Raw genomic sequence first — 567,737 nt, 5'->3', positions numbered from 1 at the left:
AGTCTTGAATTTATTTTACGATAATTAGAGACCTCTCACCTCTGTGGTAGGGGGATATGGACTCTCATACAAATAAAACAGAAATTTTTGCGAAACTCAAAAACTAACCGAACTCGAGAAATTCGAGACTCTTCCATAAAACATTAGTCAATACAAGACCACAAAAACTATCTATAGTAACACTAGATCATTCAGGACGAGACGGTCGCGAGTGTTGCCGGTGACCCGCCGTCGGAAGCGCCGCCCACTGGGGGGCTTGCAAAATTCGAGATTGTGACAAAGATCATCCGAGATTCATGATTTATGTACAACACAGGTTAATTTGTGGCAATACAAAGTTTGTCGGGTCAGCTAGTAAAGATTAAATAAGCGATAACTTTGTAAGGAAAGGTCATAGAGATTTGCGACCTTCGGAAAAAACGTGTGTTCTGAGTGATTTAATAATTGCTTAAACCAATATGTTCTTGTAAAATGCAACCAACAAAAGCTATGCATGAAAAACTAATTTTTAAAGGATTTTAATTTTTCTATTCCCAACTGAGATAGAATTATCATTTCTTCAGGAAATTTGTTTGCCTTTATATTTTCTGCAGCTTTGCCGAAGAAAGTATGGCTGTGTTTTCCAACAGAAAAAAGTTATTTCTTTATTTTTATTATAGTAAGCCATGAGTAACTTTTGACTGTTTCAGATTATGGTGGGTATTCCTACGAAAAAACTTTCAAAGTCACTAAATTGTGAAAATGAAAGTAAAAGAAGGTAAAAAAAAATTTCCACTTTTCACCCCTTCGGACCACTGTACTGCGGTATCATTGTTCCTCACTCAATGATCACGAAAAAAATATTATTTTCATTTTTGCACTAAAATTAGTGCTTTCATTTACTATTAAAATAATTGTCATTAATTCAATGGTTTGAAAGTTATTAATATTCAGAAAAGGATGTACTGGCAAAAATGATGATTTTTGAAACCACCTTATGGTGCAATTTAATGTCATCTATTCTGCAAATTTCAAAAGTAGTTTTGTTCAAAACAAAAATTTTGTTCATGAAAATATTATTCGCTGTGTTCAGACTGGGTGCAGTTACATTTGTATAAACTATACACTCAAGTACTTTTTTTACACGGTTTGTTTTTTCGAATAATAAGAACGGGGCAACTTAAGGACCATTCATTTATTTATCAATACATTTGGGAGTGGCCCGACATTTGTCACGTATTTTGTAAATGGTCCCTAAGTTGCACCGTTCTTGAGTAATCGAAAAAAACAAACCGTGTAAAAAAAGACTTGAGTGTAAACAGAACCCTGCTTTTGGGCCTAAAAACTGCTTTTGAAATCGGGCTTTCCGACGAAAAGTTAATGAAAGAGGGGCTAGTCTAAGCGCCAATTAAAAAAAGGTCGAGAAATATAAGGTCTACCGGATATACCACCTTTTCCGTGTTCGAAACTTGCCCTTTACGTTGACGTTGACGTTGACGTTTTTGCTAGACAGACTTCGCAGCTAGCTGTTAGTGTACAGGACAACTGCGGGGCTAGTATTACGATTCTATTGACTCTATCAGCCGTTCCCAGCTGGTTTGTTAGACAAACGTCGTACCTCGAGGTCATCTGGGAGACTTAATAGCGCCGCATTAAACCGTGAATAATTTTACTGCATTTTTTTTACTCATATGAATCTATACGCGGTCATGACGTGATCTATTCTGGAAAAGGAGAAAGTGTCGGATGGGAAGAACAATTAATTGGATGAATTCGAAAATTTCAATATAGGTAGCTGGGGCATCCACGCTCTTTCGGTTGGTACTCGAATGTTTTATTCACTGCTGCCTGTCTAACGCCAATATTATCACTCTCGTGATTCGCACCACACATCGCTATGCGATGATAGTTTTGGCATTCTCAAAGTTTTTATGCGAATTTTGGAAGTTATTTAACTTTTTATGCGAATTTCAGAATTTACGCTATTTTTTAGGCGAGTTTCGGAATTTACAAAGATTTCCACACGTAGGAGAATGTCCCCGGTTGTGAAACACGTCGGAAAATCCATAAAGAAGAAAAGAAAATAAAGAAATATAAAATGATGATAAAACACCGTAAATGCAAAGTAATTTATCAGTTTCTTAGGTTAATCATCTAAATCTAAATTGCAATCAATTCATGTAAAAACAGGAAGTTCAAGATCTCAAATAAGCAACTTTCGCTCTCATGTGCCTAAAAAGTGTTTTCAAATTGTTTGTGATCGTTGAAGTATTAAATAATTGATTTTCTGGATTTTTCATATCCGGAGAACTTAACTGTTTAATAACCGGAGCGGACGTCAGTTTGTAAAATTTTGTAAATTATTTTTAGAGTCCATCATTTCACTTAAATGTTGTCTGTGTAATGAACTAGAGGTCCAAAACTAAGGTTATATGCATTTTACTGAGTAATGCTTATAGCACAAGAAAACTAACCAACAACTGAGAACTCTCGCTGGTATATAATCTTCTGCTTTTTCCTCTTAGGAAAGAAAAACTCCCGTTGTCTTCACGGCCTTCCGACTTCACTGAAATAAAACAACATTGATAGCACATTACCACTTCCCGCATTCGAAAATCTATGAAAAATTTTTTTGTCAAAAACTGATTTATTTCAAGATATATGTTAATTTCACAAAAAATACTTTGCGTATTACTGCCAATGCACTGTAGTCCAGAAAGCCATGTTGGGAGAAATAAATTGTAAATTCCAAATATATCTATCAAAAATTTTCGAAGATGTAAATATAATCGGTAAACCACTATATTTTCAAATGTGAGTATCGTGGAAGGCTGCGAGCAAAATTAAAAACGGTTTGTTATGTTTGACGTTTGAAAGAACGTGATTTTCTGTGCGTATTATCATTTCAAAATTGGAGAGGGGCTTCTAGTCTATCTCAAATAAAACAACTTTGAATAATATGTAGAGTTTTAACATATTCAAATGTATAAAAGTGAACGTGTTGCGCCATAACTCCGGAACGGCTTGACTGTTGTTCATCAAACTTGGAATAAGTCCCTAGAAATAGAAACATAAATCCCTAGTAAAAGGGGGAGGTTCAAAAAAGTACAAGTGGCTGCGATTGTCTTGCATTTGGACCGATAGAAGTTGTACAAGTATGGAACGGTCACAACAACAGGGGGAGGTCAATATAAGGAATTAAGGTTTTGTTTCTCATTCATTATAAGGATCTTCGGAGAGAAATTAAATGTGTAAGAGGCTGGATACAAAAGGGGTTCTGACCGGGGAAAGCTTATCAAGGGGAGAGGTAGACACGGTCAAATGAGGAAAAAAAGCTTTGTTTCTTGCATTATGAGAATTTCCAAACTGAAAGGTAGTGTAGCGAAGCCACGCATTAGCGTGGTCTAATTTTCTCGCACGCGCGATCTCGTTCACATGCATGAGCACCCGTTTTGGGCTTCTTTTCTGCAGATAGCTTCAATAATTCCCTACAAATTGGTATGCAAACTAATTGCAGATACTTTCAGATGGCTAAGATATTCGGATTTTTCATCAGACGGTTTTAACTTTAAATCAGTTATATCTTATTAATTAATGCAGATATAGCAAAACAGTCTTCAGCAAAAATATTCCTCTTTTATGTGCAAAATTTTTTCTAGAACATCACATTGAGCTGTCTGTTGAAATAAACATGTTACAAGAAGAAATGTGATTTGAGGGGTCGTTTCTATACAAAGGTCTATTGCTGTAAATGGGTAAAAGGTAGAAGTTTGATATATTCAGAAAAAATACTTGAAATTGGTTTAGCTTTGAAACCAAAAAGGTGGGAAAAATTTGTTCAAGAGGTTATTGCTTAAATTGTTGTTAAGGTAACACCTAAGTATTGGCATGACAATTCATGATTTTTCACTTCGTGAGCGGGCTGTGCAGAAAGATGCTACGAGGCTATACACCCGCAAATGCGTAGGTAGCAGAATGTATGCACACAGTACCAGCGGTTTTTTGTCGCCTTTTGAATACCATTATTAAAATTAATGCCTAACGTCATTAGAAAGGTCAAGCCAACAAACATGCGGTTGAGTTTATACATTCTCTTTTAGATTTGGATCACTCACACAACTTCTATCGGTCCAAATGCCACGAGAATCGCAGCCACTTTCAATATTTTTACACCAATTCATCGAAAAATCTTCTACACATTGATCCAAAAGGAAAATAGGATGCTGTCCAGTTTCGAAAAAACGGACATTAGCCCTTGGGTAAAAAATGCGCAATTTTTCAAGGTTGGTGTCTTCGGAGAAGTTTATTAATAAAATATATCGCATTTTTCTGCACTAAGAGCACAAGAGATCGAAATATTTTGGCAGATTTTCCCCCACACGTACATACGGGCATTTCTATGAGTGTGCAAGAGATCGTTTAATACCGTCAACGCGAATTCTTTCGCTTTTTCTTCGCAGGATACATTAATGCGTATAATTTGGAACATGGATAAAAAATCTGTGCCTGATTTTTCAAAGGAAAGCACTGAATGCAAGCACTCTTTTTGTCTAAAACATGACTACAACTAATTATTCTTTCTAATTATGGTGGATAATTTGATAATGGCAAAGAATTTCGATCATAAATTTGTTAATTTTCTAAACGGACAGTCTCAGTGGTGGTGCAAACGATGATGTTTTCTGACATACCTTAAGATATACCAATGGTGTAATATTCAACAGACATTTATAAAAAAATAACACAATGATCTTAGTTATGCACAATGTTAAAATATACATATAGGGTTTATTTCCAATTCCCGTCGTAGTAAGTAAAGTCATTCTAATTTTCATCATTTGTTGGATGGATATAATAAACACTCCAAAAGTTCTTGTGCCGATTCGACTAAAACATAACCATTTGTCTTAAATCAGTCCAATTCAAATCTTTCTTCCTTTGACGGATTTCACGCCAACTCGTCTCTGGAGAAGACAGCAATCTCTCAGAATTCAATGAAACGTTGTGTGTGTAAATAAGCAACTTTGCATACTTAGTTTTTCCAAAATTGCTCTAGACTAATTTTGGAAAAGGTGCAATATTTTTCTCTTATTTTTTTAATAAAAAACATAACTCGAAAACTATAGGACCTACTAAACAAATGGTCTATAGGTGACTTTTAGAAAATGTCATAACAAATACTGAAAAATTTAAAAATTAATTTCTTCACTAAAAAAAAAGCATTTTAAAAATTAAAAATCAATTTCCTAAAAAACGCCATCTCAGGAATTGATGAAATTTTTTTTGAAGATAGATAAGGCCATTGCAAATCATTTCAAAAGTTTTTGCCACCTCCCCCCCCCCCTGGGAAATTGGCTTGAAAAATCGGGGGGCAAAAAAATAATTTGTAGGATATGAAAAATTTTTTTTTATAAAATCAATTGTCCTTGGGCTCTACAGCCTGAAAAACTTGAAAAAGGAGTGTAAGAGTTGAGTTAACGCTTCTAGCATGAAATAGAAATGGAAATTCAAACAACGGAAATTCCGAAAATAGGCCAAAAAAATTTTCTTTCGTTTTTGTCTTTTTTCGTAGATTTTTGCATGGAAATTAACAACGAATATAGGGTACGGGAGGATATTCCCATCACGCTACTAATTTCGACATACATTATCTTTTTTCGCTACACTTTCCCAAATATAAACTTTGCCGGTATATAACAATACTGAAACGAATGTAGCACTCATAGGCTTTCATGTGTTATAACTATTTTCATAAAAACGTAAGTAGTTTGCTTAATTTTATTCAATAAACATCAAAACTACTGTTTTTTCCACTAGCACGTAACCAGGCTAAAAAAATCAGCCGCAATCGCTTAGGCGTATCCGCTCTTGATGATGGTCGAAAACACACAATTATGATCACGATTACTTATTCTAGAAACTAAACAGCTGTGAATATGCTATCACAGAACAATTCTACTACTTTTTATCACGGAAGAACATAAAAATTCCCCTCTGATATGAAAATATAAATCAATTTTCATTCACTAGCCATTAGCAGCATTTTGTTTTTAATTCCAGCATATGGTGCGTTATTTACACTACTACCAATATATGTGCTGACATATCTGGTATTTGAGTGAACTGGCGCTAGTGTATATGAACGATTCAGTGATACACTAGCGCAAGCAGCAAGCTGTTGTCGCTGCAAAACTAATTATCTTCAATGAGCCCGGAATGTAGGCAATAGCGAGAAGTTATCCTTCGGTCTCTCTTTTATTGTCTCTTTTGATCTGTTTTTGAAAAGCATTTAATCGCTGTGCTAGCTATTTCGGCCTGTCGGATTTGAAAAAACACAGACACCACTATAGAAAATGGGCTCAATTTAGCCGCAGCGACTTCATCATTTCTCGCGACTCAACTCAACTCAAATTCCGTAGCGTTTTATTAAGACCAAAATACACGCTGATATTCAGCAAATATTATTCTATCAACTGGAATAAAAATCTTGTCTCGAATAAATATAGTTTGAACGCAGTTTCTGAATATTGCTCAGGCTACCGCTTAATGGGCTGGAAATACCCACCCGTACCCTATTAAAAGCAAGAATAGATTTGGTTTTCACGTTTAAACTTCAAATAAAAATGCCTAAAATCCTTTCTTTTTTTGCTTGATTAAAAAATTCACTTTGTTTTTTTTCGCCCCCCCCCCTTCGGTGGCCACGCACCGGAGGGACAAAAACTTTTTAAAATATTTGTAATGTGTTTATGTGTGGCCTACCAATCTTTCATACATTGCAAGATGGTCAAATTGAAGAGAAAAAAGTTTTCCTAACAAAAATTTTTTAAGTCCTTACCAGGAATAAGAGATATTTCAGTATTTCCAAAGTTATAGCACCTACAAAAAAATGATGTATGAGTGACTTTTAGAAAATATTCTGAGTTTTCATAAAACAATATTGAAAAAAATAAAAATTATTTTCTACACTGAAAAAAAAAGCATTTCAAAAATCAAAACTCGATTTCTCAAAAAACGCCAACTCAGAGGTTCATGAACATTTTTCTAAAGATAGATAATTTTGTGGCCTACAATTCTTCCATACATTACAAAATGATCATATTTAAGAGCAAAAAGTTTTTCTAACCAAAACTTTTAACTGTTCATATCTTTTTTCAGTGTGATATGAAAAAGTTTTTGTTAGGAAATTTTTTTTCTCTTCAATTTGACAATTTTGTGATGTATGGAAGACTTGTAGGCCATATAAAAATCATCAATTTTTGAGATGGCGTTTTTTGGGAAATTGAGTTTTAATTTTTAAAATGCTTTTTTCAGTGTATAAATTAATTTTTAAATTTTTCATTTTTAACATTTTCTAAAAGTCACGCATGGATCATTTCTTTGTAGGTCCTATAGTTATCGAGTTAAATTTTTTATTAAAAAAAGAGAAAAAAAAATTGCGCCCTTTCCAAAAGTTAGTTAGTTAGAATTTTTTTGGAAAAACAAAGTTATGCAAAGTTTCTTATTTACATGAACTCTTTACATACACAAAGTTTCATTGAATTCTGAGAGGGTCGTGCCAACCTTTGGTCGTGTTGGCGTAAAATCCGTCCTTTGCAACTGGTAGCAATTTTTGGTGAAAAGTGTTACAGTTGGCACGCGCAACATCCTGAGGCATTTCATCCCCAATCTTCTCCAAACGTTGCGTGAAAGTATTCTCAATCAATCCATTGGTGCTCTCTAGTTTGCCTGGCTTGCAACCCCATTCATAAAAGTCGAAAGGATTCAAATCAAGCGAAGTGGCAGGCCGTTCTTTCGCAGAAATAAAATGCGGAAAATTGTCCTCACACCAAGCCTGTATAGTAGAGTGTCCCAAAATAGCACTATGTCAGAAAACCCGGGGGCTCACCCCTCAAATGATAGCTTAGGGTGTCACAACAAAACTTTTATATGACGTCAACATTGGTTGCCGCGATTTAGGGGTCGCACATTTGAGTTTTATGGAAAAATGGCATTTTTCAGGAGTAAATTCAAAAAAATATTTTTAGAAATGTTATAATAGATGAAACAAGGTACCTAACTATTTTTTTCACAATCATTGGGACCTAATACATCCATAAAAAAGTTATGGTGGCATGTCTGGAGTCATATTTGGTTACAAAAATTTATTGAATTTGGCAAAAATTTAAAATTTTCGAAATTTCATTTAATTAAACTTCAAAACAGGGTATCAAACAGTGTCTTAGAGCAACGTAGCTATACTGTAAAGATGGGAAATTTTATGACGAACAACTTTGCCGAAGAAAGTAAAGATGTATCTTTAAATCTCGCTGAGATATTCACCGTTTTCTGAAGGCGGAACAAATCACATTTCTGTAATTTTCAAATTTTAGCAGTTTCAGGTGCAAGAGGTAAATGAAAAAACTTGAACTGTTTACTCTAAACGTCACTTACGTTTTTGATAAGAGGAAACATGCACCTTCCAAAAAATTTGGCACCATTTAGGCTCAAGTATCACTTCTAAAAAGGGCGTATTTATTTTAATAGGTGCTATGTTTGAGAAATTGTATCTCCTGAAAGTAGGTTTGCTCCATAATGAAGCCTAAGCGTGAGTTTTTGAAAAATGAATTTTAAACATGAAAAAATAAAGACTGAAAAAAAATTCACTATGCTCCAAAGTCAGGAAAAAATGTAAAATTAAAATATTCAGGAAATGGTAACCTCGATTTATTTTTGGAAAAATAGTGGTGATTTGATACATTTTGAGACTTTTTCTGAAATGGAGCAACATTTATCAAAGGATTTTGTAGAACAACGACTTTTATGAATATTTTGTAACCTAAGATTTTTATTATATTTCTTATTACTATTCTTATATTTCTCGTTATACATATATGTAATTTGAATTTTAGAACAACTTCATATGTGCTTGACAACACGTGTTGTCGTAATTAACTTCTAAACGTTCACGTTCACTTGTGTTGTAATTAGCTTCTAAATGCAGCCGTATTTAGGATATTTAAAAAAAAGTTTAAAATATTTTATATTTTTATTATAAACGTGCCGTTTTCATATGTTATCCGCGTTATATTACCATGTTAGCAACTAGAATTAATATTTGCCTGAATACACCTTGCTGATTCTACCATCTACTGATAGTACAAAAAGGGTCAAAAAAAATTTCAGTGTTTATTTTTTCAGTTTGAAAAATCAATTTTCTACAACTCACGCTTAGGCATCATTTTGCAGCAACCCTAGTTTCGAGAGATAATTTTTCAAACATAGTACCTATTAAAATAAATACGCCCTTTTTTAAAGTGATTCTTGAGCCTAAATGGTGCCAAATTCTGTGGAAGGTGCATATTTCTTCCTATCCAACACGTAAGTAACGTTTGAAAGACATACTTCAAGTTTTATCATTCTCCTTTTTGACGTGGAACTACTAAAATTTGAAAATTACGAAAATATGTTTGGTCCCGCCTTCAGAAAAACGTGAATACCTCAGCGAGATTTGAAGATACGTCCATACTTTCTTCGGCAAAGTTGTTCGTCATAAAATTTCCCATCTATACAGTATAGGTACGTTACTCTGAGATAGTGTTCGATACCCTGTTTTGACGTTTATTTAAATGAAATTTCGAAAATTTTAAATTTTTGACAAATTCCATAAATTTTTGCAACCAAATATGACTCCAGACATGCCACCATAATTTTTTTATGAATGTATGAGATCCCAATGATTGTGAAAAAAATAGTTAGGTACCTTGTTTCATCTATTATAACATTTCTAAAAATATTATTTTGAATTTACTCCTGAAAAATGCCATTTTTTCATAAAACTCAAATGTGCGACCCCTAAATCGCGGCAACCAATGTTGACGTCATATAAAAGTTTTATTGTGACACCCTAAGCTATCATTTGAGGGGTGAGCCCCCGGATTTTCTGACATAGTGCTATTTTGGGACACTCTACTGTGTAGCTTTCGCATGGTGAGACGGTGCAGAATCTTGTTGGAAGCAGTATGGTGCATTCTTGTAGTGTATCGTGACGATAGGAAGCAAATGGTTCTTCCAACAGAATTTCACAAATCGGTGCGGTGCAACTGACTGCGGTCATTTTTCGACTCTTGCAAGCTTCTGCTTTTCAGTCAAACCGTGCACCCGTTATTTTATGGTATGGAATCAATCGAAGATTATCTTTTAAAATATTCTTCATGATTGACTGTGAAATTCCCAGTTCTGATCTGGTTTACGTCGGATTCGCTCTCTTACTCGTACGAATTGTACCTACATTCATAGTTCCACATGAACCCCTCGTTCGTACCCCTAGGCACAGACGCCAATACTTTTTTTTACAAATCATGTTTTACGCAATTCAATTTGCAATTTTGATCATTTTGGAGCAGTGTGCATTGGGTTGAAAGTGTGTAAAAAAATTTATAGGCTTTCCTGTTTTAAATTGAGAATTTCATGATAAAATTTATTTTTGAAGATTATTCGCGGAAGTATTGATTTCTTAATTCAAACCGACTCATAGCTTAAATGAAATATGGCTAGGAGCCAAAACAAACTACGGAAAATTTTTGCTCGGTGAAATTCCAACGCCACCAATTTGTTTAGAAGTTTCGATATGTTACACATGATCACTTTGTTATTCAATTGCTACACGCGTCTAATCCAAAAAAAGTGGCTATAAACTGTCGACACGTTATGAAAAAAAAAGAAAAATAACAAAACGTCCACACGAACACGAGAAAAGTTGGTTTTCCGATCATAAATATCAAACGAGCAAGTGAACAAACAACAGCCGCGGCTACCCCTGGGAAGCACAAATCAAAACAAAATGAAAACAGCCAAAAATGAGATACAAGTTTCATAGTGCAGGCTGGAGGAAAGAATCGATGTTGGCGCCGAACGTTTTGAAATATCGAGAACCAAACAAACAGTCCACCCCGCGCTCGCACTCCGCGGTGTTTATCATCCACCGCCTCCACCACCCACCGCCCACCACCCCCAGCTTCGGTAGTGATAGTTACAAAGTGTGATGTGAGTTCGAATCCCGGTGAAAACAGATACTTAAAGTAAATAGATATACTCCTTCGGTCTCGCACAGCGACTGCACACTCACAAATTACTACCATTACCGAGAAGCCGGCGGAAAATAGCGGCTACTAAAGGCGGGCGGCCTTTCCTCGGCTGACTGCTGCGAAATCAACACCATCGTTTCGTTTCCGTGTGTTTCCTCCTAGCTCTGAAGTGGCTCCTCCCGGGACTAAAGTAAAATTAGGAGAGCGAGGAAGAAAGAAAAAAAACACTACTGGAGAGAGATAGACAGTGAGGCAAAGTGTGTGGCACGGATCCAACGACGACTGCCTGTGTTGATTTGTTACTATTTCTTTCTATAAATAAGAGCATAAAAATTCGCTTCCTTTCTACCCCTTTTCGGCGCGATATCCTAAAGAGCCGTTATTAATGAACGTTTGGGTAAGTATCAAATTTTCATATTTTCAGCTTTGTTTATCGTTACAAAAATTTACAGAAATGGCAACTGAGAGCCGGGTTGTACGAAATGTTGCTTACAAGCGGTATGGTTGTTTTGCGGCAAATCTACTTTCTAATCACTCGATTTTATCAACTTGGATTAGGGGAAATAGTCGCCAGCAATTGTGGGTGAATTCTTCTTCCAGCTAGCTTAGTAACGGCCCCATTTTCAATTATCTGTCCCATTAAAAGTGCAAAAACGCACGTTCGGCAGCAGATAAGACTGCTGGCGGCGGGTCTCGTCCGGGGACGATAAGCTTTCTTTGTCGCTCATTCAATCCTCAAAAGCGCCACTGTCCCGACCTACATTGCCATTCCCGTGTCGGATGTCGTTCTGAGTGTGTTTGATAATGAGACTATTCGCGGTTTTACTTGCGGCAACTGCCTTCACTGCCTGGTCCCGAACGGATGCTGCGCAGATTGATCAAGCGTGCTTCAGCGATGGCCGTAAGTAGGAAATATTTTCATCTACGGCACCTTTTTTATGATTACTGTCTGTGAACGTCCATTGCAGGCCGATGCACATCCCGTTTCGGTGGTTATAAATACGTCAACTATGATCTGACCGATATCACAACGCAACTGGTGGATCAGTCGTTCGACTTTCTGTTCCTGTCGGCAGCCTTTAAGCAGTACGACCGGAACCGACCGGGTTTCGAAAAGTTGTACCGCAATATCGCAGACCGTGCCTGGTCGGATGCGATTGCCGTTATGCAGTATCAGAGTCGGCGCGGCCATCTTGCTTCGCTGAATCCTAACTATCGAGGCTCGAACAGTGAACTGCGTGTGTTAAGCGATCCCGTCCTAGCCAGCGAGCACAGCTCGCTGCAACTGGCAATGGAGTATGAGAAACAGGTTGCCAGTATGGCGCATGCCGTCCACAAGAAGGCTTCCGTTGCCCATCAGCGTCCGCCGCAGTACGATCCGGACGTGGCGCACTTCCTGGACCGGCAGCTGGTCAAAGGAAGAAGTGATTCCGTTCGGAAACTGACCGGATACATTCACATGCTCGATGGCATTCTGAATGTGGATGACGCAACGCCGGATCTTGGTTTGAGGCTGTTTGACGATTACCTCAAGTCACAGGAATAGCTGAGTAGTCCGGATGAACTCATGTGGAGTTATAAATTTCAAAACAATAACAAGTGGTGTGTCGATTCATACGAACCTCAGAAACAATTGTAAAGTTACGGTTTATTGTTAATTGGTACACGATATATATGACCCTAGGTATTCTTCAGTATTATCAAACCAATAGCCAAATTAATTGCTGGAGTGGATTATACAAACTTCTTGCACGTAGCAATATGGTTTTACTTAGTATACTAGCGTCATTCTTAAAAATCAAAAAGAAATCATGGCATTACAAACATACCGTGGTTGCATATCATTGGTGGTTGACAAACTTTCTCAAAAACCTAGTCTGAATGAATGACTTTATAGAATTCACCTGAACGACGAATATTTCACCCAGATGCCATTTCCAAACTAGGGGAAACATTTTCCGATCAACTTCTTTCGCGACCGCCCACGGGTGGGTGATGTGAGATGTGACCTATGAGCAGCGCCACCGCCTTATCAGGCCGGCAGGTGGGCGTTCAATTTAATGTTGGCATTTAATTGGTTCACACTTTCTTGCCAATCGCAGACGGGAGCTGGCTGGCTGCTGCCCGTCCGTCGAAAAGTAATCATTTTGGTCTGGAATTCATTTCTAACGTAAAGCGCAAATTGTTGCTGGCTGGCTGCGAGTGAGTGAAAGAACAAAATATCCTAAAGGCAAAGCAGAAATAGAATATCCTAATGTGGGCGACCGACGAAGAATGTTTAGGAATCTGCAACGCCTTATTGGGCATGTTATTTACACACGAAAAAAGCTTATTACGAGTATCAGATTACAGTTCTGATAAGAAAAATGGGCGAATTCTTTCAAAATAGATTGAATAAACTGGTCTGTTTTTCGTGAAAAAAGATGCCCGCAATTTTTCTGTTTCATTAACGGATTAATGGAATGGTATGAAATTGTTCCTTGGGGGGCCACAATGCGGCGGCTTCAAAAAAAGACGTAGAAACTACGACAAAAGCTGGAATAGCTCGAAAACCAAGAAAGGTAGAGCTGCACTTCTTTCAGCAAAAAGGTGTATCTTCATAGTATGTTAAACTTCGTGGAACATCAAAACGGCGTAGAAGTCGAAATAACCAGAAAAATTAAAAAAAACTGGTATTAAGGGGATACATTAGTTTGTAGCACTATAACTTCTTTCCCTTAAGAGATAGAAGTTCTGTTTCTTCGACAAAAACTCCTTAAATAACATTTTGTTTTAAATAACATTTTGTAAGGAGTGTAAATAACACTCCTTAAATAACATTGTTGACTGGAACATTTCGATCCAGTCGAGCCTTCTCGTAAATTGGGCCCCTCTGTTGAAGACAACCGTTTTCGTCATACTATCATTCGGCATTCTTACGACGTGTCCAGCCCAACGTACCCCCTGCCGACTGTAGCATTCCTACATACGTCTCCGCTACTTTCCGCTTTCACTTTGTACTCTGCCTAATAACGTCTGGAGCAGCTTTCACTCGAACACGACAAGGGCACGTATGTCCTCCATGCGCAGCGTCACAGCCTCAAGTCCATAAAGAACTACTGGTCTAATAAATATTGTACTAATCTGTCCAATCCATAATTTCTGCAAACCAACACGGCTTCATGAAAAAACTCTTGTCAATAAGAGAACGTTGATTTCGCCAAAACCAAGGTACCACACATTTTAGCGGTTGAAAAGTTCAAACGAGCAGGGCTTCCAAAATGGCTGCCTCAATGGATGCAGTCTTGTCTCAAGCAGCGCGACGCATCAGTAAAAGTTGGCGGAGTTTATTCTCCTCCTTTCCCTATTTTGTCTGGCGTACCCCAAGGCAGCGCTTTAGGGCTTTTGCTTTTCGTTTTGTTCATCAACGATATATGTGCGAAAATGAAATCGTCAAAATCACTATACGATGATCTCAAATTCTACGGGAAGGTTACGACGTTGACTGACTGTTGGGCACTTGAAAGAGACATCAATACGCTTGTGGAATGGTTCAGTATGAACGGAATGGAAACCAACGCCAATCAATGTTTTTAGGATAAATCCGAGTTTCCGCGCAAGGGTGGAAAAGACGGACGGACACTTCATATGGGAAAGATGGACACTCGCAAAAAGGTGTCACGCGTCGTCTAATTGTCAGTATTGAGAAAGATTAGCATATTTTATCATGTATTTAGGAAAGAATTGGTTTGGGAGAACCCCCTTCCCGATCCCTTCTTTGAGCGAGGAAATAAAATGGTTCCCTTCAATATTTTAATTGGTGATGAATTAATCGTTTTGCCTATTCCAATTGGATTTCTGTTTGTCTGTCTGTCTGACTGTCTGTCGGTAAGTTCCTAATAGAATCGAAAACTACTGAACCGATCGGCGTGAAAATTTGCATGCCGGGGTTTTTGGGGCCAGAGGAGGTTCTTGTAATAGTTGGAGACCCCTCCTATCACTAAGAAGGGGGGGGGAGGGGCTCCCATACAAATGAAATACAAATTTCCTCATAACTCGAGAACTAATCAAGCAAATGCAACCAAATTTGGCATGTGGGGGATCTTAGAGGCATGAATTTATTTCATGATGGTTTGAGACCTCTCAACCCTGTGGTAATGGGATAAGGACTCTCATACAAATAAAACAGATACGGTAATGTTCCGATTTTGTCAGCCCCATGTTGAATTTTGGGCTGACAAAATGGGCAAACTGACAAAATCGGGTAACATATTTGTTATTTTTTTTCAAAATTCAAGACTTAAGACCTTGTAATCGAAGACTTTTACTAAAAATTAAATTTAAACCCTCAATTGGTCAACCGAAAGCTCTATGAACCGGGCACAGCACACTGGTCCAGAACCTCTTTTGGTGCGCATTAGCTTTGAGCGCGAAAACTTGGTTTTAGGTTTATGGAACCTTTGGAAGAGTTTCTTAAAATTAAAATTTCTATCGTCCAGCGGAATTCAAATTTTGATTAATCCCCCTAAAAGTGTAATGAAAAATTTATTTTTCTTCAGTTTCAATATAACACATTGATGTGTTCTGCAAAGTTTTACAGTATATTATTAGCAAAGATTGAAAAATCCTATTTCTCATAAATGAAAAATCGTTAAAATCAGTTTTTCAATTATAGCTGTTTTTGTAGTTGTTGTATGAATTTTTCCTGTTTTAAAAAGTTGTACAAATAGTCAAAATATACAACATTGCTGAATATAGTATACCTCTATCTTTGCTTGTCTTGGAACTGTAGAACTTTTACTGTAAAAATACCCTAATGTTAATCCCAAATTACTCGCAAGAGGCATCATTTTATTCAAAAACTCTCCCCAGAGAATCAGAATAGTTTCAAGTAGGCTGAAAAGTTTTATAAATCAAGTTTAAAACCACAACAGTTACACAAAATTTTTAGGCTGACAAAATCGGGATAAAAAGCTGATAAAATCGGGGGTAGACAAAATCGGAACATTACTGTATTTTTGCGTAACTCAAAAACTAATTGAACTCAAGAAATTTTAGACTCTTCCATAAAACATTAGTTAATAAGGCTATCATATATATTTTATCAAGTTTTTGTCCTTCCAGTGTTGGGCCACTGAACGGAAAGAGAATTTTTCAATCGAGCAAAACTAACGCATTTTTACCTAAAGTTTAAACGTGAAAGAACTCTATTGTTTGAATTTCTATTTGTGTCCGGTGTTAGACGCGTTAACATGAGTGTATGGAGTCATTTTTCTAGTTCTTTAGGCTGTAGAGTCCATAGACAATTGATTTAAAAAAATCGAGTTATATCCCACAGATTATTTTTTGCACTCCGATTTTTGAAGCCAATTTCAAAAACTTTAAAAATAAATTGCCGGCTTTCGCTCCGCTTTATCACCCGCTTTCTGGCTAAGCAATGGGAGGAGTTGTTTTCTACTTTACTGAGAGGAAAAATTGCAAATATCATAGTTACATATCCAAAATGAAAGGCTACTGAAATGTTATAAAAAGAAATGCCAAATTATTTTCGTTGCTCATTCGGTACTCGACCGTCGAACTGTTCAGTCCGACTTTCCTCTTCGATCTGTGCTTGGACCCCACCAGTGGTAATCGGGCTTAAATTTCGTCATGTGGTTCTCGGCTCATTCTAGAATGCGTGTGTTATCAAAGTCGAAGATTTGCCCGCGCTGGATCGTGTGCTTTGCCAGTCCGGATTTTCATTTCCTTTTTCTTTGCATCATACTTATGTTCGGCTACTCTCGTCTCCAACCGTCTTCCCGATTATCCAACGTACACTTTAGCATCGTCTGTACCATATACCATAGAGTACAGTAGATTTTCCTGTTTTTTTGGTGAGATCAGGATTTTTTAGCCTACACAATGCTTGATCTTATCTATTGGTTTGAAAGCTAGTTCTGTATTATGTTTTCTTAGAATTTTATACATGGTCGTCTTGTTTCGTCTGTAACTAAACGAGGACGTCAGGACGTCATAACCCTACTAGCACAGTTGTTATAAACTAGTTGTGGTAACCGATTAACGACTGGTTTTAGTCATAAATAGGTTGTGGCAACCAGAAGTGACCAAAGTTTGCTGCTTGCGAAGAGGATTGTCGGGAACCAAAAGCAGCCCGCTGACAGGATGCAGCTCGCTCCTACAGCACGGGCTCACGGGTTCTATTCTCAGTCACTGTTGGGCAGGTTGATAGCTCCACTGGCACATTGATTGCTCGACTCAACTGCTCGATTCGGCTGGTCGACTAGCCTGCTTGATTTGATTGCTCAGTTCGATTACTCTACTTAACTGCTCGACTGGACTACTCGATCCGACTGCTCGACTAGGCTGCTCGACTGGACCGCTTGACTCTACTGGCAGCTTGACTGGACTACTCGTCTGGATTGCTCGACAAAGCAAAACCGTAGGATTAAACGGCATTTCCAAGGCTTGACCCTTCTTTATGGACAGACTTCGCAGGCGGCTATTAGAGTACAGGACAGTTACGGGGATAGTACAAAAATCCTACTGACTATCTAGCAGCACCACCTAGCCGAGATTCGAACACCCGACGACTGACTTGGTAGGCCAGCATCGTACCTCGAAACCAACTAAGCGGCTCGACAAGACTGCTTGATTTGATTGCTCGATTCGACTGGTCGACTGAACTGTTCGATTCGATTGCGTGACTGGACCACTCGATTCGACTACTCGACACGTGACAGCGACACGTTCAACGAATCAGAATTGGCCGAACTGCCAAATTGGCGAACAAGTGAACAGTGAACCGTGCGTGTCGTTCATTTGAATCGGCTCGCGGCAGAAAACGAACGGTTGTGAGCGGCTCACACAAAAGATCCGTTCTGCTTATCTCAAGAATTAGAAAGAAATAGATGAAAGCTCTACTGTTGGTAATGGCAAAATATTCGCAGAACATCACAAAATAACTCACCTACCATAAGAACCTAGCATTCATAAGAATAAACATAATGTTTGGAATGTGTAGCAATATAACAACCTAACCACCTAACGTAGTTCTACGTAGTTTACGCTAACCGGTCGTGTCTGGAACACAAATCTAGTGATTTTTTCTCCTTCACTTGATGGTATTTCTCATCAAACCAATCATTTCATATTCTCCGCCCAAGCAGCAATTTAAGTCATATTACGTTCCTCTAGTGGTTTTCATGACCTTAAAATTTCTTAAAACTACTAATATAACTATGAGCTCCACTAAAACCTTCTGATGATCGTGAATAAAACTGCCTTCCGACCAATTGTCCCACTCTTTAAAAGGTTTTTATAACCTCTTTAAGAACCAGGTTGCACTAGCCCCGTAGTTGTCCTGTACTCTAATAGTCGGCTGCGAAGTCTGTCGATAAAGAAGGGTCAAGTTCTCAACAGGACGTTTATACCCACTGCTTTGCTTTTTTTAAGTATCAGGTTATAGGCTCAGCTGGGCTTTCGCGTATTTTTAGGACCTTCACGGAAATGACCGTAATTTCTTTATTTTTCTAAACTTAAATATTTTGCGATTTTTTCTATATAAACAATAGAAATACTTTTCCAATGGCGTATAACACGCATAATTGAAACATTCTGGTTACGTTTTATGGACCGAAAACAAAGTTGGTCTCAACCTGCAGCAGTCTCCCCTATATCCGTGAGCAGAAAATTGAAGTTTTACTGTCAGATCGTCCTGATCGATTTGGTATAAAATATCCGATAAAATCTATACCTATAAAGAAGGATTTCTGTCTGTCTGTCTGTCTGTCCGTATGTTCCTTATAGAATCGAAAACTACTGAACCAATCGGCATGAAAATATGCATGTAGAGGTTTTTTGGGGCCAGGAAAGGTTTTAGTGATGGTTAGAAACCCCTCCCCCCACTAAGAGGGGGGGCTCCCATACAAATGAAACACAAATTTCTGCATAACTCGACAACTAATCAAGCAAATAGCACAAAATTTGGCATGTGGGTGTCTTCGGTGACAAGAAGTTATTCTATGGTAAATTGAGACCCCTCCCCTCTTTATAAGGGGAATTATAACTCCTCTCCTCTTTAAAAGGGGGGGCTTCCAAACAAATTTCCTCATAACTCGAGAACTAATCAAGCAACTGTACCCAAATTTGGCATGTGAAGGTTTTCGAGAGCAAGAATATTTTCTATAGTAAATTAGGACCCCTCCCCACTTTAAGAGGGGGGGCTCCTGTACCAAAGAAACACAATTTTCCTCATAACTCGAAAAGTAATTAAGCAAATGGAACCAAATTTGGCACGTGGGTGTTTTTGGAGACAAAAATTTTTTCTATGATGAATTGGGACCCCTCCCCACTTTAGGAAGGGGGGCTCCTATACAAATGAAATGCAAATTTCCTCATAACTCGAGAATTAATCAAGCAAATGGAACCATATTTGGCATGTGAGAGTTTTCTAGGGCATGAATATTTTATATGGTGAATTGGGACCCCTCCCAACTTTAAGAGGGGGGGCTCCTATACAAACGAAATACAAATTTCCTCATAACTCAAAAACTAATCATGCAAATGGAACCAAATTTGGCACGTGGGTGTTTTTGGAGACAAAAACTTTTTCTATGATGAACTGGGACCCCTCCTCACTTTAGGAGGGGGGGATCCTATACACATGAGATACAAATTTCCTCATAACTGAAGAACTAATCAAGCAAATGGAACAAAATTTGGCATGTGAAAGTTTTCGAGGGCAAGAATATTTTCTATGGTGAATAAGGACCTTTCCCCACTTTAAAAGGGGGGGCTCCTATACAAACGAAATACAAATTACCTCATAACTCGAGAACTAATCAAGCAAATGAAACTAAATTTGGCACGTGGGTTTTTTTGGAGACAAAATTTTTTTCTATGATGAATTGGGACCCCTCCCCACTTTAGGAAGGGGGGCTCCTATACAAATAAAATGCAAATTTCCTCATAACTCGAGAATTAATCAAGCAAATGGAACCATATTTGGCATGTGAAAGTTTTCTAGGGCATGAATATTTTCTATGGTGAATTAGAACCCCTCCCCACTATAAGAGGGAGGGCTCCTATACAAACGAAATACAAATTTCCTCATAACTCGAGAACTAATCAAGCAACTGGAACCAAATTTGACACGTGGGTGTTTTTGGAGACAAAATTTTTTTCTATGATGAATTGGGACCCCTCCCCACTTTCGGAGGCGGGGCTCCTATACAAATGAAAAACAAATTTCCTCATAACTCGAGAACGAATCAAGCAAATGGAACCAAATTTGACATGTAAGTGGTTTTGGACGCAAGATTTTTTTCTATGGTGAATTGAGACCCCTCTCTTCTTTAAAAAGCGAGTTATGGCCCATCTCCCCTTTAAGAGGGTGGGCTGCCATACAAATGAAATGCAAATTTCCTCTTATCTCGAGAACCAATCAATCAAATGGAACCAAATTTGGCATGTGGGAGTTTTACATGGCAGAAATTTTTTCTATGGTGAATTACGACCCCTTCCCCTTTTAAGAGGGGAGCTCCCATACAAATGAAATTCAAATTTCCTTATAACTTGAGAACTAATCAAGCAAATGGAACCAAATTTGGCATGTGGGAGATTTTGGAGTCTTGAATTTATTTTACGATAGTTAGAGACCTCTCACCCCTGTGGTAGGGGGATATGGACTCTCATACAAATAAAACAGAAATTTTTGCGAAACTCAAAAACTAATCGAACTCGAGAAATTCGAGACTCTTCCATAAAACATTAGTCAATACAAGACCACAAAAACTATCTATAGTAACACTAGATCATTCAGGACGAGACGGTCGCGAGTGTTGCCGGTGACCCGCCGTCGGAAGTGCCGCCCACTGGGGGGCTTGCAAAACTCGAGATTGTGACAAAGATCATCCGAGATTCATGATTTATGTACAACACAGGTTAATTTGTGGCAATACGAAGTTTGTCGGGTCAGCTAGTAAATAATAAATGTTCAGCAGTTTCCTTAGTTGTGTAGCATATGCGCATTAAATTTTATCGTGCATATCGGAGTGATTGGTGGCTAAAATCAAAATTTTACAATTGTTCGAAACCAGTTGTTTGAATGAAATTAATGTATTCAATTAGTCAATCTAAATTTCTAGCAAAATGATGATGATGATGATGAACGAACCCTAGTATTCTTCAAAATGGCAAGAATAAATCTCTTTGGTCACGGTGTTACTGTAAACACTATAAAACTAACATATTTACTGCGGCTGCACAAGCAACCACAAATAGATCAGTTTTGTAGTGTTACACCATTATATCATTACGCTTTCCTGTAGAGTAGTTTAATAAAAGATGTGGCACAACCAACCTATTTTACCATGGTAATATCCCAAGTAACAATTCTAAAGCCACTTGGTTTTACTTGAATTTTATAAATGTTTTATTGCGGTATTAATCATTACCTCTTGGTTTATTGTGGTATTGCGCAATACAAAGAGGATACGAGTCCAAACACACTCGTAGCTGGCTATAAAACCATAATAAAACTGCTAATAAAGAAAATTTATTGTGGTTGCTTATAATATTACGTTAAAACTTGTTGGCTGCACCACGTCTCTTATAAACTTACCATAAGTGTGGCCTGGCAATACAAAGTGGCACACCAATCAAAATTGATCTTATCGCGGTTACTTGTCAAACCGCAATAAATCTGTTCGTTTTATTAGGCTGTGGAAACCGTTAAACCCTAACCGAATAGTTTTTTTACTGCTATTATGAAGAATACCAAAGTTCAACACCAAAATCATTTTTTTATGCGAAGCCATATTGTAGTATTTTGTTTTAGCTCGCAAACAACAGTTCATCAAAGCAAAGTGTTTTGCAGAATGAAAGTTATTATCAATCGGTTTTCCTGTCAGATGAAGCAGCTAAAATGATTTTGCTAGAAATTGAGAATGACTAACTGAATATTTTCAATTTATTAAAAGAACCAGTTTTTGAAAATTGCAAAATTTTAGTGGCGCGCTAATTATATCGACCTATCATATCAAAATGCACGATGAAATTAAATGCGCACATGCTGCAAACCAAAGAAATTGCTTAAAATTTAATAAATATTCTTTGGGATATTTTATTTTGGTCGCTATAAACCAAATCGTTCAGAATGATCTGTCAGTAAAATTTAAACTTTTCTGATTGCGGATATGTTTCCAAGTTGACAACTTATTTAGTTTTTGCTAGAAAAGCGAAAAGATTTCTTAAATTATGGCGATGGCTGTCAAGTAGCGAAAGCTTAACCGGTTTTATTGCTTCTTTCAGTAGAGCGTGATACGACTACTTGAGTTTATAACCTGATTCTTATAGCGGTTATGAAAACATTCTGAGGAGAGGGCCAATTGGTCAGAAAGCAGTTTTATAGCGGTCATCAGTAAGTTCTGGTGGAGCTCATAGTTTTATTAGCGGTTTTATGAAATTGGTCATGAAAATCACTACACGAACGTAATAAAACTTGGAATTGTTACTTGGGTAGGCAACCGCAATAAACTCGCTTAATAAACAGCTTTATTATGGTTTTACAACTGTAAGTCCCTACGATAAAACTGAACCTTGTTGACGTGATGTAGCGCTTTTTCACTAATCAGTAAATAAACAGCGGTCACGTTTAATTCTGAATGTTGGTAAATATTGGTATACTTTTGTGACGTCAAGTGGGTTGGGAGTAAAAATTCCGACATGTGATTGTTGCGTTGTTCAGAAAGTGCCTTCATTCTGAATAAGACTAAGGCCAGTATGGCTCGAAAAAATTGACAGCCCTGTATGAAGACGAATATGAAACGCATTCAGCGCATTCAGTTTTACCCCTTGTAGTATTCTTTTAGCTGTCAGCCCATGGACATCACTACTGAACTGCTGACAGTGTTTGTCTTTCTCAGTTTTCTACCCTTATAGAAGAAAGGGTAATAAACCCATGCTAAAGTCACCTGACATCGAATGGCCTGATTCTACTAAGATTCGAACCCACGACCACTCGCTTGTCATAACAGACTCGGTAGCCTTGCGGCTACGGAGCGCTCATCTTAAAAACATAGAATTCACCTGATCCCATTTTGTTTGGATCCTATCAACATGCTTGTAACTTTCTTCTTCCGTTCACTCCGTAGATTGTAAAAAACTACCGTTATAAAATATTAATTACAAGTTTCAGATAAAAACACGAGGTTAGGCTACTATCGAGTTTTTTAAGAGCGGGAATGGCAGATAGTTGTCAGTGTTGAAAATTACAATCTAGGATTAGTCGTTCTGAAACCCATTTGAGGATTATTAAAACCAAACAGCAAACCGTATTGATAAAAGCTACATAAATATTGTCCGTCTCCTTTTCGTCAACTTCTCATCCATCCCAAGCGGATCTAGACATTTAATTTTTTCCTATTCTTTTTTTGTGGAAATGAACATTCTCGACATTCTGCATTTCGCTTGTAAATTAACTACGCAGGAGTCCAGGGAAAGTAATGGCAACTTTTTCAAGTGCAGCAAGTATTGCACAGTAGGTTGAATTACTTTTATATTACCCTCATATTTCCGTTTTCGATCAGCAAGGAAAAGGGTGTGAGTAATTCGATTCACAAACGACAATGATTGAGTTATAGAGATAATGTATATATTTTAGATTTAGTGTTAATGTTTATGTTAGTGATAGATTATTGAATTCATTACCAGCTCGAACTATTTACCTATTCTATTCAACAGAAAAGCCACGTAAGATAGATTATTGTGACAATATATTTCTGCTGTGCCTATGCTAAACACTGCCAATTATGCGCTCTTGCGCGTTAGTAATTTCACTTATTCCGCAGTTTTCTTGCCCTGAATGTGCTCCTTGTAAGCCTGCATCGAGCACTGGAAGTACAGGAAAGACTTCTTGCAATAGTCCTCCCCGTAGGCGGTGGGATCCAACGCAGCGATACACTGTTGCATGGCCTCGCGATATTCGGCAAACCCGGGCTTACCGTCCAGGTGTTGTTCTACCAGCTCCCAGTTCGGTCCCGTTTCATCGTCATAGAACCGAGTCATGATCCCGATGCAACGAACCAGACAGTACAAATCCTTATCCTCGCCGTAGTCTTTGTCCTTCAGTTTCTGAAAGGTTTCCGGTGAAGTTTGCAGGACTTTACCGCAAGTTTTTGTGAATTTTCTCATTTCATCATCTGAGTGTACGGCACCGCTGCAAAGGGTCTGATGGAATTAATTAGAGTTAGTTAGTTAGAGAATGGTTTTTGGTTATTGAATTACCAACTTACCAGGCCGATGACCAGCAGCAGCAACGGAGCAGCAGCTACGGTGAACTTCATCTCGATGCGATTCCCATAGGACGACTGATCGTTGCAACCGAGATCGTCCGCCTGTTAGTGCTTCGAACGGAGGTGGAGGTCATCGTTTTGACCTTGTCACTGATAAAGGCTTCCATTTGATTGGTGGTTTATGAATGAAATAAAGGGCCAATATAAACAAATAGCAAGACTTGTAGAAGTTATCTCTGTACCTATTAGTGTTGCATTATTTTACAGGAAAGGGATCCTTCGAGATTCGAGAGAAATTATGAGATTCTCGCATGCGCCGGTCAAATTTTTATTTAGTTCGTCAGCTTGTGTTGGGGTAGGCAATCGTTCCGTTTTTTACTTTCTTTTTTCGAACGACAATCACCTCAACAACACTCTTTCGGAATCCAATTGAACTCTGTGAGTATGAGAATCTTTTACAGTTAAGAAGCTTTATTGTATTGACATGTCTTTTTACACGCTTGGAACGCTCGATAAGGGAGTTGAAGAGTTTCCCTTTTATCCAGTTCGATGTAGTCCAAAGATTCCCCAATATCTACGATTCACATGATCTGGGGGAGAAGTTGGGTTCGAATCCGGTTGTAATTGGTTCCAATTACAGGCTTGGTTTCCCTTTACGCCTTGTCCCATTCTGTTAAGATATTATCAACTTTATTGAACTTATTTAACTTTATGAATTGTTTAATCACGATTCTAAGTGTATTGGAGAGTTGGTTAGTGAGTTTCAAACAGTCATTCTGATGCTACGAATCTATCTTCGAAAGGTAGATGCTCAACATCAAGTCAGATTCGTTTTGTCGAAAAAAAAAAAACAAAATCACAAAACATACCCTTGAGAATGTTTTTCACGCCCTATTTTTCACAGGATTTTTCTTTCATCTTTCCCGGAAAATGCTAGGAAATTGGTTTTTCGATAAAACTGCGCTCGTGTTTTATTGTGTAAAAATTCCCATTAAACACTGCTCACAAAATCGAATCACCGAAAAACCTTAAGCTTCCGTCGCTTCCTCGTGTGCCTTCTTTCGGTCCAGATACTGCTTGCGGACACACCACAGTTGCTTCCACGCCTTCCTGCAGTAGCACGTTTCTTCCGGTTCACCTTCCACCGGTTCGCTGCAGCTTTTAGCCTGTTCGGTGAACTGTTCCTCGGTAAGACCTTCGCCCATCGACTCGTACATTCGGCTCAGATTAACACCGGTCGCATCGTCGTAGGCTCCGTCCAAGATCGAGGTGCAACGGATGAAACAGAACGTGTCGTGATTCTCCGAATACTTGGAGTTCATGTATTGCTCCAACTCGTCGGCAGGAGTTCGCAGTATCTTGGCGCATGTGCGTTTGAATTCGTTATATTTCTGCTTGCGGTCCGCCGAAGTGCCTGTAGGAGTGCACCTGGTAATTTCACCGGTTGCAATCTATAAAAAAAATATGTTAATGACATCAGTTTTCGTTTCGATTGCAATCGCGAAAGCAAACTTACGACGAGCACAGCAACAACGATCCACCGAGAAAGATGAGCCATTTTGAACAGCTGCACGGAAAGCTGTGAATTCATTGACCGAGTGCTCGCTTGCATTTATAGTGGACAGCCGCTGATTTCCGGTCAGTTCAGGTCAAACTGATTGCACAAAACGCATCTGCACTATTTACTGTTATAAAATATACTCATCAATCTTATCGGACAGAAAGCGGACGAATAAAATTATAACAGACCGAGTTGTTTGATTAGAATTATTTATTATTTTGGTTAGTTACTGTTTTAATCACAAGCAGACATCATATTCATTTACTTTCGTCCAAGTCCTTCTTCATAAGTTCCAGAAATTCCTTCTCGAAGCACTGGTACACCTGGAAAGCCATCGAACAGCTGTCCTCCTTGTCATCGCTCACCTCCTCCAGACACTTGATGTGCTCCTCGCTGAACTCCTCCTGCGAACTTTCCGATCCATGTCCGAGCAACGTCTTAATATTGTCCAACCTCACGGCTCCGGTTTCGCCGTCGAACAGTTGCAACGTTTCCCCGATGCAGTGCATCAGACAGCGGGACGCCTCCTCCTCCGGGGGAAACTGAAGTTCCAGAAAGGACTTTTCCAGCTCATCACTAATCGCGACCGTTTTTTTGCATTCGTCCACCAGCGAGCGAATCGTATGCGAGGAAACCTTCAATCGAATGCCTTCTAATTAACCGAGGAACTTTATCGCTTTGGGAGGGAATTGTATTCACTTACCAAAGTTGCAGCAAAAAATAATAGTAGGAAAACTTTCGAATGGAACGCCATTTTCTTCGAAGAACTAGTCTCTGGAACAATCAACAAGTGCACTTACATTGAAGGGTATTGGCAGTTTTATAGGCTTTCCGCTCTACGCAGCCTACTGCTACTTAGTAGTGGGATAATAACAATTTGCCTGCCCCTATGATGAGATTGATGAGTGCCGCGTGACCAAGCATTTGCGTTCAATTATCACTAATCGCCAGCGATTGTTGACGCAAATTAGTAATGTCATCACAGTGATTCGTTTAGTCTTTCAGTTCTTTTTTTGATCACTTTCATTGCTTAGAGAAGCGTATCGCATCCTTATAGCAACAGTGTGGTTTCCACCGGTAGGTAGTAAAATATGACGATCTGCTACAAGAGTCGATCATTAAGACTTTCACAATATCTCTTCTGGCACACAAAAGAAAATATGATAGATCTAGCTATTTATAATTCGTAGGGTTCATACCAAACATTTCTCAATGTAAATCCCAAACACATTAGATGCAGTTTTAGACACGAATGGCACACACGTTTGCGCGATGACCAGCTAAAAACCTTCTTAAGGGAGAGCACATTTTCTAAACTTCAGTGTTTCTAAAACTTCCTACAACTCTTTCTTGGAAACCAATTTAGAGCAATCCATAGTTTTCAAGATGCGATTTTTTAATATAATCCCTATGAAAAATCCCTTTTTCAAAGTTATTCTTTGGTCAAAATATTGCCAATATTTGTGAAAGGTGCATGTTGTCAAATGTAGGTAAATTTCGAACCCAACCAAAAAAGAGAGGCCCGTTTCAGATTCTGGCTGTTTTAGAAAGATTTTGCGTAGAATTTTGTTGATAGGAAAACTTGCTTTGGGGGTGTATTTCAACTGTTAGAATCGGAGCAGATACTAATGGTCCCAGGTTACTTCCTTGCGGTGCGCCTGCAAAACCCGTTTCCATTCATAGGAAACATCTCACATGCATGATTATAGTCGCAATTATTTTTGGCAAAGCATATACATATGTTTGTACGCTTTTTTAATATCAGTAAAATTATAGGGAGTTTTCCTGTAAATTTAGAAAAAATTACCAGGTTTTTGAAAATTCTCTCGAGTTTAGTTTGAGTTTTCTGTCTAATAGCATGTAGGTAGTAGTAGCAGGTTTGTGGTTTGGAATCTCTACACTCACGCTGATTGTGTCTGGGACACGACTGCGCTGGCTCATTTGACGTAGGACTGTGGGAATTTTTAGGCATTATCGTATATGTAGACTTGAGCCAAAGTATAATAGAATTTTATGAAATATTGAATTAGTTTATGAACTTATTAACGAAAAAATATTCGAAAAATTTCCGGTCACCAGTTTTTCCTAAAAAACAAGCGAAATTTTCTTTTATTTTTGGGAATTGCTAGTTTAAAATAATGCACAATGGGCAAAACGGAGCACGTAATCCCATTTAATTGAAGTGAAGTCGCTAGTCTGGAATCTTACAAGATACCTATTCCTACGTAAAAACATGCAAGGAATCGATTGGTGATAGTCTCATCTTTTGCAGACCTTGGGAAGATGTCCATTTTGCTCTATTATCCTAAAAAATTATTGTAAAGGCTAATTAAACAGTAAAAAAAAACTTATTTGCTGCCCGTGAAATGAACTCAAATAGCTTCCAAATGTTGTCAAAGCATGAGAAAAATCAAAGTCCATCCATTCTATTCTGTACGAAATGCAAGAATGGTTCATTTTACCACACTCATCCCTGATTACATATTAAAATCTAATTGAAGCGACTAACTCTACCTACTAACTAACTCTAAAAAACGCTCCTCAGAAATAATGTGTATTTGAACATACTGAATAACTTTAGAGTACAGTTTAAAGCAATCAAAAATTTGTATTTATTGCGGTATTTCATTTCCTCTGGTTTTATTGTGGTATTACGCAATATAGTCAGTATCCCGACAACTAGGATTTATCTCCAAAATTGGAAGAGTTTTTAAGGACCCTCACTGCTGGAAATCTTTATACTGTGCATTAGTCCGTACTTTGCTTGAAAATGCCTGCGTAATTTGGCAACCGCACAAGCTCACCTGGAATTTAAGAATCGAACGCATCCAAAGACGATTTATCCGTATTGCCCTCAGAGATTTGCCTTGGAGGGCACCCAGAGAATCTTCCTCCTTATCGTGAACGTTGTCTTCTACTCGGTTTGGACACACTGGAATGGCGCAGAAAAGTTCAGCAGGCAACGCTGATGGCAAAACAACGATTTTGATTCGCCGACGCTGCTTTCAAAAGTGAATTTCCGAACATCGACAAGATCCCTGCGAACTACGGCTTTATTGCACACGGAATTCCACCGAACCACGTTTGGGTACAACGAACCAGTAACTTTATGCATCCGGATGTTCTCTCTAGTTGAAGAACTGTACGAATTTGGAGAGCCTAGTCGAATTTTTGTTCAAAAATTGTCAAGATCTGATGCTTTGTAAGAACTTGTGTGACCTTCATTAAGACATTGTCAGATGAATGCATTAAATAAATAAATAAATAAATACCGAGAGGATACAAGTCAAACGCACTTATAGCTAGCCATGAAACCATAGTAAAACTGTTAATAAAGCAAATTTATTGTGGTTGCTTATATTACCACGATAAAACTACACCACGTCTCTTATAAACTTACCATAAGTGTGGCGTAGCAATACAAAATGGCGCACCAATCAAATTGATCATATCGCGGTTGCTTCTCAATCCGCAAGAAATCTGTTGGTATTATAGAGCTATTCATACGGTAAAACCCTGACCAAACAGGTTTATTGCGGCTTTTATAAAGAATACTAAAATTCAACACCAAAACCTTTTATTATGCGAGGCCGTGTTGCCATATTCCAGTATTTTGTTTTAACACGCGAACAAAAATTCATCGAAGCAAAGTGTTTTGCAGACAGAAAGCTAATATCAATCGGTTTTCCTGATACAGAAAGCAACTAAAATGATTTTGCTGAAAATTGAGATTGACTAACTGAATATATTTATTTTGTTAAATCAACCAGTTTTCGAGAATTGCAAAATTTCAATGGCGCGTTGACTTTATCCACCTATCATATCAATACGCGCGATAAAATTTAATGCGCATATGCTGCACAATTATGGAAACTGCGGAAAATTTATTGTTTATTGATTTTTCTATCCGATATTTTATCACAGTCGCTATAAACCAAATCGCTCAGGATGATCTGACAGTAAATGTGTAAGTTTTCTGCTCACGAATGTATACAAACAAGTTAACAAAACTGGTTGACTGATTTAGCTTTTTAACCAGAGTAAGCGTTATAATTTTATGGAACAAAGCAAAAAGCTTCATTAGTTTATGGCTGTTTTACTGCTTTCAGCAGCTTGAGCTTACAACCTGCTTTTTGAGGGGTTATGTAGAGTTATAATTTTCGAGTAATCGATTTTCTTTTTATTTCATTTTTTCTTTCTTTTTATATTTAAGTATGCACACAGAAAATTTCATGTCAATCCGTTAAATACTAACGAAGTTACACGCATATTTGTAACGATGTATCAAAGCGATTGAGCGAAGGAAAGCAAAATTTTTCAAAACCGTGTTTTAAAAGTCGGTGAGCAAGATTTCTCGAAAACCACTGAACCGATCCGCTTCAAACAACACAACACAAGTGTTCTAAGGATATATGCTAGAAATTAATCGAAAGTTTTGCATCAACGATTTACGCCGGATCGATTTTTTGTGTTTGAGCAGCCACCATTTTGTCAAAAACGATTATTTTGCTAATTTCTTCGATCAATATATATTCAGTCCGTAGATATCGTGCTCACTGCCAGACGCCCTATTTTATAAGAGTTCCAGGGCATGAACTATAGCAGTTATTTCAGGAACTATTTTTGAAAACAAATATGTTAAAATACAGTCAAAAGTAATTGTAAGGTGTATACAAATTTTCCAAAGGTTTTCTCTAGAAAAATTCTAGGTAAATTGACTTTTTTGAGCCTCCTAACTGTATGTTGTATATAACCCCTTAAAGAGGGTTTAAAACCCTGGTGAAGAGTGAGCCACTTGGTCGAAGGGAGTTTTATAGCGGTTTGTTCAGATTGTTTCAAAATTCAGTTCAGGAGCTTTCAGTTTTATTAGCGGTTTCATAAAATTGGTCATGAAAACCACTAGAGGAACGTTATAAAACTAATTGCTGCTTCGGCTCAGAAAACCGGGTTATCAGCTCTTGAACTCTCAGACAATCTCGGGGTTGCGAACGCTTATATAGATTTTAGTATCATCCGTTTAAAGTAATTTTGTACCGAACGATAATAGTTGGGACATATCGTTTATAAACAAATAAAACAGTAGTGGTCCTCACGTGCTCCCCTGGGGTACTTCCGAATTATTTTGGAACCAACAACATAGGGACGCTTCAAGTATTGCTGCCATCCTGCGGTTTCGTAGATAAGAATTAGGCAAGACCGTTAAACCCGCGGACACATCGAGCGTTTCGAGTTTAGCCAGCAGAATTAAATGGTCAGTGTTGGTTGCATCATCCTGACCTGAGTTAGTTCTATTTGTGATTCTATGGCTTACAAACAATTGGCTCGAAAATTTTTAGGCGAGCGCACAAAGAAATAATTCCTCGGTAGTGTGAGACATTCCGTTTGTTGTCTTTCTTGAACACGGAAAACATAAAGGTGGACTTTCAAATACTAGAGAATTAAGGATTGAGAAATTGAATAATGAAATGATTGGCGATTTAAATATCCCACAGCATTTCTTTAAGAGTACAGCAGAGTTTCAGCTATAATCTCAAAACTAGAAACAAAATAATGTGCTGCTTCTGTACTTTCCTATAAGGCACACTCATTACTGAATACACCACAAATTTTTTAACGAAATGATCACATTCAGGCTTCATTTGTTGTTTTTTACTCAGTATATGTTCTTTTGGCAACAGCGCCTCAGCGAACATAATTCGAAAAAATGCTGTATAGGGCAATTGTAGTGTTAATTATTTTCTACACTATTGTTGAAGAAAGCGCTCTTTTACAAACTTTCTAAAACTGTTCGGCTTAAACCAAAGATTACACTTTGTGATCTGTACACAGCTCAGAGAGAGTCTCTTGTTTAGGGTTTTACATTTTTGACTTACGTAGAGGTTACGTAAGCGTAGACGATTAGACGCTGCAGTTGATAATTCAATCAAAGTGTATTATAAATGCTATAGCAAAACTTGCAACACAGGAAATGTTTTACAAAGAATATATCTCGTTCTGCTACTTATAACACGGTTTGGTACATTTTGGTTATAAAGCAGGGCAGAATGCTGGTTTTTGTAACTCATCTTGAAATAAACTAGATCAAATTTGATAATTTGATGTAATTGTGATATGCCTAGAGCGGCTTTGGTACAATTTTTGTTGTTTTAACTACTAACGAGACTAAGTTTGTAACAAAACGCAAAGGAGATTTTATTATAAAAACTTATTTTGTTATAAAAAGTTATTTAGAACTCATTTTGTTATAAATTTGATCGGGTTTCTATTGCCATATAACCTATCTAAATTTTTTTTCATTTTTTTTATTACGGACTCACGATAGCCGGTCAAGTGTGAGACCATTATACCACCGCCACACATTCCATTTGGTTGTCTAATTTCTAGTTTTGTTGCATTCGTCCAATTTTTACCGCTCTCCACACACTCACTCAGAGACAATATTATTTTTGTGTGACTGCTCTTGTTTATGCAGCAGAGAATTGATTGTTATCTACTCGGTTGGTCCAGAAGAAACGCCAGTCGTTTGCCATCATGCTCAGGACTACGTCTTTCAGGAAGGTAGCTGGTATAGGGGGTAATTCCAAAAAATCTTTCTCGAGAAGTGGTTAGTTTTTGAACGTTAATAGCTTAGTGGTTTCCCGATCGATTTTCAATATTCTTACACCAATCGATTGCAAAATTTTCTAAGAATTGGTCCAAATGCAGAAAAGTATGGATTCTTGATGTTGAACTATTGAAAAAGTAAACATAATGGACCTATGTTTTACCAGAATTCTCGCTTCGTGATTGGTTGTTAGAAATGACGTCATCAAAGTGGCGATGCGTTTTCACGCTTCGGCATATAATTCAGTAAATTTTCAATAGATTTCCAAGATATTTACACCAATTGATCGGAAAATCGATTTGGAAAATATTGAAAATATAGAAAACTATTGATTTTCAATACGCGTCATAGAAAAATTGAATTATTTTCATATTTTTGGCTTCCCTCGTCAGTACTTCCCTATCACGGATGACAAAAATATATACGATATGAGCTATGGGTTAAGCTTCCTTATGATTGTATTTAATTTACGCCCTATAGAATTCGATCGAAAATTCTTGAGCTTCAGCTGTTTCCCCGGATAAGGCAACGAAAACATCCAAATTCACCAAGCGAGACGCCAACAAACCGAATTATCCGCCAGTATGGCGATATGGTTTTGGCTGCTATGTCTTTTACTGCGCATCGTCATTCGGTCAGCGGTTTTCGTTGGCGACACATCGGACAGGCAGTTTTCGAGTCACATCCGTGGTATAATTTTAAAGGTTGTATTTGAAACATTGTTTGCCCTACGGTGCACATCGTCGTCAGTTGATCGTGTTCATCGGCTGCTGAGGCAAGGAAAGTATGCTGAGCGTGTTGGAGCTGGAGCACTCGTTTCGCTGCCGTGATGGAATATCTGGCTGCTGAAGTTCTGGAATTGGCAGAAAATATGCTGCTCACGACAACAAAACGACCAGAATTATGCCACGTCACTTGCAGTTGACAACCTGGACTGGTATTTCATCGTGACTCATGACCATACACGAACGGCTTCGTCGATCGCATAGCTGCTGAGACTTTCCGGCTGGTCCGTTGCAACAAGCCGTGCCTGGTTAGCGGTCATCGGTACTCCAATTTACCAAAAAGAGAATTACGTTAGGTGCGTTAGTGCAAGTTTAATGCAAGCTAGAGTTATGATAATCAAACAATCGATCCTTTTAAGGATCACACAACGATTGAAGAGTTTATTATATTTTGTAGCTCAGTTGATACCATAATAACACAAGCAACGAGGCAAAAATTAAACTTTTCGCCGTTGCGGACGTCCAACAAATGGCGGAAATAAGTTCTCTGGTCATGCGCGACATTTTCTGTCACTTCCAAAACGTCTGCAACTTGTGAATGTTTTATTATCAGTGTTCTTCTTTTGTAAACTGCAGATATAATCATGGATATAACTCCAAAATCGGTTGAGGATTGAACGCCTACAATGTTACTACTTTGATAAGCGTTGCGTATGTAGGTTGTATACACGAAGAATCGTATCATTACATACATGGATACATCCTACTATCGCTACAAAGAGAGTTACGTAGTCCTACGTCACCTATGCGTGTCTTGTGTACAAACCCTCAGATTTTGTTTTCGGCAAGCACAGCTGAATGAGCTCACTCACGCACTGAGAAGAGATGATGAATACTCATTACGTGCCATTATTATGGTTGTCACATACTCGCTCGACACAAACTGTTGTATTGTGTCTTTGCCTAAGGTTATAGCTAAAAGAGGAGCAGCTTCAACAATATACAGTGATCACTGAATAAATTTTGTTTGTGCGGAACGTGAATTGGGTGAAGCTTGGCATTGCATGAACCAGAATAAACTAGTGGAAGAAATCGCAACATCATTCAAATACTTTAAAGACTTTCTTACCTCCGAGCAGTCCTCATATGGGTGGATGCTGAGAAAGATTAGTTAAATCCGTTAAAAACATGCAGTGCTAAATAAATCTTTCGAAATTACCATCTGATGAAGTTCTTAGGAACCATCTACTAGAAGTTGAAAACGTGCATATCTACTGATGGTCAATTGTCTATTGTCATCTATTGTCAAGACTTGACAATAGTAAATTGTGTAAATATTTAAATAAATGTGATCATGTTTTAGGCGTAATAAAAGACTGAAGCATAGTAAGTCGAAACGTCCGCTGAAAACATTTTAGTTCTTATTTCTCACCGAAAAAGTCAACAAGAGTAACACACACAAGGTTACTGAGCCTGCCTTGACAAGTGTTCAAATCTTAGTAGAATCAGGCCATTTTATGTTAAGTGACTTTAGCGTGAGTTTATCCTCAGGCCCCTTCTGCATATCTCTCCTTCCTACTGAATTCTGCATTTACCAACAATGAAGTCAGGGCAGTTATAAGAATGGTACTTGCTTGAGCTGCGAATTGAGCCACTTGTCCAAGGGTAAATTATAACTTGCTTCGCTATCTGGTTCTAGGGACGAGATTTGTAATGCAAAAGTACGTACTTACGCCTACCAGCAAAGAGCCGCGGTGGCTCTTGCTGTATCAAGAATTCTTCTCCACTGTACTCGGTCCTGGGCCAATTCCTTGATCGTCTCGACACATGCAAGTCGGATTCAATCCGGTCAAGCCATCTAGCACGATGGGCCCCTCTATTCCTAATGCCGGTGGGGTTCTTGAAGAGAGCGGATTTCATTGCACAGTCAGTCGTCCGGCAATCTTGTGACGTGGCCGGCTCATTGTAGTCTCCCAAATTTCACCAGCTTTGTGCGGCAGTGATCGAAACATCTTGCGGAAGGAAAAGTAGGATCGATTTCCAGCTTCAATGCGTCGTTGAATCTTCTTACTCGTATTATTGTCGGCGGTGAGCAAAGGTCCCTTTACGAACTCATCAACTACTTCTAGTTTGTCGCCGTCAATAGTCACTGTCTGTGAGAGGCAAACGTTGTTTTCTCTGGAGCTTGTTCCTATCATATACACTCAAGTCGCTTTTTACGCGAAGGATACGTCCGCGTAAAAAAACAGCGTAAATTCCGAAAATCGCGTAAAAAACCGCATAAATTCCGAAAATCGCGTAAAAAGAACTGCGTAAATTCCGAAATGCGCGTAAAAAACCGCGTAAATCCCGAAAATCGCGTAAAAACCGCGTAAGTTCCGAAATTCGCGTAAAAACCGCGTTAATTCCGAAATTCGCGTAAAAAACCGCGTAAATTCCGAAATTCGTGTAAAAACGCGTAAATTTCGAAATTCGCGTAAAAAAACCGCGTAAAAAGCGACTTCAGTGTATTTGGATTTCAACACATTGATTTGTAACCCAATCATCCTAGCCTCCATTTTCAATCTGACGTAGACTGCCTCCGTTGTCCCAAGGCTTGTAAAAGTGATGTTGAGGTCGTCTGCGAAGGCTACGAGTTGGTTACTGTTGCTAAATATCGTTCTTCCCGTTTCGACGCGGTCTTACCGGATCACACTAACAATAGCGAATTGAATAACGTGTAGGACAGTCCATCCCCTTGCCGCAACCCTCTGTGCGATTCGAATGAATTCGACGGTGGCTTCGAAACATGCACGTAACACGTAATCACTTGCTCCAGGGTAGCTTTGATCAACCGCGTCAGTTTGTGCGGAAAACCGTACTCGTGCATTATCTGGCATAGCTGTTCGCACTCGACTGTATCGTATGCTGCCCTGAAATCCACGAAAATATGATGTAAAATGTAAAATGAGCGTAAAAATTTGAATTCCATGGATTTGTTTAATGTCGAGCTATTTGATATGCTCCCAAACTTCTAATGAGATACAATCAGAGCCAGCGTTTAGGCTGGCAAACCCGTGCGGTCGCATGGAGCCTCGCGCTTCAGGGGGGCCTAGCGTTTGGTGATGACTAGAGAAAAATGTTAAAAATTATACTGGACAATCCCTGATTTCCAGTGTATCCTTTCCTATTTTATTTAAATGCAAAGTGTAAAGTTTTAAGAATAAATCGATGAAATTAGGCCTCGCTGTTTTAGAAAGTATCGTTAGGTAATGTGCCAAACGACTCGAATCTGCTTGCACACCGAATTTTTACGGAGCCTTCAATCAAATGGGCACTTAGCTCTTTTGAACCAATGAAATCTCCAGATCCGAATGCTATTCTACCCATTCTCTGGACAGAAAATGGACAGCGTTATAATATTCAAGCTCATTAACATTTTTCGCGCCGGATTCACTTTAGGACATATTCCGGAGAATACATCATACATACATATTCCGGCATACCTAAGGCAGACAAGAAAGAGAAAACCATGCATGAGTCTTTCAGATCAATAAGTCAACATCAACGCTTTTCAAGTTGATGAAGAAAATCACGGATAACTATATCCACAATCACAATGCGTAGTGACGTTAATTGAGAAATCGCTCAAATGTCAAGAGACGGCATTTTGTGTTTTCCTTGATATTGAAGGCGCTTTCGGTAACATGCTTTTCGCTTTAATTATTACGGCTGTATTGTGGCTCTTTTTTAAAATGAAATTGATCACACTATAATGAGCTAGATCCAAGCAATGCTTTCGAGCAGAGAAATCACAATATTTTGGCGATGAAAGGAAGTCCACAAGGAGTTCTCTGCCCCTTGCTTTGGTCACTGGTGGCCGACGCATTCCTTCACAAGCTGCCGCAGCTTGGTTATACGATTATTGCTTCTGCCGCCAACATAGTACTTATCGTCAAAGGAAAGTTTGACGCAGGGATGCTAGGATCCAGGGACTTCTAACTGGACACAGTCCCGCTCTTTATCATTTAACGAATATTGGATGATACCGACACCTGCCGCTTGAAACTTGAAAGTTCAGCGCATCTGCTCTGCCTGCTCTGCAATTACGAGGCTCTTGCTTTATCTAGGCATAACTTCGGAACTTCGGAAGTTTTCTTCTCACTCCATACCGAGTATAGAACTCAAATCCTAGAAAGTGATTTTTCTAGCCATGTAGTACCGAGTTGAGGCACAAGATTACAACTATCTAGTTCAACTTCATCTATGGGTTTGAGCAGTCCGTAAACTGTTTACTGTACACTGTACAGTAATCTAGGCCTGCCCCAAAAGACGATCTTTACGAATGCCAGTGGCGTTTTAAGTCAATGCCTTTCTGGCATAGAAAAAAGGCCTCGCTGTTTAATTTGCACAGGGCCTCGCGCGCTGTAACGCCGCTTCTGGCAGACAATGTTGTCTTATTGTACAGATGCCTCGGATCAAACGGTATGATGAGTTCCGGGTCAACAAAACTGTTTGTTTGGCCAGATTTCGGGCCAGTTAGCTCTTTACCCAGGAGACGTTACGTCTCCGCGTGTGTACGTTCTTGCTCCTGATAGTTAAGTTTGATGGTATGATCAGCCATCCAAGTGTGAGCGTTAGGGACCTTCTGGACTTTGGAATTGGCCGATACCAATATCAAGCAAGTAATGATACTAGACCGCAAGTATTTTTATAAAATACTAGCTGACCCGACAAACTTCGTATTGCCACAAATTATCCTGTGTTGTACATAAATCATGAATCTTAGATGATCTTTATCACAATCTCGAGTTTTGCAAGTTTCTGAGGAGTTCAACCTTAGACGATTCATTTTGGCAGTGACGTAACTATGAAAGCATCCCAGGTCACCAATAAGCATCACCAATGCTATTCAAATGCAGGCCAATAAGCATTTAAGTCGCCTTAAATGCTACTTAAATGCTATTTGGGAAAAGTATACAGCTACTTTACTGATAACCTTCTTATAGTGCTCACAATGCTAATTTACAGCTAATTACCGACACGAAGAATTTGAATACAATGTTGGATGCCAATTTACAACACCTATGCAGTCAAAAAGCTAATATACAACAACGTGCAGTATAAAATGCCAGATATGCTGATTTGCTGCTTATGTTAATGCTTATTAATTACCAGGAATGGGTAGTTTAATATACAAATTTGCAATTTTTCCTCACAGTAAAGTAGAAAACAACTCCCCTGTCCCCTCATTGCATAGCCAGAAAGCGGATAGTAATATTCGCCATGATTGTACAACATTACGCCGAATATCATTTTGCGAAAAACCTTAAGCGGAATGTACCATTTCACGGAAAACTTTTTCGTGGAAAGTACCATTTCGCGATCCTCTCCTTACTCACTATCGCTCGTTCCAGGAAACCCAGGTAGACCTAGGAAAACAAATAAACCTAGACAGTAGTGATTTTTGCGGGGAGTTGCCTCCCCCAGTGGGCGGCGCTTCCGACGGCGGGTCGCCGGCAACACTCGCGGCCGTCTCATCCTGAATGAACTAGTGTTACTATACATAGTTTTTGTGGTCTTGTTATAGACTAATGTTTAATGGAAGAGTCTCGAATTTCTCGAGTTCGATTAGTTTTTGAGTTTCGTTTTATTTGTATGAGAGTCCATATCGCCCTACCACAGGAGAGGTCTCTAACTATCATAAAATAAATTCAAGACTCCAAAATCTCCCACATTCCTAATTTGGTTCCATTTGCTTGATTAGTTCTCAAGTTATAAGGAAATTTGAATTTCATTTGTATGGGAGCCCCTCCCCCCTCCTAAACAGGGGTGGGGTCTTAATTCATCATTGAAACAATTTCTGCCCCCTAAAGCCCCACATGCCAAATTTAAAGGGGCCACCTTCTTAAAGGGGAGATGGACCATAACTCGCTTTCTAAAGAGGAGAGGGGTCTCAATTCACCATAGAAGTAAATCTTGCCTCCAAAACCAGTTACATGTCCAATTTGGTTCCATTTGATTGATTAATTCTCGAGTTATGAGAAAATTTGTATTTCATTTGTGTAGAAGCCCCCCCTTCTTAAAGTGGACAGGGGTCCTAATTCACCATAGAAAATATTTTTGCCTCCAAAAACCTCCACATGCCAAATTTGGTTCCATTTGCTTGACTAGTTTAGTTTAGTTTATTTCACAAATTTGTAGCGTAAGGCACATTCCTTATAAATTACTACAATATAGTTGAACCCAGATTATCTTCCAATATCCTAAAACTACTTTAACTACTACTATTATTCATTTTGCTGATTCTCCCCGTTGAAGTAGGCAACACAATCACGCCGAAATCCAAATATCGTAAGATTGTTTTTTATTTCTGACGGCAGCAAGTTCCAGATGGCAATGCCCCTTACAAAGATAGTGTTTCCATAATGAGCTGTGTTATGTCGCGGTATTACATAATTTCTGGTTCTTAAACTACGGCATGGCTGTAGTTTTTCGTGTAAATATATAGGCGAAGAAAACTTAGCTATTTTGAATAGACATAAACAGACACGCAGTTTCAAAAAATCGTAAAATGAACAACCCAGCAAATGCTTTTGAAGATGTGAAACTCTTGAGAAACGTGATAAATTGTAAACGTATCTTACGCAACTATTCAAAGCAACCCTCAATCTATCTTTAGCTCTAGCAGATGCATTCAGTAAGAACTCAGTCCCATAGATAAAATGAGGTAAGATCAGTGACTTAAACAATTTGAGTTTCACATCATGTCTCAGCATACAAGAAGATCTTCTTAGTTGACGTAGACTTCCATATACTTTACCACAAATTAGGTTAACTTGTTGATCCCATTCGAGATCATCTGTCAGAACAAATCCCAGATTGATAGCTTTTTGAACAAATTCTATACGATCGTTTCCGAGCCACACAGCGGGCTTGTGTTCAACTATTCGCGATCTTGAAATGTACGTAGCTTTAGTTTTTTCAATATTTATTGGTAATAAGTTACGCTGGGACCATTCAAACACTTTTTCTAGATCAGCGATTGAATGACTTGTTATTTCATTTATTTCAAGCTCAGATGAGTAAATGTAAATCTGAACATCATCAGCGAACATATGTATATACTCAATATACATTGAGAACAATATAGGCCCAACAACAGATCCTTGGGGGACTCCGCTCACAATATCAATACTTTGAGATAAGTCACCATTCACAGAGACAACTTGAGTTCTGTTTGATAAGTAGGATTGTATTTACGGCTTTATTGGAAAAATGAAATTGATGTGAGAGTTTGGTGAGTAGTTTGTTATGCGAGACACGATCGAAAGCTTTAGAGAAGTCTATTAGCAAAAGAAGCGCCATGCCTCTTCTATCGATCACTTTATGGATGTCGTCATGGATTTTTAAAAAAGCTGTTGTAGTATTATGACCTGATCTAAATCCAGATTGAAAATCATTTAGCCGACTGTTAGATTGGATAAAGTAAATGATTTGCTGCTTCAAGACTTTTTCGAAAATTTTGGAGAGCACACTTAAAATACTGATAGGTCGCAAGTTTGACAAATTAGAGCTACGTGATTTTTTCCGAATTGGAATAACTTTTACAAACTTCCATGACTTCGGAAATTTGCAACAGGTTAAGCATAGGTTGAAAATATAGCAGAAATGAGGTGCCAAGAATGGAAAAACAACTTTAAGAAACCGAAGAGGAATATCATCCATACCTACTGAGTCAGACTGAATTGAATTCAAGGCTGTAAAAATTTCGTGTTCAGATATAGCAGCAAAATTAAAACCGTTTTCATTGAAAGGAGGTACAGGTAAAGGGAAACTATCGTGAGTAAAATTAGAGCTGAAATATTCATTTATTTCGTCAGAGGTGTGATCGAACTGATAATTATGTTGAGTACGTTTATGGACATCAATATTTTTCTGTTTATTCCATAGAACTTTGCTATTATTTGGAGAAGACATGCTTTCAGAGAGATAATTCTTTTTAGCAATATGGATCAAGTTGGTAACTCTATTCCTAAGTCTTCTATATTGGGCTAAGTCTTGCGCTGATTTATTATTTTTCCATAATCGATACGCTATATCTCTTTGGACTATAGCGCGTAAAATAATTTCATTGAACCACGGATTATTTTTTGGTTTGGACGCTCGAATTGGAACGGAATTGTCGTGGAGTTCTACCAAAATTTGATTCAAAAAGTCCAGTGCCACGTCAGGGTCAGACATACTGTATAAAAAGACGAGTCGATGGATTTTATAGCGTTCTGAAGTAATACCATATCAATTCTGTAGCTGTAGCTGTCTCTGTAGCAGCGACCGGCTGTCGAACCAGAATTACGCGTAACGTTGAGGGATGCAAATATTATATCATGCCTGGAGAACCCAGGCGCTGGAACTTGGTTAAATTTCAGAACAAAATCATTACTGCTAGCGAGCATTAAATCGATCAGAGAACATCCTCCGGAATAATAATGAGTTGGTTCGAGGCTAACACAATTTAGACCTAAAACATCAATCACACTGTTGAGCTTTAATGCTCTAGCATTAGTTTTGCTAATATCAGTGTTGAAATCTCCTAAAATAATCGTTTGTGGATAATTCAGTCCTAAAGCGATCAATTTATCATAGAGTAATTCGGAGCAATCACTTCTTGGAGGGTTGTAAACTACTCCAAGTAAAAACTTCTCATTAATGGCAGACACTTCAATAAGCAAATATTCAGTAAGGTTTGGGTTATTCATACCGATATAAACTCTGATTGACTTAACGTACAATCACTTCTTGGAGGGTTGTAAACTACTCCAAGTAAAAACTTCTCATTAATGGCAGACACTTCAATAAGCAAATATTCAGTAAGGTTTGGGTTATTCATACCGATATAAACTCTGATTGACTTAACGTACAATCACTTCTTGGAGGGTTGTAAACTACTCCAAGTAAAAACTTCTCATTAATGGCAGACACTTCAATAAGCAAATATTCAGTAAGGTTTGGGTTATTCATACCGATATAAAACTCTGATTGACTTAACGTACTATAGGTCTTAAGGTCTTTTTTAGATTAGTTCTCGAGTTATGAGGAAATTTGTTTTTCATTTGTATGGAAGCCCCCCTCTTAAAGGGGAGAGGAGTCATAATTCCCCTTCTAGAGAGGGAAGGGGTCTCAATTTACCATAGAATAAATTCTTGTTACCAAAAACACCCACATGCCAAATTTTATTCTATTTGCTTGACTAGTTCTCGAGTTATGCAGAAATTTATGTTTCATTTGTATGGCAGCCTCCCCTCCTAGTTGGGGGAGGGGTCTCTAACCATCATTAAAACCCTTCCTGGCCCCAGAAATCTCTACATGCAAATTTTCACGCCGATTAGTTCAGTAGTTTTTGATTCTATAAGGAACATCCCGACAGACGGACAGACAGACAGAAATCCATTTTTATATATAAGAAGAAGATCACCCAACAACGGAAACCAATGCGCCCAAAGCATACATATAACGTCGGATGACTTTCGACGGATCTTGCTTGTCTAGTATCATATCCATATGTACGATAACCAAGAAAAATTTAAAAAAGTTTTGTATGGGACATTTGTAAAGTTAAATATTATCTACAATATGTTTTACTGAACCAAGTTTTGCTCTATATTTTTTATTTATGGTGCACTCCCGATGTACATACGTTAGTGCACAAATTTGCAAATTTTGTTTGATTAAGGCGATACAGTAAAATTAGTAAAATCGGTGCACAAAGTGCAGGACAGTCCTTGCAAGTAGCTTAGCTCATGTGACCGCCTAGTGTTACGGCGGGGCATGTTGCGGAAAGTAATATGAGACACTAGAAAAGCCAAGCTAAGCGCTCAATCTAATAATATAAACAACCGATAACGCTGGCAGTTGAACTATTCCGTATATCATCAACAAGCCATATGGCAGTTGTTTCTTTGTTACTTATTTTCCTCTTTATTATATCGCAAAAGGTTTCGACAGAAAAAAAAAACAAAACATTCAATCGCAGTCTTAGTTTCTGTGCGGGTACTGCGAGCCACCACGAATGGTCAGTTTACCCTACTTCGTTAGGACGGCCGGCGGGGCGCGATGGATGCGGCGGAGGCTCATTGGTTCGCGCATTGCTTTCGCACCGCTTGCATTGCCCTTTAAGTTTGTTTACGTGTGGCGCTTCGCTTGCTCTGCGGACTACGGCGGCTGCGGACTGCGATGCGATACGATTCGCAACCGGTAAGAAATTGCTGTCGCTGTTGTCCGGTCGCGTCGGTCCGGCTCGAACCACTGATGGCAAGAGTAACACATGCGTGAATCGCTGCCGGCCGGTGGCAGGTTAATAGTGAGAACAAGGTACGCATTCCGTTTGGTTTTATGTGCTGGTGATAAACTCTGAGCTATAGAATTATTTCAATCAGTTAGCCTTTAATTCAAAAACAACTATCAAAAAATGTAAATATGTGAAAAATCTTATTATATTATTATTAGGTTAGGTACTTGAAAATTATGTTAGTAGTATTTAGGTATTTATAATATTGTATCTAGTTTTAATCAACAGACGGCCCATATAGCCCTAGCTGTGCTGGCGGCCGGCCAAATGGAAATAAAAAAAAAAAAAAAAATCAGTTAGCCTCGTTCGCCACCTTGCTTATGTTTTAGTAGGTAGTTCTTCTTCAATTGGAATTTTATTTCAGAGCTTATGCGTCACTATTGCTATCGCTGCCGGTGCGAATGTATGCGCTCGCGCTCATTTATGTGCACTGAGAAGTAACGACTGCAGTCTCAATTAGCACGAACGAGTCGATCGCTGATTACCTGCAAGTGAGTCGCCGGCTGCCTGCCAAGCAGATTACACATGGCTGTCCGAAATAATTCGCAGCATCTACGACGGTATAAATCTCTTTATGAGCACCAACAATACCAGTAAAGATTTGAATCACAATCATTAGCATTAACACCTACACAGAGAACAAGTTCCAATACTTTCAAACCGCACTGTCCGGTCTGGCATCTCGGTAGAGTACATCAACTTGCTTATTCCGCGTCTGTCCGGTGCAAGCGGGCTGTAGCTGCACTTTTTCCCATACCCCAACCGTCTCCCTCAACCCAACTTCAATATGAGCAGCTTCGCGTGGCAAGCAACAAATTCCATTAGCAATAAATAAATGATTTCTCTTCTGACCGGCGCGGTGCACTCTTTGTGTCCGCAATTGCCGTGAACTGAAAGACAAACGGAGGATGATCGTCTCGCCACGGCAGTCATCATTACGAGTAGCATTAAATCTTGTCGTGCACAAAGTTACGATCCATCACTGCAAAATTGTGCTTAGATCAGTTGCGAAGAGTTGTCTCTAATTTAAACCTTGTTTTTTTTTGTTCTCTCATTGCAGCAACAAAAATTCCTAAAAAGACCAGCAGACGACGTCGATTCCGCCTCCGACTCGTACGAACCACCGGTCAAGCTCCAGCACAACGGTTCCGAGAATTTGACCAAATTTTCGGTGGAAATCGTTCAACAACTCGAGTTTACGACGTCGGCAGCCAACTCCCAACCGCAGCAAATCAGTACGAACGTAACGGTCAAAGCCTTGACCAATGCGTCCGTCAAAAGCGAGGGTCCCAGTCCATCCCAGCAGCAACAGCAGCAGAACCAGCAGGGACCTGGTCCGGGAGGAAATGGAGGCGGAGGAGGTAACGGTGGTCCATCCGGGGGCAACAATGGAGGCAATCCAGCGCCATCCCCACACCTGCACGACCTTGGCCACATTGTGGACTTCAAGCAGGAACCGGAGAACGAGTTCGCCGATCTGTCGGCAGCGCTGGAGAAGGATGCCGCAGCTAACGGGCACTTCCCTGGACTGTCCGATTTCATTGGTGACGACACCAATGACGGCAGCGACACCTTCAAAGATCTCATCTCAGACCTGTCCGACTTCCATTCCGACTTTCTGGACTTTGAGGAGAAACCACCGACTCAGCAGCCACCCCCTCAGCCTCATCCCTCGCAGCAGCAGCAGCAGCAACAACAGCAGCAGCATCCAAACCCGCACCAGCACCATCAGCAGCAGCCTCCTCCACAGATGCAGATGCACGCCCAACAGCAGCAGCAGATCGAGGTGAAGCAAGAAACCTGCATAAAACAAGAGCATCCAAGTCCAGGAATGCTAGACAATATGGGCATCAAACGGGGCAGTCCTGCAAATCAGCAATTCCCTAATGCATTCAACGACGGTACTCTTGGTCCAAAACGTGGACCATACGGCAATCCCCAGAATGGTCCAATGTCTGAACTATCCCCTGCCGCTCAAACACTCAAACACATGGCCGAGCAGCATCAGCACAAAAGCGCCATGGGAATGGGATTTCCGCGAGGTCCACAACCGAACCCGCAACGACCACCGTACTCAGAATTCAATCAGTTTGCCAACCAGGACTTTATGAACAACCCAGCCGCTGGTCCCGGTGGTGGCAATCCCGTGGGCAACCAATTCCACAAAGGTTCTGTTCCTCCGTTTCCGGGAGCAGACCTCATCAAGCAGGAACTCTACTCCCCGCAGAGCGAATTTGATCTCAAACCCCAGCTGGGTCGAATGCCACCGCAGATGGGAGGACCTGGTCCGAAAATGGGCCCCGGACCGGGCGGCTTCAACAAGCCAAACCAGCAGCAACAATACTCGCCATATGGATCGCCAGCCGGAGGCGGAACCGTCGGTGGTGCTGGCGCTGGTGCCGGAATGCCAAACCATGGCAGTCCGCACGGTCCGGGTTACATACCGCCACGTGGACCGGGACCGGGACCGGGAGGTGCTGGCGGAAACGGTCCGGCCGGTGGCGGAAATGGTCCGACTGGAACGGGCACGGGTGGTGCCGGAGGCAACGGACCCGGAGCGAACGGGCCGGGCAATAATGGCGTTCCGCCGCGGGGTGGTGGCGGTCCGATGCCAGGGGCACCCAATGCAACCATGCTACAGATGAAGCAAACGCAGCAGCTGCACATCAGCCAGCAGGGACCGGGAGGACACGGAATACAGGTTAGTGCTCGGGGTTTATTAATAATATGATTTATAGATACAACTGGTGGGTTTAGCAATAACTGAATAATTGATGCCAAAAGATGGATTTTTTATATTATCCAAGTCGAAATATTGTCTGTTACTACACCCTCCCTCCTTGGGGAGAATAATGTAGCAAAACTCATTTTTCTTGGCAACTCCTACAGAAATTTTCTAATTTGCTCAGGTCTAACTACTTATAAAAATGCATGACTCTTGAACCATGCTTGAGTTTTACGGAAACAGTCATTCCAGGGTCCTCTTTGCCGAAGCTGTCCATTTTCTGGTATTTGGAAATAAAACACCATGCGACTCCACTGCGTGTTCGCAACTTTATTGTTTTAACAGTTGTTAAGAGGTTATCCTAATTTTTTATGTAAAAAGGTCTCAGCATTCTAGCTAATGGAGGCCTCGTTGGTCCTCAAACCATAAAAACGTAAAAGCAAAGTCTTGGGGTTAAACGTCCTTTCTAAGACTTGACCCTCCTTTTTCGACAGACTTCACAGCCGGCTAGTAAGAGTACAGGACAGCTACGGGACTAGTACAACCATCTTACAGATTCTATCTAGCAGCACCGCCTATCCGAGATTCGAACATACAACGATTGGCTGCTTGTTAGACCAGCATCGTACCTCGAAACCAACTAAGCGGTTATAAAAACGCAAAACAAATGAATATTTGTCGCGTTCTTGCAACTGTAAGAAAAATTAAACTTTGAAGCAACATTTTTCAAAAAAATCTTTATAAAACACCTTTTATTTACTAGCAAAATAGCTGAAATCGGTTCAGTGGTTCAAAAGTTATGAATTTTTAGAAAAGGTTTTAGAAAAGATTAGCAGCACACAAAGGAAAACTAAACGTAACAAATATGGGTTTAATATATTCTAAAATGAAACAAATACACAAGTTTAAGAAAATCAGAGAGTTTTTCAATTTTGATGGTTTTTCATAGTTGAGATAGTATGATTTAAAAATGTGTCGTGTGGGGTTAAATAGTAAAATCAAAATTCTAATGTGTTGCTTACTAATGTACCAAAATAAACAAATTCGTACCAAAATAAACAAATAAACAAATCACTACCGCAGTTCCAGCACCTGAAGAGCCCATTCTTTGTCAGCCACCAATATACTTCATTTTAGCAGAGTTTATGACAAGCTTTATCATCACAGCTTCCTTCTTACGATGCGAGGTTAGTTGAGCGAAATAAGGGAGGATCATTGAACCCACGCTTAAGAAGTTATGTACCATTCCTTTTTACGCAAGCTGGGGGATCCGTGGATCGAAACAAGCTATAATCGTTGTCAATTATAACGGGATTCGAACCTACTTCTCCTCCCAATCCAAAAAAAAAAAGAATCTGCTGATTCTTTTTGGAGTAGCTACTTGAAATTTTGAGCTGAGATCAAAATTATTTCCATGTTTTTTGTGAAATACAGCTATCAGCTCGTGCAAACGGTTCAACGACCACATATTTAGATTTTTGTAAACAATTGCTATCTGTCCATGATAAAAATGCTGTATAGGACGAAGTGTAGCATTTGTATGACGAATTCCCGCTCATCCGCCTCGGTGTCATCTATTGTCTAGAGCTGTCTATGCAGCATATTCCATGGAAGGCCTATGCGTACCTATGTAAATGGGTAAAATGGTTCAACTATTTCACAACACGCATACATTGAGAGTTGCGATGCGAAAACGATGTAAATATGTACGTAGGGTTTATTTCTAATTCCCGTCGTAGTAAGGAAAGCCACTCTAATTTTCATCATTTCTTAGGTGGATTTAAAGAATACTCCAAAAGTTCTGCTGCTGATTTGACTCAAACACACTGACCTTCCGATCCGTGCCCTTTGAATTCTTTAAAAAGCGATTATTAAAGCATTTTATTGAAATTACGCAACTGACTTTATATCTTAAATTCGTCGTACCGTTTTGAAATCCGTTCGTCAAAATTTTTCATCGTCCGAACTAAAAATCACAATAATGTTTACGAAGCTAGCGCTATTTGTGTAGGATGGCATGACAAATGTTATTCTGCAAAATTTTCTGCAGGTCGAGCAAGTTTTCCTGGCTGCAGAATAACGACAATGCGTTGCGTGGGTTATTTTCATTTTATGAATGACGGAAACTGAAACGATTATTAACGAGTCGACAATTTCTTCTTCGTCGCACGAAAAAACGTTGGAAATTTGGCTGCTAGGAATTCTTTAATGAATAAAAAGCTTTCAAATAGATCTCAGCTCACTTTGATTGATCGCATATGATAAATATTTTTAATAATTTGTGTTGGATAGGACGGGAATAGGCGATTACGACGATGCAGCAACAGACCCTATATCGCTAAAGTTCGTTAAGGTTTTCGTATTTCTCATTCGCTCCTTCTTGACATATTTACATGAAGAAGGATCTGCTAGCGGGTTATCAATATTTTTTGAACCGGTGGTTCTACAATTTATGAAGGGACGGTAGGGGGAAATACTGAAATTTTTCTGGAATGGTTGTGAAGAGCGGAAAGGTGAGAGGGGGGGGTTATTGGTAGCTACGGTTAACAGGTGCATAGTGTCGTCGTCCTGCCAGTAAAAACAAGTCAGATTTAAACTTCTCGGTCGGTGGTTTCTATAGTAGACGGAGGAAGAGGCACAATTTGTGTCTATAAATAACCTAAGCAGATACGTCGCTACCTTAATAAGGGGGTTGTTAAGTCTCCTTTTGTCCAGCGCCTCTGTGGTTCAAAGGTACATGGGTCCAATGCTCTGGCGGGTGTTGTAGGTTCGAATCCGGTTATAATCTCAGATTATAGCTGGATTCGACCCATGCACCTTCCAGCATTAAACAAAAGGTAGGAGTCACAACGACTACTTGTTAAGCGTAGCCACCAATACCACCCCCCCTTACCTTTCCGCTCTTTCCCCTCCATTCCAAAAAAATTTTCATTATTTTTCCCAGCCGTCCCTTCATCAGCTGTGGAACCACCGTTTTAAAAAATATCAATATATATGCTTGGCCGCATTTTAAGGTCAAGACTAAAAACACGAGGTTGGTCTACTAGCGGGCTATGTTTTAACCAGAGCCTTCCGACAATTTGATAAAAGGGAAACCGCCCTGTTTTATAAACTGCAACTTTAAGCACGAATTTGAATGTCAAACGCCGCAGACAAATCAGTATAAATTACATCCGTTTGAGCACAATCCGCTAGACTTTCGGCAACATATGCTGTGAGACAAAGGGGGTTCGTAGTGGTTGATCTGCCTGCGAGGAATCCATGTTGGTCATCACTCAAGTAATGCTTACAGTGCGACAGCAGCGGGGTCATGACTACAAACTCAAATAACTTGGAAATGGCACACAATGACAAAATTCCTCGGTAGTTGTTGACATCTTTCCGATCCCTTTTTTTTATACACAGGGAACATTTGGGCGGTTTTCCATGCAAGCGGAAATACCCCGCTTGTGATTGATAGACCAAACACGATTCGGAGAGGGATTAACAGGTAACAGGAATACCATCTGGGCCGGATTTAGTCGACGATTTTAACGTTGATGCGGCTCGAGAGATCATTTCTTCGTCGACGTTGAGCGTACACAGAGTATTCACAGTCACTAGTGGAACATTGCTAGCAGCTTGGGAGATTTGGTCGTCCGGGATGATTTTGTGGCAAAAGGTTCTGGCGAATTTATCGGCAAAGAGCTGGCAGACATAGTAGGGCTCCGAAGCAACCTGTCCATTGAGGATCACAGTTGATGAAAGGCCCGATTCCTTGCGCTGATCGCTAACATACTTCCAGAACGTTTTTGGTTTCACCTTGAGATTGCGCTGGATTCTCTTCAATTAAAAATAGTCGAGTGAAACCGTTTTGCTAGTTGAGCTGGAATGAGTGTTCAGTGTACCCCATTAGGCATACGGACGATAGGCATAATAGACGTCAATTATTCCTAAAGTCCATTATACGTTAGGTATAATTGACGTTAGGCATAATGGACGATAGGCTTAATGGGTGTTAGGCATAATGGACGGTAGGCATGATGGACAAAGTTTTTCTTTATAGGATACGAGACTACTGCACTTAGATCTATAGTGGTAGATCTACACGGGTGATAGGAAATGGACGTGCGGAAGGCATAACGGACGTTAGGGAATTTGCCGTTAGCTTGTAAGTGGTCTAATCAACTCAGTTTAAAAGTGTATTGCATATGGTATGAGTCAGTATACATACGAGAGACTGAAACACAAATGACCCACAAATTACCGAAACACATATGGCCGAATCACGAAGGGACGAATCACATCGAAAATATTCGCGACTGTTGACCTGCTGAAACGGTGGGTATAGGGCTTTTGCCTAAGTGCAAGTCTACTAGTGATCTGGGAAGCATACTAAGCTTCTAAGCCAGGCAAAAATCAATGCAGAATATATTTGACTAACATTTATTTTGAAATTTTCAGACTTCAATTAGTTCCATTAGTGATACTCAAAAGCATTTTAATGACAAGTTTGCATTATAAATAATGTTTGCCTTTATCGTACAATATTGAGGCTCTTTATGTGGAGAAATAAATGGAGATCTTGATCACTTCCAGATATACCAAAAGGAATTCTCAACACATAATTCACTGAGATGTTTTTTATCTTGATATTATTGAATATGTACTTAATCACTTGTGTGATATCTCATGTACGAGAATGCTGTAAAGCGTTAAAAAGTTAAGACAGTATTGACTTATTTTACAGATTAAATATTGTATGCGACTAATTCAGTAATTTAATAACAAAAGAATTGTACATTCAAGTTAAGTCTGGTGATTCAAGAAAGGTTGTCAGATGTAGAAACATAATGCCACTGGCTTTATGTTCAGTTTGTGCCGCATGCCTATGGCAAAATTTTGCTTCAAACATCCGTGCCAGAGCTGAGTTATTTGAGTTTTTCTAAGAAATTTCGAGCTAGTTCAAATATTTGATGTACTTATCTATAAAATTTTGTCTCCAAACATGGCAAATACATCACTTGCTTTATGCTCAGTTTGTACCGCATGCCTATGGCTATCGTCATGCAAAATTTATTAAACTGAAGGAAACCTGTAGGGTGCATTCCAGTTTTATAGTCCGAATTCGAATGCTTCTTATTCAAGTGACAGTGGCAGTTCTTCCTGCAATAGGCAGCAATTATCTAAATATATAATGATATAGTGCATACCACCCCCCACACTCTGTAAATCCATACGTTTGCATTTTTTCGGCGTACCGTTGCGGGACATAGGGACAAAATTAAAAATACATCTCTGCGGTTTTTTCTTAGTTGATCCAAAACGAAACTTTCCTGAGAGTTCCAGCTTTTTATCTCTGCTAGAAAATGTGTGGGGTTTGATGGATTAAAATGAGCGTAACATATTTGCGCCTAAGAGAAAGAAACTGTTTGTACTACAAATAATTACCAAAATAAAACATAAGGTACAGAATGTGTTCGTTTTGTTGTTCTTAGATTAAGGTGCCAGTGTTTTACGAACTGCTATTTTTCCTTCATTTGATATTTTTCTAAATAAAAGTTTGCGATGAGGTTTAGTCAAGTAGGGGCTTGACCTTTCGTGTTTCGACCTTTTATGATTCGGTCAAATAAGGGTTTGCCCTTCATAATACGGCCAAATACAATTTCGACCTTCGGTGGCAGTTGTTCGGCCATTTGAATTTCGGTTATTTGTTATTCTACCATTCGATACCAACTCGGTGAGTCGATGCGAGGGGTAGGGAAAGCTAACAAAAGTCGGTACACCTAGAAAAGCGAATAAATCTAGACCTAGATCTCTGTGGGGGGGGCGCCTCCGCAGTGGCCGTTCCTTTCGATGAAGGCTCGCTGGTAACCCTTGCGGCTTGTGCCCATCTCGTTTGAATCGTCTGTGAAGAGTCGTAAAACATTTTTCACGGAATTCTATCAAAATGTAGTTATGCCGTATGTTTTACTGCCAAATGGTCTCATGGATGTTGTTGTTTCGGATCACAGAAAAGCTGGCACTGATGTTTGATAGCAGTTTAATTTTTAAGCGAAAAGCTTCAAAGCTATAAAATAATATAATAAATTGTAGATCTGCAGAATAATTGTACATAATCACTTACAAATCAGTGAGCCATACACACGTGTGTCGAAACAACTATTTTTCTTATGTGGATTTTATAATCAATCTGTTTAGATATATAATCATTAAGTATATAATTTCATGTGTAATAATTATTCTAAATTACGTTTAAATCTCGTTTTAAGTAAAGAAAACTGAAAATAGTTTCTAATTATTACTGCAATCAACTAAATGCACTACTTCACTACCAACCGGTGTACTAATCAATTGTATAATGGATTCTATATAAAGTGCTCGACGACTGCAGGCCTTATTGTTTCGAACAGCGTCCCGAGTTGCCAGTTATCGTGATAACAGATGTTTCTATGGCAAACGACATAATGCCAAGCAGCATTATGCTAAATGACTTTATGTTGAATGGGTGGCTCCGGTTCTTATTATATTGTGACGCACTAGTGTGTTATATTGTGATGATTGATTCAAGTGCATATTCGTAGGAAAGCGATATTTTTTAAAATTACGCCTATAGTCCATTATGCCTATCATCCATTATGCCTATCGTCCGTTATGCCTAACATCCATTATGCCTAATGTCCGTATGCCTATCGTACGTATGCCTATCGTACGTATGCCTAACGTCCGTATGCCGTATGTATTTCACGAATTATTTTTATTTAAACTTAAAATTATAAGCTCACGCATTTGTATTATATTATTATTTTTTTAAAATCGTTCGTTCATTGACTCTGTATTAGTTACCTACTAGCATACTAGATTTCGATTTCTCTTTGAACGAAGCTTATATCGTGAATATGCGAAGATCACTTGCACACGTTGTCGACTGTTTTCCGCACTTGACCGCTAATCGCATAATTAAACTTAATTGGCATTTGAATGCGTTGGAATGTCATAGCTTTGCATGTTGCAAAAGCTATTATTATCAAAGCATTTCGCAATACCCCAACAAACAGCTCACGAATGCTTATGCCTCTGAAAGTGTGGTGAATACTCACGATGTAGCGCGACTGTCGGATAGATTTCAAGAGCTTTGGTGTAAGCAAAGGTACAGTCTGTCTGCCTCGAGTCAAAGGAACTGTAAACGCGAGCTGAATAATCTATTGAAATTCTCGGCTGGTGCGACATTGACCGGATTCAGTATCGATCTAGAAAAATAAACCCCAGGAATCCGATGATTAAATTATCGAAAACATGTAACCATTTTGCCATGTTACACAGAAAATCATTTGCACTCTATCGCTGGGGAGTAAATTTATCTAAATACATAACCAGGCCTGTGGCCTGCCTGTGTGTGCACTGCGAGCCAACCGCAGATAGGAGAATTCCGTGTTTGCTCAGACGACACGCAACCGGAAAATTGTCTTACGCCACAACGGTGGCACATGCACGCCCACTCGAGGCATAAATCGACAAACCGATCAGCGCGCACCAGCCAACCAGCCAGCCAGCCAGCAAGCCAGCAGCATCGAGAACGAGCTGCTCTCCTCCGGATAAGAGCCGGGATATAACAACAGTGCGACGCGGACTCGGCTTCGGCCTCGGTACGACGAAATAGGCTTCACCGGAACCCGATTCTGGAATGTGTGCAAAACCTGTGTACAAACGCACCGTCAGTGTCAGGGAAGTTTTAATGGCTTTCGAGACCCTTATATTTCACGTTTATTGCTCGAACCGGTGCGCGCTGTGCTCCGGCGGGGAGGCTCTGGTCCACTTCTGCATGCTTTATAGCACAGCCCGGCGAAGGAAACGCGCTAGCAGACAGTGGGGGAACGAAGCATATCGAGTTTTTACCGGATTCTAGGATGAGCTCGGTATCGATTCTGTACGGCAAGCAAACAGACGGAGCGAGAGCATCGCTTCGGTTCATTCGAAACTGAGGGACGACGAAATGTTGGAATTGATTAGAATATTTTTCGGCAACAGAAGCTCCCATTTACGGGATAATTATTACGCAGCCTGCCCGAAAATAGACCTTATTGATATCGCCGAAGAAAAGGGCACGTTTAAAACAATTTCGTACAACGTAGAAAATTAAAGCGAAGCTTCGCTGAGGAGTACTGGGTGGGTTATTACCATTATTCTCCCCCATGATCGAGCGAATTAAAGTCTGGTTGCGAAGTTCGGTAGTGCTGCCAGCCCAGCCAGCAGAGCACAATCTGGCGTAAGAACAAAAGCAATTTTAATCATCGGAAAGTGTTGCTTCACTATTCACCAAGCAAGGATATCACGAAATAGCACTGTTTCGTACAGAGTCAAGCTAGTGCTGTAGTGCAGTACTAGCCAGCCAGGTCGCAATAAGTAATAATCGTAAAATGTGAATGGTTTCTCACCAATAACCGACTCCCATCCCACCCCGGGAAAAAAGGGTCGTCTTTGTAAGGTGCCTTTCATTTCTCAATAACATTAAAAGCTTTTTTCCCGTAAATGTAGGCGGCCGCCTTACCACAGTGAGTAGGTACACATACCTACACAACAAGATACGGCAATTTATTAATAATTTGAAATTATTGTTCCATCCGTACCAAGAAGCGTGAATTCCGCACTTCATTCGATGTCTTCATATAAAATTCTATGCATTTTTGAACACACCGGTGTACCGGTGTGTCGTCGTACCTTTGCCGGGGCCCGGAGGAGAGTTCGAGTCTTCCAAATTAAATCTTGTACGTACGGTTTATTTGCTCCGAATTCGATTTCTGAGAAATAATTAGGTTTGGTTTCTTAGCAATCGCACCAGCTAGTTTTCCATTGTTCTGTTTCTCTTCAGTTAGTTTGGGATTTCGTCTTAAAAATAAACCAACAATAAATTTGAAGCATTGTAGAACGTCCCCAATTCGGGATATATAACCAAGGTAGGATTTTTTTCTACCCAAACACAGATGTCACTAACGTACAGGAGAGGATTTGGCTGCTTACATGTGATAAACGACACGGTTGGTTCGATAAAACCATAGAACTAGAATGGTAAAAAACAATTGGAGATAGATTGAAAGTAAAGAAAATTATTCGAGCTATTTTCTTTAACTTCAATCTACTTATTACACTAAGACGCTCTAAAAACTTCATTCAATTGAAGATAGTTGGGAAAAGTTTCGTTATATTGTATTATTCTATCTAAAGGGGGATGGTGTAATATGCAACATTTAGTGGACAACATTGTAGCACGTGAACAACTAAAATCAAGATAGTAGAACAAACGACCCAAAATACAGTTACGCAAAGCACAGCTGACAGACATCACTTGGTTCATCATTTTACCCAATTTTGTTTACAATTTGCATATTTCTTTCGTTTCAGAACATTTAAGACATGTCTTTTTTTAAATTTGGCACGCGCTTCTGAGTGGTTCCAAAAACCAACAGTTTTTCCCTTAGACTTTGTTCTAACAATTCTTAACTTTTGAACATTATCTCAATGAGCCTTAATAAGACAAGTTCCTATGCTTATTTGCACGGCCTTAAATTCGGAAGGCCTGGATAGTTCTTGACAAAACTTGGCATACATGTTATTTGAAATCCCAAATAACAATTTCAGTTCTATTGTACTCTTATAACGGCATTTATGGCTAATTTAGGTCCCGATAACCATTATAAAGAAGTAATAAAACCTTCAATGTTACTTGGGATTATGTGTGAAACAACGATGTACAGATGTCAGTGGCGCCATCAGCGTTTTGGTCATACATTCCGGTTATCTACGTTACAGTGAATCTGATTTATCACAAAAAAAAATTTTTTTTCGTGAAAATTATAGAAAATTACGAATCTCCGATTCGCTCTCAATTAGTTGCGAGGCGGCGCACGCGGACGGACAGTTAGTTTTATCATGTGTAATCAAACAGGCTATCTTACCTGCTTCTCGAAGATAACTAAAGCGTGCAAATTTTTCTGTCGTATTGTTGTTTCCTCAAAGAACTGTACGATAATGAGACCTTGTTTTTCTGGCTATTCGACTATTTTAACACTCGCTACTCGCGTATATTTATTTGTTCATATATTCATATATGGCGCGGTTATTTACAGGAATAAAACATTAACTAAATAACTTAACTAAAAGCTCTCGAGAGCAGGCAGTTGTTGCTTGAAATTACTACACGAAACATAGAAATCAAAATGATTGTATACACCGTTAAGGAAAAAACACATAACAACTAATGGGTTCATTCTGGCCATATTCGGTGCGTTTGAAGTCCGGTCGAAGAAACTCTCTATTTCGTAGGAGGGTTGATTGATGTTGATGATGTTGATTTGAGTCAGGATGGCGGGGCAATCCAATTCGTCGACTACACCCTTTTCTACTAAAGAGAACCCTTTCAATGTGGCCATATTCGACAACCAACAACGGTGTTGATGCGGAGGTAGATTGTATGTTGTATAAGGGCTCTACACCACAACTGCTACTTCAATGACGGATCGCACGAAAGAGTAGAAAGGAACACGTAGGCATTATGGATCCCAAAATTCCCGAAAATTGATGACTCGTAAGATCAATTTCAAATTTTTATTGTTCTTCGCCATTATGTTCACGGGACGAGAACTTCTCGTCCAGGGGACACACCAAGGTCTTTAATGACAGAGACTCTATCCAGTGATTCGCCATCGATAATGTAGTTCCACTGAATCAGGCTCTTTATGCGGTTGCAAGAAATTACCGAGCATTTACGCACACTGCTCTTTTGTTATGCACCAATCGACGAGATATCACTGCGCATGCATCATTGAAGAATAGTGGAAAAAGCAAAGGTCCAAGATTACTCCCTTGCGGGATACTAGAACAATTACTAGATTGATTCGAAAGTGCGCGGCCCAGTCTCACAGAAAGACCTCAGCCAGTCCACAAAAGTCGGCCCCGCACGCATCCGCTTTACTTTGGCCAAAAGCAAACCACGGTCGAAGGCCGCCTCTTCTAGGTCTGTGTAAAAAGTATCTATTTGAGTGCCGTTTTCCATGTTTTGGTTGCAGTATGATATGAACTCTGTAAGATTTGTGGTAGTCGACAGTTCTAGAAAAAAATCCATACTGGTCACAAGATATATGGCGCTTTACTTTATGAAATAGAAGCTTATTTACGAAAGTCTCCAGTAGCTTCGATCATACGTATAATGAGGTTTGTATTGGTAGCGATAGTTTTTCCCACCTGAATGTGGAAAACAGATGATTGACCTAAAATAGAAGTATGCTGAAGAACTAGTGCCATAACCTATATTGCATCTCAAGTATTCCTTCGGGTACATTTCAGAGAGCATCATCGATTATTCATGAAGCAACTGTGTCAGTCTTAAAGACATTGGAGAAATGATTTGCAAATAAGTGGTAAATTGTACCATTAGAGCTCCTTGTATTTGTCCCATGCAGGGCCCGACAACGGCACCTTCAATTGCATAGCGTCACTCAACAATGAAGCAGTGAAGCTTCGGCTTCTACAGAAGCAGCACCGTTTCAGTTTCAAACTTGGTTCAGTCAGCGTCAGCGAAACGGGTTTCACTTCGTCATGACTATCGGTTTCAACTTTTCATTTGTACTTTTCTATCAAATATTCAGAAGAAGGCCAGCAACTATGAGTGCAGATGAATTGAATTTGAGTAACAATTCCTACAATGCAACGCATATTAAAGTTAACCTTGTCAATGTCGACAAATCGTGCCTGACTTTCTGCCGTCGTCAATTGAAACAGCAACCAACTTCAACTAAAGCTTGCTTGAAACGTTCATTTCAACTAATAAAGCAAGTCACTTCATGTATGAAGCGAAGGTAAGAGAAAGTCAGTTTCATTTATTTGTTTCGACGATGCCAGGCCCTGGTCCCATGCGATATTATCGATGGAACCCCTCGCTCTTTCCGTTTACCATTGCCGTACCATTAGAATACAATGACTTTTGTAAAGATTTCCAAAAAGCTCACTATATCATAGTTTTTCCAAAAAGCTCATTAAAATGTAACTCAGCATTCGGTTCAGCGGTTCAAAAGCCTTAAATTTTCAGAAAAAAGTGCATGATTAGCGCTTAAACCGAAACAACATAATATATTGTCACTCATTTGTCCTATGAGCTCAATTTTAGTTGTTGTCGTGTTACAATGGTGTCCACTAAATGTTGTATAGTACACCCTCCCCCTTTAGAGAAAATAGTACAATATAACGAAACTATGCCCAACTATCACCAATTGTTGCTTACCCTTTTGGTCAGTTCCTGATAAAAATGTGTTCCTTTTAAACAATTTGTGTAGACAACTTTGATACATGTCTTTCTCGAACTAACCGCGTCGTTTATCATATGTAAGCGGCTAAGTCATCTCCGGCATTTTACTGAGATACCTCGATATAAGATTATAAAACAACCTCGGTACAAGGCAATTTTCACCTCCATATAAGACAAATCCCGTAATATAACTACCATTGTTACTTGGGATGGAAAACTGTTTTCTTCATTTATCGAATAAATTTTTGTATTTGAAAGCTGTGATCTGTAATTTTGCAACACGGTTTAATGTCGATTAAACTCCTCGATGCTCAAAGTTCAATTTCAAGTTATAGTTTATTCCGAAAACAGACACTGATGATGCCTGCAAGTCGTGGGCGAAATATGTATCTGTCGTGAATAAAATTTATAGTAGAGTTTAATCGCGAAAAGTTTTTTTTATATATAACTAACTGACCCGACCAACTTCGTATTGCCACAAATTTAACTGTGTTGTTCATACATAATGAATCTCGAATGATCTTTGTCACAATCTCACATTTCGTAAGTTTCTGAGTTGATTAGCTCTCAAGTTATGAGGAAATTTGTATGTCATTTGTATGGGAGCCCCCCTTCGTAAACAGGGGAGGGGTCCTAATTCTTCAAAAAAAATCTTACCTCCGAAAACCCTTACATGCCAAATTTGGATCCATTTGTTTCATTAGTTCTCGAGTTATAAAAAAATTTGTATTTCATTTGTATGGGAGCTCACCATCCTAAACAGGGGAGGGGTCCTAATTCATCATAGAAAAAACTTTTGCCTAAGAAAATCCCCACATGCCAAATTTGGTTCCATTTGCTTGATTAGTTCTCGAGATAAGAGGAAATTTGTATTTCATTTGCATGGAAGCCCCCCTATTAAAGGGGAGAGAGGTCATAATTCCATTCCTAAAAAGGAAAGGGGTCTCAATTAACCATAGAAAAATTTCTTGCCTCCAAAAACACCCACATGCTAAATTTAGATCCAATTGCTTGAAAAGTTCTCGAGACAAGATGAAATTTGTATTTCATTTATATGGGAGCCCCCCCTCTTGAAAGGGAGAGGGGTCCTAATTCATCAAAAAAGAAATCTTGCCTTCGAAAACTCCCACATGCCAAATTTGGTTCCATTTGCTTGATTAGTTCTCGAGTCGTGAGAAAATTTATAGTTCATTAGTATGGGAGCCCCCCCTCTAAAACGGGGGAGGTGTCCTAATTTATCATAGAAAAAGTTCTTGCCGCACTCTCGCACATGCCAAATTTGGTTCCATTTGCTTGATTAGTTTTCGAGATAAGAGGAAATTTATATTGCAATTGCATGGAAGACCCCCCCCCCCCTTAAAGGGGAGAGAGGTCATAATTCCCTTTCTAAAGAGGAGAGGGGTCTCAATTCACCATAGAAACAATTCTTGCCTCCTAAAACACCCGCGTGTCAAATTAGGTTCCAATTGCTTGATTATTTCTCTAGTTATGCAAAAAGTTGTATTTCATTTGTATGGAAGCCCCCCCCCCCCCGCCTGTTAGAAGGAGGAGGGATCTCTAACTATTATAAGAACCTTCCCCTACATGCAAGTTTTCACGCCGATTGGTTCAGTAGTTTTCGATTCTATAAGGAACATACCGACAGACAGACCGAAATTCATTTTTATAGATAGAGTAAGGAGGGGTAAAAGTGCGACGGGGGTAAAAGTGCGATTCAGTGATTTATCCGTGCAGAATTTGAGAAAATTGACTACATTTGCATGAATGGGTGACTGCTTTGACAGCTTGAATCTAACGTAAACTTTGGTTGCTTACGAAACATAGTTGCTGAGTGAAAATGTTATTTTAGGACGGTTTTGATGTAATTTTTCGTTATACGGCAAATATGATATCAACAGGAGGATATTGCTTGTTGAAAATTTGTAGCAGCGTTTTACATCACTCACATGTCTGTTTTGAAAATACGCTGAAAAGAATTTGCAAAATACATTTCGCTTTTCCATAATTTAATCAAACCCCGTCAAGCGTCTAGTAGGGTAAAAGTGCGATTCACGGACGGGGCAAAAGTGCGATTCATGGACGAGGCAAAAATGTATAGCTAATTATATACAGCTTTGGGTAGTGCCCAAAGCTTGGGTATTACAGATACTATAAATGTAAGATCTGCAGAAAAGTGTGTGTTCAAAAGATGTTGGCCGAAGGAAAACAATGTTTTTCCGCTGATGAAATATAAAACGAACATTTGGAAAAGTTTCGATTTGACGGAGGCTGTAACATACCAGCGCAAAATAGGAAAGGTGCAAATTGAGAATATTTTTTACCAAAACTTACCGCAGATTGAAGATAATATGGTTTTGTTAGCTACTGCTGTGCTAATTTCATGGATTCGAGCTTCGCACTTTTACCCCACGGTAACGAATCGGCACTTGATCAGAGAAATGAAGCTTTTATTTCCAATAACACTATTGTTCCAGATGATGTACAGTTGAATCACTATAAAATATATTTCATTGTTGTCCTTCTTTATATCTCACGAAAACTGATAACAACTTCAAACATCGTACTTATGCCCCGCCCTACTATATAGATAAATTCCTGATAAGAACAATCAGGGCAATCAGTAAACTGAATAATCGTAAGGTTGCTGGGAAAAACGGTATCTCGGTAACTTCTCGGCTTGGGGGGCGCAAGCGGCTGTACGAAGCAATCCACCGGATGATTGTTAGGATCTAAGAAGAAGAATAAATACCGGAGGAGTGGTTGGAGGGCCTCATTTGACCTATTGCTCAATTCTGCCTATGGGGTGCTCTCCCCTAACCTGTTCTGTACACTGAGACCGCTAGCGGAGTCCTTCGCCGGCGAGTACCAAACTGGCTTTCATGAGGCTCGTGCCACGACGGATGGTTGCCCCGCGTCGGTTAATAGACATGAATTAAAAAACTGTTCGGATTTCCATAACAGACTGAAAAGTCACACAAAAAGTTAAAAAAATCAAGATTATTAGACAAGTTTCGGGAGTACAACACACTCATTACACACTCATCATCTGTTTGTGGACTTTAAGGCGGCGTACGATTCAGTCAAACGAAACTAGTTTTCCCTGGAAACTAGTGCTAGATGTGAAAATCATGAGTCAGTAATGAACCAGTCGAGAAATCTGAGCAACTTTGTGCGCCTTTTTCTTCTTGTTCCTTAGCTGATACACTTTGCCAATCCTATTGAAGACTTTTCCGCTGACGCCGACCGACGGTACTTTCGCGTCTGCTTGCTTCCAATAAACTGATAACTCTGCCGAGCAGTAGGCCGTGTTTTATTTGGACAAAGTATATTTACGACGTTCGTCCTATTTTTCATATTCTGTCATTCTATAAGTTACGTAATTGAACCTTCTAATCGACTGAGTAAATCAGTTTCATGCGAGAACATCATGAGAACAAGAGATATTTCATTGTTAATTTTTGCAAGATGTCTGAAAAAGGAAATCAAATTAAAGGAATCGCAAAATGCCGTCCAAGTCGTGTTGGTCTGCTGTTTCTGGCTAGGCCGTATTCATCATTTGCTGTGAAAGGAAAATTACGCGAGCCCTAGCAGCAACCTAGCAGCAGTGATTTGACCGCTGAATTTTCGGAATTGGCAGGCAATGCCGCTTCTGATAACAGGAAAACCAAAATCGTCCCATGTCATATGCAGCTGGCCATCCGTAACGACAAATGTGATGTATTGCCGAACATTTAATCCGTTCTGTTGCCACAGAAAACATAGAAGAAAGTCTACAACTTAGTTGTAGTAGAATTAAGGGAAATTTTCTATCAACTTTTTAACTGATTCGTGATTAATTCGTAAATTGTACTAAAAATTTAGCAATTCGCAGTTAATTATCTTAAGTTCGAAATTGTTGACCTGACAGAGCAGAATTGTGTGAAATTGAATCAGAAATTTAAAACTTGTTTTTCATTTGCTATACGACTGAACTATAAATCGTTCGTGTTCAAACATGATTTACATCAGTAAAAATGAGATTGCAAGCTTTGTTAGATATAAAATTATCATCCACTAGCATGCATATATAATACATGTATCGAATTTAATATTATTATTGAACCACCAATCTACCGGCGGGCGGCGTGCGGCGGTCGGTTGGTCGGCGCTCTTAAGCGTAAAACTCCATTCGCCACATCGCCTATCGGTAGGTACTCTCCAGAACCGGATTCCATTCCGGTGCGATCACGCGACCATTATTGTGCAAGGGGCAACCGCATCACCGGACAATGTTGCCACCGGCGGCACACCGCAAAGCTATTTTTCTTCTCAAAATTCCAATAATTATTAATCACTAGAAACACACATTCGCACTAGTAGCGAGCGAGCGCGCACTGACTGACTGACTGGTACCTACCAGCCGAGCCGCCTCCCGTGTGCTCCGGCCGGCTACCGTTCGAGAGAAATGAGATGGGTTTTATGTGAACATCACTTACCTCCGCCTGTGGCCGGCGGCGGCGGCTTCGACCTCCATCCGTACTGGCGGCCGTCGCCGTCGGAGCTCATTTTCAGTCAGTCACTCCGTTCCTCAATAAAACCTAATTGAGCCGGTGAGCCGGGTGTAGCTTATTGGTCCTGCTGTGACCAGACTACCAGAGTAGAATTTTTTCTCTTTCAAGAAAAATTTCTTCATCGAGTTGCTTCGGAGCGGATCGGATCGATTAGTGGTTTTTGCTAATTACGACATGGTTTAACTATCGAACAATTTCGGTACGATTCGGCCCTGGCTGACCATGATCCATTTCGATACTAGGGAAACTTTCCGGACGGCCGGTAGTACGTACGGTGGCGGCAGTGGTGACTGTCATCGGAAGCGTGTTTGCGTGCTCGCATCTATGTATGGGTTGTTGCTTTTCCGCCGAGCAAATATCTCATTTAGTTAATTTGTTTTAACACTGTACCCAATTACTTACCCCGAGCACGGGTACAGACTGACACCGTAGGAGCGTTGTGTTCTGGTATAAGTTCCAACGGTTGCGTGCGTGTTTTTTCCTTTCGATCCGAATACGAATGCCAGAGGGATCAAGATCGAATCGAAGCAGAAACTTAACAGTCGAATGGTTAGATTGTCATCGCAGCGAAAGTTTTCAACGGTTTGAATTTTTAGGCCATGAAACACGACTGTATGAATTTATTTCAGTTATTTCTTGCCACCCCAGAAATGTCTATTGCCATCGAAATCGCCAAGCACCTCGTAGTCGTCACCACCAGGACAATAGCCGGAAGAGGCAGCCTTCAGATTTGGTCGGAAATTCTGACCACATTTAAACACGCACCTGTTCAAATAGTTTTTTCCATCCGAGCCACACACGGGTTCCAGTGTGTGCCAACATCTGCACGGGACGTCCCCAGGTCCCTTTGTTACGGGTGGCCAGTTGGTTTGGCCATTAGCAGCCCCGCTCCACAAAACTGCCACTAGAGGCAAAACGATTAGGATCATTTCGAAAGCAATTTTCAAACGTCCCATTATTTAGCACACGATACAAGGACACGGTGGTAGTTGGGAACTTTTATAGTTCCAGTTAGATTTGCAATGCAATTAAGATACCTTCACAGTGGGATGAATAATTCGATAGGGTAAATGCTAAATCAATGTTTGATTAGTTACAGTTTTTCAATTTATGACAATTCGTGCCGCTGCTGCTGGGTGAGATATGACGATTGCTAAATCTGTCGACGCTACAATGCAGTCATTGGAATACTGTGGACGTTCTTACCTGCTATAGGAAAGAAGTACCGCAGATCTGAAAATTGAATGCTACGAAGAGCCAACTCGTATCAAGTGTTTACGTGTTTGAAGCCCATAAGACAAAGACAATTCAATATACGATGTGGCTAGCAAAATACAGCACATCCTCAAACCAAACATGATGAAACCTTATAAAGAATTAAGCCATTCTACGTTGCTTTTTACCACAGCACTCCTGATAATGCTATATATAATATGTTCAAGATAACAAAGTGTGAGAATAGAAAATTAATTCTAAATATCGCTCACAAACGTTTTAAAAGTTTCAGAAAAAAATCAGCCACTGATGAGATGCTTAACTGTAGCGATCTGGAGCGGTTGCGAATGGAAATGAATACTTCTGCAAGATTCGGCATTTCTGAGTTAAGAAAACAAAAATATTAGTATTAGTTCATTAGTCTATAGTATTTATTTTGTGATCCAATTTTTGATCGGCTTCACGTCCTTAAACCACTTCGAACGTAGCCAGAATTTGTCCAGCGTATGTCTTATAATACTCCAGCTATTTTTCAGTGCCATTCCGGTATTTGTTGAACAATATCTCCGGTTCTCGTATACCGCTCGAATTGAGCTGTAAAAAAGGATTCGGCGTTAAACACGCCTTGCTCGACCGTTTCCACTGGGATGAACGTCAACGATTTGAAATTGACCATGCTTTGAGCTTCTGTCAGGCTACCGTGAGGAACGATTCGTTATCCAGCTTTCGCTCTACTGAGATGCATCCTAGCGCTAGTTTCACCGCCCGAACCATCCTCTCCCAATAACCTCCCATATGGGGATTAAATCAACATTGTGTTTGAACGGAGTTGCGAAGTAAAGGAAGCATAGATTTCCAGTTTCTAGATACATAACTTCGCCGTGCGAACTTATCTTGCGTGATGATTTGTGTGCTAGAAGGGCGCGTCAAAATCCTCTCCGACCTTATGTGACTTGGGCTGGCTACCACATCCCTCGTACAGTCTTCGATTCATTCGATACCCTGATGCTCCTTCCCCTTTACGATAATGATGGTATATGGCAATGTAATAAAATATGTGTTACATGAATATACATTATATAAATATATATAGACAAAAACAGAACAATCTCACCAGCAGTCCTTCGAATGGAAAAGAGTTGCATCATTTGAGTTTACATGAGTGCTTCCATTAATTTATTTTTTTCCTCTGGTATCCATGAGCACTATTTAAACTTTCTTCGGACCGAGTTTTCTTTGCACAGTAGGAGGTGCTTGCTCCATGAGCTAAAACGAAACAAATCATTAAAATAACTTATGTTAAGCTTACCTACTAACAAGGTCGTGTTGCTCAGCCGTCATCCAAACCCGCAGTTTCGAGATCAGGCAGCCGGGAACCACCCAGCATCGCACCTCCTAGCTTGGCTACTCAAAAGAGCATTACCAGGTATGGCCACGTGGAGGCACTAGGTAGGGGCTTTGGGTTGGCTAGAGCTATATTGGGCGCTCCTCATTTGCCTTCCCCATTTCATACCGTTTTCAGCATAAAACTTAAGCCCAAATATTTGAAAAAGTCGTTGTAAATGTAAAATTTGCGATGCATGTTGAGGCACCAGTTTTCGACCCCCAAGACCCAGTTTTCGCCATTCCTGTGCTCCAGTTTTCGCCACCCCCAGAAGCATCGTCTGTATCTTGTTCTAGTCTGAAAATTCATCAATATTTATATTTTTTCTGAAAAATAGAATTAATTTTCAGTCGAATAGTGAGAACAGAATGTATTTCCGTTGAGGAACAATCACATCACTGGTTCCCGCGATGTGCCTAGGAGCGGTCCATTGAAATTCACCAATGGCAAAAAGTGGATTAGGTATGTTTAAATCATTTCAATATAACGACACCAATTGACAATAATGCCAATTTGAGTTATTAAACCATTAAGGGCTTAGAGTCATATTATATTGCTTCAGTACATAACTATGTTTAAATTATTGAATACTAGCTGACCCGACAAACTTCGTATTGCCACAAATTAACCTGTGTTGTACATAAATCATGAATCGCGGATGATCTTTGTCACAATCTCGAGTTTTGCAAGTGTCTGAGGAGTTCAACCTTAGATGATTCATTATGGCAGTTACGTAACTATGAAAGCATTCCAGGTAACCAATAAGCATCACCAATGCTATTCAAACGTAGGCCAATAAGCATTTAAGTCGCCTTAAATGCTACTTAAATGCTGTTTTGGCAAAATATACAGCTACTTTACTGATAACCTTCTTATAGTGCTGACAATGCTAATGTACAGCTAATTACCGACACGAAGAATTTGAATACAATTTTGAAAGCCAATTTACAACACCTATGCAGTCAAAAAGCTAATATACAACTACGTGCAGTATAAAATGCCAGATACGCTGATTTGCTACTTATGTTAATGCTTATTAGTTACCAGGAATGGGTAGTTTAATATACAAATTTGCAATTTTTCTTCACAGTAAAGTAGAAAACAACTCCCCTGTCCCCTCATTGCCAGAATACGGATAGTAATATTCGCCATGATTGTACAACATTTCGCCGAATATCATTTTGCGAAAAACCTTAAGCGGAATGTACCATTTCACGGAAAACTTATTTGTGGAAAGTAGGAGAGGTCTTAATTCATCATAGAAAAAATTTCTGCCCCCTAAAAGCCCCACGTGCCAAATTTGGTTCCATTTGCTTGATTAATTCTCGAGATAAGAGGAAATTTGCATTTCATTTGTATGGAAGCCCACCCTCTTAAAGGGGACATGGGTCATAACTCGCTTTCTAAAGAGGAGAGGGGTCTCAATTCACCATAGAAAAAAATCTTGCCTCCAAAACCACTTACATGTCAAATTTGGTTCCATTTGCTTGATTAGTTCTCGAGTTATGAGGAAATTTGTATTTCATGTGAGAGGGGTCAATATTCCCCTCCTAAAGAGGGGAGGGGTCTCAATTCACCATAGAAAAAATTCTTGTCTCCGAAAACACCCACATGTCAAATTTTGTTCCATTTGCTTGATTAATTCTCGAGTAACGCAGAAATTTGTGTTTCATTTGTATGGGAGCCCCCCCTCGTAGTGGGAGGAGGGGTCTCTATCATAAGAACCTTACCTGGCCCCAAAAGCCCCCATATGCAAATTTTCCCTCCGATCGGTTCAATAGTTTTCGATTCTATAGGGAACATAGAGCAGACGGAAATCCATTTTTATAGGCATAGATTTGTATGGGAGCCCCCCCCCCCTCTTAGTGGGGGGAGGGGTCTTTTGCCATCGAGGGAAATTTCCGTAGCCCCAAAAACCCCTACATGCAAATTTTCACGCGGATCGGTTCAGTAGTTGTCGATTCTAAAAGGAACATAGGGGCAGACAAACAGACAGAAACCCTTTTAATAGGTATAGATTTATTTGGGATAATTCATCTGACCTTGAATTTGTCTACATGAATAAAACTTAAGTGCGTTGATTGAAACAGCTCCTCCACCTTCGAAAAAGAAGGAACAATTGACGGGGTTGGGCACCGCGCACCAATCAAAACTGATCTTTTTAGGGTCGCCTAAGTCACAAGAAGCAACTAAAATGATTTTCATATATTCATTTTGTCAAAACAACTAGTTTTCAAAATTAGCAAAATTTCGATGACGCGTTTATATTATCCACCTATCTTATTAGTATCCACCACGAAATTTGATGCGCATGTGCAGCACAATTACGGAGACTGCTGAAAATTTATTCTATGGGATAGGATTATTTTATTATGGCCACATCGATCAGGATGATCAGACAGTAAAACGTTAATTTATGCGCACATGAATGTATTTTTAAGTTACCAGAGCTGGCTAAATAATTTAGCTTTTTATCACAGCACGCTTCATAGCTTTGTAGCGAAAAGATTCATTAAATCATGGTAGTAGCTGTCAAGCAACGAAAGCATAATGGGTTTTATTGCTGCTTTCTGCAGAGGCATAAAATAGTATTTAATATTAGATTAGAATAGCACTGGGATTTAAAGAACTTGAACTTGTAGTTAATTTGAAATTTGACTTTAAGTTGAACTATAGAAATTCAACTAGAAATTAGATTGGACTTCGAAATGCCAAGTTGACTGCGAGCTGCGATACTGGTCTAGCAAGCCTGTTTGTATGTTCGAATCTCGCCTAAGCGGTCCTTGCTAGAGAGAGTCAGTAGGATGGTTCCAGTAGCCCCGTAATTGTCCTTTACTCTAACAACCAAGTCAAGTCTTAGAAAGACGCGTTTAAGCCCAAGGCTTTGCTTTTTCGGACTTCAAAATGGGCTTCTACTTAGACATGAAGTAGGGCTTGAATTAGAACATTAGTTGAACTTAAAATTAAATTAAATTAAATCAAAATTTGACTTAAATTCTAAGTTTAAGTCATAAATCAGAGTCAAAAGCTAAAAGTCAAAAGCCAAAAGATAATCTAAAAGCCATAAGACTTATTATTGGTACTTAAATATGTAACTTACTTGGTCATTGCTTTCATTGTGTCATTTTCCTAAAAACCTGAAAGTATGCGAAGATTCTGCCACTGGGAAAGAAGACTCATCTGAACGGTACTACGAATCTACGCCCGATCAGTATACTATGAATGTGCACTGTCGAAATCCTTCGAGAAGCTTCTCAAGCAACAAATGGCTTGCTACATATGGAAGCTACACATAGAAGCGCTAATCAATAAAAAAAGTGAGTTGATAATCTTCGGCTGCTTTCTCAAAGGGTTAAAGGGTTTTAATACTATCTTTTTTTTTTCATTTAAGTGGTTTAACCCAGAGGATCATTCACCATTCTATTTCAACATTATCTCTCACCACTTATTTTACAGCTTATTTCAACTTTCTGCGGCTGTGAACACTTTGTATGTATATCAAGAAGGCAGATAACTGATTGCATACTGTAGGGGTCGCTTTTCCAGCTGCGGTGAATCTACATCGGTGGTACCGCAAGGCTCAGTCGTTGGACTGTTGCTGTTCTACTGCTACAAAAAAGATCTTCCGATAATTTTTAAGTTTTGTTTCATCCAAATGTCTAGATAGAGTCAGTAGGATTTTTGCACTAGTCCCGTAACTGTCCTGTATTCTAATAGCCGGCGGCGAAGTCTATCGATAAAGAAGGGTCAAGTCTTAGAAAGGACGCTTAATCCCACGGCTTTGCTTTTTTTTTTCATTCAAATGTATACCGATGACGTACCTACAACTATATATCGGAACTATATATGAAACTGGTAAAATCGCTAATCCTACCACACATTTAATTCTGCGATGTTTTCTATGTTTTCCATGTTCGCCCCAGTACAAGTTCTTTTGATTGTCTGCATGTTACATTAACGTGTTGCCGATATGATCATGTGAACTATCTGTAAAAAATAATTTGTTAGGCTGTTTTCTATAAGCATACCGCATACCGATTCCGCATATTCCTAAGAAAATTAATGTCCACACAAGCCTCGGCTCTACTGCATCGAAAACTGATAGATTCATATTAAATCAATGTTAAAATTTATAAGTCGAAAGTTGAACGTCAGGTCAAGAATGAGAAATCGTTTAGTCATTAACGGGAAATTAGCAGTCATTAACTTGTCGTCGGAGAGCCCAATTTCGGAAGCAGTTTTTGGGCCCAAAAGTGGGATTCTGTTTGTAAAAATGTAAATACTGCATCCTTCTTGCCAATCTGAGCGCATCGAATTTATTTTCATGAATAGAATTTTTGTTTCAATCAAAAAAACTGCTTTTGAATTTGGCAAAACCGATGACTGCCAATTTCACCTTAAGCAAAATCAGTTTTAATTGATAATTAATTCATACGTTACAATTTGAAAGTCAAAAGTTAAAAAAGCCCAAAATCTGAAGTCAAAGAAAAGAAGTAAACTTTTTCCAAATTAAATGCTACATTTTATATTTATTTCCGACAGATACGTATTTCGCCTACGACTTGCAGGCTTCGTCAGTTCGAAAACAAACACTGATGAAGCGTGCAAGTCGGAGGCGAAATACGTATCTGTCGGAAATAAATACAAAAAGTAGAATTTAATTTGGAAAAAGTTTTCTTCTTTGACCATAAAATTTTGCGGATCGTGGGAAATGATTTCAAGACAAGCACAAGGCAAATTGCGGCACAGTCCCTTGTCACCATGGAGATATGGAACATGCTGAACCGGGTAAAACGCATCCACACTACAGGTTCAAGAGCTACTGCCAGCGAATAAGCGGATTGAGTTTTGCAAGATTATGCCAGCAAAAGTGGAGGCGAATCCTAAATTTATGAAAAACATTGTTGCTGTTTTTCATACGTGTCAGACTGTGTTCATCGCACGCGGTAATCTAGTGTGCTGTGCGTGATGTATAAATTCTAACAGTTTTCAGATTCAGATTTTCAGATTCAACACCTAATACGATACGTTCAAAATGAAATTGCAACGAAACAAAAAGAGATTGGCGTTTTATGTCAAAGAACGAATTGGAGGTACCAGAGCTTTAAACTGATGAATAATAGCAATCACACGTTTTTAGGAGAAATTCGATATAAACGTCTTGAAAAACACTGATTTCAAAGCTTTTTGCTTCTAAAAAGTTACTAACTTTCAGGAAGTAAGAGGTATAAGACCAATTTTGAGTAAAAATTTTTCTCCGCTTTCGAAGTAACCGAATAGAGCTAGCTAACATAGTTTTTGTTTTTTACCAAACCTCGTGATTTTAGTCATGACCTTGAAATGCGGTCAGGCAAATATTTATATTTTTTTTTGAAACGATGGTTCTACAATTGATGAAGTAACGGTAAGGGAAAACTGAGAAAAAATGCTATAAGAAACATTCATCAAGATTAAGAAAATTAATTGATTTATTAAGTTAATGCCATTGCATACCTAACTTGATGAATATTTCTTATAGTATTTTTCCTCAGCTTTCCGATTGTGGTCTTGAAATTAAAATCGGTTGGGGGGATCATGGCGAAAATGGCGATTTTTTGATAAAATCCAACATGGCGGCCAAATCCAAGATGGCCGTCGATTTTTTTTTGCATTTCGTTTATAAACCCTATCTCTCCTCTTTACAAAATCGTGTCGTTTATAGTTTGTTTCATAGCATATTTTAGAAATATCACAATAATTATGTGAAAATTGCGAAGCTTGCTACAAATAACTGGTTGTTTTATTCAGTTAATGCCATTACACACCTAATTTTATGAATGTTTCTGTAGCATTTTTTTCAGCTTTCCAATGGTGGTTTTAAAATGAAAATTGGTTGGGGGCTCATGGTGAAAATGGCGATGTTTTTTATAAAATCCAATATGGCGACCAAACCCAACATGGCCGCCAAAAATTTTTTTACTCCATTTGATAGCACTGTTCTTCTTTTGTTCAGAACCAGGCCATTTGTTAGTTGTTTCATGGCAAGTTTATGAAATATCATATGATATAGATCTCAAGGTTTGGTCCAAATTCAACTTTTCTTGAAACTGTTAGGCCCCTTGGTGAACGAGGGGTCCACTATTTCGAGGTATTAAAAGTGTAATTCTTATTTTTGAACCATTTTCAACCAATTAAGCGCAAAAGTACGAATATTTGAAGACCTCGTGTCAGTTGTGGCCCCGTTTCAGCGAGAATTACTCAATATTATAATTCAAAGGTAAAAATTGATAGTTTTATGGTCGAATTTCTTCATATATTTTCTTTACTACACTTTCGCTCTGCTGAAACCGAGGACACCCCAGATATTACAATTAAAAAGTATAAAAATCGTTCACTGCATTCGGTATTGTGCTGTCATGATGAATGGTGGAGAGAGATTTTTTAAATTTCATTTTAATGAACATCGCCATTCTAGCCAGAAACTACCTAAAGAAGCTGATTGATTGATTTTTGAATAATATATATGACACATCCTCCCTTGTAACTTCTTGGATTTTGCAGATTTGCGATGGGTTTTTCTCAGTAACTTGTTCAAATTTCCACCAATCTCAAATATCACTAGAATTTTATGCTTTTCATTACAAATGAGGTGCAAAAGCGTTTCCTTGAGGATTAATATTGCGTGATGTTACAACGAACGAAGAATTAGTCACTTTTTTACTTTCTCACTAACTGTAGAAATATTACTCAATCGGATTACTGATTTGAAAAATCATAAGCCTACATCTTCCATTTGTCTAAGGAATAAAAAGTAAAGTTACTCAGATCAAATCAAATTAAATCGATAGCATATAACTTTAGATTAATTTAGTTCAGAATTGTATTCTAAACTGATTCAGCGTCACGAGGTCCTACATTCAATACAACCAGCTTTACAACAGGCCTCTTCAAAACACCTGCTGAGGTCTGTACATCGTCTCGTTGTGCTACACCATCTTTTCCCAGCATTTTTTGGATCACACGTCCACGTATCCAGCGGTTTCTAATATTTTTATTTGCTATGAGAACAAAATCGGCTTCACGTCCTTAAAGCACTTCGAACGTCTAATAATAGTTGGTAAATATTCCACCAGCCGATGTCGCCAACATTTGTCCAGCGTATGTCTTATTATGCTTTTCAGCTATTTTTCAGTGCCATTTCGGTATTCGTTGGTCATTTCTCCAGTTCTCGTATTCCGCCACTGGACTTAACCTGTAAAACATGATTCGGCGTTAATGACCCCTGTTCGTCCGTTTCTAGTGAGATAACCCGTCATTGGTCTGCCGTTGACTACGTTTCTAGCTTCTGTCAGGCTACCGTAAGTAACTATACGTCATCCAGCTTTCCTGCCAGTGCTTATTTCACCGTCCGAACCATCCTCTCCCAACAGCCTCCCATATGGGAATCAGCAGAACGATCAAACCAGGATTGTGTTTGGCATTTGTAAGGGTATTATTCCTGATTCAGTATGTATCCTACCAATTTCATCTTTCAATTTTCAATTCCAAGCTAATTTCGTATTCTTCCAGTTGGCCTCGAGGTACAACACTGGTCTAATAAGGTAGTCGCGCATGCATGCTTTTAAAAAAAAATATGTTAAAAACTTCGAATTTTCTCCGTTCCAACACGATTTTTTCTACATTAAATATTTAGGGAAAGGCCGTGCACCAGCATGGGCTCATAAGCCGACTGTAACTATTCGATACTGTACTATTCGATTAGAATTGGGGCTTGAATTTGAATTTCAACTTAAACTTGACGTTTGTTTTTGAAACTCACTGAACCCGGTGCGAGAGTTTATATTTAATAGAACTGGCGCGCGTTTATGATTGTTTTCCGGAATAAATTTCGTTAAAATATTTTTGTTTGCTAATGTGTGACTTCCATTATATTCAAGAGAGGTCTCCGACCAGAAACGTTTCTTGCCTTCAAAAACCCCCACATGCCAAATTTGGTTCCATTTGCTTGATTAGTTCTCGAGTTATGCAGAAATTTGTGTTTCATTTGTATCAGAGACCTCCCCCCCCCTTCTAGAGAGGGGAAGGGTTTCAAACCATTACAAGAACCATTCCCGGCCAGAAAAACCCTGCACACAAATTTTCACGCCGATCGGTTTAGTACTTTCCGAGTCTAAAGGGAGAATACAGACAAACAGACAGAAATTCATTTTTATATAGATTTCGATCCTACAAAAGTCAACAAGAAGAAAGGAAAACAAAATTTTATTTTTCAACTGTATTTTTTCTTTTTTTTAAGTTGTTTTTCGTTTACAAAGATCAAAAGTTATAAAAGTCCTTTCCAAACATCGAAAACAACTGTTGAAATTTATAAGTCTATAGTTGAACGTCAGAATTCAAAATCCAAAAACCAAAATTCGAAGGTCCCAAGTTGAAAGTTAAAAATCATTAGTCAAAATTGCTAGATCAAATAGTCGCCAAGGCAAATTTAAAAACTAACCAAAATCAGAGTCAATTCAAAAGTTGAAATTTCATAGTCAACCGTTAAAAAAGAGCTTAGAATGGCAAATTGGAATTAAATTGAACATGAAATTAAACTTCAAACCGGACTTAAAATTGGACATGAAATTAGATACGCAAGTTTACTCGAAACGCTAAATTTTTCTTTTTACGTCAACGTTTCACCTCCGTTTTGGGTTTTCATCAGATCTTCGGAACGTTGACGTGAAAAGGAAAATTTAGCGTCTACTAACAGTTAATGACTGAACGGCCAAAATCTCAACCATTTGCTACATAATTTCAGTTGACAAATACCATCTTAAAGTGGAACATGTCTCTAGCACAGCCTAACTTGATTGTTCCTACGACACGTTTGCCATTGCCAAGTTGCCAAAATCACCTCAAGTTTCCAAAATCTGGGGAGAGAGGTTGACAGCGATATTTTTGAATAAAAGCAGTCGAGAACCAACTACGATTGAAAGTAACGGAAATCAGTTTTCAGCATTCGGCATTGTTCTGTCACAAAGAGAGCAACCGACAAACTTCGAGCCGCTTTTATGTTGCTCTTCGAAGTAATTAATCACATCGCAACAATGCACGGTTTTACAGTAGACAATTGAGGGTTAAATAGACAAATATTAATGTTTTAAACAATTTATTTGGAATTTCTTTACGACTAGAAGGTGTAAATGAAAATTTTTTTCCTTTTGGTACTGCTTAAAAACACTAAGTCCCGGTTTCATTTCCCAAAAAAATTTCGAGCATAAGCTTCTCTATCAAAACACGTGAATCATTACTCTCTTTTCTTTTATCATGAAATTTTTAGTAACAAGTTTTATAACAAACATTGCTGGAAACTACGTCGTCGAAAAACCGATTCTAAAATAAACCAAAATCAGTCGGAAAATACATTCCAAGCCGTCCGCTGGCATAGAACCACTTTCACCTGAAACCAGCAAAAAAGAAAAACGATTCGAAACGTGATATTAGTCGCCCTGTATCAATTCAATATCTACGTATGTCTTCCAATCTGAGCCTGGAAAGTATCAAATCACGCGCTGGTGCTGCTGCTGCTGTTCGTATTCCCGCGGGTAGTAGATGCGGGATCAGCATCGCACCACCCGGCGCAGAGCTAACAAAGTTTAATTCTTTTCTCGTCGGGTTTTTTTTTTCGCCCGACAAATACACTGGATCATGCACTGCGGCCGCGGCAGCGGCCTCCGTGTCGGTCCCCATTCAGTTGAGCGAGATAAAAATTCGATTTACCAGCGGCAAAAGTTCTATAAATAATTCAGTTCACCTAGAGCTCACCCATTAAAGCGATTGGTTCGGTTCGGGAGATTGTTTAAAAAAAATATATATCGTATATATGCCGGAAAATCAATAGCCACGTCCGTCCGCCTGCCTGCGGAGGACGAGGGGGTTGGCACCGATCGTGTTTTTGGGTTTCTCGCTGCTGCTGCTGCTGCGCCAGGATGGGTACTAACTGGTCATATCGGTGGCGAATTTGGGTTGATTGAAATGATTGGTAGGTCAGCCGATTCGGAAGTTCTCTTTTCTCTTCATTTCTATTTCTATTTTCTATTTCGGTAAAGTTATTAAGTTAGAAAATGTTATAAAAAAGAAATGGTCCTAAAATGCATCCTTGTGGAATTCCAGATAATATGAAATGCAACGGAGACGCAATTCACTTCTGAATTTTATAATTAGTTGTGATCATTAAAGATTTCAGTTGAATAATATTTAATTTCAAATCTGTAAAATTGTTCTCAAAATTCTAAGGCCAACTTCATGGCATTTCACCTTAAAATTTGCGTTCCAATTCTAACTGGTTTGAGTACCATTTTTTCTAGAATATAAATTATCAAGTGGAAAGCTTTTACGTTATCAAATTTCATTTGCTATTCCGTGCTCCACTTCCTTCGCTTTTTTGTTGAATCCGTACCTGCCCGACATCATTAAGCGAAGAAAATTCGTGCATATTTTCTAATAATAAAAAACGGCCTCGCCACCTTTGTCTTACCTGCCGGATGGCTGGTAAGATCAGTAAAACGTATTTTCCCCTATTTTTTGCATTCCCGAGCTGCTCCTACACGTTGTCACCCGTTTATCGAAAAGGATTGTTTTAATTAGTGAAGAATCCTACATCACGAAAGTTTCTCTCATTTCCCTAGCTTTAATTAATTCTACATTCCTCCCGTCGTTATCGTCGTCGGTTCCGCTAGCCTCCTAGTTTGTGCCTTGTGCGCTCACCCATACACTTTCGCAGAAAGCCATCCTGCACACGTGGATCAACAGTTTTCCTCGGCGAGGCTTCGTCGATGTCTTCTTTTGCTGGTTCAACGATCGAAAATCGATTCCGATATGTGTGCACACAAACACGGACGGCCCGCTTTGGTTGCAATCTTGTTGCTGATCGTCGATGTTTCCTGAACACAAAACAGCTCACATGGCCGACCACTCACTGGGAGGACACTGGCAGGAGGCGGCAGGATACGTACGAGCCGTCACGTGACTGCACTGTTCGTCGTGTTCCGTTGAAAGCTGGTCCAGTTTCCGCAGGCTGCTGGCTGCCAGCTTTTCGGGGAGTGTAAAATTTGCTGTTATGAGGAGAACGCTTTTCGGTGAGAAGAAAATAGAACAGCAGAGGCAACGTTGCAGTGCGCATGCAGGGCACACACAGCGCGCCTGACACCGACCACCGCCGCCGCCGAGAAGACGCAAAGCAGAACTGCCTTCTGTCGATTCTGGACGCCTGATTCGTTCTCACCGATGGTTTCACTAACACTGTGCTGTTTTGCTACGGTCGGGACCTACCAGCAGTAGGTGACGAATGAGTTGTCGAAGTTGTCGGACGTTTTCGGAAAATGCGACCGACTGAAGTTTATTCAACATCCAGATAATTGGGATTTCATTTACAGATGACATGAGAAGCCGCATTGCTTTGACGAAATTTCTAATGAATAAAGTTTCAAGCATCCATCCACGTTCATTTGCCCATGCCCTGCTATGCCATAGCATCATCGTTGCAGGTAGGAATCATTTCGATCTACTTTAACTGTGTCTCGTTACACACATTCTACTGTAGAGTACCATTCGGTTCTCGTACTAACAGCGCCCAGTCCGAAATCACCTCCCGCCGGTGCTGGCTGCCTCGTGCAAACAAAACTTTACTCTTGAAGGTAGGGTTAATAAAGCCAGCAAAATGATGTGTGCAAAAAAGTGTAACGTTTCATATCTTTTACATTTTATATGTATTTTTCTTGTTACTACTTTTTTTCGAATCAAATTGACAAAACCCCGACCTCATTATGGCAGCTTAAGCATAGAGAGACTCTAAACCGTCCTGATACAAGCCATATTCGGTCAGTGCAGTTGGCTGCACGGACGGATTTGCCTTTTCACCAGCAAGCGGTGTTTCAAGGGTGGAATTTTTGGCGAGAAAATTTGGATTTCCGCGGTAGATCCAACTTCGAAAGTTTTTTCCATTTTATTTCTTTTGGTCGTTATTGTTTCCGCAATTGCTCGATTTTCCGTGACTAACTATTTCGTGTTTAACTTGGTTCAAAATTTGCTTTACAAGCAAATGCGGTGTACTGCAGGGCAGTAACTTAGGACTATTGTTGTTCATGATGTCCCTTAACGTTGTTCCCTTCGCATTAGGAATTGGTTGCTTTCGAGATTAGTTGATGGGATATATGTCTACACTCCCATCGACTGTGAAAAACATTATCTATGCGGGAAGCGTTTGGTACGGGAGGTCCACGCTTTCTTCCTTCCCATTGATTTCAAGGAGTTAAATGGAAATAGATATCATTTCTGGTTCCACTGAATTGCTTGGAAATCTGTCTGCAGCACATGATGCGCAGTTTGGCCTGGCCTTTTACAAGAAGTTCCAGAATGCTTTCAAGAATTGGCTGCGTTAGTATAGAATTAGATTACATTAGAACCATAAATATTGTTGGACCCACAATTTTTCTTTCCATGTTATGAAACTTTAAATTATGCGAGGTTAATGAAAATTGAAAAATTTGCCTTGGATCCGTGATTCCTTTAGTCCATATCCAGCCAGCCGTCCAAATTATAATTTCCTATAGAATTATTAGTTAAGAAGAAATCTTATACGTATAATAGCTGACCCGAAAAAAATCGAATTGCCACCAATTAAACTGTGTTGTACATAAATCGTGAATCTCGGATGACCTTTGCCACAATCTCGAGTTTTGCAAATTTCTGAGCAGTTCATGGGTGGTTAGCGTGATAAAATAAAGCGGATAGCATTAAAATATTCGTCATGATTATGTAACACTTCGCCTAATACCATTTTGCGGAACACTACTTCTCGGTTGACCATAACGCGGAATATAGGGTTTCGCGGAATACCATTTCGCGAAAAACCTTACGCGGGATGTTCCATTTCACGGAAAATATTTTCGTGGAAAGTACCATTTCGCAGGAGTCATCCTCTCCTTACTCGCTGTCGCTCGTTCGGACCCAATTGAAGGAAAGTAATAGAGGTCAGTAGACCTAGGAAGATAAATAAACCTAGATAAAAGTGATTTCTGCGGGCGAGTTGCCTGCGCAGTGGCCGGCGCCTCCAAAACCCTCCGCATGCCAAATTTGATTCCATTTGCTTAATTAGTTCTCGAGTTATGAGGAAATTTGTATTTCATTTGTATGGAAGCCCCCTCTCTTGAATGAGGGAGGGGCCATAATTTCCCTTCTAAAGAGGGGAGGGGTCTCAATTCACCATAGAAAAAATTCTTGTCTCCTGAAACAACCACATGCCAAATTTGGTTCCATTTGCTTGGTTAGTTCTCGAGTTATGCAGAAATTTGTATTTCATTCGTATGGTAGCCCTCTCTTAGTGGAGGGAGGGTTCTCTAACCATCATAAGAACCTTCCACGGCCCCAAAACCCACTACACGCAAATTTTCACGCCGATCGGTTCAGTAGTTTTGTATTCTATAAAGAACATACGGGCAGACAGACAGAAATTTGTGTTTTAGTTGTATGGCCGCCCCCCCCCCCTCTTAGTGAGGGGAGGGGTCTCTAACCATCATAAGAACCTACCCTGGCCCCGAAATCCCCTCGTGCAAGTTTTCGATCGGTTCAGTAGTTTTTCATTCTAAGAGGAACTTACGGACAGACAGACAGACGGAAATCTATTTTTATAGGTATAGAATAAACAGACAGTAAGCAATTCAAATCAAATTACTTATTCAATTCAACAAGAATCTCTTTTCACATCCATTCGCTTCACGTTAACTTTTCTACGTCCGAAATTTGAATTACCGTCCTCTTTTTTACGCCCCTAATTTGAGTTAACGTTCTCTCGTCTTACATCCAAAATTTGAGTTAACGTCTTCTTTTTTTACGTCACAAATTTGAATTAACGTCCTTGTCAAATACCATTAGGTAATTTCAGGAAATTAGAAATAAAGTCTTTTTTTACTTTCAGAATTCGAATTAACGTCCCCTTTTTTTACGACCGATTTTTTTACATCCCCCCAATAGTGCACGTAAAACGAGGCTTGGGTGTACTGCCTATTTTAAGTACTAGTTGCTTCAAAATACATTTAAATGGCCGTTTTTACGCCTATGTTAGTATTTACGCGAATTTCAGAATCTAGGTGTCCATTTTTTACGCGAATTTCGGAATCTACGCACTTTTTATTGAAAGCTCAATTTTCCTCTCCACGTTATAAACTTTCATAGCAAGCGACTTCGGGGAAAATTGGTAAATATTCTTTGAAGTTTTGTGGGAAATGAGGTCCATAACCTGTGTTCGTATTCAAAACTTCCTAAAATTCCAATACCCTGCGATCCAAACCTGAGCAAAATTTTTGAGAAATCCGCATTCTTTCGGCGTGCCGCAAGGGAGTGGCTAAGGACCCTGACCTATTTAATGGGTATTTTTAAAATCGTACAACGTAGGCCAAAAGAACCTAGAATTTTTTGAAATTTTACCCCGCAGGCATCATAGTTCATGGACTTTGAACGAAAATGATATTTTGAGCTCTCATATTTGTCCAGAAAACTTGAATAGAAATTTTCCGATTTCCGTGTGCACATCGCTTATTTTATAAATTCATAACTCTTGAACCAAACGACGTAGAACAGACCAATTTTGTGTTTTGTTTTGACCTTTAATGAGGTCAGGTATTTAATTACATTGATTTGTAATTGATTTCTTTTTACGTCCACCTTTTTAGGTTTTGCGTCGAAAACTTGAATTAACGTCCTCTTTTTTACGTCCAAAATTTGAATTAACGTCCTCTCGGTTTACGTCCAAAATTTGAATTAACGACCTCTCGTTTTCCGTTCTAAATTTGGATTAACGTCCTCTATTTTTAAGTCCAAAATTTGAATTTACATTCTGTCGTTTTACGTCCAAGATTTAACTCAACGTCCTCAACGTCCAAGACAATTTGTGTCTGAAAATAATTGGAAGAGTTTGAAAATTTCAATACGTCGCACGCTTATTAAGGGGGTTTATGGAGTCTCCCTTTTAACCAGTTCGCTGTGGTTCAAAGGTGCATCAATACCTGCGATCCACAGGGCCCTGGGAGGAGAAGTTGAGTTCGAATCCAGTTATAATTGGCTTCCACTACAGCTTGGTTCAATCAGCGGGTCTTACAGCTAGGGTAAAGAGGAACGGTGCAAAGCAAAGCCTGGGTGCTAATTCCGTTATCGAAATTTGACCTTCTGTTATTATACGACAGACTTCGTAACCAGCTGTTAGAATACAGGACAGTGCGGGGTCAGTGCTACGATCCTATTGACTCTAACAGCCTCTCCCAGCCGAGATTCGAACATACGACGACTGGCTTATTAGACCAGCGTCTTACCTCGAGGCCAACTGGGAGATGCACATACTTTAATAAACGTTGTTTCAATGACCTTCCCTTACCCAACTTTACGCTCTTTCCGTTTCACGTCTTGTCCCATTCTGTTCAAAGACTCTAACTTTCCTCAGTAAAAACTCATGATAATTTAAGCATTCCTCCCGAGGAAAAATATCTGGAAAGAGGTTTTCACGGTTTTTATACAGTCAATTCCTATCACAATTCAGTTTCCTTTAAATTACTTGATTTAAAAGCTCATATCTCTTGATGCTTGGTGACATCGTTAAACAAATATTTTGGTATGAAAATGCTGGAAATTTTTTTTCAGCAATCTAGGAAAATTATTATCAAAAAAAGTTTTCCACAAAATCTTCGACGGTGGTTAAAAACTCCAAAGAAACGTCTGTTTTTACGTTTGTGTTTCAATAATGGAACAACTCATGCGTTCTGCAGCTACCTGCTAACGACTGTTTCAATTGTCCAAATTATTTTGAAAATTAATATTAATCTATATAAGTCGACTTCACAAGCTCGTAAGCTTCGCCTAAATTATTTACGAATCCCAGCTGAAGATGATTTAAGAAAATTGAAAAGGTTTTTGGATTCCTTCGATGTGCCGCAAGGAAGTAGCTTCGGTCCTGCTCTATTTTATGTTACGACAATTTTTTTGTTATTTGGCCCTAGTTTATTAGAATTTCTATCCCTATTACTCTGGCTATCAATTATTCCAAATAAACTGCTCTCTCCCTACCCTTGCTTAGAAATCTCATTCATGAGCAACAAAATTGACTGACAGGTTTGTCGAAATTCGAACAATCATTCAGCTCTGCAATTCATGAATGATTGTTTTGAAGAGTAGAAAACTGTGAAAGACTAACCCTGTCAGCAGTTCAGTAGTCATGTGCTGATCCATTGTGTTATCCATTTTGGTAATCCTATTTTTTGAGCTTCTCGACCGCGAGAATGTGTGCAAATTTGTCAAAAACTCTAGCAATATCGACTTACGCAACGATTTATTATCGTTTTACTATTTTATCCACAAGAGTCGAGACGTAGCATAGCAAAGGAGAGCGTGTTTTCATTAAACCGTGTTGTTCTGTAGCATTTATGGATTTAACAAGTTGTCTACTTGTTTGTTTTTGATAGTCCTACTACTTGATAAGTGAAATTAGTCGTCATCAATTCTACAAATTTCAAAAGCAGTTTTTACGTTTGAAGCAAAAGTTCTGTTCTTGAAAATATATTCGCTGTGTTCAGATTGGCAAAAAGAATGCAGTGAATACATTTCTATAAACAGAACCCCGCTGCTTTTGGGTCCAAAACCTGCTTCCGAAATTGGGCTCTCCGACGAAAAGCTACTGGCTGGCTAATTTCCCGTTAAGGTTTCCGTTCCGTTTATTTTACGCGTCCACATTTAAACTCTTGATTAAACTACATGCAGTTCGAATTATCAATAGGAGTTAATAGGAGGGAACTTGAACCCACAACGCTTAATCTCCAGTCGGGTGTGTTATCCTATTACACCGCCGGCCAGTTTATCATCAGGAAGTCTAATATTCTGTTGTCTTTTCGATCTGCCATTTAGTTCGTTAATCACACATTTATCCAGCGAAGAATATTGTTTGTGTGGCAATAGTGTTTTTAAGCAAATTAAAAATGATGTTGAAGGTTACCATCTAAAAAAATAGGGCCGAGAGTTTACCCTTGAGGCACGCAATCTAGGTGTTTATTTATAATCTATTCAATCACTATTATTTTACTTGGCTAATTGCGACTCAACTAAACACGTAAATATCGAATACTCTGACAATCGTTTTGTTATAATTAATTCATCAAATGTCGTGATTCTAAAAAAATACAACTAAAAACCGTACCAAACATGGTATATTGTAGGTTTATTATCAATGATGTGCTGAACTTTTGGGAATATTTTCTGTACCTAAATACCTAAAGCATCGACATAATTTCTATCGGTAACACCTGCAATTGACTCGCCGTCACCACGCGTGTCAAGTGCAGCGGGTAGCGGATGGTCTCGAACACCATCAACAGCGCGGAACGGTAAACCGGGACGGTCGGTGGACGACGTGCGCGCACTTTCGTCATCGATGCTACGACGACGACGACGACGGTCGGTGGCGGTGTACACAAACAGTGACGATCACCACCTGGGGCCGCGGCGGCTGTACAGCCCGGGAGAGGTGTGGGTGGCTGGGTACCGGCAGCTGGCGCGGAACTATCGCAGGCGCGTGCCTTTAACCAACCATCATCGGAAAGAGACAGAGTGATAGCAGAGAAAATCGGAGAGTGGAGACATCTGATACGCGACTGACACCGACCGACCGCCCGACTGGGCCCCGATCGCTAACCGACTCCGTACTGGTACTGGCACCTTCTGTGTGCTCTGGCCGCCTGGTACATTTCGGATACCGGCGCATACGAGACTCGTGCGCCGCGCTAGAATGGCGGAAACGCGCAAATGCTGAACGAGAAAAATACGGCTCTACTTGGAAACCTCGACACAGCAAACATCGTTATTATTTCTGTTGTTATCGTCGCTCTTGCAGTGCCTGCTGCCTGCCAGTGCCCCTTGTCGCCACTACCGCCCCGTCGACCGTGCCACAGTCACCCGATGCGAGTTATCATCGTCATTGCCATCATTCGCTTGCTGCTCCTGTCGCGGCACAGCCAGCGCTGTGCATTTCCCTCACCTCTCTCGCTCTCTCTCTCATCGTCATACCATCGTCCCCATCAGACTATAGAGTATGTAGGATATAAAGCGATCAAGTATTCATCGGAATTTGTTCGCGAACGGCTCGCGGCAGTAGCGGTTCGTTCGACGCGGGGTCCGTTCGGTAAAGCCCTTCGTGTCGCGACAAGCAGATTTCGCGCTCAGCGCCGCCGGAGTGATTAAACGGATATCATTGAACTGAAAAGCATGGGTTATGGGTATTTTGTTCGAATGCGGCGAAAAGCTAGTTCGGTTAGGTTTGTTCAAGTTGCAAACGGATGTGCATAATTTAGTTATACGTTTATAACAGTTTTTTGACTTTGTAACTGAAGTAAACAAATTACCAAAGACAATTTCTATTGTAAATTAAAGGGGAAAGTTGTTTACAGTAAGACACTTTTTTCCAAGATTATTTTTTTAATGACAGCTACCAACAAGCTCTTAAATTCACTTGAAAGGTATACCCTTCTAGTAAATAGTGCAATAATGGTTTTATCAAACAATTCTATTGGCATATTTTTTGTAAATAATTAACTCTTATTACTGTGTCATGTACTGAAGTACATTTAATTTGGATTAAACATGCATACTGCTATTGAAATGTTTCTTATATTACACATAAAGGTTCACAATAAAATAAAATGAAGAAAACTCTATGCTTCTAAACATTAACAGAAGATGAGGCACCCGACCTTTGACAAGCATGTTTTGATCGGAGAAAGATCAAATAGCCTCGTAGGATTGCACATCTATTTTTACTTATCATAAAAATATCGGCTGATCAGGTTGAAGACTTCGAATATCAGGGTGCAATTGGATAGAATCATAGTTCAAATTGGCCATAAAATTACAGTTTGGTTTGGACTTGAAGTCAGGTTTGACATCGATCATGAAATCGGACTAAAATGGGATTTAAATTAATTTTGAAGTTGAACTAATTTAGACTTACAGTTTTACCGGACTTCAAATTGCCTTTGAAACTAGCCATGAAATTTTACTTGAAATTAGCCATGGAATCAAACCTAAATCAGAATTTGGAATTTTGCTTGAAATTGGAATTAAATTAGATTTGGAGCTGGTCTTGAACTAGGACATGAAATTAAAACTGAAATTGGACTTGTTCTTGTGCAAACTGATTTTAAGTCCTTCAATAACCTTCCCATTATCTAATTTTTTGCTCTCTCCACTTAAGTCTTATCCCGCCCAGGAGATACTGTAAAACACCAAGAGTTTCATTACTTTCTTCTACTATTTCCTATGTCTATTGGAAAGACTGTCGTTATATACTTACTTTACTTTACTTTACTGGTGATGATGCGTTATCTACCATGCGCCGAACGAATTATGGTCCACCACTACTGTCGGTGCAGCCAATTCCCTCGAACACCAGTTAAACGTGCATCGTCCTCGAAAGCGTACGTTCATCGGGTAAGGGGTCTGCCACGAAGTCGACGGCCTCTTCTTAGTTCTCTTCAGAAAATAGTTTTGGCTACTATTTAGTCGGGCATTCTGCGCCTCCATTTTCCATGTTGCCACCAAGTGCAGATCGCAAAATTTTATGCCTAAAACCCCAAGAACTCGTCTCTCAGTTTCCTACAGCGTTCATGATTCATGTCCGTAAAAGGCTACCGAGAGGATTAGTGTTCTGCAAAGGGTCATTTTTGTGTGAATTTGCAAACTACGGGACTTCAGCCGGCTTCTCGGCTTACATCGTTGTCACATGTCACGAGCGTACCGATACCGAGGTATATGAATTCCTCCACTACTTCATATCGTTCTCCATCCGGTTTCACCTTGGCACCAACTCTATTTGGACTCCGACGTTCCTTACAAGCAACCATCTAATTCGAAAGTGCCACTTTCGTTGCTTCCCATTTAAAGGGCCTAAAGGCCTCTTCCACTGCTCTACGGCTTCCGATGATATCAACATTATCCGCAAAATATCGAAACATTAAAGGCGCGTCGTGAATTTGCAATGGTCTCATTTGTTAATGACATAGTCTCACAACGTATTGACTCTGCCGAACTCTTATCTAAATTAAATTTTTACGCACCTACTAGAAATTTACGTGTTCGTACACTATTTGCCACGGATCATTATCGAACTAATTATGCTAAATTCGGGCCCATAAATCAAATGATGGTGCTATACAACCAACATTGTAATTTTATTGACTTCACAATTAAAAAAACCAAATTGAAGCAATATTTTAGGACAATAAGTAATTCAAGCCAATAACAACAGAAAACTAGCAGAAACGAGCAAACATAAATAGAATATGTAATCGATTGATAACATTAGGTTAAGCTTGTATCACGGTCTACACACGATTGACTGCAAATAAATAAATAACTAAAGTTCACAAGCTGCAGGTTGTTCATCCGGATTTGTCTGGGAGTAAGCATCTGATCCGTCGTGGAGCGACCTCACGAAAACCAGCTTGGTACGCCGACGAAGAACTCCGCTAGCACCTCATACGCAGAATTAAGCAGTGTAATACCTTGACAGTTTTTACACTCGAGTCGATGTGTTTTCATGCTAAAAGTCGTTCCCAATAATCCAGATCGATTTTTCGAAAATTTTCAGTAACTTTTGTTGTTTTCGGGTACAGTACCTCCCCCTTTTTAATGGCTACCCTATTCCCCCTTTCAGAAATAAAACAACAAATACAACTGCTATCGTTCCAAAAGCGAGAGAAACGCACCCCTTTACGCATTTCAACATTTCTCTCCGCTTGTAAGAGACCGTCTTCCTCCTTTCTCAACCCTCCGGCATAAAAGAATAATGCCAAAAAATATGTGTTTGAAAAACGACGTTTGATGAAGAACAGTCCAGAAGTGCCGGAGCTATGGCGGAACATACATTCATATTCACGTTCCTCGTCAATTCCTTCCCAGTGTCAGTTCTCCCTTCTGTCATGTAGTGATTTATGCATCGGTTTGCTCAATGAAAATCGCTAAAATGGAATCGAAACAAAGGTTTATTGGCCAAATATTCCTCCTCGATGGAACCCGCCCCTTTTCTCAAAGTCAGTTGCATAACTGCAATCGGTTTAAATGCAAGAGAAACGTAACACCTTTCACTTATCAACCCGCCCTGATGATTACCTTAAATCGAGGAATATGTGTGCCAAGTTTGGTGGAGATCGGTCAAGGCGTTCTGGAGCTATGCATACTCACGATCACTTTTATATATATACTTTTATATCAACCCGCTAGTAGAAATATGAATATATAATGAATACGGATATATTTTGAACTTAATTAGGACTTAAAATTAGACTTGAAATTGGACTTAAATGGGACTTGACCTAAGACACTAAATTTATGTCACAACTGTACGTGCGCGATTATTACATATGACGGATTTAGCGCCAACTTGATCAGAGGTTGATATGACCTTTCAGAATCAAATAAAACTTTAAGTCCAAAATCGCAGAGTGACTTTGATCATGTTTTTGTAGGTCTTATAGGTTTCGAGTTAGGCCATTGCAAATCATTTCAAAAGTTTTTGTCACCCCCCCCCCCCCCCTTGGAAATTGGCTTGAAAAATCGGGGGGCAAAAAAATAATTTGTAGGATATGAGTTAATTTTTTTATAAAATCAATTGTCTGTGGGCTCTGCAGCCTGAAAAACTTGAAAAATGAGTATACGAGTTGAGTTAACGCTTCTAGCATGAAATAGAAATGGAAATTCAAACAGCGGAATTTCCGAAAATCGACCATAAAAATTATCTATCGTTTTTGTCTTTTTTCGTCGATTTTTGCATGGAAATTAATAACGTATATATTAAAGCAAGAATAGATTTGGTTTTCACGTTTGAACTTAAAATAAAAATGCCTAAAATCCATGTTTTTTTTGCTCGATTAAAAAATTCACATTGTTTTTTTTCGCCAACCCCCCCCCCCCCACCCCTTCAGTGGCCCAACACCGGAGGGACAAAAACTTTTTAAAATATTTGTAATGGCCTTATATTTTTTTATTAAAAATGAAAAAAGTATTAAGTCCTTTCCAAAAGATAGCCTGAACCAATTACGAGGAAGCTAACTATGCAAAGTTGCTTATTTACATGTACTCTTTACACATTCCAAGTTTTATCAAATTCTGATGGGGTGCTGCCAGCCCCATGGACGAGTTGGCGCAAAATCCGTCATAACAGCAACTCCGACACGAAAATCCGCGGATCAAATCATGTGCTGCAAAATCTACGGATCAAAGCATGCCGTGAAACTCCTCCGTAAAATTGGCCTCTTCCTGCTGGACTGCTAGCAAAGTAAGGTGTACATTTGTTAAAATCCCTGCGCTACCTGACGGAGTCACACATTGGCGATCCTGCCATGAGTCAAACCTGGAATCTTCTGATACGCAGTCAGAAATGGAAATTGGAATAATTTGGACTTGAAGTTTTACTTTAAATGCGACTTAAAGTTAAACTTAAATGTGGATTTGTAATTGAGCTTAAATTAGAATTGAAACTAGGCGTGAATTTGATATTGAAATTGGACATGAACTTGGACTTTTGAATGAATTCCGATGCAAATTGGACGAAAAATAAATTATACATTCGCATTCAACTATACAATCGCTTTTAACACGAAGGATACGTCCGCCAATTGACGTAAGAATCGACTTCAATGTATTGAGAAAACCAAAACCACACTTACCATAAACTCACTGAAACACTTAAATTTCCATTTAGGAAAGGGAGGAAGAGTATGATGCGAGGAAAGATTAAGGGGGCATAGTACCTTTTACACCATTTTTTTGCCATGTTTCAAAAATTTATTTCTCGATAATGCGAAAAACCAATCGAATCAGGTTTTTTGCATTCAAAACATTACATTTTATACTGATATTTACAATTTTGCTTTCATATGAGAACCTCTTCCCCTTTCCCCTACCGCTTCTCGAAGATAGCCATTCAAAAAAAATATGAATTGCGGTACCATGGATTGGCGCTGGCGGGCTTATCTGAATTAAAACATTCCAAAACGACATGAAAGTTTGACCAATTGGTTGTTTGGGTGTTTGACCCATCCTTTTTTGGATGGGTGTTGGGCCCATCCTTTTTTTAAAATTCGAACGCATAACAAAATGGCGGACATTCAAGCATAAAAGTAAGGGTTTTAGTCGAAAAAATTGACTTTAAACATTTCTACAAAATACAAAAATTGCAATATCGAAAAAAGGATGGGTCAAACACTAGAGAGTTTTGTTGGCTTTCAAACAAAAAAAATCATCAGAATTGCTTGAGCCGTTCTTGAGATATTTATGGTACCGACTTTGAAAACTATGCCCCCTTAGTTGTATGAACTGGAAAATTACGACACAGAGCAAAAATATTTTGGGTTGAGCAGTGGCACTCACACTCGCAGTCACGCTCTTTCGATTGGTACCCAAATGTTATGATCACTAAACTACTGCAACCCCGTTATATTGCGGTCCCCACCAATGATAATTTTGGTCTGTATCGAAATTTTCCAGTTCATCAAATTAAGGGGGCATAGTACTTTCTAAAAGATCGAATTTTTATTGTTTATATCAAAAGATTAACATGTTTAGCATATGTGTTTGAAGCCGTTTCGATTAATTCCAAAAAATGACAAAGTTACAGTTATTTGTACCGCGCATGTCTGGAACGATTGCACAGCGCATAAAAATTTCAATGCCGTTTTTCTCGGAACCAGATTTTCAAAGTCGGTACCATAAATATCTCAAGAACGGCTCAAGCGATTCTCTAGCTTCTTTTTTGTTTCAAAGCTTATAAAATTGTCTTGTTTTCGACGCATCCTTTTTTGGATATTGCAATTTATGTAGTATTTAGAAACGTTTAAAGTCAATTTTTCGGTTAAAAAACTGACTTATGTTTTAATATCCGTCATTTTATTATGCGTTCGAATTTGAAAAAAAAAATAGATCAAAACAAGATAATTTAATGTACTTTCATGTCGTTTTGGGATTTTTCATTTCGGATAAGCCCTCGAGCACCAATCCATGGTACCGCAATTCATGTTTTTTTTCGAATGATCATGTTCAAAGAGCCGTAGGGTAGGAAATTTGGCTGGTAGGACTTCTAGGACAGCTCAGTAGGACAGCTCACTTTGATTGATCGCGTATGATAGACAACAAACTAGTTTTGCATTGTGGGTCATAAAAATGCTGATATTTTTAATAATTTGTGTTGGATAGGACGGGAATAGGCAATTACGACGAAGCAGCAACATACTCTACATAAAAGTAACTCCGACACGAGAATCCACTTCTCCGCAAAATCAGCCTGTTTTCCTACTGGTCCACTAATAAAGTAAGGTGTGCATTTGATAGACTCTCTGCGCAAACTGACATAGTCACACATTGGCGATCCTGCCAAGAGTCGAGCAATGCGCAGATACGCAGTCAGAATTGAATTTAAAATAATTTTAATTTGAAGTTTAACATTAAGTGGGACTTAAAATTAAACTTGGGTGTGAATTTGAAACTGAGCTTAAACCTAAAATTGATTTTGAATCTGGACTTGAAACTAGAACTGTTTTTAATTTAATTTTAAAATAACGATCAATTAAAGGGACTTGGTCAACGAAATTTTTTAAAAATAGAGATTTTGATTCTTTAAAATTTCCGCCTATTTTGACACTGACTTTTCTACAATAAAATTCCGCTTGAATTTCCCTTCTGAACAACCCAACTTAGACGTTTCGCCGTTATTACTGCCTATGTTCGGGGTTGTATCTGGTTATAATTTGCACCCCTGATTCAGGCCCGGATCTCCTAACTTGGTAAACAGAAACGAACTACGTACCTAGTAAGTGCTGCTTCAAATCCTCCCTTCATCTAATTATTCGCTCTTTTTCCTTCATGGCTTGTTCCACCCTAGGAATACTATAAAACGCTATTGTTTCATTACTTTCTTTCACCATTTCCTTCGTATATGGGAAAAATAACCGACTAGGCTAAATCTAGACAAACAACAAGGTTTTTTCCATGTGTGGACTCGTCACTGCGACCAGTACTATTGATCTACTGTGATATCACCAGACTGTTAGCTGTTAGGGCCTGATTCTGCTGAGATTCGAACTCACAACGCACCTTAAGCATGAGCCTAATAGCTTCGTTCTTCCCGGTTAGCCTCGAAGTAGGACCTTTGTGGTCTTACAAGCCAATCGTCATATGTTCGAACCTCAACTAGGAGAGACTTTTTAAGTTAGCAGGATCGTAGCACTAGCCGCGCAATTGTCCTGTACACTAATAATGGTTGACTGCAGCCTGTAGTGTAAAAAATAAAAAAAAACAACGAGGTATACAGTTCTGTGGTTTGTACGAAAGAGTGACGTAGGACTAGATAGGACAGATCATTAAATCTGTCTAATGTAAACTAGATATTTGTATGGAATCCCCCCTTCTTAAAGAAGGCAGAGGTCCTAATTCACCATAAAAAAATTCTTGCCTGCAAAAATCCCCGCATGCCATATTTGATTCCATTTGCTTGTTTAGTTCTCGAGTTATGAGGAAATTTGTATTTCATTTGTATGGGAGCCCCCCCTCTCTTATAAAGGGGAAGGGTTCATAATTCGCCGTAGCAAAAAATCCTGCCTCCTAAAACCTTCACATGCCAAATTTGGTTCCATTTGGTTGATTAGTTCTCGAGTTCTGAGGAAATTTGTATTTCATTTGTATCGGAGCCCCCCCCCCCTCCTGAAGCGGTAAGGGGTCCTGATTTATCTTTTTTTTTTCATGTGTGGACTCATTACTGCGTCCAGTATAGTTGATCTATTGTAATATCGCCCGGGTGTTTGCTGTATGACCTGCACTACATTTCTTTTTGCTATAATCGCTCTTGAGTGAGCGATATGCTTAATTTAAATTGTATGCGTGCTTGCGTGTATTGGGGTTTACCCTTCCTTCAAAGCTTGATCTACTTTACCCACTTATTCCTCGCTGCCAGCACTATCCCATATTATAGCCGTCCCTGGCGAGGACTCATTCGTACCTCTGACCAGTACACTTAACTATAGGAGGGACATTTGCACTGTCAAGAGGCTTCAGAGGGTAAATATAGAATTCAGCACGAAGGAAGGGTAAATGGAGGGGCCTGAGAATAAACCCATGCTAAAGTCACTTGACATCGAATGGCATGATTCTACTAAGATTCGAACCCACGACCACTCGCTTGTCAAAGCAGACTCGGTAACCTTGCGGCTACGGAGCCCCCCTGATTTATCATAGTAGAAATTTATGCCTCCAAAAACCCCCACAAGCAAAATTTGCTTCCATTTCCTTGATTAGTTCTCGAAATATGACGAAATTTATATTTCATTTGTATGAGAGCCCTCCTCTAACAGGGGGAGGAGTAGTCTCCCAACTTTCGCCCGTTGTACGATGGGTCTTTTCAAGTAGTGCTGCAGATGGTTCATACGCCTACACGACTCTCCGCTATCCGTTTGTACTCCGCCAAAAATAATCCGTTACACCTTTCTCTCAAATACGGGAAGTGCACGTATTTACAACGTCAGTTTCCGACGTATTGATGGTTTTCATGGTTTTCGACGCATTGATTTGTAACCCAATCCTCCTAGCCTCCGTTTTTAGTCTGGCGTAGATTGCCTCTGCCGTCGCAAGGTTTCTAGTAATGGTGTCGAGGTCGAAGCTAAGAGTTGGTTACTCTTGCTGAAGACCGTTCCTCTCGTCTCGATGCTCGCTCGCCGGATCACACGTTCAATAGCGATGTTGAATAACATACAGAACAGTCCTTCCGCTTATCACAGTCCTCTGCTGCACGATTCGAAGGGACTCGAGAGTGCCCCCAAAACACGCTCGTGGCACATCGCTGGCTCCAGGATAGCTTTGATCAGCCGCGTCAGTTTGTCCGGAAGCCCATTTTTGTGTGCCATTAGTTGCCATAGCTGTCCGCGCTCGACTATATCGTATGCTGCCTAGAAATCCACGAAACTATTCCATCTGATAGGAAACTAAAGTAGCTTGGGTAAAATGGAAAATGAGGAAAAAACTACATTTTTGTCGGACGTTTTTATTTTCCATAGCACAAATACTATCGAAGAAAGCAGCCCTGAAATCGAAGAATCTGTTGGGAGAATAATCACAGCTTCTGCAAAGCGAAAACATGTTTAGCCCAAATTAGTCAAAATCTATCAAACCTATCACTAAAGAACTACCGTGCGCCTCCATAGTTTTCCAGCATCCCTTGTTGATGGAGCCCAAAACATATCTTTTACTCGGTTTTACATTTCAATTTGATCTCACAAAAACCGTCGAGTTAAAGTTGCCCGGTTCTGCTATAATTCATTCCATGATTTCGCATCAAAAGAATATTCCGGTGTTAGACAAGCTCCACGAAAGTATACATTTGAACTCAACGACGCCGGGCAAAAACGGCCTCACTCGGTTGGTTCTTCAAAAATTATCAAACCGGAAGACAAAGACAAAGGCAAAGCAGGACAGCAGGAAGGCGTGAGAAGAAAGTGGGTGCTACTTGGGAGGGAGGGCGGAAACAAGGCAAGCACTGTTGGCTGTTGTTGGTTTACAGCTCCTTTAAATTAGGTCATTTGCCATTGCGTCGGTATTCGGAGTATAATATGTTCTCCGCTTCCGCTATTGGCTGGTTGAAAGAAAGTAGGTAGTAAAGCAGCTATTTTGGTACCTTCATGATAATTCTACATCCTTGCTTTTCTGGTGCTTTAATGTAATTTAATGTAAAATTTAATGTTATTCTGAAGAGAATCAAACTTAAATAAATCCAAACAAAAGCCTAGTCGCTTGCATACCAATTAATTGAACTCGTTTGACCTCTGCAAACCAATCCGAGCAGCAATAATAATCTACTGCCATATAGATTATAGCGATTCGACAAAAAAACATAACGCACTGAAATCAGGTCGGTTCATGGGGATCACAACTGCGCCCCGCTGCATCTGCTGCTGCTGCTGCTGGTTTCACGTTTGCATATGTACATGCACCCAAAGCAAGGGGCTGCTACACAATTGCTGAATGGCAATTCGCAAACCAACACGTCACTTCAGTTCACCCATCACGCACGGAAAACAATTTGGTCGAAAGTTTATTCGCTGCTGGGATAAAACGAATGTTTTTATCGGTGTTAAATTATTTAGTGCAACGGAAGAGGGGGACCCCATCAGGGGAAGTTCTATTAAACGGCTGAAATATTTGATGTTTTTATTTGTTCCCTGTGTATTTACGTCATTTTAAACCATGTCCTGCTTTTTCGAAAATATTTATGTACCTACCGACCTACTCTACTCTATAAAGCTGGTAATAAATTCATTACATTATACAGTCGAAATCTTTTTTTTTGTATGTGTATACTAGAGTGGTCAGAAAAAAATAACTTCTTAATTTCGGATTAACTTACGACTTTCGAATAAGTTGTTCGTCGTTATTACTTAAACTTACAAACCTAATAAGAACCATCTAATAAGCAAGTAACTGCAAATTTTTGACCACTCCGATCGAATATGTCATGTAAACATTCTACCAACAACAGAGAGTAGCTACAGTACGCACTTAATTTTCCCTACAACTGCGAATGGTTGTCCACATCAACATACTGTTCGAATGCAGGATTATTTTGAAATTCCAACAATAGCACATGACAATAAAGCACTCCCACAAACTGGCTAATCTGAAACAAGTGCATATCGCAGCTTATTTGTTGTACGGCACGGGGACGGACGGGTCGTTGGAGTGTCGCCCGTGAACGAGCGCTTGCATTCGCTGTCAGAAAATCGGAAACAAAATATCTTCCGCTTAATTATGTTCATTTTATCGATGATGATGCTGCTGATGATAGTAAAGCCTCGCTCGCTCGCTCGGTCGCTCGCTACCGGCGGCGGTGATGATTACGATGATGGCAATAATAATGCATAAAAGGATTTAACACTTCGATGGAATGGTATCGGTGCGGTGTGGTATCGATTGTGTGTGAGCTGTCCATATGTGTACGGTGATTTCCGCTTACACGAGCAGATTTCCATTATTGGATGGAAACGTTTATCGCGTTTACCGTACTTTATTTTACCTCTCGGTATGAAAATATTTTTTTTATAAGTTGTAGCTCACCGTTTACAGAATGGTTGAAATCAACAAAGAAACAATTTCACGCTAGCCTTAATGCGGTAGAGAGACACAGTCTACTTCGGGAGCATTCAATTTAAAAAAATTTAATACTTTTTAAATGCGAAATGAAATGTGTTCGTTAAACAACAGTACCGAGTTCCAATTTGTCTTTTATACTATCCCTTAATAATATAAGATTGTTGAAACTTCTGAATCGGAATTTAAAAACCTATAAGCTCAAATGGTTTTCATATTTTTTTAATCGGTCCTAATTCTAACCTGTGTTCTGATTATTTCATTCTATTTCCATCTGCATTCTTAACGTTGGCTTTTTATCAGTTGATTTGCGACAGCAATGGCAAGAACACTCAAATGACTACGCTCGATGCTTTGTTCGTACTGCCAGCTCCACCCCGGAGCTAGGTGTGAGAGATATACAGGGTGATAGGTAGCTTAGTGCAGATATTTCAGGGGTGATAGAGGACCATATTTGACGAAAAAAAATCCTTCTGCGCATACGGTCAAATTTCAATTGTTAGAGAGTTTTCGGCTCTGTTTGCCTTAAATTAGCTCTGGTACAGAAACTATGCTAGCTAGCTCAATTCGGTTACCTTCATTCGAAAGCTTAGAAAATTTTGTGCTGAAAATTGGTCGTAAACCCCCTACTTCATGAGATTTAGTGTTTTTTTAGAAGCAAAAAGCTGTGAAATAAGTGTTTCTCAAGCCGTTTTTATTGAATTTCTCCTAAAAATGTGTGATGAAACTGCTTGCTGTTATTCAACAGTTTAAAGCTCTGGTACCGTTCTCCAATTCGTTCTTGGACGTAAAACGCCTATCTCTTTTAGTTTCGTTGCAATTTCATTTTAAACGTATCGTATTAGGTGTTGAATTAGCATCTGAAAACTGCAGGAATTCATACATCACGCATAGCACACTAGATTACCGCGTGCGCTGAACGCGATTTAGGATTCGCCTCCACTTTTGCTGGCATAATCTTGCGAAACTCAAGTCGCTCAGGTTTATTCGCTGGTAGCAGCTTTTGAACCTATAGTGTGGAAAGAATTCATTTTTACCCGGTTCAGCACGTTTCACAACTCCACGGTGACAAGGGACTGTGCCGCAATTTGCCTTGTGCTTGTCTTGAAACTATTTCCCACGATTCGCAATACATTTTAATACTGCAATCGTTTTCAGAAACGTTCCAGAGAGACCCGAGAAGTCAGTTTCGGGACTTTTTTCCACATGCGTCTCACCGTGTCCGTCGCACGCGTTGATCTAGTGTGCTATGCGTGATGTATGAGTTCGAGCAGTTTTCAGATACTAATTTAACAGCCAAAGCCATACGTCCTCTATCACCCCCGGAAAGATCTGCACTAAGCTACCTAACACCCTGAATTCGACATCATCGCTTACCTCCTTTGCACTGGACGTAAAGCATCTGATCCCCTGCCACTGCAGCGTTGCCAGATTTTTCTGAAATAAAATCCGTAGTTTTATCATAGGTGTTTTTATCATTGAAATAAGGGACATAATTTCGTTTTAAAATTAAGAATGAAGCCAATTTTTATCAAATTTTAGTTTAACCGGCATTTGTACTTCATTTGAAGGTTTGTTATTTTTGCAGAAAAGCGTAAACTATTTTGGAAGTGTACTGTTTTCTAATAGGTACATTAGAGCTTTCTTTTAGAAGACGGATTCCGCCTAAACATATGATCAACATCGCATTAATTTTATAGGTTTTGCCTTGATTGTATTTGACGATAATTGATACTTTTTTTCAAATCAGTTTATGATATATTTGTGATTTGACCTAAAATAACGCTTGCTCTCGATTTTCGTTCTTGATTCGCTTGGTTTTTCTTTTTTCAGCGATTTATTCTTATTTTTCATCTTTCATTTTGTCATCATTTATAGTCTTTTCTGACATTCCTTATCGCTGTTTTGCCTTCGTCTTTATAGCCTTTTCTTTATCTTTTCTGCATCGATTTATAGTTTTTTCTTCGTTTTTTTATTATCTTTTTTGATATGTTTGTCCCTTCGTCGGCATTTTTTCGTTGTCTTTTTATCGTATATCGAAAGACGACAATTTTGTTTCTTTTTCGTCGTCTTTTCGCCGGTTTATCATTAAGTTTTCGTTATATTTTCATCGTCTTTTCGCTTCCTCTTTGTCGTCTTTTGTCATCTCTTTGTTGCCTTTTTTCCTATTCGTTGCCTTTTTGTCATCTATCTGTCGTATCCGTGTCCTTCATTGTATTTTTGTCATCTGTACGTCGTTTTTCGGCCTCTGTTTTTAGGATTTTTTGTTAATTTTTTGCTGTTGTTTTGGCGTAGGGGAAGGGCGGTAAAGACGGACACCTTAAGGTAAAGACTCAATATCTACTCAAATATAACTGTATTGATCGCAATTTTCGCACAAACTGAACCTTTAAGTCTCTGTCTAATAAAGTTACAACGTGCGCTGGAAAATTTCTTCCAAAATTTATGCTTTTTTTAATACTATAAACATCATGTATAAAACAGAGTTTCTGTGCATGGGCGGGAAAGACGGACACTTTATATGGGAAAGACGGACACTCGCAAAAAAGTGTCACGCATCATCGAAATATCAATATTAAGAAAGATTAACGTATTTCATCATGTATTTAGGAAAGAATTGGTTTGGGAAGACCCCCTTCCCAAAATAAATAAAATAAAATGGTTCCCTTCAATATTTTAATTGGTGACGAATTAATCGTTTCTAAAAGTTGGCCTATTCCAACTGCTATATGACTTCTGGTTACTTTTACATATAAAATATTTAAGTATTTGCAATGTTAAATAGTTGTTGGGCAAAATGGGTTCAAAATCTGTGTGTCCGCCTTTCCCTACCTTTGGGTGTCCGTCTTTCCCGACTTGGATATCATTTGTTCAAACTTCAATAACTTTTTACTGAATATTCAAAAGTTTACCAGGTTTCCAATGCATATTCAGTGAAGGATCAAACTAACGGAATGTCGTCTGTTTAGTATGATTATGTTATTTTTTAACGATTTACTAGCTATTTTCTTCACACACAAAATTACATCGGTAAGCGTATATACGTATTTTTTCTTTGTTTTGCTTATAAATTTGACAGCTGCGCTGCTAAAAATCAGCAGTTTAATTCAAAAGTGTTAATTCAGTCTATAGAAACATTTCCCATCATTGATTTGCTTCAAAAAATTATTGTTTATGAAATATGACAAGTGTCCGTCTTTCCCGCAGTGTCCGTCTTTACCGCCCTTCCCCTATGTTCGTTTTCTCTGTCATCTTTTATCGTCGTTAGCATTTTTTGTTATCTTTTTGTCAGTTTGTTGCCATTTTTTATCGTCATGTATGTTGTGAATACAACAAGGATGTTATCTTTTTATTACGATGTTTTCATAATTTTTCTGTCGCTTATTCGTCATCCTTTCGCCATCCTGTTTGCAGGTTTTATCGCCTTTGTGACGTCTTTTGAATGTATTTTTGTTGTTTTTTTCTCTTGTCGCTGTTTTGGCTTCTTTTCGGTGTCTTTTCAGCGCATTTTTATATTATTTCCGTCGTGTTTTTTTTTGACATCTTTTGTCGTCAACTTTTTATCGTATTTTCAACATCTTTTCATCACTTTTTCTTCATCTTTTCATCTTCTATAAGCCGTCTTTTCGTTGATTTTTCTTCGCATTTGAGAAATCTTTTCATCACTTTTTTGTTGTGTTTTCTGAGGGCTTAAATGTTCAACTGTTTTTAATTATCGCGTAAAAAGAGTAAAGAAACAGCTAGTCAAAATAGGACAAAGATTTCAGCTATATTGTTATAGAAAATAACGTATCAGGAACTGTCAAAATGTGCAAAAAATAGAAACGAACGCCTTTTTCCTGTACACCAACCGGAAAAGCGAAAGCCTGAAAGTGAAGAATATCCCGCCTTCAACTCACAAAGCCGCCACACCCGCCTTCAGTTACTAAGTGGTTCTTTCCTTTCTCTCTAAAAAAACTATCAGAAACATTCATATCGGTTCTCAAAGAATTAAGTTATGCTTTTTGGGATATTATTTACTGCACATCGCGTAATTTTTGCAACTGAAATAAATTTTCAACATTTCCGTAACCTTGATGAAAATCCATAGATACTTAGGTATACTTAAGCACTCATCCGTAGATCCACAGAAAATCCGCAAATCCATAGATCTGACATTACTGCCTGCAAGTCGTGGCCGTTCAGCGTCAAATTATCACAAATTATCATCCATTATGACTCAGACACTGACTTGACTTATGCTTCTGCTTCCGCAGAAAAATGTTCATTTTGGTTCATTACACAGTACTTCATCACTTTAACTAGATTGCTGTAGCCTCGCGGGCCAAGGTGCGGAACGATGAAGCCACCTTGCTCTCTGTCTTCCTCTGTAGCTTCAGTCGGTTCAGCACCGTCGAGTAGCCAGAACCAGGCTTCCATTTGACACCCTTATCTTTCTCCCCAGGAGAGAGGACGTTTGTAAATGGCAAATCCAGACGGATCCAAAGTGCCTGACGTTGTCTAGTTTCTTCGCTCCGGAGTAGAGCTGGCAGTACAAACAAAGCATCGAGCGTAGTTGCTTGACTTTTTTCATCTTGGCTGCTACAAATTAGCTGATAACGCTGTCAAATTTTTTCTGTACATGCTTAATAAACGTAGGCTGCCAAAGTTGCGGCCCATAATTGCATTGTGTATTGGTATTAACCGTTAGGGGTTCTAAAGGCGTTTCCACAGACCATGAGCCGCCGGAAAATTAGTTGTTGAAGCTCGAGCAAGTTAACAGTCAAAAGATTTTCCAGGTGACCACGTTAGCATTAACCTTTCATTTGCATTTCAACTGCTCATTGTAGTAAACTGGTATTTTGGTCACTTACTTAGTTGGTTTGCCGTCCTAAGACAAAGCCTGTTGAAGAAGTTTCTCCTATTTACTCGACGTGAGCTACCGCTCTCCAATTCCCGAGACACCTTGAACTCTACGCCAGATCTCGCTTTGCCTGATCTAACTAGCTTGCTCGTTGTGCCCCTGATCGCTTGTTCCTACCGGATTTGAAGCAAATACCATCTTTGCAGGGTAGTGGTCCGGCATTCTTGCAACATGTCCTCCCCATCCTAACCGTCCAACTTTAGATTTTGCCTTGTGAAGTCATATTAATCGTTCCACCCTCCGAAGGACTTATTCTGGCAGTACCGGTGGCAAAGTTACAGCAGGAGGCGGAACAGAAGTTAATCTAGAAATGCCCAGGGAAAATAAAAATGTCACAGCAACTGATCTCCAAACAATCTTACGAAAAGTCGAGTTGCCGAAGACCAACAAAGCCGCCGGTAAGGGTCACCTACCAGCAGAGCATATCCCATCTACAAAAAGGGTCTGCTGCAACTCTTGCACGGAATAACACTGGTAAACGCAACGCCTACAAGATATTCTCTCAGATACTGTTATGCCGGTCGGTTTCGTAGGTAATTACCAAGCGACCTTCATGGGGGCTCGCGTAGCAGCCGACTAAATTTTTACCATCCAACAGACCTTGCAGAAATGTCGGGAGCACAACATGCCTACACATCACATATTTATTGACTTTAAAGCAACATATGATACAGTCGACCGAAACTAGCTATATCAGATAATGCAAGAATACGGCTTTCCGGACAAGCTGAGGTGACTGATTAGATTTGGACACTCTCGAGTTCCTTCGAAACGTGGTGATAGTTGAGACAAGGTGACGGCTTATCCTGCATGTTATTTAACATCGCTCTTGAGAGAATGATACGATGAGCGGGCCTCGAAGCGAGGCTCAATTTTCAGCAAAAGTAGGGTATGCAGATGACTTTGTTATCATAACCTAAAATTTTGCAACGGCGGTGTCAATCTATGCCAGACTGAAAGGGGAGTCTTGGAGGTTTGGGTTAAAAAAAAGATGTCAAAGATCAAATACATGAAAGGATGTTGCTCATAGAAGACTACAGTGCGACGAAAACGGTTCTCTTCAATAACACCACCGGTGTGGCCAAAGAAGGGACCGAACGTACAATATGGCTCGACCAGGTCGCAAGTGATTTGTGTCTTCTGAGACGCCTGGGAAATTATCGACGAAGGTCGCAGGATCGATATAAATGGAGACGTCTGCTTAGACAGCACGAGCCACCCCGGCTTTATACTGAAACGACGATGACGACAACGATCCGTTCAGAATTCACTCTAGCGTAAAAACTGAAACTATATCCGATTCAAGATCATTATTTCATTGATTAAAAAGGATGCAGGCTTGAGCGCAATAAAAACTCTTTATAATCGCTGCGTGTTTACTACCAGAACGTGCGTTGATTCCGAACTACAATCAATGATTTTTTCTACTGTGGCAAATTTTGCACTTCAATTTAATCGTTTTAAAAGACACTAGGCTTGGCTAGAAGATTCAGTCGCGACAGATGTTCGGAAACCCTGTTCCCGACTCGCGTCAGAAAATCTCTCCAACAAATAAAGTTCGTCCATCAACCGCTACCTGTTTTATGAAACACTTGCTCGCCTACAGATCCAAGTCGTTGTGGTCACTCGTTTTCTGAACTTCGGTGTAATCTATTTACCTCCGAGCCGTAATGATCCTCGACTACCAGCGGTTTCACGCAGTATGTACTGCGCTTTTGCACGGTTTCCACGTTCTGATACAAAAAAAGAACCCGGTGCATACTATTGATTCTGCCATACAACTTCATCCGGTTCGATATATTAATCACCCCGTTCTCGATGCTACTCTCAGTTTATCGCTTAGCCCCGGCAATTGCTTCACTGATCTGAAAGCCGCGTTTGATCGAATTGATTAGGGTATGCTTCTTGCAAGGCTTGAGAAACTGGGGGTATCTTTACCATTCTGTAAGTGGTTACTTTTGTATCTAATAAAGCATAGGTCAGGAGCCGAAACGGTTACATTTTTTCTATAAATTTACCAGCATGCAATATCATGTCAGACTGTTAAGTAATACCATCGCTCTGTATTTTCTTTGTATCGACAGTGCCCATCACTTGTAAGCATCGAAACTAGCCCGACTAGGCACAGTGTACAATACACTAATAAGCAAACATTTTCTTACGTACGATGATCAGTCACACAAAATGTCATGACACGCATTCGCCGCTATTTGCTGGCAATTGTAGTTGGAATAATATGGATAAACGGTGTTATTATTGATGCGTTTTTCATCTAGCATTAGCATTTATGTTTTTATTTAGATCCGGTAGATCGCTACTTTGGGATCTGTTAAGAATAGATGCAGCAGAGTTCGGTTTCAATTTTGAATGTTGGTGCATGGCACCAGGATAGGATCCATGTCGGTTTTATTTTACTTTTCTCAGGTTTCTCTTCTCTTCTCTTAAATTTATATTTTTTCCAGTATCATTAGTAGAAATGGAAAACATGTCAAAAATGGCAAATGTTGTCAAATTTATGTCACCAACCAGTACGTACGGTCATAGGCTGAATATGAAAATTATGATTAGAGTATTCCTACTCATGCTGTCTGCAATATTTCTGGCGTACCGCAGGGGAGTAATCTCAGACCACTGCTTTTATTATTTTTTTTTATAAATGAACTGACAAGAAAAAAATTTCTAATAAAATATGTAAAAACAAACGGTCTCGAGTTACTGCTTTGTAGAACCCAGAAGATAGCTGTTCTCAACATTGCATTCTTTTGTCAACGCAACGAAAGCGGTAATTTATATAAGTAATGCTGCATTTATTACAAAGTTTTGATCTAATTAAACTTCTGCATCTGAACTCTTCTAAATCTAGAACTTCAAAGTTACCTAGTTGAGTTTTTTTCATAAATCGAAATGAAGCAAAAAGATTGCTACTGGTCCTACCACGAAATCTACAGTATCTTGAATAACTTCAACTATGATTGTATTTTATATTAAACAGTTATCGCCATAACCATTGCTGTAAACATATCACTAAATTTTCATCTCCTCTTTCCGTTAAACCCACAGGTTTCCGCCGGCCAGCATCTGCACCTGAGTGGCGATCTCAAGAGCGGCGTCTCGGTTGCAGCACAGCAAGGTGTATTCTTCAGCCAACAGCAGCAACAGCACGCGCAGCAGCAATCGAATCAGCAGCAGCAACAATCTCAGCAGAACGCACAGCAGCAGCAGGGCCCCGGTGGTCCACCGCAGTCACAACAGCAACCACCGAACGGTGGTGGCCCCAACGGTCCCCAACAGCAGCAGCAGCAACCTTCCAATCAAAATAATCCGAACGGTGTCGGAGGAAACCCCAACAATCCAAATGGACCCAATCAAAACAACTCGCAGCAACAACCAAATCAAGCACCTCCAAACTCACAAGGTAAGCAAGGCGCACCAGGTTGGGGGGTAAACAAAAACAATAATCGGCTCTCTCCGCTGGAGATTTGCAATCGATATTTTCGTACTGGTTTGGGGTGGTTCTCCTATTTTGAACTGTATCTTTTCTGATAGAACAAAACCCGCACCTGAACACAGAACGCATTCGAACTTTCTTAGAAATTCAATCGGTCATCTCAGAACCACCCGCTCGCTCGCTCGCTCGTCACCAGCTTACAACGCAATCCATTAGCATTTTCCTCATTTTCAAATGAAAACTCGTTCCAACCCTCCCGGTCGTTTCGGAAAACGATTCCGGCCTCACCGCTTATGCTTATGCTGTGCTTGCTGCCCGTGTCTTCTGCATTTTCCCACGTTTACCACGCCATCCTGACACCCATCCGAATAGCAACAGCGAACGACGAAACAACCGAAAAGCCCTCGTTTTCAGCTCTTCCAAAAGCATTTTCAACTTCATGACATTTCATACCACTCAGCTCCACACTGTGTTGTCCTTCACCGCACCCACCACCCACTCCCTCATTTCGCCCGCCACCACCCCTTCGTTGTTGGGATGTTCTTTCTCTCTCTTTCTCTCCCGTCTGTCGTGCCAAACAGCGCGTACGAATCGTTCACAAAGTTCACAAACAACCATACCTACACGCATTTATCCACTCATTATTCGGTTGTCCAAAATTATTATCATTTCATTCCGACCGATTCACTGCCGATTCGCATATAATCGCTTTGCCCCGTTTGGAATGTAGCCAGGGGGCACTCATTTTCCCCTTCGAAAGTTTCGGTCTGGCAGAGCGACGAATGCCGTCGTTTGGAGCATGCGTACCGTCGTATGTGGTTAACCAGTTTCTTTTGTAGTGGTGGCACACCGACAGCAGTCAGTGGTGTGCCTAGTAGTGGTGGCCGTGGTAGTTCAAAAAACTGGCACATCATTCTTTCAACGAACGCCGAAGCACGATGACGACGACGATGGTTGGGGCGCAGATCATATCGTATCCCTCGGGAGGCCATACCAGCAGTCTTGTGTCTCTTCGGCTGGTTTTGATATCACCAGAGCCAATATGTTTCTAACACTTACACTTTTCGGTGCTTACCATTATTCGTTCGTGAGAGGTTTTCCTGGGGTGGTTGTCTTTTTTTCGGGCAGGGAATGCCGCCTGCCTGCTTTCTTGAGGTTGAGAGGATAGAATTCTTGCGAATGTACTAGCAAAGGTTAGCAGGGTGATCCACCACTTTGTCGGTGATGGATAAAAGCGTATTTGTGATTTATGAAAGGTGGGGGTTCGATGTAGTTAAGGAACGTTAACGTAAATTACGCAAATGGAAGGAGAAAAAGGAAATTTTGTACTGTATCTCAGCTATATTTCTGAGGTTTTCCAAATTAAGAATTTCATTTTTTCAAACATTTTATTTTAATTTTTCTTAGAAAATCAAAAAGTAAAGTTATATTTTTAATGACATTTTTTCCCAGTTACTCAAAAAATGCTCGTCCCATCGCTACGAATTTTCCTAGCACGCGATATATGGCAATATATCGATATACGATAAAAGTAATCAAATTTCGCTCAAAAGTAGAGAACATATTGTTGCTGGCATCAGCGACAGTGCTCATGAAAGTTGCAACAAATTAAATTAGCATTGATAAAACCATTAACGATAGAACTTTTTCTCAGTAAATCATCTATTATCATTTTTAATTTTAGTTTCTTTTAATGATGTTGTAGTAGTCAGCTCTATTTTGGTAAAAACTGAATGATTCCTGCGTAGAAAGTTGCATCTAGAAATGGTATTACATACTTCCTAACCTTCTGCTGTAGTGAAGCTGCTGGTTTTGTGAGCAGGATTTGATTTTTTCCCCGTGTTGGGGACTTACCACCGCGACCATTATTCTGATCTATTGTGGATTTGATATTCTTATGCTCGCTAACAAAAATTGGAGATTGAATTTCATAGCCTGTTTACTGAAATGAAAAGGGAAGGTGTAGTCAACAACATCTTTTAGATAGGAAAAAAATGCAACTCTTTTCTAAATTGGCTTTGATTTCGTTCTACTGGTCAAACATCAAACTTGTATGTCATTTCGTTTTGTTTCGAAATCGAATGATCTACTTTTGCTCAGCCATAGGTGAGATGCTAAAAGTAAGAATAGCGTAAATTCCGACACCAACTTTTCAAGGGGACGTAACCGAGTGAGAGTTATTTTCTGCCGAATTTCTTCTACCCGCAGATTGAGTTGAATGTATCGTTAACCTCCTTACTCGTATTATTGTCGGTGGTGACCAGAGATCCCGAGTAGACGAACTTATCAACCCCCTTCAGTTCATCGTCGTCAATAGCCACCCCAATCCTACTAGCCTCTGTTTTTAGTCTAGCGTAGATTGCTTTCGCCGTCCGCCGTCCGGTTTCTAGTAATGATGTCGAGATCGCCTGTGAAGGCTAAGAGTTGGCTACTCTTACTGAAGATCGTTCATCTCGTTTCGATTTCCGCTCGCCGGATTTCACCTTTAATAGCGAGGTTGAATAACATCAAATATACTATATTGACAATATAGTTCACTCCTCTATAATCCTGAAGACACGACTACTAGCGCCATTGCGGCATAAAAGGTTACCAAAGTACACCGTAAATTCGACACGTCTATCGGAAACAACTCAACTTTCAGTATAGAGTTTACCCATTTCTAGATAGAATTAATAAAAGGGCGAATGTCACAGATGTGTACCAAACGGATGAGTTATTTTCTGCTGGACCAGTATAAGAAAATCAGCTCTCGCTCGGTTTGTTCACGTTTGCCACATTCTCTGGTTTACCGGTTCTATTTTCAATTCAATTCAATTCAATTCTCCATCATCCCTTTTACACTCATGGAATTGCGCATATGAAGATAGAATCAACAAAAGGGCAAATGCTGCAAGCGTAAAAACCATTAAGATTTGAGATTTTGCTAGGCTAGTTCAGCAAAAAAGAACTCACGCGTTTTGTTAACACCTGCGGCATTCGCCCTTTTGTTAACTCTATTGAGATATGTGAGTGTAATGAAGAATTATTGTCAAAAATTGAGAAGAAAATTGTCAAAACTCTTTAATGATTTTCTGACCTTGCCTGTTTTGAAGACTAAATATTTACTGGTGGCAGCACCTTATTTTCGTAGCCGCGTATTAAGTGAAAACTTACTAGATGGTTTGAAATAAAAACGTTGCTACAATTCAAACATTTGGTTGGATCGCTAAAACCAAGACTTTTGTCAATTTTTCGTATAACAAACTAATCCGGTTAGTTTTATTATTGTTCAAGTACTAAATTTGTAAAATGGGTCGCATATACTGTGCAGTTTCTGGATGTTCCAGTTTAAAAGAGGGTCCCTCCAAGTGTTTCCTTTTTCCGAATTAATTCTACCAAAAGGTAAACTATTTTTGGAATATTTCGATTTCCAGTTATGTTCCTATTTCATTATATCTTTAGGCAAACGGATACGTGGGCAAAGTTTTGTCACAAACCGTCAATCAGCAAAAGTAGTCTGATTTGTTCCCTACATTTTCATGAATCCGACTTTTTCAATACTGATAACAAACGTCATAGGTTAATACAACAGGCCATAAATGAAAAATTATGACAATTATAAATTAATTGTTTTTATTTTATTCCTGCACGCTACTGAAATGTCAAAAATGTTGTTCAAATATTACGTACACGTCCGACATTATGGTTCGTAAAAAGTTGGACAGTTTCTACCTGAGAGAGAGTCGCAAAGACGGTTTTCTTTTTCTCATTCTTTGACAGTTCTCATTCTTCTTATTATGTGCGTGAACCCTACATTGGACGTGAAAAGTGCGTGTCTTGCAGTGACATTTTTTGGTGCTAGTTGATCTATGGTACATCAGCTTTTGCAAAAATACTGTATGCAACATACGATAAATCGGAAGCGCATAGTTTATTGCATGTAAAATGACATGTTATGAGTACTTTAGTGAGAAATTCGAAAGTATGCTTAGCGTAAAATATTTTCTTATTTGTGTTTTCCTAAAGAACTACCAGACGAAAACTTGTATGGGTTACCAACACTTTTCCATTTTTGACCAATAATAACAACTGGAAGCATTCGACAGTTCGAACTGGCTGCATTTGACGTACGATTTTTTCCTATCCGCTAATCTCTCTCAGGTTTCTACTGTTCACAATTAATTTTTATATCTAATGTTACAATCTAGAAGAATGACGTCATAGGGTTAGAGATAGCATATTCAATCTACCGCACCTTTTACTTATGCATTGGTTGCACGCTTAAAAATTTTTGTTACAAAAAGCTTTTAGTCACCTTTTTGTCCGCAAGAGGGTGTTACTTTTGCGTCTTTTCGGATATATATGAGATTTTGCGAAATGAACTATATTGTTAATATAGTATATTTGATAACATACAGGACAGTCAATTCCCTTGTCTCAACCCTCTGCACGATTCGAAAGAACTCGTAAGTGCCCCCGACGCACGCAAGTCACACATCACTCGCTCCAGGGTAGCTTTGATCAGCCGCGTCAGTTTGTTCGGAAAACCGTACTCATGTATTATTTGCAACAGCTGTTCGCGCTCGACTGTATCCTATGCTGAGCTGAAATCCACGAAAATATGATGCGTCGGCAAGTTGTATTCCCGACATTTTTGGAGGATTTGTCAGAGAGTAAAAACTTGATCCGTAGTAGCACGGGCCCCCATAAAAGCCCCTCTGGTACTGCCTTACGAATTATCTTGCTATTGAGGATAGACGACCTAATATAATCTGGGAAAGCACCTTGTAAGCGGCGTTGACCAGCAATGCCGCGGTAATTACAGCAATCTAGCCGATAAAATTTAGTTACAACTCACAAACAACTTAAGATTATTCTATCCATGGTTTCATAGTTGACGTAAAGCCAAAATGACTCAAATGTACTTTTTCGGTCATATAATTTGTTCGAAAATATTCGAGAAATTTGAAAAATGAAACTACTCTGCTATTGGTTTCATACAGTCAACCAAAAAAGTATTCGGACAGCAGCGCATAAAATTTTCTTTTAGAAATTTTGCACAGTATTTTTGCAAAGAATGGTAACACATATTTTTTAAAACAATGTTTAACTAAAGCATATTTATATGCACAACAAAAATTCGGGGAAAAGCTTTCCGTTTTGAAGATAGGGTACATATAGTTTGAATTCCTCAAAAATGCAGCCAAAAAAGTATTCGGACAGTTAACTATTAGTTGAAACAAATGTCCTTTCTTGCTCAACTGCTACCTTGTAGGACCATTTACATTCTTGATGACCTGTTTTAATCTGTTTGGGATAAAATTAACAATTTTTCAAATATCCCTCTGTGAATTGCTGACCATTTTTTTACTAGAGCTCGGTTTAAGTCATTGTGATAAGAAATCGAATGATTTCTCATTTAGAAATGAGATTATCTAAAAAGATGTTCAAAAGGGTTCAAATCTAGACTGAATGCTGATGTTTCGATAGCTCTAGGACAATTATATGGTGCCTACCGCTTACAATTATCGACAGTATGTTTAGATTCAACATCCCGGTACAATATGTATGTACCACACAATTACAATTTTGCTTTAATTTCACCTAAAATTATTCAGATAGTTGAGTTTACATTTAGTTCTATCCAAAAATATATATCTTTGGTGCCTCGGAGCTTTACAAGCACCCCAACAAGGTATGACATCAACAACCCTTATGCAAGTATAACTAAAAGAGAAGGGTTACAAGAGAAAAATCACTCGTCAGCAAGTAAACATGCAATGCGGTTAGTGTCATACCTTGTTGGGATGCATGCAAAGTTCCGAGGTAGCAAAGATATGTATTTTTGGATAGAACTAAGTGTAAACTCAATTATCTGAACAATTTTAGGTGAAATTAAAGCAAAATTGTAATTGTGCGGTACATACATATTGTAGCGGGATGTTGAAACTAAACATACTGTCGATAATTGTAAGCGGTAGGCACCATATAATTGTTCTAGAGCTATCGAAACATCAGCATTCAGTCTAGATTTGAACCCTTTTGAACATCTTTTTAGATAATTTTATTTCTAAATGAGAAATCATTCGATTTCTTATCACAATGACTTAAACCGAGCTCTTGTAAAAAAAAGGTCAGCAATTCACAGAGGGATATTTGAAAAATTGTTAATTTTATCCCAAACAGATTAAAACAGGTCATCAAGATTGTAAATGGTCCTACGAGGTAGTAGATGAGCGAGAAAGGACATTTGTTTCAACTAATAGTTAACTGTCCGAATACTTTTTTGGCTGCATTTTTGAGGAATTCAAACTATATGTACCCTATCTTCAAAACGGAAAGCTTTTCCCCGAATTTTTGTTGTGCATCTAAATATGCTTTAGTTAAACATTGTTTTAAAAAATATGTGTTACCATTCTTTGCAAAAATACTGTGCAAAATTACTAAAAGAAAATTGTATGCGCTGCTGTCCGAATACTTTTTTGGTTGACTGTAGTTGACATAACTCCCGGCATAATCAATGCACAAATTAATGTCGTACGCACAACTTTTTTGAAATTTGTAAAATCGCTCCCCCGTTATGAAAATAAATCCGTTAGAAAGTTTGTGAAAGTTCGTCTTCTATTTGAAAGCAGATAAGGGTAATTAAAGTGGTATTATGGATGAAACTGGCTGTGATGAACAAATTTTACAACATATTTATAACGGTCCATATGGACAACTGAGAAACAATTCACTAGTGAAAAATTACAAATCCTTCATAGAAGATGAATTGGAAAACCTTCGATGTTTAAACCTTATTCTACCAAGGTTAGAAGATCTTCGATCCAGTGATTGAAAGATTGAAGCTGAATATTTTAAACGAGTGGCTACTTTGCCAGCACTGTGGTAGTAATTGGAAAGCTAGAGTGATAAGTATTTGTTGTTAAGTAGACTGTGTATGGTAGAAAATTATTCCACGTTCAGAAGTAAATTTTATAAACAGACGAATTGCGTACCAATCAGGAATCTCCTTTCGCTTTTTCTATGTGAGCTTTTCATGGCACACAGAAATTATATTGAATGAAGAAAATTTCTTATTAAACCGTGGGTTGACGATTAATTCAAATGCTAACAATCAATAAACTATAAAAATTGAGTCAAAACGAAACATACAATGTTGGTGAAATCATGTAATCACGTAATCGTTTGCATCTTTGGCAACGTTGCCGGTTTTTTAAAACTCATGCAGGACTGCCAGCTCAGCGGAATTTCAATCGGCTACGTTTATACGGCTATAGGACTTTAGCCTGCCCCGGAGCCAACGACCTCTTCGCTCGTTTCTGCGTAACTCATCATTTGACTTCACAGTGTATATAACATATTATCAATTTTTCGTTTTACTGATACTGACATTTTCGCGGTCAAACGTAAACTCTATTTTGATTAAAGCAGAGGAGCGTTTGGTGCGAAAAATGTTAGACTGAAAGTGTATGTGTGCGACAGATGGAATGCTTGGACTGGTAGGGACAAAACTAGATCTGAGACTAATTAATACATAGGTGTGGTATAGTTTAAATGCGTAAAGCACTCGGGTACTAATCGAGAAATTGTGGGTTGGAGTCCCACTGCCACAAACTAAACCCAATATATTTTTAGCCGAAGATCGAAACTTGCCCAGCATTCAGTCTAACATTTTTCACAACAAACGCTACGATATTATCAATTTCCCACCCTTTCGTACGCGATGAATTATAACCGTCGCCAGAATCGCGCGGGGGCAAATATCGTTTATTTTGTCAAGTAAATCAATAGCTTACGTGCTAGACAAGCATAACATATACTTATAATTTACATACAGTCAAGCAGATTCTTTCTGCGACGATTTCAAGCGATCAAAAAAGTGAGCAGCGCGTTTTGTTACCAAAGAAACGAGCAATATCATGAGCATAAAGGCTGTACTCGATAAAAAAGCAACGCCTTCTTTTGTCTATAACTTTTATTGCAACTGATGAGATTTTGGGTAAAACTGGTTAATGTAATGTTTACTTGTGCTAAACTTCGTCACAATCTGTCAAGTGGTTGGACACAAAATTATGGGCGCGGTTGTTGAAAGTCTAGGCCCGTCCCGTGTGGTAAAATCGTTCAAGAAGACCTAGACGACCCAGCGGCGAGCTGGCAACAGGAGAAAAGTGAAGACGACCTAACCCGTGAAGATAAGGGTTGGACGATACGTGCTGCTCGAGCCAAAGATGCTGATACCCAGCCACTAGCCAGAAGGGGGGGCCCGGGGGCCCAATTTTGCTTTTAACTGTTTTATAGGCATATTTTTGCGTTTAGCAATACAATACATTAAATGTATTGCAATGTATTATATTTATAAGCAGTAAGATATGCATATAATCTATTAGGAGCCGAGATAGGGCTCCTGGCCCCCACCTCTGGCTACGTGGCTGCTGATACCTGATACCTGATACCTGGACGATACCGTCTCGATACCCCCAATATCAATATTCGAAGGCCGATATTTCGATATATCTTATCGATGCTTGCGACGCCGATATTACGGTAAATCGATACTTTCATCCCGATATTGTTTTGATAAAGCGGGATACGCAGCTGATGTATGTGGGTTAAAAATAAGTCAGGAAATGCTTAAGACAGTAGTTTTTTGAAGATGTTTTTCGTTTAGTTCGTTTTTTTAAGTGTGTACTAGGCCCAATTCTCAAATTTATTTATTGGAATTGATTTTATGCAAAACCGTCAACAATGTCACTTACATGTTTAACGCTTATTGAACAATGAGTGCATAGGATACGCAATTTCCAGCAATTCAGAATTGAACAGAGAGCAAAAAGAGTAGTAATGTCTGTTTACGTCAATGTAAGCATTGGCAATTTGCCACGAGGGAGAATGTATCGACGAGCACGGTATGAGTTGACCATGATCCCGAGGAAGAAAAAGCGCCAGAAGGACGACAGAGATCGAGAAGAGCTAGAACCGGAAAGGGCCTATTCCCGGCAGAACTCTACAAACATGGCCAAGAAACGCTAGCAACGGCACTTCACTGGATTTCAAGGGTTTGGGGGGAGGATAAACTACCGTAAGAGTAGACGGAAGGGTCGGTTTGTTCCATTTACAAAAATGGCAATCACCCAGATTACTGTAATTACCGAGGCATAACGCTGGTCAAAGTTACCCGCATGGTGCTTTCCCAGATTTTGTTACATCCGTCTATCCCCAATAGCAAGAGAATTCGTAGAGTAGTACCACAGGCGGGTTATGGGGGCCCGTGCTACTACGGTTCAAATTTTTACTCTCCGACAAATCCCCAGAAATGTCGGCAATATAACGGGCCAACGCATCATATTTTCGTAGCTTTCAGGGCAGCATACGATACTGTTGAGCGTGAACAGCTATGGCAGATAATGCACAAGTACGGTTTTCCAGACAAACTGACGCGGCTGAAACAAAACTACCCGTGTGACGTGTTACGTACGTGTTTCGGGGGACCCTCTTCAGCCAGAGTAACTAACCCATAGACTTCACAGACGGTCTCGACATCAATACTAAAGACCTTAGGTTGACGGAGGTAATCTACCTATTTTTGGCCGAGGCAAGGACTATTTTTGGTAGAGTACAAACAGATAGCGGAGAGTGGCGTAGGCATATGAACGACGAGTTACAAGCACTACTTGGAGAGATTCTCATCGTACACCTGTCGAAAGTTAGAAGACCACAGTGGTTCGGTCATGTCGTTAGGATGCCGGACGATTGTGAGTGAAATCCGTTCTCTTCAAGAATCCTACTCCTAATCCTAAATCCTACCAGCACCAAGAATAGAGGAGCCCAACGTGCTAGATGGCTCGTCCAGGTTGAATGAATTGGCGACGAGTAACCCAGGACCGAGTACAATGGAGAGGAGTTCTGGATGCGGCAAGAGTCACCCCGGTTCTCGGCTGTGTGTGGCCTTGCCAGGTAGCGCAGAGAGTCTATCAATTCACGTCTTACCTCGTTGGTGGCCAGTAGAGAAAGAGGACTATTCTACGAGGAGATTTCTCTGCATGCTTTGATCCGTGTATTTTACAGCGCATGCTATAATTGACAGATCTTCGTATCGGAGTTGCTGTTATGCAACGTGCATACAGTACGCACCCCTTTGTTGATGCACATATTGTTGCCTGGTATTTGTCACCAGCCACACAGGCTGGAAAAGCGCACGTGAAGACTCGGAATTCGCGGCACTTCTGGAGGATCTGCCGCAGAGTGAAGATTTGGTCCGTTGTAGACCGACCCTCCAATCTATTGGCTATTGGCGACAGTCGTTGGAAGATAACTTGGGAAAGCACTTTATAGGTGGCTTTCAGAATAGTGGTCGCTTGGTAGTTCTTACAATTCAGCTTATCGCCTTTCCTAGGAGATAGGGCAAACAAGTCCGTCTTTTCGTTCCTCCAGTAGTCGTTCCATATCTTAACAATCAATAGATGCAAACAGCTGGCCAATTTTTCCGGGCGCATTGGTTTTGATAACCTCCGCTACAATGCTGTCCTTTCCTACTGCTGTAATAAGTTGAATTTTTTATAGGGTATGTTGCTACATCGTCGTAATTGCCTATTCCCGTCCTATCCAACACAAATTATTAAAAATATCAGCATTTTTATGACACACAATGCAAAACTAGTTATTTTTTTTAGTTTGTATTTATTTTAGTTTGTTGTCTATCATACGCGATCAATCAAAGTGAACTGAGATATATTTAAATGCTTTTTTTTATTAAAAAAGTTATACCAGCTAAATTTCCTACGTTTTTTCGTGCGACAAAGAAGAAAATGTCGACTAATCGTTTTAATTTCCGTCATTCATAAATGAAAACTCACACACACAAGTCATTTTCGTATTCTACCAGGCCAGGAAAACTTGCCTGACCTGCAGAAATTTTGCAGAATAACATTTGTCATGCCGTCCTACACAAATACATGCGCGTTAGCGTCGTAAACATTGTTATGATTTTTAGTTCGGACGATGAAAAATTTTGATGGACGGATTTTAAAACGGTATGACGAATTTAAGAAATAAAGTCAGTTGCGAAATTTCAATAGTATGCTTTAATAGTCGCTTTTCAATGATTTCATAGTTCACGGATCGGAAGGTAAGTGTGTTTTAGTCAAATCAGCACAAGATCTTTTGGAGTATTCATTTAATCCATCCAACAAATAATGAAAATTAGAATGGCTTTACTTATTACGACGGAAATTAGAAAACAAACTATATTTTATGATTATTATTGTATCTGTTACACATTTGGACGGGACCAGTCCAGCGTCTTTTGAATCAGCTTAATCAGTTTCGCCAGATAATCATGCTCAAACGTTACCTGCGATACATGACTTTGCTTGATAGAATTGTACGTCGGCTTGAAATCCACAAATATGTGATGAGTCTGCGAAATTTATCTAGAATCTTCAATACGGTCTTTGATTTTACCATTACCATTTGGTCTATCGTGAAGCGTTTTTCTCGCAAACCAGGTTGGCATACGCCAACCAAAACCTTCGCCAATGATAGTTTTAATTGAAAGAATTGGCAATGGCGAGCACTTTATACGTCGAATTAAGCAATGTCAGGCTTCGACAGTTGCTGCAATCGAATCCATGACCTTTCCAGCAGATAGGGCCGTTGTGGCCCTTCCAATCATTCATCACCAATTTGTTCATTTGTTCAACAACTTCAGTATTATCCAGGGGAGATTCGCTTCGTTCGGTTGCTTACTCCCTGATTTTAAAATTTTGATCGCAAAAGCGTCCTTCCCAGCAGCTTCGCAATTCTACGATAGCTTTTTTAACATCCTCCTTCTCTTTGTGTATGGCAGAACTCCATAGTAAGCGCTGAAAATGCTAAAATCGTAATCTGTCATTATTTACAATTTTATTCATCTAGTGAAAATGAATGAAAATGAAATTCTTTGATTTTACCATTAGCGTGTTACCATTTAGTTCAGGCAAAAAAGGATTCTGCTATTTTCGATTCATGAGTTATAAATTTTCATCGCAGTTATTTTTAAAGCTTGTTCAGCAACAAGTTTTTCGTTCCTAGTAAGTAGGGTAGGGAACCAATTTCTTCGTCTTATTTTTCTACCCACTGTCCTCTATAATCTGGGTGGAAAAATTCACTATTTCCGGGCCGCATCACACATCACAGCTCTAGTTTTACTACTAAAACAGTAGAACACATTTTCGAATTACTTTCAAAAAGTAAGAAAAATGGAAATTCATTTGAATTAGTTCATAATATGCAGGACTATCGTTTCTAATTCAGTGAGAATCTAACTGTTTGCACTAAACGTCGACCTAAGCGGAAAGTCTGCAGTGGCCCAGGGTAAAACGGTCACATGTTTTTCTAGCAGTAACCAAACGCAGGCGAACGGACCGACACGGACTGCCTGCCTGCTCCCCCGAAGATGGCAGGCAGCAAGCGCCAGCAGCGGATAACGCAACAGAGCGCAGCAAGCGTTTGCTTTTAGGTTAATAGATTTCCGCCCGATGGCATGTCGTCCTGACGCTGCTCCTAGCTAGGCTAGCTAGCTAGCTAGACAATGTTATGTGTACTGTGTTGTAGTGGCTCCTTGGTGTTGCGTTGTGCTCCATTGTGATGTGGGTGGGTGTGGGCGTTGAGGGGGTGATATTGAACTGGCGAAATGTGGACCAGCTCATTGGAGACTACAAACGGCGGCGGGGGCGGCGGCTGTGTCGATTAGCTAGCAGGCCAGGCCATGCCAGGCCAGGAGGGTGTGCGAGCAGCTACATGTGGTTTCGATGGAAGTCATAAAATGGATACTATATTCAGAAAAGGCGGAAATTCACGTTGCCAAGTTGCTTTGCAACGGAATCTCTGTGAGCTCGAGTTACTGTATGTACGTTGGATAGGGTAAATGAAAAATCTGTAACGTCATATGCTTTTTTGATAGTAATATAGGTGCGTGCTGATTTGATCTTGAACGGCAGACCTGTATGTGTTTTGCTTACTTTACTTACTTGGATTATTGCTAACTTGCTTCCTTGCCACCGAATTGAATTAGGAATTCAATTAGTTAACAATATATTGTCAAAAGTAACTTTTCACTTTTTTAGAATTTTTTTGCCAACGAGTTGATTGCAAATCTAATTATTATTTTACTTTTATTCTTTACCCCTCCCAGGTTCAACGCTGGAGTCCCAGTATACCGTGTCCCAATCGCAGACGATCAACTTCACCCAGCAGGCACTGCGGCAGCGACAGCAGCAGCAACAGCAGCAACAAGGTAATGTCCCCGGAGGTCTGGCGAATCAGGGTCAGCCAGGTGGACAGCAACAAACCGGCCCCAACGGCCCCGGGGTTCCCAACCCGCAAAGCCAACAACAGCAGCAGCAAGGCCCGCAACCGGGCATACCGAATTCCGGCATTTCCTCCGGTGGGATGCCCCACGGAGGTCCCATGGGTGGCGGAGGCGGTCCGATGGGACAGAATCCGAATGCTCCACTCGGAATGGGCGGTATGGGAATGGGCCCGAATGGAGGTCTGAGCGGACTGAGTTCGATGGTTTCCAACTCGATGGGTCCCGGACAGATGATGCACAGCAGTATGGGACCGGGAGGTCCGGCAAGTGCGATGGGAATGCGCTACATGCAACAGCAGCAGATGATTCGGGCGCAAGCGATGCAGCAGCAAATGGCCGTTGGAGGCCGGCCTCCACCACCGGATTACAAGGCGACGCAGCAGGGAGGCAATCCGAATGCGGCAATGTTGGCCGCACAGCAGCAACAAATACTGCATGCTTCCAGTGGCAGATTTCCGGCGATGCGGAGAATTACTCAACAGCCGATTCCACCTTCGGGTCCGATGATGAGGGTACAGCATGCGACCTATTTGCCGCACGGTCACGGAGGTCCACGCGGTCTCGGTGGATTTGGACCGGGAGCTGGAGGAGGAGGTGGACCAGTTGGCATGGGAGGAGCCGGTGGAGTTCAGAGACCTCCCAACGTGCAGGTTGGCCCGGAAGGTATGCCGATGGGTTCCCAACAAGCCGAATGGAGGCACATGATTATGTCGCAGCAGCAGAGTATGAGCTTTGCCGGAAGTGGTGGCAATATGCGAGGAGGTTTTGGAGGCGGTAAGTTAGTAAAATCATCAAAATTAGTAACAAATAATAGTGGAGTGCGAATTTTTAGGTCCAGGAGGTGCGGGAAACCCACTGGTCATGGCGAACGGAGGACCCGGGGGCCGAATGGATCCCACGGCTGGCCCAGGTGGTCCCGGAGGTGGCATGACTCAGTTACAAATGCAGCAGCAAGCATTGATGCGTCAACAGCAGCAGCAACAGCAAAGTCTGAGCATGTATCAGGCGCAAAGTCAAATGGGTGGCGCCGGTGGGGGTATGAGCCAAAATCCGATGCAACAGATGAACATGTTGCAGCAGCAGAGCATGATGAGCCAGATGCAGATGAGCCAAATTCACATGAGCCAGTCGCAGTCGATGGCCATTCAACAGCAGCAGCAGGCAAACCAGCAACAATCTGTGATGAATTCCTTCAACAATCCGGGTATCGGTCCTGGCGGTGGACCAGGACCCGGTGGCGGGGGTAACGCTAGCGGAAGCGGTAGCAACGGTAACAACAATAGCAACAACGGTAATAGCAATCCGAACAATAGCAACAGCGGCCAGAATAACGGAGGTCCCAATGGACCGAACAATAACAACAACAACGCCGGCAACAACTCATCTGTCATGCCAAACACGGACTTCAGCCTGGAATTCCTCGAAAACCTACCGGTGGGCGATCCGAGCCAGTTCAACGCTCAGGATCTACTCAGCTCGCTGGACAATGACAATTTTAACATTCAGGACATCCTGTAGATGGGGAAAGTTCCCTTCAATTTGCATTTAGTGCCGTTTTTGAGAAGAAAAAAAAATGAAACGCCTGTAAGGCTCGTTTCCAATGCCTCACACTCTTGGTGCGTTGTGAAGCCAAGCTTTTACACAAGACAAGCACGGAAAACTGCGGCAGAGAAAAAAGTGGTTATTTATTAAAAGAAAATGAATCAAAACAGCACAAAGCAACATATATAATAGGTGGCCCCGCTTCGGTGGATTAACCGTGGAATCCGTACCGTGGAGTGGCCACAGTTCTGTAAATAGCAAATTATTTTCTGTGCTGTTAGTAGGTACATTTACTGCTTTCGTTGAAGCCTCTAGCGGTTAGTTTTCTCTTTTACCAATAGATATATTATTATTACAAAAAGCAGAATACCCTCTAGTGTCTAAGGGCAACACTTTTTTCGTTGTACGTTACTATTAATTTATTACAGAAAAAAAAGAAAACAATCGAAAATCATGAAAAAATATACCCCCTAAGAAAAGAAGAAGCGTTGTCGAACTGAAACAGTGAAACTCTCTAACTGCTAGGTGTCGTTATGTGTATAAGTATAGTAGCGCAAGAACAAACCAATCCGCATCGGGCAACATTCCTTACTTTTTATTTTTTATTTTTTTTTTTGCACACAGTTCGGTTTAATTGACGGCACGCCATTACAAATGTGAATATCCTGTGAAACGATTTGTACCTTTTGTTGTGCAGAAACAAACAAACAAACAAAAAATGCCATTCATTATTTTTGATGTCTTTCAAGAAGCGACAAAGCAAAAGCTGATTATTTTATTTATCGTATTTTTTTCCGTTCTTTCTTTGGGTTCATGCTTTCAAATCTCAGTTGTCACTGTGATATTGATAGGATCACAACAGAGAGCGAGAGAGAGAGTCGTGCAATGCTTACGGTCGTCGGTCTGAAGGGCGTCCCGCCCCATTGACCCAGCACGGTACAACGCCCCGTGGCAAACAATTCTAAAGAGGACGAATGTCGTCGCGAAGCTAGCAGAAATTTTTCGACTGTAGCAAAAAAGATAGAGAAAAAAATCATGTATACAACAAAACTATAAAGTGAAATGTTTAATTTTATAAACTAATGGAACGAAATTATTATACCTAGGTAAATAGACGGGAGAGTAGTGAGTGAGCAGTCCGGCAGTTGTGTCGCTCTTTAGGGAGCAAGTTAGGAAAAAGAAACTCAATCTAATCAAATCTAAATCTGAAACAAACTGCGTAACGTTAAATCAAACTAATAAAAAATATGATGCTATAGGTACATATTCTGTAAAGAGTAAAACTAAAACTAAACACACTACAATGAAAGCTGACAGGAGAAAGGTGGTTGTTTTGAACGAGCATTTTCAAGGCTTCCAGGCTTTTATGCAAATTTGTAAGCTACGGGACTTCAGCTACAAAACGTAATACGTAGAAAGCCCAATTCGCAGCAACAATTAGTCGTTCTATTTTTCGACTTACATTGTTGTCACATGTCACGAGCAAACCAAAATATATGAATTTATCTACTACTTCATATCGTTCCCCATTCAGTTCTTACTCTTCGGGACCAACACCATTTGGACTTCCACGTTCCCTGCTAGCCATATACTTCGTGTTGGCGGTGTTGATGGTAAGTCCCAATTTACCAATTAAATGGCTTCTTTTCCTGCTCTACTGCTGATTTCGGTGATATCGACGTCATCTATTCTGACGAATCAACGTAACTGGTTCTGTAGAAAAACCATGTCCTAGTGTTAACTACCACAGCCCATTTCGTTTGACAGAATCGTATGCCGCTTTAAACTCCACAAGAAATTGACGAGTCTGCTAGTCGTACTCCCGAAACTAGTCAGTTACTAGATGCAGGGTAAATATTTGATCCATCGTGTAGCGATCCTTATGAAAACCAGCTTGGTGCTCGCCGAGGAAGAACTCCGCTAACGGTCTGAGTCTACAACACAGGATAGGGAGAAAACCTTATAGGCAAAATTGAGCAACGTTTTTACTCTCGAGTCGATGTCCGTTTTTAAAATTATGGAAAATGAGGCCAATCAACCACTCCTCCGATATTTATTTCCCACCCATATCCTGACAATGATGCGACGAATTGTTTCGTACAGCTGCTCACTCCCCGCGTTTAGAAGTTCAGCCAGAATACCTTCCTTTTCAGCAACCTTACCGTTGTTCCGCTCACTGATTGCCTTCATAATTGCCTCCTCCTGTGTTGGTGGCTCCACAACTTGGCCGTCGCTCACAATTCTTATCCTGTACCTGCAGATCTTCGTGTTTACTTCTCTTTTCAACAACGTCTGGAAATACTCTTCCACCTGGCTGCTACCGTCATTTTGTCAGTAAGCAGGTTGCCAGCACTATCATTGCACACATCACAGGCATGGCAAAATTTTTGCACCTGACCGTTTTTTAGAAACTCCGTGTCCTCCACTGGACCGGCGAACACGTGCTCTTCGTACTGGCGTACTGGCTCTACCAGGACGAACCAAAAAGATTCGCACAGAGTCTCTGGGATTCCTCACATTAGAAACGTGTGAAGGAATTCTGCAGAGGATTCGCACAGAATACCTTGCTTATAGAAGCAGGATTCTTATAGCAGAATCCAAGAGTTGAATCCCAGGGATAGCTATAACTCGGTACGGGAATCGCCTGCACTATGAAATAAGAATCCTCTGGATTCTAAAAGCAGGAATCCTGGTCTCTCGATTCTTTTCTCTGTTCTGACGTGTAGATGCGCAGATGTAGAAGCTACTCATATTTATATTGAACTGTTGAGATTCTATCAGTTATAAAATCAGCTTATTTGATACTTGCAATTTTGTATGTAATGTGCTCTTCCGGGTTCGCTGAAGGACGGTCAGTAAAGAATCAAATATTCACGCTGCGGCAGATCCTCCAAAAAGTCCATGAATACAGAATTCAACGCACAATTTCAAAGTTGCATATGATACCATCGACCATCTGACCTGACCGTTCGTCTGTTTTACCGATGAAATGGATATTATCGGTAGAATAACTTCTGTGGTGTGTGGCTGAACAAACTAAAACTCAAAGTAGTGAAGGTTTTATGAACCCATTATTATTCGATGTACTGTCCTTGTAACGCTGATGTCTCTTGAGTAGATGACGTTTTTTGTGTTAACATACTGTCATGAGTATATTGCTGACCGAAGCTCCTAATAGTGGGCCCTTTGACTCCCAGTCCGCTCCTGGCCTAACCTTTAAATTTTATGTCAATGTTAATATTATTCTATTCAGTTTAAAGTGAAGAAATAAAGGGCTAAACAGAATGCTGCGTCAATGCGTCCGTCAGCGTTATTCTGACAGTTCTGACAGCAGCTGAACAACTTATTGGTGGCTTATTTTTATTGCTTTTAAAAATTAAACATTGAAATTGCTGATTATGTGTGAAAGTCTAAGATATAGTGTCACTTACAACAGAATGGAATTTTTTTCTCCGTTTTGGTTAACTAAAGTAAACTTTTTTCATGCTTTAAATTGAAATATGTTATTTTAAATAAAGTCATTTTAAAGCATATGTATTAGGAAGCTTGCATTCAAACACTGTGTTATTTTTTTCCATGTTGGGTATTTTTATCACTGCGACCATTTGTTTGATCTATTGTGATTTATTCCCCGTTTTATTATAGCTATGTTGTCAAAATGACGCACCACTATCAGAAGTGATTGTCATTGTTTGACTAATAGCATTTGTCCAGCCGGGTGATGCACTTCGGATGAAGTGCACTACTGCGCTGGGAGTTGTTCTCCAAATAACAGAGGGTTCTAACAGCCCTCTTTCGAAGAACCTTAATCTTTTATTGAGAATTGCTGGACATCGGCATAACAGGTGTTCCGAGTCTTCTTTTTCTATGACACAGAAGCGGCATATATCATCTTGCAGTTTTCCCATTAGCTTCAGATGATATCGGCTCGGACAACGTTCTGTTATAAAACCAGTATAAATGCTTCTTTCTTCGAAAGCTCCAGGATTTTGCGAGTCATTGAAAAGTTTGGAGAGATAAACCGTTTCGACTACCTAGCATTGAAAGTGTTATTCCAATTTGATTCCACTTTCGAACATTTTTAAAGCAGAAACAGATAAACAACAGAAGGGCTCAGGTCCTGCAAATTGATGAGTTGATCCGAGTCTTGCTAGCGCATCAGCTCTTTCATTTCCATCGATTCCACAGTGACCTGGAACTCAGTACAGGTTGACTTGGTTACGACAGGGCTATTTTTGGAGTGATTGAATACATTCCCAGATAAGTTTGGATGTCCATAAAAATTGACATATCTATTTCTGGACCAGTCACTCCTGCTCCCCCTTGCTTGTCCATTTTTGAACCATCTGTATAGAAAACTGTCAAGCCTGGACGAAGATCGGGACCACCATTTTCCCAAGAATCACGTCTAGGCTCAAATACACGAAATATTCGATTAAAGATTGTTTTTTTTTCTCCATCCAATCTTCATTATTAGTTACAATAGGATTAATACTAATAGTTTTTAGAATACTGAGATGACCTGTTAGATCACGTACAAAGAGGTTCATTGATCTTTTGATCCTCAGAGCACTCTTTTCAGCTTCTAATTGTATAAACTGATACAGTGGAAGTATATAGAGTAAAGCATCCAATGCCTGAGATGGTGTACTTCTCATTGTACCTGTTATTGAAAGAGTGGCTAGCCTTTGAAGTTTTTCCAGCTTTATTTGGGTAGTTTTCGTTTTTGGCCACCCGACCAACGAAGCATATAGGTAATCCTGGATCTGACAATGGCCGAATTGATCCAATGGATCATCTTCGGTTTCAGTCCCCATTGCTTACCAAAAGTTTATGCTGAGGCCCTGCCTATCGCACCATGATGAAATCAAATTTAAAGCCATTTGCATTCGGTCAGCGATAATAGAATCAAATTTTCCTCGAACAATTCTGACTATATCATCTGCGAAGCCAATTATTTCAAAGCCTAGCGCCGCCGTCAACTTTTGAAGAAGATCATCGACTATTAGAGACCACAATAGAGGTGATATTACACCTCCTTGTGGGTAATCTTTTACTGTTCTAATGCTTATAGATAAGCTTCCAAAAGGCCTGCTGTTATCTCCCTTTTTGATAACATTTCGCTAATCCAGTCGATAATGGTTATATCGAAACCACGTTTCGTCATAGCCGTAATCATTGAATTATGAGATGAACTATCAAATGCGCCTTTCATATCAAGGAAGGCACCTAGTGAAAATTCTTTCGCTTCATTAGTATGATCTTTAGCGAGGATTTTCTGCAATCTAGCAGTTGCTGGAGTATTTTCAACACATGTGTGCTCTTTGATCTTCGTATTTCCCTATTATAGGCAGTGAGAGTTTGTTTATACTCCTCCTACTGTTGTGTCCGTTTTGCCCGGTTAAATAATTTCCGAGTTTTCTTTCTAAATTTCTCTAAAGTTTTGTTCAACCAAGGTACATCTCTTTTCGTAGAGCGTTCCTTTGCAGGACAGTTTTTTGTGATAAGCTTGTTGGATCAGGTTTAAAAGTTGTTTGGAGTTGTCCTCAAGTTCTTGACTCCAACCTTCAGTTTCAAATTATTCTGATCCCAGTTTGTTTTCCTGGAATCTCTTATAATTTCCTTCAGTTGCTGACTAGCTTCGTAATCAAATATGATTTGCTTGTGATCGGACAAGGATTCTTCATTCGATACGTGCCAATTTTTTATTTTATCAGTCATCGTTGGACTGCATAGTGTTAAGTCAAGTACTTCTTGCCTTATTGCGTTTACAAAAGTTGGCTCTTCCTCTTTATTGCATATATTTATATCATTTGGTGATATAAAGTCTAAAAGGAGTTCACCTCTGTTATTTGTATCTGTGCTGGCTCAAACAGTGTGATGGGCGTTTTCATCACATCCAATTACAAGTGCTTTGTTTTATTTGTTTACATGGTGAAATTTAATATTTTTTCTTTGTGATTTTATATGATTTGTGGTACGACCGGGCTATTTTGGGTTTAGTCCTGCACCGTTGACACCACTGGGTCTTGGGATTTGACTGATTATCTCAGCATCGCCAGTTTCCGCTCGGGTCTTATCGATGTCAGGGTTACTCTTGAGCGCTGGGAGAAAGAATCAGCTGTCCTTTACCAGCTTAGAACAGAGGGAGCAAATTACTGCACGGAGTGCTCTGGTAACATGCAGGCTCCGTTCGACCTTGGGAGACTTAATTAGACACTTAGGCACGGGTCGCGTTACACCGAGGATTGGGATCCTCTTCCGCAATTTACTCAAAAGTTTTTTACAAGATTTGCCGCGGAAGAGACTCGGTGTGCAGATCTAGATGGATCCATCACATGTTTGTCATGGAGCCACCCAGCGCTGCACGCCGAAAAACAAATCTCAACACTCCTCCTTTATCCTGGCTTGTGACAGACAGTTCGGGTCTCGATCCAATTTCCCCATCACTTGTTCACTCTTTTTATGGAGTCACACGTGTTAGTTCATCACTTGAGGTCCCTCACTTGAGAAGTTAACCTAGGAGTGTCCATGGAATACAGTAATGTCCCAGACCGATCGAGCTGTATAAACATGGCTGACAAACGCTGACAACGGCTCTACGGGATATTTCCAAAATTTGGGGGCAGGAGAAGCTACCGGAGGAATGGCTGGTAGGAATGATTCGTCCCATCTACAAAAAGGGTGATCGGCTGGACTACTGCAGATATCGCGGGATAGCGCTAGTAGACACCGCCTACAAGGTACTCTCCCAGATTCTGTTACACCGGCTGTCATCGATATCGCAGGGTTTTCGTAGGAAATTACCAGGCGGGCTTCGTAGGAGCTCGCGCAACTGCGGTCCAGATTTTTACTATCCGATAGATCTTACAGAAGTGTCGGCAGTATAACGTGCCCACACCTTACAGCTTTATCGACTTCAAAGCAGCATACGATACAGTCGATCACATACCATTGATAATTAAAGCCACCAAATTTTTCAAAACCACTAACTTCGAATAACTGTTATCAACCCCTAACAGACAACAGACAATACATGCGACCAATGGTGAAGAGGATGCAAGGGTGTTCCGGTTTGGGGACGAAGAATAAATTCATGAAGAGCTTGCACGCAACCGAAGCATCCATTGTTCCGGCCATCTTCAGTACTGGGATTTTTGAAAACAGTTAAAAGCGAGTTTCTCTACTCAACTAGAAAATTTGAAGAATTCGATGGAACCGGATGCCTTTTCAATTGTTGGAATCATTGCCAACAAATGTGTGTTCTGGCATTTTTAAATTTCCGTTTAAATTCTACTTTGCAAAGCAATGGTTTTGCAGCTAAAGTTTGAAACATAAAAACATTTATTGAGTTGGTATTGCAGCCAATAGAGACCGCTTTAGTTCAGGTCGAAGCTCGATTTACGCAGAATTGACTCGGAAGGGAGCTGATAACCATCTTCTAGCTGCCGTCGATTCCGCAGGTCTTTCCGGATTAGGGACCCGCCTGTGAAGGTTATACTATGCAAAAAAAGTTCATCGACCTTAGAGTTGGGCAGTATTCCCAAGTCCTTGGCACAGTTTTCGTGGCGGCAAGGCGACATTGGACAACGTGTAGTCGAAGATGAGTAGGTTTGATTTCCTGGAGAATGTTATTACTTCGCATTTGTTGGAGTTCAGCATCATGCGGTTTTCTAAGCATCATTTCGTAAACGGATTCTCTACTTGTGCATACAACTTCAGAACTGTTTAAATGGCGATCGAAGAGATATCAGTTGAACCATCGTAACAACGGATCTACGATTTCAAGCTTGTCCAATTTACGGATTGTGATTTGATGGTGCAGTTTCAGTCTGTCGATGGAAGTGGAGAGGTCCGTGTAAATAACATCCGTCTGAGAGTTAGAAGATTCTAGTATGCCTACCAAGCTGGAAAATCAACTGAAACAACACTTTGTACGTTGGTTTTTGGCGTTGACGAAAATTAAGAAGTCTTTTGACAATAAAGAAATCTCACTTGCAGCTTTTTTTGATATTGTGGGAGCATTTGACAACGCCTTCCACAATTTTATCAATAAAGCCATAGAGACTATGCAATTTCAAAAGCAAACAATGCTCTTTGAGCCTGCAGCAATACTTTTGGTAAAAATTGGGGACTTAACCTGAAAATTATTCACTGTATCTATTCGGTAATTGTAAGACCCAGATTGTCATATGCTTCGCTGGTAAAGTAGAATGTATGGCATGCTCTTCAATAACTGGAGCAATGGCCAGCACACCCACCAAAACCCTAGATGCTCTTTTATATCTTCTACCGTTGCACCAAGCCATACAACTTAAAGCAGAAAAAGGTGCCCTTAGGTTTCGGCTTCAAGATGAAGGCTGAACCTCTTCAAGATGAAAATCCCAATAGACGCCTACGAGCCCTGAAGACTGTTTGGGAACTACGATAAACTTCTATACACCCTTTATAGTAATCGAAACCGATCGAAACAGCACATGGGAAGAAGGTGGTCCTAAGACTCGTCCGGGATCACTTTTGTGTTACACCGATGCACTGAAGACTGTTTTTGCCTTTGAGTTAGTTTTAATCGCTTTAATTAGGTAATCTAAGTATGCGGGGGTGAATTGGGCAAAACGGACTATTCTTGCATTTCGCACAAGATCAAATCGATGGGATTTGATTTTTCTGATGTTTTGACAACATTTGGAAGCTATTTGAATTCATTTTGAGGGCGGCAAAGAATTTTCTATACTATTTAATTAGCTTTTATCATGATTTATGAGGATAATTGAACAAAATGGACCACTTCCCGAAGCCTGCGCAGGATGAAACCATCACCAATTGATTTCCTGCATTGTTTTACATAGGAATAGGTATCTTGTAAGATTCCAAACCAGCGGCTACTAATTCTTGGGATTACGAGCTCGTTTTTGCAACGAATTCAGCAAAATCAGCAAGAGCTACATAACCTTGGCTATGCGAAGAAGGGTCGATCTCTTGAGCCTGTTCAAACGTCGGCCGAAACTTTCGATTCGCAATGGGATGAAAAAGACGGATATTTCCATTTGATTTGTTCAAAAGACGATAAAATGTGCAGAACTCTAATGTTTTCAAGGTCCGGACGACATTGAACCGGTATGACAAACAAAATACGGTTGTCAAAACTCGCGACAGAAAGCTGTATCAACAGTTGCTGACGAAACCGAGATACGTCGTGCTCCACGGCGAGGTTTACTTTAAGGCGGCCGTATTTGGTAACTTGCCACTACGTGCAGTCGATGTTAGACTGGTATAGAGTTGACAACAGTATGTTTCTACCGAAAGACGGAGTTTCGTCGATTCTCACGGAATTTGGCCTTCTTGTTCTTGCTATTTTCTTTGACAGACTTAGCAGCTATTCGTTAGTGTATAGGATAATTGCGAGGCTAGTGCTATATGTCCCATTTGGCTCTAAAATGTCTCTCCCTGTCAAGATTCGAACATACACCTGGCTTGTTAGACCAGAAATCAGTTAGGCACGTGAGAAACTATCACGACTGTAATATAGCCTTCTGGACCAGAAAACATGCTACTGTAACACTATTGTTTAAATCATTCATGTAGCGTAGGGCAGGGACAGAGACGGGCCGAGATGGCTGCCTTGTGGAACTTCAGACCTGTCTGAAAAGTGTATGCCGGTCCATTTTATTAAAATGACCGGATCAGGCAAAGATTTGCAGTCGAATTTCAGCAAGATCAGCAAGGCACGCATCGTATCGTACAGATTTCGCCCTCTGAAACATCACTCGGCTGCTCGAACGCTGCTGATCAAACTGATAGCTAATGGCTAATAAAACACTATCTACTGGGCACTATTGGTCCTCTACCAGCTTAGAGAAAGTAATGTTCGGTCTTCCAAAAAAAATTTCATTCAATTCCTGAAATAATTCTAGATATAATTCTTTTGACCAGGTAGAAGCAGATAGAACTTTGCCTCTCTCCGTTCTTACGGACTTTAACTAATCTGGTTGCAATAACGTCACTTGCTCTCAGACATGTTAAAGTCATGAGCTTGTTCAAGTTTGTTACAAGCTGAGCAGCTGAAACTGAAATTTATTTTATTTTATGGGTTTTCTGGCCATTAGAAGATTAGAAAGGCATTCTGGCCATTTTTAAGGCCGTCCTTATTCAGGGATAATTTTTAGACTTTTCGGTCTACAGTTTTGTACGCACAATTCGTTCGGACTGGTTTCTCAAGTAGTTTCTCAAACTACATGACCGGTAGAGACACGGTTTTAAGAAACCTTCCGAAGTCTTCGGCGGTTATTGCGAGAGGCATTGCAGCATTCAGTCTTTTCGCTGCGCCAGTTCAGATCAGTCATACGTCCAAATTATTTTTTAGACAATGGAAGAATGAAATTTTAAGAATTGCTTAACGGCTCGCAAAGGATATGAGCCGAGATTTGGAGGATACGATCAGGAATCCACGAGTGTCACCCAAGGCGATGTGGCAATTTTAGACGACGGTCGGTCTTCAAAAAGTTGAGATAGTTGGGTGACAAACTAAAAAGCCTGTTAGCAAAACAATCACTTTTCTCTCCTCGTTAATCTCTGACCTTACCAGACCGTAAAACCGAAACGATAAAACCTGTTTATCAGATCTGGCAGAACAATAGCACAAAATATAGCAATTTGTTACTTAAAGAAAAAGAACAAATGAACTGTCAGTTTTTTCTTTAAACGTTTTCCATCTACACTGTATGAAAACACACTATTTAAAAGCAAATCTGTAATCAATATGCGGAAAACTAACTGCTCCACAGTGGAAGGATACTCGTACATAAACACATTACATATAAATGCATTTGAAAGCATATGGAAGTAGTGAAAACAGAAACGTGTTAAGAAAGAGCATCAGAAAATAAAAACAAACACACATCAGCTTCTTTGTACTTCTTGTGTAATTTGTAAGTATTTAAATCGAAACGAAGCACTAAAATCGCCCACTCATCGATGGACGTTCAATTATTTATTACCCTAAAATATTAAAAGAAAAAAACAACATAAAAACCTAAACTAAATTGTAAGCAAAGGCTACCTTTGTACGATCAGCGACAATTGTGAAAACAAAAGTAAAAAAACTGTAGGATTAATCCGCGGTAGCACTGACGGTACTAGTAGAAATAGTTACATAACACAGCATTATTGGTACTAAAGTTGATCCTCCATTGAAAAAGAAAAAAAACTGCTTAAAAACTACGATCATTGACACACACACACACAGACACCCAATCTACTAGACCCCAGTCCTCGGGCGTGACCTAGTAAAAATGTAGCAAACAAACATTTAGTAGAAAAAAAACATACACACAAACTCACGCCCCCTTTTCATCCAGCAGAATTGTTTTCTGCAGAACAGAATTCTACATACATACCTACATACGATGCATATACGATCGATCGGCCAGCAGCAAAAGTATACCCGCAAGATTTAAAACAGAGCAGTACGCGGATTCAGTTCTTGCCTATTTCCGGTGTCACTTTCCGTTGCGTTGTACAGAAACCTACTCGGTATTAAAATTAGTTATTCTATTGCCAGAACTCAAGTGAGAGATCGAGTGTGTGATTGTCAAAATAGGAGTGGATGAACGAAAAATTGAGAATGTTGTGAGAAAAACACACACGTTTATATGTATACATATTTTTGATAGCATCTTTTTCTTTATCAATGCGGTAGGTTCAATTGTTTTGATTGTATATTGTCTTACATATTTTAAACAATTCGGTAAATGATTAAAACTGCAGTTCGATTTGGGAACCGAAGGCCGGGCGGCTAGCCTAGCCGCCCCCGATCGGCTCGATCAAACCGCAGACACGTGCGAGTGTGCTAATTGATGGATATTTTACGAACATATATTTTGCCTATACATATATTTTATAGATTCTTCACGATGTATATACTTTCTTCGTATATGTTTATTTGATGCGTCGGCAAAGTAAGAACAATTGAGGCGGTTAAAATTATTCATTGACGACAAAACAGTAGAACAAAACCATGAACAAGGAAAGTTGGTTGGAAAAAGAAACCAGAAATAATAAAAATAGATAATTTAATGCATAGCAGCGTTTTCTTCTGAAGAAGTTAGACAAACGTGTCCGAAAGCACGCATAATATAGGTAACCTCGTGTTTTTATCTTGGCCGCTGATAAGGTCAGGCATATAATTGAATTTTTTTATAACGTTAGTTTCTTTCATTTAACGTTGGGGACATTAGAAGAAAGTAATGAAACAATGTAGGCATAATCTGCAGTACAGTGAAAAACATTAAGCCCTTTCCAAAAGTTCGTCTAAACCAATTTGGGAAAAACTAAATTTGCAAAGTTGCTTATTTCCATGCACTGTTAACCCACAAAGTTTCATTGAATTCTGAGAGGGTGCTACCAACTTCACAGACGAGTTGGCGTGTAATTCATCATATACGAATTAGAGATATGTTATTTTTTATCTCGAATAAATTGAATTTGAAAAGATCAAGATCAAGAACGCTTTTGAATTTAAATTTAAATGCAGGCATGAAGCTGAGCCTAAATCGTGAAAATATGGTTCCAGTAGGCGTAGGAAAAAATCTCTTTGACAGCAAATTACGTAATCGGTTCACGTTACCAGTCATCCATAATGAAGGTTTCAAGAAAAGATATTGTAAGATTTTGGATTGAAGGACGAAATGTAGAAGTTGCGATAAAATATTTACGTGAAAAAATTCAACATATTTGTATCGCGAGTGAGTGCCTGGAAATGTTTATTGAAGAAGTTTTATGTACACGTTGGTCAGAATGTGGCCAATCGCGCAACCGTTTTGAAAGAAAAAATGGAGAATGACTCCATGAAATATTAATGATTTCAACCAAAAACGTTTCTAATAAAACTAACGCTCGAAAAACTAAGCCATTCTCTGAGTGTACCCAAAGGATGAAGCGTAACCGAATTTTTGGCAGTTGAAAAAGAATTTTCAGCTGAAGAACTGGGTTTTGCCTCAACTTCCCATGCTAGAGGCCTAGAGGTGCTGGTTTTCGTGCTACCGGAGGAATATTAGAAAAACTTTCGAAAACACCCGAATCGGAATCTTCTCCTCCTATAAGTATGAAAGTGGAACCACCAACTCCAGAAGAAGCGATTGGCTTTATTTGTCCAAAACACTTCTCCAAATCTTAATATGTGGATGTGCGGATGACAACTAAGCTTAGCAGCATGGAATAGATTTATACCCTGCGTACAACTCAACCGTGGAAGTCGAAAAGCTATGCTATCCGTCAGGTTTGTAATATTATAACACAACTGGGCATGTTCATGATTTTTTTCGGTAAAAAAGGAATTTCTGTTAAGCCAACGGAGGCAAGCATTGAATTACAAGATTTGGTTGATCATAGTATTAAGTAAATTTTGGAGTACATAGAATACGATACCACAGCAAAAATTGAAAAATTTACATTAATAATGAAATGGGAATGTGATGGTTTAGTTCGAATCATGGAAGGTTTGTATTTTGTACTTTACAAAAAGATGTGATTATTTGTGGCTGCTATTACCATGCGGCCAAATATGAATGCATAAAATAGGTTTAATGACTCTAAGAGTGCTTAGTGTTGACTCAAGTACTCTTAAGTTTAAGGCTATAGGAGCACGCTGGCCGGCATTTGACATATCAATCCCTTATAGCCAAATAAAAAGTTTGATTCTCAAGCCTGCTAGCATATTTTATAGAATAGATACCATCAAGTATTCTTGGATGAAGATGATGGCGAGCTCCGAGAATACAGTGATTCGCATATATTTGCGGTTTCAATGGTTCCATTACGCCTAACAAAGGGAGCATATGGTGTCAAGCAAATCATATGGGTCATTTCACGCGAAGTGTCCGAGACCCGTGTAATCGACCTTCATGGATTTGAGCCAAATTTTGCCAGATTGTTTGTTTTCGGTCAGAAAGTAAAAATCCAAAATTTGGTGCCGATCGGACATTCCCTCGATTGATGGGAGCACCTCCATTTAAAAAAAATACCTCTTTTTGTCAAAACCTTGGACATTTTTGCGCATTGGTGTGAACTAAACCGCATGCTACTCAACCCATCAACATGCTCAGTAGTGACGTTTACCAGGAAAGTGCAGCCGCTGAATTTTGAATACAGCCTTGATTCAACCCCCGATCCCACGAGTCGATCACGTGAAGGACCTTGGCGTAATACTGGACTACCGTCTCACCTATAAACAGCACATGTCATTCATTGTGTCCAGAGCCTCTAGAATGCTCGGTCTAATTATTCGCATGACAAGAGAATTCCGAAACGTACAATGCCTTACCGCCTTATACTGCTCATTAGTGCGATCTTCTCTCGAATACTGCTCGTCGGTGTGGAATCCACACTACAACACTGTATTACGGGTCGAAAATATCCAACGTAGATTCGTTCGCTATGCTCTACGCCTTCTACCTTGGAGACAACCTATGCAGGTCACTCCTTATGAGGAACGTTGTCAACTTCTTCGACTCGACACACTCCAGCTTCGCCGCGATACCTCTCGTGCAATGACTGTCGCAGACGTTTTAACAGCCCGTATCGACTGCCCAGACATCCTCCAGTTGATAAACGTAAACGCTCCCTCCAGAACTTTAAGGATGGTTCCAATACTACGTCTACCGCTCCGACGAACCAACTATGGTGCCAACAGTGCGATTATAGGCTTGCAAAAAGTTTTCAACAGAGTGTCAGCCGTTTTCGACTATCATTTGTCCCCTAACGTGCAACGCATAAAAATTATTTTAATATTATCGACGATTCTTTTATCATTAGGGCAACTGTGTCTGTTGATATAGGTATATATGTAAATAAATAATAAAGTGTAAGACCTCTTGTTTTCTTTTGCTTATATCTCCGGAAATATTAGGTTTGGAAAGACACTATTTTCACATTTTCAAAGGAAATTACCCAAGGAATCCAAAAAAGTTGCTATTTTTGAGCACCAGTGCTGCAAAATATTTTGACGCAGGACTACGTCTTTCAGGAAGGTAGCTAGTACAGGGTGTCATTTCAAAATCTTTCTCGAAAAGTGGTCAGGTTTTGAACGCTAGTAGCTTGGTGGTTTCCCGAACGATTTTCAATATTCTTACACCAATCGATTGGAAAATCTTCTAAGAATTGGCCCGAATGAAGAAAAGTATGAATTCTTGATGTTGAACTATTGAAAAATTGAAAATAATGCACCTATGTTTTACCAGAATTCTCGCTTCGTGATTGGTTGGAAGATTCTTTACGATGATCTAAACCTATACCAATCTGATATCGGTGCTTGGGAAGTAAGCCAAAACAAGTGACCAAATTCCCTCATTTCAACAAGATTTCTTAACACCGCGATTAAACCTAGACCATTTTGATGTCCTTGCTTGGGAAGTACGCCAGAAAGAGTGACAAAGCCCCCTCGTGCCAACAGATTTCTTACGTTCGTTCGTTCGTTTTTTATTTGTTAACGGAGACTTTAAATCTTAAGATTCATTCGTCTCCGAACAGATTTCTCACGAACGCGATTAAAAACCTAGTCCAATTTGATGTCTGTGTTAGAGAAGTGTGCCAGAAAAAATGACACAAGTTCGTTGTCCCAACAGATCGCAAATTCTTTACTGCGAGACGATTAAACCTAGGCGAATTTTGTCTTATATCGAAACAAATCCCTTTGACATAGCTGGTAACGATCCATTCTGAAATCGGTGCCATGAAAATGTTCATTATTTCAAAATAACCCCAAAAATAGTAAAAAACTAATAGTTCAAACAATAATAAATAGTTCAAAAACCGTAAACACATAACACAGGGCAAAACTGGCGACCGGTAATACAATTTTTTTTTTGTAAAAACCATGTTTCGATATAAGACAATTTCGATATAAGACAACTTTTAGAAATTATAAAGTCTTATATCGAGGTATCCCTGTATGTTGCATATAGCATGTATACATGAAGGATCGAATGATTACAAGCATGGATACATGCTACTATCACTACAAAGAGACTTACTTTACGTAGTCCTGCGTCACCTATATATGTCTTGCACACGACCCCTCTGATTTTTTAAATTCAATTTCAAAACTAAATTTACATGTTTCTTTCATTGAAGACAATTTGATCTCAAAAGTTCCAATTTCATCGTGTTTCACAGATTTTTTTACATAAGAATCACTCATCGCTCCGAGGTATTCTTTGCCGATCTCGAGATACAGCGCAAGCAATCCCCTGTTTTTAATGTAAAATTAAGAGCAAAATAACTTTTTCTTGTATCAGTGATTCTCTACGCAATGTAAAAATACCTTGTAGTAAAGTTTGTCTTAACAGTGTTGCTAGCTTTAACGCCTTTCGTTTGATTTATAGCGCTAGAAGAGGCAATAATCGCCTCGATTCTGCATTCCAATCGGGCTCGTTCCTATCAGAAACGTCCCGATCGACGTGTGTTATAGCATACGATGTATTCCGATCGAAGCGCAATTTCTGATCAGATCCGGCTCCGATCGGTATGTAGAATAGAGGCGAATACTTCAAAAAGGCGTAAGATATATGTTAGTTGTTTGATGATAGCCTTGTACGATGTTTTTCAGCTCGCTAATACTTACTTAATCAGTTCCAGGCCGTAGTTTCCTCTGCTGTACGAAGAAGTCGTCTCCATTCCACTCGGTCCATGGCCGCAATTCACCAGCCACGTAGTCTGCGTAGGACCCGCAGGTCGCCTTCCACTTGATCGATCCATCTTGCTCGTTGCGCGCTCCGGCGTCTCGTTCCAGTCGGATCATTATTGAGAACTTTTTTAACCGGGCTGTCGTCCGACATCCACACGACGTGCCCAGCCCATCGCACAGTGGGGCGACTCCATACAAATGTTGGCCAAGCAAAAAAATCTCTTTAAATCAAGGATAATATGTGGTTCTTAAGTAATTTTGGGGTGCTGAATCCGAATTTCAGGTTTATTTTGCATTAGAACGTATATTTTTTGTGTTTAGGGAGAATTTTCAACTATTTTTCAAGTATTTTTAAGTATAATGACGTTTAAGAAATGAGGCTCATTTGGAAAACTTTTTCAGATGGATTTTTACAGGATAAAACATTTTATAAAACAATGCAAAGAATGTATATGCTTTAATAAACAATACAAAATCACATATAAGTTAATATTAGTCAAAAATCAAAACTTTTCCCCTTATTAGTTTGCTTAAACTTCTTTATTTCCATCTTCTTCTTGGTCTTGTTCTCCTTCTGCAGAATCACTCGTTTCACATTTCGTCTTCAATAGTAATATAGCGTTCTCAGAAAGATTTTTCTAATTACAGTTTTCCGTTTCGAAGAAGCTATAAACTTTATCTGGAGAAATAAGAAGACGAATAATTTTATCACGATTTGTATTTTCACGCTCATTTTTGCGTGTAAATTATTCCCTTGTATTTCTATCACTATCATAAGGCAATAACCTTATTTTTGTGTAGGTCAATCCCGGTGCAGTGGTTAGAATTCACGCCTCTCATGCCGAACACCTGGGTTTAATTCCTAACCCCGCAGAAGTCACGAAAGACTCAAGCTGTTAAAGTGACTATGGGCCCTATTCTGTAAGTCACGTCGAGCAACTCGGCTCGACTCAGTCACTGTCGAGTGTCGAGTGCAAGAAGAACGGGCAGCATAGCGGTTCATTGTACGACCAAAACAAAACTAGCTCAGGCGTCACTTGCTAACCTTTAGTCACTAGCTTTTAGCGGTGGACTCAGTCGAGTTACTCGACAAAACCGGGTCGCGTGTGACTTACATAATACCAAAAGTCGACTAGTCGAGCAAAGTGACACTCGACGTGACTTACAGAATAGGGCCCTTTAATTGAACAAAAAAAACTTATTTTTGTACTTCTTCTCTCATTCGTCCTATCAGCAATATAGTTGTCTGGATTCATTTATGACCGCGAATTCAAATTCTTTGCGGTGGGCCTATTATATGAGGAGTATACCCTGATATAAAGCTTTGTGGCATAGAAACAAAAAGTTTCGAATTTTTCTGAAATAATGTGTTTAAGAACTTGCTATGAGAAAATTTCTCAACATTTTAATAATTTTCATGTCTATACCCGTGATTTCAGAACTAATACCAGGATTGGCAAAAGATCTTTGTGCTGTATTTCCGTCTTACTATTGCCGTATCCTTCAGATTTTCTCCAACCTCTAAAATCTAGTTAACATGCAATTTGGACCATGCATTCAAAGCAGCTTATCCAACCATGTAAAGGAGGTATCCCATAATTGAGATATCCTAAGTTTACTCTGAGTATTTGCATTTTTTCTATATTATTAAATTCCGATATAGTAGCCTTACAAGCGTAACATCCATGGGCGCAGCGACGGGGGGGAGGGGGGGGGGTGGTTTGGGGGTTCAAACCCCCCCAGAAGAAAAATTGTTCTACACTTTGAAGCTTGAAATTTCATAACCATCAGCTTAGAGCAAGTCCCGACAATATCACTTTCAATTGCAAATTGTCACCCGACAATGAAGCAATTGAACTTCCATTGAAGCAACTCCGCTTCGCTTCAAATCTGGTCAAATCACGTCAGCATCGGTTTTGAAGTTTCATTTTCACTTTCCGATCAAACATTCAGTAGAAGGTCAGTAACTTTTAACGCAAATGAATTGAATTTGAGTAACATTTCCCACAATATAACGCATGTAATATTTAACCTACTTAGTCAACATCGACAAATCGTGTTCGTGCCTGATTTTCAGTTGTCGTCACTTGAAACAGCCACCAACTTCAGCTGGCGCTTGCTTGAAACATTCTGTTCAACAAATGAGACCAGACCATGTATGATGCGAAGGTAAGAGAAAGTCAGCGTCTTTTATTTGTTTTGACTATGCCGGGTCCTGGTTTAGAACACAAGAAAATTTGTGGTACTGGTTGTACGATCTTCGTCGTCGTCGTCAGCGGCTTAGAGGGTGGTTCGTGCTGTTTTAAGCTTCATTCAACTCGATCTTGGGTTATTCGTCGCCCATTTCCCAGGCAGTCCTGAAGCTGTAGTCCACCGTCCACAAGGGCGCGTATGACCTCAGTACGCATTGTCAAACCCCTAAAAACTATCAGTCCGGAAGGGGGTTTATACATTGTCAGCTTCGTTTGATCGTGCCGTTTTACGAAGTAGGCTTGATGTCCTGCTTGAATACGTTGCTGGATCTCCTCATTTGTGTTGCTGTCCGTGGCCACCAGCGATCCCACGTACACGAGCTCATCTACCACTTCTGGTTCGTCGCTGGCAACAATTGCCGTCCGCGAAAAGCGCACGTTGCTCTCGTTTGAGCCTCTACCATACATGTATTTGGTCTTCGACGCATTCATTTTAAACCCAATCCTCCTAGCCTCCGCTTTCAGTCTAGCGCGCAAATGGCCTCCGCCGTGACAAAGTGTCTGGTTTTAATATCAAAGCGCGTCGCATGCGCAGTTTGCTACATTTACTGAAAATCAAACTTCTTTTTTCGATATCCGCTGGTCAAATTACTCCCTCAAGAGCGATCTTGAAAAACATGCAGGATAAATTGTTAGCTTGTTTCGACCCTGGCCGCGTCTCAAAGAGGCTCGACCATATGGACTTTTACAGCCTCTCCCAGCCGAGATTCGAACACACAACATACCTCGATGGCAACTGAGAGGCAAAATTTCAACATTTGTCTGATTTTATTTCAATTCGATTTTTTTGTCAAATGAAGAACACTCAATTTCAACCTAAATAGCTTTTAGCAGAAAATAATTTCCCATTTCTTGAATAAACTGCTTAACGTTAGGCTATGTCCGATTTTTTTTTGTAAAACCCTCCCTAAGAAACTTTTCAGGCTACGCCCCTGGTATGTATGTATGTATGTATGTATGTATGCGTGTATTTATGCATGTACTAGCTGACCCAACAAACTTCGTATTGCCACAAATTAACCTGTGTTGTACATAAATCATGAATCTCGGATGATCTTTGTCACAATCTCGAGTTTTGCAAGTTTCTGAGGAGTTCAACCTTAGATGATTCATTTTGGCAGTTACGTAACTACGAAAGCTTCCCAGGTAACCAAAAGCATCACCAATGCTATTCAAATATAGGCCAAAAAGCATTTAAGTCGCCTTAAATGCTACTTAAATGCTATTTTGGCAAAATATACAGCTACTTTATTAATAACCTTCTTATAGTACTGACAATGCTAATTTACAGCTAATTACCGACGCGAAGAATTTGAATACAATTTTGGATACCAATTTACAACACCTATGCAGTCAAAAAGAAATATACAAAAGCGTGTAGTATAAAATGCCAGATACGCTGATTTGCTGCTTATGTTAATGCTTATTAGTTACCAGGAATGGGTAGTTTACTATACAAATTTGCAATTTTTCCTCACAGTAGAGTAGAAAACAACTCCCCGGTCCCCTCAGTGCATAGCCAGAAAGCGGATAGTAATATTCGCCATGATTGTACAACATTACGCCGAATATCATTTTGCAAAAAACCTTAAGCGGAATGTTCCATTTCACGGAAAACTTTTTTGTGGAAAGTACCATTTCGCGATCCTCTCCTTACTCGTTGTCGCTCGTTCCTGGAAACCCAGGTAGACCTAGGAAAACAAATAAACCTAGACAGTAGTGATTTCTGCGGGGAGTTGCCTCCCCCCAGTGGGCGGTGCTTTCGACGGCGGGTCGCCGGCAACACTCGCAGTCGTATCGTCCTAAATGATCTAAAGTTACTATAGATAGTTTTTGTGGTCAATAACAAGACTAATGTCTCGAATTTCTCGAGTTCGATTAGTTTTTGAGTTTCGCAAAACATTTTGTTTTATTTGTATTAGAGTCCATATCCCCCTACCACAGGGGTAAGAGGTCTCTAACTATCATAAAATAAATTCAAGACTCAAAAATCTCCTACATGCTAAATTTGGTTCCATTGGCTTGATTAGTACTCAAATTATAAGGAAATTTGTATTTCATTTGTACAGGAGCCCCCCCTCTTAAAGTGGGGAGGGGTCCTAATTCACCATAGAAAATTTTCTTGCCCTCGAAAACCTTCACATGCCAAATTTGGTTCCATTTGCTTGATTAGTTCTCGAGTTATGCAGAAATTTGTGTTTCATTTGTATGGGAGCTCCCCCTCTTAGTGGGGGGAGGGGTCTCTAACCATCACTAAAACCTTTCCTGGCCCCAAAAACCTCTACATGCAAATTTTCACGCCGATTGGTTCAGTAGTTTTTGATTCTATAAGGAACATCCCGACAGACAGACAGACAGAAATCCATTTTTATATATAAGACTAGCTGACCCGACAAACTTCGTATTGCCACAAATTAACCTGTGTTGTACATAAATCATGAATCTCGGATGATCTTTGTCACAATCTCGAGTTATGCAAGCCCCCAGTGGGCGACGCTTCCGACGGCAGGTCACCGGCAACACTCGCGACCGTCTCGTCCTGAATGATCTAGATAGTTACTATAGATAGTTTTTGTGGTCTTGTATTGACTAATGTTTTATGGAAGAGTCTCGAATTTCTCGAGTTCGATTAGTTTTTGAGTTTCGCAAAAATTTCTGTTTTATTTGTATGAGAGTACATATCCCCCTACCACAGGGGTGAGAGGTCTCTAACTATCGTAAAATAAATTCAAGACTCCAAAATCTCCCACATACCAAATTTGGTTCCATTTGGTTGATTAGTTCTCAAGTTATAAGGAAATTTGAATTTTATTTGTATGGGAGCTCCCCTCTTAAAAGGGGAAGGGGTCGTAATTCACTATAGAATAAATTTCTGCCATCTAAAACTCCCACATGCCAAATTTGGTTCCATTTGCTTGATTAGCTCTCGAATTATGAGGAAATTTGTATTTCATTTGTGTAGAAGCACCCCCTCTTAAAGTTGGGAGGGGTCCTAATTCACCATAGAAAATATTTTTGCCTCCAGAAACTTCCACATGCCAAATTTGGTTCTATTTGCTTGATTAGTTCTCGAGTTATGAGGAAATTTGAATTTCATTTGTATAGGAGCCCCCCCTCCTAAAGTGGGTAGGGGTCCCAATTCATCATAGAAAAAATTTTTGTCTCCAAAAACACCCACGTGCCAAATTTGGTTCCATTTGCTTGATTAGTTCTCGAGTTATGAGGAAATTTGTATTTCATTTGTATAGGAGCCCCCCTCTTAAAGTAGGGAGGGGTTCTAATTCACCATAGAAAATATTCTTGCCCTAGAAAACTCCCACATGCCAAATTTGGTTCCATTTGCTTGATAAGTTCTCGAGTTATGAGGAAATTTGTATTTCATTTGTATAGGAGCCCCCCTTCCTAAAGTGTGGAGGGGTCCCAATTCATCATAGAAAAAAATTTTGTCTCCAAAAACAGCCATGTGCCAAATTTTGTTCCATTTGCTTGATTAGTTGTCGAGTTATGCAGAAATTTGTGTTTCATTGCTATGGGAACCCCCCCTCTTAGTGGGGTGAGGGGTCTTTAACCATCACTAAAACCTTTCCTGGCCCCAAAAACCTCTACATGCAAATTTTCACGCCGATTGGTTCAGTAGTTTTCGATTCTATAAGGAACATACGGACAGACAGACAGACAGACAGAAATCCTTTTTTATAGGTATAGATATAAGATTCAACAACTAGCAGGGCATAGTTTCCTTAAGTCACTCGTGGAATGAGGTTATATTCGCAGAGGCAGAAGAAACTTATTGTGAGTAAAATTAATTATCTTATTGATGTAAAATGCAAATAAAACTACAGCAAAGATTCGTTAGTTGGTGGTTCGCTTATTGGGCGGTTCGTTAATTGGGAGTTCACTAATTGGGCTATGTGACAACTTGAATGTCAAAATTGTATGGAATCTTCGAGTTTAGAAATTTCTAACAACTGTCAGTCGGCCCAATTAGCGAATCAGCGGGAGTGCAGTCGTGGCCCATTTAACGAATTCAGGCTGTATTTCTGTTCGAATCACGCGAAGATCGGACTACGGAAAACTTTCTACAGGGCCCCTTGGTTTAGTCCTTTTCGGTTTTATGTCAAAGCTTTACTGATATAAATATTATGTAATTGAACTAAAAATGTTCGGTAGTACATCTAAAAAATGTATTAAGACAGAAAGTTTTGCGCTGAAACACTTTATTTTTAATAGGTCCCACTTGCCCCGGGTGCTCTGAAGTGCCGACCTTATTTCGACCCATTTATTGATTGCCGTTTGTCAATATGAACAACTTGTTTTCGGGTGTAACATGTTAATACACTCATTATGTTTACCTATTGTTAGAAAAACTTGTCCTTTTACGAAAGCCTGTGACCAAAATATCATTTATTGAAAGGTGCGTCAAAATTACAAGGCAAATTGAAAATAACGCTCAAATTTGAAGTCCAATTTTGGTGTTTGGAATGCCAATTATAAATAATTTATAATTTTAATGCATACGTTTGAATTGCATCTTTCATTTCTAGAAAGGTTCGGTTGGAGAAAATGAGGTTGAAGGGAGTTATGAGCTCCGTTCCCACTTACCCCGTATTCCCACTTGCCCCGGGGTGCCTTATAGAAGATTCTTTGAAGAATTAATAAAAAGGTGAACGAGCCGCAGGCCTTTGACATAGAGAATCAAATCAAAGCCAAATATAGAATATAAGGACAAAACCTGGTTTATAATTATTTAAAAAGATTACAAAATACATTGTTTAATCAGCAGTAGTAGTTATAGTAGAAATAGTAGTAGTGGAAAGCCACCATCACTTCAAGGACTTGCCAATGTATGTAGGTAGAATTACAGTAGATCCAAATTTGATTATTAAATGAATTTCACACTAATGCTGTTACAGAAGGACCAAAAGGGATTAGGCGGACCCACAAGCAGAAGCACTTGTGCGCATTCCGGGGTTATAAGAGTCGCCTTCCAGCATTAGGATCCTTCCATGTAATAATCAATTTCGCTGTACCAACTTTAACCCACGTGATGATTTGTTTGTTTTGAATTGAGAAGTGCCATATTTGCTTCAGACCTTAAGGATTCAGGTTGGCAATCCACTCTATCATCTAGCCTTCCACATATATGATATTAATAATAATAGTATTAATTATATGATATTAACCTATACGACCCCGACATCAGAAGGGGGATCCCTAAGCGCAAAATAAAAATATAGGTTATAAATTTTTAAAAATCGAACGAACTTGCAAATTTTGAGCAAAATCGGAGTACTTTTTGTCATGGAATTATTAAGTGGGTACACCTGTGCCCGGTTGGTCAGATTGCGTTGATTTTTTGGTTGATCAATTGAGGGTTAAATGTAATGTAGAATGTAATATAACAGTTTGTTGAGTTCATATTATGAATTTTATTTGAATTCCAAACCCTTTGGGGTCGGTAATTGTGAGGAAAGAGGAATTTCCTCACATCGCGATTGGTCTTGGTAAAAAACGTTCTGCTGCTCAGAGTTCGGTCAAATTTACCGAACTCGGTACTTTCTTTAAGTGTGTAGAACGGAAATCAAATAACTGAAACTGAAAGAAGAAAACAAAAATTATGTATATCCTTTAATTCTACTACTATGTACTATGTACTAAATTGAGTGTCAAATTGACAATTGAATTTACCGGTACTATTTCACAGATATTCGGTGATTTATAGCAAAAACTGCCGAAACTCCAAAAAGGTAAATTTTGACCAGAATTTCGCTAAAATATAAAAGAAATAGGCAGTATTGTAGGAAAATTTATATTGCAAATGACATTTTAAAAACAAGTCCTTACAATTGTACAAAATTCCTTCAATAATGTTAATTTTTTCACATTTGTTTATTTAACACGGAATTTTCCTGCTATTGTATAAGTTTACTTCGATTTAAACAGACAGATTTGGTGTTAAGCAACGCCCATTAAAGCTGGTTCAAATCTGAGCGTTCAAATGTGTTGAAAGCGAGTTTCGAAATCCCCTTTTCGAATTGTCGTAAATTGGTAAGCCCTACGGATGCGATTTATTTCAAGCATCGATCCATCTATTTATATATTTCAGCAACTTCAACGGAAATTTCACTTCCTATTTCAGCAAAACGGATGCGATTTCTTGACTCAAATTTCACTCAGTGCCTCTTGAAAGCTAGTGGAAGACCATAACTCATCATAACAGTTCTCAGATAAAAAAATTCTTTGAAACAAGCTTAGTTATGCATTCACTAAACTAGGCTAAAGTTGTATGTAAACTACATTGTCTCTTCCCATCAATTAACTTATGATGTATGTACTAGGAAGCAAAACGACCTTCCATGTGGCTCGGATCTTCCCTACCTTAGGGCCCAAGTCACGACCTTCGTTCGGACCGCAAGCAAATTACATCAATCGGAGTTAGTTTTTTTTTGTGCGTCCCAGACAGCTGCAGACAGCTCCCCCGGGTCAACCTTAGCCGTTATTACGCGACGTCGTTGGCGGCGGCGGCAGCTGTCTGCTGGGGTGCCATAATGGCACCCCATGTTGTTCTTTCTTCCTCCCGTGCCAGCGCGGGCGCAGCCCAGGTGGGGCTGTGGGAATCAGGCAACACCGCGCGCCCCGGTTGGACATGCTCCGATACATCAACGCCGCGCCGGTGAAAGAAATCATCGGAAACAATAATCTTAAAAGTGGGTACGCGTTGTCGTCACCGCGCCACAGCTTCGGGTCTGTCGGTTGTCGTACAGACGACGGATGCTTCTACTGGCTGGCTGTCTGCAGACTGTTGCGTCACACCGTCGTAAGACGCGGTTGACCCACCTGGATTTTCCCGGTTCGTGATTGTTTCGATATAAAACACGCGATTTGTTGAGATAACGTCGATGTAGCGCGTTTTGCATACAGAGCTTACGGCATATCTTAGGGCAATCGGCACAAAAGGGTTGACCCAGATTGCGTGCAGCAGGTTGCGTTCACCAGGTGAAAAATGAAATTAATTCATTGTGATTTATGATCAATCATAATGAAATTTTAAATTTAAAACATATCAGCTGAGAGGGATCTACATCGGTTTGGATTTTTATTTATTATGAGAAATGGTCAAAACCAAATGGATGGCGAAACCGTACGACTCACGAGAAAGTTTTAGTTTTAAAAGTTCAAGAAAATGTTTAAAATTAAAGTTTATCAAGATATAATGAAGACGTAAACTAACTATCCAACAGCGCTAATTGGATGCTGAAATCACATCGTCTCTATCAGCGGAAACTAGTGTAATTATACATTAACTATTAACTACTTCCAAGGCCGAATCAAATATTAAACCATCAAAGCATGGCAAGAGTGGGTTTTGCCTCTCGCCCGTATACCGAGAACATGTCCTTGAATATGAATGAACTCACGTTGCCACGGGCACGGGAGGTGACACCAGAATAATTAACTTGTGCAATATTGAAACCCGAAACAAGCGAGCAACAACTTTTGACTCGTATGCGAAGCTGCTGCTGCAGCTCGCACTCGGACTCGGGCTTTGGCAAGGGAGTTTCGTACACACCGAGCTTCGGACGTAATGCTAATTAATCGAAATAGCACACCGTCAACGGAAGACACACTGCCATTCTGCAGTACGGGCACTATTAGGTGCAGTCGTCATTGTTGTAAAGAATTTCATCGCTCAAAGCTGTGGCTGCGGTGGCGGACCACGGGACGGTACTGGGTGTCTGGTCTGGAGAGTCCTATTACGCTGACGGAAGGAACCGCTGTTGTTGTTGTTGTTGGCTGGCTTGGTTCAGCTTGAAAACGTGTACATGCCCGAGGAACATCGGAGCACCCAATTTGCTGGGGAAAGCAAATTCTGTATGCACTTGCCGATGCCGGTCACAAACTTCAACTTTATGGTTTAATTTTATGCGGATGTAAAGTTGAATTGAGAGTTGCCTCTATCCAGAGCAAAACTTACTACTTACTAATCCAAATGAAAGAAACTAAGAAACTAGCAAACATTTCTACGTTCTCTACCAGTAGAACAGAGCAGAGTTTGTAAATAGAAAAATTTGGGCGTTCAATAAATCAAAGCCAAACAATCAGTTTGGCTGCGCACAGTTCGGCAGTTGACTAGTCGTTATTTATGCTATGCTAAGCGGTTTGTTCCCGCCAGATATGCACAGTATTATGTGTCGCTCATTCGCATATCGTTGTACTGTATGAAAAAATATGCTTTGTTTTTTTTTGTAGAACACCGTACAATGACGAGGTTTTGAGTAACCTCGGTAAAAAAAAGTATGCTAGTTTGGAATTAAATTGTTTTTTTTTTGTGTAAACCGTATAAAAATTGTTTGAAAGATCTACTCAATTTTGAGCAAATCGATAATAGAAGTTTTACAAACCTTCAAAAACACACGATTTTTTTTGACGTTGGACTACGTCTTACTTTAATAGGGTGGCATGCGGCGAAAACAAAAATGATCGTGACACGAAGAACTGATAGATTTTGAACGGTAATATCTCAGTCAATTCTGAACGGATTTTGCTGGATTGCATACCAATCGATTCATAAAACGTGTGCCTTTTCTGTGGTTTTCACAAAAGATGGGTCTTTAATGCAAACTACTGGAATTTTTACATAAAGTCGAACAATTTTCGTGAATTTACATACGCTTCCAGCCAATCACGTCTGAGCATTATCGGGTATGAACTTGTTACTTCTTACTTAGGTGGCTCGCTGTCATAAGACAAAGCCTGTTGAACAAAGTTTCTCCACGTAACTCGGTTGAGTGCTACCGCTCTCCAATTTCTCGGACACCGAGTACTCTCCGCTAGATCTCGCTCCACCTGGTCTAACCATCTTGTTCGCTGCGCTCCTTGTCGTCTTGTTCCTACCGGATTTGAGGCGAACACCATCTTTGCAGGGTAATTGTCCGGCATTCTTGCAATTATGCCCTGCCCATCGTATCCGTCCAGCTTTAGCCACCTTCTGGATACTGGTTTCGCCATAGAGCTGTGCGTGTTCATGGTTCATCCTCCGCCTCCATACTCCGTTCTCCTATACCCGCCGAAGATCGTTCTTAGCACTTGTCGTTCGAAAACTCCGAGCACTTGCAGGTCCTCCTCGAGCATTGTCCATGTTTCATGCCCGTAGAGAACAACCGGTCTAATAAGCGTCTTGTACAGGGTGCACTTTGCTTGTGGAGCGCAATTGCTTGTGAAGCCCATAGTAAGCACGACTTCCACTGATAATGGCCTCCGAATCACACGGCTGATATCATTGTCCGCCGTTACCAGTGAGCCAAGGTAGACAAATTCGTCGACTACCTCACATTTATCGCCATCGATCAATATACTACTGCCCAAGCGGTGTCGTTCGGCCTCGGTTCCGCTGGCCAGCATGTACTTTGTTTTAGACGTATTTACCTTTAACCCAATCTTTTCTGTTTCGCGCTTTAGTCTGGTGTACTGTTCAGCCACCGCCACAGATGTTCTGCCGATAATATCCATTGCATCGGCAAAGCAGACGAATTGACTAGATTTGTTGAATATCGTGCCCCGCGTGTTGATATCCGCTCGGTTCATTACACCTTGTAGCGCTATGTTGAACAGCAGGCATGAAAGACCATCACCTTGACGAAGCCCTCTGTGTGATTCGAATGAACTTGACAATCCACCCGAAATTCGAGCACAGCACTGTGTACCATTCATCGCAGATTTAATCAGTTTAATAAGCTTCCTGAGAAAGCTGTTCTCGTCCATGATTTTCCATAGCTCTTTCCGGTCGATGGTATCATATGCGGCTTTGAAGTCAACGAACAAATGGTGCATAAGAACTCTGTATCTGTTGGAGTATATGCCGAAGTGTAAATATTTGATCCGTTGTAGACCGTCCTTCAAAATCGGCTTGATAGGTTCCCACAAATCTGTTCGCAATTGGTGATAGTCGGCAGAAAATGATTGGAGACAGCACTTTATAGGCGACATGGAGAACGGTGATCGCTCGATAGTCTCTCGATAGACTATCGATCACAGTCCAACTTGTCCTTTTTATAGATCGGGCAGATAACCCCATTCTTCCAGTCCTCCGGTAGCTGTTCCGAATCCCAAATTCTAACAATTAGCCCGTGCATACAAACGACTAGCTTTTCTGGTCCTGTTTTATTAAGCTTCGCTCCTATGCCAGCTGGCTTACTGTTCTTCAGTTGCATCATGGCGTCCTTATTTTCGCCTATCGTTAGGGCTGGCAGCTCTTCCCCGTTGTACCGTCGTAATCGCTTTCCCCGCCGCGGCCGCCGTGGTTTTCCGCCTGGGCGCTATTCGAATGTTGGGAGAGCTATCAACGCTCAAAATCTTTCACATTTTCGTTACAGTAACTGGAATGTAAACTATGGAATGACACCCTGCGGTAAGACGTAGTCCTATGCAGTGCCGTAGCGTGCGGTTGGTCAGATTAGCCCTTGCCAAGGGCGCAAGGTCATCAGAGCACCAAAAACGGCCTTGACTTCAGCGAGACTCTAGTAATAATTATAGCCATTTTTACCCGTTCTTTCAATCGAAAAGCTTTCAATTCAAAGTTCAATCAAAGGTAATGATTTCATGAGAAAAATTGGAACAAATAATTCATCATTATTGTGAAGTTATTCTTTTACTATACTATTGTTGGGGTCGAACGGCACCACTGCCAAGCGATCGTACGCAACTGACATATTCGTTCAGTCACACTTTGCGACAGGTCAAATTACACCTATTGACAGCTATCTGTCACGCTAGGTTCCGCGCTAGAAATACACAGAGACTATAGATTACAGAGGCGCCGAGATACTCAAAAACCGCTAAATGTTGAACGAAAGCGGAGAGTTACCTTAATTTATGATGGTACTCTCCGTTTTGTTTCAAAATTTAGCGGATTTGAAGTGTCTCGGTGCCCTGTAATCTATAGTCTCTGTAGAAATGCCTCTTTCTTTTCTGTTCAACCATTGTCACATACAGACGTGCAGTGAAAACTATAATTTTAATTAAAATTGTGGAAGACATTCCTGGATCGAAGAATACACGTAGGAGACTAAATGTAAGTTTCATTATGTTACATAAATTACTCTGTGATATGTACCTACTTAAACACTATATCACATTTGTAACATCTATTTCTCTTTCTATTAAAATCAGCTTAGAGCTCACGTAAAACCAGTAAATTCGCGTACTGCAAAGAGGTCCGAAATCGTCCCAACAACTATTGATCTGTTTTATTTGTCTTTGACCCTGTCGCGGCCCAACGTAAACTCTTTTTTGCTATTGATACTGCTCATCAGCCCGCGCATACTTTCTTCAGTTGCCGTTGAGGCCAGTCGGCTCCACCAATTGTTCATTTTACCAGTGTCACTGATGACTACTTCGTTCATCTTTCGCTTTACTATTTATCACCTAATACTTCGCTATTGGATGGATCATGGCGGCACGTACTTACTGGAATTAAAGCTTACTAGATCTGACCAAAGCGTAACTAAACCATCACTCGCTTCACAGAATTTTAAGATAATTGGTTCTCCTGCATGATGAATACCCCGGATCAACGATAATTTTAAATTGCGAAAAATAGACAAAGCGCTGTCAAAAGCTTGCCCCTCCGGCCACTGATGGCGACGTTATCGCTACTGGATAAGGAGCGTTATACGAATCATGCATGAGCACAGATAAGCAGACAAGTTACTCGATTTAGGTAACTCTATAGTACAATCAAAACTTACTTACTTATTCAGCCGAGAGCCGGGGTGGCTCTTGCCGTATCAAGAATTCCTCTCCATTGTACTCGGTCCTGGGCTACTCGTCGCCAATTCGTTGCGCGTCTCGACACACGCAAGTCGGCTTCAACCTGTTCGAGCCATCTAGCACGTTGAGCCCCTCTATTCCTGGTGCCGGTGGGGCTATTGAAGAGAACGGATTTCACTACACAGTCGTCCGGCATCGTTGCGACGTGGCCGGCCCACCGTAGTTTCCTAACTTTCGCCAGGTGTACAATGGGAATCTCTCCAAGCAGTACCTGTAGCTTGTAGTTCATACCCTATATTACATCATTACGGTCTCTTTAAGACTCATCTGTTATGCTAGGCGATACACTGGCTTTTACGTGCGCCGGAGCGGTCACCTCACGCAACACCCCCTCCCTCCCCTATGTAACATTCAGTAACGCTTGGTATAACCCCCCTATTAAATTACGTAACGTTAACCAAACTACCCCCCCCCCCCCTTACCTGAACATTCAATGAAAATGACTTGAACCGCATACCTTTTTTTAATTTTTAGGAAATTCAACCAAATTAGCAAGATTAGCTAATTAGCAAGCTTCATATTAAAAACAACAATCAGGCATCGGCCCATGGGTGTAAACGTCCTGTTGAGAACTTGACCCTTCTTTATCGACAGACTTTGCAGTCGGCTATTAGAGTACAGGACAATTACGGGGCTAGTGCAACGATCTTACTGGCTCTATAGTAGCACTTCCCAGCCGAGATTCGAACATACGACGGTTTGTTAGGCCAGCATCGTACACCGAAGCAAACTGCGCAGCCTGAAATGGTCTTCAACCGTAATAACTTGAAATTTAGTAGGATTATCTTCATCAGCTACAAACCATAATTTTGTATCATAATTTTCATTAGTATAAACCGATTCACTGTTTTCCACCTATAACACGTCCTTTTCTCATTTGGCAACTGCCTTTTTGGTATTCATATATTTGTTACGTAACTATTCTCATGACTCCCCCTCCCCCCCTATGTAACAACAAGTAACGCTAACTCGACCCCCCTCCCTCCCCTCTAAGCGTTACGTAATTTGTGTACGAAGCCTTAACCGTTACAGTTAGTAATGCCTCCTCAGGGCCTCGCTTGCGGTATTTTCGCATGTATTTTGCTTGGAGCAAATGAGACATTGTGAAGTCGGATGCATAAAATCACACACTTCTCACTTAAGGTGAAGGTCGTCAGAGTCCAATTGCTTTTTTACTGATTTCAGTACGTGTTACCACTATCGTTTTGTTGAGAATAGAGTTGCTAGCAGCAGGTAATAATCTGCTATGAACAATTACACGGTGTTACACGGAAAAAATACTTCGCAAATGACCTAGTGTACGTTGTTAGTCACACCTAGTACATCATAAAAACACATTTGAAATCTTCCTGCCACCACCAAAATTTCAAGTTATTGTAAAAAAACCGATTGTTTCAGCCAAATCGGTCAACATTTGCAAATTTGAGACCATTTTTAAGAGTTGTATATTTGTTGCTTCTCATATATCACCCGCCTAATCTTACAATGTGTTCAAGATGCTCAGTTGTAAGATTAGGCGGGTGATATATGAGAACCAACAAATTCTACAACTCTTAAAAATGGCGTCAAATTTGCAAATGTTGACCGATTTGGCTGAAATTTTGACCAAAGTCATAGGATTGAATATAAAACAAGTGATTTTGAGCTCAGGAATGTGGGTCATTTTTAAGGTCACTTTAAGGACCCCTAAAGTGAGAAAAATTTCTTGTAGTTTGTAAATTTTTTGTAGTTAAATTTCATATTTAATTGAAAAAATCTCGTCTAATTTTTATAGAACCATAGTGAATATGTATGTATTCTGAAAGCTTGTCATCTAAGCTTTCCAAAAATGTATAAAACACTCAAAATTGTTTGAAAAATTATTGAGTTATTAATGATAGTATGTGTACACCTAGCCAAAAAACGTTTTTTGCAATAACCTGAAATTTTGGGGGTGGTAGGAAGATTTCAAATGTGTTTTTATGATGTACTAGGTGTGACTAACAACGTACAGTAGGTCACTTGCAAAGTATATTAAAAAATTTTTTTTTGTCACACCGTGTTATGAAACGTAGAATCGCGTATCTATTTTTGCTGTTGACCTAGATCTGACAGTAATTCTATCAAATAAAATGTTGTTTATGTTGAATTTTATTATCATTGAATTTTATAAGTATATTATCGACACTCTACGACCTTTAATTTAAAAGCGAAAATAATTGGTCAATTTCATGCTCAAATGTTTACGTTGGCATCACTCCATATAAACGTCCGTTCCCTTGGCAACGTACTACAACGACGGTTGCGGATTCGCAATTGCAATCGAAACGAAATGAAGTTTTTCCTATCAATTCAAGTGAACAGTTCCGGCAAAATCATTATAATATCTTACTAAATAGCTAAATAACTGTTCGGGTGGTAAATCTAAGTTTTCTGTGCCTCAAGTTAAGTTTCGCGAGAAATTTGACGACTGAAACGGCTGAAAAAAATTAATGAAAAACCGACGGCGAAAAAGTGAAAATATAGTGATGAATATTAATTGGTCACTAATCTCAGTATTTAGTGTAATTAATGACCAAAAAGTTATAGAAGTTATAGAATGCAATGTTTAGTGCTCCGAGTTGCAAGATGTTATTACGGCTAGCAGGTTAGTTGAACTAGTTTTATATTTTTGTGATGGTTTCCCGAGTCTATGGGAGCATGTTGGTACACTGAAGAAGGGAAGGGAAGGGAAAGGTGACATTCGGTGCCATGCTGACTGCCATAAATGGACTCTAACGACCTTGTCGTTAAATTGATTATATGTTATTAATAACAATTTCATATGGTAACTATGGCGACAACTGAACGAATACTGTAGTAAATTTGGAAAAAATGTTGAACTTTACGGGGAAATTCCAGGAGGTACTCGCAAAATACAATCTTTTAATACAAACTATACAAAAGGTATGTCGAGTGGCTCAGTACAGCGCGGAGAGGTTTGGAGGAGTCTATGCCGCTGCGTATGAATATGTTTCTTCGGAATAGATAACACACGGATATTCGTCCAAAGTCTACATTTATCAAACACTTATCTTAACATAGCGACTAGTTAAAATTATGTACACTATTTACACCGAACGACGTGCACGATTTGGCATCTCCATGCCTACTGACTATACGGCATCTGAATGCCTACTGACTTTCAACTAATTCTTGCTACTGCTGTTCAGAGTGGTTTTATAACTTTCGGCAATGTCAGTATTGTTGGCAAAGCAAATAAAGGCTTAATTGTCGACAGCAATTGCGCGCGAACTGATGCGCTTGGGTTAGCAGTAACTCACCGTTGGCTCACAGCGAGTCGACGCTTAGTACTGGTTGGAGTATTCCAACAAGGTACATACTTTATGATTCGAATGGTATGCGAACCATAAAAATATATTCAGAATTGGCTGAGCTATAAGCGTTCAAAATCTATCACTTTTTCCTGTCACGGTCATCTTTGCTTTTCCAGCCTGCCACCCTATTAAAGTAAGACGTAGTTCTTCGTCAAAACGTGTTTAACAGTGCCAGCTGGGATTGGGAGGCCATCGCTGAACCGCAGTGCAGAATTCAAGTCCCTGTGCAGAATTTTGCTTTTTTACGAGCCCATCGACGGGCGGAAGCTGATGAACATCACGGCGCAAGTTCCGCAAGCTTGCATCATGACTCTGAAACTGCCCAGAGGTGTGCTTCTTGTCGGCTTTACCGATTATATTGTGTTATCGGTTATAGGCGAAACACTGGAGGAGGTGAAAATGCTAGCGATCGAGGCGATAAGAACAATAGGAAACTAACCAACTACTGGCCAGTAAGTCATCGTCGGTACTACGATATGGACCCCCACCCTGGACCGCAGCGCTTCAAACCACGCGGAATTGTGCAAAGCTCTCATGGCCGTGAGAGTAGCCAGTGCGTTCAGAACCAAATCGTCAGAGGCAGTATGTGTTATCGTCGTAATGTTTCCAAGCTGCATCATCCGGAAGGAAGATAATGAATGCTACAGACGAAGACACATTAGAGGAATAAGAAAGCTGGTGAGAGATGAATTGTTTGTTAAATGGCAGCTGGATTGGTTCAGGGCCGAGAACGGTAGCTATGGGCTCATACCGGTTCTGTCGACCTGGTTGAACAGGAATCATGGGCAAGTCAGCCTTCACTTGACGCAGTTTCTGTCGGGACACTTCTGTCTTTGAATGACCAAGATTTGCCGTGATGCGGAGCGAGATGCCACCTTTGACCGTGGATACCGTAGTAAACGAAAAGTGTCGGGAGGAGAATATTTGGAATGCCGTCAACAGTGTAATAGCACAGATTATAGTGCAGCTGCAACAGAAATGGGAAGACAACCAACGGACAAACAACACTAACTACTACACCTGGATAGACGTAGTGGAAACGGAGAGGCAACCATAAATTAACTACACTGTGGATGGTCAGAAAACCTGCAAGGGTGGCCGTGAAAGGATGGAAGTCCCTAGATCGGTACACATCTCGACAGGCGCAAGGAAAGTGGACGATCTAGCAGCAACCTGCGAGGGTGGCTGTGAAGGAATGGACATTATGACAGCCGCAATCTCCGGATCAGTACACCTCTCGATAGGTTTAAGGAGCAGTGTATAGAGTGCCTCCCCGCGAAGTAATACTTAACGGTAGTTCCGAGCAGGTTTAGATCAGGAGCTCGTGAGGTTTTTAGTGGGTTTAGAGTCTCACACTGTGCTGCATGATGTAAACATACATCCTGGTATTGAGCGTTTCCTCACGAAAAATAAACAGACAGAGTAAGTTCTAGAAGTATGCAACTCTTTATCATTTTGATATCGACTTATACTGGTCAAGTTATGTTGTACTTCTTATCAGCGAGTAAATGTCTTGTTTGTGAAAACATTGTATCGGTAGGTGTAGAATGTAACATGAAGGAAGTGGTGTCGGTGGAACCTACAAATAAACTCGTACTTAAGTCATTTGATATCGGGTATGATTCTAAGATTTCAAAACTTCAATCCCTTCTCATATAATTAATCTCAAAGTCACACCACCAACCGGTGGGTGAAGAACTTCAGCTTGGCTCCGATCGCGGTCGCGATCGCGACGACACACAGCTTGTCTCAGCAAAATTTGTCCACACCGACACGGTGCGATCGAAATCCAATTCTGAAATATGCTTTTGACTTTCCTGTGGTGTGAAGTTAGCGTCTCGATGCTTGCCATCGCAGTCACAGAAGCATAGGAGCAGTCTTGTGTGAAAAGAGCATAAACCACACGAGGAAAAGGGACGCACTGCTGTGGAAATGCGATTCCTTCGCTTTGCACGCCCTGCGCCCTGCAGTGCCCGCTGGCTATGCCGGACGAGGTACCAACCACTTCCCGGCCTACGGGACCTCACAGGACTCCAAGAAACAATGTCATTTCATTTTATGTTCGGAAGTCACGGTGGTAATTTCGTTGTTTAATTAGTCGGTGTGATTGGTGGTCGTAATTAAGCGACATTGTCCTGCGTGATGTGGTTTTTTTTGGTACGGTGAACGATCGATTGATATCGATCGGTGATTGGTTCGGATGGTGTAAACAATGTTATTTTGGCTAATCGACTGTGAGCTGTGATTGGTGAGTAATTCTACCTTCTTTAACTGCTTTGTAAAATAAATAGTGATTAGATACGTGATTAAGGAGTATTAAACTAAATTTTAAAATAAAACACAATTTTGTGGCAGACAAACAAAAAGCTTCTACGGAATGACAGGTTTTTATCTCTGTAAAAGCCACTTTGATCCTTTTCTACGAGAATTTTTCCGCATGCGGTGCTGCTCGTCAGGAGCCGCCGACGGATATCGATTTGGCCCGTTTTTCCTGCTTAGTAGGTTAGTCCGTCGGTTTCCGCTGGAGCGTTTTTTCGCTGTCGTCGTAAAATAGCGCTCCGACTAACGAACAGCAGCCGGTGATGGGTGGTAAATTCTTTCGCCAGCATCAATATTTATGCTGCATCCCACCGACCGGGTAGGGTAGAGGGTTTTCTTTTTGTAGAAAAAAGAATGGATTGTGCAATTGCGGAGAGCCGAGGCCACTTTTGTTTGTGAAGCTAATTTTGGCCGTTGCCAAGTAAATTTAGTTACTGGTTAGCTTCACTCATATTCAGAGCCATTGGCTGAGACATTTAAATAAAAATTAGTTTTGGACTTCCATCACAAAATTGAATTGAATTGAACGGTGCAGGAAAGTCACCGTTTTTTATAGGATTTGTCGGAAATAATCAAAGTTTGTTTTCCCTTATGCGGCAAAACAGAAGCTTTCTGCACGGAAAAGTTCTCATCGAACAGATAACGTATCCTTTCTCAACGGCCTAAATTGCTCCTCAACGGCACGTGTGTGTGTGTGTGTGCGCTATGAAGCTGTTGAAGCGCACGTTTCCCAAGAGTTTCGGCTGGCAATGAGCCAACAATGTTGGGAGCAGAAAAAACAGCGAACCGATAGGAATGCGCATAGGTACACTATTTTGGTGCAAGAACTATAAGAAAAACCCACATGAAACTGGAGAAATAACCTAGCTTAGTAGGTTATTTTTCGTGGCAGAACTGACAGTCAGTAAACCGGGTGCTTTGATTGCTTTTTTTTCGCCCAACCTCGCTTTTACCATCCGGCGTCGGATTATTAGGGGCAATTTATTGCGATAAGAATTTATGGAATGACTAGCAACAATCTCTTATTCTCAGTCTGTGTCATGTGGCTTTTCTTCCTTCCTTCGACTGAATTGTGATAATCTGTTAATTGTATCAGATTTAAAACAAACTTTCCAGGCGAACAATGACGTAAAAAATAGTACTGTGCTGTGAAATTCAACTACTGACAAGAATATGTTTTTTGACTTTTAAGAATCGTACCAAATCATCTATACAACATCAGACCGTATATTCCTTATGTTCTTAAAATTTTCACAACTTGCATTTTATGACAGTACCGGCGGTACCGGCTGCTGATTCGTTTGTTCTGACAACCGCAGTGCAGCAGCAGTCAGCCAGTGTCCCCGTCTGCTGCTTAGTAGTCAAAGTTAGTTCTCTCTTTTGAAGATTTATTTCAACCCACACCGCGCGCCGGCCGGTCGTCGTCCCACTACCTACTAGCGAGAACATTCTTCGTTCTCCCGTCGGATGCTGTGCTTCGTTACGTTTCGTTCGAAATAAGGACACCGCACCACACGGGCAGTAACAAAGATACCCGACACACAAAAGTGCACCATGGAATGCCGAGATTTATAATTCGGTCACGTAAGGTCGACTGTAGTTGGGACTGCTGTAGCTGCATGTGCTTAGTTCTAGCTACTCTACTAGTAAGTAGACTAGAGTCCCAATTTAAAGTCAAAAGTTACCTTTTATCAATCAACGAACATTTGACGTGCTGCGTGATACTTTCGATATCAAATTTACAGCAAATTGCAAAGCAAAGAACTTTTTGGGTACTTTGATTCGATATTATTTGTGATTTGAATGGAACTTTGAACATGGCTTCGGCATGTTATGGTTCATCTTTCCTTTATAAATAAAATTTATAATAAATTTTTTATTTATAATAAAATTCAAAATAGGAAATGAATACTGCTAATGAAACCAATTGATCTACCATTTAATTACTTTTCTGTAAGGACTAAGCAATGAGAGAATAGAGTGTCCCAAAATAGCATTATGTCAGAAAACCTGGGGGCTCACCCCTCAAATGATAGCTTAGGGTATCACAACAAAACTTTTATATAGCGTTCAACATTGGTTGATGCGATTTAGGGGTTGCACAGTTGAGTTTTATGAATAAATGGCATTTTTACCTTTGTTATACTATACATATAATAAAGGTTTAGGAATTGGTCGAAAAACACGACCGGCCCGAAGTGCCGAGTCACATATACCAATCAATCAGTTTCGAGGAATGAGCAATGTGTGTGTGTGTGTGTGTGTGTGTGTGTGTGTGTGTGTGTGTGTGTGTGTGTGTGTGTGTGTGTGTGTGTGTGTGTGTGTGTGTGTGTGTGTGTGTGTGTGTGTGTGTGTGTGTGTGTTTTTACGCGCGAGGCACACTAATGATGTATTGCTACATCAAGAGGTACAGTGTGGAACTCTAACCCACTAAAAACATCACGGGCGTCTGGCCTTAACCCCCCGGAACTACCGTTAAGTATTACTTCGGGGGGAGGCTGTACACCCTGATCCGGAGATGACCGTCATAACATCCACTCCTTCACATTCACCCTCGCAGGGTTCTGCCATTCTTGTTGCTGCTACATTCTCCTTCACCGTCCACTTTCCTTGCACCTGTCGAGACGAGTACCGATTCAAAGATGGCGACCGTCATGACTTCCATCTCCTCACGGCCACCCTCGCAGGGTTTCTTGTTAGGCTCAGCACTGCTCCGTCGAGATCGCCACTGCACTTCCACTTCACCTGTCAAGACGCGAACCGATCCAGGGATAGCGACTAACATAACATCTATCCTCTCACGGCCGCCCTCGTAGTGTTTCTGTCTAAGCTTGGTTTGCTCCGTCACGCTCGTCACTCCACCGATGCGTCTGTCAAGATTGTCTGCTAATCGGGATTGGTAGTTCGCTGGTCGTTTCTCCACTGTCGTTGCAGTTGCAACATAATCTGTGCTGCAACGCCGGTGACGGCATTCCACACGCTCTGCTCCCGACACATTTCGCCCACTATGTTCTCCACCGTCAGGACACTCAAAAAGGACATTCAAAAACCACATGCTGTGGTGTTTCTACCGTCTCTCTGCATTCCGGGCAGAATGGTGTCGCAGCGTGCCCGAACCGGTGCAGGTATTGCCTGAAGCAACCGTGACCCGAGAGAAACTGCGTCAAGTGTAACCCGACTTGTCCATGTTTCCTGTTCAATCAGGTTGACAGAACCGGTACCTTCCAGCGGATCATTCCAGCGATAGCACATACTGCCTCCGACGATATTGTTCTATATGCACTGGCAACTCTTACAGCCATGAGTCGGAAGGTACTATTCAGCTTCACGCGATTCCGCTTCGATCGTAGTGCTGCGATCCAGGCTGGACCTCCATACAGCAGTATCGATGATGGCACACTAGCCAGCAGTCTCCGCTTACTACTACTCGGCTCGTAACAATTCGGCATGATTCTGGCTATCGCATTGATAGCCTTCGCCGCCTTCTCGCAAGCGTCGTCGTCGTGGCAGTTGAAGTTCAACCGGTCGTCTATCATTACTCCCAGATGCTTGACCGCGCGCGTTGAAGTAATAATGTGCTCTCCGACGGTGACGACTGCATGTTGTACGGCTTTACAGTTACTAACCAGCAGAACCTCCGTTTTTTGGTGGGCGATTTGTAGCTGTACACCATGCATCCAGTTCTCGATAGTTCTAGTCGCCTCTGTCACCAGCATTTCTATCTCCTCCATTGACTCACCTGTCAATCACCGCGCCTCTAGGCATCTTCAGAGACAGAACACCGTTGTACATCCCGTTCCAGAGCGTTGGGCCAAGGATGGAGCCTTGTGGGACTCTAGACGTAATGTTCATCGTCTTGCGCCCCTCGGCGGTCTCGTGAACAAGCGTCCGATTCCTGAAGTAACTCCTCAGTATTCTGCATAGATATCCCGGGACATGCATTCTATGCAGGCTTACCTCGTAAGCCTATTCAGGATTATCCTCTCCAGGAGTTTTCCGCATGTATCCAGTAGATATATCGGCCTGTATGACGCTGGATCCCCCGCAGGCTTCCCTGGCTTCGGCAACAGCACTAGCTTCTGGGTCTTCCATCGGTCCGGGAAGCTACCATCTGCTAAGCATTTCTGCAGCACGGTCCTGAACAAATCCGGGAACGCTTGTGTTGCTGCCTTAAGAGCCACGTTAGGAATCCCATTAGAACCAGGGGCCTTCTTCATTTTTAGCTGTCTTGCCACTGCCACTATTTCATCGATTGAGACTTGCAGACCATCAGCGCTGGCCCTCTCTTCTGGACCGTACGGTATTGTTGGCCACATCGTAGGGACGTGCATCGGAAAAAGTCCCTCCAGGATAACCTTCAGTTTATTCGGATACAACTCCCTAATTGTCACAAGACCTTTTACTTTCGCCTGCTTCTCGGCACAGCTCCTTGAAGCAGTTGCGTTTACTTTGTTTTATCTCCCGTTTCAATGCAGCCCTGGCCACTCTAAACGCCGCGCTACGTTCTTCCCGGACGCGTCTTCTGGCTCTGAGACAACTAGCACGATGGTTGCTAATTGCTGCATTCCACCAATAAGCCGGACGCCGCTCTTTTCTCGGTTCCTGTTTTCTGGGCATGGTAGCATCACATGCCCTGACCAATATATCTGTCGACTCGTTCTCATTCAAGAACGATCTTCCACCGTCCACGCGGAGTGCCTCGACGAAAAGATCCCTGTCAAAGGCCGTCGTCTTTCACTTCCGCTCGTAGGTTCTGGCTCTCTGTCTTATCGCCGAATTTCGCTGGCCGATACTAAATTTAATCGCCTGGTGATCGGTATGGGTATACCTTTCGCAGACCCTCCAATTTATGTTCGGCATCAGGGTCTGTCTGTCTGTCTGTCTGTCTGTCTGTCTGTCTGTCTGTCTGTCTGTCTGTCTGTCTGTCTGTCTGTCTGTCTGTCTGTCTGTCTGTCTGTCTGTCTGTCTGTCTGTCTGTCTGTCTGTCTGTCTGTCTGTCTGTCTGTCTGTCTGTCTGTCTGTCTGTCTGTCTGTCTGTCTGTCTGTCTGTCTGTCTGTCTGTCTGTCTGTCTGTCTGTCTGTCTGTCTGTCTGTCTGTCTGTCTGTCTGTCTGTCTGTCTGTCTGTCTGTCTGTCTGTCTGTCTGTCTGTCTGTCTGTCTGTCTGTCTGTCTGTCTGTCTGTCTGTCTGTCTGTCTGTCTGTCTGTCTGTCTGTCTGTCTGTCTGTCTGTCTGTCTGTCTGTCTGTCTGTCTGTCTGTCTGTCTGTCTGTCTGTCTGTCTGTCTGTCTGTCTGTCTGTCTGTCTGTCTGTCTGTCTGTCTGTCTGTCTGTCTGTCTGTCTGTCTGTCTGTCTGTCTGTCTGTCTGTCTGTCTGTCTGTCTGTCTGTCTGTCTGTCTGTCTGTCTGTCTGTCTGTCTGTCTGTCTGTCTGTCTGTCTGTCTGTCTGTCTGTCTGTCTGTCTGTCTGTCTGTCTGTCTGTCTGTCTGTCTGTCTGTCTGTCTGTCTGTCTGTCTGTCTGTCTGTCTGTCTGTCTGTCTGTCTGTCTGTCTGTCTGTCTGTCTGTCTGTCTGTCTGTCTGTCTGTCTGTCTGTCTGTCTGTCTGTCTGTCTGTCTGTCTGTCTGTCTGTCTGTCTGTCTGTCTGTCTGTCTGTCTGTCTGTCTGTCTGTCTGTCTGTCTGTCTGTCTGTCTGTCTGTCTGTCTGTCTGTCTGTCTGTCTGTCTGTCTGTCTGTCTGTCTGTCTGTCTGTCTGTCTGTCTGTCTGTCTGTCTGTCTGTCTGTCTGTCTGTCTGTCTGTCTGTCTGTCTGTCTGTCTGTCTGTCTGTCTGTCTGTCTGTCTGTCTGTCTGTCTGTCTGTCTGTCTGTCTGTCTGTCTGTCTGTCTGTCTGTCTGTCTGTCTGTCTGTCTGTCTGTCTGTCTGTCTGTCTGTCTGTCTGTCTGTCTGTCTGTCTGTCTGTCTGTCTGTCTGTCTGTCTGTCTGTCTGTCTGTCTGTCTGTCTGTCTGTCTGTCTGTCTGTCTGTCTGTCTGTCTGTCTGTCTGTCTGTCTGTCTGTCTGTCTGTCTGTCTGTCTGTCTGTCTGTCTGTCTGTCTGTCTGTCTGTCTGTCTGTCTGTCTGTCTGTCTGTCTGTCTGTCTGTCTGTCTGTCTGTCTGTCTGTCTGTCTGTCTGTCTGTCTGTCTGTCTGTCTGTCTGTCTGTCTGTCTGTCTGTCTGTCTGTCTGTCTGTCTGTCTGTCTGTCTGTCTGTCTGTCTGTCTGTCTGTCTGTCTGTCTGTCTGTCTGTCTGTCTGTCTGTCTGTCTGTCTGTCTGTCTGTCTGTCTGTCTGTCTGTCTGTCTGTCTGTCTGTCTGTCTGTCTGTCTGTCTGTCTGTCTGTCTGTCTGTCTGTCTGTCTGTCTGTCTGTCTGTCTGTCTGTCTGTCGGGATGTTCCTTATAGACGCGAAAACTACTGAACCAATCGGCGTGAAAATTTGCATGTAGAGGTTTTTCGGGACCAGGGAAGGTTCTTATGATGGCTAGAGACCCCTCCCCCCACTAAGAGGGGGGGCTTCCATACAAATGAAACACAAATTTCTGCTTAACTCGAGAACTAATCAAGCTAATGGAACAAAATTTAGCATGTGGGTATTTTTGGAGACCAGAATTTTTTATATGGTGAATTGAGACCTCTCCCCTCTTTAGGAGGGGGGGGGGGCGGCTCCTATACAAATGAAATACAAATTTTCTCATAATTCGAGAACTAATCAATCAATTGGAACTATGTACTATAGCTAAGTCTTAATTAGTCTAAAAGTGAGTCAATGTGAGTACACGTCAATGAACATGTGCCTAATTTTCTGTTTAATTTGAAGTCGAATATGCAGTCCAAATTCAAGTCCAACTTCGAGTTTAATGATAAGTTCAATTTAAAGTCCACCTTTAGTTTAATTTGAAATCCAAATTGGTTCTAAAATTATACCCAATTTCATATCAAATGGCATGCCAAATTAAAGTCTAAAACCATGTCCAATTTCAAGGAAAATTCAATAGGGTAATTTAAGGTTCTACGTCTAATTTCAAGTTTTACTGTATATAAAATTTCAAGTTTAACTCCAAGTCTATAATTTCAGTTCCCATTTCAAGTCGAATTCGATATCAAAATTAAACCCCATTTTACGTCCACATTCAAGGTCATTTAATTTCAATTTGAAGCTTAATGTTAGGAAACGTTTTGTGTTTAAATTTCGGTTTTAAGTCCTATTGAGTTTAAACAAGTTTTTGAAGACTAGCCTCAAGTAAAATTTCAAATTAAATTTCAGTTCAATTTTATATCTACTTTCAAGTCCGACTTCAGCTTCGATTTCCATTTCATGTGCGGATTCAAATCCAATTTAGGTCGTTTATTTAACGACCTTTAATTTAAATTTATTTAGTCGTTTAATTTAAGATTAGGGTAAGCAACGAGTTAAGCAGTGTCACCTATTTTAATCAGTTATGAATTAATGAGCCGAAAATGCACTTTTTCATTCATATTTTCAAAATCTTTGATAGGATCATCTTCACAAATCACTTAGCCATACATTTGATTCACACAAACACAATTTATTGGGTTTCCGACAAGAAATATGATGAATTAAAAATTGTTGTCCAAAAACGTACTTTTTTCAGCTGCTGAAGGCAATCGCCACCTCGCTACTAACGAATCCATCACATTTTTAGCACTGATTACAACCACTCTAAAAGTCAAGCACTCAATTGTCACATACCATATTATTCACTATCTTTTTTTCTATTATCTAAGGCTTTGTCACTAGCCGAAAGTTTTATTATGTTATAACAAAACTGAAAACAAATTCTGAATTGACGGAACCTGTTCACCAGTAGCAGCAGCTGCAGCACAACTGATGAACTATCGTGTTGCCAAGACACTGTTTCGGTTCTGGAAATAAGAATTTTAAGTTTGAAATTAACTGAAACCTCCAATGGTGAAAACCAAGGTTAGTCAAGAGAGGTTTTCTGACGTTCAAATTTGTTTTTCACCCCCGCTGGGTTACCCTTGACGATCACCGAAATTTTCAAAGCGGAAACTCTTGAATGTATAAACAACGTCGATGGTTGCTAACCAATCGTTCCGCGCACTTCTGTTCTACAAACTGTGAAAACTAGATCACCTATTTTAACTCACCTTGGTGAAAACGTGGTTCAATACTTTCAAGAGAAATGTATGTTCATAATTAATTTTTCTTTATTAAAAACAACACAAAAGACAGCTTTTTCAATAATTTTCGAAGATCTTCTCAGTGATTTAATAAAGCAACGATGTGTTTCAATGTTATTTGCTTTGACAACACTGTTCTGAGTCGGATCGTTTGTACTGCTATGTTTACCTCTTGGGTTCTCCAACCATCCTTATGAACAGCGAGTGAGACGTCAAACTCGCAGTTTCCCATAAGAACGACGAATAAGAGACGACGAATACCGTTTGCCGAACGGTGCGGTGAGTGTATGCCCCGATAAACAATTTAGACAGATGGCATTTTACGCATCTATGCCGATACGCTATGCCGATTACGCATTAGATGCCGATTTGTAGGTTGCGGATAGGAACGCGAACTTACTGAATAGGGGGAATAGTTCGAGTGATTTTTTATGGGGACGTAAAAAATTCAGATTTCAGGACTGCTTAAAAAAGCACCTTGAGGGTGAAAATATGTTCGGTCTGATCAAAATGAGTTCCACCGCTCCAACTTTTAAAGCGAAAAATCAAAAGTTTAGCTGAACAATAGTGTCTTCCAATGGTAACAGCTTGAAGAACTAAAGATAGCAAGAAGATTGGTATGCTGATATCCCCCACTTAGTCAACCCATCGCTTGTAATAAGGTAAAACAATCAGTGACCCGCTTAGACTGCTTAAAACTGGTTCTTTACCCTATATGCAGTTTTTATAGCTTCACCATAAACAAATAAAAAATTGTCGGAAAATTAGGCAAAGTCCCTTACTGGCCAAATACGTTATAAGAATTATTTCACAATTCCATTAGGTTCAACTTTTGTATGGGAACCCGGCAAGAAGAATGTTCCCCATAAGCACTAAGTTATGAAACCATAGTTGTTCTCCACTAGTGGTAACAAATAAGCCGTCAAATACCGGCTAATATTTTAATTCAGAACTCCGAGAGATAATGTTCTCTTCGAAGTGGAGGCGCATGTTTTAAGCTCGTTATTTGGCCGCAGCTGCTAGCTGCTAGAACATACCTACATGCTGCTGCTGATGGTTAGTTAGATACCATCAGCTCAGCGGCCAGCCAAAGTAGTAAGTGTGGACTGCCACTGAGTTCTGTGTGGCGCGGTGGACCCGGAACACACGTGCTTGAGGTAAGTGTATATTATGACAACGAAATAAAACAGCATTACGAAAATGCGGTGTTAAGAGTTCAGTTGATCAAATTGAAGCAATCTTTCACAAGCGCAATAAAGCTTCCACTGACTCTACGAGCTTTTGTTCGGTAGGTATAGGGAGGTGGGGTGTAGGGGTCAGTAAGTACCTAGTTAACTATTAGCGACAGAGACTCTAAAAACTGGTCTAGGTAGACAGGTTCTGCTTTGTTTTTTTTTCGTTCGATTTGCTGCATGCTTCGGTGATTGCTTTGATTTCTTGCTTCCAAATGCATACGAGCAATCTCCATGGTAATGTTTTTTTTTCAGTTTCAACATGATTATTAGGAAGTTTAGAGCAAATTACACGTTCACTATTTAATAACTTCGTTAAAGATGCATTCAATTATGTGCATAATTCAATAAAGCTGTGAAGGTTACATGGACAGTTAAAGTGTTTCTTTTTCAATTAGTACAAAATTGGTCAGCAGAAATTTGTGAAATCCTCACAGGTAACGGCTATGTTAGCTAACGAACATAGCAACATTGAGGTTGTGTTTTTTTGCTGCATTGCAAATTTCATTAATACATAGTTCAAATACCTACCTCATGTAATGCAAAAAAAAATATTCGTGATGTCCGAGGGGATGCGCTGTGCTATCCCTCGCTATGTATTTGACAGAGGATAACATCGCGCTTCCAAAACTGTCTACGCTTCCAAAAGTGTCAAATTTCAATGGCAGTAACATAGCGAGAAAAAAAAGAAAAAAGCAAAACATCGATTTTCATTGTTCGATGTTGTACTCGCTGCTCTCGTTAATGGCGCATTCCCTTGGTGATGTCGGTTCGAAGTACCGAACAAAAACAAAAGCACCCGAAAGATCGCAAATAATCATCTTCATTGTGTTTAGATTCCTGGGCCGATCGCGATCGCGCGCAGGTTGAAACCACCTCAACAGGTCGCTGCCATTCATTTCTGAACCAACAAAACCGTCAATCAGCCGAAAAACGATCGACACCTTCTCGAGCAACTCCGTTTGTTTGAATTCCGTTCGCACATGCACATGAAGCAACACAATGTGTGCCATGGTGAACGGAGAAGCATTCTCAGCACCCTGCAATTTATCGTAATGAGATGATCTTCATCGGCACCGATGATGCGATGCGATCATCGCGTTTTGTTTTTTCTTCGGAAACCCATTTCGCTTAGCATGGCGGTTGCGCTAAGCCTTAATTCAAGTTTTGCCAGCTTGTGTGGGGCAACGTTGTTTTAGGTTTCAAACTGAAAACCCTTTTTTATTTTCTTTCATTTCAGAACCAAACCAAAAAGTGAGATTTCCAAAGCAATCCATCAGCCGGTCATGGGGGAACGCCGCTACCTCGCTTTCACTTGGTGCTTGATTCCGTAATTCCATGTGATGTGACGTAGTGGTACCTTCCCGTGGCCATTTCAACGTATTCCCCACGCAAATTGCTGAAATTCCAGCCATCCTCCGCCAAAAGCCCCCATCGAGTCCCGTTATCGGCGGTCCCGATATGGCATCTGATGTGGATGAAGAAGGCAGCAACGAACGCACCGTATCTCGATAACAAAATGAATAATAATAATCTCTTTCCAGCACCTTTTTCTTACCTTCTGTTAATCTAATGTCAGCACATCGAAAATTGATGATCTACTCAACGAGCTTCCCGGTCCCGTGCGCCGTGCCCTTCAATTAGTCGGGATCGTCGTCTCGTCAGGTCCGTTTTTCCTCGGAAACCAGCCAGCATCAGCCTATAGCGGCTAGCGCAGAACACGACTAGAACAGATTAGGTGATAAACAATCTGCCTGCCGCAATCTTTTCCAAACTGCAAATTAAATAAACGCTTCTTGACATCCGTTCAATGAACCTTTTTTTTCTCTTTTCATCAGCGCACGAGACACGGGACTGTGGCAAAGCAAGGCAAAAAACGATCTCAAGAGGAGACGACCTCTCCCAAACCTATTTCACGGGTGCTAGAAAACGGTGACCTTCCATCTTTCCATCAGCCGCAGCCGCAGCCGCACGCTATCGTGTAAGTAAGTACATCGCGTTGCAAGCGATTTATCTACGGCGAACCGTTCAGCTACGGTAACATTTTCTAAATCATAATCATAGTGTGCTCGGCCGGGTCTCCGGTTGTCAGTCCTACCTACCCGGTTCTGGTTCTTGGGTTGATGGAGAAACTCTTAACCAAACAGATACGAGGCAACAGCAGCAGCAGCCAGGGCACTATGAGATATCAGGCGGACAAAAATCAGAAAACTGACTTTCACTAATCCGCTTAATAAAATTTTCTATTGATAACAAATACTTCAATTAAGAAAAATCCAAAATAGGAAATCTCTAGTCGATGTTGTTTCTGAGATAGAGGCTGTCAAAGTTGAAAAACGATATGACATATACGCTTTTTGCCATTCAAACACGTTTTCTTTCAAATCAATTTTTGAACACTATTTCCAAAATTAAATCTTATGTATTATATATCATTAGAAAGGTAATGAAATGAGCTTTCCGAAAAATAAATGGTTTAGACGGCTAAAGGAGAAATTATAATAATAAAAAGCATGAGAAGAAGGAAAATATAAAAAATAAGAGAATATTCTGCTTTCTTAGTCGAGAACTTTTTTTCTCCAGATATCTCCAGGTTAATTCCTCCTTCTGGGTTAAATCTCAGGTATATACTATCAACTTATGAAAGAATTACGTGCCACCATGCGCCACTCTGCGAAATATAGTGTTTTGAAAATTTCTAGTCACCAGGGGAGATTTCAAGTTTAAATATATTTCCAGTACACACACACACACACACACACACACACACACACACACACACACACACACACACACACACACACACACACACACACACACACACACACACACACACACACACACACACACACACACACACACACACACACACACACACACACACACACACACACACACACACACACACAAACGCGCGCGCACAGCTAACTGATCAACGTGAAATTATGTCAACTGAAGAAACATTTAGTATAATCATATTTAGAAACTGGGTTAAACAGATTTCAATATGAAGTAGGGAGTCACCATCGAGATTTCCTCCATACAACGTTAATGGAACTATGAAGAAAACATGCGCCCCTCCTGTTAAGTTCATCGAAGAAATGTCTTCGAAAATTTTAAATTGCAATCCATATTGAGTGGGCTGAATTTTTAGACCTATGGCCTATTTCAAGATATGTTCTAGATCTGCTGAACTTATGGACCAATTTCGGTAAATCTTACAAAGCTTATATGGGACGAATGAATAACTTCACTGGCCTGATAAACTTCATTAAGTTAAAATATTGTTAAGAATAGGGGAAAATCAGCAAAACTTAATACTTTCCGATGACAATTAAGGAAGGGGTGGGCACCATGAGATTTGCAGGAAAATTTTACATAAGGTCGGAAAAGGCCGTTTCTGAATTTCGTTCGTTTTAGGCTAGGTTTTCCCGTAGTGCTAATAAAGCCATTTTCAAAATTACTTCGAAGTTTCGAATAATTTCAGAAGTAAAATACCATAATAATTTTACCAGTTAAATGCATTATATTGCACAAATAAATAGCACAATTATATAATAGAACTATAAAAATTTGTACGAAATTATTACTTTTATTTAAATTCATACAAAAGTATCCAGAACATCAAAATTTATTATGTTGATTCTATGTTGAAAATGCATCTTTTTCATTAAAATACATTTTAGTCATACAAATGTCTGGAAGCTTCAGGAAAACGTATTTAAACATACTTTTACTAATAATTCAGAGAGAATAACGCATGTCCCGGATATTCAAAACACCATATCTCCCGAACTACCAATATTGTCTTTTCTAGTTAAGTGATTCTTATGTAGAATTTGTCTGGGGAACATATTGAGCATATTTATTTGAAAATAAAATTGGGGGTGTTTTGAGATATTCGCATTTTTTGTTTTAAATTGCAAAAAAATGTATGATCTTGACAAATTAGATAAAAACTGATAACATCATTCGATTGCGCGGTCAAAAACCCATAGAAAAAGTATATTGGCATGTCTTCACATCAAACTGTTGAAGAGATATTTAAGCCCGAAAAATGACTTTTTTTGGAAATCTGTAAAAAAGTAAGCAGCGCCACTGCTAGGGGAATTGATCAATCGGCGTATAACTTCGGGAAATTGGTTGTGGGGTCGGAATGAACAATTATACCAACTTTGGTTGAAATCGCTGATGGTCGAATTCAAACGTTTGAGATGGAATAACCCATACAGCAAAGTTTCGTTAATTGGTGGTTCGTTAATTGGGCGGTTCGTTAATTGGGTGTTCGCTAATTGGGATATGTGACAACTTGAATGTCAAAATTGTATGGAATTTTCGAATTTAGAAATTTCTAACAACTGTCAGTCGGCCCAATTAGCGAATCAGCTAGAGTGCAGTCGTGGCCCAATTAACGAATTCAGGCTGTATTAGTTTTTCACATATGACAAAGGTAAACAGTTAAACCCTTTTCAAAATATGTTCGTGAAATGTTTGCAAATGTACTCTAACAACATATTTTAATCATAGCAACTAGAAAAACGTCAAAAATGGTAGAAAAAATTCGAAAATATTTTTGTCCGCCTGCTTGTATGGAAATCCCCCATAGTGCAGGGGTAGGTCGCGAGAAGAATGTTCTCTATGTTGTACTGCAATTATGTAGATTATCCAGACACCGTTATGTTTCCAGGCCGCAGGCCAAACTGATTGCCGAAGTCGCAACTTACCTTTCGCGGAAGGCGGAAGGTGCTGGGTGGCTGGCTAGCTGGTGGGAGAACACTGGACCTCTTCTGTACATGGACCATCGACATGAGCCCCAGCAGCACGCGCGCGGTCGGTATCTGCGGGTCGTATGTATTAGCATGTTGTTTAATAGTGTCTCAGTTTGCTTTTCGTTTTGAATGGTTGCAAACTCTTCTCCAGTCGCGGATGTGGTACAGAAAACCACCAGGTACTTTCAGAGAAGACTTTTTCGATGGTGACCCGATTCTAAAAGGAAGCATTGTTAGCGAAATTTGACTTAATCTGTTAATTTGGTTCGTGAAGAAGTGGATCAGCCGCAGGCTGAAAGCCTCGGCAATAAAGAATCAAATCAATTTTGTTGGAGTTGGGACTACATTTTTTACGGCATTCAGCACTAGCAACGCAAAAATCCTATTTTTATGAGAAAATAAGAAGAATAGAGCTGCCACCAGAATATCGTTGTCATCATATTAGTTTCTCACTGTGCATCTACAATTTGATCACATTTATGTATTCCTTTTTCCACACGAAAAAAAACATGAAATTTGGTCCATCCAAAGGCAGAAACTGTCAAAGCAAGACCTACTTACTTCCTTAGGTAGCTTGCCGTCCTAAGACAAAGTCTGCTGAACAAAGTTTCTCCATGTAACTCGTCTGAGGTCTATCGCTCTCCAATTCCTCGGACACCGAGCACTCTCCGCCAGATCTCGCTCCACCTGGTCTAACCATCTTGCTCGCTGCGCTCCTGGGCGTCTTGTCCTAACCGGATTTGAGGCGAACACCATCTTTACAGGGTAGTTGTCCGACATTCTGGCAACATGCCCTGCCCATCGTATCCGTCTAGCTTTAGCCACCTTTTGGATACTCGGTTCGCCATAGAGCTGTGCGAGTTCATGGTTCATCCTTCGCCTCCATACTCCGTTCTCCTGTACGCCGCCGAAGAACGTTCTTAGCACTCGTCGTTCGAAAACTCCGAGCACTCGCAGGTCCTCCTCGAGCATTGTCCATGTTTCATGCCCGTAGAGAACAACCGGTCTAATAACCGTCTTGTACAGGGTGCAATTTGTACGGAGACTTAGTCTGCTCGACCGCAATTGCATGAGAAGCCCATTATAAGCACGACCTCCACTGATAATACGCCTCCGAATCTCACGGCTGGTATGTATCATTGTCCGCCGTTACCAGTGAGCCAAGATAGGCAAATTCGTCGACTACCTCAAACTCATTGCCGTCTCGATCATTATACTGCTGCCCAATCGTCGTCGTTCGGCCTCGGTTCCGCTGGCCAGCATGTACTTTGTTTTAGACGTATTTACCTTGGACCCAATCTTTTCTGCTTCGCGCAAATGGTGCGTGGGAACCCAGCTAGCACCAACTCGTATATCAATGTACGAAAACTATCGTAAATATCTCCTAACAAACTCGAAATCGTAACTAAAGCTGGATAAAGTGGGATCAAGTTGATTTTCTGTCGTATATAATGATAATGACTGACATACATACGACTTTCAGCACAAAATCGTAGAGTAGTACGGAGCGACTCGCGCTTAATCGGATATTATCGTATATAAATACTTATATAGCCGTAACGCTCAAAATTATTCGTAATCACGTATATCGCCTCCAAAATAGTACGGATATGCCAATTTTATGCATGAAATACGATTTACTTAGCATGTATATCTGTACGTAACGCTGATTTTTACCTTTTTTATACATATCAAAATGCTAGCTGGGAACTCTGTATTCACGACCTTTTTGCCCTTGGTAAGTTCAATTCGCAATTAGTGATAGTCGACGGAAAATGCAAAATGATTTGGGACGGTACTTTATAGGTAGCATTGAGAACGTTGATCGCCCGGTAGTTCTCACAGTCCAACTTGCCGCCCTTTTTATAGATCCGGTAGATAACCCCATCTTTCCGCTCCTCCGGTAGCTGTTCTGTTTTCCAAATTCTAACAATTAGCCGCTGCATACAAACAGCCAATTTTTGTGGTCCCATTTCCATAAGCTGCCCTCCGATGCCATCTTTCCCAGCTGGCTTGTTGTTCTTTAGCTGCATGATGACCTCCTTAACTTTGTCTATCATTGGGGCTGGCATCTCCTCCCCGTTTGTTGCACCGTCGAAATCGCTTTCCCCGCCACCATGGGTCTCCGTCTGGGTGCCATCCAGGAGTTCGTCGAAGTGCTGCTTTCACCTATCGGTCACCTCACGATCGTCCGTCAGAATACTGCTAGTCATATCCCGACACATTTCTGCTCTTCCAGGTAATGCTCTCTGCTACACTGCTGATGGTTGTTTTGATGATGTTCCAACAGTCCTCGAGAGGGGCTCCATCCAGTTCGTCCTCTTCCAACAGCGCAACTTCGAGTGAATGCGCCTAGTTTGCGGCGACGTCTAACTGCTTCTGCCGTGCGAGATCTAACCGGAGCTTGCGTCGGTACCGAATGTTGATCACAACGGAGAGTTTTGGGCGTATCTTAACCTTCACTAGGTAGTGGTCCGAGTCAACGTTAGTGCTTCGATAGAACCTGACGTCGATAATGTCTGAGAAGTGGCGACTATCGATCGGTGATTCTGTCTGATTTGAGGACCTCTAGGTGTACTTGTGATGGATTCTGTGCTGGAAAAAGGTACTACGTATGGCCATGTTCTTGGAGGCGGCAAAGTCGATAAGTCTTAGGCCCATTTCATTGGTCCGCTGGTGTGCGCTGGTGTGAAAATCACCGATTTGTATTCCTCCTCCTGGCCGACCTGAGCATTGAAATCCCCGATGACGACCTTGATATCATGTTTCGGGCAGCGGTCGTATGCACTTTCCAACTGCGCGTAGAACTCATCCTTGTCGTCATCGGTACTTCTGAGGTGAGGGCTGTGCACGTTGATGATGCTTATATTCAAGAATCGGCCCTTGATTCTTAATCTGCACATTCGGGGGCTTATCGGCCACCACCCAATCACCTGTTTCCGCATCTCACCTATCACTATGAAAGCTGTACCCAGCTCGTGTGTGTTGCCGCAGCTCCGGTAGATGGTATGTCCATCTCTGAACGTACGTACCGTTGAGCTCTTCAATACGTCGGAGAGTACTCGAGTGCTCCCTTGGAAGTTGAGAGATCGGCAGTTCCACGTCCCGAGTTTCCAATCCATAGTCCTTTTTCGTCGCGTGGGTCTATTCCGATTGCTCCAGTAAGAATTTTCTTGTTCTTCGTTCCGTGCTTTAGTATTTTTCGTGGCGACGGCTTGCAAAGCCTGCTACACCAACCCCCTGTTTCGCCGGAGGGCCAACGAAGCTCAAAAGAGCCCTCCTTTCCTGTCGGCATACGATCTTGGCTTAATCTCCATCAAAGTTGCTCGTTTCCCGGCTGGCACCACGGGAGGTAGGAATCTAAACCCGTCCATCGTCGAGTTGTACTTTGTAATGAAGTTTACCGAGAATACCGATATCATTTTTGCAGTAACTTACCAATCGAGTAGTCGTGGGGAGAATGTCCAAGTCTGTAAAATAACGTTTTTTGTCCTGTACGCTAATCAGGGATACGGGCGATCCGGTGTCAACCTCGAATGTCAGCTTCTTCCGGTGAACATCCAAATCCAGCAGAAATTTGCCAGTAAAACCTCGAACAGCGCTTAGGTGGAAAACGTCCTTAATGGTGCAAATTCTTTCAGGTGATGTGCACCGTTCGTCTTCTTGTTCCTCTGTTTGGCCTGGCACACCTTCTCCAGGTCTCCCCTCCTCTTGCAGTGATTGCAGACAGTAGCTTTATGTCTACATTTGTCTGCGTAATGATCAGCATTCCCACAGCGATAGCAACCTTTCGTTTGTTTATCCTGTTTGCCTGCCTGAATGGAAGTTTTACTCGAACCAGCATAACTCGTCGACTGGAAAACATTCTTCTTTTTTGTCTTCTTGGATCTATGCTCGATATGTTGCACTTCCGTCCTTGGCCGGGAACCTTGCATTTCGTCAGTGCCACGGTGAGACATTTCCATCCCGAATCCAATCTCCTTTGCCTTTGCCAAGGTCAAATCGCAAACTTCAAGCAGTCGCGATTAAATAGCACGGTTCCTAAGTCCAAAAACGAATTGATTACGTATGGCCTTATCCAGGTGATCTCCAAAATTGCATGTTTGAGCCAATTTCTCAAGATCTATCAAATAGTCACTGAGAGACTCGTGCTCCAGCTGCTTGCGGCATAGAAATTTCCAGAATTTCTAAAAGAGCTGGACTGTAATGCTCTTCCAGAAGAGTAACTATGGCGTCGTAAGTTTTCGTATGTGGTTCCTCGTTTTTCAACTTGTTGCAAAGTACGTCGTAGGTTGCACCACCCATAAAGTGCGAGAGGTAATACCGACACTTGAAGGCGTTCCAGCCAACGGTCGAACTTGGATGTTGCAGAATTGAACGGCTCAAACGAGAAGGATGCCAGCATCACACCAGCAGCAACTTGACCGGCAGCAGCTTGATTTCCCAGCACCACACAGTGGTCCAAACGGCGAAATACGTGATCGTTTGATATAGCGCCGAAACGTGAAGTTTTTCGCATATAGTGTCTTTAGGAACATTTCTTGGTATAATAAGCCCCTTTTTGTGAAAGAAACCTTTGGGTGATTAATTCCCTTAAAAGTGAGATACGAAATTTATTTTCTCGTACATTCGAGATACAGGTTTGGTACTTTCAGCAAAGTTGTAGTAAATATTAATACAAACAACTTTGTCAAAGACACCATACTTGTATCTTTTCATGGAAATTGTCTATGAAGCGTTATTCGTGGAAAAACCCTTCAAAACAGTTTTTAAACCCTGGCTTATTCTGGTCAACTTTTACGTGTTCATAGTGTTATAGAAAGTTGTTTATCTTGCTAAAATCAACGTTTTTGTAGAACATTATTATACGCGATTTTCTGCCGTTTCGGAGATTTTGAGCATTTTTGATGAAAAATAGTACTAATTTGAGCCTCAATATTTCCCAAGGTGGCAAATGGTGGCAGACCAAACAACTCCTACTTAAAAGTACAACAAAAAACCTTTAAAAGCAAGTATCAATTGTCTGTATCCGTTTGTATCCTCAAAAGTTATAGTTGTTTTGAAAATCCATCTCAGTCATGTTTATAGAACAATTAAAATGTACTTCGGATGCAATAAACGCCATTTTGTTTACGTTGACAATCTTTCTAACAAGTTGAGTTACCAGCAATTTTTTCGCCTATTTTCGAGTCGAAAATGAATGTAGACTTAAAATTATTTGCCGCAATTAATAAGAGCAAGACTTCCAAATAACTAACTTAAGTCTATTTTGTTCAATACCTTCGATTGGTGTCTTTTCAAAAGATCACACTCATAATGGGCTGGTACCGAATGGCCGAAACACAAATGGTCGAATCACGAATGGCTGAAATCCAAATGGCCGAATTTCAACAACAGTCACAGAAGGCCGAATTTTCTCGGAGTGAATAAATAACTATTTAATTAGAAAACACGAATTAACAAGCAGTTAACAATTAACTTTACTCAAACTAAAAATAAAATAAGCAACACATCTTTTTGCTGTACTTTTAAGTACGAATTGTTTGATCTGCCACCATTTGCCACCTTGGGAAATATTTAAGCTCAAAAAGTACTATTTTTCATCAAAAAAGCTCAAAATCTCCGAAACTTCAGAAAATAACGTATAACAATGTTCTACAAAAACATTGATTTTAGTAAGATAAACAACTTTCTAGAACACTATGAACACATAAAATTTGACCAGAATAAGTCAGGGTTTAGAAATTGTTTTAAAGTGTTTGTCCACGAATAACGCTTCATAGATAATTTCCACGAAGAGATACAAGTATGGTGTCTTTGACAAAGTTGTTTGCATTAATATTTACTACAACTTAGCCGAAAGTACCAAATCTGTATCTTGAATGTACGAGAAAATAAATTTCGTATCTCACTTTTAAGGGAATTAGTCACCCAAAGATTTCTCTCACAAGAAGGGGCTTATTATACCAAGAAATGTTCCTAAAGAAACTATATGCGAAAAACTTCACGTTTTGGCGCAATATCACACGATCACGTATTTCGCTCTTTGGACCACTGTGCACCGTGAGAAACAGTAAAGAAATTTCCCGATGTAAATTTGTCGGTATTTCGCGCAGCTTCGAACCTCCTCGTCGCCAAAGTATTAGGAATCAGGCTAACTCCAGTCAGAAACAAAACACGGAACCACGAAACGGTAAATGAAAACTACGGACAACTTTAAAACCGCGTGTTTATTGCTCTGAGGTATAATAGAAAGTAAGTTTGTTCATATAAAAGTGTTGTGAATACAAGAATACTGTTGTGAGTGGAAATGATTATTGTTGCGTTTTGGATGACAGACAGCAACAAATCACAGTGCTGCCAAAACCGCTGCTTGGATATGACAGCTGGTGGCTTGATTCTTTTTCCAGAACAAATAATCAGTCGTGAAATCGCGGAAAGTATTCCTAAAAGCTGGTCGGTAGGAGTCTTCAAAGAAGGACGGCAGACATCTAAATACAGACCAAAAGTCACACAAGGTCTTTCATTCGATTTAAAATATGTTATATTTATGTTATTACATGATTTAAATAAAGATCATTGAGTAAATTCGCTGTAAAAAGTGTATTTTTATTTTGATCCATAATATGATGAAAATTGTTTCATAATTGTGACTGTTCTCAAAAGTGATCCATAATAATTGCGTATTTGATGTGTCATAATATAAGCATAACTTCCGTGGAAAACTTGCACTAAATGGGTTTAATAACTGAATCAACCGAAAGATTACATATTTCTGTAACTAAAAACATTTATAAACTGCTTTTAAACAATAGTATGCGCTAGAATTGATTGTTTTAAACTCATACTTCTGCTTAAATGGTCCATAATTGTGGGGGAACTGTATACTGTTAAGGATCACACTCGCGTAGTTGGGGCCTTCGACAAGAAACCAAACTGCTCCGTTCGAGATGTGGCAAAAAATGATGTTCCACAAACCTCCGAAATTTGTGTTTCGTTTGTATGGGAGCCCCCCTCTTAGGCTGGAGGGATGTTTAACCATCATAAGAACCTTTTCGCGTCGTTCGGTTCACAAGTTTTCTATTCCATATGGATCATACAGACAGACAGACATACGGAAATCGATTTTTATATATAAGACTAGCTGATCCGACAAACTCCGTATTGCCACAAATTAAACTGTGTGTAGGGTTTATTTCTAATTCCCGTCGTAGTAAGGAAAGCCACTCTAATTTTAATCATTTCTTAGGTGGATTTATTGAATACTCCGAAAGCTTAGCTGCTGATTTGACTCAAACACACTTACCTTCCGATCCGTGCCCATAGAATTCACTAAAAAGCGATTAATTACGCAATGACTTTATTTCTTAAATTTGTCGTACCGTTTTAAAATCCGTCCATCAAAATTTTTCATCGTACGAACTAAAAATCACAATAATGTTTGTGAAGCTAGCGCACATGTATTTGTGTAGGACGGTATGACAAATGTTATTCTGCAAGGTTATGCAAGTTTTCCCGACTGCAGAATAACAACAATGCGTTGCGAGTTATTTTCATTTTATGAATGACGGAAATTGAAACGATTAGTCGACATTTTCTCCTTCGTCGCAGCAAAAAACGTTGGAAATTTGGCTGCTAGGAATTCTTTAATGAAAAAAAAGCATTTAAATGGATCTCAGCTCACTTTGATTGATCGCGTATGAGAGGCAACAAACTAAAATATTAGGGAGTAACTAATTTTGCATCGTGTGTCATAAAAATTGCTGATATTTTTAATAATTTGTGTTGAATAGGACGGGAATAGGCAATTACGACGAAGCAGCAACAGGGGCGGACTGGCCCATCGGGCAACCAGGTAAATGCCCGGTGGGCCCCAGTAAAAATTTCGTTGTTACACAGAATGACGCAGTTAGCATTTTCATATGTATAAAAAAGGTAAAAATCAGCATTACGTACAGATATACATGCTAACTAAATCGTATTTCATGCGCAAAATTGGCATATCCGTACTATTTTGGAGGCCATATACGTGATTACGAATAATTTTGAGTGCTACGACTATATAAGTATTTATATACGATAATATCCGATTAAGCGCGAGACGCTCCGTACTACTCTATGATTTTGTGCTGAAAATCGTATGTATGTCAGTCATTATATACGACAAAAAATCAACTTGATCCCACTTTATCCAGCTTTAGTTACAATTTCGAGTTTGTTAGGAGATATTTACGATAGTTTTCGTACATTGATATACGAGTTGGTGCTTGCTGGGGAGATTTTCCAAAATTTTTATTTCAGTTAAACTCTTTCTACACACTTAAAACATTCGGTAAAATTTTACCGACAGCCGAATGTTCGGTAAAAATTTCGATGGTGCCAATCGACGTTTATACGACGGTAAATTTTACCGAACTCGGTACTTTTTTTTAAGTGTGTACGACTCACGAATGTTCAATTGCTGGGGCCCCATGATTTATGAAATCAACCGATTTGATGATTGAAAATTCAGCTTCAAATAGGACTGTTGGGGCCCCGAACTTTGAACCAAAATTTCTCTTTCAATTGAACTTTTTCTACAACTCACGAATGTTCAATTGCTGGGGCCTCATGATTCATGAAATCATTTAAGTTGAGCTGTTGGGGTCCAAGCTCCGAAAATATTACCAGCTTCAATTCTGAGTATTTAAAAGTAGAATTAGTATTTCATCCGCCATTATTTGACTACTTATAAATATTGAACTGTCGGTTTAAGCTTCATACTCAGTTTACTTCCGTGGCGACGGTCCGTTATCGATCCTGCGTCGAATGAATTATGGTCCTCCAGTACTCAATCCTGGGCTACCTTTTTTCAAACCCCTTGAACACCAACTGAACGCATCATCCTCGATTGCGCACATCTATCAGTGCGATGTCTACTCCGAAGTCTACGGCCTCGTCTTGATTCTCTGCTTAAAATAATTTTGGCTACTCTTTCGTCGGGCATTCTAGACACGTGACCAGCCCAGCGTAGACTGTCACACTATACTAACTTCATTATAACAGCATATTTTCATTCTTAACCTTAGAGCGGTCGCGTTAAAAAAAGTTACATAAGCGGTCGCGTCGTGTACTGAGTACACGGCGAATAATACTGCCTATATCTCAGGACTGACATGAAATAGAAGGTTGCGGTTTTCGACAAAGTTGTTTATCAATGTAAGACGCATCTGGAAACGAACAATAAAGTTTGAAAACTGATCCGCTAGATGGCGCAAATGGCGACCAAAACAAATGATTCTAGAATCTCGATACTAGAATCTCTAATATCTCGGGACTGAGAAGAGATAGACGATTGCTGTCTTTGGCAAAGTTGTTTATCTGGACGAGATCAATCTGACTGCGGATAACAAAATTCGGAACTGATACGGTAGATGGCGCTTATAACGAGCATATTGAGTTTTTTTTGGAATATCTCAGAGTCGTGACGAGATAGACTGTTATTGTGTTCTACAAAGTTATTTGTTCGAACAAGACACATTTGGAAATTCATAACAAAGTTTGAAACTGTCTCAGTAGGTGGCGCGCGTGGTCAAATTATAATCTTATGATGATATCTCATGACCATGATACGATAGAAAGTGGCGGTTTTTGACAAAGTTGTGTGTCTAGACAAGACGAATTTGAAAATGATCGGTCAAATTCAGAACTGTCCCGCTAGATGTCGCAGTTGGTAAAATCATATTTCTTTTTGCGATATCTCAGCTTATGTCGAATAAACGGTAAAATGGCTTATCTGGTCTGGAAAAGAACACCAAAATGTTTGTAAATAGTATTCTTTTGACGATTTTCCCAAAACAGAGTTTGTGAATCATCGACAATGTTGACAAACTGAATAATGCACATATCACCTAGGGATACATGATACTTATTCAACTTACCCAAGTAGCACACTTACGATACTTTTATTTAAATCAATTTATTAATGACTCACATCAGTTGTATAACAATTAGTTGTACAGTTTTATAATGAGTATGTTATTAGGGAAGCTTGCTATGGTATGTTGAGGTAATGCTTTAAACATTAGAATGTTAGAATTATGTTGACACTTACCATAAAACAATACAAAACGAGCATTTGTTTGTTTTATTTCCTGCTATGATAATGAGAATGAAAAATGTACATTAGATTCCTCACAATTCTATAATATTCTTATTACGGTCACTTATATCATACAGGAAATAACACACACGTAATACAAGGAAAGAGTAAAGAATTCGAGCCCAATGAAAACAGCAAGCAGTTTTGCAAATGAGTATCAAGAGAGTGCACTTCAGTCGTGTTGTCGCGTTAGCAAAACAAATAGCTTTGGTTTTATCATCACGCACACGTTAATAATTGCAAGCATCAACGTTGCCATTATGCCTGTCTGCCAAGTTAACTCCGGGATACGTTGCTGGCCCAACAAGCCACTCGTCGTATGTTCGAGTCTCGACTGGGCGGTGCCGCTTCAGAGTTAATAGGATCTTTGCACTAGCCCAGTGATTTTCCTGTACTCTAATAACCGGCAGCGATATCTATCGATAAAGAAGGGTCAAGTTCTGAAGGACGTTTATATCCATGCATGGTTTTGCTTTGCTGATAAATCTAGATTTTACCAGATTTTTTATTGCATGCCAGACAAAGTTCTAAATCTTCCAGATATTTGGTAATGTCCCAGATTTTTGCCAGATTTTTGTTTCTCCGTTCTGCAAAGGAGTCATCGCTCCTAATTTCAGACAACATTTTGTACCGGCGTTGATCAAAACTGGCAAGACGTTTCCCGAAAAAGTCCTCCCCATCGGTCAAATTGATCGCCAGATTTTGACATTTATTCGTGTTTGCCAGGTTTTCGAATAAACCTATTAGCGACCCTGGGAAGAATAGGGACTCAAACACTCTAAAATATTTTTTTAAGAATGTGATGGAAACGCAGCACGGGTTTCCAGGAATCTTGTTCTGGTGATATTTCTATATAGACGATGTAGACGACAAAATTGCTTCGTCAAAAGCATTTTGATCAGTCTGTGCTCTTCATCTTGTCTTTTGATAAAAGTTTAAGCAATACGTATCAATTGCTTCTTTCAGGAAACCATAAAAATAGCTGTTGATTGACTGGAATTGACAACGCAATCGATGATGAAAAGGACAACGATACGTTATCTAACGTGTTTTGACTACAGAAACCACTTTGTAGCGAACAGCAGTGTTCTATGCCATCATGGTTCCGCAATATTCCGAAAATAATCTGATTTTCTCATCATCTCCACCTACTACTACTTCATTCCGAATTTAATTTACCTTCATCGGAAGCATATTGACATGATAAACAACTTTGTCGAAAACATCAACCTTCTATCTCGTCATGGTTCGGAAATATCGCCAAATGAATTAAATTTCACCGTATACTCCATCTAGCGGACTAGTTCCAAACTTCAGAGTTCGTTACCAAATGCGTCTTGGCTTTACAAACAACTTTGTAGTAAATAGTAACCTTTTAGCTCATTACGGTTTTAAAATATTCTTAAATGAATTTAATTGCTTCATTATTAGCGCCATCTAGCGAATCAGTTCCGAATTTTGTTGTATATCACGGGATGTGTCTTAACTAGATAAGCAACTTTGTCGAAAGTCGCAACCTTCTATCTATTCACAAACTTGAGTTATTGCCCGCCGTGTACTCAGTACACGACGCGACCGCTTGCGTAACTTTTTTCATTTCAAAAAAGTTACGTTAGTGGTCGCGCTGGTGTACTGAGTACACGCGCGCGGACACACCATTTTTACAAGCATCTTTCGACCACTTTTTTAATTTCTTTTTTCTATATTTTGGCATCATTAGAAAGAGGAAGAGTAGATCTTCGAATACAACCAAAACCTGGTGTGATTTGATTAAAATTTCGATGATTTTTTCGCGTTTTTCGAAAACGCGTGTACTCAGTACACTAGCGCGACCGCTCTAGGGTTAATATAGCTCGCGGTTCATGCGTCTGCGCTACACTCCATTTTGGATTTTGCCAAATTTTACGCTAAAACCCCAAGCATTCGTCGATCAGCTTCTTTTAGCGTCCATGATTCATGTCCGTAAAGGGCCATCGAGAGGATTAGTGTTCTCTAGAGCGTCAGTTTTATGCGAATTTGCAAGCTACGGGACTTCAGTTACAAAATGTAATGCCTGCGTAAAGGCCAATTCGCAGCTGCAATTAGTCGTTTTATTTTGCAAATTACATCGTTATCACATGTCACGAGCATATCAAAATATATTCAGTTCCTCTTCGACACTAACACCATTTGGATTTCCACGCCATGTACTTCGTTTTGGTGGTGTTAATGGTAAGTCCCAATTTCTCAATAAATGACCTAAAGGCTTCTTTCGCTGCTCTACTTTTGATTTCGGTGATATCGACGTCATTCGCAAAATCAAAAAGCACGTGAGGTCTCATCTGCTATTCTGACTCATAATTTTTACTCATCCAGCGTCACACGAATCAACGTAATTGGTTCTGTGGGAAAACCATGTCCTAGCGTTAACTGTCACAGCTCATTTCGTTTGACTGAATCGTATGTCGCCTTGAAGTTGTACTCCAGGAACTCGTCAGTTACTAGACGCAGGGTAAATATCTGATCCATCGTGAAGCGACCCTCATGAAAACCAGCTTGATACTCACTGACGAAGAACTCAGCTAATGGACTCAGTCTAAAACACAGGATAGGGTGAGCACCTTATAGGCAAAATTGAGCAACGTAATGCCTCGATAGTTTTTACTCTCAAGTCGATATCCGTTTTTAAAATTATGGGAAATGAGGTCAATCAACCACTCCTCCGATATTTATTTTTCTCCCATATTATGTCCCTGACAATGAGGTGGCGAATTGTTTTGTACAGCTGCTCACTCCCGGTGTTTAGAAGTTCAGCCAGGATACCATCCTTCACAGCAACCTTACCGTTTTTCAGCTCACTGATTGCTCTTTTGACCTCCTCCTGTGTTGGTGGATCCACAGTTGGACCGTCGCTCAAAATTCTTATCCTGCACCTGCTGATCTTCGTGTTTACTTCTCTATTCAACAGCGTCTGGAAATACTTTTTCACCTGGCTGCTACCGTCGTTTTGTCAGTAAGTCTCGGGCATTCCTCACATTGGAATCGTGTGAAGAAATTCTACAGAGGATTCGCAGAGCATACCTTGCTTATAGAAGCAGGATTCTTATAGGAGAATCCAAGAGTTTAATCCCAGGGATAACTATAACTCGGCACGGGAATCGCCTGCACTATGAACTGTTCTGTTCTCACGTGTAGACGCAGTAAGCTAATCATATATATTGAACTATTGACATCTATTCACGCTGCAGCTGATCCTCCAATAATTCCGAAACAATAATTCCGATTTCAAGTCCAATTTGTAGCAAAGTAAGTAAGTCCTTTGAATTCAATTTGATGTCTAATTTCATGCCAATTTTGAGGAAAATTTCGAATCTATTCAACTTCAAGTTTAATGCTATTGCAGGTCTACTTTGGTTCAATTTCATATCCTGTTTTATATCCAAATTCAAGTCTGATTTAATTACAATTTTGGCTCTCTTCAAGTCCAATTAGATACGAATTGGCTGCGTTAATGTGAGATTAGGATTAGAATTTCAGGTCCAATTTAAATACGATAGGGCAATAGGGCATAAACTTTTAAAAGTCCAATTTCATTTCCGATTTCTAATTCAATTTCAAGTATAATATGAGTCTAATATCAAGCCCAATTCAATTCCAATTCAAACACCGATTTTAAGTCTAATATCAAGTGCAAATTTCAAGTTCAGTTTAATTCCAATTTCATATTGAATTTCATTCAATGTAAAAGGGTAATGAAATCTCACCATACTCACCTCGCCAAATAAGGTCCAATGCATGCATCACGTCGTTTAATCGTTAGAATGAATTTACAGATTGAAAATACATACTACTGGGAGTGCAAAGGTAGAAGTCACTCAACCAGAGCCGAAGGCCAAACCAGAGGTTTTGGATGGATTTGTTGTACCTCAAGAGCTGTCGACAACGATGGATGGCGATAGATTCCTGTTGGCCGACACTATAGTGAGGACAAGGATAGAGCGCTAATATTTGCGACTAAGGAAGGCTTAAAACAATTATCAGCTGCCAAATAATGGGTACATTTGATAGCGTACCAGCACAGAACAGAAGTGAAAGTCCAAACGATTCGGCGATCAAAACTGGTAACAGAGTATTTTGACGTAGAACTGCGTCTTACCGCAGGGTGTCAATCCAAAATTTGGATTCAACCCAGCGTCACGAAAGAATGATAGATTTTTAACGCTAATAGCTCTGCCAATTATGAATGGACTTTCATGGTTTAGATACCGATCGACTCATAAAAGATGTAGCAATTATGTGATTTCTATTGTAACATTCTTTTTCAATGACTAATTAGTAAAAATAACCAAACAGGTGCGGGGTCAAATTATCCCATACATTTTCTTTGTGATCGCCTTGCTCCACAGGCAGGGACGACAGTAAATACACCATCTGTTTACTGTGATTTCGATGACTTTATGTTTGGAAAAAAGCAACAAAATGACGTTTAGACTTGAACTAATTTGATATCTGTGCTTGGGAAGTATGCCAGAAAGAGTGATGAAGTCCTCTCGTCCTAACAAGATTTCTTAGGACTGCGACAAACCTAGTCCAGTTTGAAGTCCTGAAAGTAAATAATTTTGTTAAAGCATGAAACCATCCCTTCCTTTCAACCTAGTCTATTTTTAAACATTAAATCTAGTCCAAATTGATGACCTGAAGGTGAAAAGTCACAGAAAAGTGAGCAGCAATCCTTTTGCCAGATTGTATCCACATTCGCAACTACGAAGTTGCTAATCTTTGTTTGGTTTTTGCGTAAGAAAAAAGTGAAGGAAGTATTATTGCTTTTGTTTTCACGCAAGTTTTGACAATGGGTTTTCGTGTAAGTGCGAACAGGATTAAAAATCTTTTTAGTTTTTCCAGTCACGAATAGATACTATTATTGAAATTACGCAACTAACTTTATTTCTAAAATTCGTCGTACCGTTTTGAAATCTGTCCATCAAAATTTTTCATCGTCCGAAGTAAAAATCACAACAATTTTTACGAAGTTAACGCGCATGTATCTGTGTAGGACGGCATGACAAATGTTATTCTACCAAATTTCTGCAGGTCAGGCAAGTTTTCCTGGCTGTAGAATAACGGCACTGCCTTACGTGAGTTATTTTCATTTATGAATGACGGAAATTAAAACGAGTCGACATTGTCTTCTTTGTCGCACGAAAAAACGTAAGAAACTTGGCTGGTAGGTGGTAGGACTTCTTTAATGATAAAAAGCATCTAAATAGATCTCAGCTCACTTTGATTGATCGCGTATGATAGACAACTAACTAAAATATTAGGGAATAACTTGTTTTGCATTGTGTGTCATAAAAATGTTGATATTTTTAATAATTTGTGTTGGATAGGACGGGAATAGGCAATTACGACGATGTTGCAACATACCCTATCTGATTTATTTTACAGAGCAATTGAGCTGCATGCAGCTGATCATAAAACAATTTATAACGCTATTATCAACGAGTTCGCTATCGATGGTATTGACTATAAAAAGAGACTAAAAGGTTTCGCTTCGGATGGCGCATCTGTAATGATGGGCTCCGAAAATTCTGTAATGCGATTATTGAAGAAGGACTGCCCTGATTTGATTATTGTCAAATGTACTTGTCACTCGTTAGCCTTGTGAGCCAGTTATGCCTGCGAAAAAATACCGTCATATATAGAGTTGCCATTGAAGGATATATATAGATTATATATCAAATAGTCCCAAACGCTGCTCACAATTTTCTGTGATCCAAGATATTGTGGAGCTCAAACCTCTCAAAATGTTACATCCGTCAGCCACAAGGTGGCTTTCCTTGGAAGCTGTTGTAAAAAGAGTGCTGCAACGATTCGACGGGCTGAAACTATTTTTTACTTTTCAAGTTAATTACGACAAAAACGCTTCCGCCACAAGAATTTTTAACCACTTGGAAGATAGCATGACCAAACCCGTTCTATGCTTTTTAGACTAGGTATGTGCTTCTGTTAATTAATAAGCTTAACCGAATCTTCCAATCAGAGACTCCAGCCAGAATTTACTCTCATGTATGATGAAATGTGAACTCTTCACATGTTGCTTTTAAGCAATATTTGCAATGAAAATTATTTGAAAAGTTCGACAAGAACTACAGACTTTGAGAGTAATCTGAAAGAAACGTCGGAAATATACGTTGGTGCAAAGGCTGAAGAGATAATCAGGAACGTATCCAATATCCTAATAATACCACATTCATCCGCGGCTGTGGAGCGTATTTTGTCCCAGTATAACTTAAACAAAACTCAATTGAGGAACAGACTAGGAGTTTCCACGATAGACGCTATTCTAAAAGCCAAATCCCTCATTCAATGGTTAGGTGGAAGTTTTAACATGAAACTGAATGCGAATTTGAAATCAAAATTTAAACAAGGTATGTATAATATCTAATAAAACACGAGTATTATCTATCTTCTATCTTCTTTTATAGAGTAGGGCGGGGCATAAGTGCGATGTTTGGAGTTGTCATCAATTTTCGTGAGATATAAAGAAGGACAACAACATAATATATTTTATAGTGATGCAGTAACTCAATGTCTTCACATTTAACTATAAATCATCTACGGTAATAGTGTTTTGCAAAATAAATTGTTCTTTCTTCTGATCAAGTGCAGATGCGCACTTTTACCCCACCAGCGGGGCAAAAGTGCGAATACCGCGCGGCAAAAGTTCGAAGTTAGAATCCATGAAATTAGCCCAGCAGTAGCTAACAAAACCTAACAAAACAAAACAAAACAAAACCTCCCGGTTGGCTCCGAGGTATGACGCTGGCCTAATAAGCCAGTCGTCGTATGTTCGAATCTCGACTGGGAGAGGCTGTTATGTAGGATCGTAGCAACTGGCCCTGCAATTGTCCTGCACTCTAACAGCTGGCTGCGAAGTCTGTCGTATAAAAACAGAAGGTCAAGTTTCGATAACGCAATGTAGCACCTAGGCTTAGCTAACAAAACCATATTATCTTCAATCTGCGTTATGTTTCGGTAAGGAATATTCTTAATTTGCACCTTTTCTATTTTGCGCTGGTGTATTGCAGCCTCCGTTAGATCGAAACTTTTCCAAATGTTTGTTTTTTGTTTCATCAGTGGAAACACATTGTTTTTCTGCGGCCAACATCTGTAGAGCACACAGTTTTCTGTAGATCCTTCATTACTAGTATCTGTAGTATAGTGCCTGAAGCTGTATATAATTAGCTATACATTTTTGCTCCGTCCATGAATCGCACTTTTGCCCCATCCGTGAATCGAACTTTTACCCCTCCTTACTCTATATATAAAAGTGTGAGTTTGCCTTATCCGTTCTCCATCAAGCCTACGTGTTCCTTGATACAATGCAATCAGCCCTGGTGGGTTGACAAAAAAAAGGGGGAGGCGGGTCCCTAACAGGGGGGGAGGACATAACTCCGAAACGTTTTCATCAAACTTAGCACACATGGAATGTTCCATGATATAAGCGAAACAACCTTGATGGGCCGACAAAAGAGAGGAGGGGGTTCCAGGAGGGGGAGTTGATTTTATTTTGGTTGAAGCGGTCTACAGACTTCAAAGGAATAGAGGCTAAAATCTAGCTTGCAGATATTTTGGTAGTGTTTGCTCGGTTGAGATGGTACTGTGAAATGAATCAAAATTGAGCCAAAGTGATCGAGCCATTGTTGAAATAAAATCCCGAAGACCAGCAACCAGCCTGTTTCATGCTAATAAATAAAATCTAGATTACCTACCGAGAAAACCGACATAAACGATAAAACATTAAGAGTGATGCTACAAGTAAGAGAGAATTGATCAAAAATGAAAGAGTTGCTTAGGAAGATCTTTGCTACCGAAGAATTGTTATAACAAGTAGGTACATCTATTATTTTCGGGTTCATTCTGCAACTAAACAATGTTGGTAGTTGACTCAGGCAGGACTTACTATTATGAATAAAATCTCCTGAATCGATTGTGAATGTATTTCTAAAATAAAAGCCGATCAAGAAATGTTCTTCGTAGTCTAAAATTGAAAAATTTGTTTTATTTAAAATATAAAGAACTGAATGAAAGTTTTAATTTTTGAAATAAACCATTTTTTATAACAAATAATTGTAACCTTTGTTATACTATAACAAAGGTTTTCTTAAACCATTTAAGAAACGTTTTACGGATTTTGGTTTTGAAACATACACCTTGAGAAAGAATGCCATGAAACTTTTTGACGTAGGACTACGTCTTACGGCAAGTTTTGAGATAGGGTGTCATTCCAAAAAATCGAAAAATGCGAGCGTCACGAAAAATGAAAGATTTTGAGCGCTAATAGCTCAGCGGTTTTCCGACCGATTTTCAATATTCTTACACCAATCGATCGGAAAATCTTCTAAGAATTTACCCAAATGAAGAAAAGTATGGATTCTTGATGTTGAGCTATTGAAAAATTGAAAATAATGAACCTATGTTTTACCAGAATTCTCGCTTCGTGATTGGTTGGAAGATTCTTTACGATGATCTAAACCTATACCAATTTGATATCTGTGCTTGGGAAGTAAGCCAAAACAAGTGACAAAGTTTCCTCATTTTAACAAGATTTCTTAACACCGCGGTTCAACCTACACCATTTTGATGTCCTTGCTTGGGAAGTACGCCAGAGAGAGTGACAAAGTCCCCTCGTGCCAACAGATTTCTTACGAACGCGATTAAACCTAGTCCAATTTGATGTCTGTGTTAGGGAAGTGTGCCAGAAAAATGACACAAGTTCGTTGTCCCAACAGATCGCAAATTCTTTACTGCGAGACGATTAAACCTCGGCGAATTTGATATCTGTGTTGGAAAAATGTGCCACAGCTGTAGTATTCGGTTATAATACGACTCTGTATGAATACGCATGCTTGCCGTTTCATTAGAAGTGTATTGAAAAGATGTGCTGTTGATAAAATAGGATTGAATTGATAAAATCCCTTCAACGTGGGGAACCATGGGTAATAAAAACAATCTTTAATTTCTGTAAGGTAGTAGAAAAGCAATAGTTTGTGTTCTTGATTTTGTTAAATTGTTTCCAAATGCACATAGAAATAACTCTGAAATCTTTTGAGGATTGAACGTATGCAATGTTACTACTTTGATAAATGTTACATACAACGCATGTGGCATGTATATATGTTGCATATAGCATGTATACATGAAGAATGTAATGATTACAAGCATGAATACATGCTACCATCACTACAAAGAGACTCACGTAGTCCTGCGTCACCTATATATGCGGTCGTGTCTTGTACACAACCCCTCTGATTTTTTTGACAGCAAATTGGCTCTTTTGCGATACAACACGTCACGTCCTGTCCTAGTGCCGAGTGACCTTCTTCGATTGTCTTACGTAAACAAGCACTAATCAAGGCCGCCTACAATTCCAGTCGAGGAACTGACGTTTATTGTAGTGGAGCTACCTTCGTCTTGGAGGAAACTATATAATCCTTTTCGTAGGCACGGTATCACCTTCTACCAACGATCTCCGTTCATCTTGCAGATTGAAACAGATAAATATCTTCGATTGATAGCCAAGATAGGCCGAGGACGCGTCAAAAACCGTGATCGAGGCTCGATTTGAAACCCAGCTGCGAATTCGAAAGCCTTTGTTCCGGTGAACTTCAGCTACCTCCAGTGTAAGCCTGACGGGCTCCACACGCACAGATCACGATCCATACTGATAATGACAAACAGTAAATCTATAGCTTTGTTAAGTTTTACCCAGCTGCGAAGAAAAAATTTACTCATGTTGTTTGTATTGAGATTCACACACTGCACACTACCTATTGTCTATATCTGTTATATTTCTCAACACAATCAAGCAATGAACATGATCTAATAATATGAGGTCTGTCATAATCTGTACAGATGGCGACAAATCATTTGTCGCTTGCAAGTAGTGATATTAACGAATCTGAATATGATCACTCTAGGTTCTTGATAGCTAGAAGTGATTTTTTTTCGTCCCTGCTCCTGACGGAAGGTACCAGAAGCGTCTAGGATCCAAGCCTGCGATTTCTTCTTCAGTTACTACCTAGATGTATCCCATCGCCACGAAATCAGCCACCTGCTTTCGAACGCTCTCGTATAGCTGAGGATCCTTCTCAAATCATTTCTCTGGGTATCGGTTCCGGCGCTCGGCCATTGGTCTACTATTAGGGAATTCGATGTTGTCTTGCGTCAAATCTTCTGCTTTCTGTCCGAACTGTCGTCTCTTCAAGAATTCTGCGCGCTCGGTGCTCTTCGGCCCCTTCCAGATTAGGAACTACGACAACTCCAAGGCTTTTTACCGAGGATTGCTCCTACACGTAACCTTGGAGATCGCGTTCTGTCGTATCCGAATAGATATGCATCTGATGATGCTGGAAACTGTCGACTAGCTACTAGCTACTACTAGAAGCTACTGATAAAAAGCAGCGACTCTAAGGGGTCCCCACTATAGACTGGAAACTGTCTCGTGATGACTTGCCTTGCTATCAACTGATGGGGCACATTGCAAGACCAGAGTTTACATCTACCGGGGGCATTTGGACGGATCTACTACAAGAGGAGCACAGAAGGTAGTACAGGCTTGGGAGGTACATAAAGTGTTTGGGTAGATATCCCTACTGTATCTACTTTGTCGAGAGTCGTTTGATGGTCTTTACTCACGGATACCCCTTGCTGTTTCGTCACTGGAACCATCTCCTCGACAAAATTCTGCTCCTATGTCAGGAACCTCACCTTCTCATCATCTCGCTTCGAACGTTCTGCTTGATATTGCTCTTCTAGCTGTTTGATCCGTTGGATAATCCTACCTTTCGACGTCGTCCCACTTCTTCAAGTCGACTTTGATTTGCTGCAATCGCTGCGTGTCTCGTTTGCGCTGCTCATCCGCACATTTTAACAGGTTAGCTAACTCCTGCTCTCGCTGGTCTCAAAGATGTAGCACTTTCTCTTCTTTCTCATATTGCTACTGATGAATGCCTTCCATATGATGCCTGTCCTCCTCTTGATTCTCCATGCTTTCCATGCATGCTTCAGCAGATGTGCTAACTCCTGTTCTCACAGTTCTCGCCGCCGAAGCTCTTCTTTCTGCTGCTGCGCATGCTTCTGTAACTCGCTTGTCTCGCATGGCCATTTTTCATGTGGTAGTCGATTTCAATCAGCTTCGAGATTATTTTTGAAAACGCGTCTACTTTCAATGACCTCGGAATCTATCCACTGACGTCAAACAGTCGATTTAACGGTTGGACGTTAACTAGCGGTAGGCTCGGTAAACTACCAGCAGCTTTTTGTGCGACGTCCGCTATCGACGTACGGTATCGCCAAGTACTACTCCTCTCGTTTAAGATTTTTATTCATCGTCTTCTCGATTAGCAGTTTCTCTTTCTGCAACCTTTCCTCCTCCAGCTTCTCTCGCAAACGTCATGCTTCTTCTGGCCACTGAAGCTCCCGCACTGTCGCCGATCTCCGGGAATTCGTCGTACTGGATTCTCCCGTCTTAGAACTTGCACGAGATGGAGGAATGCGCTTAATACACTGAATCGCGCTGACTAACGTCCACTTTCGCACAGGAGAAATGGTACCAACACTCGCATTTTCCGCATTATACCATTTACAGCTCAACATTGTTGGGCCGCAATCGAAATGCTCGCGGTGCTCGATGTCGTCCATCAATGGTTCACATCCATCATCATTCGACTCTACTTCTGATGCGCTGACACGGTGCTTGAGAACAGCTGCCTGCTGGTACTAGTCGAGTCGCTCGAGTTTTCGACCGGGTCGGGCGAACGAAAGATCCTTGTGCACCGTATTTTTTAATATTGCTACAGTGGGGGTTGAAGTCTCGAAGTTCCAGAAGCATCCATCTATCCATCCGGTTCCGATGAGATCAGCTCAAAGAAATAGTATCGTATTACGCCCTTGAATTCACTTCAACAATCTCCAACACAACAATCAAATTTTGATTCTAATTTAGTTTCGCAAATCTCGCTCAAAAATTAGTCAAACAATCTTCTTAGGGGCCATCCAGATACCACGTGGAGAGAAGAATACCAAGTTTCAACCCCCTCCTCCCGTCCCCCTCCATGGACAAGCGCGAACATTAACTCAACCCCCATCCCCCTCCCTATTTGTCCACGTGGACATTTTTTTCTTTTGTAAAATTTAACAAAACAAAAATGTTTGTTTTCAACTTGATTTATGCAGTAGTTATTACAAAGCTTACGTTAAAGGAAGCTCCAGTCTAAAGGCTTCTGCACAATGCCTACGGATTCTAAGTTGTTGCAGAAATTTGAGTTTTTCCATGGATTTTTTGTCAAATTCGTATGCAAAGTGTTAGGACCTTAATTCGCCTGTTCATAGTGATCTTGTCTACTGTGAATTATTATCGATTGCAAGAAATTTCGTTTCAGCTTGACTTTCACTTGACGATTTTTTTCGTCAAGAGTATCCCTGTCTAACCAGTGCACCACAACTTGTCCGTCTACTTCAACACGATACAAGACCTTTCCGACGCGATGTACTTCGTAAAAATTTCTGAAGGCGAATCGTTCCGTACTGCTCGGTTCATGTGTTTACGTCAACATATGCTTCATCAGAAGATAAAACTTTATTTGAGTTTAAAAACAATCGCTGATCAATGGTTAATGCTAATCTTCGTAGTTAATTTAATATTTCTGTTTCTAATTTCTATGTTTTTTCCTGACCTCCTGACGTTCACTGAGCTACTAATGAAGTAGCAGCATTGTAGCAGCGTAAATACAAAAGATACAGGAAAACTTGTTTCAGCAAAGATGTAGATAATAGCTACCATGCTGCATCAAAATCCGGACGGTATCAATATCCGGACACCTTCAATTAATTATCCTTATTAAGCAATAATATGTGCAATTTATGCAGTGTAGCTATGTAGATAACTTTGCAAATATATTTAAGATCATTCGGTCATTGATCATTGATCATTAAGATCGACATATTCAGTGGTTAAATAGGCTCCGCAAAATAACATAAACAAATCAAAACTTAACGTTGTTGTCAAACGGTGTCTTTTTCATGCGACGTTTTTTAGATTACTAAAACGTAGTGCTTGTAAGCTTTAAGGTTTTGGAAACTTATTATTACAGGAAAATCAATTGTTAAAGCTTAGTATCAACAAAGAGGGTAAATTTTAATTAATTGAGGGAATGTCATTCATTAAAGTGTGGAAATAAAGTATATTTTAATAAATATTTACACTGTTTTAATAAATATTCACTGTCCGGATTTGAAACCATGTTTTAAAATCCGGACATGCTTGACTATTGATGGTAACTGTTTAATGTTTTCTTAGGAAAAGGGCTTGTTGAACCAGGCAGAAACTATAGTACGAGAAGGATGTCGAATTCATAAAACCCGCAAAAAATTTCGCATTCTAAAAACTACGTTTGAATTCCGGATATGCCGATGACCGAAGGCGCATTAGGGCTGCGCTTTCGAATTATAAGAAGAAAATCGTGTTGGATTACATTATTGCAAGTGCAGAGGTAGGATATCCGGTCACCGTGAAAATATTAATGCAAGGTAGGATACGCCGTACAATGTCTTGGGAAGCCAGAAGAGTTTTAAAAGGGATTTCCGAGCCGACGATGCATCAGACGGTTTAAGCAATTTTGAGGCAAATAATAAATCTAAATAAATGAAACAACTATCTCCTGAACTATTCCTAATGAAATACATTTTTATTAGAAAATACTTTAAGGCCTTTAATGAAGAAGTACTAAATCACCTTCGTTCTCTGGCTAGGTAAGAAACCTCTTCAGTGTCGTACTTGAATAAAATCCTACCATTGATGACAGAAAACTAGAATTAAAAGTATAAAAATGTATAGAAAAATGATTATTTACTACTTCTTTTTACAATTGATAAGTTGTTTAATTGGGCATAAATTTCTTAGCCTGTCCGGAAGTCAAGCCTTTTTATTTCTTTCATTTTGATGTATTTTTTTGAGTTAGTATTATAAAATTGATTATAGAACAAAGCAGTAATCGTTATGTTGCGAAATTATTTAAGAAGCATCTTAAAAATGTGACCTGCTTAAATGTATTGATGCAGCATGGCATTTCTACAAATGTTCCATACATAACTTAGTTGTTTGCTCAGTTGAGATGGTACTGTGAAATGAACCAAAATTGAGTCAAAGTGATCCAGCCATTGCATTGTTGAAATAAAATCTCGAAGACCAACAACAGCTTGTTTTATGCTTATTAATAAAATCTAGATTACCTTCCGAGAAAACCGACTGAATGATGGAACATTAAGAGTGATGCTACAAGTGGTACTAAGAGTGGTAAGACAGAATTGATCAAAAATGAAAGAATTGCTCTCCGAGGACTCGGGTTCAAATCCCAAATGGTTGCTCCACCGTTCTGGCAAAATTGGGCCTTGCCGCCACGGATCCCCCACACCTTCCCGCCTTTGCGACAGATCTCCTGTAGTGCCACAATGCCGAGTTTTTGCGGTTCTAACTGAACGAGCAACATCCTGTCGCCATCCACGAAATTGAGTGATTTACAGTTCCAGGTAGGAAGCATCCATTCCAAATCCTTGTTTCATCGCCTTTGTCCATACTAAATGTTCCGAGTTGAATTTTTTTGATTTTTCGTAATATTTTAGATATAAAAAGCTTGCCTTACTAGGGCTATGCCACCGAGTCTCATGATGGGGCTGCCATCGTATAGCGCCGAGACAAGACAGTGCCTCCTTGCCTGTCGGTATACGACCTTAGTTTCCACAAGGGTTGGTTACCACATCTCCGCTAAGGTTGCTCGAATTCCGGCTGGTAGGGTAATCAACCTATTTTGGATCCCATCTGTAGCTGTACAAAATTTGGACACTTACAGCAAAATCAAATGGAAGTGTGTACAGCTGCAGATGGGGTTCAAAACAGGTTGGTTACCCTACCACGAGCAGATGGAGATAGAAGTTGCTGGATAAGAGGCTAACGACCACTATGCGGTCTGTGTTGCACATTATTCAGTCGTTTCTTATCCACCAGTCATTTTGACTGATGTTGGTATAAATAGGTATATTTAAAATGCTGGTATATCTAGTGTTAAATAGGCTCCGCAAAATAACATAAACAAATTAAAATTTAACGTTGGTGTCAAACGGTGTCTTTTTCCTGCGACGTTTTTCAGATTACTAAAACGTAGTGCTTGTAAGCTGTAAGGTTTTGGGAACTTATTATTACAGGAAAATCAATTGTTTAAGCTTAGCATCAACAAAGAGACCAAACCCGTGTTTTAGTCTTTTGACCTTGAAATGCGGTCAGCCATATATTAATATTTTTTGAAACGATGGTTCTACAATTGGTGAAGGGACGGTAAGGGAAAGTAATGAAGGATTTTTTGGGAATGGAGGGGAAAGAGTGGAAAGGAAGGGGGGCGGGGGGGGGGAGGAGGTAGTAGGTAGCTACGCTTAACAAGTTGTCTTTGTGACTCCTACCGTTTTGTCCAATGCTGGAAGGTGCATGGGTCGAACCAAGCTCTAATCTGATATTATAACCGGATTTGAACCCACAACACCCGCCAGGGCATGTGGCTCGTTGGTACCCGTGTACCTATGAACCACAGAGGCGCTGGAGTCCAGCATTGGACCTATGCACCTTCCAGCATTGGACAAAAAGGTAGGAGTCACAAAGACAACTTGTTAAGCGTAGCTACCTATTACCCCCGCCCCCCACCCCCCCCTAGGAAAATGATTATTTAACCCTTCATTTTACAATTGATAAGTTGTTTAATTATAGGCATAAATTTCTTAGCCTGTCCGGAAAACGATTCAAAAGTGTCAAGCCTTCTTATTTCTTTTATTTTTTTGTAGGTATTTTATTGAGTTAGTATTATAAAATTGATGTGCTATTGCAAGTTTAAGTTTTATATTTGATTATAGAACAAAGCAGTTATCGTTATGCAGCAAAGTTATTTTTTAAGAAGCATATTAAAAGTGTCACCTGCTCAAGTGTATGGATATTGATGCAGCATAGCATTTCTACAAATGTCCCATACATAACTTAGCTGTTTGCTCGGTTGAGATGGTACTGTGAAATGAATCAAAATTGAGCCAAAGTGATCGAGCCATTGTTGAAATAAAATCCCGAAGACCAGCAACAGCCTGTTTTATGCTAATAAATAAAATCTAGATTACCTACCGAGAAAACCGACATAAACGATAAAACATTAAGAGTGATGCTACAAGTAAGAGAGAATTGATCAAAAATGAAAGAGTTGCTTAGGAAGATCTTTGCTACCGAAGAATTGTTATAACAAGTAGGTACCTCCATTGTTTTCGGGTTCATTCTGCAACTAAACAATGTTGGTAGTTGACTCAGGCAGGACTTACTGTTATGAATAAAATCTCCTGAATCGATTGTGAATGTATTTCTAAAATAAAAGCCGATCAAGAAATGTTCTTCGTAGTCTAAAATTGAAAAATTTGTTTTACTTAAAATATAAAGAACTGAATGAAAGTTTTAATTTTTGAAATAAACCATTTTTTATCACAAATAATTGTTACCTTTGTTGTACTATAACAAAGGTTTTCTTAAACCATTTAAGAAACGTTTAACGGATTTTGGTTTTGAAACATACACCTTGAGAAAGAATGCCATAAAATTGTTTTACACTTTTATTACGCTTCAAGAAAGAGAACAGAAACAATATTTTGTAAGGGAAATAAAATTACTTGTAAAACTACATTTAAGTTGAATTTCACAGCCTGATTAATTGTTTAATGGAGATTTCTATCATTGTTCTTTTGTCACGAGCAAGTATTGATAATCGAATAAAGCCTAAATTGATCTACTACTACAAGAATAGGCTATTGTAGTAGAATTTAATAGAATTCCTTTCTTCTTTCTCATGATTAATAAAACTTTATTTTATTTGTGATGACAACATTAGCAATATGACATTAGTCATCTTTAAGAATGTACTTAAAAGTGGTTATATAGTTTTATTGAGTTTAAATTTAGGTTGCTATAAAGTTACCTTGCTATTGAGGTGGAAAACGAAAATATGATGGAATGTTACGAGAGAGTCTCCCAGTTTGTCGCACTCAAGATACTTATACTGGTTCAACAAGTCAATCGTGGCATATTAGAATCTCGACTGAAAACAACTGTATTCTAATAGCTGCCATATAAGCTTTGCTTTTAATGTAGGACTACGTCTTAAGGGCAGGTATGGTGGGCTAAAAATACGAGCGTCATAAAAAGTGGTCAAAAGGTTTTGAGTGCCAGTAACTCAGCAATTTCCAAGTAGATTTGCCATATTGTTGCAATAATCGATCGGAAAACTTTACTTGCACAGACAACAAATCAGTTCGATTAGAATTGTTATTAGTGCAGCTGCCGACAAGCATGCGCTTGATGTATCGTATATTCGGATTGGATTGATATTTGGCAATCACTGCTTGATTTCTCACCACAAATGTTCGATGGGGCGCAATACAGTTGGCTGTGAAGTTATTTTGAGTTGATTTAGGATATCGTAAAACTCACGTATGATGAGTGCAATTTACTTTGGAGCACTGTCCTGTTGCAAATAATAATCGCCTGCAGATGTAATTAATACTCTCATTACTTAAATTCTAGCGTTACAAAAAAAATTAAAATGAAAAGGTTTATTTCACGTAGTTTCGTTTGCTGTCGCTCCAAAAAACCGTTATAGAGAGCTTCGAGAGCTTTCAATTGCATCCAGGTCGTAATTTGTTAATTAGCATTACCTGCGGAGCCTACGTGTTCGGGGCAGAATCCAACTCCAGCAAGTCTCGTTGCAAACTGAACCGCTCGCTGATTAACTGCCTGTCCGCACTACATTTTGCTGGCACTTTTTCCGCGGATCTGCTAAACTTACTGCATCTTTCTATCGCATTCATGTCGCCGCCTGCCTAGCATGCAGGCAGCAGAATACAAAAGAGTTGTTTTGTATATTTTGCTCTTTTGCCTTTACTCGATATCTCTCTTTCTAGCTTCGCTGCTCACTTCTCATTGTTCCTGTAGCAGTTGGACAAACTACACTGAACCGAAGTCTTGGACGTCTACTAGTCAGGTTCAAATGAGTTCAATATTTTTACAAAAAAAAAATTCCAGAAATTTACGGAAATGGAAGACAATTATAACAATTGTAGTAGACAGAATTGAGCCCCTGTTAGTTGTTGTTAGTAACTGTTGAACCGAGAATAATAGAATAAACATTTTGTGTTTAACAAGCCAGAAAAAATATTTTCTGGGTAACTTCTACAACAATTTCTACGGTTGTGGAAAAGTTCAAAGAAAGTCATGGAATTTTTTACAAATATTATTAAGTACATTACGATTTCATACAAGACTTCAGTATTGATCGATTAAAAGGAAAGGGTTGTCGTGGTTAGTTCGGTATTTTTTGAATAAGAAAAGATTGAACAATTAGTACAAAATTTGTACATTTAATTTAAGCCCAATCGAAACCTGCTTTCGAGGGGCAAATTTTGAATTCACCCGTTCGTTAGCCATTAAAAGAACGGCTGTCTGTGCGAGAGTGTAAGTTGAAGACCTGTTTTCAGCTGAGTAATTTGCAGTGATTTTGAAAGCCTGCAATACAGCTTGCATGTTTTGATAATTATTACAGCAGATACTGTAAAGATCAAAACTTTTTGTCGTCCTTTCATGCAATCTACTTTTATGTTTGGAGCCGATTTATTCAATTAACTTATGAGATGAATTCAAATTAAACATTAGACTCACCTGTATCATCTCCTTCACACACAACAAGAGCGACGCAGCGAGAGCTGTTCTGCAGAAAAAGAGGTCCGCCACAAACTCACTACCAAGCAGAAAGGTAAAACGAGAACGTAAACACATAACCTGTCACAATGTGATATCACTTTTGAAAAAGGAAACACAAAAGCACTAGCCTACTACTAGCATATGCTCTTCTCACCTACGGTGCAATTCCTTTCGCGAACAGATTAAGAATTTGCTGTTTCGTTTCTGCTTTAAAGCAATCTCGGAAATTCCTCACTCTCTGCAAAGTTTGATAAAATATGAGTACGTGAGAACGCTCGGAGAGTTTGCACTGAGCTGAGCTCTCACCAGATCCAAAGATGCAAGCTATATTCGTCTCGTTCTCCCACACACATTCTCCGTACCGATGGATGCGGGCTTCAATATCGTGTATCGCGGAAAGCACCTAGCTCTCACGTCTCGATTCCAGCTAACTCTTGCGGATCTCGCGCACTCCGGTCAGTTCTAGTTAGTGCTCCGTTCGGTAAACTCGTTTGTGGAGGAGGTCTCGTGCGCGCTTCTCTTTAGGATTTTTTTCACAGTGCTTTCAATCATACCTCCCTTTCGGATGTGTGCGTGCGTGTGTGGTGCGCACTTGTTTGACAACAAGGCGTCCTTGTGACGGTGTACTAGGCTGCGGTGCCTTCTCGGCGTTGCTTGAACCGCCGGGCACGGACGACGACGGGGTGGGTGTCTTGTGATGTAGGGTGGTGTGATGCTGTAACGGTGCCAGCACCGCCGTGTAGACTCCTTTTTTGAAGGGAGAAGCTTTCGTTGCAGCCGCCAGGCCAGCCACACGGATTGACAGTTTTCGCGTTTGCTGTCGCCGTCGCTCGCCGGCCGTATGCGGGTGTGCGCTCTGCCTTCGTCCTGGCCGAAAATAATGTACCGTTCAACACACTACTAGTGCACATGCGTGTGCCTACAACGGGCCCTATTGTGCTCTCCCTCATCGGTTTTATCGTCTGATGCAGTGCCTAATCGGATCGGTGTGTGTGCGTGTCTACAGCCAGTGAAGGATTCTTTCATCCTCCCGGTTGTTCCATCCATCGAATCGAAGAAGATTGAAAATCCAATTAAAACAAAGTGAATTTCGATTCCGATCTGGAAGACGGATTCCCTTGAGTCTAGAATATTTGCCGGAATAAGTGTCCATTCGATTAGGTTTGTTCGACGGCGAGTGGGTAGTCAATTATTGTCAACGAAAATTTTACGTCTGGTCGACACCAATACTAACCTTAACGTTTGAAACAGAAAAATAATCAATAACTCGCATGTTTTGGTTAAAATTGGAAACCAAATCATAAAACCGATCGTTTCGTTCGGCAACAGCTGAAGCAGTACTATACAATTGAGGTGGATTTTTTTTACAGTGTACATATTTTTATCGTGTGATGAAAAATCCGGAAAAGGTGTGTTATCAGTGACATTGTTGGGTCATTTGTCTGTGCGAAGATCCATTAGTGAAAGGAAAAAGTTTATCTCAGTGAGCCACTACTGTTTTGTTCGGTAATCAAAGTTGGCCGAAAATGTCGATATTTCTATGCAAACCGAGGCTGAAATTGGCTATTTTTACGTCAAATTATGTTACCGAAGAAGTTAGTGTAATCGAAGTGAAATGATTGGCATTGTTCCTCCGGTTGTGCAGTGCAGTTGTTCGAACCGAACCAATTGGGATCTGCTATTGCAGTGAGGCTGAGGACTGTTCGCATAATCAAAACGGAAGCTGGAGTGGTCTGTGAAATGATACGCCGAAAGATGCGACATTTGGTGGTGCAGTGGGCGACATTCTAGCAGTGATACCATCGTAGCTTACGTACCCTGTGACAGTTTTGCATTTGGTAGAAACAGTTGGATTACGCTGTGAAGCAGAAACTCAGTGAAGAGCGAACGGAGATTTGACTGTGCAAAATTAACTTTGCAAAAAGGTAAGTTTCCTTTATTACTAGTTATTATACACATCTCGTTTATTACGCGATTATCCAATCGATTCAATTTTAATGGTAGCGGGTCTAGCACGATGATTCTTGCTGTTGGGGATATTTTAAAATTATCGTACAGTTTTGAGCAGAAGGGTCTCTTGATTTCATGAAATTTGACATACGAGCATAGTTCATGGGTTTATTGGGGAAAACAATATTTAAAAAATTCAAAGCCTCCTGTTTTCCTAGAGGACTCTAAGAGAAATTTTCCTATTTTCTCGGTCATCGCTTGTTTTAAAAACTTATAACTCTTGAACCAAGCGTCGTAGAACAATTTTCTCATTATAAAAACGCTAGAAAATTTTCTCAGCAATCTAGAAAATATATCTGTTACAAATTTTTTTTTCGAAATTTTATATTACGGTGAAAAACTCAATAGAAAAGTCGAAAACATTATGTTCTACACTTTTTTCTTATTCGCCAATGCATTAACTTTGAATGACGAAAATTTTCCGAAATTGTAATTTTTTGGTGCTAAGTTATGGTAATAGCTCAAAACCATAACTTAATACATACTATTTATCTCACTAAAACACTAAAAGAATTAGAACATAGTTTTTCCGGCTTTTCTGAAGCGTCTTCCAGCGTAGTGAAAATTTTTGTGAAAAACATGTTCCTTCCAAGTAGTTCCAAGTTCCATCTTCATAACAAAAATGTAAGTTTTGAACTCTCTAATAAAGAAGAAGATTCTTTGAAGAATTTGAGGAAAAAGATAGATGAACGATTTTATTTTATTACAACATAATCTAGAAGTCTGATTTACCCCATTATACTCAAGGATTTTATCAAGAAAAATGCAAATTCGATACGATCGAACGACAATCAAGTTTTTTTTTACTAAAATGTCGTGTAAGGTAATGTTTGGGCATTCTTATTGTTGAAAGGGACCAATGTTTTCAAGCTGAAGCTCTTCAGCAGCCAACATTACGGCTGACCAGGCTTCCACTCGTTCGCCGTTCCTCAGCGGTGAGTTCAGGATCAGGTAGACACACATATCGGGTACTTTTTCATTTCGACGTATCTGGCCATGAGAGATTCCCTTCGTATCTCCCCTCTTCCGCTTTGTACGGCGCTACTAATGCATTTTGACACATCAGCTTTGCATGAATCGGTTGCCGGAATCACTAGCTAGCCAAATGTCGTGAAAATTTTCTTTTCAATGCCACAATTCCGATTGTATTTTGAAGTTAATGATAATTTATTCTAAATCATTGAGAAACGGTCCTTTTAAGGGCTGCTCAATAATAAATGAAGATGCATTTGATTTAATGGAATTAACTTTTCAAATTCCAAACTGACGTCTGTCTAAATTTAAACTGACCGAAACAAAATGAAATCAAATAATCAATACGTAAGTAAAATTATACTTTTCCTCCAATTTATCAATTCAAAACTGTTTCATTTGTATTTACCATTTACTTAATATTTGTTAAAGATATGTCAATATTATCCTGCAAAACGTTCGTCGTCCGCGGGTCAGCTGTAATACGAGATATTATTTTATGTACAAATCCTATTTCCTGAGAATCTCTAGAACGAATATGTCAGTGCTGTACAGATAGAGCAGAACGACTATTTTGAGCTAGATTAGGCAATATGAAGGAGCTGGTTTGGTAACGTAACTCTGGGATTTGTTTATTCTTGTGTTCTTAGGCGAAGTTTTTATAGATAATCGTGATATAGGGCACAACTGGGGCTACGGAATTAAAGAGGAAAAACTTGTGTTTCGGAAGAACTGGTGCGGCGCTCGAGAGTGTCATTTTTGTCGCAGAATGGAATGCTGGTTAGTTTTCAGACCGAGGGTACATTTTCGAGGAAAATATTTTTCGAATGCTGCCGTCTATTTGCCCTTGCAAACAAAAATTTACCGGCACCCCAGAGCGAATTTTGTGTGGATATTGGGTGGAATTGGATCGCATCCATTGCTATCAGAATATTGTATTGTGTTTTAGATCAATTGGAATTAACCCGGTACTGCTCTTTCCGGTAGAGCTTGTATTCGGACTCTCGAAAAAATCTACGATAAAAATCTACAACGAAAACCGTAGCAAAAATCTATCTCATTAAGCTCAGCATTTTCGATATATTGCACTAAAATTGTGGATATTTATTTAGAGGTCAGTTCAATCCTGCTGTTAGTTTGTCTAAAAGAATGGAAAAGCTAGATTTCGAATGATTTTATGATCTACCATAAAACAAGGAACAATATTGAAACTTTATTTCAAATAAAATAGCTTCTGATAAGAGCTATTGTCTTTTTGCGTGGCTAATATCATTCATGCCAGCAATCCGATCCGCTAAAGTGTGACTTAGGTCGTTTTTTATGGACGCAGAATTTCGCACATTTGCTGGAGACGCATTTACGGTTGAGCGAGACCGCATTCCACTGATTCGCTATTGGACTCGTTGCGTAAACATAATCAATTCTCGGGTACTTTTTCATTTCGACGTATCTGCAAATGAGAGATTCTCTTCGTGTTCCCTCTCTTCCGTTGTTTACGGCGATACTAATGCATTTTGACACATCAGCTTTGCAGGAATCGGTTGCCGGAGTCACTAGCTAGCCAAATGTCTTGAAAATTTTCTTTTCAATGCATTAGTTTCGCCGTGAAAAGCGGACGAGAGGAGACACGAAGAGAATCTCTCATTTGCAGATACGTCGAAATGAAAAAGTACCCGAGAATTGATCTACCTCGGCATCCAGTTCTGCCAGTTCAGCCTTGTTGATCGTTTGTTTGTTGATTGTTGATCGTATTAGCTACAGACAATCCACTGCGGGTTGTTTTCAGTTCGATAGCTTCGGACAGGGGCGCAGAATGGAAAAATTTTAGCAAAAAAATTTTCTTCAAATACTCGTTTTGGTGCACATCTTGATTGATAGCCAAACCAGAGGGCTTGAACCATGGCTTGAAAATATCTCTCTCGGAAATGGCAATATACCACATCACTTTCTGTTCAAACCTTCAACTAGTATTTTATGTTCGGAGATGCTGTAAAACTATCCAGGGAATAGTATCGATCATTTCCGGGAATGTGCGTCTTCGAAAGGGGGAAGTAACTTTCCTCGTCCAAAACAAGCCATTGTCTGGAATATTTTTTTTATCAACCAACGTTATTGGGATTTCAATGTCGAAATCTGTTCCTCAGTATATTTCGGGGCTCTTGTCTTCTTTCGGCACTTTATTCCGACTCTTTTCAATGTTTTGCGGATGTACTGGTGAAAACTAACAGTTGAACTTTTTACGGCATCACAGAATCCTTGTTGTTGAAAGCACGAGAAAGAGAATGATGTCCTTCTGGGTCCAAAATTTTGGCTGACCTTCCGCTATCCTGCTATTGGGCTTAGGATAACTGAAATTAAATAAAGAAAACTTTTCCAATTAAATTTTACTATTTATACGCGTACAACTTGTATCGTCGTAGGTGTCGTAGGCGAAATATGTATCTGTCGCGAATAAATATAAATACCTAGTAGAATTTAATTGGAAAAGTTTTCTTTTTTAGCTTAGGATATGGTAAACAGTCGAAGCCGCAACATTTTCGCTTTTTAAATGTTGTACTGTATTCGTTTGCCGAGATCTCTATGCAGTTCGTAGAATTGCGCAATGCGCTCTCGAAATGCTTCTTGCTTCGACGCCATTTTAAGCAAAAGTGGGCAATCATAAACAAAACAAAAAATACTGACAAAAAGAGAAGAGAGAGAACACATACGTACTCTCATTCCCCTTCAAGTTCGTTTGTTGTTGAGCACAGGGACCTCGAAAATTTTGTAAAAATTTTAGTTGCCACCCGTTAGATGATAGATATTACAAAAAATGTTACATATAGTGTTATCAGTTATGAAATCAAAGTGCATTTAACTTACTTCGAAATAAAATCAAACTGGCCAGACATCCCGAATTTTTCCCGTTAGTCCCGTATTTTGACGACATGCTGCGGATGACAAAGTGCTCCGCATTGTTTGGAGATTTTGGATACAAAACAAGTATATTCAGCTAAACAATACATGTAATTTTGTATTGTGTTGCCACCAAAAATAAAATTTTTATTCCCAACAGAATTGATTTTTCTTTCTTCTCTATTTGCCATCCGATATGTCCTACATTTATTTAGAGTAATCTGGTCATTTTATTTTACATTGATGTAGTTTCCTATCCGGAACAGCAGCCTTATTCTAACCAGGACTTGCGACGCTATTTCCTGGCGGGCTTCTAATTATTCGGCACTACCTTCTTTTGTGTTGCAGAATGGCGCTTCTAACGAAGCTGACCTCATCTCATTGCACAAGGACACGCAACTGTTCAGTAGATAGTGTGTATTTGAATGCAATAAAAAACCTACAAACCGCACAAAACAAGTTTTTCCTTGTGTTTATAATTTGATGAAATGTAGAGGTTGATTTTATACGTAGGACTACGTCTTTGTTTACTATACCGGGAAGCACTTTGTGAAAAAGAAGAATAGAAGTGTAACGTTTGAATGAAAGATTTCAAATACTAATAGCTACTATACTACTAAACGAAACATAACAGTTAATACGTCGTTGGATTGATAAAATATCCAGCAATTTTATAGTAACATATTTATAATAATCTTATACGTTGAATAGTGAAAATGTATGTAAAGTTTCAAGATCGAATTCGCTTCGGTCGATCGCTTTGGTTCACAGGCACGGACGAAAATTAGGTACATCAAGCGATTCGGATCCAAATGAGACCACTTTGGAAAACCACACCCCTTTTCCAATCCAATTGGAGTCTAGCAATTGTCCAACATTGTACACTTGCAAATCAATTTGTTAAGGTGAAACGGTACTGAATCCAAACATGACAAGAAAAATGGCGCTCATATGAGGCAATATCCAAACATGATGAGTGGAAGACGGTACCTATTGATGAATGTAAATATTTTGAAAATCTTGCGTGACACTCCCATTTTTAGCATTTTTGTTATATGCTCTCTTACCGTAAGGTCCAAATTACCATTCATGAGATTTTAGAACTATTCGTTGATATTAGTGAGCCTAGGAACCATTTCCATAAAAAAGCACTGCTAATAAAGCAAATTTATAGTGGTTGCTTATATTATAACGATGAAACTAGCTAGCTGCACCATGTCTCATATACACTTACCATGCGTGTGGCGTAGCAATACAAAATGGCGCATCGTGCATCAAGCCAAATTGATCTTATTAGGTTGCTTGTCCAACCGTAATAAATCTGTTAGTTTCATAGAGCTTTTAAAATACCGGAACCAATTAGATTTATTGCTACCTGCTGCAGCGAAAAGCATAATCGGTTTTATTGCTGCTTTCTACAGAGACTGCTTTCAGCTTATGACTTATTTCTTATAGAGGATATTACGACTTATTTCTTATAGAGGTTATGTCGCTTGGTCGGAAGACAGTTTTATAGCGGTCATCAGAAAGTTCTTGTGGAGCTCATAGTTTTATTAGCGGTTTTATGAAATTGGTCATGAAAACCACTAGTGGAACGTAATAAAACCAGAACGTCGATTACCTGGAAAATCAGGGAAAACCTGGAAATGTCAGGGAAATTCGTTTCAACCTGGAAAAGTCAGGGAATGTCATGGAATTTCATTTGAAGTCAGGGATTTTTTACACGGGAAGAAAATATACTGAAAAAGCTATGGCTTCGCAAGGATAACATTTATTTCAAGTAGCTGGCACATTTTCACTCAATGCCATCACGTGTGCACAAATAAAGTTTTTGACTCACGTGCAACCAATCTGTTGCGTACAAATTTCACAGAGTTTCGAAATTTAGAATTTCATGAATGTGCGACTGACCCGCTGTTTACCAGACCGCGTTTCTCAACAACATTTGAACCTATTTGATCGACTTTCGGAAGGGCTCACCATCTAATTGATCATGATCGGATATTTAGCACAAAAGTTTTGCGCACAACTTGTGCTAAATTTGTTTATTTTGCATGGAAAGTGACACAAAAAGTCCGTGCTAGGCTAGTGGATGTTGAAACGCACAGCGCATATTTTTAGTCTGTGCATCACTATTATTGAAACAATGCATTTTCTGCTTACTCTGCGGCTAATGTAGCAAGATTCTTAAAACACTATTCTACGCTTCGAGAACAACTATTCATTGGGTCATGGGAGTTGACATTTAGAAAAAGTCCAACCTTTAAAACAAAGAAATTTTGCATCAAGATAATTCCAGACTTCCGGACCGAAATCAGACTGTAACCAAGAGATGAATGAAATTTAATTTTAAAATCTCTATAATAAAACAAAAAAAACTGTAACCGAAACAAGAACGAATCAAACTGAACCAAAATCAGCTTTTGAAAATTAACCACGACATTAAACCCATTTGTCCCGGAACCCGGACTTTAATTTTTATTCTGATGTCGATCACTAGTGAAAACCTACGAATTATTCGTTTTCGGAGAATAGACCATTTCAGCCTCAAAATCTTGATTATGTCAAAGCTAGCTGCAAGTAGATTGAATAAAAAAAGAAGATCTGGATTCAAATAATAGAACGAAGCGCGTTGCTCAATTCATCGTCGCAAGATGATGAATTTGAATTGAAAAAGACAAATGGATTTATCAAGAAATAGTAATTAAAGAGTTAACAACCAATTTAGTCTAAAAAACACTAATAAAAGAGAAATTAGCGTGATATTTTGCAACTGGATTTTTTTCGAAATACACCTGGAAAAACCTTCCTGGAAATTTTATTTTCACCGGATAATCGACACCCTGTAAAACTTAAAATTGTTACTTGGATATTGCCTTATTCCAGTATTTTGTTTTAGCTTGCAAACCAAAATTTTTCAAAGCAGAGTGTTTTGCTGAAAGAAAGTTATTATCAATCGCTTTTCCTGTCACAGAAAGCGACCGAAATGATTTTGCTAGAAATTGAGATTGACTAACTGAATAGGGCACGGAAGGGTATTTTCAGCCCATTAAGCGATGGCATCTATTTTTTCGGCCTACGGCCTAGTTCTAGTGGAAGAGCAGGTGGTTTTGACGTTCTTTAAACAAAAAATAGTAGATTACTTACAGTCTTGAGAAAATAGTTATAACATATTAAGATTGTATGTCGGCAAAGTATTTTTATTGGCGAAAGAAGAGGCAAATAGGCTGAATTTAGAAACATGCTGAAAATACCCTCCCATACCCTATATATATTTTGTTAAAACAACCAGTTGTCGAAAATTAGAAAATTTCAATGGCGCGTTGATTTTATCTGCCTATCATAACAATAATCATGCTAAAATTTAATGCGCGTATGTGGCAAAGCACCGAAGATTGCTCAAAATTTATTAATTATTGTATGTGATTTTTTATTATGGACGCTGTAAACCAAATCTGGATCTGGATGATCTGACAGTAAAACTGAAACTTTTCTGCTCATAGATGTATTTTCAAGTTAACAAAGCTAGCGGACTGATTTAGCTTTTTACCAGAGCGAAAAGCTTTATCAAGTTATGGCGATGGCTGTCACGCAGCGAAAGCTTGGGATATGAATGTCATATGACTGCTTGTGCTTAAAACCTGATTCTGAAAGTTGTTATAAGAACCTTCTGCAGAGTTGGCCACTTAGTCGGAAGGAAGACAGTTTTATAGCGGTTATCAGGAAGATCTGGTGTAGCTCATAGTTTTGTTAGTGTTTTTATGAAATTAGTTTCTGGAAATTGGATACTGAGGAAGCCTGCAAGTCGTAGGCGAAATACGTATCTGTCGTAAATAAAATGTACAAAGCAGAATTAAATAGGATAAGTTTTCTTCTTTTTATTTAATTTTAGATTGGAACTTGCCCAAGCAGCACATTTCTGGTTGCTGCAACTTATTTATGACTGAAATTAGTCATTAATCGGTTACCACAACTAGTTTATAACAACTGTGCTAGTAGGGTGGGCTCTGCACAATTCGAAAGGACTCCAGAGTGTCCGCAAAACATGCACATAATTTTTTACTCATTACAGGATAGTTTCCATCAGCCTCGTCAGTTTGTCCGACAAACTGTTCACGTGTAAAAGATCGTATGACCATAGAGACGCGCTCTGCATTATTCTGGAGGAGATCATCGAATTTCAACAGTCCCTCTTTTTGGTACTCATCGACCAAGAAGAAAACCGCTTAGTTGGTTTCGAGGTACGATGCTGGTCTAACAAGCCAGTCGTCGTATTTTCGAATCTCGGCTAGGCGGTGCTGCTAGATAGAGTCAGTAGGATTGTTGCACTAGCCCCGTCACCGTACTCTAATAGTCTCTAATACTCTAATAGACGTATAGGCTGTGAAGTCTGTCGATAAAGAAGGGACAAGTCTGAGAAAGACGTTAAAGCCCAAGGCTTTACTTTTTTGACCAAAAAAAAATACTGACGCGAAATCGTGCTCCGTTGATTGACGTACAGAGGATTGCTATATAAAATCGTCAAAGCGATCAGTACAGTTACCGGTGTGAGGCAAGGATATATGCTACTGTTTCTCAACGTAACTGACCAGATCATCGTAGCTATAATTGCTCGTATACTGAACTGGATCATACTGGTCCAACAAGCCGGTCGTCGTTTTTCGAATCTCAGCTGCTAGAGGTTGTTAGAGTCTATAGGATCATTGCACTAGCTCCGCAAATGTCCTGTACCCTAACAGCTTGCGAAGTCTATCGAATGTAGAACAGTAGGTCAAATTTTTAAAAACGAAATGTAGATCCTAGACTTTGCTTTGCTTTAGTAGAATATGAAAGCTAAATGAAAGAATGGTCGAAACTTTTTTCACAATTAAATTTCACTACTAATATTATTGGACCTCATTTTTGGATTTCCCAACAATATTTTGTTGAAGACCAGTATGGGTTAATTCCAAAGCGCTCTAGTGTGACCAACCTTTTGTCGTTTATTTCCTACATAACGGATGGTTGTAATCATGCCAAGCAAACTGATGCAATTTTTTTCGACCTGACAGCAGTCTTCGATAGCATCAACCACGAAAAAGCCTTAGCCAAATGGGGAAAGTCAGGCTTCTGCGACAGAGCTATCAGCCGGTTGCGTTCGTACTTCGTTGGTCGTCAGCTAACAGAGAAAATCGGTGATAATTTTTTTTGGCGAATTTGCTACTCCGTCTGGGTCCTTCAAGGTAGCTCCTTCGGACCATTGATTTCCCTTATATACCCTTATATATCCTTGATGTGAATTTTAATGTGAATATACTGCTCATTGATGTGTTCAATCCTCGAATATTGCTGTCAAGTTAGGAATCCTTACTATTACAATGGAGTTGATGGAATCAAAGCTGAACAGCGGCGATACGCAAAATGCAACATGTTAAAATGATCTCCGCTTATTCTACAGAGTTGTCGAAAAAAGATTTTAATTTGTCCAGGGAAGCAATCAAACGTAATTTTAAGGCCATTTTAATCAACTTCAATCGGGGCATGAAATCACCGTAATAACCGTCAAGTGTACGAAAATTAGGAGTGACTAAAGAAAATAGCCACAGTGAATAGTACTCATTTGATATGAAATTATTCTACATAATTGTAGTTTTCTTTCTGAAAAAAAGGTTTGTAGCCTGATTATAACTAGGACATGCGATAGTATATCCGGCAGGCTTTTGATTATTCGCTACTCTCTGCTTTTGTGTATTTGTGTTGACAGAATGACGCATCTAATGAAGCATCTGTCCTCACCTGCTTCCACAAGGACACGTGGATTTTCAGCAGTATGTATTTAAATGTAGTCTTTCGTTACACACCTCGTACTGACGATGATAATTGTTGCAGTATCACTAAAACCACTGTTTGAATGAACAAATTGACTGAACCAGATGAAGCAATATATGCCTGAAAATCTCGAAAATAGAGAAAAATCAAATTTTTTGCTTCTGGGGATATTTTGATGTAATTTTAAGGTGAAGGTCGTCAGAGTCCAGTTGCTTTTTTACTGATTTCAGTACCTGTTGCCACTATCGTTTTGTTGAGAATAGAGTTGCTAGTAGTAGGTTATAATATGTTAAGAACAATTATGAAACAAAGAATCGCGTTTCTATTTTTGCTGTTGAACTAGATCCAACACTAATTCTATCACCTAAAATGTTGTTTACGGTAAATTTTATTTTCAGTAAATTTTATAACTAAAAGCGATTTTAATTTTAATTTAATAGCGACAATAATTGGTCAATTTCATGCTCAAATGCTTACGTTGGCATCACTCCATATAAACGTCCGTTCCCTTGGCAACGTACAACAACGACGGTCGCGGATTCGGAATTGCAATCGAAACGAAGTAAAGTTTTTCCTATCAATTCAAGTGAACAATTTGAGCAAAAATGATTATAATATCTCTCTAAATAACTGTTCGGGTGGTAAATTAAAGTTTTTTGTGCCTCAAGTTTCGCGAGTGATTTGACGACTGAAACGACTGAAAATATTTAATGAAAAACCGACGGCGAAAAAGTGAAAATTTAGTGATGAATATTAATTGGTTACTAAGCTCAGTATTTAGTGTAATTAATGACCGAAAAAGTAATACAACTTATAGAATGCAATGCTTAGTGCTTCGAGTTGCAAGAGCTTATTACGGCTAGCAGGTTAGTTGAACTAATTTTATATTTTTGAGATGGATCCCCGAGTCTATGGGAGCATGTTGGTACAATGAAGAAGAGAAGGGAACTGTGATTTTCGGTGACATGCTGACTGCCATAAATGAATTAATGATATGTATGTATAATAGAATTTTTCATCAGTGCCTTGCTTATGGGCCAAACAGAATGCTGCGTCAACGCGTCCAGCAGCGTTATTCTGACAGTTTCAGTTCGGGTTTACTGTCAAATTGACGCTGACGGATGCGTTGACGCAGCATTCTGTTTGGCCCTTTAGAAATATATTTTAGTCAACCCAAAATTACCTCTTATAGACTTATTGAACCATCTGGTGACATCACTGCTCGCTATTTCCGCAAAAAGTTTGACAAGTGCAAAAGTTTCAGTTTCCTTCGAGTTGACAACCGTAAAGTTGACGATCAGTTTGATCTTTCAGCTGGCCTGTCATCTGTGTCTTACTTACCTGTTACAGCTGTATAGTTATGCAATCCATCACCTCTGGCGGCGCGGCGTAGGCAAGCGACCAGCATGGCACACTTGATTCGCGCAGTCATGAATAGGCACTTTATGGTGGTGTGGTGATACGATTATTCAGTCCGTTCTTGTCGCGTCGTCGCGGTCGTCGTCGCTGTCGTCGTCGTCGTGAGTAAAAAGCACACTCATAAAGTTGCAGGTCCAAAATGACGACAACGCTCGCGCTCGGACATGGGAAATCCCGACTTCACGCTGTCGGTTGGTCGGTATTGTTTGAAGAACCCACGGTGCCATTCATTATTAACCTTAGCCTATACCGAACCGACACATTGCTGGGTTGAACTTTTTTTATCGTTGCTTCCATTTATTGGCGATAAATAATAGCTTGGTTTTTGAATGAAACCCATTCTTGCCCAAACTGATTTTAGAGCTGAACCAATCGGTTAAAGGTCGAACGTATAGCAATGTCCGTTTCGTATGACAATTTTGATTAAAATTTGATTCAAAAAATACGTTAATGCAGTGTCATTCCAAGTGTTGTTTTTTGCGTCAGCAAATCAACACAGAGCATGGCATTGAATGCGACCGGATTGTATGCGGATATTTTTCGACCGCAATTCAAACAACTTTGAGTAGATCAGTGAAGCTCACCAAAAAGCCAAGGACCGTTGGCCTCAAGAGTGCACAAACAATGGGATCAGCTTTCTGTCCACAGTATCCGTCGTCCACTCGGTCGCAATGATCGCGCACGTCATCTTCCGTTCCGCTGGAAACAACAACAAAAAAAGCGGCCAATTCGATCGCGTTCCGCCTCCCACGTTCTACCGGGGGCAACCGTCAAGGCTTCTCGTACTATTATTGGCTGCGCCAGCGATGGCGATGGTGGGATAGTGACCGAAGCGAAGAAATGTGTGTAACCGGTCCTACATGCTCTCCTGCCTACGATGCTGCTTCGCTGGCACCTTGGCAACTACCGTGATTTGCATAAACAAGCAGCAGTTTTGCCTTCTTTCTTGGTGGTTTCACCAACCAACTGCTGAACTGTCGCTGGGCTTCGGCATCAAGAATATGGTTGGTGCTTGCGGTCATTCTCTCACTTTGATGGATGAAGAAAGTTTGCGAATTTTCAAATACCAAAATGTGACGGACTATTGCTGCTTTCCTCCATTTGATGTTTTCATCCCAACAGCTGAAACTCTGACTGAAAACTATCGGTCAGAGTCGTTTGCTCGTTTGTGGTAAACCAGCCCGACGAATCGATGGTTGAAAATCGAATTTCAAACAATCTAAAAGCTCACCAGATAATGTTAGCTTCACTTCCGAGCGAGCTGCGTTCAATCATTTTTCTGCCCTCTGGGCTGTAATTAAAGACGAAAACCACAATTTCCGGCCGTTCTCGGTCGGTCGGTCGGCCAGTGCATGACGGATGACTGCTGCTGCGCCGCCAGTGCTGCTGCATCCCGCGGCGGTCGTCACTGGTTCATTCGGTCGGAACTCAATCGATCAGATCGGACACACAACACAATCCATTGCGGCCGGCGTGCCGCAATGATGCCTGCACCGATACCGATGCGCCAAACCGTATAACAGAGACGTTTTATAACTGTATTCCTTCACTTGGAAGTGCCATGCCGTTTGAAACGTAAAAGTTTACCCACTGAACTGACTGAAGCAACCCTATAGCTGTTAAGAAACGAAACTGGACCGGCTAGAATTTCGATTACCGCTACAAGACCGCATGTGCTGTGCTGTTGTGCCTCTTGTGGTTGAATGTCTGCCAGCGAAAAGAAAGTCTTTTGAAAGTCCAGAATATCAGTGATGATAATGACGATGGTGCTGCTGCTGATGATGAGAGGATGATGATGCAATGCCGATCCGTTCCGATACGTACTCGCTCGCTTGCTCGCCGGCAGGCATTATGGGGCTATCGAAAAGAGAAATACAATAATTACCTCAACTATCGAAATCGGAATGGTCGTGACTAGCAAATACGGAGACTGACCGAACGAGACCGCATCGATTACTCGGTACACAAACATAGAATGTATAAAGAGATTATGAACAGCAGTTCGAAGCTGGTATCTTCCTTTCGTGTTGACCCGTGCAATCAGCCATAGATCCAGCCGATTCCTGGATGCTGCTGCTGGCTTCTGAGCGTTATTATGACCGGTCAGTAGGAGAGTTGTTAAAATTTTTGGTCTTCAGTCCATTTCGGACAGGCCGAGTGCGGTTTCGTGACCCATCCTAGCCATGAGCCACGACGGCTCACCTTTCGACCTTCCTACGGTCAATTGGTCGGTATTTCCGTGCACAGATTGTGTTGCTCTATCATTTCTGTATCTTGGTTTCTGGTCGAAAGCGATGAACTAACCGGAGTGTTGGTCGGACTGGACCGGGTTGGCCCGGAAAAAGCAATGATACAGCAAAAATCCGGCTGTAATACAATCGCGTGTGCATTCTTATTCTCGCCTTCGGTTTGGCGCTATTTGTTCCGCCTTCCGCCGCCTCTTGCGGTGCTGCCACGGTGCCGGTGCGGTGGTACGGTCGGCAAAGATTCGAATGCAGTTTCGAAACGCTCGGCGCCAGCCGACCATCGTGTCGGTTGGCAAAGGATTGCCGACTGAGTTGTAGTCAAGTGGGAAAAAGTGTGGAAAAAGAGATCTTTGGTTCTAGCGATAACGATATGTTGGTGCAAATAGTGTCGAAACGTGAAAAGAGTGGCCGTTTGTGTTTATTGTTGAGTCGCTATTTATCTCGAAAAGTGGTCAAGTTTTGAACGCTAATAACTTTGCGGTTTCCTGATCGAGTTTCAATATTTTTACACCAAACGAACGAAAAATGTAGGTTGCACTATTAAAAAATTGAAAATAATGTAGGATTGTCCAAGTGGAATTCCCCGCTTCGTGATTGGTTTAACGTGCTGTTTAAAAAAAAACGTGCCAAAATCTCTCCGACATTACAGATCGGATTTTTTGGTTTGGTTTTTATTATAGTCTTTAACCTGAAGGGTCATTCGGTTCTTAAAAAGAAGGATTAACTAAAACAAAAGTTAACATAACAAATCATATCTACTTATCAATGCCTGCCAATTTAACAAACTTCAACACTTTGTCCTCCCTATCTTGATCAAAGCATAATATTTCGCAAGTATTGCATTCTAAGTTAAGATTTCTTCTAAACACCTCATATTCCTGGCACTCGGTGAGGATGTGTTCCACTGAGTAATGCGCTCCACAATGCGGGCACCCGTTTTTATCTCGTTTCTCGATCAGCCAGCCATGTGTCATCCGGGTATGCCCGATTCTCCACCGGGTCAAGATCCTTTGCGCACTCCGATCCTTTCTGTCCCTCCATGCCGCCGTAGATGGTTTAATCCTCCTAAGCTTTACATCCCGAGCTTCGAACCATTCCGATTCCCACGTGTGGTCCAGGGCCTTCCTGCACCATCGAATCCTGTCTACTGCTGGCATCTTGGGGTCGATTATTCCGCTTTCTCTTCCTTTGTTGGCCATCGCATTAGATTCGGTGTTTCCTGGGATTCCAGTATGCCCTGGTATCCAGCACAAAACAGTATACTTTCCTTCCATCTCAATTTGAGCTGCTCTGATCCAAGGGTGGTTGGTGATATTCCCTTGAATTGCAGTGACACAGCTTGCTGAATCCGTGAAGATGACTGTTCTGTCTTGGCTCCTACTTGACTTTAAGGCAAGAACAATCGCTTTAGCTTCCGCAGAAAAGACCATCGACCATCGGGAATTCGTCGACATCGATTGTTGATTCCGTCAACAATACCAATACTCGCTCGATAATCTTCATCAAGAGAGCCATCCACGTGTCTGAAATCATTGTATTTTCCTAGCTTTCCTTGGTGCCTCACCGTCTTTGAACTGACCTTTGATCGATCAGTTTGTTATAGGTACTGCAGAGTTTCAGTTCCTCCTGATTGGCACTGGGAAGGGTTCCACCGGTGGTAACTCAATGCTAGTAAGACTCGTGAAAGATAACTCTGCACGGTTGGATATCGGCCATACTCTATCAAAGTTTAACAATGCTTTCTTTTCCTCCAGCTCGGAGGATTTGGCGACGAGTTTCTGACATGCCAACAGCTGGAAAGGCAGTTCTCCGGATTCGGCACAGAGTCCCAACACCGGAATGGTCTGGAAGGCTCCGGAAGTTATTCGCAGGATATCATTGTAGACCGGTTTAATTATTTTGAGGACACCATTTTGGCTTCTGCTGATGATTCCCCATCCATGGAAAAGCACCGGAAGGATAGTAGCCTTGGCGATGTACAACAGTGTCTTCCTTGTTCCTCCTGGAATCCTCCGTCCGAGAGTTTGTAGCAGTTGTATACGGTTCTTGCACTTCTTCTTGATGATCCTGGCATGTCCAGGTAACAATTTGGGTTTTATTACACTCTTATGATGGCATTTAAGACCAAAATTGGTCTTGAAGACCACCATAAGAGTACAATAAAACTTACGTTGTTGCTTGGGTAAGTTTCAAAACGGAAAGACGTAATTAGTGTTACTCCCAAAATCCTCATACTCTTCACCTCGACGATACTCTTCCCGTCCAGACGAATTTTCCGAAGTTTTAGGCGCTTCCTCTTTGGTCAGATGTGCAGGTGATTATAGTTGAAAATAGAGTCCATACCGATAACGAAGAGAATCACTGCCAATATCGAACCTTGTGGAACGCCATTGGTTTGTTCCATTCGGTCAGATAATGCGCCTCCGACTGCCACCTGGAAGTTGTCGAATAATCGCCTTGTTTGATATCCTGTCGTACGCTTTGCTGATGTCCAGAGCAACCAGTTCACTATGTTTCTTCTTAATCATGGCATCGTCGATACTGCCTTCGAGGTCATCCAGACCTCTACCACGCCGAAATCCATGCTGACGGGGATCCAAGAGTTGGCATGTTTCGATAGTTTCGAACCTTCTGTTAATAATCCTTACCATAGTCTTTCCGGCACAGCTTAGCAAGGTGATAGGCCGTTGGTTACCAACCACCTTGGGGTCCATTCCTGGTTTCGGCAGTGAAATCACGATTCCTTCCTTCCATTCCCGAGGGATGCAACCCGTCTCCCATATGCGGTTGATCAACGTCAGGAAAACAGTTTTCGTCCTAAACGGCAAGTGATTCAGCATGGGGTACTCTAGTAGATCTGGTCCAACGGAGTTTCCGTTACCCAGATCATTACCCAGCAACTCATTCATAGAAATGTCGGAATTGTATTGGTCGTCGACGTCGGCAGGAACCAGAGGAGGATGGTTCATTTAAATCCGACGGTTGGTACACTTGTTGAAGATGCATTGCAATGTTGTCGGCAACTTCCTTTGGATCCTCCAGCACAACACCATCCACAAGGAGACTTGGTGAAGAGCCGGAAGAATTTCCGCTTAGCTAGCGGACATTTCGCCAGGTAAGGTTGATTGGTATACTAGGGTTAAACTATTGGACGAATTCCTCCCAGGAATGCGTTTTGCCTCCTGGATGGTTTTCCTGCAGTTATTCCGAGCCAGCTGAAAAGCCTTCAATGCTTCGATTTTTTCTGGATGATTGTTCGGTAGTTTTTTTTATTTTCCTTAGCATCTTCCTTCGCAGTTTAACCGCCTTCTTCACTTCTGGATTCCACCAGCTGACCGATTTTCTTCCCACTCTAGCACTTGTCCGCGGAATTAACTTATCTGCACTGGATCTCACCACTTTCGAAAAACTGCCCATGTCAAAGATATGATCCGTCTTTCGGTTCACACAATCTTCGAAGCTTCCCCAGTCCGCGAGCTCAAAAAGCCACCGTCTTCTTTTTGATTGGTATGCCTATACCTCTCCAACTAGCGAAATTTCGATATGGAAGTGGTCACTACTCCTACAGTTTACATTTACTGACTATTCCAGTCTATGTGCCAGTTCCATAGACACAATAGTTAGGTCGATGGCGGATGTGCTTCCAGTAATTGGATTTAATCTGGTTCCTTCTCCGGAGCTCAACATTACCAGATTGTTATCAACGGCAAACAACAGGATCGCTTTCCGACTTATAGTCCGACTTGTGGGATCCCCAAGCTTCGTGGTGGGCGTTAAAATCTCCCGTTAGAATAATGGGATGAGCACTTGTGTTGAATATAGTGTAGAGGGTGTTGTGTCAGTTCTTCGATGCGGCAATCAGGGAGCAGGTAAAGAAATACTAGAGTTGCTAAACATGGTGATCGAATTGTGGCAGCCACGGCCGGTCTAAATGGATCGAGAGTTAATTGTACCGTGGCAAATTCTGTACGAAAAGTCAGGGAAGCGCCACGGACTGAGCTGTTTGCAGGATCAGCACGGTTGAACCAGGTGTAATGCTCTTTCAGGAAACGTCCCATGAAAGTGTTGTCCTTCAAATGAGTCTCCTGTAACGCAATCGCAATTGGAGCGTTTTGATACACAAGTAGTAAGAGTTCGTCCACGTGGATATTGGATACCAGAAGAAAAAATTAAATTAATTATTAGAAGCTTTTATGGAAACTAAAAGGACGCAACTCTATTCCATTCACAGGACTGCTGGTGAGATTGTTCTATTTTTACCCATATATACCATATTTCATAAATAAACTAGAATCGGGAAGAGGGAGGGACCATCAGAGCACTTGTTTGAAGCGGTGGACCTAGGGAGAGTGAAACAGTCAACTTTCTAGGGTTAATCTTGGCCCGATTAACAACACATCGTGGATCATGAGCGGGTTCTTGTCCCCACCTGCTGGGGTCATTCTGCATTAAGACGGTTTATTCAGGGATTGACTCAGGTGACTTAGCCCTTGGAAGGAGATTCTCTAAATCCCTGGTACGTGTAAGTGATGTTGCTTATCGACCAATTCCCTTTTGGCCCTTCATACAAGAGTTGGGAAGCATGACCAATCGTTGAATATGTACAACTCTTTTTGACATGATAGGCTCATTGCTATGAACGGATGTTCTGCTAAGGCGGTGGTAGTACCATATATTCATTCATATTCACAAGTAGTAAGAGTTCGTCCATATTGTTCTGTAGACCGTTGATGACTACAGATCGGAGTTTGTTTATGATAAATAAATCTATACTAATTTGATGTCTCTGTTAGGGAAGCATTCATCCCAACTGGTCGAAGTTTGATGTCTCTGTTAGAGAAGTGCGCCAGAAAAAGTGAGGTACGCCAAAACCTCCTCTGCCAACAGGTCGAAGTTTTTTTTACGTACGACGATTAATCCTGGGCCCAATTGATATCTGTGTTGGGGAAGTGTGCTACAGTTGTATTGTTCGGTTGTAATATAATTCTATATGTATGCCTATTTCGTGGAAAGTGAATGTATTGTGTTGTGGCAACGATGTGCTGCTGATTAAATAGAATTTAATTGACAAAATGTCTTTAACGAAGGGGAAGGTTTGGTAATAAAAACCATCGTTGATTTGTGTAAGGACACAGGACAACAGTTGTTTGGTTCTAGATTTGGTTGAATTGTTTACAAATGTTCGTTTATGCCAAAGTCTCAAAAACAAAACTCTACACAACTCGATGCATCCTATGGTCTTTATAAGCAATGATTCGAACAATGAGCATCAACTTAAAGGTAGTTCCCCTGATACTACTGGGCAGTAAACAGCAGGTTTGGAAGACGTAAATACTCAGTGATTGATACCTTTTCTCCTCCGCCTCCGTTTGGTTAAAAGGCTTAACCACAAATTGGCACAAATTCAATGGGCACAGCACACTGGTCCAGAACCTTTTTTAGGTTCTGCATTATCTTTGAGCGGGAAAACTTGGTTTTAGGTTTATGGAACCTTTGGAAGAGTTTCTTAAAACTAAAAGTTCTATCGTCCAGCGGAATTCAAATTTTGATTAATCCCCCTAAAACTGGAACAAAAAATTTATTTTTCTTTAGTTTCAATATAACACATTGATGTGTTCTGCAAAGTTTTATAGCATTATATTATAAGAAATTTTGCTGATGACAGTAACCTTCTATCTCTTCAGCAAAGATAGAAAAATCCTATTTCTCATAAATGAAAAATCGTTAAAATCAGTTTTTCTATTTTAGCTGTTTTTGCAGTTGTTGTATGACTTTTTCCTGTTTTACAAAGTTGTACAAATAATAAAAATACACAACATTGCTGAATATAGTATACCGTATGGTTGATAGGATGGAGTAATTTAAAGTTTTTTGGACGGGATGGACCTAAAAAATCTGTTTTTTCTTAATATCTCCTTTCATGTTTATTTCCACAAATCTTGCCTTTCACATCCAATGAATACGCACATTTTGTTTGAAGGCATCAAGTCGCTATCTCCTTCGGTTCTGTAGCTATAGGCATTTTTTCTAGAAAAATATGCATTTTTCAAATGTCAATAACGTAAAAATTGCTCAAAATCAAACAAATCAAATTTTGTATAGGGTAGTTTGCCAATTGTTGCGCACCACCCAATTGTTGCCCACTTCACGGTTTTTGAATAATATCTCAAGATATTAACATTATCGCAGCATTCCAAACGATCAAAATACAAATATATGTCATTACCTTTAAATATGTGTACACATGATTTCATTTTTTTTCATTCACATTTCATATTACTCTCTATTCGTCTCAAAATAGTTGCATTCATAATGTTTGATTAAATAAATAACTATAATTTCCTATTTTTGTGTTCTAATGCATATTGGTAAATAATTGGAACAATATTAGGATTTTGTCCATTTTCTGCACATCATCTGCAAATGATGCTAAGCGAGGCCTTGCTGTACCATTCTTACTTAATCCGATTCTTATTAAAATTTTACCACTATTTAGATGTCTGATTAAAAGAATATTAATAATTATCGATTTCCCTGAAGACTAAATCCATAAAAGCCTAATGATATTACCGACGTGTAAAAATTTTCGTGAATAAGAGATAATTTTCGCATCCGTAATCCACAATCGATTAGCGGAAAAAAGTGAGCGGAAGTTTTTGATAAGAAATTCTTGAAAAACAAAATTATAGCGCAAAATAATGCCTCAGCCTCTCTTAAAGGAAAAGGAGAAGGTTGTGTGGTGGGCGAGGTTTCCCTTGTATGCTCGAATGAAAAAAACAAAACAAAAGCTTTTCTTTTAAAAAAGCAAAATCTCAACCACAAACGCATACTACAGAAGAAATTTCAAGAATAGAAATAGTTACAGCGTCTAAATTTTAAAAAGGAAAGACACTGGAAACTAAAGTTATATTAATTAATGCAATAAATTGCACCTATTCAAGTAAACCATTTTTGGGTGATGATTGAACTGAAAACTGTGACAAAATGGTTGCGGTACGGTACTTATTATTAGTAAATATGTTTCTAAAGAGTTATCCTTTATATGCCAATTTTCTGTACTTGATAGTTTTCCTGATTTCGTTTTTTCCTTGCCGTGCAACAATTGGGTTGAACATGTGCAATATTAGGCAAATGACGTTAATCAAGTGGGCAACAATTGGGTCTATATGCTGTTCGAAAAAAACTCAAATTGAATAATATATGGAGTATTTCGAACCATGAAATCAAATAAAATGTTTTACTGAAAGGTCATTTTGCTTACAGGGCAAATTTTGACATAAATAACGTAATAAATTTCCCCGCGAGATAAGAAAAACTGACAATACCTACTTTAGGTGCGCAAATTACCCTAGAGATTGAGATCGCATCGGTCCATTTCGGCCATTTTTGCTAGACCGTATTGAATAATGAAGGAAAAATTACCGTTTTACTTACCAAATTCACAATGTTCACGTTAACAGAATGGATTAATGGACTGCGGACGCCAAATAACGCTAGCGAAATCCAGTTTGCTTCTGACGAGTCCTTTGTAGATCGCCAGTCTTGCATACGGATCATCGAGGTCACTGCCAAACCTCCTTACAAGCGCAAAAATTTTCAGGTTTTCGTTAATCACGTTGTCGATGTGTCTAACAAAAGAAAGCGACCTATCGAATGTTACCCCTAGGTTCCGTACATATTTTACACGCGGTATAATACTATCTCGGTGAACGTAGTCGAAGATCACGGGGCTAACTTCCCTAGCAAAATTGTCATCACTGAACACTTTTTCGTACGAACTTTTAAACCGCAATTTTCACAGAATCTTCCAAAATGCTCTAAATCAAGCTGTAACTTTAGGCAGTCATCCATGTTCTTAATGGGAAAAAAGATTTTCATGTCGTCGGCATAAGTTAAAATGGTTGCGTGTGAGATAGCTTCAGGCAATTTGTTCATTAAAATCACAAACAATAAAGGTCCTGAGTGGCTACATTGTGGTACACCTGATTGCACGGTAAACGGACCGGATTTGTTGCCACAGAGTTTTACAAATTGGGTTCTATTTTTAAGATACGATCTCAACCAGTTACATCGCGAGCCTCGGATGCCAAAGTCTTCTACTGTCTCTAAGATACTACCAATACTAACAGCATCAAATGCCTTGCTCATATCGGTGTATATGCAATCCATTCGTAGACCACTTGCAATGCAATCCGTGACCACTGATTTGTTCTTCTAGAATCCGTGCTGTACAGGAGAAACACGCTTAACTATATTATCATTAAGAAGACTATAAGCAGCGATTCGAAAAGCTTCGGAATAGCCGATTGAATAGCAACGCCACGGTAGTTTTTACATCACCTTTAGCCCCTTTTGTATGTATCGGAATGACGTGCGAACTCTTCCAGATTCCTGGAAAGTGATCGGAAGCCAGTGACGCGTTAAACAAGCTTTTTACAGAAGTTACAAATTCCTGCAGAAATTGTTTCAGAATTTTGTTCGATATAGTATCAGGACCTGCTGATTTATTAGCATTAGCATCGAGTTTGCAGATACCGCGTTCCACACAAGTGTCGGACAATTGTTATGGTGCCTTATCATTATCGCTGAGCAATTCCCTGTATGATCACCCCAGGAGAGCGTTAGAGTCCAACAACAAGCCCATGTGTTTAAAATTCGGTACAATTTTGATATCTTCCTGCTCCACCTACAAGTTGTTATTTGAAAGCATATTTTTCCTAGATGAGTGGAAAACCTTGTACTTGGTCTTTGAAAGCAAATTTGTATTAAAGTATCTCATAAGTAACTGTAAATCACTGTTTACGGATGACACAATAGATAAAACATCATGATTTGGACGAAATAATGCAGTATTATCAGCAAATAATTCCATTAAGTGGTATGTTTCCTATATCATTTATGTACATAAAAATATAAGTGACACAATGTTTGCTACCTTGTGGAACTCTAATGTTTATAGATCTTTGAGAGTTTTTGGCGGCATTATTAAATGCCACAAATTGCTGCCGTTCGCTCGAATGGCCAAGAATAATATCGTTCGCTAATCCCCGCATTCCACAACATTCCAATGCAAGAAGTCACCAAGCTCAACAATCACCGTAGAGGTCTTAAAATATGACAGAAAAGAATTGTCTTTTCAACAGAAGCACTTCCCGAACTTCTATGCAAAGAAATAGATATGGTTTCCTCAATGTTTTGTACTCCCCTCTTTGAGCAGAAAGGTTGAAAAGGATTGTGCCATCTACTACGCTACCCCACCGACCGACCAGCCGTAAAATAAGGTTCCCACCCTGTTTCTTACACAATTACTTACCTGTAAATAAGTAATAAATCCACGTTTTACAGCTCACTTGGAAACAACCTTAATTATTACCCTCTATTTGAAAACCATCGTCGACGGCAATAAAACCAGAAATGGTATATGACATTATGTTTGGCGCGTAATTTGTGTATAATTTGTACTGATTCCTGCTTATTTTCCAGAAACATGTGGTGTGTACATTGCTTCGCAATGCCGTACGTTACTGAATTGTTGGTATTATGCTCTGAATAGATGCTTTTGATGCGATTTGATGCAATCCTTTGAATGTTTTCATAAATTTTTTACGGCAAATAATCGCTATATGTTATTCCACTTAATGTCAAAGAGACAACACATTATTACAGTGTTTATTATTGCGTTTGGCACAGAAAGGGCTATCTATAACAGTAATAAGGAACCTTACTAGACTGCTGGAACAGCAGTAAATTGCGATCTTTATGTTATAAACATATATTTTAAATCTGTTACCTACCTTAGCAGGAACCGCAGATTGATTTTATATATTTTTTTTTCAATCACTAGCCTTGCTTGTTATGTTGAATACTGGCGCCCGTGGACAACTGCTTTTACTTCTTCCTGCAACGGCACGTTTGTCTCGGAGCTTTGTCGTCTCAAAAATTATCACCATGTTTATTTCCGATTTATTATGATACTTGAAAATTTTTATGCTACTGAGCGTCACGGTTAAGATTAAATAACCAAGAAAAATACGTTGAATACGCTGAAAGTTGAATAACCCAAAGTTCATGGTTATGTTGAGATAAAATTGGTTCAAAGCTGCAACTGTTTGGAACAAATAAATACAAAATCAAACAAACGAAAGGAAATCTAAATACATAAAACATAAACATTGTAGGAAAATAATAATAAGACAAATCTAAGTTTAAGCTAAATCGAAAACAAACTGTAAAAGATCTCATTAAAAGTACCGTTTAAATGGTCAAGAAATGGACAAAACAGTAAAAGCAGAACAGTGAATTCAAATATATTCAAACCAACTGAGAGAATATTAAAACAGAATTGGATGAAATGACAAAATCTCCTTGGCCCAACAGGTCAACAATTCTCGCGTAACTTTTCAAAAGGACCTATCTAACAAAACACATTTTTCGAGTAAATCGCGCGTGAAGGTCGATGAAATATTATTTAAAAGTGTATAAAACTGGATCAATTTTTTCCTATTTTGTTCACTGCACAGTCATGGTGCATAAATGTATTGTGTATTTTAATAGAGATTTTGCAATTGCATGTGGAATTTTCATTAAACAAGCCCAAAATGTTACATAGGACATTTTTTTAGCCAGACTGTACATTGGACAAATTACATAGGTCGTTTTGATAAGGCTGTTATTGGATTGGTCATTTTGAATTTTCTCATTCCATCGTCCCGGTAATGCGATATTACTATAACACAACATCAATATCACCATATATATCATATAGTATCTATTTATATAAGTAGAAACGGGGAAAAACTGTTTCTAACGTCCAAGAACAAAAGACATTCGTTCAAGTCGTTACATGTAAGCAATAAATACATGGTCATTATATTCTAACGATAATTACCTAACAGATTAACAGTTTCACAGATTTTATTCGTTTGTTGACTGCATATCACCATATTCGTAAACTCTGTCAAAAGATGGTGGGGTTTTTACGCGCACTTGAGGGTCAACCTCTAGTGGGCTTTTCCCCGCCCACAAATTTCATTGAGACCTTTAAAGGTCAGATGAAAAATTGAAATAAATAAATAAATAAATAAATAAACAAATTTAATAGATACCGGCCGACTATCGGTTGTTTGCTATTCTCAATGTAAGCAACATGGGTACCCTTTTTCTCGGATCTGTGTAAGATGTTACTCTGCAATCGACTGCTGACAGATGAATATAGCTATACAGATCATGACTTGTACAGTCTATAACTCATAGATAAAATCAACATCATGCACTTTTCATCTCTGCATACGACATAAAAACATATAACATATTCAATCATCAATTTATTTAAACATATTAAAATATTTCATTGCATTACTCAATCTTCATCGCTAAGTATGTCCATGTCTGAATCAAATCCTCCACTGTTCACAACCTTTGGTTTTCTTCCGCGGCCAGGAGGTGTCAAAGTCTTTAAGAAAGCTTCGTAGTACCACTTTTGTTTTACATACGGTAACAGTTTGCGAAGATCTTCTAACTTAGCAGAGGGTAATCTGATAGGAGCTGTAAAAATTGGCTCTGCTTTTAAATTTTGCAACGGTACGGATTTAGAAGATAGTAGTTCTATGTTTTTGGGGCTTGCATCGCCTACATTATTCTTGAACATTACAGTTCCCGGTTTATCGGTAGAGCACGAAAATATCCTTGCTGCCTTAAACTTAAACGCTTCGTTATCGGTACTACATTTTGGCAATGTATATCTTTCGTTCAATATCATCCAATTTAAGAATCGGTTTTGCTCCATTTCTTCTACGATAATCGGAGTGGTTCGTTTAATAGAAGCAATTAATAAGCTCCAATCACGAGGTGTTTCTATATTGACTTGCGTCCTTCTTTTCGCTCGTTCGATTGCTGAATGTATTGTATCGCATTCCATATGGCTATGACCACTTGTCATAAATTTATGACAAATTGTGAATTTTCGTCCTTCGGCGGCCATCAGTTCAACGACATATGCCATCAAAAATAAAACAATCCGGTTATTATTCTGCCCAGCACAACGATCGCTGTACATAATAATTTCTTTTACGCAAGCTGGTAGTCCTCGTAAATATGCCCATAGACATGATCCGATTTCTCTTGATCCTCTCTTAGCTCGGGTCTCATCCCATATGTAACATATTGGTACATTTTTACCTGCTTGCGTTTCAAAGATAGTCAGGTTATATGTATATAGTTGGCGGCTGTAAAAAGAGCGCCCACAAGTCAAATAGGGTGTAGCTAATTGCTTTTGTAAATCAAATGATATGGTGCGTACGGTTTCATCATTATTCGCCCGAAGCCTATCTTGTTTCTTCTCGTGATACATGCGTTCAGCTTCTAACTGATGCGCTTCTCTACGAGTTAGTATCTCGTCTCGTCTCGTAGTGTTCTTCTCTACTTGTAACTCAACCCTAATCATGTCGCAAGTATTGCAAGTATCAACTTTTGGCTTTCGAAATTTAATATTCAGCGAATTAAAAGCAAGCCTATAGGTATTGTAGTGAACTGGAGTAATGTTTCCCACACCACACTGATCCTGATAAAGCTCGTACATACGATGGATCGTTAAATCAGATGATAAGTAAAGACAAGATGACTTCTCACGGCTATAGTGGCTTTCTTCGGCTGGAAACGACTTGATATGGTTTAGTATATACTCAGCGTGCTCAGGATCAATTTGCTTCCTCGATTCATTATCTTTTCGCATGTCATCCCCAGCAATCCCAGCACCCAAAACCAGCTTATCGGCAAGAACACGAACTTTTCGTTCTCTGAGGTCAAAAGTAGACATAAACATGCGTTTGCAGACCTTTACCGCGCCTTGTACACCTGGTAGCCTATAGATTCGAGTAAGAGCACGTCGTGAGATCAAAACCTGCAGAGAACGTAAAGTAAGACAGTAGCGTTTAGGATTCGTATTACACAGGCTTCATTTTCGGGTTTTTGCTCAATAGATGTTTATTTGATAAGCTCATTGAAACCGAATTCAAAAAAGTAGTGTAAATGGCAATTGTAGAGATGATTATTATTTATAATGTTGTTGAAGAAAGTATAGTCTTATCTATTGTAATAATTCACACTACAGTTGCCCTTTACACTGCTCTTTCGAATTCTGTTTGCTGAGGTGCTTTAGTCAAATGAGCATCTACTGACCAAAAACCAAATATGAAGCCTGGTGTTACAATGAAGGTTTCACAGGAGCTTATACTTGCTTACCTTTGGACGAACCGTTTTGATAACAGCTATGTGACTTGATAAAAATTGATTTTGCCCAGACTGCGTCAGATCAAGAAGACTAGCTAGTAAGCGCTTTCGAACCGGTTCCGAAAATTTGTCGTAACACCGCATTTTACAACTACAAGGTGGTTGTACTTGTCTGGCTGGGACTGTGTTTCCATCAACTTTCGTGTACGGGAGACCTTTAATTTTCAGAATTTTATTTTGCATCCGCAAATTTAATTTCCTTTTTTTTGGCTGTGGTTCTCCACTTTTCGGTTCGGTTTCATTGGTTTCTTCGGTTTCTGCATCAGCATCAGAGTCATTATCAGATATATTATTTTTATATTTTTCAAAATACTCGTAAATTGATAGATTATTTAGTAACGTAGCGTCACCATCGGGGACCCAGTCAGGATCTATCTCGTCGTCTGTAAAATCAATCCACGAACCAGAGTTTGTGGTGTTTAACGGCCCACAATTTTCCCTCTGAGTAGTTTGATACATTTCAGATAGTTTGTGATTTGTTTCTAAAGTCTCTTGATGAAAAATCGGGGTTGAATCGTTCTTTTTGCGTAAATCAAGCACTTTCGAAGGTGCACTTTGAACACCTGAATCGACTTTGGGCGTTTTATTGACTATCAAATTCAGAGGCGTCTCATGGTTATAATTTTCATTTAATGAGAGGTTCTGTGCAAACGAGATGAGAGGAGTCGATGAACGAATATGCCTAAAAGACGGATCTTCGTTCCACCGATCACTAGTGTAGGAATCTGCCGAATGTGGATACAGAAAATAATAATAAGCCTCCATATAATTTTGAGCAAGTCCCACATGATTGGATGTGGGATAGGATCTGAACTGCGATATTTGTGCAATTGATCCAGCTTTATGGTGTTCTCGTAGATGGAATGCTAGGCATTACTTACCATAAGTAGAATCTAACCGTGTCCGCTTATAGAATGAGGCTTGATTCGAGTAACTTGAGATTGAGGTTTGAATTGAGTGATTTGAGATTGAGGTTTGAATTGAGTGGTTTGATACGTCTTGTAAAGAGAAACGGTCAACACCTGGATGGGTCAGGTTTGCCCAAGGTCCCTGACTCAGAAGATTATGATTATTTGAGCTTCTGTTGTATGCTGAAAAGTATATTCAAATTGGTTTATGAGTCATAATACATCAATATTATATTTCATACAGTTACCGTTCAACTGGTTTAATGAGGCTGGTTTTTTCTTATTATCTACAGAATAAACACCAACTAAAGAATCTACAGGCATCATTTTAAATAAATAACTGATTTCAGTGCGTTCAAAACAAATTTTTGCAATGAATTCACTCCAACACAAATAACGACCAAAGTACAGATTTGAATTGACTGATTTGTTTTGTTACTTTGGACGTTGTCTTGGTTACCAAAGCAAATGTCCAATGTAACAGTGGAGCAAGAATGAATCCAAATTGGACATAGGATATTTTGCTTACTTTGATTATCTCGATTCAATGAATAGCAATTGGTATGGATGTTTTCGTATAATACTAATAGACATGTAATTTATTATAATCATGCATAAACTCGATTTTTTTACATTTGTTACTTAGGTCCTTTTGAAAAGTTACGCGAGAATTCTTTACGACCAGAGTTGCCAAGTTTTTTTTGTCAGAGCTCATGATGCATATCATGAGAATTCGGGATTGTGCTTTCTTTCTCTTAATTTTTGTGAAACATTACACATTTATACATTAAATTATATTTTCCGCTCTTTCCCCTTCACGTTTTGTCCCGCTCTGCTTTGGATACTATAAACATCTTTGTTTCATTACTTTCTCGATTGTCGATTGTAAAAAATACCGTTTTAAAAAATTAAGTCCGGATAGTCCTGAAAAATCAGTGACATCTAGGGCCCGAATATTGAATGACAGTACCCAGTCCGTGTATGCATATGTCGTCTGTGTTTGAGAAGATCAGAAATCGGGGAGAAAATGTACGAAGAAATCACACGTTTTCACTCACTGTCACCGCGTAAATTTTGAAATTTGCAGAAAATAGTTGCGTAAAAAACAAACCATGTAAAAAGTGACTTCAGTGCACAATCCAAATCCCCAAATTGAAGCGATATTGAAGCAATTTTCAAGTATATATTATTTATATTCGCCTCCCAGTTGGCCTCGAGGTTTGGTGCTGGCCTAATAAGCCTAACAAGTTGTATGTTCGAATCTCGACTGGGAGAGGCTGTTAGAGTTGATAGCATCGTAGCAACTGGCCCTGAAATTGTCCTCTACTGTAACAGCTGGCTGCGAAGTCTGTCTTATCTTATCTCACGCAGCCAATACTTGAAGGCATCCTGGACAATGACGATTACCTGAATCGATCATTTTTCTTATCAACGGCCAACTCAACTGCGCAGCATGTACCGCAAATAAAATTCGAAAGAATCAAGTGGAATTAGAAACGATACTTAATTCCATTCATCTCATTGAAATCAAGGGGAAGGAAGAAGGCGTGGACATCCCGTACCAAACGCTTCCCTAGAAGATATTGATTAATTTACAGATTACACTATGCAGTATGCAGTCGTTGGGAGTATCTTTGCTAATAAAGGTTAAGTGTTACTCCGGGCCCTCGGGGATGAGCTTAAAGTTTTTAGACCAAAAGCCAGACAGCAATAGGCCAAGGTTATAGCGCCTTAGTTCACTCTCTGAAAAGAAATAAAATACTCCAACAACAAAAATAGTTATAAAGTAAACTGGCGTGTATTTAATTCAATCGAAATAATTATCATCATTCACACTGTTCTGCTTAACGGCAACGAGTAACTTACGAGTAACACAGCTTAATTTGCACTTCCATTCCAACTTTGTCGATGGAATCCTTTGTTAAAAAATTTGCCTTCGAAGTAAAAATGTCCTGTTCCAATCCTCTGCAAACCAACGGCGAACGGAGAACAGGATAGAAAAAGAAAAAAATTAAACCAGAAGTTAAAAGATATCAAACGGATAAGAAAAACAGAATGGACAGAAAAGGAGGAAAAGCAGGTCATAACAATAGTAAGAACGGAACAAACGAAAACAAAAAAAGGCTTGGAAAAGTAGTTAAAGGGAGATCGCGACCGTAAAAAAAAGAATAAAGACAAATCAAGACGGGACAGACAAAAAATGAAACAGGAAAAGACGAAAACCAGGCCTGAAAACGAGAAAATACGGAAGAAAGAATACAAAAAACGGTACTGGAAAGAAAAAACAAGAGGAAAATTAGAGCAGTGCACTGAAAAGGGCAAAAAAACGGAACGTACGGAACAGAGAAGAAGGAAACAGTGTGCAGATCATTTTATCATTTTGTAGCGACTTATACTTGGTCAAATTGGTCTGTACTTTTGGTATGTAATAACTTTTTGAGTAATTGTTTTTCACCTTTTTGGTTTTAAAAATATTAAAGATAAACCAATTTCAAGTATTTTTTATGAAAATATCAAACTTCTACCGTTTACCCATTTTCAGCACTAGACCTTTGTTTATAAACGACCACTCAAATCAGTATGCTAAAATACACATGTTCTGTGTAGACTATTTGACGCTAGGACGCATATGTGATAAGTTGTAAAATAGAGTAGGGCGGGGCATAAGTGCGATGTTTGAAGTTGTCAACAATTTTCGTGAGATATAAAGAAGGACAACAACATAATATATTTTATAATGATGCAGTAACTCAATGTCTTCACATTCAACTATAAATCATCTGCGTAATAGTGTTTTGCAAAATAAATTCTTCTTTCTTCTGATCAAGTGCAGATTCGCACTTTTACCCCACCAGCGGGGCAAAGGTCGAATACCGCGGGGCAAAAGTTCGAAGCTAGAATCCATGAAATTAGCCCAGCAGTAGCTAACAAAACCATATTATCTTCAATCTGCGTTATGTTTTGGTAAGGAATATTCTCAATTTGCACCTTTTCTATTTTGCGCTGGTGTATTGCAGCCTCCGTTAGATCGAAACTTTTCCGAACCTTTGGTTTTTGTTTCATCAGCGGAAACACATTGTTTTTCTTCGGCCAACATCTGTAGACCACACAGTTTTCTGCAGATCTTTCATTTCTAGTATCTGTAATATAGTGCTTAAAGCTGTATATAATTAGCTATACATTTTTGCCTCGTCCATGAATCGTACTTTTGCCCCGTCCGTGAATCGAACTTTTACCCCGCTAGGCGCTTGACGGGGTTAGATTAAATTACGGAAAAGCGAAATATATTTTGTAAATTATTTTCGCCGTATTTTCAAAACAGATATGTGAGTGATGTAAAACGCTGCTACAAATTTTCAACAAGTAATATCCTCCTGTTAATATCGTATTTGCCGTATAACGAAAAATTACATCAAAACCGCCCTAAAATAACATTTGCACATAACTCAGCAACTATGCGTCGTAAGCAACCAAAGTTTACGTTAGATTCAAGCTGTCAAAGTAGTCACCCATCCATGCCAATGTAGAAAATTTACTCGGCATCTGCACTGGTAAATCATTGAATCGCACTTTTACCCGCACCGCACTTTTACCCCTCCTTACTCTATATGAAAAATCAGAGGGGTTGTGGACAAGACACGACCGCATAGGTGACGCAGGACTACGTAACGTAACTTTGTAGTGATAGTAGCATGTATCCACGCATGTAATAATACAATTCTTCATGTACATCAATGTAAATGCAGCATTAGTTAAGACTAACTGCAGGTTGAGAAAATTCAATTGATTTTTATGATCTGTTTCTACGTTGAATAGTGCTTTTCCTCTGGTAATCGGTAAACAGTACGCGCGAGTTTTCAGTACTGCGTAGCATTTAAAACCTGCAGACGTTGTTGAAGTCGCAGATAGTGATGTCCGTTAATCGTTCAATTAATTCAACTAATGGAATTACACGGGGAACATTTGAATAATTTTAGATCGAATACTGCCAGCACAAATAGTTGAATTAATCGATTAGTGCAGACAACGCTCACCGATTAATCGGTAATCGAATAATTGAAAATTTCAGACATTACCTTATTACCTTATAAACTTATTACCGTCATTGGTTGGTCGTCCGCAATGGTGAAAAATTTAACTTTTCCCTCGTTGACTGTAATTATGGTATTAACTGGGCAAGAAAATATAATATACTCTTCAATCGTTGTGTGGCCCTTAAAAGGACTGCTTGTTTGATTATCATAACTCCTGCTTGCAATAAATTTGCACTAACGCACTTAACGTAATTCTCTGTTCGGAAAATTGGAGTACCGATAACCGCTAACCAGGCATGGCTTATTGCAACGGACCAACCGGAAGCCTCAGCAGCTATGCGATCAACGAAACTGTTCGTGTATGGTCTTGAATCACTATGAAATACCACTCCAAGTGGCCAGCTGCATGTGACGTGCGATGCTTGTGGTCGTTTTGTTGTCGCAAGCAGCATATTTCCTGCCAATTCCAGAACTTCAGCAGCCAGATATTCCATCACGGCAGCGAAATGAGTGCTCCAGCCTCAGTAGCCGACCGGGAACTGCAAACGTGCACGAGTTGACTTTCGTTTGCTCTGGGAACCGATGTTGGCAGTAGCTCAGCTAGCGTTTGAATAAGGCTGTTCGCCGGTTTACCACGTATTATGTACCAGAGCAAGCGACAAGAATCGGCCACACCTATTTTTCATGGTCCTTCATTCTATCATCTACGTTAAATAAAATAGAGCATTTCAATTTCAGTCTTAATAAAAGAGCAAAGTTACCAGTGAGCCGTTCGCCTTTTGCTGCCAAAGAAAAGTTACGCTACGTATTACTATTGTAGCATTGGTGATGGATAAATTAGCGTTGCTAAAGAAAACCGAGTGGAAAGACCTATGTTCCAAGTTTCCTAGGTTTCATCAATTACCGAAAACCGTTCTTTGAAGAACGAACAAATTCTTATATGAAGTTGCAAAAGATGTTCCTAAAACTTTCATTTTATTAAACCCATGGTTTTATGCATTTTGACGCTTGACCGAATACATTGAGCTGGTATAATTGTTGGCTGCTTATTACCTTCCGAGACGGCCAACTCAACCAGCGGCAACAAGCGAACAGAAGCGCGAGAGATGATCGGTTAAAATTATTTGATAAGGAGCGAACAATTAGAATCAGCCTAAATTAAATAGAATTAAAATCAGTGAGCGAAAATTCCCCAAATCTTCATGAACATTATGTTTTGTCCTTAAAAGAACATTTTGTCGACGTGATATGTTGGAAATTGAAGCCTTCTTTTCCATCTTCATGGGCAGCAACAAAATAGCTTGGATGTTCGGAAAGACACTTCTCTGAGCAGTGGTGACACGGGACAGCAATTTGTTCAACTCTTCGTTGTTGCGGAGGGCCAGCTGTAAGCGACGATAATTCTGATCGTTGCGTTGTCGCGAGCAGCATATTTCCTGCCAATTCAGGAACTACAGCAGCCAGGATTCTATAGGGCGTGAATTAAATACAATCATAAGGAAGCTTAACCCATAGCTTACATCGTATATATTTCTGCCATCCGTGCTAGGGAAGCACTGACGAGGGAAGGCAAAAATATGAAAATAATTCAATTTTTCAATGACGCGCATTGAAAATCAATAGTTTTCTGTATTTTCAATATTTTCCAAATCGATTTTCCGATCAATTGGTGTAAATAGTAAATATCTTGGAAATCTATTGAAAATTAACTGAATTATAAGCCGAAGCGTGAAAACGCGTTTCTACTTTGATGACGTCATTTCCAACAACCAATCACGAAGCAAGAATTCTGGTAAAACATAGGTTCATTATTTTCAATTTTTCAATAGTTCAACATCAAGAATCCATACGTTTCTTCATTTAGGTCAATTCTTAGAAGATTTTCCGATCGATTGGTGTAAGAATATTGAAAATCGATTGGAAAACCGCTGAGCTATTAGCGCTCAAAACCTATCATTTTTCGTGACGCTCGCATTTTTCGATTTTTTGGAATGACATCCTTTCTCAAAACTTGCCGGAACAAATCGCGTTATTCTCAGGTATTCCCAGGTATTCTCTGAAGCGAACATTTGGGCAGATAACTTCAACAATTCCCTACAAATTGGTATGCAAACTAATTGCAGTTATTTGCAGATGGTTAAGATATGCGGATTTTTCATCAGACGGTTTTTAACCTCAGTTCTATCTTATTAATTAATACAGATAAAGCAAAATAGTCTTCAGCAAAAATATTCCTCTTTTATGTGCAAATCGTTTTCTAGAACATCACTTTGAGGTATCTGTTGAAATAAACATGTTACAAGAAGAAATGTGATTTGAGGGGTCGTTGATAAACAAAGCTCTATTGCTGAAAATGGGTAAAAGGTAGAAGTTTGATATATTCAGAAAAAATACTTGAAATTGATTTATCTTTAATATTTTGAAACCAAAATGGTGAAAAAAAATTTACTCAAAAAGTTATTACTTATATTTTGGTTAAGGTAACACCTAAATATTGGACGACTCCTTCAAAAGATACATCATTTTTTCATTCAAAAAGTTGCCGAAGACTACATTGAACTGAGACATGCGTTTAACCACTGTTAATTTCTGGTCCATTGTGAAGAGGGATAAACGGGGCATTAAAAGAGGGAAACGGTACAGACGAAGACGATAACCGAAAATGAAAGGAGATAAAAAGTGAAAAATAAGGCAAAAAAAAGAGAAGTGAGAAGACTACAAACGGAAATTTGAAAAACTTAAAAACGAATAAAAATCAAGAAGAAAATGAAGACTGCAAATAAGAAAAACTGGAACAGTAAACTAAGAAAAACCAGAAACAGGAATGGAAAAGAAAACATGCAACATAAAAAAGGAAACTGAGAGAAAAAGAGGAAAAACGGATAGAAAGAGAGAGCAAAAATCAAGCAAACAGCGCAGAAAAGGAGAGAAAAAACGGAGCAAAAAGAGAAAGAATAGGACTAGAAAAGAGAAACAGCAGAACAGAAAAGAGTTGAAGCGTGTGAGAAAATAAGATGGAAGATGTGAATATTATGTTAATACTTCGTGTCTAATTTCGTGTCCATGTCCGGTTCGAAGTAAAGTTTTAACATCAAATTGGTCCAAATTGAAATCTAATTTAATGTCCAATGTCAAGTAAAATTGCACGTCCGATTTTAAGCCCAATTTAAAGTCGAATCTAATTCCAATTTTAGGTCAAATGTAAACTCTGATTTCATGTCCATCACCAAGTACAATTTTAAGTTCAATTTGATCTTAATATCAAATGCAATTTTAAGTGAAATTTTAAATCCCCTTCCTAGTCTAATTCAAAGTCCGATTTCAAATAAAAGCTTCAAATTCTGTTTTAAGTCCCATTTAATGTCTAATGGCAAGCAAAACATCCAGTCCAAATTACTTCAAATTTAAGTTCAATTTGAATTTGAAGTCCGCGAACCTAAATTGGTTCAAATTCCAGTCTAATTTCATGCCCTATGCCAAGTTCGGTTTCGAGTCCAATTTCAACTCTAATTTCTGGTCCAGTTCCAAGTCTAATTTCTAGTCCGATTCCAACTTGGTTTTTAAATCCAGTTGTAATCCGGAGTTTTCAACCTAGTCAGCTGGTAATTTTATGTTAAGTTAATATCTTTTTTTCTTGCTGCGTTATTAGACTGCTTGAGTTAATCATGTTTTATTGTTTTATAACTGCATATTTTGTCCAGTAAACTTCGCCCAGTAGATTTCAAGGAGGAGCAAATTCCGAATGATTCTGCTAGCACATTCATTCGGTAATAAACTCTCAATTCATAGTGACATTTTGATATTTATTGGTAAAGTTGATTGAAATGGAATGAAAATTGCTTAGATTGTTTACCGATCAAACTTGAACTCTGTGCTTAGAAATACGGAAATCGTAAAGTGTAAAACCTCACTTCATCAATTGTCGAATCAAACTAGTAATAGTAATCATTTAGGTAAATGCATAACGGTACCTGTACTACATTGCCCGGATGTAAACTAGAGCAATGTGGGCACGAAGCTAAGCACTTTCAAAAGTTCTCTGAACCTCCTGGACAATTTTCAAACCGTCAGTTCTTTGTTCCAAAACGTTGCCATTTTATTTCCAACTTCTTTGTTCTGGCAGTTTGCAAAGGACTGCTGGTACAAAAGCGATATAAATACAAATTGTTCAATCTGAAATTCAACTCCTGGTTACCATCAATCAGCATCAATAGGTGGGCACATTTAAATAAGAAATTTGCTCATTTCGCTGCATTTTTCCCCCGGAGCAATCTAATAAAACCTCACATGCAACCATTTAGCTGATAATCAGCATTCGACCGACCGCGACGGAACGGTTGGTTGGCGCGGTTTGGCGTCGATCTCGGCGGGACACGTGTGCAGGCCGGCTCGCAGCGGCTACATAATCTGTGCACGGTTAAGTAGTCGCATGAAACCTTCGTTAATTTCATCAGCTTGCGAATGGTTTGCCTCGACCGCCATAAGCCAAAAATTGCACAGAAATCTGCACAAGTCTGCAAGCCAGTTCATACGTGCAGTTCGAAGCACCATAAAGAGTAGGTTCTACTGCCGTTGCCGTCCGTCGGATGGTTTGGTCTGACGAGAGGCGGCTCGAGAGGGCTTAGTGCACACGGGAGGTGGTTGCTGGAAAACCTGTTTTGAACTCTGATGGATTCGAACATGGTACAGGGCCGCAAAATCGAGCGTCAAGAAAAAGAGATTTCAGCCCCCGGGCGTCAAGAGCCGTGCATACCTAACTGCCGCGGTAGAAGTGTCGAGGAGAAACGGTTATGGACGGCCTGGTCAGTCCGTCACCGACAGACTCCGATTTTTCGTATTCCTGCTGCCCGCTGGCGTCGCATCAGTCGAAACGGCAGGGAAGCGCGAGAAGGCAAGGATCAATTCCGGACCAAATATGGCCAGCTGGTTGATGACGACGGTCGTGCGGACTCGAAATGCCAGTCCATTCGGATGCTGGTGACTGCGTCGTCTGGGAAGAGGCTCCTCCTGATGAATCTTGAGCTTTTGGTTCTGTCTCTCATTTCAAGGTAACGATAAACTAATTATTTGCTGCTGAAACAGAAAGCAAAATAATTCTTTGGCTTGGCTGGTCCGAGAACTGATCGGTTTTGCCAGTCAGCAACTCGACGCGTTCTGCACACACTTTCTGTTGGCACAGGTGTCGCGGTTGGAGTGACATCATTCCATTACCGGCTGCGACAAATACGTGGCCTGTTCGCCTGACAAAGCAAGTGTATTGGGTGGTGGCGTGGGGGAGGGAATATGAGTTCATAGAAACGTGCCCCGGTTCGCATGGGACCGTGCGCGTCCGTCCCTCCCCTGTTGCTTCATTGCTGCAATCCTACCTCGGCTCGGCAGGCGAACATCGAACATTCGCTAGGCAAATACAGTTTTCTATATTTACAGGGCCAGCAGCCAGCCTTCTCCCGGTATCAGCACGGGTAGCAACTGTGAAAGTGCACAAAACGTGAAACCATTTCTTGCCAAGTCTGCGACTTTATCAGCTTTTGCCGGCACGGCCGGTGCTTGTTTAGGTTGTTTAGGTATTCTTCTTCCAGCGAAGCGCGGTAATGGGTTTCGATGGCCAAGTACAGTAAAACTTGTAACTGTACGAAAAAAAAGCCACTTATTATATACACAAACACACTGACACTGTCGTTTACAACATTTTAATGGTGCTCAGTAAAATCAAGTCGGTTGAAAGGGAATGCTGACGTCTAGCGATTGGATGATTGAAATAAAGTGGTTTATTACTAAATGCAATCTAAATATTTGGGTTTTCTAAAAAAAAAGAAAAGTATCATTGATAAGCGTATTTGCTTTGCATTCCACTATCGATTGAAGGTTTGCCTCTGCTGTGAAGGAAAATTCCCGACGGCCAACCAACCGACCGCCCCGACGACGCGACGTGTGCATATTTCATGGCTGCATGGCTGCATGATTGTTTATGTAAGATAAGCCCATTATTTGCTGGGGTCTATTTCGGAAGACAGTATCGATTGAAGTCTATAGTTATTTCCGTTCAATGTCAACCTGACCTGTTTCTTCACTCTAAATTAGATCACGGTGAAACGTTTTTAAGTTGTCAGTTTGTTGAAATATTGACGACGCACACGTGAGTACTTATGCAAGGCTCTGTGCCTTCCGTAATTGTAGGCTAGTTTTATATTTTCACATGAACTTACGTTCTGCGATTTATCGTTATGCAACCAGTCGGTGATTGGTATTTCGCAAGCTTCAGTCGAAAGAATGTTAATTGACCCCGCACTGCTATTACTATAAATAAACAAATTATATGCAGTTTCTCACAAATAATCCTACAAAAACATCGCAGGTAATGTTGCCAATCACATATTATAAAACTTGATGATATGTTTTAGGATTACGAAAGTATGTTTTTATTTCGATTTGATGATCGTTCCATCGACAATTGTCATTATTTGTTTGATCACTAATTATACTCATTTACTGAATGTTGATGCAATACAAATCCTGTTTCAAATTGTTCAGTTTTATGTAAGATACATCATCGATTGGTCCGGACTATATATTATATTTTCTGCTTGGTTAAAAATTTAGAGAATTGAGACTATTTATCGGAAATATAGATAAAACTATATTCCCATAAATCGCCTGCCGCTTGAAAGAATTAGGTATATTCGTTTTCTTACCAGAAATAGACTCGAGTAGAACATTAAAGGGTCTATAATAACTATAATAAAATAAGAAATATGCATTTTCTAACGTAATAAAACAAAAACACCATGCGTCTTCATTGCATTATCACTGATTCATTTCTTTGAAAAATGTATCACAAAAACCAAAACAAAAGCAACGCTTAGGGGTAATGAGTTATACGTTATACAAACTTAATAAGCTCTTTCCCCTTCACGCGTTTTTGCCATTCTGTTTGGACATTATAATACTACTAGTTGAGCCCGAATCTTACGATCCGGAAAATATAACTGTCTGTTCAGGATTCCGAAAACTGCGGATACATTCCATTGGCCAGTGTTTGCGAAGATGTTTAATCTTTGTATTAGTGCTTTGAGTTCTTATATTGTATAATATAGGGTAAAGAACCGGTTTTAAGCAGTCTAAGCGGGTTACTGATTGTGTTACCTTATTACAAGCGATGGGTTGACTGAGTGGGGCACATCGGCATACCAATCTTATTGCTATATTTAGTTCTTCAAGCTGTTACCATTGGAAGGCATTATTGTTGAGCTAAACTTTTGATATTTCGCTTTAAAAGTTGGAGCGATGGAATTAATTTTGATCACACCGAACATATTTTTTTACCCTCAAGGTGCTTTTTAAGCAGTCCTGAAATATGAATTTTCATACGCCCCCATTGGAAGGAAGATTTGGTAGGGGCGGGTCATTGAAGCAACGCTTATTAAGTTTGAATAACGTTCCTCATTACCCCTAAGCGTTGTACAATGGGCAAAAACGAGCTCGTAATCCCAAGAATTAGGAGCCGCTGGTTTGGAATCTTACAAGATACCTATTCTTATGTGAAAAAATGCAGGAAATCGATTGGTGATGGTTTCATCCTGCGCAGACTTCGGGAAGTCTGCGCATTTTGCCCTATTTCACCCAAAAATCATGTTAAAAGCTAATTAATCAGTATAAAAGCTTATTTGCCGCCCGTGAAACGGACTCAAAACATCAGAAGAATCAAATTCCATTCATTCCATACTGTGCGAAACGCAGGTATAGTCCATTTTGCCCAATTCACCCCTAAATACATGGTAAAACCTAATTTGAGTAATTAAAACTAATTCAAAAACAGGGGAATGACCTCGAATAGTATCAATTTACTCGAAAGACATCAGGAGAGTTGATTGTCATCGATTTAGTACAGTGATGAATTCACTATCGGTTCGTTTTGCCTGATTCTCTCCTAGATCTACAAAAACACGTTCATTTGCTATTGCGTAAAAAAATCGTAATCTTTCAACGATGGTGTCTTTGAAGAAGTTTATCAATAAAATACAGTGCATCTTTTTAAACTATCAAGGGTGATACAAATTTTTGTTTTTTTTTTAATACGCTCAAATAAATTTTTTTCTTCAGAAATATTATAAAACACACTAAAATGAGCAACTTTGCTGAATACAGTAAATATCTATCTTTTGCTAGTTGCGAGATACAACGATTTATTTAAAAAGCACACATAAAAATCAATTCTGCTCAATAACTCCGCATCCAATTAATTTATTGCTTTCAACTTTCTCCAAAGTTATTCAGTATGATAAAATACACCATTTTTTTGTGAAGACTGCTTTTACCTTTGAGTTAGCTTTAATCGCTTTAATTAGGTTATCTATGTATATGGGGGTGATTTGGGCAAAATGGACTATTCCGGCATTTCGCACAGTATGGAATGGATGGAATTTAATTCTTCTGATGTTTTGACAAAATTTGAAAGCTATTTGAGTTCGTTTCACGGGCGGCAAATAAGTTTTTATACTGTTTAATTAGCTTTTAACATGATTTTTGGGTAAAATAGGGCAAAATGGACCACTTCCCGAAGTCTGCGCAGAATGAAACCATCACCAATCGTTTTGCTGCATTTTTGTTACATAAAAATAGGTATCTTGTAAGATTCCAAACCAGCGGCTTCTAATTCTTGGGATTAGGAGCTCGTTTTTGCCCATTGTGCAACGCTTAGGGGTAATGGGGAACGTTATACAAACTTAATAAGCGTTGCTTCAATGACCCGCCCCTACCAAATCTTTCACGCCTTTTTGCCACTCTATTTGGACATTATAATAGTACTAGTTGATCCCGAATCTTACGATATGAAAAATATAAATGTCTGTTCAGGATTCCGAAAACTGCTGATATATTCCATTGGCCAGCACTTGGGAAAACGATTAATCTTTGTATTAGTTCTTTGAGTTCTTATGTTGCATAATATAGCTCCAAGATGTTATACATAAAAGAGTCATAGCCGGAAACTGAAACAAATAGTTTTAATGGACGTATTGGATTTTATTTAACTGAATAAAAACTTTTGGCTGTTTGCAGCATTTATGTAGTCTGATTAAAGTAAAATGTTGCTAAGAAAATTGTTAATCGTTTGCTATCATTAAGGCCATTGCAAATAATTTCAAAAGATTTTGTCACACCACCCCCCTTGGAAATTGGCTTGAAAAATCGGGAGGCAACAAAATAATTTCTAGGGTATGAGTTTTTTTTCATAAAGTCAATTGTCTGTGGGTTCTACAGCCTAAAAACTCGAAAAATAAGTGTACGAGTTGAGCTAATGTTTCTAGCACGAAACGGAAATGGAAATTGAAACAAAGGAATTTCCGAAAATCGGCCGAAAAATGTTTCTTTCGTTTTTGTCTTTTTCGTAGATTTTCGCATGGAAAATGATAACGTATATATTAAAAGCAAGAATAGATTTGGTTTTCACGTTTAAACTTTAAGTAAAAATGCCTAAAATCAATTTTTTTTGCTCGAATAAAAAAATCTGTTTTTTTTTCGCTCCCCCCCCCTTCAGTGGCCTAACACCGGAAGGACTAAAACTTTATAAAATATTTGTAATGACCTAACTAATTTTTTAAAATTTTGCGACTTGGTCCGGTCTGATTTAACACCGACCAAATGATATCGCGACATGCATGCATGTCTAGTCGAGCAGTCAAATCAATCAGTCAAGTAGTCCGGTCGAGCAATTGAGTCGAGCAGTCGAGTCGAGCAGTCGAGTCGAGCAGTCGAGTCGAGCAGTCAAATCGAGCAGTCAAGTCGAGTAGTCCAGTCGAGCAGTTGAATCGAGTAGTCTAGTCCAGCACTTGAGTCGAGCAGTCGAATCGAATGGTTTAGTCGAGCAGTCGGGTCAAGCGGCTAAGTCAAACAGTTGAGTCGAGCAGTTCATTCGAACAGTCGAGTCAAGCAGTTCACTCGAGCAGTCGAGTCGAGCAGTTGAGTCGGGCGGTTGAGTCAAACAGATGAGTCGAGTAGTCCAGTCGAACGGTTTATTCGAGCAGTTAAGTCGAGTAGTCCGGTTGAGCAGCAGAGTCGAGCAGTCGAGTCGAGTAGTCCAGTCGAACAGCTGAATCGAGTAGTCTAGTCGAGCAGTTGAATCGAGCAGTTAAGTCGAGCTGTTGAATCAAACAGAAGTCAAGCAGTTGAGTCGAGCAGTCGGTTTGAGTGGCTAAGTCGAGCAGTTAAGTCGAGCAGTCTAGTTGAATTAAGCTGTCAGTTGAGTCAAGCAATCAAATCGAGAAGTCTAGTCGAGCAGTTAAATCGAGCAATCGGGTTGAGTCGAGCAGCCGATTCGAATAGTCCAATCGAGTAGTTGAGTCAAGCAGTTCATTCGAGCAGTCGAGTCGAGCAGTTGAGTCGAGTAGTCCAGTCTAGCAGAGAAACCAAGTAGTTGAATCGAGCAGTTGAGTCGAGCGTCGAATGGAACAGTCCAGTCGAGCAATTCAATCGTGCAGTTAAGTTGAGCAGTCGGGTCGAGTAATAAGTCAAGCAAACGTGTCAAGCAGTCGAATCGAGTAGTTAAGTCGAGCAGTTCAGTAGAGCAGTCCAGTCGACCAATCTAATCGAGCAGTCTAATCGACTAGTCCAGTCGAGCAGTCTAGTCAACCAGTTGAGCAATCGAGCAGTTCAGCAGCCAACCAGTGACTGTGGTGACTGACAATACAACCCATTGCTACGAAAGCATGACGTCCTGTCAAGGGCCTGTTTTAGTTATCGATATGACTGTTTTAGTAACATTATATGACGTCCTGTCAGAGTCTTGGTTTTCGGGGCAGACATAAGCCTCTTATATAAATAGTTAGATACTATTGGAAAAAATTACCGTGACCCGAAATGACCCAGCCCCAGTGGTCAAGAAATAATTTACAATATAACAATTATGCAAAAAAATGAAAACAAAAAAAAACAAAAGGAACCCCAAGAATGCATAAAAGTTTCAAAAAAACTGACACTGAAATAAAACATGATGCAAAATTAACTCAAAATGATACGTAAAATGATAAATATAATGAAACAAAACCTTCAGGCATAAAAGGAGCTCCAAAAATGCACTAAAACGTGTCAGGAATGAAAAATGGCATCAAAACACGTTACCGTTTTTAAAAAATAAAATAGGCCAAACGGAAAATACCAGTTGGTTTGCATTGCCATCCTACACCTCTGAGCCAATTTTTAAAAAAATCGATCGACGAATTTTTGAGTTACGCCCTTTTGAAGTTTTCAAGGGCAGATTGCTCATATAAAGTAAATAAAAATCTTCAATGACACTTCCAAAATGAACGTAAATCACAGCCGGTATTGATTTTTATGCAACATATGCCCATTGCCGACCATTTTAAAAGTTTTACGCTGTATTGGGACTAACCGGAAATGTTCCGGATTAAGTTATCACTGTGGGAAACGGACATGAACAAATACTTACCAAGCGACATCTCAAATTACGCCAGAATTTAAAAACTATATCACTGACAGTCAGACCAACTACCTAGCACCACGTTGGTTATATCTGGACAAATTCCGGAGACTTCCGGGAACACCCAGACAAGTGGCCAATTTCGTCCATGAACAAAAAAAACCTGTCGTGCGTTACCTTAAATGACACTAGAATTCAATAACTAGCCCAATGGAAGCGAAATCTGCTATCTAGGGCTAAATTTGGTATGTCTGGACATATTTGAGGGACCCCGAGCAAAAAATCGAGCAAAAAAATATTGATTTTAGGCATTTTTACTTAAAGCTTAAACGTGAAAATCAAATCTATTCTTGACTTAAGTTTTTGGAAGTTCGGACTGAAGTTCGAAAACAGATACTGAGGAAGCCTGCAAGTCGTAGGCGAAATACGTATCTGTCGTGAATAGAATATACATAGTAGAATTAAATTGGATAAGTTTTCTTCTATTTTAAGTTTAGGTAAATCTATTCTTGCTTTTAATATATACGTTAATATTATTTTCCAAAACTTTTTAAATTATTTGCAATGGCCTTATTTTATTTTAATTTCAACGGATTAAGTTTTCTTGAAGTCTATGTGTTGAAAAAGCCGATTTACATTTACACTTGAAAAAATAATTAAAGTAGTTCAGAATTTTAACTATGTCACAATTGGTCAAGGCTCTTGTGTAGTAGAAAAACATGTGGTTAAACTATATTTGATACCTACAATGTGTAGGTTAAAAAATTGAAAGCATTTTCATATGTATAAAAAAAAAGGTAAAAATCAGCATTACGTACAGATATACATGCTAAATAAATCGTATTTCATGCGCAAAATTGGCATATCCGTACTATTTTGGAGGCGATATATGTAATTACGAATAATTTTGAGCGTTACGACTATATAAGTATTTATATACGATAATATCCGATTAAGCGCAAGTCGCTCCGTACTACTCTACGATTTTGTGCTGAAAATCGTATGTATGTCAGTTATTATCATTATATACGACAGAAAATCAACTTGATCCCAGGGATGCCACATATAATTCTGTGTTTTTTGTTGGAAAAATCTGACAATCTGTACGGCGAAGAAAAATATCTGTGCAAAAATCTGTCCAATGCAAAACAATGAGAGTGAAAGAGATAGAAAGTCATTTTGCTGACTATTTCCGTCTCTTACACTCTCATGTAAAAACTCAAAAATCTGTTTAATCTGTGTAATTTGGCGCAAATCTGTAATCTATGCATACAGATTCTGTACAGGCGATTTCTTTCAAATATCTGTTAAACACAGAATAATCTGTGCATGTGGCAAGCCTGCTTGATCCCACTTTATCCAGCTTTAATTACGATTTCGAGTTTGTTAGAAGATATTTACGATAGTTTTCGTACATTGATATACGAGTTGGTGCTAGCTGGGACCCCAACTACTAATACAAATTCTTTTAACCGCTTCATCAAAATCAAAAATGAGAAAAAGTTCCACTTCCGTAAGTTAATAAAATGTAAATTATAGAACCACACTTACCGCGTTGTATCCAAACTTGAGCCCATCAATCAAAATTCCACCGCTCTACATTTTGCTTTGATGTAAATGCTCCTGTTTAGGGCATCACTCTCGTGTTTGATCCGCACCGAAAATTCCACTCTAGTGTCCGTCACATTTTGCTCCATTAGTGTACGGCTCGTGACAATCGCGTTAATCCCCCTGTGGAACCGCTCCCGCACCCGAATCAGGCCACACATCAGGCCTCCACACTCTGCATCAGTACGGAGGCGACAGAGCGGCCAGCTACAAAGTAAACAGCCCAGACTTTTGGTCGTCAGCTTCAGCCGTTATCATCGTCGCCACGCCCCTACTGCTGTTCCACCAGACCTGGTGCCTGGTCCCGGCTGACATCGCACCCAGCTGTGCGAATTACGAAGAATAATCTTTCCATTCTCCATTCCCGCTTATTTTCTTCACTACACGCAATGACAGGACCAACACTCGAAAAAACCATTTGACAGCAATAAATTTCGCCATCGAATTGCAGGCACTTTCTGGCGTTGTTTCTTTTTTTCTGCTTGTGAAAGATTTATTAACTGTTACACCATCATCGGGACGTTCGTTGGTGGAGGCTCTTAACAGCCCCACTGGAGAGAAAAAAAATTCTGCTTCAACTTACAGCAAACTCTACATCGCATTAAAGGCTTTATGGAATTGCTTTTACTGCAATGGAAACCATTCCCCCGCGGAAACAGAATCAACTCCGGCGACAGGATGTGACTGATAAAAATGATAATGAAACTCGGGACCCCGGTTGGGTGGCGGGCGCGACTTGACACGGATCGGAGGCGGAGCAGAGCATTTTCACTTCACTTCCATCATCGCAGGCCGTCGCTCGTCTGGAATAATATCCGCTCGAGACTAAATCTAATTACACGTATCCCGTGTCGCTTCCTCCCTCGCAGTAGCAGCGCGGGCGGAAAGCAACCGGAATCCGGTACGGAACCCATGCTCAGCCAGCAGTCTGGCTTTATTCGGATGGAACTGCACTAAATATTACAGAACGGGGAGCATAACGAAAATTGGATTTTGGACCGAAAATAAAAATGACTGGAGCAGAGCTTGCTCAAGTGTTCCTTGCATTTTTTTTTTGCTCTGTCTGAAGTTGTCCTCTTATGTCCATTCGGTGTCATCGCTTTTTTTTGGTGGATCAAATAAAAAGGGTGGCGTAGAGCGTTTCGTACAATTCCCGAATAAGATACGGGATTTTTGGTAACAGAGAAAAAGTGTTAAACAATACGAAATTAAAATACTAAAATAAAAAATACAATGAAATGCAACTGCAAAAGCCCAGAACAAAGTTCCATATTTACTTTCTTGGCCAAAAAATTTTAGCTTATTACTTATGTGTTAACCTCCCAATTAGCATCGTGGTAAGAGTTGACCAAGCAAGTCGTCACCAGACACAATCTAGAGTCCGATTTGCACGACATTAGTCTGATATTTTATAGCAGATAACCACTAACTGAAGAGCGGTCACCCGATGTCAAGTTTGAAGATTTTGAAGACTTTTGTGACTGGTAACAATGTGTTTGGTAACGCTTTTTCGGTTGGTACCCGAATGTTTTGCTCAGTGAACTATTGCCGCCCGTTATACTAGGTAGTCTAATATCTAATATAATCTATCATTCTGCATGCGCACCACACACTCCTATGCGGCGATATTATTTTTGTAATGACTGCTCTTTGTTTCTACCGCCGAGAAGTTAGACTGCTGTCTACTCGATCAGTGCGATAGACACCTTGCGTTGCCGACAGCCGCTTCGGAAAGTCTCGTGATTAACACCATTGGGTGTGTGTTTTCTTTTTATTTACTCCTATATGACTCTAAACTCTATAAGAGCGTGGATGCGAGCTCCACCTGCCATTGCACAACCCAATATTAGGTCTATGCCGAAATTTTGCAGATCATTCAATTACCGTGAACCCCCGTTTTTATTCTCTCTCTCTCTCTCTCTCTCTCTCTCTCTCTCTCTCTCTCTCTCTCTCTCTCTCTCTCTCTCTCTCTCTCTCTCTCTCTCTCTCTCTCTCTCATTTTTCCTCTTTTCTTATTCCGTTTGTCTAGTATTTGTTGCGTTCTCCTTGGTATTCTTTTCCGTGTTTCCTCCTTCTGTCTCAGTTTTGCTTTTTGACGTAGGACTACGTCTTACGGCAAGTTTTGAGATAGGGTGTCATTCCAAAAAATCGAAAAATGCGAGCGTCACGAAAAATGAAAGGTTTTGAACGCTAATAGCTCAGCGGTTTTCCGATCGATTTTCAATATTCTTACACTAATCGATCGGTAAATCTTCTAAGAATTGACCCAAATGAAGAAAAGCATGGATCCTTGATGTTCAACTATTGAAAAATTGAAAAAAATGAACCTATAGGGTGTTTGCAGAGTGCATATGTGTTGTTGATTTCAGATAATCGCCGCCACCACAATGTTTGTTCGATTTAATCGACGTTTTTCGGCGAAATAAGTATGAATATGATTTTCGCCGAAAAACGTCGATTAAATCGAACAAACAGAGTGCATATGTATTGAAGAGCTGTTGGACAGGAAAAAGTGACAGCTCCATATAACCTGTAAGGGTTTGAAAGGGCGACATTTTTTAAATAATTTAATTTCTTCATTGAAAACAGAAATTACTATTTGCGTTATATGTATAGCAAGGTAATATATCTGTTTACTAAATAACAAATCTATTTTCAACAAACAAGCTAAAACGCGGTAGAATTGATCAAAAATGTAACTATTAACTATGTTAGCGGGATAAAACTGACCAAATATCTATAACCAGCGATTGCTTTCAGCCAAAAAAACAATAAATTATACTAAAATCAATGCTACATTCAGTTGTTTCGAACTTGGCCTATGCGGCATGCTACATCCGAAAATCGTATTTTTGGGTCACCGATTTAATGCTAATTCACTGAAATATTAGTTGCTAAATGTGAACATATATATCGGGATACATTTCTTGGTTGATTTAAACATTAATTGATTCGAATGTATAATTTTAGAAAAAATGATCATTTTGTCCAACGCGTTTTTACTGCATCGAATAGGAAAAGATGCAACAGAGTGCCTAACAGACGTCTTGCATGTGTGTGTAGCAAAAGCCCTATGTTTTACCAGAATTCTCGCTTCGTGATTGGTTGGAAGATTCTTTACGATGATCTAAACCTATACCAATTTGATATCTGTGCTTGGGAAGTACGCCAAAACAAGTGACAAAGTTTCCTCAATTCAACAAGATTTCTTAACACCGCGGTTAAACCTAGACCATTTTGATGTCCTTGCTTGGGAAGTACGCCAGAAAGAGTGACAAAGCCCCCTCGTGCCAACAGATTTCTTACGGACGCGAATAAACCTAGTCCAATTTGATGTCTGTGTTCGGCAAGTGTGCCAGAAAAAATGACACAAGTTCGTTGTCCCAACAGATCGCAAATTCTTTACTGCGTGACGATTAAACCTCGGCGAATTTGATATCTGTGTTGGAAAAATGTGCTACAGCTGTAGTGTTCGGTTATAATACGGCTCTGTATGAATACGCATGCTTGCCGTTTCATTAGAAGTGTAGTGAAAAGATGTGCTGTTGATAAAATAGGATTGAATTGGTAAAATCCTTTCAACGTGGGAAACCATGGATAATAAAAACAATCTTTAATTTCAGTAAGGTAGCAGGAAAGTAATAGTTTGTGTTCTTGATGTTGGTTAATTGTTTTCAATTGCACAATCTTTTGAGAATTGAACGTATGCAATGTTACTACTTTGATAAATGTTACAAACAACGCATATAGCATGTATATATGTTGCATATAGCATGTATACATGAAGAATCGAATAATTACAAGCATGAATACTTGCCACTATCACTACAAAGAGACTTACGTAGTCCTGCGTCACCTATATATGCGGTCGTGTCTTGTACACAACCCCTCTGATTTTTTGTTTTCTTTTTCTGGAGGAGAGCAGCAGGAAACGGACTTTCTAGCTAGATCCATCGGTAATTCATCTGTTAATATGCTGAGACAATTAACTAATATTTTCATTGTTTTGTTTATGAGATATGAATTCTTGAATTAAGTAAATATTCAGGAAAATCGGATTTTAGAACCATAACTGAAAATTTTTCGCGCAACATGTGAAAAGGGCCTAAGTGCAAATGAAGGATTCTCTTTGTGTCTCCTCTCTTGCGTTTACCACCGCGACATGAATGCATTCCGATGCAATTTTTCGTTACCAATAGCTAGCAGATAACGCCAGCAACCGTTTCATGCAGAACTAATCCGTTCAAGTGCATTTGCAACGCCGTGATAAACGGAAAAGAGGAGACACGAAGAGAATCTCTCATTTGCACATAGACCTTTTTCACATGTTGCTCTTGATTTTTGCATTAAAAGATTAGAAATTGACAAACACGAAAAAAAATATTACAAAAAAATTTTGTATAACAGAATATAATTTCCGACATTTCTTTGGAGATTTCCATCATCACAATAAAATAGGACTTGAAAAAGGAAAAGTAATTGGACTTTGAGTCGAACATAAATTGGAATTAAATTAGATTAGAAATTGAACTTCAACTCAAGGATGATTTGGATTTGAAATTGAATTTGAAATCAGATTGATCATTAAAAATAAATTTGATCTAAAATTGGACTGAAATTGGAATAAAATTTGAGTCTGATATCAACTCAAAAGTGAATTTGAAATTAGAGTTTAAATCGGAGTTGAAAATGGAATTAAATTTGGCTTGGCATTAACTTTGAAATGGGACATAAAATTAGACCACAATCGAGTTTCCAAATTGTGCTTGAAATTCCACTTGAAATTAATCTTGATATTGGACTTCAAAATTGGAATTAAAGCGGACATGAAATTGTACTTAAAATGGGACATTATATTGGGCTTGAAATTAGTCCTAAATTGAACTTGAGATCGGAGAGAAAATTGGAATTAAATTAGACTTTGGAGATTGGACGTAAAATGTGCTTGAAATTTGATTTCAAAAGGGTTTGAAATCAGTGTTGGAATTGAAATTTGACTAGACAAGAATTTGGCTTTAAAATGGGACATTGAAAATGGAACTCAATTGGACTTCAAATCGCACGTGGAATTAGATTTGTAATTGGTCTTAAAATCGGACATTAAATTGCACTGGAAATTAGATCTGAATTCGGAGGTAAAATTGAAACTAAATTCGAAATTAGACCTAAAATGGGACATTAATATGGACAAGAAATCGGACTTAAATATGACTTTCAAATGGAACTTGAAGTTTGATTCGAAATCAGGCTTGAAATTGAATTTAAAATTAAACCTCAATGCAATTTTGAATTGCGCCTGGAATCGGACTTGAAACCGAAATAAAGCTAGACTAGTCTTTTGGCTTTAAAATGGGACACTGAAATTGGCCTTCAATTGGACTCCGAAATGAACGACTTGAAACTAGACTTGAATTTGGTTTTATATTCCACCTAAAGTTGTATCTAAAATCGGAGGAACCAAATTAGACTTGAAATCGGGCCTAAAATGAGACATTAAACTGGATTGGGGATCGAAGGTGAAATTGGTTTTAAATTAAACATAACATTGACTTTAAAATCGGACATTGAACATTGAAATCAGACTTCAAATTGGCAGTAAAATTGGACAGTATATTGCACTTGAAATTGGGTTTGAAATCGGAGGTGAAATTAGAATAAAATTAAATTTGAAGTTGGTTTCAAAATGGGACAATAAATTAAACTTGTGATTGGGCATGGAAATAAATTTGAATTTAAACTTCAAACTTGAAAATAAACTTTAATTGGACCCAAAATTAGGGTGAAAATTCGACTTGGGGTTGAATCTATTTTTATGTAATTAATTCATTTATTGCTTATTAGGCCATTAAAAATATTTTAAAAAGTTTTTGTTCCTTCGGTGTTGGGCCACTGAAGGGGGCGGAGCGAAAAAAAACAAGGAGAATTTTTATTGAGCAAAAAAAAGGATTTTAGGTCTTTTTTATTTAAAGTTTAAACGTGAAAACCAAATCTATTCTTGCTTTTAATATAGGTATACGTTATTATTTTCCATGGAAAAATTTACGAAAAAAGACAAAAACGAAAGAAATTTTTTTGGCCGATTTTCGGAAATTCCGCTGTTTGAATTTCCATTTCTATTTCATGCTAGAAGCGTTAACTCAATTCGTACACTTTGTTTTCAAGTTTTTCAGGCTGTAGAGCCCACAGACAATTGATTTTATTTGATTCAAAATTGGACATGGAATTGGATCTCAACGGAGCTTTAAATTGCACCTGAAGTTGGACTTCGAACCGATGCTGAAATTAGAATAAAAGTAGACTAGAAATTGGCTTTAAAATGGGACACTGAAATTGACCCTCAGTTGGACTTCGAATTGCAATTCGACTTGAAACTAGACTTTAATTTGGCATTAAATTGCACTTGAAATCATACCTAAAATCGGAGGAACTAAATTGGACTTGTAATCGGGCTGAAAATGGGACGATGAATTGGATGAGGAATCGAAGGTTAAATTGGATTTAATTTGAACATGAAATTGGCTTTAAAATCGGACATTGAAATTGGAAATTTAACTTTAAGTTACACATCAAATTAGACTTCAAATCAGTCTTAAAACCGGACATTAAATTGTACTTGGAATTGGGCCTGAAATCGGTGCTGAAATTGGAATTAAATAAAATTTCAAAGTTGGTTTTAAAATAGGTTTAAAAACGTTAAATTAAACTTGAAAATGAACTTGTGATTGGAAATGAAGATAGATTTGAATTTATACTTCAAATCATACTTACTAGAAAATAGACTCAAATTAGACTCGAAATTAAAGGTAAAATTGGAATTGAGGTTGAAACTATATTTACGTAATTAATTTATTTATTGCTTATCTTTTATCTTCTATCTTCTATATATATGACGCTTGTCTGTAGCCAATACCAGGTCTCTGATCAACTGAGCGGTTCGCCTGGACTGTTCGATTCGACTGCACGACTCAACTACTCGATTCATGTGCTCGACAAGTCTACTCGATTCAACTGCTCGACAGGGCTATTAGAATAAAATGCTCGACTTGCTACTCGATCCGACTGTTTGATTCATCTGCTCGACTAAACTACTCGATTCAACTGATCGACTAGACTACTCGATTAAACTGCTCGACTGAACTACTCGATCAACTGATCGACTGGACTGCTTTATTCAACTGCTCGACTTGACCACTCGACTGAACTGCTCGACTGAACTACTCGACTCAACGGCTTGAATTAATTGCTCGATTCGACTATTCGAATCGGCTGCTCGATTTATTATTCGACCCGACTGATTGACTAGACTACTCAATTCAACTGCTCGACTTGACAGCTCAACTCAACTGCTCGACTGAACTGTTTCACTGAACAGCTTGATTCAACTGTTTGACTAGACTGCTCGATTTGACTGCTCTGCTAGACTGTTCGACTCGACTGCTCGACTCAACTGCTTGACTTAACTGCTTGACTCGACTGCTTGATTCGACTGCTCGACTCGCCTCACAGTGGGACCATTCTGGAAAAAGGCGGTCGAAAGTCTTTTCTCGCTTTTCCTGACGTTTTTGAGTTTAGGTGTCTTCGGAGAAGTTCCTTAAAAAAGTATTCTGTATATGTTGACATTTTCATACAATTAGATATTAAGGGGATAATACATTTGAAAAAATTAACTTTTTATAGGAACTAGATAGCATGTTCATGTGTTCGGCAAAGTTGTAGATCTTTGAATTTCATTAAACTTTGTCGAAGATACTAAGTATCTGCATCATATGGTTTGCGAGATATGATTGACTTTCTGTCGTGACCCCCTTTACCCATTATGTCCTAGCGAATGATATATCATACCTTTGGATTGACACCCTACATTCCTGTTGCACGTAGTCCCAAGTCAAAAATTGGGAGAAATATGTTGACTAAATTTAAACATTTCACGAAATTTCCATTCACGTCCCTGCCCGGTGTGCGAATTGTTATTTATCGCAGGTGTGTTCCCGTTGACGGGATTTACTGCGCAAACGCACCAGAAAGGCCGTGTTTCTACTGTCGTTGACAACAACGACGACGGCGGCGGATGTGTTATCACTTCCCGAGCAGGAACAACAGTCAAAATAATATCAATTTTAGTTACTGGAACCTTCATGATATATCAATATATCATGATATATCAAGCTTTAGAATTGAAAATATCCTAAACATCCTAAAAGTAACTAAATGTTTGAAATCATTACAGAATACGATATTAGGTTAAAATATTTTTTTTTGGGTAAGGTGTCCTTCCTCTCGGGCAAGGATAAGCATACCAAGCTGGTCGTGGTGGCCTGGTGGGTGTGTAGATCGCCTTTTCGCCCTCGTCCGCCGAGGATGTGTGCGTTTGTTTACTGTTTTTCTCGTTATTACATTTTACATCTCTCCTTTCGTTTGTGATAGTATGGAGGAAAGTTGGCTGCTGCCATTGAATGCAATGCCATCAGGGTGTAACCCGCTTTCTGTTCTACCGACCCGGGCCGGGCGGGGGTGTCCTTTTTTTGGGCAGGGACTGTTTGTTATTGATCAAATATTTGCAAAGTGGACAAACAAGAGGGCACGTTCGACACGACACGGAATGAGCAAGACGTGAGTTTATCCAATTTTTACGTACATACCTGTGTATGTGTGCGTATTGACGAAAGGTAAACATTTTAATGGCATTAATTTTGAGGACCGTTCGGATTTGGTAGTAATTTGCATTCGTGTTCCTGGCAGATTAGTTGGTAGTCATGGAAATGGGTCGTCACAACCGAGTCTGCTCTATTGCTCGTATGGGAGGACTCCTGGATTGTTACCGGTCGGTCGGGCGGATGTCGAATAGTTGTTGGTCGGTCGTTGAGCAGAAAATTAAAAGCTTGCAAGCCGGTATGTGGAAGGGGCAAACGTGTCTGCTACCAAGGCGACAGTACCCATCAACGTCGTGATCTCTCACGTACCAACCAAGATGAATGGGACAGAAAAAAACCTAACCAACGAACGCAAAATAGTACAGACCTAATATGCACACGGTGGGCGAAGGTGCAGACGCGCAGACAGAAAGGGTCGCACTACAGTTGGAAGTTTTTATGTTCGCCTCTCGGTTGTTCGGGTTGATTATCGAATCCGGCCACGCAGAAGACTCCGCAATGGCAGTTGGTGCTGTTTCACTGTCGATTTTTTTTGTTTGCTTCTTCTGCTCGCTGCCGGTTGCCAATGGTGCTGATAATGACGTTGACCGTTTTTCTTTTCTTCAGAAAAGTGGCACACCCCTGGACGATGCAGTGTTCAGCCGGCGATTATGTAGGCCACATGTGCCGAGGGAACTATTATTACCTAACGTTTAAATTATTGCAGGCAATTTTAAGTTCAAATTGGTCTGTTATTTAAGTAATTTTAATTTTTTTAATATCAGATTAAAACGGAAATAAAAATTCTTACTAATGAGCATCATCGACATAGATTTCAGATTTTATGTCTTCTCTATTGGACGCACCTCGATCACTCTGTACTGTCATAAAAATGATTAACTAGAGTTCTACCAATTGGATGCAATTGGGGCATTGGGAAGAATGTAGGTTTGAAACCTAGGTTTTGTACAATTATGTAGGGATGCTTAATGGAGAACAAGAATCAACAGAAAAAAGTATTTTTTAGGAGGGATTATTCAGACTGTGTCGACTGGTGAATTATAATTGCACCCTTTTTACCATCGGAATAACTCCTCATTTCCTTATTAGTTTGTTTGTTATAAATATTTTATTTCTACAAATTCAACGATACGGAATTTGGTCCCTCCCGGAATCAAGCACACGCTGCTGTTCCGTTCGGCGGTACATTTTTAATGGAATAATTATGGAATTTATTCAACTGTTTTCTCGAGGGGACACATCCACATCGGGCTGTTCGTTCAGCAGCAGTTCGGAAGGGATGCTGCTACCCACGCACGTTTTGGGCGGCGGCAGCATAGGTTAGGCGTACACATCCATCCGTACGGAACGATTACCTAACCAAGAAGGGGCGGTCACCACCGAACAACAACTAACGTCGCTGCTGCTCGTCGAGATTCAATCACGAACAGGCACATGGCACACACGGGCCGTTGTTGTTGTGAAAGTTTTCTCGTTCCCTGAATAAGAGCCTTAGCTCCTTGGCTCGATTGCAGACGGGATGGCTTTGGAGGCTGTGACGGGGACGACGACGACGACGGCTTGCAATTTATTAGCGACTTATGTGTTTCGATTTCAACGTCAATTGTCAACGAACGATAGGGAGAAACGACGTGTGAAAGTGAAGGCGATATTAATTGCAATTGCTTTCTAGACGTCCGGGCGGTATGGTCTCGGACTGTGCTAGGTGGTAGGTGGTGCGGATGGCTGGCGAGAAAACTGGACAGGCAATCAAAATGATCCTTTCGAGCCAGTCTTTGTACACTGTGAAGTGCCGAATGTACCGATGTCTGTCCTTGACTGGGGGAAAGATTTAGCTAGATTTATATTTTATGTACTTTCCTATTAGCTGTGCACTAAATGGCTGTGAGATATTACTGCTTCGAACATATGGTCAGCCAACTGGAATTGCTTCCAAACGTTAGTGGTGATTATTTTCCAAAGTGGTTTTATGTCGGTCGTGTGCTGTAAGTGGCAGGGTACGCTCTTTAATATAGTAAAATTATGACGGAAATTGCAAACAAATTTATATTTACGCGTAAAAAACTTTCTTTATTTTTAAAAATATAACTAATTTACGACGTTCGTTTTTGAATAGGTATTAAATCTATTTTATTTTATCTTTTTCAGGTGAGAAAGTACGCTTTAACCCTCATTACGAACGATTACTATAATATCAATGTCAATGCCACGTTATTAAGGTATGTTCAGAAATTGAAAATCCTAGATTATTGAATGAAGCCCTTCGATCATGTATGCATAAATGATTGGAGTTTTACTTCCAATAAACGTACATGCAGAATATTGGATTTTACCAGAAAATCACCAACTAACAAAAGCGAAGTAAGAAAAACTAATTTTCAAAAAACTTCTATTACTCTGTACCCGATAGCGATAGAAATATCATTTCTTCAGCAAAGTTGCTTGTTTTTATATTTTCTACAACTTTGCCGAAGAAATCATATCTATATTTTCTAACACAAAAAAGTTACTTGTTCTAGTTTTCATCATTATAAGCCGTAACTACGCACAAACCATAGTAGTCCAAAAGGTCGAAAAGTGGAACTTTTTCCTAGTGTCTTTTGATTTCATTTTATCATTTATGGTCTTCAGCACTTTTGTTCCCCTTAATCTAAAACTGTCAAAAGTTAGTCATCGCTTACTATAATGAAAATAAAAAAATAACTTCTTTGTGTTAGGAAATATAGACATAGTTTCTTCGGCAAAGTTGTAAATATTGTAAAAACAAGGAACTTTGCTGAAAAAATAAAATTTCTATTTTTATCGAGTGATGAACTATAGGAGATATTCTTTAAAACTTCTTTAAAAATTGGGTTTTCATACTTAGCTTTTCTTAGTTGCATTTTACTAGAATACAATGTTCAAGGCAACTATCAAATCTCTCATAATACACGTTTTAGCAGAAGACCGCAAATCTCTTGGACCTTTGCTTGCTGAGTTATTGCATATTCAAGCATCAAATTTCTACTGCTTCACGAGCCCATGGGGTAAAATGAGGCAAGCGGCTTTATGAAATCAGTGCTTCATCTTAAAGTTTCAGTCGAGTACTATAAACTAGTATGGGTTCCAATCGTCGCTAAGCACCCAAAAGAGAGTACGGCAAGCATACGTTTTACGTGTTTCGCGTTTACTAAAGGCTCGATGAATATCGATTTTTTTGTGTTTATAGATAGACACATGATGTCTTCAGCAAAGTTATGGAAAATATGAAGATAAACTATTTTGCTAAAGAAATGACATTTCAATCTCTATAGAGTGCAGAGTTATAGAGCATTGTCTTTGGAAATTCTTTAAAAATAAGTTTTTCATATTTAGCGTATGTTGGTTGCTACAAATAACTGGTTGTTTTATTCAGTTAATGCCGTTGCACACCTAATTTTATGAATGTTTCTTGTAGCATTTTTTCTCAGCTTTCCAGTGGTGGCCTTAAAATGAAAATCGGTTGAGGGCTCATGATGAAAACGGCGATATTTTCATAAAATTCAATATGGCGACCAAATCCAAGATGGCTACCAAAATTTTTTTTACTCCATTTGAAAGCCCTGTTCTTCTTTACAGAACCGGGCCATTTGTTAGTTGTTTCATGGCAAATTTATGAAATATCACATGATATAGATCTCAAGGTTTGCTCAAGATTCAACTTTTTTTGAACCTGTTAGGCCTTTTAGCGAACGGGGGGTCCACTATTTCGAGGTATTAAAAGTGTAATACTTGTTTTTTAACCATTTTGAACCAATTAAGCGCAAAAGTTCCAATATTTGAACACATCGTGTCAGTAGTGACCCCGTTTCAGCGAGAATTACTCATATTTATATTCTCAGGGCTTTAAAGACATCCTGCTTGGGATATGTGAGCGATAAAACTATATATTAGATCAGCTGCAAGCAGTTGGTGGGACCATACAGCTAAAGTTTAAATTACTCAAAATAATGTTTTTGGCGTTTGGTTCGTTCTGGCAGAACCCCGGCCATATATGAATTAAATGATTCGGTGACTGTATTATTATTGTATGAAGTAAATGGTTCGGTACGACGGTCGGTCGATAAGTGAAATAATTCGATACGATCATTGTTGAGTGATGCGTATGGTTCGGTGCGACCATAGATGAATTAAGTGATTCGGTACGATCATTATTGTGTGAAGTACATGGTTCGGTACGACCATCAATAAGTGAAATAATTCGGTACGATCAGAGTCGGCCTTAGGCCTGCAACCCCGTGCGGTCCAACAGAGCCTCGCGCTTCGGAGGGGCCTTGCGCTTGGTGATGACTAGAGAAAAATGTTAAAAAAATTCTAGTGGACAATCTCTGGCATTAGATACAATCCAACGCATTTGGTTGTTAAGAAATATTTGAATGATTTCCATTTTTTATTAAGAAAAAAGCGATGAAATTAGGCCTCGCTACTTTAGAATGGATCGTTACATAATGTGCCAAACGACTCCGCTCAGATTGCACGCAGACTGTTCACGGAGGCTTCGATCAAATGGGCACTTAGCTCTTTTGAACCAATGAAATCTCCAGGTCCAGATGGTATTCCAATAATTTTTTACAGAAACTGGACGTCGTTATAATGTCCGAGCTCACAACCGAACCGATTTCGCTTTGGGACATATTTCGCTTTTTAAGTTGATGGAGTTGATGGGGATGGAGCTCTCCGTTGCATGACAATCAACATACATACCAACATGGCAAATCTAAGGAAACCACACTACTCTGTGTGGTGACGTCAATTGAGAAATCACTCAAATATCCGGAAACGACACTTTGTTCTTTGCTTGATATTGAAGGAGCTCTCGATTACATGTCCTTCATTTCATTTATTACGGCTCTCTTTCAAAACGGAGTCGAACACATTACAATGAACTAGATTCAGGCAATGCTTTTGAGCAGAGAAATCACATCATCATTGAGAGATGCGTCGGTCATGATTTCGATGATCAAAGGATCTCCCCCTTAATTTGGACACTGGTGGCTGACACACTCCTTCACAAGATATCGCAGCTTCGTTATGGGCTGTCCGCCTAGATTATGTTGTTAAGAAAACGTCCCACAGGAATCAAATACAGGGTTGTAGACTAAACAGTTAAACAGTTTATCTATCCAAATCCTCAATTTAACTCGTAATGTCGGGAATCACGGGACGCTTAACTGAAAACTTTCCCGCTTTTGACGTAGGACTACGTCTTTGTTTACTATACTGGGACTGGGTAGCACTTTGTGAAAACAAAAATAGAAGTGTAACGTTTGAATGAAAGATTTCAAATGCCAATAACTACTGAACTACTGAATGAAACTGAACAATTTATGTGTCGTTGGATAGATAAAATGACCAGCAATTTTATGGGTAGGTTAGAGAGCAATTTTAAGGAGGGCGTAAGAGGGGGGGGGGCTCCTACACAAATGAAACACAAATTTCCTCAAAACTCGAGAACTAATCAAGCAAATGGAACCAAATTTGGCATGTGGAGGTTTCAGAAGGCAAAATTTTTTTCTATGGTGGATTATGACCCCTCCCCTCTATAGAAGGGGGGGGCTCTTATACAAATTTCCTCATAACTCGAGAATTAATCAAGCAAAAGGAACCAAATTTGGCATGTGGGGGTGTTTGGAAGCATGAATTTGTTTTTGATTTTTAAAAGAAATCTCAATATCTCAATGGTTGCAGGCGTTGTACTTATAAACCCCCGTCCTCGTATTTTCAAAGCCACCATTGCATTCAATAAAGAATTGAATCTGAATATTTTACTTTTTCTCTTAATGGCGCTCACAGATTCTTATAAACATACATATGCCAGAAATACAGTTTACATTAGTCTTTGATCTAATGATCTGATATAGTCCTACGTCACCCTTTCGTACAACCCTTAGGGCTGTATACCTTGTAGTTTTTACCATTTAAAAACAATCGAATGATTCCGAAACCTGCTACTTTTGCATCTCCGAACTTGAAAGTTCAACGCATGTGCTCTGAAATTACGAGTATCTAGCTTTATCTAGGCATAACTTCTTCGGAAGTTTCCTTTCTGGAGCTCAAATCCTAAAAAGTCATTGGTTTTTTTACCCATGTAGTACCGAAGTGGGGCACAAGATTAAGACTATCTAGCTTAACTCCATCAATGGGTATGAGCAGTCCGTAAACTGGGTAGAGCAATCGAAGTTTGTCTCAAAAAATGATTATTTAGATTACCACAGTAGCTTTTTAATCCAATTCCTCCGCTCAAAGCCTCGCTGCTTAATCTGCACAGGGTCTCGCACGTTGTAACGCTGGCTCTGGGTGCGATCATTGTTGAATGTTGCATATGGTTCGGTACGACCATAGATGAATTAAGCGATTCGGTACGATCATTGTTGAAATATGATTTTAGCCACGTGACTGTGACGTGACCCGTTGTGAAGCTCTCAAATAATTCACTCGAATGCAGCCTCTACGTCTGATAAGTACATCAACTTGCGCGTTAAGTTCAATATCCCGAATGCAGTTTGAAGTAAAATCGAAGAGGTTCGTTGTCACGGAACGATCAGGGAAAAATTCGTGCTAATCAGAGGATATGTGGTTCCTCATGCTACTTAACCCTCTAACGGGTAAGACCATCTGTAGACGGCCTTCGCTTTTGAAGCTCTAGAGCCGCATTCGAAATTTGTTTTTAATTGGCAATATGCAAAATGTGTTCAGAACAGATTTCTTGACATTTTGATACTAATATCATAACATTCTGACCATGCCTTCAAAAGTGCTCTTCTTTCAAAAACAAAAGTTCCGAAAAATTCCGAAAATAATGAATGCGCGAATATTCCTTTTTTTACTTTTGAAGGAAAAGGACCTCTAGAACAAAATGATTGACCTAAAAAAAGTTTCTATGAGTAAATTTCGTGCATTATTTTAGTTTTGTAATATATCTGAATTGAAAAAATATCTTTGCAGTGCGTTAGACATGAAAAAAGAAAAAGAGAAATTGGACTTTTTCTTACCTGGACTTTTTCTTATTATTTTTGCATGAAAAACAGAACTTAAGGTTTTTTTGTATGTACTTTCATGATAAAATAGTCATTAGCTTGATCGCCTCGTTTTTACGGTGTTGCCCGTTAGAGGGTTAACATAGCAGTGTTTTTAATTATTTCGGACACCTTGGAACTGATAAACTGATAATCCCATGAGGTCAACGGTGAAGTTAAAAAAAGAGACTCAAAAAACTAGTTTTATGTTATATTCTAAACGTTAAGTGAGATGAGCAAGAAGTAGACGAACAGACACAGAATCCTGCGGTTTCAGAAAGACACAATAAACGCGTGAAGAAGAATTTACTTGACAGACTAGAAGGAAGGGTAATTTTCCGCATTGCTGGAAAGACGAAAACAGCAGTTACGTGAAGTCAAAGTTGCTCTAGGGCTTACCCTACGAGTCGAATCATCTTCAATGTCGAAAGACCCGGAAACTTGTGTTTCCTCTCAGAAAAAATCAATGATATAGAGGGAATGCGCTAGGACATCCGTTCCTTTGCAACCAGGTACCATAAATTGTGTTCTTAATGGTGTCGAATTGAAACGAATTTCGGAATTGCTAAGGACTTGAACAGTGCAAGTGCTGGTAATTATGCCAAACTGTTGTACCTTTTGGATGATCAGTTACAGCAATTAACCCCCTGCCACTCACTCCAAATTTCGCTAGAAAGAGTTATCTTCAGGATTTTGTTTACTATTAAATAATTTTTTTTATCATATTTTATCTTGTGAGTAGAGGAGATATGTGGGGATTGTATGCCGCTGGTACAGAACATCGCTTATTCCTGCATCAGAACATGCCTCGCGCAATATACCATCTCGCCAGCGATACACACTGTACTGCCGTTGCAACGAACGGTATGAACAGTTCGGTGCGTCATCGTGTCGGCAATCATCGGTGTCGTCTAGATTCCGACCGCGTTCAAAGACCTGACTGCTGAGCACGGTCAGTCGTATTCAGTTGGTTAAACAATCGAGACTTGGGCCATTCTTTGTGGCAGTAATCTAGGTTTTGCACAGATAATAGATTACACTCAACTGTAAAAATGTTTCGAACATGACTTGTACATATTTTGCTTCTATGAGCGTATTTGAAAGCAGCAACTCTTTCCATTTTGTTTAAAAAACCTTCTCGTGCATCACAATCACGCACTGAATCAAAGTAAGGCCAAAAAATTCATTTTAAAAAATAGCGCTGACACCAATTTTCTGATTTGCATCTTTCGAAAGGAATACCCCCCCCCCCCCCCCCCCATGCAATCGCTATTGATCTGGGAAAATAACAAACTCCAATCAGCAACCAACCTTCCGGCTTATAGCGTCCTCCATGGAGCATGTGAAAACGGTCAGTTTGCGATGATAAAATTCCCAGCCTCCAAACACACACACACACGCGCGCACGCGGATGTGTGCAGCCACCCAAGTGGAAGATCACCGTTTGCACCATCAGTTTATCGCATAAACTGACTGACATTTCAATTTTCTTTCCCCTTAAACTTCTGCCCGATTGCGTCATCCAATAATGCTACATTTTTATTGCCCGTGTGTTCCGGTTGAGCGAGAGCCGCCCCGCAGCGCTTCGGAAAATTCGCCAAACAACAAAGCCAATCGCCATTTTTATACACTTCATCAGTGTGCGGTGCGGTCGGGGGTTCAACGCTGAAAGGTGATTCGATGCGTTGGCCCAAAACAAGCCAGGCTAAGTTCCCTGTGCGGTGAGCCAGTCACACAATGGCACAATGAGTGCACGTCCCCGAAGGATGCATTTAGCCCGTGTACAGAACCGTAGTTTGTCCTTTCACAGTGTGAAAACCCCGGACGGAACGACGCACGACGTGGAGGATTAATGATTCTCTTGGGTTGTGGGTGGATGACTATACAGCCCCGTCTGCTGGGAGTCGGAGCGATTTATATCACCCTCAAGATGAGGGCGACTCGCGACTGTGTGGAACTGCCGTGTCAGTCAGGGCTGTGGCGGAAACGATGACGCTGGCTGCCAGGGAACGGTGCAGCATGTTTTCCGTCAGTGTGAAAAGAATTCTGAAAGGGAGCATAATGCTCACGTTTCGCTGCTTGACTGATGCCCGAAGGCGGCCTCAAAGAAGCAGAGGGGGGAGGGGGGGGGGGGCATGAATTTCAGCCGTAGAAGGCAAAATTTTCACCACGTACGGGTTGTTGACCTGAAGTGGCTCGGATGATGCGAGGGTTGGTTGATCCCGATTCCGGCATTCAATAACTGGAAGATAAAGTTTGTTGGCGAAAATCTTTGCACCCGATGCGTTCGGAATATGAAAATGCTATTCCAAACTGTTACTGTCCAAGTTTGTCCACGAAATTGTGGCTAAGTAATATGTGTTCTGAAATAAGCTTCATTCACGAGCAGCTCTCAATCATAGGAAATTGTTCAAATACATCACATAATTCCACTTGTACAGCAACCACTAAATACCGTCGGATAATGCCAGAACAAATAGCCTCTCCAAACGATAAAGGCCAGCATCCAGCCATCACAATCAAAGCCTAACGAATCGCAATCCGCGCATCTCTCCGTGCCGCGTCCTTCTCCCGAGATGGCAGCGACCATGAATCAGTCTTCATCTACTTCTTCGCGACGGCGGCGGACGGCATCCCGACGCGAGAAGACACAAAACCCGACCTACATGGATAATATGGCAGAGCCCGCTTGAAAGACCTTCGCAAATAAGACCGCAAAACCACGCTCCGCAGGCGTCCCCCTTCCAGCTCACCCACCCACTGCAACAGCGAGGAGGGAAACGTGCCTGAACATGAATATTCATAAAATACCACTCCCGGAGGAACTCTCCGCCGAGGCTCTCGACTGGCACGAAAGTGCCGCATACTTCTGGCAGAACTGGTTATTCTTCTGGCTACGGGACAACCGTTCTTCTAACACGATATGATCTCACTCTCGCAGCTCATTATTATTATTTGTATGTACATGGCACACATACATGCATACATACACCATCGCTGCATTATTGGCGGTGCAATTCAAGATCCGTGTAACGCACCCTGTACGCATTTGTACCGACCGCGCCGGTTTTTCTCATCTAATGGCCATTGACTGTCCGAACGAACGAACAGGCCAAACCAGCGAGCAGCACCGCCACCTTCACCGCCACCTCCGGGGAAGATTTATTGACCCCACCGTCCACGCAGGCTGTGTAGCCATAATGAATTAGTGGCTCGGCTTCCCTCCGCGAGCGGGCAGGCAGGCTGAGCCTGTACGAATGTACATTGTTTGTTTCGCATGCTTCCCGAAGAAGGCGAGGCGAGCCAAAGCTTAATTTGCTTATAGCTTCTTTGGGTTCGAATTTCAATTTGATGGCGCGTTATCTGTTCAGGCTATCGCGCGCGGTCCGGTCGGTCGCTCGGTCCGATGACTTATTCGAATGAAATAGCACACTGTTAAGAAGGTGAGTTTACACGATGCTCCGTGTTAATTCCTCCGTGGCAGTGGGTACTTTACTTGGTAATTTAATAGTGAAGTCATGTTCCTGTTTGTAACATTTCTCTCGGTCAGTAAATTTGTAGCTTGGGATCAGCAGTATTATTTACATTGTTTAAACAGAGGGCTAATCTTTAAAAACGAAGTGTTGCTTTGCATTCTACCTCAACCGCCCTGCCGAACTTCTTGCTACGTTAGACCAGAACTGATATCACAGAAACACTCACGAACTCGTTAATAGATTACTACTTTTTGGCACAGGAAATTAAAAATGATTCCCTTCTCCTGATTGGAGCAAAATTTTTAGCATAGCAACACTACCCGTACCCGAGAAAAAAATTTATGAAATTCCATTTTTTCTGCTCAGTAAAATTAAAAACACCCTCCTCCACATTCATAATTTTTCCATCTCCTCTTCCACTTCGAATGAAGTTCTGTTGCAGAACTTTTGGCTATAATCTACCGATTTTGGAATTTTCTACAGACCTATCTACGGATTTTCATTAACTTTTTCTTTTTAGGCTTTTGCTCTCTGAGCGCACTGTTTTCATATTATAAGTACTACTGATATTCTTCTAGTTAAAGTATGGAAAAAAGGCGAATTCGTTTCTATTTCACACATTTTGATAGTTCTCAATATTATTTCTGAAGGGCGATAGAATATTAAAATCCTTCAATACTGAGAAGCAAATAAAATTAAACTTCATAACCAAGTTGCTTTGGAATCTTTGTCCCATTTGCATTAATTAGCTTTACACTTTTTACGCGATAATTAAAAACTGTAGAACATTTTTAAAACATGACTAAAATCCTAAGAGAAAGATTACCTACGAATGATCAAAACACAAATTACATAGTAGATCTAATAACTGAATCATAAATACTGAATCATAAATATAAACCACGAATGGCCGAATGTCAGCCATACCGTCCTCGAGGTCTAAACTCCCATTTCTGTTTTCCATGATGGCAACACGCTTGATGCCGAAACCTGAATCTCCTTTCGCTCAAGACCGGCGCTTCACTGTTACCATATCTCAGGGCTAAGCTTCATTTCTCAATCCCTCTCATTGAACGCCCTTTCGGCGTACAGTAGTTCCCGATCGCACAGCGGTCCTTCGATCTCGCATGACCTTCTCAGGAGAAAACCCTGTCATTGCGTGGAAGCTGCATTATGTGTCCGATTCGCAACTTACTCTTTACCCAAGTAACACACTTGGTTTTAAATAAGAATTGACAACAGATTTAAAACAAATCGAATTGCTGACCTTTCGTTTACCCATACTTATTTATGACCTGATTAAGACTGAAACAGCGCAAGAAACGAGCTAAAATGTAACATGTTTGTTAAATAGTTCGAAGTGACGCCTATGCGTTGCACGGTTTTCGTACTACCAACAGAAAAGCCTAATCGCACTGTTGACAGGAATTTTTTTTCTGATATTTCCCGGAAGTTATACATACAAGCAAAATAATGTCAGACATTTTTCGCAAGATAAAATGAATAAAGTATATTTCGGTAATCCATCAATCACTCAAAGCAACATTGTAGCCTTCAAATAACCCAAACTAAAGTGCGATTTTAAATTTATCGAGAACTTTGCCGTTCTACTTCCGAAAAATTGATGCGCTCAAGATATACTTTTATAAGCAAAAGTTGAGTAGAATCGAAATAAATATCATTTTTTGACAATCTCACAAAACATGTATAATCTCTGTGAAAACCTGTGTGATTTTTATAACATCTTGTTTTCCATGAAACTTATTTATAATTTAAATGCAACTGTTTTCTGAATATTTTTCTAAAAAAACATGTTGCAAGTGTTACTTGGGCATGCAGTACGGAAGAAGCAGCTTCATACATATCCGATGCAAGCAGCTACCGCAACGAACCCACCAATGATCATTATGTAATCCTAAATCTTGCCGTCTTGCTGCCGAAAAGGTTGTGCTAAAACCAATGCATGTGCACCCAAACCGCAGCTGGCGCGAGTACCTCATGAACCGCCGTGAGCCCTAAAATACAATGTCAGATGTCATGCATAGATGCCAGTATCCTGGCCAAAACCCCAGCGTGGAGCAAGCAAAAACTCAAACCTACCATGCCAGATTGCCAGTCAAAACGAGCACCAGTAACGCAATTGCACTCAGCGCCAGAGGCACATCTAGGCGCCTTGGTCACACATTTAGCTACACACACAGCTACAGAATTTTTGGCTGAGCACCACTGACTCGCTGTCAAATAGACGCGAGGCGACGCACGCTAGTGTTGTTCGTATACAAAAACAAGGGCCATCATATTAAGTCATCTTCTCAGCAACGATCGTACAGAATCACTTTATTTAACAATAGTCGTATCTCGTACAGAATCAGTCCATTCATCTGTTCGTATAGACCCATATCCGTTTATTTAACCATGTTCGTACCGAAACCAATTCAATAAATGCTCTATAGAACCGTTTTATTTGCCACTGGTCGTACCGAACCATTTATTTCCATAAAACAATTGCCGTACTGAACCATTTCATCTGTCTATGGTCGTACCGAACTATATGCTTAATCCAACGATGATCGAACCCAAATCATTTAATCTATGGTCGTACCGAACCATTCAATTTGATTTATTTATTTATTTACTAGCTGACCCGACAAACTTCGTATTGCCACAAATTAACCTGTGTTGTACATAAATCATGAATCTCGGCTGATCTTTGTCACAATCTCGAGTTTTGCAAGCCCCCCAGTGGGCGGCGCTTTCGACGGCGGGTCACCGGCAACACTCGCGACCGTCTCGTCCTGAATGATCTAGTGTTACTATAGATAGTTTTTGTGGTCTTGTATTGACTAATGTTATATGGAAGAGTCTCGAATTTCTCGAGGTCGATTAGTTTTTGAGTTTCGCAAAAATTTCTGTTTTATTTGTATGAGAGTCCATATCCCCCTACCACAGGGGTGAGAGGTCTCTAACTATCGTAAAATAAATTCAAGACTCCAAAATCTCCCACATGCCAAATTTGGTTCCATTTGCTTGATTAGTTGTCGAGTTATGCAGAAATTTGTGTTTCATTTGTATGGAAGCCCCCCCTCTTAGTGGGGGTAGGGGTTTCTAACCATCACTAAAACCTTTCCTGGCCCCAAAAAACCTCTACATGCATATTTTCATGCCGATTGGTTCAGTAGTTTTCGATTCTATAAGGAACATACGGACAGACAGACAGACCGGCAGACAGACAGACAGAAATCCTTCTTTATAGGTATAGATTTATTATAAATTATATTCATCTGACTAAGTCTTAATGAAACATATAGCACAAGTCAACAAATTAATATTATATCCAGACAGTTTTCTTCAATTTTTGCACAAATTTTCTGGTAGATTCACCAAGCTCGAACAGTCTTTCAGCCTGCGTGAATGTCCGGATACATGCAGCCATTGGTTCATAGTACCCAAACGTGGTTCGATGAAACTCGGTATGCAATAGCGCCGTGGTGCGTAAATGTCTTTGCTATGCACGAAAGTTTAGTTTTGTCAGTAAGGTCGGTGAATCAATGTCATTGTTCAGTATTTTTGCCACCAGCATTGCCTGTTGAACTTTGCGGCGCCGTTCCAACCTGTCTAAGTCTAGCAGACGGCATCGTTCTTGATACGGCGGAAGATTATGAGGATCTCTCCAAGGCAAATCCCTTAGGGCCATACGAATGAATCTTCTTTGAATGCGCTCGATTCTTAAAATCCAGGTGAGCTGATAGCTGAATTTTGGCAATAAACCCAAGCTGTCGAGATGCTTTCGAAATAATAGCAGAATAGTGAAGGTTAAACGTAAGTTTGGAGTCGAGTACGATGCCGAGGTCGCTAACGTGATCCACCCTCCGGAGAGTACTCCCGTCTATATGTTATAGTCGAAAATTATTGGGTTCTGGATGCGGTGAAATGTGATTACCTCACATTTTCCTATGCTTACAATCCAGTAGTTCAACTTGCACCAGTTCACGAAGACGTCTAGTAATTCTTGCAGCCGGAGACAATCGTCGATGGAACGCACGGGAAGAAACAATTTAAGGTCGTCAGCGTAAATAAGTGCGCATCCGGCTGCAAGCAGTGTAGTCACGTCGTTGAAAAAAAAATAGAATGAAGAGCAACGGTCCCATGTTGCTTCCTTGGGGAACACCAGATATATTGGTGAGCACACACGAAACGGCAGATTCTAGTTTGACTTGCAAGACTCTGTCGCTCAAATATGAACTAATCCAAGATGCTGTGAGGCCTCCAGTCGCTGAAGTTTTCGTAGAAGGATGCTATATCGAACCATCAAATCTGTCACCAATTACCGTGGCATATCCATACTTTGCAGCCTCAGCAAGGTATTTGAAAGACTACTCCATACAACCATATACAGGTCCGTTGCAGCGATCATCTCTTACAGCCATCATGGATTTATGAAGCATCGTTCGACAACATCAAATCTTACATGCTACGTCACAGCAATATCGCGTGAGCTAGAAGCTAAGCGGCAAGTGGATTCGATCTATTTTGATTTTGCGAAAGCTTTTGATACTGTTCGACGCAACGCGGGGATTTCCCTCATGGTTCACCGAATGGCTTTACTCATGCTTTCGTTGCAGTAAACTCCGTGAGCTCCAGAACATTTGGCATATCGTCTGGTGACTGCACTGCCTTCAGGGCAGTGTGTTTGCCCGTCGAATTTCTGTTCTGTTCGTTTGTCGACGATCTTAAAATTTTTCTGGTGATTACTGCCCCTGTCGATGTCGCATTACAGAAGGATATTAATCGTTTGTTAGTCTGGTGCAGTGATAACGGCTGCGTATTAACAGCAATAAGTGTAAAGTCGTATCATAAATAGAGTCGCCGTCACACCGTTTTTCTTCATCAGTACAATATGGGACCGGAATATCTGGAACGTGTTAACTCTATTCTCGATCTTGGGGTTACTATCGACTCTAAATTGAGCTTCAACGAGCACATAAGTAGAGTCACTGGTAAAACATACATCATGCGTTTGGATCCACTGACGTTTATTGCCTTAAAACTCGTACGCAGCATTTTGGAGTATGCTTCCCCGGTTTGGGCTTGTCGCAGATCCTTGGGATTGAGCGAATTCAGAAAAAAAAGTTGGCGATTCGCCTTGCGTCAGCTACCGTGGAATGATCCAGTCAATCTTCTCAGTTACTAGACCGTTGTCAACTGACAACAGCACAGCAGCGTCTATTAATATTCGACCTTATAACAGGCAAGTGGCCATCCAATTCCACAGAATAAATGATGGTGTGAATAATTGTTTTAATGTTTGTTTACGTTCCTTCAACGACGTTTGTAATGTGCTCGATTTTACTCTGTCAAGAAATGTGTTTAGTAATAGAATCCGCGGCTTGAAGTTTAGTTTTTAAGTAAACAATCTGTATGACGTAGTCGAAGATGATGAACAGATAAATTAAATTTTGTTTGCCAATGGTCATACTTAATTAACCAGTCTATTTTTTTTTTACCAGTGGTCATACCGAACCATTTCTTTTCATTCAACTATGGTCGTACCGCACCATTTCCTTTGTATTTAGAGTTTTCCTTTATCAATTAAATCGGTAATGTGGGTTAAGTCTTTCAATGAAAGGAACAAAAATGAAAGATAGCAAAGTAATAAACAAGCTTTGTATGTAAAAAGCAAATCCTAGGTACTACATTCCATTATCGAAACTAGACCTTCTGTTTTTATTCGACAGACTTCGCAGCCAGCTGTTAGAGTACTGGACAATTACAGGGCCAGTTGCTACGATCCTACTGACTCTAACAGCCTCTCCCGGTCGAGATTTGAACAGACGACGACTGGCTTATTAGGCTAGCATCATACCTCGAGGCCAACTGGGAGGTTTACCCCTTAACATATTGGTAGTGAAAATTTTCAAGCATTGTTTATTCATCAGTATAAATAGCAGTACTATCACTAAATTACGCGCGCGAGACTGTGATATCATCGGTAGTTTAATGCATCAACAACGAGAACTATCCGAGAACGAGACTGAATTCGAAGGCCGCCCGCCCGAAACAGCATGACATCTCTTACAGAATGCATGGTGCCAAAGCTATATTTAGTAAAACTCTGAAGTTGTTAAAATGAACCGACTTTCTCGGTAAAAAGTGACGACTTGTCCGATATTTTTTACAACTGCTTCGATGAAAGCGTATGAAAAAAAATCAATTTACCGGGCTCGCAGTAAATTTTCCAATTTTATTACGTACAGATTTGTGAAATCACATAGTTACCGAAAACTTGTTGCTGTTCGTTGTACTGATTTTGGGCTCAATTCGGTAAAGTTAGAGTTTTGCAAATATCTCAGCGGTTTAGTTTAGCGTACACAGTAAATCATAACAGTTAATGCTGAGCATCAGTAATTTTTCTGGCAAATGCTGAATTTTCGGAAACCCAAAAATTATCGAAGAGATTAAGTGTTTGATTAAAACATAATCGAAAATACTATACTCTACAATAGGATAGAAATATCTTAAAAATATACTATCTAGAAAAAGCTTTTCGTACGTATGTCCATAGTTCCGGAACGCCTGGATCGTTCTCTACTAAATTTAACATACCGGTTACTTGAGATAGGGGAATACTGATGGTTAACAGATGGGGATGGGATGGTTAACGGAAGGGGGATTGCCCTGAAAAGGAGTCGTGGAGATCCAGAAAAAAATCGTTTAGCAATAAAAAATCTGAATTAGTCCTATTAGCTGCCTACTATTTTCTGAGGTGAAAGTGGTAAAACCAATTACGCTCCAAGATACTGTTGAAAGGGTTACGAGAAATTAAAGCCGAACATAGAAAATATTTCCACAGAAATTTCAAGCAATTTTATCGTTATTCTTAAATTTGCTTCCTAATGAAGAATGAGCTATCTACTAAAGAGAGTAGCAGTTTCCACGCAGTTATAAGGAAGTGACAGGAAACTTTTAACTTTTATTAGCAGTTTTATCAGATTAGTCCAAAAAAGAGCTAACAGACCAAAATTGTTAAAGTTATTGTTCACCTGAAGAATGGATATTATGAACCTATTTTAACATAGAATTCAAACTCCTATTTAGGGTTAACCTGTGTTTCACTATTAAAGTGCAGTTTAATTATTGTTAAGCAACTATTTAATTGCTTGATGGTGGCGGACGCACAACAGGTGGCATTAACCCTGCAATATTCTTGTATTTCAAAAAGTACTTTGCTGATAACCAGATTCGCGCACTAATGTGCAAGCAACGTGCTAAAATTAGTTCGCTAAGTGATCCATTAAATCCCCTTTTGCAGAGCTCATTAGTACTAATGAGCAATCTGCGGCGAACAATTGTAAAAGATGCAAATTACTGTCCGATCTTCGATAATCATACCAGTCTCGTCCCAAAGTAAGGCGAGTAAACGAACCAAAACCAGGTAGGAAACTTCCGAAAGCATAAAAACGCACGCCGTACTCATCGGCCACTGCACCTGCGAAGGTTCCCGATCGTACGATAGTGGCCCCTAAATCAATCATCGTGAAGATCTTCATTTGTCATCGTGATCAATGACTGCACACTGCAGTTTCCTAATTAAAAATTCTAATTAGTGTTTGAATTCTCACCCAAGTCGTCTGAGGCCCGGTCGCTTCTTGTCGCACCGCGGCAGAGCCACTAACCCGGGAAGTACGGCCCGGGTGTGTTGTGTGTATGCGGGAATGTTGAACGCTTCGTTTCCGCTAACTCACCGTGCACCCACCGGTTGCCTCCTTCCGCGATGGTTTCGTGTCGAACATGCTTCAGCACACAGAGGCAGAGAGAGAGAGACCATGTACAAGTTTCAAGTTCTAGGTCGACGACGTTCTCGACGGTGCAAATCATTATGAAGCAATCGGCGCGGCGGCAGCCTTCTGCCCGAGGCAGCACCGCGAGAGAGAACAAACATGATCTTACGTAGCTCGATCCTTCTTCGTACGAGGTACGAGGAGGCTGTGAGTGAGCGATTTGAGGTGCTCTGATGGAAAGAAGCACGTTCCGCAGCATCTTCGAAGGTGCTGCGATCGTGATCTTAGCATTTTACACCGATCCAGTCAGCGCAGCGTGATGAAGAACCTCCGGAGGTCGCAAAACTGAATATTATCTAAATTCTTTCGGACGTTGGCAGCAAGAATCATAACGCCGACTCCTGTACAGTACATCCTGCGTGTAGAGCAGAGAGTTGCTAGAGGTGACATCTTCTCACTTAATGGGGCAATAACCCTTAACTTTTTTTTTCATCGGCTTGAAATATGACTCTGGTTTGCTGGATTTGCTGTTTGTAGGGCCGTGTTCTGCAATTCAAACTGTGTTTTCATACCACCTCGAACACGGTAGACGGCACGGAGATGACACTCGGCAGTCCTATTAGCTGCCATCAACCCTAATTCATCTTCCGCTTGTCTCGTTCTGAAGCGTCGTCGTCGTCGTTCGCGTAAAAAGAATATCACACAAATGAACGGAGGGGGGGGGGGGGGGGGGACATGCCAGAAGCGAGGCATGATTTACGTACGATTAATTATGTTTACTTTGGTTTTTTTTCTTTCTCGCGTGTTGTCCCAGAGATGAATCTAATGGTGGTCACCCGCGCACTTCCTCTCGCTTCTCGGCAGAAACCCGACACACTTTGCCACGCTTGGTACACTGCGACGACCAATGACGTCGTTTGTTGACGCGCTGCTGCGGCTGGGGCTGGCTTTGGGTTTTGCTGCTGGTGGCGGATTGCCGCACAAAGGCCGTTGATAGCGTTCGCCTATACTTGCCTGCTTGCTTAAGAATTGCGCGAGTATATTGTTTCGTTTGTTTGGATTTCTCACGGTTATTGCGGCAGCGCGACTGACGAAGTGTGGATTGCGAAATTATGTTCTTATCGTTCGCGTGGCGAACCACTGGAAGTGGAACCTAGCTATGCAGCTTGATTTAGTTAGGGTTTTCTATACAAACGGTTGAGTTATTTATCGACATGTTAGGTTGGTAAAAATTTTCGTTGGTAGACGTTAAGAACTTTTGATCTAAAACACACAGCTCGTGACTGACTTTTTATTTTAGAAGTGTTTGAACTGGACATTATCATCGCCCACTAAAAATTTGATCGAAGCTGAATTAATTGATATGTATGGTTTTGCATTGTGATCCTTAATTGAAAATTTTGGACCTCTTAGACTGAAATTATGGTCTTTGTGCAGTAAGTGTTATCTTTTTCACTATAATTATTTTAGATGTCAAAATTGTTCCCGACTTTAAGAATAATACCTGGTCTGTTACATGAAAAAACTTTCAGATTACGTTCCGATCGGACTTTAGACCGAATTTTACTGACTTTACTTGATCCGAGGTCGGTCACTAGATACTAGACAAATGGCAATCACTTCACGACCGAGCCGATAATAGGGTGGATGCATAAGTACGTTTTAACCAAGTTTCTGGACACCTCTACACCCTCCAATTATTGTTTTGTAATCGGGATACAGGTTTACAATCCTCCAGCTTAATCAAATCGACGGGCTCTAGACACACACACACACACACACACACACACACACACACACACACACACACACACACACACACACACACACACACACACACACACACACACACACACACACACACACACACACACACACACACACACACACACACACACACACACACACACACACACACACACACACACACACACACACACACACACACACACACACACACACACACACACACACACACACACACACACACACACACACACACACACACACACACACACACACACACACACACACACACACACACACACACACACACACACACACACACACACACACACACACACACACACACACACACACACACACACACACACACACACACACACACACACACACACACACACACACACACACACACACACACACACACACACACACACACACACACACACACACACACACACACACACACACACACACACACACACACACACACACACACACACACACACACACACACACACACACACACACACACACACACACACACACACACACACACACACACACACACACACACACACACACACACACACACACACACACACACACACACACACACACACACACACACACACACACACACACACACACACACACACACACACACACACACACACACACACACACACACACACACACACACACACACACATACACATACACATACACACACACACGCACACACACTTTTCTTTTTCTTCTCTATCTCTTCTCGCTCGTCTTCATTTTTATCCCTCTCTATTTCTCGCTCTCGTTCTCTTTCTGCTGGGGCAGTAACAGTTTTATTGCACTCTTATTGACAAAAACAAATACAATTTTAAAAGGAAAATATTTTTTTTGTATGCCAGAAGGGCACTGGGTTCAAAAATGCCACTGCGACAGTCTCGAAGATTGTCTTTTGTTGCTGATGGATGGAAAATAAAGGAAAATAAGAACCATATCAAGTGTGAAATAAAACCTAGATTGCCACTTGACTCCACTCAAGCAAACCGTTTCAATTAGTAGAATGTGTGTCGGGCATTCTCTTCAGAATGTAGAGCAAATACTATGGTCTCTGGCGTGTGAAGGGAAAACTTGCTCTGCGTTTAGTTGTGTTAAATCTACGCAAAAGCAATTGTATAGTTGAAGGAAAACAAATTTTGAACCATTCGGAGGTAGAAAACCGAAAATTTTTGAATCGTTAAATGCAAATTTCTCTGTCTCTTTACTCCAAAGTTGAAGAAAGCTCCTGAAATGGATTGCTAACATTTAACCAACCTCCAACAGCTAGCTAAATTCAATGCAAAACGAGCTCGAATCCAATCCAAGTTATTTCTCGTGTCCCTCAAGGCTTTCATTTAGGACCTCTCCTTTGTTTTTGTTCGAAAACCCCATTCCCCTTATTTTTTCATAAAACTGATTTTTTTATAAAACAAGGTTTTACAAAATAAAATACAGATATTCTAAATATAGTGTAAAATAGTCTAGCAGAAATAAATCTCACTTGTCAACTAGATAATATTATCAAGTAAAAAAAGAGTAACATTGGAGATCTCAACTGCCTTATAAAATCTGACGGTAGAAAAATGTGAAAGTTATGAATGCAGGAATTATGTTAGACTTCAAACTAACTTTCATCAACCACTAGGTATAACACACATGGCGAATAACATGCTAGGTTTTATGAAACGCTTTGGTTATCATTTTCAAGCATTAAAGTTTGCCTATAGTGATCGACATCGGACCGGGTAAAGTCCGGAAAGTCCGGTCCGATACCCGGTCCGAAGTCCAATCGGAACGAAATTTTTGAGTCCGATTTTTTATCGGACCGGAACCGGAACGAAGCGTTCCGGTACCGGACCGGACCGGGTATTCCGTTGAAAGTCCGGAGCATTTTTGATCGTAAAACTGACCGCAGTGGAAATGATGACTAAGGCTTGCTTTATATGTTTAAAACTAATTTCTTTTAACTTCCTCAGTATTGAGGAAACACAATAATTTCGCTAGCAATAATCCACTTTCTTTTTAAGGTTCCAAAACAAGTCCAACCAAACGTGTTCGAACTGGATATTATCATCACTCACTTGAAATTTGATCGGAGCTAAATTAATTGATTTGTATGATTTTGCATTGTGATCCTTAATTGAAAAGTTTGGACCTCTTAGAGTAAAATTATGGACTTTGTGTAGTAAGTGTTATTGTTTTCACTATAATTATTTTAGATGTCAATTTCCCGACTTTAAGAAGAATAGCTGGTCCGTTACATGAAAAATCTTTCAGTTTATGTTCCGATCGGATTTCAGACCAAATTTTACGGACTTTACCTGGTCGGAGGTCGGTCACTAAAGGGCGTTTCGCATCAAATTGCACCACGGAAAAAACGCTGTAGAAAATTACCTAGTTGACCGATTCTTTTCAAACTTTCAGACAATAAAATATAACCCATTAGTAAGCTTTTGGCATATTTATTTCATTCAACTTCAATACCATAACCGTATGCTCGCACCTTACGTTTAACTCTACTCATAAGGTTCTGTACAACATCTGGCTGCAGCCTGTATGGAAACCCACTATTTCCTCATGTTTTCCTCACTTTCTTGGGATGCTTCCGTAGTGGTTGCTTCGTAATAGCCCAGTATTTTTCGGGCCTTAGTTTCAGTGCCTTGGGGGGTTCATGTCCTTAGGTACGAAAGTGACTCCGTTGGCTTTGTACCCAATGGGTAATTTTCTACAGCGTTTTTTCCGTGATGAAATTTGATATGGAACACATTTTATAACTAAACTAATTCGGTACGGTCATTTTAGAATGAAATGTATGGTTCGGTACGACCATAGATGAATAAAATGATTCGGTATGATCATTGTTCAATGAAGTATACGGTTCGGTGCAACTATTGATAAATAAGGAAATTCGGTACGTTCACTGGTGAATCGAGTACAGTAATGTTCCGTTTTTGTCAGCCCCATGTTGAATTTTGGGCCGACAAAATGGGTAAATTGACGAAATCGGGAAATATTTTTTTCGAAATTTTTTTTCAAGGTTCAAGACTTAAGACCTTAATTTTAACCCTCAATTGGTCAACCGAAAGCTCAATGAACCGGGCAGAGCACACTGGTCCAGAACCTTTTTTGGTGTGCATTAGATTTGAGCGGGAAAACTTGGTTTTAGATTAATGGAACCTTTGGGAGAGTTTCTTAAAATTAAAAGTCCTATCGTCCAGCGGAATTAAAATTTTGTTTAATCCCCCTAAAAGGGCAATAAAAAAATTATTTTTTTCCAGTTTCAATATAACACATTGATGTGTTCGGCAAAGTTTTACAGCATATTATTACAAGAAATTTTGCTGAAGACATTAACCTTCTATCTCTTCAGCAAAGATGGGAAAATTCTGTTTCTCATAAATGAAAAATCATTAAAATCAGTTTTTCTATTTTAGTTGTTGTTGTAGTTGCTGTATGACTTTTTCCTGTTTTACAAAGTTGTACAAATAGTAAAAATACACAACATTGCTGAATATAGTATACTTCTATCTTTACTTGTTTAGGAACTGTAGATTTTTTTCTATAAAAATACCCTAATTTTAATGCCGAATTATTCGCAAGAAGGCATAATTTTATTCAAAGACTCTCCCCAGAGAATCAGAATATTTTCAAGCAGACTGAAAAGTTTAATGAATCATGTGTAATTGCACAAAAGTTAAACAAAATTTATAGGCTGACAAAATCGGGATAAAAAGCGGATAAAATCGGGGGTAGACAATATCGGGAGCTGACAAAATCGGAACGCTACTGTATATGGTTCGCTGCAACCATAGATGAAATAAATGATTCGATAGAATCATTGTCGAATGAAATGTATGGTTCGGTACGACCATAGATGAATTAAATAATTTGGTGCGACCATTTGTAAGTAAAATGATTCGAAACGTTCATTGTTCAATGACGTTTAATGACGGTCGTACCGAACCGACCATAGATGTACCAAATAGTTTGATACGACCATTGATAAGTGAGAAGATTTGGTATGTTCATTGGTGAATCAAATATCAAATACAATCATTTTTAATTAAAATTGATTATTATTTATTTATTAAGCTTCTATCCATCCGACCTGATAGGTCTCCACTCTCCATGGAAAAATTATTGGATGGGAAAAAGGTGGCAAGTCCAATAAGGTGACAACGATCAGGATACGAAGGCAGGTTCACAGGATTTCGTCAGGAAAGACCACGTCGCGCTAGACAAATGAATCTCTTCTGCACTCGTTCAATTCCAGTAGTTTTCCAATAGAGGTCTCACCTGGGAACAACTCAAAGCCTTCAAGCAGTATGGTTCTTTAAAATCTAGTCCAATTTTCGAAATAAAGCGGAGCTGCCGAGCTGCCGAGTTGCTTTAGAGATAATAGCCAAGCGATTCATGTTAAAGTTAAGTTTGGCATCGAGAATAACGCCAAGATCGTTGACTTTTTCAACCCTTTCAAGTGCTTGACCATCAATGACCATCAGAAATAAGAGGGTTAGCAATGCGATGGAATGTCACAGCCTGATACTTTAAAATACTTACGATCAGCTAGTTCTTGCTACATCAACTCTCGAAAATATTCAGTAGCTTTCGCAGATTACGATAATCTTCAATTGACCGTACAACTAGATACAATTTCAGATCGTCTGCGTACACTAACTTACAACTGTCACCCAAGAGCGGAGAAGAGCGAGAGAAGCAGTGAGCCCATATTGCTGCCTTGTGGTACACCCGATTTATTTAAAAATGGGGTGGATAAACAGGAATTGAGCTAAACACGTAGAGTTCGACCGCATAAGCAGGAACTTACCCTGCTAGCACAGTTGTTACAAAACAGTTATGGCAACCAATATATGACCAATTTCAGTCATAAATGTGTTGCTGCAACTAGAAGTCTCAAAAGTGTGCCGCTGAGCGACTAGTTATGCCACGATAATTCCTTATATTATAATCGCCGCTTTTGAAAACCGGAAACATGTAGGACTGATTCCAAACTGCCGAAAATTTTCGTTGCTCAAACGACCGCTTAAAAACACGACATAATGGTTCAGCCAAATCGTTCACACAGCGGGTATAAACAATAGTAGGAATCCCATCTGGACCCGCGGAAGAAGAAGCTTTCAGTTTTTTTTTTGCAGCCTGCATAATTAATTCGATAGTAATTTCAAAGGTGCTCAAATCTATCAGATCAAGCGGTACCGACTCGGTGCCTCGACGTCTAATTCTCGCGTAACTTTTCAAAAGGACCTAAGTAACTATGAGAGGTTCTCTTTGTGCCTCTTCTCTTTCGGGGGCCACGGCAATGCAAATGCACTTTAAAACATCCGCCTTGCGTAAATTGGTTGCTGGTGTCACTGCCTACCTAATCGTCAAGAAAACTTTTGTTGAAATGCATTTATGTCGCCGTAATAATCGGAAGAGAGGAAGGTCAAAGAGAATCTCTCAATGTTACTTAGGTCCTTTTGAAAAGTTACGTGAGAATTAAGTCGCAGTGCTGTTGATGAAAACCGAAGCAAAAAATTTAGCGAACAATTCACACGAATCCAATGTAGACGTTCAATGCCATCGAGGCAAACAATGACTAGATACGTTAATTGTTCATTGAAGTATATGGTTCGGTACAACCGTACGACCATAGATGAACCAAATGGTTCGGTTCGACCATTGATAAGTAAAAAGATTCGGTACGTTCATTGGTGACCCAAATATATGCTACGATTCGGTAATTTGGTGTTGCACGACGTTAAGTATTGAGATATTTTAGCCCGTGTTCGTAGATTAACTTAGCACCAAAATCATTCTGGTTTTTTATCATCAAAGGTCGACATACAATTCAATGTGTCCTTGATACATCAGACCAGCTCAGCTGAGCTACCATTCTCGTAGGGAACTCCGGAAGAAGTAAGTGTAGGTATAAAGATACTCAACGGGATATGCGTTTTTGCGCTTTATATTGAGTATCAGCTACTTTGGCCTTTCTGTTAATCTATTATAGCTTGATTAAAACGTACTGTATCCTTATTATCACGTGCCAAATCATACGTTTAGACGTTTGTTTGTTCGACCGCAGGACTTGTTGGAATCAATACCAAATTATGTGACAACCCATCAAATTGCCGAGTTCGGAACCTTCTTTCACTTTCCACAGAGGCCTCTGTCTCGTTTTCATTATTTAATCAAACTCAACACATTCAACCGTGACAAATTGCTTCTACAAGTTCTACCCAGCAGCAACTGCATTAACATAAGTGGCAGCAGCCACCACTTAGCCATACTAAGACCAGTGGCAGATACATCAACTGCAAAATTGAAAAGGCGTGGCCGGAAAAAATGTTCCACAACGTAACACTAGATTCAGCCAAATTGGAACATAAGACAATGCACTTGTCTGCCTGCAGTGCTGCGCACATTCTTCCTTCTCCCTTCCTTCCACCTCCGTCAGCATTGCGACATACCAACGGAAGTGGCAGGAGTGTGTGATAAAATAAATTTGCGCCAGAGCCTTTTGCCCCCCCCCCCCCATCTCTCCTTTCCATTCGCGCTGGCTCAATTTATTCTGTGTTTGATTCCCGAATTCTGCCCGTCTCCCCCCGGAGTTAGGCCGGCCCGTTAGGGAACGAATTTCGCGACGGAAAAGCTCCGACTCTAAAGAACTGAAGAAAGAAGTCGTAAAGTGAGTTTCTTTCCCGAGGAGAACCCGAGCCGGTCGATAAATCTGCAATTGAACCGAACCGCAAGGAAACAAACAGCTGGGCTCGGACGAAGGCTTAGAACTCGGTTTGCATGTTCCGAACTGATTCGTACCCGTCCATCCGTTGGTCCGTTAGTTGCAGGGGGTCACACAGCGGTAGGTCCACCTGTGGTGGCAGCAAGGGGGCGTTGCAGTTGTGCTCTGCAAATGTATTTTGAGTCTCGTGGAGCATTTTTCGCCGCATAAATTATCGGTTTTATTGCTGCTGCTCCTGCGGCCGCGGCCGCCGTTATCCGTTGGTCCGGTCGGTCGGTGTCATTCTGGCAGTGAATTGATTCTAATCCCACCGCTTCCAGCTCTGCTGGGTCGATTCGGTTCGGTTGGGAGCTGTTGGGCTTAGTCCACCTGAGGATTTATTTTCCAAGCGAGTGAGAATCGAATAAGAAAGGCTGCGAAGTGTGCAACGAATAAATATGCCAACCACAAGCAAATTGCGGAATTGTTATTGGTTGGGCCTTTCCTTTCCAGTTTGTGCTTTTTTGCATAATCGATCCAGGAAGATCAGCAGGTTGCCACCACCATCCACTCTGACGGGAGGTTCAAACGAACCAAACAAAGGTGGTGGAAAAGGGTTTGCTTTTTTTATGATGGGCTGTTAGCGAGGATATTCATCCATAGTTTTGTTAATTGCTGTTCTCTTACCTGTTTGTGTGTTTTCTACCAAGACATGATTGCTTGAAACGAAAATTGAATTGTAGAGTTTGGAAAAGATTCAGATCTGATTCACGTTGCTCGGATTCTTTTGCTGAATAAGTGGCCTCAATAAAATGTGCTCTTGACGATGTCGGTCAAAGCAAGGCAAAGCGTAGCGCCCGTTCTAAACTGGATTCGCCGTACCGTGCAGTGCTCCGATTAGCAATTTGGCGCTACCAATAATGAGGAGTGCTTCTTTGCGGTAGTTTTATGCTATATAGCACTTGACACAGCATGAATGACGAAGCGAAAATAATTGAAAACGAACTCGGAATATAAAACGCGCGTTCCTTGACCGAAAGAGTTCATGAATATTAACAGGGGCTTGCGATGGGTGCCATGTTTTTGTTGCCAACATCTCAGCACATCTCGACAAAGGTTGGCAGCAAATCTACCTGTCAGACGGGCGCTATTTCTTGCATTTTTTGAAATAGCGCCCTTCGTTAAGTGGACTGTCAAACACCGTTCGTTAAGATACGGATAGCACCCCGCTGAATATTAAATACGACGTTTAAGAAGTAGCCGGCCGACTTCATGTAGTCCTAATGGATTTGCACCAACAGCTCTAGAGCGTCCAGAACGAATTCAATGTTCGTTGACGGTTTCTTCAAATAGCTTCGATGGTGGTCAGTCAACAACCAGGAAGTGAGATGCGTGAGTGATACGCAGCAAAAAAATTAATGTGATTCACGTTTAATGAATAGAAGAACTATGATGCTAGGCAAGCCATCGTCCATCGTCCATCAAGTGTAATTGGAGAGGATCGAACCAATCCCAGCAGATCGCAGCGTTAGTGATTATTGTTCGGAACCACCGATCCATCCTTTGGTGGGTGCTCCTACGTTGACAGCTAGCAATTTTTGGTGGACCGACAAAAAACATCTTTTTATCTGAAGAGCAGCATAAATTGGTTTAGTAAACGTGACTTGGTTGGTTCCTTCCTAGCTATTTTGAGGGAAGTAATCATTGTCTGGATTTATTTTACATTTGAAGGACTGGCCATTACTCGAACATCAATTTTAACTGGTGTGCCCGAAACTTGGTAGAAGTACATTTGGAACAAGCAGTAGATCCGTTTTCTATAATTGGAATTTACAAGCTTTATTTCGATTTGTTGATAGAAGTTTGGAAAATACCGACTGATCACTCTAAAAACTCCGGATCACATTAAACTTCAAAAAACGGGACACGTGGTCCAGTTTGAACATCATACTGGACATGAAACTACATATTGAAATTAGACTTCAAATTGCACTTGACATTAGATTAAAATTTGAATATAAATTTAAACTTGGATTCGCACTTGAGCTTGGACTTGAAATTGGAATTAAAATTGAACTCAAAATTGAGCATAAATTTACACTTGAAATTGGGCAGGAAATTGGACCTAAATTTTGATCAATTTAGACTTGAAGCCAAACCTCAAATTAAACTGGAAGATGGAATTTTAACTGCACTCAAAATTGGATTTGGGCTATAAATTCAATTTGAAATCAAACATGAAATAGGGCTTGAAATAGGACATGAAATATGATTTGAAAGGGAACATGAAATTGATACGATACGATACGAATTTCACTTGAAATAAGACATACAATTTAACTAAAAATTTAACGAGAATTTGAATTGAGCTTGAAATTAGACCTGAAACAGAAAATAACCTAACATGACTGGAAAGGCAACTGAAATTGGACTATCAATTACAGTCATCCCAAGCTGGGAGATTCATGGATCGAACCAAACTGTAATCGAAGCAATACAACCGGATTCGAGCCCATTACTCCTTCCCAGGTAAGCCTGTGGCTCGCCGTTAGTGTTGAGCCTTTGAACCAGAGCGGACTGGATAAAAGGGAAACTCCACAGCCCCCTTATTAAGCGTGCGATATACTTCAAACTACACCAAACTGGCGGGTTAGATCATTTTTAGACACAAACTGTGCCTCTTCCTCCGTCTATTGCAGTCAAACCACCGCACAGTGGTCTAAAAGAACGAAAAGTGGAAGTTTTTTCCTAGCGTGTTTTGCTTTCATTTTAGCATTTCAGGTCTTCAGCACTTTTGTTCGTATAAATATCCCCCATAATCTGAGAATATCGAAAGTTAGTCATAATAATAGAAAAATAACGTTTTCGTGTTAGTAGTTAGAGACATGGTTTCTTCAGCAAAGTTGTAGAAAATGTAAAAACAAACAAATTTGCTGAAGAAACAACATTTCTATCTCTATCCGGTGCAGAACTGTAGAGCATTTTCTAGGAAAGTTCCTTAAAAATTAGTTTTTCATACTTAACTTTTGATGGTTGCATTTAACAAGAACACATTGTTCTAAGCAATTATCGAATGTTCAGTACATACACGATTTCACAGAAATCGCAATTTCTAGGACCTTCACTTCCTTTAGAATAAAATGGGGCAAGGTGATATATCTAATCAGTGCTTTACCTTGAAGCTTAGATCAAGTGCTACAAACTTGCATAGGTGCCGCTTGTCTCCACCCACCCATATGAGAGTACGATAAGCATATGTTTTATGTGTTTTGCGTTCCACTATACGAGTGAACTTTTTTATATTACTAGATAGAGACATGGTTTCTTCGGCAAAGTTGTAGAACATGTAAAGGCAAACAACTTTGCTGAAAAATTGACACTTCTTTCTCTATCGAGTGCAGAGCTATAGAACATTTTCTTAGAAAGTTCTTTTAAAATTAGTTTCCCATGCTTAACTTTTGTTGGTTACATTTTACAAGAACATATTATTCTAGGCAATTATAGAAGCACCTAAAACACACGTTTTTGCAGAAGGAAACCAATCTCTGTGACCTTTCGTTACAAAGCTATCGCAAACTTCATAGGATGGGGCAAGTGGAGACATGAAATCAGTGCTTTATTTTATAGTTTATTTGAAGATCAGACTTATAGTAATTTGGTATCTGTGCTTGAGAAGCTTGCCAGAAGCAGTGATAAAGTTCTCTCGTCCTAACAACATTTCTTGGGACCACTATAAACCTAGACCATCTTGAATTCTGTGTTAGGAAAGTACGCCAAAAACAGTGACCAAACCTTGTCCCACACACTTAGTGCCGAACTACTGTCAATCAAATAGGGTAGATCTTTAATAACTAGTAGCTGGAATTCCTGTCTTATTCGCATTAATTAGCTTTGCTGCTTCTACGCGATAATTAAAAACTGTTGAATATGTAAGCCTTCAGAAAACAAAAAAAAAACGGTGGAAAGATAATGACTAAATACGAAGAAAAGACGACGAAAATGCGGTGAAAAGATGACAAAAAAGTGATGAAAGGAAAGTGCAAATACGATAAAAAGTTGACAACAATGCGGTGAAAGACGGTGATAATACGTCGGAAATAACACAAAAATACGATGAAAAGACGCCAACACAACTACAGAAAGGCAACAAAGCATGCAACATGGAAAAAAGTGACGAAAAAATGAAAAAAAAAGACAAAAAATATGAAACGACGATTATGACAAAATGATAAAAACGAAGAAAAAAAACACAAAATGACGACGAAATAACGCCAGAACAAAAAATGCGACAAAAAGACATGAGACACATGACATGACATGCGAGAAAAAGCCAGCAATAAAATGACAAAAAGACAGCAAAAGGGCGACAAAAAGACGCCGATGAGGCGGCAAAAAGACAACGGAAACATGACGAAAAGGTGATGATAAACTGACGAAGAGGTCATTGAAAAATGACGGAAGCTGACAAAAAAGCGATCAGTCAAAACCGCTAAAGACGCCATAAACGACAAAAAATATGATAAATTGCTGAAAAGAGACAAAGAAACGATGTAAAGGTGGTGAAAATACAATGGAAAGACGCTAGAGCAGCAATAAAAATAACAAAAAAAAAAACACGACAAAAATGACAAATACGACAAAAACGACAAAGAGATGTCAAAAAGACGATGAATGGGATGAAGAAATTCGAAGACACCAAAACAGCGACAAAAAAATACGACAAAACAAGTTTAAAAAGCATAAAAAACAAGGCAAAACAAGCAAAGCAGACAACGAAAAGATGACGAATATACGACAGTAAGACTACCCAATGCCGACGAAGACACCGAAACAGCAACAAAAAGCCGGTAACAAAACATGCTAAAAGCAGACGTCAAAAAATGAACCGATAACGATAAGAAAAACGACAACAAAAATACGACATAAAAATAACAAAGAGACAACGGCTACGAAGTAAATGCAGCAAAAAATTGACAAAACACGTCGAAAAATGTTGCAAAAATAACAATATGACGAAAAGGCGCCAAAACAGCGACAACAAATACAAAAAAACGACACAAAAGCGTTAAATGGTAACAAAACACACCAAAAGGACTGTGAGAATATAGAAAGACAACGAAAAAAGGATGAAGTGGCAATAATAAAGACAACATCTTTATTGTCCTGTAAACAAATAAGGCCATTGCAAATTACGTTTAAAGTTTCTGTCCGCCCTTTAAAATTGGCTCTAAAAATCGGGGACCAAAAATTTTTTTTGTTAAACTTGAGTGAATTTTTTGTATAAAATCAAATATCTGTGGGTTTTATAGCCTAAAGACCTCGAAAAAAGAGTGTACGTTAACGCTTCTTGCACGAAACAAAAATGGAAGTACAAATAATGTAGCTTCCAAAAACCGGTAAAAATTTTTTTGTCGATTTTGACTTTATTTTGGAAGATTTTTGCATAGAAAATAACAACGTATATATAGCTATATACAGGGCCTTTAATTATCACCGAATTTCAAACAAAACAGAAAATCTTTTTTCTTAGCATACATTGTTTTTTATGCCTCTGAGTTTCGTATGTACAACTGCACAGTGATTTTCATCGTAGTATACAAGTTCAATATATCGTGAAAATAGAACAGGAGAAAGTGATTTTCAAATCCACAAGGTGATATTCACTTCAGGAAAAAAACAATTTTAAATGCAGTAAATGAAAAGAAAAATCTTATGTCCAACAGCTGAACGCAATAGATGCTAAATAACCACATAAATTTTTTTTATTGATTTTCACTGCTCAAACGTGAATATCAGTTTGTTACAATATCACAGGGCGCTGATATTGTATATTCTCGTGCATGAAGTTCATGCTTGCTGCATTTAGTTATTATGTACGTTTGATCAAAGCAAGCAGATTTTCAATGCAAGGTAGACTGATAATCCAGAAGTTTGAACGCTATGCTGGTGAATATTAACAGCACTGGCTATATATAAGCTAGAATAACTTCGGGTTTCACAAAAACTTTAAAAAATATTTGTTATGGCCTAAAACGACGTAAAAAGATGACGAAAAGACAACGGCAATAAAAAGATGACAACAAAAAATCGACAAAATGACAACGAAAAGACGCCGATACATCAACAAAACAAAACAAATATGTCAAAAAATGTGGAGTTCGAGAAACGAAGAACAGACGACGGAAATAATATAAAAATACGATGAAAACATGAGAAAAAAGACGAATAAAATTAGGAATACAGCCCGGACTCGATTACCGGGTGTTTACTTTTATTTTCAGCCCGAATAACCGAATCACCCGGATAATCGAGTCATATTTTTGATACTAAAATTTTTTTGAGGATCATGTGTTTTGACTTGTAGGTGTCATAAAACTATTTCTAGTATTGATTAATCTCCCCTAAAGTTAGAAAATTCCTTTCTTAAGATTTTTTTCTCTGATGAATTTTATTTTTGGTGCTAATATTTTTTGTATGCCGTGTTTTTTTTACTTTAAGGTATGATAAATGTTTTCTATTATTGAATAATTTACCCTGCAGTTAGAAAATTCCGTTCTTCGATTTTTTCACTGATGATGATGATGGTTGATTGTGATGATGGCGATGATGATTTTGATAAAATGATGATTTTGCTGATGATGATATTTGTCATGATGATGATCAGTTTGATGTTGATGAATTTGTTGATGATGACTATTTTGATAATGATAATGATAATTTTGATGATGATGATGATGATGATGATGATGATGATGATGATGATGATGATGGTGATGATGATGATGATAATGATGATTATCATGATGATGATGATGATGATGATCATGATGGTGACTTTGATGATTTTGATGATGATGATGATTTTGTTGAGGATGATGATTATTTTGACGTTGATGATGATGATGATGATGAATTATAAATCATACTACGCAACAATTTAAATAAAAATTAAAAAAATTGATTCCATTATCTGCATTACTTCCTGATAAAAATATATAGGAAAGGAATTTTATAGCTTTAGGGAGGTGAATCAGTATTTGTCATGCTAAAGTCATTATCTAACGTGAAAACTATGACATTTGTGTTTGAAAAAAAAATTTTAAAAAAATGTTTTTTTTTTCACCCGGATAATCGAGTCTAAAAACCCGGATTGTCGAATCCCCGTATAATCGAATCCCCGGTTAATCGAATCCCCGGTTAATCGAATCCCCGAATAATGTAGTTCGAACTGTATATGACAAAAAGCCGGCAGCAAAATAACAGTGAAAGGACGCAAAAAAACGACAAAAAGGGTCAAAAGTCATCAACAAAAATTCGACAAGTACAGAAAACGCTATGAGAAACGACAAAAAATCAAAAAGCGACAAAATATGTAAAAAATTTAACAAATACAGGACTGCAAGACTGTAGGCAATATAGGATGCAAGAACGACGAAACCGACAGTTAAAAAACAACATTTTGGTTGTCTTTTTAAATGCCAGAACGGTGTTCGATTAAAAGGTCACTGTGACTTGATGATCGTTTATTGTAGCAATTTTAGGACGACAGAGAAGGTGATGGAAAGACAGCAAAAACGAGAACATAAAACGATGGAAAGATGACAAAAAAACACGAAAAAAAATTGACAAAATGATGATGTCAAAAAGAAGGTGTCGTAACAACAACAGAAAAGACTACAAAAATAGTAAAACGCCGTTGAAAAGACACGTCAAAAAATGCAAAAACGGTGGTCAACAAATGACTAACAGACGACAAAAATATGCAGTAAAGATGGCGAAAAGCATGGCGCTTTTTCGAAAAGACGTCAAAACTTCGGTAGAGAGATAACAATGATATGGCGAATGCGCGATGCAAAAAAATAGCAAAAAGATATCGAAAAAACAGCATTCGAACGACGAAAAGACAGCAAATAGACAACAAAGGTGATGAAAAGATGACCAAAAAGGGGTGATGACGGGTAGGCCAAAAGTTAATAAAAGAAAATAAAAGACGAAAGATGACAAAAATACCATGAAGAGACGCCGAGAAAACGCCAAAAAAATGACAAAAATGTTAAGAGATATAAAAAACCAATGAAAAGACTAAAAACAGAGACGATTAAACGACAGCAAAACGGAGACCAAATAAAGAAATACCAAAACAAACGGCAAATGAGAACAAAAAGTCACATTAAGAGCAACCAACAATGCAATAAAAAACAACAAATCGCTGTAAAGAGATAAAAAGAAAGCTTAAGATGTTTTAAAGGCAGATGTCATCTCGAATAGCACACTAGATCATCGCACACGACGGATACGGTCTGACACGTACGAAAAACAACAACAGCAACAACAATCTTTTTTAAAAATAAGGGTTCACCTCCACTATTGCTTGCATAATCCTGTAGTGTGGAAAGGATGCGCATTTATCCGGTCAGTACACTCCACGCTTTCCAGTGTGGCACGAGGCTTTGCTGCAACTTGCCTTGGGATCATTTCCCACGATCCGCAAAATTTCATTTGCAATCGCTGACGCCGAAGTCTCGTCGAAAATCACGTTTCTTCTCAGAGGCGACGGTGCGTTGTCGTAAAAGTCCCTGAATTAAAATCATTGTGAAAAGAAACGAGCACTTCTGAGTTTGTGTTTACTTGCTTGCGTTAGGTATCCGACGGTCGCAATTTCTACAACCATACGCCTGCTGGACTGTCGTTGCTATACAATTAGTGAAGCCATAGAAAAAGTCCGCGAATTCTTCCGGGAGTATTCATTTCGATGCGGCAATCGTATTCTGACACGTCCTAGAGAGATCCGAGAAGTCTGTTTTGCTGTTGTTTTCCATTCGCGGCACACCGTATCCATCGCACGCGATGGTCTAGTGTGCTATGCGTGATGTATCAATTCGTACAGTTTTCGGAAACTAATTCAACACTCAACACGATACATTTAAAATTAAATTGTAACGGAACTAAAAGAAATAAGCGTGCCACGTCTTAGAATGGATTGTAGAAAGGGATCAGAGCTTTAAATTGGTAGAAAAAGGCAATCAACTTTATTTATTTTGGAAGAAATTTGATGAAAATGTATGTTATGCACTATAAAGTTTACGGACACGGATTTTCTGTTCTGTATAATATAAAATCAATATTTTCAGTTAGCCAGTTTCCAGTCATGCAAGTGAGAAATATCAATTTATCAAAAAAGTACCAGGAAAACTACTTTTTTTTTGATCGAACTTTCTTGATTTTCGGTCAAACTACTTCCAAGACGAGAATTATCATTGTACAATTATTATAAATTATAAATTAAATTATTGTTGCACAAAATTTCACTTCAATATTATTTTTCGTTCCGAAATTATGGCTAACAACTACGAACGGCGCATGACCGGCCATTATCAAGAATCTTTTTACCACCGTAATTCAATCGCTGGCCGCTGAATCTACAGCTCCCGGCGACAATTACCATTTCACAACACCACGCATACCGGCAACGATTACAAAATGCATGCCGCTTTTAATCACTCTCACGCAATTCTCTGAACCGTTGCTGTGCCCCGCTGCCACATCGCCCCCCACCGACTTCTTGCCCCGTTAGCGCAATCGAAGTGCATAGCTCACGGGCCACAGCACGGAAAGGGGTGGCGGCGGCCGCGTCACCAGCACACGTCCATCAAGCGTCGGTCGTTGGACACAATAATGGTGCCTAAATGGTCGTGAAATTGTTTCTTTTATTTTGTTTACAAAATAGCTGAGCCTGCCTGGCCGCGTACCTAGCAGTTGATTGGAGGCTTGAAAGTGCTCGAATTGAAGTTTACCTTTGTTTTGCTGGCAGATTAGTTGCACCTATTATGGTGGTGGAAGCACAGAGGGAGCGAAGCGGAGGAAGGAAGCACAATCGAACAATATCTTCAGCAACACGCTTCAACGATGGCTCGGCGGAGGCACTGCGAATCGATTAAGCTTGCGCGAGAGTGGAAAACCATTGAAAATTCCGTAAAATAAGATCCGAAAACTAGGCCATTTAGACAGACTTTTCCATTCCATTTGCATAAAATTAGCGGTGAACTCCCTTGTTGAAATGAAAGCAGACCGAAGGGAGCAGTCACTGACTGTCTGGAATTGACAACAATGAGTAAGGGCTACACACGTGACCTGAACTGAATAACTTATAGATACGGTGGAGTGCGTGGTGGTAACGCAGGGGATAGGCGCGACGATAGGTGTGCCCATCTCAACCAGCGGACCGTGTAAAGGTGCGTGTAGGTGTTAAACTGAGCTGTAAACTACTAACCGTTGTTGATTTTAGCTGCTCAATGGAAATTAATTACTGCCCTGCGGCGCCCTAGTCGGCACTGTGAAAGGCAGCCGGTTGTAGATTGTCCGAATTGTGATTAATTTTTAATTAAAAGCTTCTGTTGGATAATTCCTGTCAGTAGGAAAGCTCATCAAGTTTGCATTCAAATCTCACTTTTCGATACATACCAGCAGGATCGTCATCCCTCGTCTAGACTCGTAATTGCTCGTAATTGATCATTACGCTGATAAATTGCTTAGCTAAAAGACATCTCCGACAGCTATCCATCACTACTGCTAGGGCAAAGTACGATAAATAGAAATAGTTACACAACAAAGCTATCAAGCGGTCGCTCTAACCAGCCACAGCCAGTAGGTACGTACGTACCTACAGCTGGTGCTATGTCAGTCCCAAAAAAATAAAATAAAATACCGCATCTAAACAGTAATGTGCTTTCGCATTCCCACTCGCTTGCATAAATCCTACCGCTTCCAAATTGGGTCATAACATAAGCACGGAGCAGAGCGTGTCCGAGAAATGGCTATCGTGGTTACGCGCCAACTTGTTGACCACCTTTCGGAGTGTCAGCTTGCTCCCACGCCGCGCGCGCGGCCTGGCCGGCTCACACAATGCGGCCGCCACCCAGCGAGCGCAATTTTATGACCCAATGGGCCGCCGAAATGCATTTCGGCTATAGTATATACCTATATACTGCGCAGACATGACAACAGTAAGGTCCAGCACGGTCATCCGCCACACCCAAAATCGCAGCTTGTTGAAATGGTGTTACTTTGCGACTTGAATGCTGAATAATTCGCGTAATTTTGGTAGTGAACTGTGCTGGTAATGTAATAGTGAAAGAAAAAGAAGTCTTTCACAAATCAAAAAGCTGTTTTAATTGCCGTTTAACCGTCCGTTGATTCGTTCACAAACCGACGGCTTCTGCATATAGATTTTTGCATTAATCTTGCATGCCGCAGCATAATGTCGGAAAAATTCAATGCAATCTGGTTGCGTTTGAAGTGCTACTTTTTCGTACCTACGTAGGTAGGTACTGCACACCGAAATGACGGCTGCCGCCGCCGCGCTACTGCATTCAGACGCGACGGTCGGACGTTTGCTGCAGGTTGAAATCTAAATTAAGCCACGTTATGCGCGTATTCACGTATAATAACTTACGGTGCATTTTTTTCTTCTCTTTGCAGGTAATAACCAGGACGCCGTATTTGCAACCGTTCAAATTACGGGATACTAGGCGAAGCTGCCATTTCACCCGCTTACTTACTAGGTTTGAACGTTTGTTTTTTTAAGAAAGAAGGTTAAAGGTAAATAATTTTGTGGAATTTAATAAAGTAGGTTAAAAGAATTTGGTCGCTTTCTTAACACTATTTCCGACTATTCCATACTGCCACAACTATTCCACAAAATAATCAAGCTTCTTAGTGGAATTCTCGGGTCAAGGAGGAAATTAGGAGAAAAGTTCATTAAATCGTGCAGTAGAATTAAAGTTTTCTCCCATTTTTCGAGTTGAATCTTTACAGGCTCATCATTTATTTGAGGATTTCAAGGCGGCGTATGATTCATTTAAACGAAATGAGCTGTGGCAGATATTCTGCCTTGCCGCAATTTTACGAATCCCTCGCAAATTCAAATTTTAGGAATAATTATCCTGTACTTACCAAATACATTGATAATATGCTTTTCAAGTAAGCAGAGGTACACTGGGGAGGCTATGACGAAATGGTTCAAATGGCTAAATTGCAAGCGTGGGTGGGACTCGCAGAACATAGTCACGCTAATAATTTTTGCGTTGGACTCTAAAAAGATGAAAATTCCGCAATAATAATACGAATATGATCTTCCGACGACATTAATTATGCTGACTCGAATAACGTTGGATTGGAGGAATCAAAATCATGCGTACGAACAGTGAATGAGATCTCAGATGCTTAGACGGGACGCTGGATGTACTGAAACAAGATGATGCGTTCTCAAACTTACTATTAATTATAATTATTGCTATTAAGGTCACCGTACACAGAGCAAAAGTGAAAAATCGATTTCATTATCACGAGATCATCCAAGCTTCCGTTTGATGACGGGCAATCAAGCAAAGCAAAGTCGTGGGCTTAAACCGTCATCAGACGTTACCCTTCTTTATCGACAGACTTCGCAACCGGCTGTTAGAGTACAGGAAAATTACGGGGCCAGTGTAAGGATCCTACTGACTCTATCTAGCCAAGACTCGAACATACGACGACTGGCTTGTTAGACTAGCATCGTACCTCGAAGCTAACTGGACGGTTTTTATCAACCAGCGGCATCGGAATTCCAGCGTCGGAATTCCAGCGTGTCTCTCAGTGCATTGCGGGGCTCTTATCTTCTTTCGGCTCTATATTCCGACTCTTTTCAATGTTTTGCAGTTGTACTGGTGGGAAGAGTTGCAATTTTTTGCGCTGGCTCACGGAATCCTTGTTGCTGAAGGCACTAAAAAGAGAATGAAGTCCTTTTGCGTCCATAATTTGGATTGGTCTTTCCCTAACTTGCTTGCGAGTAGTTGTTGTGGATCTTAAGATATGGCAAATAGTCGAAGCCGCAACATTTTTGCTTTCAAAATATTGTACCGTATACTTTTTACCGAGATCTTTATGCAGTTCGTAGAAGTGTATAACGCACTCGCGAAATGCTTCTTGTTTTGACGCCATTTTGATCAAAACTCGGCAAGCATGAACAAAACAAAAATACTGTCAGAGAGGGGAGACAGAAAGCTAACACATACACACTCTCAATTCTCTCGGAGCTTGTTTGGTGTTGTGCATACGGGCCTCGAATTCCAATATTTTAGTAGTCGCCCGTTACAAGACTGTGGAAGAAGCGTTTTTGAGAGAAAAGCTGCGAAACTGGTTGGTAAATGTTAAGGAATATCGAGTTCTTTTGGCTCCGATAAAAAGATTTATTTCAAAACAAAAAAGCCCGTGTAGCCCGAAAGTCCGGAAAATTTAATTTGTTGGCTCGATATTGCGAGTAAGTAAAGTAATTGCGTACAAAAAGATGCAGGAAAACAGGAACGTTATACAAACTTTATAAGCGTTGCTTCAATGACCCTGCCTTACCCAATTTTCCGCTCTTTCCCCTTCACGTCTTATCTCCCTTGAGATAGTATCAAAATCTTTTCTTCATTATTTTTTGCTTCCGTTCCCTCCATCGATTGCAAAAAGTAGCGCTATAGAAAACTTAAAAAAAAGTTAGTTTAATGCCTGACCTCATTACAAAGGTCAAGACAAAAATACGAGGTTAGTCTAAGTCCAGTTTTAATTCCACTTTTATGTCCGATTTCCTTTCTAATTTCAACTCCAATTTCAAGTCCAATTCTAAGGATTTGTACATTTAAAATTTTATTTTCCGTTTGATTTCATGTCTAATTTGAAGTAAAATATTATACCTAGTAAACTATTATTTCATATCCAATTCCAATTCCAATTTCTATCCTCACTATAGTCCAATTTCAAGTTCATTTCCAAAATTAATCTATAGTTAAATTTTTGGTCCAATTTCAAGTTCAAACTCGAATCCTCTAATTTCCAGTTCAAATTGCAACCAAACTTCAAGCATAAATTAATCTAAATTCAAGGCCAATATTGAATCAAAATATCAAGTTCAATTTAATGTTGCAAGGTAAGTTCAATTTCAAGTAAAACTTAACGTATAATTTCAACTACGCATTAAAGTCCAATTCCGGTTCAATTTAAGCCCAATTACAAGTCTAATTTAAAGCTCAATTTGAGTCTAATTTCAAATAAGATTTCAAGTCCCTAGTTTAGAACAATTTCATATCTAATTTTAAGTCTAATTTTAATTTAGGCCTAATTTATAGTCCAAATTCGATTGAATTTCAAGTCCAATTTACAGTTCAAATTTAAGCTCAAATTAATTTAAGAGGTCAACTTCAGTCTAATTTCAAGTCCACTATCATATCTTACTTCGCGTAAAATATCAACTCAGTTCAATTCATTTCCAATTTAAAAGCAGCTTCAAGTAAAATTTCAAATTTTATTTATAAGCCGATTTTCTCTCTAATTTCAAGTAAACATTGACGCAATGACGGTAGAAGAAAGTATTGAAACAAAGGTGTTGATAGTGTCCAAACAGAACAGGACAAGGCGTGAAGATGTAATTACGCACCATCTCATCTCGGGATGAGGGTGGGAGGGTGACAAAAACTTTAAAAATAATTTGCCAATATGTTGACAACTAGTTGAATTCGATTCAAGCTACTTCACGAGTTCCATTAGCTCAATTTCGATTTTTTTTTTGCAATTTAAAGAGTAGCGTGGGTATTGCAGTGCAATCAATTGCCTTGTTCTAGTCCGTATAAAGAGCTTCAATGTGATTTTTATTATACATTGTATCGTAAAAAATTTTCCCCAGAATTCGAGGAAAACCCAGATCTGCAGAAAGTTTCCTGCAAAATTTTCTATTGCAGTAGAAACTCTAACGAAGCGTCAGTGAGGTTGAAAAATTGGAAAAAAGAGATGTTCACTTCACGGTAACGCTTTTTTTCGACAATATAAGCAAGTTTTCTAAGCAATTCAGAAGAAATATTTTATGGTGGTGGAAAGCTTTATGAAGAAATCAGAAAAATTATGTTCTTCTGTGTGAAAATATAAAAAAATATTTTTTTCCTTATTAGTTATAATGGTAAAGAACCCCAAAATGGCTTTAGAACACGATATTTGACAGTCACTCTTTGAGCCTTTTAATCTATCTTATAAGAAAACTCGATTTCTCGAGTGGTTTGTCCCATCTACAAAAAAGGGGATCGGCTTGACTGCTGCAACTATAAGGTACTCTCCCAAATCCTGTTACGCCGGATGTCACCGATAGCACAGGGCTTCACAGGGGAATTACCAGGTGGGTTTCCAGGGGGCTCACGCAGATACGGAACAAATTTTTACCATGCGACAGAATTTACCATTTTTACCATCTTGGTAGTACAACGTGCCCACGCGTCACATTTTTATTGATTTCAAAGCAGCATGCGATACAGTCGATCGAGACCAGCTATTGCACATAATGCTCGAACACGGTTTTCTTGATAAACTGGCGTGACTAATCGGAGCTACATTGGTTCGACTGAGGTGTTTCGTGCGCTCGAGAGTCCCTTCGAGACGCGGTGGGGATTCAGAATGATCCTGAGGCTTATCCTGCGTACTGTAAAGAAAAAAATTTCACCAAAACTAGCCAACTTCTAGGCTTCGCAGATCGCAGACTTTATCTACACCAGACTGAAAGCGGAGTCTAGGAGGATCGGGCTAAAAATAAATGAGTCGAAGACCATCCCCTGATTGAAGTTTATTTTACCAAAAAAACATGCTGAATCACTAAAATCACAAGATTTGCACTGATCGATATCGTCACGAATATTGAGTCTTTTGGCACCCGGTCACCGTGTGAGAGATGTGAGACACATCTACGTTACAAGGCATTTAAACACGTATATTTTGAAGTAGGATGATACTTACAGTAAAACATGCTTATGATACATTTCGGAATAAAATACTGCCTTGTTAAACGTAATGTGGCTGCCCCAGGTAAGCTAAAACTTGGCTCGCAATTTGTATCAATTGCGGAATAAAACAGTGAGGTTACCATTACAGGTAAAGAACCCCAAAATGGCTTTAGAACACGATATTTGACAGTCACTCTTTGAGCCTTTTAACCTATCTTATAAGAAAACTCGATTTCTCGAGTGGTTTGTCCCATCTACAAAAAAGGGGATCGGCTTGACTGCTGCAACTATAAGGTACTCTCCCAAATCCTGTTACGCCGGATGTCACCGATAGCACAGGGCTTCACAGGGGAATTACCAGGTGGGTTTCCAGGGGGCTCACGCAGATACGGAACAAATTTTTACCATGCGACAGAATTTTTCCATTTTTACCATCTTGGTAGTACAACGTGCCCACGCGTCACATTTTTATTGATTTCAAAGCAGCATGCGATACAGTCGATCGAGACCAGCTATTGCACATAATGCTCGAACACGGTTTTCTTGATAAACTGGCGTGACTAATCGGAGCTACATTGGTTCGACTGAGGTGTTTCGTGCGCTCGAGAGTCCCTTCGAGGCGCGGTGGGGATTCAGAATTATCCTGAGGCTTATCCTGCGTACTGTAAAGAAAAAATTTTCACCAAAACTAGCCAACTTCTAGGCTTCGCAGATCGCAGACTTTATCTACACCAGACTGAAAGCGGAGTCTAGGAGGATCGGGCTAAAAATAAATGAGTCGAAGACCATCCCCTGATTGAAGTTTAGTTTACCAAAAAAACATGCTGAATCACTAAAATCACAAGATTTGCACTGATCGATATCGTCACGAATATTGAGTCTTTTGGCACCCGGTCACCGCGCGAGAGATGTGAGACACATCTACGTTACAAGGCATTTAAACACGTATATTTTTAAGTAGGATGATACTTACAGTAAAACATGCTTATGATACATTTCGGAATAAAATACTGCCTTGTTAAACGTAATGTGGCTGCTCCAGGTAAGCTAAAACTTGGCTCGCAATTTGTATCAATTGCGGAATAAAACAGTGAGGTTACCATTAGAGGGTCAACTATGAATGGACCACTTAACAAGAAGGAAATGTCTCCAAAAAGGCAATTTAGCCCTTCATTCAATTACTGTGTGTGTTCGAAAATCCAGAGCAACCCTTATTTTGCAGGTGTGCGCGTGCAAAACGGTATCTCTATTTTGATTTTGCAATTTGCTCTTCTATTACTACAATGGCGTTCGATGACAACCTGGATTGAAGCACTTTCAGACGGAATCTGAACTTTTCCGTCCAAAACACCGGAAACGAACTGCTTGTTTCATCTACACTACATGCACTGATCCAAAACATGAGCCGAATTGACAAGATATAAGAAGACATTGACTCAAATCCTGACGACAATCAAAACAAGACGGCCAAAACACGCGCACCGCGATGCTGATGACGTTCAATTGCGTGAATAGACGACGGAACATACTTCAAGGCAAACAGCTTTCTCGGGAGGAGTTTGATAAGGTAACCGGAAGCGGAAGATGGCAAACATTTTCAAGTATATGAAAATATCCAAGTTCACTAAGTAATGTCTGGTTTGACAGGCTATCTGTACCTGTCATTTTCAAACAATATTTTCATTGCAACCGAGATCATCAATCAGGAAATTTTCGGAAATCAACTGCTCTTCCTGGAGCAGCACGATTGTTCCGTGTTGTTTTGGCCGGATTTGGCTTCCTGCCATTACGAAACCAAGGGCATAGAATGGAATGTGGCCAATAAAGTGCGGGTGCGACAAAAACTCCATCAAAACGTCAGACCTTCGTTCAATCAAGAAACATTGAGGCAGCGTTGGGCGAAGCCCTCAGAAGAGTGAAGACTAAAACTTACATCATCAAATAATATGATCACTCAAACTCATCACAACTGATGTAATCAAATTCGAAATCAAAATTACATATTGATGAAGTTAGTGTTTGCTTATGGCGGCAGTGCACTTTTGTTTGCATCTTTACAAAAGCAATCATTTTTATCAGAACGCAGGAGAGAGTGTAAAACTTTGCCAAGATACGCAAATACCGAATGCAATCAGTTTACACGTCTTGTTACGTGCTCGGACTGGTGCTATGTAAATAGAATTCTATTCTTGAAGCTGCAGTTGATGAGGAAAACTAATAAAACAAACGCCCCGAGGCCCTATAGGACAAGCAAACAAGCAAATTGGACATGGTAAATCTCCAGTGCTAGAGAGTTCTGGTGAATGGGCGGAATTGGAATAAATCTGTTAACTAGTTTCATAACCAAGACTAGTCGGTCTTGTTTGGCAAGATTGACGTGAGTAAACTTAATGGGATAAATATAAAGCCAGCGGTTCATCATAAATGCACGTCTAACGACAGTAAGCTGAGATACAACTTTTTATGACTTACGTAATCCCTACGAAGACTGATAATACCTCATGCATGGATTTTTATTGTCATTTAAATTGGGTTATAATGTGATTAGGACGTGATTATCAAGGAATTCGCTACTACTAATGATATTGTAGTTTCGAGATTTCTTACTAAGATTATTTTTAAAATGACTTCGTAGTTGAATGTTATTCACCTGTAATCGAAGTTTTTACACAACTTGAAATTCAAATATTCACGATTTTTAACCAATTAGGCATATAATGTGGTATAGTCTTCCGACATAATAAAATATCCACACAGTTTCATCATATGTGAAATTCATTCTTGTTGAGTAAACTTACTACAGTCATCGTGGCGTGCTCCTCTCAAATCAATAACATTCCAACAGAAATGATCTTTGGGAAATGAAAGTGAAAAAACGACTGCAATAAACTAACTGGTTTTGGGCAAATCTCCATTCAAATTTCGCTACGCGTCAGTGTAATGGGAAATTATTCCCAACGTTGGGATCCTCAACTGCTTGTAAAATATATGCACTCGCAGAGAACCATAAAATACCTTCACTGATTGAGTCGGGCCGATTAGCCTTGTTCAAAAAGATTAATGTCCACGATTACGTTTTCGCCTCGGGGGAATTCATTTCACGCCAACTCACGCATACAGCCGCTCCGAAAGGAGACGCATATGCAATAGGCAGCGTTCATCGAACTCCATCCAACAACCACCGCCGTTCGTTCTCGTCTTCGTTCCTGCTGGGGACGTTCTAATTGCAGACCATTTTCTCCATCATCCCGAACCTACCCTAAGCAAACGGTAAGAGCGATTCTGTAACCTTAAACTTATTTATGCATCCACGATTCTAAAAATAATACCTGCCTGCCGTGTAAGACAACAATCATCATCGTCATCATCGGCGGACGCGCGCTCATTACCATCACCGTCACGGCCGTTTCGCAACGCACAAGAGGCGTACCATAACTCTGCGGAGGAACGTCAGAGCCACAGAGACAGCACTAGATAGAGCCAACCAGTGCAGCGCAGCGCACCGGCTCGGAAGACCTTTCGCGTTTTGCGTTCAAGCAACATATCTTACGCACCATCTCATCCCGTGGAAAATTGCACGTAGTCAGAGCAGTGAAGAATCCCTGTGCTGTGCACACTGATCATTCACTTAAATTGTACCTACATCGTCCGAGTCCTTCTGACAGCAGTGAGATGCTTTTCGTGATTTCGCGGTTAAAGATTAGCTTACGGGACCGAGAAATGCCAGTGGAGGATATGAAAACAGTTCAAAATTCAAACCACATACATACTATCATTTCTCTCTGAGCTCATTGTTGTGCATAGGGGCCTCAAAAAATTCTAAAATTTTAGTTGCCACCCGTCATAGCCAGTAATCATTTTAAAATTCACGATCAAATTTAATGCGCACATGATGCACAACTACGGAAACTGCTGAAAATTTCTAATTTATTCCCACGGATATTTTATTATAGTATCAAATCGAACAGAATGAAATGACAGCAAAACTTTACTTTTTCTGCTCACTGCTATATTTTTTCAAGTGAATAAACCTGTCCAGGTGCGTGCTAAAGAAATGACATTTCTATCTCTATCGAGTGCAGAACTATAGAGCTTTTTTTTTAGAAATTCTTTAAAAATTAGTTTTTCATGCTTAGCTTATGTTGGTTGCATTTTACAAGAGTCTATGGTTCTAAGCGATTATTGAAGGACTCAAAACACATGTTTTTGCAGAAGGTTACAAATCTCTAGGACCTTTCCTTATAATGTTATCGCTTATTTAAGCTTTATTTTTCCCTAACTTCACGAACCAAAAGCGATAACTTTGTAAGGAAAGGTTCTAGAGATTTGCAATCTTCTGCAAAAACGTGTATTTGGAGTCCTTCAATAATCGCCTAGAACAATATACTCTTGTAAAATGCAACTAAGAAAAGTTAAGTATGTTTGTTCGATTTAATCGTCTGAAATCAACAAAAGCTAAGTATGAAAAACCAATTTTTAAAGAAGTTTCAAAAAATATGCCCTGTAGTTCAGTACTCGATAAAGATAGAAATTTTACCACTGTGCGAAGTCCGCGAAAAGCGGAAAATTTCCTCTGAAGTTTTCATAGAAGATAGGAAACCTTAAAAAGTACTTTGGTTCATTAGCCTATCCACTATGCTCGTATACAAAATTCCATTGGGTAAATTCCGAGATCTTTCGGCGATTTTGTACGATAATTTTTAACAATGGCGGTTTCTATCAAGGTAACTGAATTTACAGGGTGAGTAGTAAAAACTGTCAGTGCAGTTAATGGTCACAAAAGTAAGACGCTTGCATAAATTTTAATTTTGAGTGTAGCCCGTGTAAAGTATGTAAATCCATAACATTTGTCTTGGATTAGTCTAAATCAAATCTTTCGTCTTTTGCTTTAATTACCAGTCGCAATCGTTGTTGTAGAGCGTTATAGCTGGCTAATTTTCTCAAACACGCGTACTCATTTTAACGAACACGCCGGCATGAGCATCCCTTTAAAACTCTCGGTCTTATTACTTCATGCACTGCAACGAGTTTTTGCTGGTATGTGTTTTGCTAACAGCTACAGTTGTCGCTCGTCGTTCATCGTTGTAGCCCGATCTACTGATACCAATTACTCACGACGGCTTGTACTCCTGCCCGTGAGTAGTATCGAGGGCGAAGATCAGAAAGAAGAAGAAAAAGTAATGCAAAATTTGTATCCCAGTGCGCAACCAACCTCACGGGCAGTTGATTCTCTACGAGTTTTTTTTGCTTCGGGTATAAGCTATGCAGGAAGACAATGTAAGGTTGGGCGTGCGCGAGTGTGTGGGTAGTGAAATGTCTGCGCACAGCACCGGCGGCTGTTTCTTTTCCGCCTGCGTGTGCGGCGTAAGCATTGAATGCTATCTTTCGCGTGTGAGTAGGCATGGTTGACTTCTCGCTCGATTCGCAATATTGCGAACGATATCATAAGGCATTTCATCCTAAACCAAACGTGGCTTAAAAATATCTTTAGTGCTTCCTGGTTTGCCTAGCACGTAACCCGATGCATAAAAATCGAGAGGATTCAAATCAGGCGAAGAGGCAGGCTATTTTTCCAAGGAAATAAAATCCGGAAAATTGTCCTCACACCCAATTTGTGTAGCTTTCGTCTGGTGAGAGGGTGCAGAATCTTGTTGGAAGCAGTATAGTGCATTCTTGTAACGTTTTTTGACAATGGGAAGCAAATTGTGTTGATTTTAACACCAGGTTCAACGAACAGCAATGAATCCTTCAAATTTTTGGAGAAAACTAACGCCCATACCAACGCCCTGGAAACATCCTGGAAACTTTAAACAGCCAGTTTGTACCGAGGAAAGATGTGATGCATACATCTGATCGATTTGTTTGTTGTGGTCAGAATTTCACTAATCACCGTAACTGCCAACATCTTTCGACTCTTGCAACCTTCTGCTTTTCAGGCAAACCGTCCATCAGTTGTTTTTTGTACGAGATCCATCGAACATCATCTTTAAAAATAAAAATATTCCTCATGGTTGACAGTGAAATTCCCAGTTTCTTGGCCATCTTACGTCCTCGTTACTCGTTTCTGATGGTTTCCGGTGTCCTTACAATGTGTTTACGGCCAGATTTGGCGAGTATTCTCCAAGAACCAGTTTCCTTGTATTTCTGTCTGGCTGTCTAGTCTGTCTGTCTGTCTGCCTAGTCTGTCTGTCTGTCCATTTTGTTTGTCTGTCTGTCTGGTCAGACTGTATCTGTCTGTCCAGTCTGTTTATCTGTCTATCTGTCTGTCTGTTCAGCCTGTGGTTGTCTGTCTATCCAATATATCTGTCTGTTCAATCTATGTTTGTCTGTCTTTCTGTCTGTCTATTTGTCTGTCCAGTCTGTCTGCCTGCTTGTCTGTTCAGTCTGTGACTGTCCGTCTGTCTGTCTAGTCTGTCTGTCTAGTTTGTCTGTCTGTCTGTCCAATCTGTCTGTCTGTCTGTCTATTCAATCTGTGTTTGTCTGTCTATCTGTCTGTCAGTCTGTCTGTCTGTCTGTCTGTCTAGTCTGTCTGTCCAATCTGTCTGTCTATTCAATCTGTGTTTGTCTGTCTGTCTGTTCTGTCTGTCTGTCTGTATGTCTGTTCAGTCTGTGTCTGTCTGTTCAGCCTGTGTTTATCTGTTCTGTCTGTCTGTATGTCCAGACCGTTCCTATCAGTTTGTCTATCCTGTCTGCCTGTCTTGTTTGTCTCCCTAGTAACAATTTGGGTTTTATTACACTCTTATGATGGCATTTAAGAACAAAATTGGTCATGAAAATCACCATAAGAGTACAATAAAACTCACATTGTTGCTTGGGCTGTCTGTCTGTCCTGTCTATCTGTCTGTCCTGTCTATCTGTCTGTTCTGTCATTCTGTCTGTCCTGTCTGTCAAGTCTATCTGTCTATCCAGTCTGTGTGTCTGTCTATCCAGTCTGCATATCTGTCCAGCCTGTCTGTCTGTCTGTTCAGTCTGTCCATCTGTCTGTCGGTTTGTCTGTTCGACTATTTATCCTTTCAAAATATTTGGATAATTCACAAAAATTGTGAAAAGTGAACACGATTAACATTCGCATTTACATTTACTTCAGTAATCTCTAATTGCAAATTGTAATCGCATGATGGTTTCACAAGTTCTTTCATACAGGTAGTATTGTTGTATAGGCTATGGGCGCAGTTTAAAGTAAGAAGAGGGTTCGTTTGCTACTTGCTTGTAACAAAACAAACGGTGTTAATAAGGGATTGCGAGTACGGGTAGTGTTTCTGTGCTATCAGTTTTACTCTCTAACGTGGTTAAATAGTGTAGTAACAATACCAACTTTTCTGAACAAAAAAAAAGACTTTCTGCATTTACAGGGTAAGTAGTAGTAATTGTCAGTAAAGTAAATGGTAACAAGAATAAAACGCCTGCATCAATTTTAAATTTTGATTGTATTTCGTGTAAAGTATATTGAAAACATTAGCCTTAAATTAGGCCAACTCAAATCTTCTCACACCAAGCCTTTCTAGCTTTCGGCTCGTGAGACGGTACAGAGTCTTGTTGGAAGAGTTAGATTCGTGCAGAATAATCGATAATAAAAAACTAAGGTAAAATAAAAATAAATGCAAAAGTGTTCTTCTAGATAGCTAAACATCAGAGGTAACAACAAATTTAAAACTGCACTGCTTATCTTTGTGAACATTAAATGAAGCTGAATTGTGATGATCCGTTCAGCCAAACTGACGGATGTTTGAAAAGCTTGATAGTTCCGCTTCTTTCAAAGTGTATTAGTGAATGCCTTATTAAGTAACGAACTACTCAGAGCTAATTGAAATTTTTATAACAAATAAGATATCCATTTATGAAAATCAAAATTATTTTTAAACCTTTTAACTTACTTCACCGCACAACAATAAGTTGGTTGGTAATCGATGCGGAACGGAAGGATGAATAAAACAGTATTTGTGGTGGCAATTCAAACAGTTTAAATTTTATCACATTCGGTGTTGGCGAAGGCGTTAAAATCGAAAGTACCTACTCAGGTTCGGGCATCACCACGATAAGCTGCGTCAATCTTCATCAAATGGGATGTTTAATTCTTCCGAACCGAACGATGTCAAGATGTTCGATGACGAAGCTTTTATATGGCAAAAATGTCTCTATAATGTGCCACTGTCTCGTATGGCCATGGCAAATTTACTTTCCACTGAGAGGAGCGCATTTTTTGACTGGAAACAAGTTTTGACAGACAGGGTGCGCCTGGTAAATTGAGCTGCTCGAAAAAGGTAAATATTGATGAGTCCGTATGAGAGGGGCCCCCAGTAAGATCTGCCGTTAAGGCCCGTCACCCGGAACAGTGAATGGTTAATTCGGAACGTTTACCGTTTCTGAAATCCATCAGCGAAGAAGAGCTGAAACGATAAGCTGCACAATCACCCGTCGTCATACCGCCGGTGATGAGGTTGGGTGTTAAATATAGGTCCTACTCGTAGTAAGAGATAAACAGTCATTAAGTAATTCTTTTACTCTTCATTGTAAACTTTCGGTCCTTTCCCGCTCGCTCGGTCGAAACCGCTCATTAGCCAAAAATTGTTCGACCAAACTTTGCCCAGTTGATCGTTCGGCAATTGAATCGACGTTCGGACAGCTCGCCGGCATCGCATCGGTTGGTAATAATATGGTGTACAGCATACAGTCGAGCTACAAGTAGAGAACCCTCCTGGAATTGGCTCACCGCAACAGAGTAGCACGGAGGAGTCACTCCGGTCGTTCAGGGGATGTGCGTTACGACAGTTGTGACACACTTTCGGTGAAAAAGTGAAAACTTTGCAAATGATGGAGCGAAAATCATATAGGGAGCTCGCGAGGGTTGGGTAAACTTGAGACGGACCGGACCGGAGCCTAGCTGCTGGCTAATTCGCAGCAGCAGCAGCAGGGCTGGCATTAATTGCTCGACTTACATAAATCCGAAACGTTTTGAAAGCGAACGTAGTTCCTTTCGGTGCGATTTGTTGCATCAACACCTTATTGAACTACATCTGAAAGCAAACCACTGGGTGATCTAATGAAGCATCTTTGAGCTGAGAAACCAGATCGTTAAGCATTGTACATTATATCACAAATTATCACTTTTAAAACGATGATTGGAGGTTATTTCCGGCGATTTTGGTTTTGCATTCACGACGAAGTCGCGAAATTTCACCGATCTCAGGCGGTTGCTGGAGGGTTTTTTGTTTCTTGTTTAGATAACGCTTTCCAAGATCCATCATAAAAAATAATAGCACCGTTATTTACAAACAAAATTAATTTTATTTGATCAGCTAGGGAAGTATCAACCCACTGAAAAAAAAAACTAATCGAATTGAATCGAATGAATCTTAATTGACCCGTTTGTGGTGCCACCCACGTTAAACTCGTGCATCGTCAAAACAAAACGATCTAATTAGTTCCCTAACTAACTCGGTTCGCCTTATGTGGCTCGGTTGCGATGCGGCAATCAATGAAGCAGAGAACCAAGAATGAGACAAAGAAAGTTTTTCCAAACAGTCTCATAGCAGTTAACCTTTGATCTTTAACTCAATAGTGGTCGGTTTTATTTTCATCCATAACTATGGTCAAACGAGAAAGAGAATCGAAGCGGGAAAGTGGACGCCACCAAAGGAAACAACCGTCCCACCACCGTCGTCGTTAATCGGTCGGACGGTCGGACATCTCGCTCCTCGGTTGGTCGGTGTCGAATTCACTCCTCGCCCGAAAGCTGACTAACAGACAATAGCAGGGAAGTCTGAGAGGCGTCCGCCCTCATCGAATTACGAATACGAAATATGTTTAACTGGATCAATAAATATGAAAATGGTCAATTCAACTTATCACCAATGAAAATTAGACGCAGTTTTAATCGGGATTAGAGGAACGAAAAAGTAGTTCTGATCATCTTAAAATCCAATTGCAAACAGTTTTCTGAATCCTTTCTTTAAGCCGCTGTACCGATAATGAGGGGAAACGATTTCAATTGAAGTAACAATTCAGTGTGCCCTTTTTGCTGTCGCTGCCTGGAAGAGCCTTCGGCGGCACCGCACCGATATCTGATAGGAGGCGCCCCATTGTTCGACCCAGTTTGCGCGCCGTCTAGTCAACTAAACGAACAAGCAGCAAGAAAAAGCTCAACCGTCAACCGTCAACCGTCAAGCTCAAGCTGGACCGGACCGGCTGTGTTACTGTGGGGTTCAACTAGAGGCGTTACGCTTTCCAATGCTAAGCCAATTTTCCGCATTTCTTTTGCAAAAAAAAACAAATACAGCAGCACTGGAGGGTTTTCTTCTGTCGCCTAGCTGCCCGCAAAGGCAGCTGTTTCGGCTTGGAGTTCGTAAACACAGACTGTTTATATTCCTTGAGTGAGGGCATTTTTTACGAGCTCAGAATCGGATTTGTCACACAGTGGCCACCGCACCGAGCTCAGACCACTGGCAAGTGGCGTAGCGTAGAAAGTGGCCGAAGGTCGTTCAGTGTTTTCTGCATTAGTGACCATAGCTTGCAGTCGAATGTCTCGATGATTGTCATGGATTTTTTTATATATATTTTTCAACGGCAAAACGAAAATACTATTTATAGTGGTAATCGGTGAAAGGAAATGTGTAAACTTGTGTAGGAAAAGCAAAGCCTTGGGTTATAAACGTCTTTAAGACTTGGCCTTTCTTGATCAACAGACTTCACAGCCGGTTATTAGAGTTCAGGATAATTACGGGTCTAGTGCAATAATCCTGCTTGATTCTAGCAACATCGCCCAACCGAGGTTCGAACATGCGACGACTAAGTTGTTAGACTAGCATTGTGTCTCGAAGCTAACTAGGCACTACAAGGTTGTGATAGCGAAAGCTATCAAACAACTAGTGAAAACTAAAAGTACTGTTGAAAAATGAAAAAAGTTCAAGTAGTTCGTTTAATTTCGCTTTTTTGGCTGATTAAACTAATTAGCTTGGATAAAGTGGAACGGTACAAAACTTTTGAAACCCAGGCTCTTTCCACTTCACACCTTATCCGCTTCTGTTTGGACACTATCAACACCTTTGGTTCATTATTTTCTGCCTCCGTCGATTGTAAAAAGCTACCGATTTAAAAAATTATTTGCCTGACCTCATTAAAGGTCAAGACAAATACATACTTATGTGTGCGAAAGATGGAATGCTTGGACTGGTAGGGACAAAACTAGATCTGAGACTAATTAATACATGGGTGTGGTATAGTTTAAATGCGTAAAGCACTCGGGTACCAAGAAATTGTGGGTTGGAGTCCCACTACCACAATCTACCCAATATTTTTAGCCGCAGATCGAAATTTTCCCAGTATTCAGTCTGACATATTTCGCACCAAACGCTCCTTTACTTTAATCAAAATATACTTACTGTACTTACTTTAGTGGTGACGGTCCGTTATCGATCTTGCGCCGAACGAATTATGACCCTTCAACGTACATCCATCGAGTGCGGGGCCTCTCCCGAAGTCTGCGGCTTCTTACTGGTTCTCTACTCAAAATATTTTTGGCAACTCTTTCGTCGAGCATTCTGGTCACGTGCCCAGCCCACCATAGCCTATAACATTGTACTATCTTCACTATATTAGCATATTTGTATACTTGATGCAGTTCGTAATTCATACGTTTGCACCTCAGTTCATTTTCCATACTGCCACCAAGTGTTGATCGCAGAATTTTACGCTGAAGTACCTCAATCATTCGTCGGTCAGATTCCTTTAGCGTCCATGATTCGTGATCGTAAAGGGCCATCGAAAGGAATGGCTTTCTGCAGAGCGTCAGTTTTGCAATTCGTCGTTTACTTTGCGGCTTACATCGTTTTCTCGTGTCACAAGCTAAAGTATAAGAATCCTCTACTATTTCATTTTGTTCCCCATCCACTCCTCCTCGGCACCAACACCATTTGGTCTCCCACGTTTCCTGCCAGCAGCCAGGTGCTTCGTTGAAAGGCCTCTTCCATTGCTCAACGGTTGATTCCAATAGTGATAGTCCCATTCCTTTCCACGTTTGCTCTTCGTATTGCACCTTTCAAGGCAATGTTGAATTGCAGGCTAGAGAACGCAGCCGTTTGCTTCAGTCCGTCCATCGTCACGAAAACGGCTGAGGTCTCACCCGCTATTCTGACTCATGATTTTGACCCATCCAGCGTCGCACGAATCAGTGTAATTAGTTTCGTCGGAAAGCCCTGTACTAGTGTTATTTGCCACATCCTAGTTCGTTTGATTAAATCGTACGCCGCTTTGAAGTCCACAAGCTCATCATCATCTTTGCTAAAAACATTTATGTTTTATCACCGATGAAAGGGTTATAATTTCAGTACCAGTTTTATTGAAAGTTCAACCGACCGAACCGAAATTGCTATTCAGATTGTTGCTGTCAGTAATCAGTTGAAATAAAGCATTGTCAGCACCATAAGAGGGCCAGCAGCAAAGTATAAATTTCGCCAAAGTAGTTATTACGTAGCAGTTAAAATGACTTAAACGCTTATGTGCTTGCACTGCTAATGCTTATTGGTGACCTGGGTCCTCATCACATTTGTTTTTACTGGCAGTTTTTTTGATTGCATTTGAAGGAATTTGATACATTTTTGAATCATACCAGTTCACGATAGATTTGCGGTTCAACCAAAATTATTCAACTTATCTTACTCTTGACTTTGGTTTGATTACTTGATCGTTCACCATTTGTTTTTCCGTCTTTTTTCTATCGTTTTTTGTCGTTTGTTTTTTTTTTGTCTTTAATTTTTCTTATTTTTGTATGTGTATGTAAATTCCTGTTGTCTTCTTTTAGTTTTTTTTTATGTCTTGTTAACGTCTGTTGCTTTCCATTCTACCTTTCAACATCTTCATATCGTTTTTTGTTTCTTTTCAGCGATTTTTTGTCATTTTTCATTGTCTTTTGTGGCGTTTGTAATTGTCCTTGATTGTCTTTTTGTCGTCATTTGTCTTTTTTTTTTGCAGTTTCATCCAGTCTACCATTCTTCTCACCAAACGGTCTTCCGCTTTAATAAAATAGTTTATGTTGGACCGCGACATAGTCAGAGACAAGTAAAACAGAGAAACACACCCGGTGTGATAAAAACACCAGCTTGCTGATCGACGGTCGGCACCCACACCAGATTGCTAAGCTCCTACCACATGCAGTCGATAATCGTCTATACTTGGTGGTAGAAGCAAAAAGAGCAATAATTCAAAAACTATTTACCGTCAGCGGGTGGAGCATAGGTTTGTGCGTACGAATGGTTAGAAGGGACTGAAACTAGCTGTGACACTATCTAAAATAGGGTGTCGTGTGGTGATAGTTAAATTGTTAAAACACTCGGGCGCCAACCGAGAAGATGTGGCTTAGAGTCCCACTCACCAAATGAACTAGGCAATGTATTTTTGGCCTCATATCGAAGATTCGCAGTTTGATCAAGTCTACCATGCTTCTCAACAAACGCTCCTCCACTTAAAAAAAAAAATTTTGCATTTATTTTAACTTTTTTGTCTTTTTGTCGTCTCTTTAGCATTTTTTCTACAACTATTTATAGCCTCGTCGTTTTTTATTGTCTTTTGTCGCTTTTTGGCGTTTTTCGGCATTTTTTATATTTCCTCTCCGCTCATTTGTCATATTTCCTCTTTTTCCATCGTCATTTTGCCTACTTGTCATCACTTTTTCGTCGACTTTTTGCTGTTGTTTAGCTACCTCTTCGTTGTCTTTTGTGTTCTATTTGCAATCTTTCCATCTTCTTTTTTCATCTTCTTTTTGTCATCTCTCGTCGTAATTTTTTTATCTTGTCATGATCTTTTGCCTCTCAACCGTATTTTCATCTTCTGTTCATCGTTTGTTGATTCTGTTTTTGTTTGCTTAACGGGAAATTTGCAGTCATCAACTTTTCGTCGGAGAGCCCAATTTTGGAAGCAGTTTTTATGCCCAAAAACGGAGTTTTGCTCGTAAAATTGTAAATACTGCATTATTCTTGGGAATCTGAACACTTTTAATATATTTTCATGAACAGAAATTTTGTTTCAAACAAAAAAACTATTTTTGAAATTGGCAGAATCAATGACGACTAATTTCACCTTAATGTCTGTTTTTGGCATTTTTGTCGCTTTCATCGGCGCCTTTTTATCGTTTTTTTTTGTAGCTGTATTGGCGGCGTTGCTTTTTTCGACGGGTATTTCGTTACTGTTTTGGTCTTTTTTCATTGTTTTTTCGCCATCTTTATACCGTTTCTTTTTCTCTTTTCAGTGATTTGTTGCCATTTTTGGTAGATAGCTTATTTAGCATTTTTTGTGCGGCTTTGCATCGTATTTTTGTCGTCTTCCGTCTTTTTTCAATGGGCTTTACGCAGATTTGCCATTGCTTTTTCATCTCTTTGCTGCCTATTTGCTGTCTTTTCGTCGTTCTTTCGTTGTCTTTCTATCATCATTACTGTTGTCTTTTCTTCGTATTCATCGTCTTTCTGTCATCTGTTTGTCGCATATTTGTTTTTAAACAAGACAAAGCATAGGTGCTACATTCCGTTATCGAAACTTGTCATTCTGTTTTTATACGGCAGACTTCGCAGCCAGCTGTTACAGGAGTACAGGACAATTGCGGGGTCAGTGCTGCCTTAGACCAGCATCGCACTATGGGCCAGAAATTAAAATTTCGGGACAAAAATATTTGCGGTTAAACGGCATGTCTCAGCTCAAAGTGGTCTTCGGTAACTTTTTGAATAAAAAAATGATGCATATTTTGAAGGGATCGTCCAATATTTAAGCGTTACTTTAACAACAATTTAAGTAATAACTTTTTGAGTAAACTTTTTTTTTACCTTTTTAGTTTCAAAATAGTGACAATAAACCAATTTCAAGTAATTTTTCTGAAGATATGAAACTTCTACCTGTTACCAATTTTCATCAATAGACCTTTGTTTATAAACGACCCCTCAAATCACATTTCTTCTTATAGCATGTTTATTTCAACAGACAGCTCAATGTAGTGTTCTAGAAAATATTTTGCATTATATTTTGCATATTATATGCATTAATTAATAAGATATAACTGATTTTAGGTTAAAACCGTCTGATGAAAAATCCGAATATCTTAGCTATCTGCAAGTATCTGCAATTAGTTTGCATACCAATTTGTAGGGAATTATTAAAGCTATCTACCCAAATGTATATTTCAGAGAATACCTGGGAATATCATGACTGGGAATACCTGGGAATAGTGTGGATTTTTTTCCATACATTTTATAACCTAATAAATATGCGTCCTAGCGTCAAATAGTCTTCACAGAAAATATATATTTCAACATACTGAATAACTTTGAAGAACATTTGAAAGCAATAAAATAATCGTGTGCAAAGTTATTGAGTGTAATTGATTTTTAAGTGCTCTTTTTTAACACATCATTATATTTCTCAACCGGTAAGAGACAGATAGTTACGTAATTCAGCAATGTTACTTATTTTAGTATGTTCTGCAACTTTTGGAGAAAAAAACTTTTTTTTAAATTATTCAAGAAAACAAAAGTTTGTATCACCCTGATAGGTGAATTCATGGTCACCCTAATAGTGCAGGAAGATGCGCTATATTTTATTATTTTACTTCTCCGAAGACACCACCCTTGAAAAAATACATATTTTTCATCAGACGTTTTTTAACCTAAAAACAGTTTATATCTTATTAATCAATGCAGAAAAAGCAAAACAGTCTACAGCAAAAATATTCCTCTTTTATGTGCAAAATGTTGTCTAGAACATCACATTGAGCTGTCTGTTGAAATAAACATGTTACAAGAAGAAATGTGATTTGAGGGGTCGTTTATAAAGAAAGGTCTATTACTGAAAATGGGTAACAGGTAGAAGTTTGATATCTTCAGAAAAAATACTTGAAATTGATTTATCTTTAATATTTTGAAACCAAAATGGTGAAAAAAAGTTTACTCAAAAAGTTATTACTTAAATTATTTTTAAAGTAACACCTACATATTGGACGACCCCTTCAAAAGATGCATCATTTTTTCATTCAAAAAGTTTCCGAAGACCACATTGAGCTGAGACATGCCGTTTAACGGCAAATATATTTGTCCCGAAATTTTACTTTCTGGCCCATAGTGCATCGTGCCTTGGGGCCAACCGGAAGGTATTTTTGTTGTATTTTCATTGTATTTTCGTCTTCTTTTCGCATTTGTTTTGTTTTTTTTTTTGTAGCAGCTTTTTTCGGTGACCCTTGCCGTTTTTGTTGCTGGCGCCTTTTCATCGCCATTTTGTCATGTTTTTTTCGATTTTTCTTTTTATCGTCTTTTGTCGTCGTCGTCGCCCGTTTTTAATTGTTCTTTCGTCACTTTTCTGCGATTTTTTATCGTCTTGTTTGTTATCAGTTATCTTGTTACTTCCTCTGTGTTATTCTTCCGTCAAATATTTGACTTCCTTTCCTTGCTTTCATTTAGCATGCTTTGGCGTATTTTCATTGTCTTTTCGTCAACTCATCGTATTTTCGACATTTTTTCGTAACTTTGGCGTCTTCATTTTCGTCGTCATTATGTCGGCTTTCACCGTCTCTTCGTCGTTCTTTTGTTTGCTGTCTATTTGCTGTCTTTTGGCAGTTCTCTGGTCATTATATTGTTGTTTTATCAACGCCTTTTTGTCATCTTTCTGTTATCTTTTCTTCATATCGAATGTCTTTTTGTCATCTCTCCGTCGTATTTGTGTTATTTTTTTATGATCTTTTTGTCATCTTTTCATCGTCGACTGTTCATCGTTCTTATACGCCTGCTTTTGGCCTTTTTTGGCGGCGGTTTTTTACCCTCTATTTTGTTACTGTTTTGGTGTTCGTTTTTTGTCATCATTTCACGTCTTTTTTAAGTATTTTCGTCAACTTTACATCGTATTTTCACTATCCATTGATCGCTTTTTCGTCATATTTTCTTCGCACTTTCATGTTTTCTTCGCTTTTATGTTGTGTTTTTTGAAAGCTTACATATTCAACAATTTTTAATTACTGCCTAGAAAGGGGGAAAGCTAATTAATGCAAATAGGGGCCTGCTACTAGATTTTAAAGATAAAGATATTCGCTTGACAGTAGTGAAGTACTATCGCACAAGAGAAATTCTATTGGGAGATGAGAAGGATTAGGATATGCGATGAAATAGTAAGGTGAAGGTCGTCAGAGTCCAGTTGCTTTTTTTACTGATTTCAGTACTTATTGCCACTATCGCTTTTGCTATTGAACTAGATCCGACAGTAATTCTATCACATAAAATGTTGTTTGCAGTGAATTTTATTATCGGTGAATTCTATAAGTATATTATCGACGCTCTACGACCTTTTATTAAATAGCGAAAATAATTGGTCAATTTCATGCTCAAATGTTTACGTTGGCATCACTTCATCTAAACGTCCGTTACCTTGGCAACGTACAACAACGACGGTCGCGGATTCCTAATTGCAATCGAAACGAAGTAAAGTTTTTCCTATCAATTCAAGTGTACAGTTTGGGCAAAATCATTATAATATCTTACTAAATAACTGTTCGAGTGGTAAATTAAAGTTTTCTGAGCCTCAAGTTAAGTTTCGCCAATGATGTGACAAATGGAACGGCCGGAAAAAACGGCGAAAAAGTGAAAATATAGTGATGAATTTTAATTGGGCAGAAATCTCAATATTTAGTGTAATTTACGCCCCAAAAAGTAATAGAACCTATAGAATGCAATGTTTAGTGCTTTGAGTTACAAGATCTTATTACGGCTAGCAGGTTAGTTGAACTAATTTTAGTTTTTTGTGATGGTTTCCCAAGTCTATGGGACCATGTTGGTACACTGAAGAAGGGAAGGGTGATATTCGGTGCCATACTGACTGCCATATATGTACTCTGACGACCTTGACGCTAACGAAAGTATTTCATTCGGCTCTTGAAGGACATAGTTATGCTTTACGGAAATTATTCACAGAATTCAGCGTATTCGTAATGAATCAAGGATTGAGCTAAATCCGTAGATCTCGCATTACTGCTTCGTACGGCTGCAGCAAATGGCCAATGTGGTACATACAGGTGTGGCGATGTTGGTTAGTGAATGAAGAAATTTGATCATGGTGTGGGTGGAATCATAAACCGACCAATCACGAAGTCAAACGTCAAACGTGACGTGACGTCAAACTCCAAAAACAAACCCCATTTTCCGACGCGGTTTGTTTTTTAAACTTCATTAGCAAATGGCAGCCAGATTTATTCGATTTATTGCAAACACGTGTTTTTTCGACAGATGCAACGAACACACGATCACAGAAACTCATGTAAAACATGTGTCGCACCAATACTAACAGCTGCACATTGGTTATAGCACATTTATTTCACCGTAAACATATTTTTTTGTATGAAAATGATAGCAAATTGCCGCAATGTGTATATAAATATAGTTTAAAGAACATATCACGTGTAGATTCATCATACTAAAGTCCACTTTTCAATTTTTTTGGCGTTTTTACTTTCACTTTAGGAACACCGCGTATTCAAGGTAGGTACACATGTTAAAGTGGATGATGATAAGTAAAAGGCCAACAAATTTGCTATAATCAAGGTTGCTGAAAGCTACCTTCAATAAATTGTAATTATCGGTGTTTCGCCAAAAACCTGTCCCATTTTTGTTCTTCACCGCGATAGCCCGAGAGTATCGCTTCATTATTTTCGGCACGAATCCACTTTATCGGTCACGATATTATCGGCAAATTAGCGAAATCCTGCGCGGTCTTCAAAAGTAGGTTTACTATGCGCTCCTGCTTCACCAATTGGCGAGGATCACTTGTATCACGCTCTGCTGCAAATCAAAGGTTCCGAAGCTGTTTTTTTTCGTGAACGTCCACTTACCAGTGCACTAATAAGTGTTTCGCCGAGTGTCGCCGTCGTCGTCGGTGAAAATTCATCATTTTAATAAACCAGATCGAGATCAGCCTCGCTTCGTTGCGCTTTCCGAAGCTGAAGGTGTCACATCTGTCGGCTCGGAATAAAACGCGTGATTTATGCGTTAATTGATGCGTGCTATAAACCGATGAAGTAGGTAGAGTAGAAATATGAGATCAGTTTTCATTTCTTGTGTTTGTGTGTGTGCCCGATGTGAACTTGTCGGAAGTGATCTTTCGCAGCAGCATCAAACCAGTCAGCCAGTTGGTGGACGGACAGACGCACAACGGTAACGTGTCCAGGCACTTAATTAACCCGCGTTCACGTTGTCTTTCTTTATTGTTTTTGCATTAATTTGCATACGTGTTGGCTGCGTAGTTCACACCTCAAAATGATCTGATGACCGGCCGTAGTAGGCGTCCCTAATTGGAAGGGAACCGAAGTGTGCCGTATGTGTTCGCCGCAGAACAAAGCTGGCGACATTGTGTTCTGTTTACGAAAGGTTGTAAACAATAATTACCGTCCAAATAAAACACTTCTAAGCAAGTCATGAATTATTACACTTACGTCATGTACTTTCGCGATGACGTCATTGAAAACTTTATTTCTCTATTGAACGTCTTAAAAATGAATAGTGGAACAAAATCAAAAACAGATTTCAAACTCAAATATTGCAGTGATATGAAAGGTAATTCACAAAATTGATTTTTGCGAAAATTAGAATGTTTTATTCAGGCTAGATTGTTGTTGCCACTGGCTTTACTTTACTCCCCATGAAACACAAACAATTCAGCACATGCTCCGAAACCGTCTCAGCTCGGGTATCCGTTCGAGAACACATCTTGAATTGCAATTGGAATAACAATCGTGCAATCGATCCAATTGATTGCTTTTCTATTTATTCAGCAAACATTTCCGGGCTGACTGGGGTAGAGAAATCCATTTCGGGGGGAAAAATCTAGATATAGAAAACCCCAACCACTGTAATCGATATATAGGTAACCACTTCTCGACTCAGAAGCTCAGAAAATAATTCTCACATATACAGGAAATGCATCCCGCAGGCAGTGGTAGCAGCAAATTTCCGCAAACTCATCCGCTGGCTGTTGCGCTTCTTCGTTTTCCCTCTAAGCGGTGATCTTTCACAACTCGGAAAACAATCTAAACCATTTCCGATTTCGGTAAGAGCCCACCTCTGCTCGCCGCAAAGAGTAAAGTTCATTCGTTCTCTCTAATTTTATGCTAATCTGCTAGATTTGATATGCTCATTAAATCATTCTTTTTCTTTTTTGTGTTTACTTTTGCAGGCGGAGAATCAAACCGGAGAAGGAGATCCAGCGTTTTGGGAATAATTTCCGATTCACGTTTTTTTTCGTTCGCTACCTTCTTTTCCGATCGCCAAGAGACGTTCCATGGAAAAGCCCAAAGCTGGCGGTGGTGATTTAACGGGCGAACAGTATCTGATGCCAACCTAGCTCGTTTTCCCCCCTCACTCAGATACGCCCAGTGGATGATAGTTGTTGCATAAGAAAAGAGTGCAAAGTGTAAGTGCGAAAGAGAGTTTCAATTTACGACAGCCGTCGGCTGCGTCGGTCGAATTAAAATATTTTCGTGTTAAGTTGAGGTTGATTTCGGAGCAACCGACGAAAGTGGGGATCGGACCGCGGGTCCTCGGCATCCGACCGCTTCGACCGTAGTAAGTGTGCTTGAAGAAAAATAATAAAGAAGAAGGACCGTATAATGGATACGATGACCTTCGACGATGAACCGCCGCCCGAACCGCGGGACGGTTGGCTTTTGGTGCGGATCTTTGTGCCGGAGCTGAACGTCTACAAGTGTCTCCAGTTTCCCTCGGACAAGGTCGTATGGGACGTGAAGCAGCAGTGCTTGGCTTCGCTACCGAAGGTAAGTTGGCCTTTTGATGGTGGATTCGCATTCCTTCGCAGTCCTTCTTCTGTCATCCCACCAGCTTTTTTCTTCTACATGTAACAAAAAACAGCACGAGAGGCGGTTGATAGTATCCCAAAATGGTATACTCGAGTGCCTGATTGGTAGGGACGATAATCAATTTCATTTAATGATCATCAATCAAATTTATCATCCATAGCGCCACGGTTGAACGTTGAACGCTTTGTGATAACAGTGCTATCTAATGGTATGCGAGTTATTTACGGTTCTTCACCGGTTATCGGGAGCCTGACGTCTATTTCATGGGTCTGACGCATTTTCGCATATTTGCAAAAGAATATTTTTAACCTGTCTCGGTTGACTAATTTGTTTCACTGTGTTTAATTAATTGATAACTTTTTTACTTGATGGTAAATCTAATAAAAAAAATTAGATTATCAAAAGCAATCATGTTGTGAAAAGTAATCATTTATGTAATTTTTTAAAAGTAACAAAAGATTAAAGTTGAACAACTTAAATAGATAGAATATCAATTGAAATTGAATCGGACCTCAATAGAAAAAATTATTTTGTAGATTTTGTTCCTATTAGGTATCAGCCTAATAAGACACACTTTTCAATAAATTTTTTCCGAGGTTACTTGAGAAATCTCTTCAAGGAAATTTGATTTCCTTGAATTTCCTTCTACGAAAGTTTTGTGATTTGCCTGAAGTTGCCTGAAATTAAAAATAAAAATTTAATGGTACCTATTTTAATTCTTACATACTCCAAAACTCATTAAATATGCATCCTAGCGACAAACAGTTTTTAGAGAAAATGCGTATTTCAACATACTTGATTAACTTTGTAGAATATTTGAAAGCAATGAAAAACTCGTGTGCAAAGTTATTGAGCATTATTGATTTTTTAATGCTCTTTTTAAAAAGAAACATTACATTTCGCAACCAATAAGAGATAGATAGTTACTACATTCAGAAGAGTTGCTTATTTTAGTGTGTTCTGAAACTTTTATGGAGAAAAATTATTTTTGAACGTATTTAAAAAAACAAAAGTTCGTATCGCCCTAATAGGTGGATTCACGGACACCCTAACAGTGCTGAAAGATGCGCCATATTTTATTAATAAACTTCTCCAAAGACAGCACCGTTGAAAAACTACGCATTTTTGCAATTTTGAACCACTGTGTCACGCTCTTTCTGTTGGTACCCGAATGTTTTACTCACCAAACTACCTTCGCCCGCAATATTAGGCAGTATAATACAGGGATACCTCGATATAAGACAATTTATAATTTCTAAAAGTTGTCTTATATCGAAATTGTCTAAATGTTTCGATATAAACATGGTTTTTTCAAAAAAAAATTGCATTAGCGGTCGCCAATTTTGCTCTGTGTTATGTGTTTACGGTTTTTGAACTATTTATTATTGTTTGAACTATTAGTTTTTTACTATTTTTGGGGTTATTTTGAAATAATGAACATCTTCATGGCACCGATTTCAGAATGGAAAATCAGCTCTGGTATCGTTATCAGCTATGTCAAAGGGATTTGTTTCGATATAAGACAAAATTGTCTTATATCGAATTGTCTTATATCGAGGTTGTTTTATAACGAGGCTGTCTTATATCGAGGTATACCTGTATCTAGTTTTGTTTTATTCGGGCAGTTCTATCATTCTGTGTATGCACCAAACACTCCTATGCGACGATATTATTTTTGTATGACTGCTCTTTGTTTCTACCGCCGAGAAGATAGATTGTTATCTACTCGGTCAGTGCGATAGAAACAAGCGGTGCTTTGCCGACGGTCACTCCGGCAAGTAATAAACTACCTAATGTAACGGGTGGCAGTAGGCACGTCTTGTGAGTAAAACATACGGATACCTACCAATTGAAAGAGCGTGGGTGCGTGCGAACCCAATCTGCCATTGCAATATCCATATTTTTGGTCTATAGAAATTTTCCAGTTCATCCAATTAATCATTTTTCGCATCAGATACTTTCTCCCGCTTCAAAATAGGTTACGTCACAACCGCGTATAGAATAATTTAAGAATAAATAAATAGACACACACCCGGTGGTGGTTAATCACGAGACTTTATGAGCGTCATAAACAAACTGCTTGTTTGTATCGCACTGACCGAGTAGATAACAGTCTATTTTCTTGGCGGTACAAAGAGCAGTCATACAAAACTAATATGTTGATGGGAATACAGAATAATAGAATTGAGAGATTAACTAATGTTTATTTGAGCGTCTTAGTAGAATACCTCAAACGATAAAAAAGAATAAAACAAAAGTTATTTATATCCTTTAATTCTACTGCTGTGTTTTATTGATAAAGACGCATATCGGTCTCCACTACTGCTCGAAGTACTGCTTCAGTGATATTCTCATTATCTATTTGTTCGTTCTTTTCCCTTTACGTCTTGTCCCAGCCTCGTCTTATCATATATCTCATCTCACACTAAGGCATCCTGGAAAATGACGATTGCTTGAATCGATCATTTTTCTTATCAACGGCCAGGCCCACTGCGCAGCATGTACCGCAGAGAGAATTCCAAAGAATCAAGTGGAAGAAATGATGCTTAATTCCATTTAACTCATTGAAATCAAGGGGAAGGTAGCAAGCGTGGACCTCCCGTACCAAACGCTGCCCTTGAAGATATTGATTTACAGATTACATTATACAGTATGCAGTCGTTGGGAGTATCTTTGCTAATAAAGGTGGAGTATCTCTTAACCCTGGACCCTCGGGGATAAACTCATGGTTTCTAGACCAAAAGCCAGGCTGCAATAGGCCAAGGTCTTAGCGCCTTATTTTGCTCTCTGAAAATAGACTAAACTCACCAATTACCAAAATCAATTTCAATTTAAAAAAAATAGCGCATGTTCAGACAAAATTAGTCATAGTTACATAAAACTTTTCTGTAAGAAATAGTTAAAACAAAATAAATTGAAAACGATCTCACCAACATCAGCTCTCTTTCTCTTCTTCTTTGTTGCCTTTGATCATCTTCTGCGTTAGAAAATGCTAACCTTTTTACCAATTCGTGATATTAAAGTCCAAGATCCAAGAGAAAAGCGCATCCAATTTCCTTTTTCAATTTTGGTTGGGTCATAAAGCAGCATCCGTGACTTCACTTATTTATCGACTAATATTCCCATCAATTAAAAGCTCGTGGAAACACCAAATAGCTTCTTTCATTCCAACGACAAGGCAAGATGTTATTTTATGAACTAGGACTTCGGTACTGCTGAGAGTCTTCATCGAGCTATAGCACTTTTTGATTTAAATCCACAAATTCACTAAACCATCACTGGTGACATCAAAAATATGTATCCTTCACGTCTTGTCCCATCCTTGGGATACTTACTACAGAATATCTTTGTTCTATTACCTTCTTCTACCATTGCCTTCGTCTAAGGACTACTGTTCTAAAATTCTTTCGAATAATACCTTACCTCATTTTAAAACAATACAAAAATACTAAGTTTTGATTCCAGAAATTTAAGTCGAATTTGTATTTTCAAATTTTGGTTGTTGCATTTCGGCTTTAGACTTTCAAATTATCGACATTCGAATTTTGACTTTCAATTTTCGAAACTTGTACATTTGTATTTGGTAATTCGATTTTCAAACTTTTCCATCGATATTGTATTAACAATTAGCTTTCGAACTTTGATTTTCAATTTTTGACTGTCGAATTCCGATTTGCAAATTTCGGTTTACGAATTTAGGCTTTCGAATTTTACCCTTCCGAATTTTTACTTTCAAATTTGTAAGCTTTCAACGTGCTACTTTCGAGTTTATACATAAAAATTTAAATTTTTGCCATTTACTATTAACTGTTGTTTTCTGTATTTTGTTTTTTGAATTTTGATTTTTTAATTTTGACCAACAAGTTTCAATTTAGAAACCTAAACTTTTAAATTTCTAAATGTGGTTTTCAACTTATTACGCTCACATTGTGATTTTCGAATTTTAACTTCCGGTTTTCGATTTGCGAACATTGATTTTTAAATTTTAACAAATTTTAATTGAATTTGGACGTTGAATTTTAATATCGGAACTCTGATTTCGTCTTTTAGAGTTTTTACATTCAAATCGTGCGTTTTTAATATCAGTTTCCAAATTTTACAAGAATTTTGACTAGTCTTTCAATTTCCAAAGAATTTGGAATTTTGATTTTCGAATTTTAAGTTGAATATGTACTTTATTGTGATTCTCGAAAGGTGATTTTCGATTTTTGAATTTCCGAATTTTATTTTTAAATTTCTACTTTCGCAGTTTGGCTTATTCGGAAGTTGCTATAGAATTTCGATTTCAGAATTTAAACTTTCGAACTTTGGTTTTCGAATTTTGACTTTTAAATTTCGACTCTATGTGGATTCAAATTTTGAATTTTTACTTCCGACTTTACATTTTCGGAATTTTTCGTAATTTTGACGCTCAAATTTCGAATTTTGACTTTTCAAAGATGACTTTCCAAGCAACCGTTTAAGTTTTATTACGCTCGTCTGATGGTTTTTATGGCCAATTTCCATAAACCGCTAAAAAAACTCTGAGCTCCACTAGAACCTTCTGATGACTGCTATAAAACTGGCTTCCCACCAAGCGGCGCACTCTTCAGTAGGATTTTATAACGCTGTGCTATAAACAGCAACATAATCGATTATGCTTGAAGGCAACCGCTATAATTTAATGAAGCATTGTTCTACAAAACTATAAACCATGCTGTGGTAAAAGCTAAATCGGCCGAAGTTGTTAACTAGAAAATATGAGCAGAAAGTTAAAGTTTCACTGTCAAATCATTCTGATCAGTGATTAAAATTTTCACTCACTTGTAGGATAAACGTTTTTCGCTCACCCATTATTCTCATATGACAACTAGATTCTGTGGTTATCTGTTTATAAAAAGCGAAAGAAAAACATTTTTCCGCTACAGAATGAGAGTTGATAATATCTCATTGCATTTTTCCCTGAAAAACATTTATCCGCTCGTAGTGAACCATGAAAAATATAAATCGCAGGTGAAATTGGCGCGAAACTCTAATGCAATACTAGGTATATAATGAAACCCATGGTAATACCCAAATACATAAGTTGGGTTGTTTTATATGTCTCTCTCTTGTTGGCTGGTTGCTTGGTAAATTCAATAGTAACCTGTGTATTTTCGTCTCTGAAAAACGGCTGATACTGCTTTATCCTCTCACAACAAAGAGAGGATAAACTCGTGTTACGAAAAATTAAAAATAAACAAATCATGATCGCGTGTTTCTAGGGATAAAGAAAAATATGGATAGCCTGCGCTCACGAGCGACAATACATATGTATAAAACATTTTCGTTTCTCTTTTGCAAGGTTATAAGTCGTAGTAGGCAAAATTCATTGAATATCGCGCATTTGAAACGATAAATTGAATGCCTGATTCTGATCGATTTGGTTTACAGCGATCGTAACAAAATATCCGGTTAAATAAAAAGTAAATTTTCGGCAGCTTATGTAATTGTGCAGCATATGCGCATTAAAATTTATCGTTCATAAAGGGTGTGCACGATAAAATCGCAACACACAAGTTTAATTCGTAAAATTCCCGTTTTTATACGATTGTTATCACATTTTTAGGGTATTAAATGAAACAATTAAACTTAGTTTTACCGTCTTTATTTTATTTCATTTCGCCTTCGTATCTGAAGGCGCGTACTTTGGCCTTAACCCCACCCATGAAATTTTGCACAACCTCAAGATCGACATGTCTATGCAAATTTACCCATGCTGTCTTCTTTTTTCAAACTGCTTTGATTACTTTGGGATGATTTAGAAGATTCTGTTTCCTAATAGCCCGGTATTTTTCGATTGGGCACAGCACCGGTGTATTTGGGGGTTACGATCTTTCGGCACGAAATCGACATTATTTGCCTTATACCACCCAAGCACATCCTTTGCGTAGCGTAAAGAATTTCATGGCCAACTTCGATATCTTCGGTTTTTGGAGGTTCTCTGGAACATCACACTTATGCTTGGCAATGAAATACTGGTTTCCCGGAATCTGGTTGAAGTCCACCTTCACGTAGGTTTCGTCGTTCATAACCATAACGCAGCAGCGTGGTTTCGTCAGTTTCTAGTAGAACAACTTCCGGGCACTAGTTTTCGCGGCCGTGTTTTGTTGAGGCCTTCTGAACCTTGAACGTACGTAATTCAGCTCGAATGTTTGCCCTTCTGCATGAAACTTTTGATCAGATTCAGTTTATTTGCCACCAAAGGCCCCAACTACGCGAGTATGATCCTTAACAGTATACGGACGACTTTTTTCCCCGCATATTGGCTTACGATTGGCAGTCAGACATTCTTCTAACTGTTTTCAACACGATAAACCGTAGGATTCAGGATTTCTAACTTTTTACCGGTGGCACGATGTGATAGATTCTTATTTGCGATGTACTTGTGTAGAATTTTTTCGCGAACGAGCTGTTCTTCAGATCTTTGCGCACCTGATGAAAAGACTCACATAGTATAAACAATGGATTTTGAACTTTCTCCATGCAAAATTTTAATTAATTTTACCCAACGGTTCGCAAGTTAGAGCAATTTGAGTGTGTAGCAATTTTATCGTGAACACATTTTTCTATCACCGTTTAACAATCAATAAATGAATCGTACTAATCAATAGCTTACAAACTCAAACTACCACTCAATTCATCGTTGCAGCCGTAGTCGAAATTAAAAACAGCTATAATAAATCATAATCTATTAAGTGTGTCCATCAATAAGAAATATTAAGGAGACGCATGGTCATTCTTACAGTTGCAGCACCAGCCGTCAAAAACATCATTTGTGCAAAAACTAAGATTCATGATAATCTTCCATAAAAGGGGGCTATTTGAACTGTAGATCAAAAGCAATTATTGTAAAAACGAGGTATTTATTGTTCCGGCGATTAAGTATATGCTTTTCAAAAACATCCACAACCCTTTCTAAAGTTTTCAGGGACGGTTTAAGTTTACTTCGTACTGAAATGATAGAAGAAAAGGAGAGAGCATAATATATTTCCGTTCTTCTATGTTATACGACTTTTTAAAAGACCTTTGATTGGACATAATTAGGATCCACCAATTATATTAATTTGTTTGTTTTCAATCGGAGCTATTTTTACTGCGCATCAAGATATCCAAAATGATGCCCCCTGGCAAATCCCAAGCCATCCCAAAAACGACAAAAATTCTCCAGAAATTCACACCACTTACATCATCGTATTCGTTACCGGTTTTAGGAAACTATTTGCCTCTAATGTGATGATGCCTAGCTAAGTAGGCACACATTGTCAACGATATCACCGAGCACCGACTGACCCACATTCGTTCCCAACACGCAGCAGCCAGGCAGGCAAGCAAGCAGGCCATCCGTTCCGAAGTCACTCGCCGATTTCACCTCGCTTCCCACCGCAGCGCAGGCAACCGATCGCGGCGCTTCATTCCGGCCGAGGCTCCGTCCGTGGCCAAAGTCACACACATGCTACCTGCACACAGTGCAACCGATTCACGACAGAACAGTTATACGATCGATACACAACAGGCCGCCATGCCATTAGGTAGGCAGTCAGTTGAAAAGAAAGATCCCGATACATTCTCGATCGACCGAACCGCGATCGATGGACGTGGCGCGCACTCACATAAGTCATTGCAGCGCATGCGATCATGGTCGTGGTGAATTAAATTTTGTTTGAGTTCATTAGATCAGCCAGGCAAGACGCGAGACTCCTCTTGCTTGGCTTGCAACAACAACAACAAGAGAGTCTTGATTGTTAGTCTCAACTGGTCGCCAGCAAATGACGACGACGACGACGACGACCAGAAGGAAGCTCACCATTTCTCCTTTCCTGCTGCTATTTGTTGTGTTGTGTTGTGTTGTGGTTTTCTTCTTTCGTGGTGCGGTGAGATGCTCGACAAAAAACCCGTTAGACGAGGTTCGAAAAAGGTCTTTTAAATTCCTGCCAAGCATGCCCGGTAGGAGCTTCCCATATGAGTTTTAGTTTTACCAGCCTCAGCAGCAGCAGCAGCGCATTCACGTGCGGAACCACAGAGAAACGGATGCATATTTTGACTGCTGCTGGAATAACTTGCTGCGCTGCTTCCAGCTGAGTGAAGTTTTGTTTTGTTAAATAATTGGTGATCCGAGTGGGAACAAATGGTTTGTGGGCCCTTTTTCTGGGCTGCCTTTGAGCAGCAGCCAGCTCCGGAGTTAACCTATTTCGTTCTGAAGGCACTTAGCTTAGGCAGAGAAGAAAGATGGATTGCGAGAGGAACTGTGAGCGGGACAGAGGAATAAACCGGTTTCCGATCACTGACTGGGTTGCAGTCGGTAGTGGTTGGAAATGGTATACATTCCACACAACTCGACCTAAACTGGATCAAATAGTTTTACATCTTGGCTCGGTGTTGGAGAGCACTGTCGTCGCAATTTAAGCCACCGATTTTCAAATCGATTGCAATCGGTATCTTGAGGTCGCATCATAGAAGCAGATTACAGTTTTTACGATTAGGTCAGCTGAAATGATTGATGTCAAGTAGTGTTGGAGGAAATGGAACAGAAAAAGTTATAAACTACTGGAATTTATGGGGATTGTTAACGTTAAACTTTCAAATTAATAAGCTGTTTAGCCAGGCGCTGGGTTTCCAGCAATTTTACAGCTCGTTTGTGTTGTACACGATTTCGGAATAAATTTAACTATTCCAGTTCAACTGGGGAAACACGTTTTCCGGATTATGATTTGCCAGCTAATCCCATCTTTTACGTTTGAACTTGTGCCCGCAGATCTAATAAACCTCTCTGGATGAACGCAGAAAAAACAACAGCGAGAGTATGTACTTCTTTCCATTTGCCCTATGCTTCCCAAGCCGGGGGTTTCTAAAGCGCGCCAAATTTGCGCATCGTAATCCGACGGCTTCATTTGTGTGCTGCTAGAGTGCGCTCGCGCGATTGTATCGAACCGTTAATCAGCTTCGCATTCACTTAGTTTCTTGCTTTCATTGCCATCTTCTCCATCTCGATCGTGCTCATAATTTCACATCTCACTCATTCGTTGGATACCAAAAGCCCTATAAACCAAGTGGTTAGGTGTCACACATATGGATACTAAATTAGTGTTGGTATGAGAAGGCCAATGTGGGTCGTTTGGCTGTCACAGTGTTAGGGCTGCGCTGGGGGGAAACTAGAAATGCTTTGTTTTGATCCCTAAGTCCCCCTGGTCGAAAGAGGGAAAGAATGTGTGAAGCATTTCCACGACAATTCAAATAATCCAACCTGATGAACGGGGAATTCGATTGGTACGGCTGCTGCTGCCGCCGTTGCTGCTGGTGCTGTTAATGTGGTAGAAGATTAGTTGCTTCCGGTAAACACAGCAACACGGTCACACAGGCCGAAGCTAGCGTACAGGAGTTAAACCTAAACGATCGTCGGAATTGATGATGGGGAGCGCATGCTAGCCGTTGTTTTGTTTTCTGCTATTCACTTAACGCGGTTGATTTATGGATAGGAATTGCTATGCGGCTAATTCTGGATGAGAAACTAAAACTGTCGAGGCAAAAAAAAATGTAAACAAATTTCCTTGTAACGAGGGCCTCGTGCTTTTCTTGGGTGATATTTTTGAATTTCACTGCTATTGACACACTTAGAAAATCAGGGCATTATTTTATGTCAATCACGTGGAACGAATAACCGTCAAGTTAATGTTCACTGAACAAGTAAATAATAGTAGAAGTTTCATTACAAAAGTTCTAATTTATTCCGCTTCTGAGATGTTATATAAATTGTTGTGAAGTTGCTATATATTTCCCATTTGATGTCGGTCGAAAATTTAAGGAATTTGATAACACAAATTTAACACAGCGGCAGCAGTATTTTTACACACTATTGGCTCAGATTTTTCATCTTTGATCCCAAGAAAACATTGTTGACTTTACATCTCAATTATTCCCAAGATAAAATCGCAGTGACACATAACACTATGATACTCAGGATATTATGGAGTATCCGGATATGCTTTTCCCAGAGTAATTAACTCTGTAGCCTCGCTAGGAGGAAAATTATAAACTGTTCCCATCGGAATATAGTTGAAAAACCACTTAAAAGCATAATGTTGCATGTACCTAGTTGAAAACTTTACTTCAATGGCCGACAATCGATATTAGCGGATCCTAGCCGAATGTATAAGTGATTTCCAGGATTCTCGGTTTTGGGCTGTCAGTCTGCAGTCACCCTGCAGCCCTGCTCTGCGTGCACTTTCCTCGACCGTACACACCAAACGAGTGCGTGCTCTACCTCGAAGTCAACGATCTCGCCCAGTTTCTCTGCTGAACACTATTTTCGCTGACCTTTCTTCTGGCATTCGGGCTACATGTCCAGCCCACTGTAACCGCCGGCGCCTGATCAGCTTCACAATGTCATCATATTTTATCTGATATTTCACCAGCTATTCTGAAGCTTGATTTTGATTTGTCTAGTATTGTACGATACAGTTTTATTAGCTTGGTCGGAAAACCGTGTTCGAGCATTATCTGCCATAATTCATTTCTTTTCACTGAATCGTACGCTGCCTTAAAATCCACAAACAGATGGTGAATCCGCAAGATGTATTTTGTCAAGGATTTGATGGGAAGGTGAACATTTGATCCATAGTCGAACTTCCTTCTCGAAAACCACACTGGTAATCGCCGACAAAGTATTCTGATAATGGTCTCAATCTGTTGAATAGAATACGGGAGAGTACCTTATAGCCGGAATTTAGAAGTGTTATGCCCCGATAGTTACTACAATCGAGTCGGTGTGCCTTCTTGTATATCGGGCAAATGAAACCATCAAGCCAGTCTGAAGGCATTTCTTCTTAAATCCAGATTTTTTCGATCGTGGCATGGATTGCTCTGTGCAGCTGCTCACTCTCCACTTTCAGAAATTCGGCCGGAATTTCGTCCTTCCCAGGAACCTTTCCGTTTTTAAACTTTTTTTATAATTTTAACTTCAACAAGGGTGGGTGACTCCACAGCTTGACCGTCTTCCTCAATTCGTATTCTGTGTCTGACGCTTTCTCCATTAGCTGTACCATTTAGAAACTCTTCAAAGTGCTCTTTCCACCTAGCAGCCACCCTCGTCAGTCAACAGGTTTTCATGCTTGTCGTTGCAAATCACTGGCACCGGGATACTCTTATTCGCCGTACTGTTGACTATTTTATAAAAACCCCTCGCGTCGTTCTTGACAAAACAACCTTCTGCCTCACTGAGCACCTGCTTCTGGTATTCACGCTTACGACGCCGATGAGTTCTTTTCTCTGATGCTCGTGGCTCTGTACATCGTTCCCTGTTTTGACGTGTAGCCGCAGCTTAGCATGCGACTCCTAGCCATGTTCTTCTTATCTGTCGCTCTTTGGCACTCTTCATCAAACCAGTCATTTCTAGGTCGGCTTCTTCCGGTACCCAGTACCTCAGTGGCTGTGCCTTTTAATACATCATGCCGCCACCTCGCATCCCAAGTGTCTTCACTCATTTTTTGTTCAATTCTCTCATCAAGCTCCTGAGCATATTCTGTGGTCACGTCCTGAGCGGATAGTCGCTGGATGTGCAGCCGCACAGTTCTCTGTCTTCTGGAACTTGTTACACTTGACAGCTTAGGACGGATCTTATATACCACTAGGTAATGATCAGTGTCGATATTGCGCCCTCTAAAGGACGTGACATCTATGACGTCAGAAAAGTGTCGGCCATCAATCAAGACATGGTCGATTTGGAAGCACGTTTTACCATTCGGGTGTCTCCAGGTGTGCTTTCGAATATTTCGGCGTGCAAAGTAGGTGCTACAGATTTCCATACCTCTGGCTGCAGCGAAGTTTATCAGCCGTATTCGAGCATTATCTGCCATAATTCATTTCTTTTCATTGAATCATACGCTGCCTTAAATTCTACAAACGAATGGCGAGTCCGCAAGTTGTATTTTGTCAAGGGTTTGATGCGAGATGAACATTTGATCCATAGTCGATCTTCCTTGTCGAAAACCAGACTGGTAATCGCCGACAAAGTATTCTAATAATGGTCTGTTGCAGATACTGTAGGTAGACACGGTTACTCACCGACTTCCATCGAATGACTCGTTTCTTCTGCTTGCCCAGTACCATAAACCCAACCACCAGCTGCCCGGAATTCCCGTTCTTCTGAGCCTCACGATCTTACTTCTTGGAGGGCTGCCACTTCAACGTTGACTTTGCGCAGCTCTGGAGTAAGTAGGCCAGCTCGTGCAGGTTCCAATAAGGTTCTGATGTTCCAAGAGCTGAGTTTCCAATCAGAGTACATTAAACATTGCCGTGTCTTATGCCAATTGTCGACACTTGTCGTCCTGTTTTCCTAATTTCAAGTTCTGGGTTGTTTGTTGGTTGTTTAGTAAGCCGCCTTACTAGGGCTACGCACTTGTCGCGCGACCAAATCCGTAAAGAACTACCGGTCTCATGAGAGTCTTGTAGAAGCATATGCGACTGTACGAAGTGTTGTCAGCTTCGTACGGTCGCGTATGCTTCTTGATCGTAGCACATCACTCGTTCCAGAGTAGCTTCGATCAGCCGCGTCAATTTGGCTGGAAAACCGTTCTCGTGCGTAATCTGCCATAGCTGGTTGTGTTTGACTGTATCGTATGCTGCCTTGAAATCCACGAAAATATAATAAGTGGCCAGGTTGTACTCCCGACATATCTGGAGGATTTATCGGAGAGTGAAAATTGGATCCGTAGTAGTACGGGCCTCCTTGAAGCTTGCGTGATATTGTCCTATGAAATCTCTTGCTATTGGGGATAGAGGGCGTTACAAGATTTGGGAGAGTTTCTTGTAGACGGTGCTGATCAGTGATAATGCCGCGATAACTGCAGCAATCCATCCGATTGCTCTTTCCGTAGATGGGACAATCCAGCAAAGGCGAATTAGCGTTCAAAATCTGGCTACTTTCCGAGAAAGATTCTTTGGAATGATACCCTTTTGCAAGCCTCGCCGTAAGAATGTACCCAAGTGAATGTTGTGATCCTATAATCTAGAAAAAGCTTCTGAGTATTTTGAGCACATAAACGAACTAATTTGTCCTTCTGCCTTTCAACAAAGAAAAAAATCAATGTTTTATCATAAGTCCAGTGGAGGAGCAAAGATATCAAATGCATACTGGGTATTTACATCTTCTAAACTTGCTGTTTACAGCCTAGTAATAGCAGGATTTGGCGATTTAAATCGGCGCGCTTTTGAGCCTTAATACATAAGTGCTTCATATAAATCGCGTGGATCTGAGTTTGAGGAAATATAATTTTTAACCCTCAATTGATCAACCGGGTATCATCTGTACCCATGCCAAGATTTTCGAGTTCCAGTTTCGGACTGTTCTTTCAGAAATATCGTCCGAAGGCTCCAGATACTTGTACGTCAATTGAGACATTTATTTAACAACTTTTCTATTTATAACCTGATGCTCTGGCTGCTCGAATTTTGTCGGATTTTCGGTCAGTCAATGTAGGGTTAACCCCTCAGTTTTTGTCAATAGTTTTTTCTGATGCACTTCTTCCCTAGCACAGACATCAAATTGGTTTAAGTATAATCGCGGTCGTAAGAAAACTTGTTGGGACGAGAAGTTTTTGTCACTTTTTCGGACGTACTTCCCAAGCAGAGACAACAAATTGGTCCAGTCCTGTCCAGTAATCAAAATCACAGTAAACAGATGGTGTATTTAACTGGCGTCCCTGCCATAGATGCCATTTTCACAGATTTTTTCACACGCATAAATTTGGGACCCTATCATTTCCTCCGCAATATTCAATTTTTCTAGTGAATTTTTTTCTGTAATATACATAGTTTATGAAGTACTTTAGTTATCAGACACATTGGTAGAACCAGAACTCACAGGAACTGACATAATTGGTGGGTCCCAAATTTATGCGTGTGAAAAAATCTGTGATTCTGGCATCTATGCCCTGCCTGTGAAACAAGGCGATCGTGAAAAATATGTATGTAAATATTTGAGCTTGAAATTTTTCGTTAATTTTCACTAATTAGTGGTTGAAAAAGAAAAATTGTAACAAAAAGTTCATTATGTAGGAGCACCGTCGTGCGCAGTGCGCAAAATTAGGCGCGCTTACGGCATTTGCACTAATCGATCAGGAAGTTCTCTAAGTAACGACTCCAATAAAAAAAATTTTTTGATTCATTTTATAGCTTTCAAATCGTTATATATAAAATTTTTGATATGGACTTTCTTCGAAAATTTTGGATCAAATTAACTTCAGCTCAGAAGAAGGTATAATCAACCATTGAAAACCTTATTGTTGCTCTGAACTAACGACGCACCATGTTTACATCCTCAATAAAAATATGTTTGCCAGTGGATGGGTAAGAGCACCTGTCACTATCATTCATCCAGAAGTCATTATAAAAGAGTCAAACACTTTCTATCACTACGATAAGTTACGTTCGTAAAATATTGCTCGTGCTTCACTGAAATAAACGCTTGTCTAGTTGAGTTTTATGCGTTTGTGATTGCACCGGAAAAACTCCAACCACTTCCGTCTGTTCAATTGCTTTTCCTAAAAAGCCATATAAACGAGGCGGCCGTAAACATTTTGGCTTCCGCCGTTGTTTGCTGCAATTGGCCTAATTAACACTGATACATACTACATACATAAAAACGTGGGGGTACATTACCAATGCTAGAACCAACCGGGCTCTCTCAATATCGTGTTGTTCCGTCATGATTTCGTTTTATTTTCTCCCGACGTTGTTGATTGAAAATTAGCAACTTCCTTCCCCATTAAAGTTACAAACAAATATCTCTCGTTTATTTCAAAGCAGTCAGTGAAGGAAAGAAAAAAAAATTATTAACTTAATGAGATTGCATAAGTTTCGCTCGCTGGGCGTTGGCGGTGGTGATTATGGCTGGTCCACAATTACGTCATCCGGGGGGCGGCAGGTGAGTTCCCCGAAAGCGAACCCTCTTATCAGCCGTTATCGACCGGCGTGCGGTACTCGGCTCTACTCACCGATGTATGGTCTATTATCAAGTGATTGAATATACTCGTCGAGTCGTCGTGTGGTCATACTAGCAGCTATTAGCGGCAAATGGTGATTAGTCAATTAAATTTACAACGCTTTTGATAATCTTATACTTTTACTACGGTTCGCGTCAGAATAGAAATAGCCAATAAATGTGTGTATATGTTGCAGCTTTAGCAAGGTGGATGGCTGGCGTTATCGCACAATTTGACCGAATCATTGGCGCACCGAAAAAAAAAGAAACCTTAAAGCAGGAAGAACAAATTGAAACATCATTTCTCGCGTGCTAACGAATTGAGGTGTTTATAAACTCGTTGATAACCCGCCGCCCCTCCCCCCGTAATGGTGACGTGGTGGAGGTTGATATCAAAAAATTGGACTTTCCTTGAGATTTTCTGCAGGAACTTGACTATGAGTGATTACCACCCTTCGCTTATCAAGCATCTGTAGGCTTACAGGCACAATCAGTTTGACATGTTTTGTGAGGTGGTTTGTTTATCAGTACATAGATTGAGCTGAATTTATAACTGTTCAATAGTGATTCGATAGAAAAAGCAGAAAGGTAATGGCTGATACACGTTCGTTTGTATCATGGATGTAGGACTAAATACAAATTTTATATGACTATTTCGTTTTTATTGTTTAATGTTCGTTTATTGATCATTACGTACTCAATACTTGGTTTGATTCACATTATGTTTCAGCCGGGCAGATGATTCCGCACGAATTTTTTTACTCGAGAATAAGTGCGCGAGTGTGTGGGTAGCAGAATGTCTGCACACAGCACCGGCGGCTGTTTCGTTTGCGCCTGCGTGTGCGCCGTAAGCGTTGAATGCTATGTTCCTGATACTCTTTCGCGTGTGAGGCAGGGTTGACTTCTCGCTCGATTCGCAACATTGCATACGAGTACTGATGTGTATCTACACATTTTTATGAAGGGAAAGTCAAGAATTAGAGACAGCAGAGTTTTTTGGCAAAACGATGCAGTGTCCATTTTGAAGCTCAAATTGGGAGTTTCAATAGGATCGCTTTCTTTTAGAAAACAGTCTGATGAAGGGCAAGGCAAGGTCACTTCGGTTTCGATGCCATCCGTTGAGCTGAGTAAAACAGTTCTTCTTATGCCATCTTTTCGAGATATTCAAAAAGTTGATTTTAACGATTTTTTCCCCTTTAATGCTCAAACTCTATAAAATCCATACAAAAATATCTGATTTTAGCAGTAAGGGAACGTACTGTACGTGCAGAAATTGGGCCTCGTAAAACCGGCATTTGAGTTCCTTGGAACTAAGCCTTGTATTTTCTGTTGAAAAAAATAACGGACAAAAAGGCAGACCAGATTAATTGGCTTTGGGGTTAGATTTTATTAAAATCACGTTTAAATTACTCAGCTCTAGAGCTGCGAAGCATCAATGTTTCCAAGTCAAATTTTTTTCCCCCGAACATGCTGTAATGTCTGATAACGGGTGACAACTAAAATTTTGAATTTTTTTGAGGCTCCTATACCTAACAACAAACAAGCTCAGTTTTGCTTCGAAACATGGCATCGAAACAAGAAGCAGTTCGGGAGCGCGTTGTATACTTCTACGAACTGCCACAGAAATCTCGGCAAAAACTATCATGGTACAACATTTAAAAAGCGAATATGTTGCGGTTTCGACTGTTTACCATATCCTAAGATGCCCAACAACTTTTCGCAAGCAAGGCAGGTTCTCACCAGCCAAAATTATGGACGCAAAAGGATATCGTTCTCTTTCTCGTGTCTTCAACAACAAACCCTCTGGTTTGGCTATCAATTAAGATGTGCACCAGACGAATGTTTGAAGAAAATTTTGATCCCGTTTCTACAAAAACATCATGCAGATGGACAATACGTGTTTTGGTCGGATAGAACATCATCGCATTACGCCAAAAAACACAATCGTTCCTGAGTACCCATTCGATCCCATTTGTACCCAAAAACCACGACCCGACAAATCTGTCTCAGTGCACCCAATAGAAGATTCTTCGGGATTTTGAGTTCCTTGGTGTACAAAAACAAAACTGGAGAGCCACGAATTGCAATCAGTTGATTGGTAGAATCAAGAGATACATTCGCAAAATTGACACGACGTCAGCCGTACAACGCTCCTGTTCCGACATTAAACGGAAGCTTCGCCGAACAGCTGATTGCGGACCGTTTTGCCGTGGTTCTTGGCACACTTCCACTCATTTCTATGGCAGTTCAAGCGGTGCTAATTATAGTTGCCAGTAGGTGTCTATTAACGAGAAAAATTTCATGTGGAATTGGTAAAATTTTTGCTTGAAATCAGTTTATAAAGCAAATAAAGCAATATACGATATTTATATCTTCTAGAAAGTTACGTATTTCGTTTGTATCAAAAAGTTTGTAGAGCTTGAGAGCCCAGTTAGATAAGGTTTTGTATTACAAAAAGGTTAATATACTGATTTTAGAGGATCACGATAGAAAGCCAATTATAGCCAAATAGCCTCGCAAACCATATGTCATAGATGCTTAGTATCTTCGGTAAAGTTTAATAAAATCTATAGTTCTACAACTTTGCTGAATACATGAACCTGCTATTTAGTTCCTACAAAAAGTTAATTAGTTTCAAGTGTGATATCCCCCTGATATCTAATTATATGATAAAATCAAAAGATACAAAATAATATTTTAAGAAACTTCTCGGAAGACACCTAAGCTCAAAAACGTCAGGAAAGACTAGAAAAGACTTTTGACCGGTATAAAATAGATCACACGTAGTGTAAACGTAGTGTGCGCCTGCACGCTCCAAGTTAGGAGTGGCTCACGTCAGCGTCCGACCTAGAAAGGCCGGCCTATTGTCTCGGCACTAAAGCTGAGATGATAGCCTTATCACGAGACCTACCTAAACAAAATTTCTATGGAATATCAAGAAAATTCGCCCAGGAACATTCGGCCTAGACAAAGGCAACGCTTTCAATATCTTTATGCATTAAATTAATGTTCTGGGTGAATACGAGAGACATGTATTCGGCGCACGTGATCTTTTTTCCAGTAAAAAATTCGAAGGCTTCAGTGGTCGAGATGAACTTAACCGTGAGCAGGTACCAGACGCCATGCAATTTATGCAGGCGGATATAGCCAAATTGAGTTCCGCAATCGATGTACTAACAGCAAAGGTGGATAGCAACCTGCAACAATCTCGACCGACTGCTCTTACTCCCACAATGTGGCGCAATCTAAAAACTGCACAAGCCAATACTCCTAAGCGAAGACGAATGGACCAGTCGATGGTTCGATTAGAACGGTTCCGTTAAAAGACAATTTTTTCTGGATTTATCTTCCGCCTTTCATGCAAGCACTTCGGAAGACGACATTAAAGCTTTGATTGGCGTATGCTTAACCATGGAAGCCGAAGCAAGACTGAAAGTGATAAGGTTAGTCCCGAAAGGAAGGGACCCAGCGTTGCTGAGATTTGTCTCCTTTAAGGTTGGTCTGAATGACGATTATAAAAAAGCTGCCCTATCAAGTGAAACCTGGCCTGAAAATGTCCGAGAATTTCCGAGAATTTGAAGATTATTTGAAGATTTGAATCGGAAGCTGAACGATGCATCTCCAGCAGAAACTTAAGCTAGTGCCAAAGCCATCCCCTGCTCACTGATGTCATCTCGTCACAAGTGCCTTCATAGGTAACACATTTGAATCATTCTGGTTCTGGAGTTTGATGTCAGAAATTGAGCGAGGATCGATCATCGGGACGCATGATAACCACCAGTACTAGGGGAGCCTCCAACCTCCTCGACACAGTCCAGCCTCTCCTACAAACGACCAACAGCCGTCACGATCCTGTATTCGAAGCGGAGGAGCGGGTCTCCCAAAATCATCTCTCAGCTTATTGGTTACTGGAATGCACCGTACTTGGCAATAAGGAGACCTCTGATCCCTCCACCAGCGATCAACAATCTTCCCGGTTCTGTGTGCGGCAGTGGCGTTGAGGTTCTCCAAATTGCCAACAATAGCAAGTATAATTATCCCTTGACCTCGTCAGATATTGATCCGTTCCGTGTTTCCAGCTACACGGCTAGCAGACTTGACCAACTTCGCTGCCACGAACATTTTGGATACCGTAAATCGCTTCCCCGCTTCTAACCGCTCACTCGATGATTATAATGCGAGATACATTGATCCTGACCAACCAATCTGCGCTACTGTATCGACCAACGTTTCATCATCTGTCACTGTGAAACCATTCACCTCTAAACTGTCGCTATCGGGATGCGCGCCTGCAACATAAAATAAATAAATTATGGCGCTATCGGGATGCGCGCCTGAAAGCCCCTGATCCCCTCAATACATTCGAGTTATTTTCGCCAGCGACCAGCAGTCGTCCCGGTCCTGTACTTGAGCATGGAGCAGGAGTCTTCCAACCGGTTAGCGCAGGCAAGTACACGCAACGTCGTCGCCTTGAAACCTTTTCAGTTTTGTCCCATTCTTCTAGTCTACAGCCAAAGCGTTGCAATGCGAATTCGGATGTTTCGGATTCAAATTCAGAAGCTGCTGGTTCCAGCTCATCATCTGTTTCATCACCCAATTTTATTCTGAGGTTAGTTCATCGCTCACCGGGATGCACTGCAGTTGGCATAATGGAAACCCCGGAGCCCCCACCACAGTCGAGTCATTGCAGCCAGCGTTCATCACTCGTCCCGGTCCTGTATGTGGGAGCCCAAGTAACAATTTGGGTTTTATTACACTCTTATGATGGCATTAAAGACCAAAATTGGTCTTGGAGACCACCATAAGAGTACAATAAAACTCACATTGTTGCTTGGGAGTGGTGATGGGGTCTTCCAGCCAAGTATATGTCAGACAAGTATATTCGTCAATCCGAATTTTCGATATCTGATATCTGGTACGAATAACGCCTATAGTGGACCACCCATCCCTACGGATACTCCAATTAGCAATCTTACGTCGTATCATGTTACATCTAACGCCGCAATGAGCCCTGCGGATACTCCACTTTGCAGCCTTACTTCGGATCCCGGTGCACCTAGTGCAGAAGCCTGTACATTCCATCGCACTCCTTCTGTGTACTATCAGAATGTAAGGGGCCTGCGGACTAAAATTGCTCGACTACGATTATTGTTGTACAGTTGTGAGTATGATGTACTTGTCTTTACGTTGCTGTTTATCTTCCGCCCAACACAAGTACCGAACTATACTCAGTCAGACGGAGTCTGACATAATTCTATCAATTGGGGACTTTAATTTACCTGAATTGAGGTGGCATATCGACGAGGACATTAACGGATATATCCCTTCGCACGTGACAGCAGAAATTAAGCAATACTTCACAGACCCAATGTTTGGCAAGGGCTTGAGACAAATTAATCATTTTGTCAACGTAAATGGCAGGCTCCTAGATCTTGTATTTACCAATCTCCCGAAATGCTATGACATAATCGCGCCATCTTCTCTGTTGTTGCTTGTCGATTGTCACCACGCACCATTTATTTTACTACTTGGCGAGGACGCCCGAAGTGAACAAATCAAAGTTGACTACTGTGCATGTGACTACGACATACTGAATTCAATTTTTGCGGACGTGGATTGGAGTAATCATCTTTCTGCTATTGGTTCAGTTGACCAGATGCTTTTAGATTTTTATGATTTGATTTTAGACGTTGTAGCTCGATACGTACCCAAAAAAAATACAAACATTAACCTCTAATTTCAAGCAGCCGTGGTGGACTCCTGAAAATCTGCGTAACAACCTTCGTAAAACTAATGCCAAAGCCTTTGATACTGTCCCACATAATCTCGTCATCGACAGATTGAACCACATGGGATTTCCATCGTGAATGGCTAGGCCAATACTTGTCTGACCGCAGAGCCTTCGTTAAAGTGAATTCCGTGCACTCCAAAATGTTGTGCATATCATCTGGGGTACCCCAAGGCTGTGTGCTTGGTCCTCTCATCTTTATTGTCTATATGAAAGACTTGTTGGAACTGCTTTCATCATCAAAACTTTCTTTTGCCGATGATCTAAAATTTTTTCGTGTGATAGCCACTCCTGTCGACTACGTCGCATTACAAGCAGATATCAACCAACTGATATTTTGGAGTGATGACAACGGCATGCGTGTTAATAGCAAAAAATGCAAAGTAATTTCCTACAGTCGCTGCAATACTGTTTCTCTACATCAGTATAAAATGGGATCGGATTGTCTGGAACGTTTCAACTCTATTTGCGATCTAGGAGTTACAATCGACTCGAAGCTGAGGTTTAACAAGCACATAATCCTACCCGGAAAAAAATTACCATAGCACGAAGACAAAAATTACTGTAACAGTAGGATACAAAATACAGTAAAAACAATAAAATGTATCGTCAGAAAAGATAACCTAACCATCAAACTTATTGTATTCCACCATAACTTTCATAGTTTTGTGAGATTCTACCATAAATATGACAGGTTGTTAAGTATCTTAACAATAGAAAAATCTATTTTTTCGCGAACAAAAATTTTCATTTACAGTGAAAGTTATCGTCCTTTTATGGTATGTTTTTAAGCGAAAAAACAAATGATAACTAAAAAAGACAATAAAATTATGATGAAATATGGCCAATTCTATAGCATAAAATAAGAAACAAAAATATGAATAAAATTTGAATTTGAGGCACTTTTACAATAAATTTACCGTAAGTTTCAATGTTCACAATAAAAACTGTTGTAGATGCATTGTTTGTAATACAAAATTTAATGTAAATTTTTTTTCGGGTAATGACTGCCAAAGCTAACATACACTCCAAAAAATCGGCACGTCAAGTTTACGTGAAAATATTGGTAGGGGAGTGTCGTCGTGGTTGGGCCACGTTTTGAAATTCGCCCATAATTTTTGTTTCAAAAGGAATTTTGGAAATCTAAATACATCGTTGCAAAGGTCTAAGAATAAGGTATATGTTCCGGAAAGTTTCGAACTGATTGCTTGAAAAATAAAAAAGTTATAGGCATTTACGTGAAGACAAAAAATGTTGTCATAGTCGGGCCATGTTGTACAGGTTGGGCCACCGCAGAAAATCTAAGACATACGTATTGAAATTCTATATAGAGACATGGAAAGGATGAATTCCGTGAACAACGGCTCATATAGGTACAAATACCCTATTTTTAATTGCATTTTTGCGAAATTTTGACGACCTTGTAAAATCAATATTGCTACAATCGCCTTTTCCGAAATGCACAACTACAATGAAAAAAAAAAACAACAAAAATCTAGGTTTTTATCGTATTAATTTTGCTTTATTTCATCACATTTTACATGACTGACATTCTCTAGCGATTATTGCGCTTAAAATTATGGTGGTCCAACCATGACTATTCAGGTGGCCCGACCTTTACAAATAGCACTTTTCTAGTATTTCATCTTAGTCTTTCCAAACACCTTACTGGAGGGGATTTTTCTATAGTCCTCGTGTGCAGCACAGCACACTTCATACATTTTCAAAATTTATCTCGATAATTGCATTTCATGAATCATTTCTTGAAGAAAAGTTCATTGCGCCTAGAAAACTTTTTTTGTAAGATTTAGTTACTGAATTCAGTACGGGTGTTCTGAATACACGATTGAAACTCATAATATTGTGAAAAGTTGGCTATCACAGTAAGATGTTTTACAATGGTTGGATCATAGATATCATGAGTTACTAAAACTGTAAAATCGTGATTGCCTGACCATAACAGTGGCCCGACGATAACGCCAATACCCTAATTCTCATCCATCACACTTTTCATGTAACATTCACTTGAATTATTGGTAACTCGCACTTATACTTACCAGTTTACGTGCGATGCCGGTAAATTTTATCAACTTTCCCATTAACTAGTACATGAAGTTCATGTAAGTTGCTGTACAGAAATTTACATGATTTTTCACGTGGATGCGACGTAACGATTTTTTCGAGTGCAGTGCTTGGTTTTGTGCGGCGACATGCTTCTGGATTTACGGACGTTTATTGCCTCAAGACGCTGTATTGCTCGCTTATCCGAAGCATTTTAGAGTATGCATCCTCTGTTTGGGCGCCTTCCCAAATAACGCAATCCCTTGCGATTGAGCGTATCCAGCAGAAATTTTTGCGATTTGCCTTGCGTCAGCTGCCTTGCAATGACCCGGTTAATCTTCCAAGTTATCCAGAACGTTGTCAGTTGATTAACCTGGAGGTTCTCTTCAGCCAGGCGAGTCAAACAGCAGCAGCTGTTTGTCTTTGATCTCATAACAGGAAACGTTGAATGCTCCGAGCTCCTGCAATAAGCAATGAGTTAGTAATCTGTACGACGTAGTCGAAGATGGTACATAAAATAAATAAATTAAGGCTCAAAAGCGCGCGATTTAAATCTACAGATCTAATGCATGCTTTGCTCTTTTCGGGCAATGATTCGAAAAACATCAATTCAAGGCTGTTTTCCTACTACTACTGGACTGTAAAGAGCCAGTTGAGAGGACGTAAATATCCAGTGATTGATATCTTTTCTCTTCTGTTTGGTTTATGATAAAACTTTTATTTTTTGTTTTGTTGAAAGGCAGAAGGAGTAGTTAGTTCGTTTATGTGCTCAACATACTCACAATTTTTTCTATGTTTTAAGATCACAACATTTCGTTGGGTACATTTTTTGACGTAGGACTACGTCTTACGGTATGGTTTTACTAATGGGACGATGTGATAGATTCTTATTTTCGAGGTGCTCGCGCAGATTTTTTTCACGAAAGGGCTATTCGCACCTAATTAATTTTATTCAACGATTCAAAAAGTTAGAGCAACTAGTATGTGTTGCAATTTTATCGTGGTCACCCTTTAGATTCTTTAGAATGACGATCTAACGAGCCAAACCTTTCCGTAAGACGTAGTCCAACGTCAAAACAAGTAAGCGAGGGTTAATATGAACAATTCCTTGTGTGTGGATTGAGATTAATTTTTCCCATAAGCCACATTATTATGGTACACTGGTCCTCATGAGAGTAACGATATAATTAAATTCCGCTCCCGAAAAGTATCTTACGTATGACAATCATGCACTGATACAAAGTCGAATTGATTTTAAAAAGCCATTTCCTAAATCACAGAGACAATCTGAAGCACGTACGGGTAGAGTACGCGGCACTAAAATGTCGCTCGCGGTAATAAATACCAGCTTACGAGATCGTTGCTAAGTGACGATCTATTAGGCTTAGCGATTGTTCCCATCGCCATCGCCAGACTACAAAGTAAGTAAGCCCGTCGTGAGCCGCTCTTATCGACACGTACCTAAACTGGCGGCTAGGCTAGGCGGTTGTTTTGTTAGTACACAACACAACAGCAGCAGCCGTCGTCGGAAGGCCGATCATAAACTGCAAATTTTATCTCCGTCGGCTTCATATTTCATCAGACTCAACACCTACTCGGTCCGGATGACGACGACGACGACGCTAGCCAAAGTTTCCGTCAACGCCTGCTGCCATGCCATCATACTACGCCGGTACAAACACGACGCTGACCTTGGTTCGGCAATTGCCTTCAAATGGAACAGTCCTGTTCCATTTGGATGCAGCGTACGCACTTGTTGTTCCTCGCACCAGCCAGCAGTAGATCAAAGCCGTTGAAGCCGCCTTGCGGCTACAATATTTGCCGGCTTCTGAAGCCAGGCGTCAGAAGCAGCAACCGTTCCGTTGCGTTCCCGCGAGTATAATATGTACTGTGCACTCTAAATTTTATTACCCGGCCGAGTGTGCAATAACATAACAGTGCACTGTACGGTATGTCATAAAGTCAATCTCTGCCAAAGTGCCAAGAGGGGAAGCTTATCATTATGTAAGCATGGCGGCACATATCACACTCGCTCCGTATAAGTACGAGAGATGGTTGCGTCACGGCAGAACGCTCGTTTCGGTACCCAAGTGCGTAACTAAATTCAAGCTGTGAAAAATTTATACTTACACTTCAGTGGAAAAGACGTTTCGCAAACTCTAACTGAAGTCATTTACAGGCAGCGCTAGCAGTTCCAGCTACCGCCGCCATCCGCCAGCCTTGTTCGCCTGAGAGTGATGCGGGAGGCAGTCTGGCAGAATTCATAAGCACAGCAAAGCACACAAAGAACAAGTGTAGCGCAAATAACACCATCACCGTCAATCAAAATGATCAAATTAGATAAATTAAACTTTGAACCACAGCACAGGCCGCAACCGCAGCAGCAGCCGCAGTCGCAGTCGCCGTTGTCGCGTCACGTCGTCGACGTCGTTGCTTTTGAATGCGCCATAAAATTGTTTAATATAAGACAGCAAGCCGCCGGACGTCGTCGTCGTCGTCGTCGGCAAGCAACTGTGTCGTGACCAGTAGTGGGACCAGTGTATAGAGTTAGCTGGAACAATCAAAAACTTTTTTCCCCGCCCATTCCTTCATGCCCACCGAACCGGGGTTCAATCAGTAACCATGGACATTTCAAGGTCAAACCTGCTTCGGCGGAAAAAAGAGGGGGGGGGGGGGGGCTAACCGAAAGAACGCGGCCTTATCATGGGAGGAATAATTATATGCTAAATGGGTTCACTTTGAAGCGTTGAGGTTCTGGGAATCGGAAAATAAAAATAAAAAGGAATTCAAACAGGGCAGCGGCGATTCTGGCGCGAAACGGTTGAAGTAAATTGATTTAGATTATAATTCCATTAGCTTTAGAAATTAGTGCCAGAATGAAGTGACTTTTAACTTGTTGTTTGAAAAGCGGCGATCAATAAGAGTGCCTCTGAAGACAGCCCACAATCCGCAAATGGTAAACAGGTTTGGACCAAACTTCTCAACTTCCAAGCTTCAAAAGCTGTGGTTAGTATTCTGACCCATTTATATTTGCACCGAAAAACTGAATCTTAATACAGCATGGCTTTAATTTAGATTTAACTTTGATGCATTTTACCATATTCTCAAGCATATTTTGATTCTGTATTTCAAACCTTCATGATCTTCGTCGTAACATTTTTTTATTCCTAAACTATTTATCGCAATTTTAAGCTAAATGCAATATTAAACGCTTAGTTGGTTTCGAGGTACGACGTTGGTCTAACAAGCCAGTCGTTGTTTGTTCGAATCTCATCTAGGCGGTGCTGATAGAGACAGTAGGATTGTTGCACTATCGTTGCACATAATTTTATTTTAAATATATATTCATTTAACGAAAATTTTCTACGTCGGAGTTCTGTCCCACTTTTCCTAGACGGTTCAGTTTTTTCTCAATCACCGCAATCCCATCTAAATTATATTTGTTTCGTATGTTACTTCAATTCTGTTTCAATTTTACTTGAGTTTTCACTCAATTTTGTTCGGATACTGTCGGATTTGTTTCAGCTTAACGACAAGGTCGTCAGAGTACATATATGGTAGTCAGTCACCCTCCCCTTCCCTTCTTCAGTGTACTAACATGCTCCCATAGACTCGGGAAATCATCACAAAAAAATAAAATCAGTTCAACTAACCTGCTAGCCGTAATAAGATCTTGCAACTCAAAGCACTAAACATTGCATTCTATTGGTTCTATTACTTTTTGGGGCATAAATTACACTAAATAATGAGATTTCTGCCCAATTAAAATTCATCACTATATTTTCACTTTTTCGCCGTCGATTTTTCATTAATTTTTTTCGGCGTTTCCATTCGTCACATCACTCGCGAAACTTAACAAGGGCACAGAAAACTTTAATTTGCCACCCGAACAGTTATTTAGTAAGTTATTATAATGAGTTTGCCCAAACTGTTCACTTGAATTGATAGGAAAAACTTCACATCATTTCGATTGCAATTCCGAATCCGCGACCGTCGTTGTTGTACGTTGCCAAGGAAACGGACGTTTGTATGGAGTAATGCCAACGTAAACATTTGAGCATGAAATTTGACCAATTATTTTCGCTGTTAAATTAAAGGTGGTAGAGTGTCGATAATATACTTATAAAATTCACCGTAAACAATATTTCATGTGATATAGAATTAATGTCGGATTTAGTTCAACAGCAAAAATAGATATGCGCTTCTACGTTTCATAATTATTCATAGCAGATTATTACTTACTAGGGTATATGCTCCAGTAGTTGTGGTTGCACTTGTAGTGGTAGAAACTCGAATTATTCCATTATTTTAGCAGATTTTGGTACTTTCTGGGGTTCAACCCTATTTATCACAGCTATCACAAATATCTCCGAAAAAAGTCGGATTCATTGGATCGGCCGGAGGCTTAGGTTTAGTAAGGGTATGTAAGCGGGATACCAGATCCGGTTTGGATGCCGAAGGAGCACTCTAAAATTATTACGGGTAATAATAGAGGTGCCTAGGTAGCAGACGGAAAAATTAGGTTAATTCTTATACTATATTACATTTAATTCACAATTGAGATTGCTGATAGATACCGTGCGCACACTATGCCGCGTATACAGACAAGCGATTTATTGCTGCTGCTGATGGTTTTTCCATGCCACCGTTGTAGGCTTTTTCAAACTGAGGAAAAACAAACCACTAACACAAACGCAAAATAGCAAGCTCTATAATAGTGTTTCTAGCGGTCGTTTTCCGAAGTCGCCAAGACAGATTTCCGTTATAAATACTGCACTTGCTCTTTAGTCTCGAGGGTTGGGAGGCGGGTGCGACTCTATATTTTAAAGCTTCTGTCGACTACCGCGAACGTCCAGGTTGTGCTGCGCTCAATTTACTTTGTACCTTGGGACAGTGCATAAATGCTAGGGGGATGGAAAATTAAATTTGCTCTGATAAGTTGATAATCATTAATACTCCGAAATTTGTCTCTCCTATTCGTTCATTTGTGGTTGTTTCTGTTGGAAAATAGATAACAGACGCGCGGTTAAGGACCGGTGTTAGGCGGGGATGACGAATCCTCCACTTTCTCACTAGACTACATTTTACAGCTCAAGTAGTACAAAAAGTCCAGGGCCAAGCACATTTATAAATTCGATCTATCGTTTTTCTTCTCATCATCATTATATTTAAAATATGACATCCCGGCCTTTGGGAAAGAGCTCTTAGAGTCAGTTCGTGGAGTCCGCGCAGGGCTGGAACGCCTCCGCCTACGGGCATAGGCGTGACGGCTATGGTTGGGGCTCTACCTGTGTTTTAGTGGGCGACATTGCCTGTCTCGTCAGAGAGAACTGATGTTTGGGGTCTTCCTAATATTTTGTTGACATCACAGCAGGACCCAGCGCAGAGTTTTATACACTATTAAGCGACCAGCTGGATAACCCGAGAAAAGGGAAAAAATTCGGCATTAATTTTCATATCATTTATTAACCATTTCTGAATTATTTTTAAATCTCAAGTAATCAGAGTTAGGCCATTACAAATATTTTATAAAGTTTTTGTCCTTCCGGTGTTGGGCCACTGAAGAAGGGGGGCAAAAAAAACAACGAGACTTTTTTAATCGAGCAGAAAAAAATATTGATTTGAGGCATTTTTACCTAAAGTTTAAACATGAAAACCAAATCTATTCTTGCTTCTAATCTACGAAAAAAGACAAAAACGAAAGAAAACTTCTTCGGCCGATTTTCGGAAATTCCGTTGTTCGAATTTTCATTTCTGTTTCGTGCTAGAGGCATTAACTTAACTCGTACACTCATTTTTCGAGTTTTTCAGGCTGTAGAACCCACAGACAATTGATTTTATGAAAAAAAATTAACTCATATCCTACAAACTATTTTTTTGCCCCTCAATTTTCAAGCCAATTTCCAGGGGGGGAGGGGGGTGGGTGACAAAAACTTTTGAAATTATTTGCAATGGCCTTATTTTTATGTTACTTGTGTATTGTTATTGTTTCATTTTTACGATGTTTTGTGCTTTTTAGTAATTTATAGCTATTTTCTGCTATTGTATCATTTGTATCATTTTGTGTCATGTTGATTTTTTATGGTATTTTTGAATATTATACAACAAAAATAACGTTGGTGAACGACCCTCGGGGCTAAAACCACTCTAATAAAAGAAACAAAAAACCACTTACATGTGATTGTCAAATTTGGTTGCATTTGCTTGATTAGTTCTCGAGTTATGAGGAAATTTGTTTTTCATTTGTATTTCAGCCCCCCTCTCTTAAAGTGGGGAAATCCATAGAAAATATACCATAGAAAATATTCTTGCCTACAAAAACACCCACATGATAAATTTGGTTCCATTTGCTTGATTAGTTCTAGAGTTATGAGGAAATTTGAATTTCATTTGTATAGGAGCCCCCCTCCTAAAGTGGGTAGGGGTCCCAAGTCATCATAGAAAAAAAATTTATCTCCAAAAACACCCACGTGCCAAATTTGGTTCCATTTGCTTGATTAGTTCTCGAGTTATGAGGAAATTTGTATTTCGTTTGTATAGGAGCCCCCCCTCTTAAAGTTGAGAGGGGTCCTTGTTCACCATAGAAAATATTCTTGCCCTCGAAAACTTTCACATGCCAAATTTGGTTCCATTTGCTTGATGAATTCTCGAGTTATGAGAAAATTTACATTTTATTTGTATAGGAGCCCCCTTCCTAAAGTGGGGAGGGGTCCCAATTCATCATAGAAAAAAATTTTGTCTCCAAAAACACCCACGAGCCAAATTTTGTTCCATTTGCTTGATTAGTTCTCGAGTTATGAGGAAATTTGTATGGAAGCCCCCCCTTTTAAAGAGGAGAGGAGTTATAATTCCCCTTATAAAGAAAGGAGGGGTCTCAATTTACCATAGAATAAATTCTTGTCACCGAAAACACCCACATGCCAAATTTTGTTCTATTTGCTTGATTAGTTGTCGAGTTATGCAGAAATTTGTGTTTCATTTGTATGGGAGCCCCCCCCCCCTCTAAGTGGGGGGAGGGGTTTCTAACTATCACTAAAACCTTTCCTGGCCCCAAAAAACCTCTACATGCATATTTTCATGCCGCTTGGTTAAGTAGTAATAATAATAATAATAATAAGTTGGTCTTGAAGACCACCATAAGAGTACAATAAAACTCACATTGTTGCTTGGCCACTTATGTCATTTTTGTATCATTTCTGTATCAGTTTTTATTTCTGTGTCGGTTTTTTTCTATTTGTTTGTAACTTTTTGGGTTCATTTTGAGTCATTTCATTTCATATTTTGCTTTGCTTTTTTATTTTATTTGCGTTATTTTACCATGTATTACTTGCATCATTTGTGTCATTTTCTATAATTTTTTATAAAAAATATTTCTATTATTTTTTAACATTCTTATCATTTTTTTATAACGATAGTTGTTTTTTTATAATTTACGGATGGAATGGTAGAAGAAAGTAATGAAACAAAAGTGTTGATAGTTTTTCCAGGATAAGGCGGGAAGGGGAAACAGTGGACAAATTAGGTGGGGGAGGATCATTATTTAAGTTTTAATAACATTCCTATGTACTCTGTGGGATGCGTGGATCGAACCAACTTATAATGGGAGCCAATTAAAACCGGGTTCAAATCCGTCTTATTTTTGATCTCTCGCCGCTTACTAAGGACCATTACCTTTTAATCACCTCCCTCCTCTCCACTGCGCTTATTCTCTCATGTCAAAGAAAATGTGTGCTTAGTTTGATGAAGAATCGTCCAGGTATTCCGGAGTTATGGCGGAACATACATTCATACCCACGTTCCTCGTCTCCCTCTTGGTTCCGCCCTAGTCAGCTCATTCTTTCTATCACGCAGCTATTGTTTGCTCTCCGAAAGTGCCTAAAGCGGAAAAGGAACAAAGTACCCCCTTATTTCAGACCCTCCTTTCTTGTTTATCAGTCTTGCTTGCTCAACTTGCTCAATTACAATCGGTTCAAATGCAGCAGAAATGTGACTTCTTACTTATTTAGGTCTCCCTTCCTCCTTTTAACAACCTCTCAGTGCCGATGATTCCCTTATATCATGGAACATGGTTCAAAGTTTGGTGGAGAACGGTTAAGGCGTTCTGGAGTTGTGGCGGAACATACAAACATACTCTCGTTCACTCTTATATGTTTAGATTTTCAACAGTTTGGTGTTACTGTTGTGCTCTTTTTATACCATTTTAACGTCGTATTTTTATTATTTCCGATAGTAATTTGTGCCAATTTTTATTATTTTTGTATCTATTTTATGATCACTTTTTTCCTGCACATTGATAAAGTTGTTCGTGTATTTTCTATCATTCGAATAGTTCGAAAATTACAGAAAGTTATATTTTTAAACTAAATAAAATGACCCAAAAGCTGTACAACAATGATATCAAAATGGAACAATTGTATTATTTTCGTTAAATATTGAAGTGATAGGGAATAGAACAAAATAACACAAAAGACTACAAAAGCGAGAGGATTCAAAAAAATAAAAAAAAAACCGATTTAATCCACCTATTGGTGAAAGGAACCTTTGTTATACCATATCATTTGTCATTTGAGATAGAATTCGACACGCCTTCGGAACATAATTAAACTTTTTGATAACACTCACTATGGTAGTTATCATCAATACATATGCATGTGTATGTAATATACTGATAAATTTGCATAATATTTGAAAGCAATCAAAAAATGTCTTCCTATTGCTTATTTTATTGTGTTCTACAACTTTTGTGGAGACACTGTACTTTTTTGGACGCTTTTAAAAACACAAAAATTTGTAACACCCTAATAGGTAGATTTACGGTCACCGTAATAGTGTAGAAAGCTACGCCATATTTTTAACATAAACTCTTTCTAAGACACACTACCTGTAAAATTAAACATTTTTGCGCTAGAGCACATGATCGCGTGTTTTTGTATTTGGTTCATATCAGTAAAGTTTGCTTAAATAATTTCATCAATGTTTTTCAAATAAATTGGTAAAGCCAATTTTAATGAAATTTGGCAGATATGTTCACAGCGCTAAGGCCTCTCGTTTGATACTAAGATAATTGAAATCTGATTAATTATCTGGTTAAAATCGTTATGAATAATTGTAAATTTTTTTATGCTGTACACGACTGCTCATAACTTTCAAATTAAACGTCCAATCAAAAAACAAATCGAAAGTGATCTATGAGGCTATATTACCTACCAAATGAGACTAATAGCGCATAAATCGGTTTGGCCATCTCTGAGAAACGTTCGACTAATTGACACCTTGAAAAAGCACATTTTTAGCATAACTTTTGAACCGCTTGATTGTTTCCGATAAAACTCTCCCAAAAAATTTGCAGTAGCAACAGCCTTCATTTGATACTAAATTGTTGAAATCGGTTGAGCGGTTGCGGAGAAAATCATGTCACGTAATTTTCACATTTTTGCTTATAACTTTCAAACAAAATGTCGGACCGCAAAACCATTCAATAGTGATCTACAAGGTGATAACACCTTTCAAATAAGCGTAATAGCAGAGAGACATTGCTCAATTCGTCGAACCTTATCGATTGGTATATGTGACTCGGCCCTCCGGGCCTCGGATCAACTTTATGTTTTTCGACCAATTTTTAAACCTTTGTTATAGTATAACAAAGGTAAAACAGTAATAATCAGAAATAATACAAAAATGACATGAAATTGGAAGAAACTAGACAAAAATGTCACCAATGGCGTGATATAATAACACAAAAATGACGTAAGTGTACACTATTGAAAAATAAACATTGTCCAACCAGACATAATCCGCGCATCGTGATTGATTGGACAAGACGTCATCAAAGTTTTGACGGGTTTGTTTTTGTCGAAAAGTGACAAAAACTCTCCGTCCCAACCGGTCGAAGATTCTTTACGACTAGAGATGTCCGTTAATCGTTCGATCAATTCAACTTATCGAATAACATAATCGAATTCTGCCAGCATGAGAAGTTGAACTAATCGAATAGCTCAAAGGGAATGATATGAATACTAATCGTTCACAATCGTTCGATTATTCGAATTAATAAAAGAAATATTCGAACATTTTTAATCGAGTACTACTAGCAGGAATAGTTGAATTATTGGATTAGTGCAGAAAACGCTCATCGATAAACGATAAACGTTAATCGAATAATTAAAAATTTCGGACATCACTATTTACGACGATTAAACAGCGTATCCCAATTGGATTTCATCGTTTGAACGATTAACCTAGTCCAATTTGATATCCTGAAAAATGAGCAGTTATCCTTTCCGTTTGCCAAATTGCATCCGTAGACTGCAAGAATTTGTTCGGAACTGTAGTCTTGCACGGAAACAGGGCGCAGAAATTCTCAAAGCGGCAGCTGCCTTATCCGAGAATAGTTTTTGTGCATTTCGTTTGCTGTTTTACGTCAGTTATTTGCTTGCAATTCTTCGCATAGTTTCAATTGTTATTTTGTCAAGTATGCAAATAGTAAGTGTAAAGTAGAGTGTCGAAAGGAATTAGTAAGAAGCAGAGGACGCTAGCTAATTGATATTTTAACTGGCTGTCCACATGTTAGTTGCTAGGCAATTATACTTCAAATCAATCTATCACAATGAATGGTGCTATGAACAATTTCGTGAACAACCTTTTTTATCACATGTTTGTACCGTATTTCACTTGCGTTTCATCACTGCGTCATGTACATGACACCTGGTATTTTTATTATTTCTGTGTAATTCTAAAGTCAGTTCTATGTTATTTTTATATCAGTTTTATGTTGCTTTGTCTAATGTTTCTTTCAAGAGTGTGTTAATAGTGTTCGTATATTAAGGAAGCCGCCAACTTTCTTTTTTGAGCGTTATTTTGACCGATGCGTATTTCATCTCCGACTTGCACATTCACGTTCACAACAGGCACTGATTTCTAAGAAAATGGTATAAAAAATTCTACCATTCTTAAAAATATACGACATATCTAAAATATTATTTTAATTTAGTTTCTGGATTGCTGGGAAATCTAAGCGATGTCCAAGAAAATTAGAAAATTAAATTGAAATCTGTGTACGACATCAAACGTTAAATAGCTGGAGGAACACGTGCCCTAGTCTGTCCCATCCAAGGTGCCGCCAGTACAAAGTCACTGAAGCACCATCGAAACAGACACTGAATTTGAATTTTCTTTATCTCCCAATCACTCGTTATCATTTGGCAAACACGAAACACGGTAGTGGATGCTGTAAAGCTCGCACTCAATGGTCTTATTTTGGACTGGAATTTTTTGCTCTTATTGCTTAGTATAAATTTTGAACCAAAAGGAGATTATTTTTGCGACCTTAGTCGTTGGTTTATTGAAGAAAGTCAACAATATTTTTTCAATTTAGATTCCAAAAGACCAAATCTTTGCTTTTATTGTCTAGTTAAAATATCTGTTCTCATACCTCTGTGTATCTCGTAGAATTAATTATACAAACAGATAAGATTTGCTACGTATAACACAAGCAGTACGTTGTTTTCTGTCAAAACGACCGTCTAATTTTAGATGATAGAGATCGTGATATAACACAGAAAAATTAAACTGCTGATGACATCCACTTGCTTTGACTGACTGTATACATACGATCTTGAATTCCTTATTCCATGGCTCAATAACTGATACGAATCTGGATTATTATCTCGCTGCCAATCTAGTTATAACGTAATATCTTCATACATCACATCCCACAGATCCGAGAGACATCAAAACGCACATAAAACCAAATTAACCTATTTCTTTTTATATCTTGTTTCCTTTTGTTCTTTCTTTATTTACGAACGTAAACCTACGGTCGTCCGATGTAAACACAAACAAACCCTCAACTTCACTGCACTGCCAACAACAACATCAACAACAACAACAACACTTCAAACAACAACGACACAACAACAAATGCGGTTTTCACGGGCAATGTCACATCGCATCGTCTGCTGCCTGCCGTCGAGCTTCTTACAATAATAAAAAAACACATCTCGTAAAACAACACTACGCGGGGTATCTTCTTCGTCGACATCTTGACCCCGACCTTCACCATGTGTGTGCGTTGTGCGGTATCAAATTTCAAACATGCTCCGCCGCTGCTGCTGGTGCGTTCCCTTGGCTACGGTATTGTTGCATTGCTGCCCGTTCCATCGAAAATGTTCCCAACAACCAACAACAACAAACAGGTTGCCTTCTGGTTCACGGTAAGCGCAGTGTGCCACGATTGCACGTGTTTTCTGGATCATGAATCTTGACTGGTTGTCTGGTTTGCTAGAATGAACTCGAAAAGTCGTCGCATCATCGCATGAACTTTCCCCCTGATCGCGAGCGCGAGTCTGTGTTCCATTTCGAGTGCGTCATTTCTGCATGCCTGACCTCGAATACACCATTATCCCCATCGCCAAGGCAAAAACCGTCATTCATTTAACGCAGCTCCCTCAATAGGCCATTCGTTCATTTAGCATGATTTAGCCCCATTCCGGGAAATCCATTCTCGACCCGAATTAGCACAACTTTCCTCCGCACTGTGCTCGAATAGTTGTTGCAACCTGCCGCGTCGACAGCGACGACGACGCGCGGTCTAATCTGCTGTGCGACGAGTTTCCCATAATGCTCGAAACCGGTGCCAGTGCCAGTGCCGGTGCGGTGGTGCGGTGCGGTGATCCACCACCAACCGGATACAGCCAATCACATGCGATTCAGTTCGCGCGACCCTCCATCATCGGTTCCTCTTCAGTGATAGAGTTATCCACTACGTTGAGCGAACGTGAACTTGATTAAGTCTATATGAGCTTAGAAATAGTACGAATTAAACGGATAAAATAAATCCCACGCCTTCAGAGGGTGGTTCAAAGTCGATGTTACAGGTTTCATCTGTCATTTGCTTGGTTACTTGTAATGTTTTGATGGTTTTGATGACTTTTAGTAGCAGAGGGAACATCGTTTATGTACGTTCCCTAGTTCGCTCCAATCATGCGCTAATTGGCTTGAGAATTTGCACTCCCGGTACAATCGGACACACACAGCCTCCAGTGCTAGTAATTTCCCCTGATTGGCGGTTCTCGCGGAGCGGGAATCGGTTGATTTCTGTTCCGTGCATGCATTACCTACATTTGCCCACGATCGTGTAAAACCGCTTGCTGGTAGACCCCGCTAGTGAAGTTGCACTTCGTCAAACCATATGAGATCGCATCATTAGACAAGGGAAATGATTTTTCATACAAAGGCGTTATTCGATTCGTGAGTTCAAATGATTGATTCAAGAATGAGGGTCATCGGTTCAACATCGTTTGCCAGTTTGTCATTGTAAATTACAATGTTAATTATATTTTTTGAAGTTAAAGTCGTCGAAGAAAAGACTGTAAACTGTGCCGAACAATAAACATAGATTCAGACAACTTTCTACCGCGTACCGACAGAATGCATTGTCTGAACCATGTAGATTAAAATGTACAAGACAATTAAAAGTGTCTCTTTTTGTCGGAGACACGTTTTACTTTTCCACCTGCACTTGTCCGATGTTACTGATTTGACTGATTTCCCTTTTTTTTCGCAAATCGCTTTGCTTTAAGAACCAAACCAAGTTTTCCCATGCCAGCCCATTTCCCATGCTTGAGTTCCACATAAAACATTACTGTACAAAGTTAATAACTATCTATAATGTAAATAAAACTCAATTTTATTGAAAAAGAATAGTGCGGCGATTGACGACAGTAAATCGAGTTTTTCATATAAAATGTTTTACTTCACAATGCTTGGTTCATGAGAAAAGAATTTCTAAAATAATCGATGTGCGAGCAAATCGGAAAATTTTTCTTGGCTGTTTCTACGATAAAGTGTCCCCTTGAATTTTGCCCGCCTACAAAACTTTATGATACTATAGGACATTTCGGTCCAAACCTGCCTGAATTGAAACTGTTACCTTGAATTCCAAATGTTGTCCATTACCGGCCCTCGAATGTCGTCCCTGTTTCGACAATATTCATTGTGAGTATAAATTCATAGTTTTCCATGTAATGTTAATCACTTCTTGGTTTCCGAAGCCGTTCGAAAACATTCATATTCGTGTGCAATTTACGTCCTCCACAGGTCATTTTCGTTTTAAAAATACAGTATCCAGCCTATTTTCTACTTGAACAGTCAACTTCTTCGTACAAACCGTTGGTTTTTTTGATTGTTCTTTCGCCAAAAAAAAACTCTGAACAATTTTTACTAGTAAAATTATTATAGGGGGAAAGAGGTACTGTGTAAAAACCTTGTAAATTAGGAAATACTTGCAAATTATATTATAATTTTTAGTTGGTTTGGTTCTCTTCACCAAACGGTTGCAGTCGCCAATCGGGGCAGCCAATCTCAGGGGAAAGAATTTTAGCACCAAAAACATTTTGCAATAAGGTGCCGAGTTTTGCCGACCATTGATATTTGTTGCTGTATGAACGTGAGCTCCGAGTGTAAATATAGTTCAAAGTTTGTCACAACTTTACAATTACCGTTGAAGAATTTCGTTGAAGAGTAAGAAAAACAACAAAACATAATTGGTACAAGGTTACTACCTTGTGGAACTCGGAAGCGGAAAATTTATGCGATTGAGTGATACCAGTTTGGACTCGCAGCACTAAGCACTAAGCTGCACTGAGTTATACCCTCACGCAGCACGGTATTTGACTCTAACCCACTAAAAGTCTTACGGCTCCTGTCCCGAATTCCGCCCGGGACTGCCGTTAAGCTCGCTGCCGTTACTTCAGGCGGTGGGTATGCCTTTGCACTACTCTGCTACCTACCGAGACGTGCACCAATGCAGAAATTGCGAACAATTTAACACCCAATCATGACCAGCCTCGTGGAATTCCTTTACGAGAGCGAATGTTACTACACTTCATTCTGCCACAACCTCCTCGAGTAGTCCCCGGCGATGGATCTATCTTACCCTTGATCGCGACACATTTTGTAGACGATACTTTCTGGGCTGGCGTTTGCTCCGCTGATGGCAAAGGTTGTGGTCCGAATTTAGACGAATATCGTGGACAATTAAAGACCATATGCTCCGATGCTACTTCAACGTTATGACATTCCAGACTGAGGGGAGACTCTACGTGTCCGAATCTATGGTGCTACTTTCTAAAGCAACCGTGGCCTGACAGGAAAGTTAATTTCTGCATATTTCCTGTGCATCCACATGGACACCATTGGGATCAGTCGTTGTGACCATCTCCCTTTCACTGAGTCGTCGTCCCATTCTTCTTTCCATTTACACATGGCGTGCACCCGTGCCCTTCTGCGAACTCCACGAGTGCCTCTATCTCTGTAGCACTTATCATCCTCTTCTAGTATCAGTCCAATGGAGATCATTCCGGCAATAAGATTCGGTTCCCGCTCACCATCCTCATGCTCACCTATATGTGTAGTTCAGGCGCGACTGATTTCCATGCGTTTTTATTCCTGCAATTCCACAAGGGGGTATTACTGACAAGTATTCAGAATTATTCTACAAGCTGTTGCCGGTATCTTGCAATCGAACAACTCCTCTCGTGATTCGCTCTTTATTAGTATCACCTCTTCGTCGCACCCCTGGGAAGTTTCGGTTTCAGTACTACCTCGATCAACGCATTCCACAATGTCGGACTTACGATGGATATCTGAGGAACGCCCGTCGTGTTTGTAATTCTTCTCTCTCCATTGTCTGTCTCGTATATCAGTGTTCGGTTCTGAAAATGCCTGTCTGTCTGTGCCGTCTGTGTCTGTCTCATATGTCCTGGTTGTCTTGTTTGTCTGTCTGTCTCATCTGTCTGTCTGACCCGTCTGTATGTCTGTCCCGTCTGTCTGTCTCTCCCATATGTCTGTCTATGCCGTCTGTCTGTCCTGTCTATCTGTCTGTCTCGTCTGCCTGCCTGTCCAGTCCGTCTGTTTGTCCCATCTATCTGACTGTCCCGTTTGTATTTCTGTCCCATCTCTCTTTCTGCCTGCCTGTTTGTCTGTCCGTCCGTCTGTCTGACTGTTCCACCTGTCTGTCTGTCCCGTCTGTCTGTCCAGTCTGCCTGTCTATCCTGTCTGACCCGTTTGTCTGTATATCCTGTCTGTCTGTCTATTTTGTCTTTCTGTCTTTACAGTCTGTTTGTCTGTCTGTCCCGTCTGCTTGTCTCTCCCGTATGCCGTATGTCTGTCTGTCTGTTTGTCATGTCTGTCTAATTCGTCCGTCTGTCTGTCTGTCTCGTTTTTCTGTCTGTCCCGCCTGTCTGTTTGTCTATTCAGTCTGCCTGTCAGATTGTCCAGTATGCCTGTCTGTCCAGTATACCTGCCTGTGCAGTCTGTCCGTCTGTCCCGTCTATCTGTCTGTCTCGTCTGTCTGCCTGTCCCGTCTGTCAGTTTGTTCCGTCTGTCTCCATGTCTATCTGTCCCATGTCAATAAGTCTGTTTATCTGTCCATGTCTGCCTGTCCTGTCTGTTTATCCCGTCCGTATGATGATCGGATTTTTAGTTCAAAAGTTAGATATAAAAGTTCATAAAATAGGAGACCTTATTTTGTCATAGGTCTCTTAACCGATTTGAACAAAATTGATGGAATATAACAGAGGAGTCTTTCAAACCCTTAACTTCCAATTTCATGACGATTGAGCTTGTGGTTTGGAAGTTACGTTAAGAAATGTGGGAAAAAAGTGTTTGAAACCTATTTTTGTTACATATAAGCATTCATTCAATAAGAAATATTCTACGATTCATTCCTTTTGAAAACTACTATTGAGATCTATCAAACAAAACTAAGTTATTAAAAATCGGTCTATTCACTCACTCAAAGTTATTTAAACTTTTAATTTTAAGCACCGTATATTAAACCTTTAAAACGTGTAAAACAAAAATATGTCAAACAAGGGTCGATTGTATTATTATTTGTGTTTTTTTCGTTCTCCTATTCCGTTCTTAGTCTAATTTTTATTTTTTTCTTTCCATTTGATTTTTTTTCTGTGTCGTTCTTCTCCTTTTTGTTCTCGTTTCTCCACTCTCCTGCTGTTGTACTTTATCATTTTCTTTTCCAGCCTTTCTAACCCATTTTTCTCCATTCTTGTCCAGTTTTTTTCTTTCTTTCAAATATTTCTATCTTCTTTCCTCTCGTTTTCTTCTTTTCCACTTTTTTCTCTTTCCGTTTTATTTTCCATTGTATTATATGTTTTTCTTTCGTTATTCTTTTTGTCATGCCACTTTCTCTCTCTCGCGCTTTTCCGCTTTCTCTGATCCGTTTGTCCAGTTTTTGTCATGTTTTTTTTCTCATGCTCTTTTTCCGTTTTCTCTCATTTGGTCTCATTTTTCTTCTTTTGGTGGGGAGCAGACGGACTACCTCTAGATCCATCGGTAATTCACTTATGAATGTGCTAAGAAAATTTTCTTACGAAAATGTTTGCGCTGCGTTGTTTGGTACATGAGATATGATTTTTTTATATCTATACCTATAAAGAAGGATTTCTGTCTGTCTGTCCTGTGTTCCTTATAGAATCAAAATCTACTGAACCAATCGGCGTGAAAATTTGCATGTAGAGGTTTTTGGGGCCAGGAAAGGTTTTAGTGATGGTTAGAGACCCCTCCCCCCACTAAGAGGGGGGGGGGGGCTCCCATACAAATGAAACACAAATTTCTGCATAACTCGAGAACTAATCAAGCAAATAGAACCAAATTTGGCATGTGGGTGTTTTCGGTGACAAGAATTTATTCTAGGGTAATTTGAGACCCCTCCCCTCTTTATAAGGGGAATTATAACTCCTCTCCCCTTTAAGAGGGGGGGTTTCCATACAAATTTCCTCATAACTCGAGAACTAATCAAGCAAATGGAACCAAATTTGGCATGTGTGTGTTTTTGGAGACAAAATTTTTTTCTATGATGAATTGGGACCTCTCCCCACTTTAAGTGGGGGGGGGGGCTCCTATACAAACGAAATACAAATTTCCTTATAACTCGAGAGCTAATCCAACAAATGGAACCAAATTTGGCATGTAGGTGTTTTTGGAGGCAAGAATTTTTTCTATGATGAATAAGAACCTCTCCCTACTTTAGGAGGGGGGGCTCCTATACAAATGAAATACAAATTTCCTCATAACTCGAGAACTAATCAAGCAAATGGAACCAAATTTGGCATGTGAAGGTTTTCGAGAGCAGGAAAATTTTCTACGGTGAATTAGGACCCCTCCCCACTCTAAGAGGGGGGGCTCCTGTACAAATGAAATACCAATTTCCTCATAACTCGAGAACTAATCAAGCAAATGGAACCAAATTTGGCATGTGAAGGTTTTCGAGAGCAGGAAAATTTTCTACGGTGAATTAGGACCCCTCCCCACTGTAAGAGGGGGGGCTCCTGTACAAATGAAATACAAATTTCCTCCTAACTCGAGAACTAATCAAGCAAATAGAACAACATTTGGCATGTGGGTGTTTTTTTTTGGTGACAAGAATTTATTCTATGGTGAATTGAGACCCCTCCCCTCTTTATAAGAGGAATTATAACTCCTCTCCCCTTTAAGAGGGGGGGCTTCCATACAAATTTCCTCATAACTCGAGAACTAATCAAGCGAATTGAACCAAATTTGGCATATGTGTGTTTTTGGAGACAATTTGTTTTTCAATGATGAATTGGGACCCCTCCCCACTTTAGGAGGGGGAGTCCTATACAAACGAAATACAAATTTCCTCATAACTCGAGAACTAATCCAGCAAATGGAACCAAATTTGGCGTGTAGGTGTTTTTGGAGGCAAGAATTTTTTCTGTGATGAATTAGGACCTCTTCCCACATTAGGAGGGGGGGCTCCAATACAAATGAAATACAAATTTCCCCATAACTCGAGAACTAATCAAGCAAATAGAACCAAATTCGGCATGTGGAGGTTTTTGGAGGCAAAAATATTTTCTACGGTGAATTAGGATCCTTCCACACTTCAAGAGGGGGGGCAACCATTTCTCCCATTATGAATTAGGACTTCTTACCTTTTTAGGAGGGGGGGGGGCTCCCATTCAAACGAAATACAAATTTGCTCATAACTTTAGAACTAATCAAGCAAATGGAACCAAATTTGGCATGTGAGAGTTTTAGATGGCAGAATTTTTTTTCTGTGGTGTATTACGACCCCTTTCCCTTTTAAGAGGGTGGGCTCCCATACAAATGAAATACAAATTTCCTTATAATTTGAGTACTAATCAAGCAAATGGAACCAAACGACTATAAGACTGGGTGTGCGGCGCGTTAGCATATAGGAGATTTTTGAGTCTTGAATTTATTTTATGATAGTTAGAGACCTCTCACCCCTGTGGTAGGAGGATATGGACTCTCATACAAATAAAACAGAAATTTTTGCGAAACTCAAAAACTAATCCAACTCGAGAAATTCGAGACTCTTCCATAAAACATTAATCAATAACAAGACCACAAAAACTATCTATAGTAACACTAGATCATTCAGGACGAGCCGGTCGCGAGTGTTGCCGGTGACCCGCCGTCGGAAGCGCCGCCCACTGGGGGGCTTGCAAAACTCGAGATAGTGACAAAGATCATCCGAGATTCATGATTTATGTACAACACAGGTTAATTTGTGGCAATACGAAGTTTGTCGAGTCAGCTAGTTACTTATATTGGTCGGCCATCAGCGCATCTCGAGGCTATAAAGGCCGTTGATGGCAAGAATTATCTAGATTTTACAATTTTATATTTTACGATACAAAATATTAACCCTAAACAACTTAGTCTAACTTTACATTTCCAAGATAAGGCCATTGCAAATTAGTTTTAAAGTTTTTGTCAAAAAACTCGAAAAATGAGTATTAACGCTTCTAATACGGAACAGAAATTAAAATTTTTTTTAAAAAATTTTCTTTTTTTCTTTTTCGCCTCCCCCCTTTCAGTTGGCCAACACCGGCAGGACAAAAACCTTTTTGAATATTTGCATTGGCCTAATTGCTCAAATGAAAGTTATGAATTTTTGAAATAGGTGATCATTCAGAAAAACCTAGTTTTCAGCTATTACTCAGAAACAAGCTAGATTAGAAATTGACAAACAAGAAACTGATATTTAGAAGAAAGTCTATGCGACAGAACATAATTTTCCGACTTTCCACTATCACTTAATTTAAAAATGGACTTTTAAAATGAAAATGAACTGGTTTTAAATTCAATTTGAAACTAGACTTGATATTGGACTTGAAATTAGACATGGCAATGAACAAGGAATTGAATTTATAAATTATACTTAAAGTAAAAATTGAAATTGGAGATAAAGTGGACACAAATGGCATTTGAGATTAACGATGGATAAATAAATGGATGTTAAATTAGATTTGGACTTGATATCGGTATTAAAATATAGCATGAAATTAGAATTGAATTTGAACTGGACCTTGAAATTGAGTTTAGACTAGACATCACAAACCATTATCAATCATTATAAAATGGAAGTTAATGGTTTAGAAAGCTCCCCTTCCCTTTGCAAACAACTTCGTTGGAATATCGATAAATTTCATTTTATAATATTAAAATAAAAATAAAAAATATTTGCTTTATATCGAGGTATTATATAGAAGTCGAACTCGACTGCGAATAAAATTTACCCGACTTGTATAATGCGACCATTACGCTCGACTCGACAGTGATGAAGCCGAGCCGATTTATTTTACTTGACTTACGCAAAAGAACCCATAAACCGGAGTTACCGAGTCATATGTATGTTTCTCTGTCTGTCTATCTGTCTGCCTGTCTGTCTGTCTGTCCAGTCTGTCTATCTAGTCTGTCTGTTTGTCTGTCTGTCTATCTGTCCAGTCTGTCTATCTGTCTGTCTGTATGTCTGTCTGTCTGTCCAGTCTGTCTGTCTTGTCTGTCTGTTTGTCTGTCTGTTCAGTTTGTCTGTCTGTCCAGTCTGTCTAGTCTGTCTGGCTGTCCAGTTTGTCCGTCTGTCTGTCTGTCCAGTCTGTCTGTCTAATCTTGTTGTTTGTCTGTCTGTTCAGTCTATCTGTCTGTCCAGTCTGTCTGTTCAGTTTGTCTGTCTGTCTGTCTGTTTGTCCAGTCTGTCTGTCTGTTCCGTCTGTCTGTTTGTCCAGTTTGTCTACCTATCCAGTCTGTCTGTCTGTCCAGTCTGTTTAGTCTGTCTACCCGTCCAGTCTCTGTTTGTCTGTCCTGGCTGTCTGTCTGTCCAGTTTGTCTGTCCGTGCAGTCTGTTTGCCTGTGTGGTCTTCTTTAATCACCGTACGTTATTTTTTTCGGATTTAAATTGATTTTTCTCGTGAATTTTGTAATTTGAATTTTATGCCAAGATTGTTAATTGTACTTTTTTAAATAAATTAGTTCTGGGGATGGCTGAATAGAGTAAGCTCAAACGTTAACGATAAGTTATACTTTAATGGTTTCACCGAGAAAAATTAATTTAAATCCTAAAAGAGTCTGTTTGTCTGTCTGCCCAGTCTATATTTCTGTCTAACTGTCCAGTTTGTCTGTCTGTCTGTCTTGTCTGTCTGTCTTGTCTGTCCAGTCTGTCTGTCTGTCTTGTCTGTCTGTCTGTCTTGTCTGTCTTGTCTGTCTTGTCTGTCTTGTCTGTCTTGTCTGTCTTGTCTGTCTTGTCTGTCTTGTCTGTCTTGTCTGTCTTGTCTGTCTTGTCTGTCTTGTCTGTCTTGTCTGTCTTGTCTGTCTTGTCTGTCTTGTCTGTCTTGTCTGTCTTGTCTGTCTTGTCTGTCTTGTCTGTCTTGTCTGTCTTGTCTGTCTTGTCTGTCTTGTCTGTCTTGTCTGTCTTGTCTGTCTTGTCTGTCTTGTCTGTCTTGTCTGTCTTGTCTGTCTTGTCTGTCTTGTCTGTCTTGTCTGTCTTGTCTGTCTTGTCTGTCTTGTCTGTCTTGTCTGTCTTGCCTGTCTTGTCTGTCTTGTCTGTCTTGTCTGTCTTGTCTGTCTTGTCTGTCTTGTCTGTCTTGTCTGTCTTGTCTGTCTTGTCTGTCTTGTCTGTCTTGTCTGTCTTGTCTGTCTTGTCTGTCTTGTCTGTTTTGACTGTCTTGTCTGTCTGTCTGTCTGTCCAGTTAGTCTTACAGTCTGTGTCTGTCTGTCTTTTCTGTCCAGTTTTTCTGTCTGTCTGTTCAGTCTGTCGGTCTGTCTCTGTCTTGATTTGCAAAATAACTCGAGAATTCACAAAAATTATAAAAAATAAATGCGATTAACATTCACATTGTCATTAACATGAACAAGCTGTAATTGCAAATTTCAATCGCATGAAAGTATATAAATTTTGCATAGTGGAAATCTATGTAATCTAACATTCGAGTACCGGTAGTGTTTCTGTGCTATCCGTTTTGCTCAGTAACGTGGTTAAATAGTGAAGAACCGAAACTAACGTTTCGAATCAAAGAGGGTAAAAATATCTGTAGTATTTTCCAATCGACGGAGAGGACGTTAGAAGAAAGTAATGAAGCAAAGGAGCTGCCAGTATCCAAAAAGAACGGGAGGTAAGGTAAGAGAGGGTCCTCGAAACAACGTTTAAGACACGCAAACCACTAAAAATTTTTAAAAGAATCGTAATTTTTCATTTTGGATTTCGATTGTGCAAACTTTTTCGCCTATTTTGATACTAAGACAGTTATAACTTTTGATTAACTTATGTTAATAGGTTTCCAAGATAAAGGTACTTAAAGTTGAAATATCATTTTTTGCAGGAGTGGCGCTTCAATACGACTTATTTGTTCCGTGAGCCACTAGAAAACTTATGTTTACGATCGTCAAAAGAAACACAGAAGTCTATAGAATCGAGATCCGAAATAACCCTCACTTTCTTTATTATTAGAAAGATTATCGTCATAACAAAATTATTAATGCCTGACATCATTATAAGCAAAGACAAAAACATGAGTTTGAGTTTATTATGAAATAGAAAACATTTTTTTTACATTTCTCCTATGATTTTTTTGTAGAAAACTTTTTTCAGACTCTACTATTCTATTCTGTTGCTAAGAAAACTGGTTTATGATTTTATTTATAGGAAAGTTTGACTATGATGATGGTTTATAAGAGTTATAAAAGGTTTATAAGAAAGCGGATTATTTGAAACTATATTTGAAATCAATGAATGCTTGAGCATGTATTCGGTAAAACTATTACCATTTTTTTACTCAATTTACTTTTACTTATACAATCGCTCATGTCGCGTGCATGAATCGTTAATAGCTAATTAACAAGGCGCCTCCATTGAATCCAAAGACGGTGGAAAAACATGGTTGTTTGTTAGCTTACTGTAGGGTATTCAAACAAATCACCTTGAAAATCTTAATCGTTTCTACAGTGTTGTCCTAACTTACATACCATGTTGCTTTACGTTATGAAACCTCTCGAATCTTATAACATAAAATGATTTTAAAAGACGTTTGTTCCAAATGGTCAGAAGAAAGAATGAAATGGCCGATTTTCACCCAGATATAAATAACCGAATATTAAACAGTTTTCAGATCCGCATAACGAGGGAAATCGAATAATTTTGCCTAGCAGCGAATTGCGTTTAGCAATTAGCTAACTGATAAACAATCTACCAATTTTTTCACATTCCGGATGCTTGTTCGTTCATCCGAACCTACTGAGTGATGTAAACCTGGCAGCTTGTGTTGGTAATCACATACAAATCATCCGCGATTACTATCATAAAGCACCTAATTCTACTTATTAGCTAGCTTTTGTTTCACGGCTGGTACCAACCCACCAACGATGCATAGTCAATGCGATGCACAAGATGCTCACACGGATAGCTGACTAACCCAAGTCGGAAATCGACTGCGAAACCACTCGCAACCGATTCCGCGATTAAATTCAAATGAGACTAAATTCGGCCGCGCTTTGCTGAACTAATTAGAGCGTATTCCATAATAATCTGCAACCATAAACAATAGGTAAACTCACATATGCAAAGAGAGCTCCCGTAGCCGCAGGCTCACGTAAAGTCGGCAGCACTAGCATATCGACGACGACCGACGACGGCCCAGATTATAGTGGCAGCCTCCGCTGAGCTGTGCGCTTGCTTATCGGCGCGGTTCGTAACATCCCAGAAACAATTTATCAATGTGCTTCAACTTTTTTCCGCTGTACCAAACACGGAGGCTGGTCCAAACGCACAAGATCTTTGTGCTGGCTGGTTGCCGCTCTGCTGGACCGCAAAATGACGATGACGCGTTCGTCAGTATTATGGATGTTGCTTTGCGGCGAATTGTTGTATGTGAAGCGTGCCGCCCGCCGCGCCGTGCTGCGGTTTGGCCGATATTTTAACGGCCGGTGCGTAATGTGATTGTCATTTTCGGTTGCATCCATACAGATTTGCTCGCATTTACCGGCATCTGGTTGCATGGTGAATTCTGTGCATATTTCTTTTCGACGGTGTCATTTATCCATCCATTTGCGAAAACTTTCCATTTCGTAATTCTAAACGAGTGATTTTCTTTTTTTCTCTTTTCCAGGTATGTATTGCTGTCATGGTTTCTTTGTGCGATAAGTGAGTAAGTTTGCCAGTGTATCAGGTTGAATCCAAATTATAGTATCTTATCTTTTCTTGAGATGGAACATCTCTTAGATCTGCTTTCCCGGTAGATTAATTGAAAATCGAACGCACCTTGCACAAGATCAGATCAACTCCACCAATTTCAGAACACTATTATGATCTGGTTGTTAAGCTCAAGGTTTTCGACCTCCCATACTTTGATCCGTGTTGTCACTCGAACCGAAGCCGACATATGCACCGAGCACCGTTCGACATGTGCGTTGACAAGCCACGGTCAAACCCGAAACGAGGTGTGAAAAGGCACTGCACTGGCGAACGAACGAACCGGTGCGGTGCGCGGATGAACGAGCGGAGCGGACGGCAGAACTAATTTTCTAGGTTAGTTGGCTCCGATGATTATAGTGCAGACCGAAATCCGCCTGATTGGCGCTGACTGACTGACGGCTATGCCGCGCCGCCATCGGAACGGAGGTTGTAAGCCATTTAGTCGCTCAGTAGGCCAACCGCGGCGGAAAGTGAGCTTCTAATAGACAACGAATCTCGGGTAAGCTTTGAACTGGTGGATTGTATATGTGCGGCCAGGCCACCGAGAAGAAAAAAATCAACAACAACAACAGCAACATGTGCACCGATTGGGGTAAACGGAATCAAGTGCCGGCCCCTCCCTGCGGAATGAAAGTGACCATGCTGAAGAACGGTTATTGCTTTTGCCGCGATGTAATTGTCGTAAACTCCTAGGCAGCCACACCGCACGGCAGGCAAGTAAAAGCCAGAAGCGGAGAAAGTTTACTCAAGTGCACACACTACTGACTGGCGGAAACCTTGCGAGTGCCGCAGCTTCATAATACGCAGGTATGCCGTGATGTTTGGCGATTTCCTTGGCCTCATCTTGCATCCGACCCAGGGTAATTACTACATACCTAACTTACCTACCTGCTGAGAATGCCATGAGAGAAGACGAAAGCGCGTTGACCATCGTCGCCGCCAAGTTGATAATTTGCCAGCAATTCCGATTGTTAGACGGGTAATTGGATCGTTCTGCGAGAAGATTTTCATTCTCACACACGGTTTCACTGGCCTGTCTGCCTGACAAAGCGAAAAGAAGTCTAGTAGAACGAAATGAAACTCACCACAAGAAGCCAGCAAACTTCATCGCTTGCCCTCTCTCATACGAGGGTTAATTTGATCGTGTATGTTTTTGTTAGGTATAGCAAAACTTCAACAAATGCATGCATCACAGACTAAAAAGGTTTTGATTATTCTGAGAAACGATTAAATCAACGTCGGGGTTTCAAAATTGTGCCAAAAATTGGCGAAACAAAAGTGTTTTGAATTAATCTACTTACGCAAATTGATTAAACTCGTAAAATGAATCAATTTTGAACGTGAAAACGGTCATTTATGCCTTTACTAGTTGAGTACCCGATCTTACCCTGTACTGAAACTTATCTAAAGTTTATAATAAATGATGAGCTGGATAACAAATTATGAAAAAGAAAACTGTCTCGTCTGATTACCTACGAATGCAGAGTGGTCCAAAAGGGCGAAAAGCGGAACTTTTTTCCTAGTGTCTTTTGCTTTTATTTTATCATTTATGGTCTTCAGCATTTTTATTCCTATGAATATCCCCCTTAACCTAAAACTGTCAAAAGTTCGTCATCGCTTACTATAATGAAAACAAAAAAAATAACTTTTTTGTGTTAGGAAATATAGACATAGTTTCTTCGATAAAGTTGTAAATATTGTAAAAATAAGCAACTTTGTTGAAGAAATCAAATTTCTATTTTTATCGAGTGCTGAACTATAGGACATATTCTTTAAAATTGCCTTAAAAATTGGTTTTTCATACTTAGCTTTTGTTTTTCATACTTAACTTTGTAAAGAAAGGTCATGGAGATTTGCAAACTTCTGCAAAAACATGTGTTCTGAGCCTTTCCATAATCGTCCAGAATCGTCCAGGTTGTAAAGTGCAACCAACATATGGTCAATATGAAAAAACTTATTTTTAATGAATTTTCAAGGAAAATGCTCTATAGCTCTGCACTTGATAGAGATAGAAATGTCATTTCTTTAGCAAAATTGTTTATCTTTATATTTTCTATAACTTTGCCGAAGAAACCATGTGTCTATCTACGAACACAAAAAATTGACGGGCATCGAGCCTAGCGAACGTGAAACACATAAAACGTATGCTTGCCGTAATCTCATTTGGGTGATTAGGGACAAGCAGAACCAATACAAGTTTATAGTACTCGACTTAAGCTTTAAGATGGAGTGTTGCTTACATAAATCCGCTTACCCCATTTTACCCCATGGGTTCGTGAAGCTATGGAAATTAAAAGCTTGAGTATTCGATAACTCAGTAAGTAAAGGTCCAAGAGATTTGCGGTCTTCTGCGAAAACGTGTATTTTGAGAGCTTCGATAATTGCCTAGAACATTGTAAAATGCTACTAACAAAAACTAAGCATGAAAAACTAATTTTTAGAGAAGTTGTGAAGAATATGCCCTATAGTTCAGCTCTCGATAAAAATAGAAATTTGGTTTCTTCAGCAAAGTTGCTTGTTTTTACAATATTTAAAACTTTGCTGAAGAAACAATGTCTATATTTCCTAACACAAAAAAGTTATTTTTTTAATTTTCATTATAGTAAGCGAATACTAACTTTTGACAGTTTAAGATTAAGGGAGATATTCATACGAACAAATGTGCTGAAGACCATAAATGATAAAATAAAAACATGAGACACTGGGAAAAAAGTTCCACTTTTCGCCCTTTTGGACTACTGTGGAATAGGCGGTTCATGAATGGTCGAATTACGAATGGCCGAAATAACAAATAATAGTAGGCACAATAGATCGAATGGCCGAATCAGCTCCCTCCTTTTGTCCCATAGCCACTTAACCATGTGTTTTCCATCCGGAAATTCCTATAATTTAAGACAAACAAGGTCTTTTTCCTTATTGCAATCACCCTTCTTTTTGAACCCCCCTTTCTCTTGTCTCTCAGTCACTTGTACACCTTATGCCAGTCCGAATGTAAAAGAAACGCAGCCCATTTTACATATTTGGACCTACCTCGTTTGGCAGGGGTCATCTCTATTTTTGTTATCCCCTCATGCTTCCCGCGACCATCTGCCCATGTCTAGGAACACGTATGGCAAGTTTGGTGGAGAACGATCCTGGCTTTCTGGAGTTATGGAAGAACATACATACATACATGCCCATATTCACTTTTACACTCAAGTCTTTTTTTACACGGTTTGTTTTTTTCGATTACTCGAAAACGGTGCAGCTAAGGAACTATTTACAACCTACGTGAGGAATGTCGAGCTACTCCCAAATGTATTGAGAAATAAATGAATGGTCTCTAAGTTACCCCGTTCTTAATACTCAAAAAACTAAACCGTGTAAAAAAAGTACTTGAGTGTATGCGTATAGATAAACTAGCAGAGTGCCCGACCTTACTCGGGGCCCCTTTATCTGCCAGCTACTTGTACATTTGTTATTTTACGGGAAACTCTCATAATGCAAGAAACAAAACCCTTTTTCTTCATTTTAATGTCTAGACTGCTCTTGTCAGCTCCCCCACCCGCTTCCCACTGTTGTCTCCCAAACACTTTTAAAACTGTTTTGTTTTTAGATAGCGAGGTAAATCCTTTGTTTGTTAGTTTCAAACCTCCCCCTTGTTATTTACACATTATCCCAAGTCTTTTTAGGTTCCCCTCTTGTCTCTCAGCCAATTGTATATCTGGTATCGAGCCGACTATTTGCATAATGTAAGACAAACTAAGCCCTTTTTTCTTATTTGATACCTCCCATGTTAGGAACCAGCTCCCCTTTTATCAACCACATTTTTCTGATTTCCTTATGTTAACGAGCCAAGTTGTTGCCTTAACCCTATGTAAGTCAAGTTTTGTGAAGAACCGTGCAAGCGTTCCGGAGTATGGAAATACATACAAACGTACATTCACTTTTGTAAGTTAGATTTAGTTTAGAACCTTTCCAACCTCTATTCGCACCCCAGCTATTTGCGCTACTCTCTTCTTGCTTCGGAAATTCCTCTAATGCAACAAAGATTTTTCCCTCATTTTAACATTCTTTTTCTCCTGGTCTGCTGCCGCCTCTTATCGCACAGCCACTTATACATCAGTTTTTTCTTTCTCGAAAATCCCTATAGTGAAAGAGAACCAAACTCTTTTTTTACTTATTTCAATCTCTTCCCTGGGTAATGAAACCCATTCTTGTCATCGGGCCACTTGTACTATGCTATCGGTTCAAATGCTAGAGAATTGGAACTCCTTTTACTGCTTATTTGGACCTTTCATCCTTGTTGGTAACCCCAAGTTCAAGTCTAATGCAATTTTAAACCAAGTCTAGTCCAAATTAAAATCAATTCATTTCTATTTTCAAGTTCATTTTTAAGCTTGGTTATGGTGTAAAACTACAAAGAAAAGTCGGAAAATTATGTTCTGTTGGATGGATGGAAATTTTTTCTTTTTTGTCAATTTCTAATCTTCTGACAATATTCTTTATAGTTTCTAAGTTATTGCTTATATTTCATTAATCAAACAACGTAAAGTTTCTTATGGAAAATGAAAATGTTTTTGCATCCTGAAATTTTCTGAACATATTCACAGATGGATTACCGATGGATCTAGAGGCAGTCCGTCTCTTGCTAAAAAGACGAAGCCATGGGTATAAACGTCCTGTTGAGAACTTGACCCTTCTTTATCGACAAGCTTCGTAGCCGGCTATTAGAGTACAGGACAACTACGGGGGCTGCAACGATCCTACATACCACCAGACGATCCTACAGTTCACCAGAAAAGGAAGCAGAACACAAAAATGAAACAGAAGGAGAAAACGAACAACAACAAGAAGAAAAACGTGACAAAAATTTGACAAACGGGTTAGAATGGGAGGGAGAGCGAGACATTAAAAGAGAAAGCGGGAGAGAAAAAGAGAGATTGCATTAGACAAGAAGGGAAAAACGAGAAGACTGGACCGAAAAAAAAATGAAAATCGGAAGAGAAAAGTGATTGGATCCTAAAGAAAACGAAAAAAACGAGAAAGAAAATGAGGTTTACCTGAACAGAAGAAAAAAAAAGATAAAAAAGAGTAAAAACGGGATTAAATATGAGGAAAATAAAAGCAGATAAAACGTGAACAGGCGAATGAAGAATACAAAAAGCGAAAAAATTAAACAAAATGGGGAGACAAAATAAAAACAGAATATAAAAGAGAAACATTGAAAAGAAAAGCAAAACATGTCAGAAAAAGAGGAAAAGCAGGACACTTGTAAGAGGAAAATGGATCAGATTCGGGACCGAAAAGAGTAAAAAACGAAAACCGGGACCGTAAAAAAAAAGAAAAAAAAATTGAAGTGAGATAGAAAATGACAAAGAGCGAAACCGGAAAAGAGAAGAAACGGGCCTGAAAATAGGGCAAAACGATAGAAGAAATGCGGAAAACGAAACAAAAATTAGGACTCAAGAAAAGGACGAAAAAGAGGACAGGAAAAGACGAGAATAAAAACAGACACAGGGTCGGACAGAAAAATGGAAAAACGAAAGAAAGAAAAGCGACAACGAAACAAGAAAGGGGATTCGGAACAGCAAATAATAGACATTGAAAGGGGAGAGAAGTATTGCAAGAGAGGAAAAAGAATACCATCACAGGAAAATAGAAAAACGAAAATGGAAAAACGAGTAAAACGGATGAGAAAAAGACGGAAAACAGGAGTTGAAAAAGGAAAACCGGACAGGAAAAGGAGAAAAGGGAACCAAAGACAGAACAAACAAGACGGAAAACAGAGCACAAAAAGAAGAAAACGGCATGGATGAACACAAAAAAACGAGAAGGATATCTTCGTTTAGTTTAGTGCTCCGTTTAGATACTAAAATACACATACAGGAAATGAAAAAAGGAAAAAAGAGAAGTGAAAAAACCAGAAAAAAATAACTAAAAACGAGTAAAAGCATGATGAAAAACTAGACTGAAATCAAGAAAAAATTGATTAGGAAATGAAGGAAAACAAACAATGACACAGGAAAAACAGAATAGAAAAAAAGGAAAACAAAAAAAAAAGAGATGAAAAGTGATAGCTAAACCCAACTAAATGAGACAAAAAAGTAAAAATAGAACAAAAAGTGGACTGGAGCAGAAAAATGCAGAGCTGGAAAGAGGTAAAACGTGTGAGAGAATAAGACGAAATATTACAGTTTTAATTTCATGTAAAACTTCGTGTCCATGTTCGGTTTGGAGTAAAATTTCATGTTCAAATTAGTCTAAATTCAAGTCTAATTTAATGTTCAATGTCAAGTTCAATTGCATGGCCAATGTTAAGTCCAACTTTAAGTCTAATTTTATTCCAAATTTCAAATGCAATTCCAAGTTTAATCTCAAGTCCAATTCAAATGCAAGTTAAATCTAATTTATGTTCAATATCAAGCACAATTTTATTTTTAAATTCAAAAATTCAAAACTTCAAATAGACAAAAACTTAAAAAATAATTTACAATAGCCTTATTAAGTAGAAAATCAGAATATAAGCCTCTGAGAGAATCAGAGTGCTCTGCTTTTTACTGCGGAAACCCAAACTTTAGAAACGAAATGAAGGCAAATCTTCGTTCGCTTTCTTTCACCAGCAGAGCAGAGTGTGTGGTTAGATTTACATAATACTGTAAAGCCTGTTCATGTCAAATACTGTGCAATGTAAACGCTGCTTTGAATCGAAATCCACTACACTCGGACGAGTTCTTTGATGTATATCTCTCCATTAACTGCTCCTGCTAGATATCGTTCCTTGGATTAAGGAATCAAGACGTTTTTATCAAATTTCTCCTGAAAGGCGTGATAAAGTTGATAGCCTGAACGTGAGTTGATATGCATGTTTCACCATAACTCCGGAACGCCTGGACGGTTCTTCATCAACCTGGGTACACAGGTTTTTTGTCATAAAAAAAATCAGCGCAGAGTGGTTGGCCTTACAAGAGGAGAGGAAGGTTCAAATGAATGCATTTCTATTGCATTTGAAACGATACCTGTTGAGGGGGTTTCTGTATGGGGGAATAGAATGACCATTGTTAAGGGGGAGGTTCAAAAACGTAGAAAAGACTTTGTATCACTTTTTAGAGATTTCCGAAAAGAAGACAGATGTACAAGTGATTCAAATGAAGAAAAAGGGTTTTGTTTCTTGCATTCTGAGAATTTTCGTTACAATAACAGATGTACAAGTGGCTACGAGACAACAGGGCCCCGAGTAAGATCGGGCAATCAGGTAGTATTACAATAAACTCAAAGTAATAGGACATCTATGAGAAAAGTGAAATAAAAAAACTCTAACCTAAACGAATTTTAAATAATAAAATCATTGCAGTAAATCTTCAGCACTATTCCCCGACATATGAGTAAAGCAATTCATACTCTCTTACATCTAACGTTCAGTTTACATTGCAATTCGATTCATAAAACATCGTAAGTTTACCGTCGTTCCAAGTATCCTGTTGCAATTAATTCGTGCTTAATGCGCCACGTGCGTCTACAACCGGCTTAGCCTTTGTCGATAGCGAAGCACACGGTAATTAAATGCTTGCCGCTGCCGGCTGCTACCCTGTACCCTCGACTTTCCAACGCTGGCTCCTACCCCGTCTGACTGGCGGCGTCCGTTTTCCGATGGCCGCATTACTTCGATGCAATTTTATCGTCTATTACAGCCCGTTTAGGGGCTTATGAAACATTTTACGATATGTTGTTCACCTGTGAGCTTGGTGTGAATTTCAATTAGAACAAATAAAAATTGAAAGATGAGATTTTCTAAGGGGGAAAAGGCATTCCAAATCATAAGGAAGTAAAGTCGGCAGCGCCGGCTCGTTACTAAATGGTGGTATAATAATAAGTTGCCTGACTGACGCCAAAGGGAAATTAACAAGAATAAAATGATTTCATTTTATTTAGTGGGATCACATTCTAATTCTAGTTTATTTTAATTACATGAATATAAATTTTTATTAGACGGTACAACGGTACATTATACACATTTCTTCCTGGTTTCCTAACATTTCCTAAGTCCATCATAGAAAACAAACTGAAACATTGACATTTACAATCCCATTCCGTAACTCAGCAAACGTCATTAGCTTCGAACGTGAACCTCGTGAGAATCGCCGTCAATAAATCCGGCCGGGAGCCGACGACGAGCAAGTATATTAATGAAGTATAAAATGTACCGTCGGTCGGTTCAACTGATGACAACTGATGCTTGTAGTGAAAAAACGCATCAGCAAAACCGCTCAATTGTAAGCGAAACAAACGAAAAAAAAACACTGCTGTTCAATTGGATTTCACACCAAGCACCGAGCCGAGACCATTGCAAACTGTTGGCGGAACGTGAAATAGTAAACCAACGAGCAGCTTATCTTGGAGATCTTACAGTAGTTTGACTTTAGTGATCACGATTTGCCTGAACTGTCAAATGGATGGGATAAAGTCATCTTTTGAATTTCGTTTCCTGATGAAATTTAATCTGCTGGTGCTGTGGAAGATAATCAAATTTTTTTTCTAACAACAGGGACATTCATCTACTCATGACCTGAGGATTTGCAATTTTGTTTGCATCAAAAACCATCAATCTGTTTCTGATTTTTTTCTGCCAGATAATGTTTAGTTTTGTCACCTCTGGCTGATGTTAATTACTCAAAGAAGTTGACAGCTGACAGCAAGTCCACTCATCGCCAGCACAATCAGGCTGGTTTCAAAGAACAAAGCCTTGAATACTCCTCTATGGCTCCAAACACTATCAACAACAAGCAAACCCCGGGCCACCAGCAGTTTTCCATTATAAACATCTGCATTCTCCGTATCAAAAAAGGCAGAGCCTTTTATCCAGATTAGTTCCACTGAATGTGTGCTATTTCGCCTCGGTGGTACCGGCGTTCATTGACCACCCAGATGGGGGCCAAAGACTTCTCCGTTGCATTCCGTGCCCGACAATAATGGTACGAAGCCTCTCCACACAAAACCAACCAACCAACCAACCAACGGCAGCAGAAGCAACCCAACTTCGAGCCTCGAGCTTTTATGCTAAATCTGTGAAACACAGAAAGGTAACTTTTCGCTTTCGTTCGTTACAGCCCGGCGACATGGTTCGTTAGTCCTGCCGGTTGTTTGCTGTTGCGGTGCTCAAGAGCCCATAGGCAAAGCCGCAGACAGAGCCGGGCCGAACAATAGACCAAAACGAGGAGCCCTGTCAATTACAATAAACGAAAGTCGACGGCGATTGGCTGATAAAATAAGAATCTCGGCCGGTCTTGATAATGAACCTCGCCAGAAGGGTTATCCACCTTAAAAAGCAGGGGAAGTCGCGCGATTGTTTTCGCTCGCTGCCGCGGGTTGCGCCCGAATAGTATTGTTTACGAATGCGACCGGGGGGTTGCATAAAAAGGTACACTTTTTCCCTCGTCCGCGTCGTTGAAATCGAAAGTGAACGAGTGCGGGTTTGCCATATTTCACCGCACCCCGCGCGATCACAGACAGACAGGCTGCTGGGCGTGGGCTTCGGACCAGACCAGACCAGATAAACCCAGCCAGCAGACAAATCCTAGGCTTGGGCTACCCGTTGTGCTTTGGTTTTTTTGCCGATGATTGATGGATCCATTGTTCTAGCCTCCCAAGAAGGAGAGCCGCCGCCAGTCGATCAAAGCGGAAGCTGGATGTGCGAAGCGAACTGGACCTGGGTTAATCGGAGAAACGATATCTAGCAGAGATGTTAATGCTAGTGGAGAGATATACATCAAAGAACTCTTCCGAGTATAGTGGATTTTGGTTCAAAACAGCCTTTACATTGCACAGTATTTGACATGAACAACCTTATGTAAATCTAAGCTAATGCTTTGCTCTTTAGTTTCCGCCGTATTTTCTGCTTAATAAGGCTATTGCAAATTACTTTTAAAGTTTAGGTCACCCCCTAAGGAGTTTGAACATCCCTGATACAGATTATCGCTTATCCCACCATCCGAACATGTCTTGCGCTATACACTATCTTAACAGCTGTGCGTATCCGAAATTTTTTTACGACCCATTTACCCGCTCACGGTAACTAAAATATTTCTGTATGGTCAAAAACTGAAATGATTCGGTTCAATCATTGCTGGTGACGTGTATGGTTCGGTACAACCATAGATGGATGAGAAGGTTCGGTACGACCATTGGTGAATAAAATAATTCTGTATAGCATTTAACTAAAATGGTTCGGTGCGACCATATTTGAATTAAAAGGTTCGGTACGACCATTGCTAACTAACATGATGCGGCACAATCATTGTTCAGTGAAGTATATGGTTTGGTACGGCCAAAGAAGCATTAAATGACTCAGTGCGATCATTGATGAATAAAATGATTCTATTTGGCACCTATGGCTGAAATCTAATAAAGAAAATTATTATTATTATTCTATTTGGCATTCAATTAAAATGGTCCACTGCGAACATTGGTAAATAAAATGGTTCTATATGGCACAGAATTTAATGGTCCGATTCGACCATAGACAAATGAAATGTTTCAATATGTTTTTTTGTTGAATAAAAAATATGGTTTGGTACAACCGCAAGTAAAATGATTCGGTACGATTATTGTTCAATTAAGTGTATGGTTCGGTACGACCATAGATGGATGAAATGGTTCGGTACGACAATTTATTTATTTATTTACTTTTTTATTTACTGTGTCTTCAGTTAATACTGTACAGATTGAAACATATCTAAATTAATAGTGTTATAAGCAGACTAAATAATTCAACAGACTAAAACACTTCTCCAGCGGAAGGTTTTGACGAAACGCTGTTCTATGTCTATCAGGATTAACAAACGTTGGCGAATGCTTTGGAGGTTGTCGCAGAGCTAGCAGCTCATTGTTACTCCCAAATCGTTAATCGACGTAACACGATCCAAGCTGAGACCGTTTACTTCGTAGTCATAGTTCAGATGCGTTCGCGGTTTCGTAAAACATATAATTTTGCATTTCGTCCAATTAATTTTGATGCTATTTAAGACACAGCTACTAGCCAAATTGTCGCTTTGGTGCGTGTAAAGCAGCGCAATCGATCGATCAGCGAGCTGATGGTTGAGAAGCTGAGAGTTACGTCGGTTGCTCAAAGCATTTATGAATAAAATGAAAATTAAGCAGCCGAGATGACTACCCTGCTACACACACACACCAGATGGAGTTGAAAAACTGCTTGACTCGACCGTTCCTAGTTTCACGATAGGTATGATTGCAACCACGATATAAGCCAGTGATGAAAACCAATCTTTTCCGACTTTTTCAGTGTTAATTCGTGGGGTGCTAGTGGGGTATGGGTTTAGCAGCAGAATACAATTTATCGTGAATCAGAAGTTCGAGCGTCTATGCCAGACAACAGAGACAACAATTGAAATCGGTCGGTAATTTTTAACGTCGAGGGCGTTTCCGGCTTTTAAAACAAACGTAGCGCTAAATAGCTTCCATGCTTCCGGAAAGAAATTCTCCTATAGCGACAGATTGAAAATGCAGCAAACTGTTGATCCAAATACATCGGCGCGCATCGACGAATGAATATGGAAGATAGTCTATCCGGTCCAGAACCTCTGAACGGGTCAAGTAACTTTAGTGTGTTAGTAATCTGAGCTCCGGTAAATGTTGGACGTGGCATTCCGGGGAAACAGGCCATTGATTATTATAATGTTAATGCATGGCATAGAATTGTATGGCCCGGTTCGATCTTAAGCAAATGAAATGTTTTGGTAAATTTATTATTGAATAATATCTGATGATGGCCGCATAAAATGTAAACAGTAAGCCGCAAGGTAATCAACAATGTTTAGTATTTCACCGATCGAAATTAATTTGAACACATGCACATGGTGACTAAAACCAAATCATCGTTGAATAAAGTATATGGTTCGGTACAACCATTGATAAGTAAAATGATTCGGCACGATCATTGTTGACTGAATTTTATGGTTCGGTACGACCATAGTTAATTTAAAAGATATGGATCGGCAAGATCGTAGATGAATGAAATGGCCTGATACGCATTGGTAAACCAAGTGGTTTTGTACGATCATTGTCGAACAGGTGGCTTTATTCAGTATGATGGTACTTGGATATGAAGTAGTTTCACTGGTGTAAGCTATTGATTATTTGGATTTTTGGTAGACAAAATGGTTCATTCATTTTAAACAGATTTTAAAGCTGCATTGAATTGTGAAACACACACACACACACACACACACACACACACACACACACACATACACACACACACACACACACACACACACACACACACACACACACACACACACACACATACACGTGACAACAGCTGGACAAAATGGAGAAACGTGAGGAAGAAAAAGAAGAAAAACGGGCATGAAAAAGGGGAAACGGTACGTTGAAACATTAAAAAATGGGAAAACGAGAGAAACGAGAGGGACTGGTCAGAAAAGAAGGCTGAACGGAAGAAAAATGAAGGAAAAATGAGAAAGAAAATGAGGACAAACTGGACAGAAAATTAAAAAAATCACAAAATAAAAAAACGGGATAGGAGAGGAGAAAATACGGTTTTAGGAAAACTGACAAACGAGAACAGATAACGAGAAAAATGGTCCTCTATTCGGCTGAAAACAAACGGGATAAAACGATAAAAATAACGTGTCAGAAAAGGTGTAAAAGCAGGACATAATAACAGGAAGAATGGAACAGATGAATGAATCACAAAACTGAAAAAGAAGTCAACGGGACAGAAAATAAAAAAACAAAATTGGAAAAGAGGAAAACCGGGCCTGAAAAAGAAGAAAAATAAAACAGAATAGATAAAAACAAGAGGAAAATCAGGACTTAAAGGGATGAAAAAAGAGACAGGAAAGGAAGAGGAAAAGAAAGCAGCAGTAAAAGGACAGTAAAAGGAAAAATGTAAAAGAGAACAGGAGGGAAAGCGAATCAAATGGAGGGAAGACGGGACAGAAACAGAAAAAACGTGACAGAAAAAGCGGTAAAACGAGAAATAATTAGAGGAAAAAGGAGACAAGAAAGGAAAAATGGAACAGAAAATAAGAGGAAAAGAATAATAGCGAGTAATAAAAAAGAAAACCGATAGAGAAAACGAGGAAAACAGCAAAAAGAGATATAAGAAAAAAAAGAATTGGATATAACCCAAGCAACAATTCTAAACTTGGTTTTACTCGAATTTTATATGGGTTTTATTGCGGAATGAATCATTACCACTGGTTTTACTATGGTATTACGAAGTATCAAGAGGATACGAGTCAAAATACACTGATAGTTAGCTATAAAACCATAATAAAACTGTTATTAACCCTCCGTTACTCGCGCTGTTGTATTTTGTACAACGCCTGTGAACCGTTAACTTTATCCACAGACCAAGATCTTTCAAACAGCGGAAAAAGTTTCATAAGTTTTTCTCCAAGTGGCATTAGTATTAGAGTGAAATCTTGTAGATTTTAGCATGCGTGTAAATCGAAGTTGGCGCGGGTAACGACAGGTTAAGGCAAATTTAAATAAACTCAATGAGTTTTCCTGTCACAGGGAGCAGCTAAATTTATTTTGCTAGAAATTGAGATTGACTAACTGGCGGCTTAGTGGTGTAATGGGTTAAACAACACGCTCAACTAGTGATTGGAAGCTGTAAGTTCGACTCTCACCTTCGCTAAGTCTATATTTTTGGCCTAATATCAAAAATTTTCAGTTTATCTGAATCTACATTTTTCACATTAAGCATTTATTGTTCCCCAACAGAAAAGTTAAGCCGGCTGCTTTACGTCGTTAGAAAAAAGAAAGAAAAAATAACTGAATATATTTATTTTGTTAAAACGACCAGTTCTCGAAAATGGCATAATTTCGATGGCGCGTTGATTTTATCCACCTATTACAGTGATGACCAAACTGCGGTTCGCGGGCCGTATGTGGCCCTTTGACATGATTCGTGCGGCCCGCGGACTGATTTGAAAGATGGTGAACTTAGGAGAAAATTTTTTGATGACATAGGAGTCCCTCAGTTTAATCGTTGTGCCTCGCGCATGTTGTGAATCTGAATGCTTTCCGGTTTAAATCTCATGGTGATTCCTAGAAAATGGTCTTTGTTGTCGCCTATTTTATTTTGTTATGCACAGGAATGGCCAGAGATTATTGCGGCCCGCGGCATTCATGGGCGATCTGATTTGGCCCGCACCATGCCTATGCCTGGGCACCACTGACCTATTATATCAATATGCACGATAAAATTCAATGCGCAAGTGCTGCAAACCAATGGAAACTGCTCAAATTTATTAATTATTCTGTGGGATATTTTATTATGATCGCTGCAAGCCAAATAATCGATAAGGATGATCTGACAGTAAAACTTTAACTTTTCTCCTCACGGACATATTTTCAAGTTAACAAAGTAAAAGTTTCATTAAATTATGGCGGAAGCTGTTAAGCAGCGAAAAGCACAATGGGTTTTATTGCTGCTTTCAGCAGAGCGTGGTAAGACTACTTCAGCTTATGACCACTTATGTGAAGAGTGGGCCACTTGGACGGACTTTCGTTCTGGTGGAGCTCATAGTTTTATTAGCGATTTTATGGAATTGGTCATGAAAACCACTAGTGGAACGTAATAAAACTTGAAATTTTTGCTTGGGAATGGGAATAGGATGGGAAAATGGGACTGGAAAAACTGGAAAAAAGAACTAGAGACAGAATGAACGTAACAGAAAAGATGAAAAATGGGTCATATAGAATAAGAAAAACGGAAAAGGCGAAGGCAACAAACGAGAAGGAGAGTTAGTAAAAGATGAAAGCTGGAAATGAAAATAGAGAAAAGTGAAAAGAAAACGCGGAAAACAGAGAAGGATATTACGAAAAATTAAGTGACAATGATAGGAAAAACAGGACTGAAAATAAGAAAAAATGGGACAGAAAACGAACAATAGCGGAACAATGAAATAGAAAACATGGAATAGAAAAAAGAAAAACGAGAGCAAAAGAGGAAAAACGAAATAAAAGAGAAGAAAAGTGAAAGCAAAAATCAATAATACGGCATAGAAAAAAAAAAGAAAAACGGAACCAAAAGTGGAAAAATGGTACTGGAAAAGAGAAAAAAAGATGAACAGAAATGAGGTAAAACGTGTGAGAGAGTACGATGAAATATGTCAATCCTAATTTCACGTAAAATTTCGTATCTTATTTCGTGTCCATGCCCAAAGTTCAAGTCTAATTACATATTCGATTTAAAGCCCAATTTGAACTCCAGTTTAATTATAATTTAAAGTCGAATTTAAACACTGAATTCAAAGATAATTTCTGGTAAAATTAGAATTCCAATTTCAAGTCTAATTTTTGATATAATTTCAAGTCTAATTTCAAGTCCAATTTAATTTTTACAGGTAAAATTTCAAATCCAATTTCAAATGGAAACGTCGTAGGGAGTGCTCTTTGTGCATCACCCAGTGTGAAATACTTAAGATATAGCAATACTTAGTTTTGCAATATTATGGATAATAATTGTCTCTATAAATGCCTCATTCATAACATTTTCGAATTTTGCTTGGCTGAGGTGCTACAATTAAATAAGCAAAATCGGTGCACGGAGTACTGAACAGCCCTGATCTTGAGGCAAATAATCTCTGTGTTCCTCTGATGGCGTACACTGCGCGAGGAAGTAGGTAGTTCTATCAATACGCAGAGCGACACACAGCAAAGTGATTAGGGCGGCACAGTTTCCGAACAAACCGAAACACATGATGTTATTTCAAGCAGAAAATGAAATGAAATAACGGAATAAACTTCAACTAGAATTGAAATAAAATGTGAATGCAACAAAATGGAAATGAAAATTGAATTAAATTAAGAAGAAAGTAAAATAATAATGGAATAAAAAAAAAACATAGTAAAACTTCAGTAGAGTAATCTTGGTAAAACCGGCACAGCTTAAAGGCAACAAATGAAGCAAGAAAGGGCAATAACCAATTAAAATTACGACCATTTATCTAATTGCATTTGGCAAGAAGCGAAGCGCAGGTCAGCCATTACAATTTGCTTCTGAGTAAACGTCCGTCGGCAGTTGAGAGAGCACTAGTGACAGTTTCTGATGATACCTCGGACCTTCGCGGAAGAAACAAAAACATTTTTGCTATCATGTCAATAGAAAGGATTCTGAAACAAAGGCGCCAAGGAATGATGCTTCTTATACTGTTCCTTCGCGTTTGGATTATATGGTCTTTGTTGGCCTCCTTTTCCATCACATTTGATATAATTATGAATTATCTTCGAGCATAGTAAGCTTAACGAATAAACGAGAGGAATGTGGAGAAATTCCATTTACTTTTACTACCGCACGCGATCTTCACAGATAACTGTGTTTTGGTTACGACTTGAAACCTTCATCAGCGTATCTGTGAAGATTGCATTGAGTAGCAGAGGGAAAATGCAATTTCTCTAACATTCTGGCGTCAACCACAAACACAAAAAGCTGTGACACCCGAAGTGAATCACATTTCTGTCGAATTGAATCTTTTTCTAGGTATCTTCGTAACATTGCATAACTCAACCACCAACCGACTACTGGCTGGAGTGCATCCGGTCATGGACATAAATTCATCGTACAAAATTACTTCCTCCCAAGGTGCTTTTGGTCACACTCACACAAACACACACACACAGAGAGAGTAAGGAAACAGCAAAAGTGTCAGCTTGTCCCGTAATAACACTTATTGTGTAAAACAAAAAACCGCATAACACAAACGAAATGTTTCCGCTATCCCGCCGAAACGGTACTCTAGTCAAAAGGAAGGAAGGAAACAGGAAACTTTTTTCTGTGACCCAAAGAGCTTTTTCCGCATGGCAGCTTCCAGTCAGGCAGCGCAGCGCAGCGGCAAGAAGCCGTACTGGGCTGGGAGGGAAAATTAAAAGAAGAAAAATGCACACAAAAAAATGAGATTGCTTTCCCTGCTGATGGATAGTAATAAATTGTTCTTTTGTGCTACCACCGCCATTTTCCCCTGCACAGACGGATGATTATTCTGTTAGACTGGGGTTTTCTTGATTGTTGCAAAATTTGCAAACGGAAAACTAGGACAGAATGAATCCGATTAGTATGTTGCTTTGGGCTCGACCCAAAAAGGTTATAGTTTCGTTTTCCGTTGAGCTCATTCGAGACCCGTCGGATCACTTTCGATATCACGCGTTGTTAATCATCCTGTTTTTAAGTGAGCTTCTTTGGCTCATTGGCAGCCGGCTATAAATCTTCCCTTTCCGGGACGGACGTGTTTCTCGAGCAGCAGCCAGCCAAATCATGTCATCCATGGAGGCCTCAACCAGCCAGCGCGACGAACCTGATAATCATCGGTAGGAAGTCGACGTCTGTAATTACCGGCGACTTTTCAGTCTCGTTCCTCGCAGTCAAGGTCGCCAAAGTGACTAGTTTATGGGTAGGATGAAACAAGTTTTGGATAGTTTCGTGTATCTTCACCGCGGCGCTGCGCTGCTCTGTGTTGGTTGACTCGTTGAAAGTTGGTTGAACTCCCAGATCCGACACCGATGAGAGTGCATTAGCCCTGCAGTCATAAGGCGTCACAAAGTGCATGTGCTTACACATTCTGCACACGTCGAAATTCTTGGCATAATGCCTGCAAACTGCATTCCACGGTGCCAACATGCTCACATCCATCCGTCGTCGTCCTGGAGTGAGAGAGGCTCCCGGTTGGTTGCCTTCACTTGCATGATTTATTACTATTCTATTTCAATTTTTACGTCCATTCGTCTCTCTTGAAATGCGAGTCTCGTCCTGTCCGTTTCGCAACGGGAGGTGAAAGATAAAGCTGCGATATTATCCACAGCCATGCTGATTTATGCTAACTGCACTGCCCGGCCCGGGCTCGGCCGGTGAATGCAGTGCAGTGCAATCGGTGGAGCTCTCGAAGCTTCAAACAGAATTTTGCAGCCAGTTTCAATTGCTCGGACTGGACCCACCCGTTCCGTCCCTAACGCCCCATGGCACCGCCCGCCCGGGGGGGGAAAGTCCGTAACATGTCGTAAAATAAATCAGCGGACGAAGTTTCGCCGTCTTGTGCAAAGGTGTCTGAAACGAATTGAAAACATGTTAGAAACTGATAATTTATCACAAAATTATTTAGCAGAATTCTGTTGAATAGAGTTCGAAAATTTAATTCGAATTTGAATTTGAATTTCCGTTCCTATTTTTGAACTGCAATGTAATATGCAGAATTTTTGCAACTTTCTGCAGAGTTAATCGATTGACTTTTGTTCGGTGGAGGGTCGAACATGGGAACTATTTTCAATTCGTTTCCATCGATAATGTTCGTCAGGAAACCGTAGCACCGTGTGTCGCCGCCACTAGCGTGCCCAGACATAAACGAAAGGTGGGACATCTGATCTTTCTGAAGAATGTTTTGGCCGGAAAAAGAAACAGAATAATCGTAAGATGCGAATCTTTTATTACTTATCAGAAAATTGGAATTAATTTAGACTTGAAATTGGGGCTTAAAATCAAACGTAGGTACAATTAAGCTTGAAATTCAACTTGACATTAAACATTAAACAAGATTAATTTGAACTTGAAAATTTCATTTCAAACCAGACATGGACACGAAATTAGACACAAAGTTTTAGTTATAGTTTATTAGTTAATCGCTCACACGTCTTACCACTTGTCCGTTTCGCTATTTCTCTTTTTCGGTCCCGTTTCCACTTTTTTCCGGATTTTTCTCCTCTCTGTACCGTTTACTTGGGTTTTGCTCTCGCTTTCCATCTGTTTTTCCTCTTTTTCTCACGTTTTCGTTTTTCCTGTCCCGCGTTTCCTGTTTCATTGTTCCGTTTTTCTTCGTTTCCTTGTTCAGTTTTTTTCTTATTTTCGGTTCTGTTTTTTCATGCTTTACACTCGGTTTTTGTTGTTTTCTTTCCCGTTTTCAGTCTTTTCTTTAGTCTCTTTCCCATTTTCTTTGTTTCCAGTTTTCATATTTTTCTAACACTTTTTATCTTCTTTCCTTCTCATTTTTTGTCTTCTGATTTCCTATTTTTAATTCCCCATTTTTCGTCTTTTCTGTCTTTTTGATCAGCGCTCTGTTTTCTGATTTTTCCTTCCCCGGTTTTCATCTCTTTCTGTTATGTTACATCTTTTGTTTAGTCGGTTTTTCCTGTTTTTACCTTTGTTATACTATAACAAAGGTTTAAAAATTGGTCGAAAAACACGAAATTGATCCGAGGCCCGGAGGGCCAAGTCACATATACCAATCGATAGGGTTCGACGATTTGAGCAATGTCTGTGTGTGTGTGTGTGTGTGTGTGTGTGTATGTATGTAATGATTTTTTCTATCGCCTGTTTCTCAGAGATGGCTGAACCGAATGGTTCGTTATTACTTTTGTTTGAAAGGTGTTATTGTCTAGTAGATCACTATTGAGTTGTTTCGTGACACGACGTTGCGTTTAAAAGTTATAAGCAAAAATGTGAAAAATACGTGACACGGGTTTCTTCAAAACTACATGACCGATTTCAACGATCTTAGTATCAAATGAAAGCCCTTATTAAAGCTAAATTGTTTAGGAATTTTTAATTGAAAACAAACAAGTAGTTTAAAAGTTATGCTTAAAAAACCTGTTTTGACAAGGAAATAATTATCGCCTGTTTCTTAGAGATGGCCAAACCGATTTATGCGCTATTAGTCTCATTTGAAAGATAATATATCCTAATAGATCACTATTGAATGGTTTTTTGATTGGACGTTTAATTTGAAAGTTATGAGCAACCGTATACACCACACCAAAATTTACAATAATTTATAATGGTTTTAACCAAGATAATTTACCTAATTTCAATTATTTTAATATCAAACGAGAGGTTTTGAGACTACGAATATATATGCAAAATTTCATAAGAATTGGTTTTACCGGTTAAAAGATATTAACCGTCGAACACTCGCGCCAACTTTCGTAACACAGTTACTCGCGCGCAAAATAGCCCCAAACCAAAGAAAACGTATGCGCTAGAGTTTTGACTGGGAAAACTTGGTTTTAGGTTTATCGAACCTTTGGAAGAGTTTCTTGAAATTGAAAGCTCTATCGTCTGGTGGAATTTAAATTTTTATTAATCCCCCTAAAAGTGAAATAAATAAAATATTTTTTTTCAGTGTCAATATAACACATTGATGTGTTCTGCAAAGTTATAGAGCATATTATTACAAGAAATTTTGCTGAAGACAGTAACCTTCTATCTCTGCAGCGAAGATAGAAATATCTTATTTATTGTATATGAATTTGTAAAATCAGTTTTTCTATTTTTGCTCTTTTTGTAATTGTTGTATGACTTTTTCATGTACTACAAAATTGTACAAATACCGTGGACCCCCGTTCGTTTGACCGTTTTTAATCTGAACACTTTTTAATTTGAACCCCGTTGGTTTGCACGACGTGCAAATTAAAAATGGTTCAAATGTCATTCTCAATATGACATCATTTGCTTATGCAGACAATGCACATAAACACGTTTGTTTGTACTGATCTAGCGTGTTTAATCTGTTTCACATTGCGTTTTCCCAACGATTAGTGTAGAAATCCAATCGAAGAATGAAATACTCGCTGCTTTCAACTGCCAACTGAATCAAACCACCAAAACAATAACAAAGAACAGGGCAGCCAGTTCACACAAGTTCCAGCATATTTAGGGTTACCAGTTGTTCAAATTAAAAACCAACCCCGTTAGTTTGCATGAGGAATCGTTCAAACGAACGGGGGTCCACTGTAGTAAAAATACACAACTTTGCTGAAAATAGTATACCTGTATGTTTGCTTGTTTAGGAACTGTAGAACTTTGATTATAAAGAATACCCTAATTTTGACTCCGAATTACTCGACTACCAGCAGACGGATACATTTTAAACATTTTACATTTGCTGATAGTTTTGCTCCATAAATTTTCCCAACAATTTAAATTATTAATGCATTGAATAATTATGATATTTTGCTCACAATAAGTTTGTTGAAGAATATACGTTAGTTAAACAACGATTTGTAACTTTATAACAATATGGCATTGAAAAACCTACACGTGTTGTATAAAATACAACAGCGTGAGTTAATAAAAATTGATGAAAATTATTCAAGAAAACTCTATTGATGTGATTCAAATAGAATGGCATTACAGGAAACTATGCATAGTTCAAAAACCTATAAACTAGACCTTTGCTAGACAATGTATATGCTAAAGGATAAGATTTCCTCTTACAACTTTCTTTTATTTGCACTTACTCAGATTAATAACAACTTACTTATCCTTATTACGCAATTTCATGAAAAAAGGATCTATCAAAATTTAAAAGTGTTCCTATTTTGTTCAAATTTTGTAAACTTTTTCAATTTTCAAAAATTTTATGTAAACCAACGCACTACGCAACGATAACCAATAGATGAATTATGTTCCGAAGACGTGTCGATTTCTATCTCAAATAGCAAGTAAGACCGTATAACAAAGGTTCCTTTCACCACTAGGTGGATTAAATCGGGTTTTTTTGTTAGATTATAGTCAGTTCAACAGCTTGGGTTTTCGTGACTTCTGCCTTGAAATTTGAATCTGGGTCCTCGGCGTGAGAAGCTTAAATGCTAACCACTACACCGGCACTGACCCCTTTTCCTGTTTTTCTTTTCTTTCCCGTTTTACCGTTTTTTTGTCTCCGATTTCTCTTTCAATATCCCGTTTTTCCCGTTTTTCTCTCGTCGTTCGTTTTTTCACTGTTTGTTGCCCTTGTTTTCTGTTCCGTGATCCCTTTCTTGTCTCTTTTTCTCTGTTTCTCTCTCTCTCTCTATCTCTCTCTCTCTGTCTGTCTCTCTCTCTGTCTCGTTTTTCCTTTTTTCTACCTGCTATTTCCGCTTTCTCTCTTTCTTTTCTCTTCTTTCTCTGTGCCGTTTAGTTCTGAATCGACCTATTGCGTTTTTCTATATTTTCAAACCGTTTCTCCTTTTTTCTTTTTCGTTTTTTTGCCATTTTCTGCCCCGTTTCGACTTTTTATTATTGTCGGTCTCACTCTTTTATCTTTTTTTCGGTTTTTAACTCCTTTTCTATCCCATTTTTCATTCGTTCCGTTTTTTTCGTTCCTCTTATGTCCTACTTTTCAGTCACTGTCTATTATTCTTTTGCATTTTATTCTCCTCATTTTCTCCATTCTTCTGCTTCCGTATTTTCTTTTTTTTTTGTTCTCCTCCTTTCTCGTGTGTTCTCTTTTTTGGTCTCGTTTTTTTAAATTTTTTCTCTTTTCCTGTCCAGTTTGTCATCATTTTCCTTCCCGTTTGATTTGCTTTATTTAATGTTCTTTCTACTTTTCTCTTATTTTTGTTCGACTCGTTTGTCGTTCCTTCCATTGTTTCGTCTTTTTTTGTTTTTTATTCTGTTTTCTTTCCCACCTTTCATCCACGTTTTTTCTTTTTTATCCTCCTTTTTCGTGTTTTTCTCATGTTTTACCTTTTTCTATTCTTCTTTTTCTGTCCCATTTCTCCGTTTTTTGTGGCATATTTCTTCTTTTATATCCCATTATTCTCTCTCCTTATTCTCTGTTTACTTCTAGTTTTCTGTTCCATTTTATAGTTATAGTATATTCTAGTTCTCTGTTAACCTTTACGTCCCCGACATCAAAAATGGAGGTACTTTCAGTTACACTTTTGGCTCTATCTTATCTGATTTTCAATCGATTTTTATGCAACTAGTCTTATAAGAACCACATTAGATTGGCCTTTAATGAAAAAATATGCTGGTAAATTCAGGTTTCATTTTCCCGGAGATATTCCAGATCGCGGTGGGATTTTTTTTGACGTCATAAGTAGCAGATGAAAAAAAACTGGAAATCTACTTAATTGACTGCGCAAAAGTTATCCATTTTATTTGTAGTCGCTAATAATGACTTTTACGCTACCCTGTAGAGCGCTGACTTATGCCCCACACTTCAGAACATCCGTTGTCGGTTCTACCGGAACTCAAAAGTGGCCATTTGGAATTCTCTCCGGAAATATGGCAAATGGGGTATCAAATGACAGGATTTTTTAAGACGAGCTCTTTAGGGGACATTTGGATGTATTTTGAGCCGATCTGAGTATTCCGGAACATCCGGCATCGGTTCTACCGGAACGCAAAAATAGTCATTTGGAATTCTCTTTGAAAATATGGCAAATGGGGTGCCAAATGACAGGATTTTTCAACACGAGCTCTATAGAGGACATTTCGATGTATTTTGAGCCGATCTGGACATTCCGGTACATCCGGTATCGGTTCTGCCGGAACTCAAAAGTGGCCATTTAGAATTCTCTCCGGCAATATGGCAAATGGGGTATCAAATGACAGGATTTTTCAACACGAGCTCTTTAGTGGACATTTGGATGTATTTTGAGCCGATCTGGACATTCCGGTACATCCGGCATCGGTTCTGCCAGAAACCAAAAGTGGCCATTTGGAATTCTCTCCGGAAATATGGCAAATGGGGTATCAAATGGCAGGATTTTTCAACACGAGCTCTTTAGGGGATATTTGGATGTATTTTGAGCCGATCTGAGTATTCCGGAACATCCGGCATCGGTTCTACCGGAACTCAAAAGTGGTCATTTGGAATTCTCTCCGGAAATATGGCAAATGGGGTATCAAATGACAGCAGATGTAAAACTGGCAGGGATGATAATAGGGAAAAGTTTGGGGCGGCTATTGGCAAGGAGGAGGTTCAAAAAAGACTTAGTTTTCCTTTTCAGTGATTTGATACTCCATTTGCCATATTTTCGAAGAGAATTCCAAATGACCACTTTTGACTTCCGGTAGAACCAATTCCGGATGTTTCGGAATGCCAAGTTCGGCTCAAAATACAGCCAAATGTCCACTAAAGAGCTCTCCTTGAAAAATCCTGTCATTTGATACCCCATTTGCCATATTTTCAAAGAGAACTCTAAATGACCATTTTTGAGTTCCGGTAGAACCGACGCGGGATGTTCCGGAATGCCCAGATCGGCTAGAAATACATCCAAATGTCCACTAAAGAGCTCGCGTAGAAAAATCCTGTCATTTGATACCCCATTTGCCATATTGCCGGAGAGAATTCTAAATGGTCACTTTTGAGTTCCGGCAGAACCGATACCGGATGTACCGGAATGTCCAGATCGGCTCAAAATACATCGAAATGTCCTCTATAGAGCTCGTGTTGAAAAATCCTGTCATTTGGCACCCCATTTGCCATATTTTCAAAGAGAATTCCAAATGACTATTTTTGCGTTCCGGTAGAACCGATGCCAGATGTTCCGGAATACTCAGATCGGCTCAAAATACATCCAAATGTCCCCTAAAGAGCTCGTCTTAAAAAATCCTGTCATTTGATACCCCATTTGCCATATTTCCGGAGAGAATTCCAAATGGCCACTTTTGAGTTCCGGTAGAACCGACAACGGATGTTCCGAAGTGTGGGGCATAAGTCAGCGCTCTACAGGGTAGCGTAAAAGTCATTATTAGCGACTACAAATAAAATGGATAACTTTTGCGCAGTCAATTAAGTAGATTTCCAGTTTTTTTTCATCTGCTACTTATGACGTCAAAAAAAAAACCACCGCGATCTGGAATATCTCCGGGAAAATGAAACCAGAATTTACCAGCATATTTTTTCATTAAAGGCCAATCTAATGTGGTTCTTATAAGACTAGTTGCATAAAAATCGATTGAAAATCAGATAAGATAGAGCCAAAAGTGTAACTGAAAGTACCTTCATTTTTGATGTCGGGGACGTAAAGGTTAAACTCCTTTTCTATCCCGTTTTTAGTTCGTTCGTTTTTTTTTCGTTCTTCTGTTCAGTTTTTTCTCTTATGTCCTGCTTTTTCTTCTTATCTGCCTAGTTTTTTCTCTTATTTTGTTCTTGTTTTTCTATGCTTCTGCTCCCGTATTTCCTTTTTGTCTTTGGTCTTGTTTGGTCTCCTTTTGTTCCTTTTGTTTGTTTTGTTCCAGTTTGTTCTGATTTCCTTCGCTTTCCTTAAGGTTCTTTCTTTTTTTCTTTCATTCTTTTTTTACTCTTTTTTAATTTTTCGTCTGTTCTGTTTTCCTGTTTTGGATGTTCCACTATCTGTCTTTTCATTTGGTTTTCGTTTCCTTTTTTATCCCCCATTTTTCATCTTTTCCCTTATGTTGCACTTTTTTCTTTAGTCCTGTTTTTCGTTTCTTTTTTTCTGTCCTATTTTCCTGTCCCATATTTTGTATTTCACCCTCTTATATCCCGTTTGACCTCTTTTTCCCGTTTTTCTCGTTTCCCTCTCGTTATTCTTTTCTTTACTTTTTATTTCTCTTGTCTGTGCCATATTCTCTTTCTTGTCTTATTTAGCTCTTTTTCTCCCTCGTTTTTTTCTTTAATCGACCTGCTGTTTGCTCTTTCTCTGTGCCTTTTCTTGTCTTTTCGTGCTCCGTTTAATCCTGAATTAGCTCTGTTCCGTTTTCCCGGCCCATTTATTCTGTTTTCCTGTTTCGTTTTTTGCCATATTCTGCTCCGTTTCGACATTTTTTTTGTCTGACCCGGTCTTTTTGTCTGTTTTCGCAGAATGAATGGACCGGGAAAACGAAATAGAGCTAATTCAGGATTAAACGGAGCACGAAAAGACAAGAAAAGACACAGAGAAAGAGCAAACAGCACGTCGATTAAAGAAAAACATAGAGAGAAAAAAAGCTAAATAAGACAAGAAAGAGAATACGGCACAGACAAGAGAAATAAAAAGTCAGGAAAAGAATAACGAGAGCGAAATGAAAAAAAAATGGGAAAAAGAGGTCAAACGGGATATGAAAGGGTAAAACATAAAATATGGGACAGGAAAATAGGACAGAAAAAAAAGAAACGAAAAACAGGACTAAAAAAAAAGTGCAACATAAGAAAAAAGATGTAAAATGGGGGATAAAAAAGGAAAAAGGGAATAAAAAGGAAACGAAAACAAAATGAAAAGACGGAAAAGATAGAAAGTGGGGCATCCAAAAGAGGAAAACAGAACAGACGAAAAATTTAAAAAAAAAGTAAAAAAAATAATGAGAGAAAAAAAGGAATGTACCATCCGTACTCTACCCTAACCATGCACAACATCATGTAAATAAATATTATGCAACAAGCAAAACAAAACAGACAACTCCGATCGTATTGAGACACACGGCGGGCACCGAACGCAAGCACCAGCGCCATGCATACACTTCACAAGTGCACGCATTTTGCTGAGCTGGCTCTCCGACCTGTCGGTGGCCTATGTGACTCGGTGTAAGGACTCGAATTACAATTCCAGAACCGAATGTATCGAACAAAGAATCTTTCTGTCCCAGTAGTCTATCTCTTTTTAACTTTAAGAATGCATTTAGAATAAGGAAAATATCGATATGCATTACTGATATTTTCCACCAAAATTTAGCTATAAAAGCAAACCTTTCGGATAATAAACCAAGCCATTTCGACTTCAGACTTTGTACGTTTAATGCGACCCCAATCGGGCTATCGCTAACAAAAGAACTTAGTCCCGCAAGCAACCCCGAGATCAGTTGATCTACCACGGGCTATTGCTTAAAGTCCAAAGGCTAAAGTATACTTCAATAAACCGTCCGCGCCAACAGTGCTGTTATAGGAATAACTTTAAAGAAAACGAAAGAAATCAGAACAACCTGGACAGAAAAAGAGATAAAACCAAACCAAAGACGACCAAAGACAAAACGAAGTAGCTTTTTAGCACCTTTTCTATTCCGTTTTTTGAACGTTCGTCGTTCCTTTTTTTCTTCGTTCGTACGTTAAGTTCTTTCTCTTATCTCCTGCTTTTCCTCCTTTTCAGTCACGTTGTATTTTATTTTTCCGGTTCGGTTGTTCTGTTCTTGTTTTTCCTATTCTCCCCCTTCCGTGGTTTCTTTTTTGTTTTTCTTCTTTTCTACCCCTATACATATTATCTCTTATTTGGTCTTATTTTTCTCTTTTATGTCTGGTTTGTCCTTATTTTTCCCCTTTTTTAGGTTCCTCCTGAACCCAGACTTCTGGCATACATAAAAAAGGTTCATTTTTTCTGTTTTTCTTCGCGTTTTTCGTCTTCGTGTGTTTGCTTTTGCTTTTTTTATGTTCATTTTTCTGTCTTCTGCCTTTTTATTCTATTTTTAGCTCAATTTTTCTCCTTCGTCGTTTTCTCTTATGTTTTACCTTTTTCTTTGGTCAGTTTTTCCTGTTTTTCTCTTGTTTTTTCGTCTGTTTTCGTTTTTTTAACTCCTTTTCTATCCCATTTTTATTCGTCTGCTCAGTTCTTTCTCTTAAGTCCTGCTTTTCCTCCACTTCAGTCACGTTCTATTTTTCTTTCCCGTTTTATTCCCCAATTTATTCTCTTTTTGTCTAGTTTTGCCCATTTGTTATGTTCTGTTGAGAATGGAGAATCTCCTGCTTCATATTTCTGTTTTACTGCTCCTTTCTATCCCGTTTTTCCTTGTTTTTAGTCTCGCTTTTTTCGCTTTCTCTGTCCAGTTTGTTCTCATTTTCTTTCTTGTTTTTTTCGTTTTCTTTAAGGTTCTTCCTTTTTTGCTTTCATTTTTTCGCCTCTCCTTTTCGTTTTTCGTCTTCGTCTGGTTTGAGCGAGACGATTTATCTACTTAAGATATTTATGATATAACACTGTAGCCAGGTGGTAAAAGCAAATAACGAGCTGGCTTCTAATACAGACATATTAAACTTTCAAGTGAATATCAAAATTTCAAAATATGTCCAAGGCTCGTCCAAAACGTTTCCAACCCAAAAATTATCTGGACTTGATTAGGAATCGAACCTAATATTATAGAGCAGCAGCTAGTCAGAATTGGTTCTAGGTAACGATCTACAACTACGAGGGAGATCCTGCTGTCCTTTTTCTTCTTTTTCAGTCCCATTTTCCCGTTTTCAACCCTTATTCCTCTTTTTGTTTCCATTCTATCCCTTTTCTATCCCGTTTTTCAAACGCTCGTCGTTCGTTTTTTTCGTTCGTCTCTTCAGTTCTTTCTCTTATGTCTTGAATTTCCTCCTTTTCAATCAAGTTCTGTGTTTCTTTCGCGTTTTATTCTCCTCGTTTTATTTTCTTTTCTGTTCAGTCTTTCTGTTCGGTTCTTATTTCTCCATTCTACTGCTTCCATTTTTCTTTTTTTTTTCTGTTCCTTCTTTTATATCCCGTTTTTTGCTCTTTTTATGCTGATTTTTTCTCTTTGTCATTTTCTTCACGATTTTTCCTTGTTTTCTCTCATTGCCATTGTTCCCTTTTTCATCTTTTCAGTTTAGGCTCCTTGTTTTTTGCCTCTTGTTCCTCTGGTACTCTCTCGTTTTTTTTTCTTTTCGTGTCCCGGGTTTCCTCCCATTCTGTTACATTTCTCCTTTTCTCATGCCAGTTTTTATTCTTTTTGTCTAAATTTTACACGTCATTTTGCGACGTCATTCTCCTTTTCGTTTTTTCCTGCTGTCTCATTCGTCCTTTTTCGCTTTTTTCTGGAGATTTGTTTATTCATTTGTTTATATAACACTTCAATTGTCAAAATACGTTAATACGAATATGCCAAGAAAATTCACTAATATTTTCATAAGAAACTGTTTGCTCTACATCGTTTGTTCCATGAGATATGTATTTTTGAATTGGGTAAATATTCAACAAAACCGACGTTTTCAGCTGTAACTCAGGAACAACAAGATATGTTATTATGAATTTTACACATAATGGCGCACGTGTTCCAGTGTGTCCCAGCCTAGGCACGCCTGTGGTCACCACCGCTCTGTACCAACTCGGAAATACGGCAAAGTACGAAATGGTGGTGATACCTGCATTCCACGTAAGAACTGGAATGAAAGTTTTCCGTGCATGATTCACAACCAATGCATCCGCCCCCGCCCCCGCCCCCGCCCCCGCCTCCTTGAACTGATGAGTGATGCGGTGTGCAATCGATTCCCACTGGACTGGAGACTGACCGGCCAGGCCAGTGAAGTGTTCATTGTGTAACATGAAATGGCACAGAGTTTGCGGTTTTTCGTTCGTTCATCCCCTATCAAAGTCGTACCCACCTGAAAGTGTTATCGAGAGCGAGGGCCTCGGCGGTAGGTATGAGACTCAGTAATGTGGCAGAAAATTTAATTTCCCTACTAACTAACTAACGGCCAACTGGCGCGGCGCGGCGCTGTGGGATCAACTGCGGATTGGCGATGCGGAGTCTAGCGAGATAGAAGCAGGAAATGACAATTTGCGGTTCTGTCAAATATGTTGTTATGCTGTCACAGTTTCCGTGCTGTCAGGGGGGAAAATTAATTAGAGTTTGTCAATTGTACGATGACTATCAGCCCGGAGTCAATTTGTCCCATCGGTCATCTAGTAGAGATGACTGAAAAAAAAACGATCACCTCGCTGCCAACATGAAATTTTGGATGACCTCCAGCATTTTGTCTTCCGCCGATATTTTTTCCTTTCGTGATTCCGTTCGCTTTAACTTTCGCTTTGCGGACCCTGGCGGACCTGCTGAAAGGTTGTTAATTGTGGCCTTGATTTCATCTGTTTCTCACGGTGCGGCGCTGCTGGCTTTGACTGAGTTCGACTGTATCGACACCGGCGCTGCTTATGATGTGAGCCACAGCCAGCGGTCGGTAGTGCCCAGTTCGGCAAATGGCGCGCGGCGCGCATATGGAAGTCGTTGACCGCGCGGATTTACGCGCTCGCGGTCGCTGTCCGGGAAAGAAATTATTTCCGATGAAATGATGACGACGAATCAACTCACCGCAGCACTGACTGCCGAAAAGAGCAGGTGATGTAAGACGACGCGCTAGGCAGAGTGAATTCACGATCACGCGGCAAATCAGGGGCATCGAAGCGCGCGCGTGTGCGAGCGGCTCGCTCTGCGAGCTTTGATGAGCGCGTCGTGCGTTGTTAATTGATGAAAAACGGTGGGAAAGTTAGGCACGCTAATTGTTTAAATGACCAACGGGAGAGGATTTTATGATTGTTTTCGTTATGTTGTCTGGTGGCCATTGATCTTGATTTTTATCAATGCGGTTTGATCGCAATTGACCTTTAATGTTGAGCTAATGTCAGTGTTTGAAAATAACGAATACATTTAAATTTGTGTATCAGTTAGTGTGCTCATACTTATGTATAAAGTGTTATCATTTTAATATCGACTTGTACTGGTCAAATTATTTTGTACTTCTTATGAGGGAGTACATGTGGTTTTTATGAAGAACGAACATTGGAAGAACTGAGAAAAATAATTGACTCTCCAGGTGGGATTTGAACCCACAACTCTCCAAACGTGTTGTTAAAACATATCAATATTCGTGATACAACGTTGTACAGATGTCAGTACCCTGGTTAAAACCTCAGTGCCACAGTTGACAGTGGCAAACTAGTGTATGCTGCTGGACCATATGACATTCCTGCTGCTGTCTTCCGTAGCCGTGCTAACGCAATAGCTGAACCATTCGCCTTCTTTCTCAAGCGATCATTCGAAAAATGTCTTCTATATGGATTTGAAAGCGGCCTTCGACAAAATTCACCTTTAATTATGACTTCACAAACTGTCTCGCATAGGAGCCTTGAGCTCATGCGTTTCGTCACCACTTGTTAACACCTCCGGTGTTCCGCAAGGGAGCAATTTAGGACCATTCTTGTTCGCCATTTACTTCAACGATATTCCATTTACGTTTGGCTATAAGTACAAGCTTATTTAAAAGCTGATGATTTGGAGATCTACGTGGCGGTTTACTGTATCGAGAACTGTCTCCACACAAAAATTTTGCTGAATGTGTTCCTTTATTGGTGCTCAATGAACAAGCTCGTTAATATCAGTATCGCAAAACGTAACGTGATGAGCTTTCATCGTTCCATAGAACCGATTAGCTTCGATTCTTATATCGGCGGTACTATCTATTCTCAAACGAGTGTATCGTGTAAAAATGTGTAAGATGCATGGGTGGAACTAAGCTATAATCTGAGATTATAACCGGATTCGACAACACACAACACCCGCCAGGGCATGTGACTCGCTGGTACCCTTGTACCTTTGAACCGCAGAGGCGCTGAACAAAAGGAGACTGCACAACCCACTTATTAAGGTAGCGACGTACCTGGTTGGGTTATTTCGAGACACAAATTGAGCCTCTTCCTCCGTGTACTGAAGAAAAACACGAAGTTGGCTGAGAAATAAGAGAGGGCCTAAAGAGGACGGGTATGGGTTGGCCATTGACAACGGGGAAGTTGAAATAAACAAAAAAGGTTTCTTCTCTCTTTATAAGGATTTCTGAAAAGGGACAACCAAGGATTGGATTATGATGACGGCGTTTATTTCAATGCATTATTCTCTTACAGGGAGAAATCTGATTCTGATTCGAACTCAAATCTTATTTAGTTGTCAGCTTTGACTAACTCGACTTATCCCGAAACCAAACTCTTATTTTTCATCAAACTCAAATCTGTGCCGTGCAAACCGGAATTTCACTTGGATCCCAATTTTCCTTGTTAATCTGAAACTCTACCAGAAACATTTTTTACGTAGGACTACTTCTTACGGCAAGTTTTGAGATAGGGTGTCATTCTAAAAAATCGAAAAATGCGGGCGTCACGAAAAATAATAGGTTTTGAGCACAATAGCTCAGCGGTTTTCCGATCGATTTTTAATATTCTTACACCAATCGATCGGAAAATCTTCCAAGAATTGACCCAAATGAAGAAAAGCATGGATTCTTGATGTTGAACTATTGAAAAGTTGAAAATAATGAACCTATGTTTTACCAGAATTCTCGCTTCGTGATTGGTTGTTGGAAATGAGGTCATAAAAGTAGAAACGCGTTTTCACGCTTCGACTTATAATTCGGTCAATTCTCAACAGATTTCCAAGATATTTATACCAATTGATCGGAAAATCGATTGAAAATACAGAAAACTATTGATTTTCAATGCGCGTCATTGAAAAATTGAATTATTTTCATATGCCTTCCCTCGTCAGTGCTTCCCTAGCACGGATGTCAGAAATATATACGATATAAGCTATGGGTTAAGCTTCCTTATGATTGTATTTAATTTACGCCCTATAGAACCCGATCCAATATTGTTGAGCTGTTGCTGCTTCCCACGGATAAGGCAACGAAGACATGCAAATTCACCAAGCGAGGTGTTGGAGCTCGAGCACTCGTTTCGCTGCCGTGAAGGAATATCAGGCTGCTAAAGTTCTAGAATTGGCAGGAAATATGCTGCTCGCGACAACGAAACGATCAGAATTATCGTCACTTGCAGCAGGTCATCCGCAACAACGAAGAATTGACCAAATTGCTGTTCGGTGTCACCACTGCTCAGAGAAGTGTCTTTCCGAACGTCCAAGCTGTTTTGTTGCTGCCCAAGAAGATGGAAAAGAAGGCTTCAATTTTCAACACATCACGTCGACAAAATGTTCTTTTAAGGACAAAACATAATGTTCATGAAGATTTGAGGAATTTTCGCTCACTGATTTTAATTATATTCAATTTAGATTGATTCTAATTGTTCGCTTCTAATAATGTTAACCGATTACCTCTCGCGCTTCTGTTCGTTTGTTGATGCTGGTTGAGTTGGCCGTCTCGGAAGGTACCAAAGCAGCCAACAAATATACCAGCTCCAAGTAAATGTGTTCGGTCAAGCGTCAAAATGAATGAAACTATGGGTTTAATAAAATGAAAGAGTTTTAGTAACATCTTTTGCATCTTCATATAAGAATTTGTTCGTTCTTCAAAGAACGGTTTTCGGTAAATGATGAAACCTAGGAAACTTGGAACTTAGGGCTTTTCACTCGGTTTTCTTAAGCAACACAAATTTATCCATCACCAATACTACAGTAATAATACGTAGCGTAATTTTTCTTTGGCAGCAAAAGGCGAACGGCTCACTGGTAACTTTGCTCTTTTGTTCAGACTGAAATTGAAATGCTCTATTTTATTTTACGTACATGATAGAATGAAGGACCATGAAAAATAGGTGTGGCCGATTCTTGTCGCTTGCTCTGGTACATAACATGTGGTAAGCCGGCGAACAGCATTATTCAAACGCTAGCTGAGCTACTGCCAACATCGTTTGTCAGGGCAAACGAAAGCCACGCTCGACTCGTGCACGTTTGCAGTGTGTGTGTGCAGTGCAGTGTGTTGGAGCTGGAGCACTCGTTTCGCTGCCGTGATAAAATATCTGGCTGCTGAAGTTCTGGAATTGGCAGGAAATATGCTGCACGCGACAACAAAACGACCAGAAGCATCCCACGTCACTTGCAGCTGGCCACTTGGAGTGGTATTTCATCGTGATTCAGGACCATACACGAACGGCTTCGTTAATCGCATAGCTACTGAAGCTTTCCGGTTGGTCCGTTGCAACACGCCATGCCTGGTTAGCGGTTATCGGTACTCCAATTTACCGAACAGGGAATTACGTTAAGTGCGTTAGTGCAAGTTTATTGAAAGCTGGAGTTATGATAATCAAACAATCGGTCCTTTCAAGGGCCACACGACGATTGAAGAGTTTATTATATTTTCTTGCCCAGTTAATATCATAATAACACAGGCAACGAGGGAAAAGTCGAATTTTTCGCCATTGCGGACGACCAAAAAATGACGGAAATAAGTTTTCTGGTCACGGGCGACATTTTCTGCGACTTTCAAAACGTCTGCAGCTTGTTAATACTTTGTTATCAGTGTTCTTTTGTAAGCCGCAGAAAAGTTGCGCAAAATTTTCAACTTTTTGATATCTCGCGCGTACCGTCTACCGATTACCAGAGGAAAAGCACTATTCAACGTAGAAACAGATCATAAAAATTTATTTACTGTTTGGTTTAGTTACTGACTTGGTTTCGTTTTAATAAAATAGATTCAAACAATTCATGGATATAACTCCAAAATCGGTTGAGGGTTGAATGTATACAATGTTTCTACTTCGATAACGTTACGTATGTAGCTTGTATACATGGAGAATCGTATTATTACATACATGGATACATCCTACTATCGCTACAAGGTACTTACGTGGTCCTACGTCACCAATGCGGTCGTGTCTTGTGCACAACCCCTCTGATTTTTTCAAGAACTCAACTCAATGACTTTAACAATTTCCTTAAAACTCGAACCACGAATCCAAATCTTGTCACTTTTCTAATCGTTTTAACGTCCATACTTTAAAACTTGTTTGAAATGCTTTGGTTTTTATTATCCTTCAGTTTCTCGTTGACTTTAGAATTTAGTGAATCAAAATAAAATTTCGATAGCCGGATGGAGTAATTTGGTCTATTCCGTAGAAATAAAAAGAATTTTATAAATGTGTAAAGCATTTTTCAAAACTATCGAACAAAACGGACCTAGAATTTTATAAAATTTTGTACACGGGAATAGATGATAGATTTGTGAAAAAAAACATTATTTTGACGTAGGACTACGTCTTTGTTAACTATCTGGGACTGGGTAGCACTTTGTGAAAACGAAAATAGAAGTGTAACGTTGGAATGAAAGATTTCAAATGCTAATAACTACTAAACTACTAAACTAAGCTGAACAATGTATATGTCGTTGGAAAGATAAAATGATCAGCAATTTTATGGACGGCGTAAGAGTGGGGGGGGGCTCCTATACAAATGACACACAAATTTTCTCAAAACTCCAGAACTAATCAAGCAAATGGAACCAAATTTGGCATGTGAGGGTTTCTGAAGGTAAGAATTTTTTCTATGGTGTACTGAGACCTTTCTCCCTTCTAAGAGGGGGGGGGGGCTCCTATACAAATGAAACATAAATTTTCTCACAACTCGAGAACTAATTGAGCAATTGGAACCAAATTTGGCATGTGAGGGTTGTTGGAGGTTGTAAAAGTAAACTAGTAAAATCTTCTCAGAGCAAAAGACAGTGAATCGACGCCGTTAACTTACGTGCCTGTTACCATTCATGGTAAAAGAGAAGGACATTCGAATGGCACATCATATTTGCGATGAACGTGCTTTGGCTTTAATGTTATTTTAAAGGTCACAAGCGAGTAAAAGTAAGATTATTGAAACATGCCAAGCTAGGCATAAGCATATTTAATACAATAATCTGGAGGTTGGTCATTCATTACTATTTCAACCTTTATGATGCACACAAGTGATTTTTAAAAGAAATCTTCTATGTCTCAATGGTTGCAGACGTTGTACTTATGAACCCACGTCCTAGTGCCACCAATTGCATTCAATGAAGAATTGAATCTGAATATTTCGCTCTCTTTTAAACATTCACTTAAACAATGGCACTCACGGATTCTTATAACATACATATGCCAGAAATGCAGTTTACATTAGCCTTTGATCTAATGATCTGATATAGTCCTACGTCACCCATTCGTACAACCCTTAGGGTTGTAAACCTTGTAGTTTTTTTGTTTCATTTGTCTCTGACTTTGTCGCGATCCAACGTAAACCTTTTTGTAAAGTAGAGAAACGTGTGGTGAGAAGAATGGCAAACTGGATAAAACTGGTGAAATTTCGATATGAAGCCAAAAATATATTGGGTCGTTGTATGGCAGCGTGAATGTATGGAATGGTTAGACTGAAGGGACAAAATTAGATATAAGGTTATCTAATAGAAGGATGCAATTATAGTTTAATTGCCAAAACACTCGGGTACCAACCTACAGAGTGTGGGTTGGAGTTCCACCTGCCATTGAAGAACTCAACATATTTTTGGTCTCATAGCAAAATTTCGCAGATGTATCCAGTCTACCATTCTTCTCACCAAAAGCTCCTCCACTTTTCAAAAACAGTATTTTCCCAGAAACTTCGAAGGACATTTTCTAATTGACTCGGAATTCATTATTTAAAAAATCTAAAGCTCTTGATTCAAGCATCGTAGAACCAATTTTTTTTCTAACGTTTTGTATTTTTGGAACATTTAATATCAAAGAAAATTGGAAAATATCCCTTAAAATGTTCTAAAAATATAGGAAACTTTGAATTTTAAAAAAGTTGCTCTCGTACATATGTCAGTCAACCATACCCGTGGACAAAGGTTTAGAACTTCTGGGTACTTTCGGCTCAAACGTGTACTTTGAAAAATTCTCTATATGGAGTATAGTTGATGATGAATGATTTCATTTCAATGCATCATTCTCTTAAAAGGGGAAGGTGTAATATAATTAACTTCGCGTAAATTTGATGCTATAACTCCGAAATAGATTTTATTCCTATATTTTCATGAGTAGAGTGATTTATCTATTTTGGATAAACGTTACGCCTACTCTATTTTGGACATTTCCATTTGATTTTGCCTTAAAAGTCCAAAATAGAGTACGCGTAACGCCTGTCCGAAATATATAAATCACCCTATGTTATTCGCAAAGCAAGATTATGATCGATTACGATAATTCTATCTTTATCATCATTAAATTGTTCATATAAGTTTACGGTTTTCGTTACAAATGAGATGCTAAAACCATTCTTTTTCGAAAATTAACACTACGTGAGGTTACTACGTACGCAGAGCTTTCTCTTGACTTACAAATTAGACCAGATTAGACTAGATCAAATCAATATATTGGAAGATTCGAAGTCTACTTTAAATTTGTTTATGTTAGGAGGGATCAATATGAAATAAAAAGCGCAGTTGATTGAATAGGACGCGAATAGTTCGATATAGCACTAGGAAGAATGTGTCCCTATATTCCCTACCTACAACTTAAAATATATTTGTCGCAAAATGTCACTTCTGCAAGTTTTTTAATCACATGTATTTTTACCTAGTAATAAAGAGTAAAATGCCAATAGATTTTATTATTCCGATTGTATGGACGTATCCGATGCGGTTTGGTCTGTGTCATTATACCATGCTTTCTCAATGAGTTTGGATTTGAACGACAAACTTCTATACACATTTAAAAAAAAGTACTGAATTCGGCAAAATTTTGCCGAAATTTCAACAGCCAAACGTTCCGCAAAAATGTCGATGGTGCAAATCGATGCTTACGGATCTTTAGTAACGTTTAATAACATTAAAATTTTTGCCGAACAATGGCAACGGCTGTTGAGATTTCGACAAATCTCGGTGCTTTTTTAAGTGTGTAGGATTTCCTCGCGGGGAAAGTTCCCACTTCTGATGAAAATTTATGGGAAAACAATATACAACTAGTTTTTGCTTTAATTGCTTTTACTTCTCATACGTTATAAAAATGTGGCTCTACTCAGATTAACCGACATAAATCTGCACAACTTCAGGGACAGCTTTCTAGACTTCAAGCTAAATCTATCACTTTCTCATTCCCAAACTTGCGATAACCTAAAGCAAAAACTACTGTACTCAACTCTTGAAACCCACACTGCTTCGCGATTGTAGTTATCTAACTCAACAACGAATAGGATCTAAAGCGCAGAACACAACCCTCATACCCTCTGTCCAGTGAGTGGGATCCGCCTATCCTATATATTCAGGTCACTAATTACTCCAAAGCGTGAAATCACTTCGATATGTGCCTCACGACGAGTCAGCCAGTAGGCAATTTACCGATTCATCGTGGTTGATCAGTTGAAAGCAATGAATGGTAGACGCAGAAGAGGCAAAGAAAACCATACTAAACCTATTTCATTTTAGGCGAAAATTAAACCCTTCGGGCTTTGCAAACTGCTCCGAACCCGGTAGCGGCCGGATCGCGCCGTTGTCGAATCGGAACCACTTCTAATTACCCATAAAATCCGCCCTCTCTCGATCTAGGTTCGTTGATCGAAGAGGACTTCGACGAGGAATCACGTTTTTGCGCTATCTTGCTATAGAGTAGGAAAGAAGGTTCCCGGCGTTGTAGCTATTCTTCGTCACTGCGGCAGTAGATTAATAACTTTTGGCTTAATTTATTTTTTCTATGTGATGTTGTGGCCTAATTCTTACAAACACTTACCGACATAAACATTTCAGCAACCAATTGCATAACGCTTCACGTTAGGAATTCTTTCATCTTTAACCATTAATTTCTGACCAACATTCAGCACACTCGAACGGTTCTTTTCTATCACCGAACCAATAATAAGAGATATAAGCCTCCTCCTCCGTAATAGCGGGTACATTCTGCTTAGATTTCTGCCTCCACTTCTGCCAGGCTCTGGTTCCCTCCTTAAGAAGCCCACCGAAACAACTCGTTCAAACAACTGCACCACCGATGTAACAACTTGTATTTAGCCTACATTCGCAGCTGCCTCCCGCCCCTGAAGGAGATTGCCGTGCCGGACGGCGGCGTTCGTGGTGGAACTTATTGAAACAAATGACGGCAATGAAAGGTTCGCAAAATATCTCAATTAGGCGATATTGTGCTGCCGTTGCACCACCACCACCGCCACTCTGCAAAACAGCGTGTGGTTCTGATTATGTTGGCTAATGGTTATTTTGCTGCGCCGCGATAGATGGCCGTTATGGTGGCCGTTTGTTGCCTGCCATACGGAACATCCAACGGACGACGGTGAGCCCCGTCCAGCATCGCTCCGCCAGATGATGCGGAAAGAAAAAGCCCGAACCGGTTCCGCTAGTATGCCAAGTGCTTCGGGCGGGCGTAAATGAAGCGGAACATGAACGGATCAACCAGCCGGCGGTTCAGGCTGCCAGAAGGACTGTGGATCGGTTTTATTGGGAAAAGTTCGTGCGAGAATCGTTCTTCGACGGTAGTGATTGAGTTGAAATAAAAAAAAATATTGTCGGGAAACTCTGTGACGAACAGCGCAGGTGCCGAAAAATGGATTAATTATCCAATTTATTACTAAACTATTTATCAACACTACTAGTGTGCCAGGACCTTGATAGACGATGGAGGTCAAAACTTTTATGACACGCACTAGGCCCGTTTTGTTATTTATATTTACTATTATAACTATTGTGTATTGATACAGTTTAGTTATAATTTTAATTGTTATTTATTGATAATTGCATCCGACATCCATAGTCTTAATGAATAGCGAAATTAACGCTTGGAGTCTGAAGCAATCATCGTAGCTTTAAATAACCTGGTAGATTTTTGTGTCATCACAGCAATTTTACGATCCCGCAGATACGATTTTATTCATACAACCATCGTGACAGATACTCCGAGTTTATCACACTTAGCACATAATATCCCATGATCGACACGATCAAATGCAGCCTTCAGCTCATCCCCGTCGATTACCACCCAAGCGGACCCTATCGCGCTCGTTCCCGCCAGCCAGCATATACCTGGTTTTAGACGTATTTCTCTTCAACCCAATCTTCTCTTCGCGTTTTAGTCTAGTGTACCGATCTTCCACCGCCTCAAATGTTCTGCCGACATCATCCTCGTCGTCAGTAAAGCAGATAGATTGACTGGATTTATTGAAAATCATGCCCCGCATTTCGATTGCCGCTCGTTTTATAACAACTTCAAGCGTAATGTTGAACAGCAGGCAGGAAATAACATCTCCTTAACGAAGTTCCCTGCGAGATTCGAATGGGTCCAACAATCCACCCGAGATTCTCACACAGCGCTGGATCCCATCCATCGTATCCATGATAAGTCTAGTTTGCATGCTAAATTTTCAATAGCTCTAGTCGGTTTACACTAACATATGCGGCTTTGAAATCGATGAACAGGTGACGCGTGGGGACTCGGAATTCGCGATACTTCTGCACTGCCCATGGATGCATAGTTGACGTAAAAACCAAAATGACCAAAATGTACTTTTTCGGTCCTACGCACTCTTAACTATGTTGTTCACATGCCCAATACTCAAAGAACATATGTTTGTTCGAAAATATTCGAGAAATTTAGGAAAATTGAGCTACTCTGCTATTGGTTTCACGTAATGCTAATGGTTGACGTGATTCCCTGCATAATCAACCACCATAGCAACCTATTTGTTTTTGCAGCTTTACGCCAAGTTATGTGAATAATCGTTCAAAAAAACAGTCTGTTTATTCGCATAAACTGGCGTTCGCATTTTTTAAACACAATGAATGATGAATGAATCATAAAACCCCATCAGTCCTGTTTTGATTAATAAACTCTACTAAATTGACAGATTATTCGATTAAAAAAGTTTATAGCAAAGATTATATGGCTTTAAACGTTTTCACGATAAAAATGCGTTTTCTCAACAATCATGATGCTGGTCGTTACGTCGACTATGCATCCATGGGCAGTGCAGGTTCTGCCGCAGAGTGAAAATTTGATCCGTTGTAGACCGATGCTTCATGAAACCGGCCTGATAACTTCCCACAAATCTATTGGCTATTGGCGATAATCGATGGAAGATGACTTGGACCAGCACTTTGTAGGCGGCATTTAGGATAGTGATCGCTCGGTAGTTCTCGCACTCCAGCTTATCGCCTTTCTTGGAGAAATGGCAAATAACACCGTCTTTTCACTCCTCCGGAAGACGTTCCGTATCCCAAATCTTGACAATCAGTTAATGCAGACAGCCGGCTAACTTGTCCGGGTCCATCCTTTCCCGCTGCTTTGTTGTTCTTCCGCCGCTGGATGATTTCTTTAACTTCCCTTATCGACGGGGGTGGCACATCTTCGTTGCTTGCTACACCAGTGTGGCCACATTTTGACGCACGGTCGTCAGTCAAGAGACCTCCATCATTATCTCTGCAAATTTCGGCACGCGGCATAAAGCCTTTTCGAGATTCGTTCAGTCTCTAATAGCACTTCCGTGTGTCGTGAAAGCGGTACAGCTGCTCGAGTTCTTCGCACTCCTTCTCCTCCTGGTGGCGCTTCTTCTCCTGGAAGAGCGGAGACAGGCTTCTGTTTGTATCACTCCACATTTTGATCGATGGCTCTACGCAGCACTTGTACCCTGCTTGTACTGCGATCTTCTCATCCAAACTTTTCCTGGTAGTCCTCGTCAAACAATTCGTTAAATAACTCGCGTAACAAAAACTTCGAGAATTCCAAAACTACGCATAAAATTACACTCATTGAGCACCAACTACAAATTTTTTCGCTTAACAATAGCTTATTCAACTATTGTACAGATAATATCCGTAGAATAAGTGCTTAATGAGCTATTATACAACAAAAATGTTCCTTGGGCATTCGCGTGAATTCGCGCAACATAACCGCGAAAATACAGAGAAATCGCGAAAAAGTAACTTCAGTGGGGGAGAGTAGTCAACAGTGAGACAACAGGAACAGTGAGACACCGGGAATAACTTCGCCATAAAGCATGCAAGATCCATGATATTTTCCTGTAAAATAAAGTTTGTGAATCTATATCACATAATGCAGTTAGAAAAACAAATTGTTAATTTTTTAGTATATTTTTCAACAAATGTCGTTTTTGGGGGGGTCAAAGTAAATTTTATTGCGCTCATTTTCAGGTGATTTTTAACGGCAAATCACATATCTAATCCAAATTAAATTTACTACATGCATCTCATAGTAATGAAAGATAGAAATAAAAAATATAAGACCATCGAATTGTTTGCTAACACAACTATTTCATTATTTTTTATAAAACATTCCTATTGGGAACAGTGAGACAAACAGATGTGAGAAATTTTCAAAAAAAAAAATTTTTGTGTTGAATTGTAAATCAATCCATATGAATTGACTGTAAATGAGTTTTGAAGTATAAGTTTAAAGTCAGATAACCAGGATTGGCCCTTTATATGAATATAAATGTAGATGTGAGAAAAATCGGAATTTTCAATAATGCACAATAATAATGCGTCCTTTATGCACACAATAAACAGCACGACCTTTAAACTATGCTTTGTAACCAAAAAATATGGTTTAAATTTAATTCTAATATGTGTCTCAGTATACAATACCCGTTGTCTCACTCTTCCCACCTACTGGGGAACAGTGAGCCAAAAAGACACCTTCACATTTGCGTTTGTAATTATTTTAGTTTCTAACCAAAACGGCTGAAACTTTTTTCAGACAACTAGAAGGATATACCTTTCAAATGGATTAAAGACCTCGTTGGTAACTATCACCAAAAAATTTTTACAATTTTTGGAAAACAAGTGTCTCACTGTAGACGACCCTCCTCTATACCTAGGATTTAGCTTTGCAAATTTATCATTTTTGTGATATTAGTTAAGGCAGTCTGAAGTCGTTTTTATAATGATTTTTGTATGATGTTTAATTATTTTTGCATGTCTTTATGTTATTTTCAAGCCAATTTGCTATTATTATTAAATACATTTTATATCCTGTTTACATAGTGATATAACAAGTTTAGTTATAATTTTTGGTTCAATTTTATATTATTATTCTTCCATTTTAATGTAATATTTGTATTATTTTCTTCCAATTTTTATAATTTTTGACTTTTATGTAGTTTTAATGCTATTTTTGCTTCACTTGAAATTTTTATATCGATTTTTGTATCTTTTTTTCAACCCTTTCGTATTAGTTTTGTTCCACTTTTGGCATCATTTTACTTGTATGTTTTCCTTGTTGTTGTTGTAATTTTATTTGAGAGGTTTTACACGGTTGTGCATTCGCCTCTAGAATTTTAGAATCATTTTCGCACAGTACTTTTAGCATTTTTTGTCTGTTTTTGGTTTAATTATGTATTATTTTTTTATTTGTTTTGTATTAAATTTGTGTTAGGTTTGCGTTTTTGTATCATTTTTGTACCATTTGTTGGTCATTTTTGTTTTATTCTTGTGTCATATGTGTGTCACTTATTTACGTGATAAATTTTTTGCCCATTCTACACTAATTTGGTTTTATTTTTGAATCAGTTTTGCGTTATTTTAATGTGATTTTGTGCAACGTTTTACCTTTGTTATACTATATAACAAAGGTTTAGAAATTGGTCGAAAAACACGAAATAGATTTAGATCCAAGGCCCGGAGGGCCGAGTCACATATACCAATCGATAGAGTTCGACGAACTGAGCAATGTCTGTGTGTATATGTTTGTGTGTATGTGTGTATGCGTGTTCGCTTCGAATTTTCTATCGCCTGTTACTCAGAGATGGCTGAACCGATTCGACCGCTATTACTTTTGTTTGAAAGATATTATTGCCTAGTATATCACTATTGAATTGTTGTCTGACTTTTCGTTTAAAAGTTATAAGCAAAAATGTGAAAATTACGTGACACGATTTTCTCCGGAACCACTTGAGGTCTTGCTATTACCAAACATTTTACCAGGTTTTATTGAAAATGGAGAAGCAGTTTAAAAGTTAGTCTTAAAAACCCAGTTTTGACAAGGTACAAATGAACGCCTGTTTCTCTGGGATGGCTCAACCGATTTATGCGGTTTTAGTCTCATTTGAAAGATAATATAGCGGGATAGATCACTATTTATTGGTTTTTTGAAAGTTATGAGCAATCATGTACAACACATCAAAATTACCAATTGTTTATAATGAATGCCTGCCCAGGTAGTTCCGAAGTACGATGCTGGTCTAACAAGCCAGTCGTCGTATGTTCGAAACTCGACTGGGTGGTGCTGTTCTATAGAGTTAATAGGATCTTCGCACTAGCCCCGTAATTTTCCTGTACTCTAATAACCGGCTGCGAAGTCTGTCGATATAGAAGGGTCAAGTTCTTAAGGACGTTTATACCCATAGCTTTGCTTTTATAATGATTTTACTAAGGTGATTTATCTAGTTTCAGTTATTTTAATATCAAGAGAGAGGTTTTGACACGACGAATATATCTAGAAAATTTCACAAGAATTGGTTTTACCGGTCAAAAGATATTTAAAAATAATTGCTGAAATTTATTCAAGAAAACTTTAGTGATATGAATCAGTGGGACCAAACCTCAAAATTGCGATAATTTACTCTAGCGTAAAAACGTGTGATTTTTCAACGTGTCTTTCTTGGGAGCAGTTTCCTAATAAAATATAACACATTTTCTTACACTATTAGGGTGACCGTGAATACGTCTAGTAGGGTGACACAAATTTTTATTTTTTAAATGACCCCAAAAAAAATAGTTTCTTCACAAAAATTGTAGAACACACTCAAATAAGCAACTTTGCTGCATATAGTAACTATCTATCTCCTACTGGTTACGAAAATTAATGGTTTGTTTCGAGAAACTACTTTAAAATCAATTCTGCGCAAAAACTTTGCACATAATTTTTTTAATTCTTTCATATCTTCTACAAAGTTATGCAGTAGGTTAAAATGCACTTTGAAGATTGTTTATCGCTAGGATGCATATGGATAACACTGCGTTAAGAAACAGTTGAATTAGGTTTCGAAGACGTGTCGATTTCTATATGAGCATTTTCAGCTCTAAACGCTAAAAAGTCATAAAAAAGGAAGTACGACCATTAATTGTGAGGAGGATCAATCGGCACCTAATGTAGGAGTTTTGCTTGCTGACCTAAAACAAAAAATCTGACAAAATTTAGTTAAATCCTTGAAGGTCGATTACACGATTATCGGATACCTTGCATGAATTGACCCTAATACATAATTTTTAAATTTCACATTTGCCATAACTTGAGAACGGCTGGGCTTAAGAAACAGCGCGCACTTACTTCAAAATGATGTGTTTAACATTTGATTTTGTTCGTTTCACAAAAAATAAAAATTCAATGGATTATGAAAAATATCAGAAATGTCTATATGTATGTACCGTTCTGATTCAAACTTCGAACGCTTAAGCTATGCTGAAACTTTCTTCAATGAAAAATGTTCGAAAACATCTTAATTCTACTCCCATAAATGGTTTAATAGCATGACAATTTAATTATTTTCGTGTTAAAATTTTAAAAATGACGATAAAATGTTAATTTACATTGAAAAATACTAAAAAACTGCTGTTCGGTTTTGATTCAAACTTCGAACACTTTCATGGTCGACAATTAAAGCTCGAATATTTCAGTCTCAGACATCGAACACTTGTATTACTTTGAAAAGTAGGTGTTCGAAGTTTGAGTCACACCTCAAAACCTGATTCAAACTTCGAACACTTATTATTTATCTAACATCTTCGGAATAATACATGAAATATTGTATTTTAACTATGCTTTAGTACGTATATATCTTGCACTTACCTAATAATCATGAAGTGTGAAGGTAAATGTTCTAAAATTGGTAAAATAATGCAAACTTAAAAAACAGCCACTTTTGCACGAAACGCTAAGAGTATGCGAACGAAGTTAAAATCTGAGTTCTCATTTTTTTCCAGCGCCTGCTGATTTCTTACAAGGAGTCCTACAGTTCAATGTCATACCTCACCGGATAGAGGGCATTCTAACGAACACGGTGGTGTACAATAAGCATAATATTTTATAATATTAGCGATACTACGAGCATTTTATTCTGAAGTGTTCGAAGTTTGAGACTGTTCTAAGTTTGAATCAGAACGGTAGCTCCTTACCATATTTTAGGATGCAATTTAAGGACAGATTTTAGGGCATAATCTTTTTAAAAAAAATAAGGCAAATAGGAGAGGATATTTTGAAAAAATTAGCATTTTAATTTTTTCCGTTATGTAGCGTAGTTTTTTTTCTGTCAGTGAATTTGTTTCTGAAAATACATCTAATTTCCCACACATTATTCTTTGACGCCATTTTCATCAAATATGTAGTTTTCAGATATAATTTTAAAAGAAATCTCATTTTTAAATACGTCCTTTGGAAAAGTTATTCTTAGCGAAAAAATATGATTAATGGAAAATGAAGCCCTGCGTGGTATCCAATATATCAGCTAAACTTCATTCGAATCAAAAATAATATTTGAGCTGGAAATGCCCATATCAAATGACAAATTAAATGGTATAATAAAGGTTCCTTTCACTACTAGGTAGATCAAATCGGGTTTTTTATGAGCTTGAATCGGATAAATCAGAGAAGTGTTTGTTTATTTTGACAGATACGTATTTCATCACTGAGTTGCTTCGTCAACTTTGGAACAGGCATTAATTTTGATGAAATGCCTAGAATGTTTTACTGTATTGCTAAAAGAAACTTTCCTGCATTTTCATAAAAAAAATCATCCACGTCATCTTCTGTGTGATATTAAACCTAAAGCTTATATCATTTAGAAATGGGGCACTTTTTTCATATATATATAGGGTAATGTCGTTATCGTCGGGCCACTGTTATGGTCGGGCCACCACGATTTTTTCAGTTTTAGTAACTCGTGATACCTTTGTACAAGCATTGTAAAACTTCTTACTGTGACAGCTAACTTTTCACTATATTGTGAGTTTCAATCGTGTATTCAAAACACGTGTATTGAATTCACTGATTGAATCAGTAAAAAAAAGTTTTCCAGGTGCAGTTAACTTTTCTTCAAGAAATGATTCATGAAATGCAATTATCGGGATAAATATTGAAAATTTATTAAGTGTGTTGTGCTCTATTCGAAAGCTATTGAAAAATCCCGTCCAGTTAGGTGTTTGGGTAGGGTAAGGGGGGAATGCTATAAAAGCGCTTATTGTAAAGGTCGGGCCTCTTCTGTAGCCATGGTTGGGCCACCATAATTTTAAGCACAGAAGCGCAATTTTTGCTAGAGAACGTCAGTCGCGGGAAATGTGATGAAATAAAGCCTAATTAGTACAATAAAAACCTAGATTGTTGTTGATTTTTCATCGCAGTAGTACACATCGGAAAACGCGATTGTAGTAAAATTGATTTTACAAGATCACCAAAAATTTCGTACAGATGTTATTAAAAATAGGATATTTATACTTATATGGGCCGTTGCTCACGAAATTCATTCTTTTGATGTCTCTACATAGAATTTTAATACGTATTTCTTGGATTAAGAGCGGTGGCCCAACCTGTACAACGTGGCCCGAGTATGACAACATTTTTCTCGTAAATGCCTATAACTTTATTAGTTTTTAAGCAATCAGTTCAAAATTTTCCATAGGTATAGCTTGTTCTTAGACCTTTCCAACGATCTATTTAGATTTTAAAAATTCTTTTTAAAACGGAAGTTATGGGCGAATGTCAAAAAAGCGGCCCAACCACGACGACATTCTCCTATTTTAACCATTCTTCTAATCGAAACATTTTCTGAGGATAAAGCAAAGGCGAAAACATTATATTTCACGAAAAAAATAAAACAAATCATTCATTATTTCGACATTTCGATAAAATTCGGTCACTTTACTGTTAATACCAATCATCAACGGGCGAACACCTTCTTCAGTCACGGTCTTGGCTAGCCAGTTTCACCAATTATTGTTGAAGTTGGTTAAACTCCCTTTTGAATGCTTCCGAATTCATGGTCTTATTCGTCACAAAAATATTGCTTTTCTTTCGGCTCAGTTAGCTTCGAGGTACATAGTGCAAGTCTAATAAGCCAGTCGTTGTATGCTCGAATCTCAGCTTGGGTGGTTCTAGAATCAGTGGAACCGTTGCACTAGCCCTGTAATTATCCTGTACTCTGATAACCGGTTGCGAAGTTTGTCGATGAAGAAAGGTTACGTCTTGAGACGTTTTTAACCCAAGACTTTTTCACATTGCTTTTCTTGCTGCAGGGACAAATCTCTTGCCAAATCATGAACTTTTACGTGAAATTATCCGTGCAAATAATCTTGAAGATATCAAGAAATCGTTATATTAATATCATTCATGTCTCAGTCACTGACAAAAACGCTCCTCATTATGGTAGAGACCTAATGATGAATGAAGCTTCCCTATCGGGCCATTGCTGATTTCTGATTTAAAGATCAATACCCAAACCCACTAGCTAGATTGTGTTAACTGCGGAATTGTCCAAATTTGACTCGAAAAAAAATAATGCTTTCCTCTTGAAATCGAATCCGTACCATCATTTGCACAACATTTTGGCTGCCATCATCCGGAAGCGCAAAAAAAAGCCAAACTAAATGTCAACGAAACCGGTCTGGTCTGCTGTACCCCCGTACACTGTTCTTCTTCAGGCACTTCGACCCGTACGCTTAGGGGGTTCGGGGCTTTTGGGTTGTCATCGAACCGAATCCCACTCTCCACTTTTGTTTTCCAATACACTTCGGTTCGATTTCCCGTTTCACAACCGACCGCAGTTTTTTACATAACGCATCAAAATGGGTGGCCTGCCTTTCCCTCCAAGGCACGGTTATTACGAACGAAAGTAAATGACGCTTTTCGCATGTATAAGTAATGGTCGGCACAACGATTTATTGATATCAATTTTTTTGTTTCAATTCGTGTGAATTTCCACCGTCGTAGACTACTTTCAAGGTTGATTGCAGGTGAAGGCAGACACCAAAGCAGCAGAACAAGTTTTATCCGAACGCGGTGTGGCACAATACTAACGGATTTTTTCTCTCTTTTTATTTTCAGGTATGTTTGAGCCGCTACGAACTTCCAACCAACCAACCAACCAACCAACATAACCGAACAAATGGTGGTTGCATGTCATTGGTGCATTTATCATTTATTATGATTATACTTTCCTTCGATATTGGGTAAGATCAGGCTAGTTTATTGCCTTCAAGGCAAAAGAATATAAATTTCCGTTGAATTCAGAACCTAGCTCCGGAATTAATTCCAATTCCACTTCCAATTATCGGTGTGAATCATAAAACGTAAATGTCAATTGAGTGTCTCATATATTATAATTAGGATGAATGACTTAATACAATCGGCTTACACGGTTCTACCTGAACTCCCCATTCTTCCCATCACACACTACATTGTTTCGCCCCGCTCGCTACTCCTCTGCGCAAACCGATTAGGTCCCTTGAATCGAGGCTCATATAGGCAATTTGTGTCACAGCCTCATTAAGTGCTCCTTAATGGAGCCGCCTCAGAATCGCGAAAGGTTATGGTCATCTGTTGATCTCTTTACCGTGGTTTAGCCTTTGTTTGGATACTGACGACCAGGAGGAGGCACACTTAAACCAAGCTCGCGCGCACCGCACCGACTGCCAACGCCAAGTCGAACGTCATCGAACTAGACCCATAAACAGAGTTTTTATTGCCCTTCTCGCAGCCCAATGCAACAGCAGCGACTAATTGTTTCGCCGCTAATAATTGGTGCAATTATATTGCTGAACGTTGTTTTTTTCTCACCAACATGGTGAGCTGGTGATCAAGTGCCAATAGCTGTTTCGATGTTCCGCAGATGGTCTGGCGACTGTCGTCACAGTCATATTCGATCAATTTCCCAATTATGCGATTTATCTAGCACATACTAGTAAAACGAGGTTTCTAAAACCGATTGACAGCTCCCGGGGTAGCAAATTGATACAAAATTCAGACAAACCGTCTGCGACGGCTAAAAATAGAGACGTTATTAATATGACGTGTGAAACGAGCAACACTGCGTTGCTCAATTTGATTAGTGCGGCCACTTTTTTGTCACCATCCACCACCACGGATTGAGCAGCACTCGAAACTGAAGCAGTTAACCATTGCGCGTGTACTATTTTGGCACTGGATGCTGTGCGCTGGGTGACATTTGTCATATTTTGATATTCTGTTCGTCGGGTTTTATTTTTTATTCCTCGTCGCCTCTGATTCGAATCAAACTACGTATAGGTACGCGGTGCGGAATCAGAAGCCTATATTTAGCCTGTTTGTACATATGTACTGAAATACCCGACCACCCGGTGGTGTCGGTAATAAATCACTGAACAACATGATCAACAGGTTTTTGTGCGACTGTATTTTTTTTGTTGCTCTCAATCGTTTAAATTAGAACCTGTGGGATATATGCATCAGTAGATTTATCAGGTGTTGTTCTGTAAATGCGCATTTTTTCGGCGCAACATCATGGGTTTGTGAAATACTGGCAAAGCAAACTGGCAATCAATATTTTTATCGTCACAATGGACTTTGAATTATGAATTTTCACAATGATCTGTCCCTGGTCCCAGGACAGGACCTAGCTAGAAAATCAATTAAATTAATTAACAGACAAATTATTTCCTCCATGTTATTGTTTATAATCGCGTGCATCGTCTAAAATGTGCCTTTCACACATCTAAAAACATCTTCATGGTCTTCATAAAGCACGGGATCTGCCACTCAGAAGATAATATGAATACATAATGACACACTCACGGAGAGCATCAGTACCGTTGATCTGTCAAGAAATAAAAAATAAACGACGAGCCGAGTTTATACATGATGGCCTATTTGCATACCGTCCGAGCAAAAAAACAACGCGACAATAGTGATGGAGACGCGTCTGTGGTAACACCCATTTCGGCAACTAAAGCAAGATTAATGTAGAAATTTCGGCAAATTTTATTGACGCAATTCGTCAAACTCAGCTCTGCTCTTTTTCCGGCGCGGTCTCAGTAGAACGCACAGTGGTCAAATTTTGAAAAAAAACGGACATTAGCAATTGGGTAAAAAATGCGTAATTTTTCAAGGGTGGTGTCTTCGGAGAAGTTTAATAATAAAATATAGCGCATCTTTCTGCACTATTAGGGTGATCGTGAATTTACCTTTAGGGTGATATGAACTTTTATTTTTTTAAATTATTTCAAAAATAATCTTTTTCTTCAAAAAGTTGTAGAACATACTAAAATAAGCAACTTTACTGAATATATTAACTATCTATCTCTTACCGGTTGCGAAATATAATGATGTGTTAAAAAGGAGCGCTTAAAAATCAATTATGCTCAATTACTTAGCACACGATTTTTTTTATTGCTTTCAAATGTTCTACAAAGTTATTCAGTATGCTAAAATATACATTTTCTGTGAAAGCTGGTTTTCACTAAGATGCATATTCAATGAGTTATAAGAAATTTTATCAAAAAATAACACATTTTTCAATTGATTTTTCTGAGATTCCTTTGGAGATCTCCTGATGGAAATTTTTTTTTATAGATTAAATAAAGTGCTTTCACTTAATGGTTTTCTGGTTTGTGCGAAGCTGCCCGAAATTGAAAAATATTTGTTTTTGAATATTACATTTTTTTTCATTTATTTTATAACTTATTAAATATGCGTCCTAGCGACAAACAGTTTTCAGTGAAAATGCGTATTTTAGCTGTGCTAAGTTATTGAGCATAATTGATTTTTAAGCGCTCCTTTTTAACACATCATTATATTTCGTAACCGGTAAGAGATAGATAGTTAATGTTTTCAGCAAAGTTCCTTATTTTAGTATGTTCGGCAACTTTTTGAAGAAAAAATTTTTTTTGAAATTATTTAAAAAAACTAAAGTTTGTATCACCCTAATAGGTGAATTCACGGTCATCCTAATAGTGCATAAAGATGCGTTATATTTCATTATTAAACTTCTGCGAAGACACCACCCTTGAAAAATTACACGATTTCAGTAGTTAAAACCGACTACCCATAGCATGGGTAAAGAGAAACGTTATACAAACTTAATAAGCGTTGCTTCAATGACCCTCCCTTACCTATGTAATTTTCTTCAACGTGGGGGAAGGCCGATTGTTCCGATTAGAGGTATTATTACTTACGGAGTCCATTGCATTGATTTTTTAGTGCTTCAGGCTTGCAAAGCCCGCAACCAACCCCATAGTATCGCCGGAGGGCCAACATAGCTCGAAGGAGCCCTCCTCCTCTGTAAGCATACGACCTTGGCTTCCACAGGGGTTGGTTATCCGATCTCCACCGAGGTTGTCGGTATCCCGGCTGGTGCCACGAGGAGGTAGGAGTAGGAGTTGCTGTGGACCGCAGTGGGGTCTATTTTATACCCAGTGCGCAGTGCACCGATGGTACGCATTACCCAGCCGTTTCCCAACCGGGGGGGAAAGGCTTGATAATAAAACCAATCCATGACTTCTGTAGGGTAACAGGACAGCAGTAATTTTGTTCTTGATTTTTTTTTTTGTTAGATCATAGTCACTTTAACCAGCTTGGGTCATTCGTGACTTCTGCGGGGTTGGGATTTGAACCCGGGTCTTCGGCGTGAGAGGCGTGAATGCTAACCACTACGCCGGGACTGACCCCTTTCTTGATTTTGTTAAATTGTTTCTAAAAAAGCACATTTTCGCCAGGGCAACTATGGTGATTTCTCGTTTAAATCTCGTAATGCATTAAGACTCAAAAGCGCGCGATTTCAATCTACCAATCCAGTGCATGCTATGATCTTTATAAGCAATGATTCGAAAAACATCAACTGAAAGCTGTTTCCTTGATACTACTGGGCTGTAAACAGCGAGGGGCTCCCTAGCCGCAAGATTACAGAGTCTGCATAGACAAGCGAGTGATCGTGGGTTCGAATCTTAGTAGAATCAGGCCATTCGATGTCAAGTGACTTCAGTATGGGTTTATTCTCAGGTCCCTTATTACCCTTGGTTCATGCTGAACTCTACATTACCCCGAAGACGCTTCTTATGGTTAGTATACTGGCAATGAGGGCCTATTGTGGTTATGGTCTTGAACCTCATGAGGACTCACCAGTGTTAGCTACAATGAGGCGAAAGAGGTTTGGTGTAATAGGACATGCATCGAAGCAAGGTTAAAACCTTCATACACATAAGCACGCATAAACAAATAAACTTATCGCTTACTCAATAACGATTAAACACAGAAATGCGGTGCAGAATACGGCATACACCCGGGCAATATTACAATACAATGTTGTGGTCAAGGTGATAATGCTGATGCTGTGTTTGATATCTGTGCTCTTAGGTTTATGATAAAACGTTTATTATTTGCTTTATTTTACCCTTTTCACTGAGTTTATCATAAAACCTTTATTTTTTGCTTTGCTAAAAGGCAGAAGGAGAAGTTAGTTCGTTTATGAGCTCTAAACACTCATAAATTTCTTCTAACACAACATTCAGTTGGGTACAATTTTTTGTGAGAACATTTTCAACCAGTCGCACAAATCTTGTTCGTTAACTAACATGTACCTCTGTGTTATTTACTGAATGGTGACTACGCAAAGCGCTGGAAACTTCACAGATCTATATCGCTATTTCCAGACTAGTTTCAAGACACTAAAGCTGCGTGGCAGCTACAGTTTGGTTTTTGAACTTGACAGGCAATAGGTATATCAAAACCGAGCTTGCATCTCTATATTGTCATTTTCATATTTTCTAGCGATTTGTGGTCATTTTTATTGTGTTTTGTTGCGTTTTTGGTTTGATGGCATCTTTTTGTCGTTATTTGGGGTCTTTCGTGGCATCTCTGGTCGCTGTTCTGCCGTCTGTTTTTTAGCATTTTTACGGTCTCTAATCGTATTTTTGTTGTCTTCCTTTTTTTCATTGTCTTTTCGTCAATGCGAATTTAATTAGAAGCGGGCTGCCCATTTAAAATATTTTAAGTCCTACGTTAAAATATACGTCGTACGGCAAGTTTTGAGATAGGGTGTCATTCCAAAAAATCGAAAAATGCGAGCGTCACGAAAAATGAAAGGTTTTGAGCGCTAATACCTCAGCGGTTTTCCGATCGATTTTCAATATTCTTACACTAATCGATCGGAAAATCTTCTAAGAATTGACCCAAATGAAGAAAAGTATGGATTCTTGATGTTGAATTATTGAAAAATTAACAATAACGAACCTATGTTTTACCAGAATTCTCGCTTCGTGATTGGTTGGAAGATTCTTTGCGATGATCTAAACCTATACCAATTTGATATCTGTGCTTGGGAAATAAACCAAAACAAGTGCCAAAGTTTCCCCATTTCAACAAGATTTCTTAACACCGCGGTTAAACCTAGACCATTTTGATGTCCTTGATTGGGAAGTACGCCAGAAAGAGTGACATTGCCCCCTCGTGCCAACAGATTGCTTACGAACGCGCTTAAACCTAGTCCAATTTGATGTCTGTGTTAGGGAAGTGTGCCAGAAAAAATGACACAAACTCGTCCCAACAGATCGAAAATTCTTTACTGCGAGACGATTAAACCTCGGCGAATTTGATATCTGTGTAGGAAAAATGTGCTACAGCTGTAGTGTTCGGTTATAATATGACTCTGTATGAATACGCATGCTTGCCGTTTCATTAGAAGTGTAGTGAAAAGATGTGCTGTTGATAAAATGGGATTGGTAAAATCCCTTCAACGTGGCGACCCATTGGTAATAAAAACAATCTTTAATTTCTGTTAGGTAGCAGGAAGGCACAAATCTTCCACATGATTGTGAGGAACGTGCTGCTCGAGCCAAAGATGCTGATAGGTAGCAGGAAAGCAATAGTTTGTGTTCTTGATTATGTTAAATTGTTTCCAAATGCACAATCTTTTGAGAATTGAACGTGTGCAATGTTACTACTTTGATAAATGTTACATACAACACATGTAGCATGTATATATGTTGGATATAGCATGTATACATGAAGAATCGAATGATTACAAGCATGAATACATGCTACTATCACTACAAAGAGACTTACGTAGTCCTGCGTCACCTATATGCGGTCGTGTCTTGTACACAACCCCTATGATTTTTTTTCACAATACTGCTTGGCGTAACGTCGTTTGCCAGAAAAACATCGGCATCAAAATAAGGGACCATTTGGCATAACGACCTTTTGGTATAATTTCGTGAAAAATGTTTTATGACTTTTCTTTAGACGATTCAGAACGATACGGGTGCAGGATTGGCCGCGAGGGTTGCTCTCCGCAGGAACTACCTCTATTTAGGTGCATGAATTTTTCTAGATTTACTGACTAGTAGGGGTTATCCCTTAGTTGAGTCCGAACGAGCGGTTGCGAGTAAGGACAGCATATATCCAGTATACCTACCATACATTATGACAGTAAACATACCATGCATTATGCCTTCTGCACGTCCATTCCTTTTTCCTTATCATCTCTATCGTCCATTATACGTAACGTCCTTATGTCTAACGTATTTATGCCTAACGTCCATTATGCCTAAAGCACGTATGCCTAATGGGGTATACTCGTCTTTGTAGACCCATTTCGCCCTCTTTTTTTCATCTCTTTGTTGTCTTTCCTTCGTATTTGTCTTTTTTTTTGTCAGATCCCTGTCGTATTATTGTCAACTTTTCTTGGCCGTTGTTTTTTAACGTCCGTTTTTGGCATTTTTCGTCGCTTTTACAACGGTTTTTTGCCGTTTTCTTTTTTGTTGTCGGTTTGGCGTTTTTTCATCATCTTTCCAGTAACTTTTGCGGGCTCGATATTTTGTTGTGTTTCACTTTTTTGTCATTTTTCGTTGCGTTTTTCTTGTCTTTTCGTTGTTCTTTGTTCTTTAGTCGTCTTTCTGCCGTATAATCGTTATCTTTTCGTCGTCTTTTTTGCACGTTTTGCCGCTGTATTGGACACATTTTAAAAACTTTTTCGTTGTGTTTTTTGTCTTCTTTCGAAATTGGTCGAAAAAATCTAAGTTGATCCGAGGCCCGAAGGCACGAGTCGTGTGTGCCAAACGGTAAGGTTAGCCGAATTGAGCAATGTGTGTGTGTGTGTGTGTGTGTGTGTGTGTGTGTGTGTGTGTGTGTGTGTGTGTGTGTGTGTGTGTGTGTGTGTGTGTGTGTGTGTGTGTGTGTGTGTGTGTGTGTGTGTGTGTGTGTGTGTGTGTGTGTGTGTGTGTGTGTGTGTGTGTGTGTGTGTGTGTGTGTGTGTGTGTGTGTGTGTGTGTGTGTGTGTGTGTGTGTGTGTGTGTGTGTGAGTGTGTGTTTTAGTTGCTTAAACTTATTTATGACTAGAACTGGTCATATATCGGTTGCCACAATTAATTTCAAATAACTGTGGTTAGTAAGGCATTTCAGAGTTGGTTGAATCGATTAACGCGTATTGGAAAGATGTTGTCAGCTTGTAGATTATTATTGAATTGTTTTGCGGTCCGACATTTCGTTTAAAAGCTATAAGCAAAAATATAAAAATTACGTGACATGATTTTCTCCGGAACCGCTCAACCGATTTCAACAATTTTATTATCAAATGGAAGGTCTTGCTACTGCAAAAGTTTTAGCAAGGATTAAATGAGAGTTGATAATATCTAATTTCAATTTTCCATGGAAAACATTTATTCTATCTCACTGAACTATGAAAAATATGAATCGCAGGTTGAATTGGCGCGCAATCTCTAATGCAATAATAGGGATATATTGAAACCATGGTGATACCCAAATACATAAAAAATTTAAAAATAACAAATCCTGAACGCGTGTTTCTTGGGATAGAGGAAAATATGGGTAACCTACGCTCACGAGCCACAATTCATGCGTATAAAACATTCTCTTTTGCTCCATTGTTATTCGCAATATGCAAAATTCATTGAATATCGCGCATTTGAAACGATAAATTGGATGCCTGATTACGAGCAATCGTGTACAACACATTGAAATTTACAATTATTTTTAAAGTTTTTAACCGGATAAATCATCAGATTTCATTTATTCTAGTATCAGACGAGAAGTCTTAACGCTGTGAACCATTAGTAAGCTTTTGGCTTATTTATTTCAGTCAGCTTCAATACCATAACCGTATGCTCGCCCTTACGCTTAACTCCACTCAAAAAGTTTTGTCAAACCTAGCTGCGGCTTCATCTGTACGGAAACCCACTTTTTCTTCATGTTTTCCTCAGATATGACATCCTTAGGACACTTCCATAGTACCTGTTTCATAATAGGCCAGTATTTTTCATTGGGCCTTAGTTCCGGTGCGTTGGGGGAGTTCATGTGCTTGGGTACGAAAGTAACCCCATTGGCTTTGAAGCTAGATCCGGCCAGAAGATCGTGGGACCCGCGTGTTGCTCCAACAGAGGAAGCAGGCGCTTCTGTAGACACTCCTTGAAGTAGATCGGCCCGTTTACAGTGCTGGTAGTCACGAACGGCGCACTCTGCTTGCCAAATCATGTATTTCTTGGCAAACTTTGAGAGTTTCGGCATCCTTACTTCCTCCGGAACATCAAACTTGCACTGGGCGGTGAGATACAGTAGCCCCAGAAGCTGCCGGAAGTCCGCCTTGACGTAAGTCTCATCATCTATGATGAGAGAGTTGAGGATTTTCCAGGTGTTTGCGCAAAATAAATTTGCGACGTTGCTTTTCGGGTGACACCATTTTTTCCAATTTTCTAAAAACTGATCGCGATAAAAATACAGTGTAAACAATACACTCTAAACTACTTCTACCCAAATTTTCAAGAGAAAATACCCAATGGGTAATTTTCTACAGCGTTTCTTGCGTGATGCAATTTGATGTGGGACATCCTTTATCTACACTAAGCTATCTAACACCCTGTATATGAGCTGACTTATCTGTTAGGGGTTTGTTGATGAGAATATATGATCCATTTTCACATAGAAAGAAAACTTCGCCATTTATTAAAGCGTTTCTTAGTATTTGGTAACGAAATCATTCCATTCTGTTGAATGCTTCAATGACGATCTGTCAATATAGTATTTCAAAAACCGACTAATTTGGGTATAAGATATTAATATCCTAATGATTCTTGCAAAACTCCCTTTCATCGATCTCTCACGTCCAAACTGCCGTCGGCAGCGTTAGCTAGCCCAGATTTATCGATCAGATATTTTAATTAGACAAAATAGAAACACAATTTAACGCAGCATTCCACTCAGCCTCCGGCGACGATCAGACATCCGTCCGTCCATCGGTTCGGTTCGCCGCCGCATGCGTGGAGCAAAATTCAATGGGTCATTCATTAAGGAGCCGTTGAAAGGAATGACAGTTTTTCGCTTATTATCCCACAGCCCCGTTGCTAGGAAACCGAACAAAAACCCTCGAATATTTCTGTGCCGATAATGCAATTTGCAGCTGATATCGTGAAAGTTACCACCGCATGCGACCTCCGCAATGCGAGAAAAGGGCCAAACAAGCGGAGCTTGACTGTGTTGAACACCGAGGGGTACATCGGTGCAGGCATTCTGCGGCAAGGTTGAAGAATGGTCCGACCAAGCTGTCAACGCTCAAAACACCCTAATGGGCAATTGAAAACATTCACTAGAATCATAACAAGGCAACGAGGTGGGCGACGATCGGCGAGCCTATTTAGTAGATGGTACTAGTAAACAACGGCTTGACATGCTGCCCGCCCGCCGCGCCGCCGCCGGCTGACTGGAGATAGAGACCGACCGCCAGCATTCATCGGTTGGGGAATTTTATGAACCCATTGAAAAACAGTGGATGTGGGAAAATCTGGCGCACACAAAGGGGTGGCAAATCGAAATTTGAAGGCTGGATTATATAACGCCACGGGGGACCAAGCCAGACAGTGACATAATGCGTTATTTATTGCATTCGCCAGCCAGGATACACACGCTCTGTGGGAGACCGAAACCTTTTCACTACTGGCCCGATATGCGATTTCGGATAATAATTAAACACAAGATTTCAATCGTTACACTGCGGTTACGTACGTACTTTACACGAAGTGCTTCCATTTACGATCATCGGCTGCAAGAGGGCTAAGCCACTACTGAGTGGCGCATTTAAAATACGCGTTAGTTACTAATGCTTCACAAAGCTTTTCAGTTTTGAAATAAATCACCGGCCTCTCTCTCCAATTTGGACCCAAACAGCATGCATACAAAAGCAATGCATAATTTCAGTCCAATTAAAAGTGCGTGTTCATTCGATGGCAGAATAATTGAATACTGAAATTTGCGCGCATGTTATTTTCAGCAATGTTAATTGAAACATTACGGATGATGAATGGCGTACGTGTTGCACTGACGCGACGCGGCGTTGCGACGTCGTCGGTCGCCGGCGCAAAGTTCGTCGACCGGTTTTGCTCCCGCGATGCACTCAACCTTACAGGCTTGCCGCGCCGCGGCTGAATCGAGAACGTTATTTTTTCACACAACCCAGCAGACGGGTGTTGCATATTGCAGTCGCCACGGAACGGTACAAACGGTGTTCTATCGAACAAACTAGGCTGCCCTGGTGGTGGTGCATGGATGCCTGCCATTGTTTCGTTCCGGTGCCCTCGTTTTACGTAACCTTTCACTTTATCAGACAATGTTTATGATCAAACCGTCTGTATCAACACGAACCGCTATCGGATCGCTCGAACCTCCGGGAAAAAGAAAGAAACGGTTTTGGATTAGCACAAGTCACGCGAAACTGTTCCGTGGCGCGGTCGGAGTTTCCGCAACTACGTCGATGCCCATCACTTTTTGTGGTGGGTGGCTAAAGGCATTATCACTTCGTGGTCAGAGGCCAGAGCGTACTTTTCGGCCGAAGTCCCAAGCGTTGATCTGTCAGCCATTATCGGTTGATCCGGTCGTGCCCGCGTGCAGATGTCCGAGTGAGAATTGAATTGTTGTTTGACCTCTTTCCGTCCGTCAGTTTCTCGGTCAGAAAATATTTACTTATCGTGCCTTCCCTGCTGTGAATCTAGACCGGCTATTGGTGGGTTAATTGACATGCAACTTCGGAGGATTTTCATTTCGGTCTATCGATTATTTTCACGCAGTGAGACTACATCAGTGCAGTGCACTGCACTGCAGTGCAGTTAGTAGTTCGAATTGTAGTAAATTTAAGTGGGAAAAGGACAGACCGAGGCCGCCGACTTGAAGAAGTCAATCTGTCTGGCAAGTTAACATCGGCATCAGCTGGTTTTGAAGAAGTCAATCTGTCTGGCAAGTTAACATCGGCATCAGCTGGTTCCCCTGGGGCACAGGCGGCACCGGTCGTTATACATAATTAATCAGATCAATTTTAGTCTTTGCTATACGAATATATGTTTGTCTAGTTCGGTGAAGCTTACCAGAAGCGGTGCAAATCTTTACAACCCGTCTACGCCCTATGACATTTGCTCAGCGGCAACCGACATCTGTTGGATGAGGAATGTTTTATTAATGAACAACGGCCGTCTGAAGAATGTCGTTTCGAAGGATCGCACGGAGCCGGGACCCGTTGTTCTATAAAAAGTTCTCCGAAACAATGTCACCTCACCATATCGGGGATTGGTGTGGCCGTGGCCATAAACATGGTGTGCAATTGTTTTCTGCTCGATTCTCAACAAGGTGACACTGGTTATTGAAGTCATAAGACTAGGTCTCTAGGCTATTGAAATAATGAATGTAGGGTAAAAGTGCGGTGGAAGTGATGAATAAAAACTTCGAATAAAACGATTGTGTGTAAATAATGATGCGCTATCAAAAATGCAGCACTGAAAATATTATCGCATTTGCCGGATAAATAAAATATACGACCTTTAATGTTTTCCTAGAATGTACTAACCAATAAAGTTAGAGTTGATCGTGAAATCTTGAACAGAATATAAAATTTAACCTAAATTGATTTTTAATGTTTGTGTTGTCTAGGTTTGACGAGGGTTTGATAATCTTCGGCTAAAGTAGCCAACTCCTAGCCTTCGGCGGAGTAAGTTTGGGTCACTATTCAATACGTCAAAAGCCAAATACATGGTAGGAAGTTACCCCAAAGAAAACAACGTGAAGTGGATGATGACTTCATAGATTTGGAATCTTTGGTCATCGCCGCCAATAATACGAGTAGGAAGATTCAATGACGCATTCCAGTCGAAAGTCGGGCCCACTTTGCCCTCCGCAAGCTACTTCCATCAAGAAGCATGACGGACTTGAGACGACAACTCTGCTTTCCGAAGACATACGCGCACTTGCCGTATTGGAACGAAGTTTGTCGCGGACGAATTTTGGCGGAGCATAAACTGAAGGCGGAGAGTGGTGGAGACGTACGAACTGCGAGCAGTACTTGGAGAGATTCCTGTCGTACCGCTGGTGAAATTCGGCAGGCTACGGTAGGCCGGTTACATCACAAGGGTACCGGATGATTGTGCAATGAAATCTGTTCGCTTCAAGAACCCCACCGGTGACAGGAATAGAGTGGCCTAACGTGCCATATGGGTCGACCTGGTTGAACTCGACTTGCGTGTGCCAAGATGTACAGAAGGGGGACGGGTCTCGAACCACCATAGAAACAGTTTTTGCTTTCAAAATCTACGCCAAATTTGGTGCCATCTGCTTGATTTGTGTTTCATTTATATGGAAGGACCCCGCCCCCCACCCTTCAAGAAGAGAGAGGGGTCTCACGGCATCATAAGAACCTTCACCGGCTCCAAAAAGCCCTGCAAACAAATTTTTTACGCCGATCGGTTCAGTGGTTTTCGAGTCTATAAGGGTCCTATGCAGGCAAAAATTCATGTTTATAGGTATAGATTTTTATAGGACCTTCAGAAAGCACTACAAAGAGGCAATTGACTAAAATTGAAAGGAAAGACCAAGCAGAGACGGTGAAAAAACAGTGTAAAGACGATTGAAATTTGATGAAAAGATGACGAGACAGTAATGAAAAGATGGCGTGAATACGATGAAAAGTTGACAAAAAGTCGATGGTAGACTCCAAAAAGACGACGGAAATAACATGAAAATAAGAAGAAAATACGCAAAACAGCGACAAAAAAACAAAAAATACGCCTAAATAATAAAGGTAAAAAAGGCTTCAAAACATATAGAAAATAGACGAAAAAAAGAATAAAAGAAAAATACGAGGAAAAAATGACAAAAAAATGACATCAGTAAAACGGCAAAGCAGCGAAACAGCGACAAATTAAGCGACGTAGAACAGCCAAGACAATAAAATAATGACGAAAAGACGCCAAAATAGCACCAAAATAAGCTGACAAACACAAGAAGAAACCGCCCAAAAATTTTCGAAAATCAAATTTCATTTTAGCACATGCTTAAATGCGGTTAAAGTAAATCTATAACTATAAAAATGAATTTCTGTCTGTCTGTCTGTCTGTCTGTCTGTCTGTCTGTCTGTCTGTCTGTCTGTCTGTCTGTCTGTCTGTCTGTCTGTCTGTCTGTCTGTCTGTCTGTCTGTCTGTCTGTCTGTCTGTCTGTCTGTCTGTCTGTCTGTCTGTCTGTCTGTCTGTCTGTCTGTCTGTCTGTCTGTCTGTCTGTCTGTCTGTCTGTCTGTCTGTCTGTCTGTCTGTCTGTCTGTCTGTCTGTCTGTCTGTCTGTCTGTCTGTCTGTCTGTCTGTCTGTCTGTCTGTCTGTCTGTCTGTCTGTCTGTCTGTCTGTCTGTCTGTCTGTCTGTCTGTCTGTCTGTCTGTCTGTCTGTCTGTCTGTCTGTCTGTCTGTCTGTCTGTCTGTCTGTCTGTCTGTCTGTCTGTCTGTCTGTCTGTCTGTCTGTCTGTCTGTCTGTCTGTCTGTCTGTCTGTCTGTCTGTCTGTCTGTCTGTCTGTCTGTCTGTCTGTCTGTCTGTCTGTCTGTCTGTCTGTCTGTCTGTCTGTCTGTCTGTCTGTCTGTCTGTCTGTCTGTCTGTCTGTCTGTCTGTCTGTCTGTCTGTCTGTCTGTCTGTCTGTCTGTCTGTCTGTCTGTCTGTCTGTCTGTCTGTCTGTCTGTCTGTCTGTCTGTCTGTCTGTCTGTCTGTCTGTCTGTCTGTCTGTCTGTCTGTCTGTCTGTCTGTCTGTCTGTCTGTCTGTCTGTCTGTCTGTCTGTCTGTCTGTCTGTCTGTCTGTCTGTCTGTCTGTCTGTCTGTCTGTCTGTCTGTCTGTCTGTCTGTCTGTCTGTCTGTCTGTCTGTCTGTCTGTCTGTCTGTCTGTCTGTCTGTCTGTCTGTCTGTCTGTCTGTCTGTCTGTCTGTCTGTCTGTCTGTCTGTCTGTCTGTCTGTCTGTCTGTCTGTCTGTCTGTCTGTCTGTCTGTCTGTCTGTCTGTCTGTCTGTCTGTCTGTCTGTCTGTCTGTCTGTCTGTCTGTCTGTCTGTCTGTCTGTCTGTCTGTCTGTCTGTCTGTCTGTCTGTCTGTCTGTCTGTCTGTCTGTCTGTCTGTCTGTCTGTCTGTCTGTCTGTCTGTCTGTCTGTCTGTCTGTCTGTCTGTCTGTCTGTCTGTCTGTCTGTCTGTCTGTCTGTCTGTCTGTCTGTCTGTCTGTCTGTCTGTCTGTCTGTCTGTCTGTCTGTCTGTCTGTCTGTCTGTCTGTCTGTCTGTCTGTCTGTCTGTCTGTCTGTCTGTCTGTCTGTCTGTCTGTCTGTCTGTCTGTCTGTCTGTCTGTCTGTCTGTCTGTCTGTCTGTCTGTCTGTCTGTCTGTCTGTCTGTCTGTCTGTCTGTCTGTCTGTCTGTCTGTCTGTCTGTCTGTCTGTCTGTCTGTCTGTCTGTCTGTCTGTCTGTCTGTCTGTCTGTCTGTCTGTCTGTCTGTCTGTCTGTCTGTCTGTCTGTCTGTCTGTCTGTCTGTCTGTCTGTCTGTCTGTCTGTCTGTCTGTCTGTCTGTCTGTCTGTCTGTCTGTCTGTCTGTCTGTCTGTCTGTCTGTCTGTCTGTCTGTCTGTCTGTCTGTCTGTCTGTCTGTCTGTCTGTCTGTCTGTCTGTCTGTCTGTCTGTCTGTCTGTCTGTCTGTCTGTCTGTCTGTCTGTCTGTCTGTCTGTCTGTCTGTCTGTCTGTCTGTCTGTCTGTCTGTCTGTCTGTCTGTCTGTCTGTCTGTCTGTCTGTCTGTCTGTCTGTCTGTCTGTCTGTCTGTCTGTCTGTCTGTCTGTCTGTCTGTCTGTCTGTCTGTCTGTCTGTCTGTCTGTCTGTCTGTCTGTCTGTCTGTCTGTCTGTCTGTCTGTCTGTCTGTCTGTCTGTCTGTCTGTCTGTCTGTCTGTCTGTCTGTCTGTCTGTCTGTCTGTCTGTCTGTCTGTCTGTCTGTCTGTCTGTCTGTCTGTCTGTCTGTCTGTCTGTCTGTCTGTCTGTCTGTCTGTCTGTCTGTCTGTCTGTCTGTCTGTCTGTCTGTCTGTCTGTCTGTCTGTCTGTCTGTCTGTCTGTCTGTCTGTCTGTCTGTCTGTCTGTCTGTCTGTCTGTCTGTCTGTCTGTCTGTCTGTCTGTCTGTCTGTCTGTCTGTCTGTCTGTCTGTCTGTCTGTCTGTCTGTCTGTCTGTCTGTCTGTCTGTCTGTCTGTCTGTCTGTCTGTCTGTCTGTCTGTCTGTCTGTCTGTCTGTCTGTCTGTCTGTCTGTCTGTCTGTCTGTCTGTCTGTCTGTCTGTCTGTCTGTCTGTCTGTCTGTCTGTCTGTCTGTCTGTCTGTCTGTCTTTCATTTTCTGTCTATCTGTCTTTCATTTTCTGTCTGTCTTTCATTTTCTGTCTATCTGTCTTTCATTTTCTGTCTGTCTGTCTTTCATTTTCTGTCTGTCTGTCTTTCATTGTCTGTCTGTCTGTCTTTCATTTTCTGTCTGTCTGTTTGTCTGTCTGTCTTTCATAGTATGTCTGTCTATCTGTATATCATTGTCTGTCCGTTCGTATGTTCCTTATAGACTCGGAAACCACTGAACCGATCGGCGTGAAAATTTGCATGAAAGGGTTTTTGGGGCCGGGGAAGGTTCTCAAGATAGTTAGAGACCTCTCCTCCGTTAAGAGGGGGGGGCTTCCATACAAATGAAACTCAAATTTCCACATAACTCGAGAACCAATTAAGCAAATGGAACTAAATTTGGTATGTGAAGGTTTTTGGAGGTAACAATTTTTCCTATGGTGAATTGAGATCGCTTCCCTCTTTAGGAGGAGGGTCTCCCATACAAATGAAATACAAATGGCCTCATAACTCGAACTAAACTAAACTCGAACTAAATTTAACATGCGCGCACTTAAAAATTAATAGTTTTATTTACTGATGTGAACGCGCAAGAGCTTTTCCGATCGATCGACGCAAAAATATTGGAAATCGATTGAAAAACCGTTAAGCTATTAGCGTTCAAAATCTTTCACTTAATAACAAAACAAAACAAAACAAAACAAACCTTGGAAAAAATGCAAAAAAAACACCAGGGAGATGACAAAAAGGCAACCAAGCCAACGATAAGATGACTAATAGACGACGATAGAATGACGAAAAGACTTGCTGGCTTTTTGACGACAAACAAACAACAAAGAGGCGATGAAAAGGTGACGAAAATGTGATGACAAGTAGGCGGCAACATGATGCAAAACGACAAAAAACGATAAATATACGACAAAAAATGCTAAAAAAGCCAATAGAAAACTATTAAAAGAAAAAAAAAGTAATGTAATACTATAACGGATGACGGACGAAATGTCAAAAATGACTACAAATGACGACAAAAGGACGCCGTCAAACGCCAGAACGGACGACAAAAAATGACAGCAAATCGCTGAAAAGGGTCACAAAGATGTTGTAAAGATACCAGAAAGAGAGATGATAAATAGAACGGAAAAGGACTAACAAAAACGACAAGAAGACGACAGATAAACCAAGAGAAATTAAAGACGATAAGTAGATGGAAAAACAAAGACAAGATGGAAAGGCGAATGATGAAAAGATCAAGAACGAGTGATAGTCGAGAGTAAAAATTTCAAATGTATCAGGAACTGCTTGGACTCAAAAAAGTGTTAGTTTCCTTCAATAATCAAGAACAATACTTACAGAAGGAATGCGATAATGAATTATCACACGTGAAGCGGAATGAAACGGGGTTCATCCATGTAAATGAAACTCCTTGTTTTGATTTTATGAGAATTTATTTTACTAACAAACAGCCCTATTCACCATGTATGTGGATAAACTGTTGAAGAAAATAATTTGTTTTCATCCTAATGGTTAGACGAAATCAACTCTTCCAAGCATCCACCGAACGATGGAAGTTGTTATGGAACCATTTAGTCAGCTGTTCCGTAAATAGTGATCCGCAACCCGGCATATTTCTTCCATATTTTGCCCTATTCTGCAACGCAAATACACCATCATTTGGCACCGAAAGCCAGGTCGGCTAGCCAAGAAAGAATCGAGCGGTTTGTCATCTAGCTTTTCACCGGTCGGTCGGTCCAGCTGTCACCGACGACGACGGAGGCACAGAATGGTGGCCGACGAGGCGGGCGGGGGCTGTTGCGGCCGTCGTGTTGGCCGTTCTTTCTATCGATCAACTCTTGTTTTGGAATTGGTCCAAATGTCGCACTGCCGCAGGCGACTATCATCGTCTGTGCAGCCAGCGAACGGAGCAGGTGAGCGAGCAGTTGTCCCAGCGAAGACGATGTTGTCCTCGTCGTCGTCGTCGAATGTCGTAGTGGGATTACCTATTTTCGGCAGTGTTTTTCTTCTGCATTCCGGTCTCAATTTGAGAGACAGCATGACGGGTTCACCTGTGTCGTATTGCAGTGCATCAGCAGTGCAATGTTTATGCATGAGATTTGTGAAATTAATTAATTTAGAACTATTTTCAAAACTGCGATAGAGAAATTCGCGAATACGTGTAAACTCTCTAACGTGTAGCTAGACTATCACCCTTGTTGGAAAAACCAAATTCAAAATATAATTGATGAATGAATAATTCATCGCTGTAGAAGCAATTATGATGTATTCGTCCCAGGTGCCTCTACGAATTGGAAGCCAATCGTTTGCACATTTTAGCTTGGAGTAGAGATGGGAAGCATTTCGAAGCATTTATAGTACAGCAACCACATAAATTTTCTAATCATTCGAAGGTGAACACAGGTTCTCATCCACATTTTATCGTTTATCGTTTCAGGTACGTAACATGAGCTGATGCCACACAGCAAGAGCCCCATCCACTTATCCACTCAGGTGGTTTAGAGACTTTAACGATCCAGGTTCGAAAAGCAGCACCGTGCAAGCTCTCGACAACAAAGCGGTTAGATTGATCACCGACCGAGAGGTGAAATAATCTACTGGTTCTCACACGTGCCGTAGTCCTTCGCCGCACAATGGGACCCATTCATCACCCATTCGCACTAACAACATGACAGACAAGCGTGAGGAACGAACGGTTCGGTTCGTAAACGTACGTATACGTACCTACCTTTTCGTAGTTTCGGTCTCGAAACTTTGTCTGCCAGCAGCAGCCCGTGGGCGAAAGTTTTCCAAATCACTTGCGAATCTTAATTAATCCAAAACAGCCTGAACGTGTCGAAAGACGAACGACGACGACGGTTCGACTGCGTATGTTTCACAAGCAAAAACAATTGTTTGCGTCGCGGCAAGGTTAACCCTTCAGCAGTGCTACGAGCAAGACCAAAAATCCCAAAAGAAAAATACACGCAATAGGTAATCGACCCGTGATCGGTTTTAAAACCATATCATCTTGATGTGAATGGTTCATAATTTTACTTAACATCAAAGACAAGATTTATGTTAAAATTTTAGGTTTTAAGACAGGAGTCTTTAAAACTTAGATGAACAAATTGAATACTACTACTAAGTTATGAGCACTTCATAGATTCGTCGATTAATCTTTTTACAAATCTGTAGCTTTTGACATTATTATCCACGAAACACAATGATTACAAAACCAAATCAAAGCTATTGACATGTGCGCGTCTTATCTGTGTCAAACATCACTTATTTCAAATGGCAATACTATACGTATAGTCATTTCATTTTTTATGCAGCCAGTAATATTGAAGTGCCATTAATCGGTTTCGAACGGGTGCTTGTACGGAACGTGTATACTTTGAATTGTTCCAATTTTGTGTTATTGGCCAGTCATGAAAAGAGAGAACATTTTAGAGTGATAAAATATGGTCGAAAAGATTTTTATGGCCGGGGTAAGAAGCAATCACGAGCGTCATTATAGCGTCATTGAACTGTTAAGAAAAGGTGTATTGAAGATTTTTACTATCAAATAAGCGGTAGTGCACTATAATGAGTTTTGTTTCAATTGGCACCAAAATTAGTTCTTCCTCGTGCCATCATCAATTGCAGCTAAATTTGTCGTTAACGATGCAGCCACAACTGTTGTCATTATTACGTCATGTGAGTGGTTTTCTGCTGAACAATGGATCGGTGTTTAACTTAACTTTGCAGCTATTTATGCCTTTGGTGTAATAACCCCCCTTTCACGGAACCAAACTCGGAACTAAACATATATGGCATATGCAGTCTATACAAGTTTAACGATTAAATGTACTGTTTTGGGTACGTTTTTTTGCGCATTCCCCATGAATACCCGGGACTATCCATTCATGAGTTGGTTGAACTGTTGATCCGGGTTTTTTAGAGAATGATCAATATACAAGTTATACCACCCGAACCGTAATGTGAAGCAATATCTAGGAGTAAAGAAATGCCTATGGAAGCTGTACGAGAATTGCTAATGAAATACGATTGCGTCGCTAATGGACGATGAAAAGATACTGAAAAGTCGTTCTCGGACAAATTCCTAGACAAAAACTTTACACTTTGTTCGATCGGCAAAGTGTCCGGAAGGACTGCAAAATGAAAAAGAGGACGAAGTTTCGGAAAAAAGTAGGGTATTAAATTAGGCTTGAATTTGGACAAATTTGGGCTTGAAATTTTATTTCATATTTCACTGGAAAATAGATTTAAAATTGGATTTGAAATTGGAATTAAATTTGGAGTCATTTGGACTGGAAGTTTCGCTTGGAATTACACAAGATATCAGGTTTAAAAGAGAATCTAAATTATTTGTTTGAAATTTGACTTGAAATTTTACATGCAATTAACTTGAAATGAACTAGACTTGGATTTGGACTTGAAATTATAGTTTAATTTTGACTTGAAATTGTAACTTAGGTAAATTGTAGTTAGTGTTAAAGTCGAACATGCCCTTGGAAATTATACAAGAATTTTTGCTTCAAATCAGGATTGCCATTTTTTGTCCTACTCTTTCACGCGGTTTACCTCTTTATTATTCCTTTGTTTCTCTTTTTCAGTTCCGTTTTTCGACTTTTTGTTTCGTTTTTTTCTTCTTTTCCGTATCATTTTCTTGGTTTTTGTTTTTCTTCGTTTTCGTTTGGTTTTACAACAAAATAAATGTTTTTCTTTTTTTCAGTCCGGCGTTTGCTATTTCACTGTCCCGGTTTTCTTCGTTTAGTGTTCCATTTTTTCTATTTTCAGTCCTGCTTTTCATACATTTATTTCATTTTTTTTTGTAATTTTCTTTTCAGCTTTCAGGTTTTTTCTTCCCTTTTTTCGTTTCCAGCTTTCGTCTTTGTTCAACTCTTTTTTTGTCCGTTACTTCTCGATTTTCTTCCTCGGGTGTTTAGATTTTTTTACTTTTAATTGTCTCGATATTCTCTTTGCAGTTTTCCTTTTTTATTTCTCGTTTTACCTCTTTTCAGTCCGATTTTCCAGCATTTTTTCTTTTCTTTTTTTGTCCTCTTTTTTTGGTCTATTTTAATCACCGTGCGAAAATCCTTGTCTGGTTTTAATGATGCTTTTCGGTGAAAATCTTTTGAATAAATATGTTTCAAGTTAATTTACTATCTTTCTTCTTTCATATCCTGTTTGAACACTTTTCCCGTTTTCCCCGTTTTCTCTATCTGTTTTTTTTCGCTCGCACTAGTTTTCTTTCCCTTTTGTTTTCTATGGTATTCTGTTTCGTTTTCTTTCCCGTTTTCCCAATTTTTCTGTCACGTTTTTTTTTCTTTTTCTATCCCGTCTTCCCTCTGTTTGTTTCGTTATACCTACTTTGGTCTCTTGTTTTCCGTTTTTCTGCCAGCTTCCATTCCCCTTATCTTCTTTCGTACCTCCATATGCCTGCATTCCACTTCCATTTCCACTTTATTTTATTTTCCTATCTCGTTTTTCGCACTTTCACTTTCCTGATGACCTCTGGGTTTTCTCTTTTCTGTTCCAATCTTCGTCTTTTTCTTCCGGGTTTCCTTATTTTCAGACCCAATTTTCTTCTTTTCCTGGCTCGTTTTTTGTTTTCAGTTCCATTAGCTGCTTTTCTAATTTTTCGATGTGATCTGCTCCGTTTTCCCGCTATTATTCCTCCTTTTCTGCCACGTTCTATTTTTCTTTTCCGCTCTATCCTGTTTGTCTTCCGTTTTCATATTTTTCTCTCTATTTTCCTCTTGTTTTGCTCTCATTTCTTTTTTTCCTGCACCCGTGTTTCCCCTTTTCTTGTTCTCCTCTTTTATCACATTTTTTCCACTTTCTTCTTTCTCTCCTTTTCTATCCAGTTCGTTGTCTTTCTTGCTTTCCTCGTTTTTCTATTTTTACTCTTCCGTTCTCTCGCTTTTGCTGTCAAATCTTTTTTGTCTCGTTTTCATTCATTTTGAACTACCAACAACGGTAAATGAAAATACAATACACGTAAATATTGCCCCGAAGTTTTAATTAATTTCCTTCAGCTAGGTTTTGATTGATTTTGAATGCAAGCAGTTTATAAAACTAAACTTTGAAATCTAAAATATCGGTCAAGAGCAAGAAAATTGACTGACAGGTTAGTCGAGCAATCATTTAGCACTGTAATTCAAGAATGAATTGTTTTCAAGCGTAGAAAACTGAAGACAAACACTGTCAGCAATTTAGTAGTCATGTCCATGGGCAGACAAATAAAAGAATACTATCAGGCATAAAACTATATGCGCGAAATGCGTTTTGCACTGCCGTTTACCAATCTGCTTGAATACCAGCTGAACGTGCATCGTCCTGTAGAGCGCATATAGATCAGGTGCGGGGTCTGCCACAGCTCATTTCGTTTGACTGAATCGTACGCCGCTTTAAAGTTCACAAACAGATGATGGGTCCGTAATTTGTATTCCCGGAGCTTGTCTAGTAACTGACGCAGGCTAAACATCTGATTCGCCTATTTTTATTTACTTGTATATGACTTTATACGCGGTCATGGCGTAAACTCTTTTTTGATAATGGAGAAAGAGCATGATGCTAAGAGTGATTAACTCGATGAACTGTAAAATTACCATTAAGATTAAAAATATATTGGGTTGTGTAATGGCGAGTGGGGCTCGCACCCACGCTCTTTCGGTTGGTACCCGTATGTTTTACTAACCAAACTACTGTCGCCCGTTATATCAGATAGTCTGATTACTAGCTTTTTTTTATTCTTTAAAAATTGGTTTTTCATACTTAGCTTTTCTAAATTGCATTTTACAAGAATACAATGTTCTAGGCAATTATCGAAACTTTCAAAATACCCGTTTCTGCAGAAAACCGTAAATCTCTTGGACCTATACTTGCTGAGTTATCGCATATTCAAGCTTTAAATTTCCGTATCTTCACGAGCCCATGGGATAAAATGGCGCAAGCGGATTTAAGAAATCAGCGCTTAATCTTAAAGCTTAAGTCGAGTACTATAAACTTGTATGGGTTTCGCTTGTCCCTAACCGCCCAAATGAAAGTACGGCAAGCATACGTTTTTTGTGTTTCGCGTTCGCTAAAGGCTCATTCCCGTCCATTTTTTTGAGTTCGTAGATAGACACATGTTTTCTTCGGCAAAGTTACAGAAAATGTAAAGGTAAACAATTTTGCTAAAGAAATGACATTTCTATCTCTATCGAGTGCAGAGCTATAGAGCATTTTCTTTGGAAATTCCTTAAAAATAAGTTTTTCGTATTTAGCGTATATTGGTTGCATTTTACAGGAATATATGGTTCTAGGCTATTATTGAAGGACCCAAAATACATGTATTGCAGAAGATTGCAAATCTCTAGGACCTTTCCTTAGGAAGTTATCGCTTTTTTAAGCTTTATTTTTGCTTAACTTTACTTTTCCTGTCTGTAGAATAACGACAATGGTTTGTGGGAGTTATTTTCATTTATGAATGACGGAAATTAAGACGGTTAGTTCTGAAAACAACACGTTAACTCTGCTTCTATTCAAAAGGGCCATTTTCCTTCTTTCCAAAAAGGTTTTATTGCATTGGAGTTATCGAAGCATGATTCTGGCCACTGGCCACTCTGTAATGCTTGAGATAATCTCAAACGATGCTTCACATCTGCAGACTATGATAGTGTCATTCCAAAACGATTGGTTTTCACCACATCTCTCTCTGGTGTACCCCAAGGAAGTCACCTATGACCGCCGATGTCTTCGCTGTTTATCATCGAATTGTCGATTTTTTGCCCTCTAGAATTTGTGTTATGTTTGTCTGCTCATGACGACAAAATTTTCACAGTTATAAGACTGTGCTCTCACTATATTAACCTTTGACATACTTCAAGTTTGGTGTTCGATATGTAACCCAATTTCGTTCCTTTGGATCCTTGGTGGTCTTTTTGCTAAACTTCAGGTCTTTCAAGCGTGATTCTACGGCTACTACATACTTCACAGGTCATAAAGAGTAATTATTTTCAGTTTTATAAAAAGAACTTTTCATCATAACGAATTGATAACTGAATTTACAAGACAGTTTTAATAAGTTATCAATCCGGCAAAGTTGTGGAGCCTCAATATGGCACAGGATTTTTAGATTTCGATCGCCCGATTGTCTATCATCCGCACAGAGCTGCTCATAGTTTTACGCAACAAATTGCAACAAAGCCACAGTTCTCATAAATATTCATCAAATCATTCAGTTTTTCAATCATTCACCGCTCAAGTTTGGGCGCGAAACCGCAATCGTTTCCATCCACTCCAAGCAAGCAGAGTATACTCCAATGCACAGCGGGAACTCCATCGACAGTGCTATTTCCAGCTGGAATAGTGATTTTTCCTTCGCCATAATCTGCGCTCATTATAACCCACTTGAAAAACGCGTCGGTGAAGAAGTTTTTCCGTCCGGGCGTCGTTTTCAGAGCGCTAAGTTCGCTCTCTTCTTAATTTCAATCGACGCGGCAATGCTTAGATTAATGTACCACCAGTCCTCCACACACCGGGAGCAGCCAGCGCGTTTCCGCTGTACTTCCGCTACTTCCAGTCCACCGACCACGCAGCAAACCGGCAACAACTGGCTTTGCTGATGGACTGCTATTCCTTACATCCGCCGTTCCAACCATTAAAGGTGAAGTACGGCAGCAATGAGCATTATGGTACCGATCGACTGACTGAGTGGCTTGGCGTTGGCTTGGCTTGGCTTAGCTTGAATTGGCTGGGCTTGGCTTGGGCATCACACATTAGTTTAATTGCTGTGTAAACATTTTACGCTACGGGTGAGCGATGTCCGTTGTATGGACGGAAAAAGCGCACGTTAGCAATTTGTAAGCATTTAAGTTCACTCGAATTACGAGGTGTTGAAGAGGAGCGCATGCATACTCACTTCTTTGCTGCTCTGCAGGTAGAACAACCGATCGAACCACGTGTGAACACTATTGAAGGCGGATCGAACTAATAACTACTTGTAGAGGCGTGTGATGTACATACAGTGTTTAGTATCGTTAAGCACTTCATTTGATGATGGACTTTCATTGCACAGAAATTCTACCGTAAAAAACCGACAGTTTAATTATTTTTCGACGACTCTACCAGTTTCCCAGCGATGGCAGAAAAAAACAATTACCTGCAATTCTCCCACCGACTAACGTTGGGTGCAATTTTAAAGTCATCTTTCACATGAGAAGAAGCGCTTCTATTTTTGCATTCACCGCATGCATCAACCTCTAACATACCCCGGAGAAATATACATCAATGCTCGCACTATGATAAATCGCCGCTCGTTGCCCATCAATAATACTTGCCGTAGAGCATCGTCGTCAGCCACATTCACATCCATTCAGCACACATAAATTCACCTTATATATGCTTGCATGCTTATGATGCAGCATCGCATCGGTCGGTACCGCACGACATAACTTCTCAGGCAGCCTTTCTTTTTCGCTGCAGAAGAAGCAGATTTGCGCTCCATCCACACCGGGTTGTTGGGTTGCTGCCACCTTTTCGGGTTGATGAAAGGTTGTGTGCATTTCTAGCCCCCATTACCGATGCGATACCGATCACCGAACATGGTAATGTTTTCGGTATTTCTTCGTTTCATTCGGTTGGTGTACGCTGTACATGTGTTGTATGGTTTGATTATTATCCTAGACTAGGGTTACGTCATTAGTCATCGTCATTTGTGACTGGCTTGCCAGCTTGCTAGCTTTCTTGCTTGACCAATTACGACTAGCACACCGTTGCTTTGCTGTTGGTTGTTGGTACTTACTGAATAGGTACTGCGTTTAATTGCTGCGTAAGCGATTAAAGAATCGTTCACCTCTTCGTAGTAACCGTTGCCGTTTAGAAGTTCCTTCAAACAAATGTGATGTGGATAAAATGATGCACAGCATCCTCGTTTGATTTAGTTAAATACCTTCATCATTTAGTCAATATGGTCAATTAGGCTTATACAAATTTGGAAAAAAGTTTATGTCCTGGTCTCGAAATATTGCTCAAGGGGGGGGCAAGAAAAAAATAATAACATCAAACCTTCAAAACCGAAACAAAGGAGTAGAAACCAGTGTTTATTTTTCCATATTAATGCATATTTAGTACAAAAATGTTGTACAGTACTTAAATTTTAGTTCAAACCGAACCAATCATTGAAATGTTTGGAGAGATAAACCGTTACGACTGCCTAGTAATGAAAATGTTATTCCAATTTAATTCCAGTTTCGCACATTACCATAATCCATACTAAAACTTCATTTTTAAAGCAGAAGAAGATGCACAGTACAAAAGCAATATAACTTAACATGACTTGATTTGATGTTAATGTCGGGGCCACCATTGATCCCAATGATAATCACATAACAATAGTTCGAAAAGTTTCGAACAATTCAGTAACATCATTTCTGCATGCATTCAATGCATGATAAAATATTGTATTTGTAAGGTAAGATTGTAAGCTTTATGTCCCCAACATCCAAAATTAGGGTAAGTTCTTGGACACTACGGAATAAAACTACCAATTGGAGCCCCGAAAGTACTGAAAGCTGATATTCCGGAGTGCCTAATATTTCTATTTTAATCTATCTACTACCGCATAATTCAATTCGGAATATATCCGTCAAAAGCGGTACGAAATTTCACTAATATATTGTTTAGTTTATTGATGACTCAATCTAATTCGGTTCTTTTAAAGCAAGTTAAAATAAAATGGAATAAGATTTAAAGTAAATGGAGCCAAAAGTCTAATTTCAAGCACATCCAATTTTCGGCTTTGGGACCGCCTGCGACCTGTAGCAGAAATCAAAAAACTTAGTTTGTGAAGGAAAGTTGATCGAGACTAAGCGGATAATTACTTTAACTTTACACATATTGGGTAATTTAGAGATGTAAACTCGATGAACTGTAAAAAATCTGCTTAACACTAAAGAATGCAACATAATATGTACAGGTATACCTCGATATAAGACAGCCTCGTTATAAAACAACCTCGATATAAGACAATTCGATATAAGACAATTTTGTCTTATATCGAAACAAATCCCTTTGACATAGCTGATAACGATACCAGAGCTGATTTTCCATTCTGAAATCGATGCCATGAAGATGATCATTATTTCAAAATAACCCCAAAAATAGTAAAAAAATAATAGTTCAAACAATAATAAATAGTTCAAAAACCGTAAACACATAACACAGAGCAAAACTGGCGACCGCTAATGCAATTTTTTTTTGAAAAATCCATGTTTCGACATAAGACAATTTCGATATAAGGCAACTTTTAGAAATTATAAATTGTCTTATATCGAGGTATCCCTGTATTACACATTATTTTTTTGCCCCTTCAATTTTCGAAAATTTTGGAAGGGGGGGGCGACATAAACTTTTTTTCAAATTTGTATAAGCCTTATTGTCGTTTTCTCCTGTCAATTGGCCTTTTCAAATTGCTGGTTGATCTCAAAAATGTTATCTTTCAAACCAATGATCTAGATAAATATGGTCAATAATAAACATTTCAAGAACGGCATGTTGTAAAATAATAAAAACTGAAACAAAGTCTACTTATTTTGTGAAGATTCTATGCATCTTTTAACGTAGAACTATGATTTTGTTTAGGAGGGTTCCATAGTCGCATCTGATGACAAGTTCATCAGATCATTCGATGTTTAGCATGGGTTTACTTTCAGGTCCCTCATTCACCCTTTCTTCATGCTGAATGCTACATTACCCGATTAAACCTCTTGACAGTGCAAAAAGCCTCTCTTATAGATAAGTGTACTGATCAGAGGAATGCAATGAATCATCGCCAGGTATAGCCGTCTGGATTAGTACCGGCAGCGAGGAACGAGTGGGTAAAGTAGAGCAAACTTTGAAGAAAGGGTAGCACGTATAATATTTAATAAGCATATCGCTCACTCAATAGCGATTATAGCAAAAGTAAATGCAGTACAGCTTATACAGCAAACACCCGGGAGATATCACAATATATCAACAATACTGGTCGCAGTGATGCGTCGTGAAAATAAGTGATAGTAGAAGGGAACTATCTAAAATAACGATGGACATGAAGATAGTTTCATGATTTTCACTGATCAATGCTAGTTGATACGATTTTTCAAAGGTGACATTTAAGCCTTTTAGATTGTTTTTTTTTGGAAAGGAAGTTTTTTTTTGAAACGGCGATAAGACGGTAGGGGAAAATAATAAAGAATTTTTGAATGGAGGGGAAAGAGTGGAAAGGTGAGGGGGGGGGGGTATTGGTAGCTACGCTTAACAAGTTGTCGATGTGACCCTACCTTTTGTACAATGCTGGAAGGTGCAATGGTCGAACCAAGCTATAATCTAATATTATAACCGGATTCGAACCCACAGTACCCGCCAGGGCATGTGGCTCGCTGGTACTTGTACCTTGGAACCATAGAGGCGCTAAGCCAAAGGAGACTGCGCAGCCCCCCTTATTAAGCTCTCTACCATCCACCGTATACTTCGTTTTGGTGAAGTTTATGGTTTACTAGCTGACCCGACAAACTTCGTATTGCCACAAATTAACCTGTGTTGTACATAAATCATGAATCTCGGATGATCTTTGTCACTTCTCGAGTTTTGCAAGCCCCCCAGTGGGCGGCGCTTCCGACGGCGGGTCACCGGCAACTCTCGCGACCGGCTCGTCCTGAATGATCTAGTGTTACTATAGATAGTTTTTGTGGTCTTGTTATTGATTAATGTTTTATGGAAGAGTCTCGAATTTCTCGAGTTGGATTAGTTTTTGAGTTTCGCAAAAATTTCTGTTTTATTTGTATGAGAGTCCATATCCCCCTACCACAGGGGTGAGAGGTCTCTAACTATCATAAAATAAATTCAAGACTCAAAAATCTCCTACATGCTAAATTTGGTTCCATTTGCTTGATTAGTACTCAAATTATAAGGAAATTTGTATTTCATTTGTATGGGAGCCCACCCTCTTAAAAGGGAAAGGGGTCGTAATACACCACAGAAAAAAAATTCTGCCATCTAAAACTCTCACATGCCAAATTTGGTTCCATTTGCTTGATTAGTTCTAAAGTTATGAGCAAATTTGTATTTCGTTTGAATAGGAGCCCCCCCCCCCCCTCCTAAAAAGGTAAGAAGTCCTAATTCATCATGGGAAAAATGGTTGCCTCCAAAAACCTCCACATGCCGAATTTGGTTCTATTTGCTTGATTAGTTCTCGAGTTATGGGGAAATTTGTATTTCATTTGTATTGGAGCCCCCCCTCCTACTGTGGGAAGAGGTCCTAATTCATCACAGAAAAAATTCTTGCCTCCAAAAACACCTACACGCCAAATTTGGTTCCATTTGCTGGATTAGTTCTTGAGTTATAAGGAAATTTGTATTTCGTTTGTATAGGACCCCCCCCTCCTAAAGTGGGGAGGGGTCCCAATTCGTCATTGAAAAAAAAAATTGTCTCCAAAAACACACACATGCCAAATTTGGTTCAATTCGCTTGATTAGTTCTCGAGTTATGAGGAAATTTGTATTTCATTTGTACAGGAGCCCCTCCTCTTAAAGTGGGGAGGGGTCCTAATTCACCATAGAAAATTTTCTTGCTCTCGAAAACCTTCACATGCCAAATTTGGTTGCATTTGCTTGATTAGTTCTCGAGTTATGAGGAAATTTGTATGGAAGCCCCCCCTCTTAAAGGGGAGAGGAGTTACAATTCCCCTTATAAAGAGGGAAGGGTCTCAATTTACCATAGAATAAATTCTTGTCACCGAAAACACCCACATGCCAAATTTGGTTCTATTTGCTTGATTAGTTCTCGAGTTATGAGGAAATTTGTGTTTCATTTGTATAGGAGCCCCCCCTCCTAAAGTGGGGAGAGGTTCTTATTCATCATAGAAAACATTCTTGCCTCCAAAAACACCTACATGCCAAATTTTGTTCCATTTGCTGGATTAGCTCTCGAGTTATAAGGAAATTTGTATTTCGTTTGTATAGGAGCCCCCCCCTCTTAAAGTGGGGAGGGGTCCCAATTCATCATAGAAAAAAATTTTGTCTTCAAAAACACACACATGCCAAATTTGGTTCCATTTGCTTGATTAGTTCTCGAGTTATGAGGAAATTGGTATTTCATTTGTACAGGAGCCCCCCCTCTTAAAGTGAGGAGGGGTCCTAATTCAACATAGAAAATTTTCTTGCCCTCGAAAACCTTCACATGCCAAATTTGGTTCCATTTGCTTGATTAGTTCTCGAGTTATGAGGAAATTTGTATGGAAACCCCCCCTCTTAAAGGGGAGAGGAGTTATAATTCCCCTTATAAAGAGGGGAGGGGTCTCAAATTACCCTAGAATAAATTCTTGTCACCGAAAACACCCACATGCCAAATTTGGTTCTATTTGCTTGATTAGTTCTCGAGTTATGCAGAAATTTGTGTTTCATTTGTATGGGAGCCCCCACTCTCAGTGGGGGGAGGGGTCTCTAACCATCACTAAAACCTTTCCTGGCCCCAAAAACCTCTACATGCAAATTTTCACGCCGATTGGTTCAGTAGTTTTTGATTCTATAAGGAACACAAGACAGACAGACAGACAGACAGACAGAAATTCTTCTTTATAGGTATAGATGATAAGCCTCGCTGCTTCCTCCTTAAGATGCGTATACGCTTCTTCCACAGCTCTACCGATAATATCGATGTCAACCGTGAAGCCTAACAGGATGTGAGATTTCGTGATGATGGTGCCTCTTCTCAGCATCTTTCGATGCAATGTTTAACAGCAAATTCCGTCATCAAAACATCTAACGGAACGTCACAATCGAGTCCGATATCGCACTGACGTCGTCAAGGATAGCACGAGTTTTTGGACTCCACATAAAAAAAATGTTCTCGGCAAAGGTATCGGCAAGATACGGCGTGTGTGGTAAAATATCCTACTTGAGAGTTTTCAAATACTATTTCATTTGTGACTTGTATCTGTCACATGTTTTCCAAACGTTAATCTTTCGAAATAACTACTTGAAACTAGATTTTTAGAAGTGAAAAAACTTTTGTGGCTTCATATTCTTCGTTACACTCAAATTAGCCCTAAGCTTCCTCAGGGATTCAACTTGCGGTATTTTCTTTTCATTTTGTACCCTTGAAATAAATTAGAAAAATTGATCAAGTTATTAAAAAATGATCAAGTGCTTGTTGCCGAACACAGTCTGCTATTAAACAGCGAATTTTTATTCGAAATTAATCGCATTTTTCTTGGACACAATCCGATTATCGGATCAGTGCCGATATTAGGATCCATCTTCACGCTGCGCTAGTCGGTTTTGGGCTGCCATTCTCCCATTGGTTCTGACATCCGCTGTTCTAGTAAAGCAAAACCTAGATGCTACATTCCGTTTTCAAAACTGTTTATATTCCTCAGACTTCGCAGCTGGACAATTGCCAGTGCTTCGATCCTATTGACTCTAACAGCCTCCCCCAGCCGAAATACGTACATACAACGACTAGCTTGTTAGACCTTGAAGCCAAATGGAAGGCGCTGTTTTGGGTACGTAATCTGCTTCGAAATCGTCGGCCTCTATCGAGTTCTCTGCGGAAAATAGTTTTTGCTGGTCACTCATCCGACATCCTTACTACGTTGCCAGCCCGCTGTTGTTTGCCACCTTTTTGACCCTTCACAATATCTGCATCTTTAAACGCCTGCGCCACACTGCTTTTTTCTAAATTGCCGCCAAGAATAGATCCACGCTTCACGGTCCACGCTTCATGGTCGTGGAGTACCAACGGGAGAATTAGCATTTCATAGAGTACTAGTTTCGTACTCCGTAAAAGACCCAATTGGCAGCCGCTATTAGCCTTTTTACTTCAAGGGCGTACGTATCAGTCTAATCAGTTTCATTGGAATACCATGTTTAGGAGTAATCCGCGACAGCTCATTTCATTCAATTGAATCGTACGCCGCCTTGTAATCTATAAACAAATTTTTAGTCTGCAACTTGAATAGTCTGAATTTACCGAGGTTCTCCGGCACCGGTGAACATTTGGTCGACCGTGAGGGATGCCGAGGGGCCAGAGAATACCCCGCGCTGAAGGCAGTTAACGTCGAATGAACTGATTCTGCTTAGAATAAGTTTACAGACAGGCTTGGTCGCTATCCCTACGGCTACCCGACCACTTTTAAAAAATCGTAAAGAATACTAAGAAGTTTGCAAAGCTGGTCTTTAGTTTAGATTCTAAGACGAAAATAATTTCATTGATTAAAAGAAATTAGTGGAATGGTGAACATGTGAATATTCAAAATTTAAATGATATAAATCTTCAATCAGTTGTGCTGATAATACATCGTCTTAAGTTCGATTCCATTCAGTAATGGGTTGAAATTTTTTTGTTTTGGTTTTTTGTTGAATAGGTATTACTTGTTCTACATCATTCATTCGATTGAGCATCGGTGCTGTCATGTCTTTAAAATTATAATGGATTCATCTGATTTTTTTCTCTTGTTAGCAGGTGTAAACTTCAAACAACCTGTTTCCTATTTTTCTTTTATTTAAAACCGAAACATTTTTTTTCGCCAAATAAGTTAGGCAAAAACATAAAAAACCAATCCCGTTGATGAGCAGCTAATATTTGCGATTACGACGACACAAATGGGCTAATGGTTCATTGAGTCGCGCAAAATGTGCTCACGGGGATTACTGTCAGGGCGGTGGTGTTCCGTCTCTAACCCTAGCTCACACGGTCCCCGGGCGGACGTTTTTCCAATCAGGCCCGGGGTTTATGTGGAACAAATACCGCACACCGCACAAACCGCGCGCGCACACGCGGTCGTTCAAAACTTGACTTTAATCGGATCACACACGCCTTCATGTGTTCTGCAAACGGTGCCAGCGGAGCCATTCTGGAGCCGATCTCGGGCAGAATCGGTGTGGACCTTTTCGCTCGCTGTCCGGATTTATTGTGTGACGCAAATTAATCCTCGCTCGTCGCCGCCATCGCCACCGCTGCCGTGCCTGCTGGAACAGGGAACACCTGGTTCCCGTGGCACAAACCTGTTCCTTTCGTTCTATCTCGCGCGCGAAGCGTAAGCGATGATACAATAAATTTAAGTAGTTTCACGCCACACAGGATTGGGTGTTGGAAGGATCGAACCTTTGGTTTTTTGTTTTTTGCCGGTGCCTCCTCGTAACAGGTTTCAGCAGAAATGGTTAGTTTTTGATTTGTGTTATGAGTCATTTCGACTAAACTTCTTTAACATTTAAATGAGGCGTTTGTTGGAAAGATATTTCTTTAACTCGCCTAGGTTGGCATTTTGAACGTTACTCTTTTGAGTAAAAATGTAAAAATATCGTAAAACCAAGTTCAAGGGAGATTGAATCGATTCGGATCCTTAGTAGCAAATAAAAAGTCAGTTTACTACAACACTTTTTGATGAATTTCAGAAAGACTGAAAGTGTAGTTAAAAAGTTATGTTAAAAAATGTGACCATGCCCCCTTGCTGGACAAAAAAAAGAAAAGCCGAACGATGAACTATCGAACGAGGGACTAATTTCGAATGAAATCGAAATTTTCCCACCGCATTCATTGACGCAGCCAGTAATCATCCAATTAGGAATGGTCCTAAGCGGCAGCCGAATTGTCTGTGTCGACAGCATAAAGCATCGTTGCTCGGTTGTTCGGTGACCAGAACCGTCCAGCCTATGTGAGTGCGCGTAAGTGCGCACCGTAAGCAAATGGCGAAGAAGAAGGGGCAAACCTAATCCATCAATCGCAAAGCCAAAAGGCTCTCCATTTTGGCAGCGTCGTCGATGATTGACAGACTGACAGGCTGACAGGCCCTTCTCCTGCAGGCGGTAATCATTTCTGCTACGATTGCCTCGGGTCTTAGTCGAATCGAAACGTTGCTAATCACGGTTACTAACTAACTAGCTGAGCAGTTGCCGGGCAGTACGGAGGTAGATCAATCTCGGTGCATCATTTGTTTCTATCCTTGCTACTGTGACGCATTTGCTTGCCATCCTAAGCGCTTGCTTTGATGAGGCGCAATTTCAATGCACTTCAGACAGACAATACGACAATCATGTGGGTAGTGGATGAGCAGAGCAGGTGAAGGACTTTTTGGTAATTGCATTTGACGTTTGACAATAGCTCAAAGCTGCTGAATCGAATATCCGAAGATTTATATATGGTGGATCGTCTTGACTAGTCGAGTATAAGTACTTAATTTTCTCTATACTCGCTGACTCGGTCAAGGACCGGGGGACAATTCATGAAATTATTACAACAAAAATGGTAGTTTTATTGAACTACACTAACGTAATTTAAGATTACGTAGTATTTTACTCTTTTTTCTACGCATGAAATGTGGTGCAACATTGGACCTTAATTATTGATTTCGTCACTCAACAACAGAGGGCTTAATTGATGATTTCTCGACACTCACCGGTTACAAAACATAATTTGGAATACCCAAAGAAGCCGGCCGATGAGGCGCTGACGGTAAAACCCTAGGTCGGTCATAAGCGCGGAGGTAATGGAATCCAGTGTATGTATTTATTTAACCGAGCTAAAAGACGACTGACCGCTCACCGTTTCATTGAACAGTAGCGGGCAATGCCGGCACCACTGAACTGCACCGGTAAAGCAAGCAATGATTACGACAGTTGAATGTCTATGTTCATCTCGCAGCAGGCCAAGTTAGTCCCAGGTGCGCAAAACCCGTACTCCTTCAGCCGCAATACATGCAAAAATTTACACTCCGATTCCAGCCATTGAATCGAATCAGCGCAACCAATCAGTACTTCATCGGCCGACGGGGCTATTCACGCACTGCGTACCCGCACCGTCAGCCCTGTGAAGCGTGACGAATGGCATTACGCGAGCATCCCCCCGACACGGTTGTGCAATCCAATATACATACATTAAAGGGACAACGGTATGCACACCCCGTGGTGCGCACGTCCACCGCGGGCACGGGCACGATGGAGCTGGAGCTGGAGCTGGTGGGAGTCCCGTCCCGAGTTCCAGTCGCAATTCGATTAGCAGAAACCCGTTCAGCCGATCTTGGATTGCGGAGCGCGCACAAAACATGCCCACGCTGCTGGTTGATGTATTTTCTTGGCTTGATCGAATTGCAGATCTACGGTGGAACGCAAAAATTTCAGCAAGGGTCAGAAGTCGACTTTCACTTTCCGCACCTATTTATTTTGCCGTTGTTACCTGAACCCTAAGATGATGTCTTGTTTCCCTTCTCTTCGCTTGCGAATCGAACAACTTAATTTACCTTATCAAAAAAAATAAGGGTTACACCTAAGCATCGATAGTGCGAACTGAAAAATCTCTTTTCAGTTCAGACCGTTCAGATCGTTCGGACCGTAGCAGGCGTGCAAGTCGTCGGTAACATTGCAGTGTGAAGTCGTTCTTGTTTTTGTTGATATTACGTTTACGCCACCACCACAACAACAACAACAACAGCAGCACGGTCGGTTGGGAGAAGCTACGTGACGTATTTTTTCCCTGCACTCGATTCGATCTTGACGTGTCGTTTTGCCACAACACTACGATCGCGGATCGATCTCCGGCCCGGCCCGGCCCGGTCAGCCGAGCCGTTTGGACATGGAGGCGTTCGTCGTTCAAATTTCTCTCGAACCTGTTCCGCGGTGCTAGAGGGAGGTTATGTCTGTGTGTCTGTGTATGCATGTTTACCATATAGATTGTTGGCATTCGGTTTAGATTCTTTTTTTTATTACTACCAGGAACTGGATACCGATTGCTGGCATGCGCCGGTGCGAGGGCGTACTGTTGGCAGTGACGAATGGTTTGAACCGATTATGTCGACGCTTGAGCCAAGCGGAACGGTTAAATTAACAGTACTTTTTTGCGACGCAAGTATTAAGTTTTTTTTATTGAACTCTATTAGCCAATTAATGTGCATGAAATATTCCAATAACTTTGGTTTTTATTGACGACTGAAGTATAGTTTATTCGGTAAAAAACGAAGGGTTTTTTATTGAGTTTACGGAAATGCGACTAATTAACATTATGTCTTTTATGAAAAAAATATCGTCATAAAACGAATGCACTGTTTAGATGTACGCCAATGTTTTACTCATATGTAAAACAGGCATGCTGCAAACTGTATCTAGCAATATAACGTAATCGAATAGAACTGGCGTCATTTGTACGTTGGAATTCAACACTATTCCAATCACTTTGAATATTTTTTTACATCACTAGGTCAAAAAGCGTTGATAAACAGCGTTAATAGTAGTGGTCCTAGGTAGTGTCCTTGGGGAACGCAATCCGTTTAGGTCAGGTTCTAGAAGCAAAAATCGTCCATAAACGTGGTATAAACTGTCGAAACTTATAATCGATGAGTCAACAAATATTAGGACATTCAGATATCGGACCAGCTGTATATAGTAAGAAAAGAAAAGCACTTGCGGTATTCTTAAAATTAAAATCAGTTGGTATACTTGTAGCAAAAAAGAGGATTTTTTGATAAAATCCAATATGGCGGTCAAATTCAAGATTGTCGTCAATATTTTTCACTTCATTTGAAAACCTTCTCCTTCCTCTTTACAAAGCCGTGACGTTTGCTTACTGGCGTGCCCAGACTGAGCCACACTGCACTGGGGCATGTGCCACATCTTCTCTGTAAAATTTAATGTAAAACAAAATAATATTTGTAACCTAAAAGTTGTGGCTCAGGCGGCACGTTCTACTCTTATTCAAAGTTGGAAACATTAATTCCATGTGCAATTTATTATATCGATTTTAAGTCTAGTTTCAAGTCCAATTTCAAGTGTAATTTGAATCCAATTTCAATTCCTACTCTAAGTTTGATTTCATGTCCATTGTCAAGTCCAATTTCAACTTCTTCAAATCGAAGTCCAACGTCAAGTTTAACTTCAAGTCTGATTTCAAATTCAATTTCAAGCTTAGTTTTAAGTACAATTTAAAACCAATTCATATCCAGTTCTAAGTTCAATGGACTTGGAATTTTTTTTTGGATTTAGTTTTTTGTTGTTTGCGAATTTCTAATCTGTCAATGATAAAATTTTGTTAATAACGCTTCTTGTTGTTCCTACCGCCCAGTTAGCTTCAAGGGTACGATGCTAGGGGCTAGGCGGTGCTGCTAGATAGAATCAGTAGGATTGTTGCACTAGCAACATAACTGTCCTGTACTCTAATAGCCGGCTGCGAAGTCTGTCGATAAAGAAGGGTCAAGTCTTCAAGGACGTTTATACCCATGACTTTGCTTTGTTGTTCCTAAGTTATAGCTGAAAAAGTCGGTTTTCCAGTATTTTTACCCCATTCCAAAATACATCTTGTATATAAAAATGGATTTCTGTCGGAATGTTCCTTATAGAATCAAAAACTACTGAACCAATCGGCGTGAAAATTTGCATGTAGAGGTTTTTGGGGTTAGGAAAGGTTTTAGTGATGGTTAGAGACCCCTCCCCACACACTCCCATACAAATGAATCACAAATTTCTGCATAACTCGAGAACCAATCAAGCAAATAGAACAAAATTTGGCATGTGGGTGTTTATGGAGACAAAAATTTTTTCTATGATGAATTGGGACCCCTCCCCACTTTAGGAGGGGGAGCTCCTATACAGATGAAATACAAATTTCCTCAAAACTCGAGAACTAATCAAGCAAATGGAACAAAATTAGGCATGGACTCTCATACAAATAAAATAGAAATTTTTGCGAAACTCAAAAACTAATCGAACTCGAGAAATTCGAGACTCTTTCATAAAACATTAGTCAATAACAAGACCACAAAAACTATATATAGTAACACTAGATCATTCAGGACGAGACGGCCGCGAGTGTTGCCGGCGACCCGCCGACGGAAGCGCCGCCCACTGGGGGGAGGCAACTCCCCGCAGAAATCACTACTGTCTCGGTTTATTTGTTTTCCTAGGTCTACGTGGGTTTCCTGGAACGAGCGATAGCGAGTAAGGAGAGGATCGCGAAATGGTACTTTCCACAAAAAATTTTTCCGTGAAATGGTACATTCCGCTAAATGATATTCGGCGAAATGTTGTACAATCATGGCGAAAATTACTATCCGCTTTCTGGCTATGCATTGAGGGGACAGGAAGTTGTTTTCTACTTCAATGTGAGGGAAAATTGCAAATTTGTATATTAAAGTACCCATTCCTGGTAACTAATAAGCATTAACATAAGCAGCAAATTAGCGTATCTGGCATTTTATAATGCACGTTGCTGTATATTAGCTTTTTGACTGCATAGGTGTTGTAAATTGGCATCCAAAATTGTATTCAAATTCTTCGTGTCGGTAATTAGCTGTAAATTAGCATTATCAGCACTATAAGCAGGTTATCAGTAAAGTAGCTGTATATTTTGCCAAAATAGCATTTAAGTAGCATTTAAGGCGACTTAAATGCTTATTGGCCTACATTTGAATAGCATTGGTGATGCTTATTGGTTACTTGGGATACTTTCATAGTTACGTAACTGCCAAAATGAATCATCTAAGGTTGAACTCTTCAGAAACTTGCAAAACTCGAGATTGTGACAAAGATCATCCGAGATTCATGATTTATATACAACACAGGTTAATTTGTGGCAATACGAAGTTTGTCGGGTCAGCTAGTATCTTATGAAACAAACAATGTAGAGCAAACAGTTTCTTATGAAAATGTTAGTAAATTTATATTCATGAAAATGTTGATAAAATTAGGAGAAAGCTAGGACAAACTGGACATAAAAAGAGAATAAAAACAGGGCAAAAAAGAGAAAAAACGGGATAGAAAAGGAGGAAAACAATGGAGAAACAAGAGCAGAACAAGAGGTAAACCTGGACAGAAAAAAAAATTAAATGAGGAGAATAAAATAGGAAGGAAAAACAAAACGTGACTGAAAAGGAGGAACAGTAGGACATAAGATAAATAGCTGAACGGACGCACAAAAAAACGAACGACAAACGTACAATAAACGAGATAGAAAAGAGTTAAAAAGCGCAAAAAGCGAAAAGTCCGGGACTGACAAACAGAAAAAAGTCGAAACGGGATAGAAAATAACAAAACGAGAACATGGAGAAACGTGGGCCTGAAAACGGTAAAACAGAGCTAATTTGGGACTGAACGGGACAGGAAAAGAAGGGAAAAGAAATCAGCGATAAAAAGAAAAAAAGAGAGGAAACAAAACAAGAAAGGGAATTCGGAACAGAAAACAAGGCAAAATAACAAGTGAAAAAAAGCATGACGAGAGGGAAATGTGAAAAATGGGAAAAAGATGTCAAATTGAAATGTCAAAAACGGGAAAATGAGAGAGAGAAAAAGGAAAAGAAAAACTGACTAAAAAGGGTAAAACATGAGAGAAAAAGACGAACAACGAGGGATAAACAAGGAAAACCGGGAAGCCAAAAAAGGGTGCAGAAAATAGAATAAAAAGACAGAAAAAAGCAAAAACGGGGCATCCAAAAGATGAAAACGGGACAGACGAAGACGTAAAAAAGAGAAGGAAAAGAGATAATAGGAGCTAAAAAAACGAAAACTGGAACCGTAAAAAAGGGAAACAGAGTAGAAAAAAGATTGAACACGAGAAAGAATATGACAAAAATCGGGTGTAAAGCTAGAAAACAACAGGACTGAAAATAAGAAAAAAATAAAAAAGAAACGAAGAAAAACGGAACGGTGGAACAGAAAAAAACGAAAACGAGAGAAAGAGGGAAATTGGATGGAAAGTGAGAGCAACAACCAACGGCAACGGTACAGAAAGGAGAAAAAACGGGACAAAAAGTGGAAAACGGGACTGGAAAAGAGAAAAAGCGGAACACAAGAGGTAAAACTTGTGAGAGAATAAGACGACAAATGTTATTTTTCATTTCAAGTAAACCTTCAGTCTAATATCGTGTCCATGTCCGGTCTGAAGTGAAATTTGAAGTTCAAATTTGTTCAAATGCAAGTACCTATTGTATATGTCCAATGTTATATTCATTTTCAACCTCAAATTATTCGAATTAATGACTACAAGAGGTCAAAAGTCATGATTTGACACCATTTTAAAATCCGAGATGGCGAACTGTTATTCAGCACTAGCTGATTGTCTCACAGCCAGTTGTGAATCTGTTATTGTAGCGAAAATTCTTAAAATGCAAAAAATAAAACCCTTCTTCTTCACTTGAATGTGTCTACCCATTGTCACCTTCCCGCCTTCCCCCTCCTATTGTCCTCCAGCCGCTTGTAAATCTATGTTCTTTTCGATCATCCCTATGAATCGACCAAGAACCTTTTTAACGTTTTTGAACCTTCTCCTTGTTGATGGTCACCCTATTCTCTCCTTTCACGTGTAAACCACCGACATGATTTTGGCCGACGCAAAGAAACTAAAGCGGTTAGACTCGGCGAGTGCCGATGGAATTCCTGCTGTCGTTGTTAACAAATGTGCTGATGTGCTAGCAGATTCACTGTCTAATTTTCAACAAGTCTTTTGCACAAGGAAAATTTCCAGAAATACAGAAACAGTTTTTTATGTTTCCGGTATTCAAATCTGTCATCCGGGTCGCTCAGTTTATACTAACTTACTGGAGTTTACTTCAATGTGTATCTCGAAAATAGAGCAGAAAACACATTTATTTACACTACACTGATTTAAAAGCCGCCTTCGACCGTATTGATCGCGGAATACTTCTGCGTAAAATTTCGCGACTTGGAGCTTTCTGTCAATTCGTTGAGTGGTTAAGTTCATATCTTCGCTGAAAAACCTTTTGCACAAGCATGTGTGTCTTCAAAGCTTATCAATAATTCAGGAGTGCTACAAGGAAGCAACATGGGCCCCTTATTATTCATGCTGTTCTTCAACGACGTCACTCTGTTACTACCATCTGGCTGCAAATAGGTATATGTTGATGATCTGAAACTATTGTTAGAAGTTCGAAACATGGCAGATTGCCGTCGTTTGCAAGCTTTGCTAAATGATTTTGTTGGTTGGTGTCGGAGGAACTGGCTCGTGATCAGAATTGCCAAGTGTGAAGTCATAACGTTTCACCGTACTTTAAAACCAATATTGACTGACTACCAAGTCGATGGATTGAGTCTAAAGAGAGTCGACTTTCTAATCTAGTGTGAGGACTAAGGAAAACTAACTCGTAGTCGGTAAATCTGGTGAAACGAATAAATTTCTGCAAGGGGGCTGTTCTCCGTAATGCCTGCCCTACCGACTGGTGGGTCACCGGCAGACACTTGCAGACGTCACATTTATTTTGCTATGGCGCTGTATGCTATATTTTTAATTTCGAATAACTTGAATTCGTATATGCAAGCTAATTAAAAATGGCTGTCGTTATCTTTCGGGAATTAAACCGCCATCTTCTGACAATAAAATAAAAAAGAAAACTTTCCAATCAAATTCTACTATTTATAATTCGTGACGAATACGTATTTCGCCTACGACTTGCAGGGTTCATCACCCAACAAACTTTTTTATTGGGTACGCCACACTACACCACAGCAAAATACACGAGTGACGCGTTCTATTCTTTTGAAATTTAAAAATAGATTATTTTTCGGCTGCATAAAGGTTGATGAGACGTTGATTAAGCGACTGAAAAAGCATTGCGAAACTATTTCTCATTCTAAAAATAGAATTGACAGCATTGTGCAAATTAGTTATTTAAAGCACCCAAAAGCCTCTATTAAGCTCCTTTGCAGCTTTGAAAGTAGATACCCAAGTCACTTTTATAGCTGAATTTATTCATCCTGTGGCTGAACTATGTTTTAGTTTTCGAAATAAGAACCTTTTTTCAGTTCTTAAACAACTAAATCTGGTGATTTTATAAGCTTCGGGCTTGCTAATAGCTGCTTTAGAAGCTGTAATGGAGCTTAGTAGAGGCTTTTGCGCGTTTTTAAATAACCAATTTGTGCAAAGCTGGAAACAAGGCGCACTGAGGTTATACAAAGGGCGATATAATTGCTTAACAAGCGTTTTTTCTGCTTCAAACGAAATAGGTTGTATAAGTCCTCCAATTTCGGCTGAATAAGTATTGTAGAGTTGTTTACAAAAAAAATTTCGATGCATATTCAGCTATGGCTGAATAATAATGACTGCGAAAATGTTTAATCAGCGCATAAATGTTTCTTGGGAAGGCTGCAAATCGTAGCTGAAATACGTATCTGTCAAGAATAAAATATGCATAGTAGAATTAAATTGGACAAGTTTTTTTTTAATTTAATTTCCAGATTTCGTATTCTACTAAGACGCTCCAAAAACTTCAGTCAGGTTTTGTCGTTTAATGCTTACCAACAAGAGGCAGCAACAGACAATGCGGTGCCGCATATGATATGAAAAACATTATATGAAAAAACTTCACAACAATTTCCACGGCGGTGGAAAACACTGTGCAAAAGTCGTTAAACCAATGCTAGAAGGTTAAGCAATGCGGATTTTTTCGTATTCATTTTCATATATTTGTTTCATACATTATTTCATTTTATTGATTGATGAATTTTGTATGCAACGACCCATCAATAAAATATGATAGAGCTCGTAATTATGGCCCTACCGCATCTCCTCTGTTTGTTGCCTTTAGCACGAAAATAAAATTGAATAAAATAAGGAAATGGAAATCGGCTCCGGTAGTGTTATGCCACAAATACCATGACAAATAAACGAAAGGATAAAAAATAAATTTCCACCCCGTTATGAAAATGGGAATTCCATCAATATAGCCAATCAAATCAATAAAAACGGCACTTTTAACCCTTTCGAATATTACTTTAATTGTATAACGTTGCTGAATTGCTGCCTCGGCGGAATATTGTAGACAAACGGAGCGGGGATCGGTGTGTACAAAACAAAAGATGATTTCCCATGGTTTGGAACCGCACTAACGTGACCAACCGGCCGCCAATTCCATCCCAAAAAGGCTTCTAGCGATCAGTAAACATATAATTCAATCGGCAAAATTGTCGATCATTATCACACTCTAATGAGGCGCGCAGAGGCAGTGCAAATCTCGTGCATTGCATAATAATGCTGCACCGACCGACCAACATGCCTGGTACATAATTGACCTGCTTTTGCTTGCTTGCATGCTTACTTGCCGCCTGTTTTGAAGTCCGATTTTCCTACTACAGCATCTCCCCGTGTCCGACGCCCGACGACCAAGAGATGGAAAGGAAAAAAGCACAGAAACACACTTCTCGTTTGATGCAATGATGTTTTATCGATGAGTTTGAGGATGCAGATGAGGTCGGACAAAAGAAACAGATATGGAATGCAAAACGGTTCGCATTACCACCCCCCTGACGAGCGCACACAGCATAGTGCGTTCCATCTCGAGTACGATGATGATCTTGTATTACTTACTTAGGGTAAATGATTTTGAAATGGACCTAGTCGAATTCTGATCTTGAATGGACCTATTTTTAAATAAGAATTTTAGGATATAATTATCAAGTCTTTGTACTGTATTTAGCTTTTATATTTATCTTTAATTATTTCTGAACGTAAATATACTAAAATTAAATTAAAATTATAGCCAAAACTACTTTATTGCCGCGTATTTAAAAGTAGCTGTTTTTCAGCGTTTTGGTAGTCATCATAGAGTATTTTCAAACTGTTACTACCCGGAACCCTTCTGGTTTGAAATAAAACAATACTCTTAAAATGATGCTAAAATATGTGTAATTTCAATTTAGGTATTTAAAAGTTCAGTAAAACCAGTAAAATTTTCAAATTCCTTAAAAATGTTAACCCCCTTTTTTGATCTTGAATGGACCTAGTATTGATTTTAGAATGGACCTAGTTTTGCGCTCCGAGACATCACTGGCGGTAGCTATCATTGCCTACCACTAACGAACACGCCGTTGTATATTCCATAAAACTGCTTGTTGTCACTATAGTATCTCCGTTTATAATTAATCTATAAGCACGGGATATTGAAAGTAGGCTTGATTTATAGCCTAAATAAAAACTTAATTATATTGATAAAACTAACTATCACTCATCCTTTTTCGTAGTTGCTTCATAGTGTTTGTACATTGTACCCTCTAGTTTTGAAACTAAAAAGTCTTCCTAATTAGTTAGTTAACATATGTCATTTTATGCTTAAAATAATATAAACTTAATTTATTCTCAGTATTGTACAAAAATTTTAACCATCATTGATTAAAAGATAAGATGGATCAAAAGATAAGAGGGATACTAACTGCCTTCTGCTAAGGGGGCATAGTACCCTTTCAATTTTTTAAAACCTAAATTTTTTATTGATTATTTCGAAAGATTAACATTTTGACCATATGTGTTTGAAGTCATTTGCATGAATTCCAAAAATTGACAAATTTACAGCTATTTGTACCGCGCAAGTCTGGAGCGATTAAACAACGAGTAAAAACTTCAACGCCGTTTTTCTCGAAACCAGGTTTTGAAAGTCGGTATTATAAATATCTCAAGAACGGCTCAAGCGCAATTCTCATAATTCTTTTTTTGTTTGAAAGCCAACAAAATTATCTAGTGTTTGACCCATCCTTTTCTTGATATTGTAATTTTTGTATTTTTTAGAAATGTTTAAAGTCAATTTTTTCACTTAAAAACCATACTTTTATGTTTCAATGTCCGCCATTTGCTATGTGTTCGAATTCTAACAAAGGATGGATCACACACGAGATAATTTAATGTACTTTCATGTCGTTTTGGAATTTTTCAATTCGATAAGCCCCCCAGCGCCAATCCATGGTATCGCCATTCATGTTTTTTTTTGAACGACTATCTTCAAGCCGTAGGGGCAATGGGAAGAGGTTCCCTTATGAAAACAAAATTGCAAATATTAGTATAAAATGCAATGTTTCGAATGCAAAAAACCCGATTCAATTTGTCTTTCGCGTTATCGAGAAAAAAATATTTGAAATTAGGCAAAAAATATGGTGTAAAAGGTACTATGCCCCTTAAAAAAGAGCTATTTTTTCATCATTTGCATTTAGAAGAAAACCAATACACTTAAATTTTTCAATTGGATTTTAGGTATTTGTTTTAGCACGAAGCAAAAGTGTTATATAGATAACTATATAAGTAATCTATATAAGTAGAGTAAAATTTTCCCAATTTGTTCGCCCTATGTAAAAAAATTCCCAAATTATGCTAAACGGGACAATTCTTGTATCATTAAAAGTAATGCACAGAAGAATGAAACAAGTTATTTGAGAATACAATTCCGAAGATTTATATATAGCTTTATTATATAGGAAACCCTAATATTGGAACTTCAAATTGAGTTACGAAGCTAATATTCCAAATTCTATTTAAAGTGGTTGGAATCAAAATTTTTTTTCATGAACAAATAACGTCCTGTATTTTCCATATAAATACAGCAAAAATTTTTGATGTAAGTTTAAGTTTTGACAAAACTCAGATGAGAAATTGTTTAAACACGTTAATCAAGCATATGCCAAAGCTTCAAAACACCTTTAGCGCGCTGACCGAAAACCCTAAGGCCAATAAAATTCAACCGGATCCTGTAGTCACAAAATCAGACTCGTCTGAGTAAAAAGAAGCAGCCACTTCTGATGGTTAAGAACGCCAACTACCTCACCCTCGTGAAACTTTGTGCCCAACCGTCCTACAAAATTACCCGGTTTGGAAATAAAATCATCTGTGCGTCAATGGAGGATTTAGAAATTAGGTAAAGGCCTGGATAATGATATGGTGCAAAAAATATAAAATTTGGATCAATATCTGGACCGTTTTCGAACTGGATATGCCTAAAAAAATAATATTGTATTTGATAATTTTCTAAATAGTTTAGTTAAAATAATTATGAGGCTGAGAATAAAGTGAAATTAGGCCATTACAAATATTTTATAAAGTTTTTGTCCTTCCGGTGTTGGGCCACTGAAGGGGGAGGGGGAACAAAGTGAATTTTTAATAGAGCAAAAAACATGTGTTTTAAGCATTTTTATTTAAAGTTTAAGCGTGAAAACCAAATCTGTTCTTGCTTTTAATATATACGTTATTATTTTCCATGCAAAAATGTACGAAAAGAAGACAAAAACGAGAGAATCTTTTTGGACGATTTTCGGAAACTCAAAATTCGAATTTCCATTTCTGTTTCGTGCTAGAAGTGTTAAGTACACTCATTTTTCGAGTTTTTCAGGCTGCAGAGCCCACGGACAATTAATTGATTTTATACTCATATCCTACAAATTTTTTTTTAGCCCCCCGATTTTTCAAGCCAATTTCCAAAGGGGGAGGGGGGGGGGTCGACAAAAACTTAAAAAATATTTATATTCCGTCGATAAGTAAGCAGGTTGACTTCACATCACCTTTTGGTCTATTGACAGATAGATTAAAAATCAGTTTAGTAAAATATTCAAAATCATGCAACCGGACTAACGTTGTACTATGTCATCCGTGGTCGTATCTTACACACAACCCCTCTGATTTTTTTCTTGAGGGATGCAAAGTTTTCTTTAAGCACCTCTCTCCTCTGACTTGTGACAAAATTAATACCTCCTTGTCCACCGAAATTGAGTGACCCTGAGATCTAAAATATTCATTTTTGAAACTTCCTATTTTCTATCTGGTACAGTTCTTCATCGACTATCATTTAAAATTAAAACCTAGTATCTAACCTTACCTTTAAACCTAGTAGAATTAACAAGTCTAATTTTTTCAAGCACCATTTACAGTATGATTTCGAATTTGACAACAAATGTGTGTCGACTATGTTGTCAAAATCGAAACCGTGGCAAAATCTAGACCATTTTTTAACTGAAAAAATTGCATATAAATGTGTCAAAAATTGAATAATTACCACTAATTAACCAAATTTTCACTATTGCAACGGTTTTATATTCAAAATGTTCGACAGGGGCTGTCGCAAATCTTTAGATACTTTGCAAAAAGACGTAGTCCTACGTCAGTTAAAATCTTACCTTTCGAAATATGTAGTCACTAAACAAAAACTCGAACCCCGCTATACTTGATCAATTACGTTTAATACAAGTTATATGACATATTTTTAAAGAATGGTTTAAATTTTTGAGACTAATAGGCGAGATAATTTTTTTAAGACGTGGAAATCGTTTCAACCATATCTGAACAACAGGTAATAATAAATTTCCAATATACAAATGTCACACACAGATACATACACAACACATATCAAGTCATTGAAACATTGTTCAATTGTTGGGCTGACATAAAAACATGACCCTCGGCGACTGTGACCGATTTCAAATTTTTCAACCGACTTTCATACCTTTCTAACAGAGTATAAGAAAGGTAAAAGCTGTTCAACCTTGTGTCCTATTAATAAATAACAGTAGTATAGTTGTACTATTAAAAAAAAAATTTTGTTATTATTTTGTTCATTTACATGGAAGAAACTATGACAATCCTAATTTAGGTCCATTTCAAAATCAAAAATAGGTCCAATTCAAGATCATGTTGGGTCCATTCAAGATCAAAAAAAGGCTTTGGCAAAAAACGATATATTTAATAAAAGTTTCATCAATTATACATTTTTAAAGTACTGATAATGTAGAAAAAAGGTGGTACTTTCCAACAAATAGTAACATCACCACATATTATTTATAAATGACGAGTAAATTGAGCAGGAGTGCGAGTGGTGGTGTTAAAAAGCGCTAAATAGGTCCATTCAAGATCAATTACCTTATACACAAAACACTTTTCGTGGTCCACTGATTTACTTTCTGTGCGCAAGTGCATCTATACTTGAGAATCTATGCTCACTTGTGATGGAATGTTTTTAGTCTTCATCTTCAGTGTTTTCCACATTGCAGGTACTGTTGTTTTTCGATCCGATTGGCAACGAGATCAATTACGATACCGGGGGCGGACGAAGGGAACAATAAACCCAAATCCAAAATCAATGCCGATGGAGGTCGTCAAGAGTGCTTCAGGTACTCGGCCAGCGCAGCAGCGCCACGCCAATACTGGTACAGGTACCTGGTCGGAATAAGTGGCGAAAATTGGCAAATTTATTTTTCAATGTAAAGTGGGTGGTTAAGAAATGTGCTTTGATAATCTGATTTTATGGCTATTGCTTTGATTACTTAGGATTGAATCAATTGGAGGTAATTGTTTCGCTTCGTCCGACGAAGAGACAAGAGCGAGTAAATTACAAGGCATAACTTGTTGCGGATAAGTGGTCTTCAGGCGTTGCTTCTCGAGTTGAAGCACTGGCTGACTAGCGCGGGCAGGCAGGCAGGCAGGCAGGTACGTGTCCAATCCGAAATAGCTTCTGAAATTATCGCATCACCGTAAAGGTCAAGCCGGCAGGTTCTACTGTCTAGTTTTTCGAAGTGCCATGTTCGGTGCTTGCGGTATCTTTCAGTGCCATCCCCAGCATCATCGCATCATGTGGCACGCCATGGATTGTATGCTAATTGTGGTACCTCCGAGTGGTGCCGTGGTGCGTTCGCGTCCCCAATGGTTATTTCGAAACGCGCAGCTTTGGTCAGAAAAAGGCGCGAGACCATCGCCGAAGGTTATGGGCATCTTTTGTGTTTTCACCCATTATTATTGGCACTCGGCAACCTATGGGTTGGTTCAATTACGCACATTCCAGCAGCGGCTGTGGCCTGAGAATTTCAATGCTGAACCCGCGCGAGGTTTCCCCTCTGAAGAGATATTTGACCGTGGGAGGACTTGTTCCGTATGCAGTTTTTGTCCTCACAGCAATGCCACCGCTGCTGATGATACTCCAGCGATAAGCCGCTGTGTCACATTGTACCAAATTGGTTCTAGAAGCTGCACGACGCGGCAGTCGATTGCACATTCAACTTCCGCGAGCAGAACTAACTCCCACGGGCGTGCAGCAGGGTTGAATGCCGAATGCCGGCAAGAAGCTATCCAATAACTTACATTGCAAACAACTGCAACTTCATCCAGCGATAGTGTCTTCCAATTAAACGACATACGAGCAAAAGCGGAGCCGTACTGCACCCGTTCCCGTAGGGAAATAACTATTCGCAATGCAGAGCCCCAGCCATGACGATGGTGCTGGAGAAGATGCCCGTCTTACGCGTGCCAATTAAAAAAACCGGCCATCGCCATCCTTGCCTCTTCAGTGCAAGTCCCTCGTGTGACGAAATGTTTTAAGTGGATGAACAAATTAAATTAAAATAAAACAGTCATCGATTGCTTCGGCACTCGGACAACCGTGAGGATCGTGACTTGATCGGTGCCGTCGTCAGTCGTTGTCATCGTCGGCTATGAACCGCTTCATCTACTGGCTTTATTTGTTGTTTATGTTGTTCTACATGATTGATAACTGGCACGTTTAGTATTTTATTTCGATTGTGCCTTCGAAATGACTTGTGTAGTTCAAATGTATCATTAAATATCTGTTATTGGTTTAAAACAGAAAACAACATCCGATTGAGTGAGGTAAATATGACTCACTAGTTGAACAGGTTAGGTTCGCATCGCACCTGCATTTAAGTGCCGTTCTATTTGCTCCGACTTTACAAACACTGGGGCTCTTTTTTTTGTATGGGCTTATCACTTTGACCACAACATTATTGATCTATTGTAATGTTGCCCGGGTGTATGCTGTATTCTGCACTGCATTTCTGTGCTTTATCGTTATTGAGTAAACGAAAAGCTTATCATCGGTCCTGGTCAATAACGGAGTAGCAGCACACGGGTGGTATCCTATGCTTATGCTTATGCTTATGCTTATGCTTATGCTTATTGAGTAAACGAAAAGCTTATATTTTTTTTTGATGCGTGCTTAAAAAAAACTGGGGCTCTTACGCCAAACGTGACCAATAAAGTGCTCTATTGAGTGGTTCTGAAATGGAGCTTCGACAAAAGGAAAATCAAAACTTCTATGCGAAAAATTACGTTAAATTCTACAGCAGTTAAGATGCGCTTCATTTTTCGATTAATGGTACATTCAATCAAATTTTCTAGATCTACACGTAAACCAATTTATATGACTGTAAACCGCTGAAAATTCGTTTTAAAATGTGTGATGAACGACTTTTGTGCGTTCCGCAAATATCGGTTTGCAAGAAATAAGCAAAGGTAGGGTGTTATTCAAAACAATCTAAAAAAGCGAACTCTACAAAAAGTTTTGAGTGCTAATAGCTCAATTATTTCCTTATTGATTTTCAATATTTTCACAGTAATCGATCGGAAAATCGTCTTCAAGGCATGACCCTTCTTTAATTGTTTCATTTAGTCAATACATATCAAAATTGTTTGATGTTTCTTGTAGTATTTTTTCTCAGCCTTCCAATCAACAGTATAGTCCAAAAGGGCGAAAAGCGGCACTTTATTCCTAGTGTCTTTTGCTTTCATTTTATCATTTATGGTCTTCAATAATTTTGTTCATATGAATATCCCCCTTAATCTAAAACTGTCAAAAGTTCGTCATTGCTTACTACAATGAAAATAAAAAAATACTTTTTTGTTTTAGGAAATATAGACATAGTTTCTTCGGCAAAATTGCCGAAAGCAAGCAACTTTGCTGTAGAAATAAAATTCCTATCTTTCTCGAGTGCTGAACTATAGGGCATATTCTTCAAAACTTTAAAAATTGGTTTTTCATGCTTAGCTTTTGTTAGTTGCATTTTACAAGAATACAATGTTCTAGGCAATTATCGAAACTCTCAAAACACACGTTTTTGCAGAAGACCGCAAAATTCTTGGCCCTTTACTTCCTGAGTTATCGCATATTCAAGCTTTAAATTTCCATAGCTTCACAAGCCCATGGAGTAAAATGGGGCAAGCGGACTTATAAAATCAGTGCTTCTTCTTAAAGCTTAAGTCGAGTACTATAACCTTGTATGAGTTCCGCTTGTCCTCAACCACCCTGATGAAAATACGGCAAGCATACGTTTCATGTGTTTCGCGTTCGCTAAAGTCTCGATACATGTAGATTTTTTCGTGTTAGTAGATAGACACATGATTTCTTCGGCAAAGTTATGGAAAATATAAAAATAAACAGCTTTGCTGAAGAAATAACATTTCTATTCCTATCGAGTGCAGAGCTATAGAGCATTTTCTTTGAAAATTCTTTAAAAATTAGATTTTCATACTTAGCTTATGTTGGTTGCATTTTACAGATATATATGGTTCTAGGTGATTATTGAAAGACTCAAAATACACATTTTTGCAGAAGATTGCAAATCTTTAGGCCCTTTCCTTACAAAGTTATCGCTTTTGGCACATGAAGGAAAAATAAAGCTTAAATAAGCGATAACTTTGCAAAGAAAGGTTCTAGAGATTTGCAACCTTCTGCTTCTGTTTTGAGTCTTTCAATAATCGTCTAGAAGCATATACTTTTTTAAAATGCAACCAACATACGCTAAATATGAAAAACTTATTTTTAAAGAATTTTCAAAGAAAATGCTTTACAGCTCTGCACTCGATACAGATAGAAATGTCATTTATTTAGCAAAATTGTTTATCTTAATATTTTCTATAACTTTGCTGAAGAAACCATGTGTCTATCCATGAACACAAAAAAATGGACGGGTATCGAGTCTTTCGCGAATGCGAAACATATAAAACGTATGCTTGCCGTACTCTCATTTGGGTGGTTGAGGACAAGCGGAACCCATACAAGTTTATAGTACTCGACTTAAGCTGTAAGAAGAAGCACTGATTTCATAAGTCCGCTTGCCCCATTTTACCCCATGGGCTCGTGAAACAATGGACGTTTAAATATTGAATATGCGATAACTCAGGAAGTAAAGGTCCAAGAGATTTGCGGTCTTCTGCAAAAACGTGCATTTTGAGAGCTTCGATAATTGCCTGGAACATTGTATTCTTTTAAATTGCAGCTATTAAAAGCTAAGTATGAAAAACCAATTTTCAAAGAAGTTTTAAAGAATATGCCCTATAAGTTCAGCACTCGAGAAAGATAGAAATTTCATTTCTTCAGCAAAGTTGCTTGTTTTTACAATATTTACAACTTTGCCGAAGAAACTATGTCTATATTTCCTAACACAAAAAAATTAAGGTTAAGATCAAGGGGGATATTCATACGAACAAAAGTGCTGAAGACCATAAATGATAAAATTAAAGCAAGCAATAAAAGTTCCACTTTTCGCCCTTTTGGACCTTTTGGACTACTGTGCAATAGTGAGCATCAAATTAAAATCGGTTTGTTCGCTCATGACATGGCGATTTTATGATAAAGTCCAAAATGACGGCCAAGTCCAAGATGGCCGCCAATATTTTTTCCACTTTATTTTAAAGCCCTGTCCTTCCTCTTTACAAAATCGTGTCTTTTGTTGTTTGTTTCATAGCATTTCGAAAATCTCAATATGTAATTATATGAAAATTGTGAATCTTGCCACAGATAATTGGTTGTTTCTTGTTTCATTTAGTTAATGCCAATGCACACCTCATTTGATAAAAGTATTTCATAGCATTTTTTCTCAACTTTCCAATGATAGCCTTAAAATATCGGCTGGGGGGCTCATGGCGCAAACGGTGATTTTTTGATGAAATATAATATGGCGACCAAATCCAAGATGGACAAGATTTTCGTCATTCTCTTTGTATTCATTCCTTCATATTCGTGGGCATATCTCTGTAAAAAGATGACAGATAGACGTTGTGTTGTCTTTCGTTACATTTGTTGCCTTTTTTCGTCGTCTTGTGTGTTGTCAAGACAACAAAAATGTTATCATTGCTTTTTCATCGTTCTTTAGTCGTTTTCCTGTCAGATTGTCGTCATCTGTCCGTTGTCCGTTTTTAGCGTGTTCCGCTTTTTATTCTTCTTTTTGTCATTATGCCTTGCTTTCTTGTTTGTTACTGTTTTAACATATTTCGTCATCTTTTCATCGTACTTTTATGCCATATCCGTTACCATTTACTGTCATCTTCTTGTCATTTTTTATACCTTTTTAAAGTCTGTTAGTCGTTTGTCATTCTGTTTAACATCTACCTCCAGGGATGGTCCGATCACTTTGACTCAATTTTAATTCTTTGTCTCAGCCAAGTACAATTTGACAAAATTATTTGTGAGACATTTATAGAACTATGTACTTATTATCTACAATTTTGCTGAATAAACTTTTGCTGTATCTTTTGTAGTCACGGTGCTACAATGCTAGTACCTCATTAGTAACTAAGTGAACTTTCATTTAGTTACTAACGAGGTCTAGCATTGCAGCTCGGTAACTACAAAAGATAAAGCAAAACTTTATTCAGCAAAATTATAGATAATAACTAGTTCTTCAAATGTTCCATATGCAACTTTGTCAAATTTTGCTCGGCTGTCAAAGTGATCGGACATCATCTTTTGTTGTATTTTAGCTGCTCTTAATGATGTCTTTTTGTAGTCTCTGTTTTGATGTTTTCTTGTCTGTCTTTTGCCGTTTTTTCATCGTCTATACATCGCCCTTTCTGCATCCACTTATAGCTTTTTCCTAGTTTTTTTTTGTCTTTTTAAAAATAATTTTTTGTCACTTCTTTGGCATCTTTTCATCATTTTATTGTCGTTTTTTTTTCATCGTCTTTCCGTCATTTTTTATCACCGTTCCGTTGTCTTTTCGTTGTATTGTCATTTCACCGCTTTTCGTCATTTCGTCATTTTACTGCCATCTTTAAGACCCCTTTCCTTCGTTTTTTGTCATCTCTATGATATCGTTTCTTCGTATACGGCACAAAACAAGGTCATCTCTCTGTCGTATTTTTGCCTTGTGTTCGTAATCTGTTTTTTCGTGTTTCGCTTTTTTTGGTGCTTTTCACACTTCTTTTTGTCATTTTACCTTGCTTTTTGTATTTTTTGTCACTGTTTTATCGTATTTTGTCGCCTTTTTATCGTACTTTCATGCTATTTCCGTCGCCATTTGCTGTCGTCTTTTTTTTTTTTGCTTCCTTTCGCCATCCTGTTTGTTGTTAAGGTAACAAAAATGCTGCCATTTTACTACTTTTTCGTCGTTCTTCGGTTGTATTTCAGTCTTAATCTTTTCGTCGCATGTTTTGGCATGTTTCACCTTTTTTTGCTTTTTAGACTTTTTATCATTTCTGTCGTGCCTTTCGTTCTTCCTGTGTTTGTGTTTTTGTGTTGAGCCCGAATCTTACGATCCGGAAAATATTAATGTCGGTTCAGACTACAGAAAACTGCGGATACATTCCATTGGCCAGTGTTTGCGAAGATGTTTAATCTTTGTATTAGTTCTTTGAGTTCTTATATTGCATAATATAGCTCTAAGATATACATAAAAGAGTCGCTGGAAACTGATACAAATAGTTTTTATGCTCGTATTGGATTTTATTTAACTGAATAAAAACTTCTGGCTGTTTGCCACATGTATGTAGTCTGATTAAAGTAAAATATTGCTAAGAAAATTCTTGATCGTTTGCTATCATTAACTCATTTTTTTTAAATTTTGCGACTTAGTTCGGTCTGATTTAACACCGATCATATGATATCGCGACAAGCAATCGAGTTAAGTAGACGAATCGAGCAGTCCAATCAAGCAATCGAGTCAAGCAGTTGGGTCGAGCAGTCGAATCGAATCAAGCTGTTAAATCAAGCTGTTCAGTCAAGCAGTCCGGTCGAGCAGTTGAGTCGAGCAGTTAAGTCGAGCTGTCGAATCAAACAGAAGTCAAGCAGTTGAGTCGAGCAGCCGATTCGAATAGTCCAATCCAGTAGTTGAGTCAAGCAGTTCATTCGAGCAATCGAGCAGTTGAGTCGAGCGTCGAATCGAACAGTTGAGTCGAGTAGTCGAGTCGAGCAGTGGAATCAAGCAGTTGAATCGAGCAGTGGAGTCGAGCGTCGAATCAAACAGTTAAGTCGAGCAGTCGGGTCGAGTAATAAGTCAAGCAAATGTGTCAAGGAGTCGTATCGAGTAGTTAAGTCGAGTAGTCCACTCGAGCAGTTAAATCGAGCAGTTAAATCGAGCTGTTCACTGAAGCAGTCAAGTCGATCTGTCCAATCAAGCAGTTGAATCGAGCAGTCGAATCGAACAGTTCAGTCGAGCAGTTCAATTAAGCAGTCCAGTTGAGCAATCAAATCGAGCAGTCTAGTCAACCAGTTGAGCAATCGAGCAGTCCAGCAGTCGACCAGTGAGGTGACTGAGAATACAACCCACTGCTACGAAAGCATGACGTCCTGTCAAGGACCTGTTTTTAGTTACCGATAAGCCTCTTATGACGTCTTGTCAGAGACCTGGTTTTCGATACAGACATAAGCCTCTTATATTAATAGATATAAATTTGCGTAGGACTCGTAACATTGCTGCAAGGCATAATATTTTTTGCCTTTTTCCCGTGGTCCTGCTAGAAAAAATCTGAACTGAAACTAAAATCTGAAGTGAACTCAATGATTTTCATCCAAGTTTACCAACTTGAAAAAGATTTCTAAATTTAAATCATTTTATTTATCCCCTATATGCTCTGATTTCGCTTCTATAAACCAACCTAAGGAGCACCTATCGGAAATTCATGGTTATATAATCCTTTGGGAAATACTTTCTCCAAGTTTCACATCTAGCGATGTATTAGTCCAACCGGACCGTTGCTGTTAATCACCCGATCAATTGAAACATATTTTTATTTGCTTGATAGTTGGTAAATAAAGTCTTCAACGAACGTGTAGACCATGCTTACTTAAATTATTTAAATAAATAATATGGCATTACAAGAAAATATGCATCGATAAATTTTACTGAAATCCTATAAACTAGGCCTTGTTTGATGAATGTGTCGGTATAACAAAGATTCCTTTCGTCATTAGGGGCAGTTAATCGGGTTTTATTACATACATACGGTTATAATAAACCAGAATTAGCCACGCAAACCACGAACGTACGAATTCCGGCCAGCTCCTAATTCCGATTAGATTGAATGATGAATAAAAAACAATTGGCTTTGTAAAGCAAACTCTTTTAGCTGGCAAATGAGTGAACATGTGCAAATATATCACCTCTGTTTTCTAACTCCTATCTCTACCTCCACGAGGTGCCGGCTGGGGTACGGTAGCCAAAGTTGCGCACCTGGTGGTGCGCAACTTTGGTTGTCGTATGCAGACAGAGAAGGTGGAACACTCGCCGTGTGGTTTCCGGCTACCTAATCGTGCAGTTCGGCGCAGGATTTTCGGAGGGCGCGGCTGCGGGGTGTGAGCACACCGGGAGAGAGTTATTTTCTCAGCTGGCTTAGCACAGAGAGAGAGAGAGAGACTCTTAATCGGTCTGTTTTACACAATCTGCACTTACGCCCTTTGGCGGTTGGTGCCGAATTGTACGTTTGGGCAAAAATTGAGCCACGGGACCTGATCCTGCCGGGAGTCGGCAAATCAGGTGCCCCTAAGTCAAGGTCTATCTCCGTGCCGATGACTGAATGGCTGGAGGGGTGAAAACATGCCAGTCGCGAACGGAGTGCTTTGGGCATCTTGCCCCTACTGTGCCATGCGGGGCTCTGGTACGGTCGATCTTTGTTGTCCCTTGCGTTTCGTGGGAACAGCATAGTAGTCCTGCCCAATTTCCCTTATGGGTTTTACGCCAAGTGCGTTCTGGCCAACTTAATTGGCTTCGCTTACAATTTGCTGTCTGATCTGTGTTGGAGATTGTTTGTGCATATACTCCGCTAGTCAAATAGTTAGAGTCGCACAAATAAATCTTCAACACAAACGGGCAGCAAATTTGTATTTATGCGAAAAACTTTTTAATGGCTCTGTCACCATCGCATTGGTCCAGGAGCCATATTTTCGCAAGGGGTACTTTCATTCGACGGATATTGGAAACCAGAACTTTGCTGTTTTCAGCAAAACTGGTATGACAAATCCTCGTTTGATGCCCAGGGCATGCATATTGTTGCATAGGTCAATTAGTGCATGCCTTATCTCTGAGTTGACTACTCGAGATATTTGTGCAGTCACAGTAGAACTCGTCGTGGATGATGTCCATAGGCGCTATGTCTACTGTTCTGCATACTTACCACACGATGAACCGTCTCCCAGCGACGATTTCAGAAATGTGGTGAGATACTGCCAATCTAGTGGGCTTCCGCTCATTGTAGGCAGTGATGCCAATGCCCATCACATCATTTGGGGCAGCTCGGATATCAATCTGAGAGGCTCTGATTTGATGGAATATTTGAGTGGTACCAACCTTGGAATACTCAACATTGGCAATTGTCCAACTTTCATACGAGCTGGTAGAGAGGAAGTGTTAGATATAACACTCTGCTCTAACAGGATCAGTCATGAGTTGGCACAATGGCATGTTTCAAATGAGACACCAATATCTGATCATTGCTTTATATATTTTGATCATTTGGGTGTCTCCTTGAACGCTGCAACATTTCGCAATCCGAGATTTTCTGACTGGGAACTCTTTGAGGAGGAACTGGCGACGAAATTTCAAGGATTCGAACCAACGATTGAGTCATCGATCGACTTGGATGTGGCTGTAGATGTCACAACATCTTTTATTGCGGAAGCTTTTGAAGTAGCTTGCCCACTAAAAACTATTAAAACGACTAGAGGAACACCATGGTGGAACTCTCATCTCGCGGAACTAAAGAAACGATGCAGGAGAGCCTGGAATAGACGTCGGAGGGATGGCGTGGAGCCTTTCAAGCAGGCCCGGAAAGCCTATGCAAAGGCTTTACGATCTTCAGCACGCACGAGCTGGCACAGGTTCTGTAGCAACGTTTCCAGTTTCGGCGAGGCAAGTCGACTTAATAAAATACTGTCAAAATCGAAAGATTATCAGGTTAATAACATTCGAAGTTCGAACGGTGAATACTGTTCGAATGACAATGAAATCCTTGAATGTCTCTTTTATAGTCACTTTCCGGGCTGTGTGGAACCTGAAGTTCGAAACGATCCAGAAATCGTTTTAGGTGGCTTAGACTCATGGGCTTTTGCTCGGAGACTTGTCACAACTGAAGCGATTGAGTGGTCCGTGAACAGCTTCTCTCCATACAAATCTCCTGGAACAGATGGAATATACCCTATTCTACTGCAAAAAGGATTCAAGTACTTCAAACACATTCTGAGAAGGATGTTTGTGTGTAGTATTGCTATTGGGTACATCCCAACTCAATGGCGTGAAATAACCATTAAGTTTATTCCTAAAGGTGGACGCGCGACATACGAGCAAGCCAAAAGTTTTAGACCAATCAGTCTAACGTCTTTCTTGCTTAAATCACTTGAGCGGATTGTTGATCACCACATCCGCGAAACAAGCTTAGTAGAAGTTCCTCTTCATTCAGCACAGCATGCTTATCAAAGTGGCAAGTCTACAACCACTTTATTACATGATGTGGTGGATAAAATTGAGGTTGCTTTTTCACAAAAGGAATCTTGCTTAGGAACTTTTTTGGATATTGAAGGCGCGTTTGATAACGTATCTTTCGCTTCCATTTTGGAGGCTGCTCGTTATCATAATGTGCCTTCAATAATCATAAAGTGGATAGAACAAATGCTTAGTAACCGATTGCTTTTTTCGTCCTTACGGCAAGCAAGCATTTGGAAGCAAAGTGTTTGTGGATGTCCACAAGGTGGCGTTCTCTCGCCTCTTTTATGGAACCTTGTGGCGGACGGCCTATTGAGGAAACTCAATGGTCTAGGCTATCCGTCATATGGTTTTGCGGATGACTATCTCATCCTTGTAGTTGGAAAGTGCATAAGCACATTATTTGACTTAATGCAGCAGGCACTACGTGTCGTAGAAACGTGGTGCCGAGAAACTGCACTTTCGGTAAATCCGAGCAAAACATCTATCGTCTTATTTTCAAGACGTAGAAATACCAATGGAGCTCGCGCTCTGCGCTTTTACGATTCGGATGTTGATGTTGTGAACGAAGTGAAGTACGTGGGGTTGATTCTCAACTCCAAGCTTGACTGGTCCACAAATATTGATTTCCGAATTAAAAAAGCGTGCATGGCCTTTGGGCAATGTAGACGAGCAATTGGCAACTCTTGGGGGCTTAAACCCAAATACATACACTGGTTATACACGGTCGTTGTCAGACCAATACTGGCGTATGGTTGTCTTGTATGGTGGCAGAGAGGGGAAGTTGTGACTGTCCAGACAAAGCTAAACCATCTTCAAAGGATGTGTTTAATGGCAATGTCTGGTGCATTTACTACAACTCCTACTGCCGCCCTAGAAGCTATTTTCAATATTAAACCTCTACACTTCCACCTGAAGCAAGAGGCACTAATATGTGCTTATCGACTACACGCGATTGGCCTTTGGCAGTCTGTGGACGGTTCCACTGGTCATACTCGACTGTGGTCGCAAATTGTTGCTGAGGACAAGTTTGCCCTTGCTCCTAGCGATGTAACGCTCATGCGTACTTTCCCGTATAGGACTTTCTCAAGTGACTTTCCTCCTAGAGAGGATTGGATGTCAGGCTACATGGAAAGGAAAATTTCCGACTATGTGGTCTGTTATACCGATGGTTCCTTGTACGAAGGTCGCGCGGGTGCTGGTGTTTACTGCCGTGAGCTGGAATTGGAGGAATCCTATTCGTTGGGTAGTTACTGCACCGTTTTTCAAGCAGAAATCTTTGCAATTATGTGCGGAGCTCAGTTTGCACTTCAGAAAGAACTGATAGGCAAGATTATCTACTTCTGTTCTGACAGTCAAGCCGCTATAAAAGCCCTTTGTGCGGCTAATTCTAAATCTAAAACAGTCATCGCCTGCCACACCCAATTAGAAGAACTAAGCATTCTAAATGCCGTTCATCTGGTTTGGGTTCCTGGCCATTCTGGTATAACCGGAAATGAATGGGCTGATGAACTAGCAAGATCTGGAGCAGAAAAGTCGGTTTTCGGACCGGAACCTGCTTTACCAATTGCGGCATGTTGGATAAAACAAAAGATTCGATCTTGGTTTTCATCTGAACATGTACGTTATTGGGAAAATCTTGAAACTTGTCGTCAAACGAAAAGTTTCATTGTTAAGCCTTGTGAGAAGGTTGCGAAATTTCTTTTGCAACACTCAAAGGTAAATTGCAGTATTCTTGTCAGATCACTGACTGGTCACTGCAGACTAAATTATCATATGGCTACGATTCAGCGAGCTGAATCGTTTCATTGTAATTTATGTGAATCCGACTACGGTACACCATATCACGTAATTTGCAACTGTCCTGCAGTAGCACAATTGCGTCATAGGATCTTTGGATCCTACGTCTTAAATGAATCGGATTTTAGGAAACTAAAATTACGAGACATTTTGATGTTCCTTACCGAAAGCGGTATTGAGCTATAAGCTCTTATTTATCATGAGTATACCCCCCAGGGGGTGTACTTTTGATAAGTTAACTACCAAGGATTGCAGTATCCCCTCGGGGGTACAAAAATCTCTCGGTATATATATGTTTGTGTTTGTCCAAATTCCTCATCCACCCCTTCCTATTCCTCCTGTTTTCCTTCCCGTCCTCATCAGGTAAATGATGACACGGGCAAGATGGGCAAGGCACAAATCTTCCACATGATTGTGAGGAACGTGCTGCTCGAGCCAAAGATGCTGATACCTGATACCTGATGCTCTGATTTCGCTTCTATAAACCAACCTAAGGAGCACCTATCGGAAATTCATGGTTATATAATCCTTTGGGAAATACTTTCTCCAAGTTTCACATCTAGCGATGTATTAGTCCAACCGGACCGTTGCTGTTAATCACCCGATCAATTGAAACATATTTTTATTTGCTTGATAGTTGGTAAATAAAGTCTTCAACGAACGTGTAGACCATGCTTACTTAAATTATTTAAATAAATAATATGGCATTACAAGAAAATATGCATCGATAAATTTTACTGAAATCCTATAAACTAGGCCTTGTTTGATGAATGTGTCGGTATAACAAAGATTCCTTTCGTCATTAGGGGCAGTTAATCGGGTTTTATTACATACATACGGTTATAATAAACCAGAATTAGCCACGCAAACCACGAACGTACGAATTCCGGCCAGCTCCTAATTCCGATTAGATTGAATGATGAATAAAAAACAATTGGCTTTGTAAAGCAAACTCTTTTATTCAAATGGTCGAATGAGAATGCTCATAATAATCAAAGCATGCTCATTTACTATGCTTTATGATGCAATCTCCTAAAAGTCGACTACTTTGGTTAAATGATCGGAATTAGGAAGGAGTCGGTCCCAGGTTCATGCATTCACTATAGAAGTCAATCAATTTTGCTAAAAATGATTTAAGATCAACAAAAGCCACAAAATTTACAAAGCTTAATATGCATTCGATGCATTTCCAACAAGGCGCACAAACTTTCTCCATAAAAATTGGCAAAAGCATTTTAATGAATCCGGTTGTGTCCAGCAGTTAAGCAGTTTAAAATTCCTAGCCTCCGCCCGGCAAAATTGCCCCTCTTTTGTGTGACGAAAAACCGCTAATGGTTTCCGTTTCATTCACATAAATCATTCGAGTTTAGTCGGTTGGCCCGATAGAGATATGATACGCGTTCGACTGTTTCGAATAGCAGATCTGATTGCTCTCTAATCGTAAAACTCAAACAAAAGTAACCAAATGAGAAAACACAATGCAGAACATTAACGATAAGTGATGCTGTTTACTCCCAACTGCAGTTCGTTTCTTCCATCCTAATTCATACGTAACGTTATCTCAGCCGTGCGCAAAATTGCATCATTATTGTGTCGCTCTTTCATCTGACTGACTTTGTCTCGAGTACAGATTGAGCATTGAATGCAGCACTCTATTTGATACATTTCTAAAAATGTGACCTCCCGATTTGATCGTATGAAATCGCACAATGACTCTTTCAAATGATCCAGGATGTATCCATTCCTCTTAATCGGTTTCATCGTTCCAGTTCAAACTCTACGCCAGCGCGCGCTTTAAAGTGCCCGCCGGGGCGTGAATTTAACACACTCGTGTCACATTGATTCTCCTATTCTGGTGCAGTGAGCTGTGAAATTCCTCCCCCCGGTTGCCAAGTGGAGTCGGATACTTACGGGCCTTACGACAAAGTGCGGCATTCAAGCGCTCTGGTCTGGCCCGGCCTGGCCTGGATACCATCAACTCTTCTGCTCGTCAAATAGTGACAACTCGAAAGTTTAATCATGCGTGTAAACAAAACAAAGCCCTCACACTGCATTATTGTTTCATAAGGTCGCGCCAGACCGGCAGCCTCCTCCGGACCAGACCGCGCTGGCGCTGCGCTGACGGTGGACGTGGAAGCCCTTTCCAGAGTTGACACATTCAACCTGACGTCGCGCGCGAGCCAGTAAGTATGGAGGAAAAGTGTGTCGCCGCCCGACGGTTATGTTCGACATCGACCTGATCCCCCGGTCGGCCCGGTGCGGTGGTATAGGTACTGAAGTTAATGTTTTTTGTTGTCACTGACAAAGGAAAAAATGCACCGCTGGGATTGGCTACGGATTGTCTGTAGTACAATCAACTTTTTTTTTTTTTTTGCTTCTTTCGACTTACTGGAAGCGTGTTAGCTCCAAGGTTTCATCTAAAAAATGGTATCGAAACATTGCAAAAAAGCCTGGTGAAACGGTTCACTGCGGGGCGAAGCGAATTGTGTTAATAATTTAATGCAGCGATTCTCCTAAAATATATTTAGGTATGCTTGACTCTAAAAAGCATAAATAAATTTTTACTTTTGGTACATTTTCAAATGATATATTTATTAATATCTACGGATTTTCATAAAATGTACGGGAAAGATTGAGAGTTTCATTTAGTCTAATGAGAAGTGTATTAAAAAGTGAAATGAATTAGATGCGTTCATGGCATGATATTCTTCACTTTCAATACTAATATTTTCCCGGTTGGAGTACGGCAAAAATGCAAAATATTTATATTTCTGTTTCTTCCCATATTTTGATAGTTCCTAGTATGATTTCTGCAGTGCGAGAGAACTTCAACTAGCTGGAATCCTTGTTCTTTTTGCATTACTAAATTTTCATGCGATAGTTAATAGGTTGTTGAACATTTAGGCCTTCAGAAAACATAACAAACAGTTGATGAAAAGATGATTAAAATATGAAAAAGATTCAATGAAGAGACGGTCTAAAAACAAGGAAAATGTGATGAAAAGATGACGGAAAAACAACGAAAGATGATAGAAATATGATTTAAAGAACATGAAAGTACGATTAAAAGGTGACGAAATGCGCTAAAACGATGATACAAAGAACAAACCGCACGACAGAAACGACAAAAAGTTTAAGAAAAAGGCGAAGCACGAAAAAAAGGCGACGAAAAGATGACGACGAACGACGACGATGACGAAAGAACGACAAAAAAAAAGTAAAATGGCAATTGACCAAACTCGTGACTTTAGTCATGACCTTGAAATGCGGTCAGGCATATATTAATATTTTTTTGAAACGATGATTCTACAATTGATGAAGGGACGGTAAGGGAAAGTAATGAAGAAGGATTTTTTTTCTGGGAATGAAGGGGAAGGGTGGTAAGGAAGCGGGGGGGGGGGTAATAGGAGTTACAACGACAACTTGTTAAGCATAGTTATCTATTAACCCCCCCCCCCTTCCTTTCCACCCTTCCCCTTCATTCCCGGAAAAAAATCCTTCTTCATTACTTTCCCTTACCGCCCCTTCATCAATTGTAGAATCATCGTTCCAAAAAAATATTAAAATGGCAATATTTTTGTAATATTGTCGATAAACAAATAAACTAAATTTTATAAGTCGATAAAATGAGGTTGAAAAGATGCCAAAATAACATGGCAAAAAGACCCTGGAGAGACGACAAAAATATGACAGAGAGATCATATGAAGCAAAGGCGCAAAAGAGGTAACCAGCAACGGCGGAATGGCGTTGAAAAGACAACAACAAGATGACGAAATGACGACAGAAGAACGACGGCAGCAAACATACGGCTAAACGAAAACGAAAATACAACGGAACGATGATAAAAATGTAATGATAAGCAGGCGAATAGACGGTGAAAACAGAAGAAAGACGACAAAAATGGGATAAAAAGATGCCAAAGAAGCGAGAAATAATTTTAAAAAGACAATACTGTAAGATACTATAATAAGACGTCATCAAGAGGAGCCAAAAATGCCACAAATGACGATAAAAAATGACAACAAATCGCAGAAAAGAGACTATGTTAACTTGCCAAAGAGATATCCAAAAGAGATGTCAATGACATGAAGACGACTGTAGATGGCGACCGAAATAACATACAAGTACAATGAAAAGGCGACGAAATACGCTAAAACAGTGACAATAACAAAACAAAAAGCACGACAAAACAACAAAAAGCCGTAGAAAAAAGCGACAAAAGAGTCAAAAATCGAGATCAAAAAGCAACGAACAGACGATAAAAATGCGATGAAAAGCTGGCAAACGGACAAAACGACAACACGACAGGAAAGACGACAAAAATACGACAGAGAAATAACCAAAAGCCGACAATTACGAAGAAAATTAGGCTAGTAAATATACTAGTAAATATAGATAGTAAATATACTGCAAAAAAGATGACGAAGATGCGGCAAAATGATAACGAAAAGACAACGGAAAGATGAAGAAATATAGATGATAAGTAGGTGAAAAGACGGTAAAAAGACCTTGAAAAGAGCCGCTGAAAGCACCACAAAAAACAATACAAAATAACAAAAAATCACCGAAAAACAGCCAAAACACGACAAAATAAAATAGAACGAAAAATTACTAACAGATTTTAAAAAAGGTACCAAAAAACAACAAGGAAATGACAGCAAACGGTGACGGAAATAGCATGAAAGTACGAAATATGACTATTTACAAAAAATACAAAAAGCAAGGCAAAACGACAAAAAGAACTTTAAAAAGCGCCAAAAAGAGTGAAACAACCAAAAACAGACAACGAACAGCTGACGAAAATAGAACAGAAAGACGACAAAATAACTATGAAAAGGCAACGACAAAATTTCCGTTGTCTTGACAAGAATTAGGAGAAAAGGTAAAAAAGTAACGAAAGATAACCAAAAAAGGCGAAAATAAAAACAGGATGATGAAAAGATTATAAAAAAAATCAGAGGGGTTGTGTACAAGACACGACCGCATATATTGGTGACGCAGGACTACGTAAGTCTCTTTACAGTGATAGTAGCATGTATTTATGCTTGTAATCATTCTATTCTTCATGTATACATGCTATATGCAACATATAAACATGCTACATGCGTTGTATGTAACAATTATCAAAGTAGTAACATAGTAGTAGATTGAAAGTAGTGCATACGTTCAATTCTCAAAAGATTGTGCATTTGAAAACCACTTAACAAAATCAAGAACACAAACTATTGCTTTCCTGCTACCTTACTGAAATTAAAGATTGTTTTTATTACCCATGGTTCCCCACGTTGAAGGGATTTTACCAATTCAATCCTATTTTATCAACAGCACATCTTTTCACTACACTTTTAATGAAACGGCAAGCATGCGTATTCATACAGAGTCGTATTGTAACCGAACACTACAGCTGTAGCACATTTTTCCAACACAGATATCAAGTTCGCCTAGGTTTAATCGTCTCGCAGTAAAGAATTTGCGATTTGTTGGGACGACGAACTTGTGTCATTTTTTCTGGCACACTTCCCTAACACAGACATCAAATCGGACTAGTTTTAATCGCGTTCGTAAGAAATCTGTTGGCACGAGGGGGCTTTAACACTCTTTCTGGCGTACTTCCCAAGCAAGGACATCAAAATGGTCTAGGTCTAACCGCGGTGATAAGGAATCTTGTTGAAATGAGGAAACTTCGTCACTTGTTTTGGCTTACTTCCCAAGCACAGATATCAAATTGGTATAGGTTTAGATCATCGTAAAGAAACTTCCAATCAATCATGAAGCGAGAATTCTGGTAAAACATAGGTTCATTATTTTCAATTTTTCAACAGTTCAACATCAAGAATCCATACTTTTCTTCATTTGGGTGAATTCTTAAAAGATTTTCCGATCGATTGGTGTAAGAATATTGAAAATCGATCGGAAAACTGCTGAGCTATTAGCGCTCAAAACCTTTCATTTTTCGTGACGCTCGCATTTTTCGATTTTTTGGAATGACACCCTATCTCAAAACTTGCCGTAAGACGTAGTCCTACGTCAAAAATGAAGAGAAGACGCCAAATGACGTCGAAAAGTTTTTAAATAACAACAAAAAGACTGTTTTCTGGAGCGTCTTAGTAGAATACGAAACTTGAAATGAAATAAAAGAGAAAAAATTCCAAATTAAATTCTACTATCGCTCCAATCCAACGCACAATGGGCAAAAACGAGCTCGTAGTCCCAAGAATTAGAAGCCGCTGGATTGGAATCTTGCGAGATACCTATCCCTATGTAAAAAATGCAGGAAATCGATTGATGATGGTTTCATCCTGCACAGACTTTAAGAAGTGGTCCATTTTACCGTACTATCCCCAAAAATCATGATAAAAGCTAATTAAATAGTATAGAAACTTCTTTACCGCCCGTCAAATGAACTCAACTAGCTTGCAAATGTTGTCAAAACATCAGGAAAATCAAATTCCATCCATTGCATACTGTGCGCAATGCAAGAATAGTCTATTTTGCCTAATTCACCCCCCTATACATAGATAACCTATTAAAGCGATTAAAACTAACTGAAAGATAAAAACAGTCTTCAGAAAAAATGTGTATTTTATCATACTGAATAACTTTGGAGATCAGTTGAAAGCAATTAATAAATTAGATGCAAAGTTATTGTGCAGAATTGATATTTAAGTGTACTTTTTAAACAAATCATGATATCTCGCAACTAGGTAAAGATATATAGTTACTATATTCAGCAAAGTTGCTCATTTCAATGTGTTCTACAATTTTTCTGAAGAATAAAAATTTTTTTTTGACGGATTCAAAAAACAAAAGTTTGTATCACTCTGATAGATGAATATAAGATCACTCCAATAGTTTAAAAAGATGCGCTGTATTTTATTGATAAACTTCTCCAAAGACACCATCGCTGAAAAATTACGATTTTTTTACGCAATAGTAAATAAACTTGTTTTTGTAGATCTAGGAGAGAATCAGGCAGAACGGACCGACTGTGAATTCATCACGGTAATAAATCGATGACATTCAACACTCCTGATGTCTTTCGAATGTACTGGTGCTATTCAAATTTATTTCCCTGTCTTTTAATCGCCTTAATTAGATTTTACTATGTATTCAGGGGTGAATTGGGCAAAATGGACTATTCTTGCATTTTGCACAGTAGGGAAAGAAAGGGGATTTGTTTCTTCTGATGTTTTGACAACGTTTGGAAGCTATTTGAGCTCATTTCACTGGCGGCAAATAAGTTTTTATACTGTTTTATTAGCCTTTATCATGATTTTTGGGGATAATAGGGAAAAACGGACCACTTTCCGAAGTCTGCGCCAGATGAAGACATCACTAATCGGTTTCCTGCATTTTTTACATAGGAATAGGTATCTTGAAAGGTTCCAAACTTGGGATTGTAATTCTTGAGATTACGAGCTCGTTTTTGCCCATTGTGTAACGCTTTAATTTCAACAAAAAAGACGACGAAAACGGTAAAAAGTGGCAAAAAATGCCAAAAACAGAGGTTAAAAAATATTACAGACAAGGAAAATGCCACGAAAGGATGGCAAAAAGTTCATGGAAAGACGACAGAAAGATGACAAAAGGCGACGAAAAGACAACGAAGAGATGACAAATGACGGAGAAAAGGCATCGAAAAGTCAAAAATAAGACGACGAAATAACGAAAGAATCGTTATTCTTTTTGACCAAACGAAAATGAATATACAGCAAAAGACGATAAAGAGGCGGCGAAATGACAACGGAAAGATGATGAAAAAGCGACGACAAATAAACGAGTAGACGATTAGAAAGAACGAAAGACGACTAAAATACCATGAAGAACCCCCTAAAAAGACAATAAGAAACTGCGAAAAGACTAAAAATAGATGCAGAAAAGGCGATGAAGTTCCGATAAAAACTGGAAAAACCATGAATAGAAATACCTAACAAACACAAATAATGACAAAAAACACCACAAAACAGGATAAACAGTGACAGCAAATCGCTGAAAAAAAACTAACGGACTTTAAAAGGTATCAAAAAAAGAAAAAATTGTTAATTGCAATTTTCACGATCGGCCAGTTTAATCAATAGAATCAATAGAAGTAAGACTCTTATTTTTTCAGTGTAATTCGCAACATAATCCAATAGGGATTTACACGATAATAACATCTTTCTAACGAGTATCTAGAGAACGAATTGGTTACGGTTACAACACAACAACTTTTGTCTGTTTTGAAAGTTTCATCGTCTGACTGACGCTTTTTAAATGACTCCTTTCCGTTTTTTGTCGCATTTGGCAACTGTCCACTGTCTTGTCGTCGTCTCTTCGTTGTCTTTCATGTGTTTTAGAAATCTTTTCATCGCTTTTTTGAAGGTTTAAAAATTAGAACATAAGACTTAAATTCAGAATTTTCTACGAGCCTACGAATCAAGTGCTCATATTTACGGATTATCATAAAATTTACGGATAAGATTGAAAGTTTCATTTAGTCTAAATGAAAGTGTATTATAAAGTGAAGTGAATTATACGCGTTCATGGCATGATATTCTTCGCTTTCAATACTGATATTTTCCTGGTTGGACTACGGAAAAATGCAAAATGTTTACATTTATATTTCTTCACACTTTTGGATGGTTCCTAATACGATTTCTGCAGCGCGATAGAACTTTGAATTATTTGCAGTTTTTTGCAATTTGCAATTTTGCAAAAATTTTCAGTTTTTCCCGCTTATTTTGATACTAATTTGGTAATAATCCGATCACGGGAAGTGGCCAAAAAACGACCATACACATAACCATTCCAGTGCGGCGTGGAACAACCTCGACGGAATAAAACGCCGCTCCTAAAAAATCACGATTTACAAACTTTATGAACCTTTTTCTCAGAAACTACGCAACGTATTGGAACAAACTTTTTTTGCTTTGTTGGTAAAAGCTCGGCAAAGACTTTTATAACTTTTGAGTTTTGTAAACGAAATACACCTTGAGAAAAACGAAAAAGAAGAAGAAAAGATGGCTAAAAAAAATAAAATTTTGTCTTCTTTTTCTTACATGGTTACAATTATTTGTACTTCCAGTTTTGTTTCGTGCTAGAAGCGTTAACACTCCGTACACTCTTTTTTTGAGTTCCTTAGGCTGTAAAACCCACCGATAAATGATTTTGTACAAAAAATTTTTACTCAAGTTTAATAATTTTTTTGGCCCCACGCTTTTTAGAGCCAATTTTGAAGGCCGGGGGGACAAAAACTTTGAAGATAATTTGCAATGGCCTAATTCAAAAGACGTCGTAAGAAGCGCGTCAATTCAGAAATCCTTAAAAAACTATTTAAATTTCAAAAGTGGTCGAAAAAACCGCTCTAATTTCAAAAACACTGAAAAAACCGGGTTAATTCGAAAACCGTTTTTTTAGGGAGTGAAGAAGTGTCTGATGCGAAAAATGATACTAGTAAATCTAGTAGAGTGAACCACTAAATTCCGTTATATACGTCCAAATTATATTGAGTCGTCCAATGGCAAGTGGGGCTTGCACCCACGCTTTTTCGGTTGGTAGCCGAATGTTTTACTAATTACACTACTGCCGCATCTTATGTTAGGTAGTCTAGTATGTAACAAATTTTGCTTTATTCTCGCAACTCTATCGCTCCCCGATAATTATTTCTTGGATGATTGCTTTTTGTTTCTACCGCGGGGTAGATAGACGTTAACTCTTTTCCATAAAACAGACAGAAAAAGGCAATCTGTTCCCGGACGCCAATAGGGCAAGTTTAGTTTAATTCACCCAGTTGCCATTGAACGACCTAATATATTTTGGGCCCAAATAACAAAATTTGCTAGTAAACCTAGTTTATTATTTTTCGCAAATTTATTTTCAAGCTGTTAATTAGGTGTAAAAAAGTGACGCAAATGTTTGAAAAAGGTCTTTAATCAATCGATCAAAAACCAATCAAAAATAAATACAAATAACAAGGCTGATGCAGCATTTCACCGACTTTTCTAACAGAAACAGAAACAAAACCCATCCAATCGCAGTTCGGTAAACAAATTGGGCCAATTCGGCAGCTATTTTTGCCGGTGTCATTGCTGTGCGAGACGAGTTCATTCGTTTATCGGACAGGAAAAGCCGGCCGGTTGCAGTCCGCCACTGCCATGTCATTGTTTGTTTACAGTTCTATCGCACGTTCCACCGGAATTCTGCACTGCGTGCGGTTGCGGTGTAAAAGATAAATATTGACCACCCCGATTATTACGATAGAGAAGAAGAAAAGCTAGAATGAATCCAAGCCGACCGACCGACCATCCGGCACCAGCTGTCAGGGCGATCGATGGTTTTTTCTACTGTTTCACTGTGTATAACTGTACATTCGCCAAAGCAGCCTAATCGACACAAAATTTGCTGACAGACAGTCTGACAGCCTGATGGATTCGATCCACGGTTGATCGAATGTTAATTTGAGATTGCAAAAACACCCAAACGGTTCCGCTGCTGCTGCTGTTACTGCTGGTCGCGTTATACAACACTAAGCTGACCGCAGCTGATAGCGTGAAAATTTACGCTTAATTTGTTCACAATTTGCACAGTATTCAATCGAAGAAAGACACAACCTGAGCTGAGGGAAGCAGCGATAAAAAATAAATAAATAAAACAATTCGCCATCCACGCCGTTGGTCGCGCCAGTCAGAAAAAAGAGCCACGCAATCGAGCAAATAAATTCAATCACGAAAGTACAATTGCACCTTAATTTTCACGCTTTTGTTTGATCATGACAAAACCGTATCGCAGCACCCTGCCGTGCTGTGCCGTGCCATGGCATGCCATGCCATGCATGATAAAAAAAGGTATCAATGTAGGTATAATGTGACAGCGGCAAGCGGTGACATTACGTGCGCGAAAGCAGCATGAATATTTTACCAGTGACATTTAGTCGCACATAACAACCAATAAAAGGGGTTTTAATATTTTTTTTGCTGTTGTTTTGCCGTTGTTGTTGTTGTTGGAAGGGGTTGACACGATGGGACACGGGTTGTAATTGTTATGTGAAAACTTGTGGCAGGTATGACCCAGCAGTTTACCGCGCGGAAAACGACATCTTTTCGCATTTCCTACTTTTTTACTCTCTGTAGTTATACACCGATAGCCAAGTTGTTTTAATAGAACTATAGTCGTTTATGACTTCGTTGAAGTAAAGTATAAATATGCTGTTCTCTTGGAAGCAAGGTTGAAGTCACTGGACAGGTTATGCCAAGGTTAGTCAAGAGAGGTTTTCTGATGTTCAAATTTGTTTTTCACCCCCGCTGGGTTACCCTTGACGATCACCGAAATTTTCAAAGCGGAAACTGTTGAATGTATAAACAACGTCGATGGTTGCTAACCAATTGTACCGCGCACTTCTGTTCTACAAACTGTGAATACTAGATCACCTATTTTGACTCACCTTGGGTTATGCAATAGTGCATAACTATCCCAGACGTACGGTGATCGTAACTATCTAGCTAGACTCTTGTCTGTTGACCTACGCAAAATTTTTTTTCTATGTTTTGATGGTTTGAATATTAATCGAGCTACATCAATAACAGATGTAGCAATTCAGTGGTTTTTATTACAATTTTCATTTTCAATCACAAAATAGTGAAAATTTCCGAAAAGTTTCATAGTCAAATTTCTCCATACATTTTCTTCGTGATTACCTTGCTTCACAGGCAGGGACGACAGTTCAACACACAATTTGTTTAGTGTGGTTTCTTTTTACAAAAAAAGTAACCAAACCCCTCCGTGCCAACAGGTCGTAGACTCTGTACGACGTTTATGCTTATACCAGTTGAATATCTGTGTTTGGGAAGCACCCCAGAGTGCAAAACCACCCCTTTTCTTCGATCGATTTTATCTTTAAATACTAAATCTAGTCCAATTTGGTGTCCTGAAAGTGGAACGTCGTGGAAAAGTCATAGAATTTGTTCGAAATTGTAGTCTTGCACGGAAACAGGGCTGAAAGGATAATTTGTGCATGCGACGTGACGCAGCAATTCTCAAAGCGAGGAAAATCAGCGACTGTTGTAACCGAGAATAGTTCGCTGCTTTCCGTCAGTTGCTTGCAATTCTTCACATAGTTTCAATTGTATATCTGTCAAGTATGCAAATAGCTGTGAAGTAGAGCGTCGGAAAGAACTAGTAAGATGCAGAGGACGTTAGCTGGTTGATATTTTAACTGGTTGTCCACATGTTAGTTGTAAGACAATTATACTAAAGATCAATCTATCACACTGAATGGAATGGAATCAACAACGATTCTATCAACCTATCAACCTGAACCCAGAGAAACAAATAAAGATCGAGAAAAAATCTAATCGACCTGTTTTCGCACAAAGCTCCAGCCGTGTAAACAAGTAACAAGTCTAGCTAACTTTCAGTCAGCTCAAACTGGTAACTTTGTCCCCGGAAGGTGGATACCAGGTTTTGCTGAAGAAAATTCCGTAGTTCCATTTATAATGAATTTATTATTTAAAAAATTTCAACAAATTTTTGATTCTAGTGAAAGTTTAACCGACGAGTTCCCGGTTGAACCACACTTCATTCCGCCTAGAAATGTGTCATTTTTTGTCGCATAGGAATTGTTCTTGAATGTAATTAAAAGCATGCTAACCACTATGCCGCGCTGACCTCTTGTTGTTGTCTTTTTAACGTTTGTTGGTCGTTTTCCGTAATTTTTAACATCTGGCTTTCTGGCATTATCTTTTCAGTGATTTTTTGTCATTTTTTATCGTCTTTCACAGCGTTTTTGCTTTGACGGCGCACAGTGGGGCAGATTGATCCGGCGCTCGGACAAAACCTCATAACTTCTTTCATATGCTTCGTAAAGCTTTATTGTCTTCAGCAACATTGTTTGTAATAAAATTGCGCATCTTTCTGTAAATTTTAAGTAGTTGTATTTTTATTCCTATAGATGGCGTTGAGATATAACTTTTTAAATAATGACTTTAGAAATATTGTGTCTTCAGAAAAGTTGTTTGTCCTGTAAAGTTACGTAAAGTTACTGAACATACCAAAATTGTAGGACTTACGAGAATCAAGTTATAAATATTTTAAATACTCAAACACATTTTATTAGTCGAAATTGGTAGTCTGACGACCTCCTATACAAATTATCACAATCTGTATATCAAGAGTAATTTAGTATTATTATTCTGGTATAGGGTAAATCAACCATTTGTGGACCTTTCTATACATTATTTTGAACTCGTTACGCTAAACACCCAACCAATGGCACTTACAATATTAGTAACTTTCGAATAAGCCTAAATATATCAATTTCTGATGCAAATCTATATTTTACAGATTTTTTAAAACAGATTTGAACGTCCATTTTCCTTTTATGGACCCTTGCGGTTTACAATAGAATAACGACCGGATCCATTATAGGAATTTTAGTGTATTTTGCATGGAGAGAGTCCGGTAATGGCGACATTTTTTTCATTGTATATAATGGACCCACTTGTTGAAAACGTCAATTTTAAAGCATTAATACTGAAATGCAGCCAAAATTTTATCAACTCAAATGTGTGTTATGTTTAGTACGTTCTGTTTCATGTTATATATCCTCAGAAATAAGAAGTATAAGCTAATAAATACCGAAATTTTATCCGAGTGTCCATTACAGGTAGAGGGTTTACTATATAGGTTAACTTACCCTACTACCTGCTTTAGTGCATTCATGTAATTTTTTTAATTCATTAGTTTGGCCATACGCAGCAAAAGGATACGAGTGGCGAGATAGGCTGTCATCGGCCTCAGCCAAATCCTGGCAGAAGGCACACAAAATAACGAGTAACTGACAGAGTATAGCAATCCGTTTATCCTACAAACACGTATCAACATGTTCGTCTCTAAATAACCAAAATGGAGGCTAGTTCAATCGAGCTGAAAGTCCAACCGAACATATTCTACTGCCAACTTGACTTGAAAGAACAGAGCTAATTGGGAAAAAGCTGTTAAGTGATCGCCTTTACAATGTCCTGAATTCCCCTTATCGACTCCGATGTATCTCATAACGATAATAATGCTATGTCTTACATACACAAGCATGACTATTTAACGTACAGCAGGAATGAACTTCGCACTGGCGCGCGCATTTACTAATTTGTAGCCTAAAATGCCGGAAAACATGCATTCGAAAAACTTGAATATCTCCGAACATCGCAACTAGTAGCAGCTAATTTTTTGCTTGTTACTAGTTAACACCCTGAATGTTGATTTTATGGTAGTGTCAGAGCGGAAATCTGTGGAAATCTTTTTCTACACGCTATTGAAAATTGACAAAAATAACAAATATTTTGTTCTAAAACACTTCGTCAGAACAAAGCCTACTAGTAAAAAATCTGTCTTAATATCACCTAAACTATTAGTTTATAATCCCTTTAATGTGAATTGTCCTTTAAAAGTATAGAATTTTAAGCAGCATGGTAGCCAGATACTAAAAGATTAAATGATATTTATTTTTTCATTTTTCAAAATTTTTTTACACTGTGTTTCACCTTCTTTAATGCCTATTGAAAAACTACTTATTAAAACAATTTATGTATATTTCTTATAGATTATGTGTCTACTATACGTAGAATATTAAGTTTGATAGAATATCTCAAATAAAAATTTTGAGGTTTTGTCCGAGCTTTTTCAGGTTCTGCCCCATAGTGCGGCGTCATCATTTGTATGTTTTTGGCATTTCTTGTCGATGCTTTGGTCGTCTCTTCATTACTTTTTCTACTTCTATTTATAGTGTCGTCTTTTCTTCATATAATCATTACTTTTTCGGTACCTTTTTGTGGTCTTTTTGTATTGTATTTTGGTATTCGTCATCACATTGCACTATGGTCCAGAAAGCCAAATTAAGTGGAAAAAGTTGTTTACTCAGTAGTCGTTGATTTTAGACTATTTACGTCTTAGCAACAAAATCTTGATTTAGGATGCTGCTTTTTTGGCATGAGCTATTTTAGGGTGACCCTTAAATTAACCAAGATCCAGAAATTATCTTCAAAACGAAACAAGATAGAGCGATATTTACTTCTACAATTTTATAGCTAGTATTTTGAGTAATATTGCAGAAGACGAAATCCTTCTATCTCGAACCGTTTCCATATTAGAGCGATTTTCCTGAGTCAAGTTAGGGTGACCCTGCTATTTTGCGATTTTTCTCCATAACTTTTTTATTTTGCATTTCTCGCAAAACACTTCCTCAGATGACTTTTGAAGCTCAATAAGACGCAACTTTTGGTGAAAAAAGAAATTGGCTATCTACTTTACTTCTATACTTATATTAATTTTTATGATAAAAATAGGCCATTTTCAAATGTTAGTATCTCAGAAAGGTGCAAGCAGAATTAAAATCGGTTAATTGCGTTTGAAAGATCGTGATTTTTTGTGCATAATATCAAAAAATAGGAGAGTGGATTTTTGTCTATCTCAAATAAATCAACTTTGAATATGTGTGGTTTTAACATATTTAAGTATATAAAAGTAAACGACTTGCGCCATAACTCCGGAAGGCCTTGACTGTTCTTGATTAAACTTAGCGTACATGTTTCTTGACATAAGTAAATCAGCACAGGGGGTTGACAAAAGCGAGGTGGTCGCTAAAAAGGGGAGGGGGAGGCACAAATAGGTAAAAGTGGCTGTAATTATCTTGCATTTAAACCGTTATAAGTTGTGTGAGTGGTCCAAATCTAAAAGAGAATGTATAAACTTAACCTCATGTTTGTTGACTTAAACTTCATAATGAGGTTAGACATTAAAAACGGTAGACTATCCAATAAACAGAGGGAATGGTAGACAAAGTAATGAAATCATATGTGTTTCATAGTATCATGAAGTGGAACTACCGAATGAGAAGTTTAAATAGTTTTCTATCCGCGACGGGGATTTCCGTGATTCGCACCTCCCCTTTCATCAGAGGCCACCATTTTTTTGTCTTTCAGCCACTTGTACATCTGTTTTCGATAAGATTGAAAATCTCAGGCGAGCGAGTGTGAAAAGCATAGCATTCAAAGCTTACTCCAATGACGCAAGCCTACGCCAAACAACTGCTGGCACTGTGTGCATACATTCTGCTACCTACACACTCGCGAGTGTACAGCCTCATATCAACTTTCTACACATCCCGCCCGCGAATCCAAAGCTCACGAGCTGTCCATAGGTCGTGAGCACGAGCGGCACACTTGGATGTATAGATACGGATTTTACTTTTCTTCTTCATTTTACACCTTCGCTTACACACGCGGGTAAGTGTGCGGGCCAATGCGAGCTATTATAGGTATCAACTGCTGGGTTGCAATGACGAGCGTAAGCAACGAACGTGGCTGATAACTAAATAGCAAAGCATTGCAAAGCCTAGGTGCTACATTCCGTTATCGAAACTTGGCCTTCTGTTTTTTTTATACGACAGACTTTGTAAGAGTGCAGGACAATTGTAGGGTCAGTTGCTACGATCCTATTGACTCTAGCAGCCTCTCCCAGTCGGGATTCGAACATATGAACATAGACCAGCATCATACCTCGAGGCCAACTGGGAGGTGATAACTAAATACACTATGGCAAAAACTTGTCGCAGTGTATGAGAATATCAGAAAAGAAATCCGAAAGAAATGCTCATGCATATGTGTTCGTTAGAAGAAAATCGTGAGACAAAATTGGACCACACGAATGCGGGCTTCACAACACTACGTTTCAGTTTGCAAATTCTCATAATACAAAAAACAAAGCTTTTTTCCTCACTTAGACATATCTACCCCTCCCCTTGATTAGCTCTCCTCGGTCAGCGGCCTTTTTGTCTACAGCAACTTGTACGTCTCTCCGAAGATAAAGAAAGAGACACAAAGTCTTCCTTATATTGTTCTACTTCCGTAGTTGTGACCCTCCCATCTTTTCACACGCTCTTCATCTTATCTCCCAGCCACTTGTACAACTTCTAACAGACCAAATGCAAGATATTATTGTTACTATTATTCTATATTTGAGAGGTTTTCAGCCTGTGGCTGGTTCGCCCCTTAATGCAAGATGATCGCAGCCACTTTTACTTATTTGGACCCCCCCCCCTTTTTCAGCGACCACCCACTTTTTGTCAACCCCCTGCGCTGATTCACTTGTATCAAGAAACATGTACGCCAAGTTTGCTGAAGAACAGTCAAGGCGTTCCGTAGTTATGGCGCAACACGTTTACTGTTATATACTTAAATATGTTAAAACCACACATATTCAAAATTGATTTATTTGAGATAGACAAAACTCCACCCTCTATTTTTTGATATTATACACAAAAAATCACGATATTTCAAACGCAATTAACCGATTTTAATTCTGCTTACACCTTTCTGAGATACTAACATTTGAAAACGGCCTATTTTTATCATAAAAATTAATATAAGTGTAGAAGTAAAGTAGATAGCCAATTTATTTTTTCACCAAAAGTTGCGTCTCATTGAGCCTCAAAAGTCATCTGAAGAAGTGTTTTGCGAGAAATGCAAAATAAAAAAGTTATGGAGAAAAATCGCAAAATAGCAGGGTCACCCTAACTTGACTCAGGAAAATCGCTCTAATATGGAAACGGTTCGAGATAGAAGGATTTCGTGTTCTGCAATATTACTCAAAATACTTCAAGCTATAAAATTGCTGAAGTGAATATCGCTCTATCTTGTTTCGTTTTGAAGATAATTTCTGGATCTTGGTTAACTTAAGGGTCACTCTAAAATAGCTCATGCCAAAAAAAGCGGCATCCTAAATCAAGATTTTGTTGCTAAGACGTAAATAGTCTAAAATCAACGACTACTGAGAAAACAATTTTTTCCACTTAATTTGGCTTTCTGGACCACAGTGCATTGTCATCTCACTGTCGTATATTTATTATCTTTGGTCTTTTGCCATTTTTCCACTGTTTTTTCGTCGTTTTCTGACGTCTGTTCTTGACATTTATTGTCGCTTGTAGATGTTTTGACGTCTTTTCGTGGTAATTTTCGCTTTTTCTTCGGTTTTTTGTCATTTGTCCATCTTTTTTTGTCCTGTTTGTTGTCAAGATAACCAAAATGTTGTCTTTTTATTGTCTTTCTAACGTATATTCGCCATCTTGGGTCTTTTTTGAAAGTTTTATCATCTGACTGACGCTTTTTAAATGACTCTTTTCCGTTTTTTTGTCGTATTGGGCAATTTTGGCATCTTTTCATCGCCTTTTTTTGTAATACTTTCACGTTCATTTAATTTACATTGTATTTTTGTAGTCCTTTTGTCAACTTTACATCGTATTTTTGCCATCTTTTTATCACCAAACTCCTATATTTTTTGGAATGGCGGGGAAAGAGCGGGAAGGTGAGGGGGGGGGGTTATTGGTAGCTACGCTTAACAAGTAGTCGTTATGACTCCTACCTTTTGTCCAATGCTGGAAGGTGCCTGGGTCGAACCAAGCTATTATCTAAGATTATTACCGGATTTGAACCCACAATGTGGCTCGCTGATACCCGTGTATCTTTGAAACGCAGAGGTGCTGGACAAAAGGAGACTGCAAAACCTCCTTAATAAGGTAGCGACGTATCTGTTTGGGTTATTTTTAGACACACAAATTGTGCCTCTTCCTCCGTCTACTGTAGAAACCACCCAAGTAGCACACTTTAGGTCCATTTAGTTGAAGCAACCGGATTACGACTGAAATTAATCATAATTCGGTTACTACAACTACATTGTAACAACCGTGCTAGTAGGGCACCGACCGAGAAGTTTTAATCTAATTTGTTGCAGGCTATGCAGGCCCTAATGACTTGCAAGATACTGCGCATGACGCTGTTCGTCTGTCAGCGTGTTAGCCGCGATTCCCAGCGCGGATTTTCGGAGAAAGGCTCCGTTCCTATAAAATAGATCAAACTCGTGTTTTTCAGTCTTTGACCTTAAAATGCGGTCAGGCATTAATATTAATATTACAGGGTGTCGATTTCCTGGAAAAACCTGGAAAATCAGGGAATATCAGGGAATTCATTTTTGGATCAGGGAAATCAGGGAATATCAGGGAATTTCGAAATTCAATCAGGGAAATTTTGTTTACCCGGCAATATTGTTGATCAACTTTCGAATCAAATCAATTTTCGTGTAAAATATACGCAGATTGATCGGTTGAATTAAAACTTGTTACATGTCTAGTGGCGATTCGATTATCTTTCAGTTTGCCGTAAATTTTTTATTTGTTTTGCGCCGTACAATTGTCAGACTTCACTCGCTGTAGTGCTCGAAATCGGCAATGGCAGGTCTCACGCACTTCACGGTGCAGACATCAAGAGCACAAAGCGGGATACATACTGTTATTTACACGCGATCTACAGCGTTTTCACCAATTGCAGAATTTTACATTCAGAAGTCCCAAGCATTGATCATCTTCCTTCAGTGTCCATGATTCATGTCCGTTAAGGGTTACCGGGAGCATTAACGTTCTGTAGAATTTGCGTTTATGCGAGTTGGCAACCTTCGGGACTGGTTCAGCTGGTTACGTAATACGCAGAAAGCTTACATGTTTCTCTGTTCTGACGTGATCCGCAGTGAGCATGCGACTCTTGGCCTTGTTCTTCTCATTTGTCATTTTCTGGCATTCGACATCAAACAAGCTGTTACACTCACCCTTATTCTGCGAGGCGAGTGACGTAACTAATTTGGAGTCATCGCGAATGAGGTGACAATTGTCGCCTAGGTGACACGGTTTGTCACTTAGGTGACACGGGGTTGTTACCTAGGGGACACGGTTGTCACCTAGGTGACAGTACTCAATTCGACTCGCCGTGGCGAGTCACGGCGAGTGACAATTGTCGTATTGAGTCACGTGACTCGCGGAATAAGGGTGATTGTCTTCCCCACGTAGTGCCTATCACTTCCCTCGTAGTTGTTGGCGCTATGGCGGATCCTCCACAGCCTACTTACGTCTTATTCCCTTTCGTCCTGCTGTTCTGCGATTCGTTGATCAAGCTTTCTGGTGTACTCCACTGCAACGTCATATGCCGTAAACCGCTAGATGTTGAAATGCAACATCCTCTCAGTGCGAGCCTTCGCCGATTTCGATAACCTTGCGTGAATCTTACGTCGAGATAGTGGTCAAAGTCGCTAAGAAAAAATTGTATATTGTGACTTCCAAAAAGTTTTGACCGTTAAACACGATCGATCTGGGAGCTAGAGTCTTGAATTTTCAAGTCGTGCGCACCCCATAAATCATTTCGAACCTGTCATAGAATTCGTCCCTAGCAATGCTAAGCAAAGTCTTGAGCATTAACCGTCACTAGACATTATCCTTCTTTATCTACAGACTTCGCAGCCTACTGTTAGAGTAAGGAAAATTACGGGGTCAGTGCAATGATCCTACTGATTCCGTCTAACAAAAACCAGCTAGCCGAGATTCGAACACAACTGGCTTGTTAGAACAGCATCGTACCTCGAAGCTAACTGGGCGGTTCAATTCGTCCCTAGTACCATCGAATTTATGATTTGTTGGTGACTATACGTTGATTAAGTTGTAGTTGAAGAATTTGCCTTAATTCTCAACACCCATATACGGTCATCGGACCGAACGGCCGGCCACCGAACTACCTTCGAGTCAATGTTGCTTTCAAGCCTCGATAGTTGCAATCCGAAATCATGACACACAGCTTTAGTCTTAACTGTCCACCATTGAGGGTTAAAATATTTGCCATTTGGACATTTTCCAATAATATATCTAGCTAAAGTTTTGCCGTACCTCGAAGCCAGCAAAACGCACATTTTTGTACCAAAAATCTTTGGGGAATCATCTCCTTAACCCCATGCTTTTTGCAGCAAAGATAACAAGCTGGAACTTCCAGGAAAGTTTTGTTTTAGTTTAACTGAAAACTCGCAGACATGTGTCCACCTTCCAGCGGTAAAGTTACTAGTTTGAGCTGACTGAAAATTAGCAAGATTTGTTATGTTTACACGGCTGTAATTTTTTTGTATGTAACATCTAAGCTTTGCGCAAAAACAGGTCGATTAGATTATTTCTCAATCTTTGTTTCTTTGGATTCAAGTTGATACCTCAAACATAACTGTCCCTCGATACTCGATAGAAGAGGGCGTTTTCGAAACGTTAGTAAGAAATAGGTTAAGAATCTTTGATATGTGTTCGTAAAACATGAAGAGATCTAGCTTTAGTTTTCAGCAGCTCGCATAAGCTATGCTAAAGGATTAAAAACTTAAGCCAGAAATCACCCAAATAAGCTTGATATTTGAGTTTTGAGGGTCAGGGAAAAATATTTGAAGCATCAGGGAAAATCAGGGAAAGTCAGGGAATTTTATTTTTGGATTTGAGTCGACACCCTGTATTAAATTAGACGTAGGACTACGTCTTACCGCAAGGTTTGTGATTGGGTGTCATTCCTCAAAATCGAAAAGTGCGAGCATCACGAAAAATGAAAGATTTTCAGCGCTAAAAGCTTAGTGGTTTCTAAATCGATTTTAAATGCCCCACCTTTCGTTTATGTCTGAAACCTACACACTCAATGTTTCCCTATTTATGGCAAACCTTTCGAAATGATTATATGTTCTCATCTTACTGGAACAAATTTTTCATGAACCATTAACTAAAGGTGTGAATATTTTCTACGATTCCTGAACCGGAAAGCACCGTAATTAAATTCTGTTCACCCGAATCCGACTCAATGAATTAACTTATTTTTGCTAATAAAAATTTACAGCATCGGATGATTTATGATGCGTGCATCGTACCGACATTGGGAAGAAGCCCCTCGCCGATGACACTTCACTCGTTCATTTAATTTTTCAAAAAAAGTGGTGTTGCAAAATTCGACGTTCGAGAAACAGCCAAATACGATTCCTCTTCCTCTTCTTTCGAGAAATTCGAATTTTCATCCAATCATAGCAGCAGACAGCGTCTCATTTTACGGCCGCCCCAGGGCTAATGCCTACTGTGTGTACATATGCAGATCACTACGGCGGCGGATGGGCTTGCTCGAATGTTAAACGGCGACTGGAACACTGCTGCCGGTGGGTGGATGGATGGAAACATCGTCATAGTGATTTATTTGCAAACATTTTATTCATCGAACCCGCGGCATCGCACCGGGTGCGGTGGTGAAACTCTTTGGCTCCGTTTTAGAGACTTTGTGGAGGCGACACTAACACGTGAACCCGTGCCGGATCTGAGATGTCGCCCGGAGTGAAATAATTTCCATTTCCGAGAATACCTTGAACGACATGTCATAACCGTATAGGTACGGTGCGGATGCTGCGAGGTCACAAGTTCTTTTTCTATGCCTCGTGACGGAGTGGGAACGAATCGTGCGACCGGTGTTTTTACTTCATGACTTTCCAAGTTTCTTCGAATAAAAGCATAAACCATCAAAGACAACCTTGAAAAAATATTTTAATTCGTTTTTTTTCTACTTATTGTTACAGGAATTAAAGGAAAGCTTCAACTATGGGCTGTTCTGTCCCCCATCCAACGGAAAAGCAGGCAAATTTCTCGATGAAGAGCGAAGACTGGGAGATTACCCGTTTAATGGACCCGTCGGCTACCTTGAGGTAAGATTTAGTAATTTCTCTCTTTATTTCTTTAAATTATTAAATTTTTATTCGAAATTGAAAATCAGAAAACATCGCAAGTCAACATTTTAATCTCGCAAATGACTTGACCAGTTAAATTATTAAAAAAGTGAGCCTTTCGCAAAATAATGTACTTCGATCAAAACAAATTTCCTGTAAATGGAGCACAGCTTGCATGTCTTATTATCTCATTTCGTTGCAATTTTGAGGAACGAACGAGAACCTGCTTCCTTCCTTCCAGTTTCCCCAGATCAAACTTTGCCCGTTCCCGTGCTCGGCTGAGCAGCAGCAATAAATAAATGCAATACCAATTGAGATTTATCACCGCATTAACCGCACTGATTGAACGGCAAGCATAAATGTATGTCACTTTTTGCGCCAGTAATTTTTTCATAACTTATTAGGTTTTTTTTTGCCCACTATCGCACAGAATTATTGAGAAAGTTATTATTCTTCCACCGGGGCTCGATTCGAGCCATAATAAACATAATAAATATAATCAGCTAAAGCTATTTTTTTCGTAATGAAAGCACTTATCGTCACTATTAACTTCTAATTTAAAGGAAACGAAATGAGCCACCGCGCGGAGCGGAGAGCGATCTGATTTTGATCGTACGCATTGGCACACGTGCTGCTGTTCATTAATGGTAACCTTTATGCGTAAAAAGGAAAGGAAGGATGGAAAACTTGCAATTTTTTAATAATTACATTATCATTGTCCATTATGATTGACGACGATCGATCGTCAGCATTTGGATGTCCAATCACAACAGAATCAGATTACTCAATTGCTTTTAATAATTGGTCATCAGATAAGTAATGGGAAAATTAATTTTTTCAATAGTACTGTGTGGTCTCCATTATTATTCATTCGTCATTGTACTTTTTTGTATGGGCAGCACCTTGAAATTACTGGCTCAAAACTAGGAAGTCTTATCCGGGGCAAAATTTGCTGTGGGCCCGTAAAAGAAGAGATCCAAAATTGCTGTTACAAACAACAATAATCGTGATACAACGATCTATAGATGTCAGTGCTTTGGTTAAAACCTCAGCACCACAGTTCACCCATCAGCGTTGCCAGACTTTACTGAGGAAAAGTCCATAGTTTTAGCAAAAAGAAGAAAGGGTTACACGTTTCAACTTTTTTTCATTTTGCGGTACTGCCTGTTTTCTAAAGTACTAGAGTTTTTTTTAACAAGTATGAACTCCTTTTCATTCCTCCTAAATGTGTGATCACTCTTTGTCACGTTTGTTTTAGATTTGAAATTTGACTTGAATTAATCAAGGAAGCTTACTATCGATCTTCGTTATTGTTTTTCCATCATTCATCTGTCATCTATTTTTCCACCTTCCCTCTTTCATTTTGCTTCGTGTAGTTTTTCGGTTCGGTGGTATTTCAGTGACTGCCTTCTGGCTTCTTTACATAGTCTTTTTCTCTCTTTCCAGCGATTTGTGATTCTTTTTCATTGTCTTTTGTTGCGTTTTTAGTCCTCATTTGTAGTTTGTTTCGCCATTCGTAGTCACATTTTCTGTATCTAATCTTAGTTTTTTTTCGGTTTTTACTATTTCTCCTGACATTGTTTGTCACTTCTTCGGCGTTTTATCGGTGTCTTTTCGTCGTATTTTTGTCGTCTGTCGTCTTTTATTTTCATCGGCTTACTTCTTTCACTGTCTTTAGGCTGTCTCTTCGTCGTCTTTTTGTCGTCTATTTCTATTTCGTCTTTCTGCTGTCTTTTTTTCGTTATCTTTTTGTAGTTTTTTGACACGTTTTTGCCGTCTTCTTGTCATCTCTCTGTCGTATTTTTGTCGTCTTTTCATGGTCTGCCTGCCTGGTGGTAGCTATCTTAACATAAGCTTTTCGTCGTCTGTTCGTCATTTGTTGTCCTCCGTTTTTGCATTTGTCGTCGCATTTTTCGACGGTTTCTTTATCATTTGCGTCGTCTTTTTTGCAGTCTTTTCATCACATTTTCGCCCTTTCTGGTCTTCCATTTTGTTGTCAAGAGAACCATAACTGCCTAAAAAGATGATCTTTAGGACAGTGGTCTTTTAACGTTAACCCATTGCTCTTTGGCCATATAAAAAGACAACCAATAAGTTGTTTTTTAACTGTCGTTTCGGCGTCGTCGTCCATCCTATAATTATCGTTTTTTTTACACATTTTGTCGCCTAATTGTGTTTGTTTTTGTTGGATTTTAATGCCTCTTTGCAATTTTTGTCGTTTTTTGGGGTATTTTACCGTTTTTTCGTGTTATTTTCGTTGTTTTTTCAACTCTTTTAAAGATCTTTTTGTTATGGTTTTTTGTTTTTCTTGGTGTTTTTGGTCGCTGTTTTTACATCTTTTCATTATCTCATTGTTGTCTTTTCGACGCATTTTTGCCGTTGTTTTTTCATCATTTTTATGTCTGAAAGTATTCGTTGTTTTTTATCGTGTTTTTTCTTATTTTTGTTGTTGTTTCGGCGTCTTTTCATCGTACTTTTACCATCTTTACATCGTTTGTCTCTTTTCAGCGATTTACAGTCAGATTTATTTATTTATTTTCCGGTAGTTGGTTCACCCCAAATTTGCTGTCAGATTTTATTGCCTTTTCTAATGTTTTTGGTAAATCTCTTTGTTGGTGTTTTTTCGGCAGTTTTTCATTGTATTTTTGTCGTCATCCGTCGATTTTCAATGGGCTTTTTGCCTATTTGTCATTACCTTTTCGTTATGTTTCTGTCGTCTTTTTGATGTCTTTTTACCGTTCTTGTGTCGTCTTTTTATCGCCCATTTGCTGCCCGTTTTTTTTGTTCTTTCGTTGTTTTTTTATCATCTGTTGTGTTTTCTTCGTATTCATCGTCTCATCATCATTTCATTCTCGTAGTTTTGTTACGTTTTCGTCGTATTTTCGTTATCTATTCATATTTTTGTGATTCCTCTTTTTTCTCAAATTGTATTGTGAAACTGAATTGTTATTTATGCAACTTTTTACAAATTAAATGCAATAACAAAAGCACAACTTACAAAAAATCGTTTGTTATCGATATTAACTACATATGCGTTATAAACGAATAAAGCGTATGGTTACGTTTTATTTCAATAATACGCATATTCGCAGTGAGTCAGGTAAAACAGTAGCTTGGAGCGGGAAAACGTGGTTTTAGGTTGATGGAACCTTTGGAAGACTTTCCTAAAATTAAAAGTTCTATCGTCCAGTGGAATTCAAATTTTGATTAATCCCCCTAAAAGTGAAATAAAAAGTTTACTTTTCTTCAGTTTCAATATAACACATTGATGCGTTGCGCAAAGTTTTACAGCATATTATCACAAGAAATTTTGCTGAAGACAGTAACCTTCTGTCTCTTCACCAAAGATAGAAAAATCGTATTTCTAATAAATGAAAAATCGTAAAAATCAGTTTTTCTATTTTAGCTGTTTTTATAGTTGTTGTATGACTTTTTCAAGTTCTACAAAGTTGTACAAATAGTAAAAATACACAACATTGTTGAATATAGTATACCTCTACCTTTGCTTGTTTAGGAACTATAGAACTTTTACTATAGAAATGCCCTAATTTTGACCCCGAATTACTCTCAAGAAGGCATCATTTTATTCAAATACTCTCCCCAGAGAATCAAAATAGTTCCAAGCAGGCTGAAAAGTTTTATAAATTATGTTTAAAAGTACAAAAGTTAAACAAAATTTACAGGCTGACAAAATCGGGTAAAAAACTGATAAAATCGGGGGTAGACAACATCGGGAGCTGACAAAATCGGAACATTACTGTATTGCATTTCTAAACTAATATTACAGCTAATATTTTCATCGTGTTCGTTAACTTTTCATCGTATTTTCGCCATCTTTTCATGACTTTTTCGTCAGCATTTCATCGCATTTACGTGGTCATTATGCCGTCTTTTGCTGTCTACTCGTTGTTTTTTGGTCATCATATCGTTGTCCTATCGACGACTTTTTGTCCTTTTTTAGTTTTCTCTTCTTCCTATTTTCGTCGTCATTTCATTGTCTTTTCTTCGTTTTTTTTGTCAGTTTTTTACCGTATTTTGTCGTTGTTTCATCACTTTTTTCCCATTTTTTCGTCTCTCAATTTATTGTCAATACAACAAGAATGTTGTTTTTTACTGCCTTTTCGTCGTTCTTTCGTAGTTATTTGTCATCTTTTCGTCGCCTTGAGAGAAAAGAAGGAGAACCGCTAAAAGAATGAAGATAAACTCGAAAAAAGAAGCAACTGGACAAAAAATCGGGACCGGAAAGGAGGTAAAGGAAAAGAGAAAATACAGGAGCATTCTATTTTCCCATGGAGAAACGAATACATAAAGAGAAGAATAACAGGACTGAATAAATGGAGAGAAAGAAAGATGAAAACGGAACAAAAAGGAAGTGAAAAGAAAACGAAAAGCGGAACGCGGCAGGAAAGGGGAGGTAAAGCAAGACATAAGACGAAAGGGGACGAAAATCGAAACAGAAAGTGACGAAAAAATAAAACAGGGAAAGAGGAAAAGCGGGCCTGAAAACGAGGAAAAACGAAAGAAAAAAGACGAATAATGGAACAGAGGATATAAAATAAAACCTGACATGATAAAAAGAAAACTGAAGAAAAAACCTGACACAAAAAGAAAAACATAAGAACAGAAAAAAGTGGAAAAACAGAATACGAGATAAAAAAGAGGGGAAACGGACCAAAAAAGGATATTCGAACAGAATACGAGAGAACCCAAAAGGGAAATGAAGAACATCCAGATAGAGAAAAGAAAACTGTTAAATAATACGAAGATAACGGTAAAAAAGAAATCACACGGGATGCTCTTATATCTTTGTTTGTTAGAGGAAACGAAATACGGGAAAATGGGACAGAAAAAGCAGAAAAAAAGGAAAACAGGACGAACGTGATGTGAAAAATAAAACCCGGAGAGGATAGGGAATATGGTTAAAAAGCTATAAAACGATAAAGCATCACTACAATAAAAAACGGAACAGACGAGCACGAAAAACGTGAAGGAAAGGAGATAAAAAGAGAAGAAGATGAAAAATAGAAACGAAAAAAGGGGAAAAGGGATTAGAAAAGGCGGAAAACGGGAAAGAAAAACAAAACATGAAGGAAAACAGGGCTGACAATAAGAAAATATGGGACAGGAAACGGAAAACAATTATCAATAAACAAGAAATATGGAATAGAAAAAAGGAAAACGAGGGTAAAAGCGGAAAAACGTAAGGAATGTGAGAGCAAAAATGAAGATAACTATGCAGGAAACAAGAAAAACGTAACGGAATGTGAAAAACGGCGCGAAAAAAGCGAAAAAAAGAGAAAGAAATAAAACAGACAAGATGTGAAGCGTGTGAGAGAATAAGCTGGAGAATGTCAATTCTAATTTCAAGTAAAACTTCGTGTGTAATTTCGTATCCACTTCAAGTTGAAATTAGTCCAAATTCAAGTCTAATTTGAAGTCCTATGTGAAGTCCGCATTCAAGTCCAACTTAAACTCTAATTTCTAGTTCAATTTCAACGTGAAATCTAATTGCATACGAAAATTTTTTTTTTGTGATAAGTAATAACAGATTTTCCATCCTACCAACACTCTGTTTTTCCTGGACAAAAGGTTTTGAGCATATATTCTGTAAACGGAAACAACTAAATAATTTGCGGATGACGGGGTAAAAATTTAAAACATCCGCATAGATCGGCATGCACCCGCTTGGTAGAATCAAATAGACATCGTTAAACTTACTTACTTACTTACTTATTCAGCCGAGAGCCGTGGCTCTTGCCGTATCAAGAATTACACTCCATTGTACCAGGTCCTGGGCTACTCGTCGCCAGTTCACGGCGCGTCTTGACACACGCAAGTCGGCTTCAATCTGGTCGAGCCATCTAGCACGTTGAGCGCCTCTATTCCTGGTGCCGGTGGGGTTCTTGAAGAGAACGGATTTCACTACACAGTCGTCCGGCATCCTAGCGACGTGGCCGACCTAACTTTCGCCAGGTGTACGATGGGAATCTCTCCAAGCAGTGCCTGTATCTCGTAATTCATACGTCTCCGCCACTCTCCGCTTTCCGTTTGTACTCCGCCAAAAATAGACATCGTTAAAGGAGAGAGCGAATAGAAGTGGCCCAAAATTACTTCCTTGAGGAACCCCGTACTGCGCACTGAATGTTGTCGATTTAGCCGATCTTCACTGGCGTTTCCAGACCTATGTAAATAGAAGATGGGACACCGACCTTTCAAAAGCAAATTCTGAACAGAAAATTACCAAGTAATCGTAGCATAGCGATTCTGTTTCACGTAATTAATTTATTTGTCGAAAATATTTTGGTCGATTAAGTTAACAACTCCAAAGTTCGGAGCTTTACTAATAGGACTTTTTCATATTAAATTTTATAGAGAAGACGGGATGTGCGTTGCAGTCTGGGTCTATCCATGAAATTTCTAATCGGACTTGACGTTTTGTTTAAAATTGGATCAAAATTGCCCTGAAATTGGACTTCAAACTGGACCTGAATGGGAAGTTGCAATTGGACTTTGAGACGAACATCAATCGGAATTCAATTAGACTAGTTTTGAAGCTTAAATTGGGCTTGAAATCGGACTTGCAAACAGACTCGAAATCAAAAATGATTTAAACTTGAAATTGGACTGCACATCGGATATAAAATTGGACTTGAAATTAGACATCGGAGCTGAAATTGGAGTTAAGTTCTACTTGAGATTGGCTTTAAAATGGGACATTACGTAGGGCTTGAAGTTGGACCACAAATGAACTTCAAATTTGCTTTTAAAATTGTTTTTTAAATTACATTTCAAATTAGTCTTGGTAATGGACTTCAAATCGCAGTTGAAACTGGATTTAAATTAGTCATTAAATTCCCAGCACTAAATCGTACATCAATAACCGAAAATTATCGTAAATAACTCTTAACAAACTCGGAATCATAACTAAAGCTTAATAAAGCCTGCCCAAGTTGATTTTCAGTCGTATATAATGATAATAGCTGATAAACTTACGATATTCAGTACAGAATCGTATAGCAGTACGAAGCGGGTCGGGCTTAATCGGATATTGTCGTATATAATTACTTATATCGATGAAATGCGTACACTCAAGTACTTTTTTTACACGGTTTGTTTTTTCGAATATTGAGAACGGGGTTATTTAGGGACCATTCATTTATTTCTCAATACGTTTGGGAGAGGCCCGACATTCGTCATGTATTTTGTAAATGGTCCCTAAATTGCACCGTTCTTGAGTAATCGAAAAAAACAAATCGTGTAAAAAAAGACTCGAGTGTATGTTTATTCCTCATTACGTATACCGCTTCCAAAATACCACGGATATGCCAATTTTGCGCATCAAATACGATTTATTGGCATGTATATATGTACGTAATGCTGATTTTGACATATAAAAATGCTAGCTGGGTTGAACTTAAAATTGGACTTTACATTGTACTTAAAGTTAGACATAAATTGTACTTGAACTCGGTGATGCAATTGGATTTAAATTGGGCTCGGAATTGAATTTAAAATGAATTATTGGACATAAAATCGTACTTAAATTGGACTTTGAAACTTAATTTGAAATTTGATTTAAAATTAGACTTGCAATTGGACTTGGAAATCGGTGGTGAAATAGAAATTTAGTTTGTTTTGACCTCTTTTCGTTGTCATTTAATCGTCTTTTCTTCGTCGTATTTGACTTGACTTTTTGTTATATTTTGTTGTTATTGCTGCTGTTTCTTTCCATCGTCTTTTCGTCTACTTTTCATTGTATTTTCACCATATTTTCATAGATTTTTCTTTACCATTTCATCGCATTCTCGTCGTCATTATGCCGTATTTTGCCGCCTTTTTCTCGTCTTTTTATCGTCTGTCAATTCGATGTCTGCCCAGTTAGCTCCGAGGTATGATGCTGGTCTAACAAGCCAGTCGTCGTATGTTCGTTAATAGTTAATAGGGTCTTTGCCCTGGCCCCGTAATTTTTCTGTACTCTAATGATCGGCTCCGAAGTTTGTCGATAAAGAAGGGTCAAGTCCTGAAGGACGTTTACGCCCGTGGCTTTGCTTTTTTCGATGTTTTTTGATCATCATATTGTTGTCTTATCGACGCCTTTTCGTCATTTTCAGTTGCTTTTCCCTACTGTATTCATCGTCATTTTATCGTGTTTTCTTCGTTTTTTTTTGTCAGCTTGTTATCATCCTTTGTCGTTGTTTCATCAGTTTTTTTTTAACTTCGGCATTCTTTTCTCCTATTTTTTCGTCTTTCTATCTGTTGTCAATACAACAAAAATTGTCGTTTTGCTGCCATCGTCGTTCTTTCGTCGACCTGTAATCGTCATCTTTTCGTCGACTTGAGAGAAAAGAAAAAAAACCATTAAAAAAGAGAGAAACAAAATGAAGATGAACTGGAAAGGAGAAACATCGAGACAAAGAAAGAGAAAAAAACGGGGCCGGAAAAGAAAAAAAGAAAAAGAAAAAAATACAGTAGTATTCCATTTTCCAATGGAGAAACGAGAAATGAGAAAGACGAATAACAGGACAAAAAAATGTAGAGAAAAAAATAAAAGAGGAAGAAAAAGGAGGAAAAATAAAAATCAAAAGGGTTGTGTACCAGACACAACTGCGTTTTACGAAGAAACCTGGAATATTAAAGAAAACCTTTCACACCGTATTGACCTATGTATGGCGTAAAAATCCGTTAAGTAAATAATAGTTCCTTTTCTTAATCTGGCTTCACGCACTGACATTTATCAAAAAAACAAGTTTGTCGTGCAGATACCATTTAATTCTTTTCTTTATCATCTGAACATATTCGCTCTTGTCTGCCTTCTCATTCCGCGGCTGCAACCGTCAGGGCACGAAAATTGATTTACGTAGAACGTAGCACGTAGAACTTACTTTGCTTTGTAGCAAGCAAAAACACGATCGAAAGTGAAGCTTGTACAATAAATGAACAAACGACGATATATCAGTCGAATTACCTTTGGTGGGGTCCAAGTTTTGATCGAAGTAGAAAGCTACTGTAATCAGTTCGGAAGTCGAGCAGCGATTGAATGACGATAATGACTTTGCTATCATCGTCCGACCCTGGAAAGCAAGGCTATCACACAGAACATGTATGCGAAGGTTTTAATTTGAAAGTTACCGTTGATTTTCACTATGTAGCGATCGTAAAACAATCTTTCCAAGAAAGCTATAAAATTGCTGCATCTTTTATGAATCGAATGGTATACGAACCATCAAAATCCGTTCTAAATTGGAAGAGCTATTAACGTTCAAAATCTTGCATTCTTCCGTGACGCTGGCTTCAATCCAAATTTTGGATTGAAACCCTGCGGTAAGACGTAGTTCTACGTCAAAAGAAAACGGAACAGACGACAACGAAAAACGGAGTAAGAAAAGCGAAATAAGACGAAACTTCAAGAAAGGGAATACGGAACAGAAAACAAGAGAACCCAAAAGGGTAAAGAAGCAAAGCCAGAATGAAAAAAGAAACTGATTAAACAATACGAGAAAAACGGTAAAAAAGAGGTTCACTGGGGTATAAAAGGAGAACGGTAGGATGGGAATATGGGAAAACAGGGCAAAAAATTAAAAAAAAGCTTAAAAATAAATGAAAAAACCGTTAAACAGCAGAGAAAAAGACGAAAAATGGGACATAAAAAGGGAAAAACTGGAGGGGATACCGAAAAAGGGAGCCAAAAACAGAAAAAATGTGACAGAAAATTGGGAATTACAACAAAAAAGGAACAGACGAACACGAAAAACGGGAGATATAAGGAGTTACAAGAAGGCGAAAACAAACTGGAAACGAAAAAAGGGAAAAAGGGCTACAGGGAATAGAAAAGACGGAAAGAAAGAAAAAACAAAAAACGAGTAAAACACATGAGAGAAAACAGGACTGAAAATAAAAAAATGGGTCAGGAATCGAAAAATAATGATCAATGAAACAGGAAATACGGGGTAGTAAAAAGCAAAACGTGAGAAAAATAGGAAAAACGGAAGGAAATTGAGGGGTCTATCCGTAAAATTTAAAATCGCAATTGTCAAAATCAAAATTGAACTAAACATCCCAAGCAACAATGTCAGTTTTATTGTAGTTTTATGGTGGTTTTCATGACCAATTTTGGTCTTAAATGCCATCATAAGAGTGTAATAAAACCCAAATTGTTACTTTGGATTGGACTCAAACTAGACCTTAGTTGGAAGTTGCAATTGGACATCGATATAAGCATAAATTGGAAATAAATTAGACTAGATGTTGAGCTCAAATTGAACTTCAAATCAGAATTGAATGACAGGACATCGGGTGTAAGATTTAAATAAAACTTCGAATCAGAGCTGAAATTGTAATTAAAATTGACTTGGGAATGGCTTTAAAATGGAACATTAAATTGAGCTTGAAATTGGACCACAATTGAACTGCAAATTGTACTTAAAATTGGGCCCAAAATGGCACTTCAAACTGGTCTTGGTATTGTATTTCAAAACGGAGTTGAAACTGGATTTAAATTACACTTGAAATTGAACTTAAAATCGGACCTCACATTGGGCTTAAAATAAGAGTTAAATTAAATTTTAACACGGAAGTGAAATTGGAACAAAATTATACCCGGAACTGGACAAATAATGGGACATTAAATTGGATATGAAATCAGACCTAAATTCGACTTTGACTCTGAACTTCAAATTTGATTTGAATTTAGATTGCGAATTGGGCGTGAAATAGGACTTCAATTAGACTGGAAATTCGCATAAAAATGCGACATTGCAATTGAACTTGTGATTCGACTTGAAAACTGACTTGAATTTAAACTTTAAATTGTGCTTGAAACTTTATTCGAAATTAAAGTTAAAATTGGGCTTGAAGCAGAATACCGGGCTATTCAATTGACAACTCCGGAATTCCCGATTGTATATTGCGAAATTATTTTGTTATACATTAAATTTGTTATAAAAGCTGCGGCATGCGCCTCAGTGTGCCCCGGTCTGGGCACTCCAGTGTCGATCCGATCGTTGCATCTTTGTGAAGCCGGAATTCGCTGTGAAACCCCGCCACGTTATAATTCGGTCGGTCTAATTTTTTCCTACACGTGTTCTCATTCTAACGAAAGCACTAACATGAGCATTGAACTCCCTTTCTTATTTTCCCACGCACTGCGACGAATTTTTGCGAGTGTGAAGAATTCGCTATCAGCCACGGTAGGGGCTCTCGTTCTTCATTGCAGCCCAGCAGTTGATACCTCATCGCTCGCGAGGGCCTGCACTCTTATCCGCAAGGGCGTAAGATGATGAAGGCAAGGAAAAGTAAAGTAAGATCTGTATTCAAACATCCTAGTGTGCCAGTCGGCTCCACAAGTGGTATGCTTCATGAGCGGGCTGTGCAGAAAGTTGTAGATAGCAGAATATAGGCCCACAGTGGTCCAAACGGGTGTAAAGGGGAACTTTTTTCCTAGTATCTTGTGCTTTCATTTTATTATTTATGGTCTTCAGCACATTTGTTCGTATGAATATCCCCCGTTATCTAAAATGGTCCAAAGTTAATCATTACTTATTATAATGAAAATAAAAAAAACTTTTTTGTGTTAGGAAATATAGACATAATTTTTTCAGCAAAGTTGTAAATAATGTAAAAACAAGCAACTTTATATGTTTATCGAGTGCTGAACTATAGGGCAAATTCTTTTAAAATTTTTAAAAAATTAGTTTTTCGTTCGTAGCTTTTGTTAGTTGGATTTTACAGAAACACATTGTTCTAGGCAATTATCGAAGCGCTCAAAAGACACGTTTTTTGCAAAAGACCGTAAATCTCTGGGGCTTTTACTTTCTTTTCTGAATATAAAGTTATCATATATTCAAGCTTCAAATTTCCATAGCTTCATGAGCCTATGGGGTAAAATGGGACAGGTGGATAAATGGAATCAATACTTCATCTTGAAGCTTAAGTCGAGTTCTTTAAACTTGTATGGGTTCCCCTTGTCCCCAACCACCCAAATGAGAGTACGATAAGCATACGTTTTATATGTTTTGCGTTCGCTAAAGGCTCGATACACGTCCATTCTTTTCACTCTTTTCTGTGAGTAGATAGACACATAGTTTCTTCGGTAAAGTTCTAGAAAGCATAACGGCAATCAACTTTGCTGAAAAAATGAGATTTCTATCTCTATCCAGTGCAGAGCTATAGAGCATGTTCTATGGAAATTCTTTAAAAATTAGTTTTCCATTCTTAGCATATGTTGGTTGCATTTTACAAGAATATATAGTTCTAGGCTATTATTGAAGGGCTCAAAATAGACGTTTTTGCAGAAGATTTCAAATTTCTAGGACCTTTTCTTACAAAGTTATCGATTTTGGGTCGCGAAGTTAAGGAAAAATAAAGCTTAAATAAGCGATAACTATGTAAGAAAAGGTCCTGGAGATTTGCAATCTTCTGCAAAAACCTGTGTTTTGAGTCCTTCAATAAGCGCCTAGAACCATATACCCCGGTAAAATGCAACCAACATACGCTAAGTATGAAAAACTAATTTTCAAAGAATTTCCAAAGAAAACTCCCTATAGCTCTGCACTCGATAGAGATAGAAATGTCACTTCTTTAGCAAAGTTGTTTGCTTTTGTATTTTCAATAACTTTGCCGAAGAAACCATGTGTCTATCTACTAACACAATAAAATGGACGTGTATCAAGCCTTTAGCGAACGCGAAACACATAAAACGTATGCTTGCCGTACTCTCATTTGGGTGGTTGGGGACAAGTGGAACCCATACAAGTTTTTTAGTACACAACTTAAGTTTTAAGATGGAGTGCTGATTTCATGATGATTTCTGGCTCGTGAAGCTATGGAAATTTAAAGCTTGAATAAGCGATAACTTAGCAAGTAAAGGTCCAAGAGAATTTTGGTCTTCTACAAAAACATGTATTTTGAGTGCTTCGATTATTGCCCAGAACATTGTATTCTTGTAAAACGCAATTGAGAAAAGCTAAGAACGAAAAACCAATTTTTGAAGAAGTTTTAAAGAATATCCCGAATAGTTCAGCACTCGATAAAGATAGAAATTTTATTTCTTCAGCAAAGTTGCTTGTTTTTACATTATTTACAACTTTGTCAAAGAAAGACCATAAATGATAAAATGTCATTTTTTTCATTGTCATATTTTCATTATCTTTCATCGGTAAATTTTTCATCATCACTTTAGCATTATTATTTTCTCAGCGTCATCAGCTAGAAAACTATCCACACTGAAGAAGATAACAAGCGCCGATCGAAATGCGCGTATTAATAAAAGGAACGCTTTGCTGTAGCATGAACAATAAAGTAGAAATTTTTCCTCTATTCCTCGTTGATAGTTTTTCATTGCTTTATCATGTTTTTCTAGCTTTATTTTTTCAGCATTTTAATTTTTTTCCATCGTTTTATCATCTTTCTACCACTTTATCAAATTTACTCTTTTACGGCCTATCATTCCCCATTCAAAATATTTTTTTCAATGTAGAGTTATGTCATAGTATTGAAAATGATAACTGCATTGTTGTTCACTCTTTAGTAAACTTTAAATAGCATTTTAATTTTCTTACGCCTTGCAAAAGTCCTTGAATTGAGATAATACGATACCATCAGGGACAAAAGAGCACCCGGAAGCAACCGTTCGCGAACATTTCTTGTCATCTTGCCAAGCAAAAATTATGGCTCAAATTCCAAACCTTCATCAAGGGTGCATTTTTCCTTTCTTTCGCGAGCGTTCCGATCGGAGACCGTAGGCTCTGCTGGAGCAGATTTAATCGCAACAACTTGTCCCTAATAACTCTGCATCCCCTGCCGATGCGATGCAATGCGATGCGATGGTGTGTATACTGAATGAATGAGGTCGATATCCATTTTGAGCAGGTATTCAACCGTGTGCCTGTTCCACTCATAGCTCTAGCACATACAACATATAATAGAGCTCCGATGCAATGAATTCCGCCCGGGTGCACCGCGCGCCGTCTTCCACGGGGTTTTGTGTTAATTATGCTGCTAGCACACTGCTAGCCGCAGTCATTTTCCGCACCATGTTTGCACGCTCATCTGAAGTTATGTTGAGCGGGAATTTAGATCACGTTTGCCGATTCACAGATTTACCGCCTCGCGTCGTATGCTGCGCTGGTTGGCTGCGGAATTGGAGGGTATCAACAGGAGGAGCCTGCCTCTTTTATGTGCCGGGGTAGGTCGCAACAAAAGACCGCACGAGACGTAGCGAGGAATTCGAGTGTCGGGAAAATATTCGTACTTTCTTGCTCTGTCACAAGCGTTGCTTGTGACAAATTTCGCACTCGTTTTAATGAAGCAGTGGTTTCTTTTATAGTGGTTACCTTTCATCGTTGCATGATAATTGTAAAGATGCTCTTCCAGAAATACGCCACCGTTTCGCAATCAATGTTCAAGTGCAGAATCATTATGACCGACCGAGGAGCGAATCACGACCTCAAAAGCAATGAATGATTTGAAAACTAAGCGGAAAACGCTGAACTCCGTAAAGTAATTTCCCCGTGCAGAGCAAAGTCTGCTGCGCTGTCGTGTAGATGAATGCTTCACGACGGACGTTTCATCGTCCTATTATCGTCCAATTTATCGTTGCGAACTAATCGATTCGATAGCCACAATTTAATCATTTTTTTTCTCTCGATTATTTCTATTTTCTCCTCAAACAGCTCAAATACAAGCGCCGGGTCTACAAGATGCTGAATCTGGACGAGCGACAGCTGAAAGCCCTGCACACCCGGGCCAACCTGCGGCGCTTCCTGGAGTGCATCAACGGGGGTCACGTGGAGAAGATCGCCAAAATGTGTGCCAAAGGACTCGATCCGAACTTCCACTGTCAGGAGACGGGCGAAACGCCACTCACCATCGCCACCGGAACGAAGAAGCCAAACAAACTGCTGATCGCGCTGGTCAACGGTGGGGCCCTGCTCGACTACCGGACACGAGACGGGGCGACCGCACTGCACCGGGCCGTCGAGCGGGACAGTCTCGAAGCTGTGAGGTAAGTTGCCGCTCCGCATAGGAGCGTAGGTGAAGGTCACTGGACCATTAAAATATAGGACTATTTTAAAGTGGAGCTACTTAGCTGTCGACACTGACCTTCCTGGGAGTGCTGCTTCCATTGGCTTACACTCTTAAGCTTCAAGCTAATCCTCCAAAAAACAAACAACAACCGCACACCACCCAAAGCACGCATTTGAGACACCAAGCGTGCTTAAAATTTTAATATTTCTTGATTTTTTTTTTTCGACCAATCATTCAGCATGAATTTATTAACGTTCGGAATAAACAACAGCTAAGCAACATTGTTTCGCTAAGTATTAATCGAAGCGCGCGCGCACACCTGCCTGCGACACGGCGCGGCGGGGCTAACCGGCGGTGTTAATTTAGCATATATGCTAAATAGTCCCTCGCTCGTTTGGGCTCTGTCGATTGCTGTCTTTAAGTGATACCAAATCGCCACCATGACAAGCCGCCTAGTTTGTGCTAACACTGCATTTCATTCATGAATTACTACAGCCGCGGCCGCGCGCGGTGCAACGGCGTAGCTATAACCTTGTATTCAACTTAATATGTATATTCAAAAATAAAATCTACCTCCGCGGTTTCGTTGTTGTTGACGTTGTTGTTGTTGTCGTTTCCAAACGGCGGTGGTGCGGCAATTTGCATGAATCTATAGAGGGCTCGTTCGTTAAAGAAATGGTTTTGAAATAGACACAACAACCGCGATCGGTACCCCTGCCAGTCAGTTGTTGGGTGTAAAATGCCATGCATCTGTAATCAGTAATCGATTATTAATTGTTTTATCGGGAAAAAGTGACACGGTAAAGGTATCCGTAAACGGCTAAGATACCATTATTAGTACGTTCGATTGTCAGTTACAAGCAATTTAGAACAATCGGCTAGAGAAAAGTTTCCTCATTTGCCTAACGAGCAGTTTGCAGCTGGTTAATTGGGAAATGATTTAATTAGCTTTTTACGCGGAAGTGTGCTATTTTATCATTATCTAGCAGTCTTTAGTAAGCAATAACACTTGTTTCAGCCCATGTCGTACTCTGGCGTATTTTGCATACTACAATGATGCAACCATGCCAATTGTCAATTAAGAAAACTTTCAGCCTAAAAAACTTACAAGAATCAACTTATTGCAAATTTTGTTTCCACGTTTGTTTAGTTTACCTCGACATTGTACTAAATTTTGGCTTGAGAGTAAAAATTGCGAAGAGCACAAGTAAAAACGTGACAAAAACTGGACAAACGGGATTGGAAAAGGAGAAAAAAGCGAGAGAGTAAAAGAAAAAAAACTGGCGTGAAAAAACGAAGAAAAATCGCGACACAATGGGAGAAAAAACGGGACGAAAAACAGGGGGAGAAGAAGAAAACAGGAGAAACAGGGAAAACGAGGTAAAAAAGGAGACTGAACAAAAAAAAACACCCAAATAACAATGTGGGTTTCATGGCACTCTTATTGCTGTTTTCGCGACTTATTTTGGTCATAAAAGCCACCATAAACGTGTAATAAAACCCAAATTGTTACTTGGGGAGGGCAAATGGAAGAGTAGAGAAGAAAAATGAGCGAAGAGAAAGAGTAACGATCAAGAAAACGAGTGAAACGAAAAAGAAAATGAGGATTAGACAGAAAAAATGGAACAAAAAAACGGGACAGAAAGGGAGAAAATGCGGGTGCAGAAAAATTAATCAACGTGAACAGAAAAGGAAGAAAATGGAAATGAAAACGGAACACAAAACCAAAACCAGAACGGGAAAGAAATGGAGGAAAACCAGGACAAAACACGACTAAGACCGGAACAGACTAAAACAAAAACCGACTGAAAAAGAAGAAAAACGGAAGAAAAAAACGAAAAACAGGACAGAACAGGAAACAAAAAAAACAATATTTTAATCAGGACTGGAAAGCAAAACGGGACAGCAAAAGAAAAGAACGAGGAAATAGCGGACAGAAAAAAACGAAAAGGAAAGTGAACATGAGCGAAATCGAGACAAACAGAAGGTAGACGGGACAGACAAAGAAAAGAAACGTTGACAGAAAAGGAAAACGGAAAAGAAAAAGAAAGAAAACGAAAACGGAACAGAAAACAAGAAAAACCAAAAGGGAATAGGTTGACATTGAAGAAAAGAAAACTTTTTCCGATCAAATTCCACTATTAATTTTATTCAAGACATGCCACATGAATAAAATTAATAGTGGAATTTAATCGGAAAAGGTTTACTTTTCTTTTATGTCAGGTTTCGTATTCCACTAAGACGCTCTACAAACTTCAGTCGAAAGAGAATAGTATAGCGAGAGAGAGAGAGAGAGAGAGAGAGAGAGAGGCTTATTTTTCAAAAAAGCAAGTTACGCAACATGACCGCACCGCGGCGCTCGAGTGTTGCTTTGTTACAAATGTAAGCTGCTCCGCAACATGCATAACAGAGGGAGGTAGTGTGCAAGCAAAATGTGTAGGACGATGGATTTTAAAGGATTTTCTCCTATGTGTCATGTCAGTTCGTCAGTGATTGTATCATTTTGACAACATACAGGAGGACGAATAAATGGCAAAAAGAGACAAGTAGACAACAAAAAACGATGAAACGACGAAGAAAGAGGATGAAAACATAAAACATGAAGAAAAGAAGACAAAATAACAACAAAAAAGACGAGAAAAACGATACAAAGTCAGCGAAAAAACGACAAAAAATTCCCAAAAAAGGATATTAAAAAACGACGAAAATACAATGAAAAGATGACCAAAAGACCATGAAAAGACGACAAAAATACGGCAGAGCTAACAAAAGATGACGAAAATGAAGAAAAGACAACAAACAAATGGCAAAAGATTGCCAAAAAACGTTGAAAAAACGACGAAAAGACAGCGAGCGGCGAAAAAACAGTGAAAAGACGGTAGAGAGATGACGAAAAAGTGAGGCAAGTAGGCAAAAATACAATGAAAAAAAAAGACGAAAGACTACAAAACTATAATGTAAAGACGCTGAAAAAATGCTAAAGAGGTGACAAAAAAGAACAAAAAGTACAATAAAAAACGAAACAAGTATATAGATGCAGAAATGGCGCTGTAAAGACGTTAAAAGATGATAAAACTGCGACGAGAAATTCCAAAAAAGGATTCAAATGATGAAAAAAGATGCCATCAAGAACAGAGAAATCGATAAAGGAAGCAAAAAAACTGAATATAAACGGAGAAAGCTAGATAAGATGAGAAAAGGAATATGAATAGGATAGGAGAGAAAAAGAAGAAAAAACCTGGAGAACGGACCAAAAAAGAAACTAAAACTGGTGAGAAAAAGATGAAAACCGGAGATCAAAGATAAAAAAGGGAGCAGAAACAAAATAAAAGAATAAACAGGCCATTTAAAAGCAGACAAACGAAACAGACGACAAAAACGAGGAGGTGAGGTCGAAGAAGACTAGAACAGTAAACGAAACAAGGAAATAGGGAAGAGAAAAGATGGAAAAAAGGAAAGAGAATTACAGAGAAAATCAGTGAAAAACAAGACGAAAATAGAGCTCAATATACGGAACAATGCGACAAGAGGAAAACGGAAAGAACAGAAGAAAAGTGGGAAAAACCAAGAATCGTACAATAAAAAAGAAAAAACGGAACGAAACGGAGTAGAGAACAGGACTGGAAAAGAGAAAAAATGTAACAGAATAGAGATAAAACGTGTGAGAGACCAAATATGTCAATCCTAATTTCAAGTGAAACTTCAAGTCAGTGTCCAAATTCAAGTCTAATTTAATATCCAATGTCCATCTCAAGTCCATAAAATTGGACTCATACAGAACGGGTTGGTACCGAATGGCCGAAAACAAATGGTCGAAATCCAAATAGCCGAATTTCAATTGTATTTAGCTGAATCTAGCCGAAAGCTATTTTCTCGACTAATATTGATAAAAAATATTGTTCAAAGTCAATGTTCAGCTGGAAATGAAGGCAATGAAGAACAAAAAGCATTTCGTAAAATTCTGGCACCTTCATTTCCTAGATGATTTCGAAAGTGCCGGCCATTTCAAGGGGGGCCGGGGGGTGGGCAGACCCCCGCAGAATCCAATTTTATTTAGGTGCATGCATTTATCTAGGTTTATGGACTAGTAGGAATTATCCCTTAGTTGAGTCCGAACGAGCAGTTTAGCCAACCCAACATTTGAACAGGTCGAAGGCCGCGAATATTTTCTATGACATTCGGCCATGTGTATTTCAGCCATTCGTGATTCGGCCATTCGTAGATAATCCTACTGAACTTGAAACTGCAATTAAAATTGGACTACAAATTGCAGGAAATTTAATTTAAAACAGGACTTAAGCTGAACTTGAAATCGGGGATGAAATTGGAATTAAATTAGGCTTGAAATAGTAAGTCCTAAAATATATAAAATTGACTTGAAATTGCACTTGAAATTGGTTTCATGTTGAGCTTGAAATTGAACTCGATATCAAACCTGAAAATGAACTTAATTTGATTTATGATTGGAAATGAAATTCTACTTGAAATTTGAGTTGAAAGTGGACTTGAAATCTGACCTGAATTTGGCACGAAATTGAATATGAAAATAATCTCAAATCAATTTCCATTGGTTGATTTCACATCAAATTAAATCAGTAATTGGGCTCAAAATTGGGCGTGAAATTGGGCAACTGTGGTTTGGCACTAAATAGGACATGAAATTGGACCTCAGACAGTCCAGTCCCTACTTTTACACAGTTAATTAATTAACTTGTAAAATACCGGCTCTTAAAATATCAACTACGGACTATTCAATTTTGATTTCTTGATTTTAAATCATCTAGTTATATGAAGTATTCCTTCTCTTATTTTTTGTAATGCTTCTATTGGATCCTTTGATGTAAGAAATATTACAGTATCGTCTGCAAATAGATTTAGTTCACACATTCTAATCGCTGATTTTATGTCATTTATATACATGATGAATAGAAGTGGTCCATGCGCACTTCCTTGCGGCCCTCCAAGAGATGCATTCAGTGGTGATGACATTTTTTCGCCATATTTACATATTTGTTTCCAATCTGTTAAAAAATGGCTCCATCCATTTGAGGACTTTTCCTTTCAAACCAATTCTTTTTAATGTCTCCAACAGCAGAGGGCGCGAGATGGTCTCGAAAGCTCGTTTCAAATCTCTAAACACAACTACTATCGTGTTTTGTTCACGAAAAACACTCGAGAACTTTTTCATACACAACTCAAGTAACAATTTTAAAACCAGAGATCTAATCCGGCTGTAGTAATTACTATTCACGTCATATACTCATATACCGTGAACGTACCATATTCTGCGCAGTTAAGACATTTTTATGATTCTTCCGCTATTCTAAGTATTCTAGATTTAATTTAACAACGTGGATAGCAGCAACGTATAGTGCTACGGTCTGTAATGTCTGGTAAAAAATATGGGAATTATAAGTCGACCAACAATTGAGTTTTTTTTTCGTTTTGTGAACTTATCCACGGTGCCAAATTCTGCGCACTTTTTTGCCCATGTTCCTAATTTTGCGCATATTTGCTCCTAATTCTGCGCACCCAAAAAGTGAAAATAAATACTTCTGCCGTGCTTTTTAAGTCTTTATGCGCTGAAAGCACTCCAAAAAATCCGGCATTAGCCATTACCATAATTAAATCCACGATGCGGCCTTCTTGTGCTGTCCGGGTGGCAAAGAAATATTGTTATGATTTTGATTGCCTAATTTTAAATATTTTATTCTCGATAACGTGAAGGGCGAATTGATTCGGGTTTTCTGCATACTGAACATTACACTTTAGATTAATACTAAAAATTGTGTTTTCATATAGAGACCACTTCCCCACTCTCTGGCAGCCCCATGAGGTTGGACATTCAAAAAAAAATAGAAGACATGGTTTCATGAATTGGCGCTCGTAGGTTTGGACCCCGAGACACAGCACAGGATGCAAATCAATGCAAGTTAAAGATTCTACTTGAACTTTCATCCCTCTATACCTCAGCCATTTGGGTGAGGATGCGTATTCTTTCGCGATTATTTCGTAGGATACATTACTGCGCAGAATTTGGAACATGAATAAAAAATCGGTGCCTAAATCTGCGCATTATTGCATTGCATTTTTCTAAGGAAAGCAATGCATGCAATCACTCTTTTTGTCTAAAACATGACTAAAATTAATCATTCTTTCTAATTATGCTGGGTAATTTGATGATTGCAAAGAATTTCGATCATAAATTTGTTAATTTTCTAGAAGGACAATCTTAGCGTTGGTGCTAACGACGATGTTTTCTGCCATATAAAATACTATCAGTTTCACGTTCAAATTATTTCGCTCTCAAATATTATGAATAATGACGTAATATTCAACAGACATTTATAAAAAAATAACGCAATGATCATAGTTATGCACAATGTTAAAAAATACTTATGTAAAGAAAAATGCACAGAATTAGGAGCTGCGCAGAATTAGGAGCGGTCACGGTGCACTGGCAGTTTTGTTCTTTCCAATTTAATGCTGAGTATAAAGCACCTAAGTAATATTTATTCCTCAAAACTCGATATTATTCCTAACCTTGCACTCTTCCCAACTATTACTTGCAGTCACATAGGCTTCATCTTACTGTTTTTTGATACTCCTCCAGCTCAACTGCCACTGTATCTCTTGTGGGAAACCCATTTAATAGATTTCACCACAACTAGCTGGTTTACACAATATTCCAGGATTGTTCCAAACGGGGATGGTCCGATCACTTTGACTGAATTTTGATTCATTCGACAGTACCGTGTCAGCCGAGTAATTTGACAAATTTATATGTGGGAATTTGGCTAATTTTGATGGGCTGAGACGGTACTGTCAAATGTATCAAATCAAATGAATCAAAGATACACAAGAATTCAGGAAAATTGCGGAAAAAATTATTGCGCAATTATTTTTCTATGAGTAATTTACATGCTTCATTTCGATTTTGTAGTACAACTAAATTGAAAAAATATCTGGGTAGAGCGTTAGAAATGAAAAACGAAAAAGAGCAATCAGACCCTTTCTTACCGGGCGCTCAGCCAGATAATTATTTTAACATGAAAATCAAAACTGGAGCTTCTTTTGAGTGTAATTACATGGGAAAAATAGTCATTAGCATGATCGCATCGGTTTTACGATGTTGCCCCTTGCGCCCGTTAGAGGGTCAAATACGGGTCAATCTCTATTCTACTGAAGCTGGGTAATCGACATTAATGCTCAGCTTTCTTTCAATACTATTCAAAGTAACACAATTTATACATTTCTCATTACCTCAACAATCTTTCTCTCTCGTCATGACCTCAAGCTCCTTTGACCCACTTTTTACTGTTATAGTACAGCGTAATACATTAACGGGTTCAATTACTGTACCTACAAATTTCCCATTCTATGTTGAGTTTTCCCCAATGTATAATTGGTTGGAATACTTTCGCGTCTGTATCGCAAATTGGTGATGCTGAACTGAATTTTTCTTACTCTGAATACTCTGATAATTTTCACAGTTTTCTTTTTGCTTTTTTTCATGCTTTATTTCTTGATTTATTATCTAACTTTGGCTCAGTACAATTTTCTTTAGATCTTCATCGTCGTACTGTTCGTCCATTCCAAAAATTTTAATTTTTGGTTTCTTTGGATGTTGGCATCTCAGGGTAGACAAGGCGTAAATGGTAATTAGCAATAAGAAAATTAGTTTGAATTTAAGTAACGCTTATTAAGTTTGTATAATGTTCCTCTTTACCGAAGTTGAGGAATCCTCGGATTGAATCAGTGGAAGCCAATTTTAAGCGGATTTAAACCCAAAATCTCGTTCAACTTTGCACGATCTGACCTATATGATTTGCTAACCTGTTTTACCCTCCCGTTTCTTCCAATTCAGTACCCTGCTGGAGCTGGGCGCCTCACCCAACTATCGCGATACGAAGGGCCTAACACCGGTCTACCTCTCGGTTACTCGCAAAACCGACCCGAAAATCTGCGAAATTCTGCTTCACGATCACGCAACCCTCGGCATCCAGGATAGCCAAGGCTGGCAGGAAGTGCACCAGGTAAACAGCGACACAGACGTAGTCAGTTTTCGTTTTTGATTTTTCGGTTACATTACATGACCTATTACTATTATTAGTACTACTATTACTACCACTGCTACTACTACTACTATTACTAGTTATTGCAGAATTGTTCTAGTAGACATTATTTAGAAGGGTGATTGGAACTATTCAGGTAAAAATGCTGACTTACTATACTGACTGACTGTTTTATTTTATAGATCGAAGAAGTATTGTTTGAGAAAGGTTGTTGAGGTAGTAACATATTTAGTTTGACTTCCTAGTTTTGAACTCTTCTCGTAGAAAAAAGAGACTTTCTGCTACGTACATGAAACCAGGACATTTCTTGAAAAACAAACCAAAACAACGCGTTGGTACGAGTTTTCTAATGAATCTCTTTTTTCTTCTCTTTTTCTCTTTTTTCTCTTTTCATTGTCCTACAACCGAACTTCCACTGACTATCTCCAATTCTCTGAATCCAAAATAACCATTGTTAACCGCAAACCTAAAACCAACCAATGTACTATTGTTTAAACCACACACTGCAAACAAAAACTATACTAAATATAACGAATCAACACCCTAAAACGTAAACCCCCGCACACGTACACACTCACACATACGACAAAAAACAACAACACGGAAAAAAAAAAAATTGTAGGCTTGTCGGAACGGGTTAGTGCATCACCTAGAGCACCTGCTGTTCTACGGTGCGGATATGGATGGGCAGAACGCTTCCGGCAATACGCCGCTGCATGTTTGCGCTGTTAACAATCAGGAGGCTTGCGCTAGAATGCTTCTCTTTCGCGGTGCCAACCGAGGCGCACTAAACTATGCCAATCAGACACCGTACCAGGTAGTATTGTTTGTTTGTTTGTTTGTTTTGTTTTGTTATGTTTGTTAGCTGGTTTGTACGTTCGTTTGTTATCACACCTTATCAGTCCGCTCATGTTTATATATGCCATACACATCACCCAAACACAATCCATCCATATTGTATAATCGTAGCACCGGCGCGGCGCAGTATCGCGAGCAAAAAAACAGCAACATTCTATAATTGTAGCGCGACGACTGCATAAAATTGTTATTTGTCCACTTCCTCCTCTCCTAAACCGGTTCCTTTCGGGGTTTTATTTGCCTCGAGCGCCAATCTGCTGATTCTGTCGTTTGCTGTACAACTATTGTTTTATACACAAAAGCTGATGTAATTATTCTTTAGCGTGTGCTGCACCACCACTGCACTGTGATATGACCAGGGGAAGGGCGAGGAGTGATATGATTTCTGTATCCGCAGGGATTCAACTAGCTACCGGTGAACAGGTGTTTATATCGTGTAATTATTTCATTGCACGATGAGAGGATGTTGGGCTTTATACTAGTGTTCTGTAAACGTTTATCTCCTGCGATAATCAAATATAACCAAGCAAATATAATCCTGCTCTGGACTTCCGAATGCTATTAAACAGCATTCATGACTGGTTTTTTCTAATTATAATAAGAAAAAAATAATTAATAGAAATGCAAGCAAAACTCCTCCCACGGTGGTGGAAAACTCTAAAGAAAAGTTGAAAAAACTATGTTCTACCTCACGTTTGCATCACGCTGCATTAAAAACATAGAAAATGATGTCCAAGTGATCACTATTTACTCTGATTTGAAAACTGCGTTTGATCGTGTCGACCACTACCTACCTTATTTGCTGAAGCTTCACTGAGTTACCCACAAATTTTAACTCGTTGACCGCTTGCTTAGTATCAAATTATCAGAAACCTGAAACTATAAGCTGAACCAACCCTTTAAGGTGATGTGTGATGTCTTTAATAACGTGTCGAAACTATTTGACTTTAATTTACTGAAAGGTTAGGGTATTGTCGTTATCGTCGGGCCACTGTTATGGTCGGGCCATCACGATTTTACAGTTTTAGTAACTCATGATATCTATGATACAACCATTGTAAAACTTCTTACTGTGATAGCTAACTTTTCACAATATTGTGAATTCAGTGACTAAATCTTACAAAAAAAGTTTTCCAGGCGCAATGAACTTTTCTTCAAGCAAGGTGTTTGGGAAGGCTAAGGTGAAATACTAGAAAAGCGCTAATTGTAAAGGTCGGGCCACTTGAGTAGTCATGGTTGGGCCACCATAATTTTAAGCGCAGAAGCGCAATAATCACTAGAGACTGTCAGTCACGCAAAACTTGATGAAATAAAGCAAAAATAATACGTTAAAAACCTAAATTTTTGTTGTTTTTTTCATTGTAGTTGTACACTTCGTAAAAGGCGATTGTAGCAATATTGAATTTACAAGATCGCCAAAATTTCACAAAAATGCAATTAAAAATAGGGTATTTGTACCTATATGAGCCGGAATTCATTATTTTCATGTCTCTACATAGAATTTCAATACGTATGTCTTAGATTTTCTGCGGTGGCCCAACCTGCACAACATTGCCCGACTATGCAACATTTTTTGTCTTCACGTAAATGACTATAACTTTTTTATTTTCCAAGCAATCAGTTCAAAACTTTCCAGAAATATACCTTATTCTTAGACCATTGCAACGTTGTATTTAGATTTCCAAAATTTCTTTTGAAACGAAAGTTATGGGCGAACTCCAAAATGTGGCCCAACCACGACGACACTCCCCTACTTTTGAAATAGACTTAGGCAAACGACGTGATATGCTACTAGCAACGATTAGTAACAGTGTCCAAAGATGGTGAGGTTTTTACGCGCTTGAGAGTCGACTATAAAGGAATTTTTTTCCATTCCTAAATTTCATTAAGACCTTTAAACGTTAGACTCATAAATGCATTCGCGTCTTATTTATTTTTACGCTTTTTGTACTCGACTTTCGGAATTTACGCGATTTTTATATGCGTTAATGCGTTAATATAAGTTAATGCTTAGAGGAAAGTTAAACCCACAGTGCGAATTGCGTGAATGCACCCAAGGACACACTGTTCTTGAAAACCGGGTTTGGAGAAAAATTACGTTCGGCCTACAAATAGCTGTAGTATTGTTAATTTTTGGAATTCATCCAAATGGTTTCAAAGACATATTCTCAAAATGTTATTCTTTCAAAGTTATTCTTACAATCGACGGAGGGAACGGTAGAAGAAAGTAATGAAACAAAGGTGTTGATAGTCAGGGCAAGGCGTGAAGGGGAAGAAACGGAAGCAACGTTCCTCTTTACCCAAGTTGGGGGAATCGCAGATCGAACCAAGCCGGGTTATAACCGGATTCGAACCATTTTGTTTTCCAGGCCCTGTGGATTGCTGAAGCTATTGGTGAACCTTTGAACCACAGCAGACTGGTGGAAGCACGTACCATATTAATTTTTACCCACACGATTTTTTGGCCTCTTGAGTGTAAAAAAACATGTTCTGATAAAAAAAAACTTGGAAAAAATTGGTATTTGATTAAAGTGAAATTTCGTTATATTTGGATAATTTTTCCCTCCAAGTGTGGAAATTTAAAAAGGTACATCAAACCAAGTTTAAACACTGTAGAGGCATAACAATGCGCCAATCTACCTACAAGGTGATCTCTCTCGTAAAAATAGAGAGCTTTCATTGACGAGTACCTTGACGATGATACAATTTGCAGACTCATCATCTGAATGTTGATTTTAAGGCTGCGTACGATCTAGTCAAACAAAATGAACTGCTGCAGATAAGACTAGACTAGAACATGGTGTTTCTACGAAACTAGTTAAGCTGATTTTAACCCAACTCTGGATGGGTTAAAACCATGCGTCAGCATAGCGAGTGAGGCCTTAACCGCTTTCGTGACGCTAGATGGACTGAAGCAAAGAAGATCACTCTCTAACCGGTTATTTAGTATTGCCCTGAAATGTACCGTACGAAGACGTTGAAAAGAATGGAACTATCATCACGAAATTTCACATGCTTCTTGATATTACGGATGACATCGATATCATCGTAACCAACCGCAGAGCAGTGGAGGAGGCTTCTAGGCTTCCCTGTGCTGGCTATTTCGGCCGGTCGGATTTAAAAAACACAGACCCCACTAAAGAAAATGGGCTTAATTTAGCCGCAGCGACTTCATCATTTCTCGCGACTATAACTCAAATTCAGTAGCGTTTCATTAAAACCAAAATACATGCCGATATTCAGTAAAGAATATTCTATGAACTGGTATAAAAATCTTGTCTCGAATAAATATAGTTTCAACGTAATTCCTGAATATTGTTTAGGCTACCGCTTAATGGGCTGGAAATACCCTCCCGTACCCTATATGGATGCTGGCAGGAACATGGACAAGTAACCAGTGTGTCCGACGAAAGAGCAGCCAAATTTATTTTCGGTGGATGTGCGTTATCGTACGTTCAGCTGGTGTTTGAGGGGTTTGGAGAACGGCAACCAAAGCCCGACAACACTGAAGGACCATAACACAGGTCTGCACCAAAAAAACTGCAGAGGATTTTTCAACTGATTCTTATAGATTTTTGTCCGCTGATTTCAGAAATAATAATAAAAATTGTCCATCACGTCACATTTTCATGCAATACTTGTTGATTAATCGTGAAAGTTGGTTTAAGACATAAAGCAGTAGAAATATCCCGGATTTAATTTATATTAAACAATTAATTTTTACATCAGAATTGTATTTATTTAATGTAAACCCTTCCATGTTTTGGAAGAAAACCGTATATGATGGAGAAACTACGGAGAATATTATTTTAAAGCAGATTTGGTGCGCTCAAATACACCCACTTGCGCTCAGTCGACTGTATTGCCTTATAGAAGCAAATTCGGTAAAAGTCACATATGAGACATTTGTAGAGCTGAATGCAATCTACAATCTTTCTGAATTGAGTATTCCATTATTTTTTGTATTTACACAGTAATAATGCTGCAACTTTATCCATAGCGCAAACAAACGTTCTATTTATATAACAAGATTTAAATGCCGTTTTTATTATAAATGGAACAGATAATGCACAACTCTGTTCAGCAAAATTGTAGATTATATTCAGTTCTACAAATGCTTCATACATGTTTTTTACAGATTTTGCTTCTGTGAGGCACTGCAGTTGAATGTTAGCGTACGTGAGTACAGTAAACCTGTGTTGAAGACAAAAATAAATAGTAAAGATAAAATATTTCAGCCCTGTAGTATTTTTTCTGGTATTTATTAGGTAAAAATTTACAAAAATAATCAAAAAAGATCTTATTCAGGTTTTTTATGACGAATCTGTGATAATAATTTTCCACCTAATTTGTGACTTTTCCATATAAGAAGCATAATTTGCAAAAAATCTGTACGTGATGGAGAAAAACGGAAATTAGTTTTGGATTCAGCACCCCAAAAAACATATAATTCACCTAAAATATCTCAGGCATCTGAAAAAAAAAATTTTTTGCGGACCTGTGTAATTTGTTCGACGCAGGGTTAATAACGAATCATCGCCATTAAAGATAGAAAAAATTGTATTTTTTAGCTTTCCATGTCTGTATAATTTTATTTCAGTTGCTTTAAGAGTTGGCTTAAATTATATTTCAGTTTGGTTTATTTAATTTGACTTTGTTGATTTGTTTTATGTTTATCCTTTCGTTGCGCAATGGAATGAAACCCTCGAAATCATACATTTTGCCATTGTTCTGAAAGCAGTATTTTTACCGTTTATCACTTGGATTAAATTTGACGAATTATGAAACATATTTTATATTACACACTCTTCAATAGATACCTATATATTTATTTAATAACATTCTTAAAAATAACGTTTTAAGCACATGTCCGATGTTAACTAATCTCGAAATAATACGCAGTGGGATAATCCACAGTACCAAACCTTAGACTGCTTACGGTAGACATTAAAAAATATCAAATTAGTGAAAGCAGCGGTGGGCACAAACCGATGTTGCAATGTTCTACAATCAATTTTAGCCAGCTAATAGGTAGCAAAGCGGTAAAATGTTACAACCTGCTTGATTATTTAGAAGCTTGGATGGATTCTCTGTGAAAATTTCAAGTGATTCGGCAACATCCGGCTTCCAAAGGTTGATGTTTTCAGAAGTGGTGGAATGTTCTTTCACGAAAATGTGCTCGGTTACTTTGGATTTGAAATGGAAAAATACTTTCTCCTGAAGTTCTTTCCTAGCTTTGTGACTCTTGCAACATGCTTCTGAAATCGGATTCCAAAATTCCTTTTAGTTTTTTTTCCGATATATCCTGCTTTGCTTAATTTATCAATAGGATCTTTTGTGGTCCCAAATCGTGTTTGGAGCTGGTTATTTCTACTAGTGCAGACAATATTCATCCTATGCGTTTTAAGTTTCGTATGAATCTGGTGTATCAGAGCACCATCATACTTGACAGCCACCCTTTTCAGATCTTCTGTTATAGGGGTTGGTATCATAAAGGAAGTTCTGAGTAATATTTTTCTTTTTTTTCAAAATGGATTGGAGGGTTTCCTTCTTGTAACCATTCAACCTAGCAATTCCGAAACTATATTTTAAATCAATCTTTTTTTCTTCCTTGTTCAGTGGGAGAGTTTCCATACGATTAATCACATGGTGAAAAGATGCCAGTTCATTTTAAAGAGTGGCTGGACGTAATAGTTGTCACCCGTTTTGTATTAATTTGTTTCCCAAAAATTTCAAAATCAAACTTTGTAGAATTTGTTATAACAACAATCTTTAAAAATAGAAGCCGGTTGTTCTGTTGCTTCTCTAACGTGAAGTTAATATCTTCGTGGACGTTATTGATAATTTCCAGGGAGTGGCAAGGTCCTCTTCTTTTAAAATACAAAAAATGTCGTCCACATATCTCTCTATAAATGTGTTACCATTTATTTTCTTTAATTTATTTTCTATGTTTGCTATAAATAGTTCGCTTATGAAAGATGACAGAGGTTCCCCCATTGGGACTCCTGTCATTTGTTTATAAAAGTTACCTCGAGATTCGAAATAATTTTCTTCCTTTCTTTCCTCCTTTTTTTCTTAGGAATTAACAATAATAGAGAAGCAACTAAAGTGCACCTGTTAGACAATTTTGTAGAGAATCGATCTTATTGCGTCTTTTTCACAATAACACAAATTGTTTCTCAATAAATAGACTGTTTCTCCAAAACCAGATATCGAACAGGCGATAGTTGATATTCAAACAACAAGCGCCAGTAGTAAACTTCCAACCAACCTTTTTTGGAAATTTATAAAACGGTCCCTCGTCATGAAAATAAGTCTAATACCTATAGTCTGCATTAAAGAATTGAAGGAAAAATCTGTATTCTATTTGAAGGCCAACAAAGGTAATAAAACTGTCATAATCAACAGAACTAATTACGATGATTACATGATCCAGAAAATTAACTACGGGCCATACAGGCAACGGAGTACTTAATCCCCTTGCAAAAATGGTTAAATGTGAGAATAAAACTGTTCAGATCACAAAAACATTATTGGTTATACCTGGAAAAGTCTTCGTATATCTAACCCTGTTCTTCCGAGAATAAGGGTCTCCCAAAAATCTTCAAACGTAGTAAAGAAATGGGGAAATTATTTTTACAATAACGGGTGGCAACTGAAATTTTGGAATTTTTTTCTCAAGCTCAAGCTCAAAAGACAAAGATACACGAAGAAGATCTGATTTACCGAAATTAAAGATACATTATCCATTGTTGAAAAAAAATTAATGTACATTTGAAAACAATCCGTAATTCGCTGTTCGGCGAAGCTTTCGTTTGACGTCGAAACAGGAGCATTGTACGGCCTTCATGTCAACTTTACGAATGCATCTCTTGATTCTACCAATCAACTGTTTGCAATTAGTGGCTCTCAAGTTATTTTTGTACACCAAGGAACTCAAAATCCCAAAGAAATCTTCGGTTGGGCGCACTGAGATAGATTTTTCGGGTCGTGGTTCTTGGGTAAAAATGGGATCGAATGGGTATTCAGGAACGATTGTGTTTTTTTGGCGTAATACGATGATGCTCTATCCGGCCAAAACACGTATTGTCCATCTGCATGATGTTTTTGTGAAACTGGAATCAAAATTTTTTTCAACATTCGTCTAGTGCATCTTAATTGATAGCCGAATCAAAGGGCTTCTTGTTGAAGAAACGAGAAAGAGAACGATGTCCTTCTGCGTCCATAATTTTGGCTGGTTTTCCACTACCTTGCTTGCGAATAGTTGTTGGGCATCTTAGGATATGGTAAACAGTCGAAGCCGCAACATATTTGCTTTTTAAATGTTGTACCGTATACTTTTTGCCGAGATTTCTGATGCAGTTCGTTGAAGTGTACAACGCGCTCCCGGTATGCTTCTTGTTTCGATGCCATTTTTAGCAAAACTGGGCAAGCATAAACAAAACAAAAAATATTAACAAAAAGAGGAGAGAGAGAACTAACACATACATACTCTCATTTCTCTCTGAGCTCGTTTGTTGTTGAGCATAATAGCCGCGAAAAAAATCCTAAATTTTAGTTGCCGTTAGTATCCCCAACCGAAAAATTACTAATTTGCCTAGTGAAAAAACTTCAGCTTTGTATAGAAGTTAAATAATGCCACCCTGTATTCCTAAATTTCGACTCTCATTGAATTCGACTTTAACGAGTTTCAATCCACTTATGTGAAGATCACGGAGAAACTCTCAGCAAATTATAATACTTTAGAGATGATCATAAATAATTTCTAAACATTTTTGGTGTATCGTTGGAAATCCCAAATTCGAACGGCCGCACAGTGGTTTGATTGCTCGGAATTGTAAACCAGAGATGGTTCGATCACTTTGACTCAATTTTGATTCATTTGACAGTACCGTCTCAGTCGAGCCAAATATGACAATGTTATTTATGGAACATTTGTAAAACTAGCTCTAATCTACAATTTTTCTGAACAAAGTTTTGCTGTATCTTTTGTAGTTACGGTGCTATAACCCTAGTAACTGATCAGTGACTAAATGAACGTTCACTAATAAGATACTAGCATTGTAGCGCCGTACCTGCAAAAGATACATCAAAATTTTATTCAGCAAAATTATAGATAATAACCTTTTCTACAGATGTCCCATATGTAACTTTGCCATATTTGGCCCCGTTAAGACGGTACTGTCAAATGAATCAAAATTGAGTCAAAGTGATCGAACCATCCCTGTCGTGAACTTTTTTAATAACTCTTTTCATAGTGTTTTTATTTTCAATATAGCGTTTTCGGAAGAATTTCTGTATTTAGACGCAACGATCAATGGTTAGTATTAGTTCGGAACTCAAACACAGGTGGCGCTGCAAAATTTAACTTTCTTATTTGATGATATAGAGCTATAGTATGTTCGGAAAATTTGTAGATAATATTATTATGAAGCTTTTTGTTGAAAACAGTTTTCCTCTAAGCATTACAGTTTTTGTGATATTAGGCGTCTTTCATGATGGACCCCCAAAAATCGGTTTTTCCATTATAGCTTCATAACTATGCAATTTAGGGAAAAATAATGATCTTCAAACATTTGCATCTCTTAAAAGCACACAATTTTGCAGAAGAAACTAAACACGTATCTTCTATATAGAGCGAGTTAATGAACGATGTAGGTAAAAATTAGCCATATATTGTACTGCTATAGACTAAAAAGTTGCAAAAACTGGCAACCGAAACATAATTAAAATGAAAGTACATTCCAAACTGATCTTAAAACATGTTAAGTTATTCGTCTCTTCATCATTTAATTTGCATTTCTAAAAAGTGTTACTCAGTCTTTTGGAGACATATATCATAATGTTTACTATACATCGCCCTGTTAGCAACAAGGTACGATGCTAATCTAACAAGCCAGTCGTCGTATGTTCTAATCTCAGCTGTGTGGTACTGCTAGAGTTTAATAGGATCCTTACACTAACCCTGTAACTGTTCTGTACTCTAATAACCGGCTGCAAAGCCTGTCGATAAAGAAGGGTAATGTCTTAACCCTCCGTTACTCGAGCTGTTGTATTTTGTACAACGTCGGGGAACCGTTACCTTTATCTCGGTATTCTAACAACAAACAAAATTACTGTTTTCAGTAAAGTTGACACGCAGACTAAGATCTTTCAAACGGTGGAAAAAGTTTCATAAGTTTTTCACCAAGTGGCATTAGTATACGAGTAAATTCTGTCTAAAAATCCAAGTTGACGTGAGTAACGAAAGGTTAAAGACGGTTATACCCAGAGCTTTGCTCTATTTGCATCGCATTTGCATTTGCAAGGCAAACTAATGTTAGGCAATTAAAAGTCTTTACTTTGAGCGTCTTAGCAGAATCTTGAATATGAATTATCTCGAATACGGGAACATTGTGATAGATTTTGGTTATGAAACAGAATTAAACGGAAGACTTTTTCTTCAACTTGTAATGTTAGGTGTTTTTAATTTCAGGTAAATGACAATATAATTGTAAATAAATATATAAAAAATAAATATGTAAAAAAAATAAACATATATACATAGCTTACTATGATGTAGTTTTTTACATACACGCATTGTCACTTAGACAACTAGATGATTTTTTAAATGCAAATTTAATGATGAAGATACTCAAAGAGACAATGACAATGACTTAGCATGTTTTAAGATCAGTTTGGAATGTACTTTCACTTTAATTATATCTCGGTCGCCAGTTTTTCCAACTTTTTATTGTATAGCAGTACGAAACATGACTAATTTTTACCTAATTTTTACCTAAATCTATCATGAAAGACGCTTAATATCTCAAAAACTGTGATACTTAGAGGAAAATTGTATTCAGCAAAAAGCTTCATAATAAAACTATCTACAACTTTTCCGAACATACTATAGCTCTATTTCATCAAATAAGAAAGTTAAATTTTGCAGCGCCACCTGTGTTTGAGTTCCGAACTATTACTAACCACTAGTTGTTGCGTCTATTGATATACAGAAATTCTTCCGTAGACGCCATATTAAAAAAAACACTATGAAAAGAGTTAATTAAAAAGTTCACGATTCCGAGCAAACAAACCACTGTGGGCTGGTACTTCAATAATTACTATGCGTCTCCATTTCCTTAAATTGGGTGGAGACGTCTTATTTTTCATTGCGTTTATAAAACATTTTTAACCTATAGGTAAGCAATTGAAATTCGATTTTATACTCTCCGTAGTGAGTTCTACTGAGTAATTGCCATTTTTGTTTTAGTGAATACCGGCGACAGTTTTTATTTTTATTTTTCGACAATTTTTCGTTTTAGAGTTAATTTTTCCCCTGAAAGTACACTTAAGTCGCTTTTTACGCGAAGGACGTCCCGCGTAAAAAACCGCGTAAATTCCAAAATTCGCGTAAAAAACCAAAATTTCGCGTAAAAAAAAACTTTGTGGATTTCAACACTACACGAAAAAATAGACGTTTTGAGCACATCCACGTAAATTCCGAAAATCGCGTAAAAAACCGCGTAAATTCCGAGATTCGCGTTAAAAAACCGCGTAAATTCCGAAATTCGCGTAAAAACCACATGAATTCTGAAATTCGCGTAAAAATAGACGCGTAAAAAACAAACCACGTAAAAAGCGACTTCAGTATAATTAATTGCATATGATATTCACTATTAGATAAATACCAAATTTTACATTTTATAGTTGACTCAAAATTAAGAAAGTTTGTGTCCAATATTCACATTTTTTCTGTAAAAGTTGGACAGCATAAGTGGATCATATCTTCCCATTTTTCTTCTTTCCCATGACGCATGAAATTACCGGATACCTTTAAGTCATCTAGTGACATTCGAAGTGCAGTACATTTAGCGTCAACCGCAACAAGAGTGTCACTCGAGTTTTCTCGGTCACGAAACGATTAATCACACCGTTGACGATATTTGCTGGTCGTCTCCGGACGACGGCCGGAGCACGTTTCCAAACGTCAGTGAAAGTTGTCATCAGCAATTTGTCACCGCATATCACACCCGGTTGCGACTAAACGCATCCATCAACGCACTCGTTTTGTGCTGTCTAGCTTACCGCCAGATGAGTTCATTATTAGCTTTCCGCAAATGTTTCTTCGGGTTAACGATAGGACTTCTGCGGTACCACACGTCAACGCAACGGCTCATTTTCACATGTTACGATGTAAACTACAAACCTTCCTGATTTCCCATTCTCCCCCCCCCCCCCACCACACACAAAACACCCACCATGCATGCCATCATCCGGCTTATTCGTATCAGCATCATTACTTTACGACATACTAATTGACCACGTTGTTTGTTTCGTTTTCCCTTTTTCTCTTTCCCTCCCGTATCAACCGCCCCGCACGCACGAACAGGTCGCCGTCATCGCAGGCAATTTGGAACTGGCAGAGATGATACAAAACTACAAGTGCGAAGATATCGGTAAGTAGGTTCATCGGAGGCGGGCTCCACCCGTCCGTCCGTCCGTCCGCGTGGTGTCACGCAGAAGTGTTTAATTCGCGCAAAACGAGTGCATTAAATAGTAGGCGCAGAAAAATGAGCTGCTAAAAAAATAGTTTGCTAAATCTTCTTTATTCTGTACACACCTTCGAGTTTGTTTATCTCTTTCACTCTACATACCGCTCGGTTTGTTTCAGATATGTTTGTATGTTATCTTTTTGCTCCGTTTTTTTTTCTCAATCTCGATAGCGAATGATTTTTTGCTCTCATTTTTCTCGCTGTTTAATTTCAATCTCATCATCTTCCTGCTCGTATCATCATAATCTTCTCTACTATATAGATTTACTTATAGCAACACCATTTTTCATCATCTTGATTGTGGTTTTTTTCGTTGTTCACATGCACGCCCGCCTTCCGCCGAGCGGCTTTTCCGAGCTTCTAGGTTCGATGACGGCGCAGTGCGTGGGAAGTGCAGTGCATACTTACTTACTTACTTACTTACTGTGTGATATAGGAACAACGTTTAATCACTCACTTTTTTCCCATCGTATATGTACACACATGTTGGTTGTTACATTTTCTTCAGTTTTTTTTTTACTTTTTCGCAACTTAGATGTGCCGATTTTGTTGTGTTGCTGTTTTCGTTCCTCAAACACATTGTTCTGCGCTGCTCTTTTGTATGCCCCATAGAGCCGATCCGTTCCCGTTGTTGTTGTTGTTGTTGTTGCTAGCCACCACCATTCTGTTTCGCGTCTTGTTCTCGCGCGACTTCAGCTTCAGCAGGTCACGCGCGCTGCATCGCCCCGCCGCGATTGGCCTCTAACAACAGCGCAGAGCACAGACCTAAAAGACAGACATTCTCATCACTGAGCAGCAAAAAAAAAAAACGCGCGCACATAAGAAACTGCTTCTCGACACGCGAACACGTTGTTGCATGGTTGTTTTACTTTTCTTATTAATGTTATTCTCTAGAGATCATGAGGCTACAGGTGGGCGGGAGGGAGCCGGGACGTGGAGGAAATTGTTTATTAAAAATCGTGATGTTTAGTTTGGCAGATCTGGATTAGCGGGTGTAACGAATCGAACCGATTCTCCGGATTCGATAATCCAAAAATAAGGAAGAGGTGATTTGGCGTTTTCGTTCGCTTTTTCGCCTACAGTAGCTGTAAATAGGTTAGGTGATTTTTGACATCAGCTTTTTTTCATTTTAGATTATGAAGATGTCTATTTTTAAATGAAGATTTTTAATTGATTATAGGCTCTTAAATGTGCGGTCGATACGTGTTGCGAAAGTTGTAATTAATGAAGATTTCAAAACATTGTGAATTTGTCTTTGGATCTATAAAGTGAACTAAACGAAGCTTTAAAATTGTTACTGAATCCTACATAATAGGCTGTATGAGTAAAAGAGTTAGAGCAAATGCTCCCATACGATTTAAACGGGAAAAACAAAGTAAACTGTTTTATTCATATGGCCTAATAAGTAACTAAAATATGTTTATTATTAATATTAGGAAAATTATATTCTCCCATTGTATCGGATCTTGTGTTTTTATTCATATCCGGCGAAGAATTAAAATTATGGAAACCTCGCGTTGAACTAAATTCAACAAATAGGTTCAACTTTTTTCAACTCTACTCACAGGCTTAGAAGATAAATTTTTTCAGACGGTATCTTTATTTTATTTTTTCAATTACAGTACACAATAGTAGTAATTTGAAATATCATAAAACCATATTTTCAATGCGTAGAAAGCGTCATTAATTATGTGAATTAACTTTTTCATAATGTATGCCAGAAGGGCATTGTGTGCTAAGGCCACTGCGATAGATACGGTTTATGTCTTAACTTCAGCTGGACATAACCATACTGGCACTGATACGGTACACAGGAAGTCGGCACGAATTAAACTTTATTTCAGCCCAGATTTGTTAGATTTCTAGACTAAGCAACAAAGCTGGTTACGGTTTCCATTCTGCTAGGAAATGAAGATGTTGATAGCACTAGTTTATTATTTCGATGCTGGATTGGACCACCTTGATTGCTTTGCTCTGCTCTGGTGTGTTGAAGCGTTATAATAAAAACAATAAAACTCAATCTTCTTTCACAATACCTTATCCTACATGATATACAGCAGTCCCCTGAATAAGGCGGAGGGTGGTGGTATACGCCCACGACGATTTCCTAGTTGTCCATTAATCAATAAAGTTGCTTTTTGGTACATTATTAGTATGTGGTATAACCTAGTCAATCACCAAAAATGTGGTATGTGGTGGTTGGTCGAAAGAATGGTTCCAGAGTGCCATCAAACTCCAAAACGCCTTGCGTGAACCTCAAGAAAAAAAATCGAAGGAAAATTATTAATCCGCTTGCTTAAACTATATTTGTAAGATTAGGCAGCCGGTACCACACGGCAGCGCACCTCCTAGCTAGGCTGCTCCATTTCAAGAATGAAATATTACCGGGTATAGCCACGTGGAGGCGCTAGGTGGCAGCTTAAGACGGCCATAGCTGTGTTGAACACCTTGTTATGTTGTCTTCCCCATTTCATACCGTAATGCGATTGGCATAATGTGCGGAGCGTAACAAAGCGTGTTATAAGTAACAGAACGAGATATAATCTTGGTAGAACATTTTGTCAGTTTGACAGAAATATCAACAAATTCTGTATTATTTTTTTGTTAGAATCATCTGATCGGGTATCGCGCAAATACGTACTCAGCCATACAGTAAACTTCTGTGATGCACCAAGCCGCGAGATTTTCTTTGACAAGGCATGATGGGATGCCAAACAGCATTATGTCAGACAACTGAGGCGATGATTGGCTTCGTATTAATTGGAAAGCAAAGTTTGTAAATTATGTCTAATATGCATTATGCCTATCGGCCAGTATGCCTAATCTCCATTATTCTTAGTGCACGTATAACTGAAGTCCATCCTATCGCCCGTAGGCCCTACGCAACGTCGCGCATCCGCTTTTCCCTACTTCATACATTGGGCTATGCATTGGATTCGTATCATTTAATCGAACTGAAAGAAAATAAAACAAAAAAATTAATTCTTTTACTGTTCAATACTTTTCTGTATGGACATTGTCACTACGATCAATATTTGTTCTATTTAGATGTGGACTAGGTGTTTCATTGTATTCCACACTTTGTTTTTTTTTTGGTATTACTATTGCGTAACCGAATGTCTCCTCTTGTTTTTACTATTCTTCAGTAGCAATTTGGTTCCTAGGACCAGGAAGTGGGGCAACTATAGTTTACCTATAGTACGATGCTGGTCTTACAAGGCAGTCAAGACATAAATTTGCCATGAAACAACTAACAAATGACCCGGTTCTGTAAAGAAGAAGAACAGGGCTTTCAAATGGAGTAAAAATTTTTTTGGCGGCCATCTTGGATTTGGTCGCCATATTGGATTTTATCAAAAAATTGCCGCTTTCACCATGAGCCCCCAACCGAATCTCATTTTAAGACCACCATTGGAAAACTGAGAAAAAATGCTACAAGAAACATTCATAAAATTAGGTGTGCAATGGCATGAACTGAATTAAACAACCAGTTATTTGTAGCAAGGTTCACAATTTTCATATAAATATTGTGATATTTCCAAAGTTTGCTACGAAACAATTGTTTCGTTTATTTAATGCCACTACACACGTTATTTGATGAATGTTCCTTATAGAATTTTTTCTCAGCTTTCCGTTAGTGGTCTTAAAATTAAAATTAGTGGGGGAAGGTCATGGCGAAAGCGGCGATTTTTTGATAAAATCCAACATGGCGGCCAAATCCAAGATGGCCGCCGATTTTTTTCACTTCGTATATAAACCCTATCTCTCCTCTTTACAAATTCGTGTCGTTTGTAGTTTATTTCATAGTAAATTTTGGAAATAACAAAATAATTATATGAAAACTGTGAACCTTACTACAAATAATTGGATGTTTAATTTAGTTAATGTCATTGCACGCCTAATTTTATGAATGTTTCTTGTAGCATTTTTCCTCAGCACTCGAATGGTGGTTCATGGTGAAAATAGCGGTTTTTGACGTAGGACTACGTCTTACGGCAAGTTTTGAGATAGGGTGTCATTCCAAAAAATCGAAAAATGCGAGCGTCACGAAAAATGAAAGGTTTTGAGCGCTAATAGCACAGCGGTTTTCCGATCGATTTTCAATATACTTACATCAATCGATAGGAAAATCTTCTAAGAATTGACCCAAATGAAGAAAAGTATGGATTCTTGATGTTGAACTATTGAAAAATTGAAAATAATGAACCTATGTTTTACCAGAATGCTCGCTTCGTGATTGGTTGAAAGATTTTTTACGATGATCTAAACCTATACCAATTTGATATCTGTGCTTGGGAAGTAAGCCAAAGCAAGTGACAAAGATCCCTCATTTCAACAATATTTCTTAACACCGCGGTTCAACCTAGACCATTTTGATGTCCTTGCTTGGGAAGTACGCCAGAGAGAGTGACAAAGCCCCCTCGTGCCAACAGATTTCTTACGAACGCGATTAAACCTAGTCCAATCTGATGTCTGTGTTAGGGAAGTGTGCCAGAAAAAATGACACAAGTTCGTTGTCCCAACAGATCGCAAATTCTTTACTGCGTGACAATTAAACCTAGGCGAATTTGATATCTGTGTTGGAAAAATGTGCTACAGCTGTAGTGTTCGGTTATAATACGGCTCTGTATGAATACGCAAGCTTGCCGTTTCATTAGAAGTGTAGTGAAAAGATGTGCTGTTGATAAAATAGGATTGAATTGGTAAAATCCCTTCAACGTGGGAAACCATGGATAATAAAAACAATCTTTAATTTCAGTAAGGTAGCAGGAAAGTAATAGTTTGTGTTCTTGATTTTGTTTAATTGTTTTCAAATGCACAATCCTTTGGGAATTGAACGTATGCAATGTTACTACTTTGATAAACGTTACATACAACGCATGTAGCTTGTATATATGTTGCACATAGCATGTATACATGAAGAATCGAATGATTACAAGCATGAATACATGCTACTATCACTACAAAGAGACTTACGTAGTCATGCGTCACCTATATATGCGGTCGTGTCTTGTACACAACCCCTCTGATTTTTGATAAAATCCAATATGGCGACCAAATCCAAGGTGGCCGCCAAAAAATTTTTTACTCCATTTGAAAGTCCTGTTCTTCTTCTTTACAGAACCGGGTTATTTGTTAGTTGTTTCATGGCAAATTTATGAAATATCACATGATGTAGATCTCGAGGTCAACTTTTTTTGAAGCTGTTAGGCCCCCTGGCGAACGAGGGGTCCACTATTTCGAGGTATTAAAAGTGTAATTCTTATTTTTTTAACAATTTTCAACCAATTAAGTGCAAAAGTTCCAATATTTAAAGACCTCGTGTCAGTAGTGGCTCCGTTTCAGCGAGAATTACTCAAATAGCACGTTCAAGCGCTCGTAAAAATTGTAGAACACACTTCTACTATATTCTATTAAAGGTTAAAGGTGTGCCAACTATAGCTGCCAGTAAGTGCCTATTAACGAAAAAAGTTACTTTTGAAAATAGTAAATTTTTTACTTGAAATCAGTTTATAATGTGAATAAAGCAACATATGATATTTATATCTTCAAGAAAGTTATGTATTTGAATGATATCAAAAAGTTTGTAGAACATGTCAAACCAGTTAGATAAGGTTTTCTGTACAATAAGGTCAATAAACTGATTTTTTTGTGATTTTGATCAAAAATATGAGTTATCGCCACACGCATAGATCACGATCCGTACAGTACATGACAAACTGTGAATCTTTAGCATTGATCACAAGATTTTGTTCTCTAAACAGTCTCAGCAGTCGACCACACTGTTACATCTTACCTAGCTGCGAGAAAAAAGATTTTTCATGTTGTTGGTATTGAGATTCATACGCTGCACACAACCAATCGTATGTATCTGTTATATTTCTCAACGCAATCATGCAATGAACATGATCTGACATGAGGTTGATCATAATCTGTTCAGATCGCGACAAAGTATTTGTCGCTAACAAGTAGTGATGCCAATGAATATGAATCTGATCACTCCTATGATCTTGATCGCTAGAAGCGATTTTTTCCATCCCTGGTCAAGACAGAAACCCAATTATATCTCGCGACCCATATGACATAGATAGTTAGTATCTACGGCAAAGTTTAATGAAATTTATAGTTCTATAACTTTGCCGAACACATGAACCTGCTATCTAGTTCCTACAAAAAGTTAATTTTTTCAAGCGTGATATCCCCTTAATATATTCCCCTAATTATATGAAGAAGTGAAAAGATGCGAAATAGTATTTTAAATAAAACGTCAGGAAAGGTTAGAAAAGAATATCTCCACCTTATAATGAGCGTAAACCAGCTTAAGAGAAAGAAAGTAGTATCAATCATCTATACTCTACTGTTTGTGCTTAAATACAAAATAAGGTGCTGAGCGTGTTTCTTGTTTTTCTGAGTGATTGAAATTTGACCTGCCACTCGGTACCAGCTCAGTGATTCGATGCTAGGACCAAGGAAAACTAACAAGGGTCGGTCGACCTAGGAAAGCGAATAAACCTAGACAGACGTGGTTTCTGCAGGGCTGCCACCCGCAGTGGCCGGCACTTTCGATGGCAGTTCGCCGGAAACACTAGCGGCCTGCGGCAGTCTCTCCTTGAATCATCTGCGAAAAATCATAAAAATATTTTTTACAGAATTATGTAAAAATGTCGTTATCCCAAATGGTCCCCAAAGGTGCGTTTAAACTGGGAAATTTTTTGGCAACATGTGGTATGCGACATGCTGCTAGTTATTGCTCAATGTTGCTTCTGTCGCAACTTGAGTATTTGTGACACATCGGGCAACATTGGAAACATCGGGCAACAGTTTGGAACAAGTTGCATGTCACATGTTGTCAATCTGAACGCAACTTTCTGTTCATGCCAATGTTTGGCCCTTATACCAAACAGCATTATGCTAAAGTGATTTATGTTAAATGGGCGATTCCAGCTCTCATTGTATTGTGAGGCGAGGCATTCATAAGAAAGCGACATTTTGTAAATTATGCTTAATTAGTCCATTATGCCTATCGTCCATTTTGTCTACCATCCATTATGCCTATCGTCCGTAGGCCTAAGGTCGCGCACCCGCTTTTTCCTACTACAGATATTTGGATATGCATTTGAGTCGTATCAATAAATCAGATTGAATAAAAAATAAAGTAAAAAAAAGGCCGAAAGAGGCTTTATTGTTGGTAATGCAAAACTTAGTACACAAGGAAAAGAAGTTTGGAATAGCCTCAGAATAAGTCCATACTAGGACCACTTGACATCCAATGGCCTGTTTCTATTAAAAGTCTAACCCAAGTATGTCAAAGAAGGCTCGACAACCTCCTTTTTATAGCCCATTATTAGCTTCGTAGATGATTGAATTTTTTATATAATACAAATTGAAATGAATTGATTGAAATGGTATTCTAACAACCACTAGTATTTGATGTAACGTATTTGACACGTTATCTAAATTTCCGTCCAAATCTGAGTCATTCCTCTCGAATCGAATCAGGTACTTGCGTACAATTCCTGTCTCGTACCAAATGCAGTTTTTAGAAACTGATTGAACCCGTTTCCTCCCATCGTTGTGAAAATGCAACGCACTCACCTCTCGATTCTAGGGAATGCTAGGTTTTAGGTATCAATAGGGATCCAAGGAAACAAAAAAAGAACGGGAAAAAACTTAATTAATCTGTTTTTGTTTAAAATTCAGATGTTATATATAACAAAATTACAGCCATGTGAATATAAGAGGTGTTGCTAATTGTCAGCTAGCTCAAGCTACTTTGAAGTTTTGAGTACTACTTTGAGTATTCCGGAATCCGAATCTAATGCTCTCTTCTTTCTGGAACGATGAAGCTGTGGAAGGACTGTATACCGACCCAGCCTCTCCCTTACCACGCTGTAAATACCTGCGTACTTTAGGAACTTAAGCAGATTAATATATTCCTTGAACGTAAAAGTTGTTCAGAAACGTAAATACATTTTTTTAATAATGTTAATTTGAACAGCATGCGAAGCTCCTTAAGGGTATTGACTCTGTCAGCTTTATAACCGAAAATTAACAATTCTGTTAGTAAGATAAGCAGAATTATCCTGGTCTGTGATTACAGGGGCTTCTCACAATACTGAATCGTTTCAATCACTAGTGTATGACAAAAAATAGAGGTCTAAGGATACTGCCTTAAGGAACCTCTTAAGTAGCTGTAAAATAAGTAAGCGAGGAGGTCCCGATTTAGACAGTCGTCTGCGATAAGATCCAAGATTTAATCCGCTTAAATAGGCGGTCGGTTACGGATGAGAGGTAGATTAGCATTCTGGAACAAATCGAAGAAATCGAGATAATTTTTTTGTAATCTTCTCGAAACACTTAGGACTCAGATTAAAAATTGAAACACATTATTTTGTAGTCTAAAATTAAACTGCTGGGGCCCGAACTTGGAAAAAAATACCTGCTTATAAAATGTAATTCATCCACAGTCGGTCATGAATATTGTATAGTAGGGGCCCGAACCCCATGGAAAGCTCTTATAAGATGAGATAAGATGCAGTGAGCCCAAATCTTCTAGGAGAAAAAGCAGGAGTATGTTGAGCAGTTGCATCCTTCTCAGGAAACGTAAAAGTTCTATTAGAAACTTAACATATTCCGCAATAGCTTTGTGCCGCGAGCCAAAATGTGGCAGACTCAGGATAAAAATGACAGTATTTTGAACGTCGACCGTGTGGTAACCAAAAGGTGAACTTTGATGAATTTCTTTTAATGGTGCCCAGGCAGAGAACCATGTGCGATAAACGTAGAAAAGGTGCAAGTTCCAAAGAATATAGAGCTTACACGCACAATTTTTCCATTGATTTCAAAGCTGCGTATGATACCATCGACCGTAAAAAGCTATGAAAAATAAATCTAAACGATTCGTCTGCCGATGACATAGATATTGTTAGCAGAACATCTGTTGCGGTGACTAAACAGACTAAATTTGTTAGATATTTGTGGTTTTTGTTATTTATTGATTAATTTCATCCGACATAGGTTGTCTTAATGAATATTCAAATATAGCAGGGAAAAGCCACCTTGAAATGCACAAATGACAGTTTCAAGCCGGCACAAAAACCCTGCATCTTTTCACAGAATGTTATAAAGTAATAAAACTTATCAACTAATCACAACTTTACAATAACTTAAATGGATAAGAATAACAATTACAATAACTTAAAATGAACAAAAAACTGCAGTTTACAAATATTAAAAGCTAAAATTATTATCACTTTGATTATAAGCCAGTGCCAACCAGTGCCTGTTATGAGAACATTGGAAAATGGGGCCCCTAATCTGAAAGGCCCTTAGGCTCCCACTCCGCCCCGGGCTTCGATGATTATGCTCTTTTAATTGGGCCATTGCAAATTACTTTTAAAGCTTTTGTCAACTCCTCCACCTGTGGCTTCAAAAAAATTTGGGTTATAAGGGCGCATTTAACATAAATAAGAATATTATAAAACTGCCTTAAGGCGAGGTTACTTCAAGTATTAGAGATTAATTCAGTAACGTTCTTTCAATATTGTCCAAACAAACAAAAATCCGGAAAAAATCGAGTTCTATTACAACCTCCAATCTACTTAACTACACTGTTGCATTCTTATCTCCATTAATTCCTTGTTAGGCAGAATTTAGTGATCAACAACCTTTCAACAAATACCGAATTTGCCAACGGTTAAGCTATACGGATTAGTTCGACTGCATGACTGGACACGGATTATACCCGCTGATGAGTTTGTCTCTTGTTGTCTGAGTTGTCTGTTCTTTTGGTTGTGATACTTTTTTGACTGCGTCTCCAGAAAACACCGACCTGTCGCAAATTTCGTTTCCTCTACCGTCGTTTTAGTTTTCCATTTAAAAGTAAATGTTTTCCTTTTTCATAAAAAAAAATAACGACAAAAAAAACATAAACTCAGCGAAATCTGACATTCATTATCCATTCACTCGCTTCCATTTTCATCGCGGGCTTCGGGTTCGTTCCGAATGCAATTTCAACCGCGCCCCGCTTGCTTGTGGCTTAGTGGCTGTGTTTTTGTGTGTCGTTTGTTCGCTCGCTGTGTATGTCATGCGTTTTTTTCTGTTTATTAATATTTGCAACTGCACAACAAAAAAAAATCGCATTTTTTGCTACCTCCTCCGTACCGTAGTCGTACGTACTTACTTACTTACTACATTCGGTATTGTTTTGCTAGCTCCATCTAGGAATGAATTACGCGGTGGCTTCTAGAGCATACATACAATACGACCGACGGGTCGTCGCGTCGGCACGAAGAATGTGTTCCCATCATAGTTTCGTTGTTTTGCTTTCTTTCATTTACAAATATTTGCAACACCTGTACACCCAGAAACTTTCACCCGGTGATAATCCGGGTATAAAAAGTGCACCACCTTAGTCTATAGGCTAGGCTACAGAATAAAGTTGCTTGCTTGCTGCTCTTAATATGCGTTTAGCCACGCATCTAAAGTTAGATGCAACTTTCCACACTCATATAGTATATCATGCACGTTTAGTCGCATTTTAGTTGATTTGAATCACCATCAGTACTGGCTGGTGTACAGTACAGTACACTACAGCGAGAAGATTAGATTGATAGCTTGAACCAGAGCCCTGGTTGAACAGTTTTATTGCTACTTAGCTCGATCCGTCGTCTTAGATTGATATAATTTGATTGATTCATCGATTGATTGATTGATTGATTGATCATCTGCCATATAGCATGGCCTAACTTGATTTAATTACATTTGGAATTTAGTCATAGACAAACATTAGAATAGAACTTTAGCATCTTGTCACATGCCTTAAACGGGCCACAAATTATGGATTGAAACTGTAAGGTAAACTTTACACATAAAATAATTTTTAACGTGAAGATACGGCGTACATTCTCGTTAAAAACTGGCCTTTCAGGGGATAATTGGAATAAAAAACGAACGGTTCACTAATTAATTTGAACGACCAGTGATCAGTGGTAAAGAACAAAATGGTAAAAAAAATGCGAAAGGAAGATGCCACTAATTTGAAACATTTTCCCCAATTTATTTTCTTTTCAATTTTCTTTCAACTCAGAATCCATGACCGTGCAGCTGCAAATAAATTACCGGATTTTTAGATTGACCTCGTCAAAAGCAAAACTGCGTTTCTTGAACGATGCTATGCCATGGCTTCCGTCCTGTTCAATATTATTCAATATTGTTCAATATTTCAAACTTTTTTTCTTAACTATGATTATTATCAATCACAACTAATAAGCGGGCCAAAATTCCCGGTAGATTAATGTTGCAAAATAAAACTCTCGTGGGCTTCTGCCACTCGAACAACCAAATACCGATACTCGAAGCGACCGATGTTGCGCATGAAATCCATGAATCTATGCAAATGAAGGGTTCTGTGACCGATAAAAAAAACTTCCATAGAGTTCAAATCGTTTTCTAACGGGCGTGTGTTATGTCTGCCACACACACACAGCCATTCAAACGGATCACTTCAATCGCTTTATTCATATTTTATGCAATCCATATTGTACGGAAAGCCATTAGACGATAATCCCTTTGCGCTACCCGGGTAGCTACTACCAGTAGAACTCCCATCGGTTATATCAGGCAGTAAATTGTACATGAGATGTATGTATAACGACAACTGCTCCACTGCAGCCAGGGTGGTTGAATAGCTGAATCAATTCCAGCAACGCAATGGTCAAACGCTACCGTTCAGAGCCCTCCCCAGCCCAGATCAGATAGGAATAGGACGCGCTACTTGACGGAAAGAGAAAGTGAACGGCAGGGCGACCACCCACTTATCCGGCTAAAGGATCAACATCCGATAAGCAAGTAGGTAGGTATGTAGGTGGTGGTAATGTTTGCAAACATTTCCAGTTTTATTTTATTTTTTTTTTTCTAATCCTCCTGGCGGCACAAAATCGCCTCCGCACTATTTATAAACAGCGCATTGTGGGTGGTTTACGAGCGCTACTTTATTGAGCTATCAACCGAATGACAATCTTCATTATTGTTGTATAAATAGCACGTCTGACACTTTTTTTTCGCTTCGCTGGCACAAGCCACCGTCGGCGTCGGGCGGGTCAAATTCCTTCGGCAAGACGACTGTCGCCAATCGATACGAATCATGATGGCTCGAGAATGCTTCGACCGCTCCAAATCAAAGTAGGTTGTCCCTAATTGCCGACATCCTTTTCGTGGAAATTAAGCGGGAATGCAGCGATTTATTGATTCATCGATAAAACGCAACCCCCATTAGTTACTGCGTTGTTGTTTAGTGGTAATAATGAGTCGGCTGAAACAAACACGAATCACATATTGACAGATTCAGTCATCGTAGGTTCTCGTGATAAGCGTTTATTTGTGCAATAAAATGAATTCCTTTGTTATGATTAGGACTCGCAATCTAGTACGTTGTTTCACAACAATCTGGAATTCAATTTTTGGAGCAAAACGTCAGTTGTTTACAGTCGATCAAGTGTGACGGCGACGCCGAAGTAAAGTATTTTCTTTTTTCTACTCAACACTAGGACTAGAAAATCTGCATAGCAAGGTGTACTTATTGCCGAGTGGAAATATGCACTACATCGACGGCGGCCGGCGGTAGTAAACATATCTTATCTAACTTGTGACCACTTGTGTCTGGAAGGATGGAATAATTGTTCTTGTACTCTGTAACCGATTGATTCCTATCAATCAGTTACTACCTGGTAGCGATAGAATCAACACGTTTTAAGCGCCGGTTGGAAAACATTAAAAGTGGTGAAGAACTGTACTCGAACAGTGATGTTAGCGGGTAAATATCTAGTTAGATAATAGTAAAACGGAGAGCTATACTTATTCTGTCGTTACCAGTTTTTATGTAATAGGTATAAAATGTGTTTTTGCAGTTTGTTTGTTCATTAGGAGGCAAATAACCAGCTTGAAGTGCTTTTATACGAGTGTCTACAGTGAAACTAAAATGTTACACAGTTTTCTTTGGAGTTTTACTCTAATATAGAAACTGCGAGAAACTTTTCTTAACTTATTTTTCTACATTACATTGGATTCTGACTTGCATTTTCATGAAACATGTTTGTGTTACGATGCTTGTTCATGAATTGTTGAGGAAAACGAATATACCTAGACAGATGTGATTATGACAAGCATACATTATGGCATTCGTCTTTATGGCTCCCGTTCATTATGGCAAACGTACATTATGGCGTTGGTACGTATGACAAACGTTTGTTTGGCTACCGTATTTATGGTTCGCGTCCAGTCACCCAGGAAAATCGATTTTTTGCCCAAAACTCAAGAACTTAATTCGCCAATAGTGATGAGCCACGAATATGCACTTAGATTAATGCGCAATATGCCACAATAGATGTCTAGTAGTGGTCGCAGTGGTTTAGTCTCCTACAAAGAAAAAAAACTCTGTATTTGATCCACACATAGTTGCAAGTAGTCGCAGTCAGCAGTACTGTTGATGATGTTATATATTTTGACGTCGTCGGCGTAAAACAGGCGGCATCCAGATGGCAGTGTAACAGAAAGTTCGTTGATAAATAGCGAGAACAAAAGCGGTCCAAGGTTACTCCCCTGGAGGACACGCGAAACATTTGTAATCACTTCAGAGCAAGAAGTTTCGATCGGTTTATCGAATAGGATCTGGACCAGGAGATTAGGGATGTACAGACTCTAAGTTTCTCCAGTTTGCTTAGCAGAATTTTGTGGTGCACTCGACCAAATGCTGCCTTCAGATCAGTGTAAACAGTATGAACTTGTCCACCGTTGTCCATTGTGCGAACGCATAGTTATGCAAACTCGGTCAAATTTGTCGCAACAGATCGCTTGGGATAGAATCCATGCTGAGCAATTGAAAAAATGTAATTACATGAGCAAAAGGGTGCCTGATTGACAATCTCAAAAACTTCTGACAGCAACCTAAGGATGTGAGGCCTCTGTAATTCCGAACGTCTCACTTGTCTCGTGTCTTGTGAACAGTGAACATAAATGAGGATTTCCACAGTTCTGGACATTTGCTCTCTGGCAGTGACCTGTTAAATAATTTCGTAAGTAGAGCAAGCAACACCTCTGAGCACAGTTTCAGAATGGACGCTGGAATGCCATCTGAATCAGCAGCTTATGAAAGCTTTAACTTTTGGAGTGCAGACACGACGATGTGTTCACTAATGTGAAATGCTTCACCTCTCAAAAGCATCACTAGCTTAATCGTTGATACCAATGGCGACTTGATCAGGTGAGGCAGAGCTTTCGTTGAACGAATTCATAAAGTGTTAGACAAAAAGATCGCACTTTACACTAGCAATGGCAGACCAGTTTCTATCTTCTTAGAATTCACAAAATACCCAAATCGCCTTGGATTTCTGCACAAAGAACATATCGCACGGAAAACATTTCGCTGGTACAGAAATCTGTTGAATTTCTTGTAGTCGCTACTCGCACGGTGGAAATCCTGTTTTCTGTAAGGTGAGAACGATTCTGATAGTATCCTAGAGCTCGTGCACTCAGTCGTTTTAGTCTACGTAGGTGACTGTTCGACCAAGATGGCCTTTGCACGGTGCTGTTGTCTCCAACTTGGAACTCAGTAATTAGTGCTCTGCAGTTTCGGGACTATAATCAGCCTCAGCAGCATTCATGAGCAAGTGGACTCAATCGGTGCAGGGGTAAATAGATGGCACCGACAGTCGCAACTCAACGAGGCGTAGCGATTCTAATACATAGCTGCTCTACAGAATCGGAAACCGGCGTAGGATTAATATAGCTGTTCCAGTGAGTTGAAACAGCAATCAGAACACCCCTACCACGGGTTGTTATACTGTTCGAGGGGTTTCAATCGGATCAACAAGCCATGTCTCGGTCAACACAATAACAACGTAGTCGCACTCGCTTGCAGCCAAAAAGAATGAATTTACCTTTGTCCGTAATCCACATACGTTTCGGTAGTAAAAGCGCATGAGGTGGTTATCTTCCACATTGTGAGTTGCACAGCTGCATTGTTCAACACCAAAGTTAAGGTACCTGTTAGATAACAGCATGATAGTTGAGCATGATAGTCAGGTAGTTGAGCTATCACGATGGTTGTTAGTTGCAAACCATCATCACCGGTACCAAGCACAGAAACAAAACGGCTCTGCTGGCAGGAACTGATTGTAGCATCGACGAAACAGCGATGCTCGACTGTGCTGGTTTCCATTATACTTTCTGATGTGCGTTCCGTACGAAAAAAAAATCTGGACACAAAGCCCTTGTGCTCAAAATCTGAACCAGAAAGTTGGACAGACTTTCGTCCGTAAGAAGTGTGTTTTGGGAGGATTGAGATGTGACCATAAAATGGGGAACACCGAAGAGTAACATCGACCGTGCCGAAGCAAGAAATGAACTGAACGAAATACCTGTAAATTATACAAAAAACCTACTGTGTAGAAGATCGGTGTGCGTAATTTTGGGTGATAAAATTTATGTGAAATTTGACTACAAAACTCTTCCTAGTGAGCAATTCTATATCGTTCGCGATTACAAAAGTTTTATCTATTTTTATGCAAAAAATTCGACAAAAAAGATGTTTTGGCAAGCGATTTGTGAGTGCGGAATGTTTTCAAAGCCATTCGTGACAACTAAAGCTTCTAATTCTAATTCTAATTCTAATTCTAAAGCTTATAGGTTTTACTTGAGTTTTATAACGGTTGCGGTATTAATTACGCAATACCAAGTTGGTATAAGTCGAAACAGACTCACACCAATAGACAAACAGCAATAGAATATGGTGTACTTATACAACATTGATCTTATTGCGCTTACTTCTCAAGTAATAATTCTATTTTATTGCGGTAATAATCATTACCTCTGAGTTTATTGTGGTATTACGCAATACCAAGAAGATACGAGTCCAAACACACTTATAGCTAGCTAGAAACCCGTAATAAAACTGTTAATAAAGCAAATTTATTGTGGTTGCTTATATTACCACGTTAAAACTTGTTGGTTGCACCTCGTCTCTTATAAACTTACCAAGAGTGTGGCGTAGCAATACAAAATGGCGCAACAATCAAAATTGATCTTATCGCGGCTATATTGCGGTCTGTTAGTTTTATACAGCTATTAAAACGGTAACACCCCGACCAAACAGTTTTTTTGCTGCTATTATGAAGAATACCAAAGTTCAAAACCAAAATCATTTTTTATGCGAAGCCATATTGCCATATTCTAATATTTTGAAATTGAGATTGACTAACTGAATATTTTCAATTTGGCAAAACAACTAGTTTTTGAAAATTGCAAAATTTCAGTGGCGTGCTGATTTTATCGACCTATCATATCAATATGCACGATGAAATTAAATGGGCACATGCTGCAAACCAACGAAATTGCTTAAAATTTAACAAATATTCTATGGGATATTTTATTCTGATCGCTATAAACCAAATCGTTCAGAACGATTTGTCATATTTAAACTTATTTAGCTTTTGTTAAACTTATTTAGCTTTTGCCAGAAAAGAGAAAAGTGAAAAGCTTTTTTAAATTATGGCGATGGCTGTCAAGCAGCGAAAGGTTAACCGGCGTTATTGCTGCTTTCGGCAGAGCGTGATACGACTACTTGAGCTTATAACCTGATTCTATAACAGATTTATTGCAAAGTGTGAGCTGCAGAAGGAAAGTTATTATTAATTGGTTTTCATATCACAGGAAGCACCTAGAATGTTTTGATTAGAAATTAAGATTGAAAAGTTAAGTATATTTATTATATTACAACTATTTTTTCAAAAATTGCAAAATTTCGATAGCGCGTTAATTTTACCCAACTATCATAAGAATATGGCACGATAAAATTTAATGCGCATATGCTGCACAACTATAGAAACGGCTGACTAATTATTAATTACTAGTTGAACCCGAATCTAACGATCTGAAAAATATAAATGTCTGTTCAGAATTCAGAAAACTGCGGATACATTCCATTGGCCAGTGTTTGCGAAGATGTTTTATCTTTGTATTAATTCTTTGAGTTCTTATATTGCATAATATAGCTTTAAGATATTGTACATAAAAGAGTCATAACCGGAAACTGAAACAAATAGTTTTTATGGTCGTTTTATTGTGCCCTTACTTGATCGTTGGATTCCAAGGACAGTTCAGTTACTGTTTCAAACGTTCCAAAGGTAAAATATTAATTAAATTGGCAACACACTTCGTTATGTTTTATCGCTATAACTGGCAACACAGGCTTATTGCGTTTCTGTCGTAACCTTTTTCGTGACTTCGTGCTAATAATACAAAAACGTTTTAAAAAATTGCTTTCGTATACGAACGTTATTGCTTTGTCACAAACGACTAAACAACCGTCTAAACATTCTTCTGATAATAAAGGATACACTACGCTTCATTGACTATGAAATTTCGGCAAACCGGCTTTGAAAATGCAAATTCATTTTTTGCTGAATTTCGTTACATTTCTTCTGAAAAAAACGGTTATTGCTAGGTTTATTTACTTTACTCGATTGGTTCCAATGGTGAAACAGCGCTGATGATACAATTTGACAGTTTATCTGTCAAAAGCTAAAAACGACTGTTTTTAGGATGGTTCGAAACACGACTGTTTCAGCCGTCGTGTCCAGTAAGGGAATGCGCGCACAATAACTGAATAAAAACATTATCTCCACTCCACTGTGCTGATTCTATAGGCGGGTAATATGGCACTTTTGTGTGAGTGGCACTGAACCGTCTACTGTCTGCCGCAAACCGATTCATATGATCGGTGTTAAGTCAGACAGAACCGAGTGGCAAAATTCTGACTTCGAGAAAAACGCATTCAAAGTTTGCTGCATTCGAAATCATCTTCTAACTCTGGCTGTTTGCAACATTTATGCAGTCTGATTAAAGTAAAATGTTGCTAAGAAAATTCTTGGTCGTTTGCTATCATTAACTCATTTTTTTAAATTTTGCGACTTGGTCCGGTCTGATTTAACACCGACCATATGATATCGCGACAAACAATAATCGAGTTGAGCAGGCGAGTAGAGCAGTCGAATCAAGCAATCGAGTCAAGCAGTTGGGTCGAGCAGTCGAGTCGAACAGTCAAGCCGAGCGGACAAATCGAGCAGTCTAGTCCAGCAGTTAAATCAAGCTGTTCAGGCAAGCAGTCCGGTCGAGCAGTTAAGTCGAGTAGTCTAGTCGAACACTTGAGTCGAGCAGTCGAATTGAATGGTTTAGTCAAGTAGTCGGGTCAAGTGGTTAAGTCGAACAGTTCATTCGAGCAGTCGAGTTGAGCAGTTCATATGAGCAGTCGAGTCGAGCAGTTGAGTCGAGTAGTTTAGTCGAACAGTTTATTCGAGCAGTTGAGTCGAGCTGTCGTTAAATCAAGTAGCTGAGTCGAGCGGCTAATTTGAGAATTTAAGTCGAGCAGTCTAGTCAAGCTGTTGAATCAAGCTGTCAGTTGAGTCGAGCAATTAAATCGAGTAGTCCAGTCGAGCACTGGAATCGAGCAGTTTAGTCGAGCGTCAAATCGAACAATTGAGTCGAGCAGTCTAGTCAAGCAGATGAATCATGCTGTCCAGTCAAGCAGTCCAGTCGAGCAGTCGAATCGAACAGTTCAGTCGAGCAGTTCCTGTAAGCAGTTAACACGAGCAATCAAATCGAGCAGTCTAATCGACCAGTCCAGTCGAGCAGTCTAGTCAACCAGTTGAGCAATCGAGCAGTCCAGCAGTCGACAGGTGAGGTGACTGAGAATACAAACCATTGCTACGAAAGCATGACGTCATGTCAGGGACCTGTTTTTAGCTACCGTTAAGCCTCTTATGACGTCCTGTCAGAGACCTGATTTTCGGTACAGACATAAGCCTCTTATATAAATACTAGCTGTAACGCCCGCGCGTCGCCTCGCGTCTAATTGAGAGCTTGGAGGTACGCTATGTAACGCTAACGCTATGTAATGTGGGTGATTATTACCACAAAATTACATATCGCGCCCCTTGTTTTGGCGACAGACATAAGCCTCTTATATTTATGATAAATTATATCGGATATTTTATTATGACCGCTATAAACCAAATCGATCAGGATGATCTGATAGTAAAACTTTAACTTTTCTTCCAAATGGGAAACTGGGAGTGGACACAGACTAACGATTGAATCGCTTGGTTTTCCACATAACGTGGAACTGCTCTGTGATGCAGTTGAAATAATACTTGGTTATTTTGCTCAACTTCAAAGGTTGAAAATAAGATCGATTTAGGGCACAGAGGATCGCGAAACTCGCCGGTAATTTTGAAAATAAATCCTAGTGGGCGGTTAGCTCTTGAAATGATACATTTATGGTGGTTCCTGAATGTTAGCTCGTTGTCTAGTAGCATACCCAGGTCTTTGACACACATTACACGGAGGAGGCAGTGCAGTGGCCCGAAATTATGTAATTATATTCGATTGGCGCATGCTTTTGGTGAATTGCACTTGTCTATACTTAACGTCAGTTCACAGTTGCACATCAGTTCACAAAGATATTCAAGTATGCCTGTAGTTCCACCCAATCGCTTTGGCACGTGATAATTTCAAAGGTTTTAGGATCGTCAGCATAAAGTAAATGATAGTCAAGCAAAAGCGCAACGTTGCTCAATCTAACAAAGAAATTAGGCGGGCCCAAGTTTTTGCCTTGCGGGACTCTAGAACGATTGCAGAAGCAGTTGGAAACTTTCGGACTTTCGGAATGCTGATCACCATAGCATTGCCGAATTCTTTGCCACTATCGACTGGATTGATGTTCTCGACGGAAACGATACCGACAACGCAGCCTAGACTCTTTCACACATAATTGGGCACACAATCGATCGTCATGTACCTAAGATAGTACATTCGCCAAACAGTAAACCTTGGTTGACCCGCGAGCTTCTTATTCTAAAAACGGAAAAAAGAGCAGCGCTTAGGACATACTCCAAGCTTCGCACCCTTTCGCTGCGTGGGTATAACATAAGATTGAACGATGTATACAAACGAACCAGCCGGGAATGCTATAGACGACACGTATGCAGAATTCAGCGTAATCTGAAGTTGAAACCGAAAACTTTCTGGAAGTATGTTAGCGATCAGCATAAAGAATTGGGCCTTCCCTCAACCTTGACCCTGAATGGTGAGGTTGCTTCGAATCCTCAGTATATCAGTCAACTATTTGCTGATAAACTCGGGCGAACGTTTTGCGATGAAGTGATCCCAGACGACCACGTTATTCAGGCTGCCAACAATGTTCCGCTAATGACTGCGAATATGCTGGGTTCTCTTAACATCGACGAAACAATGATCTCTAGAGCCGCCTCAACGTTAAAATCTTCGACTAAAGCCGACCCAGATGGTATCGCGTTTTGTTTTTTTAAGGCAGTCATTTGTGACCGTTAATCTTCCTGCTATATTTCAATAATGTCAACCACGTTCTTAAAGGCGCTCGTTTATGCTATGCCGATGACCTGAAGATTTATTTGAAGATTCGCTCCAATGTCGATGCAATCCGTCTTCAACGAGAGCTTGACACCTTTATGGATTGGTGTAACTTTAACTGCATGCTCGAGAATCCTGAAAAATGCCCCATTATTTCTTTCGCCCGAATCCGTCAGCCAGTGATTTTCAACTACAAGCTAGATGGTACTGTAATCCAACTTGTCGACCAAGTGAAGGATCTCGGCTTTATCTTGGACAGTCGTTTATCGTTTAGACGACACATTTCCTACATTGTGGGCAAAGCATCCAGAACTCTAGGATTCATCTTCCGCATCGCTAAAGGCTTCACCAACGTGTATTGTTTCAAGGCATTATACTGGTTCCATTGTCCATTACCAAAAAGGGTATGGCCAGGATTGAGTCGATTCAACGCCGCTTCTTACGTTTGCGCTCCGTCATCTACCTTGGTGAGATCCGTTCCGATTGTCGAGTTCCGAGAAACGATGCCGGTTGATCCATTTGGAGACACTTTAGGTGCGAAGGAACGTCGCAAGAGCTTTGTTTGCTGCTGATATGTTGCAGGGAAGAATCGATTGTCCTGCTATTTTGGGTACGATTTATACCATTTCAACGCACCAACTATGGACAAAACAGTGCTATGACCGGAGTACAGCGAGTCTTCAATAGAGTTGTCTTTGATTTTAATCTGTCACTTGAAACTATCCGCCGCAAACTTTTCTGTGTTTTTCTCTATCAATGACGTTTAAGAAAATCTGTGTATATTTGTAATTTTTTGAATAATAGTATAAGAAACCATCATTAGGACAACTGTAGTCTGTTGATGTTGAATAAAAATAAATAAATAAAAATAAAACGAAACAGTAGATCCTACTTTGACACATAAACTGCGTTTCGTTATGTAAAATCTAAACCAGCAGATGGCGTCCGTAATACACCCAGTCGCTTCATTTTTCTTATCAGTATCCTGTGGCCTAAACTGTCGAAATCAGCTTTCGGGTCTAGATAGATAGTATCGGTTTGAAGGTTAGAGTTCAAGCTTTCCATATAGCGAGAAATAAATTGCATCAAATTTGTCACTAGCGATCTTTTCGGAAAAAATCAATGGTACTCAGCATCTTTGGCTCGAGCAGCACGTTCCTCGCCACTGCCAGTAAATGTCAGAACTGCGGAATTTAATACTCCATTACTACCCCATTAGGAAATTTTACTAAGTTCATCCTGTCCCGTTCCAACAATTACGCTTTGTTTATGGTTTTCTGTTTGACATCTTATTTTTCACTTTTCAAGAACAAATTAAGCATGCCTGTTTCGATCCGGTTTACTATCTATTATGCCCCCTGCCTCACAGTTTCTTCTCACACAAGAAATAAAATTCAGAAAACTTTTTCAAATACCTATAGTTCGGTATAGAAACACACAATGAATAGTAGAACTATTAAAAGGTGCACGTTCTGTGTAAAAGCACGTATTAGTGTCGTTTTATGAGGTCATTATTTTATTGCTCTCAAGCATACCATACAGCAGTTTAGCTATTAATTCATATATATTCTCGTTTATACAATTGCCAGTTCGGCAAATGATGTCGTAAGCAGTCAACGGATTTTTCTAGCAAATTCTGATGAGCTTATCTGGCTCAGGATTTCATTCTTCTTCAACACAAGTTCATTGGTGGTTTGTTTCTATTCATTCGTTGATCATTCCAACCCAAAGGGCATTCTGTTTAATGTATCGATAAAAGTAATCGCCATACACACCGTACCATGTGGCAAGTGGCACGGAGACTGTGCGAAAACAGCTACTTGATTAGCTTAGTGCAGTCACGTGTACTTTCCGGCTTGCGTTTCACTTCACACTGATTACAAGTCGCACCAATTCACTACCAGCCAAACCATAGAGCGTTTGGGCTATTAAATGTTGCAAACACAATACGTTAGGATTCTGATTATAATGATGATGACGATAATTGCTTGGAAGAGATGATGATGATGATTGAACACTATTCTATGACACCGTTGCGTTGCTGCTGTTGCACTTTAACTGCGACACGCAAACCCCCCCACAAAAAAAAAAACAGAAGAACGATCCATCAAACCCACCCATCCCAAAACTATTCTCTACGCAGTCCCGTTCCGCGGTCCACCCCGCTACAACCCACGGCGCCGTTCCGGGCTCGGTTGGGGCTCAACCTTGTCGCGCATTTACGGCGGTCCGCCGTCGCCCTGTCCGTCCGAACATCCCTTCAGCTCGGCCAGCTCCAGCCTGTCGGAGGGATCGTCCAGCCATCGGAGCCACGAGGATGATATCAGCATCGTTACCGGTAATGTATTCACTTAGCGTGTAGTCTCTAGCCTCTAGAACTAGAACCGTAGGTTTCTTCTCCGTTAAGGTCCGTGCGCGGTCGTTCTCGATCTCGGAGCAGGGTAACAAATCAAAAAAAAAAAATTAAAAAATAAAAAGCTAGTAATGTTAGTCCAAATTTTGCATTGGAAAGTGTACTAGTGCATGATTCGTTAAGTGTATGCTCAACTTGTATGTATTACTAATAACCAAGCATTTTATATGAATGTGTTTATTTTTTTCTAACAAAATCATACACTGGTTGTTTGCATTAAAATATCAATCATACATTTAAACATCATGCAGCTATTAAAGTAAAAAGGAAAACTGTAAACAATGGAGGAGTGTGGTGCCTTGTCGACATCGCGTGTCCCAGCCAGCGCTTGAAACTCTCAATAAATTAGACTCTTAATAGGACTACTTCGCCATGTCGACAGGCAGGCCACGTGCCCATCAATTAACTGCTCCCAAGGGAGGCGTAGGCGACAGTGACTCTCATGTTTATTTCTACTCTTTTCTTTTTCTCCTACGCCGGTTCACTCTGGTTATCTGGGCGTCAAACAGACAAGAGCCTCGGCGACACCAGCGACATCATCAGCGATTCGTCCGGTGTTGGCACCAATTCGGATAGTGCAGCCTGCTCGATCGGTCATCCCAGCACGACCGTGGTCTGCATGGAAGGCTACGATGCGGGACTGTCCGGTCACATCAACATCCAGCCGGGTGACGTTATTGAAGTGGTCGGTTCGACGGATTGCGGCCTGCTGGAAGGATTCGTCCGTGGGACGAATAAAACCGGTTTCTTCCCTGCACACTGCGTGCAGGAGGTTCAGTTTCGGCAAAAAAGTATTATCAATGTATCGACCTCTACGCCCCATCATATGTATGTGATTAGCACCGGAAACAGCGAGCTGCCGGAACAGCAGCAACAGCAGAACCAGCAGCAATCCCAGCAGTACAACAGTCAAACAGCTCCCAGGACGAAAAAGGCGTAAGATTATGAAACTATTAAGATCTTTAAATAGAAATAATAATTTATGACTCACGCTTCCAGTGTCACCGGTGAACCACGGAACGTGGTCCTGCACCGGGCAAAACGAGGCTTCGGTTTCATTCTTCGCGGTGCCAAAGCGTCCTCCCCGCTGATGCAGCTAAAACCGTCGCCTCGCTGTCCGGCTCTGCAGTACTTGGATGACGTCGACCCGGGCGGTGTTGCCGACATGGCCGGCCTGAAGCCGGGCGATTTTCTACTTGCCGTAAGTGTTCACCAATTCTAGCCACCGGAAAATAAAACTTACGCTCGTATTTTCCCCCCAGATTAACAACGAAGACGTCACGTGTGCCTCGCACGAGCACGTGGTCGACCTGATTCGGAACTCCGGCTCGCTGGTTTCGATGACGGTCATCACGTTACCGCAGAACTTGGTCAATTCAATGATGGAGAGTGCGATGAGTGCCAGCGCCGGTATCGGCGCCGGTGGCGGCGTTGGCGGTGGCGATGGTAGCCAACATTCCGGCTCCGGTATGAGCACACCGGTTTCATCTCGTCAGTGTTCGACGCTTCCGCGCCGGATGAACGGTGGCGTGGCTGGACTGGCAGGTTGCAAACTGCCGGCTCCGATGCCACCGCGACGCGATCCAAAGACAACACTTAGTGTAGGACGAGCTCGTGCCAAATCGATGGTCGCCGGGCTGGAGGGAGGCGGCGAGAAGGATGACGATGATTTGGGCAACCAGACCAAATCCACTTCGGCCGAATCGATCCACCAGCAGTCCCAGTCGGCTATCAGTACACCAACCCAGGGCGGACCGGGAACACCGATACAGCCTCGAACGGCAAGTATCAAAGCGCGGCCCACCTCTAGTCGAATTACGGCTGCGGAACTGGAAGAATTATTCCAACGACAGCAGGGTGCGGATGCAAATCGTTGCTCAATGCTGATGTCCAGCTCTCGTTTCCAGTCTGGCTTTGAAAGTAGTGCCGCAACACCTCCCACCTCTCCACAGAAGGGACCAATCGTGTATGCCAGCGTCGCGGAAATGAAACGTAAAAAGTCCTCCAAAATCGGTACGCTAAAAGGTCGTCCCATTCCAATCCCGCAGGTCGGTTCCGATTTGAAGCGTACCTTCCACAGCACACCGGACCTTGCCACGGCTGGAACCGTTTCGTCGGCAGGCAGTTCCGGAACGCTTACTCCCTCGTCCAGCTGGTTCAACACCGTCGGTCACAAGGGCCATCGATCTCAAGACGACGTCCACAGCCTACACATGTCAATGCAAAGACTGAATCTCCCACCACCAAACCACCCGCCACCGCCGCCACCCATCGGACAGGTTGTCAAGGTGGAAATCTCCCGGGGTTCCGAGTACGAGTGTCTCACCGCACTGCAGAAACACATCCAGCAGAAAGCCAAACAGCAGTCGAAAATTCAGGACTCGGAGATTATGTCCAGCTTTAAGCCCGCCTCGAACGCCAAGCTGTACGCATCCCCGCAGGATATTCGCAATGTTGGCTATCGGACCACCAGCGTCACCTCCAGCAGCAGTGGCAACAGCAGCAGCGGTAACAGCAGTACCGGAACAGAGGTAAGACTTTGTTACATTTTTTGTCACTAGATTGGAAGGAGGAATCCTACAAACAAAATTTAAAGAGCATCATACAAGTTGCTTTCATGAATTAAATGCACTCATTTTAAGGCATGCGCCATTCTCTCCATTCAAATTTATTTTTCAACTGCGTAAGTTGCATGCAAAAAGCGTAGGCATTCACGCAGTGATATTTCGTGCTGTGCTATCCTGATGCTTGATGTTTATGCATCAAACGCGGCACGAAAGTCAGCTTTCATAGAAAACCATTTTCTCTGACAAGTTTCGGATAACTGAACCGTACGCCGCCTTAAAGTCTATGAACAAATGGCGAGGTTGGAAGTTGAATTCCCGGAACTTATTCTCTGCCGCAAAATGAATAGTTGGTCTGATATGTCCCATCTCCATATGATAATTCAATTTCATCCACTTCATTACACAGTAAACATTTTCATATGCATACCAGAGTAACAAATGAGTTATATGTACTTATATATACCCTGAAAAATCGTGTCTGATGCACAAAACTAGCATATGCGTACTAATTTGGAGGCCATATACGTACTACAAAATATACGTTAACAATTCCACTTTATGAGTCTTTCTATGCGATAAGAACCGACTCAAAGCGGTTAGTTGTATAATGATATACAATTCTGTACTGGAAGTCGTAAGTCAATCACTTGTTATCGTCAAATACGACGGAATATAAACTTGTGCGCGTTTCATAAGGCTATTTTTACGATCCTGAATTTATAAAAAGTCAATAACGATAACTTTCGTACATTGATATACGAGTTGGTGTTTGCTGGGTAGCTTGTCATCCTAAGACATAGCCTGGAGCAAGCTGACTCGAATGTGGGCTGCCGCTCTTCCATTCCTTGGACATTCTTGTGTACTCGTCGCCACAGCAACTGTGGGAGTAAGAGAAGAGTACATTGCAGGCGACATTGAGAACGGTGAGCACACAATAATTCTCACAGTCCAGCGCATCGTGTTTCCTACTCTGGTAGGGGTAGCTCTTCAGTATCCCAAAATCTATTTCGTCGATCGCATATCGATGTTTCTCCAGCTTCACCCGCTCTAATAGTTTGGTCCTCAGGTCGGCTTCCATCTCCATGATTGGTAGATATTACAGGTCGATCATCCGTTGTTAGTGAAGATATCTGGTGGAATATGTGTATCGAGTCGATGTGTTTGTATGCCCCAACTTACCAACCCGCCGTCGAACTTGATCAAGTAATAGGAGTTGGATTTCTTCTTTGAGTCCAGCCCAACTGTGGAACCCAAATGCAGCGATAGGTCCTTGGTTGTCTTGAAGTACCTCAGCACTCGTTTCGCCTCTATCCAGTCCCGGCTGTTGGGTTTGGATACCTTCCTTCCCAGCAGTGATATGCTAAGGCAACAAAGGTGTTACCGGGTGTTGACCCCAACGTACAGCAAACTACCAACCAAGCTTCGGTACGACTCGTTGGTAGGCAGTTCTTCTTCCTCCTTTTGCTTGACGTAGGTAGAATCGATTGGAATCTTGGACGGCTTGGTATTCTCATGTCGGAACCGACTGATTCAACACTTAGTGTCCGTCTTGTTTTTCTATTGAACCCCATCTTCTTGAATGTACCGACAAACCTGATGTCAATGTGTTGTACCAGCACCTTGTTCCGACTGGAAATTGTCAGGATGGTTCAAAGCGTAGATTTACGAACGACGGGAGCTTAAACCTCGTCGTAGGCCGTTCCGTATTTCTACGTCTTATGTCTTATGCGACCAACCTATCTTGTCTGGCCATTTCTGCCTTGCTTCCTACGGTCGCCCTTCTAAGTGATAGAGATACTACCTCCCACGTTCAGTGTGTCCCGTAGCGACTGCAGCTCCTCCTTCAACGCGTTAAGCCAAGTTTCTGCTTCCGAGCACTGGATTGCCTCGGAATAGTTCCTGGACTCGCTGCTGTTGTTGCTGGTGACCCCGATGATCTGTCCGTAGCGTTTTGACTGGACTCCATTTGTGGATCTCGTCGACTGTCGTGGCCCAACATTGCTCAGCATGCCCCCTAGCAAGCCCCCTGACAACAGTATCGTCGCTCTCATCGCCATCCTCATTAACTTCTTCCTCACTGTCGCGTCGTTGTCGTTCTCATCATCGAGCCTCTGTTCTGCGGTTGGCTTCAGTTATTGTAGTAAAATTTAATCGTGTTCTTCTTTTGAACTTGAAGCTTTCGATAGGCTCATCGTGATCCCCTTCAAATCCATGCTGATGTATACTTTCCGGGTGGGTTTATTCAGTTTGTAGCCATTCCACAGTTCGTATGGCGCAACTGGGACGGATCTTGATGGTGATATATTTTGAAGATACACAGCCGAATAGTTGGCACCGGCTCATCTTGACCAAATACCAGTGTCGTCGCTTTGCTACCCCGTTTTACTACGGACTGTAGAACGATCGTATCTTCTCGCTGCTGTGCTCGCCTCCTGGATCAAAGCGTTCCACTTTTGGTTTGGTTTGGCCGAACTGCGCTTTGACCGCATCGACATATTCATGAATTTTAGTCGCTGCTTCCGGCTTCTCTTTCCATAAGAACAGCGTGCAGTACCTTGAATAGTCGTCGATGATCGTCATAAAGCGGATTCCGGGGCTTACGGATGATACATTCACCGGAGCGTACACGTCCGTATACTTTTCACCGAGCTCAACGGAAGCGAGATGAAACATGTCACACTTGCCGATGGGCACCGAGCTGTAGTCGAAGGAGAACGAAACGGAATTGTAATTTTCCTCTTTCATGGATGATGATGGCTCTCCCGGTTTTATTGGGTTTCAGTTTCGTCATATTGACCCGGGCAAATTGCCGGCAAAAGTGGCAGGCTGGCGATTTCCTCCTACCCTGTCCGATCTTCATCGCCGAATCCGTCCGATGCTTTACCGTTTCGCGGATTCGTCCAGGAGTTTGTGCTTGAAAGGTTGTGTGTCGAATGAACTTGAAAGACTCGTCAAGATCATCGCGACTATGAGTTTTCCTCCAGCTTTTGTCCAGCATTCGTAAGGCTGCTGAACGGTTTCTCTATGGCGTAAAAGTGCTCCACCGTATTCTCTCTATCCGAATGACGTTTGTCACAAATGCGCTTGAACAACGAAACGTTTAAAGTGAGGCTCACCTTCTGATCATGGTTTTGGCTTTCCAGGCTTCTTCGCGATCTTCGACGGACGAATCAGCGCATGTGGATTGTCTTCGATCAGCAACCCTGGCCTTGACAGTAGCTTTGGCCTTCGCAGTCGGTTTCACGCGTGGTTCCACTTAACGCCACAAGTCCTCCCGCACCATGAGGAAGTCCCTCTTGAAGCACCAGCTTGCGTAGTTTGAATTTAGGGAATCAAAAATCACGAACGCACAAGAGACAAAGATATTACCCCTACTTCAGAATGTTGCGCCAATGTATAATGAAAGTTTGTCACTATTGCATGAAAGTTAGGACAAAGACAAGTTATCGTAGCTGTTTATCGTGGATACAGATGTTTCATGACAAATATGTTGCCATTCAGGTGTTCATTACAGTATTGCTTCCACCTACCAGTTACCTCATGATTGTCCGTCAGAATATGCCATTCTTATCCCGACATATTTCGGCTCACGGCACAGAGCCTTTGCGGGTTCCGTTCAGTTTCTGGAAGAAATTTCGCGTTTCCAGCCGCTCCAGCTCTGCACATTGCTGTTCTTCCAAGTAACGGGTTTTCTCCCGGAAGATTTGGTTTCACTGCATCTTCTTCTGTTTCTGTCTTTCCACGTTTGGACGAGTGGCACTGCGCATCTACCACTTATATTCATCGTCAAACCAATCGTGAACCAATGATTCCACGTCACATGCCCGATAGAGCTCTCCGCTACCGAGGCTGGCGCCAGTACCGAATGTTGTTCACAACGGAGAGTTTTGGGCACATCTAAACCATCACTAGGTAGTGATCCAAAACAACGTTAGCGCTAGACGCGACGTCGATACCGTCTGAGAAGTGCCGACAGTCGATCAAAACGTGGTCGATCTGTGATTCTGTCTGATTTGGTCACCTTCAGGTGAACTTTACTAAATCATACGCTGCCTTGAAATTTATAAACTTGGTTTGGGTCTACAAGTTGAATTCGTGAAACAGGGTGAGGATCTGTCGCAAAGTGAGCCTTTTGTACATCCCTCTCGAAGCCCAAAGTGGAATTGGCTGGAGTTAACTGGAACATTCGCCTTGGCGGACGAAAACGTGCGTGTAAGAATGTTTTTAAGTTCTTTCTTTTTTATTTATCAATTACTCCTCAGTTTTCGTGACAAAATTTTTGAAGTAGATCTTACGCTTCAGATTTGCCTAGAAATTCTCGATGGGACGCAGCTGGGGGACGTTGGGCGGGCTCGCCGGCTTCGATATTCAGCCGCTCCATTTCCTCGGTGAAAAGTATTCGGACCACTTCGGGTAGTGGGACGACTCCAGATACGGCCAAAACATTGCGTCTTCGCCCTTATGGTATTTCTTGGTGAACGACGCAATTTTCGGCAGGCACTTCGTACTATAAATTTTCCCGTTCACGGCCAGTCCGCAACGAAAGAAGAGCGGCTTTGATATCCCCTTCTCACTGATTATCGGCCACAGCAACACCTTCTTGTGGAACATGGTGTGTGAAATGTACTTCACCTCGGAGCTCACTCCCTTCGTGGGAGAATAAAAATGCGAAATGCCCTGCCAGTCTATGTCATCCAGGGTGAAATAGGTCTCGTCGTTCATCACCACCGCCACATCGCGATTCGTCGGGAAAATTGTCTTGACCATCTTATTCAGCGGCTGCCGCTGCGTCATTGCCTGCAACTCCGAGACCAGTGCACGGGACTACCGCTTCCTAACATATATGTTGGGGACAATTTTCGGACCACTCTTTTAGCAACGTCGCAAATTTGATTGGACAGAGCTCTAAAGCTGTAATATATTTGTTTAATTAGATTTTCATATTTTATAAATGTTAAGCCAACTTACAATTTTGGTCTCCTATGTTTGCTAATCTGCCTACCAACAAATAACTGTTAAATTGCTAAATTAGCGATGAATAATTCGCAAAGCTAATTCTTCCTTCTTCGCGTGGTGTGTAAGAATGGATTGAGTGAACAAAATGCGCTATAATGTATCGTAGTATAATAGTGACGTTCGGCTGTCACCGACGTGAAATGAGTATCACTCCAGTAATGTCACTGCATTGGTCTGTTAGGCAAAGGCGTAGTGCCCCTAACATTCCCCGACCCATAACGCGGGTCACAAGCCTTCTTGCGTCCAGCGTTATCTAACTTCTCCTCGCCTGAGCTGGTATCCTCGATGCCCAACACAGCAATCTTCGTGGCAGGTCTTCGTAGCACTCCGCTACCAGTTTTGACGAAGGCTTGTCGGACTCGTCCGTCGAGTCCCTTCGTAGCAGACAATATTTTTCCTCGTAGCCACCCATTCCGGTTCGACTCGTCCACGACGAAAACCAAGTCGCCTACTTTCAGCTGTTCCGGATCTTCCACCCATTTACTGCGACTGGCTATTGTAGGAAGATACTCCTTTATCCAACGGTACCAGAATTCATCCACCAGACAACTCATTTGCCTCTAATTGCTCCTCGTCGGTTCTGCGCGTTCCATCAAGGGCTGTGGTCGCTGTATTACTCCCTGTGAGCTTAGTTGGAGAAAATGGCGCCCATATGTGGCGCTGAGGGCGGATTGAAAATCCATTTCGTGTTAGCGTTAGTGAAAACTTCCGACATCTGTTCGTTGATGTGTTTTATCTCTTCCTCGAGTTCTCGGCTGGCGCCGACGAAATTCGTACCGTTGTCGCTCCAGATTTCCAGTGGGGATCCCCTTCTCACCAGGAAGCGTCGAATAGCCTTCTTGCAGGAGCCCGTGGACAGTAAGTACACTATTTCTGGGTGCACTGCTCGTATAGTGAGACACGTGAACAATGCGACCCATCGCTTCACGAGTAAACGTCCCACCTTGGCTTGCATAGGGCCGAAGTAATCAAGGCCGACGAACGAAAACGGTCTGACGAACGGGCTTAATCTCGCTTCCGGAAATGGTGTCATTCGAGGAATACATGGCTTCGCCTTCTTCACCTTACAATACACACACAATCTCACCAACTTACGAAGCTGGGTGCGCAGAGATGGTATATGGAACCGCTGCCTTATCTCGTTGGTTACTGTTTCTGTATTTCCGTGAAGATATGCCCTGTGATACTAGTCTAGCAGTAGGATCGTTAGCGGATAAGCTTTTGGCAGAATAATTGGGAACTTTGCTTCAAAAGGCATGAAACTAGCAGCACATAGTCGAGAATCCATACGAATCACTCCACGTTCATCCATAAAGGGGGATAACTTGTAGATTCGGCCTGATTTTTCGATCTTTGCAGACAAACCTCGCCCAGCGATTGTTTTCAACAGTTTAACTCCTTCCGGAAAAGCATATTCTTGTACGAGACTCCAAACCGTATCCTGGGCTTTATTCAGCTCGTCCTGCGTTAAATGGCCGCGTTGCAGTTGCTTTCTTTGTCGCTTTCGTCGCATGTTTCCTGTTACTCGATGCACATATGCTAGTGCACGCTAAGCTCGCTCGAATTTAGAGAAACGATTCCACTCGATCAATTCGTCCTGCGATACGATGTGCTGCACCATACATGGTTTCAGTTCTTCTGTACTTTCCTCGGTTGCGTATTGTTGTGGCCACGACGCTTCGGGATCTCGCAAAAACATAGGACCGATAAACCAGCGGCTATCTGGGAGCAGGTTTGGTTCTTTGCCCCATTTCGTGGCCTCGTCTGCCACATTTTCCTTAGTGAGTATCCATCTCCACTCCTCAGCCTTGGATTTGGACAGGATCTCTCCAATTCTGCAAGCAACGAACTGTCGGTAGCGTCGATAGCCGGACATGATCCATGCAAGGACTGTTTTCGAGTCGGTCCAGAAAACTCTCCGGCTGATCGGCACTGTGATTCAACATCAACGTTTCCATAAGTCTGCAACCGGTGGTATAATAGTGACGTTTGGCTGTCACCGACATGAAATGAGCAGGAGTGTTTGTCACTGCATTGGTCTGTTAGGCAGAGGCGTAGTGCCCCTAACAATATATGTCCATGTTCGCCAGGTATTTTTTCACTGCTTGGCTTGTTGCACTGGCCTCCCGGCCAAGCACACGCAGCGATGTAGCCACTTTTCCCTCGGCCTTCCTCTTCAGCATCCTTTGGAGCTTCTTGTCGCTCACGGTTGTCTGATGCTCTGATTGTTGTCCAATAGTGCCAAGATGTTGTAGATGTCGGAACGGGCGTATCCGGCGTCCACAAAGTGCCGCACGATGTCCGTTTTCGACGTGGCGCGGCGGGGTACCGTTTTTTGATCGTGCACACTTCAGAACGGAGTAGCTTCACTGTTTTCACTATAACGGTTAGAGTTCGACTGATAGAGCTGTAGAACTTTTTTGTAAGTAAGTTAAATATAATTACCTTCCATAGACAATTTATGAAACTTAATTACCGGTCTTAGTTTTTTTTTATCACCATCCGAAAACAGTTCATTTTTAATGCATACGTTAAGTTTTATACAATTATGAATTTCATTATGTTCGACATCAAATTTCAAAAGAAGATTAAACATTTGCTCCATCTTGAGCACGGTCGTGTTAGTAGGCTTTGATTACAATAATTTGTTTATCTCTATAGGTTCGCAAAGCATCATCGCTGCGGTCCAACTCCAGCCTGGCAACAAGTGCAAACAACGTTACCACCGTTACCATCGGCGGTGGTGGCGGAGGTGGTGGTAGTGGTGGCACTACCGCCGGTATCGGTAGTGGCGGAAGCAACCCCTACGCTCAACCCGGTCGGCCAGCAATGCAGCAATTGGCCCAGCCTCAAACCCAACAGCAACAGCAGCAGCAGCAGTCGCAGCAGTACAAATCACCTCCCCACAGTGCACCTCCACTACCTGATCCGGATTACAGTCTAAGCGAGTCGGACACGGAGGAAGACAACTCGGTTCGGTTGGTGCGCAAGAAAGTCAACGGAACGACGGGTGACAATGCAGGGTCCGGTAAGGGAACCAATGGAAGCGCCGGTATCAATCCGGGAATGGCCGCTGAAACGAGCGGAAACAGCAATACAAGGTTAGGTTTTGTTTGTTCTCGTAGTGAATTGTTATAACAGTTTAAGTTCAATTTTTAGTGGCAGCAGTTCCGGTTCCAGCTCAATCCCTCACTCGTTCTCGGTGGAAGAAATCCAGAAAATCCGCACCAAGCTCAAATCATCCAAGTCATACCCGAATGATTTTCTGCGACAGCAGAACCAATCGGCTGATCAAGCAGCTGGCATGAACAACGAAGATAACGGTGATAATAGCTCGTCCGGAGTCAGCAGCGACCAGGAGGTTACCGTTACTTGTAACGAGATTCCGGCACCGAATCCAAAGCCGACCGTATCGGCTCTCGATCCAAAAAAGGTCGGCTCACTGTTGGAACAGAAAAAGATGGCAGTCATGATAACCTCGTCGGTGCCTCTGGTCCGCAGTGACGAAGACGATGACGAGAGTCCCAGTCCACCGGCTACCGGTTTCCAGCGACACAATTCCCTCACCCGGAAGCAGGCGGCCACCATTGCGGCACAGCGTGCGAAAGCTAACCAGCAGAACATCCAACATCGGCACGCCGTTACGCTAGCAACACTGCCACCACCGATCGAAGCCGACTCCGATGAGGCCGATTCTGGTGCACTACCGGGCGGGGATGGCAGCGTTGGAGACGGATCGGGTATGGTGCTGCCACCTCCGGCTGAATTTAGCGATTCCGTTGGCGGAATGGCTGGACCAGGACATCCCCAACAGCAGCAGCAGCAACAGCACCACCATCATCATCACCAGCACCAGCATCAGCACTATCCGCCAGCGGCGCTGATCGGTGGCCACAATCCAAACTGCAAACGTGTCCGCATCGTCGGCGCCGTTCCGAAGGTCAATCGACTAAATAGTCAGTAAGTGAAAGGTTTTACACAACATTCTACACAAGTAGTTAAATCAACATCGCAGCAACGTGCCCAAGGACACGGTTTAAAAGTATCGATTTAGATAAGCTAATAATCGGGACTAAACTTTATACTGGCCTATTCTCTACATCTCAGAGTTTCTCAAAAACAGCTTTTATCGTTTTGAAGAGAAACCTAAGAACGAAATAAACGAATATACCGGTGAAACAAAAACGTACGTGGTGGTGCCTTGAGTGCTTGGCCCATTTTATCCAGCGATCCTTCTTCGGTCAAGCACCGCTGCACCACGCCCCCTGCTAAGCGACGATCACATTAAACGAGAAAGAAACACGCTCAAATGGTTGCCCACTTTTCACCCACAGCCGTTGTAGCTAAATCCTGAGCAGCTCGTGCAATCTACCACCAAGTGCGAGATCGTCGCCGAAAGCTCAAATCTTTTGAGGCGAGAAGCGCGCCTTTCCCTTCCAATAAGTAGCCAAATCCGTAACAAAAAACCTACAATCAATGTTGTGGAAAGGAGTTCCCTCCATCCTTCCTTGAGTTGTATAGATGTTTTGCCCCTCCCCCTGCCTAAGTATCATTGGTTGTATTTTCTAGTGCGTGAAAAACGTTCTTTCAAGTTGTTCATCGTAGAAAGTTAACAAATGGCAATCGAATGGAACAATCTGAGAATTCGTTTTCGATTTCGGTTCAATGTTAGGTACTTTTTAGTTGATCTTAAATCAGTGTACAGTGAAGTTTCGTTTTAATTTAGATTAGTCAAAGTTCGGTGGGATAAGTGATTATTATATTGCTCAGCACTTGATTGTTTAACAGAGGAAAACCCGTAGGTAAATGACGCACGTTAGCCGAATTTGATCTTTTGTAATGTTCTGCTTCTTTCTGAATACCTGTGCATATGAATTATTTCGAACTTTCTGTCTTTAATTAATTACATTAATTAACAAGTCAACAGAACAGTAGTAGCTAATGATAAGATTCTTCAACATCCACATATGAGAACAATCCACATTGGGAAATTTTTGTTTAAAAAAGCACTCATCCACTGGTTGTTATATTACTGTTGTAAATTTTCTTCCCTTTGCACCATTAGGCAGATAAAAACTAGTTTGTAATGACAATTACGGTAGAGTGATTAAGCGGAAGTAGAAGCAGAAGCGGAATGGTCTCGAGAAAAAGACACTTTTTGTTGACTCCCCAGTTGTAGTTTGCAGTTTTTTACTCTTTGCATAGTGGAAAGCTAAAAATTCGTCACCTATCTAAAAAGAAACAAACAAACAAACAAACAAAGTGTCGTCATAATATTTAATGCTAACGGAGTTTTAAAACATTGCAATTATCTTGTCGTATAAGCAACATGCCCTACACACACAGACTCACTCACAGAAACACACACACACACTCACACAGATAAGAAACAACAACAGCCATTTAGTATGATTCGTATGAAACGTAAGCGAAATTTTACTATTAAACATAATAATAGAAAGAAAACGGTAAACTTAGAGAAAACAAAACGAATAGAAAGCAAATCTGTCCGTCAGTAAAATGTGAAACAAAAAAAAATCTATTTTAAAAGCAAACAATCCAAATAGTTTTCACCGAAAGCACTCGAAAAAACCATATAGCCGAATATAATCGCCGCAGTCCGAATCCTAAACGAAATGCAAAACGTAACACAATGCAATAGCCTTTTGTAGCAAGTTTAGCAACAAAATAACACATTGAACGAATATTAGACAAAACGACAGTAACCGCATTTAGCAACTCAGCAACAGCAGCAGTCACACAGGCATTTTAGTCAGCATTATAAACTCAACCCATAATCAAGATAATAAACGGTCACCACACGCAACGCAACAGTATAGGAAATCGAAAAATAGGATGAGAGTCAAAAACAAAGAAGACACAACCGTACTGAATTAACTAACCCGCCCACAAACAAACGCATACACACACACATGCACCGACACACACACACGTACACACACCGAACACCCACAAACATTCACAAACCAATCGATCGCTCTTGTTGTTGTCGTCGTCCCTCTGTTTTTGTGTACTCACAGTGAGTAGCGAGCATAGTGGGCGAAAGAAAAAAACACACACACGATCGGCAGAAGAGGAAAATTGAATTACATATATTCATTCACACAATCTAAAAAAACAAGCAAAATATCTTGATTCCGGCAAAGTAATCTTCAGCATGATCGATAATATGATATTACAACAGTAACTGCTATTATAGTGATTATAATAATAATAAAACACACAAACAATAAGCAAAGCTCTTGCGTGAGGCGTTGATTGAGGGAAAGAAATGTCCGTGGATTCCGGAGCAGAATGTACGTATACTTAAACGACAGGTAAGCTTATTTCAAATTTCCAAACTAACTCAGCTTCTTCTAGACTAATCTCAAGTTTTTAGTCTTGACCTTGAAATGTGGTCATACATATATATTAATATTTTTTGAAACGATGGTTCTACAATTGATGAAGGGACGGTAGGGAAAGAAATGAAAATTTTTTGGTGAAGGAGGGGAAGAGCGGAAAGGAAGGGGGGGGTATTGGTAGCTATGCTTGACAAGTAGTCATTTTGACTCCTACCTTTTGTCCAATGCTGGAAGGTGCATGGGTCGAACCAAGCTATAATCTGAGATTATAACCGGATTCGAACCCACAACAGCCGCCAGGGCCAGGTACCAGCGAACTTTCCCTTACCTAATTTTTCGCTCTTTCCCTTTCACGTCTTGTCCCACTCTGTTTGAATACTATAAACACCATTGTTTCTTTTGCATGTTGGTAGAAGATATGGAAAAAGTGTGAACTGTTTCGGTCCCTGCTTCCACTGTCTATTCGCTATGTGCGTGATACCGTGCTGCCACCTCGATGAGTTTATTCAATTTGTGCAAAAATGTAAACATACACGGGCAGCGATAGTTGTAAGGGTAGGCGGGGCAAGACCGCCCGCCTAAGCAAAACCACCTGTATAAAAAAAAGTTGTAGCTCAATTTCTAATTTATCTGCTTTAAATGAACAATTGATCTATTACCTACACGTAATAAAATAAAAACATAAATATTTGTCATGATTTTCTATTTTTAATTGCGATTTGGAAACACGTCCAAAAAAATAGAGTATTTTTTCCAAGCGGTGTGAAACACGCCCACTAACGGGGTAAAACCGCCATAGCGTATAACTTTAATTTGTATGAAACTGGTGACATTGGATTCGTACATTTATCTAATTTAAACAAATTGACTCAGTTTGCTATCAAACAATACATGATTCCCCGAGATTCGCAAGTTCGAAAGAGTGTCCGGCAACCACTCGTATTGGAAGAATATCAGTAATATAGGTACCAACAGTCTTGAAATTGATACCAGTGGAACGAGCTATACAGCGTGTGAAACAGTTTCGATTTTTGCAAGATAAGATTGACACTCGGTTTTTTCCTGTCCTTGATGATTTGGTATTTATTGCGTGTGCCATTACAAACGTCGGCAAACCAATTTTATCAAATGATAGATTTTGAGTTCTCGCAATACTGATACCATATCTGCTACAAAATCGTGGTCAAAATCTATGGTCTGAACGGAGCAGGAATCCTCAGCTTCGGAATACAAAATAAAATCAGCCGAATTACATTTTACGATAAACATATTGAGCTGCACCTGAGCATAATAGCGGTGGTTACTCTTTAAAGCTTTATTGCTACCAGTCAAATATTGAAGCTCGGCCAACATACAATCTAAGTTTAGCGATTTCCCTAAAAGCGGGCATTTTACTTCAATAACTTTTTTCTCCGATAGTA

At 39.5% G+C, this 567,737-nt stretch overlaps 6 protein-coding genes and 1 pseudogene across 7 annotated transcripts; 4 read left to right on the top strand and 3 right to left on the bottom strand.

Annotated features, from left to right (window-relative positions):
• Positions 1-11,846: 11,846 nt before the first annotated feature.
• On the top strand, positions 11,847-12,588 carry LOC128735369 (soma ferritin-like). The gene is made up of 2 exons (XM_053829857.1): positions 11,847-11,943; positions 12,011-12,588. Exons 1-2 carry the CDS (start codon positions 11,847-11,849, stop codon positions 12,586-12,588), a joined length of 675 nt encoding a protein of 224 aa, XP_053685832.1.
• Positions 12,589-23,647: 11,059 nt separating this feature from the next.
• LOC128737814 (uncharacterized) lies at positions 23,648-24,402 on the bottom strand. Its single transcript, XM_053832551.1, has 2 exons — positions 24,314-24,402; positions 23,648-24,248 (listed from the first exon to the last, which is right to left on the bottom strand). Exons 1-2 carry the CDS (start codon positions 24,362-24,364, stop codon positions 23,859-23,861), a joined length of 441 nt encoding a protein of 146 aa, XP_053688526.1. The 5' UTR covers positions 24,365-24,402; the 3' UTR covers positions 23,648-23,858.
• An 858-nt stretch (positions 24,403-25,260) lies between these two features.
• On the bottom strand, positions 25,261-25,924 carry LOC128737822 (uncharacterized). The gene is made up of 2 exons (XM_053832559.1): positions 25,830-25,924; positions 25,261-25,764 (listed from the first exon to the last, which is right to left on the bottom strand). The coding sequence occupies exons 1-2, from the start codon at positions 25,902-25,904 to the stop codon at positions 25,342-25,344; spliced, it is 498 nt and encodes a 165-aa protein (XP_053688534.1). The 5' UTR covers positions 25,905-25,924; the 3' UTR covers positions 25,261-25,341.
• A 155-nt stretch (positions 25,925-26,079) lies between these two features.
• On the bottom strand, positions 26,080-26,666 carry LOC128738015 (general odorant-binding protein 99a-like). The gene is made up of 2 exons (XM_053832814.1): positions 26,578-26,666; positions 26,080-26,509 (listed from the first exon to the last, which is right to left on the bottom strand). The coding sequence occupies exons 1-2, from the start codon at positions 26,626-26,628 to the stop codon at positions 26,132-26,134; spliced, it is 429 nt and encodes a 142-aa protein (XP_053688789.1). The 5' UTR covers positions 26,629-26,666; the 3' UTR covers positions 26,080-26,131.
• Positions 26,667-44,569: 17,903 nt separating this feature from the next.
• Positions 44,570-119,567, top strand: LOC128735368 (neurogenic protein mastermind; the record flags this gene model as incomplete). The annotated part of the gene is made up of 4 exons (XM_053829856.1): positions 44,570-46,231; positions 102,823-103,177; positions 116,367-117,317; positions 117,376-119,567. Coding segments are annotated over 4 exons (3,654 nt in total), but the record flags the coding sequence as incomplete, so codon positions are not given.
• Positions 119,568-184,245: 64,678 nt separating this feature from the next.
• On the top strand, positions 184,246-215,047 carry LOC128735367 (uncharacterized; annotated as a pseudogene).
• LOC128737755 (SH3 and multiple ankyrin repeat domains protein 1) lies at positions 198,156-566,200 on the top strand. 2 transcript variants are annotated; one of them, XM_053832458.1, is made up of 14 exons: positions 198,156-198,350; positions 199,038-199,592; positions 315,703-316,300; positions 493,876-494,001; positions 508,692-509,023; positions 516,914-517,082; positions 517,744-517,938; positions 529,351-529,417; positions 552,099-552,293; positions 552,878-553,304; positions 553,368-553,569; positions 553,631-554,899; positions 562,613-563,052; positions 563,111-566,200. In XM_053832458.1, the coding sequence occupies exons 3-14, from the start codon at positions 316,136-316,138 to the stop codon at positions 563,913-563,915; spliced, it is 4,392 nt and encodes a 1,463-aa protein (XP_053688433.1). In that variant the 5' UTR covers positions 198,156-198,350; positions 199,038-199,592; positions 315,703-316,135; the 3' UTR covers positions 563,916-566,200. The 2 variants fall into 2 exon arrangements, with proteins under 2 accessions (XP_053688433.1, XP_053688435.1); XM_053832460.1 differs by lacking the exon at positions 552,099-552,293 and having other exon boundaries at positions 198,156-199,592.
• The last annotated feature ends 1,537 nt before the right edge of the window (positions 566,201-567,737 follow it).

Source organism: Sabethes cyaneus, chromosome 2, assembly GCF_943734655.1.
Source record: "Sabethes cyaneus chromosome 2, idSabCyanKW18_F2, whole genome shotgun sequence".
NCBI classification, from domain to species: domain Eukaryota; kingdom Metazoa; phylum Arthropoda; class Insecta; order Diptera; family Culicidae; genus Sabethes; species Sabethes cyaneus.
This window is presented reverse-complemented; position numbering and strand designations above follow the sequence as displayed.

Coding starts and splice junctions, on each gene's coding strand:
- LOC128735369 (XM_053829857.1), top strand. CDS start 11,847: ATGAGACTATTCGCGGTTTTACTTGCGGCAACTGCCTTCACTGCCTGG. Junction 11,944..12,010: donor AGCGTGCTTCAGCGATGGCC/GTAAGTAGGAAA, acceptor CGTCCATTGCAG/GCCGATGCACATCCCGTTTC.
- LOC128737814 (XM_053832551.1), bottom strand. CDS start 24,364: ATGAAGTTCACCGTAGCTGCTGCTCCGTTGCTGCTGCTGGTCATCGGC. Junction 24,249..24,313: donor TGCTGCTGGTCATCGGCCTG/GTAAGTTGGTAA, acceptor TAATTCCATCAG/ACCCTTTGCAGCGGTGCCGT.
- LOC128737822 (XM_053832559.1), bottom strand. CDS start 25,904: ATGAATTCACAGCTTTCCGTGCAGCTGTTCAAAATGGCTCATCTTTCT. Junction 25,765..25,829: donor TCGTTGTTGCTGTGCTCGTC/GTAAGTTTGCTT, acceptor TTTTTTTTATAG/ATTGCAACCGGTGAAATTAC.
- LOC128738015 (XM_053832814.1), bottom strand. CDS start 26,628: ATGGCGTTCCATTCGAAAGTTTTCCTACTATTATTTTTTGCTGCAACT. Junction 26,510..26,577: donor TATTTTTTGCTGCAACTTTG/GTAAGTGAATAC, acceptor ATTCGATTGAAG/GTTTCCTCGCATACGATTCG.
- LOC128737755 (XM_053832458.1), top strand. CDS start 316,136: ATGGATACGATGACCTTCGACGATGAACCGCCGCCCGAACCGCGGGAC. Junction 529,418..552,098: donor CTACAAGTGCGAAGATATCG/GTAAGTAGGTTC, acceptor TTCTCTACGCAG/TCCCGTTCCGCGGTCCACCC. Junction 552,294..552,877: donor TGATATCAGCATCGTTACCG/GTAATGTATTCA, acceptor GGCGTCAAACAG/ACAAGAGCCTCGGCGACACC.